The 522,319-nt window shown below is 39.2% G+C and overlaps 5 protein-coding genes across 11 annotated transcripts; 3 read left to right on the top strand and 2 right to left on the bottom strand.

Moving 5' to 3' along the window:
- Positions 1-16,252: 16,252 nt before the first annotated feature.
- Positions 16,253-49,274, bottom strand: hook3 (hook microtubule-tethering protein 3). Of its 4 annotated transcripts, XM_047372848.1 has the most exons (26): positions 48,979-49,274; positions 41,166-41,251; positions 40,958-41,030; positions 40,719-40,769; positions 40,508-40,640; positions 40,335-40,402; positions 40,184-40,249; positions 37,728-37,811; positions 35,850-35,912; positions 30,509-30,672; positions 30,276-30,416; positions 27,885-27,972; positions 27,600-27,713; positions 27,351-27,461; positions 27,174-27,258; positions 26,992-27,061; positions 24,227-24,367; positions 23,855-23,942; positions 23,572-23,606; positions 23,361-23,443; positions 22,903-23,003; positions 22,694-22,798; positions 22,503-22,574; positions 21,207-21,343; positions 21,054-21,062; positions 16,253-19,252 (listed from the first exon to the last, which is right to left on the bottom strand). In XM_047372848.1, exons 1-26 carry the CDS (start codon positions 49,033-49,035, stop codon positions 19,237-19,239), a joined length of 2,241 nt encoding a protein of 746 aa, XP_047228804.1. In that variant the 5' UTR covers positions 49,036-49,274; the 3' UTR covers positions 16,253-19,236. The 4 variants fall into 4 exon arrangements, with proteins under 4 accessions (XP_047228804.1, XP_047228806.1, XP_047228805.1 ...); XM_047372850.1 differs by lacking the exon at positions 35,850-35,912 and having other exon boundaries at positions 48,979-49,269; XM_047372849.1 differs by lacking the exon at positions 21,054-21,062 and having other exon boundaries at positions 48,979-49,268.
- Positions 49,275-52,555: 3,281 nt separating this feature from the next.
- rnf170 (ring finger protein 170) lies at positions 52,556-60,589 on the bottom strand. 3 transcript variants are annotated; one of them, XM_047372554.1, is made up of 7 exons: positions 60,506-60,589; positions 59,060-59,223; positions 58,323-58,398; positions 57,787-57,901; positions 57,539-57,612; positions 57,226-57,357; positions 52,556-53,633 (listed from the first exon to the last, which is right to left on the bottom strand). In XM_047372554.1, exons 2-7 carry the CDS (start codon positions 59,197-59,199, stop codon positions 53,364-53,366), a joined length of 807 nt encoding a protein of 268 aa, XP_047228510.1. In that variant the 5' UTR covers positions 59,200-59,223; positions 60,506-60,589; the 3' UTR covers positions 52,556-53,363. The 3 variants fall into 3 exon arrangements, with proteins under 3 accessions (XP_047228510.1, XP_047228509.1, XP_047228511.1); XM_047372553.1 differs by lacking the exon at positions 60,506-60,589 and adding an exon at positions 60,321-60,499; XM_047372555.1 differs by lacking the exons at positions 59,060-59,223; positions 60,506-60,589 and adding an exon at positions 60,321-60,499.
- A 7,439-nt stretch (positions 60,590-68,028) lies between these two features.
- Positions 68,029-74,697, top strand: gpn3 (GPN-loop GTPase 3). Of its 2 annotated transcripts, XM_047372551.1 has the most exons (9): positions 68,482-68,833; positions 70,388-70,507; positions 70,651-70,759; positions 71,455-71,622; positions 72,378-72,502; positions 72,697-72,812; positions 73,050-73,146; positions 73,230-73,358; positions 74,355-74,697. In XM_047372551.1, exons 2-9 carry the CDS (start codon positions 70,460-70,462, stop codon positions 74,418-74,420), a joined length of 858 nt encoding a protein of 285 aa, XP_047228507.1. In that variant the 5' UTR covers positions 68,482-68,833; positions 70,388-70,459; the 3' UTR covers positions 74,421-74,697. The 2 variants fall into 2 exon arrangements, with proteins under 2 accessions (XP_047228508.1, XP_047228507.1); XM_047372552.1 differs by lacking the exons at positions 68,482-68,833; positions 70,388-70,507 and adding an exon at positions 68,029-68,094.
- A 58-nt stretch (positions 74,698-74,755) lies between these two features.
- On the top strand, positions 74,756-80,695 carry arpc3 (actin related protein 2/3 complex, subunit 3). Its single transcript, XM_047372556.1, has 7 exons — positions 74,756-74,892; positions 75,204-75,303; positions 75,637-75,713; positions 78,636-78,704; positions 78,932-79,058; positions 79,289-79,383; positions 80,476-80,695. Exons 1-7 carry the CDS (start codon positions 74,887-74,889, stop codon positions 80,536-80,538), a joined length of 537 nt encoding a protein of 178 aa, XP_047228512.1. The 5' UTR covers positions 74,756-74,886; the 3' UTR covers positions 80,539-80,695.
- An 83,783-nt stretch (positions 80,696-164,478) lies between these two features.
- Positions 164,479-443,025, top strand: si:dkey-112m2.1 (transmembrane protein 132C). The gene is made up of 10 exons (XM_047371747.1): positions 164,479-164,846; positions 165,325-165,523; positions 277,041-277,965; positions 341,564-341,707; positions 387,338-387,527; positions 407,702-407,845; positions 418,636-418,844; positions 426,700-427,009; positions 438,650-438,841; positions 439,272-443,025. The coding sequence occupies exons 2-10, from the start codon at positions 165,475-165,477 to the stop codon at positions 440,343-440,345; spliced, it is 3,237 nt and encodes a 1,078-aa protein (XP_047227703.1). The 5' UTR covers positions 164,479-164,846; positions 165,325-165,474; the 3' UTR covers positions 440,346-443,025.
- The last annotated feature ends 79,294 nt before the right edge of the window (positions 443,026-522,319 follow it).

The raw sequence follows: 522,319 nt of genomic DNA, 5'->3' as shown, positions 1-522,319 counted from the left end.
AACTTAAAGCTTCTAGCCAATAAACAACTAGATAGCAACTTTATGGCTAATGTATGTCGACATATTTTATATATATATAAACAACAACTTTGAATTTTAAGATAGATGGGAATTATGAAGTATTTGATCCCCTCTGTTTATAACTTTAAGTGAAGTTGATGTATTGTTAGATCAAATTTAAATAACAGTTACAAAAACAATTTTGAAATTTATTAGAACACCTTAAAACTTTAAGAAACAATCTAAACAAAACGTATTTCTTTCCTAGCACCTTATTTTGGTGCCATTCTTTCTAAGATGGAAAACAGTCTGTCCATTCTCTGTGCCCTCTTCTCTTCTGCTTCTCTCTGTAGCCTCATGTCCTCCCTGATCAACTCCATCATCTCCTTATATCTGTCCCTCTTTCTTTTCTGACCCCTTCCTGGTAGCTCACTGTCTTCCTTCTCCATCTGGTTGCCCACCGCTCCGCTTGGCCCTGGAGTGTCCTCAGGGATGGAGGCAATTAGGACAGGAGGTGTTGTGGAAGACCTCTGTCCCAACACCTCATCCATAAGAACAAACCAGGGCCAAGTAGCAGCAGTGGGCTTTTCACTGACTCCCTCTCCTGACCCTGGATACTTGCAATCCTAAAGTTAGAGGGAATAAAAAAAGTTGACTAAACAGAGAAACCAGTAAGACTTAGAAATATTTTTTTTATTTGTGTGTGACATGAGAAGTTCTGAACATACTTTATTTTTCCTTTTCACATTGTTCCACTTTTTTTTGGCCTGCAAGGGAGTGACCTTCCCCTGTTGGTCCATCTTCTCCAGAATCCATCTTCTCCAGAATTGCCCTAAACAAGCAAAAGGATAGAGGGAAAACCAAAGAAGGATGTTAATCACTGGATGGATATTTATGAAAGTTAGAAAGATGGGAGTTATTGAAACTGGACAGAAACTGACTGCAAAGAATGTTGTTATTGTACCTCCAAGCCACGGTGGCTGAGTTTTTAGCTCCAGTAAAAATGTGGTGGTTCTCACCCCTGAGCTCAACAAACTGGCCCGTCTACTCCTTTGTCCCTAAAAGAAATATGAAAATACCAAAAAAAAACCATCTTGCTAAATATCAGAGCAAAAATAAAGCCTTTTTTAATTTTACATTTGTCTTAATTTGAAGAAAATATTAAAATATTTCTATGCAAATGCCTAAAACAAGCTCTTTCAAACTTTTAACTTCTTTACTGAGATTCACTTACATTTGAAAGTGTATTCCTCGTCGGGATTACCTGGAATCAGAAATTATAATGCTAGCTGAATTATAAAGAAACGTTTAAAACATATAGCACTTTTCTTCATCAAAAAGGAATATTGAAAAGCTTATTTATTTTCAATCACACTCTCCAGCGATACAGTTAGATTACATAAAACCGTCCATTTATTCTGGTTAACCTTAATATCACCTGAAACGTCAAATCGATTTTCAGTAACAATTAAAATAATACTAACATAAACTGTTAGAAATCACTTGTGTTTAACGTTCACTGTGATGACTGCCAGCGGGAGCTTAGTGCCGGGAGTCCGGTCAGATCTCTCCAAGTTTAGCTTGCCTCACCGCCTGCAAGGCTGGCAAAGCCAGCCAGTTACTACGCCGGGAACGGAAAACTCCGAACACGTCGGAGCACGTTTGAAATTAAGCGATGTCTAGATAAATCAAGCAGATATTTCACGTCTACATAGTTAAATTCAATTCAGTTTTTTTATATAGTGCCAATTCACAACACATGTTGTCTCAAGGCACTTCACAACAGTCAGGTACATACATTCCTATTAATCCTAACAATTGAACAGTGCAGTCGGAGTTATCTTTTTATTCAAATTGGATAAAAAGTTTTTCTATCTAAGGAAACCCAGCAGATTGCATCCAGTCAGTGACTTGCAGCATTCACTCCTCCTGGATGAGCATGTAGAGACAGTGGACAGTCACTGTCGTTGACTTTGGAGCAATCCCTCATACTGAGCATGCATGTAGCGACAGTGGAGAGGAAAACTCCCTTCTAACAGGAAGAAACCTCCAGCAGAACCAGGCTCAGTATGAGCGGCCATCTGCCACGACCGACTGGGGGTTTGAGAGAACAGAGCACAGACACAAAAAGAACACAGAAGCACTGATCCAGAAGTACTTTCTATGGGAAGGAAAAGTAAATGTTAATGGATGTAGCTCCTTTAGTCGTTTCACCTAGAAAGAAAGAACAGATAAACTCTGAGCCAGTTTTCAAGGTTAGAGTCTGAAAGAGGGCACATAGAGTTAGTTACAGTTAAGCTCAGTCAATTTCCATGTCTAGGAGAGAGAAAGGGTTAAACACTAAAAGACAGGGCTATGTGGATCATCAGTAGAGGGTGAGCATTAAGTTGTTGCCAGCAGAAGCTCGGACGATTCCCCTCCAGAAAGGTGTCACAGGTAGACACAGAGCCAGGCCAGGTGTAGCTTATAGGAAGAGAAAAGAGAGAACAAGTTTAAAAGCTGAAATAACAGCAAATAATGCAAAATTGGAGAGTAGTGTGAGAATGTAGCGAAGAGGGTGAAAGTGGTTGTTATGTCCTCCAGCAGCCTAAGCCTATAGCAGCATAACTACACAGATAGTTTCAGTTCAGATTATTTAGTTAAACAGCGCTTATTTACAACAATGTCGTCTCAAGGCACCCCACAAAGGGTCCCACTGATGGTCATTGTTATACTAAAAACTACAAGGATTGGGATACCTCTCTCTGTCAGACTGATTATAACCATCGGAAAAGAGAAGGAGTCATACAGGTAGCAGAAATGGAGGGTGTGTTTGCACCTCAACCATAACTGAGCCGGTTTAGGCTAAACCTGACTCCCCCTTACTCCAACCAACTGGGAGGGAGGAGGGCTCCCTACTTCTAGAGACTCTAGGAACCACCAGTAAACCTGCAGTCTGAGAACGAAGTGCTCTGTTAGGAACATATGGAACAATCAGATCTCTGATGTATGATGGAGCTAGATCATTAAGGGCTTTATATGTGAGGAGGAGAATTTTAAATTCTATTCTGGATTTAACAGGGAGCCAATGAAGGGAAGCTAAAGTAGGAGAAATATAATCTCTCTTTTTAATTGTCATCAGAACTCTTGCTGCAGCATTTTGAATCAGCTGAAGGCTTTTAACTGCATTTTGTGGACATCCTGATAGTAACGAATTACAATAGTCCAGCCTTGAAGTAACAAATGCATGGACTAGTTTTTCAGCGTCACTCCTGGATAGGATATTTCTAATTTTGGCAATGTTCCGGAGATGAAAGAAGGAAATCCTAGAAACCTGTTTAATATGGATTTAAATGACACGTCCTGGTCAAAAATAACACCAAGGTTTTTTACTTTATTATCAGAGATCAATTTAATGCCATCCAGGTTAAGTGATTGACTAAGCAGTTTCTTTTTGAAAGACTCCGGTCCAAAGACGACAACTTCTGTCTTGTCTGAATTTAGAAGCAAAAAATTTAACGTCATCCAAGTTTTTATATCTTCAAGACATGCTTGTAGTCTATCTAACTGGTTGGGCTCATCAGGATTTATGGATAAGTAAAGCTGTGTATCATCAGCGTAACAGTAAAAATCTATCCCATGCTGCCTAATAATTTGATCTATTGGAAGCATATATATATAGTAAAGAGAATTGGCCCAAGTACTGAACCCTGTGGTACTCCACAATTAACCCTGGAGTTTAAAGATGGTTTAACATTTACATGAACAAACTGGGATCTGTCAGACAGATAAGATTTAAACCAGCCTAGTGCTGTTCCCCTGATCCCTAAAGCATATTCCAGCCTTTCTAAGAGAATATTGTAATCGACTGTATCAAATGCAGCACTGAGATCTAACAGAACCAGAACAGACACAAGTCCATTATTTGAGGCCATAAGAATATCATTAGTGACTTTCAACAGAGCTGTTTCAGTGCTATGATGAGCTCTGAAGCCTGACTGAAACTCTTCAAACAGGTCATTGCTGTGTAAATGCTCACACATTTGATTAGCAACAATTTTCTCAAGAATTTTAGATAAGAATGGAAGATTGGATATAGGTCTGTAATTTTTCAAGTCATCTCGATCAAGCGAAGGTTTCTTAAGTAAAGGTTTAATTACAGCTAACTTAAAAGCCTGTGGTACATATCAATTTACTAAGGATAGATGAATCATATCTAAAATGGCGCTGGTAATCAGAGGGAACACTTCCTTAAATAATTTGGTTGGGATTGGGTCTAACATACAAGTTGAAGGTTTAGTTGAAGCTAATATTTCTGATAACTCAGGAAGCTCCACAGGATCAAAACAGTCCAAACACAAATCAGGTTCTACAGTTACTTCCAACGTTGTCTCACTTGCTGAGGATGAAATGATCATCTTCGGGAGTATGTCAAAGATTTTCTTTTTAATAGAATTAATTTTATTTAAGAAGAATCCCATAAAGTCATGGCTGCTAAGAGCTAAGGGAATGGATGGCTCAACAGAGCTATGACTCTGTGTAAGTTTAGCAACTGTACTAAAGAGAAACCTAGGATTACAGGTCCTTCTAAAAAAATTAGCATATTGTGATAAAGTTCATTATTTTCCATAATGTCATGATGAAAATGTAACATTCATATATTTTAGATTCATTGCACACTAACTGAAATATTTCAGGTCTTTTATTGTCTTAATACGAATGATTTTGGCATACAGCTCATGAAAACCCAAAATTCCTATCTCACAAAATTAGCATATTATTAAAAGGGTCTCTAAACGAGCTATGAACCTAATCATTTGAATCAACGAGTTAACTCTAAACACCTGCAAAAGATTCCTGAGGCCTTTAAAACTCCCAGCCTGGTTTATCACTCAAAACCTCAATCATGGGTAAGACTGCCGACCTGACTGCTGTCCAGAAGGCCACTATTGACACCCTCAAGCAAGAGGGTAAGACACAGAAAGAAATTTCTGAACGAATAGGCTGTTCCCAGAGTGCTGTATCAAGGCACCTCAGTGGGAAGTCTATGGGAAGGAAAAAGTGTGGCAGAAAACGCTGCACAACGAGAAGAGGTGACTGGAACCTGAGGAAGATTGTGGAGAAGGGCCGATTCCAGACCTTGGGGGACCTGCGGAAGCAGTGGACTGAGTATGGAGTAGAAACATCCAGAGCCACCGTGCACAGGCGTGTGCAGGAAATGGGCTACAGGTGCCGCATTCCCCAGGTCAAGCCACTTTTGAACCAGAAACAGCGGCAGAAGTGCCTGACCTGGACTACAGAGAAGCAGCACTGGACTGTTGCTCAGTGGTCCAAAGTACTTTTTTCGGATTAAAGCAAATTCTGCATGTCATTCGGAAATCAAGGTGCCAGAGTCTGGAGGAAGACTGGGGAGAAGGAAATGCCAAAATGCCAGAAGTCCAGTGTCAAGTACCCACAGTCAGTGATGGTCTGGGTTGCCGTGTCAGCTGCTGGTGTTGGTCCACTGTGTTTTATCAAGGGCAGGGTCAATGCAGCTAGCTATCAGGAGATTTTGGAGCACTTCATGCTTCCATCTGCTGAAAAGCTTTATGGAGATGAAGATATCATTTTTCAGCATGACCTGGCACCTGCTCACAGTGCCAAAACCACTGGTAAATGGTTTACTGACCATGGTATCACTGTGCTCAATTGGCCTGCCAACTCTCCTGACCTGAACCCCATAGAGAATCTGTGGGATATTGTGAAGAGAATGTTGAGAGACTCAAGACCCAACACTCTGGATGAGCTAAAGGCCACTATCGAAGCATCCTGGGCCTCCATAAAACCTCAGCAGTGCCACAGGCTGATTGCCTCCATGCCACGCCGCATTGAAGCAGTCATTTCTGCAAAAGGATTCCCGACCAAGTATTGAGTGCATAACTGTACATGATTATTTGAAAGTTGACGTTTTTTGTATTAAAAACACTTTTCTTTTATTAGTCGGATGAAATATGCTAATTTTGTGAGATAGGAATTTTGGGTTTTCATGAGCTGTATTCCACAATCATCCGTATTAAGACAATAAAAGACCTGAAATATTTCAGTTAGTGTGCAATGAATCTAAAATATATGAATGTTAAATTTTCATCATGACATTATGGAAAATAATGAACTTTATCACAATATGCTAATTTTTTCAGAAGGACCTGTATTCTTGTTCTCTTCTATTAATGATGAGAAATAAGCTGTTCTAGCTTGGCGAAGTGTCTTTTTATACAACAATAGGCTATTTTTCCAGATTAAGTAGGAATCCTCTAGGTGTGTAGAGCGCCATTTCCTCTCCAATTTTCTAACATTGTGCTTTAAAGTACGCAGCTCAGAATTAAACCAAGGAGCTAGCCTCCTATTAGTGATTACCTTCTTTTTCAATGGGGCTGCATTGTCTAATGCATCACGCAATGATGAAGAAACACTATGAACAAAATAATCAATTTGTGAAGGGGCAGAAACAGAATTATTGCCTTCCATTGTGCTTTTCAGTGATAATGAGGAAATTAAAAGTGGAACAGATTCTTTAAAGGTTGTTACAGCATCGCCTGATAATGATCTACTATAATGAAGTTTTCTTTCAGGTGCGGAGTACTCGGTTAAATTAAACTCAAAGGTTATTAAGAAATGGTCAGACAGGACAGGGTTATGAGAGAATATTGTTATGTCTTTACACTCAATGCCATATGTCAGCACAAGGTCCAGAGAATGAAGACAAAGGTGGGTAGGTTTGTTAATGTTTTGATCAAAGCCAATTGAGTCTAAGATAACATTAAACGCTATATTTAGGCTATCACTTTCAGTATCTACATGAATGTTAAAATCCCCCACTATAATAACTTTATCTGTATTTAACACTAAATCAGATAAAAGGTTTGAAAACTGATCTAAAAATTGAGAGTAAGGGCCTGGTGGACGGTACAAAACAACAAACAGAAGAGGTTTTAGTGCTTTGCAATTTGGATGAGGAAAACTAAGGATTAAATATTCAAAAGAGTTGTAGCTATTGATTGGTCTGGGACTAATCAATAAATCCGACTGAAAGATGGTTGCTACTCCTCCTCCTCGCCCAGTAATTCGAGGAATGTGAAAATTTATATAATTAGTAGGAGTTGACTCATAGTAACTTATAGTAACATAATCCTCTTGCTGCAGCCAGGTTTCTGTGAGGCAAAATAAATCAATCTGATTGTCACATCAGGTCACTAACTAGCAAAGTCTTTGAAGAGAGAGATCTTATGTTCAGTAAGCCACATTTAATTGTTTTATTTTTCTTTTCGGTCTGAGTTGTGTTTATTTTTATGAGATTTTCCTGATTTCCTCCTTTTAGATTATTTTTTAATCTATTCAATTTTGGCCGTGGGCGAGACACTGTCTTAATAGGGTAATGGGTGGGTAGCAGTACAGAAGCTGCAGAGAGGAGTGTTAAACTACGACCCTGCTTCCTGGTCTGAACCCTGGGTTGTCAGAGTTTTGGAGAACTAATAAATTCGGCCAGATTCCTAGAAAGAAGAGCAGCTCCATCCAAAGTGGGATGGATGCCGTCTCTCCGGATCAGACCAGGTTTTCCCCAAAATGTTCGCCAATTATCAATGTAGCCCACATCGTTTTCTGGACACCACCTAGACAACCAGCGGTTGAATGACAGCATGCGGCTAAACATGTCGTCACTGGTCCGATCGGGGAGGGGACCAGAGAAAATTACGGAGTCCGACATTGTTTTGGCAAACTTACACACCGAAGCAACACTAACTTTGGTGACCTCCGATTGACGTAACCGGGTGTCATTACCGCCAGCATGAATAACAATCTTACTGTATTTACGCTTATCCTTAGCCAGCAGTTTCAGGTAGGATTTGATGTCGCCCGTTCTGGCCCCTGGCAGACATTTGACTATGGTCGCTGGTGTCTCTAGTGCCACGTTTCTGACTATGGAGCTGCCAATTACCAGGGTTGACTTTTCAGCGGGTGTGTCGCTGAGTGGGGAAAATGTGTTAGAAACGCAGACGGGTTGGTGGTGACCTGGGTCTGGGATCTAGGACTATGCTTTCTACGTACCGTCACCCAGCCGGCCTGAGGCCCCGGCTGCGCGGGCTCTGCTGGAGGACTGCTACAGGGAGCTACCCTCGGTGGCTCCGCGCTGGCTAAGGGGCCTCGGCTATCTGCTGGTTTTTCAACAGCGCGGAGCCGGGCCTCCAATTCCGACACCCTTGCCTCCAAAACTACAAAAATGCTACATTTATTACACGCACCATTATCACTAAAGGAGGCAAAGGAGTAACTGAACATCTGACACAGAGCAGGAGAGAGGAGAAGACTCAGAGAGAGAAACAGCAGAACGGGTAGCCATGGTGGAGCTAAAGCTAAGCTAGCGACCCCTTACCACTACTAGAAAAACCGTGTAAAACACGGAGAGTCCCCAAACGTTAAAAGTAGCAACAGAAAGTAAGTGTTTTAACGTGCTTATGTATTAGAACAAGTAAGAGATATCACAGTAGAGAGAAATCAGATCAAACGAGAGAGCTTCACACACCAAACAATTTACCAACAGCAAAAACAGGAAGTGACGTTACCCAGAGCAACAGAACATCCAATCCAAATCCTAATATGTGGGAAACAGATGTCCAGACAGGCAGGACATGGGTGAAAACATGGTGGTGAAAAATAGCATCAGAAATAGTTATATACACCAAAAACATTGTAAAGTTTGTGTCACAGAAAGTGTAATTTTTCACAATTTACTCACAGCTTTTGCCGCTATGGCCCGCCATGGCTTCTCCTGCTTGCCCAATCCGCTTCAACCCGCAATGAATCATGGGAAATGATGGGCCGTGAAGGATACTCACGACCAGGGACGTGCACAGAAAGACACGAGGTGGTGGTAGAGCACCTGCCCTTTTATCCTATGGACAAAAAAGTGCCCTCCTGAAATCTTTTTTTTTTTTTACATTGTATAGTGTGGGGCCAAGGTAAAATTTCTGAATTTAAAGGCCTATAATACCAGTGCCCCACGTTTTGAAATTTTGATTGACAACTACCCCCCTTCCAACCAACACACATACGTGTCCTGTCTCGTGTGTCTCTCAACGGAGACGAGCTGCGTGCAGAGCGGAGGTGGACGTGCGCTGGTCCAGCTTACCTCTTCTCTCCTCCCCTGCGCCATCAGATAGAACCCTGCCCTGCCCTGCTGACAGGCCGGCTAACCATCCAGGAAACAAACAAAACGAATATACTTGCTTCCGATGCTGCTTCAGATGAAAAAGTTAAAACTTCACTTGCCACCATTTTATCTAAACAGAACAGGCCAATGAGTGCCATACCTTTACTATGTCTTCTATGGCCGCCACCAGGTGCCAGGAGAATGTCTACGATTTAACTATGATTTAACTCATAGAATAATTTAGAATAAATAAATAAATTCAAATCTGTCTCATAGATGTATGTAGTACATTTGCTACAATGGTCCATGATGACTTCTGTTTGGTCCATGTTTTTTTTTTTTATTGCAAATATGGCCAAATGAGCTGGTTAACATTATTAAATGTGGAGCATGTAGGCTAAGTAATTTTTTCTACTTCTTTGTGTGTAAAAATGATGATGTGATCAGAGTATTTTAATTTCTAAATAGCAGACATCTTATCAGTTCTCAGGACTTGTAATTTCATTAATTTTTATTCTCTAAGAATAATTTCTGTGATATATCACACTGGCTACATGCAGAAGTATAGATGATTCTTCTTATGATCATATTCTCTGCTGTTGGTTTCATTTTGACTATAAGGATTTTATAACTCATTTTCTGGGTATAGTTGGTTTTGAGTTTTTTTTTCCTGGGTGGTCATTTCCCTTCAACCCACAGGATAGTTTGTTTTGGGGTGCTTAGTAATACATATAAATTATGTTCATGCTGTGCCTGTAATAAATCTCACACTACAAAGGCAACCGACAGCTCCATGTGCCGCACAAGGTGCCCTTTTTTTTCCACTTGAGCACCTGCCCCCCAAAATGTCTGTGCACGCCACTGCTCACGACCCATCCTTCAAATCGGGCAGAAGAAGGACACATTTGTCGGCGGCATTTGAAGGCGTCTCGGAAGGATTCATGAATTGGGACAGCCTTCGTCGCCGCGCTGTGACGTAATTGGCCTACAAATACGGCCTTCGAAGGATGCAGCCCCTTCTTCTGATGACAGAAGAGCTATAAAAACTGTTTCCTTATGCTCCAAATTCAAAATCTTTCTGTAATATGTATATGTGTGTACACATTAGTAGCTGTTGTGCTATATATACAACCCCTGGCGATTGTTTATAACTTCCTGCGTTGTGTTTGTTGATACTATGTTAATGTTCTTGTACATTGCAAAGAAGTTTCTAATAAAGTCCCTTAAAAAAAAAAGCCCCTGAATGACAGTGCAACCGTTATCACTTCCGGGTCAACCTCGGAGTTGGTACATTCCCTTTCTGGTTGATTTTGTCAAATATAAATTTGTTTCAGTACTTGTAAAAGTGTTTCACATCTTGTTAAATTGTTTTCTGAAATGTTAATTTGTCTTTAGGTTTGTAAAAGTGTTTTAGTTTTTGTAATGTTGGTTTGGACCCCCCGGCCACCGTACAAACCTCTTTAAATGCTGAGAAATGGTGTTCTCATCATGTGCACCGGATGTAATATGCCTGTTTTTGATTTAAACCCTTTAAATTGAAAAAAAAGTGAGGGTGTCCTAATATATTCCTCATGAGAAGAACATTCTAGAGAAAATTGTAAAAGTTATTTTCTTTAGTTTTTATTTTTATATACAAAAATTTCTCAGACTTGTTTAAACTGATCATAAATATCATTGTGTCCGAATATGTTAGAACAGCACACAAGCTGTCATAGGGGGGCCTAATTTTTTCACGAGTGCAGATTTTAAGTCTGTTTAGAAAGAAAAAACCCTGTCTATGCTAGGTTTTGAGTTGGGTTGTGAATCCTCTGCCTTCGTGACCTCATTGTCATTCTTGAATTACTGTCTGGTTGTAGCTTGAGCAATATTTAATTTTCAGTCAGCAAAAAAATGTGACTTCTGTTCAGCCGAGGGACTCACAAAGTAGACCTAGATGAATCGTCTTGTGATCAAAACAGCTAAAAAGTTTTTTGCTTTTTTTTTTTTTTTTACTTTTTTGAAATGAGAACAATAGAACATTTGAAAACAGATAGAAAGCGAAAGGTGTGAGTGACATTTTTTGGAACAAACATGTTAGTCCTGAAACCTTTCACTCTGTGAGAAGCCTACAAAGTCCAAAAAGAAGCCAAATACCCTTGTACTCAAATGAAAGCTTTCTATTTTATGAAATCCCAACTTGTGATTTAAAATTCTTACACACAAAATCTATCTGCTCTATTTGTCTCTACTTGCTCAGCTAGGGTCAGTGGAATCTAGAGCTGATCTGCAGTACTTTTAATTTCTAATTGTGTCAATAGAGTAAACATGGACTTTCAGTTTCCTCAGTGTAATTCTGACTTGAAGTCACGCCAAAAATGATCACGTAAAATTGGATAGGTTGCCTTCTAGCTTTCAGTGAAGCAACTCTTTGTGTCAGAAGGTGTTCGTTTATGTTTTTAATGTTCAGGAACATGTCAATCGTAGGTCAGGTTGAGGCCTCTATCAAAACACCAGTTCAGCTGTTTGTGTGAGTGTGGACATCAATCAAAGTGCTGTATGTTATCAGACCTCAGAAACCCCCCACCTAACTGCGGTACCTAAAATGTAAACTGAAAGTGTCGTAAAGCCCATATTGTCCACCAAACACTTAGCTATGAAGAACTAATAAAAGGCACTTTCATTAGGGAGATGACAACTCTGGTACAGTCTGATCTTACTCTCAGTGGAATGTTTCCATGATTACTTCATTACTGAAAAATGTAAGACAAAATAAAGGAAAAGACAGCGCACATCTGGGATCAATGAGTTTAATTTTCTTTTATTTAGGTATTCAAGACAATGTTCTTTCTATAGGAACATGAACAGCAATATTTCTTCTGTAAAAACACAAACTATTTCTCACATTGACAATTGTCTTCCATTTTTAGTTTTTTTTTTTTTTTTTCTTGACGTGACCCAACTGAGAGAATCTGTGAGATTCGGATCATAGCAAAGAGATCTACCAGAGTTCATCACCAAAGACAGGTCATCAAAATACCAATAAAAATATGTGTCCATTTGTAAGTGGGGTGAGAACAGTAGAGAGCCCGCAATACACAGCACCTAAGAGCAGCAATAAGGCAGATAGGCCCTGGTCCAGAGGGCTGGAGCAATCCCAGGTAGCCGGACATAAAGCATCAACCCTGGGTACCCATACGCCCCGTGCAGAAGTAGGTTGCCAGCAACGCACAAGAGCTTCAGCCCCCGGGCCAAAGAGGCACAGAATGAGACTCAGGGCACCAAGCCCCTGACCCAGTAACACCCCCAGCTGTTCAGGCCAAGCTCAGGGCCTGCACCAACCCCTGGCAGCGAGATCACCTGGCACCAAGCAAGGGAGACCCCTCAGAGCCCCCAGCACGTTGGGCAGGCACCAGCTCACTGCAGCAGTCGGAACCAGGAGGGACCAAGGAAGGAGGGGCACATTGTATTTTTCAGCAGTTTTCAACTCGGAACTCTAGATGTGATTTTTTTGTGCAGTCCCTTTCTCATTTCTGAACCATTTCTGAACTTAACAGAGCCAAGCGAGGCCTACAGTGCCTTAGATGTTGTAAGTTCTTTTTTTTATCCCCGGGTTGAGCCGATGATGCACTCTTGGAGTGATTTTAGTTGGCCAGTCACCCCTGGGATGTCTTTAATGTTTGCCAATTTGTAGTTAATGATTCTCACTGTGATTCACTGGAACCCAAAGTCTTAACCACAGGTTTGTAACCCTTTCTTGACAGATAGATGTCAAGGATTTGTGTCTCATCTGACATGAATTTCTTTAGATCGGGCAATACGATATTGCTTAATGAGATCTTTTAGCCTATTATATTGCTGTAGAATGAAAGTGTGGGTCTTTAAAGACAAAAGTAAAGAAATAATGGATATAGTTGGACATTTTAATAATAAATTAAATGTACTTCCAGAAAACAAGAACATTTCTACCTGTGTTTTTGGGACCTAACCAGAATGAAACTATCTCATCCTGAAATGGAACTTGATATTACCACATTGGCAGTGAAAAGATGGGAACTAATGGTTACAGTTCAAAGACAAAAGTTAGGAAGTAAGCAGAGTAGTGTATTTATATTGACTCTGGACCTCTGCTGGGATTTATGTCAGGAAGCACCCAGAGGCTGAGGTTAGAGAGAGAGAGAGAAAAATTAGCTCTCCGGAATGAAGAATAGGATACTGATACAGGATCATTCCGGTGTCTTTGAGGCAGCCTTGAGGGGCATCCAGGCTTAGTTTCCCAGGCTGAGCCAAGTTTTTGACAACAGAGAAGAGAAGCAGATACTGAAAGTCTGAACTAGAAGGTATTTTCCATTGCTTACAGAATACAATATAACAGACAGCAGAGTTATTTGTAAGATTAGAGATGGAATGCTGGACTAGGGAAAAGTAGGGTAAACATAACATTATACAGCAACTTGGAACATGTTCAAGAATAACAAACTAATTTTAAAATAATCTAACTCAATCTTATGGCATTGCTGCTTTATCTTACAAAAGCAAAGTTGTATGTGACAGTTTTTGCTATCTCAGGGGTTTTAATTATATGCACAATCCTTTCACGTGTTAATCAGGCCAGAGGTACCACTAGCAAGTAGTAATGCCAATATTCACCAATGAATTTTGATTAACAATGTATTTTTCTCAAATGCTGGCTTTTATTGACTATTGAAATCAAGAATTGACTTGGGTTATTAAGCTATGAGTCTAACGACATGTTCCCAAATCTGCTCTCAGACTGCAAAATTTTAGCACATAGTTTATACACAATTACAATTATTGCCTATTTTAATTAAGCCCAAAGGGGTTTTGTGAAGTTTGAGCTCAAAATAACATGCACAGATTTAACTGAATTTTTCTGAAAATTGACCTACTCTATCTCAACAATCATTATGTTAATAATTATGTTTTCAAGCCCAGCAGAGGATGTTCTTCCTGCGGCAGCTGAAGAAATTCAACCTGCCAAAGACTATGATGGTGCACTTCTACACAGCCATCATTGAGTCCATCCTCACCTCCTCCATCACCATCTGGTACGCCGCTGCTACAGCCAAGGATAAGGGCAGGCTGCAGCGTGTCATTCGGTCTGCTGAGAAGGTGATTGGCTGCAGTCTACTGTCGCTCCAGGAACTTTACACCTCCAGGACCCTGAAGCGGGCAGGGAAGATTCTGGCTGATCCCTCCCACCCCGGTCACAGACTCTTTGAGACTCTCCCCTCTGGCAGGAGGCTGCGGTCCATCCGGACCAAAACCTCACGCCACAAGAACAGTTTTTTCCCATCTGCCACCAGCCTGGTTAACAAAGCCCGGAAACCACCCTGACACTCTCCCTTTCCCCCACACACCCCCTTTTTTTGCTGACAGGTCACTTGTAACTTGTAACTCTATGAGTTACATTAACGCTCAGCTTGGACTCCTGCTTTACTTGCACACTGATCACCTGCACTGTTGTATTGCTCTTGCATCTTATACTGCTCTATATTTACTCTCACTCACTTAAAACTGTGCACATATATTTATATTATATTGTAGATATGTTTATACTGTTTAATTTGTACTGTATTGCACCGACTACGCCAAAACAAATTCCTTGTATGTCCAAAAACGTACTTGGCAATAAAGCTTTTCTGATTCTGATTCTGATTCGGAGAGATAATTCTGGCCTTCCTTTGCAGCTAGTTGAGTAAAACCTGTGTGGATTTTTTGGAATCTGTTAGCTCTATGCTTAAAGCAGACATGCTGGTTGTGTATGTAGATGCCGTGTAGTGAACAGCTGAGACAGAGTTTTGCGCTTATGTCATTTTGTAGAGCTTGTTTATTTCCTGGTTCAACTGCCTTTAGTTTTAACTATTTTTGGTGTTTGTAGAAATGGTTTAAATCAGCTTTTAGCCAATATTCTACTATTTCTGTGGATACCACATATGCTTATGTTTAACTAATGGAACTTGCAGTAAAGAAAGTAGAAGAAAACAAAAGTTCAATTCTGTCCCCAGTACTGGGGGTTGGGCTTAAGAAGTTGTGTACTGTTTTTTCTTTCCATTAAAAGTACTCCTGACCAGAAGAATCTACATTTAGCCTTGTCTCTATTCTGAAAGGATATTGGACCCATTGTTGTCATTGCCTTTGTGTACTCTTAAGTCTTTCTTTCCACAGAAAGTACTCCCACATCACCTAATCATTGTTTAGCTGTGTCTCGTTCCTGAAAGGAGTCTGATGGAGCTATTGCTGCCATTTACTATGTGTAATCCCTTCCTTTATTTTGACAAGTAGATGACCTTCTGATTCCGTTTAGCTGTCTCTAATCCTGTCCACAGAAAGCACTCTTGTCTTAGTGATTCTATGTTCAGCAGTCTCCCTTTCCTGGAAAGGACCTGGAAGCACACCGTTTGTTACCATTAACATTGTGTAGTCTCTTTTCATCAGTATTCCTGAAATGTATCCTGTTTAGCTGTCTCTTTGCTGAAAAAGGTCAATGTCTGAACTACTGCTGCCAGTTACCTTTTGTACCCTCTTTCCACAGTAAGTAGTCCTGTACCAGTTCCACCAGTCAATCTGCAGATGTTCATACAAAGCTTGGTTCGAGAGGGTCAAACTGAATATAACTGGAGCTGTTTGGGGCTTCACAGTGTCAGAGTTGGTAGCTCTGATGCCTTGCAGCAAGACGTTCCTGGGTAAAAAAATCCATGCCTGGGGTGTTTCTGCATGGACTTTGCATGTTCTCCCTGTGCATGTGTGGGTTCTCTGGCTTCCTCCCACAGTCCAAAAATGTGATTGTTGGGTAAATTGTTCTCTATATTGCTCTTAAGTATGAGTGTGGTGTGTCTCTATGTTGCCATATGGAAAGGAAACCCCTCCGAGGTGTACCACAAGTCTTGCTCAATGACTGTACCAGTTCCACCATGACCCGGAAGGGCAAGCAGGTGTAGACAATGGATAGACTTGTTGGGTTTGCCTTAAGATGACAATTTTTGTAAATTAGCTCTATGCAATTTACTTAAAAGAAAACATTTAACAATCCAAAGTCACTTTGTTCTGAAAAGTCTGAAAAATCAGAAAGACCGTGACAAAGCAGCATCTTGTATACAAGCTTTATTTACAACGTTGTTTCTAGGTTTCACGTGTCGGAAGCACATTTTCATCAGCGGGTCTTTGTTGGACAAATGAGATGAAATCCACCTAACTAGGCATGATTTTTTTTTATTTCCTTAATTGCAAATATTCAAACATCCCTATGACACTACTACAAATGTTATGTACAATTTGTCTTTCTATACAAGCAATATAAAACACTGGCAAATAGGACATTATTTGCTGCTTTGGAATTCATGGAACAATAACCAGACAAGGCCCCTTGTTGCTCTTTTCAACTTTCTAAAACATTCTGACAGTCTCAGTGATATTACTAGCCAAGTTAAAAACTCTAGTGAATACTAGGCATTTATTTTAATCTAGGCATGTAAAAAAATATACACAGACATGACAGTTTTCAGTGGGGTCCTGCATGTTTATGTACAATATTTGTTCTTAAACACTGAAGCGAGATTTAAAGTTAGCTTCAGCAGCACGCCATGTTTTCTTCTTTCTTTATTGCCAAGAAATTTGCATTGAAAGGGACAACAAATTGACTCCACATATAATAAGGTATTAGAGCTATGCAAAGACAAAATTACAGTGGGTGGTTTGATGGGGATGAAAATAGGAAACAAGACAGTGTGTTTTTTTTTTCTCTCTAGGCAGGTATTCACAATAATACAGGTTTGCCCAAATCCCTGAAATAAATTTCAGGTCAACCACAATGTGGATGGGTTCGGTTATATACAAACTACTGAGGATGGACGGTTAGAAGAGGTCTGTGTATCATTACTTGCAGTACAAACAGAAAAATGGTCAATGTCCCAACATTTATAAAAATATGATTTATATAGGAAACAAGTAAATCTGAAAACTTGAACCATTGATGTCCTTAAATGGTATTTCAACATTTGGTTTTGAAAAATAGTTTTATTTCATGACCATTTTGCCCTGCTACCATCAAAGTAATCCCACTTGCATCTTCAATAAGCTTATAAGGTAATTTATACGTCTGCTGCAAATCATGCTGATGCATGTATTAAAATGTGATTGTTTTGTACAAGAAAAAAGCATCATACTCAAATACAAATGCAAATTTATTTGCACAGTGTTTTAAAAAAGGAACTTTTTTCCCCTGTGAACACTGTTGGTACAAGAACCGCAACTTTCACTCCTCCAGTTTATGCTTGGAGACAAATGCTTTCATACTAAAAACTTTCTCCTTTTGTTGCATAAGATACCTAACAGTATTTTGATCTTAATTACATCCATTGTAACAGTATAAATGGTTATATAATAATACAAAAAAACTTTTTAACACTGCTGTACAAGCAAAAAAGAATAAATAAATTAGCCATTAGAATAAAATGCAGGGTACGGATTAAGCTAAGATTACACAACAGAAGAAATGAGTAAAACAGAAAAAGTTGAGGAGAAAAGCTCTCATTAAGCAAACCTTAGAGTTAAGTTATTGTCCATATAAAGCTTTAGCCAAATTGAGTTTTGGTGCCTTAAATATTTAATAAATCTCATGACTTATTGAATTCAAACCTAAGAACTTTTTAATAGTATCATAAACAAAATGCACTCAATTGGAGGATTCAACCATCTTTCAGTTTTAGGATTTCATACTTGGAATAAAATAAACTTTTCAGTTTCTGAATAGATTTTCATTGAACTCTAGAAAATAAAAATAAAATAAAACATTTACTAAAACAAGTGAAAAAAGTGAATAGACTACATATTATTCCATCAAATAATGCCAATATATTTCAATACTGCAACTCTTTTAGCTCTGTGATAATACTGAAAAACTGATGCTTCTACTATTATTGGTTTTAAGGTTTCCTTAAGGGAAGTCGTCATTAATCCAACCTATTTCTCCCTTTTCCACATTATTTCATTAATTAGACTGGCCAGCCTAAAGTGAATGAGATGCCCATTGGCTTACTAAAGCAAATGCACACCTTTAATCTAGTATTGTAATTTTAAATGTCTAATCATAAAACAAAATGTGATCTTAAAGCTTAAAGTTTTTCTAACATAGGGGGAGAACTGGAAAAAGGCATAAGTAGGCTTAATGAGGGCTTTTAACTCAAGTAAAAGCACTAAGTAACAAGACCTTATATAATACACAGAGTTTACCATCCTCACCTCTTAAAAACAAGGCAACAGCATAAAGCCCCATAAGCTTTTGTTTTGTCCAAAACTTGCTGCAATCAACACTTGGATTAAATTAAAATAAAAAGAAGGTTTAAGATCCAATCCAACAAATAAGAGGTCGGACATTTCATGTAACGGTTTAAAGGGGAGTTAACTCATTCCTAAATCAGACCGATTTGCAGGCTATACCCCTTAAACATTACAATATTCATCCCGGTCATGTAAACTGTAACAGATCTGTATGAATATTTCATTGAGGTATCCTGACACAGCCAGCCAATAACAAGATCTTCAGAAATACTACAGGGAGGGCATGGTAGATAAACAGCTTAATTAACAGGAAATACTGTTGTACTCAGATTCCTTCTGGGATGTTTGTAACACACACACACCGCATCGTAACAGACTTATTCCATGTAAAAACACGAGTGGGCGTGTCCATTAGGTATGACAGCAGGGTTAGGAGAAGTTATGAAGGAGAGAAGATGAAGACAGTAATGCCAAAACATCTGCATGAAAGGCTTATAAGGGAATTAATTGAAAGGAGGGTTTTCTTTTCTTTTCTGATCCCAAATCCCACATCAGACTTGCATGGAGGTTACGAGGCATAGCAATGCGGAGGGGTTGTTAGTGCTCATGCTGCTGCAACCGATAGAGGGGCCGGTTATTCTGCTGGCTTGAAATAACACAAGAGGTCATGCAAACAGTATGCAGGCAGGTTCATGCATCATGTGCTTCAGCCTAGCCTGGACCAGGGTCACAGCAGGCCACAGGGGAACAGGCCCAGGCCACACAAGGCTAGGACCAGCTCACTGGCATACCAGTCATGCAGTGATATTGCTGTAGGAGGAGGAGAGAGAGATGTTATGGTCAGACAGGAGAGCTGGTTATCATAAAAAGCAATGTGTCAAGATAAAATAAAATTAAAGGTTAATGGAAGATCTTTCGTGATATACGTGGGTTACAGAGAGAATGAAAAAAGGTTTAAAAAGCAGACTGATGCAAACATTTGTGTGCAACTCCTGCTGAAGGAGCATCTGAACTTCTGATATGGAGGAGTAGGTTAGCTTCTGAGTGCAATTCTGCAGTTTTTGTCTAGTCGCAGGGTTCAATTTCAGAAACAATGGCATGGCTAAATGTTTGTGGATTTTCATCTTGGAGGAAAAGCCTGCAAAATGGTTAATTACAGAGGCACAGACAGTCAAACATTATGGCACAGAAACACTGTCCAACACATCCCAGAATATGCTGGTATACTTAAAACCAGAGCCAATGGTTTTGCTCAAGAATCTTATTTACTGAACAACCTAACTAAAATCATAACAAATATGAGCATTTAACAACCTACAGTGCAGGTCAGAGGTTTACATGCACTTATCATTGGGATGATGAGAGACTGGGAATTGCAGTTATCAGTGTGTGCAATATTGCTACTGCAAAACACTGCTTAGCTGAAATATTTAGTAATATATTATATCCCAAGTGTTGGGCATATAAATCACATATATGGACAGTAGAATAATCTAACTGCTGTGCCACATGTGATGTATATCTGCTGAAATGTTAAACCTCACAGAGTGGTGAGGGCTTGTGTAATGGTGAAGAAAGAAATGGGTCATGAAAATGTGGCTTAATCGTAACTGCAATTTTCAGTGTTAGTATCCAATATACTAGTGTCATATATATATATATATATATATATATATATATATATATATATATATATACACACACAAAACTTGGAAAGGTTCATGAACCCTCATATCAATAATAGGGATTTATGTCAATATTTGAGACTTTATGTATAATTGTGACCCAATATAAAAAGGACAAAAACCAAAATAAATTCAAATATGAGCACTCTAGTTTAAAAAAAAATCACTTTAGCTGTTTGCTTTATAATTATTCCATGCAACAAAAAACATTTTAAAGGATTATTAAAAGCCAAAAATTAAATGATATTCATGTTGATAAAACTTCTGACCAGCACCATAGCTAGTTGAACTGCACTTTCTACAACGACTTCAAAACCAGTTGAAGTTTTTTATCTTTTTTTTGAAAAATTCCCAATTATTGCTTTATTTTTCCCAACTCTAATCTAGTTATTCTAAAAATATCACTTGGTTTCCTTAGTTAGATATTTACAGGAAAAATCAAACACTGACAAAACACATCTTCCTATGAACCAATGCATTCATTTAAGACCAATTAAAAAGGTAGATTAAATAAAAGTTCAAACATAAGACCTTGCTACCAGTTCCTGAAAAGTACGTCATCAGAAATTCAAACATTACGCCAGACAGTCATTCTCCTGTCAAAAGCGAATGTCACAGGTAGAGAAGTGCATAAATACTGCATGAAAAGGTAAAGCTGTTCCTCTTCTCAAAAATGACAGTAACTTGTCAAAAAGATGCAAGTCTTTTGACCAGATTAGCTGAGTGGTAAGGTTTTGTCACACATAACCAGTTTCACACAGAGGTCAGATGCAAGGGGGTTTGGATTAGTCAATATGAAAAAATATGCTGGGGTTCGAATAAGGTAGAAGCCTTGCATCACTGGATGGGAGTCAAGGTTAAAATAAGATTTGGCAGGCAGAAAAAAAAAGGAGCAAGATTTGGGCATCCTTGCCATGAATCTTTACCTCGAGGATCTGATTGAGAGGAAAAACAGAAAATCAAATGCAGAATCCATTAGTAATAAAATAATATGTTGTGCCTCAAAGCTGGCTTGCCAGGTAAAGGCAAGTTCAGAGAATCTTAAATCAGTTATTTTTTTGTGCCCTGGGGCCATCTACCTTGTGGTAGCTGGCTGGACGTGGCCTGGGTAGGAGCGGCGTGTGCTGGTGGCTTGTCTCTGTCGTGCCAGGAAGGACTGGCCAGAGCCGGTGTTGGCTAGTCGGTCTTCAGCCGCCTTCTTCTGGAAAGTCATGCCCTGGTAAATGATATGGAGGAAGAAGGTTAATGGACTTCATCATGCTATAAAGCAGGGACAGCATACTTTGAAGTCATACACATTTTGTCATGTTACAAGCACAATCTTAATGTATTTTATTGGGATTTCATGTTGCAAGAAGAAAGCCACTGTTGAATGAAAGTCATAGGAAATCACATTTAGAGTTTAAAGCAATCCATATACTGTATGGGACACAGCAAACATCTGTAAGAAGACGCTCTGAACAATGAGACAGAAATTTACATTTTAGCCTACATGGAAAATCCAATAAGTGGCAGAAAACTAACACTGCAAACCCCCCTTAAGACATCATGCTCACAGTAAAAATGGCTAGTCTAATGCTGTAGGAATGGATAGGTGAGCCAGTAAGAGTTGAAGGAAAATTCTAGGCAATCCTGCAAGAAAACCTGTTAGAAGCTGCAAACACGTGACACTGTGTCAGACATAAACTCCAAACATACAGTCAGAGCAACCTCAAATGATTTCTATCAAATAACTATTATATGTTATAATGGTCCAGTCAATGCCCATCCCTTAATCCAGTTAGGAACTTTTGAGAAGTTCAAATTGAAGTTCACAGGAGACTCTTCCTCCAAGCGGTCCTAGCTTGAGCTTTTTTTTTTTTTACAAAGAATATGGGCAAACATAAGCATATAGTATCCCAATAAAATGCATTAAAAGGTTGTTGTAGTAACATGACAAAGTATAAAAAGGTTTAAGAGTAAAACTATTTGTGTCAGGCCCTGTCCTACACTCAGTAGGAGTACAAATTAATAAAAGACACAAGGAAAAAGTAATTTAGTTCAATTGCAATAAAGGGGCTTATTTATTAATGTATTACTATAGTAACACCTGAGGTACAGACAGGATAGCTCCCTTAAAAGAGGCTTGTATTCTCCAACCATTGCAAAGGCCTTTACTTCAACTACTCACCTGTTTCTCCGTTTCTACAGAACAGTTTTGCTGCCCTCTACTGTTAATTTATATGCAATGTTGTTTATTTACTTATTAAAAAATGAATCAATAAAATTAAGGACTATGCCATAATAACACAACATATAAAAAACGCCCTTCAGTGTGTATATAGATTTGCTCTTGACAACTGCTTGTGCTGTTTTTGGAGGGAGGAAATTCCTACCATGCTGTACCAGGCTGAAACAATCAGTTTCTCCTCATGATCTCGCTGGCATTTTGTCTTGTCCATTTCTTTCTGTTTAAAGTAAGCAAAAAAAAAAAAAACACAATAATAATAACACACAACAGTAATGAAGCAGACCTCAGTTATTTAATGAATAAGCTCTTTTAATTCTTAACTGAAAGCTTATTTACCTCCAGTGAGTGCAACATTCTCTCCTTCTCCTGCAGCTGGTTTTTCAGGGCCTGAACCTCTGGACCGGAACCCTGGTTCTGCTTCGGGTCCAGCGTCCGAATAACCTGCAAGAAAGGATTCAGACACCGTGTCTGGTTGCTTATAACCACGGACACTTGCGGTGTATAAATGTAGAGGTTTTTTAAAATAAATTTTAAACTTCACTTACACTTTTTGCTTTTTCAAGATATTTCTTGTATCTCTCCTCCATCTGTTTCATCTCTTCATCTTTTTTCTTCAGCGCTTCTTCAAGCTCATCCACTCGTTGGGCTAATATGAAAACAATACCTTTAAGTTTTCTTCTCCTCCCATACATACAGTAAGACCTTTCTACATAAGTACATAGGGATGTCAGAGTCAGCTGCTGTAAAACACATCTACCACCAAAGCCAATGTTGGATTTTCTTGAATGAAAAAGATCCCACTCTGGACTGCAGATCAAAGGTTTCTTTGTTTCTGCCAGTGCAACAGATTTCCAAAGTTTTATGAAATTCAGTTTTGTGGGTTTTGTTTGTGTTCCTGCTGACAAACGGCAGTGATCACATTTCTCCTCCACAGCTCTTGCCTTGGCAGGGAAATGAAAGTGAAAACAAGGTTTCAAACATTCAGCAGTTAGTCTAAACTCACAGCTGGTATTGTATTTTGGCTCCATTTCATCGATGATAGCATTTTTCTTCAGTAACTCATTGTTCAGTTCTTGTAGCTTCTCCCTAAGACAACAACAAAGAGATTCATAAAAAGTGAGATTTTGGCCAAACTAGGTCAGATAGTTTGTGCTAAGTTCATAAAAATGAACCCTGACTTATACATGATTCTGTTTTATTAATATATTACTTACATGTGTTCATCATATTTCTTCTTCAGAACTGATGACTGGAACAGACACAAATGAAAGATGTTTTACAACATAGAAGAACTTTTAAATCTTTAAATCCAACTTATTTGTGTGTTTATCTGGAGTTAGAATTAGCTCCTATGTAAAAGCAGAACTTTTAGATTGGATGTCATTTTACTTGTTTAATGGTTTTCAAATGATAATCTAAATTTGGCATTAAACACCAAGATTAATCAAATCATTTTGGAAATACAAACAAAACTTAAAAGAAAATCTGCTAACATACATCATCTGCTTTTGAACCCTGTTCCTCCACAGTCTTTTGAAGCTCTTCCACTTGACTCTGCTCCTCCATCAGCCGCTGATTGATTAATCTAAATGCAGACAAATGAAAAAACACCTATTTGGCAACATCGTTTTTAACACTGGAATGAGAAAACTAAATACTATGCAGAAGTTGATGAAATATTAACAAGAACCATTTAACACACGTCTTATTCACAGGATCAACAAAAATGATCTTTTTGCAGAAATGAGTGGGAATTGATCCACATTCCAACTCTTAAATTTAAACAAACTAAGACCCTTGGGGGGGGGGGGGGGGGGGGGGGGGGGGGGGAATCAATTTTGGTCAGTTTTATTCATGTTCTGTGCCAACCTGTTCTCTGTCTCCAATTCACTTTTTCTTCTGTTGGAATCTTCCAGGAAACTCTGCAGCAGGGCAATCTTCTCGTTGTCCGATCCCTCCTGTGCCAGCTTCAGCATTTTGTTTTCATGCTGAAGACGAATCAGATGTTCTCTGTAGAAATGCACCGATAAGGACCAATAAGAACTCAATCAGCAGTATCATCATTAATCTCATATTAACTTAGACTCAATTAGGGATACACATAGAAACGAAAACAACCAAGAGAGCAAATCCATGTCTTTGGTCATTTGTTCAAAAATTAATGAACAAATCCTAAAGATACTAAAGGGATGGTCTATAGAAAATTTAAAATGTCACACTGACGACAGTCATGTGGAAGCGGTTAATGAGTGAACAAGACTCAAGCGTTAGCCATTTCCAGTATCAGGGAGGTGTTTAGCAATATAGTTAGAACCAGCACAGAAGGCGTTAAAACCCAGTTAAAAAGAAACCTTATTTTCTACAACATATCAAGGACTGTTTATGTATTATTAATGCAGCATAAGGGTGAGACTTAGAGCAAATAACAGGACGGAAGAACATTTTAAAGCAAAGTTATTCTGTGTTATTTTTAGAACTTTTTATCTCTGACTCTTATGGAGCATAATGGATGGGTGAGGGTCTATATTATCCAGGGAATACACATAGATGCAGTGTGACCTCCTTTTTAGCAGCCATGCTCACTGCAGGGCTGCTAAAAAAGACATTTTAATCTGCTCTCATAACTTCTCATTTTATAGTTCTTGGAGTAAAATTCAGATCGGCCAAAATCAGTACTGGCAGGTCAAAGCTTCTTAAAAAACTAATTTGAAATGGACCCCAAATTTTTGATCAGTGTATCTTTAGTATAAAGCTGTGTTACGATATTTTTAACCCACATTAAAAAAAATCATTTATAATACCTTGAATCCAGACATTCTCAACAAACCAAATAGCTCAATCCAGGTACTTCATGACACATCTTTACGGAAGCATCCTAAGCTTCCAGGATGTGACATTTTAATTCAGAGAGTTCTGCTTTCATTAGGCTTTGTCTAACTGCTACAGAGTTGCCTGAATTGGGGTAAAGCACTTTACTCCCAAAAGCAGCTTTCAAAGATTATAATTTCAGGATTTTCTGCATAATGTCCAATTGTTTTAGGTTCATAAGTGCTCTAAAAACTTAGGAAAATAAACTCAGACATGGCAAGTACCTCCCTGGGAGAGCTGTTGCAACAGGCATACAGGTGTTGCACAAGGCTTTAAAGAGAAATATTTCAATAACACAAAATGAACAGAAGAAAAAGCTTGTTGAGAGGCAGCTAGGAATAACATGACACACATACAGTATACATTACATAGATTCTGTCAAACAAGCTCAACATAATGATTATCTACCCGCTTGTTAATAATTAGGTCTTACTGTAGCTGCCAAACCAGCTCTGACAAGTCAGAACACAGACAGAACAGCACTCCAGAAGTCTAATAATGCCGAACTTCCTCAGACAGAACAACAGCATATGGAATAAATGCTCAATGAAAAGTGTAATGAATAAACTGTACAAATTTAAGACCAAACTAAAGGTAATGACATATTGTTATATTTAACACTTCTAAAAGAACTATAATAAAATTATTAAACCTGAACCTTTTGATTTTACATGTCATTAAAACAAGTCATGTAGAAACCTTGTGAGTGTTACTCAAATATTATTGTGGTCACACAACATGTTTCTGTTTACATTTGTTGTGATGAAGACTGGCGATAAATAAAGCAAAACAAGAGAAAAAGATCTAGAATGTCTCAAATTAGGGACTGTATCCATCAACAAACAAGCAAACACACTCTATGGTGAACAAAGTAGCTAACCATAACAGCGCGACTTCAACAATATGGTCGCGGACGGATGCTTTTCTAATTATTGAAATGTGTTTACCAGTAAACAGTTGTTTTATATTATTGAAGCAACAGGCTGGAGCACAGATGTGAAACATATTAATGTCAAATGAGGACCTGTAGTAATACTCCCCACAAACAGAACAGCCCAATGGCTCTGAGCGACTTTACTCACAGATTTTCAGTAATCTCAGAGAAGTAATCAAGTCTTGTTTAAACAGTGCCAACCTTTTCCTGTAAAGCAATCACAGGTTTGTCGATTTCTACATTTCCAGCTTAGAATAGATTTGCTCGGTTGCTTTCAATTTGGATGGGTGTCAAAGGAACACTTTCAAAATAACACAGACGAAAATGCTTTCATTATCTAGGGGCGCACAGTTATACTCAGGTCCAACAAATATATTTAGCTAAAGTTAATGGAATGCCCTGAAAGTAGTTTTCGACATACAAATAAATTACTCAATTGACTGTGGATGGTGGGCCGAGATAGGCGTGTACAAAAGAACCTGCACGGTCCTGATGGAGGAAAGGGCGAGCACAGCTCTTGTGGATTTAAGTAATGACCTTCAAGAACAAAAACATTCGGAATGTCTGGCGTTAGTGCAGGATGTATATCCAATTATTCAATTAATCCTGGGGTTAACTGATAGAATGCTCAATCACTAAAAAATGTTATATCTGCTGCATAAAAACAAGCTGAACCAGATAACATTTGACTCCTGACAGAAAACATCCCCCAGGAGTCGCAGCTGAAGAAAACCTCTAATCCAATCTTTTACAGATAAGACACAACCAAGTGACCAGAGACCGGCAAGCATAAAACAATCAGACATGGAATTAAAAAGTCAAATTTACTCACCGAATTTCTGGGGTGGTGATCTCAGCAGCCAGGGAATCTGAGCCTTCATTGCCCCCTAGTGGGAACAAACCTGGCCAAACAGACAATAGCAGTTAATTTTGTAATCCAAACCTAGAATAGATTGTGTTGTCTTAAAAACATCTTAGTTTGGATAATCTTTTGTTACTAAGGTGTTTCTTTACTTGACGTTAGCTGTCCCTCTTGAGCCTGGACACAGTGTAGTTCTTCAATAGTTTCCTTCAGCGAATCTCTCTCTGTTCTCATGCGCTGTGAAAGATGTGTGAATAGGGGGTTGGTCAAATAGAAAGTTTACTTTGGAGGGCATTCATTTCCAAATAAATTCAAAACAAATTTCTTACATCTTTTTCTTTTTGTAAAGAGTCCACTTTCTCTTTAAGGCGTTTGTACTCAAACTCCATCTTGTCAGCCTTTTTAGACTCCTCTGAAAGCCTGTTCTGAAGTTCAACAACCTGTGTGGAGATGAAAAGGTCCCAGACGCCCACAAAAACATTATAATCTCTCAAAGTACGTAATTACGCTGATTTGTGAGAGCAAATAACTAAGAGTTTAACTACACTGCCTCAACAAAACCTCTGCTCGTCAGGTACCTGTCGCTTGTAGGTCTCCAGCTGGCCCTTGGTAGCATTGGCCTTTCGAAGCTCTTCCTCCAAACTGACATTAGTCTGCATTAACACTGTGTTCTTCTCTTCCAGAAGCTTGATCTGGAACACCGAGAGCAATTTTAGCCAAATTTGTAAAATCTGTCATGCAGGTAACTTTTAAGACTTGAAAAGGTGTGATAATAGACATTAAGTTGTGTAATTGTAAGTAAACAAATAATCAAGAAGACCCCATTGTAACAGATTTAAACATTTGTCAATGTGTTATTGTACTTGTCTCCTGAGTAGCCCCATGTCCTCCAGCTTTTTCTTGTAGTGTTCCACTGTGCCCTCCAGTTTGGATACTTTGTCAGATGAGTGTCTAAGAAGAAAACCGGAAGTCCTAAATTGTGAATTTACAGCACCTCATATATATACTGCTTGAACTTTTCACATGTTGTCACGTTACAACCACAAACATTAATGTATTTTATTGGGATTTTATGTAATAGACCAGCGCAAGCAGTTCATAATTATGAAGTTGAAAAAAACTTTTTATTTTTACATTTTACAAATACACCTACCCCATACATCACTGAATCAACTCTGGGCCGCATCCTTCCTCTCTGTTAAGTAACAGCCACCCCACAGCAGGATGCTGCTACCAGTGTGAGGATGGTGTGTTCAGGGTAATGTACAGTATTAGTAACACCTGTGAGGCCTTCACAGAACAGCTGTATGTATACCGAGATTAAATGAACAGACAAATGATGTTATATTCCATACTTAAGTGGTTTGAGGGTCGTTTGTTGTGGTATTTAGTGGTTTGAGAGTAAAGGGGGTGAATACAAACAGGTCACATTTTTCATATACAGGTCCTTCTCAAAATATTAGCATATTGTGATAAAGTTCATTATTTTCCATAATGTCATGATGAAAATTTAGCATTCATATATTTTAGATTCATTGCACACTAACTGAAATATTTCAGGTCATTTATTGTCTTAATACGGATGATTTTGGCATACAGCTCATGAAAACCCAAAATTCCCATCTCACAAAATTAGCATATCATTAAAAGGGTCTCTAAACGAGCTATGAACCTAATCATCTGAATCAACGAGTTAACTCTAAACACCTGCAAAAGATTCCTGAGGCCTTTAAAACTCCCAGCCTGGTTCATCACTCAAAACCCCAATCATGGGTAAGACTGCCGACCTGACTGCTGTCCAGAAGGCCACTATTGACACCCTCAAGCAAGAGGGTAAGACACAGAAAGACATTTCTGAACAAATAGGCTATTCCCAGAGTGCTGTATCAAGGCACCTCAGTGGGAAGTCTGTGGGAAGGAAAAAGTGTGGCAGAAAACGCTGCACAACGAGAAGAGGTGACCAAACCCTGAGGAAGATTGTGGAGAAGGGCCAATTCCAGACCTTGGGGGACCTGCGGAAGCAGTGGACTGAGTCTGGAGTAGAAACATCCAGAGCCATCGTGCACAGGCGTGTGCAGGAAATGGGCTACAGGTGCCGCATTCCCCAGGTCAAGCCACTTTTGAACCAGAAACAGCGGCAGAAGCGCCTGACCTGGGCTACAGAGAAGCAGCACTGGACTGTTGTGGTCCAAAGTACTTTTTTCGGATGAAAGCAAATTCTGCATGTCATTCGGAAATCAAGGTGGCAGAGTCTGGAGGAAGACTGGGGAGAAGGAAATGCCAAAATGCCAGAAGTCCAGTGTCAAGTACCCACAGTCAGTGATGGTCTGGGGTGCCGTGTCAGCTGCTGGTGTTGGTCCACTGTGTTTTATCAAGGGCAGGGTCAATGCAGCTAGCTATCAGGAGATTTTGGAGCACTTCATGCTTCCATCTGCTGAAAAGCTTTATGGAGATGAAGATTTCATTTTTCAGCACGACCTGGCACCTGCTCACACTGCCAAAACCACTGGTAAATGGTTTACTGACCATGGTATCACTGTGCTCAATTGGCCTGCCAACTCTCCTGACCTGAACCCTATAGAGAATCTGTGGGATATTGTGAAGAGAACGTTGAGAGACTCAAGACCCAACACTCTGGATGAGCTAAAGGCCGCTATCGAAGCATCCTGGGCCTCCATAAGACCTCAGCAGTGCCACAGGCTGATTGCCTCCATGCCACGCCGCATTGAAGCAGTCATTTCTGCCAAAGGATTCCCGACCAAGTTTTGAGTGCATAACTGTACATGATTATTTGAAGGTTGATGTTTTTTGTATTAAAAACACTTTTCTTTTATTGGTCGGATGAAATATGCTAATTTTGTGAGATAGGAATTTTGGGTTTTCATGAGCTGTATGCCAAAATCATCCGTATTAAGACAATAAAAGACCTGAAATATTTCAGTTAGTGTGCAATGAATCTAAAATATATGAATGTTAAATTTTCATCATTACATTATGGAAAATAATGAACTTTATCACAATATGCTAATATTTTGAGAAGGACCTGTATTTATGAATAAAACAAAAAGAACCTGAAAACAATGATCTACTTAGTGCTGGCCTATTACGTAACATCCTAATAAAATACAAGGTATTTTTGGATGTACGTGACAATCGCACTTTCACTTTTAGTGAAATTCTTTTTATTTGTTTACAAGTTTTGTTTTACTAAAGTAATTTCTGTGTGCTGACAGAAGAGCGCTTCCCAATCCTACCTAAGGACATCCATCTCATCCTTGAGAGACTGGGCTTCATCCGCCAAAGCTGTGAGTTCTTCATTCTGGGACTTCACATCTAGGAGCTCTTTCTCAAGCTCCTCACAACGGATCCGGTAGTCGTCTTTTGCCGCCTCCAGCCTAACAGAAAGTATATATTAAAAAAAAATCTGAAGACAAGATATCAACTTCAGTCAATTCAACTACTATTAATGTGTGTTGCTAGTGCTCACCTGAAAGTTTCTTCTTGTAGCTGTTCCAGCTGTGTCTGCAGCTGGAGATGCCTTCGTCCAGCAGGGCTGTTTATGTCTTCAATGGAGTCAGACTGGTTAAGTCTCTCCATCAGGACCTGGTTTTCTGCCAACAGACAGCTCTTCTCCTCTTGCAAAGCCGCTACCTGAGACGGTGAATGCGTTGACGAAGCAGGCAAACAGGACGTGTGTGATCAGAGGAGGAAAAAGCAGGGAATCCAGAGAGGTGAACAAGACAATGAAGTACAAAAAAAGTTAAAGTTTTGCCTCTTAAGCTATTTAACATGTATATATTACACTTTAGTTTCACAGCATTTCATACATTAGGTTCACAATCACTGCAGCATCAGGATTCTACTGTAGTAAGTACACATCAAACACACATCAATGAGGCAATTCAACAAATTCCAACACAGCGGGAGGGTTGTATGGGTTCATGTTTTCTTCTCAGTTTGATAGCCAAGGAATCAAACTCCACACGAAGCAAAGCAGAAGCTGGCTGTCATCCTTTTCAAACAGCAAAAGGAAACAATTACCGCAACAAAAGCAAGAACTTGCCGTATTTCTTAACAAATTAAAATATCATGGCGTGTTTAAAGGCGAGGTTCAGCCAAATTACCCATCATGCCCTTTTTTAAAGATTTTTCATCACTGAGTTCTTTGAATTTGTCAGGATCAAGTCAATTAATGTTTAGAACATTGGAAATGAAAAGCAATGCTCATCTGAAATAACATAAATTATCAGTGATGTCATTTAAACCATCCAGCATTTTTAACTGAACCTGATATTATTTACTGTGTTTATAATTTTTTCCCCAAAGAAATCCCAGTGTGCCAGTGGTACTTTGGATTTACCCTTATTCACAAAATTTAAACCACCTGCCTAACCTAACTTGATGTTTTCACAATTTAACTATACTTTATAAAATTTACATAATAAATAGTATATTTCCAATGCAAGTAACATTTTTGCCATATACAGGTGCACCTCAGTAACATGGAATAAAATTTAAAAGTTAATATATTTCAGTATATCAATTTAAAAAGTGAAACTCATTCATTATACAGTGTTTTTTATTTTCAGCTTATATTTCTGTTGATTTTGATATGATGGCTCTAAGTCATAATGATGGCTTACAGCTGGTGAAAAGGAATTTATTGACCAATAAAAAAAGAATTGTACCACAGAAATGTTATATTGTGGCCACAGTATAGCATACTTAGTCATGGGGAAGGCTACTATTTGACAGATGGTCACACCCTTCACAAGGTTGGTAAGCCCCAAAGGGTCATTGCTAATAACCTGAGTGTTCACCACACACAGATGTATCCAGGACATAACCAGAGACAACATCAGACAAATTTTAACCAGGCTAAGGAAAAGGCCCAGTTATTTAGTGGTTTAAAGTCCTGTTTTTAGATTATCCCACAATATGATTCTTTTTTTTTAAATCAAAGTCTGGAATGACAGCGGAGAGGCCCTGAATAAAATTTGCTTTATGTTTCCATAGCCAGTGATGATCTAAGGAGCCATGTTATCTTCTGGTCCAACTCTTTTATGAAGTCCAAATTCAGCGCCGATGTCTACCAGGTAACCCAACAAGCTTTATGCAGATACGTCTTGCATTTTCCAGCAGGACTTGCCCACGCTGCCAATACTGACCCTGGTATTATTGAGATGAATTGATCTGTGAATACCGCTGATCTAAACCCCTATAGACAATCTATTTGGTAAAATCAAGAGGAGGAGCACTAGACCCAACAATGCAGACTAGCTCCTCGAGAGGGGCTGGACTCTCTTCTACTCTGGAGTGGCCCACGGGGAGAGGCGGCGGGCTGGAGTGGGTTTGCTTGTTGCCCTCCAGTTCAGCCATCTCGCTTTGGGGTTTACCCCAGTGGATGAGAGGGTCGCATCCCTGCGCCTTCGGGTTGGGGACAGGCCTCTAACTGTCATTTCGGCCTACGGGCCGAACGGTAGTGCGGAGTACCCGGCCTTCTTGGCGTCCCTGTCGGGGGTGCTGTGTTCCAACTACAGGGAGATCACACTTCTCAGCCTCACTGGTAAGGCCTACGCCAGGGTATTGGAGAGGAGAGTCCGGCTGATAGTCGAACCTCAGCTTCAGGAGGAGCAGTGTGGTTTTTGTTCCGGCCGTGGAACACTGGACCAGCTCTGTACCCTGTACAGGGTACTCGAGGGTTCATGGAAGTTTGCCCAACCGGTCCACATGTCTTTTGTGGACCTGGAGAAAGCATTCGACTGTGTCCCTCGAGATGCCCTGTGGGTGGGGGGGCTGCAGGAGTATGGAATCGGGGGCCCTTTATTAGGGGCCATCCGGTCTCTGTACAAGCGGAGCAGGAGTTTGGTCTGCATTGCCGGCACTAAGTCGGACCTGTTCCCGATGCATGTTGGACTCCGGCAGGGCTGCCCTTTGTCACCGGTCCTGTTCATAACTTTTATGGACAGGATTTCTAGGTGCAGCCAAGGGCTGGTTTGGGGACCAGAGGATTTCGTCTCTTCTTTTTGCAGATGACATGGTCCTGCTGGCCCCCTCTAGCCAAGACCTACAGCATGCGCTGGGGCAGTTCGCAGCCGAGTGTGAAGCGGCTGGGATGAGGATCAGCTCCTCCAAGTCAGAGGCCATGGTACTCGACCGGTAAAGGGTGGCTTGTCCTCTTCAGGTTGGAGGGGAGTTCCTGCCTCAAGTGGAGGAGTTCAAGTATCTCGGGGTCTTGTTCACGAGTGAGGGAAGAATGGAGCGGGAGATCAACAGACAGATCGGTGCGGCTGCCGCAGTAATGGGGGCACTGTGCCGGTCCGTTGTGGTGAAGAGAGAGCTGAGCCGAAAAGCGAAGCTCTCAATTTACTGGTCGGTCTACGTTCCTACCCTCACCTATGGCCATGAACTTCGGGTCATGACCGAAAGAACGAGATCACGGATACAAGCGGCTGAAATGAGCTTCCTCCGTAGGGTGGCCGGGCACTCCCTTAGAGATAGGGTGAGGAGCTCGGCCATCCGGGAGGAGCTCGGAGTAGAGCCACTGCTCAATTGGACCAATCTGGTAGCCAGTCTTCATTGATTGCACCAGTAAGAGCAGAGTGTGAAGGTTCAATTAGCAGGGTAAGAGCACAGTTTTGCTCAAAATATTGAAATGCACACAACATTATGGGTGACATACCAGAGTTCAAAAGAGGACAAATTGTTGGTGCACGTCTTGCTGGCGCATCTGTGACCAAGACAGCAAGTCTTTATGATGTATCAAGAGCCACGGTATCCAGTGTAATGTCAGCATACCACCAAGAAGGACGAACCACATCCAACAGGATTAACTGTGGACAAGAGGAAGCTGTCTGAAAGGGATGTTCAGGTGCTAACACGGATTGTATCCAAAAAACATAAAACCACGGCTGCCCAAAACCCAGGAGAATTAAATGTGCACCTCAACTCTCCTGTTTCCACCAAAACTGTCCGTCGGGAGCTCCACAGGGTCAATATACACGGCCGGGGTGCTATAGCCAAACCTTTGGTCACTCATGCCAATGCCAAACGTCGGTTTCAATGGTGCAAGGAGCGCAAATCTTGGGCTGTGGACAATGTGAAACATGTATTGTTCTCTGATGAGTCCACCTTTACTGTTCTCCCCACATCCGGGAGAGTTACGGTGTGGAGAAGCCCCAAAGAAGCGTACCACCCAGACTGTTGCATTCCCAGAGTGAAGCATGGGGGTGGATCAGTGATGGTTTGGGCTGCCATATCATGGCATTCCCATGGCCAAATACTTGTGCTAGATGGGTGCGTCACTGCCAAGGACTACCGAACCATTCTTGAGGACCATGTGCATCCAATGGTTCAAACATTGTATCCTGAAGGTGGTGCCGTGTATCAGGATGACAATGCACCAATACACACAGCAAGACTGGTGAAAGATTGGTTTGATGAACATGAAAGTGAAGTTGAACATCTCCCATGGCCTGCACAGTCACCAGATCTAAATATTATTGAGCCACTTTGGGGTGTTTTGGAGGAGCGAGTCAGGAAACGTTTTCCTCCACCAGTATCACGTAGTGACCTGGCCACTATCCTGCAAGAAGAATGGCTTACAATCCCTCTGACCACTGTGCAGGACTTGTATATGTCATTCCCAAGACGAATTGATGCTGTATTGGCCACAAAAGGAGGCCTTACACCATACTAATAAATTATTGTGGTCTAAAACCAGGTGTTTCAGTTTCCTCGGGAGGTGTACCAGGCACGTCCCACCGGGATAACGCCCAGGGGACGGCCCAGGACACGCTGGAGGGACTATGTCTCTCGGCTGGCCTGGGAACGCCTCGGGCTCCCCCCGGAGGAGCTGGACGTGGTGTCTTGGGAGAGGTACATTTGGGTGTGTCTGCTGCCCCCACGACCCGGTCCCGGTTAAAGCGGAAGACGACGAGTACGAGTTTGTACAGTACATGGACGTAATTTCTAGTACTGTAATATTTTATTAAAATCCATTTTAATTAGTCTTATGTCTGAGAAGTTGAATTTTGGGTTATCTTCAGCTCTAAGCCATAATCAAAATAAACAGAAATAAATGCATCACTGTGTGTTTAATTTAATTTCACTTTTTGAAATAAATTACTAAAATTAAATAAACTTTTTAATGATATTTTAATATATCAAGATGCATCTGTAATTGGTTTATACTTATGATTTCTAGGAGAAGTTGAACTAGTGTGAAAGTACTAAGATTGCAACAAACAAAATATACCAAAAACGATCTGGGTGGCTCAAAAAGTCAGAATTAAGATGGATGTCTGTATTCAAAAATCAGAAAGAGGCTTTTAAAGAAGGTAACTTCTACAAATTGAGAATGAAAAGAATGAAAGAAACGTTTAAGGCAAAAATAAAGGTGTTGCTGTAAATCAAAGAGGAAATAATAACCACTAGACATGCATGATGTGCAGTATGTATTCAACAGTTCTTCAAAGTAGTGACTTTTTTCCATTCTAACCTTTGTCCCTTGCCATCTGCTGTAGCTACTGGAAAGCATGAAACACCGAGGTGAGCAACGCTCAGGATTATTAGTGCAAGGTCCATCTGACACACTCAGACCAAATTGCAGCTGTAGCTGGTGTGCTCCGAAAGCACCACGTGTAGATGTGTGCACAGACATTTATGCACTAACACTTGTGCACAAACGTGTACATGTATGCACATGCTCACACAGTTTGGAGAAGGAAAATCTGGTGCAAGCAGGCTGAAAACAACGCAGGACTACTTGACACTGCACTCATTGTGGATGGAAGGTAGAGACGAGAGAAAATGAAGTTTGGATTTACCCTCTCTTCTAGCTCATTAAAGTCTAACCTCAGTCTATCACGCTCCTCTTGGGCATGGAGGGCCTTTAAAACAAGCCACACAGTGTTGAAACAGACAGGAAAGAAATAGGAAACTACTTAGAGACACAGAGGAACAAATACAACTCTAAATTCATAGCTGCTTTATTTTAATGTTTCGCAGATCAAACATCAACAATTTATGGAGAGCCGTTTCATTCAAAATTAAATAAATACTGCTATTGATAAATTATTAATAAATATTCCATGAAATAAAACAAAATAATTATGTTAAAAGAAAATTTCATTTTATTTTATTTTATTCATTTCAAGATTTATTTAATTTACTTAAAGATTTATTTATTTCATAATGCAGTTTTATTTTGTGACACTTTTATTTTGTAAAGCTTTTGTAAAGCTACGTATTTCAGTGACTTTTACTTTTTAACCCCCTTTTCATTTTAAGCTCTTTTTATTTCATGTTCTTATATTCAAATGAGGGGGCGGAGCTTTATCTGTGGGGCGGCGCTGGGACAGCAGGGCCGAGCTCAATTCGTGGCAGCGGCCGGCAGAAGCATGCCCTTACCTACCAGAAGACAGCATGCTGGAGCTGCTGCCGCCAGTGCCACCGCATGCCCGGAGGGAACCAGGGGGTTCTGCGAGGAATCCCCTGGTTCCCCTGGTGCCAGACCAGCTGTAAAAGCCTTTAACATGCTGCCACAGCGGTTGCCGCAGTTTTTGTGGACGCCAATGCTGATTATCGGCAAACGGGATGTCATTATTGTTATAGCCTGTTACTTTTAAATGATGATGTCATTATTGGTTATTATTGAATAAACAGTGTTAGACCCATAACATAATGTGGCTGTATTTAATTGAGATGGAAAATAAATAGCACTATGTGTGTGTATGACGTGCTGGAAGGATGACGAAGACTTATTGCACAAACAGCTTCCACAAAAACAACGGCAACCACCGTGGCAGGCTTTTAGGGCCGGAGCCAGGGGATTCTGCTCCCTCCAGCATGCCGTCTTCTGGTAGGCAGCGGCAATGCTTCTACTGTCCTCAGCCACGAATTGAGCTCGACCTTGCTGTCCCAGCATCGCCCCACAGATAAAACTCCGCCCCCTCATTTGAATATAAGAACATGAAATAAAAAGAGCTTAAAATGAAAAACGGGGTTAAAAAATAAAAGTCACTGAAATACGTAGAGTAGCTTTACAAAATAAAAGTGTCACAAAATAAAATTGCATTATGAAATAAATTAATAAATCTTGAAGTAAATTAAATAAATCTTGAAATGAATTAAAAAAACAAGATAAAAATTTCATTTAACATTATTATTTTGTTTTATTTCATGGGGATATTTATTTATTTCATGGAATATTTATTAATAATTTATCAATTGCAGTATTTATTTATTTATTTAATTTTGAATGAAACGGCTCTCCATAACAATTGGGCTAAAAATCATCATGAATTTTCTTTATGAGGGACAACTCAATATAGACTGTTACAAAGGCATTAAATAAAAAGTACTAATGCAAAAAAAAGTTGATTTTTACAGCGGATTAACACTGAATAACATTTGTTAAATTAGGAAGTATAATGCAATCAGTGGAGATTAAATAATTTAGAAAGTATATGAAAAGAAATATGATATTAAATTTTCCGCCAGTGTTCAATGTTTCTTAAACTCTACGGTTCCTTTATGGGTTATTTTTCTGTATTATGATTCACCACTGTTAAACTTTTGCATCGTTATTTCAGTGCTACAGAAAGTATTAATGTTTGATAACAGTTTAAACTTCTGGCTGTAGTAACAATTATAAACAAAATGCGTTTATTTTATTATTATTATTATTATTGCAATAAACTGACCTGCAAGTCAAGCTCACGACACCTCTGAGCAATCTCCTCCTTGGTTGCCAAAGCATCATTCAGGTCCTCTATTGTCTTCTTCAGCTGTCAACAGGGAAACAAACAACAAATAAAAATCCCACAGATGTATTTGATTACATGATTACAGGTGGATTTATGGTTTAATTCTTTGCAACTTCACAATTTGAAATTCCTGTTCAACACGCACTGCTTTCAATTAATCTGTCCATAATCGGTGCTGTTCGGAGAAAAGGCAACCTGACCTGTATTACTCCCTTAATTCCTCGGGCAGAACTACAAATTATGAAACATTTACCGAAAAAACAAACAAACAAAAATAAAATAAAATCACAATAATGGAGGAAGCAAAATATGAACAAATGCACAAATTCAGGACTTACCTGAGAATCTAAATGTATTTAACTCTTTTAAAGATTTAAAATGAACTTTACTAGATGTTTTGACTTTTTAAGATCTCCCCTCATTGCAGTTGAAAGCAGATATTTACATACACTGAATAAAAGAGCCAATTTTTCCTTACAGGCATTAAATCAGACAAAGCCTTTTCTGCTTTAGGCCAAATAGGGCAACCAACATTATTTCTTTTTGCCAATTCCCAGAATAAAAAAAAAAAAATTTATTATTAATTTGCCTCAAATTCAGAAGTTTACATACTCTTTAATTACTATGCTTTTAAATAGTTCAGAAAAATAACAAAACATGTCAGATTATAGTTACGCCTGGAGAACAAAGGAGGAAGCTTGCAAGTCTGAGAACACCATCCCAACTGTGAAGTATAGGGTTGGAAGCATCATGTTACAGGGGTTTGTTATTAGAGGTGGGACAGATCCACTTTACAAAATAGATCATATCATGGGAAAAGAACAAATGGGCCTTCCAAATTGACAATATCCTTTAGCATACAGCTGACCTCATTCCCATAGAAAATGATCCCTCATTCTGCCGACATCTAGCAAACAGAATTAATTCTATTAATCCGAACTGACCTAAAACAAAAAAAAAATGGTTGGATTTAATGTCAAACAGTAAGAAGAAATGATTGTGTGTCTTGTTTTTACTGTCAGTAAATATCTGTTTTCAACTACATATTCTAACACATGCATCAACTTATTATTGCACATACATTCTTCTTACACAAACATTATACAGTAAGATCTCCTCAAAATATAAGAATGTATACAGGTACATGTCAAAAAGTTAGAATATTGTGTAAAAATGCAATATTTTTTGCCAGTCATCTCAGAAAGTGAAACTCCTATATTACATAGAATCATTACACACAGAGTGATACATTCCAATCCTTTGCTTCTTGTAATGTTGATGGTTATGGCTTACAGATAAAGGAAATCCTAAAAATAAAATTGCACTTTTACGCAATATTCTAATTTTTCTAAATGTACCTGTATTCAATATACAGCCAAAAGTCTTCGCTCACCCATCCAGATAATTAAAATCAGGTGTTCCAATCACTTCCATGGCCACAGGTGTATAAAATCAACCACTTAGGCATGCAGACTGTTTCTACAAGCATTTGCGAAAGAATCAGTCGCTCTCAGGAGCTCAGTGAATTCCAGCATGGTACTGTGATAGGATGCTATCTGTGCAATGAGTCTAGTAGGTCTAGTAGTCTAGGTAAGCCACGTAAACTGACGGAGCGGGGACAGCGGATGCTGCCGGGCATAGTGTGCAGAGGTGGCAGACTTTCTGCAGAGTCAATTGCTACAGAACTCCAAACTTTATGTGGCTTTCAGATTAGCTCAAGAACAGTGTGTAGAGAGCTTCATGGAATGGGTTAAAGCGTCAGAGGCATTGGTGTAAAGCGTGCCGCCATTGGAGGGGCGATCTCTGGAGTGACAAATCGCACCTCTCCATCTGGCAACCTGATAGAAATGTTTGGCAGTTGCCATGAGAACAGTACTTGTCTGACTGACTGTATTGTCAGACAAGTACTATTCACTGGTCCTTTAGTTAGAAAGGAACTCTGAATGCTTCAGTACACCAGCAGATTTTGGACAATTCCATGCTCCTAACTTTGTGGGAACAGTTTGGAGATGGTCCCTTCCTCTTCCAACTCTGACTGTGCACTAGTGCACAAAGCAAGGTCCATAAAGACATGGATGACAGAGTCTGGTGTGGATGAACTTGACTGGCCTGAACAGTGTCCTGACCTTAACCCAATAGAACACCTTTGGGATGAATTAGAGCAGAGATTGAGAGCCAGGCCTTCTCATCCCACATCAGTCTATGACCTCAGAAGTGCTTCTGGAAGAATGGTCAAACATGAACACGCTCCTAATCCTTGTGGATTAAGAATGTCACCAAAGTGAGACAAGGCAGGTGAGCGAATACTTTTGGCAATATAGTATATGTCAGAGTGGCGGAATAAATTATGAAAGAGAAAACATGGTGAACACAAATGTATAAACTTTACATACCTCTCTGTCTAGATCTACATACGAGTCATTTCCTCCTGGGTTGACTGCAGTTTCTTTACTCATCAGCTGCAGGGAAAAAAACAACCAGCGATTGTTTACAAGAAAATAAAAACACAGAGAGTGTCGGACAGGATTTAAAACAAATAACAACCTCTTGGATGGCCGTCATGACAACATGCTGTACTGATTCCTCCATCACCATTATGGTCTGGATGTATTCTATACAATGCAAAAAACAAAACAGATAAATCAGACCTAAAGGCACAGAAAAAGTTAATCAACTGAAAATATAACAGTCTTAATATCAGTGGGTGTAATAAGCACCTTGTTTCTGTTCGCAGTTAACAGCACAGCCCAGGATGAGTTGTAACATTCTCCCAAGTTCTGCAGCATCAGAGTGTTCTCCTATCAAGTTTACATCTGGTAGGGTGAAATCATTGATGTGTTGACCTAAGACCTGAAAAGAAAACAATAAATATTTATTTTAACTAAATCAAAATCACTTAAACCTGACACTGTCTATCTTAAAACTTGCCTCCTGGTAATAGTCCAGTACGCCTTTCAAGATTTTCTTTAGATTGCTGATCTGTAAAAACAAAAATTTCATCATCAAACAGTAGCATCAGTAGCTTTTACATATAATTAAAACATTTATAAGCCATAGCAGTTCAGTGGAACACAGTGAGAATTTATATTTACATGTTGTATTACTTAATAACAATGCTATTACTATACAATTCCACATGTTTACTGTTGAGAAAGGCCAATGCTTACCTTTAACCTCCAGTTGTCCCCGACCTCTGGCTTGATTCTGCTAATCCAAGCATCATTGAAATATGATACATCTCTATAAAAGTGAGAGAAAAATATATTAGTAATAAAGTGTGTCAAGACAGAAATGCGACGGCAAGAAAATTGTAATTTAAATCTGAGTTTTTTAACACAGATACTGTGAAATAAGCAATGCAATTTAAAAGCTTACATTTTCTGCAGGACTTGGGCCATTACGACACCACTGATCAAATCGTCTACCGTCTTGCACGGTGATTCCACTCCAAATGTTTGGATCTGTGGAAGAATTAGGCAAACACACACATGCTTAGGGTAAGATGATTAACCAATGTTACGGTTTAACACAGTGGAATGTCATCAACTTCTCATTGCTTTGCATGATTTCAACTGAAAATTGAATGAAACACTGATTTTTATTTTAGAATAAGGTTAAAAGAACAATGTTGAATAGAAGAATTGCTATGTATGTAAACATGTTTTTTCTAAGTTTATTGTAGCCTCCTGTTTTTTGTCTCATTTAGACTGGATTTCCAAATAGTGTGCTCTTCATTTTGCAGGGAAACACTTCAAAAGCAGAGATCTTTTAGCCTTTAACAAACCAAGAGCAGGTGAACCATGTTTACAACATTGTGGTTGTTGACCGATCAGACAGTATTCCTGCACATTTGGATGGGAATCTCTTTCATGCATTCTTTATTTTGCAAAAAAAATAAAATAAAATAAAATATATACACACACACTGCTCCAAAAAATAAAGGGAACACTTAAACAACACAATATAACTCCAAGTAAATCAAACATCTGTGAAATCAAACTGTCCACTTAGAAGCAACACTGATTGACAATTAATTTCACATGTTGTTGTTCAAATGGAATAGACAACAGACGGAAATCTTTGGTGATTAGCAAAACACACTCAATAAAGGAGTGGTTCTGCAGGTGGGGACCACAGACCACTTCTCATTACCTATGCTTTCTGGCGGATGTTTTGGTCACTTTTAAATGTTGGTGGTGCTTTCACACTCGTGGTAGCATGAGACGGACTCTACAACCCACACAAGTGGCTCAGGTAGTGCAGCTCATCCAGGATGGCACATCAATGCGAGCTGTGGCAAGAAGGTTTGCTGTGTCTATCAGCGTAGTGTCCAGAGCCTGGAGGCGCTACCAGGAGACGGGCCAGTACACCAGGAGACGTGGAGGAGGCCGTAGGAGGGCAACAACCCAGCAGCAGGACCGCTACCTCCGCCTTTGTGCAAGGAGGAACAGGAGGAGCACTGCCAGAGCCCTGCAAAATGACCTTCAGCAGGCCACAAATGTGCATGTGTCTGCCCAAACGGTTAGAAACCGACTCCATGAGGATGGTATGAGGGCCTGACGTCCACAAATGGGGGTTGTGTTCACAGCCCAACATCGTGCTTGGCGTTTGCCAGAGAACATCAGGATTGGCAAATTCGCCACTGGCACCCTGTGCTCTTCACAGATGAAAGCAGGTTCACACTGAGCACATGTGACAGACGTGACAGAGTCTGGAGACACCGTGGAGAGCGATCTGCTGCCTGCAACATCCTTCAGCATGACCGGTTTGGCAGTGGGTCAGTAATGGTGTGGGGTGGCATTTCTTTGGAGGGCCGCATGACCCTCCATGTGCTCGCCAGAGGTAGACTGACTGCCATTAGGTACCGAGATGAGATCCTCAGACCCCTTGTGAGACCATATGCTGGTGCGGTTGGTCCTGGGTTCCTCCTAATGCAGGACAATGCTAGACCTCTTGTGGCTGGAATGTGTCAGCAGTTCCTGCAAGATGAAGACATTGAAGCTATGGACTGGCCCGCCCGTTCCCCAGATCTGAATCCCATTGAGCACATCTGGGACATCATGTCTCGCTCCATCCAACAACGTCACGTTGCTCCACAGACTGTCCAGGAGTTGGAGGATACTTTAGTCCAGGTCTGGGAGGAGATCCCTCAGGAGACCATCCACCGTCTCATCAGGATGCCCAGGCGTTATAGGGAGGTCATACAGACACGTGGAGGCCACACACAATACTGAGCCTCATTTTGAATTGTTTTAAGGACATTACATCAAAGTTGGATCAGCCTGTAGTGTGTTTTTCCACTTTCATTTTGTGTGTGACTCCAAATCCAGGCCTCCATTGGTTAATAAATTTGATTTCCATTGATGATTTTTGTGTGATTTTGTTGTCAGCACATTCAATTTGTACATAACAAATTATTTAATGAGAATATTTCATTTATTCAGATCTAGGATGTATTTGAGTGTTCCCTTTATTTTTTTGAGCAGTGTATAAATCTGCAGTACAGAGTATTTGGCTCCTAACAGTAGTAGAAAACAGGTGGAAATTATCAGTCATCAGAAAGTTTAATCCAGATGTAGGTTTTAGTGCCACAAAGAACAAGTTAAAACAGATGTTTATTTGCCAGTGGAAACAGACATTTAAGCAAGAACTCAAAGCACAATCTAAGTTTTTACACTCACTGTCCAAGCCCACTTTGCTTGTCCTCACCACTTACTTCCTGTTCCATCACCTCAATAATTTTCGGATCCTATTCTTATTTCCGCACTACCTCACTTGCCATGTCATCACTGCATTTCTCCCATAGTTGCAGTTTTCTCTGGCTAATACGGTCCAGGCAGAAAGTATGCAGCCCAAGCAGATATTACATTCTTCAGTGTAGATGCGAACAGTCTAAAGGAGGAGGGAAATTTGTTGCAGGAATGTTGGAATTCAAACAGTAGGAAAAAGAGGAGTTTGGAACTCAGTTATGTTGCCTCTTTTTTCTGTACTTAGAGGAAATAATACTTTCTAGAATTATTCTAGAACGTTATTTCTAGAATTGTGCCACTCAAGGAGGCAGCAGGTTGGAGTAGCAGTCAGAGGCTTCTTCGGATCTAATGTAAGACAGACCGCCGCAAGGAGATCCTTCCTGCCCACAGCCATCAGCAACTACAACGGCTCTTTGAAGAAACCTGTTTAATATGAGATACAACAGAATTTAATTTCCCTTTGGGATGAATAAAGTATTTTTGAACTGAATAACAAGCAGCTCTCAGAAGAATATGCAACCCGACATCCACCTGCCTATAACACAAGGAAAACTGGCAGTTCAGAAATATCTCCACTTCCTTAAAATACAACAACTCTTCACCTCAGCTTGTCACGTCCTTGGTAGTAACTAACAGTCTAATATTAGCACTTTCTAATTAAATTTATCAATAAAGGACAAAATGGCAAAAAGATATAATATTTTTGCAAAAAGCACTTTAAACTACATTTAGAGGGACCTTATGTACACATTTGCTTCTGGGTATGTAAAAATAAATAAATTACAAACACTAACTAACAATAATTATTACATTACTTAAGCAGCAATTAGGACAGTTGGTATATTTCTTTTTAAAATAAGAGCAAATATATTTTAATACAACAGCAAGATTTTATTTAATTTGTTTTGTCTAAGTAGCATGATAACAAGGTAATTTTAATCAAGACTTTAAGACAATATGAGTCTCATACTGCTCTCTAAATATCCAGACAAACTGACAGTAATAATTTATCTAATACTGTTAAACATTTGGAAAACCAGTCACAAATAGGCAGCTATTAGCCAAGCCCAGGTACTGGTTCCGAGCCAGAACAATAGTCTTGGTTTCCACTCACCATTTAACTTAAGTGACACTTCACCCCGCAGCTGTTTATGGTGTGTAGTTTTTTTAATTTCTTTTCTGTCTCTGCATCATTGTCAGGTGTACATTAAGCTGCCTCTTGGTCATATAAAAGTACACTGAAACTAGACAGTGACGCTGAATGAATTTAATTAATCTGGAAGCTAACCATGATGTAATGTGAGACATTCAAGACTCGGCTTTTGTCACATTCATACTTGTTTCAGATTACAACCAGTTTGCTTTGAGCAGACTGCCCAGAACTGCAGGGTAAAACATCAACTATTTCACAACAAAAATTATCCTCCAAAGCTAACGGTGGCAAAACAAAAAACAGGCGATGCCAAATACAACAGATTTACGGTGGACTGCTGAAAAGCAAACACGTCACTAAAATGTTAAGCCTCCCTTTAGCAATAGCAGTATACAAAGAGCAAAAAAAAACAAAAAACTATGAATGTTTCAATTAAAGGACTTCAAGTGAACACAAAACAAAAGGGTTGACTGAGGTAAAGAGGAAATCCACACCTATAGGTTTGTGGAAACAGCTGGGAAACTGAGATGTTCAAGCTGTGGAGAAAGAAAGCTTCACCCAACAACAGGCTGCAGGTTAAAAACTATGACAGTAATCAGAGGAGTTCCTCTTAATTATAGCAATGAACCACACCATGCCTGAATATCTGTAAAAATGTATATATGTAATCATATAGTTTCATAATAACAATGCAAAACGGACAAAGTGGTTATAATAACAGCGCAAGGCTGTCTGCTGCTAATAGCGCTGTCACAATTATGTAACAGTTTTTGGGACATGGTCATGGGAAAAAGAAAGTACACCCACTTTAAATTCGAGGCTTTGGCAAATTTTGTTAATAGTTAACATTTTTTTAGAGATCCACTAAGACCAGAATTGGGCATTTCTATGTTTGACCAACAGGTTGAAAACTAAAACATGAACACACTTTATGTGAGCGACAACCAAGACCTAGACTTCAGCGGGTGCTGATCAGTTCGCTTGTTCACTATTTGGCACTTTCGTGTAAAAAAAAAGGATCCGTCTGGTAACGGACAAAAATTTGTACACACCTTACGGATGTTTCAATGAACTGGCAAAGGGGCGAATTAAACACCTAACATGACGTCTGAACGCAGTACAGCAACACTGATGTTTCATCTTACTGAGCTTTCAACCTCTGTCATGGAACAGGTTGGGTTTGCAAATGTTAGGGTGAGGGTTGGGATCTGCAAACAGGAACTCATGTTTACAGTAAGTAATGCTACAGCGCTACTCATACAAATAGCTAGCTTAAGATGCTAAAGGAACTTTAAATTAAAAAACCTCATTGTATTTGGTCTTTGTTTTAAAAGAGTAAAACCCTGTTTTACATTTACCACTTTACAGACATGGTGTGCATCTTCGCATAAATTAATAATAACTCTGTAGTTTCAGTAGCGTTCTTTATTTTTTTGAAATTCTGAGTTCTGTCTGCATTTCATTACAATAAATGCTGACATGGTGAAATCTGTGTATGGTTTTGTGCACTTGAGGTTAGATTTAAACAATTTTTAAATGACACTTCTCATCATAAAACTCGTCGCATTACTTCTAACAGGTATGTAAGGGGTGTTTTTTTTTGTATCGCCATGACAAAGAGACAGTTATCAGCTTTATTTTTTTAAAGTGATCTCTAAACTGATTCAAAGCCTGCAGTCTTCTGAGCAAACTCAAACACACCTTTGTTTTCCTTTTTACATAAAAACCCTTTATCCAGCAGACCCATCACAAACTGATACTATTCCAACTTGCATCCAGACAGCATGACGTATAAAACAAGGAATGCAGATACAAGACAGCAAGAATGTATCAAGCTATTTTATCAGTGGCACATGCTTGTTTTTGTCACACACAGTTTATCTACACAGGTACTTTGTGTGACAATATGTTCCTTATGCCGGGTTTCCATTACAACACATCTCTGACAATCTATAATCAGAATCAGAATCAGCTTTATGGCAAAGTTTGTACAAACAAGGAATTTGACTCTGGTACACTTTGCTCTCAGTGAGGATAATAACAAATATCTTTTTATATATATATATATATATATATATATACACAATTGAGTTTACAATAAAAGGTAGTGTTAGATCAGTCCAAGTATGCATGGTGTTGTTCTGGGACTCTGACTGTCAAGTGTTCATCAGAGAAACAGCCTGGAGGAAGAAACTGTCTCTGTGGCAGTGTAATCAATGTTGTCTACATACAGGGGTTGGACAATGAAACTGAAATACCTGGTTTTAGACCACAATAATTTATTAGTATGGTGTAGGGCCTCCTTTTGCGGCCAATACAGCGTCAATTCGTCTTGGGAATGACATATACAAGTCCTGCACAGTGGTCAGAGGGATTTTAAGCCATTCGTCTTGCAGGTTAGTGACCAGGTCACTACGTGATACTGGTGGAGGAAAACGTTTCTTGACTCGCTCCTCCAAAACACCCCAAAGTGGCTCAATAATATTTAGATCTGGTGACTGTGCAGGCCATGGGAGATGTTCAACCTCACTTTCATGATCATCAAACCAATCTTTCACCAGTCTTGCTGTGTGTATTGGTGCATTGTCATCCTGATACACGGCACCGCCTCCAGGATACAATGTTTGAACCATTGGATGCACATGGTCCTCAAGAATGGTTCGGTAGTCCTTGGCAGTGACGCGCCCATCTAGCACAAGTATTGGGCCATGGGAATGCCATGATATGGCAGCCCAAACCATCACTGATCCACCTCCATGCTTCACTCTGGGCATGCAACAGTCTGGGTGGTACGCTTCTTTGGGGCTTCTCCACACCGTAACTCTCCCGGATGTGGGGAAAACAGTAAAGGTGGACACATCAGAGAACAATACATGTTTCACATTGTCCACAGCCCAAGATTTGCGCTCCTTGCACCATTGAAACCGACGTTTGGCATTGGCATGAGTGACCAAAGGTTTGGCTATAGCAGCCCGGCCGTGTATATTGACCCTGTGGAGCTCCCGACGGACAGTTCTGGTGGAAACAGGAGAGTTGAGGTGCACATTTAATTCTGCCCTGATTTGGGCAGCCGTGGTTTTATGTTTTTTGGATACAATCCAGGTTAGCACCCGAACATCTCTTTCAGACAACTTCCTCTTGTCCACAGTTAATCCTGCTGGATGTGGTTCGTCCTTCTTGGTGGTATGCTGACATTACCCTGGATACCATGACTCTTGATACATCACAAAGACTTGCTGTCTTGGTCACAGATGCGCCAGCAAGACGTGCACCAACAATTTGTCCTCTTTTGAACTCTGGTATGTCACCCATAATGTTGTGTGCTTTCAATATTTTGAGCAAAACTGTGCTCTTACCCTGCTAATTGAACCTTCACACTCTGCTCTTACTGATGCAATGTGCAATCAATGAAGACTGGCTACCAGGCTGGTCCAATTTAGCCATGAAACCTCCCACACTAAAATGACAGGTGTTTCAGTTTCATTGTCCAACCCCTGTACATTTCTGAGTTCTAAACAATGTGACATGTAAACTACTTCTATATGTTTTGGAACTACGCTCCTTTTTTTTTTGAGATCATCCATCAAATGTAAAACAACAAACAGCAGTTTCTAATTTACCACACAGGGTGAGCATCACTTCTCAGAAGTATTATATCTCTGACTACAGAGGTGGAGATGGGAGCTTTTTCTCAGCAATGTATACATGAACGAGTGGAAACCACGTGACTGAGGTTTGACGGCTATTCAACACTGTAGTTTAGATTTAGATTTCTCAAATTTGGCTTCATTTTGAGTGGGTACAAATAATTGCTTGGGACGTTTTCAAGTATTTGACAGTTGGAATGAGAGGAAGGACAAGTGAGCTACACTGGACAACGATGACTGGAATTCAGCTTCAAAGCAGACACGTTAAACGATCTGAGGGAGAAAAAGGGCTTCGCCAAAGAAACGTTAAATTACAGCCTTTCTAACGTCTATGCTATCTGCCCCTTTTAGTTTAACATACAGCCGAGATTTAGGACCAGAAAGTTGAGCTAACACTTGATAACAGCGCATTTGATTTGCACTGGAATCGAAATTATGGTCACACGATGGTAGATGGTGGCTAAACACAGCAAACAGCTGGCCTGCATACGTAACCAAAGTGTCATTTTCCTCTAGCCAGCTAACGTTTCCTCTGTTAGCTCCAGGAGCCATCGTTAGCTTTTCTATGCTAGCTAGCATCTCCCCGGCGCCGGAGAGCTGTCTGTCACTAAATAAAACACCCTCATTTCATTACTTACCCATGTCAAGAGACTTTCACAGAGCTCCATTCGATCCAAGGACTCTGATGTACTCATGGTTACTTCACGTAGGCTGGCTGACTCTGCGCGGCGAAGGGAGCCCGAACTTAACAGCGAGCCTCATACACTCCAGAGATCCTGTGCTGCTCTTTGGGTGTCTCACCAATCCGTCGGCCAGTGATCGGGTTCGCTGCTTTGCCCAAGCCGGCGCGGCGCCTATCGGAGGCGGAGAGGGCGGGTAGCATCAGCAGAACTTAACATTTTAACTGCCGCTATTACAGCGTGTTAAAAATGTGTTTCCGACTGACTGTTTAACAAGCAAAAACATTAACAGTAATATGAGTTTTTTTTTTTTTTTCAATAATAGTATTTTCCCTGCTTTTTACTTCTTAACTGTAAAACTGGACATTTATTCTGACACCTGAAATGATGTCCATGCACATACATTGCAAGGCTACACAGTATCTTGCAAAACTATTCATATTCCTTGAACTATTTCATATTTTATTTGGTTTTTATGTAATAAAACAACGTCATGCATAATTGTGACGTGAACGGAAAAAAATACTTCATTTTTCGAAATGCTTTTAAAATAAAAATGAGATAGGTGTACTGTGCATTTGTATTCAGCCCCCCTGAGTGACTACTTTGTAGAACTACATTTTGCTGTATTTAGAAGTCTTAGGGGGTATTTCTCAACCAACTTTGTACTCCTAGAAAATAAAGGTTTCCCCATTCAACTTTAAAAGATACCTCAAACTTAATCTATTAAAACAAATTTTCAAGTCTTACCATATATTTAGGTCCGGACTTTGACTGTACCATTCTATCTCTTGAAAATGGTGGGTTCTATGCTATTCCATTGAAGTTCTGGCTGTAGGTTTAGGGTTGTTGTCTTGCTGGAAAGTGAACTTCCGCCCCAGTCTTTTGCACCTCAAACTGGTTGTTTTCCTGTATTCAGCTCCATTCACCTTGTAATGTCCGTTGCCACCATGTTTCATGGTGGGGGTGGTTTGTTCAGGGTGTGGTGCAGAGTTTTACACCACACACTGGTTTTTGCATTTTGGTCAAAATATGGTCTAGTTTGACCAGAACACCTGTGTCCCCAATATTACTTGCAGTATATTACAAATAGAACTTCTTCAGGTTTTCTGGGAATAAAGAAAAGCTGTCTTTGAATGGGGATTAGATTACACACAGTTGAACTCTATTGGGTGACTTGTGAAGGTAATTGGTTGAAGTGGATATTATCTGTGGTATTAGAGTAAATCGGGCTAAATACAAAGACATGCCAATATTTTAAGATTTTTGTTTTCATTTTCCTTGAAAATCAGAGTCATGCTCCAATTTATGTTTGTGGTTGCTATTTAATCAGATGTGGAAAATTCCAATAGGTATAAATACATTTGTGTTGTTTGTAGTCAGCATCAATCCAATCCATTTTTTTCTACTAAGACATTTAAACTTTTCTCTAAGCATCAACTGCTAGAGGCAAGATTGCTAAAGAGCTGGTGGCTCAGTGCTACTCATACCCACGCCTGTATGAAACTTGCACTGGTTTGTCAAGTTGAGCACTGACACACCAAGATAATCATTGCTTTGACAAGCATTCTGGCTATTATGTAATTGTGTAAAACATGACAGAGGATCACTGGATAAGATTAACCCATCAAATAATTTGAAATGACTTAAGAACTTTGCTGTGGAGGAAAAATCTTAATTTTGAGAAAGCGGCACTATACAGTGTCATGAAATGGTAGTTAAAAAAGTAAAAGTTTAAAGAAGTCTATCAAAATAAATATGGATATATTTTTTTCCACTAAAGATTGTGTATACCTTTGACATAAAAAATCATACATTTTCCTTTAAAATCACGTTTGAAATTCCAGGGCGAGAACAGACACTTCAGAGGTGTTTCCCCACGTGTGTACGTTTGTAGACATCTAACCAGCTCTGATGTCTAGAAAATTAGGCATGATAATACTTTAAGTAGCTTTGGGATCAGTATCTAAAAGGAGAAAGAAGTTGATCAAACACCACTGAGACATAGTGGATGAGTTGCTAGTCAGTACTAAAGGTTTGCCACATTTTGGGATGTCCAACACCTTTATTTGACTAAAATAGATTTAAAGTTAATTGCAAAATTATAAACAGATCTCACCATCTGAAAGGGAACCGACCTTCCTGTGACTTATAGGATTTTTCTTCAGGTTGACACAGATAAAATGAGTCAAACAACCAGGTCAAAATAATAGCATTAGGTAAGTAAAACAAACACTACTATACATTTAATGGCATGTATAAATACAAACATTTTTATTGCCATAGCGTAATATGACACAGACACACACAAAAACAAAACAGAAAAACCTTGCCTTTTATTTGGAAGAACCCGTTTAGATAAAAATCCCATATTAAGATTTTCCAAATTCAGCAGGTCTAGAATTATTTTTACCTTGAACAATCACTCAGAAATAACAAACACTATTGAGTTTTCCAGGGGCATAAGTATGAAATGACACAGCAGTGTTAGCCACTGGCCTCTAGGCATGATGAGGAACCATATTTATTTTGTCACCATGCACAGTCAGGAAGATGGTAAAGAAGGTAAAAATATTTAAAGGTCAACGTTAAAGAACAGCTGCAAAAGGTCACATCTAGGTCTCTATATAAACTATTCAACATCATCTGCATGCACATTAGTTGACTGAGAATGATGCCAAGAAAAAAAGCCTTTTCTGTTCTAACAAATCTAAACACGTGGAGTTACTAAACCCCAGATGAATTTGGTGTGAAACAAAGGGAAAATAACCTTATGTACACCCTTAAATATGGTGAAGGATCTATGATTTTGTGGGCTTCTTTCTGCAAGTCTTGCTAAAGTCTGTCACAGCATGGTATACGTTCTGGTTAATTCCACTTAAAAAGGTAAGATTGTGCTAAGAGAACAAATCTACCACAAGTGAATAGGTTTATAGGAAATCATTGTTGAAATGTACTTAAATTTAAAGTTGAGGATTTTTTTTATATTCAGTTTGAAAGTATCATACTGTAATTAAAAAGTAATTTAAAGAAATTTTACACATCTTTACATGGGAAAGTGGCTAATACTTGTGCATTTTTTAGCTGACATGTCCGGATTAAAATGAATGGACAGTGCAAACAATACCTGCCATGAAATTCAGAAGGAAAATGTAAATAAGGCTAATACTACATTTAATAATGAAATCAATCAACACAATTATAGATTTTCTTTTCTCTCAAAATTAACAACATAAGGCAGTGTTTTTTCTTCCCCTTACCAAACCTACTCAGGGCTAACCTTGGCAGTTCAGTTTTACATCTAAAATGTTGGGAATATTAACTGCATAATTCTGCACAAACACAATATCTTCCACACCACTCTACAGCAGCACACTCTGACATCTCACTTATTCATTTTATCTGCTGAAGAAAATATACCCATACCACTGGAAAAGAATTTACAAATTAAAGAAAAAAGATCTGCATTGTACATGCTAATTTCAACAGTTAAATATTGAATACAAAAGGACACAAGTCGCTGAAGCATTTAAGATCTGATTTGATTTCCTGGCTCAAAGAACCAAATTTCCTTTTAATAAAATGGCTGAGTAAACTTAACAAAAGTGACTTTGCATTCATTTTTAGATTAATTACATTCAACATTGTCCAGGATTATCCATATACTTTTAGAATGGCTTGTTAAAAAACTGGTTATGCAAGAAGGTATTGAGCATTACCTGGATGCATGCTGGAAGCAGGATTTGATCACTGAATTTAAATTGATGCCTAGAAAACTATTCACATAATTTCTTCCAACTGGTTTAACAAGCTCTGCTTTTCAAGTCATCACAAAGTATGCATAGCTACATTTTAAAGTAGTGACAAACGAGCTCAAACAGGTACTTTTTTATAGTTGTTCCACACTTTACCTTGGAAGTGAAAATCCATATGCAAATGTGATTGTTAAATCCATAAATACAAGACTTTTAAGATGTCATTATATTGCACAGTTGTCCATATTATGTTGATATTCACATTGCTAAATGGCACTGTCAAAAATGGGCCAGTCTGGATGCAGTACTTTGATCATACCCTTTCATTTATTCTTCACTCTTGTTCGTCTGAATTAGTTTAACTGGAAATTAATTTTAATCGAAACTTTTATAATGAAAGTCAACATTCACAATGATTTGTTAACCTCTCCAGTTAGAAACTAATGGTCCATTTAATTAAAGTAAAGCCCTCTGAAAAACCCAACCTCATTAGCAAACTCCTCTTAGAACATTTTATTCAGTTTTTTACATGTCCGCTTTAGATATTGAGTTCTCTTTTCCCAAAGCATCCTTTGTCTGTTTGAGGGTCTAGCCGTTCAGCCGCTGCGTGACCACTTCTCTGTACATGATCGAGATGTACACAAACAGGAGGAGGATCACGAAGAAGTCGTCCATGAAACCCAGAAGTCCAAAAAGCGCTTCGGGGAGAATGTCGAGCGGCGAGGCCAGGTAGGTAATGGCACCGATGAGACAGAGAAGAATTCGAATCCGGAACATCCAGAAGAGTCCGCCCACAGAAAACATCTCCCTGAAGGCATGACGGAGCAGGGTGGGGACGTCACGCAGTCTATCCAGAAGCTGACAGGAGTTGCAGACAGAAAAAACAGACAAGACAGAATATTATGAAAAGGTCTCTTTTAAATACAGGGCTGGGCCACATTTACTGGATGAGTAAAAAGCCCGGAAATAAATTCATCTTATCTGTGTAGTCTCAAACTGAACTAATTTAAAAAAAATCCAACTATTAATATGAGAAACATTTGTTCAGAGGGGGAAATTATCCCATGTTGAAAAATATTTTGAATCAAGCACCAGTGGCACTAATATTGTACCTTTTACTAACAGTACAGCCCTTAGTCTTCCCCAATAACATTTCTTAAGACTAGAGCATATACAGGTCCTTCTCAAAATATTAGCATATTGTGATAAAGTTCATTATTTTCCATAATGTCATGATGAAAATTTAACATTCATATATTTTAGATTCATTGCACACTAACTGAACTATTTCAGGTCTTTTATTGTCTTAATACGGATGATTGTGGCATACAGCTCATGAAAACCCAAAATTCCTATCTCACAAAATTAGCATATCATTAAAAGGGTCTCTAAACGAGCTATGAACCTAATCATTTGAATCAACGAGTTAACTCTAAACACCTGCAAAAGATTCCTGAGGCCTTTAAAACTCCCAGCCTGGTTCATCACTCAAAACCCCAATCATGGGTAAGACTGCCGACCTGACTGCTGTCCAGAAGGCCACTATTGACACCCTCAAGCAAGAGGGTAAGACACAGAAAGAAATTTCTGAAGAAATAGGCTGTTCCCAGAGTGCTGTATCAAGGCACCTCAGTGGGAAGTCTGTGGGAAGGAAAAAGTGTGGCAGAAAACGCTGCACAACGAGAAGAGGTGACCGGACCCTGAGGAAGATTGTGGAGAAGGGCCGATTCCAGACCTTGGGGGACCTGCGGAAGCAGTGGACTGAGTCTGGAGTAGAAACATCCAGAGCCACCGTGCACAGACGTGTGCAGGAAATGGGCTACAGGTGCCGCATTCCCCAGGTCAAGCCACTTTTGAACCAGAAACAGCGGCAGAAGTGCCTGACCTGGGCTACAGAGAAGCAGCACTGGACTGTTGCTCAGTGGTCCAAAGTACTTTTTTCGGATGAAAGCAAATTCTGCATGTCATTCGGAAATCAAGGTGCCAGAGTCTGGAGGAAGACTGGGGAGAAGAAAATGTCAAAATGCCAGAAGTCCAGTGTCAAGTACCCACAGTCAGTGATGGTCTGGGGTGCCGTGTCAGCTGCTGGTGTTGGTCCACTGTGTTTTATCAAGGGCAGGGTCAATGCAGCTAGCTATCAGGAGATTTTGGAGCACTTCATGCTTCCATCTGCTGAAAAGCTTTATGGAGATGAAGATTTTATTTTTCAGCACGACCTGGCACCTGCTCACAGTGCCAAAACCACTGGTAAATGGTTTACTGACCATGGTATCACTGTGCTCAATTGGCCTGCCAACTCTCCTGACCTGAACCCCATAAAGAATCTGTGGGATATTGTGAAGAGAACGTTGAGAGACTCAAGACCCAACACTCTGGATGAGCTAAAGGCCGCTATCGAAGCATCCTGGGCCTCCATAAGACCTCAGCAGTGCCACAGGCTGATTGCCTCCATGCCACGCCGCATTGAAGCAGTCATTTCTGCAAAAGGATTCCCGACCAAGTATTGAGTGCATAACTGTACATGATTATTTGAAGGTTGATGTTTTTTGTATTAAAAACACTTTTCTTTTATTGGTCGGATGAAATATGCAAATTTTGTGAGATAGGAATTTTGGGTTTTCATGAGCTGTATGCCACAATCATCCGTATTAAGACAATAAAAGACCTGAAATATTTCAGTTAGTGTGCAATGAATCTAAAATATATGAATGTTAAATTTTCATCATGATATTATGGAAAATAATGAACTTTATCACAATATGCTAATATTTTGAGAAGGACCTGTAGTCAGAGGGATCTTTGACCATCTTTTTACACAATCTCTACATTGTCCAGAGTCCTGGGCCCTCCCTTATGCTGTTTTCCCTTCAGCTCACCCCACAGGTTTTCTGCATGATTTTGGTCTGGGGACTGAGATATCAATGGATAAAAGGTAATTTTGTGTATGGTGAATCTTTTCTGTGTTGATTTGCCCATATGTTTTAGATCATTAACATGCTAAAAGACCCATTGACGACCCTTTTTCCGTTTTTTAGGGGAGGCTGTAGATCTTTTATTTCAAATGTCCTGATATTTTAATGAGTTTAAAATGCCATGCATTCCTAGAAGGCTTCCAAGTCAGTTGGAAGAGTAACAGGCCCACAGCATCACAAGTATTCTACCATACTTAGCAGTGGACATAAGGTGCTTTTCCACATGCAACCAGCAAATGGCTGGTATGTAGATGCTGTCTAATAGTTGTAGAAGCTTGATGACTCCAAGATACCAACCGCTGATGCACCGACTTTAGGGGATTGTTTTTTTAAATCTCCTCTACCAACCTGCTCACTGTGCATGATGACAAAATAACTACAGGTCCTTCTCCAATCTACTGGCCAGTGGTTAAACACAATGTGCCTTTGTGTTATATCATTTTTATAAACAGACAAAAAGAAAGCAATGCATTAGTAAATAAAACTGATTAACTATAAAAAGGAAATGTATAAATAAAAGAAATATTATTTTAGCACATTTAAACCCAAACGTATTTGTACCCTTGACAGAATTAGATTTTAAATTAGTTTCATTCAACCAAGTTATTTGTTTCTGCCAGGAAATGAGACTAGCATCTGTCCAAAGATAATCAAACAATTTAAGAAGAGTATCCGTTTTGGAAAAAACAATAACGTGTCTGTTAAAATTATTTGTCCCCTTCTCAGTAATTAATGGAAAAATCTTTATAGGCTTTTCAGCAAACACCCATCCTATCATTGCTGACCAGCTTTTGTATGTTTGCACTGTCTTTTTTTTGGACAATTTATCTTTGGTGATCCTCTATCAGAATCAAGTCGGGACACTGGCTGGGCCACTCCAAACTCTGAATAATACTTCCAGTCAGATGAAACACGTTGGTAAAATAAAAAGATGACTTTAAACCTGAATCTGCCAGGGATATGAACTCTATTAAGTTACTGAATCAGGTCAGATTTTAAAAGGTGTTATTAGAGGTACCAATAGTAGTGTTAATTATTTCTTAACATGGGGTTGTTATTGTTTATTTTTAACTTTTAATCTAATTAAAGATTGTATTTTTCTTAATTTGTTTATTGTGAGATTATGCTACTCCAATAAAGAATGGATTTAATTCAGGGTTACAAACCTGTGCAAATAAATATGACTGTCACTGTATGCTACTCCAAACTGCAGGGCTAGGTAAGGAACGGTAACTTACTTGCATGATTTTCTTTAAACGAATAATGCAAAGATATTTTAACAAAAGATCAAATAAGAAGTAGATTTCAATACTAATAAAGTCTTTGAAATAAATTAATTCCTGTAATATCAAAACACAAAGACCATAAAAATCTCAAAAGATATCTGCATTTCAATGAAAAGAACAGTTGTTTTGCACAATACAATTTCAACCTAAGTACTTGCAACCAAACATATTTAAGAAAAAAGAAAAACGTACAGATCTTGGCTGCCCAGAAAATCTACGGTTGTAATCATTGATATCTCGTAATATAAGTTGAGGTTCTGCGTCGCCATCCTGCACCCTCTCTGGAGTGGCGTGCTCGTGGAATAATGGGAACAGTAGTGTTACCTAGAAAGAAAGAAAAAATACACGTCAAAGTTTTCTGAGACATAAAGCACTATCCATATCACTAAACCACAGAAATTAAGTTCAAATATAGTTAGTCAGTCAGTCAGTCTGTCTCACCAGCTGTAAGTGTTCGAAATATGACAATAATGACAGGATTACAATACGGCATTGTAACAATCACCATTTGTCTGCATATTGGGCAGTTTATTGCACCCAGCCAGGTGCCGTACCTCCAGTAAGCTATAATGCAGGAGCCTATGCAAAAGTGAAGAAGAAAATACATAAAAACAGCTTTACTGAGGACATTAATATGGTATAAAAAGTAATTTACACAGTAACTATACCACTTCCTGTTTTACTCAGTTTCTTACTGTACAAATTATGCAATTGAAATTACACACAAATTTGTTAAACACTCCATATAATTACCACAGAAAAGGTGTCCACAGTTGGTCTCCACCGGCAGCACAGCTTGTTGTAAACACACAGGACAAGACATGTCTCTGTAAAACTGCTGCCTGGCCTCTGTCTGTGGATTTTCATCCTAAAGAAAAGAAAAAACCTAATCACACATGTAAAATTTCAACAACGATTCGTTCATGTGCACTTTATACAAATCCTCCAAATAAAAGTAATGCTGGAGTTTTTCACCTAAATCAAATTTTAATATGGTTGATCTTTCCTGACTAAATGTGTCTGCCTTCCCCTGCATCTACTTCCAGGCAAAATCATCAAGAATAATGAGGAAAATGACATTTATTTAAAACAAAAGTGAATTTAAAATGTTGGTTTTTTTTAAGATTTTGATTAAAAGTATGTAACATACTTAGCATTATATTTACATCAATATTAAAATTATTTGAAACAAACAAAATGATTTCAAAGTCTTTTTCCTTTTCTAATATTTATTTTGTTAACAGTTTCAAATTTATTCAGCTGGAAAAAAGCAGTGTTTCCCTCCTTACCTGCTCAGTTTGGAGCTGTTGTCGGACAGCTCGAACATGTTCCTGATTCTCAGGATGAATATTCTGCTCCTCCTGTCTGTAAAGGTCAAAAGGAAGTTGCTTGGTAACAGAAGATTTCCAAAAAGGGACTTTGAAAAAAAGGATCACAGGAAGATTAAATAGTTGTTTCAAAAATTGATTAAAAAAGTTAATTCAAAGGAAGGCATCATTATTGGGTCACCATGAGACATTTTCTGTGGGACTACTGGTTAGTACTGCATTAAAGGATGACGTTGAGAGTTTGCCTTCTGTGAATAAATCAGATAGTTGGAAGACCATCTGGTCTGGGTGATTCAGTGACTGTAAGGAGGAGATTACAACTGAGATATTTTCATTGACAGCTAAGTAAGGGATCTTTCTGGGGTTTCTGGATAACTATGAAATTTAAATCAGCAAGAAAAAGAAATACTTTGGTGTATTTTCAGTAGCGGAGTTGGAGGAGCAGAGCTTCAAATAGTGCTCTTGAATATGTCGTTAGCATTTACATTGTCAATAGCAAGCCCTACATGCAAATTATTACTTTCTCGCTCTCTTGGCCTTGAACCTTTAACTGATTGTTGAAGAGTTTGACAGATTTTTTAACTTGTACACAAAATACAACTCCTGCTTTTCAACAAAAAATGTACTTCTGTGACCATTTATTTATTGTTTTCTCAAAACAATTCAAATTTTATCTTTTTTCCCCAGCCTGACTTTACCTGCAGAGCAAAATGAGGATGCCTGCAAGGAGGGCAAAACTGACAACCACAACAAGCAAGACCTGGTTGCTAACACCCTCAATGATGGTGTCCTCAACTTGGATTAGGTAGTCCAAGTGCCCACCTTGACCATCCTCCATTATCCACAATCATAGCCTTCAACTCTAAACACAGGGAGAAAGCATAGGTTAGCGTCCTCACAGTGTTCTTTGGTCCTTTAATTTATATAAGAGGAAAAAATATATTTGTACCAAGCAGAATGATTAAAAAAAACAACTTTGTATCAATAAGCATCTTGACCTATTCACTTTTAATCATACTGGCCCCAACACATGATAACACCCCAATTAACACGACAAAGCACTTATAACTGAGTCCAAATTGATGCTGCGTTTGATGACATCTAGAAATTTAGACGTTTTAAATACGGAATGAGAAAACTTGCAATTATTGTTTAAAGAACAGCTGGTGACTTTTATTGAACACATCGTTTCAGGCTGTTCACTGCCTTCTGCTAGCCTGGTGGCCCCAAGAGACAATGCCTTCACACAGGACAGGTTGATACTTGTATACATACTAAGAAAAACCTTCATAGTTTGGAAGTTTTATTAAATCTAATTATATAGTTTCTGATGCTTGTGTCTGTGCCGCGAATGCATTTCAAGCACACTGTATTTGAACGTGAATAGATCAGCAGAAGATCCCCTTCCTCTCTGCTTTTGAACGCAACCTCGAACTTGGTAAGCTTTACATTTACAATGAAAATTAAATATTGTAAAAATAGATTTTTGTTCTAGATACCATTTTTTTATTAAATAATGTGATTGCTAAGCAAAAAAAAAAATCTATCGTACAGTAAAGTTTGTTAATTGTTGTTTCACTAGCTCGTTATGATGCATTTCTGATGGCCTTGTTTGCGTCTCTGACAGGATATTCTGGTCCTAAAAAAGCACCCAGCTTATATTTTTCCAAAGTAAAATAAGTTGAGTGAGGTTAGCTCGTTTAAGACGAGCGGTGTGAATATAAAGCGATTTAACCTTTCGCTTTCAGAAGCTCAGAGAAGCTTAAACACCAAGAAGGGAGAAAATGGGCGGGTATGCCTTGTTTATTAGGTTGTTAATCTTTTACATATCTAACCAAGCCCGCCTCTACACAGTAGCTGTAAAAGAGTCAAATAATTACAACGTTTAACTTAAGCAGCATAACTTAAAACAATAACATGTAAATTACAAGCTAAATTTACACCGAGTAGGGTACCTACTAATAAAACGTCCACCTTTATCCGGACATCGCTCTTCACCTTAACTTGTCAACCTCATTCAACTTGTCTAGACATTTAAATGTTTCCAGCAGTTGCTTATTTTAGACAGTTAGCAAAGCGAGCATATCAAATATCATTGCATAGAAAGCTGCTGTTTTGCATGATGAAACCAGTTTGACTCTTACTTCCTCCCTCTGCTCATTCACTTCTTCCACTTCAGGACGCATCACCGCCACCTACTGCGATGGAGTGAGAGCTAACGCTTCTTCTTCTTCTTCTTGTATTATTTTTTGGCGGTTTGCAAATAACTTTATGATGTGCATTACCGCCACCGACTGGTATGGAGTGTGGTTCTTCATGGTTATAAATTTACTTATTCACTATTACAACAATCAAATTCAATTTATTAATTTAGTTTTTTTGAAAAATCTAACTATTATTTGAATATGTCGTCTGCTACCTAAACTTCTTTGCAAAGTATCTATCAAATTAAAATTTTCTTTAATACCTACAAATTCTCTCCTCAAAATTCTTCTTTCTTGTTCATATTTCTGACACTTCAATATTACATGTTCTATTGTTTCCTCCTCTCCACAATAATCACATTTTCCTGTACTATGTTTCTTTATCTCAAACAACGTAGAATTAAGTCCTGTATGCCCAATTCTTAATCTTGTTATTAACCTTTCCTCTTTTCTGCTCCTTCTTCCAGTTCTTCTTCTACTATCTTGTTGATTCTATAAAACCATCTTCCTTTCCTTTCTTCATCCCACCTTTTTGCCACTCTTTCTTGATTTTCTGTTTAATTATATTTCTCGCCTCTGACCTTCTAATATTAATTATAAAGCTAATGTGGTTTTGTGTTGCCTTCTTTGCCATCCTGTCTGCCATCTAATTCCCTACAACTCCTACATGTGCCGGTACCCATAAAAACTCTAATATTAATCCCATCCTTTGTATTCTGAATAAGGTATGTTTTATTTCCAACAAAATGTCTGGCATATCATCTGAATAATTATGTTTTAAACTTATTAATGCTGAACTTGAGTCTGAACAAATTATAGTTTTTAATGGTTTTATATCCTCCACCCACTTTTTTTTTTCTTTTTCCCAGCATGGTTTTAAAATATCACTTGTGGGACGATCCGGATTATTGCTTTGTAAGTTTATCCAGTAATTTATTGCTAACTGTTTCCTTCGTAGATCTAATGGCATCTCTCCCATCTCTGCCTGGAGTGCTGCTATTGGAGTGGTTCTGATTCCTCCTGTACAAATTCGTAAAGCTTGATGTTGTTTATTGTCTAATTTTATAAGATGTGTGTTTGCTGCTGATCCATAAATTATACTTCCATAATCAATATTTGATCTAATTAATCCTGTATAAATTATTTTTAATGCTGTTTGATCTGCTCCCCAATCAATACCAACCATACATCTCATAATGTTTATTATTTTTTTGCATTTACAGTGCCTTGCGAAGGTACCCCTTGAACTTTTCAACCTCTTGCCACATTTCAGGCTTCAAACATAAAGATATAAAATTCAAATTTTTTGTGAAGAATCAACAACAAGTGGGACACAATCATGAAGTGGAATTAAATTTATTGGATGTGTCAAACGTTTTTAACAAATAAAAAACTGAAAAGTGGGGCGTGCAATATTATTTGGCCCCTTTACTTTCAGTGCAGCAAACTCACTCCAGAAGTTCAGTGAGGATCTCTGAATGATCCATGTTGTCCCAAATGACTGATGATGATAATTAGAATCCACCTGTGTGTAATCAAGTCTCCATATAAATGCACCTGCTCTTTGATAGTCTCAGGGTTCTGTTCAAAGCGCAGAGAGCATCATGAAGACCAAGGAACACACCAGGCAGGTCCGAGATACTGTTGTGGAAAAGTTTAAAGCTGGATTTGGATACAAAACGATTTCCCAAGCTTTAAACATCCCAAGGAGCACTGTGCAAGCAATCATATTGAAATGGAAGGAGTATCAGACCACTGCAAATCTACCAAGACCCGGCCGTCCCTCTAAACTTTCATCTCGAACAAGGAGAAGACTGATCAGAGATGAAGCCAAGAGGCCCATGATCACTCTGGATGAACTGCAGAGATCTACAGCTGAGGTGGGAGAGTCTGTCCATAGGACAACAATCAGTTGTACACTGCACAAATCTGGCCTTTATGGAAGAGTGGCAAGAAGAAAGCCATTTCTCAAAGATATCTATAAAAAGTCTGGTTTAAAGTTTGCCACAAGCCACCTGGGAGACACACCAAACATGTGGAAGAAAGTGCTCTGGTCAGATGAAACCAAAATCGAACTGTTTGGCCACAATGCAAAATGATATGTTTTGCGTAAAAGCAACACAACTCATCACCCTGAACACACCATCCCCACTGTCAAACATGGTGGTGGCAGCATCATGGTTTGGGCCTGCTTTTCATCAGCAGGGACAGGGAAGATGGTCAAAATTGATGAGAAGATGGATGGGGCCAAATACAGGACCATTCTGGAAGATAACCTGTTGGAGTCTGCAAGAGACCTGAGACTGGGACAGAGATTTATCTTCCAACAAGACAATGGTCCAAAACATAAAGCCAAATCTATAATGGAATGGTTCACAAATAAACGTATCCAAGTGTTGTAATGGCCAAGTCAAAGTCCAGACCTGAATCCAATCGAGAATCTGTGGAAAGAGCAGAAGACTGTTGTTCATGAACGCTCTCCATCCAACCTCACTGAGCTCGAGCTGTTTTACAAGGAAGAATGGGCAAAAATGTCAGTCTCTCGATGTGTAAAACTGATAGAGACAAACCCCAAGCGACTTGCAGCTGTAATTGCAGCAAAGGGTGGCGCTACAAAGTATTAACGCAAGGGGGCCGAATAATATTGCACGGCCCACTTTTCAGTTTTTTATTTGTTAAAAATGTTTGACACATCCAATAAATTTCATTCCACTTCACGATTGTGTCCCACTTGCTGTTGATTCTTCACAAAAATTTAGAATTTTATATCTTTATGTTTGAAGCCTGAAATGTGGCAAGAGGTTGACCAGTTCAAGGGGGCTGAATACTTTTGCAAGGCACCGTATCTATGATTTTTTTTATATGTACTTTCCATATAATTTTTTCATCAGTAATACCCATTTAATTTAATTTAATTAATAATCCTTCAACCCACATCATATCATATGCTTTTTCTACATCAAAAATACGGCTACTACATTTTCTTTGTTTATTTGTGCTCTCCTAATTTCATTTTCTAAACATAATGCTGAATCATTTGTGCTTCTCCCTTTTCGAAAACCATTTTGATACCTAGATATATACCCATTAATATTTAAATAATATATTAATCTATTATTAATCATTCTTTCCATTATTTTACAAATATTTGGCGATTAGCAAGACATACTAAATAAAGGAGTGGTTCTGGGGACCACAGACCACTTCTCATTACCTATGCTTTCTGGCTGATGTTTTGGTCACTTTTGAATGTTGGTGGTGCTTTAACACTCGTGGTAGCATGAGACGGACTGGACTCTACTACCCACACAAGTGGCTCAGGTAGTGCAGCTCATCCAGGATGGCACATCAATGCGAGCTGTGGCAAGAAGGTTTGCTGTGTCTATCAGCGTAGTGTCCAGAGCCTGGAGGCGCTACCAGGAGACAGGCCAATACACCAGGAGACGTGGAGGAGGCCGTAGGAGGGCAACAACCCAGCAGCAGGACCGCTACCTCCACCTTTGTGCAAGAAGGAACAGGAGGAGCACTGCCAGAGCCCTGCAAAATGACCTCCAGCAGGCCACAAATGGGCATGTGTCTGCACAAACGGTTAGAAACCGACTCCATGAGGATGGTATGAGGGCCCGACGTCCACAAATGAGGGTGTTGCTCACAGCCCAACACCGTGCAGGACGCTTGGCATTTGCCAGAGAACACCAGGATTGGGAAATTCGCCACTGGTGCCCTGTGCTCTTCACAGATGAAAGCAGGTTCACACTGAGCACATGTGACAGACGTGACAGAGTCTGGAGACACCGTGGAGAACGATCTGCTGTCAGTAATGGTGTGGGGTGGCATTTCTTTGAAGGGTTGCATGGCCCTCCATGTGCTCGCCAGAGGTAGCCTGACTGCCATTAGGTACCTAGATGAGATCCTCAGACCCCTTGTGAGACCATATGCTGGTGCGGTTGGCCCTGGGTTCCTCCTAATGCAGGACAATGCTAGACCTCATGTGACTGGAATGTGTCAGCAGTTCCAGCAAGATAAAGACATTGAAGCTATGGACCGGACCGCCCGTTCCCCAGACCTGAATCCGATTGAGCACATCTAGGACATCATGTCTCGCTCCATCCACCAACATCACGTTGCACCACAGATTGTCCAGGAGTTGGAGGATACTTTAGTCCAGGTCTGGGAGGAGATCCCTCAGGGGACCATCCGCCGTCTCATCAGGAGCATGCCCAGGCGTTGTAGGGAGGTCATAGAGGCACGTGGAGGCCACACACAATACTGAGCCTCATTTTGAATTGTTTTAAGGACATTACATCAAAGTTGGATCAGCCTGTAGTGTGTTTTTCCACTTTCATTTTGTGTGTGACTCCAAATCCAGGCCTCCATTAGTTAATAAATTTGATTTCCATTGATGATTTTTTGTGATTTTGTTGTCAGCAGATTCAACTTTGTACAGAACAAAGTATTCAATGAGAATATTTCATTTATTCAGATCTAGGATGTGATATTTGAGTGTTCCCTTTTGAGCAGTGTATAATGCTAATATTTTGTCTTTTGCTTTGTCATTGAGATGTTCTATCATTGTATAGTAAATTTGATCTTTTCCAGGTGATGTATTTTTTGTTTTCCTGGTTACAAATTTCATTTCTCCTTTTGTAAATGGCTCATTTAATAAATTTGTATCGACATTATTTCGCATTAAGTCTTTATATTTCATCTTTGTGATTTCCCTACCTTTCTTTCTCTCTTCACTAATATTACTTGAACTATGAATTTTACTAAATGTTTTAGCTAATATTTCAGCTTTTTCTATATCTTCCGTTACAGTTGTATTGTCTATTTTTAATATAGGATATCCATATTTGTTTCTAATACCATTCATTCTTTTAATTGTTTTCCAAATTTGGTCAATTTTTGTTTCTCTCCCTACGGTATTACAAAAGTTTCTCCAATATTCTCTTTTTGCATTCTTAGTGATCTTTCTTACCTTTGCTTGCTTTCTTTCTTTTATACTCGATTAGATTCTGATAAATTGGGTTACTTTTTAACATTTTAAATGTTTTATTTCTTAGTTTTATTACTTCACTACATTCTTTTGTCCACTATGGCACAATTTTTTTTATCTTTCTGTCTTCCTCCTTTTTTAATTGACTCTTCTGCGGCTTGTAAGATTGTCTTACAGATATTTTTATTTAAACTATTTATATCAATTGACTCATCTATTTCTTCCAATTTCTTTTGACTTAAATATTAAAAATGTTCCCAATCAACCTTATTAAAATTCCATCTTTTATATAACCCTGTATTCCTGTTATTTATTAATATTCCTGTTATGATTTTAATGGGGTAATGATCACTGCCTACTGTTGTATCTTTGTCAATGTCCCACTCACAGTTATTGGCTAAACAATTTGATACTATTGTTAAATCAATCACAGACTCTTTACCTGTTTTTACATTAATTCTTGTTCCTCTTCCATCATTTATACATACCAAATTTTTCATTGCCATTATTTCTTCAATAATTTGTCCATTTTTATCATTACATTTTCCCCATAATGTGCTGTTAGCATTAAAATCTCCACACCAGATTACCTTTCCTTCTAAACACCCCATTAACTCATCCATCAACTCAAATGATAATATTTTACATGGATTATAAAAAGTTATTATCTTACATTTTTCTTTTTTATCATAAATTTCAACTACTATGTATTCTAAATTTTTACCTTTTCCTAATATCTGATATTGTATTCCTTCTTTTATAAATATTCCACATCATCCTCCACTTCCCTCTTGTCTATCCCTTCTGATACTATTATACCATTTAAACACAAAATCTAGGTTTGGTTTTAACCACGTCTCCTGTATACATATAATTTCTGGTTTTTCATTTAAATTCCTGTCCATTAGCGATTAAACTTCTTGCATTCCACTGTAATATTATCATGTGTTTCTATCAGCTGGGGTTCCTCCTTGCCTCCCATCTGTTTCCAACTTTCTATTAATGTATTCCCTAGATCCTTCTTTAAACCCTAAGAACTTTTCTGCTCCTCTGACTATTATTTTAATCTTTTCTGTTTTGTGTTTAGCCTGTTCAGTGCAGTTAATGGCATAAGCTACAAATAATATCAATTTTTCATTGTAACATTTTCCTCGGATTCTACTTTTCTTTGGTGATAATCTGGAATCCTAATTTGACCTGCATCCCTTGATCTTTCATTCTGGACATTTTTGACTGCTTCAGCATATCTTATGTTTTTAGTCATTTTAATTTGTTGAATTTCTTTTGCTTTCTTCCTTACCTCACATCCCCCGAATGTAACTCTATGTTGCCCTCCACAATTGCAACATTTTTCCTGGACATTTTCCCTACAATCTTCAATTCGATGGTCTTCTCCACACTTTGGACATCTTTGTTTACCTTTGCAGACAGCTGCAATGTGGCCTCATCTCTGACATTTATAACATCTTAGTGGTGGAGGAATGAAAGGCCTCACAAAAAAACTCAAATATCCTATTTTAACATTTTGTGGCAACACTGTTTCTTCAAAGTCTATTAAAATTGACCGGCTTCCTACTCTTTCTCCGTTTACATTTGTTGTCAACCCCTTGAATTTTTTTTACCTTTGCACCAACAATTCTTTTTTTTAAACTTGTCTATATCTTCCTCCAAAGGAATGCCATAAATTACCCCCCTAATGATTTTATTTTCTCCTGTAATCTTCCTCTCTGTCACTGTTTTCTTGCAAATGTTTTCAACTTGTAAAGCCTTTTTTCTTTGTTCTTCAGTATATTTCCATCTCTCAATACCTTCACCATTTCAACATCTATCTTGTGAAATAGGACTCAGGTTCTCTTTTTCTTCTTCATTTTTTAGTTTTAATATTATTTTGCATTCTTCCCTTCCAATTTTCCTCCTAACTACTCTCTCTTCTTCAGAACATTTTTCTTCCAGCTCTCTTTTACTCCTTTGGCTGTCTAACATCTTTCCTTCTTCTGCTTTACCTCTTCCCCATCCTCTCCCTCTACTTTCTGGTGTCCATTCATCAAAGTCCATATTGTCCTCCTGTGTGTCCATTCTGAACCATTCACATACCAGTTTATACCTTTTACCGCCACTTCCAAAAGTAAATAATCTCTTAGTATCTATCTGCTCGATACTTTTATCAAAATTCAGTCTCGGCAGGGATTAGTTGATCTGTCTTTCAGCGAGGAGTTTACGCTGCAGATGAAACAGAGAGCCCCTGCTGCTGCTTTCTGAGCCATCAATAACTGTCGACGGGCGACCACTGAGCTAACACTTCTTGTCAGATCACATATGTAACGGGGTTTTATTTTAACATCACTATTGATGTGAAGTTTGTCAAAATTGGTGTATTTATTCTTAAAATTCATTTTATTTAATAAAAAATTTATTTTTTTCCTGACTTTTATTGCTATATACATTTTTTATGTTACTCTTGTCAGTTGGTGGTTACCATAGCAACCAGTAACAGTCAGCTCTTCCCCTTTTTCTGTTGCTGTCTGTTGCTCTGGTATGTATAAGGATCAGCTCTGTGTTTTCTTAACAAATATGATTTTTTAACATATATTTTAGAATAATTTAATTATATACATTTTTTCATATTCGATTTTGCCATATTTTGTAAATGTTTTAAACTGTTATTGTAATTCATGTTGTGTATTTCAGCTGTGTTTAATGTTACAACTGCTAACTGTTTTATCAACTGTTCATTTGATTACTCAGTAGTTTGTCTAGAGTTATTTATTGTATTTTATTTAATGTATAGGGGCAGAAGCTGCTGGAGCTGCTAACCACCAACTTGTTTATTTGTCTCTTGTTAGAATAAATACAGAGAACCAGAATGTGTCTGTCGTGAAGTCAGCCTGCTGGATCAGAACGAACAAGAAGGGTTACACATATTCTAGAATGTCCTGTGCCGAAAACAAACAAACAAACAAACAAACAAATAAATTGATAAATAAATGTACAGAGTTCAGGGCACCTAATATAGAGCTGAAACTAAATATGTATTTTTTTTCAATTAAAATTTTAATTGTTCTTCCATTTTCAAAATAATAATAAAAAACGTTTCAAGTCCTTAATAAAAGTAAAACTGACCGATGGAAATATAGTCAGTTTGTGAAAGATTTGCCTACAGCGTGCGAGATAGTGATAATTCACACTCTGATCAGTAGATGGCAGTCGCGGTGCCTGCAGCGTGGTGTTCTTGTACGAAGAGGTAGACGCAGTTAAACAGCGGTACCCTAAGTGTAATAAGCTATCGTTATGAGATGTATGGCTGGTATTGATTGGGGAGCAGATCGAACATCATTAAAAAGAATTTATACAGGATTAATTAGATCAAATATTGATTATGGAAGTATAATTTATGGATCAGCAGCAAACACTCATCTTATAAAATTAGACAATATACAACATCAAGCTTTAAGAATTTGTACAGGAGCAATCAGAACCAGTCCAATAGCAGCACTTCAGGTAGAGATGGGAGAGATGCCATTAGATTTAAGAAGGAAACAGTTAGCAATAAATTACTGGATAAACTTACAAAGCAATAATCCGGATCATCTCACACATGATATTTTAAAACCATGCTGGGAAAAAGAAAAAAAACAAGTTAAGAGTTTTGGTTGGATTATCAATAATATAGCAGAAAAATTTCAAATATATGAAAAAGAAATAAGTTTAATGTTGCCTTTGCCAGTAGTGCCACCGTGGCTGTTACCAGAAGCAGTGGTGGATATGGTGTTGATGGAAAAGAAAAAGGATCCAAAATGTAGATTAGATTCAAGTATAATACAGGAATATATAAACAATTACTATCATTATGTCCAGATTTACACAGACGCATCAAAAACAGATGAAAAAATAGGAGTAGCATTTGTAATACCAGAATTTAAAATAAAAGTAGGAAAAAGAATTACAGATGGATTATCAGTATATTCAGGAGAATTATTAGCAATATTGTTAGCAGTGCAGTGGGTGGAGGATATAAAACCATTAAAAACAATCATTTGTTCAGACTCAAGTTCAGCATTATTAAGTTTAAAACATAATCATTCAGAGGGTAGACCAGACATTTTGTTGGAAATAAAACTTACTTTATTTAGAATACAAAGAATGGGATTAATATTAGTGTTTTTATGGGTACCAGCACATGTAGGAGTTGGAGGGAATGAGAAGGCGGACAGGATAGCAAAGAAGGCAACACAAAACAACATTAGCTTTATAATAAATATTAGTAGGTCAGAGGCAAGAAATATAATTAAACAGAGAATCAGGAAAGAGTGGCAAAAAAGGTGGGATGAAGAAAAGAAAGGAAGATGGTTTTACAGAATCAACAAGATAGTAGGAGAAGTAAGAACTGGAAGAAGGAGTAGAAAAGAGGAAAGATTAATTACAAGATTAAGACTAGGACATACAGGACTTAATTCTACATTGTTCAAGATAAAGAAACATAATACAGGAAAATGTGATTATTGTGGAGAGGAGGAAACAATAGAACATGTAATATTGAAGTGTCAGAAATATGAACAAGAAAGAACAATTTTAAGGAGAGAATTTGTAGGTATTAAAGAAAATTTTATATTGAGAGATACTTTGCAAAGAAGTTTAGGTAGCAAACATATTCAAATTATAATTAGATTTTTCAAAAGCACTAAATTAATAAATAAAATTTGATTGTTGTAATAGTAAATAAGATTTAAAACCATGAAGAACCACACTCCATACCAGTTGGTGGCGGTAATGCACATCTTCAAGTTATTTGCCAACTGCCAAAAAACAACACAGAAGAAGAAGAAGAAGTAATAAGCTATCGTGGCTAAATAGAAAAGGTGGACTTCACTAAGACGGACATATTGTACAGGAGGTAGAATATGCCTCGCTATGCGCAGTTAGTTATGGGCCCAGCTGGAAGCGGCAAGGTAACGTACCTGTATGTGCTGAGAGGCTTTGCTATGTTGTTTGGCTAACGTGTTGTGCTGTGGCATGAGGCTGTCCGGTCCTGTCCTGTTTTCTACACAGAGTAAAACTTGTTGCTGTTTTTTCAATATTTTTTCCTCCCCAGAGTACCTACTGCTCCACTATGGTTCAACATGCAGAGTCCTTAAACCGCTCTGTTCAGGTGGTCAACCTGGACCCGGCTGCTGAGTATTTTAATTACCCTGTAATGGCAGGTAAGTTACACTTAAGCCTATTTTTTTTGTTTTATATTGAGATTTAACGGCGAGAGCTACAGGAGAAAAATGTACACAAGCTTCATTAAAGCACGTGTATTTCAGTATATGAAGTAAAGCTGTCATGATGAATTAGCTCTCTATAAAAATAAAAAAATAAAATAACTATAAACATATATAGTAATTCTACTCAAGATTGTTGATGCTATTCACATTATGTTGTATTTGCGTTTTATTTGTGAATATTAACAAAGGGAAAGCCAATTGTTTTTTGTTGTTTTTTAATTTTTCTTCCTACTCCTTTCACTGATGGATCATATATAATTTTATGTAAATTTTAAGGTTTCGTATTTTTGTATAGCAAGTATGTGTGAAACATCCATTCTGAGTGTTCAGTGAAAATGTAGAACAATGTAGTCTATAAAAGTACAGAATTTTGATGTGAAGTATGTATAAGAAGTCCAAAGATTCAAATAGGCTTTTAAAATAATTACTTTGAAAGCAAAAACTGTTTATTATATACACAATGGTGCTTTGAAAAGTTAAGCAATTCATTGAGTGCATACATCTGCAGGGTTGTCAAAGTATTACCAAATGCAAAATGTGCATTCTTGTAATTATCTGTTAATGGATTTAACACGCCTTTTAAGTCCATTAACAGATATCTGTAAGCCATATTCTGTTTTTTTTCTCAGACATCCGTGAACTCATCCAGGTGGATGATGTGATGGAGGATGACACTCTGAGATTCGGCCCAAACGGAGGCCTGGTCTTCTGTATGGAGTACTTTGCCAACAACTTTGACTGGCTGGAGGAAAGCCTGGGTCATGTAGAAGATGACTACATATTGTTTGATTGCCCAGGTAAAAGTTCTGCTGTGGATTCAAGTTTTAATGAATGCTAAAGCTTTATAAATTCGGGGTTTATTTAAGTAACGCATTTATTTTCGAGGCAAAGTGGTTTTAATATGCTAGGTTTTTGTCATGTAAAATATGAAAAAGCATTTTTAAAATCTTTTTGTGTTGTTGTTGCATATCCTGTACAATTTAACTGAAAAGCAAACCTGTTGAAAAGAAAAATGTAAAAAAAAACAGCTGCTTTTGATTCAGTTTAAGCATTCAGTTTTCTTGGGTCCACACCTGTCATTGATTATAGTTGTAAATGGAAAGATGAGAAACTGGTCAAGGAATTTTCCAAGACACCAACAGTAACAAGGAAGGAGCTACTGAAATTTCTTACTTATACTCTTTGTTTTATAAGAGTAACAACAGTCTCCTCTATTCTCCATATGTCAAAAGTAGGGTTGCTGAAGATGAAGATAATGTGGCCAATCATACATCCAAATCAACAAAGTTGGCTTCACCAAAGGGAAATTAAAGTTGTAGAATTGAGAGTGGAGTTGTTGAGTGGGCACCCCATATTCAGAACCTATTGGTCCTAACCGCAGCCTTCCGGAGTTCGATCCCCATCCTTAGGATCTTTACTGCATGTCTCTCTGCCCATTTCCTGTCTAACTGCTGTGAATAAAGGCCACTAGATACTTTAATGTTGGAATGGTTTACTGATGGAAAAGTGTCAGTTATGCATGACTGATACAGCTGTCCTCCCACTTTAACAGGTCAGATTGAACTTTACACACACCTCCCTGTGATGAGGCAGCTGGTGGAGCAGCTCCAGCAGTGGGAGTTTCGGGTTTGCGGGGTCTTTTTGGTAGACTCACAGTTTATGGTCGAGTCTTTTAAGGTAACTTTCTCTCAGTTGATTTTTTTTTCTTTTTTTTGTGCTGGAGCATAGTTTTTTGATTGTTCTTTTAATGTAGTTTTTTTTAACCCCTGTTCCTTTATTTTCCTGTGAAGAACTAAATGATTAAAGTTGCTATTCAAATAAACTTGTTTTGCCTGTGATGCACATTGAGTTTTCCCTTTTCTTGAACTTAGTTCATCTCTGGAGTTATGGCTGCCTTGAGTGCCATGGTGATATTAGAAATTCCTCAAGTAAACATCATGACAAAAATGGACCTGCTTAGTCCAAAAGCCAAGAAGGAAATTGAAAAGTAAGTTATAAATGAATGGAAACAAACTTTTATATTAGGTTGTTACATTTCCACTGAATACTTGCAACAAAATGCTTGTAAACAAAAGATTGTCTACTTGTCAACTTCATTGAGGATGCTTTTTATCTGTCAGATTTTAACTGTACATTGCCTGTTCTGTTTCTAGATCCAGTTATGGACCTCGGCAATTGTTCTCTTCTTTGCGAGTTAAAATCTTTTTCTTTATGTATTTACAAGGTACTTGGACCCAGATATGTACTCCATGATGGAAGATAACTCTGAGTCTTTCAGAAGCAAAAAGTTCAAGAAGCTTAATAAAGCAATTTGTGGTTTGGTAAGTTGAGTCTTAGTTTTGGTGTTTTAAGGTTTTTGCAGTTTCTATTCAGAAAAAAAAAACCTTTGTGTGTGTGTGTCCAGATAGATGACTACAGCATGGTAAGATTCCTGCCTTTTGACCGCACAGATGAGGAGGGCATTAATATAGTTCTGCAGAACATTGACTTCTCCATACAATATGGAGAGGACCTGGAGGTTAAGGAGCCTAAGGTAAAATAACAGAACCTTGGAACTTCCTGAAACTAAAAATTATTACACAGTTCCTTGCTGTACAATTTTTTCCACATTCGTGTGACCTAATGCAATACATCAACATAAAGTAGTGCATTATTTTGAAGTGACAGATACTTGACCAGAGGTCTCTCAGCTGCTTCTCTGAAAAATGTGGTGCTTGGCCAACTATCAGTTTACATGAACACCCATGTATAAGTAGGTTTTCAGCTATGCCATACCTAAAGAAAAAAAAATCTAATAAAATACATTGAAGTTTTTGGTTGTAATGCAATAAAATGTAATGTAAAAAGTCAATGGTGTATGAACAATTGTGTGAGGCACATTTATTTATTTATATATATATATATATATATATATATATATATATATATATAAACAAAAACAAATATAATTACAATTACCGTGCAAAAGTTTTAGGCAGGTGTGAAAAAATGATGTAAACACAGAATGCTTTCAGATATATAAATGACTGTTTATTTTTATCAATTTACAAAATGTTAAGTGAGCAAACCTAAACATACAGTCAAAGTCTCTTTAGTGTAAAGAAGAACAAGAGTTACTGGAAGTGATGGTATGGCCCCCAGAGAGCCCTGATCTCAACATCATGGAGTGTGTCTGGGATTACATGACGAGACAGAAGGATGTGAGAAAGCCTACATCCACAGAAGGTCTGTGGTTAGTTCTTCAAGATGTTTGGAACAACCTACCAGCCGAGCTCCTTCAAAAACTGTGTACCTAGAAGAATTGATGCTGTTTTTAAGGCAAAGGGTTGTCACACCAAATATTGATTTGATTTAGATTTCTCTTGCATTCACTGCATTTTGTTGATTGATTGAAAATAGATTAATAACATTTCCATTTTTGAAAGCATTCTTTGTTTACAGGATTTTTTCACACCTGCCCAAAACCTTTGCACAGTACTGTGTATATATAATAATAAAATGAATACTTGTATGCTTTCCCCATTGACAGGAGCTTGATGAAGAGCAGCCCAACCTAAATTATGATGACATATTTCAAGACAAAGTCATCAGCTGAGGATTAATAGGACCATGGAGTAGGAAGCTGTTATGTGCACATAGACAGTGGATGAAGTTCAACTTGAATGATGGATATCATTGCATGAATATTTGTAGAAAAGCAGACTGTGGACTTGCATAAACTTATTTTTCTTTTTTTAAATAACTTATACCATTTAAAAAAGAAACTGATTTATGTTCTGTTATTTTAGAGCTGTGTACACGTGCAAGACTTTGCTATTTAATAGATTTATTAATGAAATATATTTTTAAAATAAAACATTGCATAAAATGGACAACTTGCCTGTGTTTTATTTTTTAATGGGAAAATGAGCTTGTGCGCGCCCCCACGTGGCTGCAACGCCACATAACACGTGGCCACTTCCTGTAAAGCTGAAGGGTGGGACAAGCGGAAGAAGCAGAGGATTGGGGGGTGCTTGTACATTTTTCTGCCGAGCAGTTGGGATTTATACGTTTCATTCAACATGCCGGTGAGTACACCCTGTGCGATAAAAGACAAGTTTAAGCTCGTATCTAACAGGAGCTAAACATTAGAATTACCTGACTAGATCAAACTGCCTTCCGGTTAACGTTAGCTCTGGAGACACGTCTAGCACAGTAGGCTAGCTACTATAGCATTCGGTTCTTATTTGCTGGTGTTTGACTTGCGGCAGGTGACATTCAGCTCTTGGTGTACTGTATTTAATCTCAGTTTTGCATTTTATATGTATAAACAATATGTTTAATGCACTCTTTAAAAAAAAAAGTGACAGGAGTTGTCGTTTTTTTTTTTTTTTTCCAGGCTTATCACTCAAGCTTGATGGTACCTGAAACCAGGATGGTGGGGAACATAGCCCTGCTCCCCGTCAAAACACAGTTTAAGGGACCAGCAAGAGGAGACGGTAAGGGTTCCTCCATCCTTATGTTTTATTAAAACGTTTCAGCTTTCTGCACATATGTGCGTTGTTGGATGCATTGAGTTCCTGATTCATTACTGAGCTTCACTTCCTTATATGGTCCGAAGATTGCAAACTTAGATGGTACCTTTCCTCCAACTTCTGCTTTGTGATTTTGAGTTATACATCTCATAATTTCAGAGTTACAGCTGTAAGCAGTATGCACTCATTTTCCAAAGGCTCTCATTCAATAACTCCATACTGATCGGTACCCAAACAATAGAGATGTCTATGATGAAAAATGGTCCACTGAAAACTCGTTTGTTTTTATTATTTCAGGCATAGATTTGGACATCATAGATGAAGCAATCTACTACTTCAAGGCCAATGTTTTCTTTAAGAACTATGAAATCAAGGTAAGAGCTCAATAAATTATTACAAAGGATTTAAAAATGTGTTTTTCCTAATCTTTCTATACTCTCAATGTCATTTTCATTAACACTCTGTTCTTCTAAAACTACACAGTCAGCTTAGGTACTTAAAAAAGGCCAAGATGAAAAGATTTAAACATAGCACTTGTGAAATTGTAACCAAGTAAAGTATATAATAATGACGCATTTAAGTAAATAAGCCAATGTCTCTGTAATCTGTTTCTTGTAGCAGCTTCATATTTCTCCACATGCCCTGGCTTGCTTCATCTCATACCTTTCATCCTCTCAGCAACAGTTCTCTGACACTTGCCCTGAAGTATTAAAGGCATATATCAGGGATACGTTTTTTCAAGCTTTAATTTTTAGTTGTTTGTGCTTGTAGTCCACAATAGTTATATTCATTCCTATGTCTAAAATCAAGAGCTAAAAAAGGGAACATTAAACAGCCAAGAAAGCAGCTAAAAAGATTTCAAAGACCGACGTTAAATACAGAATGCTGACCTAGGTTGTCGGTGCATAACAGAATAACCACCCTGGAAGAAATCAGTGATGGCAATATGCCTCAGCATGTTGGTTCCAAACAGCTATCACTGAAGCAGCTTACTTTTTTATTAGCGCTTCATGCAGGGGTTCTGCACCTCTCACTATTCTACACATACAGATCCTTCTCAAAATATTAGCATATTGTGATAAAGTTAATTATTTTCCATAATGTAATGATGAAAATTCAACATTCATATATTTTAGATTCATTGTACACTAACTGAAATATTTCAGGTCTTTTATTGTCTTAATACGGATGATTTTGGCATACAGCTCATGAAAACCCAAAATTCCTATCTCACAAAATTAGCATATCATTAAAAGGGTCTCTAAACGAGCTATGAACCTAATCATCTGAATCAACTAGTTAACTCTAAACACCTGCAAAAGATTCCTGAGGCCTTTAAAACTCCCAGCCTGGTTCATCACTCAAAACCCCAATCATGGGTAAGACTGCCGACCTGACTGCTGTCCAGAAGGCCACTATTGACACCCTCAAGCAAGAGGGTAAGACACAGAAAGACATTTCTGAACGAATAGGCTGTTCCCAGAGTGCTGTATCAAGGCACCTCAGTGGGAAGTCTGTGGGAAGGAAAAAGTGTGGCAGAAAACGCTGCACAACGAGAAGAGGTGACCGGACCCTGAGGAAGACTGTGGAGAAGGGCCGATTCCTGACCTTGGGGGACCTGCGGAAGCAGTGGACTGAGTCTGGAGTAGAAACATCCAGAGCCACCGTGCACAGGTGTGTGCAGGAAATGGGCTACAGGTGCTGCATTCCCCAGGTCAAGCCACTTTTGAACCAGAAACAGCGGCAGAAGCGCCTGACCTGGGCTACAGAGAAGCAGCACTGGACTGTTGCTCAGTGGTCCAAAGTACTTTTTTCGGATGAAAGCAAATTCTGCATGTCATTCGGAAATCAAGGTGCCAGAGTCTGGAGGAAGACTGGGGAGAAGGAAATGCCAAAATGCCAGAAGTCCAGTGTCAAGTACACACAGTCAGTGATGGTCTGGGGTGCCGTGTCAGCTGCTGGTGTTGGTCCACTGTGTTTTATCAAGGGCAGGGTCAATGCAGCTAGCTATCAGGAGATTTTGGAGCACTTCATGCTTCCATCTGCTGAAAAGCTTTATGGAGATGAAGATTTCATTTTTCAGCACGACCTGGCACCTGCTCACAGTGCTAAAACCACTGGTAAATGGTTTACTGACCATGGTATCACTGTGCTCAATTGGCCTGCCAACTCTCCTGACCTGAACCCCATAGAGAATCTGTGGGATATTGTGAAGAGAACGTTGAGAGACTCAAGACCCAACAATCTGGATGAGCTAAAGGCCGCTATCGAAGCATCCTGGGCCTCCATAAGACCTCAGCAGTGCCACAGGCTGATTGCCTCCATGTCACGCCGCATTGAAGCAGTCATTTCTGCAAAAGGATTCCCGACCAAGTATTGAGTGCATAACTGTACATGATTATTTGAAGGTTCACGTTTTATGTATTAAAAACACTTTTATTTTATTGGTCGGATGAAATATGCTAATTTTGTGAGATAGGAATTTTGGGTTTTCATGAGCTGTATGCCACAATCATCCGTATTAAGACAATAAAAGACCTGAAATATTTCAGTTAGTGTGCAATGAATCTAAAATATATGAATGTTAAATTTTCATCATGGCATTATGGAAAATAATGAACTTCATCACAATATGCTAATATTTTGAGAAGGACCTGTAATCAGTCTGTGTTTTATTTGTGAGGGTTTAACTCTACTATAGTAACATAGCTATCAAAACCCTACTCAGAGGTCATTGTCTGTCATGCAACTCGGTGTGTACGTCTCTCTGAATTTTGTTTTCTCAAAACTTGTTGGGTCCTTCAGTAATTTCAATGGAAAAAAGTTTGGGAGAGCAGTTATTGATTTAATGTAATCTGTGGATGTCAGCAAATGTTTTGTGCTGAAAGCACACAGAGAATGTAAAATTACACATTTTCTTACCTTTATAGGCCGTATGCTCATAGACTCTACCGGTCACTTCAGTGGTCTGACTGTTCTCCACTAGAGCATCCGTCATCTCCTCGATAAACAGTGTTGTGTCCTTTTTTTTTTTTTTTTTTTTTGGCTTTGTTTGTTCCTTTCCTGAAAGCTGTGTGTTTGTATAAAAGACAATGAAAGTCCTTTCAACTGACCAAATACATCACTGGCGAGCAGAGTTTGAATGGACGACACCTGAAATATTATTACCTGCATCTAAGCACTCCCTTGCAATTGCAGTATTGTACGCACCTCAATTGTGATCCAATATTTTGTGAAGCTCTACATAATAGTGAGTTTTTATTAACAATTCAATGATTTAAATCTGTGTTTTTCAGAATGAGGCTGACAGGACACTGATCTATGTTACACTCTACATTTCTGAATGCCTAAAGAAGCTGCAGAAGGTACATTTGTACGGCACAGTATAAACAGCTAATCGCACATGCTTTTTAAAGATATATTAGCAGTTAAAATGCTACTGTTAAAGTAGTTGTACTGTCTCGATCTAAAGCTGATAAAGTCTTTGTATTTTTTTGCATACTTTAATGAGGCAGTAACTGACTGAAATGACCTTTTTAAGAAGGTGACCTTAAAACTGATCTGTTTTGGGATTATGTGTAAATCTTTCCAGTGCAGCTCCAGGAGCCAAGGGGAGAAGGAGATGTACACTCTGGGAATCACAAATTTTCCCATTCCTGGAGAACCTGGCTTTCCTCTTAATGCGATGTATGTCAAGCCCGCAAACAAGCAGGAAGACGGTGAGATGGAGCTTGCTTGTGATGAGCTTTTTAGAAACCAAAAAATGGAAGACCGCAGAGAAAATGTTCAGTGCAAGTCCTGCTGCTGATTAAAGCTAGTCATCATGCATTTTGATTTATTTAATTTTTCCTGTGTAACACAGGTTAAACAATGACACAAAAACACAACTATTAAAAATGTAAATGGTTGTGAACACCAAAAATTAAATGTATTTATTTTTCTGTCTCAGAGGCTATGAGGGCATACCTGCAGCAGCTTCGCCAGGAAACTGGTTTAAGGCTATGTGATCGTGTGTTTGACCCTCAAACAGACAAACCCAGCAAGGTAAGTCTTATACTTTTGGGCTAATTTGAATTTTCTTTCTCATATAAAAAATTAAACATAAGGCTCAGTGTTGTTGCTGCTGTGGCTTTGAAAATAGTTAAGTTCTACGACTAGCCTAAGTTCTGTGAACTTTGAGAAAAATTAAGCTAGTTCTCTATGTTACATAATATTGTTTGCAGAGATGGGCCCAGGTTGGAAAAAATATGCAAAATGAGATGGACCAGTGTGTTGCCATTAGAAATGTTTTTATTTTAATTTTACTTTTGGTTAAAGAAATGTAATATAAACTGAAAGACAAAAACAAATTGGTCCTGTCCCTGTTGTTTCTGCTTGCATTGAGCTTTTAAACTCTGTTCATTAGCTCAATAGGAATAGCAAGTTGGAAATGCTTAAGAGTAACACTTTGTTCTGTGGATATGAAATGTGCTGCTAAGCAAATATGAGTGGCAGAGCTAGCCATCCTCTATCTGTGTATTGGTGCACCCCAGCTCCTCAGGTGATAGAGCTTTCAAGATGGGCTGGAATGTGGTCACTGAAACCAGACATGGTGAAGAGGCTGGTTATTCTGGCTCTAAATTTATGATGTCAGAAGATAATGTGACTAAAGCAGATATTTGTAATGGTACTGTTAGTTCCTGCTGACAAACCAAGATGTTAACCCCTTTGAGTTTAAATATCTACTGCTATTTCCTTTGCGTTGTGAAAGGAAAGAACTTTATAGCCCTGGGAGAACTCAAATGCTGAACTTTAAAGATTTATATTACTGCAATACAGGCTAAAAATTCATATTTTTATGTTAAAGCAACACTGTTTAGTCTTTAAAAGGGAATTGAAAGGTTTTGTTTTGAAAATGTTTTTCAAATCAAAATTGAAAAACCTATTGGAATTGAAGTTGGTACATTAAAAGCTTTGAGCCTGCTTTCTCCATACATTCTCATTCCTTTATGTAATCCAGAATCATTTTAAGAAGCTCTTTGTTTTTCAATTTTAAATGAAAGACGGACCAGACTTGTTGCCCCTCCGTAAAATATTATTATTGAGAATACCAGTGCTTTAACTGGTTGTCCTAACCAATGTTGGTTTATTTTTCAGTGGTGGCTGTGCTTTGTGAAGAGGCAGTTCATGAACAAAAGTCTCTCTGCTCCTGGACAATGAATCTAAGGGGACTCAGAAGCTGGAAAAAAGCGAGTTTGATTTTCTGTTAAAATTTTATACTGTTTGACTTTAAAAAAACAACTATATGTTCACTTGTCTGGATGTTGATCATATTGGGCTGGTGCTTAATTCAATAAAGAAATCTCAAGAGATCAGAGAGATGTGTAATGCTGGCTTTTATTATTCCTTTACATATTCTACCGTGTGTACTTTCTTAAATTGAGTCATGACAAAAATGAGCTGGAAGGAAATCTTAAAATCATACCTCCATTACATGCGGCACTACTAGAGTAAAGCATCTTGTCCAAACTGAGCTGTTTTTTGTTTTCACTGAACAAAAAAATGCAGTAGATTGCTTGTTGCAAAGATGCCCCATCTATTGTCAATGTTACTGTGACTAAAACAAAGTTAATGTAATTACTAAATAACATTAAGTATGGTATGTAACGCGTGTCGATGCCACACGGGTGCTTGAGTTGAGATGGTGTTCTCAGGCTTGCAAGGTTTACCTTTGTTCAAAATGTCATTTTGACCAACTACTTCAGACCACAGGGTATGCCTACAGAAATAAAGTTCTTTGTCCCTGTGTGCATTTGCAAACTCGTCTCTTTTTTGTTTTTCTTCTGATTGACCTTTCAGCCCATCTTGGCACAGGACATGTTTCACCAAGGATGACTCTTACCAGCTTCAGTTAGCATTTTCACAAGTTCTTTTGGTTTTTTTTTTGTGGTTAATATGCTCATGTCGCACCAAAACCCATTCATCTCTGGGACACAGAACTCATCTTCTTCCTGTTTGGTATGATGGCTGGACATTCTCATGGTGTTTATACGTGTATGTAACTGAAATGTACAAATGAACGTGGTACTTTCGGGCATTAAGAAAATTTACCTGAGGAATTGGTTAAATTACTAAAATTATATAATATATTCCTAATACTTTTTTGTTTGCACATCACCAAGATCAGGGGTGTCCAAACTTTTTGCCATATGGGCCAAAATCGCCAAGTTGAGAGCCCTCAAGGGCGACAAATTTTCAAAGATAAAAATTAAAGAATAAATTTCTCAAGACGTTTTTTGTTTTTATCCACCCAATAATATACTAATCATCTAAGCTTTTAATGAAACAAACAAAGCAGCCTAATTTTTGTAAAAAGGAATCTGTAAATCATTGTTGATCCAAAACGTAAAAAGGGTCTTGCATGATTGCTTTAATAAAAGATGGGTATATAATTTCTTTGGTTAATTGTTTTATTAGTAATTGTTTAATTACTAAGAAGTTAAAAACAAAGCATAAATATGGTCAACAAAAGACTTTGTGTTGTACCAAACTTGTTTTTAATTTTAGGATTTTGTCTGCGAAACATCACTGTAAAAAATAAAGTGTCCATCTGCTTTAACAGCCTGTGCTTGCAGGCCAGACTTGCTCCATTCTTGAACTATTGTCAGAGGAAAAAGAAAATCAATCAGAGGGCCACACTTTGGACACCCCTGACCTAGATGAACTTATCCTGGTTATCAAAAGGCATTTTCTGACTCCTTCAGTTATAACATCCCACCCTTTTCCTAAATTAACATGGGATTTTGTTATTGTTTCTGGATGATATAATGCAAAAGAAATACATTTGCATCCAGAGAAACAAAGTATCTCTGCTTTTGCACTACAACTATTTTTATTATAAAGGGCAAAATATCTTCAGGTAAAATTGCCGGTGCCGCCTTCATCCTATACATTTTCTCTCATCAGAGGGATCACGATTCCCACAAATTCGTATCTTCATAAATAGCCAATACATAAACATGTTTAGAAGAAGCGTGTACCTAGTCATCATGTATATCCATGCATAAATACATGAATAATAAAATGACAGGGCTACCAAGGTTTCCAGCAGCATTATTGTGATGCAGCATGGTGTATGCACTGGCAGTCGGCTCTTCTCGCACTGCTCGTAGTCACGCTTGTCCTTACCAGGTTGACTCAAGATGGGAATACACATGTTATGACCTGGCTCAAAGGTCACAACAGAAGGGGAGACGAACCATGTATAAGAGTTTAGAAATATGAATTTATCCAACACAAACTAAGGTTTAAATCAAACTTCAAAATTAACTGGGAATGTCAGTGAAAGTGGTGCATGGCGTGCATGAGTGACGGATGTGAAGCAGTGACGTGCAGTCAGGGTAGGCCTGTCATCATGAGAAGATTCTAGCAATAAGAACATTTATTTGTCCACTTGACTGTTCTATAAACTTGTTTCCTTTATGATTTCAGCATTTTATGGTCTAAATAGCTGAATTTACGCATTGCCAATTCAAATACATGGGAGAAAGTCAAGGTGAGGCAGAGAATAGCTGTGCCTCACCACCGATGGCACTGTCACAATCACTGATTGATGCAGGCAGTTGGCGCATGCCCACTGCTGTCTCTCATGTCGACAATATACAGGTCCTTCTCAAAATATTAGCATATTGTGATAAAGTTCATTATTTTCCATAATGTCATGATGAAAATTTAACATTCATATATTTTAGATTCATTGCACACTAACTGAAATATTTCAGGTCTTTTATTGCCTTAATACGGATGATTTTGGCATACAGCTCATGAAAACCCAAAATTCCTATCTCACAAAATTAGCATATCATTAAAAGGGTCTCTAAACGAGCTATGAACCTAATCATCTGAATCAACGAGTTAACTCTAAACACCTGCAAAAGATTCCTGAGGCCTTTAAAACTCCCAGCCTGGTTCATCACTCAAAACCCCAATCATGGGTAAGACTGCCGACCTGACTGCTGTCCAGAAGGCCACTATTGACACCCTCAAGCAAGAGGGTAAGACACAGAAAGACATTTCTGAACTAATAGGCTGTTCCCAGAGTGCTGTATCAAGGCACCTCAGTGGGAAGTCTGTGGGAAGGAAAAAGTGTGGCAGAAAACGCTGCACAATGAGAAGAGGTGACCGGACCCTGAGGAAGTTTGTGGAGAAGGGTCGATTCCAGACCTTGGGGGACCTGCGGAAGCAGTGGACTGAGTCTGGAGTAGAAACATCCAGAGCCACCGTGCACAGGCGTGTGCAGGAAATGGGCTACAGGTGCCGCATTCCCCAGGTCAAGCCACTTTTGAACCAGAAACAGCGGTAGAAGCGCCTGACCTGGGCTACAGAGAAGCAGCACTGGACTCTTGCTCAGTGGTCCAAAGTACTTTTTTTGGATGAAAGCAAATTCTGCATGTCATTCAGAAATCAAGGTGCCAGAGTCTGGAGGAAGACTGGGGAGAAGGAAATGCCAAAATGCCAGAAGTCCAGTGTCAAGTACCCACAGTCAGTGATGGTCTGGGGTGCCGTGTCAGCTGCTGGTGTTGGTCCACTGTGTTTTATCAAGGGCAGGGTCAATGCAGCTAGCTATCAGGAGATTTTGGAGCACTTCATGCTTCCATCTGCTGAAAAGCTTTATGGAGATGAAGATTTAATTTTTCAGCACGACCTGGCACCTGCTCACAGTGCCAAAACCACTGGTAAATGGTTTACTGACCATGGTATCACTGTGCTCAATTGGCCTGCCAGCTCTCCTGACCTGAACCCCATAGAGAATCTGTGGGATATTGTGAAGAGAACGTTGAGAGACTCAAGACCCAACCCTCTGGATGAGCTAAAGGCCGCTATCGAAGCATCCTGGGCCTCCATAAGACCTCAGCAGTGCCACAGGCTGATTGCCTCCATGCCACGCCGCATTGAAGCAGTCATTTCTGCAAAAGGATTCCCGACCAAGTATTGAGTGCATAACTGTACATGATTATTTGAAGGTTGACGTTTTTTGTATTAAAAACACTTTTCTTTTATTGGTCGGATGAAATATGCTAATATTTTGAGAAGGACCTGTACATGCTGGTTTACAAATGGACAGGGTGAGGCAAAAAGTACTGAGTGCTGAGCCCCATTGGCTCAGACAGATATCAGCACGTCGCTACGTACTCTTCAGCTACACGGAGGGCAGAGGTGTTTTCACCGACAAGTCCTGTAACCTTACATTTATTTAAACGTGGCCCGACAAAATGGATGGTTACTTCTCAACATTGGAAAATAATTTTTCTACACTAGATCTTCCAGTTTTAATTAAAAAGCGAGATTAGCCAAAATGAAAAAAAAAATCTTTTAAATAATAAAATTTGACCTTATATCAAGCATTCTTTTGTCAGTCAGTCAGTCATTTTCTACCGCTTCTTCCATAGTGGGTCATGGGGAAGCCGGTGCCTATGTCCAGCAGTTTATATTTTTCTTGCTATTGTATTGTTGAATTGTATGTAATTGATTAAACAACATAAAAAAAAAAAGCTTTTAAAATAATTAATTGTTTCAATTAATGTCAAAATTCAAATATATTTTGGGTTCATTGTACTTCCGACTCCAGCGGAGTCTGTGCCTCACCAGCCATGAACCCCATTGCACCTCACTGATGTGAAGGTGTTGTAATGTACATATAATCCCAATAATCTGCAAAGCAACAGGCAACAGTACCTATGAAAGAGAGCAAAGACAAGTCAGTTGGCACTCACCTGAGGACCCTTACCAGGTCCAGAGCTGCTTTAACTTCTCAGAAAAGTGTCTAAATTATAATAGGTGATATCAGCATCTTAGTAATATTTAAGCTTTTATTTACTAAAAATACTTGAAAAGACCACCTAGTCATAATGCCCCATTGATCTCAACCATGGATGCCCAAGTCCAGTCTTCAAGAGCTATTGTCCTGCAACTTCTGGATGCTTCACTTCTCCAACACACCTGAATAAAATGGCTGAATTCCCTCATCAGGATGTCATTCAGCTCTGGAGAGGCCTAATGAGAGCCATTAATTTGATTTAGCTGTGATGTAGAGGAGATGCATCTAAATTGCAGGATTATCGCTCTCTAGGACTGGACTTGGCACCTTTCATCATTTTATTTATTTGCAAATTCAGTGTTCCAAAAAGCAAACTCTAGAATGAAGTACAAATGAAGCCTGAATTTGACTTTAAGCTTCAGCTCTGTACATATGGCAAGTTGTAAAAGCAAATAAAGATGACCTTAACATTAAGGTGACTGTGACTTTGAGTTGAAAGTCACTAGTCACACCTAGGACAAATTACTGTCAGACCTATAGAATCATAAAATCACCTTATTAGAACCTGTCTGCCATCGAACATGATGTTGGTAGTGTGATGTTTTGCATCATCTAAACCTTAATTACTTGTTATTGATGGAGCCATGAATTCTGCTTTTACCAGAATATCCTGAAGAACAATGTCTGGGTTTGTGACTTCAGGCTCAAGGACAGTTTAGTAATGCAGCAGGACAAAGATCTGAAGCACACAAGCAAGTCATCCTTTGAATGGCTCAAAAAAATTCACATTTGAAATGGCCTAGTCAAATCCTGACTTAAATCCAAATGAGAAACTGTGGCAGGACCTTAAACAGGTGGTTCTTGGAACCAAGGATGGAAAAAACAGTTAATAACCTAATGGGGCAATTGCTTTTTCACAGATGGCCAGGATAGTTTGTATAGCTGTTTCATCAGTAAGTTAAATAAATTAAAAACAGCATTTTTATTTATTAAGTTTATCTTTGATATTAAAATTTGTTCATTGATCTGAAACATTTAAGCATGATAAAAACAGGCTTGTATTTTTTTACAACACTGCTCTTTTTGACTAATATAGAATACTTTCTGTCACTGAATTAAGAACAAAGCAAACATTTTCACACAATGCATTTCACAGAGTGTTCTGTGCTCCAAGGACTTGTATGAAAATCAAATTAGTTTGCAGGTCATATTTAATGCTGATATATTGAGTTAAATTTTCTGGTACATCTGGGTCCCAGACTTCGGTCATAAATTTAATCTTACTAGACCATGAAGGATAGTTGCTGGTAGAGAAAGTATCATAAAAAAACTGCTTTGCTTTAAATGAGAAAGAAGCTGGTGTTACAAGCACACGGGGGATTTGGGTGAAGTGGTAAAGTCATAACTCATCTAATGAAGGTGAAATAATGGTATGAAAAGAAAATCCCACAGTAATGTCTTGAGGTCCAATAACAGCCACTTCTCACTGATAGATGTCATAATCGCTCCTAAGACCCACAGAACGGCCTTCCTCTGGGTTCTTATTAAGCTCTGAAAATGAAGAAGAAGGTGAAGTGTTTACACAATAGCAGCACTAGTAGCCTGAATTTGTAAGAAGAAAGCTGCAAATAATGGAAAAAGGGCCAAGAAAGGAGGCTGCATGCTTGTGGATTTCTTCACAGTCATCATAATGGTTGGATAGACTACTTTTCACTGCCAAAGAATAGCTATGTTTAGAATCGTCTAACTTAATATTACCTATTAGCCTTACTTTCAGGTACCTGAGTTAAAACAATTTTTAAGTATGTAAAAAATACTCTGGCAAAGGTAACCTACAGCTGCAGAGTAATTTTAAGCAACAGTAACCTAACAATTAAGTTAATTCAATTTTCTGGCACATCAGTGGTGGGAAATCATCCTGTAACCGGTGGATTGCTGGTTTGAACCCCCGCTCTGTCTGTCTCAGTCACTGTGTCTTTGTGCAAGACACTACACCCAGATTGCCTGCTGATGGTGGTCAGAGGGCTTGGGTGGCGCCTGTGTGTGGCAGCCCCTCTTCTGTCAGTCTGCCCCAGGGCAGCTGTGGCCACAATGTAGCTTACCACCGTCAGTGTGTGAATGGGTGGATGACTGATTGTAGTGTAAAGCGCTTTGGGGTCTCTGGGGACTTGATAAAGTGTTATACAAATTCAGGTAACTGACCATTTAAGCTAGTTACTGTAATTGGTTAACTAAGTATTTAAGTAAGCTTAAGGCATTCAGGGATTCCAACTTTCACTCTTTTGACTCAAGCCCTTTCTCTATTTGTCACTCTTTCACTCTGCCCTTTATGAAAATATAAGCATTCCCCTTATTAAATTGTGAATTAACTGTGAATAACCCTATTTTTGGACTGGGCATCCAGGTCTGATTCCTAACCGACCTTTTAGAATCAATAAATCACTTTAACAGAACCAGTCTCACAACATGAAGAATGCTATAAGATCTGGTAGGTTGATCTGACAGTCAACCATGGTGGTCGCAGTGTGATGATCTGGATCTAATTGGCTACTTCAGGACCTGAATCTTGTTGTAATTGATGGAAACTATGAGTTCTGCTTTCTAGCAGAAAATCCCGAAGGAGAATGTCCGCCCGTCACTTCATGACCTTAAGCTAAAGATAAGTTATGCGGCAGGGCATTTATCTGCAGAACAGCAGCGATGCTGCTTCAGATGCAAAAAAACTAAATAAGGTTTTGGAGTGGCCTTGCCTAAATCTGGATTTAAATCTGATTGAGATGCAGTGGCAGGACTTTAAACAAGTAGTTCATTCTTAAAACCACTCAGTTATGGTGGAACTAAATCTATTCTGCCAAGAGTGCACAAAAATCCTCAACAGCAAAGTAAGTAGACTTGTTATCATTAATACTTGATGGTGGTTTTTACCACCAAGGATGGCAAAACCAGTAATGTTTAGGGGGAAATTCTATTTTCACACAAGACCAGGTTAGATAGGATAGCTTCTTTTCCTCAATAAATCTTGAATATCCTGAATAAATCTTAATTGCACTCTACATCAAAGCCTGGTGAGAACTAAACACCGCTTGAGTAGCAACCATCACTGTATTCAATGTCAAAATCTGCACCTTTCATACCTCTCTTGGTTCTCTTATTTGGTTTTTACCTTACATTTTATAGTACCACTCCTTATTCAATTACTGCACCATTCAAGGCCCTATGAAATGCTTTTGTTACAACATTAGTATTCAGAATCAGCAACCTCCTCAAACATCATTCATTACATGAATACATTGTAAATGAGATGCCCTACATTTCTTACATTTATTACATACTCAATAACAAGGTTTCAATTGTGATTCAGGTTACATTTCACACATTATTGTTTATTATTTCATATCTGTCTCGCTTTAGAGTTTACTGTCTCCTATATGTGCTTAAACTCGCCAGCCTGTAAACATTTACTATACTCCACATGATCATAAACATTGCAGCTGTCCATTCAATGGACCTGCAGGAACCTGGGAATACATTTGATTGGTTTTAAAATAGTGAATTGTGCTTTCCCTTGACATTTGGCAGCACTTAAATTAATCTCCCCTTGGCTATGTCCTTACTAATATAAATGACTTTGGTGGATGATTTAAAATTGAACATTCAAACATTTGCTGAATCAAAATTTCCTTATACTCACAATGAGTATACCAAATGGTCTATCATTAAAATACCCACAGAAATGTAATTTGTCCCATTAAAGTTTCTATAATCTAACTTAAATGGCCTGTTTTGGACATTAGAAAAACTGTGAAGCCCCCACAGTAGGACCTGAACAGGTGAAGATTCGGAATCTATATCGCACTGGATGATTGGCGGTTTGTTCACGCTTTGCAACCGCTACCTCATTGTGCAGATGTTTGTCCGAGCTGACATTTTAAATCCAGTCAATACCATGGCTCTCTACACTTATTATTCATACCGGCTTATTAGACTATTCTTATGGAGCCTATGCCAGCAGTCAAGGGGTATGACCTTAGATGGGTCACAAGCGCATCACAGCGAAAACATAGAGACAAGCGTGGATGCAGAAGGTCACAGCTAAAGGTTAATTGGGAGCTGCAAAATAACCTAACATGCATGTTTGGCATGTGACAAGCAATACAGATGCACAGAGAGAACATGCAGAAGCTGTGAGCCAGCAATTCTCATTACTGGAGTCACCAACAAGCTCTGGCTCTTGTCTTAGCTTTTAGTTTTAATAATCCACTCAAAGAAGGATAGACTGCTCAATTTAACTGGATAGTGCAGGTGTTTTGACATGAGGTCCTGCTAAAATGTAATTTTTAACAGGACCTCAAATGTAAATGTTTTGGTGTCTTTTTTTAGCATAACATTGGTTTTCAGTGACCTTAGGCACATGTTTAGCATTTTTGAATGCAATTTTTTTATCACTGTGTTTTAAATGTGTGGCAGATTTATTTGATTTTTAAATCTGGGCTGGTGAAAAATATCAAACTTTACCCTTGATTTCAGTATTTTTTTAGATTGGTTCGCATTGCTATTTCTCTTTAATAAATTAATAAATTAAGCAACAGAATTGCTAACTTCATCCTTCTAAATTTTATTTTAGGCTTGCCTGTGTACATGCATGTACAATTTTATTTTTGCCCTAGAATGTTGACGGCTTTATGACATTTTGCATAATTTATTTTGTGATATTTTAAAGTCACTTATGTCACCTTATGTATCGAAAAATCTTTTCTTTGCTTGTAAGTTTTAGAACCCTTTTTTTGAATGCTTCTTTTGTGTGTTTGGCACTCCACTGTTTATTTTGCATCAAACTCTGAGATGTGCAGAGAAAGAAGCTTTAACAAATTGTCACATCAGATGATGCCGTAAGCAAAATGCAGATTAAAAAGTCCCTTGTCATCACATTTATCTTTTACAAGGCATGGGTAAAGAAAGAAAAACACACAAGCTCTGGCTCCAGGGGAGGCAAATGCTGCACCGTTTAATTTATAACCGAAAGTAATGGGACTTTTGGGAACTGTAGCTTTAGCTTTGAGTAATTCCCCTACCCCTCACATGAGACAGGAGGTATACTTACTGTATATGTATGCTGGGCTCATTTGTGTGAACTAATGATGCTATTAAGTGCTGTATCATTAGCCTATGATGCATCATATTAATATAAAAAAATCCTGCATGCATTTTTGTCTGTGTGAGTGATCAAGCACTGCAGCAAAGCCATCTGGAGAGAGATAGAGAGCGCAGGCCAGTGGCTAATAGAGGGTAATATGTAGCATTGATTAGAGATGTCTGAGGGAAAAACTGCAAAGAAAAATGCAATAGATACAAAGTGAATGAGACCACTCCTATATAGTGGATGATTTACCTTGAGACCTTTGTAACAGGTCTTTGGAAATGCCCACAACGTATGACGTGACTGAGTGTACTTGAGGAAGCCCTGAGGCCAATCATTGAATTAAATGTCATGAAGTTTGATGAAAAAAACTAAAGTAATTGAATTTGATGAAATATTTTCTTTCATGTCTCTTTTTCTGATGATAAATAATTTCAGAGTGAGAAGCCTCTTACAAAAAGGACACTTTCCAAGCATTTCAACATTTTAGTCAGAAACTCTTCCATGCTTTGAATTTGGATATTCATCTGTTTTCGGTCCCAGCCTTTCGTCGTCTCTGCACTATTTTTCACCTTGCTAGTTAAAAAACATCTGAAGAGTTTTTTTTTCCTGACCCTCGCGGAGCGTCTGGCTCTGAACTCCGCAGGTAGCGCTGTGTCTTTGAATGTTGAAAGGGATTTCAGCCAACTACAAGTTGAGCTGTAGGCATATCTGCTTAAGAAAATTGTCCAGATGGACCAGCACATGTTGATTTAAGCGCTTCTCCACACAGATGGCAATATGGTTCCTGAAAATTCTCAAAGCTCAGAGTCCATGCAGTCTTCACAAAGTTGTGTACCTCTCATCATTTCTTCTGAAAGACTCAGCCTCGCAGGGATACTCTTATTAAATCTAAAATATGACTGACCTGCTACAAAACAACTTGTGTTCAAAAAGGTTATCACTTTAAATTATGGTTGGAGGTTTTTTTTTTTTGTGGAGTCTGCATGTTCACTTGTTTTATTAGTTAACTTTTAGACTCTAGTTTTCTCCCAAATGCAAAAAGGTGCATGCTTAACACATATTGCACTTTCACCTAAACAGTGCCTTGCAAAGTATTCAAACACCTTGAACCTTTGCATCATGTAACTTTACAACCATAAACTTCAGTGTATCTTATTTCAATAGAATTTGACAGAGCAACATAAAGTAAGGCAGGTATGAAGTGGAAAGAAAATGATCCAATGAAAATATATATAGGGTAAGCCCCCTTTACTTTTCTATCCCTAGATAAAATCCCATACAACCAATGACCTTCAAACATATCTGGAAATAGAGGCCATCTGCGAGTAATTTAATCTCGGCACAAATACAACTATACTGTGAAGGCCTCAGATGTTTGTTAGAGAACATTAATAAACAAACAGCATCACAAAGACCAAAGAACATAGCAGACAGATTAGTGATAATCAGGGTTAGAACATAAAATCTTATGGAGCATTCTTCAATCCATCTTTAAAAAAAATGGAAAGAGTATGATACTGTCAGGATATGGAGTCATCTGCTGCCTGCTATTAACACTATTCCAACACTAGGTGCTGCCAGCAGGAAATTGCCAGAGACTACAGGTGTGGCTCATCTGGTTCATCAGCTGGGAAGCATAAAGAGGATGGATTGCCAGCATTTCGTTGCCTGAGTGCTTTGCCCTCTGTGGTAATCTTTCTGGCCAGCTCTGAAACCTGATTTTTTGCAAATTTGGTGGAAAGAGATTGTAAAGCTTTTTCTGGACTAGAAAAGAAAACACTAACTTCTTCCTGTTACCCATTCCAGGTGTGACTTCTGGCTGATCGGACCTCGAACCAGATCTTTGTTGTTTTTTGCGGCTCCCTCCTGGACTAGAACTGAACCTGGCAGACTGAGTTCCTCTCCTGACTCTGTGCCTCTCCCTGGTGGATTCCATGTCCCCCCCCCCACTAGTAAGAAACGTAGTCTTTTAGGCCTTATTCTGAGGTTCAGTCTCTAACTGTCTTTCCCTCCCTTGTTTCATTTAGTGACGGGGATTAGGTTCACTGCTCTCATAACTGCCTTGCTGAGTTTCTTCAATAAACTTCAACTAAACCATTCTTGTTTTCTGAGTGTCTCTGCATGTGGGTTAAGTCGGCAATAAGAAACCTGACAGAGCACTCAGGACAGCCTAACGCAGCAGAGGCTCTACAGAAAACCTTAGCTGAACATAGTCAGCAGATCCATACGCACGGTTCCACCCTCCAAACCCTCCTAGATCAGCAGCGGCAGACTAGCCAGCAATTAGAGCATCTTGCATCTCTGTTCCAACGTGCCAGTATCCCTGAGTCCACTGCACCCGTGGGGGGCCCTGCCAAGCGTTTGGCACCTCAACAGCAACTTCTCTCCCGTGACGTCACCTCCCCTAATCCGGAGAAGTTCTCCGGAGAGATGGGAGGTTGCCGTGGATTTCTACTCCAGTGCACACTAGTGTTCAACCGGTCCCCCGATATTTTCCACATGATGAGGGTAAGATCTGGTACATCTTGGGGTTGTTGACTGGGAGGGCACTCCGGTGGGCGGAGGCACGCTTCTCTGACTGTAATAATTTTGGTGTCTCTTACGAGGAATTCATTCTAGAGTTTAAACAAACATTTGATGTAGCCTCTGATCAGTCTTTTACTGCCTGCAGACTGTGGGCGTTAAAACAGCGGAATCGTCCACTGGCTGATTTTTCTATCGATTTCCACACATTGGCCACGTCCTCAAGCTGGAACGCAAGCGCGTTAAAGGCGCCGTATTTTCAATCCCTGGACGAGGCTGTTAAGGACGAGTTAGTGCTTGTAAATGAGCCCGATGGGCTGGATAAATATATTGATTTGGCTGTCCGTATAGATACCCGCTTACGGGAGAGGAGGAGGGATCGTTCCGAGAGAGCGGTGGGGTGCCCTCAACCAGCCTCCTCATCTCCCTTGCCGGTTTCGCAGAACTTGCTGGTTGGCCACCCCGAGCCCATGCAGGTGAGAAGACCCAGGCTCTTGCACTTTATTCTTGAACCGCCACGCCGAGGTCTTGTCCGCTCTAGTTGATTCTGGGTGCGATTTAAACCTGATTGACCAAGATCTGGTTAACAGGAGACAAATGCAGTGCCTTGCGAAAGTACTCGGCCCCCTTGAACTGGTCAACCTCTTGCCACATTTCAGGCTTCAAACATAAAGATATAAAATTCTAATTTTTTGTGAAGAATCAACAACAAGTGGGACACAATCGTGAAGTGGAATGAAATTTATTGGATGTGTCAAACTTTTTAACAAAAAAAACTGAAAAGTAGGGCGTGCAATATTATTCGGCCCCCTTGCGTTAATACTTTGTAGCGCCACCCTTTGCTGTAATTACAGTTGCAAGTCGCTTGGGGTATGTCTCTATTAGTTTTGCACATCGAGAGACTGAAATTTTTGCCCATTCTTCCTTGCAAAACAGTTCGAGCTCAGTGAGGTTGGATGGAGAGCGTTCGTGAACAGCAGTCTTCAGCTCTTTCCACAGATTCTCGATTGGCTTCAGGTCTGGACTTTGACTTGGCCATTCCAACATCTGGATATGTTTATTTGTGAACCATTCCATTGTAGATTTGGCTTTATGTTTTGGATCATTGTCTTGTTGGAAGATACATCTCCGTCCCAGTCTCAGGTCTCTTGCAGACTCCAACAGGTTTTCTTCCAGAATGGTCCTGTATTTGGCCCCATCCATCTTCTCATCAATTTTGACTATCTTCCCTGTCCCTGCTGACAAAAAGCAGGCCCAAACCATGATGCTGCCACCACCATGTTTGACAGTGGGGATGGTGTGTTCAAGGTGATGAGCTGTGTTGCTTTTACGCCAAACATATCGTTTTGCATTGTGGCCAAACAGTTCGATTTTGGTTTCATCTGACCAGAGCACTTTCTTCCACATGTTTGGTGTGTCTCCCAGGTGGCTTGTGGCAAACTTTAAACGAGACTTTTTATAGATATCTTTGAGAAATGGCTTTCTTCTTGCTCCTCTTCCATAAAGGCCAGATTTGTGCAGTGTATGACTGATTGTTGTCCTATGGACAGACTCTCCCACCTCAGCTGTAGATCTCTGCAGTTCATCCAGAGTGATCATGGGCCTCTTGGCTTCATCTCTGATCAGTCTTCTCCTTGTTCGAGATGAAAGTTTAGAGGGACAGCCGGGTCTTGGTAGATTTGCAGTGGTCTGATACTCCTTCCATTTCAATATGATTGCTTGCACAGTGCTCCTTAGAATGTTTAAAGCTTGGGAAATCTATTTTGTATCCAAATCCGGCTTTAAACTTCTCCACAACAGTATCTCAGACCTGCCTGGTGTGTTCCTTGGTCTTCATGATGCTCTCTGCGCTTTGAACAGAACCCTGAGACTATCACAGAGCAGGTGCATTTATATGGAGACTTGATTACACACAAGTGGATTCTATTTATCATCATCAGTCATTTGGGACAACATGGATCATTCAGAGATCCTCACTGAACTTCTGGAGTGAGTTTGCTGCACTAAAAGTAAAGGGGCTGAATAATATTGCATGCCCCACTTTTCAGTTTTTTATTTGTTAAAAAGGTTTGACACATCCAATAAATTTCACTTCATGATTGTGTCCCACTTGTTGTTTCTTCACGAAAAATTAGAATTTTATATCTTTGTTTGAAGCCTGAAATGTGACAAAAGGTTGAAAAGTTCAAGGGGGCCGAATACTTTCGCAAGGCACTGTAGCTACAGAATTGTTGTCCCAGCCTCGCCAGGTTTTGGCGTTGGACAGGGTTTCCTTACATGAAATCACCCATTGTACGCAGCTGTTAGAACTCATCTTGTCTGGTAACCACCACGAGCACGTTTCCTTTTTTGTTTTCCCCATCGCTCAGAGCACTGGTGCTCGGTCTCCCCTGGCTCCAGCGCCATAACCCTCATATAAATTGGGTGGAATTCACACATAGAGGCTTGATCTGAGAGATGCCTCAGCTCTTGTTTACAGTCTGCCGTCTGCCCTAGTACCCCTGTGGACGAGAGTAAGGAGGAGGAGCCCCCAGATTTGACCAGGGTTCCCCCCAAGTACCACGATCTCAAACAGGTTTTTTAGTAAGTCCTGGGCCTTGTCTCTGCCTCCTCATCGGCCTTACGACTGCGCCATTAACCTCCTCCCAGGCGCTCCTTTGCCCTCCAGCCGGCTCTATAGGATCTCAGGGCCGGAGGGACAGGTAATGGAGAAGTATATCGCGGAGTCTTTAGTTGCTGGGTTTATCCGTCCTTCCTCATCTCCCCTGGGGGCAGGCTTCTTTTTTTGTGGGGAAGAAGGAGCATAGTTTGCGTCCTTACATTGATTACAGAGGTTTGAACGCTATTACTGTAAAAAATAAGTACCCACTTCCATTGTTAGCTTCAGCTTTTGAACCCATACACGGCGCCACTATATTCACCAAACTGGACCTCAGAAACGCCTACCACTTAGTCCGAATCTGCCAGGGGGACGAGTGGAAGACGGTGTTCAAGAATCCCCTAGGGCACTTTGAGTATTTGGTCATGGCCTTCAGTTTAAGCAATGCTCCAGCAGTGTTCCAGGCACTCGTCAATGACGTTCTGAGAGATTTTCTTTTTTGAATATTCTTGTGTTTGTATACCTGGATGATATATATTTTTTTTTTTCCAGAAGCCTCCAGGAACACCGCCACCACATTCGGCTGGTTCTACAGCGCCTCCTTGAAAACAGACTGTACGTCAAGGTCGAGAAGTGCAACTTTCATCAGTCGACCGTCAGTTTCCTGAGATTTGTTTTGGAGGAGGGACAGGTCCGCGCTGACCCAGGGAAGGTTCGAGCAGTACTGGACTGGCCAGTACCTGACTCCCGGAAAAGTTGCAGCAGTTCCTGGGGTTCGCCAACTTCTACCGTACAACTGACCCCCGCCGAACAGAACTACCAGGTGGGAGACGGGGAGCTGCTAGCCATCAAACTAGCCCTGGAGGAGTGGAGGCATTGGCTGGAGGGTGCCGAACATCCTGTGCTGGTTTGGACAGACCACAAGAACTTGTCTTACATTCAATCAGCTAAGCGACTTAATGCTCGTCAATCACGTTGGTCACTTTTTTTTTTCCCCACTTAAAATGTCTATTTCTTTTAGGCCTGGTTCCAAGAACCTTAAACCCGACGCTCTGTCCCGCCAGTTCGGTCCTGGGGACTCTGAGAGACAGGCCGAGCCCATTCTGCCGCCAAGCTAAGAACCTGATGCGGCGAGTCCTCCCTGACGATCCAGGGCGGGGCACTGGGCCCCCTGGACGGACCTACATTCCAGCCTCAGTACGGTCCAGATTGATCTGTTGGTTCCATACAGCCAAGTTCTCTGCCCATCTGGGAGTCAGTAGAACCGTCGCTGCAGTTTCCAGGCGTTATTGGTGGCCGTCCATGTATAGAGACATCAGGGAGTATGTCAACGCCTGCGCTACCTGCGCCAGAAGCAAAACCTCCAATCAACCCCCCGCGGGCTTGCCCCAGCCTCTCAACGTCTCCAAGCAACCCTGGTCTCACATAGCTTTGGATTTTGTTACCGGCCTGCCGAACTCTCATGGAATGACTGTAATAAGGACTATAGTTGATCGATTCTCCAAGGCCTGCCACCTGGTCCCACTCAAGAAGCTGCCATCGGCTCTCCAGACAGCAAAGTTGGTGGTCTAACATGTCTTCCGCCTGCACGGCATCCCCAGTTGTCTGTCCGACAGGGGCCCTCAGTTCACTTCCCGGGTCTGGAGACATTTCTGTGACGCTTTGGGGCAAAGGTGGCACTGACTTCGGGCCATCACCCCCAGTCGAATGGCTACGTTGAGCGTTTCACCCAAGAATTGGAGACGGCACTACGGTGCGTAACATCAACTAGCCCCACTGAATGGAGTGCCTTGGGGTGGATCGAGTACGCCCACAACTCGCACGTCTCCTCTGCCACCGGCTACACACCTTTTGAAGCCTCCCTGGGGTACCAACTGCTGCTGTTCCTGTCAGAGGAGGGGGACATCGCAGTTCCTACGGTGCGACACCACATCCGGAGATGTAAGCGGGTTTGGGACGCCACCACCCGAGCACTTCACAGTAGAGCGGCCCAAAACAAGCGCTACGCAGACTGTCGATGTCTGCCCGCTCCCATTTACCACCCTGGTCAGAAGGTTGGGCTCGCCGCACGGGACATCCCACTTAAGTCCCTGTCTAGAAAGCCCTCTCCAAGGTTTATTGGGCCCTCCGTAATTGAATCACTTGTTGGCCCTGCCTCTGTTCGTATAGCGTATGGTTTGAATATTTCTGTAGTCAGATATTTGCATACACTAATCATGGGCTTGTAATGGTAATTTAATGCTGTTAAAGGTTTGTTTCAACCATCTTTTCCAATGTAATGATTATACAACATCAAACTGTTATTTTAGGGTGAACTTTAAGAATGTAAAGGTATTCTACTTTCCTTATTATTCTATCCACTTTGTGAAATGCCTTAGCAGTAAAATAAACCACACAGACTCATGCTGCCACAATTATGACAGTTGTAACAATGTTTGAGGTTTTAATCCTCACTTTGAATCCTTTAAACATATTTAATTTAAGTGTTAATGAATATCTCAGTCTTTGTTGCTTTTGGCCATTACATTTTCAACATTTGTGTGCTTAAGGTGCAGTTTGCAAAAAGACATTTAACATAACTTTTAGCGGGAGTGTATGCATGAATTTAAGCCTGTATGCACAATTTGGTCCATGTGTGGATGAGGGAAAATTAACAATAAAGTTGTATTACTTTTATTTCAGTGGTTAAAGTTGTTTGCAGTATAATCATTTTACCCTGGCAAAAGATCAGTCAAACGTCTGACTGGAGGTGTATAAAATCAAACTTGGCACAAAATATAAATGGTAACAATTCAAAATATTAGTTTAATTTATTGAATCAGTCATTTCTATTACAAATTCAGATGTTTCCCATTCAAGCTAAGCAGGGCTGCAGGGTAGCGCAGCTAGTAGCACTGTTGCCTTGCAGCAAGGTGTATCCTTGGTTCTGCTCCTGGCCAGGGGTCTTTCTGCATGGAGTTTGCATTGTCTCTTTATGCATATGTGGCCTCTCTTCAGGTACCCTGGCTTTCTCCCACAGTCCAAAAAACATGACTTTTAGGTTAATTGGTCTTTCTAAAACTGCCTTTAGGTATGAATGGGTATGTGCATAGTTTGTCCTGTGTGTCATCCACTTGTTTTTTTTTGTATTTTATTTTTATTTTTTTGCCATCCATTTCAACACAACACATGATATTGCTTTGTTTTAGGAAAGTCTGAGGAATAAAAAATTAGGTATTTTAAGATGTCACTTTTAACATGGGACTACAATCTGATTCCAAAAAAGCTCCTCTTTTTCCTCCTTCCTCCTGATTTTATTAAGGTTTTATTTAGTAGCATGTTTTTAGGGTTTCTAACGTTACATTTTGATGTAAATTTCACTTTTAAGTAAAACATTTCAATAAAATGTATGAGAAAATTAAATGTCAGAAATTAGATTAAAAGCTGAATTTCATTATTGTGATTGCTAGCTTTGGCTGCATTTACTGTAACCCACTTCATCAGCAGAGGCAATAAACTTTTTTTGAAATGCTTTGACATCAATAATAAATAGGAAGACACTGAATCAATTGTTTAAATTTACAATATTCATGTTCATGTTTTCTAGTCATTCAACTGATTCAGTTAAAATTGTAGGTAATATTAACAATCCTGCCATTCTGCTATTGAGATTTCCATATTTGTAAATAGAAAAGAATATGAAGGCGAGGCCAAGCAGAAAGGTTCGTGATAATTTGCAGACATCTAAAACACGGTATATGTTGTTGTCGTCCAGTAGGTGGCACTGTGGCCCACATTTTAAACGGGGAGCGACTCTATTCTCACATACATGAATCTGACAATTACATTGTGAAACGCTGAGTTATTTGAATGCTATGACATTTTTCTCATTTATCTGTTTGTGTATCCACAGGAGGTTGCTGAGTGGGCAACTTTTCTGAACAATCCTGCAAGACAAACACACCAGAGAGCAGCCAACTGCAACCAGAAGTGATTCCCTGAAAGTAAATGTGTGAGATAAGAACATCACTTTCTCTGTGCAGCATCCTTTAAGCTCACTGGGGGAGCAACTCCAGCAGATTCACAACTGCAGAATATAGGGTTTCCTACTTCTGAAGACACACATTTGAATGAATGTCTGAAAATTAATACCTTAAAATAATTTACAACAGTTTTGAGTTAAAAGGGTCATAATAATCTAATAGGCAATAACCAGTCTCATTACTCACTGAGGGCTAACAGAAGATCACTGGCTTGTAAGATTTTTTATATACACTGCCTTATAAAATACATTTATACTTCACCATTTTCTTAGTTTGTCACTTTACAATGAAAAACGTCAATGTCTTTCATTGAGACGTTATATGACAGACCAATAAAAAGTAATGCATTTAGTAAAAATGTTAAAACTGTGGCATGCATGTACATTTAGCCCCTTTTTCATTGATACCCCTAAATGAAATTCAGTACAACCAACTGCCCTCAGAGAACAAGCTAAGAGAACCATGGTAACTCTGGAGGAGATGCAGAGATCCACTGCTCAGGCAGGAGAATCTTTTGACTGGACACACATACACGCCACAAATCTGATCTTGATGGAATAGTCATAAGAAGAAAGCCATTGTTGAAAGAAAACCAAGTACTGTCAGTCAAAGGTCGGAAAAAGGTGCTCTGGTCATGTCAGACTTAAACATTTTGAAGTACATTCAAAATGCCATGAGTGGCAGAAAACAAACTCTACACATTACCCTTAAAACACATTCCTCACTGTGATAATGGTGCCAGCATTATGCTGACAGGAATATGTCCAGAGTTGTTGGATGGATGGTGTTAAATAGGAGGAAATTCTGAAAAAAAAGGTTGAGAGGCAAGAGTGAGACAGAGGTTCACCTTCCAGCAGGACATTAAACCCAAGGGTAAATCCAGAGACAAAAATAAATGACTTGGGTTACAGCATTTGTTAAAAGGTCCTAATTAAAGTCCTGACATAAATCCAAATGAGAATATATTGGAAGACATGAAAATTCATGTTCACAGATGCTCTCTTTTAAATTTATCTGAGCCTAAGCTATTTTGAAGATGAATGGGCAAAAGTAGCTGCCTTCAGATGCAAAGTTGGTACATACCACAAAAAACCTGCTGCTGTAAATGTTGTCAAACATAATTCTACAAAATATTAAGTCAAGGGAGCTAATACTCCCTGTAAAAATGAAAACCCTGTATAAATTTCGCCCACTGCACAATTGCTGACTGTTTTGGTCTATCACATAAATTCTCAATAAATACATTGACGTTTGTACTTGTAATGTGACAAAATGTAAACAAGGATTATGACTTTTTTTCAAGGCACCGTTTTATTTGCAGCCAAAAGGCAAGGTTTTAGATAAAGACAGTAAATACACAGTAGAGCATCCCAAAATTAGCAATTAAATAAACACAAACCTGTTATTCCCCTGAGATCAATAATCCACTAATTTGTGCTTGTTTGAAAGTAGACAGCTTCGTGCATCTTCAGCTGTTGCGTGTTGTTTTCACATTGATATGGCCTGCTTTAAATAATGATGTGTTAAATCGCCTGCGGGTAGCTCAAAACCCTGCGTGGCTGATTACATCCTGCTTTGATTTAAATTTGCTCCTCCTTCACGAACACGTTTGGAGACCAACCACTCTGCCCGGAAATTAGTGGGCTGGTTGGAAGGATTAATAAATAGCTTATAAATAAAATGTAATTTTTGTCTCTGTGTAGATCACACATCCACTCTCCATATCTGTTGGATGATTTTGCAGTATTCACCAAAAGGTCTCAAAAAATCAGATTTATTAATTTTAAAGAGACATGAAAACTTTTATTAATTTACTTATTATTCATACATTTTCCCACAAGTAGGACTTATAAATCTGCCTCTTCAGGCCTTTAAAAGAGCTTGACCTTTCAATCTAAAATGAATTATAGACAAAATAACACACAGCACCTCTTAAAATTAAATAAATACACTTTTATGGAAAACAGACCTCTGATGTGTTTTTTATTGCCTGCTGACCTTTAAAACCGGCACTGTAAATACATTCAAAAGCAGGGCAATACACACTGCTTTGCTTATGAAAACCAATTGCCCTATCATTGAACATTTTCACGAGAAATAATCGACATTGGGGACCGGCAATATCTGCTTTTCTGATTGTCCTCTCTGTTGGTGGCAGCTGTGGATGTCTTTAATAATCATCACCACTCCTGTTTATGCACTTACATGGACGCACACAGTGCAAGTAAAAAGAATTGATCACAGGGTTTAAAAACTAGACCGAACTGGATGATGGAAAATCTAACAGGGATAGTTCATGCATGCAAATGTGTTGCAAGAGGTGCTTGATTTAAATCTTGTTTAATATCCTCCTGAAGAAGAGTTGATCTTTAAAATATTAATCAACTTCTGGGGAAAGGTACGATTATGTCACATCACGCTTCGTTTTGTAGAGGAGGAATAAAAGCTCTTGATCTGGGGGTGAACAAGGCATTGATTTTAAATGGGAGACTTTTCCTTGCCTCATCTTCATGCATCAAGTGTTTTAAAGCAGATCTATATTAATCATGAAGATGATTTTGTGCTTGCTGCAGAGTTCAACAGGCATTTGCATGAGTTAGTAATCACTATTCCCGAATGATTAAAGTATATTTCATGTTTTGTGGTTTTATTTTTCTATATGCACTAAAAAGTAAAGCCCGGTTACTAGTAAAAAAAGTTTATGTACCATTGACGTTTTAGAGTGCACATTTGGTAAACTCTGAATTCAGAGTTAACAGAGTGAAAAAATAATTTCTAATATCTCTGTGAAAGAAGGCTTTGATGTATTACCCCACAACCTGACTGTGATAAGCGCAGCTGGTGCAATCGGAACAATGGTTGTTGTAATCGAATTTTGTGTCGTGTAACAATATGCCTGTGTTTAAAGTAATCTCAAGCTGTGAATTACTGACAAAAATTTCGCATTTCTTTAAAACATTCTTTGAAAATAACTCCTAAAAGAGTAAATGTTAAGAATTGTAGTCAGTGTCTTCTAAAGTTGTTGTTGTTTTTAAAATTGTAATGAAACATTAAACGCTAAAATGTCTATTCCATTCTTAAATAAACAATGTTATTTAAGACTTGTAAAGGGCTCCACAGTGTTGCTGTTGGTGGTGCTGTTGGTAGCACTGTTGCTTGCAGCAAGAAGGTCCTGGGTTCAACTCCTGGTTGGGGGTCATTCTGCATGGTGTTTGCATGTCTCTCTTAACTGCCCTTAGTCATGAATGGGTGTGTTCATGGTTTTTTTCTGTGTATCTCCATGTGACTTGGTGTAACACTTGGAATCCTGAACTCTACATACAATAGCCACCCATAGTATTTGTGAAATCTCCAGCTACAAGATAGGAGAGAGCCTCTAAAGAGCCAAGTTTGCCTATATTTCACCACAGTGGTGAGAGGTTGCTTTTGACAAAATATGTATTTAAAAAAAAACATTTTGGCACCTCTTTGGTAGAGGTTGTCATTTCTGCTCCAGTTTTGACCAGCATTATTACTCTGATGTTCGTGAGTGTGAGCTCCATTTCTCCAAGCAGATCTGTCATGAAGGCACTTTATACTAGAGAGCACTGTAGTGGTTGTATGAAATATAGCAGAAGTGAAAATAAACACTTTTCTAAACACCACCAGGCTGTGCTTTACTGGTTAGGGTTTAACTGCATTGCTGTTATGTAGTTGTCAAAACCTTATTTCAAGGACTTGCCATTTATTTGGCTCAGACACTAAGAAAAAAAGCAAGTCACTCCTGCAACTAACTGTTGGAGGTAAACATTCTGAAGGTACAATAAAGAGCATGTTTTTGATTTCATGTAATAAAGCGGTGAAATCTAAATCAGCCTGATGGAGTACTCAACAATGAATACCTCAGTAAAAAATGTTCTTATCTGAAAATCCTTATGCTTCTTCCACAACTAACACCTCAGAGGTCTGTTGATACAGTAAGACCTATATGTTATCTGTATGGTATGAACTCTATCCTTTGCATGTTGTAACTGTTTCATATTTCAAGGGCAAATGGTGGAAATGGTGGATGACAAGAAATCATCGATCTTCATATTTTACTTTTCATTACTCTCACCTATTTTCGGCTTAGAATGATCTTTTCTATATTGCCGGTAAACAGCTATACCTCCATTTGACACATTCCTGTTAGAAAGCTCTTTTGGTTAAGAAAGCAGTTTTCCGATTAAAATAATTCACAGTCTTGCCCTGAGGTTCCAGAAGACATTAATCAATAGTTAACTTTTTTGTTTTATGATGGCCTGCCTTCAGTGGCGAATGCTGGTCTTTCAAGGAGGGGAAGCTCAATTTCAAGATCGCTGATTTGCCCATTTCGCTGTCAATCAAAAAGGGATTCAGCCTCAGAGAGATCATCCAATCATCATGCAGAAGCTGAGCGTCCGGGCCAGCCGAGGCCAGCCCACTGCCCCATAGACCCCCAGAGATGCTGAGCGTCCGATGGGCGGGACAAAGCCCAGCATTTTTGCTTCGCTATTGAACTCACTGTCTGAAGCACTGTGAAGCTGCGGGAATGAGTGAGAGGAAAGCCGCGTCGTTACCAGTGATAAGAAGCTGATTCTGAACAAAAGTTGAGCGCGTTGTAGCGCATATTTAGTCAATGACATGTACACACAACAGCATATATTGGATAATTTATTTTTTGACATTTTAGGGGAAGCTGAACTTCCCTTGCAGTCTTAGAGCAATCACCACTGCCTGCCTCCAAAAGGCTCATATTGTGTCAAACAAGTATAGTTAACATGACCTGTCTGCTTTGAAAAACAGTAGAAAGGTAAATTGTGAATTATTTCAGGTGTTGCTTTCAAGATTTGTAGATTTACGGCATTAAAACATAATGGCGTATGCTCTTTGAAATGCTTTATAAATTGTGAAAAGAGGTGCTTAAAAAAACTACTAGATAAGAAAAGTCCTTTGAACAGTCTTAACTTTAAATTCCCACTTCAGTAGTTCTTAATCCCTTTAAAATTAAATGGGAAGAGAACAGCCAGGGCCTAAAATTCTATGTAGTGAAAGCAGGTATTTGGGACTGGCTCTGCAGTAATGTAATGGAAAGCAGAAATGAAAATGAGATCTACTAGATACAGGTCCTTCTCAAAATATTAGCATATTGTGATAAAGTTCATTATTTTCCATAATGTCATGATGAAAATTTAACATTCATATATTTTAGATTCATTGCACACTAACTGAAATATTTCAGGTCTTTTATTGTCTTAATACGGATGATTTTGGCATACAGCTCATGAAAACCCAAAATTCCTATCTCACAAAATTAGCATATCATTGAAAGGGTCTCTAAACGAGCTATGAACCTAATCATCTGAATCAACGAGTTAACTCTAAACACCTGCAAAAGATTCCTGAGGCATTTAAAACTCCCAGCCTGGTTCATCACTCAAAACCCCAATCATGGGTAAGACTGCCGACCTGACTGCTGTCCAGAAGGCCACTATTGACACCCTCAAGCAAGAGGGTAAGACACAGAAAGAAATTTCTGAATGAATAGGCTGCTCCCAGAGTGCTGTATCAAGGCACCTCAGTGGGAAGTCTGTGGGAAGGAAAAAGTGTGGCAGAAAACGCTGCACAACGAGAAGAGGTGACCGGACCCTGAGGAAGACTGTGGAGAAGGGCCGATTCCAGACCTTGGGGGACCTGCGGAAGCAGTGGACTGAGTCTGGAGTAGAAACATCCAGAGCCACCGTGCACAGGCGTGTGCAGGAAATGGGCTACAGGTGCCGCATTCCCCAGGTCAAGCCACTTTTGAACCAGAAACAGCGGCAGAAGCGCCTGACCTGGGCTACAGAGAAGCAGCACTGGACTGTTGCTCAGTGGTCCAAAGTACTTTTTTCGGATGAAAGCAAATTCTGCATGTCAGTCGGAAATCAAGGTGCCAGAGTCTGGAGGAAGACTGGGGAGAAGGAAATGCCAAAATGCCAGAAGTCCAGTGTCAAGTACCCACAGTCAGTGATGGTCTGGGGTGCCGTGTCAGCTGCTGGTGTTGGTCCACTGTGTTTTATCAAGGGCAGGGTCAATGCAGCTAGCTATCAGGAGATTTTGGAGCACTTCGTGCTTCCATCTGCTGAAAAGCTTTATGGAGATGAAGATTTCATTTTTCAGCACGACCTGGCACCTGCTCACAGAGCCAAAACCACTGGTAAATGGTTTACTGACCATGGTATCACTGTGCTCAATTGGCCTGCCAACTCTCCTGACCTGAACCCCATAGAGAATCTGTGGGATATTGTGAAGAGAACGTTGAGAGACTCAAGACCCAACACTCTGGATGAGCTAAAGGCCGCTATCGAAGCATCCTGGGCCTCCATAAGACCTCAGCAGTGCCACAGGCTGATTGCCTCCATGCCACGCCGCATTGAAGCAGTCATTTCTGCAAAAGGATTCCCGACCAAGTATTGAGTGCATAACTGTACATGATTATTTGAAGGTTGACGTTTTTTGTATTAAAAACACTTTTCTTTTATTGGTCGGATGAAATATGCTAATTTTGTGAGATAGGAATTTTGGGTTTTCATGAGCTGTATGCCAAAATAATCCGTATTAAGACAATAAAAGACCTGAAATATTTCAGTTAGTGTGCAATGAATCTAAAATATATGAATGTTACATTTTCATCATGACATTATGGAAAATAATGAACTTTATCACAATATGCTAATATTTTGAGAAGGACCTGTACATGGGAAAAGACTGTGGCTCCACCAAAAATAGTAATAAAAAATGTCTAAATAGCTCAAAAAAAGAGCTTTCATTTTGAGTCTTTTGAGCAAAAAACCCATTTTTTAAAATGTGTTGACTAATAGGAGTATTTTATTACAAGCGGCTAAATGGTTCAATCACTGCCTAGTTTAACCATAAAGCCCTTCTTCAGAAGGCATTTAGCTTATTAATGTGGACAACTGCAAATTTTGTTCTAGTTTAAAAGTATAGGTTTTGGACTGATGCTTTCTACTTTTTCAGCACCGTCTCAGTCCATATTGATGTTCAACTGACTTCATTGTGGACAGTTGCATTGGTGGTCCAGCTCTTTAGCTTATAGCAGACTGAAACCTTGGAGGATCCTAGGTGGTCCCTGACCATCCAAACCAAAGTACGTTTTTCTGGGAGTCTGGGTCAGATGGTTGAAACTAGGACAAAGTTGTGTTTTCCTACAGGATGACTGCATTGAAATTTCGGACTAGTGCTTTAGCACATTTTATAATATGTACTGTTAGGGGATGCTGTTCAGTTTTATGTTGCAATCAGATCATTATTTAAAAAAAAAAGGAAAGTAGACAAGTTTCCAAAAAAACATTTTATGCTTATTCTTACTATTGGTGAATCTGTCCCTCTTAAACTTGTTTCACTGTAAATGGTGAAGAGGACAAAATAAAGGCGCCTTCTGAACTTTACCTCTGTTGGCCCCTTGGCAAATTGGCCCTTCATCAAATGGGGGCCTCATGTATCAAGCCTAAGACAGGTATTGAAATTGCCACGTTTGCTACAAATCAGACCGATAGATTAGCCCTTCTATTAGACAAGGCCGTCATCACTCTGTTGTGGCTGCAAGTCAAGGAACAAGGCCGTTTAAGAGACTATCTTGTGTTTACTTGCTAATAGATATGACAGGCATGACCTCTCAATGACCGGGAACAGCTGGGCGAACAGCCAAGGCTATTCTTGACCTGCTTAGAGATCTACATGTTCTAAACCTTAACTTTGTTGTTTCTTCCTCCTAATCCTTCTGCTGTCTGCTTTCCTTATTTTACATTTGTGTTCCTGTCCTAGAGCATTCCAATTTAACTCACTTTATCTTGTGCTTTTGTCTTTTATCCTGCAGTCCTTTCTTGCAGCCTTCACAATCTTTCTTTAAGCATTTTTTCCAACTTGTTCCACTCACTAACCACATTAATTCTCTGTAGCCAGTCAATGCAAATAGAAACATTCCTTAATAAAGGACAAGACAAATGGATGGTGTATTGTAAGCTTCGCCACTTCGCTTTTTTTGTCTGTTGGAAAGCCAGATTCAGGTAATACCTTATTCTTTCTATCCTCCACACACATAACAGTACAACATCTCAACTGCCTTAAAGATAAAACCCAACTTGAAATCTCTTGTCAATATGTACAGTATAGGATACCATTTGACTGTGAGTATTGCATGTATTAAATTCAATAAAATGTTTCTCCATGCTCACTGACTAATCCTGACATCTGAATCAATCTACCAATAAGTAAAAAGCTATTAAATACTTAAAGTCTCCAGTGTTTGAAAGAAAGTGTAACATTGTGATCAGTCTCACTTTTGATATAATAATTGATGGCAGAGTTTCTTGGCAGCTGTGTCTGATCAATTTTGTGGCTTTTTTTGGCTTTATTAAATACCTATCCCAAATCTAATTCTTTCCTTAATCATATTTAAACTGCTCTGCTTTTGTTTGATTGGATTTAATTGCAGTGCAATTAACATACTCTGATTTTGCTCAATCAGACAGCGACATTATCTTTAAATACAGATTCTTTATAAGAGATACTTTGTTCTTTTTCAGCATGTTAACACAATATCCACAAGGGATGTTCCTTAGTGGTTATTATAGTAATCTACTATGATAAGTTAACTTCATGAGTTACTTAATCACTTCAGTAAGTTCACCCATTTGCTGTCCAACTGTGGATTTTTTCATTTCCATATATTTCACCCTGTGACCCACAATATAACAGTACCAAAGACTGGTGACCTCCTAAAAGTACTTATATTTATTTTCTATATTTATTTATAAAAAATAAATAAATATAGAGTTACATAATTTCATGGTGTAATTAATTATTTAATAATGCATTTAATAAAATGTACAATTAAATTATTTAATAGGACATTTAATGGTACATTTATTTATTTCATGATGTATTTATTTAATTTTGTCCCTTTTGGCCCTCCAAACCCCTCAAGGGTCACATCACCATGATTCTGAAAATCATCCAATGATCCCCAACTTGGTGTCTTGCGAAACCCCAAAGACCCCCAAATTCTGCAATTGTACTCAGAAAAGTGCACGGACAAAGAATCCAGGCCTGTAGAACAATCTTCTTAAGAAATAAAGATTAAGAAATAAAAAGCAAGGGAAATAAAAAATTAATATGCCAATGTTTTTCTCACTATTTATATTTGTAATGGGTGTATTGACATGAAATTCACACCATAAAATTAATCATAAATTAAGTTATATGTAATAAAGTGGGAGAAATAGGTGCTGAAAACCTGAACTAAGGATGGTGCAAAAAAGCCAGGGATTATTTAGAAAGCGATCCTGCTCTCTATCTTTGCAAATTGATATCAGCTGGTGTAGTCCTAATTGATGGCCTCTAAAAAGCCTCTTATTACCAATGCATTGAACAAGAAGCACCACAGGAATTTTATGCACTTTTACCCCTTTAGAAATATATAATAACAGGAAAATGCTGACTTGTTCAATGTTATTTTACCTCTGTGTGTAAAAACTTCATATAGCATCATAAAATCCATTATTATTTGAGAAAACAACTAGTGCCACCACATATAAAGAAGATATATATGCAAAACGCCTCATGATGATGATTAAATCGAGGCACGTGACGTACGGCGAAGCCGGGGTCTCACCCTGGAGCCAGGCCTGGGGTCGGGACTCGTCGGAGAGCGCCTGGTGGCTGGGTTGCTCCTCACGGGACCCGGCCGGGCCAAGCCCGAACGAGAGACGCGAGGCCATCCCCCAGTGAGCCCACCACCTGCAGGGGGAACCGTGAGGGACCGGTGCAAAGAGGATTGGGCGGCGGACGAAGGTGGAGACCTCGGCGGCCCGATCCCCGGATGCTTAGGCTGGCTCAATGGACGTGGAATGTCGCTTCGCTGGGGGGGAAGGAGCCTGAGCTTGTGCGGGAGGTCGAGAGATATTGACTAGAAATAGTCGGGCTCTCCTCCATGCACAGCGTTGGCTCTGGAGCCCATCTCTTTGAGAGGGGCTGGACTCTCTTCTACTCTGGAGTGGCCCACGGGGAGAGGCGGCAAGCTGGGGTGTGTTTGCTTGTTGCCCCCCAGCTCAGCCGTCTCGTGTTGGGGTTTACCCCAGTGGATGAGAGGGTCGCATCCCTGCGCCTTCGGGTTGGGTACAGGTCTCTGACTGTCGTTTCTGCCTACGGGCCGAGCTGTAGTGCGGAGTACCCGGCCTTCTTGGCGTCCCTGTCAGGGGTGCTGGATGGTGCCCCTCCCGGGGACTCCATTATTCTGCTGGGGGACTTCAACGCCCATGTGGGAAACGACAGTTACACCTGGAGAGGCGTGATCGGGAGGAATGGCCTCCCCGATCTGAATCCGAATGGTGTTTTGTTACTGGACTTCTGTGTTAGTCACAGATTGTCCATAATGCACACCATGTTGAAACATAAGGGTGTCCATCAGTGCTCTTGGCACCAGGACACCCTAGGCAGGAGGTCAATGATTGACTTTGTTGTCGTATCATCAGACCTTCGGCCGCATGTTTTGGACACTTGGGTGAAGAGAGGGGCTGAGCTGTCCACTGATTACCACCTGGTGGTGAGTTGGATCTGCTGGAGGAGGAGAAAGCCAGACAGATATGGCAGGCCCAAGCGCATAGTGAGGGTCTGCTGGGAATGTCTGGTGGAGCCCTTGGCCAGGGATGTATTCAACTCCCACCTCCAGGAGAGCTTTGACCAGATTCCAAAGGATGTTGGAGACATAGAGTCCGAGTGGACCATGTTCTTCGCATCTATTGTCGATGCTGCTGCCTGTAGCTGCGGCTGTAAGGTCTGCGGTGCCTGTCGCGGCGGCAATCCCCAAACCCGGTGGTGGACACTGGCAGTAAGGGACGGACCCTACGCTAGGGTATTGGAGAGGAGAGTCCAGCCGATAGTCGAACCTCGGCTTCAGGAGGAGCTGTGTGGTTTTCGTCCCGGCCGTGGAACACGGGACCAACTCTATACCCTCTACAGGGTACTCGAGGGTTCATGGGAGTTTGCCCAACTGGTCCACATGTTTTTTGTGGACCTGGAGAAAGCATTCGACAGTGTCCCTCGTGATGCCCTGTGGTGGGTGCTCCAGGAGTATGGAGTCAGGGGCCCTTTATTAGGGGCCATCCGATCTCTGTACAAGCGGAGCAGGAGTCTGGTTCACATTGCTGGCACTAAGTCGGACCTGTTCCCGGTGCATGTTGGACTCCGGCAGGGCTGCCCTTTGTCACCGGTCCTGTTCATAACTTTTATGGACAGGGTTTCTAGGCACAGCCAAGGGCCGGAGGGGGTCTGGTTTGGGGACCAGAGGATTTTGTCTCTTCTTTTTGCAGATGACGTGGTCCTGCTGGACCCCTCTAGCCAAGACCTACCGCATGTGCTGGGGCGGTTCGCAGCCAAGTGTGAAGCGGATGGGATGAGGATCAGCTCCTCCAAGTCCAAGGCCATGGTTCTCGACCGGAAAAGGGTGGCTTGTCCTCTTCAGGTTGGAGGGGAGTTCTTGCCTCAAGTGGAGGAGTTTAAGTATCTCGGGGTCTTGTTCACGAGTGAGGGAAGAATGGAGCGGAAGATCGACAGACGGATTGGTGTGGCTGCCGCAGTAATGCGAGCACTGTGCCGGTCCATTGTGGTGAAGAGAGAGCTGAGCCGAAAAGCGAAGCTCTCGATTTAGCGGTTGGTCGATGTTCCTACCCTCACCTATGGCCATGAACTTTGGGTCATGACCGAAAGAACAAGATCCCGGATACAAGCGGCTGAAATGAGCTTCCTCCGTAGGGTGGCCGGGCACTCCCTTAGAGATAGGGTGAGGAGCTCGGCCATCCGGGAGGGGCTCGGAGTAGAGCCGCTGCTCCTCCACATCGAGAGGAGCCAGTTGAGGTGGCTCGGGCATCTATACCAGATGCCTCCTGGACACATTCCTTAGGAGGTGTTCCAGGCACGTCCCACCGGGAGGATGCCCAGGGGACGGCCCAGGACACGCTGGAGGGACTATGTCTCTCGGCTGGCTTGGGAACGCCTTGGGTGTCCCCCCCGGAGGAGCTGGAGGAGGTGTCTGGGGAGAGGGACGTCTGGGTGTCTCTGCTGAGGCTGCTGCCCCCGCGACCCGGTCCCGGATAAGCGGAAGACAACGAGTACAAGTACGACATATGCAAAATAGTGCCCGGAAACACATAACCACCACAACCAGTGGAATAGTGGTGACAGCCTCATACTTTAGGGTATGATGCTAAAAAAATAAAAAGTTAAACAATGAGACTTATTTTACCTTCGCTTGTTTTAAGGGGAAAACATTACATAGGTAGCAAATGGCTCTGGTTGAATTTGCCACTTTGGAAATGTATCTTTTCCTTTTAAGTCAGCCAGTCCTTATCAGTTTAATTCTCCGGGTACTTAGAAATTTAGATTACAAAACAACAACTACAAAAGGAAATGTAGATTACTTATTGAGATAAGTAATCATAAAATTGCTTAAACTACACTTTGTAATTTGATTTAACTGAATATCATTTTCTGAAGATTTTCTTTGCACCCTATTTCTATTGATAGTGGTCTTATTCCTCATTTAAGCAAGTTAACACATTTAAAATATGACATATTATGAACTCTGATTAAACTAAATGTAACTGTCAGCAATCTCCTGCTGATGGGTATTATTCACATTCCCTTACAGTCACTTATGAGTAGAATATAGAAAATTCCTCTAAATCATCAGTTGCCTACATAGGTCATACATTTCCTGTAGCAGATAGCTATTTTTGTACCAGAAAATGTTGACAATTAAAAGACCAAAACTACTAAATTATGTAGTGGAGAAAAAGCACAATGACCAGCACTCCTCAGTTTATGAGTTTCACCACATATTGTGTTTGTCATTAGCAGGGCAAGGAAAATATGCCAGAATTAAAGTATTGCTAGATGTTTTCAATCTTAAAACAATTTATCATGAATAATCAGCTTTGATTCAGTTAAGAATGATCAGGAGGTTACCGTCCAACCAGATGTTGAGACAATATGTGACACATTCAGCTTGTCACAACTCTTTCTGAACCCAGCTTAAGTTTGCCTTTCAGTGCATTCTGTAACTTTGTCCATTTGTTTCAGTTGGCTGGTTTGAGTTTTGACCTAAACCTCATGACTAACAGATGTATCCTTGGTCACAGTCCCCCAACAAGACCATGGAGGGAAACTGGTTGCTGAGGCACCACTAGAGAGATCTGATCTGGTCATCCAGAGGAAGGAGCCAGCAAAGAAACCCAAACAATAGATTGTACTAACTATAGTGAGTGCTGCCACCTCACTACAAAAACTGGTGATTTTATTTTTACAGCCAGTGAGAAACAATAACCCAAACTCCATGCTCTTTGAACTTTCCTTTGCACGAGGCAATTTAAATCTCTCACTGCTACACCTTGCATGATAAAACATACAAAAAATATCTTTGCCAGCCCCAGTTTAATGAGGGTTTCACATATAAGAGCTATACTGTATGACTAGACTATCACTGCTTGTCCTTTGTGCCAGGCAGAACAAAATGGAACACCATAAAATGCTAATCAAATTTAGGGAAAACCAATCCTGAATTTCATGAGCCTTATCACATCCCAATACCCTTGATTTACTATATGTGAGGTGTTATCAGTCCCTTAGGGAAAGAAGAGGAGACTTGGCCTATGCAATGTTGAAGAGGCAAAGAAACTGTAGTCTTATGAGGGAAGAACACCCACACACAAAATGGACACCTGCAGAAAGTAAAACAGGTCAGGACTTCAGTGGTTTGATAACGCAAAGGACTCATGAATTAAAGAGCGGTGCTGGGAATATGACATTCTTTCTTTCCATTCTGTCTATCAGGACTGCACTTGCCTGCCAGCGAAATTACCTGGGGAAAAGCTGGTCCGATAAAGGACTGCCAGAGACAAGATTCACTCCGGTAATTTCTCTCTCCTCGTATGGCCACGCTGGCACTGAAAATTCAAAACACTTCCACTGCCGTTTGGGAAATTTGAGAGACAGGGGAGTTACATTATCGTAATAGATCATTTGTATCTGCCTAAATACCTATTTTTCTATTGTGTTGCAGCAGCTATTCTTCTGCAAATAATTACGCATAGGATGAATCTTGGATTTACAAGGCTCATTGCTCCTAATTAAAAGAGCCGGTGGGAGCTTGTGTTCATCATTCCCAAAAGTTATATATGCTCACCTAAATTAAGGTTTCAGATATTACATCATTTTGTATTCTGGTTCTTTATAAATCCTCAATTGTTCAAATCAGCTTATTCACAGAGATAAAAGGCCGACAGATTTATGTGCTGTTGTTTGGGAGGGTAAATGAGAAGCTTTTCTTTCTTTGACTTCTGCTACAACGATACCAAAGATTAGTACACAAGTTGTGATGACAAACTGTAATTAGTTTAGTCTTTTTCACTAATGATTGTTTTAAGTGACTCCTGTAATGGGCTTGGGCACCTAGTGCAGTGATTTATGTTACTTATTTATTTTTTGTAGGCCCTCAGGCAGACTTTAAGGTATAAACCATATTTCTTAGTTTCCATCCAAGAATATAATTATGCCTGAAACTTTCCAAATTTCCCAAGACCCACTATGGATGAAGCGGTATAGAAAATGACTGACTGACTTTCCAAATTTGTCACATTACAATTAAAATCTTCTGTCAGTTTTATCAGTGTTTTATTTGGTTGGGCATCAAAAGGTACTGTCTAATTATAAGGTGGAAAACAAATATAAAAAGTGTGGCATGCATTTGTATTTTGCCCCAATCCCTATTAAACTAGCCTTCAGAGGTCACTTCATTGGCAAATGGACTCCATGTGTGTAATTTCAATTTAGAAAAAATACAGCTGTTCATTGAATGTTTGAGAGGTTAGAGAACAACATCATAAAGACCAAGGGACACATAAGTAGGGTCAGGGATAAGGTTTTGGAGAAATGTAAAGCACTGTTAGGTAATACAGCAATATCCTAAGCTTTAAACAGTGCTCTTTGAGATGTTTAAAGCTTGTTATATAGCAATATCCCAAGCTGTAAACATCTCAAGAAGCACTGTTTAATCCATATTCGGAAAAAGCAGTCAAGAAACCCAATACATCTCTGGAGGTGCTGCGGAGATCTCCAACTCAAGCGGGAGAATCTGTTCACATGAGCACTATTAGATGCGCTCTTTATATAATTAGAACTTTTGTTTACGTCCTGTTTTCAAGTCCAGTTTAAAGGTTGGCACAAGCCATGTAGGGGACAGAACAAACAATAGGAAGAATTAGACCAAGATTAAACTTTTGGTCCATGTGAAAAACTACTGATGGTGGAAAACAAACACTGCACATCGCCACAAACTTTCCTCCCTGATCAGAGTTGATGGAGAATGAAGAATATTGGGCAAATATTGGTTTAGATTAAAGGCTTTTCATGTGTCAGAAATGCCTAGTCAATATTCATTGTGGATCTGTTGCAGTACTTGAAAGTAAATGTTTATTAAATTCTAGATGTGCAAAGCTGGAAATACCCCAAAAGACTAACACAGTTAATTGAAGTAAAAGGTGATTCAATGAAGTATTGACTCAGGATGAATAGAAATAGGCACAACATGTTATAGCTATTTAATTGTAAAACTGTGAAAATGACATATCGTTTTTCTTTCAGTTCACAAGTATTTTGTCATTTTCGGTATAGATCTGACCCTGAGAACACTCAGAAGAGTACGTTTTACGGATTTTATTGTCACCAAAGTAATCTGGGATGAGGACTAGAAACACCAACTGTACAGGAAGGAAGAAGAATGAAGTGGTGAACCAACGAATGATATGAAGTAACTGATTACTTAGATCTGAGAAATGGCTTACTAAATTGTTGTTGCTTGAACCACCAGGGGTAGAGAGACTCTTAGCACTCTTAACGAAGCACTAGGAATCCAAGGCTTTATCTGTGATACATGAAACGTAGGGTGTATGTGGAGGCTTGCAGGTAGACGGAGATGAACCGCTGAGGGACTGATCGCTGTCCCAATCTCATAAGGTCCGATGAAATGAGGCGAATGTTTTCGGGACATAGACTTAAATGGTATGTCACTGATAACCAAACCTTTTGGCCGGGCTGATATTCCGGGGCAGGTCGGCGTCGTCGATCAGCAAACAGTTTGTTCTGTTCTGCGGTTCGTTGGAGGGTTTGGATGGTGGAGTTCCATATGGTTCTGCAGCGATGGATGTGTTGGTGGACCGAAGGAACCGTGATGTCTGTCTCATCGGCAGAAAACAAAGGTGGCTGGTAACCTAGGGATGCTTCAAAAGGGGAACGTCCTGTAGCAGAGGAAACATGAGAGTTCAGAGCATGTTCAACCCATGGCAGGTATGAGCACCAGTCTGTTGGATTAGTAGAAGTGAGACAGTGTAGAGTGGATTCAAGTTGTTGGTTGAGTCTTTATGTTTGTCCGTTGGATTGGGGGTGGTAGCCGGAAGTTAGTGAAACTCTAGCTCCCAAAGTTAAACAAAACTGCTTCCAGACCTGAGAGATGAATTGCAGACCTAGGTTGGACAGGATGTCACGTGGTATGCCATGTAAACGAAAAACATGTTTGGTGAGAAGTTTGGCGGTTTGCAGAGCTGACGGAAGTTTCCTGAGTGGAATGAGATGGCATGTTTTAGAGAATCGGTCAACAATTGTGAGGATAGTGGTCATACTTGAAGATGAGGGTAAACCAGTAACAAAGTCCAAAGCACTATTCGAGCAGGGATGACCAGGGATACTGAGTGGTTGGAGGAGACCTGATTCATAAGAAGGGGGTTGATTGCTGGTTTTGTTTCTGGCACATGTGGAACAAGCCTGAACAAAGTGTTTAACATCCTTGTGGACTGAAGGCCACCAAAACCTTCTCTGTATGAGAGCTATTGTCCTGCTCACTCCGGGATGAGCAGAGAACTTAGCTGTGTGCAACCAATCAATGAGTCTATGACGAACCTGAAGTGGGACGTATGTACGATTGGGTGGTCCTGTGCCAGGGTCGGGTTCCTGTTGTTGTGCTCTGAGGATTACGTCTTCCATCTCCCACCGTCCAATTGGGTGGTAGAAAGGGAGCTGGCTCCTTTATAGAATCATCAATTGCAAACTGTCTGGAGAGTGCATCAGGTTTAGTGTTCTTAGTTCCAGGTCTGAAAGAAATACAAAGATCAAAACGTGAGAAGAACAAAGACCACCGTGACTGACGTGGGTTCAATCTTTTAGCAGACTGTATGTAAGCCAAGTTCTTATGGTCCGTCCAGACTTGAACTGGATGTTCCGCGCCCTCAAGCCAGTGGCGCCATTCCTCAAGTGCTAACTTAATAGCTAGTAGTTCTCTATCCCCAACGTCATAGTTTCTCTCTGCATTGTTCAATCTGCGTGAAAAGAAAGCACAAGGATGTAGTCTCCCATCCTCAGAGTTCTGCGATAAAACTGCTCCAACCCCAATATCAGAGGCATCAACCTCTAAAATAAACTGTTTCGAAGAGTCAGGGTGAATTAAGATGGGAGCTTTAGAGAACTTCCTCTTTAGTGCCAGGAATGCTTCTTCAGTCTCGGGTGGCCATGAAAATTAAACCTTTGAAGAGGTTAAGGCAGTAAGTGGTGCGGCTGTCTGACTATAATTTCTTATGAAGCATCTGTAAAAGTTTGCAAATCCGAGGAATCTCTGTAATGCTTTGCGGGTGTCTGGTACAGGCCACTCCAGGACTGCCTTAATTTTCTCGGGGTCAGATCGTACCTGTCCACCCTCGAGAATATATCCTAAAAAGGTGACTGAGGTTTGGAGAAACTCACACTTTTCACCCTTAACAAAGAGACAATTTTCCAGAAGACGTTGAAGTACTTGGCGAACATGGCGACTATGCTCCTTAATGTTCTTAGAATAGATTAGAATGTCGTCTAGATATACAAAAACAAAAATGGTCAAAAAATCTCAGAGCACGTCGTTAACAAAGGCCTCAAAGACAGCAGGAGGATTGCATAGACCAAAAGGCATGACCAGGTATTCAAAGTGACCGAGTGGAGTCTTGAAGGCCTTCTTCCACTCATCCCCTTGGCGGATCCTAACAAGATGGTAAGCATTTCTCAGATCTAATTTAGTAAATACAGTGGCACCATGAACCGGTTCAAAAGTGGAGGAAAGTAGTGGAAGATGATACTTGTTTTCGACAGTGATTTGATTAAGACCCCTATAGTCAATAAAGGGTCTCAATGACCCATCCTTCTTCCCTACAAAAAAAAATCCGGCCCCAAGAGGTGAAGAAGATGGTCGGATTATATCTGCAGATAAGGATTCACTAATATAATTCTTGTAATGGAAATTCTTTTATTAAGCGTTCCAAAGTGTATGACCTTTAGGTTACCTCACTCCTCAGAACATCTGTGTTAGAGGAGGAAGCTGTAAAGCCATTATCAGAAGTTTAATGGTTAAAACCCATGTTTTAGGGTGATGCCTCAGGAAGAGCAGGAGGGTCTGGGGCCATAAAACACAGACTCTTTGAAGTTGAGATAACACTGTCATGTTTGGTATAAATACTGTGTGTAAATGTTGATCAGGGCTCTGCTTCACTGACTTACCTCAGTGACAGGGTCTTCAAACGCTTAATGCCTTTGAATAAAACTTATAAAGACAAAGTCTGGATTTTCTCTTGTTGTGAGTCAACTTCTCTCACACTTTGATAAGAAAATTCCACTACATTCTCCATAGATGTTCGGGATGAGAGATATTGTATAGTCTGCTAGATGGTAAGGGGGTGCCAGGGAGGTCGATAGCGCAGTCATAAGGCCTATGGGGTGGTAAGGACAAAGCCTTGTTCTTACTAAAAACTCCCTTGAGGTCATGATATTCTGGGGGTACATGTGATAGATCAATGTCCTCATTCTCCTCACTACTCTGTTCAGAAAAGCCTGGAGAAAACGCGGACTGAAGGCAAGATGAGTGGCAACTAATGGACCAAGATTCAACACAACCTTTCGACCAATCAAGATGAGGATTATGTTTCCGTAACCATGGGTAACCTTAGACCAAAAAGTCCTGTCAACATAGGTTCTGACCCAGTAGCAAAGGGCTGAGTGAGTTTAGCAATGGGTGAAAAGTTAATCCGTGATCTAATACAAGATCTTTCTGTTCTGGTTCTCCTTCTCTCCCTTATTCTGTTATCCACTCTTGCGGCCAAAGAAATTACTCCATTCAATGTGGTAGGTTCATCAACCAGAGCTAACTCGTCTTTTAGATAATCGTCTAAGGCATGAAAAATTGCAGACTTTAAAGCACAATCATCCCAACCGGAAGCTGCTGCCAAAGTATGAAATTATATTGAAAACTAAGTGAGGGGTCTATTGCATTGCTTTAATGCCCGCAGCTGCCGTCCAGTGTCTGAGTTATCTAATTCGGGGGAAAATGTCTGCTTAAATTCCAAAATAAATTCTTCAAAGGTACAACCAAAATTACAAGAAGCTGAAAATTGGGCCTCGGCCCATTGCAAAGCCTTGCCGGTCAATAAACCAATTATGTATGAAATTTTAACATCATCATGGAAGGAACTTGGAGAGCGGTTGAAAACTAGGGCACATTGGAGTAAAAACCCTCTACAATTACCCACCTCTTAAGAAAACTTATCAGGGTTAGGGGAAATTACATGAGAGTTAGGCGGCTGTGAAGTTACCGGAGATGCAGCAGCGCCATCTACCTGTGTGATGGACTGTGTACTGAGGGTCTGTTGTAGCATGGAGGTCATCAGCACTAACTGCTGGTTAGTTTGACGCTGCTGTTCTGTAAGAAAATGTTGAGATGAATCATGAAAATGAAGCTGATTTGCATGTTCTAAAAGAGTTCTTCGGAGTGTTTCTGCAGGGTCTTGTTGGCCAGAGTGTTCTGTCATTTTCAGTATAGATCTGACCCACATACAGAGAACACTCAGAAGAGTAAGTTTTACGGATTTTACTGTCACCAAAGTAATCTGGGATGAGGACTGGAAACACCAACTGTACAGGAAGGAAGAAGAATGAAGTGGTGAACAAACGAATGATATGAAGTAACTGATTACTTAGATCTGAGAAATGGCTTACTAAATTGTTGTAGCTTGAACTACCAGGGGTAGAGAGATTTAAAGTCTTAACTTGCGAAGGAACATCGTTCAGTTGTCTTCTTTGTTGTGATCTTGGTGCCAGCCAAATGAGCTCAGGTGCCGATGTTTGAGATGGAGGAAGGGACAGGGTATGTTGATGCCAAGGTCCTGGAGTTGGAGGAAACGGGAAGCTGCCAGGTTGGTCCGTTTACGAAAGGTACAGACGGTAGTGAGAGAAATCCACAGGAAGATAGATCCTTAACTCAGTAGTTGATAATCCAGATGCTCAGAGAAACTCTGGAACAAAGTTGGTTCTCAGCAAGGTAAACAAAGCCTCAGGTAAAAACCAGTAAGGCAAACACTCTGGCATCGAAGTGGTGGCAGCTTCCCGTTTAAGTACTCCTCCAAGCAATCAGCAGATAGAAGACACCTGTCATCCAGTGCACCTGAGAGCTCCAGCATCAACTGTGAAACACTGAATGGCTATGTAGACAAGTACACCAAAACACATACACACACACACACACACTCTTGTTTTGCTATGTAGTGAGGACCATGTGTTGACTCCCATTGACTTCCATCGATTTTCAGTCATTTTCAACCCTTTCTATGCCCTAACCCTGACAATAACCCTAAACCTAACCATTACCAGTGCATGCCTAACCCTAACCTTAACCTAAAGTCAATTCACACCTTAGTCCTAAACCTAACCGTTAGCAAAATAGGTCGTGAGGACCAGCAAAATGTCCTCACTTTGGTACAAACGGTCCTCAATCTGATGGTAAAATCGGGAAAATGGTTCTCACTGTGATGCCAAGACAGGAACACACACACACACACACACACACACACAGAGACTCAGACTCTGACATATTTATCATTAAGCACTACAGGGGTTGGACAATGAAACTGAAACACCTGGTTTTAGAACACAATAATTTATTAGTATGGTGTAGGGCCTCCTTTTGCGGCCAATACAGCGTCAATTTGTCTTGGGAATGACATATACAAGTCCTGCACAGTGGTCAGAGGGATTTTAAGCCATTCTTCTTGCAGGATAGTGGCCAGGTCACTACGTGATACTGGTGGAGGAAAACGTTTCCTGACTCGCTCCTCCAAAACACCCCAAAGTAGCTCAATAATATTTAGATCTGGTGACTGTGCAGGCCATGGGAGATGTTCAACTTCACTTTCATGTTCATCAAACCAATCTTTCACCAGTCTTGCTGTGTGTATTGGTGCATTGTCATCCTGATACACGGCACCGCCTTCAGGATACAATGTTTGAACCATTGGATGCACAAGGTCCTCAAGAATGGTTCGGTAGTCCTTGGCAGTGACGCGCCCATCTAGCACAAGTATTGGGCCAAGGGAATGCCATGATATGGCAGCCCAAACCATCACTGATCCACCCCCATGCTTCACTCTGGGCATGCAACAGTCTGGGTAGTACGCTTCTTTGGGGCTTCTCCACACCGTAACTCTCCCGGATGTGGGGAAAACAGTAAAGGTGGACTCATCAGAGAACAATACATGTTTCACATTGTCCACAGCCCAAGATTTGCGCTCCTTGCACCATGGAAACCGACGTTTGGCATTGGCATGAGTGACCAAAGGTTTGGCTATAGCAGCCCGGTTTGGCTATTGACCCTGTGGAGCTCCCAACGGACAGGAGAGTTGAGGTGCACATCACAAAGCCCTGCTGTCTTGGTCACAGATGCGCCAGCAAGACGTGCACCAACAATTTGTCCTCTTTTGAACTCTGATATGTCACCTATAATGTTATGTGCATTTCAATATTTTGAGCAAAACTCTGCTCTTACCCTGCTAATTGAACCTTCACACTCTGCTCTTACTGGTGCAATGTGCAATCAATGAAGACTGGGTACCTTGCTGGTCCAATTTAGCCATGAAACCTCCCACACTAAAATTACAGGTGTTTCAGTTTCATTGTCCAACCCCTGTACTTTGTGTTGGTCTATGACATGAAAAAAATCCAATAAATTGCATTCACATTTTTGGTTGTAAGGTGACAAGGTGTGTAAGATGTCACATTGTTTATGTGTCTTTGAGGGCTTGGTAGATATTAACATGACTAGTCTCCATGTTATTCCTAATTGTTTCTGCAAAACCAAATGTAGGTTTTATTGTAATGTAAAACAGAGAGCTAACCTTTAACTGAGGTTGCTGGAGATGCCACGGTGGTGTGTACTTGCAAAATGATAAATGGTACTTGCAGAAGGAGATGCTGCATGCAATTTTTTTTACCATAAGCCCCTGAGTTCAAACTTCACAGTGATCTTCACAAGTGGTGCCTTGAAACAAAAATTTCAGGGTCTGGTTTTATCTGATGCCTCTGGAGCAATATACATGAAGCAGTTATTTCTCAGTTTAAAAAAAAGGGTTATTTTCTCCTTCATGGGGTCCTCTGGTGGGGAAACAAAGTGAAGGGGAGCCTGAGGGGTGGAAAAGGTGGGTAAATAGGTTTTTCTAATGGAGTCCTAATCTGCAGAGGCAATCTGCAGAGAGCTGCCCCCTGGCTGTGTCGGTCGGGATGATGAGAGGTGAGGTGACAGCATTGCAGTTATTATTAGTGGTATCATTGATCAGACAGCCACATCATCAGAGCCACAGAAGGATGATTGATTCGGTGGCTCGGGCCAAGCAGAGACAGGAAGACTGTCCTGAGCCAATCAGGGAGGGGGTCAGAAAATTTATGGGGGGTATACAGTGTTCATGTAAATGTGGTGGGGTCATGGCCATAGTTCGCAAAGGGGATGTCTCTTTAGACAAAGGTAATTTACCTCAGGCAATCAGACTCTTCAGCTGAGCTGGAATACAGAAAACTTTTTCATTGATCAATATCTTTTCCTCTGCTCTCTGATTTGCCATTTTTATTCCTAATAGCCATTTCCCCTGACCTATCTTTGCCCTCTGTTGTTTGGGCCATGAAGAGAACTAAATGTACTTGCTTTGTCTACTTCTGACACCATCCCCAGCTTTCCCTTTCAGTAGTTGGAGGTTATTGTGGAGAACAAGAAAAAGAAAGACAAAATAAATGTTCCAGTTTAGAGTGATTGTCTATAATTGCCTCTCTTCAGTGTGAGTAATTATCAGCCATGTGTTACTAAGGTCTCCAGAAGCAGAAATAGAAAGAAATTACATTAAAAAGTCTGAAGTCTTGATGTTCATCGGGGCTTCTAAGGTCGGCTTTCAGATTAAGGTTATGTTATTTTGCTTCTAATTAGCATAACCTTAACCTGCTGGAGATGCAGGAGGAACATGCAGAGTGAGCGTATAGGTCTAAGCTCCTAAAGAATCAGAATGTCACTACAGATTTGAATAGCAGCCAAATCAAAAGTTTGTATTTCTTAGCAAAATTTGTGAACTTGCCAACAGAAAAGAGCAACTAGTGTCGGCTGTGCTGGAGGCATATTGAAAAGCAAAAATAATTAAATCTCTTAGAAATACACTTAAGATTATTTGTGAGGTACTAATTACCCTAGAAGGCATAATCTTCTTTAGATATTTTATTTCTCATACCTTGGTGCATATTTCACATGGTATTATTCATGTCCTTTTACAGTCTGTTCTTGCCCTCAGGAGGACAGCAGTTCTCTTTCTTTTTAAGTTTTAAACACCAGCCTCCCTGGCTGGGACAAAAGGCACCAGAAACAAAACACACAATGACAAAATGTGATATTGATGACTTACTTTATTCTAGAATGCCAGCATTGCCAAAAAGCGAGTTAACTTGTTTGAAATGAGCATGTCAAAAAGAGATGTTGTGGAGTTTATGTGAAAGAGCTGTCTGTTTGAATTTGCTAATTTCAGTTATTGTCCTTGACATCTTTAAGGGTGATACTAGGAAATGTTGAGGAGTTTAAAGCAGGATTATATGATAAACCAGTTTTTATATACATCATGTGAAAATGAAAAGAGTTTGGCTCAAATGCAAAATCTACCAAGGCTTAGTCGAATACATCAGAAAAGCAGCCAAGGGGCTTATGGTAGCTCTGGGGGAGCTGCAAACCTTTACCACTCTGGAAGGAGAATCTAATGAACAAACAGCTATTAATTGTGGAGTCTACAAATCAACTGTGAACAAAAAGTTTCCCCTTTGTCAAAGTCAAACAGGGGACACAGCCAATAACTGGAAGAAGATGCCCTGGTCAGATGAAAGCAAAACTGAACTTTTTGGCATGCATGTAAAATGCAAATCCCTGCACATTATCCTAGACACCTGATGCCCACTGTGAAACTTTGTTGTGCAGTGGGGTTGTTTTTTTCAGCAGGGACAGGAAGCTCCCCAGAGTTGATGGGAAGATGGATGGAGCTAAACACAGGGTAATCCTGAAAAAATCTATTAAATGCTGCAAAAGAATTGTGGAGGACAGGACAACAAACCTAAACATACTTTCAGAACTACAAGCTGGATCAAAGCATATTTGTATTTAAATGGCCCAGTCAAAGTCTATGCCAAAATCCACTTGAGAATCTGTACAGGACTTGATGGTTGCTGTTCACAGATACTATCCATCCAATCTGACTGAGCTTGAGCTACTTTGCAAAGAAAAATTGAAAACAAAATCAGTCTCTAGATGTAATTTATCTCTGGCACAGAGGTATTTCAAAAGACTCGCAGCTGTAATGCAGCAAAAGGTGGTTGTAAGTATTGGCCCAGAGAGAGAGATATCACATTTTTATTAAAACATGAATGTTTTTGAAAACAATGTATTCTTTACCTCCCACTTTAGATTATGCACTACCTTGTTCTGTTCTATCACATAAATTCCCAATACAATACACCAAAGTTTGAGGTTGTAATGTGACAAAATCTGAAGGTGGTGGTGGTATGAATACTTTTGCAAGAAACACTAAAAGTGTGAGTGGTTATTAACTGAATATCATATTGTCATGATATTAACCTGGTGAAATGATGACAGGATTTTATTGCCTTTCATTTCAGTTATTCTTCCACTTTATGAATGTTTATTCTTTATTTCTTTAGGAATATAGAGCTGTGCTACTACCTTATTTCTATTAAAGTATGCCAAAAAATGTAAGCAAATAAACAAAAATGCATGTTCTGATGGTTTAAAACATATGCCAGGCTAGAATGTGGGCAAAATTTGTAATTAATCCAAATGATCAGTTATATTTAGGTGATGGTGGAGCCATGATGGTAGTTCACTAACCTCTTAGTGTTTCACAATAACAGCCATTGGCACCCTCGATAAAGTAATGTAAAAAGCATTAATTTGAATTAACAATAATTGAAGTAGCAATATCTTATGCCCTCTTCTCTTGAGCTCACCCCACAGCTTTTCAATAGGATTTTAATTTCTGAGATGGCAATGGAAGAAGGTTGATTTTGTACATGGTGAGCAAGTGTCTTGAGTTGATTTGGCCAAATGATTTGAACCATTAACCTGCTTAAAGACACATTGATTCATTTTACTAGCAGGTGCCACAGGATTTTTGTTTACAATATCCTTTTATTGCAAAGAATTGTTTGAAAAGAAAAGTGTGGTAGGGGTTAATACTGTATTAACATTAATGAAATAATATTAATTATTAATAATGTCTTGCATGGCAAGTACTTGGAAGGAATTATGATATGGTTAACTATCAAAATTTAACTTACTGTCACATTTTAAATACTTTCAAGCTTTTTGATAGTTCATTGTAGCCTACTCAGTTTTTATACTATTGGGCTATTTTTTTGAGAAATAAAACGTATCCCTAAAGAGGAGAGCTTGGGCCTGTTTGGCTCAGATAGAGGGTAGGCCCATTCTGGATCCAAGACTGAGTCTATGCCAAATATGTATAATTCACCACTAACCTATGGCACATCAAACTGGGTCCGGTCCATTCGACTGAAGCAGGACCAAACACATCTGGGTTATTTAGAGGCAATCAGAGAGGAATATTGTCTTCTGCCACTATATGCAGAAGATAAGTGAAATCATCACCAATTAAATTTGTAGAAAATTGTTTTCTCTTTCTCTTTTGACCCCACCAATAATTTTAAAAGCATGAATCGATGGAAGCAGCCTGAATGCAGCAATGCTTAAACTCTGGAAAACACTCATGAGTTTTAGACCCTAAATTATGCCAATTTTATGCCTGATATAATATTTTTCTTTGTGAGGTTATGGAGGTCATTGCCTACAACATTCTGTGCACCAGTTTCAAATCTTTTTCCCTTTGAATTGTTAATAAAGTCTCCAGCTTTCAATTCTCTGCCTCTTATTGTGTTAAAACTTCAAACCTGGAGGTTCCCCTTCAGCTATAGTCTAGTAACTTTCACATGCCTTTAAACTATGGGCAAAATGTCCAATAACTAAGCTTGATGATGTTCATGACCTGTGAGAATAAAACTCAGGTGAGAAAAAAGAAAGATGATATGAAATGGCTTTGACACCATAATGTCCTCTTTCATCCCTTTGTACCTCATCAACCTACCTGATCCTATAAAGCTGCCCTGTCACTTAAGCTTTTACGGTGCCTTTTCCAACCCACTTATTCATTTTCTCTTCTTTGGAGAGTTTTTATGTTGCAGTTTTAAGTCATGAGCTAGTAAAAGGTCTTTTTCATATTTTTGTATATTTAGTAAATACCTTAGCTTGAAATGTTTTTCTTTTTTTCTCTATTTCCGGTTAGCACCAAATGCTCATCAAACTTTTTCTGTATGATATTGTTGAAATCTTTTCATATTATGTAATTAAATCATATATGCCCTGCTGGGTGGAGGGCACAGCCGTCTCTGTCATGATTTCTACATAATTGCTGGAGAGAAATTGTTCACTTTATCTTGGTATCATTCTCCAGATGCTGCCCTTCTGTTATAACTTTGCCATTGTGAATGCTTTAAAATATATATATTTTTGCTTTTAGTTTCCTGATTAGGCAATATCCCTGATAAGATATGAGATGGGAAGGCTAAAGCATCAACAAAGCAAACCTGTGGAGACTTCTTCATTCCACAATAGCTGTTTGAAATTTAACCTGAAGGATCTAAACCTTGTTTTGCTTAATGTGGTTTATATCTCAATATAAAAGTGTCGTAGTCATCTAACCCTGTTTGATTTATTCGGTGTCTTCACCTATTGATTGTCATGATATGACATCTTTGACTTCGTTGTGGTCTTGTGTTTTCAACTTTTTATTTAGTTTGGGATTTTGTAGTCATGTTTATTTTTTTTCCCTTTTGCTCCATACTTCTCCAGCTTGTACCTCCTCCAGGCAACGTCGCTGGCTCCTTTGCTGCAGGCCTCCGGATCTTCAGTTTCTTCACCACCGGCTTCCTGAACTTTGTCTCTGACTTTGGTTTTGGAGTCTGTTGCCTCGCCCTGTTTATCTTGGCCTATAGTTTGGCTTAGGTCTGTGTCTCTTTATTGTTAATTAGTCCCTTCGCCCATGTTTAGTCAATGCATTAGTTTTACCTGTTCCTTCAGCCTCCCTGCCTCTTTGTCACACCTGTTCCCTGTTCCTTTGATTATCTGCCCTTTGCATTCCCTTAGTATATTAGTTAGTCTGGTTTGTGTGTTCAGTGCTGGTCCTTCCATTCACTACCCACATCATGTGCTGTATGTACCATGTTCCTGCTAAGCCAACTTTGTAAGTTGTGGATTTTCATCTTTGTTAATTGCCTGCAGTGTTTTGCTACGTTTTTGGAGTAACCTTTGAATAAAGTCAGAACCTTCCTTTAATCATGCTGCTATCAAGCTCTTGTCTGCACTTTGGTCCGACCCAAACCCAGAATGTGACATTGATATTGGAGAAGTGTTGCGTCACTGCACATCATCTAAATTTAAAATGCCACTTTTTGCAATTTATCTGTTAAGGATTTTACAAAATTCTCTATTAATAAGTGGCCCAGAAGACATGAGGCTAACAATGATTTCCAATAGAGCCCACCAGATGTCAAAGAGAAAAGAGTAATTTGAGAAATTTGCTCCCTTTGCACCTGTTTTTTGCAACTAAATTTGCTAACTAAATGACAACCAGTGGGTTCAAAGAACTTAAAAAGTTGGATATTTAACTTTTTACATGAAAACTTGCTGCAAGAGCACCTATTTGTAGCTCGTTGCATGACACTGTCGGGTTCTGGTCTCAGTTTTTGCTGGACCTTAAAGACTGATGTATGGAAAATAGTGAAAAACTTGTTTGCAGGAGAAACTGGATGGGCAGATGACAGAGTCAGGATGCACCAAATCTGGTATGCTCTGGGAAGGTTGGGCAGCAATGTCATTAGCCTGCCCTTTCTTCCTGCTAATGTTTGGTCCCTTAGATAACCAGATGGATTATTTACAGCTTCAAGATTACTTGCACCAAGTGTGCTTGTATTATTTAACAGCTCAATTGGAATGTCTCTGAATCAGGCTGGACACATCATTGGTGCAGAGGGCTGCCATCTTTCTGTGTAGAAGGAAAAGCCTGCGGCACAAACTGTATTCTGAGACTGTGGCGCATGTCTGAGTTTAAACCTAAAGCTGTAGAATCGTAATGCCACCTACAGCCCAAAGTTATTCATACCTTGGCAAATTAGACCTATAGTAACCTTTTAATTTTAACCTTTTGGAGTGGCCCAGCAGAGTCCTGACTTGAATTTGATAGATAATCTGTGGTGAGAGCAAAAGATTAAGGTGATGTTTTGGATAATTTTGGACTTAACTGTATTTGCCAGCAATGCAGTTGATTACCATGGAGATTTTCTATTACAGTTGTCAGGTATATTTTTGCCAGGCATATTTTTAATGTATGCGAAATAATAGAACCAAAATAATAGAGGGCTGCACAGTGGTGCAATTGGTAGCACTGTTGCCTTGCAGCAAGAAGGTCCTGGGTTACTCTCCCGGCCGGGGGTCTTTCTGCATGGAGATTACATGTTCTCCCGGTGCATGCGTAGGTTCTCCCCGGGTACTCCGGCTTCCTCCCACAGTCGAAAAACATGACTGTTAGCTTGATTGGTTTCTCTAAATTGCCCTTTGGTGTGAATGAGTGTGTGCATTGTTGTTTGTCCTGTGCGTGTCTGTGTTGCCCTGCAATGGACTGGCGACCTGTCCAGGGTGTACCCTGCCTCCCGCCCATAGACTGCTAGAGATAGGCACCAGCTTCCCCGTGACCCACTATGGAAGAAGCGGTAGAAAATGACTGACTGACTGAAATAATACATTACTTTTGTGTTTTCTTAAGATCCTACTAAAACATTGAATACTGGAGCCTAATTTAATCAAAATAAGTCAGACAGTGCTGAATTTACTTGTGTTGTCCTGTTTGAATAAAGAGGATGTCATACTGTGCACATTGTTGTGTAATTTATCGCAGGTTCTGGGATGGACTGGTGACCTCTCCCCACTTCTTGCCTGTTGGGTTATGTTCCAGACCCTTATAACCACGAATATGATTAGGTACTATCATAAAGAATGTGAGTTATTCCTTTGTTGAATAAAAGTAACTAAATTCTGTTACTAAGCAAATTTGACCTGTAACATGTACTGATAAAACCTGTTCACATTTTAACAAGACACAACTCCAATGATCAAGTATCCTGCAACACCTGACATTAGGTAACATTTCACAGTGAAATGCATCTGGTTCTAAAACTATGAAGCCAGAAATCGTTATCCAGGGCAAAAATCATGCGTGCCTACTGACATTATCTCAGCATTGTCAAAAATGTTTGTGAATAAATAAATGGCACAATAGTCACTTTAGAGCAATGAGCAGTCTGGCCACTTATTTAAATGGAAATCCTTAAAGTGCAAATTCTGTGAGGTTAAAGGAGAATAAGGCATCCATAAAATTATTTGATTAATCAGATGATAAACTCCCCTAAACATTCAATAATCTTAAGAAAATAAGGTAAACAAATACTGAAATACATATGAATTCATATAAAGTACTGGCTGACTGAATCTCAATATGCTTTGCAAAGCTGCAGTCAAATGTTTTCTTCTGAGCATTTAACCTTGTGTGCAGGCAAATAAAGGCATATTAACAGACATATAAATAACCAAAAACAGACATTGAAAACTGAAGAATTAGCAGTGCAGAGAACTGTGTGCTGAATGAACTGATTCAATCTCGCTCATATGTTTGTGTCAGTCATGCATAGGAAACTTGTTTCATCTTCCTCTCAGAGCCTGTATTCACTATTCAGCAGGATGCTTGTTTTAATGAATGAAACTCTTAATTGCCATGAGCCCTCCAGAGCCAAATGAATCATAAAATGTTCCCTTATGGGAATTCGTCACTGCTGTGCTGACTAAACAATAGGCTGCGTTGGCTTTGACTTTATGACTGTGACATGGTGACTGGCTTCAAGGCAACTTGTTGGCTAATGAGCCAAAAGAGGCCTCGGGACTGTGGACATTTCTATCCATCCCATGTTTCCAGCTGCTGATGATCCAACTGGATTTTCTAGTTGAAATTGAAACTGGGTATCATAAAAACAACCAGTTTTCATTCAAAAGAGCTGTTTTAGTTTTTCTGAGACAAAGCAAATAATAGCTGTTTGGGCTTTTTTATGTAATTCGGTCTGGTGAAAAAACATTTATCATCCTTATTTCTTTATTATTATTTCTAAATGTGATAAAAATCGTCTCAAACAGCAAAGTTTGATGCATCGTGTTACATATCAAGCATTACTTTATCAATGTAAATTACAAAATCTTGCAAAGACATTCAAAAACCTTAAACTTTTTCACATGAAAGCACAAATTATAGCCTAAATTTGAAGAATTTTTTGCAATAGACTGACACAAAGTAGCAGACAACCGTTAAGTGAAAGAAACACGATACATGGTTTTCTAACTTTTTAACAAATAAAAAAAGTGTATTTGTGCTCAATTGCCTTTAAATTGAGTGATGCCCTTAAATAAAATGCAGTGCGACCAGCTGCCTTTAGAAGTCATCTAATTAACAAATAGAGTCCACCCATGTGTAATTTAAGTTCAAACATTTTATGTAGCCCACTGAGGTAGTACCTTTAGAAACTAACTTTCGCTGCTGTTGCAGTCTAAATCTGAAGCTTTGTACATTTAGGGACTGAAGTTTTATGAATAGCATTGTAGTTCTGGCTGTTGGGATTATGACTATTGATTAATTAATATTTATCAATAATTATAATTAAAAATCATAATTTGAGAAAATGAATTTCTTAACCAAAAATCCTCATTTATGAATCGAGACCAGAGATGTCTTCTGGTGTTGTAATTGTGGCTCAACACCTTTGATAATTACAACCGTTAAATACTCAGTAATAATTGATAACTATTACCAGAGATGTCAGAATCAGAATCAGAATCAGAATCAGAAAAGCTTTATTGCCAAGTACGTTTTTGGACATACAAGGAATTTGTTTTGGCGTAGTCGGTGCAATACAATACAAATTAAACAGTATAAACATATCTACAATATAATATAAATATATGTGCACAGTTTTAAGTGAGTGAGAGTAAATATAGAGCAGTAAATATAGAGCATGTCACTGTTTAATCAACCGTTTCTGCCGAAACGTGTGGAACTTTAACCTTATTTTGACTGACAAATCACTCTTGCACAAAATAAACACAAAACGCCTTCTCTTTATCTACGTGAAAATTTATTAACCCAATCAGCCCGATACAATCAACTCTTCGATCCAATAATCTTCACCTACTCAAACATGCAAAGTTCTACACAAAAGGGTAAAATATCTAACTAAACAAAATAAAGCAAAACAGCAGTGGGTGTGTATGGAATCAACCAGCAGTTATGGCAAAAGTGATAATATGACAAGGGAATATGGTGTTGAACGAAGCTTTGGGAGCACAGTCCGCCAGAAAGTGTAGCTCAGTGAGTTGCAGTCATAAAACTTCCCCCACCGCTGAGGATGTTACAGAACACAAAGGGTTATAAAACGTTTGGCGGCAACTCATAAAACATGAAGTTGAAGACAAAGAAAATGGTTGATTTTCACCATAAGGTTATTATAGCAGTCCAGTTTCACAGCACACCTGCTCTCAGGTGTTCGCACAGTAAAAGCACAATCTTGCGAGACTCGGCGGTCTCAGAAAACAACAGTAATCACGTTTCAAAAGAACAATGGCATGGACATACAATTCAGAACACATTAGACTCTAAGTGGCGATTCTACATCGCACTAAAACCTCCTCTATCTTGCCCAAGCTATTCCTAATAAAAAAATAAAAATAAAAGGTGGATTTTACTTGTTGAAGTCTTCCTTCTGGGGCAGCGAGTGAGAGAAAAAAAATGGGGTTGAAGAGTTCCACGTGTCCGCGGATACTCCAAGAAAGTGGTCAATCTCCATCTTTTGGCCTCCTTGGCGAAAAGGAAAAATATGATCTGACCGTCAGCAGTCGACTAGTACAAAACAAGGAGGGAAAGTTGCGTCTCCTTGAAACTCCGTGGTTTTTGGTTACGTGTTAAACTCACGTCTTCGATTGGCAAAGTGAAATCTCTAGCCTTCTCATTCCAGAAACCTCTTTCATGAATTTTTCGTTGGCCAACGAAGGAGAATAAATGAAGAATCCACGTGGGACCTCTTCTTCTCCAGAGATGCGCTTCAGTTACTGGTCCGGTTTCCAGCGTGAAAAGCAAAGCTTTTAAAGGGGCCACCTTCATTTATGCTTTCCGTGACGTCAGACTTGGGATGCCCCATCATGTCAGCCACGGTGGCTGCTGGGATTTGTAGTAGCGGGCTATCCTGGGATACAAAATGGCCGATGATGCCAAACGGCCCGGTAGCGTCCAGCAACGTGCAAATGGTCCAATATTCAGCACAACCTGTGGTCCAACATGGCTCTATGTTTAGCCGTGTTGTCTTCAGGAATAGTATCTCTGTCCCAGTCTGATATACACTAAAAACGTTTTAGAATGCCTTTCTCATTTGATGGTTTTCTTTATGTTTTTGACTATTTACATTATACGTAGATTCTCACTGAAGGCCTCAAAACTGAACGAACACATATGCAATTATGCATCAAACAAGAAATTGAAAAAAAACTTTAAATATGTTTACATTTTAGATTCCTTAAAGTAGCCGCCCTTTGCTGTAATGACTGAAATATTAACAGTTGGCTGTCTCTCATTGCACCTTTGGGAAGTTCTTTCAAGACTCTTTGGAAAACTATTTCAGGTGACCACCTCATGGAGCTCATGGAGAGAATGCCAAGAGAGCAAAGCAGTCATCAAAGCAAAGGCTGGCTATTTTGAAGAATCTAAAATATAAACATGTTTAGAGTTATTTCACACCTTTTGTATGCTCCATAATTCTGTGTGTGTTAATTCATGTTGCCTTTGGTGAGAATCTACAATTTAAATAGTCCTGAAAATTTAGAGACCCTTTAGGTGAGAAAGTTTTCTTCCAAGATTGCCCTGTATGTAGCTCCATCCATCACTTCCTATCCCTTGTTCCTGCCAAAGAAAGATTTCCACAGCACAATGCTGTCACCACGTTTTACAATAGATATGGTGTGTTTAGGGTGATGTTCAATCTGGTATCTTCCACTCTCAGCGTTTTGCATGAAGGACAAAAAATATCTATTTTTGTCCCATTGTACCAAAGGACCTCCTTCCACATGTTTTCTATATGACCTGACATGGTTTGTGGTTGTTTGCTTTCTTTAAACAGGTGGTTTCTTTCTTTCACTCTTCTGTAAAAGCTATTTTTTGTAGTGAATGAGTAATAGATGTTGTGTCAACAAATTTTCCCACCTGAGTTGTGGATCTCTGCAGCTCTTTCAGATTTACTTTAAGGCTTCTGTACAGCTTCTCTGTCAGTTTGTGTTTTAGTAGGTTGGCCCTAGCTGTAGCTGTGCCATATTCTTTCAGCTTTCAGATGATGGATTGAACAGTCCTCAGCGAGATGTCCAGGGGTTGAATATTTTTTTTTTTCCTGGCCTTTCTGGTGTTTTTCTTGGGCTTCATAATGCTGTTTGTTCACAAATGTTGTCTTCTGAACATCTGAGCCGCTATACTAAGTTGAACTCTGTTTACAACTTTGGTGACTTGTGGATGCAAATAGTTGATCTGACATTTTTTTAAGGATGCCAGGGTAACATGGTCAGAATGCGAATACACATCAAACATTTCAGGTTAAAAAAAAAAAGAAAAAAAAAAAGGAAACCATTTATTCTTCTAAATTTTACAATTATGTGCTATTTTGTGTCTTTCTATAACTTAAAATCCAAATAAAATATGCTAATGTTTGGTAAGATACTTAAAATCAACTCTTGCAACTCCAAATCATGTTCTTCCTCTTGCTTTCTCCTTAGAGAAAGTTGACATGTATACTATGGTGTTTATAAAGGTAAACCTCAATGATTGTACACGGCTATTGAATGAAGGATAGTGCACTCCTGGTGGGTGTGATTAGCCCGGGCCTTTATTACCTCCTGTAAAACATTTCAGACTTTAATGCGCAATAGAGCCCTTCCTTTCTTTATGCTGCTCTGGTGCACCCTGTTCTCTTCTCATTACAAATATGCTGCTCCTGCATTTGTACACCTTTGCCATCCTCTGTTGAATAGCCTCTGCTGTCTCCATGGGTTTTCACAGATTTAAGTACTTTCATACGTCACTTTGACACATAAAGAGACTGGAGGGTAAACAAGCTGGCAGGCCATTGCTTCCACGGTTAGACGTTTCATCTGATACAATTTGATGTTGTGATTAGTGTGGTGGACAGCAGGCATCGTATCAGCCTGTCTAGACGCTCTGACACAAACTTGGCAACACTATTTTCCCCAGTACCATCTCCTTTTGAAAGAACTGCTCAAGACAGATTTTGCAAGTCAAAAGGTTGATGCTGCTTCAATGTTGGCGCTGCTGCATAGCAAAACTTTTGATAACATTTCACTCTTCTTATGCTCTACAGCATCTGTGAGTAGACTTAAAATGATTTTTAGAATCCATTAACATGCATCCAAGATGAATGTATTGTAATCAACGTATGACCATGTAATTAAAGTAAGAAAAGCTAGGGCCCCCAATGTGCAGATTGTGATCCAGCTGCATTAACTACCAGGTGGTCAAGGACTCTCTAAAGTAACATTCAAAGCAAATATAACGTGGAGCTATGCCACATTCAGGAGCAACATAGAATAAGTAATCACTTTACCTACATTAATGTTGTATAGAATTCATGCTGTGTTACAGTAACTACAAAAAAAACTAAATGCCTCTAACTAGACATAACCTGCAGGGAACATACATTTCTAAATGGGGGTGTCTTTGAATTTATAAACGCTTTGGACAAAAGAGTCATTGCACAGCTTTATAGATTGATTTGATTCATTTTGAGCAGACATATTAGGGAAATCAAAATAATCTAGTGCTTATTCCTTGTCTTATTCTTTTTAAACTGAATCATATCATTACAATCTTCGGCTGCAAATAATAAGGATGCACATTATTAGTTACCTTTTGAGGGTGTTAGATGATGAGGTTTAAGCCAGTTAGTACTGCTGCAAAAGGTATGATTTTAAATGTGAAATGTTATATATTTGTCAAGCCTTCCAGCAAAATGCTAACAAGTATTTACAATGTACATAATAGATATACCTTTGCTTTCATACTTCATCTGAGCTTTTTAGTTGTTGACATGACAACTAAAATAGCTACACATTCAACTGAATTCATGGTCTTCTAAAGCAATTAAACTTGGACATTTCCCAGTCTTGGAAAACTTTTTTAACTAAATGTAAGGCTTTAACCAGAAACAAAAAACCATTGCTCTGTGTTTGTATAGGCAAAAATCTCCAATTGGGCCACAATTAATAAAAAGAACAAGGTAAAAGAGTTTTGTCATTTCAAATTAGTTTTTCATCCTGAATGAAGACTGCATAGCAAAATTAAAATCTGTCAGAACATAAACATGTTTGCAGGGTCTTGTGGAAGTCCTCTGGTGCAGTGCATCCCTGAATATTTTGTTTGCCAGAGAATCTGAAGCTGGATTGGGCAAGTCTTCTGCCAAGGCTAGAATCTAATTATGCCCACAATGGGTTTTTAGCACTCCCAATATATTATTGTCATAATGGAGCGTTTCTTTAAACTCTGAGTAGAACATAACCACAAATTCAGGGTAGCGTTTTAACAGATTTATTTTGTGAAGAAAAATGAACGGAGGCAACACAGGTATCCAGACAATGACAGTAGGGGACTGGTTCTTCTCTGGAAAGGAAGGCGACAGGGTTATTGATATCCCAGGAGAATTAGAAGGTGTTTCTTTCCGGAGGATTTATTCAGGGACTTACAGCCAGAGTGGTAGTGGTTTTGCCGGGGAGGAAAGTCCTTCTTCTGTGATGGAGGTTGGCAGGATGAGTGTGGTCGGCAGCAGTTTCTTTTCTTTCCCTTAGTTCTCTAGTAACGTCTCAGCTTGAGTATTCCCACGTAAGAGGGTGGACAGGCAGGTATCAACAGGATAAAGGTTGTCCGCAAGAAGCCTTTCCCAAGTCGGGGCCAGAAGCTGAGGGGGCAGGGAGACTCACAGTAGGAGACAAGGAACAAACCTTGAAGCTCACTCAGAACCAGGTCTCAGGACTAGGAGCCTTAAAAACTCAACAGGCAAGGTCAGGGGAGAAATAGACAAGAAAAAAATCCAACTCAGACTCAGGAAAATGTATGCAAAAGCACTGCACACCACGGTCATTTACCACTCAAAATGTAGCAATGGGCTGACGTCTCCCTCCTAGTCTCAGCTTCTTAAGAAGCCCAGTGATTAGACTCTGATCAGCAGGACCTGCCAAGGAACGCTGTAGAGCAGAGGGAAAAAAAAACCCACAATACACACAAACTGCACACCAACACAGAGATCTGTGTTGTCGCGCAGATTCCCCCCCGACCCCCCCTCAACGGGCGCCTCCTGGCAGCAAGACAAGACTGGTTATATCTGGGAGGTGGACACGATAATGGGGTGACAACTGCAAATGGACGGTGGTGGGACTGATAATGGAGTCTATCTTGAAGGGCACCAAAAATCTCGGAGCCAACTTCTTAGAATAGGCCTTTAAGGGAAAATTCTGGAAGGACAACCAAACCTCCTGTCCCGTGGAATAAGTGGGGGCGAGTCTTCTGTTCTTATCGGCATACTTCTTGTTTTGAGTAGCGGTGTGTTGGAGGCAGGTCTTAGTTTGGTTCAAGATTCTCGAAAGGGTGTGACTACGAACGCATGGAAGAATGGGGTTAGGCAAGGCAGCAGGGAGGAGTGAAGGCTAGAAACCAATAGATGCCTCAAATGGCGACAAGCCGGATGCAGCAGATATGTGGCTGTTGTGTGCAAATTCGACCCAGGATAGATGTTGACTCCAAGAGGTAGGATTATTGTTACACAAGCAACGAAGAGTGCTCTCAAGCTCTTGGTTGAGCCTCTCGCATTGCCCATTGGTCTGGGGGTGGTAGCCAGAAGAGGTCTGGGATCTAGCCCCTAAAGATGTACAGAAGTTCCTCCAAACCTGAGAGACAAACTGTGGACCTGACAATTATTGTAACAGTCCTGGTACCACAGCTGCCATATGTATTGCATCTGGAATCTGCCATGGCTTCAAGAAAAAGGATCTTACTGAGCAGCCACAACAACAATCTGCAAGTTGAGGCTCCACAAAGGGCTTGACCTGAGAAACGTGGAATGTGGGGTGAATCCTCATGGAGTTGGGTAATCTCAGTCGTACAGCGACAGGGTTGATGATCTTGGAGATTGGGAAAGGTCCAACAAATCGGGGTGCCAATTTCTGGGATTCTACCCTTAATGGGAGGTCCGTGGCGGAGAGCCAAACTTTCTGCCGCACCTGGTACTTAGGGGCAGGGATCCGTCTCCGTTTGGCTGTTCTTGACTGAACCAGTGACATTCTGATCATCGATCTCCTGGCCTTTCTCCATATTCTTTGGCACCTTAGGGCAGCCGCTTGGGCGGACGGAACATTAGCTTCTCTCTCCTGAACTGAAAACATGGGTGGCTGGAAACCAAACACAACATGAAAAGGGGACAAACCAGTGGCACTTGATTGCATAGAGTTCATGGCGTATTCATTCCAGGGCAAATTTTGTGACCACTTGGTCGGTTCAGACTCACATAAGATACAAAGTTTGGTTTCAGCTTCTTGGTTGGCTCTCTCGGTTTGGCCATCAGACTGAGGATGAAACCCTGAGGAAAGACTAACAGAAATTCCCAACAAAGAACAAAACTCCTTCCAGAACCGTGACACAAATTGGGGTCCTCTATCGGAAACAATGTCATTTGGGATTCCATGGAGCCTGAAAACTTCTCGGGTCAATATCTCACCCATCTCCTTAGCAGATGGAAGCTTCTCCAACAGCACCAGATGAACCATCTTTGAAAATCTGTCAATTATGGTTAGTAGTACAGAGTGACCATTAGAAACCGGTAGACCTGTCACAAAATCCATCGCAATATGTGACCATGGGCGAGGGGGAATTGGCAAAGGGTGCAACAACCCCGCAGGGGGGCGACGAGAAGGCTTGGCTCGACAACATTGAGTGCATTCAGTGACAAAATCTTTGACATCCTTGACCAGCGATGGCCACCAAAACTGAGTTCGAACTGTCTGAATGGTTCTGCTGATTCCTGGATGACAGGCTAAACGAGAGCAATGACAATACTCCAGTACCTTAGGCACAAGGCGTTCAGGGACAAAACAGCGGTCAGGTAGACATGATGGTGGGATAGGCAGATCCCTAATGGCTTCCTGGACCTCCCTTTCCACCTCCACTCGGGCAAAGACAACCTGACGGTTTCAGGAAGGATAAACTCCTCTTCACCCGCAGACTGAGATTCTTCAGGCTCTTGAATCCGGGATAGGGTGTCAGGTTTTCCATTTTTACTCCCTGGCCTGTAAGATAGGGAGAAATTAAAACGACCAAAAAACAAAACCCACCTAGCCTGTCTGTAGTTTTGCCGTTTAGCTGATTTCAGGTACTCCAAGTTCTTATGGTCAGTCCACACCATAAACGGCTCCTTAGTCCCCTCCAGCCAATGTCTCCACTCTGTCAACGCCAACTTGACAGCCAATAACTCTCTGTCTCCTAGGTCGTAATTCCGCTCTGCCTGTGACAGAGTCCTTGAAAAGAAGGCACATGGGTGAACACGATCATCCTCACCTCTTTGGCTTAATACAGCTTCGACCCCAGTGCTTGAGGCATCCACCTCCACAATAAACTGTCTCTCTGGGTCAGGAGACCGTAACACTGTAGCTGACGTGAAGAGTTCCTTTAACCTATTGAAGGCCTTCTCTGCATCCTTATTCCATACAAATTTCACCTTGGAAGAGGTAAGAACGTTTAGGGGAGTAGCAACCAGGCTGTAATTTCTAATAAACCTCCTATAGAAGTTAGCGAAGCCCAGAAATCTTTTGAAGCTGCTTGCGATCAGTTGGAACAGGCCATTCCAATACGGCCTTAACTTTGGAGGGGTCGACAAGCACTTGATCTGGGGAAATGATGAAGCCCAAAAAGGAAGTGGTAGTTATGTGGAACTCACATTTCTCTGCCTTGACGAACAACTGGTTTTGGAGAAGACGCAGGAGAACAACTCTGACATGTTTTCTGTGGGTTTCCAGATCTTGAGAATAAATCAGTATGTCATCAAGATAAACAAATACGAATTGACCCACCATGTCTCTTAGAACGTCATTGACCAATGACTGAAAAACTGCAGGAGCGTTAGTAAGTCCAAATGGCATGACCTTGTATTCATAATGGCCTGTAGGCATGTTGAAAGCCGTTTTCCACTCATCTCCTTCTCTGATTCGGACCAGATGATATGCATTCCTTAGATCCAGCTTAGAACATATCTTGGCTCCCTGGATCTGATCAAAAGCTGTGTTCATGAGTGGTAAGGGATATCTATTTTTAACTGTTATCTCATTAAGGCCTCTATAATCAATGCATGAACCATCCTTCTTCCCAACAAAAAAGAAACCAGCACCTGCAGGAGAGGAAGAGGGTTGAATGTGCCCTGCCTTTAATGCCTAATCAACATAACTCTTCATGGCCCTGTGCTCTGGACCAGACAATGAATAGGTTCTGCCTTTAGGGGGTGATGTGCCAGGAAGCAAATCAATAGCACAATCATAAGGTCTATGGGGTGGCAGAGCTGTGGCCTTGATTTTATTAAAAACCTCCTTTAAATCATGGTATTCTTGCGGTACCTTGGATAAATCCGGATAGGTCTCCTCAACCTCATTCTCCACACTGACCTCTGTAGCAGCAGACAAAAGACAGTCAGCAGAACATGACTCAGACCAACCCAGAACTTCTTTTTTCTTCCAGTCGATGTGAGGGTTGTGTTTCTGCAACCAGGAGGCCCCTAGGACTACAGGACGTTCAGGTGAATTAATGATCATGAAAGTTGCTTTTTCTTGATGATTACCTCCAACTGTTAAGGTAATCTCCTCCGTCCTGAGATGTGAAATGTTCATGCTGTGACCATCCAAAGCCAGCACGTTTCTTGTGTCAGCTGAAGGAATAAGTTTTATGGCATTCTTATTTGCAAATGTTTCGTCCATGAATTCAGTATCTGCTCCTGAATCAATAAACACGGCCCCCTGGAGAGACAAAGAAGAGGTTTGAAAATGGGCAGGAAACAAAAAGGAGGAGGCAGATAGTTGACTTCGGCTCAGTAGAGACCTCCCTTCCTCTGCTGAGCCTGTCCTTTTAGTGGACACCTGAGTGCTAAATGTCCCTTCTCTCCACAATAAAAACAGAGCTTGAATCTTCTCCGACAATCTTTCTCCTCAGGGGTAATCTTGGTTCTGCCCAATTGCATGGGCTCACAATTATCATTTTCCTCAGTGAGAGGTGACCGACTCTTTCTCTCATACCGGTGTGCAGAAACCTGAGTTAATGATGAGCGACCCTTCTCATGGCGCTTCTCCTTCCTTCTCTCTGCCAACCAAATATCAATGCGAGCAGCCAAATCCTCGAGTTGTTTCAGGGAAGAAGGATAGTCACGGGTCACTAGCTCATCCTTGATGTCTTCGTTTAATCCTTCCATGAATGCATCCATTTGTGCTGCCTCATTCCAAAGGCTCTCTGCAGCCAACAAATGAAAGTCAATTATATAGGTCGAGACAGGCTGATCACCCTGTTTGAGGGACAATAATCCTCTTGCGGCCTCACGACTTGGAATGACTGGGTCAAAAACTCAAATGAGTTCCTAGGAAAAAGTTTCATAAAGATTACAAGATGCAGACCTGTTATGCCATTCAGCAGTTCCCCACTGTTTTGCCTTTCCTGACAGCAGAGATATAGCAAACGCCACCTTGGAACGTTCAGTGGGAAAGGATGACGGCTGAAGCTCAAAATGAATTTCACACTAAGTTAGAAAAGCTCGACATCGGTCTGCGTCTCCCCTGAACATCTCAGGCGGAGAGAGGCGTGGCTCCCTTACCTCTGCTGTTGTCCGTGTTACTTGGGCGTGGTTTCTTTGTGACGGTTGCGGCTCGAAGACAAACTTGCCAGAACATAATGTGGAAATTATTTCCTCCATGCCGGAACCCAACCAGGAAAGGGTCTCATCAACGTGGGTACGCCACTGTTGTGCTGGCGATGGGTCCATTTTTGGCCAGATTTGTCTGCTATGAATCAGAAAAAGGCGGACCCAAGATTCAGCCAGACACAGCACTGAAAGTTTAAAAGGTTTATTCAGCCACAGGAAAACGTCACACAGGTAATACTCCTCACAGCTTCCAGGAATCACTGAGGCAGAAAGAGGGATTAGTGACTTGTAGTCTCTCCAGATTTTGCAGGGATCAGAAAAGTCACTAACCTGCTTTTGTCTTGAGTGGAACTTGAAACCCAGAGGGGAAACCTCAGTGGGCGGCAGGCGTTGATCTCCACAGCACAGGTAAGAAGTGACTCCAGGCTGAATAATCCGACGGCTAGGCTGGCTCAATAATCCAAGGACAGTAACAGGGTCAACGATCGGAACAAGAGGCGTCAGGCAAGGGGCAAGCAGAGGCATAAACCAGATGCAGGAAACAAGGTCGACAACCAAAATCCAAATAGTCTGACAGGGAGCAGGCAGAGGCATAAATCCAAAAGGCAAGGCAAGGTAAAGAACAATGATCAGACAGGAAGGAACGCTGGATATCTACTCACACGATGGCTTTCAAAAATCTGGCACCGTCTGCTTGTCAGAGTCAGTATATATCAGGGAAGACACAGGTGCTTGGCATTCCACAGATTACACTACACAGCAGCAGCCACCAGGTGCATCTAATCTGCTGATTGCAGCCAGGGAGACAGGGTAGAGCAGACGTGCCACAATCAATCAATCAATCTATCTATCTATCTATCTATCTATCTATCTATCTATCTATCTATCTATCTATCTATCTATCTATCTATCTATCTATCTATCTATCTATCTATCTATCTATCTATCTATCTATCTATCTATCTATCTATCTATCTATCTATCTATCTATCTATCTATCTATCTATCTATCTATCTATCTATCTATCTGGTTGGTGGGGTCATGTAAACCATAGAGCAGCATTAATGCAGTGTAAAGGAGCTCATTGTACTCATTCACCAACCATCAGATGTTCATCGTTCTATTCCATTATCTAGGAATTGTAAAGACCTTTCTTTTTTTTTTTGGCCTCTTTTGGTTTAACTTAAAAGAGAATATAGTCTTACCATGACCACACTGTATCAACACAAAATGTGTTGCTTATTTACACATAAGCATACAGTATCAGGTAAACATGCAAGAAAAAATTATACAGATATGGTGCAATATAATATAATATAATATAATTGTTACTAATTGTTACTAAGTTTAATGTATGGATCTGGGCTTGCAGCAATCACTTCAGGGTGTCCGATCAGAACACTATATTATTCAGATGATTGTAGAACAAAATAGGCAGAGTCCATAGATGACGTTTGCTCTTTTATATTGAAATCAAGAATTTCCAAAACATGAATGCAAGGGTGTGTGTGTGTGGTTTCTGTAAACGAAGCAGAATAATACAAACTGATTAGAACCAGAGTACATCATGAAAATAAAGATACAGTCAAGCTGTAGTTAAAACTCTATACAGCTAACACGCTGACATATCACTTAAACTGTTTGCTTAAACTTAAAGTCAGACATTCTCATTTACAGCTTTACAGCAAAGCCACTGTCTTACTCTTCATCTGCTACTACAAAGGATACAGAAGCAGCAACACGATAACAGCAAATTTATCGACTAGACACAGGCTAGGAATAAAATCCTTTATGCTAGCGAACCACCACATATGCAAACATTTATGTTAACAGAAGTGGAAACAGAACTGCAGATAATTCAACAAATGCACTTATGGCCAGCAGAAACATAACTAGGTGCATCATAACATTAAACTTACGGTTTATGAACACACACTATCAGTCATTCAACTGCAGTTTTCTCTCTGAGCTGAGCTGCTGACACGCACACCTGTGGTGCATTCAGGGGCGCGTGGGAAATTCCATATACAGCTCTACCCTTTTGTACAGCCGCCCCCAAATTTGGTGTGCACATTTGACCTTGATAGAATATTTCTCTACACCTTAGTAGAATCCTGGGGTAGAGCAGGCAACTTGATGAGAGGTATCACTAGATACCAGTTAGGCGCTCAACTAACTTCTTGGCTTGGACTTCGGAAGGGAGGCTCTGCAAACAGTTGTCAACATAGAAATTACGTTCCACGGGCAAACGAGCACCATCTTCCGGCTCAGAATGCTTCTGGACATGGTATTGGAGTGCAATATGGTGCAACATGGGCTGCATGTCGTCCCGAAGGGGAGCACCTGCCATTTGTAGATATTTGGTTCCTTATCTACCTTCATGTCTCGCCACAGAAAACAGAGGAAAGGTTTGTCTTCGTCTAACAGACGGACCTGATGGAACATTCCCTTTACATCACTGTTGATGGTGACTGAGTGTTCCCGGAACCTGAGAAGGACTCCCAGCAGGCTAGCTCCCAGTGTAGGCCCTGGCAGCAAGTAGTCGTTCAGACTCTGACCTTGGTATGCAAAGGAGCAGTTGAATACTATCCTATCTTTGCCTTTGTGGTGCACCGTGTGATGCGGAATAAACCACGAACACTTACTTGCTGCACTCTCTTTTGATGCCACAGCTGTAACATAGCCAGCCTAAAGTAGCTTGTGGATCTCCTTTGAATAAGCAGCAGCCTTCTGTGGTTCTTTGGCAAGCCGTTTCTCTGTATTGCGAAGCTGAGCCATAACCGCCTCTGGTGTAGCATGGAGGGGGGAAAGATTCTCCTTCCACAGTAAAGGGGTGGCATAGCGGTTTACTCCATCAATTGTTACTCTGATCGTCTTTTCCTCAAATCTGCGGATGGCTTTAGCATCTAGTCGGGATCTGGTAATGAGCCGCTCACTCCGATAAGGTAAGGTATCCATTTTCCATAGTTTCTCCACATGGTTGAAGAGTTCAGCTTCTGGCGAAGCATTAGCGGTAAAAAGACACTGCTGAGGGGTTAGACGATGACGTAGGAGTCTTGATGGACCCTGTAGAGTCCATCCAAGTCAGGTGTGCACAGCTGCAGGCCCGCCTGGAGGGCCCAGACGTACATGCTCCACTGGAGTGAGAAGATGTGGATTATCTGATCCAATAAGGAGAAGGGGCTGTACTTCCTTTATATGTGGCAGGTCCTTAAGGTGACGGTATCTCTCCTGTAAGGCTCTGATTGGGCCAAGTTCCTTCGCAGTAAAGGCTCTGTGGATCTGGAAGGACTTGTCAGGATTTGAAGCTGGAGAGATGGAAAATGATACAGTGGCACCATGGATTACGCAGATGTCTTGACCGACAGTGCGGAGTGCTAGGTCCTCAGGTTTCCCATGAAGTCCTAAGCGATCAGTCGATTCACGTAATAGTATGGTATGCTCTGAACCATCGTCCAATATAGCATAGGTCTCAATTGTTGTGGTCCTGCTCTTAATAATAACACGAGTTAGCTTGAGTAGCACTTGACTGCTATTGGTTGGCCGATCTACATAGAGAGTCTCAAAGATAGAACTTACTAAACAGGTGCTTCCCTCCAGTGCACTTGCGGAATCAGACACTGCAGCATTCTGGTTAGTGTTGACATCATGGAGAACTTCAAGGTGTCGCCGTCCACATGGTTTACACTTAGCCTTTAGATTACACTTAGATGCATGATGTTCACGGGCACATCTCCAGCACCTCTTATTTGCCTTGATCCACTCTGTCTTCTGCTCCTCTGACAAGAGTTTGAAGTTACTGCACTGATTCAGATAATGTTGCATTGTATTACAGAATGGGCAGTACTTCTTTGGTTTTTCTTGTGTGGTCGTGTCTTTCTCTGTCTTTTCTTTCGGTCCACTACCATGAAGAATGGTTGTAGTCTTCTGAAACTTATACTCGGGGCATCTCTCCTTCCATGGAGTTTGCTTCTCCCTGTTGGAGTAGTCACAGAACTGATCTCCAAATACTTGGACACGCATCTCATACTCATGCCATTCAGCCAGATCAAGTAGTGTGGGTACAGGAGTGTTGATGGGATTGACAAATCTCTGGAAATGTACTCTTAAGTCATAAGGTAACTTAGCTAAGAGCTGTGATACATGTGAGCCACACTTCAGCTCTGTCCAACCCTGTTCTCATAACTGGCGTAACATTCCTACTGTGCACGAACTTGTAGTGGGAATGACTTAAAGGCTCTGATGTCACCGCTCCTTATGTCCATCAGTTTGGAGATCCGTTTTAGGGCCAGATGTTGAGGTTGACCATACATCTCCGTAAGCGCTCTCATGGTATCCTCAAATGGGAATGGACTGTTACTGTATGAGTCAGCAATGAGCAGTGCTTCTTCACACTTAAGGTGATCTGTCAATATCTGAAACTTGAAGTGTTCAGGAGCATCAAATGGTAGTACATTGTCTAAAGCTAACTTTAATCTTGCCAACTCATGGGGATCCTCATGCACCAAATCAGGGATTGTTGGTTGAGGTCCACGATAAGGTTCTGGTGGTCGGGTTCTGTCGTGAGGGAATGGTGTTTGGGGGTATTCACCTGGATACAGGCAATCTGGTGGATACTGTTGATGATCATTAGGATATTTGACCTCGCACGGGTACTGATGACATTGATCCTGATATCTACAAGAAGTGCGATAATAATTGTCGGAGTAGCTTGTTGGATCATAGGTAGGGTACCTGACATCTTGTCTGTACGGATCATCATCATAGTAGTCTCCCAACTTTGGCAATCTAGGAAGAGTGGTAGCCGATCTGTCACAGCGAGCATAAACATCCTCAGCCTTTCTTTCCTCAGAATAGTGCTGTGACTGTAACCGTCCCTGTACTTCCGAATCCTAAGGTGGAATAGATCTTTCACCTGGTGCTGTAAGCAAAGGGAAATCTTGAGATTCAGGAGATGATTCAACTGAAGATGATGATGACTGTGCGCCTTGCTGCCTGGTGAAGTCTGCTCCCCTTAGACTGTGGATGAGCTCCTCAATCATGCCATGCTCATTCGGTTGTGGGCATGGTGACTTATCTTTAATCGGCACCTGTAGAGCACTTTCAGGCCGATGTGGGTCCTTATGACCTCTGACTGGCACCAGTTTACTAGTGGGTGGAGGTGTGGTTGATGTCCCATCCTCACAAATTCCAGATCGTGCTGGGGCATGCTTGGGGGCTAGTACAGGAGGGCTAGAAATCAGTTCTGTCAGACGTTGCACATCTAGTCGCAGCAGACCATGTTCCTCTTTCATATTATTAATATATTGGATAATCTCAGGAGGAGTAGAGTGTTTGACCTGCTGCTCATGTGGAAGGTGATTCTTAGCAATATAGTCCACCTCATAGTCCTGGAGGTATGATGGCAGCTGGCTGCGTCGGGGAGGACGATCCGACTCTCTGTATGAATCCCTCCTTTCCATTCTGAACATTTAAAGCTGAAGCAATCCCTGATCCAGCTCGAAGGACCAAAATGTTACTAAATTTAATGTATGGATCTGGGCTCGCAGCAATCGCTTCAGGGTGTCCGATCAGAACACTATGTTATTCAGATGATTGTAGAACAAAATAGGCAGTCCATGGATGACGTTTGCTCTTTTATATTGAAATCAAGAATTTCCAAAACATGAATGCAAGGGGGTGTGTGTGTGTGTGGTTTCTGTAAACGAAGAAGAATAAGACAAACTGATTAGAACCAGAGTACATCATGAAAATAAAGATACAGTCAAGCTGTAGTTAAAACTCTAAACAGCTAACACGCTGACATATCACTTAAACTGGTTGCTTAAACTTAAAGTCAGACATTCTCATTTACAGCTTTACAGCAAAGCCACTGTCTTACTCTTCATCTGCTACTACAAAGGATACAGAAGCAGCAACACGATAATAACGAATTTATCGGCTAGACACAAGCTAGGAATAAAATCCTTTATGCTAGCGAACCACCACATATGCAAAACTTTATGTTAACAGAAGTGCAAACAGAACTGCAGACAATTCAACAAATGCACTCATGGCCAGCAGAAACACAACTAGGTGCATCATAACATTAAACTTACGATTTATGAACGCACACACTATAAGTCATTCATCTGCAGTTTTCTCTCTGAGCTGCGCTGCTGACACGCACACCTGTCATGCATTTAGGGGCGCGTGGGAAATTCCATATACAGCTCTACCCTTTTGTACAATAATATAATATAATATAATATAATATAATATAATATAATATAATATAATATAATGCATGAGAGCATGCAGCTATTGTAATGAGATAATGTCTACAAATCACCACTGCATCAGAGAATTGATGAAACTTTTAGAAGTGCTTTTGCACCTGAATGTTCCTATCTAAATGTGTTGCAGTCATCCTTCTAAATGACTCTGAGCCGTTCTCTTTGGCCTTTATTACTGGAGGTAAATAGTCTGCAAGGCAATCCAACGCTGTCTGTCCTGCTTAGCTAAAAACTGCAGTGGGAGCTGGTGGTTGGCACTGCTGCCAGCTGTGGAATTACAGAGAAGCCGAGGGGACAAATACAATGCTATTCGCTAAGTCACAAAGCAGAAAAAGGATACATCTTGCCTCATGGAAAAGCCTATTTTATTCAGCCTATGCTTTTCCTGTTCATACTTGTTATATAAGCTGTGAAGTTCCTTAATATGCAGAGACAGGAATTCCATCATTGTATCTGGTTGTTGAAACATATAAATCCCACCCAGCTGTTCAACCCTTGCGGTTAAAGTAAGAATATAATAGTGTTTAAATTATCTTGCATTAAATTCAAGTATTCGTCTCCTTCTGTCTAATTATAAAAAAATCTTTTTTATTTTTGGGTTGTTTTTTTTTTATTACTCAAAAGTGGATCCCCTATAAATTTGTGGAGCCTGTGGGAAAACATTGCATCAGTGGTAGTAATTATCACATTTCTCTCTGATCTATTCCCCATTTTCCAGCCCTAAAAATAATACACCACTGTTGAAGCCTTCCCTTTTCATACTGCTTGAGGTCAGAGATAAAATACTTCCTTTAGAGAAAGCGGAGCTCCAGCATATTAGATTTAATGATCTCTTCTTGTTCCACCTGTATCTCATCTACTTTCTTTTTCAGTTGCACAGATCATTGTGACAAAGAGAGTGACCTTTTGATGCTCATTCACTAGCATGAGAAATCTGCACTTTATCTACAATTTAACAAAGACGAATGCTCTCAGTTGCAGCGATTTTACTGTTTTTCTCTTTGTACTTTAGTTTCCTCCCACGGTCGAAAAGACAAGATGCATCCTAGAATCATTGCTCATTCTAAAGTAGCCTAAAATTTCAAACTATTGAACAACAAAATAAAACTCCTGCCAATTTTAGACTGTTTTAATAATCTTATATCTATTACGCTCTGAAATTCTTTAAATTAAACATTACATGCACAGAATCACACATGACAGATTCCCTTATGTCATTATTTATTAGACAAAGAAGAATTGGAAAGGTTTGTTAAAACAACTGAATTGCACTGAACAAGTATTTGCCCCCTGTGTGACAGAAAATCAAATGAATAGAAGAAATCTGTTAGGAGGGGGCATAGCCTTTTAGGGTACCGTACACTTATTTGTTAAAAACATGTAGAACTCTAGAAGTAAGAGGAAACAGGGTGTATGTGTGTGTTGTGTGTGTGTTGTGTGTTGGAGGGGGGGGGGGGGGGGGGTATAGCTGTTATTAGTAAAACAAAACACAGATATGCTACACACCCTGGTTTAAAGTGATACCCAATTCCAATTTATAGCTTCATTGCCGAAGTGCATCAGATATGGCCCATTTATTACCTACATTGATGGCTGATAGAATGTAAAATAAGGTATTTACAGTTTTATGCATAAATAAAAATGATCTAACAATTTTTATCATTATTATCATTACTATAATATTTTAAAGATACTATTACCTACAGGGTCAGTGCACATTAAACCTAATGGCTGCATTGCAGACCATGAACTTTGCAGGTACATATCACCACATCAGTCCATCTAGCCACTTACCGTTAAGTGCTGTGCTGCATATAATGGCATTTGATGACAGTTGAGCCTTGAGCTGAGCTCTCTTCCCGACTGCTTGTTGTTGGTAATGGCCTAGGGAGCGGTGCAGTGGGCAAGTAAAGACCATGGCAGGTTAGACATCAATCTCTCCTCATGGTGGAAAGGTCTCTCTTGGAGATTGATAAATGTTAATTACCTAATCCTGACATCAGCTGGAGAACGCAGCCTGGGCAGCAAAATTAGAACATGGCGACAGCGAAGGGGAAATTACTGGGAGCATTACGTTTTTTTTTTTTTGCACTTGATTTGGTACATAGGTTCACATAACAAGTTCTCGTTTATTTTTAATTACATTTTCCTTTTCTTATTTAGATTACATTGTGGCTGTAACATCCCTGTGCTACACTTCAAGACTAACATTGTTTGTGGAGCTTGTTTAAACTAATCTTCAAGTCCAGGTCCTTTCAAACTGAACCTAAATGTCACCGATGACCTTCTTACAGCTGGGTGTTTGGCAGAACCTTTGCAACTTTTAATTGATAGTATAATATGAAGCATATCTTAACAGTACAAAAGCAAAAACATATACCTGTCTCAAACCAAACACTTAAATTGAAATATGAATATAAGAATACAAGAATTCAGTGAACCATACAATACACCATGTAGACAGTTTAGGGTTATGTCGTGCTGGAAGGTAAACCTCTAGCTCACCATCAAAACACCCTGAATTTATCTTTCATGTCTCTGATGAATAAAAGACTTCCTACAGCATGAATCTGCCACTACCTTGTTTCAGAGTATAGTTTGGTGTGTTCAGGAGTTAGCTATCATTTATGGTTATAGCCCCTAAACAGTAGAATGAACTGCCCTTAAACATCACAGACTCCAACAGTCAAAATTTTTTGTGTCTCATTTAAAGTCACATCGGTACTCAATGGCTTTTAATACAGCATGAGAGATATTGGTAAAGGGGGAGGAGTCTTTTTATTAATCTTTTTGTACTTGCTGTTGTTTCTTTTTTCTACCTCTGTCCAGCACTTTAGTAAGGGGTATAGGAGTAAGGGGGTTAAGTACACCTGCAAGCTGCAACTTTAGGGTTTTATTTTTAAAATAACTTAAAATAACATAACCTTTTGCTTCCCTCTTACAATTATGCGCTAATTTGTATCAGTCAATTGCAAAGAAATTGTCCAAAAATACATTGAATTTTCGGGTGGTAATGTCACAAAATCTGAATAAGTCCAAGTTGTATGATAAACCGTATGAGAAACTATATTTAAACAGCTCACATGTATTCCCTGCCCTCTAAATGTTTGCTAGAATCAAACTCATAGCATTTCATTTATCTGTCTGTTCTTTTTGCTACCACATCTTCAGAATCTGTCAATTTAACACCTTTATATCTTGCTTAAATTACCCCAAGTTTTTGTTTGTTTTTTAGCCCTGCCTACTCTCCTTCGGCCTATAGGTTTCATCAAACCCTTGCTTTTCTCTAACCACTGACTCCTGCATCTGCTGTTTCTATCTTCAACTCCACCATTCTGCCTGCTCTCAAAACAGCTGGAGCACATGTGGTTTTGCACCATGCGCCGAAAGCCCATTTACCTGAAAGGCTTTACAAATTGATGAAGAAATCTGAAGAGGATGGGGGGCAGAAGCATCAATTTAGTGCAGTGGAGTATTCTCCATGCATTTGTCCTCATCAATCAATATAGATCAGCTAACAGCCCTGCTGCAAGTCTGCCTGGTAGAAGCGGTGAGGATGTAATACGGCTAATCAATACTGAAGTGATTTTGCCTCAAAGAGAACAGATGCCGTGCAAGCGAGCCAGTTGATGTATACTCAATGTATACTTACCAGAGAAAAAGAAAGTAACCTTTTCTTCATGTTATCTCTCTGTCTGATGTAACTGGAAGGTGTGTTTACTACTACACTAAACTATGTTCAGACAACAATTCAGGGCCATGCATAAGTCACACCCCTTAAACTTTCCCACTCACATTATAACCGCAAATTTAATTGGATTCTATTAGAATTTTATGTTATTAATCAAAACAAAGAGGCTGATAGTTGTGATGTGAAATAAGAAGGGTAAATGGTTTGAGAAAGAAACTTTCTTGCAGGAAAACTACCCTAGACATACAGTATGTGCTACAATGGAACAGTCAATGTGTTAGATGGCCCCGTCAAAGCCCAGACCTAAATCCAATTGAGGATCTGTGACAAGTTTTGAAAAACCCTTTTTTTAAGCTGTTTAAAAAAAAAGCAAAACTATTACTCTCTAGACATGCAAAACTGGTGGAGACACACCTCAACAGACTTGGAGCTGCGGCTGCAGTGAAACATGGTTCTACAAATTCATTAAGGGGAGCTGAATAGATATTAATGCCACATTTTTCTGATTTTTATTTCTAAAAAACTCAAAAACAATCTTTTTTCATCTACTTCATAATAAATGGCTACTTTGTGTTTGTTTATTTCATGGAATCACAATGAAATTCCAGACTGCCAGGAAATGTGTTTTTTTTTTAAGAAAACTATTTTTAAACGAACATTTGTTAGACTTCATGCTATTTTCTTATGTTAATAATCTGGATTAATCTTTTGTTGAGATTACAGAGAAGGACTGGGAAATTTTGTTACTATGGTTTCATTTAGGATCTAGCGAATTTTCCTGTAAAAGTACTCAGTCACAATACGGAAAATTGGAAATCTATAACGACACATTAATATGAAGATAAGGAAAGAAAGGGCCGCCCCTTAACTGTGAGACTGGAACCTGATGTTGTCTTTAACACCCATTTTATTGAAATTACTTTGTGAACCCAGGACTATGCTGCACCTTCTGAAACTCTACCTATACTGTAGATTTACTTCCCCATTTTAATTTATAGCTACTTCCCAGCCAGCTGGTGCCGACACTTTATCAGTCATTAGCTACTCTCCGTCCACTTCGTATTCCCCCTCCAGTTTCAAACATGCCACTTCTACCCCTCTTAAATCCTTTCCTTAGATACCTCTCTTTTAAGTAATTCTAGATCCATTTGAGAGCTGCCTTTTTTTAAAAGATTGCTGGGAAAAAAGCCCCTTTTCATCTAATTTCTTTTATGCTTTTATGAATATCAATGAAGCCTCTAAAATTTTCAATCTGGTTTCTTTTCTCTTTACAGCTCTAAGATTGGCTTAGTCAAGGTCACCAAGGACCTGCTGCTTTGCGTCAGACGCTGCCTGAAATCCATGATAATTAGCCACGACCCCGGCTTTTGAAATTGTGCACCATAATATCTTAATCGACGTTGCTGGTATTGGATTATCTTGGAGTCGTCAAACAGGTCCATTCTCTGTAAGACTTTGAGAAGCAATCTATTTTTGTTCTTCTCTCATTGGGGAAAATCAAGAGCATCCACATCAGAGATATTTATGGCTACACATATGACATCCAGATATAAATTCCAAAAAAGCTAGCTAACAAGAATCCTCCCCTGTGAATTTCTATTTTTCTGAAATTATTAGGTGGATGTCCAAAACGTTTGAAACTGTTTGATGATGACACATCAGACGTTTTTTTTGATGACTCAAAGCCACCACAGACTATGCAGCATAAAACAATTATTTTCTTACCTACATGTTTTTACCAATTATAAAATTAACATATGATCACAGCTCAGCTCATATGTCTCTTTTGTTGGTTAGGTAACATAAATCGTGCAGGCTGCTTCACCCAGCTGACATGAATATGTAGGTATACATCAGGATTAACATTTTATGTTGCTGAAGGACCCAAAGCAATCAAAACTTTTATTTAATCCATACATAACATGAGGAAAATCAATCATGAATGACATCTAAAGAGCATAACTGTAGTTTAAGCAAAGAAGCAACAAATTAAATATGAGTATTTATTGAAGTGCTTGCTGATCATAGCCTTGAAACCTCATAACAGAGAAGAATTAAGCAACAATCGACAGCATGCTAATGTATTTAGCTTTAAAAGTGTTGATTACACAGAAGAATAACACTAACCGTTCAATAAATCAATGGGGATGCAAATGTTGGCCTGTAGTAAATGTAGTCCTGGCGCCTAAATGTTGGAAAGTTGCTGGTTCAAATAACCGTGGTCTTACTGCATCAAGTTTGCATATTCTCCCCTAAGCAGGAGTGGGATTTCACTGGGTACTTCAATGCTTCCCCAGAGTCCAAACACAGGTATGATAAGTTAAATATTTATTCTAATATATCCTTAAGTATGAGTGTCTGCATGTATTTTTTCTGTTTGTTGGCCCTGTGATGGACTATTGTTTGCCAGCACCGTATAGGTTTGGATAAATTTCAGCATTACAGCTACCCCGAGGAAGATAAGGCAGGTACATTAATGGAATAAATTCAATTTAGTTTAGCATATTATAAATTTATATTGATGTTATAGGAAAATGAATGTAAGTATAATCATATTTTAGAGTCAATAAATCTAAAAGTCTTGAAAATTAAATAAATCACACTTCAGCTTTACATTGTTTTTCAAAGCGGATAATAATTTCAAAACACACTTCTGTGACTTTAGTTTCAACCACTGCACATGTAGGATTTCCTTGAAATGGCTTTTTGGGGCCAAATAACATGTTGTGTAAGATAAAACTAACTATAGATGACATTATAAAGTAGAAAATGAATGCCAGAGGGTTTCATCAAAATACTTTCTTCACAACTACATTATTGTAGCACAGGAATAAGTAACAGGCTTATTTTGTGTAGAAAAGTAAGATTTTCAGCTGCTTCCATTCACTAGTGCTACAGTAGATTTTCAAATTATGAGGAGCATAAATACCTCGGTGTTCACCTGGACAATAGACTAGAGTGGAGATGCAACTGTGAAGCCATCTACAAGAAGGGACAGAGACAGTGTCTTCAGTCAGAGGCTTCTTCAGATTCACTGTAAGACAGACTGCTACAGGAGATCCTTCCTTCCCACAGCCATCAGCATCTACAACAGCATTTTGAAGAGGCGTTCATAATATAAGCTATAACATTTAATTTCCCTTTGGGATTAATAAAGTATTTTTGAATTGTGGTGAACTGAATACCACATTTCCATTTAAACTTATTTTCTTTTAATCAACAATTTAGTTTCTGACTAGAAAATAGACACGAATGTCTCAAAGTATAATAAAAGATTTGAAAAGGAGTAGCTATTTTGAAAAAACAAAACAACATCTGTCTTCATTTTACGTATTATTACAGAATGGCAAGTCAAAAATTATTTATAATGTTTCCAATTATCAAGGGACAAATAGTTTTTGGTTGGGCCACTCCATGTTATTTCTGCTTCCAGTCACAAGAAATATGTAAGTAAAATTATAAGATTACTTTTAACCTAAATCTTCCAGGGCTTAACAGTAAAATACTTTAAAAACACACTTGTTTGGAGAAAAAGGAGTGCTGATGCAAGCTGAAGCAACAAAGTAGCAAAGATGTTCAGAATGGAAAGTATTCTGTTTTGGTTTTTTTAAAATTGCAGTTTCAGTTACAAGCAGCCATTTACCACTGTGGTGTATTACAGGCTGAAATAGCTTTCCATGAAGTGCTTTTAAATCCATGTGTAGGATTTTTTTTTTTTCACAGATCTTTTAGTTTTGCACATAAAAATAATTATTAATATTGTGAAGTAAAGTTAATTTACAAAATGTTTTATTTATGTTTTTCCTAATTTTGCATGACTCAATATTAATCATGATGGACAGTGTCTCTTTTTTGAGATGGAACCAAAAAAAACAAACTAATCACTTCTGACTTCAACAATGTTGATGTACAGCAGCTACTGTTATGTGTAACACAACATTTGCTTTAGTCCTCAAACCTCAATAACTATTTATCTGCGTCTGCTGAATAGAAAAAGTTATTATGCACCAAACAACTGACCAAATATTAGGTGTCAGTGTTTTCTAATCTAGAGGAAAAAAAACCAGATAGGTTTAAGGGCTTATTCATTTCAAGTATGCAATACAAAAGTATTTGCATATCCCATTACAGTTACATTCTATGCTAAAGTTACATCTGAGAAACAAATTATTAATCACAGTTATAAGAAAATATAATACCATAGTATTGGAAATCCAGTGAAAACATATGGAAAACCATTTCAGTGTTCATAACCTTATTGTTATAATTATCTTTAGCTTCTCCAAAAAAGCAAAGCACACAGTTTAAGATGAGAACTGTTCTCTCAAATATCTTTAAATGTTAGAATAGATAAAATACTTGTTTGGAGTTGTTTGATTGTTTCAACTGATTTCTGAGGATACTTTCTGAGGATAGATTGTTGGGTAGTGTCCACCCACCACCATTAGCACCCACCATGCAGGGTCACAGGTGTTTCTCTAGCTGAGCATATTCTTAGAGATAATAGCATGTAGGGTTTGGGAGAAGAAAAAGGCTGAAGAGATAAATTGTTGTTTTTGACAGTGTGTTTACTTAACTGATGATTTTTTCCAACAATTCCCGTTTCTCACAGAATTACACTGACACCGTCGCTGACCTCTTTGGTCCTTTATTTGTGTGGAATAATATCCAAACGGTGCATAACAATGTGAGCGGAGATGTATCTCTCAGCAGTGTGATCTTTTATTCATAAACTATGTCTGTCATTGAGCATCTGCTTCCCAATTCTCAGTCATCAGCATATTAGGATATTAGTTTCTTTCTGCTGTGTCTGCAACAGGAGGGGCATAAAGCAGTTTTTCTTTTAGATCCCTAATCAGGTCAGTTGTTGGTGAAGACTCTACCGTGATGTTCAAAAGTATTCATACTCTGTGAATTTTTTCATATTGTGTAAAGCTACAATGACAAACTTCAATAAGTTTTATTAGGACTTCGCATTATAGATCAAAGTAAAAGAAAAATTATACGTTCTTTTTGAAAACATTCATGCAGAAAAATCTGCAAAGTGTGCCATTCATTTATATTTACTCCCCTTTCCTATATTACCCCTAAATAAAATCCAGCACAACCAATTGCCCTCAAAAGTTATCTAGTGAACAGAAAGCAATTAGTAAACAGCGAGCTGAGAACTATTAGTTGTACACTTGGCAAATCCGGCATTCAATGAACAGCTGCAAGAAGAAAGCCATGATGAAAGAGAACTATAACGAGTCCATGAAACAGCATGTTCAAGAAGGTACATTACTCTGGCCAGAAGGGACTAAAACAGAACTCTTTGGCCTGCATACAAAACGAGTGTAGGAGCAAACTAAAACAGCAAATTACAGTGACCACATGACCCACATGGGAAAAAAATGGAGACAGCAACATGATGTAGGGATGCTTTTCTTCAACATGGACATGGAATCTGGTTAGAGTTTATAGGAAGAAGGAGAAGGCTAAATAAAGGCCAATACTGGAAGACACCTTTTAGGTCTGAGCATGATAGCATGGACGAATCTATTCTGAAACAGATGAATTTTCAGTTCTAATTCAAATGCAGCTAATATATTGTTAAAGGTAAAATTTCCCTCTTTAATATCAACCAGATCAGCCCCTGGGGATGGATGTTATTATTTTGGTTTATCATTAACTGTACTTTTTATGCTGAAATATTGAAATACTTTTCAACTATCTAAATCTCAAACTGCATATTTGTTTTTTTTTTATTCAACAAAAATAGTTAAAAAAACTAGTTTGGGTCACCGCCTGTCATTATGAGTGATGGTGGGTCCTGAAGCCACACTAGTTTAGAACCATTTCTATAGGCAAAAGTATATTTATGTGTTGGAATGGTGCAGCCAAAGTCTAGGCCTAAATCCAAAGTTTATGAGATTTGGATAACATTCCTGAGATTGTAAAAGAAAGTTTGATTGGGCTCCTATAGAATAACAAAAAAGTGGACTTCTATGACTTATATAATGAACCTTTTTTTTCCTTTATATGATGTGTAGAGCAATATTATGATGCAAAAATGTGAACTTATAAATGTTACATTGTTAAACTTGAACAATGTAACTAGGCTTTCAAATTAGCTGCTCAACTTCACATTTCTAGAGAACCTATGATATGATTAATGCTCATTTCAGTCTTGACACTTGGATTTTTTTCCACATCACCTCTTTTATTGCTGTCTAATGCTGTACAGGTCACTGATAGCAGAGATGTTTCTGTTCATCCACTGCTGAGAGCAAGCAGACAGGCTTACCTGAGAGCATCACTTCGTGTGGATCAGAGCAAATAGCAAATTAGAAGTTCAGTAATAGATCCCATCACAGAGGGTGCTAGCTTTTAATATCAACACTATATGCTCCTCTGGCGTTTTGTTCTCTCCAGGGCTGCATGCAGGAATGCTGTCTGATACTCTGCAACTTTGGACTCAAGTTAGTTCAGTTTATTGGTGCATGTGCCAGATGGAGGAGCTTGTAAAGAGTCAGACTCTGAATTTTAAAAGATTAATAACAACCGTTATCACATGATAATAGTTTGACCAGCCAGGGAATGTAAATTGGTGATCTCAATAGATTTTAGTGCAGTAACCCATCAGGATGAACAGGGGGTAATTTTATTTGCATACCACTCCTCAGACAAACACTGGAGTCCAATTAAAGATTCTGTGGGATATTTTTGTGTAATTCCATCCCAGTGGACTTACTACAGAGAAAGCATCTGTCAGGTTTTTGCCTCGTTCTTTTGCTATATGAGAGGTTTTAGATCATTTGTTAAAGTTGTTGCTTCTCTAATCAATAAAGGATTAACAGGAATTAATAAAGAAATTGCTGACTGCAGACTGTGTGAGGAGGGGAATAATCAGAGAAGCTGCCAAGAGCCACATGGTAGTTCTGGAGGAACTGCAGATTAACAGCTCAGGTGGAAGAAACCTTTTACAGGACAACCATTTGTAGTTAACTCCACAAATCTAGCCTTTCTGAAGAGTGGTATGAAGAAAGCAATTGAATAAACCCATAAGCAGTTCAGCTTACAGTTTGCCTCAAGCCATGCAGAGGACACAGCAAACAAATGGAAAATGTTTTAAGATTGGCATTTAAATTAAATGGTATTGGAGAGAGAGAACCGCATCGCACATCACCCTGAACACACTCTTCCCAATACTTTTACAAGGCCTTGTATTCCACAGATACAATGCACTGTATATGTGGGATACAAAACGGGTGACACAAGGTTTAGCATATTACTTGAGGCAGGCATTATCCAAAGTGTGTTTTCGCTAAGCAGCAAATATTATTTGTGGAACAATGAGCAGCAAGATAATTTTCACGTAATAGATTAGAATTAATAGAAATAAAAATGAGGCAAAGTATGAATTCTAAATATTTTAATAAAATGAAAAAGAAAAGTTTTGTTATGAATTGGTTTGAATTACATGGAACCAAAAAGTAAATTTTCCCTAAACAACTTAATGTTGGCAGAAGCAGTAAAAGGACCCTAATTAGAAGCTAAATTTAGAAATTATTTTGTTTTCATCTGGAGATATGCTTTTGATTGCATCCAGTTTAACTTTAGTAATATATGCATATGTATATGTATATGCATAACATATACATTTAATATTATATATATATATATAATAACATAATATATTTAAGCACATAACTTCTTGAGTACATTTTGGCATTATTCTTGCATCAGAATCCAAGTCAAAGCAACATGGCTGAATTATTTGTTAATTTTTTTTTATCAAAGACATCACAAACCAAACTTTATAAAGCCACTGAAGAAATACACCACCATGAAGTAAGAATGCTTCTGAAGCTTTCCTTGCTGCACACTATTATCTAAAACCAACTTTAAGAGAGTATTTCTCTTTATGTTATTGTAATCAAATGGTGCTGGATCAGGACACAGCAATGGAGAATGAAGGAGTAAGTATGTTACCTTTATGCCCAAGGGCCCAAAGTTGATGCTGGGCTGATGGCCTGTAATCGCTGCTCAGCTTCGTTGTAAGAGACTGCAGCTGCAGGGTGGCTCTGCTAGCTGCCTTTCAGCATGTCACTAGTTTATGTGTCTCGTAATGGCTTGTTCACTCTGATCTTGAAGAATGGTCGACTCCTAAAATGGCAGCTTAGCCAATGGGCTATTATTCGGCAGGGGTGCAAAGGACAGAAAAACCTACTAACATGCAGTTTGATGGCTACTGGTTTGAAGTTTCCTGTGTATGACTGTTTAAGACGTTGGGCTTCTTTACAGCATTGCTAAAATAGTCTTATGCCCTGAGGTTTTTCAGGTAACTTAATGTTAAAACCCCAAACGTGTGTGTGTTCTTTTAGGGTTGTTTAGACAGACAGCACCAAGTACTGCATAACTGAAGTGGAAGAAACATAATCCATAGTTAATTTTTATTTTACAAATAAATCGTTCTAAAAGTGTGGTGTGCATTTGTGTTCAACTCCTTTGAGTGAATCCTTTGTATAATGACCTTTTGCAGTATAACAGCATCAAATATTTTATCATTTTCTTTTATTTATCTTATCTCTACCAACTTTGAACATCAAGAGACTGAATATTTTTTAGCATTCTCCTTTACAAAATAGCTGAAGTTCAGTCAGGCTGGATGAAAGACATCTATTTAGAGCAATTTTAGGTCATTCCTCAGATTCTGGGTTGATTTAGGTCTAATCTTTAACTGTGCCACTTCAATTCAATTCAATTAAATTCAAAATACTTTATTAATTCCAAAGGGAAATTAAATGTTGTTGTAGCTCATTATGAAGGTTTCCTCAAAGAGCCGTTGTAGATACTGATGGCTGTGGGCAGGAAGGATCTCCTGTAGCAGATCCGTCTTACAGCAGATCTGAAGAAGCCTCTGACTGAAGACACTCTGTTGTTGTTGTAGGACAGTCTCATGAAGATGATGCTCAGGGTTCTCCATAATGTTCTTCATTTTATGAAGAATCCGTCTTTCCACAATGATCTCCAGAGGTTCCAGAAGAGTCCCAAGAACAGAGCCAGCCTTCTTTATCAGCTTGTTGAGCTTTTTTAAGTCCCTGGCTCTGATGCTGCTTCCCCAACAGATGATGGTAGAAGAGATCACACTCTCCACAACAGACTTATAGAAGATATGCAGCATCTTGCTGCAAACACCAAAGGACCTAAGCTTCCTCAAGAAGTACAGTCTGCTCTGTCCCTTCTTGTAGATGGCTTCACAGTTGTAGCTCCACTCTAGTCTGTTGTCCAGGTGAACACCGAGGTATTTATACTCCTCCACTACCTCCACTTCTTCTCCCATGATGGAAATAGTTTTTGAAATATTCCTGTTTCTCTTAAAATCTACAATCATCTCCTTTGTTTTAGTCACGTTCAAAATGAGATGATTGTTTCCACACCATGCCACAAAGCGGTCCACCACCTTCCTGTACTCAGCTTCTTGTCCATCTCTGATCCACCCCACGACTGCAGAATCATCTGAGTATTTCTGCAGATGACAGGAGTCTGTCTTGTACTGGAAGTCTGAGGTGTACAGAGTGAAAAGGACTGGTGAGAGTACAGTCCCCTGTAGTGCTCCTGTGCTGCTGACTACCTGGTTAGACTCACAACCCTTCAGTCTCACAAACTGTGGTCTGTTTATCAGGTAGTCTTTGATCCAGGAGATTGTTGAGGCCTCCACCTGAGTCTTCTGGATTTTCTGACAAAGCAAATCAGGTTGAATTGTGTTAAATGTTCTGGAGAAATCAAAGAACATGATCCTCACAGTGCTACTGGCTTTGTCCAGATGTCATTGGGTTTGTTGAAGCAGGTGTATGATGGCATCTTCAACTCCAACTCCATAGCGATAAGCAAACTGAAGGGGGTCCTGATGGTTTACTGTTTGCTTACTCAGGTGGGCCAACAGGAGTCTCTCTAGGACCTTCATGATGTGAGATGTCAGGGCAACAGGTCTATAGTCATTGAGGACTGATGGGTGAGTTTTCTTTGGTACCGGAACAAGACAGGAGGTCTTCCACAACACTGGAACCTTCTTCTGGGCCAGGCTAAGGTTGAAGAGGTGCTACAGAATCCCACAGAGCTGCTCTGCACAGGCCTTCAGGACTCTAGGGCTGACATGATCTGGACCTGCAGTCTTATTCCTATTCAGTCTCTCCAGTTGCATCTTCACCTGACTTCTTCATTGTAGCTCTGGCTGTATGTACAGGTCCTTCTCAAAATATTAGCATATTGTGATAAAGTTCATTATTTTCCATAATGTCATGATGAAAATTTAACATTCATATATTTTAGATTTATTGCACACTAACTGAAATATTTCAGGTCTTTTATTGTCTTAATACGGATGATTTTGGCATACAGCTCATGAAAACCCAAAATTCCTATCTCACAAAATTAGCATATCATTAAAAGGGTCTCTAAACGAGCTATGAACCTAATCATCTGAATCAACGAGTTAACTCTAAACACCTGCAAAAGATTCCTGAGGCCTTTAAAACTCCCAGCCTGGTTCATCACTCAAAACCCCAATCATGGGTAAGACTGCCGACCTGACTGCTGTCCAGAAGGCCACTATTGACACCCGCAAGCAAGAGGGTAAGACACAGAAAGAAATTTCTGAACAAATAGGCTGTTCCCAGAGTGCTGTATCAAGGCACCTCAGTGGGAAGTCGGTGGGAAGGAAAAAGTGTGGCAAAAAACGCTGCACAACAAGAAGAGGTGACCGGACCCTGAAGAAGATTGTGGAGAAGGGCCGATTCCAGATCTTGTGGGACCTGCGGAAGCAGTGGACTGAGTCTGGAGTAGAAACATCCAGAGCCACCGTGCACAGGCGTGTGCAGGAAATGGGCTACAGGTGCCGCATTCCCCAGGTCAAGCCACTTTTGAACCAGAAACAGCGGCAGAAGCGCCTGACCTGGGCTACATAGAAGCAGCACTGGACTGTTGCTCAGTGGTCCAAAGTACTTTTTTCGGATGAAAGCAAATTCTGCATGTCATTCGGAAATCAAGGTGCCAGAGTCTGGAGGAAGACTGGGGAGAAGGAAATGCCAAAATGCCAGAAGTCCAGTGTCAAGTACCCACAGTCAGTGATGGTCTGGGGTGCCGTGTCAGCTGCTGGTGTTGGTCCACTGTGTTTTATCAAGGGCAGGGTCAATGCAGGTAGCTATCAGGAGATTTTGGAGCACTTCATGCTTCCATCTGCTGAAAAGCTTTATGGAGATGAAGATTTCATTTTTCAGCACGACCTGGCACCTGCTCACAGTGCCAAAACCACTGGTAAATGGTTTACTGACCATGGTATCACTGTGCTCAATTGGCCTGCCAACTCTCCTGACCTGAACCCCATAGAGAATCTGTGGGATATTGTGAAGAGAACGTTGAGAGACTCAAGACCCAACACTCTGGATGAGCTAAAGGCCGCTATCGAAGCATCCTGGGCCTCCATAAGACCTCAGCAGTGCCACAGGCTGATTGCCTCCATGCCACGCCGCATTGAAGCAGTCATTTCTGCAAAAGGATTCCCGACCAAGTATTGAGTGCATAACTGTACATGATTATTTGAAGGTTGACGTTTTTTGTATTAAAAACACTTTTCTTTTATTGGTCGGATGAAATATGCTAATTTTGTGAGATAGGAATTTTGGGTTTTCATGAGCTGTATGCCACAATCATCCGTATTAAGACAATAAAAGACCTGAAATATTTCGGTTTGTGTGCAATGAATCTAAAATATATGAATGTTAAATTTTCATCATGACATTATGGAAAATAATGAACTTTATCACAATATGCTAATATTTTGAGAAGGACCTGTGTAGGACTGTTGTCCTGTGGTAAGCTGAAACTCTGTCCTGGCCTCAAGTCTTTTTAAGTTAATTTAGTTCCATTATCTCTCTATCAAGGTTGACCATTTCCCTGTCCCTGCCAAAACAATGCATCCCCACAGTATGATGCTGCCACCACCATGTTGGAGGTGGTGTGTTTACCTTGATGTACAGCAGGAGTTTTGCACCACAAATACCAGTTGTATGAAGGCAAAAAGTTAAGTTTTTGGTCTCTGACGAGATCACCTATTCGCACATGTTTACTGGGTTCAAGGCTTATAAAAACTTTATGGCTTCGTGGATTGAATAGTAGTGAACCAGTAACAGATCCCCCACCTGAGTTTTGGATCTCAGCAGCTCCTCCTGAATAACCATGGGCTTCATGACTGCTTCTCCTTTCTTGGCATTTCATTTTACGGCCATGTATTAGATTTGCAGTGACTTACCTGTTCAATTTACATATGGTGGATAAAGCAGTGCTACATGAGATACTGATTTATACCTTAACCCTGCTTTTATCTTCTCTATAATGTTATCCCTGACCTGTTTGCTGTGTTTCCTGGTCTTCATAGTGGTGTTTGTTCCCTGTTTTCTCTAACAAACCTCTGAGGCCCTCAGTATTGTTTAGACTGAGATTAAATTACAGAAAAGGGAACTCTGTTTATCAGTGAAGCAGCTTCTGAATGCAATTTGTTGTGATAGATTTTATCTAGGAAAATCAGATTAAATGAGGCTGAATATGCAAGCCAGATTTCACATTGTAAGATAAATCAAAAGAAGTATGTGGTTGAAATATGACAAAAGCAAAAAGTACGGCACTGCAAGAGACAGTTAAACCAGATTTTATTTAGTTATTTATTTTGTTTCGTACCCTTTTCAGCCCAGACTTGTTCTGATTTCCCAGTAGGTGCGATCATGAAGCTAAGCCTGCACTTAACTCATCTGATAAAAGCAGATATTTACAATATTTATGCAGCATTCTCTTTTCTCATCCTGAGTTATAAAGACGAGGGCAGCTGCTTTACAGGTAGGGTTGATCCATAGGGGGCACTGTTGACTCTTCAGAAGTAGTCGTGGTACAACAGGTTGCACAACTCTGCTGTTTCTGCGCCGACTGCATGCTTGAGATCGACCCAGATGACTGTGGTGAAAAAAATTAAACAATCATGTTTATTCTTCTGTCTCAGATGAAATTCTATCTTTATTAGATGTATATAATTAAAATATCCCTATACCCCAACTGTCTCTTTTTTAATTTAATTCAATCAAGTGTCAGACCCTAGATTGTTAAGCAGTTTTACATTCGCCTTTTTTTTTTTTTTTTTTTGTGGACGCGAAATAGTGTAAAATAATGTTCATTTTCTTGGGTCCCATCAGTCACATCCAATGCTCATTTTCTCTACCCAACCGAAAATGTAATTAATCCCACTTTGAGGTGTGTGGAGTTTCATTCTACTAAATTTCCTTTTTTAATGCAAAGCTTTGGGGAGAAAGGGCAGCAATCTTCACGTGAAATAAGCTGGGGGTTTAATGGCACAGTGCTTTGCTTATGTGACGCCCGCAATCCCCTTTGCCAAACCCAGCCCGGAGCTCCCTCCCCCCAATCCCTCCACATCTCCTTGCACTGTAAGCCCCCCTCCCTGAATTTCTGCACCAGGATCCACAGCCACGGAGTGCGGAGCAAAGCGAAGTGGCGACAGCACACGCAGGAACCACTTCACCGCCCCATCTCACCCGATCCGCGCTTCCGATTCGCAGCGTGGAAAGTTGCAGGACCGTGACTCAGATATCGCAGTTTTTGTAGGTGATGTTTCAACCAAATTCGATGGATTTCTAACAGATCCTAAAATAATAGGAGACGAAAGAGGAAGGAAAATATCTGCGGATATTAGAGGAACTCTTAGCCGAGCGCAAATTGACTCACTGGGATTGTTTTTTTTATGTTGCTGTCGCTGTCGAGCGTGACGATTTTGCAACCGTAAATTAATCTGCAATCAAATGCAAGCATCGAATGGAGCGTGTGCAAGAAGTGAAACGGTAAGAGGTGCAGAAACAACCTGACAGTGCATCACTTTGTCAGACTTGAATTTATTTTGCGTTTTGTTGTTAACAAGTAGAGGCTTATAAGTTTCAATGAAGAAGTACCCAGAGACACCACAAAGTAACACTTCACTTCAAATTTATCCCGAAGGAGTAAGGAAGTTCAGTTATAATTTCTGACATACCTATATATTCACGATTTTTAGACCAAAAAAAAAATAAAAATAAAAGAGATTTTCCAAATTCACTTTTTTCAACACTCTTCAGAATTAGTAGGGGCGCTTCCAGTTTTCGAGAACCATGGGGGAGACAAAAAAAAAAAAACAACTAAAAACTGGAGTTCTATGAAGGACAAAAAGTATTAGAGAATTTTTTTTAACATGTAGGCATCTACGACCTTCTGCTCAGAGAGGACAGCAACTGCGTTAACAATCTTTCTGGGAATGTTGCTGATTGTGCATGTCTTTGATCGCAGGTTGAGTCGCACAGAATGCACAGTGTTTTTCCTAAATGGGATTCCGCTCAGAGGGGATAATTTGTGTGCAAAGTAGCGCTGCTTCCAGCTGAAAAGGAGTTACCGTTCAGCCCCCCCCCCCACACACCCCCCTTCCCTCCTGAATAAACCATGGGGCCGCGGCAGTGCGTGGGACTCACCATGCTCTTCCTGTTCACAGGTAAGCTCCCGTAAATCTCCAGAGCAGAAACCTCCTGCCAAATAAAACAGCTCTTCTGAGCTTTTGCTCAGAAGAGCTGTACAAGATTTATGGAAATGAAAGCTAATGGTCATGCAATAAAAGAAACTGTAAATATATCAACCTTTTTTTCCTGAGTGATTTCAACCAGTGTGTAGCGTTTTAATAAAATGCAAATGGTATCCTTTCAGCCAACGGCACATATATAATTTATGAGACATATAATTAGCTGTAAGCTGTTGTGACAGAATACAAAATGACTTGTAATATTAACATGAATGAAGTGTGACAGTTGTCTCCCGTGAGTGTGTGGGTTTAGGTGCTGTAGTAGAGTACTGGAGTAGGAGGCAGAAAGTGTGTGTGTGTGTGTGTGTGAGAAAGCGTGGGACTGCAGATTTTGGGAATAACAGAATGCAGTCACAAGCGGAGAAAAGAGAGGAACTGCATCCTTTTAAGAAGTTCCGACAGACTTCTAAGAAATCATTGTTTGTGAATATGTGCATTCATTCCCTAATGGCGCATACATTGTCCAATTAAAGTTTGCAAGTTTTCACATTTGGAAAAGTGCAGTCATGTGATTAAAAATGGATAACTAGGGAAAAGAGAAGTTCTATGCTTTCATTTTTCAGTTTTAGGTTAATTTTCTTCGGTGCGGAAGCGAAGGACAGAAATCATCTCTAATCTCAAATGTATTAGGCTTTTGGGAAAAAACTCCACTTGCATGCATATTTTTAGTAAATAAATTTTTTTTAAAATATATTTTCAGTGATTTATGAGGTATTTTCATTATGAGCATGTCATCACAGGTATCTGGGAATGCAGTACTTTTTGGTGAATGTGACTCAGTCTTTTGTATGAAAAAGCCAAAAGCAACAAGGAGGTTATGGATGTCATTTTTATACAGCACAGAAAAGCCTTTTAGCTTTTGTTTTCAGCCTCATCCCAGTGTGCAGTTTCATATGTAAACAAAAGATGTCAAAAACAACTATTATTCCACCTTTCTTCGGGTTTTAAAGTGACATGCTTCTTTTTGTGCTTACAGTGCCTTGCAAAAGTACTCACCCCTTCTAAACTTTATCATGTTTTGTCACATTACAACTGAAAATTGCAATGTATTGTATTGGGGTTTTATGCGATAGACAAGCACAAAGGGTGAAGTGAAAGAAAAACATACTTATACTTACTATATATTTTTTTTACGAACATTGGTATTTTGCACCCCTGAGATAATATTTTGTCAAACCACCTTTTGCTCCAACTGCATCTGTAAGTCTGTTAAGATTTGTCTCTAACATCTTTGTGCATCTAAAGACTGAACTATGGGTCCATTCTTCTTTGGAAAGCTTAAAGTAGTCAGGTTGGAAGGGGTCTGTGCACATTCATTTTCAAGTTTTGCCACTGATTTTCAGTTGGATTTAGGTCAAACTTAGACTCCAGTCTGAAGCTGTCTTCACTGTTTGATAGTTAGGATAAATTAGAATGTATGTACCTCACTTGAAATCTGTATAATGTGATTAAATTGACTTTGTAAAGTGCCTTGAGATGGCATGTGTTGTGAATAGGTGTTATATAAATAAATATGAATTGAATTCTAACAATATGCTTCTATCTAAACTATTCCATTGTAGCTCTGGCTTTATGTTTAGAGTAGGCAACCAGCTAGAAGGTAAATCTCAGCCCTAGTGTAAATCCTTTTGCATAATCTGTAGATGTATTGATTTATTACACACACGCTTTACACATCTTTGGGTAAGCTTTTCACATACTCATGAATACACCATTGCTATGCACATCATTTTTTCCTCCCTAGAAACAGCTTTCCCAAAGCATTATGCTGCCAGCAGGTTAAAGTAAAAAAATAAATAAAAAGATGCTACCATTGCCATATTCTGTGCTTAAGTACAGTAATGGATCTAAAAAGGCAACTTCAGTTGTTTCAGTTAAGGTCAATCTTCATGATTTCACAAAAAGGATTGTTGACAACTGTTGACTAAAAAGAACAGAAACAACCATCTCACTTTTTCCTAAAAACATCCTGGTGTTCCCAAAAGAACAGGATAAATTGTTAAGGGAGCAAATACTTTTTCACTGCAATCTGGCTCACTTGTTGGTTTGTAAAGGGGGCTTTTAATGTAGGTCTAAGATGGTTTGACCAACAAAACATCGGTCAAATGTTCAATACCTAGACTTTGCGCACACAAAGAATATGGTTCCTTTAAATACATACATAGGAACACTCAACACACTAAGCATGCTAAGCTTGCCAGTTGATGGTAGAAATGAAAACAAAGTGTCAGGAAGGGAAAAACACATTGCTTCCTGTCAGTCAACTTCTTGCTTATTCTGAGTCTCAGAGGATATTATATCTTTCCAGCCACCTGATTGCTTTCACCCAGGGGTTTCCAGGTTGTCTCTTACAGACAATCACCCAGTCACCTAATCTATAGGATACCTGCACATTCTCAGAAAAAGTCAGACCAACCAACAGGACAATAGAAAATACTTGATTTTGCTTATCATAGAACAGGATGGGATTCAGACTGCTTTTACCAGATAGAGGGTCATTGAAAAGGTTGCATTTTTTTTTAAATTGTATTTTTTCTGATAAAAGTTTACAGATTTAGTTTAAAAACTCAATTATAAGTTTTCTTTGACTAACTTTTTGTCTGCTTAAGATGATAACTGGGATACTTACATATTCCAGAGGACTAGTTGTGTTACAGCAGTAGATGTGAATGCAATAAATACAATTTATACCAAGCTGTTTTCACAGTGTTCTTGCTGCAAATGAAAGCTTGATTGGTGATTCAGTATAACAAATGATCTGTCAGAAAAGGAAATCAGGTACATTACATCCACTTTGGAAGCAATAACCATAAAAGATGACAGATGTGAAGATCAGAGTATAAAAGCTTTTGACCTTCAGCCAGTTCACACAGAGGTGCGCTGTGACTGAGGTGGTTTCCCACTGGCGCAGACAGGGGAAAGCATCTGCAGTGCCTGACCTGTTGTTGCTGCAGCCGACTCGCTCCAGTAGGATTTTAATGTCATGCGACACGATGAAGATTCCCAGCAGCAGTAAAACTTTCTAACCAGCATGCATAGCTTTGAGACAAATTAATAATCGCTGTGCAGTGCTGAATCAAGAATTAAGTCCTTTGCATTTACTTATTTACACTTAACTCTTAAGTGCTATTGATTAACAAGCACGTTCTAATTTAATATAAAAACACCTTAGACAGTGTCATGCTGCAGGATAAACAATTTAACTCAACTACATCTGCAGTATATATGGCAGAAAGCCAAGTAATGACCTCTCATTTTGCTCATTTTGTATTTGTGTCAAATGTTTTTGTATTTTCTACCAAACAGTTCCTTAGCCATACCAGGGCCAAGTGATTGGTTGTAAGCAGTTCATCCTGGTTCCACCACTGAAGCAAAGGTTCAAGCACTGAAATATATGCACTGAAACAATTCTTTACTGCTCCACAGCACGGAACCGATTTCATCAGCACCAGGGAGCGGAATCATGGAGACAAACATCCAATTACAGTGTTGTTTCCACATATCTAAAATGCTTGATTTAGGTTTGCTTTAGGTGTGTTTAAGTAAAATTTAAAGCAAGAAAATCTGACAATTGTGGTGTGTATTTGTATTCACCCCCTCTCTAAGGCAATATATTGAAGTACCACCTTTTGCTGCATTACACTAGCAATATGTTTTTTGCTGAATGTCTTTACTTGCTTTTTGCCCATTCTTCTTTGTAAAATAGCCAACTCTGTTGGACTGAATTGGAGAGCATATGTGAACATAACTTTTTAAGTGTTGCCACAGCTTCCACAGCTGCTAAATGTATGGACTTTGAGCTTCACCCCAGTCTCAAGTCTTTTACAGGTTTTCTTCCAGGGTTGATCTTGACCAGCTTCCCTGATCCTACTTGCCCACAGCATGATGTTTCCACCACGATGGATCACTGTGTGGTGGTGTTTGTAGGGAGATGTATGGTGTTAGTTTTTCACCATACAAAGGGTTTTGCATGTAGCCGATTTTGTCAGATATGACCAGAGCATCTTCTTCCATATGTTTGCGGTGTCCTCTACATGGCATTGGGTGAACTGCAAACTGACCTTCTTATGGCTTTCTTTTCACAAAGTTTTATTTATTTCTGTTTTGTCTTCTCTAAAAAATACCCCTGATCTGTTCATAATTCTCTTTATTCATAAAATGTCTCTAAGAAACCTCTGAAGCATTTACAAAACAGCTGTATTTATACTGAGATTCAATTAAATTAATTCATTAATTTATACAGTACCAATTCACAACACATGTCGTCTCAAGGCACTTTACAAAGTCAGTTCAGTCAAATTACACATTTCAAGTCATGTACATCAATTCCAGTTGATCCTAATTATTAAACAATGCAGTCAAACTCAGTTTAATATTCAAGTTGGTTAAAAAGTTTTCAATCTAAGGAAACCCAGCAGATTGCATTGAGTCAGTGACTTGTAGTATTCACTCCTCCTAGATGAGCATGTTGCAACAGTGGAAAGTCGCTTGCGTTGACTTTGCAGCAATCCTCATACATGAATGTAGCGACAGTGGAAAGGAAGCCTCTTTATCAATACTTTTTCTTTACACTAGATTAAAAAACACAGAGGTGGACTCTGTTTACTTGTCTGGTGGCCTCTGAAGGTAGCTGGTTTCAGATTTAAGTTTCAGATCTTTATTCGTGTCCCAATGGCCAATTAACTTTACAGCAAGTCACAAAAAATATATACTGCATATTAAAAAAAACAAAAAAACAAATAACAAAGCAACCTTTTATTAGAGGGCATAGAACTGAATTCAACAGCTGCAACCAGTAGAGGTTATGGACCAAAGATTGTCCATTAAAAGCATACAAAATGCAAATAGGCCTAAGAAGTGAACAATAAATAAATTCATAATTAGAGTAAAGATGGCTGAATGCTAATGCATTCCACACATTTCGGACGATTATTTGTAAAACAAAAATGAAAGCCATACATCATTTTGCTTTCACTTCACAATTATAGTTATTATTATATAGATTTGGTTGGTCCATCATATGTATTCCCAGAGAAAGGCATTGGAGTTTGTTTTTGTTAGGTAACAAAATGTCAAAACTGTTTGTTTTTTTATTATCAATGGCTGGTGTTTATAAAGGCTGATTGAAATGAAGTGTAACCTAAGATTGCAGCACTGTTTATGAATACAGAATAGAGGTTAGAATTTCTGATCGGCATTCTAGAAAGTGCCCACGTCTTTGAGCAGGGTAACAAGTCAAATATATGTATTTTGTGTAATCAAACTGGCTGCACTGCAATCCTCTGGAAATTTAGCATAAAACAGAAGGAGGATCGCACTTTTACTGGAGGTGTTACTGAGGTGCTCAGCATGTTGTCTTCTATTGAGGAAGCCAAGGTTAAACTGATAGGTGACATTCACTACTATCAGTGAGAGGGACATCAGTTGTTTTAAGAAAAAACAATGCTTGTCTTGGTTTTATCAAAGCAAGTTTGATTATAATACATCAATGTGATAATGAAAAGCACACTTAAATACAGTTTGCCATATACCCTTGCTGCTAGTTCAAATATTGTGCAGTTCTGAGATAGTTTTAAGGTAGCTTAGAAATTGGGATGGTTTTTCTCTTGTTCAGCCTTGTATGTGTTCAGTATCTTGTTGTTTACAATCTTAAACTGCATTCTTACGATCTCACATGTGCGACCTGAAATTTCCTAGAGAGCAATTTCCTCGGTTCAAAGGTTACAGAGCTTGAACCTCTTCATTACATCTGGGGCCAGTCTGGACCTCACCTCTCACATTTATTTGCCATCCTTTCGCTCTTTGATCTTCTCATGCTGGATCTTACTGATTTTTTGTCCACTGTGATTGCTGCACGCGTCGTGTCTAAACTCTTATGCTCCCTGTCAACCATAATTATTTAATGCCTGTTGTTTCATCAGCTGCTGGTTATTTGGTAAAGCTTCATGTCCCATGGGTATCTCACTTTTTTTTGTCATTAACTGCTTTCCGTTACATGCCCTTTAAGAACTTTGGCATTTCTTATCTGATCTTTAAACTTACAGTTTTAGAATGCCAATCCAGAGGCTTGTTGTAGCCTTTATTGCTCTGTCTTTTATGCTACAGCTATCTGCTGAACAGTGAAAGCAAACTTGCTCACTGGTGATTTTCAGGAGGAGTTAAAATTGCTTCATAAGAGCATGTTTTTTTAAGATACAACACAGAATATGATGCCCTTTCTTTTCTTTTTATTTGGTTGCCTATTAGCTACAGTTACACAGCCCTTACGCTGCACTTTATCTTTCTCCTTATCACTTTCTGCTGCCAGACTCACTCACATTGCACTTTGTCTCTGGGGGCCACCCTAATGTATTTAGCAGTGTTTCAGAATCTCTGAATGTCACTCATCCTTTCTCCTCTTCTTTTCCATCTTCATTATAATCCTCTGGGCTCTAGACTTAAGGTGGGAGCCACATGTACTGTGAATAGCTTTTGTAAAGTAACAGCATTAATATCCAGTTTTCTTCTGTAACTCAATTCTTATTGCTGTAGCTTTTATTTTTATTAATGTTCACTTGGAAATGTAGCATTTTGGTTGCTTGGAACTTTTTCTTATTGTGTTGACTTGAGTTGGATACCTGTGTGGCCTTCCAGATAAAGTTTTAACGAGTTGTAGGCATCCTTTACTTTTGCTGCCCTGCTTCTGATAGGTCACCTCTCCTTTTTTCCTCATATTCCTTTTTGCCTCATTTGCAGTACCATTTTCTCTTGTCCAAATTACATATATTTATGCTCTCTTCCAGTAGATCGTTTGCACATACCTCAAGCTGAGTGGGTTACCAGTATCAGGGTATACCACAGTTTTAAAACGTTATGGTTTCCATCACACTGCTTCTATGGTTTTAAAGTATTTTTTATGAGATGGCAGAGAAAGTGCTGCAGTTTTCTCTGAATAAATGAAGCAGGGGTAAAATACAGCATTGCCCTCCATTACCTGTTGCTGTGTGCAGTAGTTAAGCCGGCTGAAAGAAGACTCCTACACTTTCCCCGGACCGTTTTAGGAACTTTTCTGGTCCCAAACAACATGGACAGGTGTGGAAGCTAATGCAGAACTGGTTATCACTGTTTTAAACTGCAGCTGGCAAGCTACAAGCAGCATCTCTGTTTCTGAGCCTGGCTATGTGAACAGATAGTGAAGACTGACTAGTTAAACTGCTAATATTAGCTTGTTATAGAGTTGTTCTATAAAAAATTTAAAACATCCGCTCTACCTATCAAAACCTAAATGGCAATTTTAATTATAGACTATTATCCTAACTGTAATATTCAGTATGCTATTTAAGCATTTTGCAACATTAGGTATTATATGTGCTTTTTCCCTGTAGATAAGGTAATGATTAAGTGAGAAACTCATACCAACCAATGTCTAACCAGGTAATGATGATTTGTTTGACGGTTTTAGGGTTTGCTTCCAAAGGTTATTTTAAGGGTTTTTGTCAGTTAGTGTTGGCCTTCTGTCTGTATATAGTTTCCATGTGTGTTCCGAGTAATTTCTCTCTTAGAGCCCAGTACTCAATCTCAATTGATTATTGGATTAATTGAGTACCCGGTCCATGAATCTGTGTCTCACTGTAGTAAACCTCTCCTGATGTGTACGTTTCTACACTTTGTCTTTGTCATTACAATCATTTTGAATCCAGAATATGACAAACACAAATTTAAAATGCAGCTTGTCATTTTTCTATATCCAGGGATGTCGCCCATGTCAACTGTTATTTGAACAAGTTTGTGTTTTTTTAATTATCAGAGGTTGCCTTTGCAGTACACAGTTTTAATCAGCAGTATTAAAAAGTACTAGTTGGTTCTGAGGGCAGTGTGCTAAATGTGGGAGGAATTCCACTTAGATTTTGCCTGATCTTTAAATGTGTGTAGGCTTGACCAGAGTGGGCTGGAAGTTGAAAAGTTACAAAGCCGAAGCACATTTGGCCTTATTTTATTAATAGGTCTCTTGCAGTGGCGGATGCTGGTCTTTCAAGGAGGGGAAGCTCAATTTCAAGATCGCTGATTCGCTCATTTCGCTGTCAATGAAAAAGGGATTCTGCCTCAGACAGATCATTCATGCAGAAGCTGAGCATCTGGGCCAGCCGAGGCCAGCCCACTGCCCCATAGACCCCCAGAGACGCTGAGCGTCCGATGGGCGGAACAAAGCCCAGCATTTTTGCTTCGCTATTGAACTCACTGTTTAAAGCACTGTGAAGCTGCGGGAATGAGTGAGAGGAAAGCCGCGTCGTTACCAGTGATAAGAAGCTGATTCTGAACAAAAGCTGAGCGCGTTGTAGCGCATATTTAGTCAATGACATGTACACACAACAGCATATATTTGATCACTTAGTTTTTGACATTTTAGGGGAAGCTGAGCTTCCCTTGCAGTCTTAGAGCAATTGCCACTGGTCTCTTGTTATTTCATTATTTCACACTCTCTATCCCTCCTCCTTCTGTTTCCACAGAAAGCACAGCAGCCAGCGGCATGTGGGCCTTTAAAATATTTGTGTTATGTTTGAATTAAATTTTTGAATTTCCTTAGCTAGTTATTATATTGTTGTGAACAATGGTTATTCAAGCCATTCAAGAAAAAATCACTCTAATACGAAGCACCGGATGGTAAATGACAAAGTGAAATGAGAACTTGGTTCTGTGAGTGCTAAGGTGATGCAGTTATTACTAAATATTATAAATAAATATTTGTTTCATATGTAAACAGTCCAACAAGGAATCTGGGGCAATGTTACATGATCTTTGAGTGGCAGAACACAGCATCATGCAGCATATAATATATTTGAAAAATTGTGCAGTCTGCTGTTTCTTGACAATTTGCACAATAAATTAGAATACATACTGTCGGTATGGTTATGGGTTTGACAAAATAAATAAAATGAGTAATGTCTAATGTTAAAGCTATCAAACAGTGGGCTGAAAAGAAAAAAAAAAAACTCACCTGGATTACTAAATCAGTGATATTTGAAAGAAATTTGATGTTATGCACTCCATGGGGAACATGTTTTGGTTTAAAATGTGCGTATCACAGTTACCCCAGAACAACAAAGAAAATCCTTTAAAACGTATTACCGAAGCTGGTAAGAGAAAGTCATGATCCACAGTGGAACTTGCCCTGACACGGGCTGAAAGGTCAGCCAGTAAGGAAGAATCCATTTCTCAAAAAGAAACGTAAAAACACAATGTTTGGGGTGGCTACAATGCCACAAAGTCCTGATATGTATTCAATAGAAAATGTGTGGGTAGAGATAAATAGGTGTAGATGCGCAAGAAGGCCTACAAACCCGACTCATTTTCACCAGTTCTGTCAGTGAGTATGGCTAATGATGCCAGCAAACTCTTGTACGCTTGAGAAAGACTACAAACATTCTTGACCCAAGCAATGCAGTTTAAAGAGAATGTATGGATTTTAGGGAACTAATAAAAAATGTCAGAAAAATCTCTCTCTGATTATTTTAGCATTTAACAAATACAAATAATCTCCCATTATAGGTGAAGTTTTGGTTTCTCGTTTCTGCTGTAGGTTTAACTGGAGTTTTGTAATTTAAAATATTTATAAGATCTCATCAACCCACATGTATCCACTGTGAGCCAAGATTAGACACATAACATAATTGTTTTATAAGTAATATTTGGTTAATAAATCTGTTGGACCCTATTGACATCTCTTTTGGCAATATCAATGGACTTAGCTGAGCACTCATGCCTGTTGTGTTAATAGTAAAACATCACTGATGTTATTCAGTCCTGGTATGTCCCAAGCACTCCAATTTGTTTCAGTTTTTACTGATATATTTGCTCAGGTTCAATTCACTAGTAATGCTTTTTGCAATGACTGTGTCAACTTTAGCAGTCAAAGCATTGCTGCTGCTTGGATTTGCTTGTTTTCCGAGTAGTTATTGTTTTGAAAACACAAAACAAAAACTTGATATGAAGTAAAAATGATTTTGGATGGGAACGGATCCATTACCAGAACTTCTACAATCTGATTGTGGAGGATTTCTATGCTGAAAAGAAAAAAAAGGAGATAAAACAAATAATTTCACACCATTGTTAGAAGATAAAATGAGCCTTCAGTGAGAATGTACACCTATCAAATGTGTGAAAATTACAACCATTACAACAAAGACTTTAAGGAGTATTACTGGATATTGGTTTTTCCCGGGGGCAGCATCTAGTGGTATAATTGTAGAATGGTGCTGGCAGAGCTTTATTTTTTGGCCATTTATTTAATGGCCAAAAAATGTGACAAAAAACAGATGTAATAAAAACCAATTTGCTGATAAAAAAAAAAAAACCCTGCTCTTCTTTTTTTCATTTTTGTGTACAGGCATTTCAGTTCTGTTTGCAATTTCTGAATGGAAAGAAGCCTAAATGAATGTCTTTTTGGTCTTGTGATTAAACAAAATAATTGTTGAGGGAAATAATAACTTTGAAAAAGCTTGGGGTACTCAAATCTTTGAAAGAAATCAAGTAAAAGATGATCACCCCCCTCAATCAGCTGACTAATTAAGGCAGTCTAAGGTCATAGTTCCATTCAGAAGTTTGTATATTTATTTCTTGGTCTACACTCTTATTCCATGTTTATGTTAAACTGGCTTTACTGAAAACAGTGAAGCTCATGTCCCAGCATCTTTCATTTAATGGGTTGTGCTTTGGGGATTCCTGGGTTGCTCTTGAACAACTGTGCGAGCTTAACATTAAAAAAATGTTATGGTAACCTGCACCACGCTGTACAATGGAAGATGTCAGACCGCATGGCTTGTTGCTGCAGCAAAATCAATTCAGAGAAATCTGACTGGGATGTCAGTCCAACAACACATAACAGCAAGTTGGAGATCTCAATATGTTTATTATTGTAATCAGAATCTGAAAAGAGGGAGAGGGGGAGGAGGGAACAGAGACAGTGATAGAAGTGCTCATGGCTGGGCAAAACAGACATCAGTTGTCGCAATAATCACACTCGATGATCTTTCCAGAAAATATCTGGCACTGCTTGTTATTTTTCTGCGTTTGTCATTGGTCAGGGGAGACGTGGATCGGCAGCCTCACTGAACAGCCACAGATCGCCGATTTAAGCTCACGACCAGAGATTTTCTTTCATGACCAAAATATTTTGGCTAATTGCATATTAGGAACCTGGTTTAAAGGGAACAGTTTGGGTTAGAAGGTTCAATGTTGGACAAAACCGAATGCTCCATAGAACTGATCCCTATCCACATCATCACTTTTTTTTTGGTAGGCTTACATTAAGCTTCTAATATAGCCTCCATAAAGCCCTGACAGCAGATGTATTGAGCATTTGATTATGCTTAAAATCTGGGTTTATGGAAGGAAAACAACCAAGTTAAATAAGCCCTACCGATTCAGCCAAGAGGAGTGGTCAAATATTCCGCCAGAATATACCCATCAGAAGCTTGCTGATAACAATAAAAACTGTGGTTGAGGTATATATTTGAGCCTATAGGAATAATTTTGACCATCTGTTGTTTACAGTTAACCTGCCACAAGTAAAAATTTGTGCACTCACTTTTTGTTATTTAAAACTATTTAAATTGTTTATTAGGATCAGTTTGTTAAGGTTACCAGTAGGTGGCTCTAATTCTCCAACTATGTTGTAGAAAAAATTTTTGCAGAACAACAGCGCATCAATTAAACCTCAAGCAAAATTGAACAAACTCTATGTAAATAAACAAAATCTGGTGATGGAAGGTGTGATGAATAATGGGAAACATACGTTTAAAACAATTCTGGGACTATTAGTGGTGTAGCAGAAGCAAGAGAGAGAAATATGTTTTGGCTTCTTAAAATCAGATAATTATTTTCTTAAAATTTTCATTTGCTTTTTGAAACATTTATCAGATTTTTTACAGATATCTTCTGTAAATGTATATATTATATTATTATTATATTTTTGTTTGCTCGTTTACACTTAGCATTTCTCAAGATAAACACGTACATTTAAATGTAACAAAAATGTAATCCTTACAGAATCTATTTTTCCAGAGAATGGCACTTGCATTTCTGATTTCTGTAGTCTCAACCTTGAAAAACTAGCACAAACTATGTAAAAATATACATAGTATTATTATTTTGCTTAAGAGCATAGAGTTTTGAGCCTTTAGATTCATACAAGAAGGAAATTGAGTCCAGAGGTTTTACAGAATTAAACTACCCTGCATATTTATTCTATGTGTCTTTTTTCCCCTTTTACATGACACACAGAAATATAAACTATGTTTAATTAATGCAGATGTAAAACTGGGTCTGGAAACCAGGGATGAGGTTAAGTTGTCTCCAAACAGCCACCGAGCAATGAGAAAATCAGTTAAAATATATGAACAGAAATGTTGCCCCACACCATATCCCAATCTACCTAACAGACTGCAAATGTTGAGAGAAGATGGAGCTCCCCAGTTGCCATTTTTTATGTAGGTTAGTTACCCTGTTCTACTCTGAGCAAACATGTTTACCGTGTAGTCCAGTTGTTATCAAAAGGCACCAGGGACTATTTTTTTCTTTTAAATGCATATTCACTTAAAGCGCTTTTACAATCCAAAGAGCCATTTTTGCCATGAGTCCACCTAAATAAAACCTGTGTAGAGCTGCATTTTTACATGACCTTGTGAAAAAAGACAACCTTTAATAAGTATTTGTCATAATTTTTAAAGAACCACCATTTAATTTCTATTTTTTAGTTATAAAATAAAGAAAAACATAACAAATTGCAAAAACAGGATGGATACATTTTCTTCTATGAGATGTTGATGTTTGTGGAAAGTTATGTAAAAAAGAACATAGTTTTCATCCTAATTAGAAAAAATATTTTGGTATGTGTTATTCTGTTGTGGAAAAACCTGCATTTATCGCTTTTATATTTAAATATATCAGTTGGTTCTTTATCATTTTTAGCCAAAGATTTTAAGTTTTTATTGTTGAAAGTCCAAAGAGGCACTTTCAGGTTGCAGACCCCCTGACTTAAATACATGTAGGTTAGTGAATTTGAATAGGCTTGTTTTTAGGCTATTTATTTTTCAGTACATTTTAAGCTGTTATGTAAGGGGATTATTTATTTCATAATCTATAGGAATGTGTTTTTGGAACTTTTGGCATGATGCATTCCTAAGGTCAGACACTGATGTTGGATGAGAAAGTCTGATTCACAGTCTCTGCTCTAATTCTTCCCAAAACTGTTCTATTGGGTGATGTCTGGACTCTGTACAGGCCAGTCAAGTTCTTCCACACCAAACTTGATAATCCATGTCTTTATGGACCTTGCTTTGTACTGCATAGTAATATTTGAACAGGAAGATCCCATGCCAGAACTGTTCCCACAAAGTTGGGAATATTTATTTGTCCAAAATGTCTTGGTATGCTGCCACATTGCATGTTCCTTTCACCTGAACTAAATGCCTAGCCCAACTCCTGGAAAGCAGCCATACATCCCTGCTTCACCAAACTTGACACTGTACAGTAAGGTTAGTGCTGGTCTTCTGGCAACTGCTAAGCCCAGACAAATTGTCCATTGGATTGACTGGCAGAGATGAATTCCATGATGCTTTTCACACACTGTTTTTGAGCTTATCTTTTTTTGTAAGTTTTTTATGTGGCACTGGTGGCCTTTATTCATTAGTAGTTGGACAGCGAGAAGGGCAGAAAGAGAAGAGGGAGACATGCAGCAAATGGACGGGGCCTGGAATCGAACTGGTGATAACTGTGTTGAGGACTGTAGACTCTGCATATGGTACGCCTGCTGTACAACCGATGCATGGGGGGCCCTTTTGAGCTCATCTGAAGGCCACATGAAGTTTGGAGGTCTATAGATATTGACTCTGCAGAATGTTTGCGACCTCTTCAGAGCATGTGCCTCAACATCCACAGACCCCCTTCTGTGATTTTACATGACCTGTTTTTTCCCAATTTATTCCACTTTGTTGTAATAGCAGTAGCAGTTAACTGTGGAATATTAATAGCAATTAAATTTCAGAAACAGTCTGCATGTCAAGGTGCTTGATTTCATGCACCTATGGCTATGGAAGTGATCGGAACACCTGAATTCAATGATTGGGATAGGCAAGTGAATACTTTGGCAATATAGTGCAGAAACATGGTTGAAAGGTGAGAGGTGAAAGCCATTCAAATGAATATGTCTGTTGATATTGAAATGTGGTGGAGAATTTGTTAGGGTTGATCAAATAGACTGACTAAGCTGGACTTTTAACTGACTTTTATCTTTTTTTAGGTTGAATTTGGACAAAACTTAAAGGCTTTACACAGTCAACATAGCTTTATGGGTTAAATATAGCAAATAACTGACCAATGTAAAATAGTCATACAAACATTTGCAGACTGTTTATAGATCTTGTTTGTTCTGCGTATTCCTGTTGTGTATCTTTTGTATGTATTTTCCTTGTCTTGCTCTCTGCTTTCCCTGCATCCTAGGTCCTATCTTGGTGGGCACTACAATAGCTTTTTATCTTGTTGTTTTCTCCTTCACTGAATGTTCACCACAGTTACTTTTGGTCATTGCAAGACTATTATTGTCACTTTAAAGTACCCTTTTGCTCTGTCCTGCCTCAGCTCTTTTTGCTTCACCTTTTGTTTTTGTCTCAGCATTATAGGCCTGATTTTGTCCTGTAACAAATTTACTTTATTTACAAGATGTTATGATTGAACCAACCTGTACATTTAATTAGTTTTTGTCATCTTTTACCATGAATAAACTACTTACACATGAGGCCTTTTCACAATATGCTTAACCAATGCAGCTGCAAAATTAACCTTTCATTTTTACCACCTTGTCCTTTCACAACTCTACCACTAAAGCTGGACAGTTCTCTTGACCAAGTGCACATGACTAAAGCTGGTATCAAGGAAGCATCAAGTGGCCTCATGCCCCTGTAGTCTTTTGTTCCCTCTATCACACGACAGTGCATCGGCCTTTAGTTTCAATAGGATAGAAAGAGAGCCCACCTTAAGTTGTATTACTTTCCTACGCCTTTGGTACTACAGGAAACACAGTTCAATCAACAGCCAGGCTGCCAAGGCCTATTTGGACCTGTTAAAACTCTGAAGTACCATAAATACTACACAGTTGTTCCACTGCTTCAAAATGTACAGAGCAAAACAAATATTGCAACTAAGACCCAATATAAGCAGTATTCAGTTTCATGTTATGCTATGCAGACACTTTGTCTGACTAAATGAAGATACACTCTTGACAGCCCAATCCCGTGTAATCTAATGTCAGGTAATAATGGTTTTACCACTTGGAAGCATTCATTGAGCTTTAAATTTTAATCCCCAGGTTCATGGTCAATGCTTAAAATTTAAAAAAGAGTCAATCACATTTCAGCAAAGTTAATTTCTAGATGACGCAGAACACTGTAATATCCTCAACCTCCATCCCAGTACATAGGCACTAAACAAATCGGAAGGCATTACTTCAGAGACACGACAGGACTTAATTTAACACATAATGCACTTCATTTCATCCCAGTTAGACCCATGTAACCCATGCTTTTAAATACAGCAACATACATGGCAGGATAGAAAACAATATGACAGCAGCTATATAACTAGCTGACCTATACTGCAAATGATTTGTGAAAGGGGCTCTGGCAGAAGGGGAAACAGGGAGATCCCAAGAATGTTTGAACATAATTAAAGGTAAATGCCTCTTTTTTAACCTCATCTACAGCTTTAGAACATGTCTCACAATCACCAATTCACACACACCACTTTTTATGATGTATTTGTACCTCTTTTATTCACCATGGTACACTGATAAGCACATCAAGGACAATGTTCGGTACAGTGTATTAAGCAAGGGCACTATTTTATATAGGTCTAATATTCACATTTCTGATCATGCCCATTCCATAAAATGATAGGTGAAAAAAATTCTAAATGCTTCATAGAAAAACATCTCAAAAATGAAAACCATAGAATTTAAAAATATTAAAATTGGCTGCACTGCTTAAGGTGATTTCTTTAGCACAACATGATGGTCTTCAGTTTTTCTCTGGTTATTTCAGATTCATCCCACTGTCAAAAGGCATCATTTAATTAGTTTGAGGTTCTAAATGTACTTTAAAACAATGTTTCTTTGTAGGCAGTTCTGTTTGTCTCATGTTTTTTTTGCCCTATCACATAATGATAACTTGTCCTCTCCTTTTATGATGGTTGTTATGACATGACAGGCTTCAGTTCTTACAAACCTAAACAGGATAAATTGAGTGTGGAAAATGGAAACATGGATAGATGAGTCCTTTGCCTTAAAAGGGTACTACAACTTTAAGCAATGAATAACTACAAAAGCACATTTGGATATAGCTAATTAACAACCTTTGCTTGCTTTATCAAAAGACTTTGATTTGATTTATTTTAAAATAATGTCTAGCTGAAGCTAACAAACTGTGCTCAAAATGTTTTCTTTATAGTATCATTACGGAATGTTAATGTTCTGTACAATATTGCTCCTGACAGGGCACAAAACTCGAAGTTTTAAGTATTATTAGCATTTATTTTGAATTGTTTGTTGAAACATCTTTGAATATTTCTGTCACAAAAGACCTTAAGAGAAACTGCCAGAACATAAATAGAAGCATTTAGTAACGTGGAATTGTCAGAGTTGTGTCTGGATGATTCAGATAAGCACAGAGGTTAGAGGTTTTTGACTTTTAAGTGTCTTTTGGCATTGAATAACTTTAAATCAACTCAATAGATTTGATGCACTCTCTTTTTATTTGCACTATCTTTTATTTTGCATGGTTGTTTGTCCTGTGTTGCATGCAATGGACTGGCGACCTGTCCAGGGTGTACTGCCTCTCGTCCGTAGACCGCTGGAGATATGCACCAGCTCCGCCATGACCATGTATGGAAAAAGCCGGCACAGAAAATGGATGGATGGATTTCTTATAATGAAACTGCTTAGATTGTAATAAACCTTGTTTTTCTTAGCAAACATGGTGTATACAGCATGATTGCTCATGCATCTGCATTTTAGAAACAATAACTTGCTCAAAGGGCTGCACAGAGCGGCAGTTCTTGTCACTGTTTGTTTTCCAGCAAAAAGCCTTGAAACCAAGCTGGAGCCGTTCTGTGTAGAATATGTGTTTTTGGTTCCCTTCCATGCAGCAAAACCATGCATGTTGTGTTAACTAGCAATCCCAAAATGCCCTTAGCTGTGTGTCTGTGTGTGTGCATGGTTGATTGTCCTTGTACTGGTCCTTCTCAAAATATTAGCATATTGTGATAAAGTTCATTATTTTCCATGATGTCATGATGAAAATTTAACATTCATATATTTTAGATTCATTGCACACTAACTGAAATATTTCAGGTCTTTTATTGTCTTATTACGGATTATTTTGGCATACAGCTCATGAAAACCCAAAATTCCTATCTCACAAAATTAGCATATCATTAAAAGGGTCTCTAAACGAGCTATGAACCTAATCATCTGAATCAACGAGTTAACTCTAAACACCTGCAAAAGATTCCTGAGGCCTTTAAAACTCCCAGCCTGGTTCATCACTCAAAACCCCAATCATGGGTAAGACTGCCGACCTGACTGCTGTCTAGAAGGCCACTATTGACACACTCAAGCAAGAGGGTAAGACACAGAAAGAAATTTCTGAACGAATAGGCTGTTCCCAGAGTGCTGTATCAAGGCACCTCAGTGGGAAGTCCGTGGGAAGGAAAAAGTGTGGCAGAAAACGCTGCACAACGAGAAGAGGTGACCGGACCCTGAGGAAGATTGTGGAGAAGGGCCGATTCTAGACCTTGGGGGACCTGCGGAAGCAGTGGACTGAGTCTGGAGTAGAAACATCCAGAGCCACCGTGCACAGACGTGTGCAGGAAATGGGCTACAGGTGCCGCATTCCCCAGACCTGGGCTACAGAGAAGCAGCACTGGACTGTTGCTCAGTGGTCAGAAGTACTTTTTTTGAATGAAAGCAAATTCTGCATGTCATTCGGAAATCAAGGTGCCAGAGTCTGGAGGAAGACTGGGGAGAAGGAAAAGCCAAAATGCCGGAAGTCCAGTGCCAAGTACCCACAGTCAGTGATGGTCTGGGGTGCCGTGTCAGCTGCTGGTGTTGGTCCACTGTGTTTTATCAAGGGCAGGGTCAATGCAGCTAGCTATCAGGAGATTTTGGAGCAGTTCATGCTTCCATCTGCTGAAAAGCTTTATGGAGATGAAGATTTCATTTTTCAGCACGACCTGGCACCTGCTCACAGTGCCAAAACCACTGGTAAATGGTTTACTGACCATGGTATCACTGTGCTCAATTGGCCTGCCAACTCTCCTGACCTGAACCCCATAGAGAATCTGTGGGATATTGTGAAGAGAACGTTGAGAGACTCAAGACCCAACACTCTGGATGAGCTAAAGGCCGCTATCGAAGCATCCTGGGCCTCCATAAGACCTCAGCATTGCCACAGGCTGATTGCCTCCATGCCACGCCGCATTGAAGCAGTCATTTCTGCAAAAGGATTCCCGACCAAGTATTGAGTGCATAACTGTACATGATTATTTGAAGGTTGACGTTTTTTGTATTAAAAACACTTTTCTTTTATTGGTCGGATGAAATATGCTAATTTTGTGAGATAGGAATTTTGGGTTTTCATGAGCTGTATGCCAAAATCATCCGTATTAAGACAATAAAAGACCTGAAATATTTCAGTTAGTGTGCAATGAATCTAAAATATATGAATGTTAAATTTTCATCATGACATTATGGAAAATAATGAACTTTATCACAATATGCTAATATTTTGAGAAGGACCTGTATGTTGTTTGGTGCCTGTTGATGGACTTGTGATCTGTCCAGTGTGAACCTAATAACCTGAACCAATCTGTTGGCCTTTGGAGATAGGCACCAGCATCTCTGTACCCAATGCATCCTGCAATGATTAAGCTAGTCCGGAAAATGGGTGGATGAAAACAACAGATCATTATTACAAAGAAAATGGGTAGAAGGGTGGGGTTTCTTCCATTTTTGGGAAAATATATCTAAAATGCCTATTCATAGCCTTTTACGTTTACGCTGCCTTAAAGAAACTATCCCTAATCCTGCACAAATTTTAATCATGAGTGAGAAGAACAGTTTAGTTTGAGATGTAACCCCGCCCCCAACCGTTTTTCCCCACAAAAAACCCTCCTTCTCTCCTTCCTGGTCTCCTCCCATTCGACATGCACAAGAATAAACATGCGCCTCAAGCTGGTGCTCGGTCCTCCGGAGGAAACAAGGCTTCATTGAGGGACTTCGTTTTCTTTGACATAAAAATGGTTACATCTGTGGTATTTTAGGCAGTGGAGGTATCGCTACCTTCCATCGTGCTTCGGCAGCCATGTTGTTCTGTTTACATACCCTGTCGAGCACTCGCCGGAGGAGCTGCTGCTTAGCAAAGGCTCCGCCCCTCGTTGTGCCATTGGCAGAGAACAGTTGTCCTGTGTTTTTCCCCGTTCACTGCTTATAACTACTAAAAAAAGTCTGGACTCGTTCGATTGTGCAATGAATTAGTCAACTGTTATTATCAAAGTACATCTTTTAGTTCATAATACATCGTGTAAAAATCATTCTTCCTAACCAGACAAAAATAAATTTAGGTATACTTTAAAACAATATTGAGTAAATATATGATATGATTTCTCTCCTAAATGAAATCCCTTTGGCAATGTGTCAAAGACCTTCTAAAAATAGACTGCAGTCTGAAAATCTAACAATGTTCTGTCTCAGCAAAAAGCTTTTATTTGCAATTTGGGGGTGTGTGCAATCCTTCTGTAAGCTCTTAAAAACAGGGACTAGAGCACGTTATAAGCTCTATGTGAAAGGAGCACTGGCATTGCACTGGGGTCTGTGGTTTATTTTGGATTGTTTGCCTCAGATGCTTAGTGAGATTTTTTTAAATTTTGTTGTAGCTAGAGCAGTGGCAGGAATAAATGTCCACAGCAGCCAAGATGTCAAAAGCTTTGGATAATAACTTACCTGGAGCGCAGCCAACCTGGTGTGGCCGTGATTAAGTTTTAGATTTAACATGAGCCCACTGGGACCAGTCCTTCAGAGTCTCTTATGACTGAAACATGTAGGTGTCATACATCCTGGATGAGCTACCACTGCTACCAGGCTTAACCACGCAGCAGCCATGACCCTGAAATGCTTTAACCACATAAATAAACAACCAAAAACTCATCAAAAAGGTTTTGCCTAAAATAGTCAGGTAACTCTCAAGCTCTATTATTTGTAATGGGTAGCACATTGCATTCTTGATGTACTCCAGAAGACCTCCTCATGACACTGAATAAGATCATCAAAATATTGACTGAATATGGATGGTCTTATGGATGGTGGTGTAATCTTAGTTTGAAATACGTTATTGTCAAATTGGCTTTTCTGGCTTTCAGCCAGTCTGACTAATGCCCGGTGTATTTCTTAGTCCTTTTACAATCTTATCGTGACAGCACAAAATAAATAATGTTTACAAATGTTTATCTGTTTATCTAAAGCGAGTTGCACTTAAATCTTTTCAATCGTATCTTGCCATACATGCCGGAGTTTTAAAACTCAAAAGAACAAAGTTGTGAAACAAAATCTGTCACTTACATGTGAATGTGCTTTGGAAAGTAGAATGTAAAAATCTAGTCTTCTACTGTGTCTGTAGGAGGGGTCACTTTATCTTTGACCTCACCATCTTGTTTTATTATTATTTTTTTCCATGATGATGAAATTGTGCATGCTACTGTGGTCTAAGCTAAGAAAGGTGGTGCTGGTGCATTATTTACTGAATGTTGTATACTTTTTACCCTACCATTGAAATGCAAGGAAGATCCGCAATACAATGATAGGGGGGTAAGAATATAATGAGGTCAGGGGAATTTCTAACCCAGTCTCAAGAAATTGAAGCTCCTAAAAGCTCAAGTGAGTTGTCCATCAAGGACAAAAATGGAGTTTTACAAACATTGGGCCAGAAATATTAAAGAGAAATAATTTTTTTTACATAGTTTTTCTATGAAAGAAAGACTCACATTTTCACCTGGAGGTGATACAGGCAAATTCCCTTTGTTTTCAAATTTTTATTTAGCATTTTATGGTTTGCCTTTATTAAGCACGCTGTGGTTTCTATTTCCTAAAAGGCTTCGTGTCAATAGAACTGCAACTATCTTAGCTTTCCCATATGTCACGTTTGCACCTACTTATAAGCACTACTTATGTAAATATTAATAATAGATCAGCTCAACTTTAATAGCAGAACTTTTATGTTTAAAGTAGCATGGAGGGACTGTATCTGTAATTTTATTCATAAGGGCTTAGTCACATAGTGGTAAATGAATTGAATATTGAATCATAAATCAGTATTAAACCTCATAATTTTAAAAGCTAGGGGTCTTTGGGCAACATCGGCATGAAGGGATTTTACTTTGTTAGAATCTTTTCAGGCTCTTGTCAACTGCCTTTCTGAATTCATAAGATGTAACCCACGGAGAACCTGATTATGAAGAAAGTCTCCTTTTGTCCCCACAGGTTTTGCTTTGCTAATAAGATCAAAAACAGAATAAAAGGGAGAATAATCGATATATGACAGCACTGAGATGAAATATCTTCTTTCTTCACTTTGAGAGTTTGGAGAATTGGGAATTCAGTCTGCAGACACACATAATCACACTCAAATGCATGTGAGCAGCATCATTAAAGATTTTCAACACATTGTATCAGCACACTGTAAACACACACAGGCATGCACATACACATACAGACTACATCTACTTGGGCAAACAACTTCACAGCCATCCAACTGAGAAAGGATCGCAATCTGTGGGGGGTCTAGAGGCAATTAACATAACTAACAGAAGACTCGACACACACAGAAAAATCAGAAGGAAATGAGAATGAACCTACGCAATCAGAGCAGAGAGAGAATGTTAACAATACTGTTGGCTCTTTCTGCGTGAAAGATTGACAGCGAGAGATCACATATTTATCTTGCTCCATCAGCTTCGGTCCCTAGAGATTGTGACAGTACAATATGTGCTGCGTTGGTGCATGAGTGTGTCGTTTTGGCTGTTGCCACCCCATGCTGAGTTGTCCCCCTCTGCATCATTTTACAGACAAGTTGTGCAATAAGTTCTGCAATAAGTTCCAGGAAAAAGCCAATAACCTCTTTTTCTTTCCCTCTGAAGATAACTCTGTCATTTTGTGCCAGTTTCTGTGTGTGGATGCTTCAAGTGCCTAGGTGGAGATGATGACAGGGGTGATGGGAGTCTGGTATTGGTGTTATCTGACCAGGTCAGAAAAGGGAAGCTATTACTCTGGTGTTTTCTATTTTTTTGTCTGGCTGAAAAACATAATATATAACTGTGTCAACCATCTAGATGTTCAGCTCTGTCAGAAAAGTTTTTCGTTTCTGTCTCTTTGGGCCCCAACAGTCAAGAGTATTACACCTTCTCACTTTAAGTCTTTTAGTTTTCTTGTCTCATTATTTTACCACTTTTTCCGATAGGGTATAACTTTGGCAAAGAACTTCTGCTTATTATCTGATTTGGCTTCTATTTCATCAAATGTGCAAAGACAGGTAAAAAAAAAAAAAAAACACTGTTAAAAAATCAACCTTACATGACGACACCAAAAAAGGGGAAGGAAGGAAAACCTCCACAGGCCTAGAGGTGAATTTTAATTTAGAACTTTATAGATACCATGGAATTGAAGCCTGAGGGGGAACTATTCAAGACAGTTAGGAGTGTGTTCTCAAACCAGGACTCAATTCCCTTACCAATTTTCAGCAACACTGCCTCAAGAGAGTTAAACATAAGTGAGAGCTCCAGCAATAGCATGTATTAGCAGCAAGACTTTCCATCTTCCAAAACCTCTATCTTTTTATTGTGGATATTAATACCTTTACGCAACAAGCTAGGTAAGGGTCAGACTAGCTCAGTCGTTTTTCATAAATAGATTGGAAAGGTTTCTACGTTTTACAGACTTAAGGTGTCAGTCAGACTTACCTGCATTAATAACCCATTTCAAAATAATGGGTTTTAATGATGCATTTCAACTGCTCTTTTTTCAGGCTGGTCGATTATATAACATTAAACTTAAAAATAATTTAAAATACCAAAACTGATTGCACTGGTCTAAATTCATGTAGCTTTACATTAGACTGCTTTACTCAATATAAAACTGATTTTAATATATGTTTAGACTAGTTGAGTCCATCTGACCGAAACTGTCAAACCTGTGTACCTTGTTCTAGATTTAGAAATTCATGGAACTCGTTAATGTTATAATTATGTCATACTGAAAAAAGAACAGTTCAAAATTAAAGCCCCAAATTGATATGACATTCATGACAGTGACGAGTGTATGTAAAACCTAATAATTTTGCTGTATTTCACTTAGGTTATGAAAAATGTGCACTTATGCATTGAAATAAGAGTCAGCACAAACTCAAGCAGTTTTTCTATACGTTAATGTGGCAACTTTCTGCATTTTAGTGCAACTTCATGACATTTCACTGGGATCTGACTTTGTGTTGAAATAGGCTTGAGGGTCAGACGCTAGTCTTATATAAGGATTTTTTATATGATTTTGGTGGCTGTACATGTTTGCCTTGATCTGTCATACACTGGCACAGAGAATAAGACACAGATATTGATCTTGGGATTCAGTCCAGACCTGAGCTCAAAATTGCAGCCTAAAAAAAAACTGTTATTGGTCCATTTTTTGTTAGCGTTAAATGTGCTGATGGCTAGTTGGTAGGCCCCGTCAGGACTGAAAATTGCAATCTGTGCTGCGGTGGACCAGATGTCATCATAGAATGAGAAAAATAGGTTTCTCTGATAAACTATGTGGGTATGTGAGAGTGTGTATGCGTGCTTATGAAGAGATATATGGTACAGCGACACTGAACATGTATAACTGCCTATTTATTTTGTTTTAGTTTCAGTAATCAAAAAATTTGAATTTGCCAATTTTTTGTGATCTTTCTTCTCCTTCTCTTATCTTCAATGGTAATTTTCCTTTACACAATTCAGTAGTTCTTTACCCCCCAGGATTAATTTTATATCAAAGACAGCAAAACTGTTGAGAAAATTAGAGCAAATTTAAGCTTAAGATTAACTAGCAAGCTCTGCTGGTTTCCCCAAAAGTTTATGGTATGTTAGAGGTACGTTAGGTTATTGAGGATATCTATGAAAAAAATTATTAATTACTTCACTCATTGTTTCTACACCTGTTTCACTAAGACTGGACATCACAACAACATAGCTAAGCTAAGGCTGCAAAGCTTAACCTACTGAACTAAAAGTACCTGTGTAAAGTGAGGGAAACATGCTGATTAGATGTATGAAGCACAGTTTTTGAGGTTAATTAGGCATGCAATTAAACAGTGCCATAACAATATGAACACTTGTCATAATACTATTGGCCCCACTTTTGCTGCCAAAACAGGAATGACCCATTAATACATGGACTCTACTAGACCCCTGAAGGTTTGCTGTGGTATCCAGCACCAATATGTTAACAGCAGGTTTCTATTGATCACAGTTCTGAGTCCAAATGCTGGATTAAATTGAGATCTGGAGAGTTTTGAAGCCAAGTCAGCAACTCTACAACCATTCCTGAACCAATTGAGTCTTTGGCAGCACTTGGATGCATGCTGAGGAGCTACTTCAACTATTTGATTTAGGTATGTTGAAACAGGGACATATCTTAAAGTTGAAGAGCACTGGCCCTCGAAGACTGCAATTTGACACCCCTGCTGTGCATCATACTATCCTGTTATCATGGTTGGAAAATTGTGTAAGTTTTAAGGGAACTGGGCTACAGTGGTTTGATTGTTAATTAACCAAGCGGACCGTTTTTAGTGCACATAAATTATTATTTTCTGTGACAATGCTATTTATTTTACATATGGAGTACCTTAAGGTTCTATCCTTTGTCCTGTCTTGTTTTAATTTTGGACGTTGCCTGGTTGTCTATTTTTATAAAATATCTCTTTGCACTTTGCACCCATTTTATATTTTTATATACAAAAATTTGGATTTCTTTTAGTTTTTTACTGAACTGTCATCAAGGCATGGATAATTAACTTTTCCTCCATCTCAATGACAACAAAGCTAAAGTAATTGTATAAAGGTGATGGGAACATCCAGATTATATTTTAATTTAACTCATATAATCAATCTTTTTTTAAGAACCTCCAGAAGAATAGGTAGTATACAACAGTGTCTAAGTAACAGTGGTGTAAAAGATTATTCTAACATGGCTAAAGTAAAGTTCATCATTATGGGTTATATCATTTGAACTTGGCCACTTTTTAGTCACCATTAAGTGTGACATTTAAATTTGAAGTCTAGCAAACATGTACCAGCAGCAGACTAGCCTATTGTACCATCTCACTTGGAAATGCATGGAAACACTAGAAAACTCACTAACTGTTCAAATAAAATCAAATGAATATATGCTAGATATAAAAAACATTAGGGAAAGTCTGTTGAAGGTTTTAAATGAATGATTTTTTCCAGTATTTCAATTCATGTAAAGATTACAAGTAACATACATGTTATAAATTAATTGAAAGGAGGTATGTTGTGATTTGTAAATTCAGGTCTCCAACTCTGATAGTTATGCAGAGGCCTCTTCTGCCAGTCATGCTTTATATCTGTTATCTGCAGTAAGATCCACATTTCCACGCTGTTTATTGCATCCACAAGTGTGTTTTCATGATCTTATTAATGTTACCCTGCCACCATCTGTGGCCTTTCCTTCTCTTTAGAATTCAATTACCTTGGGTAACCAAATCCACCAACGTGAACCTTTGCCGAAATCAATCCAACAATAGCGAGGGATATGGCCAATCGACTGCCTGCTCAGTCTTGTTGCAATGGGTCAGCTGAAAGATGAAGTAAAGAAGAAACAGCATGTTACTCTGGTTTTGTAACATCCTCCCCATTATGTCCCCAGTGAAGGTGTGCAACACTGTCTCTTTTAAGAGGCTTGGACTCATCTGAATGACATTGTGCCAACATTTATCAACTTACATTTAAAGGTTTTGGCATACTGCTTAATCAGATTAGCCTTTTTATCTAATCATAGTCCCTAATCTATGTTTTAAATGCTTTAATCTATGCTTTACACATGTTTGCACCCCATCCAAGGCAGTACTGGTAATATCATGATTTGTCTTAAATTGTCATCTTGTCCTAGTTTTCGTTTTGAAGGAACTGTCCTACTGTGCTGCTTAGAGCATGCCCATGGCCAGATCTGAACATATTGCTACTGTAATAGAGGATACACCAGTTGTTAAAAGGTCCATATAGAGGGAAGTAGAGATGTATCCAAATCCAAAGGATTTAAACTGAGATGGGAAATCTCCTTTGTTTCGCTGTGGGCATCAATCTCAGAGTGTGAAGCTTGTGTGGGCTCTTGGTAACGGTCTGGGGCATCTTTGGTGCCAGCATTTTCTACCAGGTAATTGGGACTCTCACAGCCAGTGCGTGAGTGTAATCTCCATGAATACAGAGAGGGTACAATATTCATTTGCAAAGAAATGGGACACATGGCAATTCTATTTAAGGAAAGAGGTCTAGTTGAAAGCATTTTTAAGGCTAGAAATACTCTTAACAATACATGCAAATAGTTTAATTTCCTGTATCACATTTTCTTTAGTCTACTCTTGGTTTGGTTATTTTGTGTAATTTCACTTTTATTCCTATAAAATCTGAAGGCTGAAATAGATTATTTAAAAAGTACTATCATTATTAGTGAAGAATTACATTAAATCTCTGTGCAAATCTACATCCTCAATATGTTTGCAGACCAGCATTGCCATCTGAAAAAAGTGTTTTCTTATCAGATGCTAGCATCATTTCAGTGGTTCCCCTGTCGTTATATTGGAGGGACGTCCCGCTCCCTCAATGACCCCCTCCATCCTTCTCCAGACAGTCAAGTTGATAATTATATCAGATTTATGTTTTAACGTTGCTCACAACAGAAGTTATTTTACAGTTGCCTTTACTAAATAAAACAGGTCTGTACATTGTCCTTTTATGAAACAAAACTATCTTGTTAGTTATGTTATTTTCTCAACACTGTCATTTCTGCCTCTACATGGACGTGCCTCCACACTTTTCTGCTCTCTGTATCATTCGCTTCGGAGTTCCACCCCGACGCACAGACACATGTGACGTGTGTGTAGAGATAAACACACTCCTACTATGACGTTGTATTTGTGCCACCAACAAGACTGCTGTAAGCACATATATCTATGTAAACAAACAATGATTTGTGGTGTGTAAATCTCATGGTCGCTCAATATGTATTCTGGCACATGCTCAACTCTGACAAACTTGTGCTCCACCTGCTCTGTGGTCGAGCTGGGCTCTGTTGCTACACTCGCAACTTCACAGTGTTGTAAAGTATATGTAAATTAACTACACCACCAGCAAATCGCAGCATCACCAGCAAATCTTTTTATCCAATCAGAGTATTCCTTGCAAATACTGCATTTGGTTGAATGAAATGATGATGAAATGAAATGAAAAGGAGACGCCGTGGAAGCAGAGCAGGAGCTAAGAGAAGAGAGAGAAGGAGGAAGTTTAAACCATCTCTTCCGTCGATTACGATGGGCAATGTGAGATCGTTAGGAAACAAGTTGGATGAACTCCAAGCCCTACAAAGGACCCAGCCAGAGTACTGGCAATGCAGTATTATGTGTTTTACTGAGACATGGCTGCAGGATCATATCCCCGACTCCAGCGTCTCTCTGCCGGGCTTTTTAACCATACGAGCAGACTTAAAGAGAAGCGGCAAATGTAAAGGAGGTGGACTAGCAGTACTTGTGAACAACAGATGCTGTCATCCAGGACATGTTACTGTGAAGTGTCGTCTCTGCAGTCCAGATATTGAACTCTTGGCAGTAAGTTTTCGTCCATGTTACCCAGAGAGTTCACCAGAGTTATTTTGGCAACAGTATATGTTCCACCTTCCGCTGTTGCCGACACTGCATGTGATGCCATCAGCTCAGTTGTTGCTAAGCTACAGACACAAAACCCAATACATTTGTGGCAATTTCTGGTGATTTTAACCATGCCTCACTCTCTGCTACACTTCCAATGTTTCAACAGTTTGTCAGCTGCTCTACCAGAGAAAACAAAACGTTGGATTTGTTTTATGTAAATGTCAAGGACTCATACATCTCTACAGCAAGACCTCCTCTAAGCAAATCAGATCACAATCTTGTTTTTCTCTGCTCGAAATATAAGCCCCTTGTTCAGACACAACCTGTAATAAAGAGGACTGTGAGAAAATGGTCACAGGAAGCTGAAGAAGCTCTTGTGACCATTTTGAGGCTACAGACTGGGAAGCACTGTGCCAGCCACATGGAGAGGACATCATTGCCATGACTGAGTGTGTAACTGACTATATAAACTTCTGTGTGGATAACATCATCCCCACCAGAACCGTGAGACGCTGTCCCAATAACAAACCCTGGATCACCGGTGACCTGAAGGACCTGCTTAACAAGAAAAAAAGAGCCTTCAGAGAGGGAGACAGAGAATTATTGAGGAATATACAGAAGCAACTTAAAATCAAGATAAGAGACAGCAAGGAGGTGTACAAGAGGAAGCTGGAGAGCAAGCTTCAGCAAAACAATATCGGAGATGTGTGGTCAGGGATGAAGACGATCACAGGCTTCATGCAGAAGGATGATCAGACTGATGGAGGTTTGGACAGAGCCAATGAACTGAACACATTCTTCAATAGGTTCAGTTCAGAAACAAGCTCAGCATCCTCCTCTCCTGCTCACAGCCAAACAGACATCTCACCTTCCTTTGACCCACATGACCCACAGCTGTCCAGTAACACCTCAAATGTTTTATCTTCCACGTCAGCCATGGACCGTTCTGCTTCTACATGTTTACCTTATGACTGGTGAAGCAAGATGGCGCCTGTGTTTGACCACACCACTGCAGTTGCTCTTCTCCTTTGCAAGTTTTTATGTACTGTTACAGCAATATTTGTGCTCATATCAGCACGATTTTCACCTGGATATGTTTCTGCTCTACTGTTCTATGATCGTAGCTCTCTTTTTGGTATAAAGGAGTCTATGGAATCTCTTTTTAGTGATTGGGGAAAGTACAATCACACTTTTCCTCCTTCTCTTGTTGTTTCGCCGGACTCACCTGAGTACTTGTTGCTGTTTCGGTCACCTGTGAGGAAACGCAGGAAACGTGGCTCCAGGTCCGGCGTCCAGGTAAAATGTAGAGATGCTTTACGACTATTTGGTTCCCGGTCCTTACCAACGTGCCAGGTGGCTGCGGTGGATTCCTCTCCTCGATGTGTGTTGTGGTGGCACACCCCCACTGCTGTCATCTGGGATGCCCACAGCTGATGCTCAGGAGCTGGTGGAATGCTGGGGTTGCGACTGGTGGGATGCTCCGGGGACGTACTTTTGTCCATGGCAGCCGTGCAGCGGCTGTTTTCCCAACCCAGCTGGAGACTGCATGACAGCGCCACGTGCCTTCGACCGATCCTGCTGTGTCCTGTTGATGTGAAGATTGTGACGTCATCATTGCCTCACATTGGTCTTCTAAATGTCCGTTCAGTTGCAAATAAATCATTTTTATTGAATGCACTTTTTAGCAGACGAGACCTTGATTTCTTGTTTCTTACTGAGACTTGGCAGAGAGAAGGGGAGGTCATTCATCTAAATGAACTCTGTCCTGATGGATGCTCAGTCTTCGGGTTACCCCGCCCCTCGCGCCGTGGAGGGGGTCTTGCGGTGGTGTTAAGAGACAGTTTCACCTGTAAGATGATGAATATGCAGTTCTTTTCTTGGTTTGAATTCATGATGGTCAAAGTTGGCTCCAAAGACTCTTTCCACTGTGTGCTGGTCTATTGCCCTCCTGGCCATGCAGCTGTCTTTTTAAACGATTTTAGTTACTTTTTATCCTCGATAATTAAGTTGGATAATGTTGTATTAATTGGTGATTTTAATATTCATATTGATAATAGTGCTTCTAGTGAACAATGGAATTTTTAACATTGACTGAAATGTTTAATTTTGTGCAACATGTCTCTGGTCCCACCCACCAAAAATGCCATACACTTGATTTAGTTTTTTCTCTTGGCCTAAATATTGCCAATCAATCTGTGGAGGATGTCCTTATAAGTGATCATTGTTGTGTTTTGTGTGATGTATTCTTTTCTCCAGATCCTAAGCCTACTTTAATTAGGTCACAGAGACGTATTATCTCTGACAATTCAGCTACTAGGTTTTCTTCTATATTTGATCCAAAATTGTTTGTGGAATGTCGTGATGTGGAGAGTTTTCTTCTTGCCTTTAACAGTCATTGTGGGGTCATTTTGGATCAAGTTGCTCCTGTTAGATCTAATTTGGCGACTAGGAAGACCATACGCCCTTGGATCAGTGACACCATTCGGGAGCTAAAACATTTATGCCGTAGAACTGAGCGTTTGTGGAAGTCCACTAAACCTGAGGTCCACAGATTGCACCTTAAGGAACTTATGTCTTCTTTAAATGAAACCATTAAAAACTCTAGATCTGATTATATTCGCCAACTGATAAATTTGAATTATAGGACACCACAGGTTTTGTTTGATACCATTAGCTCTATTGTGTGTCCCACTGTTCCTGTTACCCCCGTTTTTTGTAAAGCAAAATGGACTTATATTACATTTTCATCTCCAACTCAGTCTATGCTTAGCACTGCTGCTGTTGAGCCTGCTTGTCATAACTGGTCCTCTTTTAAGCCTGTATCTCAGGCTGATATCTTAGGACTGGTAGCCAAGATGAAGCCTTCTTCTTGTCCTTCAGATGCTCTTCCTTTAGGACTACAGGTCCTTCTCAAAAAATTAGCATATTGTGATAAAGTTCATTATTTTCTATAATGTAATGATGAAAATGTAACATTCATATATTTTAGATTCATTGCACACTAACTGAAATATTTCAGGTCTTTTATTGTCTTAATACGGATGATTTTGGCATACAGCTCATGAAAACCCAAAATTCCTATCTCACAAAATTAGCATATTTCATCCGACCAATAAAAGAAAAGTGTTTTTAATACAAAAAACATCAACCTTCAAATAATCATGTACAGTTATGCACTCAATACTTGGTCGGGAATCCTTTTGCAGAAATGACTGCTTCAATGCGGCGTGACATGGAGGCAATCAGCCTGTGGCACTGCTGAGGTCTTATGGAGGCCCAGGATGCTTCGATAGCGGCCTTTAGCTCATCCAGAGTGTTGGGTCTTGAGTCTCTCAACGTTCTCTTCACAATATCCCACAGATTCTCTATGGGGTTCCGGTCAGGAGAGTTGGCAGGCCAATTGAGCACAGTGATACCATGGTCAGTAAACCATTTACCAGTGGTTTTGGCACTGTGAGCAGGTGCCAGGTCGTGCTGCAAAATGAAATCTTCATCTCCATAAAGCTTTTCAGCAGATGGAAGCATGAAGTGCTCCAAAATCTCCTGATAGCTAGCTGCATTGACCCTGCCCTTGATAAAACACAGTGGACCAACACCAGCAGCTGACACGGCACCCCAGACCATCACTGACTGTGGGTACTTGACACTGGACTTCTGGACTTCTGGCATTTTGGCATTTCCTTCTCCCCAGTCTTCCTCCAGACTCTGGCACCTTGATTTCCGAATGACATGCAGAATTTGCTTTCATCCGAAAAAAGTACTTTGGACCACTGAGCAACAGTCCAGTGCTGCTTCTCTGTAGCCCAGGTCTGGGGAATGCGGCACCTGTAGCCCATTTCCTGCACACGCCTGTGCACGGTGGCTCTGGATGTTTCTACTCCAGACTCAGTCCACTGCTTCCGCAGGTCCCCCAAAGTCTGGAATTGGCCCTTCTCCACAATCTTCCGCAGGGTCCGGTCACCTCTTATTGTCGTGCAGCGTTTTCTGCCACACTTTTTCCTTCCCACAGACTTCCCACTGAGGTGCCTTGATACAGCACTCTGGGAACAGCCTATTCATTCAGAAATTTCTTTCTGTGTCTTACCCTCTTGCTTGAGGGTGTCAATAGTGGCCTTCTGGACAGCAGTCAGGTCGGCAGTCTTACCCATGATTGAGGTTTTGAGTGATGAACCAGGCTGGGAGTTTTAAAGGCCTCAGGAATCTTTTGCAGGTGTTTAGAGTTAACTCGTTGATTCAGATGATTAGGTTCATAGCTCGTTTAGAGACCCTTTTAATAATATGCTAATTTTGTGAGATAGGAATTTTAGGTTTTCATGAGCTGTATGCCAAAATCATCCGTATTAAGACAATAAAAGACCTGAAATATTTCAGTTAGTGTGCAATGAATCTAAAATATATGAATGTTACATTTTCATCATTACATTATGGAAAATAATGAACTTTATCACAATATGCTAATTTTTTGAGAAGGACCTGTATTTTTAAAAGTATTTGATGTTATTGGCTCCTGGGTTACCAAGTTAATAAATTTGTCATTATCTTCTAGCGTATTTCCCAGCTTTTTTAAGCATGCCTTCGTGGAACCTCTTCTTAAAAAAAACAAATCTGGACCCTGCTGTGTTAGGTAATTTCCGGCCTATTTCAAAACTTTCATTTTTGTCCAAACTTTTGGAGAAGGTGGTGTCCGAACAATTTATTGTGTTCTTAGAAAATTCTGAGATTTTTGACCATTTTCAATCTGGTTTCCGTAAGCACCATTCTACGGAAACTGCCCTGATCAAAGTAACAAGTGACATTATGATGGCTGCGGATGCCAGGAAATGCACTGTTTTGGTCTTGCTGGACCTCTCTTCGGCATTTGACACTGTAGTTCATGAAATCCTGCGTGATGTGGTTGGTCTAGCAAGATCTGTAGTAGCATGGTTCTCGTCTTATTTGTCCGGTAGGAGTTTTAGTGTCTTGGCTAATCAGTTTATTTCTGACTCTGCAGATTTGGTGTGTGGAGTGCCCCAGGGTTCTGTGTTGGGACCTATTCTATTGTTGTTATATGTTCTTCCCCTGGGTAATATTTTTCAAGAGTTTGCTGTTGTCTCCTATCATCTGTATGCAGATGATATCCAGCTATATTGCTCCTTTAAGCCCACTGAGATTCATAAACTGGACTCTTTAAAGAACTGCCTTGTGAAAATTAAACAGTGGCTTGGCGATAACTCTCTGCAGTTAAACTCCGATAAGACTGAGGTGCTGGTGATTGCTCCAGGCGATGTCATTCCTGGAATCAACCAGTATTTGGGTGACTTGAGCTCATCTGCTAAACCAAGCCTAAGAAGTCTGGGCATGATTTTTGGTAGAGAGATGTCACTTGAGCATCATTCAAAGCAGCTCACTAGGAACTGTTTTTTCCAGCTCAGGAATATTTCGAAACTAAGATGATTCGTTTCCAAAGATGATCTTGAGCTGATCATTCATGCTTTTGTGTCTTCTCATTTAGACTATTGTAATAGCCTTTTTTCTTGTCTTAACAAAAAGGAGATGTCTCATCTGCAGCAGGTCCAAGGTGCTGGCTAGGGTGCTGACTTGCACCAATAGAAGGGCTCATATTACCCCAATTTTAAAATCTCTCCATGGGCTTCTAGTGGGTTTTCGTTTTAACTTCAAAATCCTCGCACCAACATAATATTAATTAAAGCTCTCCATGGTCAGGCTCCCCTATACATTAGAGCCCTGTTGTGTCCGTATATCCCTTCTCGAAGGCTAAAGTCATTGGATCAGAATCTTCTTAAGGTCCCTTACACCCGTTTTAAGACTAGGGGAGATTGTTCCTTCTAGGCCGTCTCGCCAAAGCTTTGGAACGATCTCCCGCTCTCGTTACGTTCTCTTGATTCTGTGGACTTTTTTAAGAGCAAAATTAAAACTTATCTCTTTTGCAAATCTTATTAACAGTTCCAGTGCATCGGTTGTAGTTATGCTACTATAGGCTTGTGACTATTATATTTACCACTACCCTCATAGTGATGGTTTTTATAAAATTTTTGTGCTTTTATTGTTTTATCTTAATGTATAATTGTGCACTTCGGTAAAGCACCTTGTGACCTTTAATGCCTGTGAAAGGTGCTATATAAATGAACTTTTACTTTTTTACTTACTTACCTTCAACCATATCAGAAGATGCTGACGCTCCCTTTGCCTCCCCTTCCACCTGTGTGTCTCAAGAGGTCAGGTGAAGATGAGACTGGAGAGAGTGAATCGGAATAAGACTGCAGGTCCAGATGGTGTCATCTCTAGAGTCCTGAAGGGCTGTGCAGGGCAGCTCTGTGGGATTCTGCAGCAAATCTTCAATCTTAGCCTGGCCCAGAAGAAGGTTCCAGTGTTGTGGAAGACCTCCTGTCTTGTTCCGGTACCAAAGAAAACTCACCCATCAGTCCTCAATGACTATAGACCTGTTGCCCTGACATCCCATATCATGAAGGTCCTAGAGAGACTCCTGTTGGCCCAACTAAGTAAGCAAACAATAAACTATCAGGACCCCCTTCAGTTTGCTTATCGCTGTGGAGTTGGAGTTGAAGATGCCATCATACACCTGCTTCAACAAACCCACTGTCATCTGGACAAAGCCAGCAGCACTGTGAGAATCATGGTCTTTGATTTCTCCAGTGCATTTAACACAATTCAACCTTATTTGCTTTGTCAGAAACTCCAAAAGACTCAGGTGGATGTCTCAACAATCTCCTGGATCAAAGACTACCGACAAACAGACCACAGTTTGTGAGACTGAAGGGTTGTGTGTTTAACCAGGTAGTCAGCAGCACAGGAGCACCACAGGGGACTGTACTCTCACCATTCCTTTTAACTCTGTACACCTCAGACTTCCATTACAAGACAGACTCCTGTCATCTGCAGAAATACTCAGATGATTCTGCAGTTGTGGGATGGACAAGAAGATGAGTACAGGAAGGTGGTGGACTGCTTTGTGGCATGGTGTGGAAACAGTCATCTCATTTTGAACGTGACTAAAACAAAGGAGATGATTGTAGATTTTAATAGAAACAGGTATAAGTCAAAAACTATTTCCATCATTGGAGAAGAAGTGGAGGTGGTGGAAGAGTATAAATACCTCGGTGTTCACCTGGACAACAGACTAGAGTGGAGATGCAGCTGTGAAGCCGTCTACAAGAAGGGACAGAGCACACTATACTTCTTGAGGAAGCTTAGGTCCTTAGGTGTTTGCAGCAAGATGCTGCATATCTTCTTTAAGTTTGTTGTGGAGAGTTTGATCTCTTCTGCCATCATCTGCTGGGGAAGCAGCATCAGAGGCAGGGACTTAAAAAAGCTCAACAAGCTGATAAAGAAGACTGGCTCTGTTCTGGGGACTCCTCTGGAACCTCTGGAGATCATTGTGCAAAGACGGATTCTTCATAAAATGAAGAACATTAGGGAGAACCCTGAGCATCCTCTTCATGATACTGTCCTACAACAACAGAGTGTCTTCAGTCAGAGGCTTCTTCAGATCTGCTGTAAGACAGACCGCTACAGGAGATCATTCCTGCTCACAGCCATCAGCATCTACAACGGCTCTTTGAAGAAACCTGCATGATATGAGCTACAACAACATTTAATTTCCCTTTGGGATTAATAAAGTATTTTTGAATTTGAATTGAATTGAATAAAAAACAGCCAATCACAAGCAGCAAATCAAAATACTGCAACAAGCGGCAGAAATTACAAAATAAAATGGTAGGGTTTAAGGAAAACACAAGAGACATAATGAAATAAATGCTCGATCTTTGTAGCTTAATAATGGTTAGTTAAGTATACAAATATGCTCATTTACATTGTGCATTTTAGATAATATTTCTACATTGCTTGAGCTACTAAGTGACATGTGGAAATTATTTTGTCTAGTTTTCAGGATTTTATTTCTTCCAACTTCTGAGAGGTGACACAAACATTTCTTTGCCTTCTACCAAAGGAACACTTCTACTATTTTACTGTAGATCTTTAGAGAAATACCTAAATGAAACCCGTATAGACATTCTAGCATCTGAAGACAATTTTTCTCTCATAATTCCACCATTTCCACCCATTTTTTTATATTTAACAAAAAATGGCCTATCGACATTTATTCACACCCTTCACAATAGTGAATGGAATAGCATTTATTGCATTATGGCAATGAAAAATGGATGTTTCTGATATTTTTGACAATTTATCATTTGCAAAAAGCACAAAGTCTTTAGAGTTTTGAAGGTCTTTTTGCAATCACCTTAATCTTTTGCTTATACCAGAGATTCTCTCTCTTATCCAAGTTCGAACTCTGGTGAGTTGCTCCTAAATTGGTATTTTACTTTCACTCAGGAGAAATTTGTTGGAAAAATGTAAATATTCCCTTCAACCTAAACTTGCCGAAGATATTAATGGGTTGAACTGTAACTTAAGGTGTTGCAACACCTACAGACACAATAATTCAAAGTATGAAATAAAATGAAATAAAATAATGAAATAAAAAACTCAGATAAAGACAAATGCATTAAAAACAAAATACATTAAAACAAAAATAGAAAAATCATGCAAAAGAAAGAAACATTATGATTTATTTTAAAACAAATAGCTAAGACTTTATAAAAATTACTAGATAAAGTAGTTGTTGGCCTTCATGGGTAAGCTGCAGAAAACCATAACCTTTTTATTCCTGATTTAAACTAGTCAGTTTTTGCACATCTCAGGGATATGTTTCTGGATCGGAGGAGCATAAAACTAAATGCTGCTTCCCACTGTTTAGCTCTGGTCTTCCAAATACTGAGCCCACGTGACACATCTACATGGTTCATCAGCTGCGGAATAAATGTACTTAAATCAAAAGTTTTTTTTTCTTTGTTGTTAAATTATGCTACTGTATTCATATATGCATCTGCATTTGCAACTGTGGCACATGTAGTAGTAATACACTGAAAGGCGGAATCCTTATAAATGAAAATTTTAATATATGCTATGTCTTGTAACGTCAAACATGTGAGGTTGTGAGGTGGTTATACAAAGTACAGAGTCTGTTTTGTTTTTATTGTACTATTGGAAGATGGTAAACAGTTGTGTAAAAGCTTGTACATCAAATACTACAACTATTCGTGGTCTTCCCTGCATGAAAATATGTTATCTCCACTCGATTTGCCTGGTATGTGCAGTCATGCAGGACGTGCTGCACATTTTTATCTTTCCAATCTGGGATTGGTTTTCTTCTAAAGCTGGAGTATACCTTAAATCTGTAAAGTTAATTACTGTCAGCTCCTTCCTGATGCTCTACAAGGCAGAGCTTCTTTCATAAGCAGATATGATTAAATTAAGCCACAGTGTACTCATAATATTCAATTTGCATTTAGTGAGGATTCTTCTTTCCTCTTCCCTTGTTAACTCTGTCAAGGCAGGTACCACAATTGCCAGATTCTGATGACCCAACACTTCCTTTGCAGTTTTTCTCTGCCAGAACACTTGTACGCTTCCAAAGTCGTGTCTTCTCTGTAAAGCTGGATAATCGCACTGTGCTGCTTTTAAATTTATTATTCACTTTGCTGTATTAAACACGTTTATGGTTTTGTAATGGGCCTAGTTGGTTAGTCAATTGGGCGGAAAAGCAGATCAAAGGCCTCTGGTAGACAAAGACTATTTTTGGCCCACATCAGCTGAATACTTTCTAAAGAACATTTTTTTTTTTTTTTTTTTGCGTGGGATGTTTTGCTTGACCCGTCTGCTGAGTATGCTTTGATTTTAGGGTTAACCGATTTTGGCTTTACATTTTTTTATAAAAAAGTGTATTTAAATTAATATTTCTTATACATAAATATCTAAATGGAATTTCATTCTAAAATTAGAAATGTATTGCAATATCTTTACTTTTTGACTCAGAATTGCATCACAGTTAAGTTTTAGCATTTTTTTCTTGAAATGTTTAGGCCAGAGTTATCCCGATTCTGCAGCATAACTGCTTTAGGTTTGCAGTAGATATTAGTGATAAAGGTAAAAAGGATCAATCATAAACCTTTTTTTTCTTTCTGTCAATTTATCTTTGCATACTAACATCAACCCCAATAGCACTTTTTGGGAAATATCACTATCTTTCTAACTGTCAGTGGACTGATCTGCTAAATGATAATAAGTTTTACTGCTCAGCAATTAGCAGTGGGAAACCTGATGCATCCTGCAGTGCGTATACAATGCATAACCAAATGGATCAGTTATGCACATGAAAATTCACATCATGAATTTTTCTGTTTGCATCCTGTTTTTTTCTCATATTGACTTCTGCCCATTTTTTAGAAATGCGATATTACCCTGGAAAATAATAGGGGTAGAAATAAAAGGAAGGATTGAGGGGCTTATCTAGCTCTGCAGGTATGGCAGTACAGTCTTCTCAAAGGGAATTGGACCTGTGTTGTGAAGTATAAGCCCCTGCTGTGCGTTAAAGCATTCTGTATATAATCCGTTCGCTCTTTCTCATAGGTGGGAGCTGGGACAAAATGAAGGGCACACAGTCTGTTGGCAGCATTATACTGAGAAGCGGCTACTAAGCAGGAGGCATAAGTGCCTGTCATACAATTTGTTGGTGTGAGGCATTGTCATGGAAAATATCTCCTCCAGACTGCCATAAGTACTGTAATTTTTAGTGTATGTTTTAAAAAACGTACAAAAAAATTACAAAAATAGGGCAAAATGATTCACGTCCCTAAACATTATCACTACAAAATTTAATTTTATTGGGATTTTATGTGATATAAAAACACAACGTAATGTATAGCTCTGAAGTGAAAGGAAAAGGGTTGAAACTATTTTCTTTTCACATAAAATCTAACTAATTTGATGTGAATATATTTTCTGCCCTCCATCACTGCAGCTGCTAATGTTTTAACGTATGTCTCTACCATCTTAACACATCAAGAGGTTGAAAGGCTTTCCTAGTCTTCAAAATAGCTTGCAAAACAGTAGTTTTCAAATTGTGCAGCAGATTTAGATTGTATTTATGTCTGAAGTTTGAGCAAGCCATACTAACACAATGTTTTTGATCTAAGCCAGTGCATTGTAGGTCTGGTTGTATACCCCAGTATCAAGTCTTTTTAACAGGTTTTCTTCCAGGTTTGCCCTGTATTAAGGAGCACTAATCATACCATGAACTATGATTCAGATTCCCTCTTTTTGGTTAAAAAAAGAATGCCTACATCTACTATGTTTCACAGTGGGAATGGTGTGGTCAGAGTGATGTAGACTTGTGGTTTTCTTCCACACATTGTTTAACTTTTAACAGGACTTCTAATGGGTTCCTTTCAACAATAGTTTTTTTTTTCTTATGTTAACTTAGACATGGGTAACCACGCTAACTCCGGACACGCACATAAACATGGATGGTTTATCATTTAATCTGGGCCAAAAGAAGCAAGGAGAGTGGTAAGAAGAGAGGAGGGGGTCTTGCTGTCTTTGTTAAAGATAGATGGTGGAACTCTTGGTATTTAACTATCAAAGAGATGCTTTGCAGTAAGGACTTTGAGTTGTTAGCTGTTGGCATCAACTCCTGTCTCCTGATGTGCTGCACAGATTAACTATGTGGCATCATGGGCTATATGTTCAACATGGGCCTGAAGCTGGGGAAAGTACCACAGCTGCGGAAGGCTGCCTGTGTGGTATCTGTGCCCAAGATCTGTGCTTTTATTACCATCCAGCCTGAACTTCTGAGCAACAAACTGGAGCTGTCAGGAGCGGACCACCATCTGTCCCAGTGGATACCTGACTAGGTAGTCGGGAATCCACTAGCCGTCCGCTGTATGTAATGACATGGGGCCGTGTCTCTGACATGCTGGTCTGCAGCATCGAGACCCGGAACTTTGTTGCCACCATTCCTGTTCACCTTCTACACTTCAGACTTACCCATTAACTCCCCTGGATGCCATCTTCAGAAGTTCTTTAACAACTCTGCCATAGTCGGCCTCATCACAGGTGAGGACGACTCAGAATACAGACAGTGGACACAGGACTTTTTGGACTGGTGGCAGCTAAACCACCTCTTGATCACCTCTAGATCCACCACAATGACACCGGTGAACATCCAGGGAACTGACATTAAGATAGTGGACTCTTATAGTTACCTGGTTGTTCACCTGAACAATAAACTGGAATGGAGTCACAACACTGATGCTCTTTACAGAAGGTGAGGGCAGACTGTACCTGCCAAGCAGACTAAGATCTCTTGGAGTGCAGGGGTCTCGCTCCTGAAGATGTTTTTCAACTCTATTGTGGCATTAGCCATCTTCTATGAGTGTAGTGTGTTGGAGCAGCAGCTTATCTATAGCAGAATGGAAGTGGTTAGATAAGCTCATCAGGAAGCCCAGCTCTGTCCTAGGATGCTACCTCGACACAGTGCAGGAGGTGGAAGACAGAAGACCTCTAGAAACAATTACATCAATGTTAGACAATGCAGCAGTCTGTCACTGAAAGAGCTCTCCAGTTGCAAAACCGGAGAGCTCTTTCAGTGACAGACAGCCGCATCCTAGGTGCAAAAAGAGACTTTATTGCAGATCCTTCCTCCCAGCAGCTGTTAGACTTTATAACCATCACTGCTCCCAACAACCTCAATACGTGTTTCCATCCATGATTTGCATTAATTCTTTATTGTTTTTATCACTTTGAGTACCTGTAAGCTTCCATTTGCCTTTTACTTTTACTCAAACACCCGAATTTCCCCACTGTGGGACAGTAAAGGATATTTCTATTCCATTCTTCTTGTCACTATTTCTCAAAGACCATATTTATGGATTGCACAGCTAATTGTCCTGTCAACAGATTTTCCCACCTGAGCTGTGGATCTCTGCAGCTTCTCCAGAATTTCCATGAGCCTCTTTGCTGCTTCTGATTAATTCTCTCCTTGCATGGCCTGTCAGTACAGAGGGATAGTCATGTTTTAGTAGTTTTGAACAGTGCCCCATGAGGAAATAAATTTATAATCTAACCCCGTTGTAAATATCTACACAGTTTTATCCTGAACTTGTGGTCTTCATTATGCTGTTAGTTCACTAATGTTCTCTAACAAACGTCCTCAGTCTTTGTAGAACAACTGTTGATATTACATCTTTATACAGACGTACTTTACTAAGTAGGTAACCTCTAAAACACTTGTTGCGCTAGCATTTATTTCAGGGTGTTAGAGTAAAAGTGGCTAAATTGAAATAAAACCTGGCTTTCACATTTTTTGTAGTAAAATAAATAAAGATTTAACCATATTGTGGTTATTTGTCATTTATATTGATCTATCAAATAAAATCCAAATAAAAAACATTTAAGTTTGTGATTGTAATTTGACAAAATTTGAAAATGTTGAAAAGGCATGGGTATTTTTGCAAGGCACTGTAACTGACTGCACAAATATTTCTCAAAGACTAATTTTATTTGTGTAGGCTTCACTGAGTTATACCAATATCAGACTAAAAGCATCATCAACAAACAAATTTATCATTAGCGATGGAACCAATGTGGACAGGGCATCCTTCAAATAAGACTATGAAAGTAAATTGAATGTATTATCATCTATTTTCATTATATTCACAAATCAGTTTGTGGTTTGGCTTGGCTAATCACAACTCAGTCCCAAACTTGCGTGGTGCTCTTATGGTTTCATGTGCATTGTGATAAAATAAGAGCGTGGATTTGGACCACTGAATATTCAGTGAGGCTTTGTAGGCTAATTATAATGTGTGTGTTGTCTTGGGGACTTCACATGGTGACTGAATAAAGCAGAGCATAAAATAAATTAATTTCCTGCTTTGATGCAGCTGCGTTTTGTGCACAAGTGTTTGATGGGGTGGGGGTGGGTGTGTGTTGGAGGGGGGGGGGGGGGGGGTGTACATGAAATAAAGAAATCAACTTCTTCTTTTCCTTTGTATGATAATTTAGGCTAGCGACAGTTCGATGCACCGTGTCAGATCCCTACCTCGTCATGCAGATTTGTAGGGTATCTATTCTTGGCTATGATAAAATTAATGAAACATTTTATTGGTGCCGGTCATGTTTGTTGTGTTGTGGCACTGTAATGAAGAAGAATGTTGAGGGATTTAAGGAGGAGGAACATTATAATCCCCCTGGCAGGTTTTCCCTGCGAATGAATGGGAAATGAGTCTATCATGGAGAAAGATCACTCACAAAGAGTAATGATTTATGTGCATTTGTGTGATTTTGTTTTTGCACACATGCCTGCTGTTTATTCACTATGTGCTCCTTGGCCATGCAAGTACACATCATGTATCATGATATATACATACAAATTCACATACAGATATATACAAATGTGCTCAGTGTTATATAGTCATTCAAGAACTCAGGCACTTTGCCCATATTTATGCACACACACTCACATATATTCATTATAGTCATTTACAACACGAGCTACCTAAAGGTTTTACTTGATGAGTAAAAAGGGATGTGTTTGCATACAGTACCTTGCACTACTACTTTTGTTACATTCCTATCTATCTATCTATCTATCTATCTATCTATCTATCTATCTATCTATCTATCTATCTATCTATCTATCTATCTATCTATCTATCTATCTATCTATCTATCTATCTATCTATCTATCTATCTATCTATCTATCTATCTATCTATCTATCTATCTATCTATCTATCTATCTATCTATCTATCTATCTATCTATCTATCTATCTATCTATCTATCTATCTATCTATCTATCTATCTATCTATCTATCAGTTAATAATTAATAAAAGAAAAACCTGAAAATTGGCATATGCTATGAAGCCCCTAAAAAGTACTGGTGAGTTCTGAAAGGCCCCAGAGGCTGCAACACCACTAAGCAAGAGCAGGTATTCAACCCATGTAATATACTGTATGTGCTGACATTTTCAGTTTAAAACAAATTGCAAGAAGGGAAAGTTATATTTAAATCACCCACAAGAGAGAAGATGCCATCTGTGCTCTCCATGCAATTTATTAGGCCCTTAAACTTTGCACTGTATGAGGAAAGAGATCATGACGCTGACCAGATTTGTTTCACACACTGTTATTCATGCATATGCTATCAGTTAATGCTTCTGCTTGCTAATTACTTTAATCCTGGGTCCCAGATATCACCAGCTGGGCAAAATATAAACACCATTTGGTTACTCATTTGCTCATTAGGTATAGATATTAACATCCTAATTTTTAGAGTAAGACAACAAAAACAAAAGCTTGATTTTTAGTGCCTAACCCTGACCCTAACACTAACCCTAACCCTAACCAGTTAATACCTAACCCTAACCCTAACAATAACTCAATTCATACCCTAGTCCTAAACCTAACCCCTGTCCCAAGAACGGAATTTGAAAAAGTGAGGACCAGGAAAATGTCCTCACTTTGTCAAAATGTCCTCACTTTGCGATAAAAATACAAAAAATGGTTCTCACTCAGCAACAAGTACAAGAACACACACAGACACGCACACGCACTCACTCACTCATTCACTCGCTCACTCACTTTAGAGTTGCCAAATAACCTAATCAACATGTTTTTATACTCTGGGAAGAAGCTGGAGCACCCAGTGAGAACCTATGCATGCAAAGGGAGAACATACAGATTCCACTCAGAAAGGCCCAGGCCAGGATCTGAACCCAGGACCCTCTTGCTGTAAAGTAAAAAAATGCTAACAACTGTGCCCTAGATCCATTTCATTCCTAAAAAATTTAAATTAACAATCATTGACTATAAATCAAATAGTTAGTACTAATATACTAGAGCAATTAAATAATTTAATTTCATTTAAATAATCCCTAAAATATTTTGAATTCAACTCAATTTGTACCAAAGTACATTTTAAAAATTTGGCTTGAATTTTAGTTAAATTATATAATAGGTTTTACTTTTATGTACAAAATTTATTCTTAGAATTGTATTACCCAAATAAAATATATACCAATTGCTATACAAATTTTATTGGTTAACTTTTTGTTTAATCTGTATACTCTTCTTCCCCCTGTGTTTTACATTCATTCTAATGCAAAATGAATTGCAATAGCTTTATTATTTTGCTCAGTGTCAAACTTTTATGTAGATGCATTTACTTATGGGCCTGTCACTGGAGATTGATTTCTGCAAGTAAGCAGGAGACTCAGATCTGGGGGTGGAAGAAGGTGTGAAAGGGATTGCAACAAGAAACCTAAACAGAACAGTGTTTTTTGGCATGCCATAATTATATTTCAATCATGCAAATGAGTTTGCTTTTAGAAGTTAAAGGCCTGTTGGAGTGTGTAATTGAAAATGCAAAAGATTGTCTCGCATCAAAATGTCATGGAAAGTGCTGGCTGGCTGCTAATCAGAATGGCTTTCCACGTGCCACGAGAGCTGAATCTCTGCCTCAGTCTCTGCAGAATTGATTCATTTTATCTTAATTAACTGTGCAGATTCTATCCAGGTTTGCAAGAGGACCAATTTCTTTCATTCTTTGCCCTCACTTTTTTTCCAGTGTGTAGATCGTAAATAAAAAAAAATAATAATAATACCTCCTCCCCCTTTGATAAATATTTCTGGGGGCAAATGTGAAGTTCATTGTCAGAAAGAGATTGAAGGATGGTATGCAGCCAGATTATTTAGCATCACAGATTGTATCTTAAACAGATCAACTTCTTGCTGGTGTGAAGGAGAGCTGCACATTTGTTACGCCATGCCTCCATTTGCATCCTAGCTTACCATCTTTACAGCACCTTGCAAAAGTATTTATATCCTTTGAATCTTTTTACTATTTGCCAAGTTAAAGTCACAAACTTCAATCTGTTTTATGGGATGTTATGTGAGAGACCAGCACAGTAGTCAAAAATGTAAAATGGAAGTAGATCATACATGGTTGTCAACATTTTTTCTGAATACAACATACATACTCTGATAGAGTCCAGATTTCTTTGGTAGTTTTTCAAATAATATTAATTTCACTGATGGTTAGTGGTTGAATGAAGCAATTTACTACCAAACAAATGTGATTTCTCTTTTTACAACATAATGACAGAAGCAGAACCAAAGTTAACATAACCTAAAATGTTTGGCCTTACACCATACTTACAAGTTGAGATGCATAGGTTTAAAGGGCTCCTAAAATTAATCATCCTCACCTGTGATCTCTTAGCTTGTAATTAGTGTGTGTGAAAAAGTCAGTGAGTTTCTGGGCTAATGGCAGACCCCTGCATGTTTCATTCAGTGTTCCACTAATGTTGGATTTAGAAAAAAAAGCAAAAATAATTATCAAATTATCTACAGGAGAAGTAGCTAAACTTTATAAAACAGGATAAGATATGAAGATATAAAGAATATGAAAATATAATGTCTCAGACCAACAACCATATTTTGGGATGGCTGAGCTACAAAGCCGAAGGGAGTTTGTTGCAAAATTGATAGCAAGATGAATCCAACATGTTAACAGAAAATACTGGAAAAGAAATTGCACTCATCAGCTTGGAAGCTGCGCATTTGACCCATTCTACATAACCTGTCTTCAAATCCGAAGGTTTCTAGGAGTCCTTTTTATGCACTTTGACCTTTGATTTTTTCTATAGATTTTCAGTTAGATTAAGGTCTGATGATTGGCTGGGCCACTGTAGCAGTTTTACTTTCTTTCTCTGAAACCAATTAAGAGTTTCCTTGGTTATGTGTTTGAGACTACTGCCTTGCTGTAAATCAACACTAATTTAATCTTTACATTCTTATCAACAAAGACCGTTTCTACTCATTCTTCCTTTAGTTATATGAAATCTGCCAGTACCATGTTGTAACACAACCAACACCATGATGTTCTCACATGCAAACCTCACTTTTGGTACAGTGCTTTTAGAGAGACATGCAGAAACATTCTTACTATAAACAGGGTATATGCAATGAAATCCAAAAAGTTCAGCTTTGGCCTTATTTGACCAGACTATATTCTCCCAGTATTTTATTGGCATGTCCAAGCCTTCTGCAACAAACTTTAAACAAGCTTCATCTTGCTTTTTCTTCAGCACTGGAGTGGGTGTGCAAAGAGGCCATTGCAGTTGAGTACATTACTTAATGGTTTAATGGAAACAGCTGTAACAGCTTTTTCCAGGTCTTTCTGAAGTGCTCTGCAAGAGATCCTTGCCTCTTGAGCAATTTTTTGATTATTCTCTTTGATTCCTCAGTCAGGAATTTTACAAGGGGCTCCTGGGTGTGGCTGGTTTATGATGAAATAATGTTCTTTCCTCATTTTAGAAATGCTGTAAATATTGTTGTTAGTATGTTTTGCAACAGTAAGACTTTTTTGAAGGTACTTTTACCAATCCTACCACACTATGCAATATGTCAGTAATGACAAACCTTTTTATGGACCATCAGCTAACATTAAACCAGGTGATTGATTTGTACTTAGCAGTGGGTATGCTTTCTAAATACTGATTAATTCCAGTGGGTTATTTTGGCTTGCTATGCCTTTTTGCACATTATTTTGTGTGTGTGTGTGTGTGTCCAATGCTTAGTACCTGTCTCATTCTAATGTTATACTTATAACTTGATTTGTTGCCAACGTCTGGTGCGGATTGCATGTCAATACTTGTTTTATCTACTGTAAGTAGCTTTACTCAACAAGTACGATTGACAGAAAAGTTTTTGTAGGCTGCTGTCATAGACATTACCTAAAAAATGAGCAAAAATCTGAAATTCTGCCAGGGTATGTAAATCTATGAGCATGACTGTAAACAGTTTGTGGTAGTAATTCAAGGAAATGTTTAAGGGTGTAACTACTTTATCACAGTATTGTAATATATTTATATTTTTATATTTATTGGTTACTCTTATTATTTAGTCCTCTATATGTCTGAAATGTTTCACATTTTACAGTAGCAACAGATTGTAAAATGTTTGCTGTATGTTTGCCTTCATGGCTGCAGCTGAGGATTTCAGCTGATTTAACAGACAGGCAACCAATTAAAATAAGATACTTTTTTTTTTTTTTTAAATATGCAGGAGCAAAGGGATTGTTACTTTACAGATTGGTAACCCCCGAGACGCTGCAGATAATTTCCCTGAATAATGAGCAGCTAAATTAAATCATGTTATCCATCTGATTCCGGTGCCCAGCACTCTCTGAAAGTTTAATTTCACCATTTCTTAATTGATTGCTGCAATTATTGACACAAAGAACATGAATAATTAGGTATATAACAAAAATTATGGTTGTGTTTGCCTTGTCTGTGTGATAGATTAATTGAAGTGACTTGTTGCTAAATTGAATTTTAAATCCTTGCTTTTACTTTAAGCGGCTATAAAGTAGTGCATATTGCAATTATTGGGAAATTGGGAAAAAATATATTTTAAATTTAAAAGAGAACATGCAGTGCCTTTCACAATTATTGACATCACGAAGGTGTAAAAACATCTTACATTGTCTTTCGTGTAAAAGCATAATCTCACGCTGGAAAATAAAACATTTGTTTATTCAGATGGGGATTAAGTCCCTCATGATGAAATGATAGATTTTTTAAATAAAATCACCATCATTATTGTAACTAACAAATCCTATAAAATACAATTAAATAATTAATAGAATTTTTTTAAATAAATCTTTTTAAGTTTATCAGAAAGTCAGGGAATCTGTTTTCATATACAATTACATTACACAAGGGCTAACCTTTCCTTGCCAGTCTTCAAAATGGGAAAGTAAAGATCAGAAGCCTGCTAAATGTGTCATGATGTGGAATTTTGGTTTGGGATTGGATCATGTTTTTTCAGTCAGGTGTTTTTCTGTTTACTTCTGATTATGGTAGCTTTAGGTTCTATGCTTCACGAGCGTTTTCCATTTCTTATAGGTTTGTCTAGGTTCTGCTTTGCTCTGTGTTCTTATGGGTTTGATGATTGTCTGCTTAGATCTGTTCCTCCTGTTTTTAGTTATAAAGTTTATTTCCTGCTCTGTCCTTCGTGTCTCTGTTCTCTTCCCTGTGTTCTGGTTCCCTAGGTTTGTTTACAGTTTGTTCCTCGTCTAGCTCCTCATGTTCCTGTTACTCCTAATTTGGTTCACCTGCCTCTCAGTCTCCTAGTCTGTCCACACCTGTGTCCTGTTCCCCCCAATTATCTGCCCTATTGTTTTTGTTCGCCTCCTTCTGTATTTAAGTCTGTTTATGTTCATTGTTCCCCGCGGTGTCCTTATGTCTTTTTGGGTTTTGTCCTTTGCTTCGGAGCCTGAATATGTTAGGTTCTGTCTTTGATATACCTTGTAATCAGGATTATCTTGTCACCCTGCGCCACACCTGCATGTAAGTGGACTCTTATAAATTAAAGGAGGAGTTTCCAACTCACCCTGCTGCCTCCTCGCTCGTCTGCATTTTTCGGTCCAGCCTAAACAACTTCATGACTAAATGTTACTGGGACTTTAACTGGAGCCGTGTACCTTGGCCATATGAAGCTAATCCGCTCGTCACACTATTGTGTATCTGCTTTGTGTTTTGATTATGTAAAAAGCTTAGATGAATTACGCTCCATTGTTTTCCAATGCATTTTTACACTGTAGCATACTTAATTTGATCTTGAACTAAGCCAGGCCGCTATAGGTTTCTTGGACATGTCAAACAAAACATCAGCAGGAATACTACTCAATAATAGCATTATTTCATCCATGCAATACAGTGAATATGCTCAGTCTGCACTGATGAAGATTAACCATTTAGCATGCAGGATGCTTAAAAGGGAAACATGACTCGCCCTACTTCCTGATTAATTCAGATAATTATCTGGGGACACTCACACAGCACTGAAGTTGCATTCACAGATGGTCAGTTGATCAACAAATAATATGCTTTTTTTTAAAAAGACTGTGACATCACTGCAAAAGTAATGGCCTCTGCCCTGAAGCACCTGAAGGCTTTGAATTCAACAGGTTTGATTCCAATACACATACACTCTGTAAAATAGGGGCTTGATGTTCCACAAAATGCACTCTACTTTTTCAGTACCCCAGTTTACATGAAAAGACAGAAAACAGTGTGACCGTAAATTAAGATTGACCTTTTTAAAACAAAAGAGGGACATGTGCAACCACTTTCATAAACTGAATTTAAGGGAATTGTGTTATGACTAGGATCAAATTTACTTGAATTTGAATCTGTGTATATGGTTGAATTGATTTGATTATATATTTCTGTACAGAAATTGGATCTGTTTGTCCTGTAAAGCACCTTCAGGTTATATTTGTTGTGACTGCTGCAATATAAATTAACTGAATTGAATTAGAATACATGGCATGAAGGACTATATGATATACCAGGAGATTTTAAATAACAATCTGGTTACCCCTGTCAAAAACTCTGAAATGGGTTGTCACTGTCTTTCAGCAGGATAATAATTCAAAACGTATGACCAAATCAACACAGAAATAATCGGTCTTCTTCCACTGCCATGTCAGACCCAAGAACCAAATCCTATTCACCTTATTCCTGAGTGTGCTACTGTAGAAACGATTATGGGTATAACTTCCGGTGAGATACTAGAAGTAGCCGTAAGCTACTATTCATAGTTTATTTGCTTATCTGTCATTGTTCTATCAACGAAGATAAGTTACAGTTCTGTTTTCTGACGGATATTAAACATAGGTTGTGTTCACGAAAATGTCATTGCGGAGCTTGGGACCTGTTGTGCTGTTCGTGGTTGTACTAACAATCAGACCAAAATAAATTTGGGGCTTCAACAACAGTGTGTTCAACAACAGCATGCATCCAAAATAAAAAAGAGACTGTTGTTGCAACAAGCAAAATAACAACGTGGCTTAAAAATCTGAACTTGAAGAGCCACCCAAAAGCGCTCTATGTATGCTTGTTTCATTTTGTGGACAAAAAGCCAATTGAGGACAACCAGTATCCTACTTTATGGCTGGGCTACGACAAACCACCGGAAAAGAGACACCGGATCCTCAGAAGGATTGACCGCAGCGACATGAGAACATCAGGTATTTCATTTTGTATTTTGATTTTCTGTAGAAGAAAACCCAGCTGTTTGTATTTCACCTGATGTTAAAACTAAAACCCAGGCTCGGTGATGTGGGGCTTTAAGGCTTTGACTGGGCTCTATATCTGCTTTAAGGTAGAAAAGATTGTGTCCCACCCCTTTTAAGAAAACACAACCAACCTTTTTACCATGCAGATACTGATACGCCTCAGAGCTTTTCAGATTGTTCTTCGCTTCACCATTTGGAGCAACCGAGTCATTGAAGTAGATAAATATGCTGGTGTAGGTTATCTGTGGCCACTTCTTTAGGTCATCCTCCCACCCCTAAATAGCAGCAGGTAGCAGTATGACAATATTGCCACATTTAAGCTGTGACAACAGGTGTTCCCACATATTTATGTCTGAAACGCTTGAAGTAAGAGGATTAGAACATTGCGTAAGCATGCAAACAAACGCCAGTTTCCTGTTTGCGCCGGAAGTCATGCCCATAATTCAGGCAAGGCCTTATGGGGCTGGGAATAAGGTGGATAGAAGCCTGCGGGGTGAGCTGGTGAGAAGAGAATATAAAGAAGACCTACCAGGTCTTATGAAATGTTATGGGATTAGACCAAGTGCTAACCTGTGGCCAACAAAGGGTTGACAGGAGGGTTCCCAAATGATTATGGTGCTAGTTATTATTTTAATAACTTTAATTTTATTGTTTTTTCTTTACATAAGATTTTGTCCCAACTGAAAAAAATGTACTCCAGTTAAAGCCTGGAGGCTTTTCAACCTCATGATAATTACACAGCAGAACCCTCCTATTTGCACTTGAGGCCATTGTCACAGAGGACGATAGTAACAGTAATTGTACACCTTGGTTAGACCACTGCAGCATCCTGGCCAGTTTATCCCGTTGTATGAAAAGGCTCTGAACTAGAGAGCGATACCGTGACATGTTTAAATATGTCTGATTTTGGCATGTCTGGCTCAGCTTCACAGGACTCATCAAGTATGAGATTTGAGAGCAACATGAACTATAAACAATCCAACTTCAGACACAGACATGAAAACTGAAAAAAATATTGCAGAGATTTAACAACAACAACAGGAATCATTGGAGCAGACAACTAACAGCACCAGGATTTTGCACTGTATTTGTTCTGCACAAAGTAACTTACAAATGTATTAGAAAGCATGCTGAAATGATGAAGCAGTTCTAGTAGCCCACATAGTACTTTATACAGTTGCAAATAAAACCAGAACTGTATCAAAAACAATCCAATTCAGAGCAAAACATTCAGAGAAATAATGCTGTAAGTGTAAAAAAAACATTTTTACTTTGGTTTTTGGTTTGGTGAGTAAGCTTTTATGTGTTGCTTCAGGAAAAGCACATAAATGGACTGCTGGGATGTTGCCAGGCACTGGGAATAAAAGGAAATGTGACTAATATAAACAATATGAAATATTGCTTGAGTTTGCAAAAGATGAGGTCACGCCCAGGCTTGGGTCACATATGTGTCCATTTTGATGTTATTGGAGATAAAAATAGACACATTTATTCAAGAACCTCATGTGAAGTGTGAGGCATTTACCTAACACTGCATCAGTCGAGACCGTGTACCTGATGTGCTCTTTGTTGTTTAAAATAATAAAAATAATAATAATCAAATCAGAGCAAATGTTTTTTTTATATAAAATGTTTGGGACTGAAATAAACTAACAGTGGGTTTGAGAAATTAGAGCGAGGCAGAAGCTTTCTTATGTAAAGAGACACAATGCACTGGATTTATGGCCCCAGCCAAAACTAAAACATATAGTGCCCGCCAGAGTTATTGACATGACAGATGATCAAAAGCCAGAAATTAGAGATGCACAGAAAAATCAGCAGTTGGCCACTTGGTTAGTACTAACCGGTGATTGGCCAGTTGGAAACCCATAAATCCATTCTTTTTCCTAGTCAGTGAGTGTACCATGGACAGGTCATGGTCAAGTCAACATACTTCAGTGTGAACAATGTTACTGAGTAAAGAAGTCTCAAAGTTAGCCATTTCCAGGATCAGGAAGGTAATTAAATTGAATTCAGAGGAAGTACAAAGATGTGAGAAGATAAAAAAAAAAAAAATCTATTTTCTACATGTCATAAAATGTTTGTAGTTCATGCAGTAAAAAAGTGAAAAAGAAAGTTAGACTGAAAATAAATAGCAGGAAGGTTGAATGGAGAGTAGCAAATATGCTCTGTCTTATACTTGTAAACTTACAACTGAATAGTTGGGAGCCAAGGTAAATACTCTGTTGGGAATACATGTTGAAAGTGCAGTTTTATTCAATGCCAGTGGTAACCACACTAATTGCTAATATAAGAAAGTAATACCAGGTTAAAATATTAACTCATTAATCTTCTTAGCAGTTTTAAAAAAATAGTATTGCACTGTTTTCCTTGTCACACAGCACCATGATGTAATTTCTGCTTCAAATATAAATAATCACTGACTGTTCACAGCAGCAAGGCAAAAAAAATATTTATTAATGCTATTCCAAGATACTGTATGGTTATGTCATATACATTGTTTTTATATAACTATTTAAAACTCAAACTATTGTAAAATCAAAATGAGAGCATTAAAAATTTACAAATGACAATTGTACATATTTATTTTCACATACGTTATAAAAGAAAAGTATAATTTCAATAATTTTCTTATTTCTTGGCAGGAGTCATGACTGAATCTGAGTACAAGGAATTCTTCTTGCTTTCCCTTGATGGCTCTTCAAACATGTCTAAATGAAAGATAAATGTGTCTAATTAGCCAGGCAGGCAGCAGGTGCAGTAAAATGGTTGGTTTTCATGGCAGGGAGCATTTCTGCCGACTGGCTGTAAATATTGACTGTTGTTGATTGATTTTAGTGAGTGGAGCACAGTGGGATCAGCAGCTGACCATGACAGCTTCCTCTCAGCATGCTGTGCAAAGTCAGTGTGGTCTTTGTTTTCTTAGTGTTTGCGCACTCTAAAGGTATGTGTTTGTCGTTGTCTGCCACTTTGTGTGGCCGTATGCAGAGTGGGTTTATAATACCGCCTGTGGCGCATTATTTAAAGTAGCGTTCTTTGTAACTGTTGCCTTAGTCCCTTCACAGTGAGCACATCTATCTTGTGCGTACAGTCTAAGTATGTTCATGCTGTATTGCTTTGTGGTACATTTGTTGGTGGTCCCTGCTGAGTTGTTAATATGTGGTGTCATTGCCAAGTCTTTGTGATGTTCTGCTGATGGGGACCTGGGGGAATCCAGCTCCTGTTTCTCCAGGGTTTATCTAGAGGCTGACACAGAAAAAGAATATGAGGCGAGGAAGGTGAAGAAGAGTGACAGATGGAGGGGTGAAACTGAAAAGGTACATATACTGGAGTTAAAGGGAAGAATGGAAGCCAGAAACAAACAAACATAAAAGCTGCACAAAGCTTTTCATATTTACACGAGCTACAGAATTAAACTGTTTTAAGATGAGTAAAAAACACACATGCTTTAAGAAACATAGTGAAATAGATTTAATTAGGTGTCAGCAATAAAACTAGTAGAGTGTAAAGCTATATTTATTAGCTTGAGAGTCAGTAGCTATGAGGGTCTAGCTGCAAATGCCAGGCCAACATCTCCATATTGTCTGCTATGTTTTTGAGCAAACAACTTAGCCATCGGTTCTCCAAAAGGTCTTTTAAATATAGCCCATATAATTTAATAAAGCATTTGAAATGCCGAGAAAATGAATGCATCGATCACCACCTATTTATTAATTTTACAGTAGATGTATGTGTGATGCAGAGTGCATTATCAGTCAACCTGAAGACTTAAATAATGGAAATCCAAACTCCTGCATGTATTTTCATTCACCGTTTTGTTTGACGCTGATTTTCTTTTTTTTTAATCGCGGTTTAACATACACTGAAGCTCTAAACGTTTGTTTCATAATTATGTTTAGATCTTTGAACTAACTATTAAACCACAGACTTTAATAAATAAATAATTTGATATAAATGGTGTTCCTCTCAAAGTGCACACACTCCAGTTATAATGCTAGGATTTTGAGATAAAAAGATGTCGAATGCCGACAGACTCCTACCATAGAAGACTGAATGCTGAAATTGTATCTAAAAGTGCTTTGCCAAAGTGTCTGTACTCTTCTAACAGATTTGTTTTGGATTGTCAGTTGAATTTTGCAGGATATATGTTTCATACCATAAAAACTGCATCAACAAGTAACTACTGCTATTTTTAGATTATCTTCGCCAGGTCTTTATGTAAAATTACAGCATGATTGGACTTTTAAGGCAAGGTTTCAAATCTGCCTCCACGTATCTCCTAGTAGAGCAAACAATCTGACCTTAATTTTTTTCACTGCCGCTCAAACATTATGTCCCTGTTTCAATAGTACAATCATGTCAGTTGTCTTCCCGAACAGTAGGAGCTGCTACTAAGAAAAATAATACCTCTCTACAACTGGTATACCTGCAGAAAAAGAGTCATTACATGAGTCCACCCACAAATTTAACTATAATCCTTCATCTGAATGGAGTAAATTTTACTAACAGAGTTATTTAAACTGCATTTAACCCTTTATTGACTATTGTCACAAAATTGCTTCAAACCTCCATACTGCCTAGCAGGCATATATACCACTAATGCCTGTTGATTCACACATACATTCATACATTTATCACATACCAAGGAATGTATTGGAAGCATTTCGGTGCATATGCCTAATTTTCATATTAAATGCCTACATTTTTATCTATGTGCTATCTTCAGATGATCTCTACTTAATTCAGAATCTGACTAGCAAGAAAACATAAATAATATTTTTTATATAATTGTAAATATAAAAATGTGTGTGGGAAGGCTAATCACGACTGCTGTATTGATACACTTGTGTTGTATGCGCATGTGTCAGTGAATCGGCACAAATCGAGTAATCTCACATCCCTATGTAGCACTGGCCTCCTTGTCCAAAACTGAGGCTTTGCTGGAAAGAGGCCTGGTTCTAAGCAAGGTACTGATGTTAAACATACACTGGAACCATTTAATGGAAAAGTAGTGCATTCATGGGAACTTTAGGTCCACAAAGCCCATTATATACTTCCACGGGATTTGGCTCTGGAAAATTGGCCCACAGAATCAACAGAAAAGCTGGCTGATAGTATTGTTGATGTTTGTGTTATGCAAACCTAAAGAGCCAACACAGAATTGTTGTCCCTTCCTGTGTTTACATTTTGTATTAGTCTTTTTTGTAATGCATGATTCAGAGCTGTGACGATAGCCTTATGTTATATATACTGAGAAAACTCATACACAAGCTGCTGGAAGAACATATAAAAAGTGACATAACATAAACAGCCATGGCAAGTAGTGAAATTCATAAAAGAAGACTGACTGTTGCTCTGAATGTTTTTAGAGAGATTTTGAATGCAAAATCAGCTATGGCCAATATCAACATTTCCTGTAAAAAGATTCTATGATTATTGTTGCATGGTGAGGTTATTCTCGAATTAAAGTATACTTTCTACAGTCTGTATTTGATTGTAGTTGATACCAAATCATAGAAAAAAAGCCAGGCTCTTGATTATTCTCTGGTCATAATTTTGCATTGCTAGTTGAAGAAGTTGTTGTGCATTAAGTTAGAGTGAGTGTCAGTTTAGAAACATGCATTGCCATTTTTATGCGAGTAGGATCTTGAATGACACTACAGCAACATGGCACTGTGTGTTTGGAATTAAAAAAAAAAAAAAAAAACGTAAGCTGCCCAAAAACCCTTTTTTTATATCCAAGCCACTGAACAGTGTGTTCTGTCAGCTCAGCAGCAGTTAGGAACATTACTACTCTGCACGCGCTACTGATCTCAATGGGGGGGCTGGACAAGATGCACATACATAAATCCTATGAAGCAGGTCCATGATATGTTTAGAGCTGTGTTTACACAAACTCATGTGCTGCACTTCTGGTGCATGTACACACATTCACATGTAGGGGCCCTACACCTCTACTCTATTTCTGAGCACAGCGTACCCCTCATCCTGAGAACAGCGTGACCCTTGAAACTATCTCATCTATGACTGAATGAGGAGTATGAAACATCTTGTGTGGCTGAGGGATGAGTTCACAGTGATGCCAAGTTGCGTAAAAAAATCCTGGAGAGATTGCCCAGCTATGAACAGAGTCCTTACAAACATCTCAGGCCAGAATTTTTTAGCTTTTGAGAGACTGCAATATTTGGTAACAGATGGAGAGATTGGCTGATATGCTAATACAACCCATTCTCATTGCCAGGGCATCAAATTCTGCTGTTTATCAAAGCAGGTAGCCATTTTATGCTCCTTTGAACCAAACAAATCTGAGAGCTTTTTGATTGTACCTGAAATTCAAGGAGCTCATCCTTAGGGTTTGAATTATTTCAACTTAGTTTTGGTTTGAATTGATGATACGGTTAAAGCAACATATATGCTAAATTATTACCGGTGTAAAATTTATAGTTGCATTATGCTGCAAAACATGTTGCAGCTGTCATTCCAATATAAAAACGTGTACTTTGACTGTTGTAGGGAACTGTTGGATGCAATATTTAGTAGGCTTTTATAATTCTGCTGCAATGCATAAACAGTTTGCTTATCTTTGGCCTCTTGGATAGGCTTTTATTGTTGTTTATGGCAAACTCCTAATAGATTTTAGTGATCATGAGCCTGACTCCAAAAAAAGATAGATTAGATAAAAAAAATATGGGTTAATTGTAATCAATATCATAATTGTAATGTCATGTTTTGGTCATATTCTGTAACAATGTTGCAGAGCAATATTGTTATTGGATATAGGCTAAATAATTCCTGTGTTTTGTAACTGGTAAATTAAGAGCTGTTTTTGAGATATTTCACAATCCTTAAGTGTGTATACTGGGTATTTGAAATGAAAACTTTGAATGTTGCAACTCCCATGTTTAATAAAAATAAATTTACATAAAAAATAGAAATTAAAATAAACGTTATTTTGCACTGGTCAATAAATATAATACCATCAAATCTAAAGGTATGTTGGTGATCTTTTTTTTTTTTTAACCGTGTCCTGTCTGGCAGAGTAGCGCTCAAAATTGTTGTCTGAGTGCCAAGAAAAAGCCCAACAGATTTACTTTCACAAGTGGAGCATTATAGCTAACGCTTTAAAGCTCTGTTTGATACTTATAAAATAAACTTTATTAGAAACTGCTTTGGGATTATTTCAGTTGTTTTGGACACGGAGACAGAAATGAAAAGGGAAAAAAAAGAAGCACGAAAGAGAGAAAGGGTGGGCAAAAAGGAAAAGGGGAGAGAAGGAGAAAAGAATGGAGGAAAGAAAGAAGGATGAAGAGTATACAAGATAACACTTGCTTCTACACTTGCAGAAACGTTCTTATTACCATCTTTTTTACTGAAAAGTGCACGAGACTTATCAATGCAAGATGTATTTAGTGGTAAATGCGGCTCAATCTAGAACATGGGTGTATCTGTTAACACCTGAATCTAAACACCTGTGGGTATGAGTGTGAGCGCGCTTGTGTATATGAGGTTTCTCCATAAAAATATGCAATAGTGAGTGTGAGGACCCACAGAGCTGTACCCCTTGACCCGGGACAGATACAGAGGAGATCCGAGCCACAGACATCCAAAGGCCCCCCAGAGCACAGGACAGGAACACCAGGGGAACCACCGCTGGGACTACCGCAACCCCCCCAGAGAAGAGCAGTGGAGAGTCCCAGGGGAACCACCCAGCAGCCACAGTGCAGAGGCCCCAGGGAGCCGCAGCAACGAGCCCACAGGCCCCGCCGACAGCCATCAACGCCCGAGCAGACCCAGCCATGGACCCAGAGACCCGAGACCCCAGGACATTTTACTCTGCAAGCAGAGGCCCGACAGAGCCCAGGGGTCCAGGCCCCGGCAAGCAGCCACCGGGAGTGAGCCAACACACACCCAAGCACCCAGCCCCAGATACCAAGAACCACAAGTACACCGGCTGGCAGAGACACCAACCACGGGCTGGTGGTGTGGCGGGGAGGGAATAGGCCCCACATTTGATGGGGGGCCTAAACTGATCTAGGAGAGGGAGCAGCCCAAGACCCAACCTGACACAAAAAACAGGCACACACAGCCACAATCACACATTCCCACCCTCATGCGTACACATAAAAACACTCACACCCACGCACCCAACGTAAAGACAAACAACAATGGACTTCATACTGTCACTCACACTCCCCATACATACTCTATATTCCCAGGTCCAGGTGCCAATACCCCATAGGGACAACCAGCCCCCACACCCAGGATGTGGTCCCCTTCCCTCTGGGGGTGGAGACTGGCAGACCGCCCCAGTACCTGAACATGGTCCGGGCTAGCCCGTGCTCGTTCCTGAACCTGAGCGACCCCGGCCCGGACCCCGACCCCCCGTCCCGACCCCAGTCTCCAACGACCCCCATCCTCATCCGGAGAGGGGGCCATGTACAAAAGAGGGGTTTACATTGTCCAGACTAGTCAGCCAATCCGAGCCGCTATAGAATAAAATAGTCCTAACCCCCCAATGAATTCCAATCCCAACCCCATGAGCCCCCCACCCCCAATGAACCCCGACCTGAATTTCCTCACAGGGCCACCCCCAACCAGGACACATATGTCGGACACATGCCCCCAAACCCAAACAGCATGAATCCATTCCCCACAGCACATGGGCACAACCCCACAGGTGAGCTTCATCCTTGAAAAGCCGACGAAGTAACTCCTACACATATAGCCCCGCTCCAAGCACCGCGCCGCGTCCCGCCAACACCACACAGTGCGCAAGACATGAGCCCGCGCCAAACCCACAGGCGCAACAGGGCAGACACTCTTGAGCACCGAGCTCACAACGGAACCCCCGAGCCCACGCCAAGATGGGACAAACTCACCCGGCAAGAGGTCCCCGGCCAGCGGCAAGCACTCGGGGCCGGTGTCCCCCACCACGTCCCCGCCACCACACAGACACACGACATCACTGCCACTGCAACGATAGCCCAGGAAGAAACATTATCCGGCTCAGCTCTAACATCGCTGCTCAACCGATCCAGATGCCGGTGACCCCACATCCAAGAAGATGATGCTGATCTTTTTTTAAGATTGGCGGATAAAACACATAACCCTTACAATTGTCTTTTGTTTCACAGAGCCAAGCTGCTCAAAAGCAATGCAGTCACACAGACTGACACAAGAATTAAATAAGTCTGTTTTTAAACTTTTGGCAAGTAATTAACATCAGGAGAAAACTCACTATCCTTTATTAGGACACACTGGTTTAACTTCTGTTTTTATGACAGGCTTTTTTTTTGTCTGTTGTTTTAGTCGCATGGAAGGGGTATTTATTCTAGTTTTTTATGTGTTTGTTTTTTTCTTGCAGTTTTATATGGGTGGTAATAACTTAATTTCACCCCGTCACCATTTTTTTTCCATAACTGTCTGCGTACTCACCACGCACTAATCAGTTCATACTTGGGGACATTTTGTGCCTGCTTTAAGGACTGATAAATTACATTATCTATAATCTACTCATACTCTACCCAGTGACATTATGTTATTCTGTTCATACTATCTAGATGCAGGAAGTTGGTTACTGTGGCCAAAACCTGGGATCAGAACTTGATGCAGTAGACATAGGGTGTAATATAAGATATTCAGAATTATATATTTATCAGTTCAGTTTTATGATTATTTATCTTAATATTCAAACTCCCCTCTATTTTTAAAGCCATAAATAGATACGGCACAATTGTCAAGTTGCTAATAAAAGCTTAGTGTAGAGCATAATTAAAAATGTCTGACAGTTAAAGCAACAGAACAAGAAGTCCCTGTATAATACATAAACTGATGACAAACAACAAAATCATAGATAGTGATGCCTTTGTTTTGGTGTCTTAGTTTACGAGGTTGCAAAAAAAGGAAAATAAATAATTATTTAGTTTGTAAATGAAAAGAACAAAACCATCATCTCAGACTGGACTGCATCAGGGCTGCAGGTGAAATAGTAGCAACAGCTGATTTATACAACGTACAGCCTTGTTTTGCATCTGTAGATGATGGTTTGTTTTCACTGTTACGTCCAAAGCCGCATTCTATAGTCTTAGCTGTGCATGAGCATAAGAAAAGAAGACCCATGTGTAAATCTTAGTTTTCTCAAATGTTCAAGTTGTGCCTTTTTATGCATGGCTATACTCGACCACTTATTCTTTTTTTCTTTGTCTTTTTTTGATAACCTTCATTCAAATAAGTTTTCTTTATACAAACTTACCCTCATATTAATGTTGCTCCCACGTATGTGTATAACAATATAATTAAAGTCCAAAATGCAGACATGATCCCTTTATGGATATCAAAAGATAACACACTATTTGTGCATTTTGGGTGTATTAAATGCTGTAAAACAAGTTTTTTAGGTTCACCAAGAACTATTTCAACTCAGCTTAAAGAAAATATTATTGTTTGGTCTTAAAAAGAGAGCTGCTGCAAAGCCACATCATTAACTAATTCAAAACCCCTTCTCTAACATTGGTTGTTTGCCATTTAAATTCCCAGTTTAGCTCATCTTCTGAACAGATTGCATTGTTTGGTTCCTTCTCTCAGATTTATGTTTCCACAATGTCCTGATTTGAAAATCGATGTTTTAATTTCGCCCATCTGTGTCTGTAAATTCAGATTCAAACAACATTTGGTGATTGTGGATGCACTTTATAACTTTGAATGGCTATTTATTTTATTACAGTGATAACAAACTTTCAGAAAATCTGATTGGTCACCAAATTGGTCTCTTCTAGATCTAGATCACAGTACTTCAAGCTGTTAAAATTTCATGACTGTTGTCACTGTGTGACAAAGAGCAACTGTGCTTTTATCTTTGATGACTCTTACTGCTTAAGTGAGAATATAAAATACAACAAGAGCTTAGTAGTGACCAGGGGAGCCATAGGAAGCTGCCAGGAGTCGTGAGGCATGATGCCCGAAGTAATGCTCGTGAACTGCTCTACTGGGTTTTAAAAACACACACACAAACAAAAAAAATAAATAAATACTTTATTGGAGCCTAACTACATATAATCTGGCAGATGTTTTTAATAACAAAATAATGCAAGCTCATTTCTGAAAGTGTGCTTTGGTTTTGATTTGATTTTCACTGAGGATCTCCTGTCTTGCTTGGCCAGCCGCCTGCTCTGGCTCATATTTCATCCCGGGAGCCATGATCCATGTCTGGTGAGAATCTCTATTTTAGCAGGTCCCGTGTCAATACAGTACATTTTTCTAGGGCCATGCACTCCATGTCAGATCGATTTAAACTAACATAAACAACCGAGTTCTTTCTGGTATTTAGGAAAGGTCATTAACTCAGGAGAATCATTCTGGATTCCCAGTTTGGTTGGAGATAATAGGAGGCAGCTTAGATATTGATCTGCTCTCATCAACAGAGTGCTTTTCTCTGAGAGCCTACTCTGTTTTTCTGGACACCCGGATGTGTGATATGAATACAAATGTGTGGAAGCACAAAAACCCTCATCGTCATTTAAATAAAGTAAGAGAGGAAATGCGTAAACAGAGTAATTGAAGTGTCAGGGTGAACAATAGGTCATTATTACTTTGTCCAAGTCTTTTTACTACAGCTATTTTAATCCAAATACACCTCATAAACATGATTTTAATAAGTTAATGATATTAATGAGAATAGCAGAGATCAGTTATCTCTCGGGCTGATAGGAGAAGCATAAGATCCAGCTATAAGAGATGACAAACAGTTTTTGCTCCATTTTGATTTTCAAGGACACCGATTGATGCTGATTTGCCAGCCAGTTAAATAAATGTCACTGTAAATACATGCTGTTATATGTCATGAAAGAGCATCCACAGAGAGGAAGGCTGTGGACCACCAGCGGTGAGTTTAAAAAATGCCCTATGGTATGTGACTTTTGATTCAGATTTTAACATGTAATTTCATTTTTTTATTCTTAAGAATTGAATTCAGGTTCACACAAACAACAATGTATGTGTGTGCTTGAATATATTTGCTTGTTTTTGTTTATTTTAATATTATAAAGAACTCTGATTTATAGTAATAAAAAAATACTTTTTTGAAGCATTGAAAGGTTTTTTTCCAGCCTAGTGTTGTCAATCTAGACACTGGTTTGAGATGATTTTAACTTTATGAGATGGTGCATTATCCTGTTGGAACTACTGTAGAAGCAGAGCAGAAGATAGGTATGCTGTGGTCATAAAGGAACAGACATGGTCAGTAACAATAATTAAGTAGGCTGTTGGCAATTAAATAATGCTCAGTTCGTACTATGTTATTAAAATGGTCCTCTCATTATACCACCACCAACTGCCAGATCTAAGCTTTTATGTTGCTTTCACCAAAATTGCTTTTTTAGGTTGCTTTTGCCAAATTTGACCCTACCATCTGAATGTCACAGCTTTAATGTTTTACCCACTGGACCAGCCAACGTTTTTGTTTTTGACCAACTTTGGCGAGCCTGTGTGAATTCTAGCCTCCTGTTCTTAGCTGACAGGAGTTGCACTCACTGAGGTCTTCTGCTACTGCTTTCTGAGCATACTTTGTAAACCTGAGGGGTGGTTGTTACTAAAAATCCCTGAAGATCAGCAGTTTCTGAAATACGCAGATCAGCCTATCAGGCATATGGGGGGGGGGGGCATATGGGTAGTTGAGATCCTGGTAGAGATCCAGTAATGCTGGTGTCTTTGAGTGAGGTTTGGTTCTGAGATGAGCTCTATTGCAAATGTATGTATGGATCCGACCAAGGTGCTTGGAGAGAGGGCAGGCAAGTGATGACTGAGGACACTGTTGCTTTGGAGAGGTTGTGGTTGATTCTCTGGTGCAATCTGTCGGGAAATGGCTCATGGAAATGGCTTGGCCTGGCATGAAACAACTGTGAGGTATAAGCAGAGAGATACAAAACTAGGACTTGAGCTTGAGGAAGACGGGTTCCAAAACAAATCTAGTTTCAACAAGTTTCTCAAAGAGATACAGGCTGGGTTGAATCTGTTCAGAGGGCTGAGCATCAGGCGAAGACTGGTCTTCCAGCAGCAACATAAATAATCAGAAGCTGAATAGGCAAATTCCTAACAGGTGTGTGAAGCTGCATTCAGTGACCTGCCCTCCAACAGAGATCCTTTATGAGAGAGAGAACACTCACTACACTCACACTCAAATAGACATATACACACACCAGGATCATAATAATTTCTTTTAGAATCACTTTTAAGAGTTAACTTTTGGTTTTCAAAACATATAAATGGTCTGGCAGGTGTACCTCAGTGAACGTTTACATAAACACGGTCATGGAAGGACAATGAGATGTAAAAGACAAATGCTTCTAGTTCATAAAAATTACATGCAGGGTTCCCCAAGGTTCCATCTTGGGGCTCTTTCTATTCAATATCTACATGCTCCTCTTGGCTCAGATCATAACGGACAATAAGATAAGTTACCATAGCTACACAGATGACACACATCTCTACATTACAATATCAGCAGGTGACTATAAACCCATTCTAGCGATTGGTGGATGTATAGAACAAATCATTGTGTGGTTTAGCCATCATTTCCTTCAGTTAAATAAAAAAAACACTGAACAAATTCTTGTTGAACCAAATGAGGAGCAATCAAAAGTTAGCATACAGCTTAATTTATCACAACTAGAAACCACCTATCAGGCACGAAATCTGGTTGTAGTGATGGGCTCAGACCTGAACCTTCAGAGGCACATAAAGACGATTACTAAGTCTGCCTTCTATGACTTGAACAACATTTCAGGGATTAAAGGACTAATGTCCCAGCATGAATTTGAAACACTCATCCATGCATTTGTCTTTAGTGTGAAGACACTGCAACAGTGTCTTCACAACTCTACCTAAAAAGTCAATCAGACAGCTGGAGCTTATTCAGACCCTTGCTGCCCCCATCCTCAACTTAAAAAAAAGAGAGCACATCATTGCATTTACACTGGCTTCCTCTATCTTGGAGAATTTACTTTAAAATAGTTCTGCCAATTTATTAATCACTGAATGGCTCATCACCAAAGATGTGTTGTCATTTTATTAACCTACCAGGCCACTCAGGTCTTCTGGTTCAAGTCTGCTCTGCATCTCCAGAATGGATAAGCAGCATTCATTTCTGATGCTCCACTAATCTGGAACAAACCTTCAGAAAACTGCAAAATGCTGAATCCCTGAGTTCTTTTAAATAAAGCTTAAAATCCCATTTGTTAATACTAACTGAAACAGAAGTTTGTAGTCCAACTTTTCTTTACTTGCTTTTATTATGCCAGAGCAATGTACTGTTTTGTCTTTTGTTTTCCTCATGTAAAACACTTTGATTTGTATTGTTACTGAAATGTGCTATACAAATAAACTAGCCTTGCCTTGACAATAAACTAAAGCAGATTGTTGTGCTTCACAGGAAAGTGGTTTGAGTCATTAGATTTCAAGCAGCATTCCATTCACTGTTTTATTGAATCTAATGCATTGGTGAAGACAGGATTGAAACAGGCAATGATAACCCAAAGAACCGTTAGCGTTTAAAAGGAAAAGCCATACAACAAAGCATATGTAAACTTGTAGCCTGTAGCACAATGAGTAAAGTGTTTTTCTGGCACCTAAAAGGCTTGTGTTTTCAACCTGGCCTCTCCAGGTGATAAGATGCTATTTGTCATGTGAAGTGTCTTGCAAAGTGTTCACCCCTTCACTCCTAAAACACATCAAACTATCTAAGTCTGTATATAAATATTTAACAAGCCTGTGCACTGAACTTCGTCGTGACCTGGCCAGTATGAGGGACCAAAAATGACAAAATGAAAAATAAATATGTAAATAAATAAGTACACATATAAATGTATAAATAAATAAATACACATATAAATGTATAAATGTCTAAATAAATAAATAAATAAATATAAGAAGAAATAAATACACATATATATATATATATAAATGCATAAATGAATAAATATAAAATAAATAAATACACATATATATGTATTTATTTATCTATTTATTCATTTATTTTCTCCTTTTTGTGCATTTATACATTTATGTATTTATTCATTTATTTATAAATTTTTTCATTTATACAGTTATTTATTCATACATTCATTTATTTATACATTTTTTCATTTATACATTTATTTATTTATTCATATATTCATTTATTTATACTTTTATTTATTTATTCCTACATTTATTTATGTATTTCTACATTTCCACATTTATTTATTTATGCTTTTCTGTCTCCGTATGTTAATGAGGTGGGTGGTTCTAACATTTGTCTTCAGCACCATTGGTTAGAATTGCGTGCATGATCCCGATCCTGCTGCTACTGCCTAGACTCCGGTACCGAAGTTCTTTTGGTAGACACAATGGAGGGTTCTCTTACAGCCATTGCCAATGATTTGAGGTCATTGGCAAATTATATTGACCAAAATGACTACCTCCATTTTCGTTTTGTCATGGAGGATTTCAATCAGCTCCAAGCTGAGATGGATGTGGAGGTTGACTCCACTATATTGGACATGGACTTGGTCATTTTGGTCAATATCATTTGCCAATGACCTTAAATCATTGGCAATGGCTGTAAGAGAACCCTCCATCGTGCCTATTAAAAGAACTTCGGTACCGGAGTCTAGGCAGTAGCAGCAGGATCGGGATCATCCACACAATTCTAACTAATGGTGCTGAAGACAAATATTAGAACCACCCACCTCATTAACATACGGAGACAGAAAAGCATAAATAAATAAATGTGGAAATGTAGAAATACATAAATAAATGTAGGAATAAATAAATAAAAGTATAAATAAATGAATGTATGAATAAATAAATAAATGTATAAATGAAAAAATGTATAAATAAATGAATGAATAAATACATAAATGTATAAATGCACAAAAAGGAGAAAATAAATGAATAAATATATAAATAAATACATTTATATGTGTATTTATTCATTTACATATTTATTTTTCATTTGGTCATTTTTGGTCCCTCATAGGCCAGTAGCTCCAGAGACATATTACCAATAACTAAAATGATTTTTGTTATGATTTGGGGTTGTTTGGTTTTTGGTTTTGGGTTTTTTCTTTATATATTCTTCACAGCTCAAGTAGTATGTATCAAGTAGTATGTTTTGCTCCTGTCACGTTGTGTTCGCTGTTAATCAACTTTATTCGGTTCACCTGCACCTAGTTAATCTGTCTTGCTTCACCTGGTTCACACTCCATTTATACACACCTGTTCTGTTTACACATCACGGAAACATTTCTCAAATCATGCTCTTGTCTTGCTTTGTGGTTCATGCCAAGCCTGTCCTGCCTGTCCATTTATTGTTTTGTTCCTGCCTCTTCTGAGAGTGAGTTTTTGTTTTTTTATTAAATCGTTTTTGCACTTACCATCACGCTGTCTGCTTGTCTGCATTCTGGGGTCCTATATCTCGCAAGCCGTAACAGATTTTGGTTTTACTGTGACATTTTAAGAATTTATTTGGACAACTTAAATGGCAAATATATGTTCTTTCTTTCTTTTTTTTTTCTTTTCTATTCTAGGAAGACAATTTGAAGAGTATATGCCACAGCTTGTCAGATTCCCGCTTTAATTGTCATAGTGACCTTTATGAGCAGCTTTCCTGAACACAATTGAGTATATGTAACTGTAAGCGATGTCACAATACTGATGAAATGTTGGTCAGTTTGCTCACAAAAGTTTTTGTTGTGCAAACTTTATTAAATAATTATTTATTGTCACATTTTAGTAGATAATCAAACAAGTCAACTAAAGCAGAATATATCTGCTACTCGTACTCGTCGTCTTCCGCTTATCCGGGACCGGGTCACGGGGCAGCAGACTCAGCAGAGACGCCCAGACGTCCCTCTCTCCAGACACCTCCTCCAGCTCCTCTGGGGGGACCCCAAGGCGTTCCCAGGCCAGCCGAGAGACATAGTCCCTCCAGCGTGTCCTGGGCCGTCCCCTGGGCCTCCTCCCGGTGGGACGTGCCTGGAACACCTCCCTAGGAAGGCGTCCAGGAGGCATCCGGTATAGATGCTCGAGCCACCTCAACTGGCTCCTCTCGATGTGGAGGAGCAGCGGCTCTACTCCGAGCCCACCCCGGATGGCCGAGCTCCTCACCCTATCTCTAAGGGAGTGCCCGGCCACCCTACGGAGGAAGCTCATTTCAGCCGCTTGTATCCGGGATCTCGTTCTTTCGGTCATGACCCAAAGTTCATGGCCATAGGTGAGGGTAGGAACGTAGACCGACCAGTAAATTGAGAGCTTTGCTTTTCGGCTCAGCTCTCTTCACCACAATGGACCAGCACAGCGTCAATCTCCCGCTCCATTCTTCCCTCACTCGTGATCAAGACCCCGAGATACTTAAACTCCTCCACTTGAGGCTGGAACTCCCCTCCAACCTGAAGAGGACAAGCCACCCTTTTCCGGTCGAGTACCATGGCCTCGGAGGAGCTGATCCTCATCCCAGCCGCTTCATACTCGGCTGCGAACCGCCACAGCGCATGCTGTAGGTCTTGGCTAGAGGGGGCCAGCAGGACCACGTCATCCGCAAAAAGAAGAGACGAAATCCACTGGTCCCCAAACCAGACCCCGTCCGGCCCCTGGCTGCATCTAGAAATCTTGTCCATAAAAGTTATGAACAGGACCGGTGACAAAGGGCAGCCCTGCCGGAGTCCAACATGCACTGGGAACAGGTCCGACTTAGGTCTGCTATAGTTGTTAAAACATTTTTAAATACAGGACGGTTCACTAAACTTTTACTTCTGTATTAAAAGTTTAGTGAACTTCTGTAGTTTAAAAGGAGATTTCTAATTTTCTGATTTCTGCATTCCTTGTTATGATAACAAGAGCTTAATACAATATAAGGTTTTACACAAATAGTTTTTTAGTGATAAGTAATACAAAAAGCCATATCACATATTGAAAATATACTCAGGGACAAAGACCTTAATTTTTGGACACATGTCCCATGATCAGATAGAACTTACATTGAAACATTGCATCATCATTGAATTTGGAGGTAAAAGGGAGAGGCTTTCAAGCCTGAGAACACCTTCCCAACTATCCAAACCGAATGATGCTAACATGTACCGCGTTTGGAGTATCATGCTATGTGGGTGTTTTGCTGCTGCAGGGACTGGTGCACTTCAGAAGATAAAAATCTAGAGTTTGTTTTAACCCATAGATTCACCATTTCAGCACAACAGGGATAACTAAACACAATTATTAACTAAAAAGGAAGCAAAACAGTAAATAAAAACAAAAAAACAGATATACTAATGATGGAAACCTAAAATATTTGACTTGTACAAATCAATAACACAATAAAAGAACTGCCTAAACTTAAGGGAGAAGATGTGAAAAATAAATGTTAACTAACTGTGTGTGCTTACAAATAGAACTAATGCTTTTAAAACAGTCAATAAAAAAAGTGAGCCCAACTGCAGGACTAAGTAGAAGGAAGGCAGCTAAATCAAAATAAACCTTCTTTACCAAAGCAAAACAGGAAAATGCTGATTTACTAAACAAAATGTGAAAGTAGTTTGACATGTTCATACCATGCATCTCATTTTGATGAGAACTGACAGGCAGGTAGGTAGCGGTCAGTTGAGTCTGTTTGTTAGACAGTGGTGAACTCTTGTGGAGGCTAGTGAGTTTCCCGGGTGAGTATTGTGGAAGAGGATAGAATCTGACGAGAATGAGATGAGAGGGATGGTAATGAACCTTCCAACATGAAAGGTGTCAGATAAATTTCCAAAATGTAAAAAACTGGAAACAACCTGGTTAGTAATTATAAGAAGGGTTTAATTGCTGTAAAACCTATAAAGAGTTTTCCATAGATTATTAAAAACTATATAACTTTTGACATTTTTCAATAAAATGTAAATAGAAGTAGTTAAATCTTTTTTTTCAAAACTGAAACCCCTTTGACATTGTCATAATATCTTTTGAGCGATTCATGCCTCTAATTTCTAATCATAGATAAAGTTATTGGTAGAATGAAAATAATTTTTAATAAAAATCTGCTTGGGTTATGAATAATCTTGGGCTTAGCTGAGGTCATAAGAGAAGACAATACATTGTCTACTAATGCAGAAATTTGTTGTGCATTAAAAGTCAAGACAAGGTGCACACAACATGTAAAATATAGGTCAAATTAATAATTTAATCATTTAAATAATATAAAATACATAATACATAAAGTGACGTAGTTCAAAGTTCAGTTAACCAAAAAAACATAAATTCTTAATTGCATGAACCGACTGAACAACAACTACATTAATTAATTAATTTAAGTAAAACTAAATAAGGTACTGGCTTGTACTGCAGTCAAGCACCCGAAAACCTCTCCCACAACTAATGCAAAGAATCCGGCACTGGATGGGAGCCTTGCTGTTTTTTAATTGTGCCTTGACAAGTTGATGGTTTGCAGGTGGGAAACTAGCACAAAAATTGCCCCACCGTCAATAAGCAAGGTAAATCAGCAGCACAGCGAGGGAGGGGAGACAATTATTAGCAGTTTTCTAGAAGATTTAAAAATATATATTTTTTCTATTGATTGTTTTCCTTTTTTAACATGTAACTTAAATTTTCAAAGGTTTTACATTTTATGTATTTATTTAATGTAGGCGATAAACTGTTTTAGCATCTGACTGATTAATTTTTTCTTCATCATAAAACACAGAAATGTTCTTTTTTTTATGATGGAGTTACAGCTGTACCTCTTTAACTTCTCTTAACATCTTTAATCTCCTGTCGATGTGATGCAGACCTTGTAAATTACAGCCCATATTTTACTACATTTGTTTATTACATATGAAAAAACATGTCAAATGCATTGCAATTAGTGTAAACAACAGGACCAGTTTGGATTGAACTCTTTAAAATAGTTTGTTTTTAGATGGAACATTTCTTTCCTTGGACCAGATATTATGTGCTATTGCTCACTAGCTTTCATTAAACGCTTCGATGAAAAAAGCAACAAAGTTGGCTAATGCTGGGCAAAACGATAAAACCAATTTAAAAATTCCACTGGTATTGATCTCAAGCGTGTCTTTGAAGAATTAAGTTCTGATAGCTTTCATCAATCAGCATGGGTCTTTGTGCTGAGTTTTGGGTTAAGTTGTTGATTCAAGCACTTAAAAAAAAAGAAAAAACTTAAACTATTTTCATAATTTCTTAAACACTTGAAGCAAGACTTGGATAAGGGAGATATTTCAAAATAATTCAATATTAATCAGTTAAGATAAAAACAAAGTGCGTCTGTTCATTCACACAATTCTAAACGATTTCTGAAATGAATGATATACTTAAGGATCATCATATGTTATTCATTGTCTCTCACTTCAACATTACACTTTTCACGCTTTTCGAAAACACATTTAAGCTCAATTCAACAGACTTCTCTACCACATGATTCCCACTTCTGTTATACTGGAGTGTCCTGCCAGTTTGTTTGAAAGAGGTGCAAGGATCCAAAATTACTTTGTTATAGTGTTGTCATCTCTAAGATGACAAAAAAAAAAAAACTTGAATCCTCTTCAGATTTATTCTACTTGAATATATGGTGGCTAACCTTGGCACCCTGTATCACTGGTATTTCAGAGATTCAGGTACTAAAGACAGTGTTTTACACATTTTATGATGAACAGCATCCTGTTTTATGACCAGTTGTAAAAAAAAAAAAAATCTCTTTGAAAAGTCTTCACTCAGCAAGAACAAAATGCAGTGGTGAGGTGAGGTAATTATTATTATTCCCAAAACTGGCCAGAGATGGTTGAGGCTGACAAATAAAACTAGGTCTTAGCATTGATGGGGAATGATAGACAGCCGTTCTCTTGGCATTCTTATTTCCATTTCCTGCTTATTCCCCTAACTACACAGCTCAGTCAAAGATTCAAAATTCTCTGTGGCACTTTTTGGGAAGGATATGGATACAGAAATGCATGCCTTGAGCATTTCTTGATACAGGGAGAGCCTTTGAGTTCATTTCATTTCAGAGTTTCTGAGGAGCCAGCATATGACAGTCCGTTCTCTCCCTCGGCTCCTGTAGGAGAATACATTGGACTTCCTCCGGGTCATGAGAGACCAGGCTCCTGTCTTCCAGACTGTTTACCACCTTGCTGCTGTCAGAGACACACAGCACTCCCCCTGTGAAACTGGTGAACACAGTTCAGTATATCTCTGCCTAAGGCACTTCTTTGCACACATTCCTGATTTCTTAAATAATGCTTTTGAGCCACACTTTCAAATATCACAGTTGTACTTTCAAGGGCGAAACGTATGATCATCAGTAGCTTGACCAGTGGGGTACATGCTAGCTCAAGATCTAAATATCTGTCAACGAAACTTGCCTACAGCTGCTTGTCAGTTGTCTTCAAGGAGTTCCAAGTGTGTTTACTGCAACAGCCAAAGGCACAGACTGAACCCTGCATTAAGATATGAAAAATTCTACACACTGACAAGGTGTTTTACTTATATACAATGCTGTGAAAAGTATTTGCGCCCTTACAGATATCTGGTTTTGCTTTTTTGTCAGACTTAAATTTTTCAGATAATTTGCCGCTGTTAACACAGTGTTCATGATTCAACAGTAAGAAAGAGATTAGGCTAAAATGACGTACATGGGTGAGTTCTAAAGAAAAACCAACGCTGGGAAACTATTTTCATATGTTTTTTTGGAAGTTGTCTCTCATGTTGCACCTGGGGTAAAACTAACAGTATTTTAGAAAAACAAAAATCATAATGACGGTCAAACATAGTGGTGCTGTCTGAAGGTGCTTTGCTGCCTCAGGAACTGGGCGATGCGACCATGAACTCTACTCTCTACCAGAAATTCCAAACATGTTCATACATCAGTTTTATGAATGGCCCCAAATAAGTTAAATCATGTTTTAGGGTGGCCAAATCAAAGTTTGAACTTAATTGCAATTGAGATGCTTTGGCATGATCTTAAAATTGAAATCTGACAAATATTCAAATGCCTTTGATTATCTACAACATGTAAGTGTTATACAAGACCAAAAGGAATTAAATCTGTGTGTAGGCAAAAAAAAAAAACTTTTTCACTGTACTTTAAATTTGCAGTACAAATATAATTCAATTTAATTCAATTCAATTCAAAAATACTTTATTAATCCCAAAGGGAAATTAAATGTTGTTATAGCTCATATTATGAAGGTTTCTTCAAAGAGCCGTTGTAGATGCTGATGGCTGTGGACAAGAAGGATCTCTCATATTGCTGCATCTTGCAGCAGATCTGAAGAAGCCTCTGACTGAAGACACTCTGTTGTTGTAGGACAGTCTCATGAAGAGGATGCTCAGGGTTCTCCATAATGTTCTTCATTTTATGAAGAATCCTTCATTGCACAATGATCTCCAGAGGTTCCAGAGGAGTCCCTAGAACAGAGCCAGCCTTCTTTATCAATTTGTTGAGCTTTTTTAAGTTCCTGGCTCTGATGCTGCTTCCCCAGCAGATGATGGCAGAAGAGATCACACTTTCCACAACAGACTTATAGAAGATATGCAGCATCTTGCTGCAAACACCAAAGGACCTAAGCTTCCTCAAGAAGTACAGTCTGCTCTGTCCCTTCTTGTAGATGGCTTCACAGTTGCATCTCCACTCTAGTCTGTTGTCCAGGTGAACACCAAGGTATATATACTCCTCCACCACCTCCACCTCTTCTCCCATGATGGAAATAGTTTTTGACTTATTCCTGTTTCTCTTAAAATCTACAATCATCTCATTTGTTTTAGTCACATTCAAGATGAGATGATTGTTTCCACACCATGCCACAAAGCGGTCCACCACCTTCCTGTACTCATCTTCTTGTCCATCTCTGATCCACCCCACAACTGCAGAATCATCCGAGTATTTCTGCAGATGACAGGAGTCTGTCTTGTAATGGTGTACATGCAAACATAGATATCAAAACAATAAAGAGAACAGGCTGTATTATCTATTCTGTTTATAGATACACTGACTAGAGTTTTGTGGCCGATTTCTGATCCTTTAGCTTCTTAAATTAAATAAGATAACAGTCAGTTACTATGTGTATTCTCGAGAGAATTTATATTTTCTACACCTGTTTAGGTTTTTTTTCATTTTTAAGCACCTTGCTGATAATGAAACATGCTTACTTCTAGTCTTTTTCCTGGTTCCTCTTGCCTATGGTGTTTTCACTAATCGAAGGCTAATTTGGATTTTTAATTTTCTGACCGATAAACCAATAGTTAGGACCTGTCAAGTTGAAAATCATCTAGTTGTGATTGCAGACTGTCCCTCGGGTTTTTCCTCTTCACCCTTCTTATAGATAATTAATTTCAAAGTGATTTTTAACTATCTTTTTTGCAACAAACAGCATATGGCACAGTTTTTATGCTTGACAAGAAAGATCAACAATTATATCAAATGTAATGCTCTGTGTATTCACACCAGGAAAGTTCTTTGGTCCGCTTGTTTGGTCCGGACAAAAAGCGGACTTTAATTTTTTCTGTTTGGTGCGGTTTGCTTTCACATTGTACTTTTTGCAAATGAGCTATTACTTGTAAACAAAGCCACACAGGTGACAATCTTTGCTCCACTGATGGGGGCAGGACACAACACAGACCTGGAAAACAACTGTACACATGCTGCATGTACATTATTGTGAAAGTCAAGAACAGCTCATTCAACACAGATTTTGCAAAGTTCTATTTATAAATTTGGAACGGCATCGGAGAATGCAGGTGCCCTGTCCCACGACATGCCAGTAGCGTTGCTAAGCAACACACAGCTTATCAGGTATGATTTCAGTACAAGGTACACCTTTGCTACCAGCTACAGTGGCTTGTTAAGTCCAAAGAGACGTACATTTTCTGTAGTTGGTTCAGATCGGGGCCGGTTCGTTTTCAGAACATTAGCAAACCGCACCAGAGTCCGTTTGGAAGCGGACCGAGACCCACTTTAAGAGGTGGTCTCGGTCCAGTTGTTTGGTCCGGACCAAGGTTTGCTAGGGTGTATTCACACTTGCCACTTTTGGTCCGCTTTAAATAGACCAGAGTTCGTTTCCCGCCTTGGTCCGGACCTTTTGTGCAGGTGTGAATACACTCAAGCGAACCCTGGTCCGGACCAAACAACCGGACCGAGACCCACTTTTTGAGGTGGTCTCGGTCCGCTTCCAAACGGACTCTGGTGCGGTTCGCTTACGGTCTGAATACAAACCGGCCCCAATCTGAACCAACTACAAAAAGCGTACGTCTCTTTGGACCTAAAAAGCCACCGTCGCTGGTAGCAAAGTTGTGTTGTAAGGTAATCATACCTGATAGGCTGTGTGTTGCTTAGCAACGCAACTGGCTTGTTGTGGGTCAGGGCACGTAGAGAACGTCGGCGTTCAACACGCATTCTCCGACGGGGTTCCAAATGGAACGTCTCAAAATCTGTGTTGAATGAGATGCTCTTGACCCTCACAATAATATTGCAGCTTTAATAACGGCACAAATATGCAGAACAGAGTCGCTGCATGCAGCACGTCTACAGATGTTTTCCTAAATGTCCGGGTCTTTGCTCTGTCCTGCCCCCGTCATTTCTGTCCAATGGGAACAATGATCATCACCCGCGTGGCTTTGTTTACAAGTAATAGGTGTATTCACCGGAACGGGTAAAACTCGAGCTGGACTCTTTAATATTGTTGTGCTAGTAAAGCCTTTTTTATGGAGAAAATGTTCACATACATGTATGTGTCCTTGCAAGCATTCCTCATAAAAAGTTACTTAAAGTGTACCCTCAAAAAATCTTTGTTGTTGCTTAGCTTAAGAAGTAGGACACTCCTACCCATTTTTGTGCACAAATTAAAGCCAAGGGTTGAGCTATGTCCTTATGTGTAAACTTCTGCATATGAATTGTTTGTTTCAATTGACCCTTTCAATATATACTCTCCCCAACTTAAGGAATCTTAACATATTGACACCACAAACCCCTTCTGGCCCTGCAATTCATGTTTAAGTCGTCAATCCGCCTAATGCAGATTTTCAGCTGTAAAAGATGACTTTGTACTAGAAACCTGCACTGGGATTGACACGAATCTCGCGGGAGTGCGTGGTTTTAAGATTACTGGAAGCAGGAGAGGGCTGCTTAAAATAGACACCAGGTCCCAAGGTTGTTGGAAGGATGGAGAGCACAACTGAGGTTGGTAATAAAGTCAAGACCAATGACTGAATTAATTGTATAAGTGAATAATAAAATCATTAAATTGAAAATCTTTTCTAATCAAAAACAGATAAATAGCAACTTAAATCTCTTTGTGAATTTAAATATGTCCAGTTCAAAGATGCATTCAAAACAAATCATTTAGAACATAAGCTTTGAAGATGATGTCCGACTATTGGACAACTCAGTCCAAAACCCATGTGAGGAAATATCCTAAATAACTTTTTCCTGTGCTGTTAAAGCTTGCGAGGTTAATTCTGAATGTGAGTCCAGTCTGCCTTTAGAGAGAACATTCAGTACTTGTGTGTATATTTTAGAAGAAACAGCAGTAATTTGACAGCAATGTACTCTTTCTGCACAATAATTTGAAGTGAGATATATTTCCCAGTTTCATTTAACTGTCGTATTTTTACTGATTTGTGTTCTGAGCCATTACTTTGTATTAATGTTCAGCAGCTCTGAATTTAGCCTATTGTTTCTTGAGGGTTTTATCTGTTTATTAGATGTTGTTTTATAGATTTTCTCATTTACATATATATTTTTCACAGCACAGATATGTTGTTTTTGGTTTTTGGCCTCAGATTACATGGCAATTTGTTATTCAAAGGAGAGATGGAATATTTTTTTTGTTATTCTGCTCTTGTTCAGATTGGAGCCCTGCTTTATTGGACCAAAATAACACATAAATTGACCAGTTAATTATTATAAACTTTGTATAATGCTTTTTATCAAACATTTGTGAAAATAAGCATTACTCATATAAAATTTGGTGTTCTTTAATTATTAATCAGTGCTACTCTGTAGTCATGTAGTGATCTTTGTAGCAGGAAAGGTGAAGAATCCTGAAATATACTCGTGTATTAATAAGTGGTTTCTGCAGAGTGGATGAGGATTTTCTGTTATGCTGAGCAGCTTGTGCAACATTATGCTTTTTACAATTAGCTGTCGAGGCTCCAGAGTAGAGCAGTCCCTAACACTGTGCATGTACTTTTTGTTTTGTAACATTGTGCTCTGTTTCTTTCTGTCACTGGCTGTGATGCTGCTCAAATAGATTGCTGCAAAGAGGGATGGACACTTCAAAAAAAAAAGTTATGAAAGACATGAAACACTGTGCTGCAAACACTGAAAAACCTTTGCTTCTTCAAGGAGTGTGTGTTCAGATACTTCTTGTGGTCTTGCCAATCTTTTGTCCAGGTGAATATCAGAATCACAATCAGCTTTATTGCCAAGTTCATACATACAAACAAGGTATTTGACTCCGGTACACTTTGCTCTTTGGTTTTGTTTTTGTATTACAGAATATACATATTTACAATGTACAATATACACATCTATAATAAAATGGTGCATTTGCAATATCTGTATGCTGTTGTTTTGTACTCTATTGAATGTTCAACCGAGAAACAGCCTGGGGGAAGAAACTGTCTCTGTGGCGGCTGGTTTTAGTAAACAGTGCTCTGTAACGGCGGCCTGAAGGTAAAGCTCTGAACAGTTTATGTGCAGGGTGTGTGGGGTCTGTAGAGATTTTAGCAGCTCTTTTCCTGACCCTAGACCTGTATAAGTCCTGGATGGAGGGAAGGTCAGCCCTGATTATTCTCTCTGCATTCCTGATTATTCGTTGCAGTCTGGACCTGTCCTGTTTTGTGGATGAGATGGATGAAGACAGGACATATTGAATGATGGCAGTGTAGATGATGACCAGCAGCTCCTGTGGAAGGTTGAACTTCTTGAGTTGCCTCAGGAAGTACAGTCTCTGCTGGGCCTTCTTTCGAACAGTGTCTATGTGTGAAGACCATCTCATATCATGGTATCTACTCCTCCAGGATACTCCAATCCATATTTTTGGAGTGTAACTGTACTTTTTTTTTAAAATCTGCTGCTCTCAAAATCTTTGCCCAATTCCATTGTACCAGTGTAATTTATTGATCCTTTTGTGCCTTATGGTAAAAGTCTATTCATTTATTAGAATAGGCAACAATGCACCATATGTGCTTAAGAGACTCAACCAAAGCATACATACCCTAATCTACAGGAAAACTGGGAGACTATGGTCTATTTTATCAACTATTGACACAGACCAGACACACAACCCTTAAGACTCTGATCTGTCAGGAAGTCAATAATTCAAGCAGGTGGAGAGGCATCCAATTGTATTTTCCTGGGCTCCTTACATAGCTGTGCAAACAGAATTGTGTTAGACCTACTAGATAAATCAAAGGACATGATTCTCGCACGGTTGCCTACTTTGTTCAGTGCATAGAGAGCTCACTGAATCAGGCACACATTTTCCCCTGTACCCCAGGACAAACTGCAGTGGGTCCTGAGAGGCAAATACTGTATATCCGCTCACCTGATTAACTGAGTGAAATTACATGTAGGCCAGAGAACAGATTCGTTGCAACTGTAGATACTTTCTTTACTGAAATAAAAAACATGTGCCTAGTCTGTACAAATTTTCACAGTTAGTAAATGTTCTTCATTAATGTTCAGTCCCCTTTAACAGTTATAGTATGTAAGGCTGAGTTACATTATTTATTTTAACCTTTGACATTTTTTAACTTAGCCAAGATGTCTTCTGCACAGTATAGTTTGAATCTGAACCCAATATTCAGGAGGTTCAGTAGATTTCACAATAGTCTGTGGTTTGTTTTTGTTATTAATGTATGCAGATGTGTTAAGACCATTGTGACTGAGAAAGAAAACGTGGTAATAGAGGTGTGACAAGGAAGCTGCGGGACCAGCAATGGTTGAGAAATGTGTTTGGCTTGAGATAGAGGAGGAGCATGCCAGCCTCAATTTGACTATGTTACCATCAGTTTGAAAATTTTCACCCCTGACTACACAACCAGTGCATTGTTCTGCTGCTCTTCCGATAATTACATAAGTTTGTTTCTATAAAATCTTGTACATACATGCTGTTAGTCTAAATAAAGGCTTAGTGCTTTAAACATTCCATATAATAACGTATTTGTATGGGAGCTCTATTTGGTGTATGGCTCTACAACAATTTCTACATTTTATAGTGTCCGCTCTTGACCCGATGTAGTTGATTTTTGGATGTGGACTGGATACGTATGGAAGAAAAAAAACTAAGTAAGTAAAACATGTTTGAGTTTTTCAACCTTATTCTATTATTTTAAAACTGTATTTTCTTTATTATAATTGGACAGGATAACAATCTAACACAGAGTAACATAGAGACACACGGGACAAAAGCAATGCATACACATACTTATACCTGCTGCAAGGGCAGTTAACCTAACAGTCATGTTTTTAGACTGGGAGGACTGTGGTGAGAATAGATGCATGTATAGGAAGACTACACAAACTCCATGGAGAAAGACCACAGGCCAAGATTCAAACCCGGGACCTTGATACAAATCAACAGTACCAACAACTGTGTGAGAGATCAAAGTAACAAAACTTTACTTGAAATGAACTGAAGGTGTGAAATACTGAACATGGTAAAATTAAGTGCCATAAAAAAACCAACTTTTAATTAATATCACCTCTGTGAAAATTATAATCTGTGAATTTGGAGGTCATTAAAATTATGACATGGTAAATATTAATGTAATAAATATTAAGGTTATCAAATTTCAACATTGCCTCTTTTCATTCACTACCTTGATTTTAGCGTCTCCACTTTTAGCACTTCATATTCATCATTAAGTGTATTAGATTTAACGTTGCCCGTTTTCATTCACTGCCTTGATTTGAGTGCCCCCGTTTTTACCACTTCAGTTCTATCATTCATCGCTTTCAGTGTAACTTTTGTTACTTCTTGTAGATCGGAATACGGTAGCAGCCCCTCCATTCCATTCCCATTTCCAAGCATTTTCAGTATTAGGCAGTGATATCACTCGTCCTTGTTTGGGAATGGGACAATAAACGATTTGCTGGAAGTTCTCTAGGGTCCAGAACTTGGCATACAGCGCTCTCAAAAATTGCCAATATGAGTCGGATGCTGTAGGATTATTTTCAGGCTATGTGTGGTGACTATTTGTCAAAGAAATAAATCTACCAGGAACTAGGAATATTTTTAAACATACCAAATTATGGCACTGATATCATTATGGGCAACATTTTGCATAGAATTGTATGGCTTTAAAAGTCACTCTGTTGAAGTTCTTCCGATACCTGTGAACACATCCTCCTATATCTTATTGTCAAAGGTCGAGGCTGAATAATGGATGATTTTGAAAAGTATAGCATAATGATCTTTGGCTTCCAACATGGCATTGTGTGACAGTCATTCTGAGCTCTGACTTGGCACAGCTCTGTCACATTTTTTGTATAATCTTTATTCCTCTAAAGAAGTATTTTTTCCTTCTTCTTTTTTTAGTTTGTAATGTTTCAACATCAGCAAAGCCCTAAAAGAAATGTTCCTCTCCCACAGAAGATACTGCTACAGAACTGTGTTAAATGGCCAATTGCACAGTTTGTTTGGCAGGTGTCTCTTTTCACATCTACCCTGCCATAAAAGACATTTGATTATTACCATTTAGTAGGCTGTTTAACGTGAGGAAAGAATTAGCTGCTGTCTGCACTTCATAACTTTTGACAAATCAAAGCAGACGGAACAAACTGTGGAGGGGGTTATCTTAAAGGCTGCAATCCGTAAAGTTATTCTCTATAATACCACACGGGTGTTTGCTTTATAACATTAATATGTAGAATACTGTTTCCTTTCTACAGAAAGAAAATGCACTATCTGCCAAAAAGTACTGAACCGCAAGTTAATAGCTACAGGTCCTTCTCAAAATATTAGCATATTGTGATAAAGTTCATTATTTTCCATGATGTCATGATGAAAATTTAACATTCATATATTTTAGATTCATTGCACACTAACTGAAATATTTCAGGTCTTTTATTGTCTTATTACGGATTATTTTGGCATACAGCTCATGAAAACCCAAAATTCCTATCTCACAAAATTAGCATATCATTAAAAGGGTCTCTAAACGAGCTATGAACCTAATCATCTGAATCAACGAGTTAACTCTAAACACCTGCAAAAGATTCCTGAGGCCTTTAAAACTCCCAGCCTGGTTCATCACTCAAATCCCCAATCATGGGTAAGACTGCCGACCTGACTGCTGTCTAGAAGGCCACTATTGACACACTCAAGCAAGAGGGTAAGACACAGAAAGAAATTTCTGAACGAATAGGCTGTTCCCAGAGTGCTGTATCAAGGCACCTCAGTGGGAAGTCCGTGGGAAGGAAAAAGTGTGGCAGAAAACGCTGCACAACAAGAAGAGGTGACCGGACCCTGAGGAAGATTGTGGAGAAGGGCCGATTCTAGACCTTGGGGGACCTGCGGAAGCAGTGGACTGAGTCTGGAGTAGAAACATCCAGAGCCACCGTGCACAGATGTGTGCAGGAAATGGGCTACAGGTGCCGCATTCCCCAGACCTGGGCTACAGAGAAGCAGCACTGGACTGTTGCTCAGTGGTCCGAAGTACTTTTTTTGAATGAAAGCAAATTCTGCATGTCATTCGGAAATCAAGGTGCCAGAGTCTGGAGGAAGACTGGGGAGAAGGAAAAGCCAAAATGCCGGAAGTCCAGTGCCAAGTACCCACAGTCAGTGATGGTCTGGGGTGCCGTGTCAGCTGCTGGTGTTGGTCCACTGTGTTTTATCAAGGGCAGGGTCAATGCAGCTAGCTATCAGGAGATTTTGGAGCAGTTCATGCTTCCATCTGCTGAAAAGCTTTATGGAGATGAAGATTTCATTTTTCAGCACGACCTGGCACCTGCTCACAGTGCCAAAACCACTGGTAAATGGTTTACTGACCATGGTATCACTGTGCTCAATTGGCCTGCCAACTCTCCTGACCTGAACCCCATAGAGAATCTGTGGGATATTGTGAAGAGAACGTTGAGAGACTCAAGACCCAACACTCTGGATGAGCTAAAGGCCGCTATCGAAGCATCCTGGGCCTCCATAAGACCTCAGCATTGCCACAGGCTGATTGCCTCCATGCCACGCCGCATTGAAGCAGTCATTTCTGCCAAAGGATTCCCGACCAAGTATTAAGTGCATAACTGTACATGATTATTTGAAGGTTGACGTTTTTTGTATTAAAAACACTTTTCTTTAATTGGTCGGATGAAATATGCTAATTTTGTGAGATAGGAATTTTGGGTTTTCATGAGCTGTATGCCAAAATCATCCGTATTAAGACAATAAAAGACCTGAAATATTTCAGTTAGTGTGCAATGAATCTAAAATATATGAATGTTAAATTTTCATCATGACATTATGAAAAATAATGAACTTTATCACAATATGCTAATATTTTGAGAAGGACCTGTATAGCAATATGAACTCAATCTGGAATATTTTTTTGTCAAATTTGTACTGTTAACAGCATCAGTAAGGTATTATTTTGTCTCAATAATGTAAAAATAGCTGGTTTGTTAACTTCATAAAGGATTTATCTGTATGTGTAACACCCACATAAAAAAACTAAATTAATTTGTGAGTCTTGTAAAGCTTTTCTAATTTGTCTGAACGTCATATCAACAAAAACTTAACCTAGTCAGCACATTAACACTGCTGTGTGAAAAGTTCTAAAACATGGTAAAAATCAAAAGATACAGCAGCACAGCAAAAATTTTAAGTTTGCCATTAAACCTCAGCTTTATTTGCAAACTTTATTTGCAAGCAAACACAGATCCACTTTTTCAGGAAGAACAGAGTTTGTTTTGGTCTGCACCAGAGTTCAGATGAGATTTAAAACATGTCCAAACGATTTGGACTATCTGGGGAAACTAATTATGCTCCATTTAAATTGGACCAAGCAGCTCTGGTGTGAAAGAGCCCTAAGTTTGAAGCTATGTTTCTCAACTTAAAAAAAAGGTGGAATACTTCATTCGGCTTTGGAATCAGTCTTTTCATGAAGTGGAGGTTAAGTATGGTGTCTTGTTCCCGAGTGATGGTGGAATAGAGCAGGAAGTGTATAGATTCAAATCTGGATCTATACATCTGCTGTAATGCAGTCTGACTTAAATGACCTGAAAACACACCCAAGCAGTGAATATTTACGAATTTTATTGAAAACAAAATAGCGGTTTTACTTCTGGAAGACTGGCAGGAAGGCTTGTTGCAATGAGCGGGGGAATCCTTTAACAAGTCAATCCTGACTAGTCCGGGGTCGAGACACAGAAAATCCACAAAGCTGACAAATCCAATCAAGGTTAACACAGCTTGGTCATGGGACAGGCAAAGGCTGGTATTGTAGAGACAGGTAACAGAATAATCCAGAGAGGGGCAAGCATATGATGAGAGTCAGTTGTCAAGTCCAGAATCAAAAACCAGAAAATGAAACGGCATAGGTGAGCAGAATCTTACTTATCTGCATGGTGACTGTGGTTGAGCAGTGAAACAGGTAAGCAGACTGATGGACCATAAAGTTGTTCATTTGGATAAAAAAATAATTTAATGACCCATAAAAGTATAATATATTTAATGATTTTTTTCTATTACTTTGTAATTTCTTGAACAGTACTTTCTGCACAAATTACCAAAGAATTAGACACATAGTTAAAGATCTTTGGCAGAAAATGATTTTATGACTAAGATGATGTTCCAGTGATAATAGCTTGTAACTATTCATGCTTTAAATTTTTAGAAGTTATGGTACGTAAAGCACATTTAATAACTCAACCAATGTTCTTATTGTTGGCTTACTGGAGTTTGAAAAAAGGATTTTAATTATCACATGAAGCAGTTTGGTTTATATTGAATTATTTTCTTAGTCTTCAGCTATACTAATGTTATCTTTTGCATTGTTTGACTTTGTTGAGCATCTGTGGTTCTTGATTTCCAAGGCCCTTTGACTTTCCTGCAGAGTAACCTTACTGGAAATGCCAGAACATTACTCATGCTGCTGTTTTTTTTACCAACTCACTGCATTATTCGTACCCACTTAACTGAATATGATTTTGTATTATTGCACAGAAAAAAAGCATCCCGGCTGTATTATGCACAGTATAACTTAAATGGATTCACTTGGATGTGATTACTATGTGCAGGAAGTCATTGTTATTTATGACATGGGGTCTAAGCACACTGCCACATCATCTGTCACTGTCACCAATTTTATTTGACTTACTTCCAAAGTGTAGTTACTTCTGTCAGGGATGAAGCTGATTGAATTCATGAGTTTACTGAGGCAATCTGTGGCCCTAAATAACAACAGCAGAGACCATATAGTTAAAGTTTGAGCCTTGATTACCCCTGTGGACATGCTCTTAAGAATGTTAACTGCTGATCTGCTCTCCTCAGCACATTTCCGATCCCCTCAAGAGCTCTTGTCTCCTAGTTCATCTCATCCAAAAAGCCACGAGCTCCTTTGCGAGTTCCCATATTGCTGTTCTCCTCTTCACTTTTCTGACACTGTACAATGCACAACACTATGCCCAAAGGCAATGGGCAGAGTAGAAGTGTCGTAAAAAACCCATTCACATCCCAAATGGCTCTTCAAGGTGAAAAGTTCTAAAGGTTTTGTTCCCGCTCTGCACAAATGGCAAAGTACTGCTCATTGCTGCAACTCACTACCTCTACCAGGAAAAGGATGACATCTCATAGAATGAGTTTAGGTATAAAATATTCCTAAAGCTGTCAGAAAAAAATTGAGTAGCTGCTGAAATTTCCCCCCAGTCATGCACAACTAATGCCCAGATGGGCATTTTGCTTTTTGTTTTATTTTTCTTATTATTTTCATTTCCTCTGTATTTCTGTAAAACAAATATGTTATTTCCCAGCAAGAAAAGAGGAATGGATTTTAAATGCTTCACTTTTGTAGCAGTTACCTTTCAGACTGAACCGAGGCCACTTGTGGTGCCGCAAACTAGCTATTGAAGAAATGACAGCTTACAGGCAACTTGTTCTCAGGTTTGTTTAGACCACATAATTCGTACTCTGTGCATATCCATCCCCACAGAGAAAAATAAGGCGAAGTTTAAGCACTGTCTTTTTATGTGTCCTTCATGGCAATGTAGACGTTTTATACAACTACCAGCAAGGATGACAAAACAACAGAAACACCAATGCTTAACAAAAACACACTAAAGGGAGACAACTGTCAAGATTGTTTTTTTGAAGGACTCAAATGCAAATTTCTAGTTCCATCAAAGCTTTACACTCCCCAGCTTCCTACATCATAAAAAGGGTGCATTTTTAGAAGTAATCAACTTCTAACTTGATTTTCTCAAACTTTATCAGATTAGATTCTAAAACTAAATATGGAAAAGTGTTGTTTTGTTGGTATTTCAGTATTTATGTTATATGTATTCATTTAGATTTTAAATATACTTATGTAACATTTATCCCTTCATTTATTCACTCAATAAACAGCCCAAGTCAATTAATACCAAATCATGCTGAAATTCTTTTTTATTCTTTTAAATAATAAATATACATATAATTTTGATTATTTAAATTCATATAGGAAGTTTTATTGTACTCGTCTTCCGCTTATCCGGGACCGGGTCGCGAGGGCAGCAGACTCAACAGAGATGCCCAGACGTCCCTCTCTCCAGACACCTCCTCCAGTTCCTCCAGGGGGAGCCCAAGGCGTTCCCAGGCCAGCCGAGAGGCATAGTCCCTCCAGCGTGTCCTGGGCCGTCCCCTGGGCCTCCTCCCGGTGGGACGTGCCTGGAACACCTCCCGAGGAAGGCGTCCAGGAGGCATCCGGTATAGATGCCCGAGCCACCTCAACTGGCTCCTCTCGATGTGGAGGAGCAGCGGCTCTACTCCGAGCCCCTCCCGGATGGCCGAGCTCCTCACCCTATCTCTAAGGGAGTGCCCGGCCACCCTACGGAGGAAACTCATTTCAGCCGCTCGTATCCGGGATCTTGTTCTTTCGGTCATGACCCAAAGTTCATAGCCATAGGTGAGGGTAGGAACGTAGACCGACCAGTAAATTGAGAGCTTTGCTTTTCGGCCCAGCTCTCTCTTCACCACAACGGACCGGCACAGCGCCCCCATTACTGTGGCAGCCGCACCGATCCGTCTGTCGATCTCCCGCTCCATTCTTCCCTCTCTCATCCACTGGGGTAAACCCCAACACGAGATGGCTGAGCTGGGGGGCAACAAGCAAACCCACACCAGCCCGCCGCCTCTCCACGTGGGCCACTCCAGAGTAGAACAGAGTCCAACCCCTCTCAAGGAGATGGGTTCCAGAGCCCACGCTGTGCCAGACTATTTCTAGTCGATATCTCTCGACCTCCCGCACAAGCTCAGGCTCCTTCCCCCCCAGCGAGGTGACATTCCACGTCCCTAGAGCCAGCCTAAGCATCCGGGGATCGGGCCGCTGAGGTCTCCACCTTCGTCCGCCACCCAATCCTCTTTGCACCGGTCCCTCACGGTTCCCCCTGCAGGTGGTGGGCCCACTGGGGGATGGCCTCGCGTCTCTGGTTCGGGCTTGGCCCGGCCGGGTCCCGCGAGGAGCAACCCGGCCACCAGGCGTTCTCCGACAAGTCCCGACCCCAGGCCTGGCTCCAGGGTGGGACCCCGGCTCCGCCGTACCGGGCGACGTCACGTGCCTCGATATTTTATTCTTCATGAGGGATTCTTGAACCACTCTTTGTCTGACCCATCACCTAGAGCCTGTTTGCCATGGGAGACCCTACCAGGGGCATTTAGGCCCCAGACAACATAGCCTCTAGGATCATTTGTGCACTCAAACCCCTCCACCACGTTAAGGTGGTGGTTCAAGGAGGGGAAGTTTTATTGTAACTGTTTTATTTCAGCTTCATTTCTAAGATCATAGCTGACATTTCAAAATAACAGTTCATTAGCCTCAGAGCAACAGACCTAAAAAAAGCAGAAAATAGTTTGCTTGTTCATAGTAAATGTGCAGCGCCTAGCACAAGTATCCATGCCCCTTGCAGTTTACACATTGCATTTCAACTACAAACTTCGGTGTATTTTATTAGAATTGTATGTGACAGACTGAGAAAAATTTGTGCATACATGTGAAGTGGTGTTAAATAATTATGGTTTTCTTAATCTTTCAAATCTGAAAAGTGTGGTATACATTTGTGTTTAGCTTCCCTGAGCCAATAATTTGTAGAACTACCTTCAGGTGAAAACGAAAGTGTTTAGGTTTCAGGGTATTTGGCAATGTTACTTTTCCTCCACACATGACATTTTTCATGTGGTAAAAATTTATGTTTACATATGCTGTATAAAAAGACACAAAAAGACAGAACAATCTAATATTAAATATGACTAAACATTTAATATTTAGGTCAGTTAGGATTACTAAAATTGTTTAATTTTGCCAAATGCAAGGATAAAGAGGGAAAGTTTCAAGCTTTTACTTTCTGGTTGTTCTCTTCAGAAGTTGCCTTAGGATTTCTTCACAATGCTCTTTTAATGAAAATGATATTTTTCATAATCCTAGCATTTAGCAAGCAAAAATAATTCTGGCCATCCTAACTTACCTAAAACAGGAAATATTTGTTTGATTTATTGTAAATATCAGGTTTGTATTGTAGGTCAAAAAATAGAACTTTGGTTTCCTCTGACAACAGCACATTCTTTTACAATTGCCCTGCCCGATACATGGTTTTAAACTTTAAACTTTAAACATGGTTTCTTACTGACTTTCTTCTTACCACTTTTATTTAGGGCCAGATGTGTGGAGTGCACAACTAATAGTTGCTTTCCAGACAGATTATCTTACCTGAGATGTGTATCCTCCTGCATATCTACCATGAACCCTGGCCTGTCAGTTTAGGTGAAGGGACATGTCTTGGTAGTTGTGCCAAACTCTTTCTAGTCTTGAATGATGGATTGAACCATGCTCCATGAAATATTCAAATATTCTAATATTGATTTATAACCTAACTCTGCTTTAATTCTCTCCTAAACATCTTCCCTGACCCATCTGCTGTGTTCCTTGATCTTCATGGTGCTGTTTATTCCTTAATGTTCTCTCACAAAACAGCTATATAGGAAATTATGTTACACACTGTTTACTAATTAGGTCACTTCTTAAGACAGTTGGTGGCACTGGATTTTAATTTAGGGTATGGGATTAAAAGGGGATGAATATATTGCACATAAAAAATGGAAAGCTACTTTGTATTGATCTATGACTTAAAATCCCAGTAAAACTACATTAAAGTTTGCACTTGTAGCATAAAAAAATGTTAAAGAATTATGAATACCACTGCAAGACACTGTATAGGTGCATGTGTTTGTTGGAAAGTTGAGATGAGAGGTTGGTGCTTGGGTGTGGAAGATAAAAAACCTCCTCTAAAATTCCTTATGTTCAAATTTAGTTTGCTGGCAGAAATGACCTAAAAGCTACTTTAGAGCTCAAAGAGCTATAAGATTAACCTGGGGTGAAAACAACTCAAGCTCTGAAAGAACATGAGATCTGTAAGAAATGAAGACCTGCCCCATCCATCTCAGCCAGGTCACAATACTTCATTCTCCCTCATTTCTCTGAAAGGGGGAAATATGATTCCCTTATCGATTGCTGCATAAATGTGTTGCCTAGTGATGAAAGATGAGGTGTGCTTTGCTTTTTCGTGACCCGATTAACCCCCAGCTGGGATCGGGCTCTCTGCCCTGCCTTGGCTCTCCTGCAGTGTCAGGGTTCGTGTGGTGGGCACTTAGAGCGATTAGTGTTGCTTTGTGTTTTTTCTGTCTTGAGATATCATCCAAGACATTTTATTAACTAAAGGATTATTTTCTTGTCAAGTAGCCCTCAGTTAATTTAAGGCAGACTTTTTCTAGATTGTAAACATGTCATTAATAACTGTGTACCATTCTTCCATATTTCCCCACAGGGCTTTTATGTACTTAAACTACTACTGGTTGACTTATCTTGTTTTTCTACAATTATTTTGTTATTGTAGGATCTCTGCTCCTCCCCTTCTGGTTGGTTCTGGCAGCTCATTGTCTGCAGCTGCAACGCATTCTCTTAATGAGCTCATGGGCTTCTTAAGGTAGCTGCTGATACAGACCTTTGCTGGAACATAACCTCAGTTATGTGGACTCCTGTCTGCCTGCCTGCCTGTCAACCTGCCTATCGGCCTACCTGCCTGCCAACATCTAGTAATACTCCCTCCTAAGGACTGCACTGTAAATATTCTCATCACCAGTACTCTCTCTCTCTCCTTGGATTCCTGGGTTTACCTCCTCCTCCTCTGGCTTCTGGACAACTCCAACTCAAAATTCCTTAAACAAAGTCTAAATAAACCTCATTTACCGTCTTATCCTGTGTGCTGAGTTTGTTTCATCCTCTGGTTTTGTTCTACTTCGACTATTTAAGCAAGTATGTTCCAGCCATCTAACATGTCGAAGAACAATTCAGATGATGAACAGACTTTCTTAAAGGAACGCCTACAATCTACTGAAACCATGCTTCAACAGCTACTGCAACAACAAAGGACTACGGATTCTCATCTCACAGAACTTGGTGGTATGGTTCATGCTTTAAGCAAAATCCTAACCAAACTCTCACCGGCCTCTTCCAATCCTCCAGTTCGTTTAGAGAATCCTCAGCCACCCACAATTCTATCTTCTGGGATCCGAGAGCCTGACTTCCGTCCGTCTGAACTGTTTGATGGTAATCCTAATAACTTTGGTGGTTTTTCTCTCCAGTGTGAATTAGCATTTAGTCGTTCCCCCTCCCTTTTCCCTACTGCTGCCTCCAAGATTACTTATATTGTTACCTCGCTAAAGGGATCAGCTCTGCGCTGGGCGCATGCCTATTTGGCATCCAACCCTGTTGAGTCTCTTAGTTATGCCATTTTTTTCAGTCACTTCAAGAGTCTTCAATCAACCACTCCAGCAGGAGGAAGCGGCTAAGAAGATACTCACCCTCAAACAGGAAAGGAGAGCGTTGGCGGAGTTTGCCGTCGACTTCCGGGTGGCAGCGCAGGAGGTGGGTTGGGATGAAGCGGCACTCAAGGGTATTTTTGTTAATTCCCTTGCAGATCAGGTAAAGGACCAGTTGGTTTTGAGAAATGAACCCGAAAGACCGGATGAATTAATCAACCTATCGATCCGCATTGACAACCGTCTAAGAGAGAGACAAACAGAAAGGAACTACAATTCACAGTGGCAGCACTCTCTGGCGCCTCGAACCACTTTCCTCGACTCACCCACTTCCTCTTCAGAGGGATCTGTGGAACCGGAGCCGATGCAGATTGGTCACACTCGACTCTACCCAGAGGAACGACAACGTCGCTTTGAGGGTGGTCTTTGCCTATATTGTGGATGAGGAGGACATTTTATCACAAAATGCCCCAAGAAGGGAAAAGAGAGGGCTCGTCAATAGGTCAGGGGACTTTGCTGAGCATATCCCATTCTTCCCTTGTCTCTCGTCTGTGTTTTCCGGTCACTATTATTGTTGGCCAAGAGAAGTGTCCTGTTGACGCTTTTATTGATTCTGGTGCTGAACAGAATCTTATTTCCTCGGATCTGGTTGATAAACTTCAAATACCCTCTCAGCCTCTCAACCATTCCCTTTCTGTCACTGGCATCAAACCATGTCTCAACTGAGATTTAAAGTGCCTCAGCTTCACATCATCACCTCTGGTAACCATCATGAATGGGGTGAGTTCTTTGTTGTCTCTTCCATCTCCCCACAATTAGTTTTGGGGTTTCCCTGGTTGCAGAAACATAATCCCACTATTAATTGGGTGGAGGGCAGAGTAGAGAGATGGAGTAATCTCTGTCTCCAGAACTGCTTAAGAACTGCTGTCTTGCACTCTATCAAACAACTCAAACCTTCTGAGCCTGTTGATCTGTCCAAAGTTCCACCTGAATACCACAATCTCGCACCTGTGTTTAGCAAACAAGGGGCTCTTTCTTTACCTCTGCATCGCCCCTATGACTGCTCTATTGATCTCCTCCCAGGCGCTCTGCTACCATCCAGCCGACTCTTTAATCTCTCCGGACCTGAGAGAAAGGTCATGAAAGAGTACATTGAGGATTCTTTAGCATCTGGGATCATTCGTCCGTCTACCTCCCCTGTTGGTGCCGGATTCTTCTTCGTGGGTAAGAAGGACGGCACATTAAGACCTTGTATTGATTATAGAGGATTGAATCAAATCACTATTACAAATAAATACCCACTACCACTTATTGATTCCATACATGAACAATTACATTCTGCCAAGATCTTCACTAAACCCGACCTGCGCAATGCTTACCATTTGGTCCGGATCCGAGAGGGTGATGAGTAGAAAACGGCTTTCAAAACCCCCTGGGACATTTTGAGTATTTGGTTATGCCTTTCGGGTTGACTAATGCACCCGTTGTTTTCCAGGCTCTTATTAATGATGTTCTTCGTGACTTTCTCAACCTCTTTGTTTTCGTTTATCTGGATGACATTTTGATTTTTTCCCAGGACATAGAATAACATCGCCAGCATGTCAGAACAGTTCTCCAGAGGCTTTTTGAGAATCAGCTCTTTGTTAAAGCCGAAAAGTGCGAATTCAGTGTCACATCTGTGTCTTTTTTGGGTTTTATTTTTGAGGCAGGCAGGTATAGAACTGATCCCGAGAAAACCAAGGCAGTGGCAGAATGGCCTACTCCAACTGATCGCAGGCAACTTCAAAGGTTCTTGGGATTTGCAAATTTTTATAGGAGGTTTATAAGGAACTACAGTCAGGTCACTGCACCTCTCACTCAACTCACCTCCTCTCTGAAAATGTTCCATTGGACTCCTGAGGCAGAAAGGGCATTTGGTGAGTGAAAAACTCTATTTTCTTCAGCACCCATATTGACCCATCCTGATCCATGTGCACAATTTATTGTAGAGGTTGATGCTTCTGACATTGGAGTAGGGGCTATTCTATCTCAACGGTCTCCTCTGGATGATAAAGTACATCCATGTGCCTATTTTTCTTGTTGCTTGTCTCCAGCAGAGCAAAATTATGATGTGGGCAACCGTGAACTTTTAGCCATCAAGTTGGCGCTTGAGGAATGGCGGCATTGGTTAGAGGGTACTGAAGTCCCTTTTCTCATTTGGACTGATCACAAGAACCTCTCCCACATTCAAAATGCCAAGAGACTTAACCCCAGACAAGCCCGTTGGTCTCTGTTTTTTGCTCGTTTTCATTTTTCTATCTCCTACAGACCCGGTTCCAAGAACATTAAGCCTGACGCTCTCTCTCGCCAGTTCTCTCATTCTGACCAACTCAAGACTGAAGCTTCCATCTTACCGGATTCTTGTATTGTGGGCGCCCTCACCTGGGCCATTGAAAAGGACATCAGGGAGGCACAGAGGTCCGAACCTGACCCAGGTACTGGCCCAGTGGGCAAGCTGTTCATTCCCAACTCTGTCGTCAATAAAGTTCTGGATTGGGTGCACAACAATAAACTGACTTATTATCCTGGGGTGACTCGTATGATCACATTTACCAAAAGGTATTTCTGGTGGCCGACTATGAACCTCAACATTAAAGATGTTGTTGCAGCTTGTCCCACATGTGCTCAAAACAAGAACACTAATCAACTCCCTGCTGGTCTTCTTCAACCTCTGCCCACCCCTAGCCGCCCCTGGTCCCACATTTCCGTTGATTTCATCACTGGTCTCCCGTCATCTGACGGTAACACAGTCATCCTTACTGTTGTTGACAGATTCTCTAAAACAGCCCATTTTGTTCCTTTACCCAAGCTTCCGTCTGCGTTGGAGACTGCCCAACTCTTGGTTCTCCACGTTTTCCGCATCCATGGCATACCTTTGGACATTGTTTCTGACCGAGGCCCGCAGTTCATCTCGCAAGTTTGGAAGGAGTTTTGCAAAGCTCTTGGTGCCTCCGTAAGTCTTTTGTCTGGATACCACCCCCAATCTAATGGACAGACAGAAAGATGCAACCAGGAACTTGAAGTCTCCTTGAGGTGCGTAATAAATGACAACCCCTCTTCTTGGTGCAAACATCTCACATGGATCGAATATGCTCACAACACACATACTTCCTCTGCTACTGGTTTGTCCACCTTTGAGGCTTCACTGGGCTATCTACCTCCGCTGTTTCCCAGTGTTGAATCTGACATCCTGGTCCCCTCTGTTCAGCATTATGTTTCCAGGTGTCGTAGGATCTGGCAACAGACCAGGAGGACCCTCCTACGCACTCTGGAACAAAATAAGAGGTTCGCTAACCGTCACCGTTCTGCTGCACTTGTCTACCGCGTCAATCAGAGAGTCTGGCTTTCCACCAGGAATATTAAATTAAAAGATACTCCTAGAAAGTTGGCCCCCCGTTTCATTGGCCCTTTTCTCATCGAGAGGATTATCAACCCATCTGCGGTGAGACTCAAACTACCATCTTCCATGCACATTCACCCTACTTTCCATGTTTCCCAGATCAAGCCAGTCTCGGAAAACCCCCTGAGTCCTCCCACCAAACCCCCTCCCCCTGCTCGACTCATTGATGACCACCCTGCATATACGGTCAATCGTATCCTGGATGTTCGGCGTAGGGGGCGTGGTTTTCAATATCTTGTGGATTGGGCACAAGATATTGCTCTCATCATGTCCTTTTACAAACGCCATCCTGAAAAACTTTCTGGATTGCCTGGAGGCAATCGTTGAGGGGAGGGTACTGTAGGATCTCTGCTCCTCCCCTTCTGGTTGGTTCTGGCAGCTCATTGTCTGCAGCTGCAACGCATTCTCCTAATGAGCTCATGGGCTTCTTAAGGTAGCTGCTGATACAGACCTTTGCTGGAACATAACCTCAGTTATGTGGACTCCTGTCTGCCTGTCTGCCTGTCGACCTGCCTATCGGCCTACCTGCCTGCCAACATCTAGTAATACTCCCTCCTAAGGACTGCACTGTAAATATTCTCATCACCAGTACCCTCTCTCTCTCCTTGGATTCCTGGGTTTACCTTCTCCTCCTCTGGCTTCTGGACAACTCCAACTCAAGATTCCTTAAACAAAGTCTAAATAAACCTCATTTACCGTCTTATCCTGTGTGCTGAGACTGTTTCATCCTCTGGTTTTGTTCTACTTTGACTATTTAAGCAATTCATGATAGTTATTTTGTAAATGTCAGATGGGGTCCTTTGTGTGATTGTATACAAGACAACAAAAAGTTCTAATTTTGCACTGGAATTATTAGAAAGGTGTTTCTGTTCATAAGCATAGTACCCAGAGAGCAGCAGAACCGACTATATTATTGAGGCTACACCTAGAGTTCATTTACATACAAACCAAAAGTACTCTTAAAAGTACTCTGATAGCCTTAAATAAAATCCGGGGCAAATAATTGTGATTAGTAAATTCCATTCCATTCAGTTCAATTCAATTTATTTATATAGCGCCAATTCACAATGTTGTCTCAAGGCACTTCACAAAGTCAATTCAATTGAATCATACAGATTTAATGTCAGGTACATACATTCCAATTAATCCTAACTATCAAACAGTGCAGTCAGATCCAGTTATTTATTCAAATTGGTTTAGAAATTTTCCTATCTAAGGAAACCCAACAGATTGCATCAAATCAGTGACTTGTAGCATTCACTCCTCCTGGATGAGCATGTAGCAACAGTGGACAGACACTGGCGTTGACTTTGCAGCAATTCCTCATCCTGAGCATACATGGATTGACAGTGGAGAGGAAAAACTCCATTTTAACAGGAAGAAACCTCCAGCAGAACCAGGCTTAGTGTGAGCAACCATCTGCCATGACCGACTGGGGGATTGAGAGAACAGAGCAGAGACAGAAAAAGAACACAGAAGCACTGATCCAAGAGTGTTTTCTATGGGAAGGAAAAGTAAAATGTTAATGTATGTAGCTCCTTGGCTTCATCTAGGAAGGAAAAATGTATATAGTGAAGAGAATTGTCCCAAGTACTCCACAATTAACCCTGGGGTTTGAAGATGGTTTATCATTTACATGAACAAACTGGAATATGTCAAACAAATAAGATTTAAACCAGCCTAGTGCTTTTTCCCTGATCCCTACAGCATATTCCAGCCTTTCTAAGAGAATATTGGGATCGACTGTTTCAAATGCAGCACTGAGATCTAACAGGACAAGTACAGACACAAGTCCATTATCTGAGGCTAGGAGAATATCATTAGTTACTTTCAGCAGAGCTGTTTCAGTGCTATGATGAGCTCTGAAGCCTGACTGAAACTCTTCAAACAAATCATTGCTGTGTAAATGCTCACACATTTGATTAGCAACTATTTTCTCAAAACGTTTAGATAAGAATGGAAGATTGGATAAAGGTCTGTAATTTATCAAGTCATCTCGATCAAGCGAAGGTTTCTTAAGCAAAGGTTTAATTACAGCTACCTTAAAAGCCTGTTGTACATATCCATTTACTAAGGATAAATTAATCGTATCAAAAAGGGGGCTGGTAATCAGAGGGAACACTTCCTTAAATAATTTGGTTTGGATTGGGTCTAAGATACAAGTTGAAGGTTTAGATGAAGCTAATATTTCTGATAACTCAGGAAGCTCCACAGGATCAAAACAGTCCAAACACAGATCAGTTTCTACAGTTACTTCCAATGTTGTCTCGCTTGCTGAGGATAAAGTAATCATCTTCGGGAGTATGCCAATGATTTTGTTTTTAATAGAATCTATTTTATTTAGGAAGAATCCCATAAAGTCATGACTGCTGAGAGGTAAGGGAATGGATGGTTCAACCGAACTATGACTCTGTGTAAGTTTAGCAACTGTACTAAAGAGAAACCTAGGATTATTCTTGATCTCTTCTATTAAAGATGAGAAATAAGCTGTTCTAGCTTGACAAAGTATCTTTTTATACAACAGTAGGCTATTTTTCCAGATTAAGTTGGAATCCTCTAGTTGTGTAGAGCGCCATTTTCTCTCCAATTTTCTAACATTGTGCTTTAAAGTACGCAGCTCTGAATTAAACCAGGGACCCTTCCTCCTATGAATAATTACCATCTTTTTCAAGGGGGCTGCATTGTCTAATGCACCACGAAATGATGAAGTAACACTATGAACAAGAGAATCAATTTGTGAAGGGGAACGAACAAAATTATTGCCCTCTACTGTAAGGACTTTAAATTACACAAATAAAGTCATCATTGGTGAAATTTATTCTTACAGTAAATACAGTTTATTTCTAGAGGCATAAAAGGTTTGTTAGCGAACAATTTTGTTACCAATTTTGAAAGTAGGGTTAGGGTTATAAAGCAATATCCCAAGCTTTGCAAATCGTATGGCTCAACAAAAGACCTACAAAAACATGGGTGTACATCTAACAGAATGTGCCAGGGAAAACAAACACTGTACATAACATAATATTATGTGGATTAGGTTTCAAAAGGCTAAGGGCCTGATCTAAAGGTTTGCATGTATAAAAACATGTGCAAACTTGATAGTGTGATCAAAGCTGATACTTACCAGGTGCACTGAGGATTGCGTCTGTCAAATGAGCAGAATCACAGGCACAAACCATTTAGTGTGTTTACCTTCATAAAAATGCAGAATATATGCTTATTAATAGAATGTGTAAAATACTGGGAGAAGGATATGCAAATGTCATAATTTAGCACACGCAATGTGATTTATTACAAATGAAACAGAACGCTGTTTCTGTGTCTATTGTTAGCACGTTTGAAAGGCAGTTGCAAACTGGCTTAGCGTTACGAACACGTCTGCAGTCATTTTGGAGAGAAGGAGGCATAGATACAATGACAGACGATGGAAAAGGTGCCACAGATTATAGTTGTTTGCTGCATGCTCCACAACATTATAATGTCATGAATGTGGGGGACGACTGCATGGGACAAAATAATGCAGCGGGACTGCAGACACAGGCCATTGTGATTCAAAGCCGTTTCTTATGATCCATGTGAGGCATGCATTTATTTAAATTCTTTACACAAATAAACCAAAACAAAAAACATTGTGATTGAACTTAAATATTTTGGCATGTTGTGAAACAACCAAATGGAACAGTAACAGCCATCAGAGAACATGAAGCTATCAAGGAGTCTGTAAAGGGACATTCAAAGGAAGAAAAAATATTTAAACTGTCTCGCGTGAACCTGAAAATAGTCTGGCGCACGCCTTAAAGTTATTTTGTTTGTTTTTCCTTCAGTGTCCCTCCCCATGTCCTTTCTGTTGTCTATTCTGGGATTCCAGAAACACTGACGTGTTTGCCTGTCTGTCTCATGCGGGTCAGAGGAGAGGTGTGGTGGCTGCAGTTGTTTGGCCCTGCTCTCCACACTGCATGATGGCAAAGTGGAGTAGGAGGAAGGAGGGGCAAGGCAGGGGGTTTTGTGCGCCGTGGACTGGTATAGGGCCAGTGCACTGACATAAATGTCCGTCAAATATCAAAACACTTTTGGGTGGAATTGATGGCAGAGAGGGTAATTTTTGTTTTTAAATATTGATAAATGAATAAACAAATTAGGGTCCATCAGAGAGGGCCTTTTTCTAATACAGAGCAAAAGGGCAGGTGCTTAAACACCACTAGGGGTCTATCTGTGGACGTGCCTGAATGTGTCCAAAGTCTCCATGGTGACATCTATTAGCACACGCAAAATCCTTATTTAAATAGGGCTGACTGCACCACGTTTGCACCTGTTATCGATTGCGCACACAATCTTAGTAGATTACCCGTAACACCCCCACTTCTGGCATGTGCAGTTCTGTTTAACACATGCAATTTAGGACTCCTTTTTTGGATCTTGTTAGATCAAGCCTTTAGAGGTGTTTATTCCCAAATTTATTCAAATAAACATATCTAAATGAACAGGAACAAATAAATCAACAAAGACATCATTAGAGATGATAATGAGCTTAGAGAAAGAAATGCCAAAAATATTTATTTATTAGCACATTTTGAACTCAATGGTACCATTTCCTGTATATGAAATAGGACATTGCAAGATGAAAAATACTACAAAACAATCACAACACCTTGCACAGAGTGAAGTGATGCAATTGTTTTTCATTAGCAACTACCTGTACCACCTTTGGTTGTTTTCTTGCTTGCTTGTTTCTTTTTTGAAAATATGCCAAAATGAGGGGCTAAGTTTTTTGGAAACATGATAAGGGATAAAGGATGTTGTGAGTATTTACAAACCAGGCAATATCTTTCACATCTCATGACTTGTTCTATGAACTGTAGATTTGATATGAGTGTCTACTGGAAAAACACCCAAAACCATAGATATTATAAGCAAACTTCTGTTTTTTGTTGTAATTAAATTGTTCGGTTCAAATACATACATCCTCTTTCATTAAAGGCATTGAAAGATTTTGTTTTGTTGAGCTGGGTCATGCTGTTCACTGGAGTTGGAGACATCTTGTCTCATTTCCCTTTAATGTGCATGCAAGACCTTATCAAAACCCATCTGTGATAAAGCTCTTAAAGTACTTGACTTTGCCAATGGTAATTTCTTCATGTGAGCAGCAGCTGACATTTATATCCAGTCCTCCAAGAGCTTAAAATACCCTTTTCATTCCATTGTTCGGTTACTGAACATGAGAAAGTTACCTCACGCTTTGACCGACAGTAGGTCCGCTGATGATGACTTAGATCCCCTAAGCAGTTTCTCCGCAGACCGAAGCCTGAGACTGAGTAAATGTCTAAAAGTTAGGAAATGCCATGTAAAGATCAAGCTTTAATATTTTACCTTGTGAATGTAAAAAAATGTGATCAAAAACCTTTTAAATGTCAGTAGTGGAAGACAAAACAATTGCTTTCAGCTTTAAAGCATACAATCAGCAGTGCAAAAAGGCTTCAGCTTTTCATGATGCTAAAGTGATTGACATAACAACATCAGCAAACAGAAGAATGTGTGGGTTGTTTGTAATTTGAATGACTTTGATTTCCTTCAAAAAGACCTTGCCTTTTATTTCATTCAGAAATCCAAAATAACTGCCTACAGGCATCCAGCTCCTTTTGTAAGTTGTGGAGGGTGACTTTGAAATTATGGCTCATATTAGATGCTTTGGTTTTAAAGTGGTAATGAAAGACTCTTTTATTACAAATGTAAGAATTCATTAAACACTCTTAAGCAGAGAACATTGTGGAACCACATTAGTAGAGTTGTGCAGCTGCATTACTACAAGAACACCCATTTTTCAAAGCTTTGCAGGGATTTATGTCAAGCATTTGCATGTCCTCCGTGTTCTGTGAGATTTGTCCAGGTGCAGTTTCTTTCCACTGACCAATACTATACTTATTAAATTATGTGATTTTAAATTGACCTTAGGAGTCAGTGTGCAGAGGAGCATTTAAAAATGCTTTTTAGCATAGCTTAAATCTTGCACACAATATTAATCAAACAAAAAAAATTGTTTTTAAAACAAATTGAAGAGCTGACTTCAGAAAAAACAAAAACACTTTACGTGTTCAGTTGAATGACTGAAATCGAAGTATTCTTGAATGCAATTAAATGCATCTTACATAGTGCCATTTCATTTATCTCAAGGGACTTTACAAACAAAAAATGACATGTCAGTCCAATCATACAGACTCATTCAAAGTCAGTGAAACGAAGGGAACTTGGTGCAGAGAAGGTGACGCAACAAACCAGCACTGAACAAAGGAACTAGACTAACTAATATACAGAACGTAACAAAGGGCAAGTAATCAAAATAACTAAGAACAGGTGTGACACGGAGGCAGGGAGGCTGAAGGAACAGGTGAAACTAATACAGAGAGACTCATCCAATGGCACCAAGTCACTGGCTTACAGCATTCACTTTTCCTGGACAAACATGTAGCGACAGTAGTGACTATTGTTGCTTTGTGACTTCCAACAAAAAATGCAACTCAACATTTTTTCATGATTTGTAGTAGTTTAGATTATGTTCTAAAGGGTTTTGCCAAATTAGTTTTTGTTTCTGTGCTTATATTTTTAGGTGTTTTTAATGCATTGCTTCGCACTTAGTTTCCTAGTTTATTCTTGTGTTCCTTATACTTTGACCTATTCTTGTTTAGTATTCCTACTATCTTGCTTAGTTTCAGTCATGTTGCTTTTATTACTGCCACTGCCACTATAATCAGCTTCATGCGGTCCTCCCTGGTTCATACCTGTAATTTCACTGTTTTCACCTGTGTCATGCTCTATATATACTCGTCTGTTCTGTTTACTCCTCGTTGGAGTATGCTGTTAGACATGTCACGCCAAGCCAAGCCTGTCCATGCCCTCGACTTTTGTCATGCAAAGCCTGTCCATATTCATTCTTGTATCTGATACCTTCTGCCTGACAGGAGTTTTCCTTTTTTTGTTATGTCTTAAACCCTTTTATTACTCACCAATATGTCCCGGCCCTCCTTTCTGCATTTGGGTCCTACTCCAAGAGCCACTCCTTGACAATTTTAGGCATTTCTTATCATTCTTGCTGATACTTAGTTTTATGGACTGGTTGAATATTCTGATGGGAGAACTAGGCAGGACTTACAATTGCCAAATGCACTTCTAATAATTGGGAACTCTAAAAGAACTGGTCCATTAACAAATATCATCTTGTTCAGATATAGGGAAATAATTTAGAACATTCTATCAAGGATGTCTCGGCCATATGGAGAAAACACTAAATTTGTTGTTAACATCTAAAAAACTATACATAAGACCAATATTATTCATACCACTGACAGGTTTAGGTTTAAAATCATCTTTTATTTTACCAACATGTTTTTTTCTAACTTTAACATTTTGGAGTGGCCCAGAGTTCCAACCTGAATCTGTGTAGGGACCTAAAGATTAAGCTGAAAGCTAGGAGGCCTTCCAACCTCAGACCTGGAGCTCATCACCTAAGATACACTGTCAAAATACCAATGGAAACATTCCATATTCAATATTTTTTAAACTAAGGCTGCTTTTACATTGTTAGATTATCTTTTGAAACATACTAGTTTCATTTTCTATTAGAAACCATCTTTTGGTTGAATGAAAAATATTTTTTAATTTAAGTCTGCCAGATGTACTCGCTCATTTGCTCATTTTTGAAATTGGTAAACATCTGAGGAAAAAAAAAATCAATTAAGTGCAGCAAAAGCAAGCAAAAGTAATGAATTATTGCCAATGATGATATATACTGTTACTGATTACAGTGCCTTGCGAAAGTATTCGGCCCCCTTGAACTTTTCAACCTTTTGTCACATTTCAGGCTTCAAACATAAAGATATAAAATTCTAATTTTTTGTGAAGAATCAACAACAAGTGCGACACAATCATGAAGTGGAATTAAATTTATTGGATGTGTCAAACATTTTTAACAAATAAAAAATTTAAAAGTGGGGTGTGCAATATTATTCTGCCCCTTTACTCTCAGTGCAGCAAACTCACTCCAGAAGTTCAGTGAGGATCTCTGAATGATCCAATGTTGTCCCAAATGACTGATGATGATGATAAATAGAATCCACTTGTGTGTAATCAAGTCTCCATATAAATGCACCTGCTCTGTGATAGTCTCAGGGTTCTGTTCAAAGTGCAGAGAGCATCATGAAGACCAAGGAACACACCAGGCAGGTCCGAGATACTGTTGTGGAGAAGTCTAAAGCCGGATTTGGATACAAAAAGATTTCCCAAGCTTTAAACATTCTAAGGAGCACTGTGCAAGCAATCATATTGAAATGGAAGGAGTATCAGACCACTGTAAATCTACCAAGACCCGGCCATCCCTCTAAACTTTCATCTCGAACAAGGAGAAGACTGATCAGAGATGCAGCCAAGAAGCCCATGATCACTCTGGATGAACTGCAGAGATCTACAGCTGAGGTGGGAGAGTCTGTCCATAGGACAACAATCAGTCGTACACTGCACAAATCTGGCCTTTATGGAAGAGTGGCAAAAAGAAAGCCATTTCTCAAAGATATCTATAAAAAGTCTTGTTTAAAGTTTGCCACAAGCCACCTGGGAGACACACCAAACATGTGGAAGAAGGTGCTCTGGTCAGATGAAACCAAAATCGAACTGTTTGGCCACATTGCAAAACGATATGTTTGGCGTAAAAGCAACACAGCTCATCACCCTGAACACACCATCCCACTGTCAAACATGGTGGTGGCAGCATCATGGTTTGGGCCTGCTTTTTGTCAGCAGGGACAGGGAAGATGGTCAAAATTGATGGGAAGATGGATGGGGCCAAATACAGGACCATTCTGGAAGACAACCTGTTGGAGTCTGCAAGAGACCTGAGACTGGGATGGAGATTTATCTTCCAACAAGACAATGATCCAAAACATAAAGCCAAATCTACAATGGAATGGTTCACAAATAAACGTATCCAGGTGTTGGAATGGCCAAGTCAAAGTCCAGACCTGAATCCAATCGAGAATCTGTGGAAAGAGCAGAAGACTGCTGTTCACGAACGCTCTCCATCCAACCTCACTGAGCTCGAGGTGTTTTGCAAGGAAGAATGGGCAAGAATTTAAGTCTCTCGATGTGCAAAACTAATAGAGACATACCCCAAGCGACTTGCAGCTGTAATTGCAGCAATGGGTGATGCTACAAAGTATTAACGCAAGGGGGCCAAATAATATTGCATGCCCCACTTTTCAGTTTTTTATTTGTTAAAGAAGTTTGACACATCCAATAAATTTCATTCCACTTTACAATTGTGTCCGACTTGTTGTTGATTCTTCACAAAAAAATTTAATTTCATATCTTTATGTTTGAAGCCTGAAATGTGGCAAGAGGTTGAAAAGTTCAAGGGGGCCGAGTACTTTCACAAGAAATTGTACAGGTCCTTCTCAAAATATTAGCATATTGTGATAAAGTTCATTATTTTCCATAATGTCATGATGAAAATTTAACATTCATATATTTTAGATTCATTGCACACTAACTGAAATATTTCAGGTCTTTTATTGTCTTAATACGGATGATTTTGGCATACAGCTCATGAAAACCCAAAATTCCTATCTCACAAAATTAGCATATTTCATCCGACCAATTAAAGAAAAGTGTTTTTAATACAAAAAACGTCAACTTTCAAATAATCATGTACAGTTATGCACTCAATACTTGGTCGGGAATCCTTTGGCAGAAATGACTGCTTCAATGCGGCGTGGCATGGAGGCAATCAGCCTGTGGCACTGCTGAGGTCTTATGGAGGCCCAAGATGCTTCGATAGCGGCCTTTAGCTCATCCAGAGTGTTGGGTCTTGAGTCTCTCAACGTTCTCTTCACAATATCCCACAGATTCTCTATGGGGTTCAGGTCAGGAGAGTTGGCAGGCCAATTGAGCACAGTGATACCATGGTCAGTAAACCATTTACCAGTGGTTTTGGCACTGTGAGCAGGTGCCAGGTCGTGCTGAAAAATGAAATCTTCATCTCCATAAAGCTTTTCAGCAGATGGAAGCATGAAGTGCTCCAAAATCTCCTGATAGCTAGCTGCATTGACCCTGCCCTTGATAAAACACAGTGGACCAACACCAGCAGCTGACACGGCACCCCAGACCATCACTGACTGTGGGTACTTGACACTGGACTTCTGGCATTTTGGCATTTCCTTCTCCCCAGTCTTCCTCCAGACTCTGGCACCTTGATTTCCAAATGACATGCAGAATTTGCTTTCATCTGAAAAAGTACTTTGGACCACTGAGCAACAGTCCAATGCTGCTTCTCTGTAGCCCAGGTCAGGCGCTTCTGCCGCTGTTTCTGGTTCAAAAGTGGCTTGACCTGGGGAATGAGGCACCTGTAGCCCATTTCCTGCACACGCCTGTGCACGGTGGCTCTGGATGTTTCTACTCCAGACTCAGTCCACTGCTTTCGCAAGTCCCCCAAGGTCTGGAATCGGCCCTTCTCCACAATCTTCCTCAGGGTCCGGTCACCTCTTCTCGTTGTGCAGCATTTTCTGCCACACTTTTTCCTTCTCACAGACTTCCCACTGAGGTGCCTTGATACAGCACTCTGGGAACAGCCTATTCGTTCAGATATTTCTTTCTGTGTCTTACCCTCTTGCTTGAGGGTGTCAATAGTGGCCTTCTGGACAGCAGTCAGGTCGGCAGTCTTACCCATGATTGGGGTTTTGAGTGATGAACCGGGCTGGGAGTTTTAAAGGCCTCAGGAATCTTTTGCAGGTGTTTAGAGTTAACTCGTTGATTCAGATGATTAGGTTCATAGCTCGTTTAGAGACCCTTTTAATGATATGCTAAATGCCAACTCTCCTGACCTGAACCCCATAGAGAATCTGTGGGATATTGTGAAGAGAACGTTGAGAGACTCAAGACCCAACACTCTGGATGAGCTAAAGGCCGCTATCGAAGCATCCTGGGCCTCCATAAGACCTCAGCAGTGCCACAGGCTGATTGCCTCCATGCCACGCCGCATTGAAGCAGTCATTTCTGCAAAAGGATTCCCAACCAAGTATTGAGTGCATAACTGTACATGATTATTTGAAGGTTGACGTTTTTTGTATTAAAAACACTTTTCTTTTATTGGTCGGATGAAATATGCTAATTTTGTGAGATAGGAATTTTGGGTTTTCATGAGCTGTATGCCAAAATCATCCGTATTAAGACAATAAAAGACCTGAAATATTTCAGTTAGTGTGCAATGAATCTAAAATATATGAATGTTAAATTTTCATCATGACATTATGGAAAATAATGAACTTTATCATAATATGCTAATATTTTGAGAAGGACCTGTATTTTAGTTCTAGACTTTTCCATGGAATAAAGCAGAACAACTTTACATAAACTGTGTCTGGATATACCCGTGGAACAGATTTAGATGTTACTTGTCATCCCTGTCAGTCAGTAATCACTTGTGCTTGTTTAGTTCAGACACAGAATAGTCAGGAGAGGGTTGAAGCTGCAGGTTGGAAAGCTATAAATCACTTCACACTTGCTTTGTAAGGTATTTCTTGTTGTAATCTCTCTCGTCCTGAAATCATAAAGCATAATAGTCAACATCTTAACCTCCATACTCCATTATCAATTCCAATTCTTACCACTTTTACCCAAAAAATCTCCTTTTTAAAGCTTATGTAAAATACAAGTCAGATTTAAGCTTAATATGTTTGATCAGGGCAGCAGAGGCTGCAAAATGCACATATGGTGGAGTATAAGGTTAGGGTGAGAGGAGGACGAGAAGTAGAGAAAAGGCAAGATGAGGGGATTATTTTTCTTGGGTGAAATTTCTACTTAGGTCGCCAGGGATAAGAGCAGGTGATTATAAGAAGTGGTTTGATGTGAAGCCACTAGTCTCTTGGAGACCTACATTTTTAATGCCATTTTTAGGGTTTATTTTTAAACTTGCTTTCTTAGTGGCATAGAAATCACTATATAATTTTATTTAAGATAGCTTGAAATCATATACCATGTGTTTTAAAGCTCTGTGACTCAGATAAGAAAATAAAATACATCCTTAATCTGATTCTAACATCTGCCTAATAATTAGAGGATGATGTGATGAGACTCAGCCAACATACTTTAGGGTTGTCAGTACCTAAAACAAAATCCCCAGCAAGACTTTACAGTTGGGATTTACCACAGGGGTTATGTTATCCGTACAAATCATTCCCTTTTTTTCATTTGGAGCAACAGTCCCACGGGCATGATTTGCAAGTACAGTAGATGCAGATTTGAAATCCAAGGGCAACCTCAGGGCTGCAAATCATACCAGTTTTGGCTTTCTGTTTGCGTTGTCCCGTCAATGTCACAACAAGGAACATATTCTAAATCCGAAGTTACAAATTACAGAGTTTTTATACTGTGATGAAATATTTAGTTTTCATGTCATAATAAGGAGAAACTAGGACAGTGTGTCACATCTCCCAGAGGAGAAGATAGACAGCAAAATCCTTTCATTCTGCAGCATGATCCAGCATCAACTAAGCACTTGGCTGCCTCTTGACATCAGTCTCGGTCATATCCGTTTTTATACAATGAATGGCATAGGTCTCCACATCCTTTCCTACATGTGCTGAGTGTGTGGGGTTCAGACATGAAAACCGTTTCTTAGAGAATATTGCAACTAATCTATATTCATTATTTGGTTTTATTGTTGTTGTTTTATTTGACATTTACTGTTGCTGCATATGAATATTGAGAGAGCTCTATAATTGAGTTCGGCTGTTTGTTTTCTCCCTTTTTTAATCAGGTCAGCCAAAACAATTTATGTTGGAGACAGGCATTATTCTGAGCAATTATTAATTATTTGAGGGAAACGTGTATGACTTGCTGATGTTTTTTTTTGCCACTAATGCCTCCGTCTATATCCCTACATGTTCATAAAAACCTAAATAGGTTTTGCTAACCCAGATATAAGCACCTCCAGCTCAAAGTTATGGCTGCATCTAGAAGGAGCTTGGAGTTGAAGTGGCTCGATCCTCAGATCAGAATGCCTTCTGGGCACCTCCCTTTGGAGGCTTTCCAGAACTTGGAGAGACTATTCTGCCTTTTCCACTGTCTCATTTTAGGCGGCGTGGCTCTGCACTTGGTCAAGCTCTACTCCACAGTACCAGTTGTGTTTCCAATGGCCCACTGATGGCTGGACCTATAGCATCTGAAACACCGCCTCCAGCCGTCAGTGTAGAGTGGTATGCTGAAATGACTGTGTGACATTGTCACATTAAAGTAATCTGCGTGAAACGATTAAAAATAAATAATAAATCTACAAAAAATACTTTTTTTTATGTATAAAACAATTTACTGGGATAATTATTTGGGATAATTATCGCAAAGTGGGCAGAGCACTCCCACCAGGCATGCCACTGGGAGGAGGCCCAGGGGACGGACCAGGACACGCTGGAGGGACTATGTCTCTCGGCTGGCCTGGGAACGCCTTGGGAAGGAGCTGGACGAGCTGGAGAAGGTGTCTGGGGAGAGGAACATCTGGGTGTCTCTACTGAGTCTGACACGGTCCCGGATGAAGCGGAAGACGATGAGTATGAGTGGGCGGAGTGGAACGGAGCCAGGCCAAATCAAGCCAGTGGAAAAGGGGCATATATGTCCCCTTTGGCCTGGGAATGACTAGGTCAAAGGGGACATACTGTATAGTCCTCTAGAATGAACTGCAGAATGTTGCTGGGGTCTGGACTTGTAAACCCATGGTCTAATTTCTGATAAACAGAAGGCAATGGATAGAAGTCTTTACTACCCATTTACTCCAACATAAATATAAAACTTTGTTTTTGGGGGACTGTAGTTAGTGTGTTATAGTGCTCTCTTTACCTGTGAAAGTTTTAATAAGTGAAAGTCTCAAATAAAACAGGCTCGACATGTTTTCTGCCTATACAAAATAGTCTGAAAATAGACACAAACCACCTGTATCAGCATAGGATTTAAAAAGTTATAGTTTGGAAATTGCTAAGGTTTTCTGTCATACTGTCTCTAGGAATAAAAGTCCTTTTAAGATTTTGTGTTGCGGCACTAGTGGCCTTTATTTTGTTATTTGAATGTAGGCAGACAGGAAGTGGGGGAAAGATAGGGGAAATACATGCAGCACAGGTTACTGTGGTCAGGTCTTAAACCAGGGGTAGACGTGCCCCTAAAGTCCTTTTGATGAGTGTTTAAAAAAAGTACTGGAGTGTTTTTAGCATAGAGTAGAACTGCACTCAACCCCTTACTTTACCTTTTACCTGGCAGAATCAGGTGTTTCAGTTTTCCTTCATTTACAAAAGAGATAAATGCAGCTTATTTTCATCGCAAAAAACACAGATAGTCATGATGTAAAATTTAAAAGAGCATCCCCATCATTGGTACTCATTCTTGTTTAGGTCATGCTGTTTTAAAACTACAGTTGGCAAGTTATGAGCTGCTTGTTTCTTTGGAAGGCTGTATCATCACAAAATCTTGTGATGCTCTGTAAAGAAGAAAATAGTAATTAAGCCTACTGTTCTGTGCAACAAGCTCTTGAAAGCTACTAATAATTCAATTCAATTCAGTTTTATTTATATAGCGCCAATTCACAACACGTTGTCTCTAGGCACTTCACAACAGTCAGGTATATACATTCCAATTAATCCTAACAATTGAACAGTGCAGTCGGAGTTAGCTTTTTATTCAAATTGGATAAAACATTTTTTTTTATCTAAGGAAACCCAGCAGATTGCATCCAGTCAGTGACTTGCAGCATTCCCTCCTCCCGGATGAGCATGTAGAGACAGTGGACAGGCACTGTCGTTGACTTTGCAGCAATCCCTCATACTGAGCATGCATGTAGCGACAGTGGAGAGGAAAAACTCCCTTTTAACCGGAAGAAACCTCCAGCAGAACCAGACTCAGTGTGAGCGGCCATCTGCCACGACCGACTGGGGGTTTGAGAGAACAGAGCAGAGACACAAAGAGAACAAAGAAGCACTGATCCAGGAGTACTTTCTATGGGAAGGAAAAGTAAATGTTAATGGATGTAGCTCCTTTAGTCGTTTCACCTAGAAAGAAAGAACAGATAAACTCTGAGCCAGTTTTCAAGGTTAGAGTCTGAAAGATAGCACATATAATTAGTTACAGTAAAATCTCAGTCAATTGCCATGTCTAGGAGAGAGAAAGGGTTAAACACTAAAAGACAGGGCTATGTGGATCATCGGTAGAGGGTGAGCATTAAGTTGTTGCCAGCAGCAGCTCGGACGATTCCCCTCTCCAGAAAGGTGTCACAGGTAGACACAGGGCCAGGCCAGGTGTAGCTTCTAGGAAGAGAATAGAGAGAACAAAGTTAAAAGCTGAAATAACAACAAATAATGCAAAATTGGAGAGTAGTGTGAGAATGTAGCGAAGAGGGTGAAAGTGGTCATTATGTCCTCCAGCAGCCTAAGCCTATAGCAGCATAACTACACAAATAGTTTCAGTTCAGATTATTTAGTTAAACGACGCTTATTTACAACAATGTCATCTCAAGGAACCCCACAAAGGGTCCCACTGATGGTCATTGTTATACTAAAAACCACAAGGATTGGGATACCTCTCTCTGTCAGACTGATCACAACCATCGGAAAAGAGAAGGGGTCATACACAAATTTAGCACAGATTTATTCTAAACGTTTGCCTTAGCTTGTGTATTCAAATTCAAAAAATTTGATCATGGTATAACTGTAATTATGAGCATTTTATTTTTGCAGCATTGGGAATAATTCTTGCTTTTCTGTTTTAAATAAAAAACAATAGATCATGTTAAACATTTGTTCTTTAAAATTTCTGTTAATATTCTAAAACTGTGGCTTATCATATTGAGTAAAACTCATATCCGCCCTTGCTTAGCCTGAAATGTCTCATTTGTAGTCAAGCCACTCAGCCAAACAGCGTTTGCATATTTCCTGACTTATTGACTCTTTAATAGTTAAGTAAAAGTCCAGTATTGAGCTATTTATGTAAGGACACAGTTGAAGCTCTTATTTTAAGTACTTGGTGTATCTGTCTGCTGTTGTTTTAGAGGTGATGCTGCTGTGACTTGTTCTGTCCATCTGGCCAGCCAGTCATTGCTTTCCGTCCATGGCCTGTCACAAATCACTACCGCTCCATGTCTCCACACAACATGCAGGGTCCAAGACAGAAAATCAATGGGCCCTAATGGGCTTCTCCATCAGTCTAAATATCTGAAGTTTCATGCCTGATGGTGGTGAGATGGAGGTGGGGAGGAGAATTTACAGGGTAAGGTGATGGAGGCAGGTTCTAAGGTCATGATGTAAGGATGGGTTTTGTTGAATGAATGTGGTTTGAGTGTGTTGTGTATCAAACAAGTTTGCGTTAATTAAAACAGAGAAAATAGGAAACGAGATATACATCACTCAAATGATAATAAAACAACGTAAAACCAGTATTAGTAAAAATATAGATATATAAGTTTTATTTACATAAAATTTTACTAGATTTACATGTAATTGTTTATACCTTTCTTCATCCGTTAGCCCGTCACAGATTTTGTATCAGATTCAAGCCAGGATTCTGGCTGGTCCACTCCATGATTACTTTCAGAAGATTACTTTCAGGGTGTGACAGTGTTACAGGGGTAAAACGCACAACCCATATTCTAAGGCTACAGTCCTCCACGCAGCTGTCACGGCTTTGACTCCCAGCCCAGGCGACCTCTGCTGCATGTCTTCCCACACTCTCTCCACCCCTCTCCTGTCAGCTTACAATCAAAAAATAAGAAAGCCACCAGTGCCTCATATATATATATATATATATATATATATATATATATATATATATATACACATGCATACATACAAATGCAAGTAATCAGAGAAACACCAAATGTCTAAATGTCCTAACCAACTATAAACACAGCAATCAGAGGTTTGTGACAGCTATAAGAGAGGTTAAAAGCTCAAAAGACTTAAACTGAGCAACGCCAGTGAAATATATATTTAGCCTTTTTTGATATGTAATAAAGTTAGGTTTGAGTCACTTTTTCCCTGCGGTAATTTGACAAAGTGCTCCGTAGGAGCATATGAACTGACTTACCGTGGCAAGTTAACTTTTTTCGTAACCCAAACAATATATTGGGATACCCCAAACTAGTGAAGTAGTGAAATAGTGAAATGACCAGCACACACTTTGAATATAAAGCTGGCATGTCTCTATAGAAATAACAAAGTAATTTCAAAAACAGTTAAGCCCAAAAGGATTTAAAAACTATTGTTGTGAGCTTAACCTGCTTGCACTTACATAAGACACACTCCTGGGTTAGAAAAATATTAGATTCCTGAGCTTCTGGCGGGTCAAGGTAAATATTGTCTTCTTCCAGACTCTGTCAAACTTAATGTTGGTAATGACAGGTGTTTAACACTATATTTAAAATCATATTCTTTGTATTACTGCCTTAGCAAACTGTTGTTAGTTTGTTTTAAACAGTAAAATAAAATACATTTAAACATTACATGAGCCTTGAGCAGGTTTAATAGACAGGTTTGTCTGTAAACTCTGAGAACAAATGTGCTTATTGGAGAGAAACACAACAGGCAGGGAACTAAATGAAAGAAATTGCTAATGTTTGCGGAGGAAACAAAATGAAACAAAGGCAAAATGGAATGGGAGCAAAAACAAAATTCAGTTACTGCATCAGAAATAAAAAAGACTGCAGAAAACAGACAAAACTGACAAGCTGGAGGATGGGAAAAGAGAGTGTTTTAAAATGAGTTTAACAAATTTTTGTAAATAAAAGCAGTGACTCGTGAAAGTGATATCATGTGGAAATGTTTCCAACAAGCCATTTAACATTAACAACTGGAACGGACCAAAGATATGACTGCCTCAGGTTGCAGGCAGTGCATGATCTGAAATTTCACAATCCAGCAGTTGTTTACTTTCAATTTTTTTCCAATGTTAGGCTTTAATTTCATGGTTGTAGCTGGCTAAGTGTGTGAAATACATTCATCTTACAATAATTGCTTCATGAGAAGGAAGAAATGTTGGCAACAATTTGGGAAAAATTTAGAATCATTATATATATTTTTTATTTTCCCAGTAATTAGTGCAATCAGTGTAGAATAAACTTGTGCAGGTGGGACTAGTCTATTTATTCTGGGTTCTATGCTTATTTATGTTATGCTTATTTAACTCAAAGGTGGTCCTAATCCCAATAAGCATTGAAGATGCTCTCTTTTTCTGTTTTCATTAACAGAATCAAGTTTCCTAAATTGATCGATTAAGTTTTAATGAATCTATGTTTAGTGTAGAAATGTGTTAACTTTAGGTTTAATCAGCCCACATATTTTTTTTGATTTTGAAAAGTGTTTTCCAAATCCAAACTGTTATAGCTCCTGAGTGTAGTGCCAATGTGATGCTTAGAAGCAGATACACTTCATGGCCTCATTAACAGTCTTAATATTCTCACAGTGCTTGCAAATTGTTCTTATCATATCTATTGCTCCATCACGTTTTCTTGTTTTTTACACTAAGTACCCATCATTTTCCAAATACACCATTTAAAAGAGTTGAGACTTCATAATGCCAACGTGCTCAAGTGTTATCAGCTAGCCCATCGAGCAGTCTTGATTGTGTCAAAATAACCGGGAAACTCAAGAAGTACTTCTCTTTTTACTTCAAAATAGTAGACTCAAACATTAATACGTCAGAATATCAAGCTAAAAGCTATACTGTAATTCCTGGAACTCATAATAATAGCTTACAACAGTCAAAGTCATATGCTGACATCAATATGATTGAGCTTTGCTTGACAGACTTCATTTTGATGAGTAATATGGCATTTTAATAATACAAGATCTTATGGCATGAGATCTCTTTACATACCTAGGTCTTACTCATACAAGTGCAATGATATGACATTTTTCAGGGCTGTTGAAACTTATTGAAAAATGATATTCATTTTCTCTATCTTTCAGTGATGGACAGCAAGGTTATCCTGGATGGCCTGCAGAGGTACGGCCCCACGCCAATGTATCTGCCGGTCAGCTACCAGATCCTCAATTCTGAGTCAGCATTTTTCTTACTAGAGGCAAACCAGGACATAATGAGGAATTCCAGCCTGCAAGCTCGAACAGAATCCTTCTTTATCCATCAGGCTCGGCAGATGCCCTTTGTCAATGCTAGCTACGGGCCGCTTTCTGTCCAGCAGCCTGTTCCTCTAGAGATGCTGCAAATACTGCCAGGGCCATTTAATACACCACCCCTCACTTTATCAACAGTGCCAACATCGGCAACATCTTCACCTCTGTTTACATTCAACTGGAAGGTCCACACATACATCATCAGTGAGCAGATTCATCCCAGCTGGCCAAAGGTTCAGGTGTTGTTCTACATCGCAGGCAGGGACTGGGATGATTACAGCACCATCCACAAGCTACCCTGCGTCAGGATGTTTGCCTTTCATGAGACCCAAGAGGTGCGAGGCACATGCAGGCTAAAAGGTGAGCTGGGGATTTGTGTTGCCGAGCTGGAGCCTCTGGCCAGCTGGTTCAGCCCGCCTACTGTTAGGCCCGGAAGGCAGAGGGTCTCAGAGCAGGCTCAGGGCACTCCTGTGGAGCTCTACTACATAATTCAAACCACAGACAACGGAGACTGCAGCTCAGAGGATTCCAAAAAGGGCAGCCCAGTTCACACAGAACAGCAGAGGCCTTTGGGCTACTTTGCAGGGCATACACCTATGCAGCGCATTGGGAGCGTCAGACTGTTGCAGCCATTGTCTGAGCTGAAGCTGGACAATAACTTTGTGGTGATGGCCCCCTCTAAACCCATAAGACAGAGAGAAACAGTCTCAACTTTTCTGGCCCTGTCCACGCTTTCATCGGTGCAAATTTTCACCCTAAGGTGAGTCAGCCTCCTGAATAATCTAAAACTTTGCTAGGCAAGTTGATGAATTTGCATTCTAATTCAAGCATTCACAGTTTGAAGGCAAAACAACTTTTAGTCACATTTAGTCATACTGGATTGTTGGTTTGATTTAAATTAGAATAGGGGATTAATTTCTAGTTCATAATGTTCCCATATTATGTTTGGTGAGCTTCCTGGTACAGAATTTTCTTTTAAGATCATAAATTTTCAGTATGGTTATGGTCAGATCCATTCCAAAAGCTTGAAGTTAGCTTCCTATATCCATTCCAAAACCAGTTTTGATGTGTTTAGGAATGTTGTCCTGTTTAAACACTCAGTTGTGTCCAACTTTCAACATAGGTTCAAAAGTAGTCCTCTGGCTTCATTATTCCATCGACTTTAGGCAATGTTCAAGTACAGTGGGTGCAGCAAAAAGCCCCACAGCATGTACTACCTCCACCATGTTTGACAACTGGTACCTTGACTGCTTTTCTGACCGCAAAGCTTTTCTCCAAAAGGCATTCGGATTGTCCTTTGCAGCATTTGGTTGGCCCCCTCTCAGTCCATGTTGATGTCAAATTCACCTCACTGTGGAACGTGGTACTGTTGTTTAAGCAGTTTCCTGTTTGTGATAGGCTTGAGCCATGGGGGATTTGGGTTGTTTCTAAATATCCTGACAAACTCTCTTTCATTGCAGGTCATGTTTGGATGCAGATGAGTGAAACTTTGGCAAAGTTGGATGAACCAACCCATCAATAATTTCAAACAATCAACTAAAAATAAAGGTTTTAGAATAGAAAAAATATATTATTATATATTATAAAACATAATATTATTGAATTGGGTCCATGACACAAAATAAACCACTTTAAATGAGTTCTAATGTTGAGTGGTCAAGTATCCAGGCAAAATTATGGCAGATGTTTGATGATTGCTTAAAAAAGCTGCTTTGCAACATTCTAAGGAATATATATCCAAAAAATTAACTGGGGGGTATGTATATATCTGAGCCTGTATATAAAATGTGGAATCTCAAGTGAAGAAAATACACCATAAATTCACTTTTGCATGTTTTTAAAATTTGTACTGAAGTTTTTTTGGTATTATCAAAAAAACAGTTTAAATGCATCATTAAAGCCCAAATTTAACATCACACTCATGTGGATACTGAGTATATACAAGCTTCTTACTGACATGGTATTTTGTGCACCAATGAATAACATCCATAAAACAGTGTTGGAGAGCACATGTTTTGAAAATTTTCAGATTGCAAGAGAAGACATGCCCTTAAATTTGCAATATTTAATAGAACATTTTGATGGATTAATATTATTTGTCTGGACTTTTTTGGATTTCTTTTTTCATTATTAAGCCCATTAGAGAGTTACTGGAGAGGTTAAATTCATACAAACCATGTATTTGTTTCTCTGTAGTCTGTTTTGCTCGGATGCAACTTCAATTACACCTTTGTGTTTCCTATTATATACTCTTGTTCTTGTTATTTACATACATTTAAAGTTTTTGTTTTGTTTTATTTCACTCAAGAGACTTGCAACAAATTATGACTCATTGAGTTTCTCTGCACCAAATGACTATTCAAAGTGACTTTAATTGCTCTGTTTGTTTGATGCAAATTGAGGTATGAGGAACATGCATTTCCGGTAGGCTATTTTCCTTCCTCAAATCTAAATCATGGCAGATGAATCCGTTAGCAGCGTTAAAGTGAAGCTGCGACAGAGGGCCTTGGCAATTTGTCAACCCTGGGTGAACCGGAATCCTGCCAAAAAGCCTCATTGGTTTTGTCTCACTCCAATGATGATAAATTCCCATGAAGTATTAGTGCTCCCACTATGTGTTTGTCACATTTATCAGCATGAGTGCAAATGGGAACTTTAAAGTCTGTATTCCGCCTTCAGTGCCTCTTTGCACCAGTGTTGCACCCCATTCGTTTTTTTGAACTTTTTTTTTTGTTTTTCCGCTGGGATAGCAACGACTTAAAATTCATCAAAAATATCTCATTAGTAACCAAAAGCTGAGACCTCAAAGTGTTGGAAAACACATGCAATTTCACACTGCTTTAATGCTGTCTTGCCAAACTTTGTAAGAGTATATCCTATGCTGGTTGATAATCTCTTGTTAGCTTTGCTGTGTGTTGCTTTTGTCTTAAAGGACAAAAGCAGTGGTGTAGCTAGGTTTCACCTGATCCTGCACTTCTCATTGCATATGTTTTAAAGCTCTGATATTTTCATGATGATGTATATTCATTGTCTGTGTTACTGGAGGTGGGTGACAGAGGAGCGTCTGTGTTGTTTTTGAGTCTATGTTGTTAATTGTTCAACAGTTTTGTTGTTCCTCCTCCTCTAATTGCATGTATTTGCACACTGTCAGCCAGTGTTTTCCTTTGCTGTAGTGTGGCTGTGTTTGTGGACGGCTTAGTTTAAGTAGCTTTGGTGTGCTTCTCTCAGCTGCTCAGACATCATTAACTATTCATGAATTATTTCCTTCCTTCCCCACTATCTAAACTCAATGTCCTATCCATTCTCTACCTCTCATGTCTTACGTGTTTAATTTGTGACAGAAGAATATCAGAACCTCTTTGTATATCCTTTATTCATACCAGCACTGTTGTTAGATGGTATCAATAGAGTTTTTATTCAAAATTGAACTTTTTCTGCATTTTTTAGTATAAATCTACATGTTGGACAAAATTTTATAGTCTACTGTTCCGTCACTTCATACTGCAGGAATTCAACCATGATGCAAGAACTACAAAATTTATGAATTTGAACTCAAGATTCATTTATGAAATGAATTAGTTTGTGGGGTTTGTTTTTTCGAGAGCATCACATGCTGTACATAAAGCAGGCACATACCATACAAACCGAAAAGTGTTCATACCACTTCACAGTTTGTCACTTTACAATCACAAACTGTTATATGTTTTTGTGGGTTTTTTCTGTGATACACTAACATAAGGTAGTGCAAATGTGTAAAGTGGGTAAAAAATAAAACCATTTTGACATTTTGTACCAATTGAAATCCGACAAGTGTGGCATGCTTACATTGTGTACTCTCCCTCCTGAGTGAATATGTTGCAGGACCACCTTTCATGGCAATTACAGCTGCAAGTCTTTTGAGGGTATGTCTCTATGAGCTCTGCACATATAGAGAAGGAAATCTTTTGACCATTCATCTTTGCTTTGGCTTAGTCAGATCGGGCGAAGAGCATCTTTGGACATCCGTCTTAAATTCTTGCCACAGATTTTCAATTGGATTTAGGTCTGGAAGTTGACAGGGCCATGCTGAAACATGAGTATCCTTTGATTTAAACCATTCCATAATAGCTCTGGCTGTATCTATTGCAGCTTCTAGTAGGTATTGTGCCAGAATTGCCCTTAAATTAGCTCCCTCCATCAACCAACCAATCCTAACCCTGTCCAATCTTATCAGCTTCCCTGTTCATGCTGATAAAAAGCATACCCACAGCATAATGGTCCCCCCACTTTCACCATGGGGATGATGGATTTAGGGAGATTTTGGTCACCTCTGAATAGAGTGCCTTCCGAAACATGTTTGCTCGTTCCCCTATATAGATTGTTGCAACATTTAAACAGGACTTCCCATGGCTGTCTTTCAGCATTGGCTGTTTTCGGCTGTTTTCTTGCCACTCTTTCATAAAGGCCAGTGAAGTATAAAACTAATAGTTATTTTGTTAATAGATTCTCCCACATTAACTATGAATCTCTGTAGTTCCTCCAAAGTTACCATGAGCCTCTTGACTGCTTCACTGATTAATTTTGTCCTTCCCTGTACTGCGAGTTAAGATGGAAGGCCATGTCATGGTGGATTTGCAGTTGTGCCATATTCTTTCCAATTCCATAAAAAATGTTTTGAACAAATAAATGTTAAAATATTGGGATATACAGGGGTTGGACAATGAAACTGAAACACCTGTAATTTTAGTGTGGGACGTTTCATGACTAAATTGGACCAGCCTGGTAGCCAGTCTTCATTGATTGCACATTGCACCAGTAAGAGCAGAGTGTAAAGGTTCAATTAGCAGGGTAAGACCACAGTTTTGCTCAAAATATTGAATTGCACACAACATTATGGGTGACATACCAGAGTTCAAAAGAGGACAAATTGTTGGTGCACATCTTGCTGGCGCATCTGTGACCAAGACAGCAAGTCTTTGTGATGTATCAAGAGCCCCGGTATCCAGGGTAATGTCAGCATACCACCAAGAAGGACGAACCACATCCAACAGGATTAACTGTGGACAAGAGGAAGCTGTCTGAAAGGGATGTTCGGGCGCTAACCCGGATTGTATCCAAAAAACATAAAACCACGGCTGCCCAAATCACGGCAGAATTAAATGTGCACCTGAACTCTCCTGTTTCCACCAGAACTGTCCGTCGGGAGCTCCACAGGGTCAATATACACGGCCGGGCTGCTATAACCAAACCTTTGGTCACTCATGCCAATGCCAAACGTCGGTTTCAATGGGGCAAGGAGCACAAATCTTGGGCTGTGGACAATGTGAAACATGTATTGTTCTCTGATGAGTCCACCTTTACTGTTTTCCCCACATCCTGGAGAGTTACGGTGTGGAGAAGCCCCAAAGAAGCGTACCACCCAGACTGTTGCATGCCCAGAGTGAGGCATGGGGGTGGATCAGTGATGGTTTGGGCTGCCATATCATGACATTCCCTTGGCCCTATACTTGTGCTAGATGGGCACGTCACTGCCAAGGACTACTGAACCATTCTTGAGGACCATGTACATCCAATGGTTCAAACATTGTATCCTGAAGGCGGTGCGGTGTATCAGGATGACAATGCACCAATACACACAGCAAGACTGGTGAAAGATTGGTTTGATGAACATGAAAGTGAAGTTGAACATCTCCCATGGCCTGCACAGTCACCAGATCTAAATATTATTGAGCCACTTTGGGGTGTATTGGAGGAGCGAGTCAGGAAACGTTTTCCTCCACCAGTATCACGTAGTGACCTGGCTACTATCCTGCAAGAAGAATGGCTTAAAATCCCTCTGACCACTGTGCAGGACTTGTATATGTCATTCCCAAGATGAATTGACGCTGTATTGGCTGCAAAAGGAGGCCTTACACCATATTAATAAATTATTGTGGTCTAAAACCAGGTGTTTCAGTTTCATTGTCCAACCCCTGTAGTTTTATAACATAACTCAGCTTTAAACCTCTCCACAACTTTATTCCTGACTTGCCTGGTGTGCTTCTCTGTCAGCGTGATTCTGTTTCTCTAAAGAAAACATTAAAATGTATTCTAAGATTAAATTACATAAAAGTGGACTTTATATACTAATTGGGTGGTTTCTGAAGGCAATTGGTTGCACTGGGTTGTGTTCAGGGGCATAAGAGTAAAGGGAGCTGAACGCATATACATGCCACAATTGTTATAGTTCACCATGTAAACCATGTATCATAATCCTTCCAATAAAATGTATTAAGGTTTGTGGTTGTAATGTGTCAAGATGTATGGGTTCAAGGGATGCAAATAATTTTGCAAATCTCTTTCCTTGCTTCTGTATTGTTCATCACTATGTTTACATTTACTGAGAAGAAAATTCACTGGTTAGGATAACTTTCCTTATTGTGATACATTTGGTGAATGTATCAGATGTGCATCATTGCCTATAGTTACTCTGGCAAACCTCCTTGAATTTCGGTCCCCTAGACAGATTGCAAAACAGAGAAATCCTTTAATGTGTTCTGCAAGGTTCAATTTCATGCCACTGACAAGAACAGCAGATCCACAAAATTGAAAAATGCAAGACGATTTTTGGGTAACAGCAATTAATTCAGACTTGGTGCATCAATTCTTAAATATTAGAGAACAAAGTCAAACTAAACAAATGGAGCATGACAGCTGTGGTTTATTTCATAGTTTTCATATTGACGTTTACATATATCCACTGTTACCTTGTCTCTGATTATTCTGTTTATGGAGACACAAGTTGTGGTCAGGTTCTAAAGCAGCATAACATTTAGGGGTTCTGTTGTTCGAAATATATATATATATATATATATATATATATATCTCCCTTAGAGATAGGGTGAGGAGCTCGGCCATCCAGGAGGAGCTCGGAGTAGAGCCACTGCTCCTCCACATCGAGAGGAGCCTGTTGAGGCTTCTGGACGCCTTCCTCGGGAGGTGTTCCAGACACGTCCCACCGGGAGAAGGCCCAGGGGACGGCCCAGGACACGCTGGAGGGACTATGTCTCTCGGCTGACCTGGGAACACCTTAGGCTCCCCCTGGAGGAGCTGGAGGAGGTGTCTGGGAAGAGTGACGTCTGGGTGTACCTACTGAGTCTGCTGCCCCCGCGACCCGGTCCTGGATGAAGCGGAGTACGAGTACGAGTATGAGTACAAGTACGAGTATTGTTCGAAATACTAAACTCACTCAGGTTCTGCCAAGAGATGACTTGGCAATGCAGCGTTATCTCACAGAGCACAAAGGTGGCTCAGGGCTGTGAGGTGCTATGTTGTGAGGCCAAAGGTCTTTGCTGGGGTGAACTTATCACTGCAGTGGTATTTGCTATACAAAAAGTGTAAATTCATGACTGTTGTTAAGTATTGTCATGAATTATGAAGATAAATTACATATATTTTAATTCAATTGTATATTATTTATTTATTTGTATATTGTATATATTAATCATTTGTATTACTCTCTGATTCCATTTACATCTGTCCTGATTCTGTTTTAAACCTGTTTATTCTTGTAGAATATGAAAAATCAGAACGGAAGAACTCAGAGCTATGTTCTGCTGGTGGATGTCATTTATTAGAGTCATATAACTACAGTAGACTATGACTAGACAGTAGAAAATTACTTGAAAACATTGGTTGTTAAAGCATATACATGTGTGTTTCGTGTAAGTATTAGGGATTGGATATCATGGCAGATAGGGTAAACCATTGACATTGCTTTTGGTCACTAATTGGCAGTGTTATACAGAAAAGCTCTGAAGTAATGGATTTCCCTTCAGCCTGCCTGCAATGAAGTGAATAGCATAACCCAGCATAAGGACTAAGCTTTCATAACGAGATATACTGTATAAAACCAATGCTTTCTTATCATAACTTATATATTTTCTTTTCTGCTTTTTTTCTTCTAAACTCTATAATAAATGTTACATTTATGAGGTTCTTGATCTGCAACACAGTAAATGATCAGAGTTATAAATCACTTTCTTTATTTCTCTTTACATAGGCTTTTGATTCTGTCCTGAAACAACTAAATTCGTATTTTTCTAAACTTTAAAACTTAATGAATTATCAAGTGATTTCTTATCACCCCCTTCTTCTTCTTGTTATTATTAAATTTAAATTTAAATTGAAGCCTAAGCCTATGCAGGGGTTGCATATCTGCTGCAGTGGAGCCAGGCCAAAGTGACAGTCTTTTAACATAAAAGTGTTTGCTATGTCTGCTATGAAATTTTAGCACCTAAAACCTATTACTTGCATCCCTTGTTTTCTTTTTTTTTTTTTGCTTTTATTGCACCCAACACTCCAAAAATACATTGACACTCAATCAAATTCCAGTGTCTAAACATTTTTCCCTCAAAGGAGGTGTAACAGTTTGAAGGGAGAAGAAAGTTCATTTCTGGAGTTTAGCAACCTTTTTACATCTGGATGATTAATTAGTCAGAGTTAACTGGCAAACAAATACCCTGAAAACTGCAAGGTACTGAACTGTAAATTACTGGACAAAAAATTATAAAAAAGACTCAAAGTGTAAGGAAAACAAAGCCTAAGAAAATATCCATCACATCTGGCTTCCTTGAAGGGAAATGTATAGAAGAAATGGATAACTCAAGACTACTATACAGTTCTGTACTAATATAAGTGGTTTTATAGTTTGTTTTTATCCTAGAACTACAGCAAAATTAGTAAATATAGGGACTACTTTATTGGGCACTTTTATCGCATGGTTCATAGGATAGTTGGCTGTATTTAATGTGATTTCAACAAATGTGATGTAATTATTTTGAATTTGATTGCTGGCTTTTAGTCCAGGTGGCTTGAAAACCAAGTAGACAGTGATGAATCTTATATCTACATTTGTACTTGCATGTACACGTACTCCAACACACACATACATTCATCTACAGAGCTGCCCTGAACCGGCTAAAAGTCACGCTGTGTTTGTCATGTTAAAGGCTCCCTGTGGAATCAGTAATTCCCTGCCTCATTAGGTAAGGAGAGGGTGGTGTAACAGGTCGCTAAAATATTCTCAAGCTACTCCTTATTCAACATGCAAATGAAAACACTATTTCCTCCTCAACAAATTAACAGGCTTTTCAAAAGATAAATTGCGCGAGCTGTATTGTAATTTTGACTAAACAATCCAACATATTTCCGCTGAACCCCTCAGGGGGCAGAGTTGGTGATGAATGCAAATGCATTTCCGAAAGGTAGAAGTATGAGATTTTTCAAGCCGTGCCAGTCCAAAATAAACTGTTTTCTTATTTGTGGATTTAACAGGTAAGTGAGGCAGAAAGGTTAATTTTAGCTGCAGGAAGACTGGTCATATTTGGATTTCATACAAATATGATAAGCAGTGCTCAGCTCATTCAGATTCTGAACAGGGTTCACATTTACAGGTCCTACACACTGCATGTTTGTTACAGCCATTGTTGGCTAAAATATCAACAGGGGAAAATGTTGGAATAAAGATGTTTCCTACAGTGTATTAGATTTATCTGGCCACTCTCATCTGTGATCCAGTTCTTTGTTAAAGGTCACCTGAGATAGCTATGTCTCTTTTCCATTTTTATTCTGTGGTTAGCTGTACTTTTTCTTATATCTTATCTGCTGCTCTGTCTTGCTGTCTCACCCTTAGTTGGTTTTCGTAACCTTTCTTTCTCTGTATATGCAGTCTTTTTTGTCATACCCTTATCATCAGACGTTTCTCCTGTTTTAGTAGATTTATCTCTAAGAACCGAGAGGGAGCATTGAACCAAGCCCTATTCAGTACAAGATCTGGTCCTGAATGAAACATAATCCATAGGGCTGACTGTTTTTACACTTGTACATTATATTTGTTAACAAATTAATAAACATGCAAATTTGAATGAATTAAAAAGTGCCAATGAAAATTGCAAATAATGTTAATGAGATCATTGAAACATGATTAAACATGTTTTCTAATATAATTATTTATACACGGGCTCCCCTGGGTTCCCTATAGTTTATGCTGCTAAACAACCTATAGGCCAAACAAAGTGACAAACTGCACAATTAAGCTTTGTCAGAAAAAAAAATACTGTCTTTGGAAGCATGGCATAGACTTAGACTTGAAGAGTACAAAGAAAATAAAACGCTAAGGGCGACTACGTGAGGACTTTTTGCATGGAAGAAATACAGAACAGTTATTGCTACATTAATCGTTAATAAAATATTAACTTTTTCTCACATGAGCTTAAATTTGTTGATTGTTTCCCAAAGTTTCAGCAATATTTACAGGAGAGGAAAAACATTCATATGGTTTTTTCAGATATTGCACATGCATTCAAATATTTGTATGATGTGGGTTTTAGTCATTCTCTCCAGCATATTTAATTCTGTTCATTTTAAAAACTGGACCTATGTCCTTTTACAGGTACAAATCTAATAGAATTAGAAAATTTGAAATATCACTACAAATTCAGACCTCAGAAAAGTGATGCACACATTATGGGTACGACTGGAATGAACAATGGAAAGATATAGATGTATATAGAGACAGAATTCCAAACTAATAATAATAAAAACCAGCAACAGATGAATTAACTGGAAATCAACTCAATTCTTAAGGATTTACACTTGAATTTATTTTTATTTGTTCCAAGTCAATTCAAGATTTGCTAGCCTAAAATAAGATTAAGTTCACACAACAGGTAAATGCAGCTCAAATCCAACATTTTTGCCCATATGAAACCCATATCCGACTTTTTCATGGCAGTCTGCACAGCCCAATCCCTATTTTTTCAACTCCAAAAAATCGAAATTGTTCCACTTCCATATGTGGTACGAAATTGGATACGTATCCAGTTTTCATGTTGCATTTCATCTGACGTTCACGTCATTGTCCTGGCTCCAACTATGCATCCAAACAGACTTCTCTACAAAAGTAGCAGTCACTGCTCCACATAAGGTCATTAATAAGAACTGTGCAGCCTTTTTTTCTTACCTTTCTTCATCTTGTTGTGATGTGGTCATAACATTGTCGGTTCCCATTGCTCAGCAACTTAATGACACTTTTTTCAGTTCTAAGCCCCATCTGAAATTGTTTGACACTTTCAATTTAATACAAAAATGTCCAACACTGCTTACTTGCATAAGGATAACTGTTTTGTGATCAGAAATGTGAGGCTAGTCAAAAGAGAAGAGAATTTGTGGAACAATCCTCAGTAATATCCCTGACTTCAAATTTTACATTTCAACAAGACATCAATCTAAAATATACCATCAGGAAGCCCAACATTTGCACCCAATAGAATTTGTTTGTTCAGACTAGAAACTGAATAGATACTGGCTGTCTTAAAGCAACTTGGTTGAGCTTTAATGTTTCCGCCATGTACTTTGGGTAGAAACCTTCAAAGAAAGGCTGACCATGTTATCGCTCCCAAGCATATGTGCTGTCAAAGATGCTTAAAAAAGGAGCTACACAGAGAGTCTAATGTGGGTTCGAACGATTAAGAAAATTCAAAGCATGGTCAAGGTTTTTGTTTTGGTTTCATCTTTTCTGATGATCCTCAAGATTAGATATGTATCCCATTACATCTGCGGTACAATTACCACAATGTTTGAGAAAAAGAATATCATACTCACACTCAAACATGGTGGTGATAATGTGACGATCTGGGGTTGCTTTACAGCTTCAGGATCTGTATGAAACCATAAATGTTTCCCTCTACCAGGAAAAGCTGAGTCACAATGTCCAGTCATCAATTCATGACCTTTAACTCAAGCTCTTTAGGGATATGCAGCAGGACTATAATCCAAAGGACACCAGGCTAAATGGTCTGAAAAATAACCAAGTTAAGTATTTGTAGTGCCCTATTGAAGGGCGGTTTTAAATCTGATTATTCTTAAACAAGCTGTTCTTGCTCAAAGACCCTCCAGTGTGGATTTATTGAAACAGTTCTTCAAAGAATAGTGTGACAAAATACTGTCACAGCAATGTAAAAGACCCATTGCCAGGAATCACAAACACTGATAGCAGCTGTTGCTATCTAGGCTGTTACAAACTGTTAGATTTAAGGGGGTTATAGTTTTTTTTTTTTTTTTTTTTTTGCTTTAATAAATGAAATCGTTATTTTACATCTGTATTTTATTGTTATTTAGATTTTTCATATTACATTTTTTGAGATCTCAAACCTCAACACCTGCAGTCACATATCATGGTGGTAATCTCAAGTTTTAAGAAAGGGGGGGAAAGAGTGTGTTATAAATATTGAGGAATAACACTTCCACCTTCCCTGGGAAAGCTTACTCTAGGGTGTCTGAGAAGGGGGATCAGACTTACTGTAGAATCTCGGATTCAGTAGGAGCAGGGAAACTTTGTTGCTAGCCATGGAACAGGTAAAGAGATCTTTCCGCCTGTGGGGATGCTAAGGAGGTCATGGGAGTTTTTTTGTTCATTCCCATGTTTTGTGCCTCTAGAGAAAAAGCTTATGACCGTATTCCTCATAGCATTTTGTGGGGAGAGCTGTGGGAGTATGGTGTACCATACAGGTCCTTTTCAAAATATTAGCATATTGTGATAAAGTTCATTATTTTCCATAATGTCATGATGAAAATTTAACATTCATATGTTTTAGATTCATTGCACACTAACTGAAATATTTCAGGTCTTTTATTGTTTTAATACGGATGATTTTGGCCTACAGCTCATGAAAACCCAAAATTCCTATCTCACAAAATTAGCATATTTCATCCGACCAATAAAAGAAAAGTGTTTTTAATACAAAAAACGTCAACCTTCAAATAATCATGTACAGTTATGCACTCAATACTTGGTCAGGAATCCTTTTGCAGAAATGACTGCTTCAATGCGGCGTGGCATGGAGGCAATCAGCCTGTGGCACTGCTGAGGTCTTATGGTGGCCCAGGATGCTTTGATAGCGGCCTTTAGCTCATCCAGAGTGTTGGGTCTTGAGTCTCTCAACGTTCTCTTCACAATATCCCACAGATTCTCTATGGGGTTCAGGTCAGGAGAGTTGGCAGGCCAATTGAGCACAGTGATACCATGGTCAGTAAACCATTTACCAGTGGTTTTGGCACTGTGAGAAGGTGCCAGGTCGTGCTGAAAAATGAAATCTTCATCTCCATAAAGCTTTTCAGCTGATGGAAGCATGAAGTGCTCCAAAATCTCCTGATAGCTAGCTGCATTGACCCTGCCCTTGATAAAACACAGTGGACCAACACCAGCAGCTGACACGGCACCCCAGACCATCACTGACTGTGGGTACTTGACACTGGACTTCTGGCATTTTGGCATTTCCTTCTCCCCAGTCTTCCTCCAGACTCTGGCACCTTGATTTCCGAATGACATGCAGCATTTGCTTTCATCCGAAAAAAGTACTTTGGACCACTGAGCAACAGTCCAGTGCTGCTTCTCTGTAGCCCAGGTCAGGCGCTTCTGCCGCTGTTTCTGGTTCAAAAGTGGCTTGACCTGGGGAATACGGCACCTGTAGCCCATTTCCTGCACACGCCTGTGCACGGTGGCTCTGGATGTTTCTACTCCAGACTCAGTCCACTGCTTCCGCAGGTCCCCCAAGGTCTGGAATCGGCCCTTCTCCACAATCTTCCTCAGGGTCCGGTCACTTCTTCTCGTTGTGCAGCGTTTTCTGCCACACGTTTTCCTTCCCACAGACTTTCCACTGAGGTGCCTTGATACAGCACTATGGGAACAGCCTATTCGTTCAGAAATTTCTTTCTGTGTCTTACCCTCTTGCTTGAGGGTGTCAATAGTGGCCCTCCAGTCTATACCTTAAGTAAAGTATTCAAGTGTCTTTGTGTAGTTTAGTTTTGTGAAATATGGTCAAATGGAGCTAGAAATAGATATAAAATTATATCTATCTTTAACTTTATTAAAATTGCAGCAGTCAGCGGAGGCTGAGGCACATAGTGTCCAGGTCACCAACCTTCTGCAGGGTCAATAGCAAAAGACTTCCAAATTTTTTGTGACCATCAGATTAGCTCAAAAGCAGCATGAAGACAGCTTCATGAAATGGGTTTCCATGGTTAAGCATCTTTATCCAAACCTTAAATTAATATGTGCTGTGCAAAGTGTCAAATGCAGTGGACTTTAGTTTCACTAAAAGGAACTCTTAATAGTTTGGCATACCAAGACATTTGGGATAATGTCTTGCTCCCAACTTTATAACAACATGTACCAAATCATTACATCCACATATATTCTCCTGGGAAAATGGTCAACAATTCCCATAAACACACTCAAATCTTCATAAGCCTTCTCTGAATAGCTGACAATGTTGAAGCTGCAAAACATGTGCCAATATCATATTAAAGCCTTTGCATTAGGAGTGGGTTGTCATTAACGTTTACTTGTGTGTAAAGACAACATTGTGGCCCAATTTTATCTTAAGCAACAGTGAGGAAACTCAGATTTCTGGCACATATAATGGAAAGAAGCCTTTTTTTTTTTTTGCTCCCAACATTTCAAAATCACCAATCCTTTCATGGTGATCCTTACCTCAATGAGGCTGATGACATATGTGGTAGACATGATTCCAAATCAGATCTCTTAATAGTCCAGTTTATTAATATACACTGACTCTGTCATAATGTTAACTGTCGACCTGACCCACATGCAGACAACCAGAGACAACAAAGTTCAGATGGTTAGTTTTATTAAACTACGAGCCCTGGAGACGGAGACCGGGACTGGAAACCACTGGCTGCGGGAGACGATCAAAGTTACTGACTGGACCCCAGAAACGTGCCAGAGAAAGATGTGCGGCTTACAGGTGAGAGCAGGGGGTTCCGCCAGGGAGGGGCCACAGAACCTGGAGTGAGTGTGAGTGCAGTCAGTCTTCATTCACCGCGGCTGGCAAGGCGGTGCCAAGCGGAGGGCGCTGGGAGGGCGGACAGGGTTCGCTCAGCTGGGAGGCTGACCGGAGAGTTAGCCAGCTGGTTCGATTCGGGACTCGGTTCCATCCGTGCCTCAGATCAGCTCAAGTTAGGTCCAGGAAAACAGCACATGGAGGTTTCAGGACAGGGAAAGTTAGTACAAAGGTACCCACAAAATCAGTCTTCTTCTTTAAGCAAGAAAAAATTTTCAGAATGGCCAGTAAGCTGTACCGCAACGGCAAAACGCTCAGGCAAAGAAGTGCAGGCACAGTCTCCTCTTATACTGCCCAGCTGAGGAGCCTGATGAGCTGCACCTGTCCCTCTTCAGCTCCTCAGGCAGCCGCACCTGGTGGTGGAACAAGGTTAGCAGCACGTAGATCACACCCCAGATCCTGACAGACCCATGTTTTTTTTTTTATTTATCTTAAAGCTAAATGGAGAAAAAAAAAAAGACCACCTTGATTAGGTTTGATGGATGATTTCAATACCAGAGATTTGTTAAAGAGGCCAAATCTTGATTTGAATCTATATTTGCATAATTTGAAATTAAATGCATTGGTTTAAAAATGAATTCCACTAACTTCAAACAAAATGTATTGGTTTGAAATGGAATTCATTTTCTTTTAAAATGTATTTTTGATTTTATTAAAAATTAAGTCTGGCTACTGGGTCCCTGAGAAAGCCACAGAGTAATCAAACACAGATTTACCGATTTACATTTCACATTAGGTTAAACCTTTACGGCACTTTTAACTTATGGAGTGGAGCACACATGAACTTGGTGGATGTTATTCACCATGTCAAATGACAATCTATCAGAAGTGTCACTGTGACGGGTATGCTACTTTAGCCATTAGCTAAAGACCCCAAATTAGCATATTGTGCCACAGGTCTGAAATTTTGCCATCGATTTGTTTGACATAGTGTGGGGTGCCACAAGTGTCAGTTTTAGGCCTTCTGCTTTTTTCTTTATATATGTTGCCACCTTGGTCAGTTATAACTTAGCATAATGTCAATTGTATTGCTACGGAAATGATCTGCAGATTTATTTACCATTAAGGCCAGGATGCAGTAATCCACTTAATTCTCTCTTTGACTACATCTCTGCAATAAAACTGTGGCTAAGCCAGAACTTTTTGTTTTTTAGCCAACAAAAAATAGTGGATTTTATTTGGCAAAAAAGCTGCCACTGATTTTGAGGTTGTTACTGTTAAATTACGCGATTGTGTCAAAAGCCTAGGGGTCGTATTTGAAAATGATTTAGAATGTGAAAAACAAATTGCCTCTGTAGTTCAGTCTGGACCTCTAAGGTCAAGCCTTTTTTAAACCGTTGTGACCTGGAGAAGGCAGTTATTGCCTTCGACTATTTTAATGCTTTACATGTTGGTGTCCCACAGTCATCCATTAGCTGCCTCTAACTTGTTCAGAACCCAGCAGCTTTTCTTTCACTCACAGTTTAATTGATAATTGATTGACTGGAAATAATTACTTTACAGATATATTCTTACTTTTGGCTAATGAAAATATGTATATTTTTTGCACTCTGTTTTTAATATTATTTTAATATTAAAAAGGCAATGTAGTTTGCTGCCTAAAAGCAATGTTTTGTTCAAATTTCCAAAGATTTTATTGACATCTAAAGAGAACATAAAGTGTATTCTGGGTTTAATACTTTGGTTTTAGTCATAATAATTCATGAATGGATGTAAAAAATCTACCTACAAAAAGTATTTCTCTATGGGCCTTTTGTGTTTTTTCACAGACACAGCCAAAGTTGCAGAGCACGTAGCAATGAAAACAAAAAATTCAATGACTAAGACCTGGAGAGAGAAACAGAAAAAAAGAACTGACAAGCTGACAGAAAGGGATTCTGGGGAGAATCATTAGACCCATGCATCTTTCAGCATGTTGTTTTGAGCAGGGCCTTCACTGGCCTTTAAACTGTGTAGTGTTGGTCTGTGTGGCTTCAGTTGGCTAGTGGGTCAGCCATTGATCTAAAGATATAAGCTGGTAATTTGAAACAAGGCCTTTATCACCCAACACAGTGGGTGGATAAGCCTCAAGCTGCTCAGAGGGGTTCACAACTGTATGTGTGTGTACGTGTGTTTGTGTCGACCGATGCCTGTGATCTGTTTGTATCTGCATACAGATTGACATGATCTTTTCAAGTCCCTTTTTGCTACTCACGGCACTGCCGGGTAGAATGACTGAAAAAAAAAAGAATAAAAAGGGAGAAAGATGAAAGAAGAACACCTACTTTTAAAATTTTAACAAACTAAAAATGTATTATTACAAGAGAGAAAAGGTTATGAATAACATCTAAATGGCAAGTGGCAACATCCTTAACCATGTGCATCCTGAGTTCCTGTCTGCACTTTAGTCATACTCATACACTACATAACAAGCGAGTTCCATTTTAGTTCAAAAGTTGAAAGTTTGTAATTAGAAAATCTAACAAAAAGTAGAGTAGAGTAGAGACACTCTGAGGTCTCCCAACAACCCTGCCGAATGTCTCCCCCTCTCTCTACCCCTCTTTCCTGTCTGCCTACTGTCAAAAAGAAAAATACAAAATAAAGGCCACTAGTGCCAAAAACATATCTTAAAAAAAAAAAGAATCCAAAATGTTAAAAAGCAATGTTAGCATTTGTGTTGGTCATTTGAGGATATACGTTGTCTTTGAGTTCATGTCACTGTGGTGTCCTGTTAACATTTCCTTGCATCAGGAACATTCAGTCCCTGAAAATTTGTCCTTATTAAATATAACAGTTAGTTCATTTAATGTTACAACACAGTCGGTGTAATTACTCCTTTGTCCGATGTCAATTGAAAATTTGAGAACTTGTTTTCCAGTGTTTAGTTTTTAATAGTTTTTTCTCCCCTAGGTTTCTACTGTGTTAAAATAAAGTTACTACTAATAGAGTAATCTGGCTTTAGATGTATGTGTTGCTGTCCTTTTCTCAGATATGACTGCTGGCCATTTTACTGTGAGCTACTACAACAAATCACTTAGTATTGTATGAATGCCACTGCAAACTGTCTGCTTTAACATTCTGAATTATTAATCATTTCTGGCAACAAACTATTTATCCTATTATATGTGTCTACAACTTAAATAATACTATCATATGTCTCCTCATTTTCAGGCCTAAACTAAAAATAAATTATGCCTTCATTTTGTTATTTTGTTTTTCTTCAAGGCAAGGCAATTTTTATTTGTAGAGCACATTTCAGTAACAAGACAGTTTAAAGTGCTTTACATGAACAAAACATAAGAAAAGAAAATGCATAGAAAAATGTGCATTGCAGTGGCATTATAAACACAGGTAAATAAAAGTTGGACTACAAACTAAAATCAATGATATTTCAGCTAACAGTTTAAATAGAACAGTCAAATAGTCAGCATATTAGCAGTTTTCTGGGAGTTTCTTCCAGATAAGTGAAGCATAAGAACTGAATGTTGCTTCTCCATGTTTGGTTCTGGTTCTAGGGATGCAGAGTTAACTTCAAACAGAAGACCTGAGTGGTCTGGAAGGTTGATACAATGATAACAAATCTTTAATTTGTTTTAGTCCTAATCCATTCAGTGATTTATAAACTAACAGAAGTATATTACAGTCTATTTTCTGAGATATAAGAATCCATTGTAAGGACTTTAGAACTAGGGTGTTGTGCTCTATTTTCTAAGTTGAGGGCAGCAGTGTTCTGGATCAGCTGTAGCTGTCTGATTTACTTTTTAGGCAGACCTGCACAGACACTGTTGCAGTAATCAATTTCACTAAAGATAAACACATGGATACGTTTTTTAAAGCCCTGCTGGGACATTAGTCCTTTAATCCTGGAATTGTTCTTCAGATGATAGAAGGTCGGCTAAGTAATTGTCTTTATGTGCCTCTGGAGGTTCAGGTCTGAGTCCATCTCTACACCCAGATTCCGAGCCTGATTAGCGGTTTCTAACTTTAGTAACTGAAGCTATGTCCTGACGCTTGATCACTCTGCATTTGTTCCAGAAATTAATACTGCTAATTACTAATGTTTTTATCCAACTGAAGAAAATTATGGCACATCCTGGTTAGAAAAATGGAGATGTCTGAGAACTCTAAGGATGTCCTTTTTTAAGAATGAATTTCTCACAAACTTACTATCAGGAATGATACAGCCAGCTCAACAAGGCAAGATTTAAGATGATGCCAACGCCAGCCTTAGTATTATTAGCAGCTAACAACAAATCGATGTTTTCTCAACCATGCTTACAAATCATTCACATCTTGTCTGTCGCTCTGTTTCACTTTGTCCAGACTCTTTTTCTATTAAACTTTGCAAATAAGCTGAAGAAATTAATAGCCATCAGCAACAGATAAATAGTATTGTAGTGCATGCGAACACCTTAGATTTAATCCTTTAACACCTATTACTGTTTTTCTTGAGGTCCATTTAAGATGTCATGAAAGAAATAGACGTCTAGTAAAAATAACATCATATTCCACAGCTGGCAACCCGGGTTCTCCAAAATTTGAGAAACATGTGATCTCATCAGTTCTTGTGCTCAAAATATTACATGTCTCGTGATAGCTCCTCATCTGGAAGCACATATATACCTCTAAGAACTAAGTTCAGACTGAACCCTATAAAACATGAAGAAGATGTGCAGAACTGGGTGTTAGAGAACTGATCAAATGTTCAGATTTGATTGCAATAAATGCTTTGTTTGCATGTAATACTATGTTATGTTTGTTTATTTTTGTGCAAGACTTTTTGTGTTTTTCCCCCTAATGTCGGGGTTCGATATTTTGGACTTTGTGTTGGTTTTATGTTTGTTTATTCCTTCAGTTATTTTGGTGTTAGTTTTGTTCTCTCTCCTGCCTCCTACTGTTTGCAGCTCTCTCTCCCCTTGCTCATAGTTCCTTTAGTTGTTGTTGTTTCCTTATTTATCACTTTGTATGGTTTTCTCTTTATTATGATTATGATTATTATTATAGTTCTCTAGCTTTAGTCTCTTCTTCCATTCCCTCCTGATAGGTTAGTTTTAGTTATTGTTTACATTTTGGTTTGTATGTATTCTAGCCCTCACATTCTCTGCTTTCTTTCCAATTATTTCAGTTAGTGCTGGTTTAGGTTTGTTTACTTTTGTGGTCAGGGTTTTCTTTATGGGTTCTTTTGTTAATTCTTAGGTTGCTAGTTTCTTAGATCTTAGGTAGTTGTGTTTCTTCTGTTCCCTCCAGTTTCTTAGTTTCCTTTAGTTCATGGTTATTCCTGATTCTTATGCTTCATTTGGTTATTTATCTTTGTTTATAGCTTTGCTTAGGTATTGTTTATTAGTCACTTCTCCCATGCTGTAGTCTCTGTATTAGATTCACCTGTTCCTTCAGCCTTCTTGCCTCCTTGTCACACCTGTTCCTAGTTCTTTTGATTATCTGCCCTTTGTTACCCTCGGTATATTAGTTGGTCTAGTTTCTTTGTTCTTCGCTGGTTCCTTCCGTTCACTATCTCCGTTCACTACCTTTGATTATGTTCAGTTTTTGCTACACTTACGCTCAGGAAATTCATGTAGGTTTTTGGCTCAGCTCATGTTTATTCCTGTAGTGACTATGCTATGTTTTGCTATGTTTTTGGAAACTTTTTGAATGAAGACTATGTTAATTTGTTAAACTTTATGCTACGTTTTTGGAAAGAAATCTTTGAATAAAGATAAAGCCTTCCTTCATCATGCTGATGCCCAACTCTTTTCTGCACTTTGGTCCACCTCAAACCCAGAGTGTGACACCTGCTGCTTAACCTACTAAACCAATATGGGAGAGCTTTCTGTTTTAATATTACTCATTCACTTTGTCATTATTGATGGAAAGCATGATTTACAATTGTTTTGAGAGAATATTTATCTTAGAACTCTGTTGGTGTTTTTGTGCTTGATATAGATTTTTTCAACACATAATGGGGTGTCATAGGTATCACATTGTTTTGGATTGGAATTCCAGAGACAGCGTACATGGAAATTTCCCATGGCCCCAGTTTCTCCTGCACAAATCTTAAGGCCAACTGTTGTGCTGGTGATGGATGTATTTGTTATGTTGCTTTACCAGTTTTGTAAAGCCCTTTCAAGTCATTGATGACAATTTATGTTGCTACCTCTGTAATACTGTGATTCAAGTCCTGTGGGTACAGTCACTGGAGGATATGTGGTTCTCATCTGACTTTTCTCCATGCATCTTAGCTATGTGGCTCAGAAGATTCTCTTTCATTCTCCTTATCTTGCCTTTTGTGATATACAAATTGGCACAAATACACAAAGCAGGCTGCTGACACAAACAAGTTGCATTTTCTTTATTCTGATGGTATTCTTCTGCTTTAGTAGCTGCTTATAAAACATCACGAAAGGCACGGCAGTGCATTTACAGGCCTCCTCTTCATATAGATTCATTTTGTCTACACCATCCTGGTTGTTCATGCATCTCACTCTAAAAGATCTATGAGAAACGTATACACAGGAGATGCCATCAGAATCCATTTGAAGAAGCCTAAAGCAGAAATTATCATTCAGGGGTCAGAACTGATCAAGCTATAGTTAGCTTGGTCTAGTGTTTTTATATTGTGTAGAGTATAAGGATTTGTGTGTCTTAGGTTGTTGTCTAATCAATGTTTTCTAAGTGATTTGAAGCTCTTTTTTCAGCTCAAACCCTCATGCCTCAATCAGCAACTTCAACAAACTTTACACAGATAATTTCCTGCCCTTTTTGTGCTTATCGATTCACCCACATTTATTAGAATTTAGCGTTTGTTTTTCTCCAAAACAGAGCTTACATTTACAAGACAAGCACTTAAAAATGTTTGGAGAAAGTCATGTCTGGGTTGTGTTTTTAGGTTTAAATTATTCTGTAATCATATTCAGCTGTGAGTGGAAAGACACATTTCAGATCTGAGTGTGATGTACACATCTAATTACACAGATTGGCACCAAACCCCTAAAAAACACGGCAAAAACTTGTAACAAACATATTTTCATGTTTTATCTCATTCTACTAATGCAAGTGTCTTGCTAATTAATGTGTCCAAAACAAATAAGCATAGGTTTGTTGTAGCGATTTCCTTCCTGCTGGTTCGTGTCAAGGGCTTTTAAGAGATGTGGAGTGATGAGCAACAAGAAGCATAAAAGAACTAAAGCACTGGCTGACACTTTGCCCAACTGAGATGTCAGCATGCTGCTTGTGTTCCTTTATTTTGCTATGTGACAGACGCTTTCAAGCATGGCACGTCCTTTCCTGGAAAAACATGCATGTTTTCAATTTTCTTTGCAAGTTAAATAAGTTCCCCAACAGTATGATTATAGGCTGAGTTTGACTTGATTAAATAGTATCTGTCTAGTACTGCACTGAGCAGGCAAAATTGAAGTGAAGGCAATTTGTGCAATTCTGGCATTTTTAGAAAATAAAAATGTGTTCCTTAGGAGGCGACTGTGGCTCAGTAGGAAGAGTAGTCGTCTTGCAATCAGAAGGTTGTGGGTTTGATTCCAGCTTCCTCCTGCCATATGTCGATGTGCCCCTGGGCAAGGCACTTAACCTCAAGTTGCCTACTGATCTGCGTATCGGTGTATGAATGTGTGAGCGTCAGTGAGTGCGATTGGGTGAATGTGGCGCTAGTGTAAAGCGCTTTGAGCGGTCTGTATGACTGGAAAAGCACTATATAAGTTCAGTCCATTTACCATTCCTTTCTAATTTTTGACCTATATATAGCAAGTTTATTACAAATCGTTGTAGTTTTGTATACAAATGTGTGAATTATAGCATAGGAGAGGATCCAAATACTGAAACAAGTAGGTGTGTGTTGAGGTCATCCATTTTGCAGCACAGTTTGACATGCGCAGCTCAACAGACGTCAGACAGGAGGAAACCCACACAGGTTTTATTTCCAAGGAGACCCCTTATGATTCAGTCAACTAAACGGTTCTTCATATTTTCCCCATGTTGAACAGGACACGTTGATCACGGACACGTGATCCTCCGCTCTTTTTTATTCAGACCTGACCTATACTCAACTGGTGGAGAGAAGAAATCAACGTCAAAGTATTTTGTCCTTTTTTATATTAAATTGGATAGAATCACCAGTAATTAATCCAAGGTATCAACTTGTTGCATGCAATACTGATTGAAGTGTTTTATGGTCAGCTGTTTTGATTTGCTGCGCAAATGTGCTGAATTGCAGAGCATGGATGGGTGTTTTGTCCGGCTGATCCTAAATCAGCCAGGAGTCAGAAGTTGGACTTTTAAAGTTTTTCTATACAAAGCAGCTGCGGTCTGGGCCTCGTGGCCTGATCACTCCTTTGCCCCAGTGTTATTACTGGAGTTTTTCCGCTGAGTTCCCACCTCAGAGTTTTATGACCCTTTGTTAGAGATTTGGAGCAATCAGCTGATCGTGGCAATCGAGACAACAGCACACTAGGAGTGCTTCTCTTTCCAAGTTAACCCAAATTGCACATTTTGTCCACGAAACTGCTGGTTTGATCTTCATAGACAGTCAATGCACATATATTTACTTTTATTATTATTGTTAGGTAGTAATTTTTATCCCCTTTGTGTAGAATAGTGCTTGTTAGTTTTGTTAGTAGTGACCAAAACTGGAACAAAATACAGTGCCCTGCAAAACTATGATTTGCTCAACCATTCCACATTTGGTCATTTAGCAACCACAAACGTCTCCCAATCGTGAATTCATTGGGAGTTTATGTGCCTGATCAACACAAAGCAATGAATTATTGTAAAGTGGAATGGAAATGATAAATGGTTTTAAAAATGCTTTTAAAAATATGTAACAAAAAATAAAATCTGAACACTATAGCATGGTGCTTCGGGTTGATGTTTTTTAGAACCGCCTTTCACCTCAAATGCATCTATAAGTCTGTAGGGGTTACTCTACCAGCTTTACACTTATGTAGTCTGAGGTTTTAGTAGCAAACTGACTGGGCCCTTCTAATACACAGATTGTCTTTGATCTAAAACATTCTGTTGTACCTCTTTTTGCATGTAGGACAAAAAGTTTAACTTTTGTCTCACCAGACCAGAGCATCCTGCTCCACATGTTTTGTATGTCCCCAACATGAGTTATAACTCCAAACAGAAGTCTTCTAACAAACACTTTCTTCTGGCTAGTCATCCATAAAAGCCGGATTTTATGTATAAGGCTAATAGTTGTCCTGTTGATAGATTTTCGCTCCTACGCTTTTGATCTCTCTAGCTCCCTCAGAGTTACCATGGACCTCTTGGCTGCTTCTCTGATTAATGCTTATTGTGCATTCCTGTGTCAGTTTAGATTGGAGGGCATGACTTGGTGGGATTGCAGTGGTGCTGTCTTATTTCCATTTTTGGCTGGTGGAATGAACAATGCCACATAAGATGTTAAAAGCGTGGCAAATTGTTTCATAACCTAACATCTTCAATTTTGCCACAATTATATTTCTTTAGTATTTGATTTGCCTGTATTAGCATTTAGAGAGTGAACACAAATGCACCACACATTCTGTTTTGCAAAAAATATTGGAAACCATGGATCCCTTTTTTTCATTTCACAATTATCCACTATTTTGTGTCAAAATCTTGCAGACGTTTTAAACCATGGGAAATTGCAAGGCACTGTCTTCTCAGACACCTGGTAACACTGAGCATAACAAAATCCAGCAAGTTTGAGTCTATTAAAGAGAATGCCAACAACAGAATAACCAATCATATCATGCCTTTACCTTTAACATTTTTGCTCTTGATAAGGTCAGTTCCGGTTTAAATGATCCATTGTCTCCCCTTCGTCTTTCATTGTTTGTCTCTTGGCAAACAGTGTTTGACTGCTGCTAGGAAGAACAGACCCAGTATTGTCACTCCACACTGCTTGGTGCAGACAGACTGTGTTGTGGCTCAAGGGACATACACACACACACATACACATACACAAACAGAGAGAACATCCCAAAGGGAATTCTCCTTATAAAGGGATCAGTGTAAACATCCACCGGCAGTTGACGTGTTGGTGGCCCTGTGAAGTGAGAGCCATGCTGGCATGGTGCTGGTTGATAAGAACTCCTAACATACAGCAGAGAGGAAGATTAGTCATTTGCAACACTGGCAAGCACCTTAGGAAAGCAAATTGAAGATCAGTTGTAAAATATTGTTCAAATTGGTGATTAGGTTCTTATTTGCCTAAATAGCTGGATTTTTAATTTAAATTTCACTTAATGTGAGCAAATTATATCTCCCATCCCTGAGTAGAATAGGTAACTAAAGGATATCAGATAATAAAAGTGTTTGCTAAAAAAATGGAAAACTTTAGATAGCAATCACAGCGTGTATGTGAAAGAGATATGCTTATCAGAGCACAAAACACTTGGAACTTTGCAGATGTTTGTGTTATTGCTTTACTCAGGGTTGTTTTGCACACCAGTAAATTAGGTGGTGATGTCGCACTGCTTGGTCAAATATCTTTTTGAGGAAAAAAAAGTATAATTGTATTCTCCAAATGAATTGCATTCACATATGTTTTGTGTCCCAAGATATCTGAGTGAGATCTTGCACACAATCAACCACTGATAAATCTGGTAGTGCCTTGCAGACAGGTATAGATAATGAAATTTACATCATACAGGCCTCATAGTCAAACATGACTATGAACCATAGATTAGGCAGGAGCAAGCAAGAATGGCCTGCAATGTTCAGTGTCTAATAGATATGGTAAGGTTTCTGGTATCAAGGTAAACAAAGATCTTAAAAAGTTTCTATGGGTTAAATGTTTTTTTGTGAATTAGCAGAGATCACACCAGCTGTGTAGAGAATCTTGTAAGGATTATGATTATTGATTAATTAATATTTACCAAGAATTATAATTTAAAATCATAATTAAAAAAATAATAATTTCTTAACCAAAATCATTACTTACGAACAGAAATCAGAGATGTCCTCTGGTGTTGTGATTATAGGCTCAACGCTCTTTAATAATTACAAATTATTAACCAAAACCACCAACTGTCACTGTTTATTCAACCACTTCACCGAAGGTGGGGGAACTTCGACCTTGTTTTGACAGATAAATCACTCTTGCACGAAATAAAAACAAACACTTCTCTTAATTATATATATGAAGATTTATTGAAGCCAAATAATCCTGATATACCATTATTCTGATTCAAAACCATCACCTAACTAACAAGCACTATTCTACACAAAGGGGATAAAAATGACTACCTAACAATAATAATACAATAAAATATATGCGCATTTAGTGTCTATGAAGATCAAACCAGCAGTTTTTTATGGACAAAATGTGTAATTTGGGTTAAATGGAAAGAGAAATCCTCCTGGTGTGCTGATGTCTCGATTGCAGCGATCAGCTGTTAAAACGGTGGGGCCACGCCCTTTTAGCCACAACCAGCTGATCGCCCCAAATCTTGACAAAGAGTCATAAACTCTAAGGCGGGAACTCAGTGGAAAATATCTAGCAATAAAACTGGAACAAAGAGTGGTCGGGCGAGACCCCAGTTGCTTTGAATGAAAAACTTTTAAAAGTCCAACTTCTAACTCCTGGCTGATTTGGGATCAGCCGGACAAAACATTAACCACGCACAATTCAACAGCGCTTGCGCACCAAATCAAAACACAGCTCAGCATAACATAATTCAATCGGTATTGCATGCAACAAGTTAATACCTGAGATTAACTACTGGTGATCCTACATTACCTTAACTGCCTCATCCTGCCCAGACTTCTAAATGCACCTATCCGGTTTAATATGAAAAGAACTAAATTACTTTGACGTTGATTTCTTCTCTCCACCGGTTGAGGATGGACCAGGTCTGAAGAAACAGGGAGGGGAGGGGGGACCACACATCGGTGATCAAATTAAAGGGAAAAAAATGGTAATTTCTCATCCGTCCAGGAGGGGAAAAGATGAACCGTTAGTTGACTGCATTACACAAGGAGGAAATCTCATCTCCTTGGACGTGGAACCTCTGTGGGTTTCCACCTGTGCCGGGTGTCAGCGTGGTCTTTGACCGGTAAATAAATCTCCTCGTATAAGACAGATTTCCAGCTTTCCAGCTCTTCCGGGAATGGCCTTGTGGAGCAGCGAAATGAGCGAATCAGCGATCTTGAAATTGAGCTTCCCCTCCTTGAAAGACCAGCATCCGCCACTGATCTGAGGTACCTGAGTTGTGCTCCTGCAGGGAACTTTAAATCCAAAACTGATAAATCATGTCTGCAAAATGAATAATGTGAAAAAAGAGAGAAAGAAAGGTGAAAGACAGGGTGGCAGGAAATCTTGAACATCTGTGGAAACAATCAGTTGTGAGATTAGTTTGTTTGATTCTCATCTCTCCTGACAATTACAGCTTGCCATGAAGTCATTTACGTTGCTGGAAAAAGTGGCAGCTTATTTACACAACATAGTGGAGGTACCCATCTCATACTGACAAGGGTACAGCGACAAGAAAGTCATAGTCATAGCAAATATGTGTTTTGTGGAATTGAAATTTAACTCTGAAAGCAGCTGCACAAAAGTATAAGCTTTTGCATCTTTTTCTTTACAGTATTTTATTATAAATTCAAGAAAGGTCAGTTTGAAGGTAGGAGAGAGTGACAGGGGAGTGGCATGCAGCAATTGTGTGCAATTTTAATCAAACCTTGATGTAGTGTGAATTTTATGCTCTATTTCAAATTCATATTTCGAAGGAAGAATAAATAAACCTTCTTCTCCTTGTTATGTGTGTGAGAGAGACACAATCCACATGTCTGCTGTCAGCTTGTGTGTGAAGATTGCATTTTATTTAAATTACATCCTATCTTCCCTTCGGTAATGTGAAGCACGTCCTCTGAAATTAACACCATGAAGAGTGCATGATGAAACTGTTTTGCAAGGATAATGTTGTCTTGCACGGTTGTTTACACAAAAAAAGATGTCATTAAGTTTACTTTAATGCCGTCCGGGATGTGTGACATGTTTGTCCAAACAGTAATTCTTTAATAAATAGTTTATTTAAACTTTACTTCTGGATTTAAAACGTTTTAGGAAATGTAATTTTTCTCTGAAACATAAGAAATGAGGGTTAAGCCAAAGCTGAACACCATGACTTCTTTGAGGTAGTCAATTTTTATTCTGGTAAAACATTACTTTGCTTTCTCTAACTTTTAATTTGATCCATGCTAGAGCCCAGCTGATGTTGGGTTTTAAGATTGCTGTGAAAGCCAAAGTTATAGTCCTAATACTAATACTAAATACTAATGTCCCTGTAGTTTAAGATTGTTACAGGTAAAATAAACCATAGCTGGAAACAAACTCTTATAATGTCTGTGGCAATATTTTGTTCCTGAATTACCAAACTGTTAATTAAGGAACTCGATCTGTTTTCTGTGATGCCAGCCAAAGCTATTGGCACCTGTGGTTGGAATGTGTAAATAGCCTTTATAATATACCCACTATGGAATAAGCGGTAGAAAATGACTGACTATATATATATATATATATATATATATATATATATATATATATATATATATACATTATATATATGTATATATATATATATATACATATATATATATATATATATATATATACATTATATATATGTATATATATATATATACATATATATATATATATATATACATATATATATATATATATATATATATACATATATATATATATATACATTATATATATGTATATATATATATATATATACATATATATATATATATATATATATACATTATATATATGTATATATATATATATATACATATATATATATATATATATACATATATATATATATATATATATATATACATATATATATATATATATATATATATATGGTATATATATATATATATATATATATATATACATATATATATATATATATATATATATGGTCAGTCAGTCAGTCATTTTCTATATATATATATATATATGCAAAAAAACACACATATATATATATGTATATATATATATATATATACATATATATATATATATATATATATAAAACAAATTTGTTTTCTTGTACGATATATATGTATATATATCATATAAGGGGGAAAAAAATCAGTTTTTAACTAAATACCTTTTGGAATACTTATTGGCAATGACTGTGGAACTGGTACAGCTGGTTTTTGTGCAGCATATGTAAAGAAAAATAAAATAAAAAAGGGAGCGGTAGCACAAAAGCCTTTGAATCCAACATTGTGTCTAAACAGCCTGTCAGAATCAACAGACAAGTCATTTAAGAAATGTATTAGCAGACTGAGTCATGTGACATGAGTCACAGTTCAAATCAATCAAAGCATTTACAAATGAAACTGAAAAATTACAATTTTTAATTTATTTTAAAAGGATTAGTAGAATAAGTGAATAATTAGTAAAATAATTATGTTGCCAATTATTTTTAATGGATTTTTTTTATATTTATGTTTGTGTTTTATGTTTTTTTTCAGTGTGTTATTTAGCTGCTGCAATATAATGATTTTTTGAGAGACCTTACAGACTAACAAGAGAAACGTTGTTGTAGCTTTGGCTTTTATTTCAGGAAAGGTTTTACATCAATGGCTTCGTTTTAGTTTCAGCTGCTTTATATACTAACCTGTTAACCAATACCATAGGAATTGACTATCACCTAAAATATTGAACTTTAATGTTCAAAAGTTTTTGATGGGTTGTATTACTTTCTAACATTCTAACTTCAGCTAAAGTTATGCCACGAAGCAGCCAAATAAGTCAAATTGCAGCAAAGAAAATAGACCCGACAGACAAAAGGAGTTAGAAAATGTTCCCAGCAAAGAATATGTTACCAAAAATATGTTTAATTTGCTGGCTAGTTGACTGGCTGGGTAGTCATTTTTGATACATTTGAATATTTTTGAAAAATGTGTTTATTACACTAACTAAATTCACAAAGTGAAACACATTATATAGATTAATTTCACAAAGACTGTGGTTTTACCGCTTTTATTGTGTTATTATTTTCAAAAGGTACTTTTAATCTGACAAACAAACCTCATCAGAATGCATATTCTAATGTGTTGTTTTTGTATTTTAAATAGGTGCTATATAGCCCCATTTGAAAATCATTTTTTGCATCAGTTTTAAACAGACACTCTCAGCAGGTTTAATTTTATGGAAGAGACAAGGAAAAGACCAAACTCGCAATGAACATGTTCCTGAAAAATTGCACTAAGAAGTCATAATTTCTTTGAAATTTCCAGAAATGTAACGTTTACTTTTTTGTTCAGTTTTACAACACTATAGAGACTTTTTTTTTTCTTTCCACCTGAGAATTTAAAGACACATTTAGAAGGTGGGGGGGGGGTTGAAGGAAAGATTTCTTCCCAACGGGGGGGAGAAAGATGGAGAAACATGATTTTTAGAAATTATGTTTATACCAAAGGTATAAAAATGTGTCACTTTGGAAAAACTCTCTAAGAAATGATTTTGTCTGTAAATCTCCACTTGATTTCAATTTAGATCGTGTTACTTCTACTGCTGGAAAAGCTTCACCTAAAAACAAACTGACAAATGTATAACACAGGTGCCATGAGAGTTGTTTAATAATACAAAAATAAAACCTACTAAAACAAAATCTAAGGTCCAAAAATCCAAAAAATGTGAACTGAAGATAATGAGACTAAATAAATCCAAAACAAATCAGGAACATGGAGGAAAGACGATGGTGATAAGATTTACACAGGACATGCAAAAGCAATATCGGGCAGGTCAACCAGCAAAGAACAATGACAACCAGTGAGCTTAAATACTTTGGGAAGAGTGGAGAATGACATTGAATGCAGGTTAGTTAGAACAAACAGACTGAAGGAAGGTGAATAATTAACACAAAGGAAGCTGAAATAGACTTAATGAACTTCAAACTTAATATTAACCTCTTACTGAGAAATAAATCCAATTGAACAAAGAACATAACATGAGAATAAACTAAGAAACTAAACACAAAAGAATGAACTAGTATGGCAACACCTTTCTAGCAATAATGAACACTGAGGAATGAACTGAATACAGGACCTTTCAAACAATAGTAAAGAATTCATAAGTGACCACAACCCAAACAACCAAGCATCATAACAAACACAAGGATAAAAACATAAAACCTCACTGGTGACTTTTCCCTACCTCCTGAATGATGTGAAGTTCGCTGAGAGTTGCTGTTCAAGCAAACAACCTGGTGCAAATTATGAAATTCATACTGTTTTTTGCAATGGTTGACATCTTTTGCAGATCAGGTTGGAATTTATTTAAGTGCAATTCCACCTCTGTAACCCAAAGGTCTGCACTGTAATGTGTGCAGACAATTTATGTTATCCCTGCAGAAGGAGTGAAATAAAATCAGGATGGAAGATTTCTATTTGTCGGGGTATGCAAATTAACGCAAGAGGCAGTTATTTGATAATTGCCAAATATTCCATGTCACCATAATGTCAGGTCATGGACATTACTGGTTTTGTAACAACAACATCTTCCTTGTCACTTTTGCTACTCTTGCAATCACCGTTCCACCGTCTTAGAGAATCAGAATCAGAATCAGAATCAGAATCAGAAAAGCTTTATTGCCAAGTACGTTTTTGGACATACAAGGAATTTGTTTTGGCGTAGTCGGTGCAATACAGTATAAATTAAACAGTACAAACATATCTACAATATAATATAAATATAAGTGCACAGTTTTAAGTGAGTGAGAGTAAATATAGAGCAGTATAAGATGCAAGAGCAATACAACAGTGCAGGTGATCATTGTGCAAGTAAAGCAGTGCAAGTAAGCAGGAGTCCAAGCTGAGCGTTAATGTAACGCATAGAGTTACAGGTTACAGGTGTCCTGTCAGCAAAAAAAGGGGGGGTGTGGGGGAAAGGGAGAGTGTCAGTGTGGTTTCCGGGCTTTGTTAACCAGGCTGGTGGCAGATGGGAAAAAACTGTTCTTGTGGCGTGAGGTTTTGGTCCGGATGGACCGCAGCCTCCTGCCAGAGGGGAGAGTCTCAAAGAGTCTGTGACCGGGGTGGGAGGGATCAGCCAGAATCTTCCCTGCCCGCTTCAGGGTCCTGGAGGTGTACAGTTCCTGGAGCGACAGTAGACTGCAGCCAATCACCTTCTCAGCAGACCGAATGACACGCTGCAGCCTGCCCTTATCCTTGGCTGTAGCAGCGGCGTACCAGATGGTGATGGAGGAGGTGAGGATGGACTCAATGATGGCTGTGTAGAAGTGGACCATCATAGTCTTTGGCAGGTTGAATTTCTTCAGCTGCCGCAGGAAGAACATCCTCTGCTGGGCTTTCTTGATGAGGGAGCTGATGTTTGGCTCCCACTTGAGATCCTGGGAGATGATGGTTCCCAGGAAGCGGAAAGATTCCACAGTGTCAATTGTGGAGTCACAGAGGGTGATGGGGGCAGGTGGGGCTGGGTTCTGCCTGAAGTTCACAACCATCTCCACTGTCTTTAGAGCGTTGAGCTCAAGGCTGTTCTGGCTGCACCAGTCCAACAGATGGTCCACCTCCCATCTGTATGCGGACTTGTCACCATCAGAGATGAGTCCGATCAGGGTGGTGTCGTCCGCAAACTTCAGAAGCTTGACAGACTGGTGACTGGAGGTGCAGCTGTTGGTGTACAGGGAGAAGAGCAGAGGAGAGAGAACACAGCCTTGGGGGGAACCGGTGCTGATGGTCAGGGAGTCAGAGACGTGCTTCCCCAGCCTCACGCGCTGCTTCCTGTCAGACAGGAAGTCAGTGATCCACCTGCAGGTGGAGTCGGGCACACTCAGCTGGGAGAGCTTCTCCTGTAGCAGAACTGGGACGATGGTGTTGAAGGCAGAGCTGAAATCCACAAACAGGATCCTGGCATAGGTTCCTGTGGAGTCCAGGTGCCGGAGGATGAAGTGAAGGGCTAGGTTGACTGCATCATCTACAGACCTGTTGGCTCTGTAGGCAAACTGCAGGGGGTCAAGGAGGGGGTCGGTGATGTCTTTTAGGTGTGAGAGCACAAGGCGCTCAAAGGACTTCATCACCACAGAGGTCAGGGCGACGGGTCTGAAGTCATTAAGCCCTGTGGTCCTTGGCTTCTTGGGAACAGGGACGATGGTGGAGGACTTGAAGCAGGCTGGCACATGACATGTCTCCAGTGAGGTGTTAAAAATGTCTGTGAAGACTGGAGACAGCTGATCAGCGCAGTGCTTCAGGCTGGCTGGTGAGACAGAATCCGGACCAGCAGCTTTCCAGGGGTTCTGTCTCCTGAAGAGTTTGTTGACGTCCCTCTCCGGGATGGAAAGAGCCGTCCTCGGCGTGGGTAGGGGGCTGGTGGGGGGGAACTTCAGGGTGGGGGTTGGAGGTGCCAAGGCCCCTCTTGAGGTTGGGGAGGTGGGGGTGGTGGATTGTGGCTGCAGCTGTTGGGGGGCGTCGTGGGAGATGGTTGCAGGACTGTCCCTTTGTCTTTCAAAGCGGCAGTAGAACTCGTTCAGGTCGTTGGCGAGGCGTCGGTCGTTGATGGAGTGGGGGGCTTTCGGCTTGTAGTTGGTGATTTGCTTGAGCCCTTTCCAGACAGACGCAGAGTCGTTGGCTGAGAACTGGTTTTGGAGCTTCTCAGAGTACAGTCGTTTGGCCTCTTTCACTGCCTTGCCAAACTTGTACTTGGCCTCTCTGTATATGTCTTTGTCCCCACTCCTGAAGGCCTCTTCCTTATCCAGTCTTAACCTTCTGAGTTTAGCTGTAAACCAGGGTTTGTCGTTGTTGTAACTCACCCTGGTGCATGATGGTACACAGCTGTCCTCACAGAAGCTGATGTAGGAAGTCACAGCCTCTGTGTACTCGTCCAGACTGTTGGTAGTAGTCCTGAACACATCCCAGTCTGTACAGCCTAAACACGCCTGGAGATTCTCCACAGCCTCACTGCTCCACTTCCTTGTCGTCCTCACAACAGGTTTGCAGAGCTTAAGTTTCTGCCTGTATGCAGGAATCAGGTGGACCATGATGTGGTCGGATTGGCCCAGGCAGCACGTGGGACGGCGTGATAAGCGTCTCTGATGGTGGTGTAACAGTGATCCAGAATGTTGTCCTCTCTGGTCGGACATTTTATAAACTGTCTGTATTTGGGGAGTTCGTGGGTCAGATTACCTTTGTTAAAGTCACCAGCGACGATTTATAATTTGGTCCGCTCCACACTCAGTATCTGGTCGGCGAGCATGCGTTGTGCGACCTGCACGTTAGCTTGCGGTGGGATGTAAACACCGACCAGGATGAACGAAGCGAACTCACGGGGGGAATGGGATGAGCAACATGGAAATGTTGCAATACTGTCAAATACAAAAAATTGACAGTATTTTTAGGCTCTCACGGCACTCTTAGGCCAGTAAAAGGCCAGCTATCAGTTGCATCACCTACAATGATTTTCCCCAAACTTTGCAAAGCTTGAAGACATACACTGTCTGCTTTTCAATTCCTGATAACCTGACCACACATTGGCAGCTTCAACACCTCTGTGAGGCTGGGAATTAGATGGGAGAAAACAGGCAATTAGTCCCTTCTCAACAGCTCGATCTCCCAGTGTCGTTTATGCCGACCATGTTATTAGTCCTTGCTTTTTTGTTTGCATGTTTATAGCTGGCAACAATGTGTTCATGCAATTTATAATTTAATTAGAGGGTATAAGAAATAGTTAGCCTTTTGTACAGGCTGTGATTAAAACCATTTAGTGTATGCAAAGATTAATTATTTAAGTAATGGTTTTAGATGGAAATAATTTCTATATACATAACAGCTATGATTATTATGTTGTTACTCTACTTGATGTTCAAATGTTTTTTCTCTGATAGTAAATAGTCTGAAAATCACACACTATGCTCATTTTTAAACATACATACATACATCAACACACACACGTTCATACACACACACACGTTCATACACACACATACATACATACATACATACATACAATTATGCCCCACAAGATTTAGGTTTAATGCAAATGACTAGTGAGCAATTATAAGAAACGTTTGATTGCTTTTATGCCAAAACATTTTTGTATAAATTACTAATAAGTCTATGCATGGTTTCAATATGCAATTTTTTAAATGAAATGTTACTAAAAAGTGAAACTCTTGATCGAAACTGATTTTCCATTTACATTGTTAATAATACATACATACACTAATGGTCAAATGTTTTAGAAACACTTTATTATTTTATGGTTTTCTTTATGTTATAATTATTTACATTGTACATAGATTCTCACTAAAGGCATTAAAATTGTGAATGAACACATACGGAATTATGTAGCAAATAAAAAATAGTAAAAGAACTTAAAATAAGTTTTATATTTTAGAATACTTAAACTAACCGTTCTTTGCTGTGATGACTGAAATATTTACTCTTAGGCAGCTCTCAATAAACCTCTTGGAAGTTCTTTTAAGTCTCTTTGGAAAACCATTTCAGGTGAACACCTCATGAAGCTTTTGGAGAGAATACCAAGAGAGCAAAGCAGTAATCAAAGCTAAGGGTGGCTATTTTAAAGAATCTAAAATATAAAAATGTAAAAAGTTATTGCTCACCTTTTGTATGCTACTTAATTCCATGTGTGTCATTAACAGTTTTGATGCCTTTGGTGAGAATCAACAATGAAAACTGTCATGAAAATAAGGAGACCCATTGATTGAGAAAGTGTATCTAAAACGTTTGACAGGTAGTGTACATACATCAGTAAATACAGATAGATATTGTGCAATGAACACAATGAACAAAATTGCCACACAATGAGAATTGTGTGGCAATTTTGGTAAAGTTTTTACCTGGCTATACCGATTAAGGCTAATTGATACTTATTATTAAGAAGTGAGGCCACACCTTCCAACTGATTCAGGAAGTCAACTCTGGTTATGCCCCTGCTTCACGCCTCAGCTTCCATGTACTACACAGAAAATATCAAACTTGCTTTGGCAGTGTGGGTGGTCTATATAAAGTGGAACCTTCCTGCATCATTTTGCATATAATGCATTGCAGCTTTTGCCTCTTGCTGCTTATCAGCATCTCCATCTACCCCTGGGCTTTGCAGTGAGAGAGTTTTCCCTCATTTCCTGACAAGCAGAATGTTCAGGATCTGCTGCTAGCATCTTGATGCCAGACACCACAGCACACCTTCAGGTGGACTCCATGCCTCGACAGGTCAGGGCTGTTCTGGCAACCAAATTACACAGTTTAACATTTTAAATATTTGGCATATGGTCACAATGTTATGCCTGTTCAGCCTATTTGCATACAATCTGCAAATACAATGAGCCTACCAAAGATAATAGAAAAGTTGTTTTGTATGTATTGTTTTGCTTTTATTGTAGCTTATAAATCCTTTATTAGCAAACTGAAGATTTAAGACACATACTGCATCCTTGAGTAAGTCCTGAATAAAGTAAACTCAATAAAGTAGGTGAGTAAATGAATAAGTAATCAGGACGCCCCTCAGACATTTCTTAGTTTTAACATAATTTTGCCAAAATGGCCATTCAGTTTAGTGAAAATGCATTCACAATGACACTTTTCAGAGAATAGCAAAATGTATCTAGTATTGTGCTTCAGATCTTGCAGCAATTTCTATGTAAACCAATTCAGAAGTCAAAGTCAGGTACATTTATCATGGTATATATTTTAAATGTCATGTAACCCATCTAAAATTGATTCATTCTAAAGGAAGGTTTTATATCAAAATGCTGCAGATTGCTGCTTGTTTTGAGTCATGATCAAATTTAGTAAGCAAATTTATCAACCAGACCAATATGAAAACTTCTCCTCTACAACCTAATTCATGTAATTTGTGCCTAAATTGCCTTGTTACTTAAAGTTTTTTTTGTTTTGTTTTTTGTCAAAGCAATGGCCTGAGAAAAGACTGTGAAGCTATTTGAGGTACAAATGGAATTTAGATCCACATAGATACTGTACAAATTATGAAAACTACAGCACCAACAGCATCATCAGAGTTAATCTGTGTAACCCGTTCTACATCAGGTTTACCAACTTGCAATAATCTGCCGCTCCATATCCTGAGATTATACTGCTTGGCTTCTTTTGCATCCCTCCAAATATTGGATCAGTCCTGGATCATCTGTCTAACCCCACAGAGCAAATGCAAAGTCTAATTTTTATCCCCTGGTTCCAACCTTGTGTCAAGTAGGTTTTACTGGAGGCACCGACTGTGTGTGTTTATATCCTGCATTTAACTGGCTAGGCTTCCTTTCAAACGGCAGCCATAGGGATCAGGCTTCTGTCTGATACAACATGACCTCATTCCTTCAACTGTAATCTACAGCACAGTAGCAGTAGTAGTTAGTGGCGGAAATCCAGCATTAACAGCAAATTTGAAATTGGAAGTTTTTACCACTCTGCTTGGCATACATTCCTGCCAAACAAGGAAAATAAGAACGAAAAACCATCGTGACATAGTTTTAAAATGAGTGTTCATCTAAAATCCTGTGCTTGCTCCACATATGCAGTGACTCAATTCGGAAGTGAAATATGTAACATGTCAGTGCAACAGACTAGTAATGTTCTTGAATTTTACATTCGGAATATTACATTGTAATGAGACTCAAGCTGTGATTGTACTGGAGGTAACTCGCTTTATGCCTCATTTGATATATTGCACTGTCACACCCCTTGGTGTCATCATTCCCTTGGATTTGCTTTAAGTACACAGTCAGTACACATACACAATATTCAATCCAATGTATAACCTACTTTTTATTAAGAAAGTGGCATTTTATTTTTTGTATCTGACTTTAATAATAAAGGTCGTGGCTTAAGTATATTATGACCTTGAGAGTAATGAAGTATGGATTTAGATAGCAGGATTTCACAAAATATGTTTTAAAAAGTACAATGAGAGAAATACCAGGCATACCATATGGAGCAGATGGTTACCTACATGTACCAGGGCACGTTTGCTCTACAAAAAGAACACCACAAGACAGTATCCTCATTGCATGATTAACTTTATTAATGCCAGATTCAACCCAGCATTACAGTAGGTAGGCCACATTGATGTTATAGTAACAACCATTTTGAGTAATCTTGTGTTGGTGCGTGGGTGTGTGTATGTGTGTGTATGATGGTGAGTGGGCATATGTGTAAAAATAAGCGTGTTTCTCTTGAGTGGGTGTGTGAGTGCCAGTTTGTTACCCGGAAGTGTACATTTGTAAGTTTGGCGAGAATGGTAGAGGGCCTGCAATCCACAGCACCTAAGAGCAGCAAAGTGCAGGTAGACCTGGCTCTGGAAGACCACAGCATTCCCATGCAGCCAAACGTAAAGCCATATGCCCATCACAGAAGTAAGTCACCAGCAAGGCACAGGAGCAGCACCCCCTAGGCCAAAGAGGCACAGAGCAAGATGCATTTGCACTGAGCCCCACAGACCCAGCCACACCACCACCCTAGCTGCACAGGCCAAGCACTGTTGTTTTTCTTGACATGCTCAGAGACTTATCTGAGTTGATTTAAATGCTTTACCTTATGTTGTCCAGCCTATGCTTGTTGCTCTTGACCTGTCATGAATTTGTTAACATCTTGAGGCAACAATTCACATCTCCCAACGTTTACCTCTTTGAAGTCAGCTCTTCTCCCTCTGACATTTGTATTGTTTTCTTTCTTATTAAGTATGCCAAGGATTTCCCAGAGCTTGGTTCTAGCTCTGCATGTCACTCATATTTCAAATAAGAAATATACGTATATGTAAAAGAGATGTCGTATCTTACTTTAGATGAAGTGGCACCAAAATATCACCTCTAATGCCTCGATCAATCAATAAATTGTCTCTCAGTTAATTGTCAGAGCATGGTGTTGTAAGGTACAGTTGTGATTGTTTCTCTTGTTTGGTGACACTCAATATTGACCAAATTTCAAATAACCCAGATATAACTAAGTAGTACTAAGTAGCAATCCCTTTGATTACATTTGTCCCTATTCGAAAGCACATTTTAACTCTTTTCAACTCCGATATGCTCAAAATACACCCATCTACTATTTTGTCTTGATAATACAGATACTTATCTTGGAAAAGCAAATTTAGGGATAAGGATAATTAAAGTTTGCATTTCACAATCTTTAATAGAAGAGCTAAAAGAACATGACTCAAGGTTTTACTTGAGAGAAACTCTTTTCCAGCAGCACCAAGATAAAAATAAAAAGATGCGAATTAACAGTAAGGAAGAAGCAAAAAACATTTACTACTAGATTTTTTTGTTCTTTTTGTCTAAGTATAGACATTTTCTTTTTTATATAAGTTGAGCAAAGCACAGATGGTGTTTGATCTGAAAGTGGATGTGTCTTTGATTGAATAATGGATTTATTTGTATGTATACACAATACAAGGATAGATGGAAAAAGTAAAAACATATGAGATATATTGTTAAAGAAACAATATTTTAAAATATTAAAACAATTACATGTGAGCTTTGGCTTGAGCAATTTGCCCCATACTTCTTTACAATTTACCCTATGTGGGAAGCATGGACAAATGCTTTGTCAGCAACTCAGTTGAACCAGAACGTTCCACTAAGAGTTTCTACTGCAGCCACATAGGGGGTGATAGTGTGCTCCTTTTAAAAATGTCTTCCATTAGCATAGATAAAGTAAACAACTGAAATAAAAAGAATGAAGTGATTTCTCCCCAGGAAATCAATGCTGTTGTTGTGCTTTCTGGGTGATACATTATACAGATGAAGAAAACGACAGATCTTACATCTTCTTTCTTAAAACAACCATTATTGCTAATTTTTGTTTATGATCTTCCTGTTGGTTTTGATTAACTGTGTATTAACTGTGTATTACTGTTTATTGTATATACTGACAGACAACACAGCCAGTGTGGTGTTGTGCAACTATACAATAAGTGAAAAAGGCAATTATTAATAAAGCTAGTAATTTAGATAAAAATGTATTAAAAATCAATAACAGTTGCTATGTGTTCAAACAACCAGTTAACAATGCAAATCCGAAGGACAAATAAAACATAATTTTAGTAAAATATTTTAAAGTTTTTTTTGCCAAATTAAACACTAATGACCTTTTGGATAATCGATTGTCAATGTTGGTAACTACACATCAAAGAATGATTTCTGAATGGAGTGATGGACTTATAACTTGGCGGCTTAAAGTGGATATACACTTCCAATTTTAATGTCAGATGGCAGGTAGCATGATGTCACATCCAAATTAGCGGTTCAGTTAATACGAAGGACGTTACTTATTTAGCAACTCTTTAAGTTCCAGTTTAAATGCTGTCTTCTTTAGAGAGGTAGGAGGAACACCACTTTGTCCTCTCTTCTTGGGCAGTCTTTGGCTCATAGTCTTTTTCTGCAAAGGTTAAGAAAGGTCAAGGCAACTGGTCTTATTTTTGTCCGTAATATGATTACTGGATACACAAACAGCAGTTTGTACTTAAATTTGGATGTAGTCTTTTACTGGGCCAATGAGAACAAAGACACTCCCCAATGTGACCAGTGCAGGGTAAAACAGGGTGAATAGTGCTGTGAGTTTGTAGATCTCTAACGTCACAGGGATTTGTGAAACTCCTGCTTCCTGAAAGCTGTGCAGGAGGATGGGTTAAACTGTGCAGTCTGGGAATCCGAGTTTTTAACCAGTCTTCTTTCTTCCTTTTACATTTTAGATGTTTTTTCATCACATGGCTATCTCAGAGGTGGTCACAAAAATAGGTCTACTGATAAAATGTACATCACACGGCTTTATAGTCAAGTTGAAGGAAGAGCGCACTGGGGGTTTATGAATTGGCCATAAAGAATTAGAGTTCTTCTAAAATGTTCACATGAAAGAACAATGTCAGGGAGTTAGTTACCCCAGCTTCCTGTCTGTCTGTGGGATGTGACCTGCTCAGTCGAGGCTGTGGTTGGTCTTACTCTTGGGGATGTGGGAGATCAGAGCAGAGGGCAAAGCTGAACCTTAAATGGGAGAAACATCTTTCTGTGAGTTTGGTCTGCAGTAAGTTTACTGTAATGTCTAGAGAATATCATAAGAGTTAAATTATCATTTAGTCATTTTAATATAGAGAGGAAGTCAGCTAGCTTTAACCTGCCACTTGAGCAAAGCAAAAAGGTTTAGCAGAAGTGAGAAAGATTTACTGAAGATTTTGTAGCCAGTTGTCAGAAAGCGGCTCTTGGACCCAAGTGCCGACAGGCAGTCAGAAGCAGCTTGGTAAGTAAAAAGTGTTTTAATCAAAAAAATGAAAAGCAAAAACTTACAGGCTGACATGAGGATTGGCAGAACAACATGGCAAGAAATAGGCATGGACTAAGCTGACAAGCCATGAGCAAAAACAGTTGACAACATGGAAAGGTTTGGCATGGCAGAAACAAACAAACAGGAGATGATGAACCAGCGAGGAGTAAACAGAACAGAAGATTATATAAAGAGCATGGCCCAGCTTTTAACAAGGAGACTGATTGGCAAAAAGCAGGTGGACTGGATGAAGCTGATTATGGGCTGTGGCAAGGAATGGTAACTGAAACATGAATGAGCTGAACAGAGATGCAAGAAAATGATCTTACCAAAGGAAAATATTACAGATGTAGCAAAACATAAAATGCAACATAAACAGAACAAATAAGAAACTAAACCTAAAGAAATAAATTAAAGCACCACCTGGAAAACATAAACAATCATGAATGAATCATGAATCCGTTTAGGACACAATCACGCTTTTGATTTTACATTCATATCTTGATCACTTTTTGTTCAAGTGGAGCACAGATTTAATCTGTTGGGAAAAGCATTTGAGATACTTTACCACAAAAATTATTTTAAATTAGAGAAATGCTCCATTGTGCTGAAACACCTGATGGTGTGTGTTTATTACAATTTATTGACCTTTATTAAATATGCAATATTCTGGGCTCGGCGGTGGCGCAGGGGTTGAAACGCGCAACCCATATTCAGAGGCTTCACTCCTTGACTCAGCCCGACCTTTGCTGCACGCCTTTCTCCTCTCTCCACCCCTTTTCTGTCAGCTTGTTGAAAAAGCATAAAAAAAACATTTAATATTCTATTTCTTACTTTTACAAATTACAGTGGATATAAAAACGGAACACTGTACTCTGCAACGCTTTTCTGCATGTATAATGTGACCGCAACCCTGTACAATCAACTGAAATCCATCAAATATGTCTGAGGAAAAAAATATAAAACATGAGAAAGCTCCAGTTACCCATTTGCAACAAGTATGCACCTTTTAAGCTAATACTTTGTCGAAACAATACTAAAATGCAACATTTAGTCTTCATGGATAGAGTAGGTGTTTATCAGCATCCCACACCAGTAATATTTATCCACTCTACCTTGCTAATGCTTTCCGAGTTTAACACACTGAATGGACATTTTGACATATCTTTTTAGCTGTGGCCAACGTTCCAGTTTAGTTTAATACAATACAATCAGTTTGATTCTTTCTAACATATATGTAAACTATGGCTTAAGCCAAAGGATGCAAGGGTCCAGAAAATCAGAATAGGACAGCTGAACTGTATCTCTGGTTAAAGAGATTTAGCATGTTTTTTAGAGTGCAGGTAGCAGTGTACGCAAGAAGACTGAATGCTGGAACTGAAAAGCTGCTTCAACAAAGTAAACTTAGTTTCCACAGTTATGCAACCTGATTATTGCAGTGGTTTTTTTTGTATTATCCCCTGTGATTTTTTTTTTTTTAAATATATGATAAATATCATGTCAATGGTAAAAAAAAACAAATTAATTTTTCACATCAAAAACGCATGACATTTTAACTAGGGTATGTAGATTTGTCGGATTCATTGTACAGCATAAAAACCATACGAACTAAAAATGTTTGGACAAATTGGCTTTTTGCTGTTTAATTAAAATAAATGCAATATACTTCCAGTAATTGTGATAAGCAATGTTGATTTTCCCCCCATAATTTAGCAGCTCTATATTTGGCCCAAACTTGTAAAGTTAGACCGATTAAGAGTTCCAACAAACTAACAGTTACTTGTAGGCACTTTAGCTAATTAAGAGTGGATCTTTAAATTACATGATGAAAGTTTGCCCACTGAAGTAAGTAAAAATAAATAACACAAATTAGCATAACTAACAGTGTGTAGGATCTCATGATTGCTTTTTAAGAATAAATCAATTAATAAAGCACAGGGCACCAACGGTGGATTGGTTTGTTGAAGCACTGAGAAAAGCTGAATGTTTCTGAGGGAGAAGATAGACAGTCAGAAGGAGATAGGAGATGAGATGTGCTGAAAGTGAGACAAATGAGTGAAACAAACAGAGGCCCAGTATATTGCATGCATTGCGTGCTTTGCCTGGTGAACACTCCTTATCTGATAGTGTTAATCTTGTTTTGCACTTGCAGCTTTATATGTACCAGCACTCCTTACTAGCTCTGATAATGGCTTGAGCAGCATCAAATTCATTAATTGAATTAACTCCCTCTTTATCTCCATATCTGCTTGCGGTCCACTCACCCCTAAAAACACTTCACCAACCAGCTAATTGACTCAGAGCCTGTCCTCGACCGCCCTACTTCACCTTCCTAATTTACTGGTACAGGTCCCAGCAGAGGTTCATGTGTCAATGGCAACTATTTAATTTAATATTCCCAAAGGTAATGGAGATGATTTTGTTTATGAAGGATGGGAGCGAAGTGAGGGTGGGGAAAGACAAGAAAACCTGTTTGTTATTCTCAACAGCTTCTGTGTTTATTTCATAATAGGATTTGGTCGCAGGTGTTTGCAAATTAAGGAACATGGGCCTACAAAACAAGCTCAATACAACTTGGCTTACTCTGCCTCCAGTTAAGCAATTAAAGGAGAAATAAGCCGACTGTTTAAAATTATTTCAGAAAAAAACACTTAATGATAGATTTAAAGTGGTCACATCTATATTTTAGGGGGATTAGATTATGTTTTGTGTTTGGTTATTTATGTATAGTACAGCTTATTTCAGCTTTATTTTCTTTTTTCTGGAAAAGTGTTGCAGGAAGTTTTAATTTACGATCAATAACAATCGTGATGGCCGGTTTGTGAAGTGCACAATCAGTAGTAGCCCCATCGACAGACTCTCCAAGTTGAGCTGTGAATTTCGTCAGCTCCTCCACACTTATGATGGGTCTCTTTGCTGCTTCTCTGAACAGGGGTTTCAGTTTATATCAACTTGTCTTGGTATGTGTACAGTTGTGCCATAATCTTAACACCTTCAGATCATTGCACGGAAAGTGGTATTTCACTGGTTGGAGTTTTGTTTTCTAATCTAAACAAGCTTTAAAATTCACCATCACTTTATCCAGACCCGTAGTGTGTGTTACTTGGTCTTTATGATGCTATGTGTTCAATGTTTTCCAACCAAACCGCTGATACTACACAGAACAGTTGTATTTATAATGACATTAACTTGTACACAGATTTTTTTAGGGGGTACCACCATAAAAGGGGCCTGCATACAAAAACATGCCACATTGTTCTGATTTTTATTTGTAAAAAATCTGAAGCCACATATCCTATTCCTTTCACCTCACATGTATTTGCTGCTTTGTGTTGGTCTAACACATAAAATCCTAATAAATCAGAATCAGAATCAGCTTTATTGCCAAGTTCGTGCATACAAACAAGGAATTTGACTCCGGTACACTTTGCTCTTTTGTTCTGTTTTTGCATTACAGAATATACAAATTTACAATTTACAATGTACAATATACAATGTACAATGCAATATTCTGCATTACAGAGTATACAAATTTACAATTTACAATGTACAATATACACATATCTAATAAAAAAGGTGCATTTGCAACATCTGTATGTTGTTGTTCTGTACTCTATTGAATGTTCATCAGAGAAACAGCCTGGGGGAAGAAACTGTCTCTGTGGCGTCTGGTTTTAGTGAACAGTGCTCTGTAGCGGCGGCCTGAAGGTAAAGCTCTAAACAGTTTATGTGCAGGGTTTGTGGGGTCTGCAGATATTTTTGCAGCTCTTTTCCTGACCCTAGACCTGTATAAGTCCTGGATGGAGGGAAGGTCAGCCCTGATTATTCTCTCTGCAGTCCTGATTATTCGTTGCAGTCTGGACCTGTCCTGTTTTGTGGATGAGCCAAACCACACTGAGATGGATGAAGACAGGACAGACTGAATGATGGCAGTGTAGAAGATGACCAGCAGCTCCTGTGGAAGGTTGAACTTCTTGAGTTGCCTCAGGAAGTACAGTCTCTGCTGGGCCTTCTTTCGAACAGTGTCTATGTGTGAAGACCATCTCAGGTCCTCAGAGATGGTGGTTCCTAAGAACCTGAAGTGGTCCACGGCCGATACAGTGTTGTTGAGGATGGTGAGGGGGGTGTATGGGGGTGGTGTTCTCCGAAGGTCCACCACCATTTCCACAGTCTTGAGTGGGTTGAGTTCAAGGTAGTTCTGACTGCACCAGTGTACCAGCCGCTCCACCTGCTGTCTGTATGCAGACTCATCACCATCCTGGATCAGTCCAATGACAGTGGTGTCGTCTGCAAACTTAAGGAGTTTCACGGACGAGTCCGATGAGGTGCAGTCATTTGTGTACAGAGAGAAGAGGAGTGGGGATAGAACACAATCCTGGGAGGCACCAGTACTTATTGATCTGGATCGGGAGAAGATGCTCCCCAGTCTCACCTGCTGCTGTTGGTCCGTCAGGAAGCTGTTGATCCACTGACAGGTGGAGGCTGGGACGTTGAGCTGTGTGAGCTTCTGGTGGAGGATGTCTGGTATGATGGTGTTGAAAGCCGAGCTGAAGTCTACAAACAGGATCCTGGCGTTCGTCCCTGGGTGGTCGAGGTGTTGCAGGATGAAGTGTAGACCTAAGTTAACAGCATCATCTGCCGACCTGTTTCCTCGGTAAGCAAATTGCAGGGGGTCCAGCAGGGGGACATTAAGGGGTAAAGATGCTTTGGCAATGCATTGCACCCTAAGTACACTGATTTGCCATCAGCTCTGCAATATAGGGCACATATTTTCTATTTAATCTTTGGCCATATTAGTGTTTTGTGGGTGGATTACTTGTATAGATATGAAAAAGTATCTTTAGAAGGACATTTCCTTGAAAGACAGCATGCCTTTAGTCTTATTTATATACCTATTCAATTTAGGGAGTCCTTGTTTTTTTTTTTTTTTTTTTTAGAAAATACATAGAATTGTACTGACGAAAAATTACACTTTTCGTCAGCTCATTTTATCAACCCCAACCACATTTAGAAATCAATAGACATTTTTATCAAGATGCCCTTTTGCTTATTTTGCTTTTTACACAAATTTTATGTTGTTTAGCTGGAAGGTGGAATTGGTGGTTCCTCTGTTGTCTGAGATAAAAAGTCATGATAGAATGCAAGTTGCAGTGCTATTGCAACCGCTGGAAAACAAGTTTTTATTCTAGCCATTTATCCAATAAAATATCTCATAAAACTCAAACCCGTCTTCAAATGTTTGCCCATCGTCTGTCCCTTTTCATCCACCGTAATGAAATACATATCTTATCTGATCCACTCTACTGGTTTGTGTTTTTGCCCACACGCCTCTAACTTGAAGCTTCTCTTCCACCCTTGCTATTACAGCCTTTTCATTTTTAAATTTTATTTTTTCAAAAAAAAGCAGCTCTCTGACAAGCACAAGAACCTAAAGCCCATTTTATAACCACACAAGATTCTTAATTTTCCCTAATTGTCACTGCACAGTCATTATTTAATCTAAGTAATGATGCTTTTAATTCTTTGTTGCAATATTTTAAAATTATTTTATTTTATTTGTTTCATTTTTTTATTCAGATGCTAATTAGATTTTGATAATTGATCATGGATTGTAAATAAACTGCACTGAGGAATGATGCTTTGTTATGGAAAGAACAGCAACAAAAATAATGCTTTCCTCTACTGTGGAAATGGACACAGTTTAGAGGCAATAGAGGCTGTACTGTAGGGACATGATCTGCATCTATCAACATCACTGCATATCTTGGTCAGCAGTTTTAGTAGTTATTCACTGGATGGCAGTAATAGATTATATGCCTGTCACACACCTGCCATTTGAAAAATCCTATAAATTTAAGGCTTTACAGCCATGAATATTGGTGTAAGTATCGGCTGACCTCTCGTAGGGGTTCCATTAACTTAAGTTAACGTAAGTTGTGACTCTAGGTTAAATTACCCAACAGTTATTGGATATACTGTAACCAAATGTTAGTGCAGTTCATATTGTTATTCCCCTCCAGAGGACCAGTAAAAAAGTTCTTATTTAGCAAAGGAATTAGGTTGACATTGACACACCATATTTTATGCTGTTTTTATTCTGTTAACTTCAAGGCTTTATGACAATGTATGAGGATACAAAGACTTCAAATGCAACATAATGTCTAGATGACTAGTTTGATAAATCTCAAGAAATGAGTTGTGCATGCACTGGACAGAAGGCTAACAGAGAACTGAACAATTGCTTTGTGACATTGGCCCTGACAGGTCTGCAGCTGTGGAGCCCCATACCCAATTATCTGTGTAGTTTTTCAGCTTTCTGTCAAAACCAGCATTAAATAAGCAATCTGAACCATACAGTCCATCTGTTAGATCGGATCATACGAACTGACCTTCAGTCCCTATGTACATCAATGAGCCCATGGCTGACAATGACTCTGTTGCCTGTTCACTTTTGTTCCTTCTTTGGATAACTTTAGATTAACCACTGCCTGATCACTGCTGACTGTGAACACCCTGACAAATAAGCAGTTTTTGAGATTATCTGATCAAGTTGTCTAGCAATTACAATTTTGCCCCTTTCGAATGTTCTCAAATTTTGACTTTTACTGAATGAACATTGGAGACAGAATGTTCACTTACCACCTAATATTTTCCCTCTCCCTGCTAACAAATGCCATAGCAAAGACATCAGTATCTGTGGGTTATCAATCACTGCTCAGATCCATCTTCTATTCTTCTGTGTGCATGCATGCATGCATACATTCTGGTGGTTAAGTCATCCTGCTGTTTCATTTTTTGTACCTTAATTGGATAAATAAAGATTCAACATTTCTCCCTTAACTTCCCATCTACATACTGGAACTTCGGTCCTTACAATTCAGTTCAATTCAGTTTTATTTATATAGCGCCAATACACAACACAGGTTGTCTCAAGGCACTTTACAAAATCAATTCAGTCAAATCACACATATTTCAAGTCAGGTACAGACATTCCAATTAATCCTAACTATCAAACAGTGCAGTCAGATTCAGTTTATTATTCAAATTGGTTAAAAAAAAATTTTTACCAAAGGAAACCCAGCAGATTACATCAAGTCAATGACTTGCAGCATTCAGTCCTCCTGGATGAGCATGTCGCAACAGTGGGCAGTTGCTTGCATTAACTTTGCAGCAATCCCTTATACTGAGCATGCATGTAGTGACAGTGGAGAGGAAAACTCCCTTTTAATAGGAAGAAGCCTCCAGCAGAACCAGTCTCAGTGTGAGTGGCCATCTGCCACGACCGACTGGGGGTTTGAGAGAACAGAGCAGAGACACAAAAAGAACACAGAAGCACTGATTCAGGAGTACTTTCTATGGGAAAGAAAAGTAGAACATTAATGGTTGTAGCTCCCTTAGTGGCTTCATCTAGGAGAGAAAGACAGCTAAGCAGATGAACTCTGAGCCAGTTTTCAGTAGGAAAGGGAGCACATACAGTTAGTCACAGTAGAAGCTCAGCCGGTTGTTGTGTTTGGGAGAGACAGGATTAAATACTGAAAGACAGGGTCAAGTGTATCATTTGTATAAGGTCAGCATTACGTTGTTGGCAGCAGCAGCTCAGCTGACAGGAAGGTAACACAGCTAAATACAGAGCCAGGCCAGGTGTAGCTTCTAGACAGAGAAGAAAAAAAACTGAGAGAGAACATAGAGTTAAACGCTGAAATAACAGCAAATAACACAAAATTGGAGAGTAGTATGAGAATGTAGCAGAGAAAGTGAAAGTGGTCATTATATCCTCCAGCAGCCTAAGCCTATAGCAGCATAACTACAGAGATAGTTCAGGATAACATAAGCCACTCTTGATGAAACAATCAGAACAATCAGATCTCTATTGTGTGATGGACCTTGATCATTAAGGGCTTCATACGTGAGAGGGAGAATTTCAAATTCTATTCTGGATTTAACAGGGAGCCAGTGAAGGGATGCTAAAATTGGATAAATATGATCTCTCTTTTTAAATTTCATCAGAACTCTTGCTGAAGCATTTTGGATCAGCTGAAGGCTTTTAACTTGATTTTGTGGACATCCTGATAGTAAAGAATTACAATAGTCCAACCTTGAAGTAACAAATTCATGGACCAGTTTTTTAGCTTCACTCCTGAATAGGATATTTCTAATTTTGCCAAAATTCTGGAGGTTAAAGAAGGAAATCCTAGAAACTGTTTGATATGGGATTTAAATGACATGTCCTGGTCAAAAATAACACCAAGTTTTTTTTACTTTATTACTGGAGGTCAATTTAATGCCATCCAGGTTAAATGATTGACTAAGCAGTTTCTTTTTTAAAGACTCCGGTCCAAAGACGACAACTTCAGTCTTGTCTAAATTTATAGGCAAAAATGATAAAATCATCCAAGTTTTTATGTCTTCAAGAAATGTCTGTAGTCTGTCTATCTGGTTGGACTCACCGGGATTTATGGATAAATAAAGCTGAGTATCATCAGCATAACAGTGAAAATGTATTCCATGCTGCCTAATTTTACCTATTGGATGTATATATATATATATATATAGTAAAGAGAATTGGCACAAGCACTAAACCCTGTGGTACTCCACAAATTAGAATCTGTCAGACAAATAAGATTTAAACCAGCCTAGTGCTGTTCCCCTGATCCCTACAGCATATTCCAGCCTTTCTAAGAGAATGTTGTGATCGACTGTTTGAAATGCAGCTCTGAGATCTAACAGAACATGTACAGACACAAGTCCTTTGGCTGAGGCCAGGAGAATATCCTTGGTGACTTTCACCAGTGCTGTTTCAGTGCTATGATGAGCCCTGAAATGCTTCAAACAGATCAATTACTGTAAATGCTAACACTTCATTAGCAACTATTTTCTCAAGAATTTTAGATAAGAACAGGAGATTGGATATAGGTCTGTAATTTAGTAAGCCATCTTAATCAAGTGAGAGTTTCTTAAGTAAAGGTCTTATTACAGCTACCTTAAAAGCCTGTGGTACATATCCATTTACTAAGGATAGATTAAACATATTTAAAATAGGGCTGGTAATCAAAGGGAACACTTCCTTAAATAATTTGGTTGGGATTGGGTCTAACACAAGTTGAAGGTTTGGGTGAAGCTAATATTTCTGAAAACTCAGGAAGCTCCACAGGATCAAAACAGTACAAACACAAATCAGTTTCTAAAGTTACTTTCATTGCTGTCTCACTTACTGATGATGAAGTAATCATGTTCGGGAGTTTGCCAATGATTTTATTCTTAGTAGAATCTATTTTATTTAAAAAGAAATTCCCATAAAGTCTTTACTGCTGACAGCTAAGGAACGGATGGTTCAACAGTGCCAGGACTCTCTGTAAGTTTAGCATCAATATGTAATAAAGATTGTCAATATAATGATGAACAAACAGTTGTTATGCAAGAGATTACCTTAGAATTACTAAACCTAGTATTGGAACAATGTTGCCAAAGTTGCTCAATATAATAGACTCCTTTGTAAACCCCATGCTAAATATATTGATGAGCAAACAACATTAGGGCAGCTCACAGTGAAGGGAGTGTTGTTTTTTTCTGTACCAGTGTTTTTTCTTGAAGTCAATCAGGTATATAACGGGGGAGTTAAAAATGGACTTTTCTGTCATTTGTGTATACTCTTTTGACAGATGCAGGTTTTCACAGAATTAATGACGCAGCTGATTATGTGCTGATGCATATGAAAGGGAGCCTTTTCTTAAATTGCTTTCCTTTATTGTCACGTCTCATAACCTTAGTGATAGCCCTCCCTTGCCAAACCAGTCTCATTTATGAAATGCCGTTAGTTAATTTAGAGCCATTGCTCGATATGGTATGGCACATGCTGGAATGTCTATGTGATACACTTTATGAGTAATAGGAAGGAAGGTAAGGAGACCACAGAGAGAACCCAATCATGCAGTTCAGAAGTATTCATTAAATATAATTTTTGGCCAATCCTTCTACTATATATTTAACTACTCGATAAAATGGTAATGTATTCTAAAATGCCAAGTACAGTGCCTTGCGAAAGTACTCGGCCCCCTTGAACTGGTCAACCTCTTGCCACATTTCAGGCGTCAAACATAAAGATATAAAATTCAAATTTTTTGTGAAGAATCAACAACAAGTGGGACACAATCGTGAAGTGGAATGAAATTTATTGGATGTGTCAAACTTTTTTAACAAATAAAAAACTGAAAAGTGGGGCGTGCAATATTATTCGGCCCCCTTGCGTTAATACTTTGTAGTGCCACCCTTTGCTGCAATTACAGCTGGGGTATGTCTCTATCAGTTTTGCACATCAAGAGACTGAAATTCTTGCCCATCCTTCCTTGCAAAACAGTTCGAGCTCAGTGAGGTTGGATGGAGAGCGTTCGTGAACAGCAGTCTTCTGCTCTTTCCACAGATTCTCGATTGGATTCAGGTCTGGACTTTGACTTGGCCATTCCAACACCTGGCTACGTTTATTTGTGAACCATTCCATTGTAAATTTTGCTTTATGTTTTGGATCATTGTCTTGTTGGAACATAAATCTCAGTCCCAGTCTCAGGTCTCTTGCAGACTCCAACAGGTTTTCTTTCAGAGTGATCCTGTATTTGGCCCCGTCCATCTTCCCAAGAATTTTGACCATCTTCCCTGTCCCTGCTGACGAAAAGTAGACCCAAACCATGATGCTGCCACCACCATGTTTGACAGTGTGGATGGTGTGTTCAAGGCGATGAGCTGTGTTGCTTTTACGCCGAACATATCGTTTTACGTTGTGGCCAAACAGTTCGATTTTGGATTCACCTGACCAGAGCACCTTCTTTCACATGTTTGGTGTGTCTCCCAGGTGGCTTGTGGCAAACTTTAAACGAGACTTTTTATGGATATCTTTGAGTAATGGCTTTCTTCTTGCCACTTTTCTATAAAGGCCAGATTTGTGCAGTGTACGACTGATTGTTGTCCTATGGACAGGCTCTCCCACCTCAGCTGTAGATCTCTGCAGTTCATCCAGAGTGATCATAGGCCTCTTGGCTGCATCTCTGATCAGTCTTCTCCTTGTTTGAGATGAAAGTTTAGTGGGACGGCCGGGTCTTGGTAGATTTGCATTGGTCTGATACTCCTTCCATTTCAATATGATTGCTTGCACAGTGCTCCTTGAAATGTTTAAAGCTTGGGAAATCTTTTTGTATCCAAAACCGGCTTTAAACTTCTCCACAACAGTATCTCGGACCTGCCTGGTGTGTTCCTTGGTCTTTATGATGCTCTCTGCACTTTGAACAGAACCCTGAGACTATCACAGAGCAGGTGCATTTATACGGAGACTTGATTACACACAGGTGGATTCTATTTATCATCATCAGTCATTTGGGACAACATTGGATCATTCAGAGATCCTCACTGAACTTCTGGAGTGAGTTTGCTGCACTGAGAGTAAAGGGGCAGAATAATATTGCAAGTCCCACTTTTCAATTTTCTATTTGTTAAAAAAGTTTGACACATCCAATAAATTTCATTCCACTTCACAATTGTGTCGCACTTGTTGTTGATTCTTCACAAAAAATTTGAATTTTATATCTTTATGTTTGAAGCCTGAAATGTGGCAAAAGGTTGAAAAGTTTAAGGGGGCCAAATACTTTCGCAAGGCACTGTATAACTACCAAACACTTTTGTGAAAACCACTAACTAAACTAGTGCCCTGTTATGGACTGGCAACCTGTTGGGGGAGAGGGGGCTGCCTCTCGCCCAATGATAGGTGGAGACACGCACCAGCCCCCCTGCAACCCTGCAAGGATAACAGGGTATACAGGTCCTTCTCAAAATATTAGCATATTGTGATAAAGTTCATTATTTTCCATAATGTCATGATGAAAATTTAACATTCATATATTTTAGATTCATTGCACACTAACTGAAATATTTCAGGTCTTTTATTGTCTTAATACGGATGATTTTGGCATACAGCTCATGAAAACCCAAAATTCCTATCTCACAAAATTAGCATATCATTAAAAGGGTCTCTAAATGAGCTATGAACCTAATCATCTGAATCAACGAGTTAACTCTAAACACCTGCAAAAGATTCCTGAGGCCTTTAAAACTCCCAGCCTGGTTCATCACTCAAAACCCCAATCATGGGTAAGACTGCCGACCTGACTGCTGTCCAGAAGGCCACTATTGACACCCCCAAGCAAGAGGGTAAGACACAGAAAGAAATTTCTGAATAAATAGGCTGTTCCCAGAGTGCTGTATCAAGGCACCTCAGTGGGAAGTCTGTGGGAAGGAAAAAGTGTGGCAGAAAACGCTGCACAACGATAAGAGGTGACCGGACACTGAGGAAGATTGTGGAGAAGGGCCGATTCCAGACCTTGGGGGACCTGCGGAAGCAGTGGACTGAGTCTGGAGTAGAAACATCCAGAGCCACCGTGCACAGGCGTGTGCAGGAAATGGGCTACAGGTGCCGCATTCCCCAGACCTGGGCTACAGAGAACCAGCACTGGACTGTTGCTCAGTGGTCCAAAGTACTTTTTTCGAATGAAAGCTAATTCTGCATGTCATTCGGAAATCAAGGTGCCAGAGTCTGGAGGAAGACTGGGGAGAAGGAAAAGCCAAAATGCCAGAAGTCCAGTGTCAAGTACCCACAGTCAGTGATGGTCTGGGGTGCCGTGTCAGCTGCTGGTGTTGGTCCACTGTGTTTTATCAAGGGCAGGGTCAATGCAGCTAGCTATCAGGAGATTTTGGAGCACTTTATGCTTCCATCTGCTGAAAAGCTTTATGGAGATGAAGATTTCATTTTTCAGCACGACCTGGCACCTGCTCACAGTGCCAAAACCACTGGTAAATGGTTTACTGACCATGGTATCACTGTGCTCAATTGGCCTGCCAACTCTCCTGACCTGAACCCCATAGAGAATCTGTGGGATATTGTGAAGAGAACGTTGAGAGACTCAAGACCCAACACTCTGGATGAGCTAAAGGCCGCTATCGAAGCATCCTGGGCCTCCATAAGACCTCAGCAGTGCCACAGGCTGATTGCCTCCATGCCACGCCGCATTGAAGCAGTCATTTCTGCAAAAGGATTCCCGACCAAGTATTGAGTGCATAACTGTACATGATTATTTGAAGGTTGACGCTTTTCTTTTATTGGTCGGATGAAATATGCTAATTTTGTGAGATAGGAATTTTGGGTTTTCATGAGCTGTATGCCAAAATCATCTGTATTAAGACAATAAAAGACCTGAAATATTTCAGTTAGTGTGCAATTAATCTAAAATATATGATTGTTAAATTTTCATCATTACATTATGGAAAATAATGAACTTTATCACAATATGCTAATATTTTGAGAAGGACCTGTATATGATGGATGGATGGATTAATGGATGGATAACTTGATGAATTGCTAAATAGTCTTAATTCTCAATTTATAAATGAATACAAAAGTTTAACAAAAACATTCTATAAGAACTAAGAAGCTTATTATTTACAGCTACCATTTAGAGTACTGCAAATATTTATTCGATAATTGATTATCTTGTATTTCTTGATCAGCATTAACAGGAAATGAAAAGCGCTAGTTCCGCCAAGTGTTGGCTGAAGGAGATAGCAATTCTGTACACGAACTTTGTATGTAAAAATAACGATAAAAATACAATACGATAAACAGTGTTTGCAGAATCTGATCATGCTGGCACTTTAGCATACATAGGAAACCTAATCATGTCTTCTAAATTATCATTGACATTTAAAGCAGAGGTCATTCTATTTTGCAGAAACATTTGTTTTTATCAGAGATGCTTGAAAATGTTACATTTATAACCCTACAGCTAACATTACTATAGTAATGTCACTGCAGACATTACAGTAACATAGCTAACATTTGTTGCTTTCCTACAGTAGAGCAGAACAAAATGACATAGGAGCTGAGCATGTACTTGTTCCTGGTTACATCAAAGCTAGGTTTGCATTACAGTTAGGGTAGCCACTCATCCCTTAAAAATCAAGGAAATTGTCTTGTATTTAATAATTAAACTGTGTTACCCATTTTAGTTCAGTACAAGAATGTATTTGTCCCTTTTACAGAGTTCTGTTGAACTAACCTCTTTAATAAATGCTTAATACATGAATTAAAGAATACATTAATAAAAAATGTCTTCTGAGGGAATCAACTATGATAGGGTTTTAAAATAAACTAGATTTAATTTTAAGGTAAGTAATTACAAGAAGGCAATAAAACAATTGATTAAATAAATCTGTTAAAAAAAACGAAGATAGAAATTTAGGTATCCCTACCTTTTTTGCATAAAAGAAAAATCTGTAAATGTTTGACAACTGAAAATACTTTAGCCAAATCCTGTTTTTACACTACCCTTAATAATTATGCAGTTTTATTATCATAAAATACATTGTGGTGATAATGTAACTGGGTCATCTAAACATTATCTGTAAAAACTAGTGTTGGGCAACATTTTTAATTGCGATTAATCTCATGAAATTCTTATGAATAATTGAGATTAATATCATTATTATGGACACCCATAATACACCCAAGATGGCGCCGCAGATGGTCGCCTCGGCGTGTTGGTGCGCATTGTTTTGTTTTGTTTTTTGCTTTAAAACGGTCTTCTGTGATGGTACCCGGAGCTCTCTCACCAAAGAAGAACTCATGAACATCAGGGCTACTACACCAGAGGAGTTATTTCCAACTTTTCTGCCTACTGCTCTGGAATTTTTGGACATTCTGGTCAAAGGTGCGCTCACCTTTGTTCACGCGGTGAAACGCCGGAAGAGAGGGAAACGGGCTGGGGTGCTGGTACGACTTCGCCAGCGTGGACTACGAACACCGTTACCTGGAATATTTCTCTCTAACATGCGCTCACTTTCCAACAAAATTGAGGAACTACAACTGCTGTTGGGGAAAAACAGGGACTTTTATTCATCGGCAGTTTTGTGCTTCATGGAGACGTGGCTGTGTGGATTAATACCGGACTCTGCGCTGCAGCTGGCAGGATTCCAGCTCTACAGAGCGGACAGAGACACGGAACTCTCCGGCAAAGCGAAAGGTGGAGGAATCTGTTTTTACCTCAACAGTGGTTGGTGCAACGACGTGACAGTGATTCAGCAGCACTGTTCTCCAGACCTGGAATCCTTCATCATAAACTGTAAGCCTTTCTATTCCCCCCGTGAGTTCGCTTCGTTCATCCTGGTCGGTGTTTACATCCCGCCGCAAGCTAACGTGCAGGTCACACAGCGCATGCTCGCCGACCAGATACTGAGTGTGGAGCGGACCAACCCGGACTCCTTAGTAATCATCGTTGGCGACTTTAACAAAGGTAATCTCACCCACGAACTCCCCAAATATAGACAGTTTATAAAATGTCCGACCAGAGAGGACAACATTCTGGATCACTGTTACACCACCATCAGAGACGATTATCATGCCGTCCCACGTGCTGCACTGGGCCAATCCGACCACATCATGGTCCACCTGATTCCTGCATACAGGCAGAAACTAAAGCTCTGCAAACCTGTTGTGAGGACGACAAGGAAGTGGAGCAGTAAGGCTGTGGAGAATCTCCAGGCGTGTTTAGGCTGTACAGACTGGGATGTGTTCAGGACTACTACCAACAGTCTGGACGAGTACACAGAGGCTGTGACTTCCTACATCAGCTTCTGTGAGGACAGCTGTGTACCATCATGCACCAGGGTGAGTTACAACAACGACAAACCCTGGTTCACAGCTAAACTCAGAAGGTTAAGACTGGATAAGGAAAAGGCCTTCAGGAGTGGGGACAAAGACATATACAGAGAGGCAAAGTACAAGTTTGGCAAGGCAGTGAAAGAGGCCAAACGACTGTACTCTGAGAAGCTCCAAAACCAGTTCTCAGCCAACGACTCTGCGTCTGTCTGGAAAGGGCTCAAGCAAATCACCAACTACAAGCCGAAAGCCCCCCACTCCATCAACGACCGACGCCTCGCCAACAACCTGAACGAGTTCTACTGCCGCTTTGAAAGACAAAGGGACAGTCCTGCAACCATCCCCCACGACGCCCCCCAACAGCTGCAGCCACAATCCACCACCCCCATCTCTCCAACCTCAAGAGGGGCCTTGGCACCTCCAACCCCCACCCTGAAGTTCCCCCCCACCAGCCCCCTACCCACGCCGAGGACGGCTCTTTCCATCCAGGAGAGGGACGTAAACAAACTCTTCAGGAGACAGAACCCCCGGAAAGCTGCTGGACCGGATTCTGTCTCACCAGCCAGCCTGAAGCACTGCGCTGATCAGCTGTCTCCAGTCTTCACAGATATTTTTAACACCTCACTGGAGACATGTCATGTGCCAGCCTGCTTCAAGTCCTCCACCATCGTCCCTGTTCCCAAGAAGCCAAGGACCACAGGGCTTAATGACTTCAGACCCGTCGCCCTGACCTCTGTGGTGATGAAGTCCTTTGAGCGCCTTGTGCTCTCACACCTAAAAGACATCACCGACCCCCTCCTGGACCCCCTGCAGTTTGCCTACAGAGCCAACAGGTCTGTAGACGATGCAGTCAACCTAGCCCTTCACTTCATCCTCCGGCACCTGGACTCCACAGGAACCTATGCCAGGATCCTGTTTGTGGATTTCAGCTCTGCCTTCAACACCATCGTCCCAGCTCTGCTCCAGGAGAAACTCTCCCAGCTGAGTGTGCCCGACTCCACCTGTAGGTGGATAACTGACTTCCTGTCTGACAGGAAGCAGCGCATGAGGCTGGGGAAGCATGTCTCTGACTCCCTGACCATCAGCACCGGTTCCCCCCAAGGCTGTGTTCTCTCTCCTCTGCTCTTCTCCCTGTACACCAACAGCTGCACTTCCAGTCACCAGTCTGTCAAGCTTCTGAAGTTTGCGGACGACACCACCCTGATCGGACTCATCTCTGATGGTGACGAGTCCACGTACAGATGGGAGGTGGACCATCTGTTGGACTGGTGCAGCCAGAACAACCTTGAGCTCAACGCTCTAAAGACAGTGGAGATGGTTGTGGACTTCAGGCAGAACCCAGCCCCACCTGCCCCCATCACCCTCTGTGACTCCACAATTGACACTGTGGAATCTTTCCGCTTCCTGGGAACCATCATCTCCCAGGATCTCAAGTGGGAGCCAAACATCAGGAAAGCCCAGCAGAGGATGTTCTTCCTGCGGCAGCTGAAGAAATTCAACCTGCCAAAGACTATGATGGTGCACTTCTACACAGCCATCATTGAGTCCATCCTCACCTCCTCCATCACCATCTGGTACGCCGCTGCTACAGCCAAGGATAAGGGCAGGCTGCAGCGTGTCATTCGGTCTGCTGAGAAGGTGATTGGCTGCAGTCTACTGTCGCTCCAGGAACCTCCAGGACCCTGAAGCGGGCAGGGAAGATTCTGGCTGATCCCTCCCACCCCGGTCACAGACTCTTTGAAACTCTCCCCTCTGGCAGGAGGCTGCGGTCCATCCGGACCAAAACCTCACGCCACAAGAACAGTTTTTTCCCATCTGCCACCAGCCTTGTCCTGAATCTGGTCATGAATTTGTAGTCATTATTGTGCTTTGGATAAGGCGGCAACTTGAAAACAGGAGGCAAGAGACCAATCAGTTATCTCCCCTTCATTACTGTCTTAAGTTTTCTCATCAGTGCCCTTTTTCTCTCGCCAGGAGCAGAAACCAACACAAGACAGAGATTGGATAAGATCAAAGGTGACCGGTTGAACACAGTAGATGTAATGACTCTGCTCTGCTAAGCAGTGCTGCTTGGGCTGTCATGTCATAATCCCCCTAGTTAAAGGTCACCTTTTGTATTCATCTTTTAAAATATTTCACAGAACCAAAATGTAGTGGACCCAACACTCATGATGTACTGAGGCAAAAATTCTCTCAGCTTTTTTTTTTTGTTTTGAGAGTGTTTTTGACCAGGTTTTGTTTTCTAACTTGCCTACAAAACTTGCTTTGAATGTTCATTGGGGTTGAGAACGTTGTGTAGGTAAAATGAAAACCAAAAGCCACTGTTTTATTTTATGATAATTTTATGTGACTGACGAGGATGAGGAAAGCCAAACCACATCAGTATACTGGCAAAAAAGCAGGTCATGGTTTTTTCAACATGTGTATATCCGCCCACAAACTGTGACCATAAATAATGGAAATGATAGCTGGAAAAAAAGGGTTGGGCAGATGGTGTGGAAATTGAAGTCCTTTACAAACCCTAGGTGCAGGAAGACAATTACCTTTCTGCCAGTTCATTGCTCTCAGGTTTAAGGTATGGTGGAGTATAAACAAAGACTTGTTTCTGACTACATTATGATTCCTAATTGGTTTAAGCTTGCTAATCCCGATTCCTATTTTTACACAGCTAATGATTTATAATTTTTTTCTGATGGTATGTTTCATTGCTGCTAATAAAAAATAGGTTTTTAAGCTTAGTCATGCTTTGGTATTCTAACGAAGGCCTCAAACAGTTCTACTGTCATTTAGAATCTGCAGGAGCATTTTCTTTCAGCTTCAGGGATTGAGTTGAGGCTATTGACTATAATGCCTTAGACCCATCAAGAGTGCTTTGAAGTTTGCCATACACAAATGTTCAAGTGTTCAAGCCTTTCATTTAATTTATTCACTTGTTGATGTTACTGCTAGTAGAAATGAGTATCTCATTAAGTTAAGTTTATGTTGAACCTAAAATTCTACACTAGCAAGCAGTGACTGGCTGACAAACTAGACCAGACTTTATTTTTTATTACAAGGAGAAAAAAAATCCCTGGACCATTTGTAATTTCTGTAGTAGTGGAGACATTTGAGACATCACACACCACTGAGGAGTTTGTCCTTTAGAAAGGGAGATGTCCAACACAAATCTTATACATGGCCCTCTATAATTTACCCTACTGACATGGCTGCTTCCACTGGTGATTTATCAGCCAAAGTCAATTTAAAGATAGGCTTGTCTTTGTGGCTATATGACAGAACTGTTTTTTAATGGGTATTGCTCAAAGGTACCCTTTCACAGATAGCAATGTGAAAGAGATCTGGCTCTTCACGAGAGCTTAAAGAACGCAGAACATAAACTGACATCCCTGAAAAGTTACTCGGTTTGTTCTCTTGTTGGCTTAACCCTCCTGTTGTCCTCGGGTCAAAATGACCCGCCACTGTGTTAAAACCCCCCAAAAAAATCCACTAAATGCTATTTTTTTAACTTGAAATTTTATGACTTTTCCTAGATTGGTCCCAACAACAGAAAAAGTGAAATGTTGCTTTTATTCACATTTCCATATAAGCTGTACAAAAAAGGTACAAAGGTGGTCTTCGGGTCAAAATGACCCGTGAGACAAATAGAGTTAAAATCAAGGTCACAGAGTTATTTACAAACCACAGAATGTTACATTGTTTTAGTTGTGTCTCAGATAAATCAGTAGCAGACGTAAACAAGGCAAATTAGGTGGTGTTCTCGCAGGCTTCAGAAGACCATCTGTTTATTTCCAGAGGTTATAAAGGTGCTGCAGATAACAGGACCCCGAATTCTGTCTGTGCTGAAGCCATGAGTGTGCGTTATACTGCTGAAGACGCTGTAGAGCTGATTTTCTCAGATGTCCAACAAGACACCTCTGATTCAGAAGAGGAAGTGGAGGAGGTATCCGAAGAAGAAGATGGGGAGGAATACAACCCAGAGCATGATGAATCATCTTCAGAAGAAGAAGAAAACCCTGAAGCTGAAAGAGAGACTTTCCTTTCAAAAAATGGCAAAATAACATGGTCCTCAGGAGCATATGACCAACACGGCAGGCATGCAGAACAAAACATCATAAAGATGAGCCCAGGACCCACAAGGTATGCCGTTTCTTATGCCCATGATATTGTCTCTACATTCTACCTGTTTATCACACCAGCAATAGAAAAAAATAATCCTGGGGATGACAAATCTGGAGGGTTTTCGCAAATATGGAGACAGCTGGAAAAAGGTGGATGAGATTGACCTGCAGGCCTACTTAGGGCTGCTAATCTTAGCAGGTGTATACAGGTCCCGAGGTGAGGCTGCAGCTATGGGATGCTGAGAGTGGAAGGCCAATTTTCCGAGCCACAATGCCACTCAAAGTCTTTCACACCTACTCAAGACTGCTACGATTTGATGACCGTGAGTCAAGACCAGCAAGATGTGTGACAGACAAACTTGCAGCCATAAGAAAGGTATGGGACAAGTGGGTGGAGCGGCTGCCCTACCTCTACAATCCAGGGCCTGACGTAACAGTGGACGAGCAACGGGTTCCATTTAGAGGTAATCTGTTTTCATATTTGTAATAAAAGTGATTTTCATTATTGATTTCTTTGACTGTTTTCTGTGACACTGATACTAATCACTGATGCTAATGTCTTTTGTCCAAAGGTCGTTGTCCTTTCCGGCAGTATATGCCCAGCAAGCCAGCAATATATGGGATTAAGTCATGGGTGGCTTGTGATGCCAAATCAAGCTATGCTTGGAAAATGCAAGTCTATACTGGGAAGCCGACCAGCGGATGCCCAGAGAAGAACAAGGGGATGCGAGTTGTGCTTGATGTGACAGAGGGACTGAGGGGTCACAATGTGACGTGACAATTTCTTCACCTCTTATGAACTCGGACAGCAGCTCCTGAAGAGGAAGATCACCATGGTTGGTACAGTTCGAAAGAATAAGCCTGAGCTCCCACCTGCACTGCTTGCGTCAAAGGAGAGAGAGGTCTTCTCCTCAAAGTTTGCCTTCACGCCCAACACCACTGTAGTTTCCTACCTCCCAAAGAAAAACAAGAATGTAGTTCTTCTGAGCACACTGCACACAGACGATGACATTAGCGATCGTGAGGACAGGAAGCCAATCATCAACCTAGACTACAACTGCAACAAAGGACGTGTGAACAACCTGGATAAGGTGATTGGAACATATAGCTCCAGAAGAATGACTGCCCGTTGGCCCCTGGTCATCTTTCACAACATCATTGATGTTTCCTCCTACAATGCCTTTGTGATTTGGAGAGAGATCAACTTAACCTGGATGTCTCATAAGCAGAACAAGAGGAGGTTGTTCCTGGAGCAGCTAGGAAAGGCACTTGTAACTTGATACTCCTTCCATTTCAATATGATTGCTTGCACAGTCCTCCTTGGGATGTTTAAAGCTTGGGAAATCTTTTTGTATCCAAATCTGGCTTTAAACCTCTCCACAACAGTATCCCGGACCTGCCTGGTGTGTTCCTTGGTCTTCATAATGCTCTCTGCACTTTGAACAGAACCCTGAGACTATCACAGAGCAGGTGCATTTATATGGAGACTTGATTACACACAGGTGGATTCTATTTATCATCATCAGTCATTTGGGACAACATTGGATCATTCAGAGATCCTCACTGAACTTCTGGAGTGAGTTTGCTGCACTGAAAGTAAAGGGGCCGAATAATATTGCATGCCCCACTTTTAAATGTTTTATTTGTTAAAAACATTTGACACATCCCATAAATTTCATTCCACTTCACGATTGTGTCCCACTTGTTGTTGATTCTTCACAAAAAATTTGAATTTTATATCTTTATGTTTGAAGCCTGAAATCAGAATCAGCTTTATTGCCAAGTTCGTACATGCAAACAAGGAATTTGACTCCGGTACACTTTGCTCTTTTGTTCTGTTTTTGCATTACAGAATATACAAATTTACAATGTACAATATACACATATATAATAAAAAGGTGCATTGGCAACATCTGTATGCTGTTGTTTTGTACTTATTGAATGTTCATCAGAGAAACAGCCTGGGGGAAGAAACTGTCTCTGTGGCGTCTGGTTTTAGTGAACAGTGCTCTGTAGTGGCAGCCTGAAGGTAAAGCTCTAAACAGTTTATGTGCAGGGTGTGTGGGGTCTGCAGAGATTTTAGCAGCTCTTTTCCTGACCCTAGACCTGTATAAGTCCTGGATGGAGGGAAGGTCAGCCCTGATTATTCTCTCTGCAGACCTGATTATTCGTTGCAGTCTGGACCTGTCCTGTTTTGTGGATGAGCCAAACCACACTGAGATGGATGAAGACAGGACAGATTGAATGATAGCAGTGTAGAAGATGACCAGCAGCTCCTGTGGAAGGTTGAACTTCTTGAGTTGCCTCAGGAAGTACAGTCTCTGCTGGGACTTCTTTTGAATAGTGTCTATGTGTGAAGACCATCTCAGGTCCTCAGAGATGGTGGTTCCTAAGAACTTGAAGTGGTCCACGGCCGATACAGTGTTGTTGAGGATGGTGAGGGGGGTGTATGGGGGTGGTGTTCTCCGAAGGTTCACCACCATTTCCACAGTCTTGAGCGGGTTGAGTTCAAGGTAGTTCTGACCGCACCAGTGTACCAGCCGATCCACCTGCTGTCTGTATACAGACTCATAACCGTCCTGGATCAGTCCAATGACAGTGGTGTCGTCTGCAAACTTAAGGAGTTTCACGGACGAGTCCGATGAGGTGCAGTCATTTGTGTACAGGGAGAGGAGGAGTGGGGATAGAACACACCCCTGGGGGGCACCAGTACTTATTGATCTGGATCGGGAGAAGATGCTCCCCAGTCTCACCTGCTGCTGTCGGCTGCTGTGGCAAAAGGTTGAAAAGTACAAGGGGGCCGAATACTTTCGCAAGGCACTGTATATCTGCAATGGCTGTGCACTTGTATACTGCCCTACATGTGCTATTTAGTTGAATGGGTTATGTTATTTTTCATATTTTTGTATTGTACATTGTCTTAAATTGTTCACTGGAGAAAAAAAATGAAACTGAGTCATTGGGATGAATAAAATGTACGCAAAGCTCCTTTTTGCACATTTGTTTTTCTTTTCTTAAGCTATAGATATTCAAGTGAAAAGGGAAAACTCAAGTATTCACACATTTTGAGCTTAGTGACAATATGCAAGATGAAATTTGGTGTTTAAAATTCAATTAAGCTGTTTATATTGGGGGTTTAGTGAAGACGGGTCATTTTGACCCGGAGGACACAGGGTGTATACAGAAAATGAGAACAATAGGAGGGTTAAATTCACATTTTAGAACATTTTCATAGGCTAGCAAAGGTCCATGATTAACAAAGTAGAGCAACTTTAGCTGATGTACCAATACCTTTAAGAGCTGTGTATATGTTTAAAAGTGAGGGGTGGAGTGGTAGTACAAAGGCAATAGTAAAATACTACAGAGAACTTGTTTCTGATGAAACTTGTCTTTTTTTTCACCAGTGTATAATTTGTGTTTCAGAGTCAAGATGAAGGATGGGGTGGTGTTCCTAGGAGCTAGAGCCAGTAACCCAGTTATGTGGACGGTCAGTCAGGACGTCAGAAGTGAGGGCCACAGGGTTGTTACGCTACACTGTCATAGGAAGGAGAACAGTTTCAATCAAAGGTATGTATGCCTCTCTTCCTCTGCTCATTAAATGTGCAAATTATTATAAACTAACTCTCTGGCTGTACAAACAGCAACAAGACATGTTATTTCGCATATATTTGTCATTAAGTGAGTGATTGCTAAAAAGCAAAGCAGGACATGACTCAGCATTTGAGAAATATTTTCTTTGGCACTGCAAAGCATTCAGGTTCTCAGCCAGGTTTTCAGCCACTGAAATGTATTGTTCAACAAATTGTCAGCTTTGCTTCAGCTTAATGGATGCAGGTAATATTTTCAGTTTTCTCTATGTCAACAAATATTCTGAAATCCACAGAACCTGACAGCCTCTGTTCAATTAGTTTTACACCAGTGCATTAGAGTTAAATATTTCTAAACATAGCCTAACCTGGAGGCCTTCAAGCAAAATGTAGATCTGTTTTTTTTATTGTAATCTGTAGCAATGGTCTAGTGTTTTGAAGTTTTTCACAAAACCATTTTTTACTGAAGTATATCTAATCTCTGTTTTTCATTTATTGGATGGTGCAGGTAAAACTAGTGTTTACTGATTATGAAAACGGTGCCTTAGCTGCAACCCTATAGACACCCACAAGTTCTGCAGCTATATTCTGTTGGCAGCACCTGATGTCATGTCATCTTTGTAAACAAGGCATCTCTAAATGCCCAACATAATCTTAGGTCTTTAGGTCTTTATGTCTTAATTAATGATTTTAATGGTGGTTGTACAATTTTAGAAAATGAAACCCCAAGTAATGGACTTGTATTCTGCTCATCCTGACCACTTGTAAATTTGACCTAAAAATCCACTAAAGGACCACAGGGTTTCCCACAAAAGCAGCAACATTTCAAATAAACACACTGTCGGAAATGTTATATATCCCTAAAAGGTGCTAAAAAGTTAAGAAGAAAATGTTTTTGTCCCTGAGGTAGTATGTCAGTTGCATCCAAGGACCTAAGGTTGCTACCGTGGTAATCTTATCTCAAAAACAATAAAAACAAAAAACATCTTTTAAAGGTTTTGGGATTTAAATGGTAAAAAATGCAGCAGTATTTTCAAACACTTGTCTTTAAGTACAATACACAAGTGATGAATAGGTTATACTATAGAAGGCCACTTATTTAAGGGATGAAACATGATGTAAATAATTTATAAGAAGTGTGAAAACCCTTAAATGCATAAAACTGCTGGGATTCTGTCAGGTAAATATGTAAAAGTTCACTGACACTTAGATCTTTCAGTGTTATTTGAGCAATTTAAATCAGCCTATGCACATAGCTGTGAGTATTTTTGCAAGTGATTACTGCTTACAAGTTTCCAACCATGAAAACAAAAGCATTCCTATGTGTGCAAGGCATTTGACATTCAGCAAGGCCATCTTAATAACTTAAGTTAAAGAAAGTAGCAGCACACAGGAAGTGACACACCCCAACTGGGTTGTTATTTCCTCCTGCGTGTCAAGGTGATGAAAGTGATGAATGACAAGTCATCTATCATTAACATGTATCTCTCTTGCTGTCCCTCTGAGGAGACAAAACATGGGATTATACAGGACTGCTCAAATCAAGGTCGTATGTGTAGACTAGTATTTTGCTTTGCAATTTTTAGCTTAGCAAAGAACTGACCTATAGCAAGGGCAAAAGCTGTAGTTAGGTACTGGGTGGACAGGTTTTAAAAAATACATGTTATTGTATCTGGTAGTATTTAGGTCTTCTATATTATGTATCCAAATCATTCGTATCACACTACTATTATTTAAAATAAATAGATCAAATCGAAAGATCTATTTGACATATAGGTTTTGCATGATGAGCCTCTGCCATAAAGATTGTAATGTAGTGGTATGTTTTATTGTATTTTGATGTAATCATATTTGCATATATATTTTTGACACAATGTGTGTGTCCATGCTCATCTAAACATTAAACTGCTCAGCTGAACAAAAAACACAGAACATTAAACTGACTCGAACTTTAACATGCACAGAGGTTATTTTCTTTCCTATTAGAAAATTTTGATGTGCAGATGAAATGGTCCAAAAATGAAATTAGACGCATTGGGATCCATTTGGCCACATGTCCAAAAATTTCCAAAAAGGTAAAGTTTTGATTTTCAAAAGCAAAGCTTACCAAGAAGCAACTAACACATTTTCTAAATTGTCAATTTTGAAATTATTTGGGTTTTAGGAACATTTATTTCATTAGCTGCAGGAGATAAAATGGTGAATATTTAGTTAATAACTATGTGGCACATTTAAAGCTAGAACTTATTTTTGATTAAGATGTTTACAATAACTAAATATCATAATGACAATTATTTCCTTGTTTTTTGTCAGTCTTAGTTTGAGTACATTTTATGTTGATTTATCTTCTGTTTGGTCTGATCAAGGTTACTATGTGGTTTTCATGGTTTCTGTGCTCACTCTGTAATGTTTGTTCGCTCAGCCATTTCAGTTTGTTCCCTCAGTGCCTCAGTTTCCTGCACCCTAGACTTCAGTTTCCAAACAGTCAATCAATACAGCTGCTACCAATCCAGTAATCACTCTTCCCAGTATATGTACCTCACACATGACACCCTTGCCAGTTTGCATTTCACTTTCAGTGTTTTTGAGTTGAATTGCAAACTGCTTTTTTGTGGGGTTTTTTTTGTTGAAGTTATGGATTTCAATTAAGATTCTTTACTAAAGATTTCATTTGCATCGAGCTACCTGCCTCTTTCCATTAGGGTCTTTCACCAACAAAACATCACAAAAGTAAAATAGTCATACCCGATTAGGTGTTTTTCATTTAACTACTATGTAATAACAAGAGAGTATTGAACAAAGCCACATTTATTCTTCTGGACAATCTTTTTTACAGCTGTGTAATGGCAGAGGTGTTTTGTTCATTTCCAGTCTCTGTAGTGATGCTGTGCATATTAAACTGCGGCCTCTCTCAAATTTCAGCAGATAAAACACCAGGTCCTACAAAATAACCACCTTCACCTGATGTGTTCATTAATTATGTCGCTGTAATAAATTATCACATAGATTAATTTGTAAAACAAGTGATGCAGAGTGATCTGTTAAAGACTGAAAGACAGCCCTTCAATCTTCCACGATCATTGAATACCTCTGATCCATCAGCTAAAAGTAAATGTTGTATGCCTTAATTTGACTGGACGATCAGTAACATAAGGTGACAGAGGTTGCAACAAGGAACCTATTCATATTTGCTTCAAAGATTATTTTTATGACAGCATGTGTTTTTGCTGCAGAACATGCACCAGTAGCATCGGTAATAGTTTTGCTCAATTAGGTGTCCATCTGAGCAATGATGTCAGTAACTTTTTAAAATGTTCTTTAGTTTCTTAGTTTTTGAAAACTTTTATCCTACTTTATGTTGTCAGAAACGTTCTCTTTAACACTAAAACCACCAAGATTGGATCAAGTATTACCTAACCCAGCACACCACCCAGCTCCTGGTGCAGTCTCTGGTCATCTCTTTTCATGTGTCATTCCATTATAGTGGAATGACCTACGTAGTACTACCAGAACAGGGCCGTCTGTGTCTATCTTAAACAAGCTCTTAAAGACCCAGCTCTTCAAAGAGCAACTCCTACTCTAGGTCTAACCCTATACTTCCCTACCCTCTCTTGACATCTCTATTTGCTCTTCCCTCTATGCCTCCGCTTTATTTCTACACGGTCACCCATGTCACTTCTGACAGAACCTTACTAGTGGTCTTCCATCTTAGCAGCTTATTGTTATTTTGATATTAACTGCTTTCTTATGTCCTCATCTGTAAGTTGCTTTAGGTAAAAGCATCTGCCAAATGCACAAACATAAACATAAGATTCCAATCAACCTAGAACTGCCAGAGGGAGTAATTTTGACTCATTTTCAATAGTGCCTTAACAATAACAAACATTTCATTTCTGAACACTTTTAACAGAATGTTCAGCATTTTCCCGTTTGCAGCATATACTGAATATTCAGACAGCGCAAATTATTTTTTGAACAGGACCTGATCATCCCATTTCTGAAGCACTCTCAGGCACTGACTAGATGCACCAATTAAAAATGTTAGCCAGGACAGCCTTACTTCTCAATACAACTGTCCCAGCTTCAAGTCCTGGCCTGGTGACATTTATAGCATGTCTTCCCACTCTCTCAATCCCATTTCCTGTCTGCCTACTTTCAGAAAAAAGCAAAGAATAAAGGCCACTAGGGCTGCAAAACAAAATATATTTAAACAATCCTTGCCTATTTTTTTCTTGTTCTTTTTTTATTTTCAGATATCAAATCTGAAAGTTCAAGTTGCTTTCAATTGCAATTTAACATCAACAAGAAGAAACATATACAAAATGTTCTAGCTGTTTTGTATCCACCTAATATAGGCTCATAAAGTCTAGCCCAGGCTAAAAAGGTTTCTCATCTTCAGCTTCTCAGTAAAACCCCCATCACTGGAAACTGAATCACAAATTTATCAAATATTTATGAGTTTATTAATGTTTGCAGTCAAATATGCTGATACACATATTTGACAGCAAATTTTGATATAGTTTTCTCAGGGGAGCTCTTTTTTGTAAGATATTGGAGATCAGCCAGGATGCAGAGATGAATAGATACAGAAAAATATAAAACCATAAAAAGAGAAAATATTTTTTCTTGGGATCCCGGGCTGTGTAAAAGGTTTGTATTTCAACAAAACAACATGAAGCAAACTGCCAAGCAAACATTAGCCTGAGGGAATACAAGCGAACTTCACTGGTTTCTGACACCGAGTCCAATAGAACACTGGTGAAGAGACCTTAAAATTTCTGATTCTTTGTTCTGCCTGGCTGAAAAATTTAGCAAACCAGAATAGCATAAACATTTTTAAATCAAAAGTGTGCATCTCTTACATAGTAAATTAACTGAACTTATATAACATTTTCCAGTCATACCAACCACTCAAAGAGCTTTACACTACAGCCACACTGACCCAATTGCACACATCCATACACTGATATGCAGATTGGTAGGCAACTTGAGGTTAAGTGCCTTGCCCAGGTGCACATCAACATGTAAGTGGGAATACTACAGATTTCTTACAAGGATGGCTATTGTATTTAAAATAATGTCAATGTGTAAATCTGGACTGTGTGTGCAAGTAATTCTTGACAGATTCTACAGAACATCAAATACTACGGGATCACACCACTCAGCATGTATCAAGATTTAACTTCAGTGTGCTACAGTGAAGTTACAATGCCACAGTGTGGGTTCTCACCGGGTACTCCGGCTTCCTCCCACAGTCCAAAGACATGCCTATTAGGTTAATTGGTCTCTCAAAATTGCCCTTAGGTGTATGAATGAGTGTGTGCATGGTTGTATGTGTGTTGCCCTGTGATGGACTGGCAACCTGTCCAGGGTGTACCCCGCCTCTCGCCCATAGACTGCTGGAGATAGGCATCAGCTCCCCCGCGACCCACTATGGAATAAGCGGTAGAAAATGACTGACTGACTGACTGACTGTGCTACAGTCTTCAGTGCAAGAAAGCACACAGAACAGTGGCAAAAAAGAAAGATAATTGAAATTAACATTTACACTAAACAGTGCAATATAATAGCACTCAAAGTCTCATATTAAAATTTTAGCAATGGCAGAAATGGCACACACCTCCAGAGAGGAGGGGGACTTTCAGGATAGACTATTATTATTTAAAAAGCTGGATGTTAGTCCAGAGCTACTAATGTAGCGTATGTTGGTCGCACATTAGGACCATCACCATCATTGTTGGTTTCATGATTGTTTGCGTTTTTCTTTAGACTCTATAATCGTGTTTTCATTTTCGTTTTAAGAGGGTTTTCCTCTCTTCACACATATTACATTAGTTAAAGGTAGTCCCTGCTTTTTTTAGGTATTAGTCCTTTTTTCTTACTAGATTTTTGTGTTTTATTATATCAGTTTTATCCTTGGTTGCTATTAAGTTGCTGGTTTTTTGAAGACTGTGCTCTCCTTGTTTTCATGTCTCTTGCTGTTGGTGTGGACATTAAAACTCCACCACACTGTGACATGGAGTTTCTGATTCTGTCATACAATCAATGATGATATATTAATTTATAAAAAGACATTTCTCCTGTTAATTTGTCAACAGATAATTATAAGGAGTTGATTAGTCTGCAGAGAGATTTTTCTACATTGCTCACTCACGGATTTTAACTCTAGATTTTAAAATGTGTCTATTTTAAACATACCAACTTTACAACACATTTGCTTTTTTTTTTTTTTTTGTTGTTGTTTTTTTTTACCAAGCCCTTCTGTCTGCACACATAATTTCAAGACATAACCACATTGAAAAAAAAAACAATCGGTGAGATTTTTTAAACCAATCTTTTACAAAAAATCAATAGTTCTTTTAAGATTTGGGATTTTCTTCTGAACTTTCAAAAAGCAATCATTTGACCCAGGGGACTGTTGGATGCAACAATAAAAATAAAAGTTCCCTTTTATTGGAGGTTGAAGCAAGAGAGGTAACATGATTTCATGAAGTTGTCATGGTGATTAGCAAAAATGTGGAATCTGGTAAATCAGCCATGGTTGCACAACAGTAAATACAAAGTATATAGAAATCAGTGATCACATCTTAGCTACAGAATACAGAGTAAAGTAAACAAAATATACCATATGTAAACACTGTTTTACCCAACTTCTCTGGCTTTTCAAATAAATCTTGAGACTGAAGACGACCACTTCTCATACATTTCTGAGGATTCATGGTTGTGAAGAAAATGGAGGAAGGCGATTAGCTTCAGATGAAGGGACTAACTAAATAAACAGCAGATATTCAGCCAATGCCAATATAAATATAACATGCAAAGGTTTTAAGATTTCATTATAGCTTCAGCTCCCTATGGTAGACTGCATCTAATTTGTATTGGAAAGATGCATACATGTGCTCAACATGGCCTAAGCTAATCAGTAGCTGCAAATCTCCTACTGGATAGATTTTAAGGCTTGAGTTTTTTTTCTAAAATTAAAATTTTTTGTTTTCTTTCTGTATTAAAAGTTTAAGGTGATGATAGGTTATTTTTAATCAACATATTGGCTCAAATTAAATGAATGCCTCTCAGCCATTTCTATAGACTGAAGCCAGCCCAAAGCAAAATAAAACTAAGCAACCGCTTGTGACCTTAACACCAGCACAGGGCAGTAAAGAGTAAGGGTTTTACTGTTAGGCTTCACTTTCTAGAAATATTCCTTATAACCCCCAAGGCATTTTGTTCTTTACAGAATGGAGAATGGTCAATAAGGGGATTGTATTGACATAAAAACCAATGTGTAGCCACCTTGAACTCTATATGCTGTACAAAAATTCTTTTAATATTTTTATGAACTAAAATTGTATTTTAGGTCTTTAAGCATAAGTACTTCCTCCTGAGTTTGAGCATTAATATTACATAATTATTAATATTAAATGTTTTAAGACAGTCAAACAACACTCTGAGGTATGCTCATTTCTTACATGCTCCTTCTTTTGTTCTAGCTTTTAAGCTTTTTCGGTGTGTGTCCTATCAGCATGAACAGTGTATGTATGAGGAATAAAAATAGAATAACTACTGTTTTCCCTCTCACAATCACATTTATGCACAGACATGGCCTATGTCACCATAAACTGAAATTCCTCACAAAACATACAGCAAAAATACAGTTAGGCCAAAGACCATTTCATTCCTTAATATCCTGTTTATTTAGATTAACTGGGATTTTTATTCAACCAATAGGTTTTCTGTTAGGAAATGAGAACATGAATTTCTTAAATTATTGTAAAAACAATAATTTATTTGCCCTTACAGCCAATAAAACCTTCTTATAACTGCTGACCAGCTTTTTGCATGTTTTCACTGATATGTTGATGAGTTATGTTTGGAACTGAGCTCCATGTGTTTAAGGTTGGAAGCCCTCATTGCCACCACACTAATCTGTAGCTCCCTCTACAAATTGTCTACAATACTGAAGTCGGGTATTATAATATAACTGCTTAATATTGCTTCTAGTCAGCAGAAACATGTTGGTAAAGGAAAAAGATATTTTTTACACAGGGATATGAAAGATTCTTGGTTTAAGTATAGGGCTGAATGTACATACAAACAATACATATTGACATATTGTATGTATGTTTTCTCCACTTGATTCGTAAATGCCTTAAAAATTGTGAGGTTTTTTTTTTGTTCTCTAATTTGTTCTTACATTCTGTGAAGACTACAATCAGTTTCTTTCTTTCTAATTCCCCAGGTAACAAGCATTCCTCTCTTAACATCCTTCCCTTGATCTCCCCTTGTTTTATTGCATCATTCCTAATATATGAACATGGGAGATAGTAGACACAAGTAAGGTAAAAGTAAATCTGACAAAATGAGACATCTGTGAGTCAGCAGTCGTTTAGACCGACGGTTAAATATTATGTAGGATACAGCCACTTCATCTTAACAAAAGATAAGTATTAAATGTATTTTGACAGCACATATATTTACTTTTCAGTTTAAAATGTGCCATGACCCCTTTAAATTAGCAGATGCTAAACTTTCTGTAAAGAACACACTGTTTTCTTTCCTGCAGCCTATTCTCTTTTTATTCAGATTGAGACGGTCTTGAAATTAATGACCATAACCAGTTAACCAGTTTCTGGGTCACAGGCAGGAGGATGGAGAACAGGAGTCTGAGAGCCACAAATTAAGCAAACAAGTGGAGCCTTATTTCCTATAATTGTTGTCTGTAATTGCCACAGTAAAATTCAAATTTCTGATCTCAAGTGAGAGCGGAAAAAGAGAAAATATCTGGATGTCCTGCTTGGCATTTTTAAGCCAGGTTATCCCGAAATGCAACATGCAGAATGAATTTGAGGCAGTTTTACCTAAAGCAAGTGGTTACGTTAGGGAACTGTGTAAAACAATAAAAGATAGCCTTTATTATAGATTCAAAAGTCTGATAATATTGCACCAAAGCAGCCAACAGAATCAGTCTATGTACTGCGAGAACTTCAAGGTGTGCACATTTTCAGATAATCCACTGAGTAATGGCTCTTTGGCTTCTTTGATCCTTTACTGTTTCATCCTCATGTGTCAATGATATTGGGAGAGACACTCATTTTACAGTAATATTGGTTATGAAATTAAAGGAACAGGTCAGCTTTAAGGGTTCAGTATGCTTCTTTAACTGCTTTGTGTTGGTGCTTCACAAGCCTTTTTTACTTCATTCTTCCAATATGTTTCTTTTTTTATCTTTCTCACTTCTTTTTTTCTTTTTATGTATCATGCTACATTTAAAAAAAATCACCATCTGGATTATGTATAGCTCGATCTTTAATAGGAATGCATTGATACCTTTTCATAGAATTGCACAATTTCCTCCATATCAACTGACTAGCTTGAAGCATTCTCTCTGAAGGAGGTTCAGACTGAAGGGGAGTTATGTTCAAAACACAGGTATTTATAGGGGAAAATTAAGTGACTTTAAATATGAGATTTTCCCACACAACTATCTTGGGTTTGCAGAGAATGATTGGAAAAATAGAAAATATCCAGGGAGTGGCAGTTGTTTGGATGAAAATCTCCTATTGATGTCAGAGGAGAACGGACCGACTGGTTTGAGATGATAGAAAGCCAATGTATGTGGAATACCATCTTTAAACACGCAGCAAATATTGCAGCAAAAAACCACACGAGGTCCGACTTCAGTCAGATGAAAACATGAAACCGAGGTTACAATACACACAAGCTGACCCAAATTAGACCAATTAGACAATTAAACAGCCTGGAAAAAATGAATCAATGACTGAAGTTCAGCTTTGACATTGAGATGATAAGAATAAAATTTGGTTTAAAATAACATGAAAACATGGATCAATCCTGACTTGTGTCAACTGATCGATGAGGGTGGTGTTAGAGGTGTAGGGAATAATTTTCTGGCATAATTTGTACCAACTGAGCATCGTTTAAACACAACAGCTTACCCAGGTATTGTGGCTGACTGTGTCCATCCCTAATGACCATTTTCTGATGTCTACCTCAAATAATCTCAAACTGGTTTCTTGAACATGAGTGTGAGTTCACTGTACTCCAAATTCTCAATCCAACCTTTGGGATCTGGTGGCATATAAAAGTGTATCCAATAAATTTTCTGAGTGTATATTATAATGAACTTTTTCTAAACGTAATTAAATGTTTTAATTGACAAATGCATAACGTTTATGCAAAGTGTCAATATTTACAATGTTGACCTTTCTAGTACCAATAATTCTCCAGGTCACCCTGACAGAACTGATATAAATTATGACAGACTCATTTTTGCTTGGAGTTGGTCAGTTTTTTTTTCATCCACTCACATTTTGAGAATTGACCATGGGTTCTCAATGGGTTTAGGCTATCTGGAATTTTCTGGCCTTTGACTCATAACTCAATGTTTCAATGTCTGTGCAACTTAGATATCATATTTGCCTTGTGGTATGGTGCTCCATGATAGTGTCACCAAATTCCTCTTGAATTGTTGGGGAACCTTCCTCTTGGAATATGTGCCGATGCCATTCTTTTTTTTCATGTCAATGTGAGAGGCACCCCACACTTAAAATGATGCTTCACTGTCGGCATGACACTGGGCTTATTTTGGCGTTCACCTTTTCTTCTTTGGACCAGTACTTTTTCCATCTGTCCCACATATTCTGAAGGGGAATTCATCAGAGAAAATAACTGTACCCCTGTCCTCTGTAGTCCAATCCTGGTAGTTCCTGCAGAATGTCAGTGTCCTTTCTTCGAGAGAAGTGGCTTCTTTGCTCCACTTCTTGCCACCAGGTCTGTGTTGAAAGTTCTCTGCCTCACAGTCCATGCAAACGATGCAAACTCTGCACTGGTGGCAACCCAATCCTTAAATTAAATTCTGTTCTTAAGATAGTCTTGACTCTTGCTGGACTTTCTTAGGTACCCTGAATCTTTCTTGACAGCAGTCAAACTTCTGTTGTTACAGTTCTTGATGTTTCAATACCATTTATACATATTACTGGATTGGACATCACATATTAGCCACTATAGTTATGGACGTGCGCACGAAGGTGCCATTGCTATACACTGAGTCATGTCAACAAAACCATGCTATTCTCATGTGGAATGAGCCTGCATCTGTCACAAAAACTGCCATAGCGCCCTTTTTTCTAATCCGATTTTTAAAAAATATGACTCAAATTAAAATTGAGAAAACGTCCGATGTTATGATAACTACAAATATATACATTCCCCAAACAGGTATATCTACTGTGCTACAAAGATCACCATGCTGTCAATTGATTTTTAACAGCTCAAGCTGCATAGTTTTGATTGCTGTATCACAGTTTGTTGGTTTCTGGCATTGATGCTAAAATTTGTAAACTGAAATTGGATATTAAAAGAGGGTTCTTGTGACTTTTGTCACCTTGGTGGCAGACTGGCCATCGGGAGTACCTGAACATTCCCCACTGGCCTGCCTTGTTTATCTATTGCTGAGGGGCAGGACCAAAGGCTTAGTTCTGGCTGCATTTGATTTTTTTAAATAATCAATCCATCCTATTCATGCAGCTGACTCGGACATCTGCCTCTCTGAAGCTCACAGACTTAAGACAGACACCCCCTCGACCCCTCCTTTTTTTCTGAGGCTGTCTGTCACAGCAGTGCAGAGACACACATGGAGACAGCCAAAAAGGAAAGGAGCAGAGAGGTAGGTGATAAAAAAAATTAGAAAACACTGGCTACTGATGCAGCAAAGTGCTGTAAATTAATGTTTGTTCATACGAGAGCAGGTAAGACATAAATACTAATAGCAAAGAGTGAATATGTTTGCATAGCCTATCAAGCACAACTATCTTAATGAGGTGGTTAGTTCCACTTTCAGAAACCCAACGGGCCCAAAACTACATCTATAAAACAATGGCACATGTGTGTCATGCGGTAATCACGTGATATCTAATCCAGTTATATCAATGATTCAATACATATTGAACTTTACCAGGTCAAAACATTTAGTGGATACACCTGACATGAGAAACATAAGTTTTTCATACTACATTAAGAATGTTGTTTTATCCTATTTAAGAGACAGGGCTCTAGTATTCCACAACTAAATTAAGGCATTCCTACTTACTGTTTACCTGCCTTATGATATTGTAGGTTTAGACAGTGAAACTTTTTGTTTTAGATAAAAGGTTCTTTAAGTTTCACAAAAACATTCACTTCGATCCTAATACAAATACTTCTGCTGCCAATAAAAAAAAAATTACAGAAGTTACCATTTTTGGGTATGATTAAGATGTAAAAGTGCCTTCACGGTGCAAGTGCGAACATGGTAGTAAAAATGAATAATGGCATGCTGAGATGTTTTTCTCACTGCAAAGATTTGTCCCGCCTGTGTGCATGCACCTAAGCAAGTGCACTGTCTGACACAAAAATCTGAACAAACAAACAAGTGAACAAAGAGAACCCTCCAGCAAATTTTCACCTTCAAAGTCTCAGGGATCGAGAAACATGCCACCGTAGTCAGTCTGCTGCTCCTGGAGATGACTCCTGCTGTGAGCATGTGGGAGTAAGGTTTACTCTAAAAGACTGACAAGGAAGCGTTATTTTACTATCACCCTGATGCAATCCTCTTAACCAAAGTACTCCAAGTTGCTATCTACAACTATAGGTGTTAATGCGTGTCTTAGAGTTTACACTTTATTATAAATATGCTTATTTGAGCATTACTACAAATTTTACGGCTTGGACTGAAAATAAGCATTTATTGCCTGGACGTTACATAAAAATGTACTCAGAGTTCTGTCTTGTTTCTGAATTTGCTCAGTTTGCAAGCCATGGTTTGAAAATAGGTTAAAGATTTAGATTGTTTTCTGACAGTTAATTAAATCGTGTTTTAGGCATCTGTGAAATCGAGGGTTGTCACTCTGTGTTTGCCCCAGCCATCTGCTGCGGGAGTGACATGAGCCGCCGAGGGTCTTTTTCCATGAAACAAAGGAAGCAAGTGAGAGGGGGTGGAAAACTTGTTTTAGAATGAAATGATTATACTCTGCTCCAAAGGAAATGGAAAATCAGAATTCTCATATGTATATATATAACTCAGAAAGTTTCTTGTTAGAAAAGATTGTTTTAGCTAAGAATTATCTCTCCATGCAAGATTTGCTTCCATGTCTGTGGAACATGTGTGATTTTTCAGTGTTATGAGAAATTACCTGCCGACTTAAATTGCAGACCTTATCCTCAGTATTATTGAATTTCAACTGAAAGAAATCATTACTGCAGGAATCCTATAATGTTACAATACTGCCCAATTGATGACAAAGTGGGTGATTACCAAAACCTGTTTTTCATTTTTACCCAGACTAATGCATAACCTTTTTAAAATCAAAACATATAGTTGGATCTGTTCAACATGTCGTTTCAGTACAGAGATTTGTAGTATTTATAGAATGTCTCCTAATTAAAGCCTTCTTAGAGATAGACCAAGTGAAGCAAAAATATTACTCAGTTACAGATCCAAAAGACATCAGTGAAAACTGTTTTCTAAAAATCTGTATGCAACATAATCTAGGCACTTTGTGTTAGTCTTTCTTGATGGTTTTAAATTTGGTGACTATAACTATTGTTGCTACTGCAGTTTGTGTGTTCTGTTTGTTCCTTGATTTCAGTGTTGTCTCATGTACTCACTCTGTGTTCACTTAATCTCCCTCAGTTACCTTATAGTCATGCTTTACTATTCAGCAGGAGTGCATTCTGTTGATTAGACCCATCCAGTCGTCCTAATTTTAATGAACAATCACCTTAAATGTTATCCTCCAATTCTCTTCTCTGTGCTTGGGTCAGATACCCAAACTATGGCAGGGTTTAGGAAACATTCATTAGTAGGGCTGTAGCGGTACACATATTAATACCAAACATTCCTTACACAGACATCACTCTCTAGTACAAGCAGTCAGATGAAGAATATGTCAGTTATTATTATAACTATCATTCAGAAGAGAGTCCACTTTTGCTTCTAGTGCTGACAGAAAATGAGCAGATTAAGCTAATGTATAAAGCACTCCACACCAAACTAATACAGGAATAGTTAGTTAAAATAACACACAGAAGATTTAGAACTCATTTTCTTGTTTTTAATGAGCAGCATGCTAAATGGTTTCAGCAATCTGATACAACTGAACTCAAGAGGGAGTGTAGGATGTATTGCTGAATAATAACACAGTGTTTTTTTTCCTATAACTTTGATGGCAGACATTATTTTCATCTACTAAATTACACATTGCTGCATTTCATAAATTCCCACCAGAAACCACCAGACAGAAAATATCAATAGATTGTACACAAGTATGTTTAATGTTCAGAGTTACTAGACGGTGTTTTCTAACCTTTTTGTTTCGTATTTTCACATAAGGAATAGGTAATTTAGCTCTGCACTTAATTTTATTCTACTAAAAGTAATGAAATATTTATTAAAATAAACATTGCTTATTTTCTTGTAATTATGTAATTATCTATCAAGAATGATACCTCTCAGTTTTGGGCTTCGTAATACCTCTGACGAATGGATTGAAGGGCACAGTAGAATTAAAACTAGCTGAAATGTTTTTAAAGGTTTTTATTTTATTTTGAGCGGAATTTAAAAATGTATACTCATCTTTCTGCTTATTTTTCAAAAATAGAAACAGGATTTGTCAAGTCAAGTTTATTTATATAGCGCTTTTCAGCAACAAGGCACTCAAGGCGCTCAATTTGGCATTTGTTTCTTTTTTTGTCTGGCAATCTGTGACCTCAAATCCAAGACACATATTAAACCATGACATAGGTGTACTGTTAGACCTGTACTGAATAGCTATTCAAAATTTCCATCTCACAAAAGAATGGTCAAAGCTTAACTATTCATCTCTAAAAATATAAGAACATTTCATTGAAATGTTCAACAAGAGAAACCTATGAAGTTCTATATTAAAATTTTAAAGATCGCCTTTGCTTTTAAATCACTTTTTCTGGCTATTATTTAACACTCCATATTTTATTGTAGGTCAGATTCTACATTAATGCCGTAGCCAGTGTTCAAAGTAAAATCTTCCCAACTGAATAAATAAGTCTGTGCCTGCTGGGGACGAGCCCCTGGTCGTCCGCCTGAACTCTGCGCCTGCTGGGGACGACTTCCTGGTCGCCCGCCTGAACTCTGTTCTTGTTTCTGCCTGCGCATTTTGGCCCGGCAGTGAAGCCCTGGCCCTCCTCCCGCCGCAAGAAACGCCGGCGTGGAGCACCTTCCTGTGGCTGGCGAGGAGGTGGTTTCCCAGCCAGCCTACAAGAGGGCTGCGGCAAGTAAGCCCGCATCTTCGCCTGCCACAGCAGGCTCGCTGCACCTCCGCCCATGCCATCTGCGCTCGCTCCAGCCCGGTGTTCCGAGGCAACATCTGTCGAGCTGGAGCAGCGCTTGAGGTTCTATGCACGCCAAATAAAGATCCTCAGAACGACTGGTCTCCTGTATTCCTCTCCTGAGCTGATTGAGAGGATAAGGCAGATAGAGATGGATTATGAAACGGCAGTAAGGTTGTTTTACTGCCGTCCTCCTTCACCCACACCAAGCCACATGAGTGCTGCTGCAGAGCAGCCCACGTCAGGTCTGCAGAGCGCTGCTGCAGAGCAGCCCACGTCAGGTCTGCAGAGCCCTGCTGCAGAGCAGCCCACGTCATGTCTCCAGAGCGCTGCTGCAGAGCAGCCCACGTCAGGTCTCCAGAGCGCTGCTGCAGAGCAGCCCACGTCAGGTCTCCAGAGCGCTGCTGCAGAGCAGCCCACGTCAGGTCTCCAGAGCGCTGCTGCAGAGCAGCCCACGTCAGGTCTCCAGAGCGCTGCTGCAGAGCAGCCCACGTCAGGTCTGCAGAGCGCTGCTGCAGAGCAGCCCACGTCAGGTCTCCAGAGCGCTGCTGCAGAGCAGCCCACGTCAGGTCTGCAGAGCGCTGCTGCAGAGCAGCCCACGTCAGGTCTCCAGAGCGCTGCTGCAGAGCAGCCCACGTCAGGTCTGCAGAGCCCTGCTGCAGAGCAGCCCACGTCAGGTCTGCAGAGCCCTGCTGCAGAGCAGCCCACGTCAGGTCTGCAGAGCGCTGCTGCAGAGCAGCCCACGTCAGGTCTCCAGAGCGCTGCTGCAGAGCAGCCCACGTCAGGTCTGCAGAGCGCTGCTGCAGAGCAGCCCACGTCAGGTCTGCAGAGCCCTGCTGCAGAGCAGCCCACGTCAGGTCTGCAGAGCGCTGCTGTAGAACAGCCTGACTCCAGGCCAGACACACCACAGCCTGACATGACGCTTGACCCTAAGTCAGCCTCTGCTCACGTCACTGAGGGTCAGGCCGACGCCTCAGCTCCTGCTCACGTCACTGAGGGTCCTGCCGACGCCTCAGCTCCTGCTCACGCCACTGAGGGTCTAGCTGACGCCTCAGCCTCTGCTCACGCCACTGAGGGTCTAGCTGACGCCTCAGCCTCTGCTCACGCCACTGAGGGTCTAGCTGACGCCTCAGCCTCTGCTCACGCCACTGAGGGTCTCGGCGACGGCTCTGCTTCAGCCTCTGAGGGTTTGCCAGGCTCTGCTTCTGCCTCTGAGGGTTCGCCAGGCTCCACGCCTCTGTGGTGCAGGTCCGGTCGCCCGCCGGAACTTTGTGCCTGCGGGGGACGACCCCCAATTAAGTTTATTCGGTTCACCTGTCCAAGTTAATCTGTCTCCTTGCTCTACCTGTACCATGCTCCATTTATACACACCTGTTCAGTTAGTTGTCACGGAAACATTTTTCTCATGCTCATGTCTTGTTCTCATGCTCATTTCTTGTTCTCAAACCAAGTCTTGTCTTTTTGCTCATGCCATGCCTGTCTTGCCTGCCTATTTATTTTGTTCCTGCCTCTTGCTGTGAGTGAGTTTTTTGTTATTAAACCTTTTTTCACTTACCATCACACTGCCTGCTCATCTGCCAGATAGATAGATAGATAGATAGATAGATAGATAGATAGATAGATAGATAGATAGATAGATAGATAGATAGATAGATAGATAGATAGATAGATAGATAGATAGATAGATAGATAGATAGATAGATAGATAGATAGATCATCGTGGCCAATGACGAGAAGTCCTTATTTCTCAATTCGACAGGACAACAGTCACAACCATAGATAGAACAGTACTGGATGTTGAGCTTAAACTTCTCACTTTTATATCCAGGGCTTATTATAATAGCTTACACATTATTCCTAATAAGGTCAAAAACTAACAGCAATTAGATATACAAGAAACATTTTGGTGTTCTAATATAGCAAGAGTGGGAGAGTTACCCTCGGTGATGACTGTAATAAGTGTACCAGAGTCAGCTTTATTAGCAAACCTAAATACCTTCACATTTGATAAAATTCTCAGTGTACTCCATAGAAAGCATAGGATAGATAGGCTGTATGATCTTAGTCTCAAACCCTAACGACCCTGAAACAGTGCGTGCATTTTAAGCCAGTTGTTCTAGTGATATGGTAATTATTGCCAGAGGCTTTTTATGGGTTGCAATAATCTTCTCTCATCACATCTCTCCACCTCTATGACAGCTTTTGCTTTTTTTCACCCTTACTATGAAATGATAGATAATTATCATCTGACTTTCTTTGTGTGAATACTGTCAAAGGTAAATAGGGTTAATTTGTATTTTTTTAATAAAGAGAAAAGGGAACATCTTGTAGTGAATATAGTGAGCATATTCAATAGAGGATAATAAAGATGTTTATCAAAATTACATGCATCAATGTAGTTTTGGTATATGTACATTCTCTATGCCAGAAAAGGTTTGAAGACAGAGTGCTTTTCTCATTTCATGGTAAGCCCATGATAATGGACATGTCCATAAGGCAGCTTCCATTCAGATTCCATGAAATCGTTAGGAGTTGGAGTCATTGACTGAACAATGATGAGTGGAAATTGAATGAGAGGGGAGTTAAATAATCCTTTACAGTTCATTGGGAGAGGTCAGAGGGCCTTGTGCCGTTCCTTCTGATTGCACCAAGCATGACTCACTTTCTGAATAAATGCATACAATCAATGGCCAGACCTAGCAGGAGCTTGTAGCACGGCATTTACAACTTAAGCTAAATCAAAAGTCCTGTCCATCCAATCTGACTCCAATGAAGCAACTCACATCTACCAGACCTGTGGATGTTAATCACCTTCCTGCTGTGGCTATCTTTGCTTGTACATGTATATTATGCACTTATGTGTATTTCAAATTACCATTGCCCCAACATCTTTCTTTGGAGAGTCTAATAGAAATTATTTGTTTGGTTTTCTATTGTGTTCACCTAACGGTGGTTTTAAAATGGGCCCATAACTGCAGCAGGCAATGCAGAAAGATTAAAAGGTTTGGGAAAGAGATTAAAAATTATATAGTCAGTGTCAGTCAGAAATGAGATGCAAATTTGCAGGTGCAAGTATTTGAGCATAGTTCCCTGCATGTCCTTGAATATAATCTTTTTAGTCTCTGTAGTTTAGATGACGGATAAGGGGAATGAAGCAATTGCCTTTCCAGGTGGTCTAATTGTATGAAAACTACTGTTTTTATACAAAGACCACCTTATCCCAGGTAGAGGTAGCATACAATTTTGAATGAAAAATATTTAAATACATCTTTTTATTTCCAAGAAATTATCCTAACATCTTATTTGGGACTTATTTCAGGTCTATCTCTCTCTCACTGCTTATAGGAAAGCAGTCACAGCTAGACGTCTAGTTGATTGATAAATGTGTCTATAATATTGATCATGCATAATTTAATTAACATGAGTGGTACACGAGTCCTACTTCTTCCTTGGGCTTCTTATACTTTTAACACAAATGGCACATGAAGGGGAAAACCCCTAAGTTTGACTATCAAGCCTTTGAAGCATAATCATTAATGGAAACCTGCTTTCTCTCAAAGACCCCCTGCCTTTGCTACAATAAATCTTTAAAATGTGTACAGTTTTTTTTTTCCAGCATGTAAACTGTGGGTCTGTGTTCATGAAAAAAGATACTATTAAATACGGTCATGATTAAAAAAAGAAAGTCCAACTTTATTTTCAATTCTGTTTTTGTACCTGGAGACAATCAAAATGCTATTTTGTTCTTCCTAAATTGATTGACTCCTAAACTCAAGTAAACAAAAAAGTAATGCCACACTCATTATTAAACAAAGATTAAGCCAAAATGAAAAAGATGTGTGTGAAATAACTCAGTGCACCCTATATGATTTAAAATGTAAAGAAGCAGCAAGATGCTGCTGGTAGATGCTGATTAACTGATTATTCCCAGAGTGAGCACCCCTGTTAAAGCATCTGGCTTAATTTTGGTGTAATTTAAAATGACATTAACTGAGCTCTGACACCAAGCTTTGAATTGAACCAAGTGTTTTTTCTGGCCTGGTTGGTAAATCAGGAAATATTAGATTTGTCTTTAATTGTAATGAAACTGCACAAAGAGAACATGGTAAAAGTGAGGATGGATTCAATCAGTGAGCTGTAAACTTGTTTTAAATGTTTTTACTGACCTGAACGACATTAAGCTTCCTCAGCAGGTGAATACACCGTTGAACCTTTTTGTTACTGTAGCTCACATGCTGTGAAAATGAGAGGCATGTGTTCAACTCAGTGCCATTGATAAGTTTAACCAAAAATTTTAACTTGCCAGTTATACATGAAATATTTTACTTTAGGTTGTGCCTTGACACCCTAACTTTACTATGAAACTTAGTAGAACTTCTAAACTTGTTGAGCTTCTGTTGTCCTCAGTCATGCAGCCTCCGTCAGCATGAGTTGCTCTTTCAAGCATTCAGCCTCTCCCTCAGTATTGTGTTTTACATCCACCTGGGGAATAAATTGAATGCTTATTTTTGTATAATGGCATTACTTGTGACACTAGATCATTTAGTATTTACTGCCAGAAACGCATTGATATTTGATCCAAACAGCAGAGGGATGAGATGTCATTGAACAGAGAACTGCTGAATCAAAAATAAACCAGCATTTAAAAACAGATTGCGAAAAAAAACATTTATTTTTAACAAACAGATATTCAAGGATTCAATGATTTGTATTGTCATGTCAGCTCTCTTTTACGTGTTAAGGTACGAAATTCGGACTCAGGTCCCGGTTAAGACGCCTAATATTTAAGTAAAAAGAAAGCTAAGTATAACATAGAAAGCTAAATCTAACAATAAATAGCAATCAGTAAAAATATGTGAAGCGAAGAGCAAAGAAAAAAGAAATATGCAAAGTACTAAATACACATGTAAAGCATGAGGTAGTCCTTCACATTGGACCTATAAGAACTTATAGGTCTTATAGGGCAGGCCTAAATAAAATGATGGGTAGTTCGAAAAAATCCCAGGTGGGACAAAACACTGCTGAGGAGAATCTCATCTTTGGAAATGAGCTCAACCATTATTTAGTCATTTTGACACTGCTGATGCTAAAGAAAAGGCTTTTTCTGTTTGTGCAGAGGTGCCCAAAGACCAATCTATTCAACTGTCTGGGGAAGATGTCGATGGTTGTTTTTCCCAGATTAAACCATGCAAAGCACCTGGCTCTGACGGTTTTGCTGGATGCGTTTTGAGGGTGTGTTCTGCTCAGCTCAAGGGGATCTTGATGGCTCTGTTTCAAATTTTGTTAAACACCTGCATTTTTCTAAACTTATGGAAAATCTCCATCATTAAGCCTCTGCCTAAAAAGCCTGGTTCTAGGGCTCTGAATGAATTCCGAACAGTTACACTCACATCAGTACTAGCAAAATGTATGGAGAGAGTTGTGAGTAAGCATCTTGTTGCAGCTGTAAAGGACCAACTTGACCCCCTACAATTTTCCTACAGGCCTTGTAGTGGGGTAGAGGACACTACTTTGACTCTCATAAACACTGTGGTGGGTCATTTACAGCAGAAGAGCGCGTTTGCTTGGATATTATTTATTGAGCTGACCTCTGCCTTCAATGTGATGAGGACTGACATCTTGCTGGGACAGCTTTCCATTTTGGGGGTAAATGGGGGGTTGATCCACTGGTTCAGAGACTCTTTGACGGAGGGTCCACATGAACGGAGCAGTGTCTGATGAAATCATTGTCAATACGAATGCACCACAGGGATGTGTGTTATCACCTGTGTTATTTTCTCTGTATATAATTGTCCTGAGCAAAAATCTGTTCTTTACCAGACAGCAGTGAGCAGAATGGCCAAGTCCATTATCAGAACATATGGACCTACCTTATCCAATGAGTTTAGACTGATGCCCTCTGGATGTCATCACAGAATACCTTTTGCAACAAAGAAGGTGTACAAGGGTTTGTTTGTGCCAAATTCAGTCGGCCTTTTGAACAAGAGCTATAGAGTGTGAGAACAGAATGTGTAGCACATGAAAGTAGTTGTTTTTAACATTAATTTATTGTTGTTTGTTTTAGGGTGATGAAATGTGTTTGTAACTTGTGAAGGTGAACCAAAGATAAATTTCCACTGATGTGGACAATGAAACTAATCAATCAGTCAACCAAAGCAACAAACAAATAAAACAAGTTATTAGTCTAAAACTAATCAACTATTATTACCAACTATAGTTACCTACTTTCCCTCTAAAGTAAATTCGTATAAAGTTAAGCAATTGATTGTCTGTCTGTTGCTTCCACAATGCTGCTTTCACCTGGGTGCTAAAGCCTATCCTATCAACAGAGCACTGCAGGGGAATTGACCACACTCAACATAATTCCAGTTAAATATAAATGTGTTGTATAATTATTTATTTGTTTTCATAGTTTTGCTGTTTCATATAATTTACATGTTTGCATTGATTTTCTGAATGAAACAAAAGTAATATTTACAAGAAATATAAGTGGGCTTAGGAACATTTTAGGGAGGCTAAAGCCCACCTAAAATAAACCATACAATGTCAATAATTAGCTGTGAGCCATAATCATCAAAATTGATAAAAATAAACTCTTGAAATATAGGTTTAGTGAATCTATGTAATAGGAGTTTCACTTTTTGAATTGCATGACCTAAAATGAATGAACTTTTTAATGAAATTCTAATTGACAGAGATGTCCATGACATACATTCAGCTTGCTTTATACCCCATCCTTCACTTCCGAGACACAGTCTGCCTTTTTCTCCACCAAACTATTTATTTATCACAGCTCCAAGGATGACTTAGATATTTACTCTGGATTCTGTGATATCCCTGAACTCTTCACTATTACATAACTGGCACATGTATCTTATTCCAAAATCTCCTTGATAGAGCCTCCAGGGACAATAAGTACAGGGCCTAGACTGGCTAAATTACCTGGATGAGATGAGATGTGCTGGTAGCACCCCCACCCACCCCCCACCCCCCCACCACCACAATAGGATTGTATTGTAGGCTATACTTTAGTTACTAGCTACCACAGCTCATCCAGCCAGCAAAGATAGGGTTGCCTACAGTCAAGCTGGTAATTGGCCATGGAGCCTGGTGGTGTTTGATAAGGCAGGTCTATTGGCCTTGGGACCCCGGGCTCAGAACCCTCTGATCCTCTTCATCTTCTAATAAATCATATGCTGAATCCCATGCCCCTGTTTAATGCATTTGAGCTCTCTTTGAGGTACTACAGGAAGTATTCTGTGGATTTCCAGAACGGAGCCCCACACTAATAACTTAAACTTGCTTTACAGGGAGATGTTAATAGAACTCGCCCTGAAGTTGTAAACTGAAACCTACCTCAAACTGTTTTTTCCTCCTGATTTCAGGCACAAAATTCCAAAGCGGAGATTTGCACATCTAACATAGATCACAGTAATTTCTGGTGGAATGAATGGAGTTTCAGCTGATTAAGGTATTAAAAACTTATAAAATATGCAAACCAAAGTGAGTGATTTAAATGCACCTGTTTGCAAGGTTTGTTTTCAAGGCCTCAGGAGGTCAGGGTGAGGTTGGTATTTTTATTAACCCTGGCTTAATAACCCAAGTCAGTGAATTTGATTGGGGGTTGATTTAGATGTTTTATGTGTTTGTTCTTTTGTTGGCTTAATGTCATGGTCAGGCGTGCAGGTCTGACATCTCATTTATTGTCACATTTATTGAAGGGACAAAAGATAAACAGGAGATTTGTGGCCAGAAATTATGCAGGCTCAGTTACTAGGCAAATTGGACTGTTCAATGTAACCAAAATTCATTGCACTCCTATGCTATATAAAAATTGGTGCCATTTCTAATTAACTCACATTAGAACTTGTACTATGGTTTGCAAAAGTAACAATTAAAAATGAAAAGTTTATGAATAACAGATGTTCATAATCTTAAATCTGTCTCAATGTGGAATCTCTAAACCTTTTTACTTAGCTAGTTTATACATTGATAACAAGCTCTGCTCTGAAAACATTTCACTCAAATTATGAGACCAGTAAGCCTTGGTGCACATATCTGCTTTCTGTGGAAAGTACATGTATGCATTTTGAGTATAGAAATATATTGCTGCTATGAAAAATTAGAAGTTAGCTTGATGATGGTAACTGTACATCACTACTAAAGACAGCTAGTGTTAATGGTCAGTCAGAGTGGAGCAAGTGCTATCTGCACCATGATTGTGCAATGGGATGGAGTTGATGAACTGGGCTCACACCCCTTGAACTCTGTACTCTGCAAATAGCTAATTAAAGTAGGGTTAAGGTTTTTATTATTTTCAGTGCACCAGTACTTTTTTGTATTGTTCCAACGTAGAAAAGATACATATTAAAAGGATGTGACTGGCCACAATGTACAGGTCCTTCTCAAAATATTAGCATATTGTGATAAAGTTCATTATTTTCCATAATGTCATGATGAAAATTTAACATTCATATATTTTAGATTCATTGCACACTAACTGAAATATTTCAGGTCTTTTATTGTCTTAATACGGATGATTTTGGCATATAGCTCATGAAAACCCAAAATTCCTATCTCACTAAATTAGCATATCATTAAAACGAGCTATGAACCTAATCATCTGAATCAACGAGTTAACTCTAAACACCTGCAAAAGATTCCTGAGGCCTTTAAAGGTCCCAGCCTGGTTCATCACTCAAAACCCCAATCATGGGTAAGACTGCCGACCTGACTGCTGTCCAGAAGGCCACTATTGACACCCTCAAGCAAGAGGGTAAGACACAGAAAGAAATTTCTGAACGAATAGGCTGTTCCCAGAGTGCTGTATCAAGGCACCTCAGTGGGAAGTCTGTGGGAAGGAAAAGGTGTGGCAGAAAACGCTGCACAACGAGAAGAGGTGACCGGACCCTGAGGAAGATTGTAGAGAAGGGCCGATTCCAGACCTTGGGGGACCTGAGGAAGCAGTGGACTGAGTGTGGAGTAGAAACATCCAGAGCCACCGTGCACAGGCGTGTGCAGGAAATGGGCTACAGGTGCCGCATTCCCCAGGTCAAGCCACTTTTGAACCAGAAACAGCGGCAGAAGCGCCTGACCTGGGCTACAGAGAAGCAGCACTGGACTGTTGCTCAGTGGTCCAAAGTACTTTTTTCGGATGAAAGCAAATTCTGCATGTCATTCGGAAATCAAGGTGCCAGAGTCTGGAGGAAGACTGGGGAGAAGGAAATGCCAAAATGCCAGAAGTCCAGTGTCAAGTACCCACAGTCAGTGATGGTCTGGGGTGCCGTGTCAGCTGCTGGTGTTGGTCCACTGTGTTTTATCAAGGGCAGGGTCAATGCAGCTAGCTATCAGGAGATTTTGGAGCACTTCATGCTTCCATCTGCTGAAAAGCTTTATGGAGATGAAGATTTCATTTTTCAGCACGACCTGGCACCTGCTCACAGTGCCAAAACCACTGGTAAATGGTTTACTGACCATGGTATCACTGTGCTCAATTGGCCTGCCAACTCTCCTGACCTGAACCCCATAGAGAATCTGTGGGATATTGTGAAGAGAACGTTGAGAGACTCAAGACCCAACACTCTGGATGAGCTAAAGGCCGCTATCGAAGCATCCTGGGCCTCCATAAGACCTCAGCAGTGCCACAGGCTGATTGCCTCCATGCCACGCCGCATTGAAGCAGTCATTTCTGCAAAAGGATTCCCGACCAAGTATTGAGTGCATAACTGTACATGATTATTTGAAGGTTGACATTTTTTGTATTAAAAACACTTTTCTTTTATTGGTCGGATGAAATATGCTAATTTTGTGAGATAGGAATTTTGGGTTTTCATGAGCTGTATGCCAAAATCATCCGTATTAAGACAATAAAAGACCTGAAATATTTCAGTTAATGTGCAATGAATCTAAAATATATGAATGTTAAATTTTCATCATGACATTATGGAAAATAATGGACTTTATCACAATATGCTAATATTTTGAGAAGGACCTGTAAAGGTTTGATTGTGGGCAGTCACATCCTGAATATTTGCCTGGTTTTGCCCAACTTGACTTAAAAATCCTTTTGCAAGCAACAATCTTCTGTTGAGTGCAGCATGAATTTTAAATAAATCTAAGTTGTTACTCTTTTTACAAAAGAACATTATTTCTATTTTTAAAGCTATGCAAGATAGTTTTGTGTTTTGAATAATTTCCTTAAGTAACATTTTTTGTTAACGTGGCAATCTATAAATTTTAGCAACATTTCTTATGCTTTATTGTCATTTGACTAGTAGTTAATTTATCTCTTTTCAATTTGACAGTGATACAATCTTTGCAGTAGATTTCCATCTACTGATAGAAAGAGGTAAGTTATATTTTCTGAGAGGATTCTTAACAGAATTTAAATAAGTATATCATTCGCATAAAAATAAGCCGTCTGCTTAGAACCAGACAGTCCAATACCACAGTGTGTTCATCACGGTTAGGTTCAAATGCTTGTTTTGTTTTGATGCCAAATGCATTTACTAAAGTTTTCTGGGGGTGTAGAGGTGTGGAGACAATTGTTGTCAAGAGGGCAAACTTGATTTAATGGTAGATTTCCTTTGTTCTCACGTTGTTATGGCACATTGGGAGATTGAGCGACTGAAAACAAGAAAAAAAAAACAGAGAATATCTGAAGGCAGGAAGGGGGAGCAAAAGAAGTAAGATGAAATGACAGAAGTACAAAAGAAAACTCGGCAAGCATGAAGACTAACTGAGATTATTTACAACACACAAAGCCTAAAATCGCTCACATCATGAGATTTACCAGTACCAAGCAGCAACTGAGAAGCAAATGATGAAAAGGACAGCTTAATCTAATTCCTGTCATCGTTGTGTGTATATGTAAGTAATAAGAAAAAGATGAAGAGTCATTTCTGTTGGAGAGTTTAGACTCCAAGGGGAAGATTAGCCAGTCTCACCGAGTTGATCCCTATTGTCCAGGGTAAGAGGATGAACACCGTAGCCCTCTGCTAGCCCTCCTTTTCCTAACTCGCCTAGGGCTCGCAGAAATCAATGAGGATATTGTGGTTTTGTACATTGTCTGATTATGTTGCATCAAAGACACTGTCTTGCTCACATTTTGTAATCTGGTCCTTGAAAGCAGATTAAAAGCTGATGATAGCACTAGGCATCATTAGGGCAGACAGTGTGTGGTCTCTCTATGTCTTTACAGTCAAGGAATTCCCGATTCTCTGGCTACTCAGAAAGACTTTTTAGATTATTTTTACTTCCATGAAATATTTAATATCAGATCTGACATGAAAGATGACACTTGTGGCCAAATGGGGAAACTTTAAAGCTGTATTCATCAGTGTGATTCTAAGTTAAAAAATATTTTTATCTGACAGAAGTTAGCATTTCTGACTACAGACACTGTAAAGTAAAATGTAGTTTATACTTCCGTTTTATTAGAGTTCCCAGAGCAACTATAGGGTGGATTTTCACACTCTAAATTTTAATATATATAGCTAAATTTGCACTTGGCTTCAATATTTCAGATAATAGATATTATTATGAGTATGTGAGTGGCAAAAGTCTGTTTATTAATCCTTTAACAGCCTTTACATATCTTGTACACTGACAGCATATGAATATTTACCAGATATGTTCACAAGTATTGTTTTCCATGTCAGGTCCCAAGTGAAGTCTAAAGTCTATCACCATAAGCCCAAGTCAAGTCTCTAATAACTACTTAACATTCTTACATTGGTTGCATACCATCTAGTCTGTCTAAAACAGAATTGCTGTAGAATATGAATTTAAATCATTATCCTTGGGCCTTATTTAACACAAAACATCTTATGTTTTTATCTTTTTAGTCATTTTAAAGATGTGTGAGGTATAATTGTTCATCCACTGGAAATGTAAATATATATTTATGTTAAAAATTATTGAAAGGTAAGTTAACACCAGTTAATCTCAGATATCTGGAGAAAAATGAACAGAAAATGCCTTTACATTTTAGGAAAGTGTCTTTAACTTTTTTTTACTGTTATTTTGTTCTGAAAATTTGTTCTGAAATGATCATAAGTTATATGACATACATTTTAGATTGCAGTCACAGAACCTCAGCCAGAGTCCAGTCTCGTGTGTTTAAATCTCTGTTCTATGACTGGAGTCACAGTGTGACTTAAGTGCTTGTTTCCGTTGCTGACCTGAGTCCTCATCACTTTTAATTGCTTATCAATTGCCAATTTAAAAGTAAGAACCTCAGCAAAGCCAATACTGAAAAATACCAAGCACAATCACTAAAGTAGTTATGCCCATAAGCAACTGCTACAAGGCAGTCAAACAACTGATTTAAGTTTTAAATTGATACATACCTAACCTCGTGTAGCAACTAGCTATGCTGCTGGGGTTGTGTGTACACAAGAACGAATGCAACAGAGTAAGTTGTGGTATTATTTAAATTCAGTCCTTATCCAAAACATTTTTTGGACTGCTAAATATGACAAGCATATGTTTTTCACTGTAGCTTAGGTAACATTCCTGTTGAGATCTTCGATTCACCGCAGTCACTACAGGTTTAACAATATCTTCCTTCAGCAGCATAGGTTTATTATTGATCATGGATAACCAAGCATTAGAGTGAGCATTTTCAAAGTAGAGCTTTGATGTAATCTTTTCATATATTAGCAATTTAATATCTTTATGTAGCTACTGAGTGCCAAGGAGTGTAACAGATTCAGTAAGTAGGATTTCAAAATTGATTTACGCAGGTAAACAACAGCTTCTATATTTTCTTAACGAATTTTTGGTGTCTGCTAGAAGGGTCCCTCGTTTAAATGTTTGATGAACATATTCTGTTTGTCAGTCTCTCTTCAAGGGCCCCTTCCTAAGAGGCATAGTTGGCTTTAACTGAGAAATTGCTGTCAAAACTGAGTGGGCCTGCTAAAACATTAGGAAATAATTCAATTCAATTAAAAAATACCTTTTTATCCCAATGGGAAATTAAATGTTGTTGTAACTCATATCATACAGGTTTCTTCTGAGAGTTGCTGTCATGATGTAGGGTTGTTTGGTGTTTGGTTTCGGGTTTCTTATGTTTTTCATAGTTGAGATTTTGACTCATGCTTTTGTTTTGTCATCTTGTTCACATTTTGTCAAGTTTGGTTTTCGGATCTGGTTATGCTTTTGCTTCATGTTTTTCTAGTTTGTGTTCAAGAGTCTCTGTTTTGCTCCAGTCACGTTTTGTTCTGTGAATTAAGTTTATTCGGTTCACCTGTACCATGCTCCATTTATACACACCTGTTCTGTTTAGTCTTCGCGGAAACATTTTTCACTTTCATGCTCATGTCAAGTTTTGATGCTCATGTCTTATTTTTGGATCATGCCATGCCTGTCTCGCCTGCCCGTCCATTGTTTTGTTCCTGCCTCCTGCTGTGAGTGAGTTTTTGTTTTTTGTCATTAAAATCTTTTACACTTACTGTCATGCTGCCTTCTGGTCTGCATTCTGGGGTCCTGTATCTGGCAAACCATAACAGTTGCTGTAGATGCTGATGGCTACAGGCAGGAAGGATCTCGTGTAGCAGTCTGCATTACAGCAGATCTGAAATAACCTGATGAAGAGGATGCTCAGGCTTGTCCATTATATTCCTTATTTTATGAAAACTCCTTGGGAACTACACAAAGATACTTTGCATGTTAAATATATCTGACTGCTCCAGTATGCTATTTTAATATTTCTGTCTTTGTCATTTCCTATTTAGTTCTTATAATGAGTTGTAAATTCCAAGCACTTGTAAATACAACTTTATTAAGTGGGTAACTGGAATTGAAGGGGAAAATTGTAAGGTGGTTCTGATCTTCACAAAAAATAAAAATAAATAAATTAGATTGATAAAATCTGAATTTTACTTTTACAGCTTAGAAAAACATATTGCCCTGTGGAAGCATTAGGAATTTGGTTTGAACCTCTGGATGGGTATTTTTGACCATAGTGGTAAAACTCCAGAGAGGAGATATGTTTTACACTTCAACCATTTCCCTCAATTCATCCTATTAGAAATTAAAAAGACACTAAGTTGAAATAATATTAAAGAGCCCATGGTGTTCAAATTTTACATAATTTCGGTTCACTTGCACTTTAGGTGTTTCTAGAACCTATATAGACAAAATGTGTCTGTAAAAACCATGTGGAAGTAGTACAAAATGAGAATATCTCCATATTACTGTTTACTATGGATGATTTATACCAGTTCATGGAAATTCACAAAGTATATAGGGGATTTGGCAAACCCAGATTTTAGATGTCCTCCACATTACATTGTAATATATTTAAGTTGCCAGAGAGAGTTGTCATTTATTTTTAATTAAGAAATATACTTACTTTGACATAAATACCTCAAATGCAATTCTGGTTGCATATAATGATTCTTTTATGAAAATCCCACCTTAATGAGACTTGAAAATGAGAGTGAAAATAAGATGGTATTATACATATCAGTAATTATTACTTTTTCTTTAGTGGGTTTAACTTTATTTTAACACATTCCTGTGAGATGACACAGGTGATATAAAAAAAACAAATTTTATTGTGCTTTTTTTTTAAACAACAGCCTTCACAATAAATATTTAACAGTTTATAAGATACTTTAAATAAAGAATGTATCATCTCTTACTCCTAAAAACTACAATAATTTTAGCATTCCAAAAACTTGTCATTTCCATTATTCCATTTTTCTTGTGTTGTGTTTTAGGCTCTGATTGTTTTTTTTTTGTTTGTTTGTTTTTTGTTTTTTTTTGCAGCAGTGTCAACACTACTATTTGATTGGTTGATGCCTGGAGCCACATCTGTTTGATGCAGGAAGCCCAAACCTTCTAATTTCACACACTGAGAGAAATATAAAAAAAATGTAGCAAGGAGAGGAGAAAAGCAAATAGACCAGCAGGCAATTGAGATGGGTTGAGAAGGGGTGTAGAGTGGAATGGTGAAAAGGAGAGGAGGGGGAAGGTAAACGCAGGTCAGGGAAAGAATGGATAACAGGAGGGTCTGCAACAGAAAAAAAGGTGAAATAGTTATTTTAGAAAATATTGAAAAAAGAGAAAGAGACAAACATAATTTGGAGGAGAACAGCAATATCCCTCCATTTTTTTCAACTTCTGCCACCGTTTCCTTTTGCACTTGGCAAGCTCACTCAGAAACAACTAATCTGAACTGGCAGAGACAGTGTTGGAGTTGAAGGTTTGATAGATCCATAGGGAAATCTCCGTCATATATAATTGGCTATTCTATGTATCACCTGCCTCTTGACATGTTTTCATTTTGTAGTCTCTTTCATTATTCTGTGCCTCCTATTTCAATGCATACGACTCCAACAAACATATCCATTTTAGATGAAACTTTGTAGATAGCCACTTGTTACTGAGAAACTAAGAGGTTGGGATTAGGGAGCAAGAAGTACCGTATGTTTATTAATAACGGCCGCAGCGATGTAGTGAGCTGTCCTCAGGGAGTAATTAACTGTGATTACTTACGCATTATTCTGTGCTATTTCTTGCTCTGTATAGTTGTGTAGCCCATTTGTTTACCTTATACTTTTTAACAAACACTTCTCTGTTCATCATTCCCTTTCCGACCCAAACAGAGCTGCCTCCGAACCTCGTAGCTGAATAAGAAGAATTTAAAAGTTATTTAACGCCTTTTTTCTGACTGTCTGCATCATACATCTGCGGTTCACCTGTAGGGTACATGAAGTGTCACAAATCGACTCCTTCTACTTCTAATAAGTTCTCATTAGCATCATCATTGCGAAGAGACTTATAATACTTGAAATACTGAAACTCATTAAAGAAAGCATGAACTCCCTAGTGACTCATGCACACACACAGACACATTATGATTTCTGCTACACTAGATCATAATTTATAAATCATAGTGCTTTAATGGCCATAAACTACAGTTGGCTAAATGACCTCATTACTCTTGGCCCTGCTGAACTGTTTGAGTAAGACTGACCTTTATAACTGTCCTATTGTAAGAGGAAGATAGAGCTGCTGTTCAAGCCACATTTTATTCATTGGCACATTAGCAGATTTCCCTTGAGGACTTTATACCAATTAGATTGTAACTGTGTGTCTGTTTGGAAAGCCATTTAAACTGGATTACAGTGACTAGGGGTCAATTCTTAGCCCTGATTTTCATTCTGTACACAGCCACTGCCATTTAATCCCAACCTAATTCCATTTCATACCAGTAAAGAAATCATTTCAAACCCACGTTCCTAGACTGTTTTGTATTTGTTTGTTTATCTTAGCAATTAAGTACTTTAGTAATTAAGTATTTTAATGAATCATTAAGATAAATAATCCTAAAAATATTCTAATTTTACATCTAATGAAATGTATCGTCTAATATTGTTTTAATATTTCTATTAATATTTTTTTATATATTATGACCCCCTAAATCACACCAAAATAAATCTGAGAGACCTCCTGTAGAGATTGTTTATTGCACGCATTTTCCTTAACTAGACTATAAGCAGATTATAGAAAATTACTTAAAATTATTATTCATCATAGGAGTAGTACAAATAGTACAAATTATATAACAGCGGCAATTTGTTTACTTTACCTGTAGTAGAGTGAAGTCATATTGCAGCTGGTTTATGGAAAAGAGAAGAAATCAATAGGGGCTTGAAAGGATAATAGCTTGTCAGGCAGGGCCCCATGTTTTAGCTTATTTTGGAGTTAAACACTTTATTGGCGGATATTAAATGTTACATTTGTTGCTGATTTTCTCAGTTTAACAATGCTTGTGTTGCTACTCAAAGTTACTTTGGTATAGGCTATCGGCTTTGTCTGACCACTTCATCTGGCCACTTTATCATGTGCTACTGAGCAGTCCACTCCAAGGCCAACAACAGTGGTGTAAATTCCCAAATTATTGGGAACTTATCAGCTGGACAGGTTTAATTGATACATCCAGTAGCCAACACCAGCGTTATTTGGCCTAGCAAGACAGACATTGTTCAGCTATAAAAACAGCGACAAACCAAACAATTCTCATTTGTGAGACTGTAGACATATTTGCTATTATAGTGGTAAATCCTATTAATACATCTAAAAAAATATATCAATATATCATACTACAATATAGTTTGTCACCCATTTTAGAAAGTGAAACTCATATATTATAAATATTCATTACACAATGAATGAAATATTTCATGCCTTTATTTCTTGTAATTTTGATGAATTATGCTTAGGAATAATGAAAACCCCAAATTTTGTGTCTCCAAAAATTTTAATATCGTCAAAAAGTTAAATATTGGAAACTCATTGTGTCATACTCGAATTAGCTAATTAACTTAAAATACCTGCAAAGGTTTCCTTAGCCTCTAAATGGTCCCTCAGTGTGGGTCAGTAGGCTACACAATCATGGGGATTACTGCTGACTTGAAAGATGTCCAAAAGACAGTGATTGATACCCTCCACAAGGAAGGTAAGCCTCAAACGGTCAACAAGCTGGCTGTCCACAGAGTGGTGTATACAAGCATATTCATTGAAAACTGAGTGGATGGAAAACGTGTGGTAGTAAAAGGTAACCCAGCAACATGGCTAACCACAACCTTGAGAGGATTTTCATGCAAAATCTATTCAATAATGTCGGTGAGCTTCGAGGAGTGGACTGAGGCTGAAGTCATCACATCAAGAGCCACTATACAAAGAGCAATCCTGCATATGGGCTACAAGCATCTTACCTGGTCTAAGCAGGAAAAGAAGGGGACTGTCGCTCAGTGGTCCAAAGTCCTCTTCTCAGATTAAGGTACATTTTTCATTTCATTTGGAAATCAGTGTCCCAGAGTCTGGAGAAAGAGTGGAGAGGCACAGAATCCACATTTCAAGTCCAGTGTGAAGTTTCCATCACTAGTGATGATTTGGGGTGCCATGTCATCTGCTGTTGTTGGTCCACTATGTTTTCTAAAGTCCACAGTCAACACAGCCATCTGCCAGGAAACCTCCTTCTGCCAACAAGCTTAGTGGAGATGCTGATTTAAATTTCCAGCAGGACTTGGCACCTGGCCACACTGCCAATGATCATTGTGCTTGATTGGACAGCAAACTGGCCTGACCCAAACCCCATAGAAAAACTATTACGTATTGTCAAGAGGATTATGAGAGACACCCGACCCAACATTGCAGATGACCTAATGCCGCTATCAAAGCACTGATGTAGTAATTCTTGCAGAATAAGTCCCAACCAAGTATTGAGTGCATAGAAATGAACGTACTTTTCAGAAGTCTGAATTTTATGTTTAACATATCCTTTTTATTGACCTTATGTAACGTTCAAATTTTCCGAGACACTGATTTATAAGTTTTCATTAACAGTATTTTACCCCATATGTATTAAATCTATATCATGACTTTCTGAAAAGATGGGAAAAAAAAAATATAGAACTTGGTCATGATATTCTAATTGATTTAGATGAAGCTAGCATTGCAAGTTTGAGCTGTTTTTTTATTGTTCATCAACTGAAATTGGAGGGGGAAGGCTCCGTTTGACTAGCTGTTGCTCTTCCATCATTTGAGTTTTTTTTTTGGTTTTTTTAACCACCTCACGGATGTCATCTTTATACCACAGCTAAGAGAACTATTATTAAAAACACTAAACCTCACTTTACAAAATGCACACCAAGAGTCTCTGAAATTCCTCAAATCATGGTCTTCAATATTCTTTCAATGATTTATAAATGCTTCTGGCATAAAAGCTTTTAAACATAAGTCAAAGACAATTGTTGACCCTACTCATACCAGGAAGCAAATAATATGTTTTGAATGGGTTCTTCAGGCGTAAAGACTAATACAGGTCCTTCTCAAAATATTAGCATATTGTGATAAAGTTCATTATTTTTCATAATGTCATGATGAAAATTTAACATTCATATATTTTAGATTCATTGCACACTAACTGAAATATTTCAGGTCTTTTATTGTCTTAATACGGATTATTTTGGCATACAGCTCATGAAAACCCAAAATTCCTATCTCACAAAATTAGCATATTTCATCCGACCAATAAAAGAAAAGTGTTTTTAATACAAAAAACGTCAACCTTCAAATAATCATGTACAGTTATGCACTCAATACTTGGTCGGGAATCCTTTTGCAGAAATGACTGCTTCAATGCGGCGTGGCATGGAGGCAATCAGCCTGTGGCACTCCTGAGGTCTTATGGAGGCCCAGGATGCTTCGATAGTGGCCTTTAGCTCATCCAGAGTGTTGGGTCTTGAGTCTCTCAACGTTCTCTTCACAATATCCCACAGATTCTCTATGGGGTTCAGGTCAGGAGAGTTGGCAGGCCAATTGAGCACAGTGATACCATGGTCAATAAACCATTTACCAGTGGTTTTGGCACTGTGAGCAGGTGCCAGGTCGTGCTGAAAAATGAAATCTTCATCCCCATAAAGCTTTTCAGCAGATGGAAGCATGAAGTGCTCCAAAATCTCCTGGACTGCTAGCTGCATTGACCCTGCCCTTGATAAAACACAGTGGACCAACACCAGCAGCTGACACGGCACCCCAGACCATCACTGACTGTGGGTACTTGACACTGGACTTCTGGCATTTTGGCATTTCCTTCTCCCCAGTCTTCCTCCAGACTCTGGCACCTTGATTTCCGAATGACATGCAGAATTTGCTTTCATCCGAAAAAAGTACTTTGGACCACTGAGCAACAGTCCAGTGCTGCTTCTCTGTAGCCCAGGTCAGGCGCTTCTGCTGCTGTTTCTGGTTCAAAAGTGGCTTGACCTGGGGAATGCGGCACCTGTAGCCCATTTCCTGCACATGCTTGTGCACAGTGGCTCTGGATGTTTCTACTCCAGACTCAGTCCACTGCTTCCGCAGGTCCCCCAAGGTCTGGAATCGGCCCTTCTCCACAATCTTCCTCAGGGTCCGGTCACCTCTTCTCGTTGTGCAGCGTTTTCTGCCACACTTTTTCCTTTCCACAGACTTCCCACTGAGGTGCCTTGATACAGCACTCTGGGAACAGCGTATTCATTCAGAAATTTCTTTCTGTGTCTTACCCTCTTGCTTGAGGGTGTCAATAGTGGCCTTCTGGACAGCAGTCAGGTCGGCAGTCTTACCCATGATTGGGGTTTTGAGTGATGAACCAGGCTGGGAGTTTTAAAGGCCTCAGGAATCTTTTGCAGGTGTTTAGAGTTAACTCGTTGATTCAGATGATTAGGTTCATAGCTCGTTTAGAGACCCTTTCAATGATATGCTAATTTTGTGAGATAGGAATTTTGGGTTTTCATGAGCTGTATGCCAAAATCATCCGTATTAAGACAATAAAAGACCTAAAATATTTCAGTTAGTGTGCAATGAATCTAAAATATATGAATGTTAAATTTTCATCATGACATTATGGAAAATAATGAACTTTATCACAATATGCTAATATTTTGAGAAGGACCTGTAGTTTTCAGAGACTTGTCCATGTAACTCATTTTAAGCACAGATGAGATAATATTTTGTCATGATCTGGTAAAAGGAGTGGAAAGAAAATATGGTTAAAAAAAAACACCTAAGTTCAAGGAAATATTTTGAAGGTCTTCAGCAAACCTGAAGAACAACAAATCAAAGCCACTTTTAAACACTGTAAAAAATGCATGCAAGGGCTGTGCAAACATGGAACGGTACAAATAAGTTGTGAGTTTGTTTAATTAATTATTTTCAACCTTACAACTTCCTTAGCTTAAACTTGCCAGGCAGTCAGCCAACACTACAGGATGTCACACCAACCCTCTGGTCATTGCCAAAGAACAGAACACAAATACATGATTGCATTTAGTACCTTATTCCTTTTAAAATATATAATTTATATATTTAGTTTGTGAAAGTAAGCTTTTACTGAGTACTGCATTATTTGATGTCTATGAAATGTTTGGAACAAATCCATGTTTTTTTTTTTTTTATCTTTAGAGAAAAGTAGCTTCTGACGTTCACATGCAACACAAATGCATATCCAATAGAAAAAGGCTTTCAATTTTCTTTTCATTCACTGCCTACAAAGTCTTTCTAATGAGCTTTTCAGACAGTTCTCACAAACAGCTTGAGGGGTGGTTACTAAATAAAGATAGTGACAGAATGTGAAACTCTGCATTCTATATTCTTCCACTTGTATTTCAGTTTGAAAAAGGACATGTGGCTAATTCAGGCAACATCAACACAGGAGGTACCTCTTTATGCCTGAACAGATGGACAACAGGAGTTGCTCATCCGGCCTGTCATCACACTTCCTTTTTGTTTGAATGACTGCTGGTCTCATGCGTCAGTATTCAATTATGGCCAAGACAGCTGTGTCTACATAGTGTCTGCACTTTTTCTCCATCTGCATATATTTTACTTTCTCCAGCCAGCAGGTCGATTTAATTCCTTGGAATGCTTCTCCACACAGGTCTCCCGGTCTAGTTTTGGTCAAATATGCAGTTTAAACACACAGGACACTGTGCATGATGGGTCACAAATACAAGCATCCTCTCCAAAGCACATCAAACAAAACCTCATGTGAAAAAGATCTGCTAAAGATGTCATGCTTCACAAAAGGTTTCATCGTTTGCTTTTTATTCTCCTAAAAACCGGAAGATCACATTTATTTAATATGGTGCCTTGCAAAAGTGAACCTTGAATCTTTTCTTATTGTGTCGCATTACAACTACATTTTTTGTGTATTTTATTAAGATTTGATTTGACCAACACAAAGTGACGTGAAAGGGTACATTGTTTTAACAATGTTTTACAAAAAAAATCCAAGTTTCTCATACATTTGTATTCAGTGTTATTTTCTGCCACACCTAGCATTTGGTATGTTTGCCACAAAAAAAAAAAAAAAATCTAATTTTGGGCTGAATCCTATTTCACTTTTTGCCTTTCTGTCTGCACTTAAACAATGTTTCTTAGGGGTAGGGTGTCCCACTTTTCTGTGTGGAGTAAAGTAAGACATACGGGAAGTGGCCATATAGTCCTTTAAGAGAGACTTTTTAGGGCTCCACTTGTAAACAAGGTGATATGAGCTGCACTTACAAATCCTCTGACAAATGTTTATATGTTAACATTTAACATCGTTTAATAACCACTGGAATGTCTAATTTAGTGTTCTCATATATCATTCATGGTATTACGGTTGATTGTTGTTAATCAATGTTAACAAGAACAAAGACAAAATATTCATTAATTGAAATATTTTACTATTTATTATATTAGAATGTGTAGTTTAATGCATACAAATGTTTTTGGTTTTTTTTCTGAACAAGCAAATAAGTTGTGTTTCAGGACCAGCACTCCTACTGACATCCTCTGTTTTGTAACAACTAAATACAAGATAGTATATTTTGTGTTTTTATGTTGGCAATACATTATTGAACCTTGAAATAACTTCTAAACACAACACACATTAGCATATAAAGTTACATATGTTCACATACCATAAATAACAGAAGTAATTCTGCTACTTGTACCATTTCTCAGTAAATAATTTAACGGATACCAGAGTAAAGTACCAACAGATAGCAATTAAATGTTTTTCAACAGCAATTTTCTTCTTGCTATTCATCCATAAAAACCCGATTGTTATGTACATGACTAATTATTCTTCCACCTGAGATGTGAATCTCTGCAGCTATTCCAGATTTGCCAGTGGCATCTTTGCTGCTTCTCTAATTAATGTTCTCTTTGCTCAGCCAGTTAGTTCAGGTGAACGACTATGTCTTGGTAGGTTTGCAGTTGTGCCATACTCGTACCATTTGCAGAAGAAGGATTGAAAGGTTCTCTGTAAACTGTTCAAAAGTTTGTAAATTGTTTTATAACCTGACCGTTCTTTAAACATTTTCACAACCATATCCCTAATTTGTCTGGGTTATTTGCTCTCATGAAGCTGATTGTTTACAAATGTTTTCCAACAAACCTCTGATGCCTTCAACAGTATTTGTACAATTTAAAAGTTGGACTCTAATTAATATTTAGATGACATCTGAAGGCAACTGGTTGGACTGGATTTTATTTAAGGATATCAAAGTAAAGGGAATGAATACAAATGCACATCACACTTTTCAGATTTTATTCATAGAACGTTTTGCAAACTATTTATCATTTTCCTTCCATTTCAAATTAATGTTTCCTTTGCATTGGTATGTCACATGTAATTCCAGTTGAAGTTCTTTTTGTGTGACAAAACATTTTGTGAAAACATTTGCAAAGTACTGTATACAAGCCAGTACCTACACAAAAAATACTCCATTTACATCTCTTTGTGGGATCACTGTCATTTCACTGTTTTCAAATAGATTCATGTCTTTGATGTGACGTTATCAGTACTAACCAAAAAAACTGCTGTGTATGAACAGAGCCATCCCTCTCGGATTTCTAGGAGAGAGATTTCTTATCGCTGCCTTTGTGACATCCAGATATCCACAGAGGTGTTAACAGTGAAAAGGGCAAAAACATCAATTCATGGTTAACCTGGTTTATGTGCTTCTTAGCTCCACGTTTTATTTTTATTTTTTATTTTTCGTGCTGCTGCTTTTCGCTTAGAGACCCTTTGTTGTGACAAGGGTGTTTGAAATCTAAAAGGATTGAGTAGATTCTTCTACCCTGTTCTGTTTGTGTTTGTTTCTATTCAACAAATGACAAATAGAGATAGCTCGAAAGCCTCCTCAAATTGACAACTGATTTCCCAACTAATTTCACTCCCAAAACCCTGCTGTTAAACCAGGGTATTATCACTATTTGCCCTTTTTGAGAAGTCAGCCATTTATGAAATCTTTACAGACACTTTCTGTCAGCTTCTGTAACCCTGTTCCCACTCATTTTTAATGTCTTTCTCTTTGTTCACTTTTTTTCTGTTCTTTAAATCTACATAATAAAGAAGAGAAAGTGATAGTGTATATGATTGTCTTTTATTTGCACAGAGAATAGGGCAAAGCCAGCAGTTATGTTTCTAATAAGACACAAAGAAGCAGTCTGACCTCATTCATCTATCCAGCCTCATGCAGGACAGACAGAGAAGGAAAGAGAGTGCACTGCCCTCTATTGAGTGTCACAAATCACTGCAGGTCAGCAAAGAAAGATAAACAGGTTGAAAACAAATGAAATCCAACATGGAAAAAGGCAAATTCAGGAAGGAGATAACCTGTATTGTACTGTAGATTACAGCACTAAGGCTCTTATTGTTTGCAGCTTCATTGTAAAGCTTGAATGCCTGTTGCAGAAAATAGATTTTTCTTTAATTACACACTAAAAGCGCAAACTACATAATCACTACAGTCACAATCTCTGTGCTCAGCATGAGATCAAGCTGTATAAAATCGTGGAGCTTTGTATTGCTCCAAAATTATGTCTCAGAAATACAATTATTATATAAGAACTGGTAAACTTGATGGATAGAATTCAGTTGATGACTATTGATGAGACCATTTTGGTAATAGAGGCAGTTACTTCATAATATATTTAAATGTTCACTTCTATTGCAGTGTTCACAGCACTGTTTCCAATGCTTTACATTAAATCCACCTATGGTTGAGTGAATATCCACATGGAGACCTGCTGCAATGTGTGCAGGGGTGTGCAAGCATGCACACAATAACATAAGCAACTCTTACTATGGTATCCACTTCTCATTTTAGGGTGTTAGCCCTACGTCAGCCTAAAACATGTGTAATCTGCCAGGTGCTTTATTAAGCACAGAGTTCCATTACTGCTGCATTAATGTCAGAATTTATGTTTTTAGTTATTTATTTGAGCCTTTTTCCAGGGTGAAATAATTAACCATAGATGACTACAGAATTTTTAAAAGGAACAATTTGATACATACATTTGATTTTGTTCTCAATTTTCTCTTATCCACACGGAGTCAAAATTATACAGTATACACACATATTCTGAAACACACTCATACACCCTGACTAATGGTTGCTTAAAATGCTCCTAATAAGTTCAAAAGACACCAGTATGGGAGTATTGCATCACCATGGACTGAGAGTGAGAGCTGACCAACATTTAAAATGTATTTTCATCCAATATAAAATGTCATAAAATATTTAAACAATGCTTCAAAGTAATGGACCAGTGAAAATGGCTTAGGGATACTAGATTAAGTATACAATGGCTAAGATGATAAAACAATGGGGCTCTGTTGGCAAAGAAGCACAAGCAAAATGCCTTTGGAAAAAAAAAAACGTTTGTTGAGACAAATACTGATCTGAGGAAAATGCCAAGTAAAATTTTTGGAATAGTCAAGAAGAGGCTTTCAAAGCTATGAACACTGTAACATCTGTCAAGCAAAGTGGTGGTAGTACCATGCTGTGGAGCTGTTTTACCACCAATGGTACTGATGGGTATAAAACTGAAGACAAACTACCTCCAAATACTTAAACCTTGCCTCAGATCAACAGTTCGGCAAATTAAACTCGGACAGATCTAGGTTTTTCAACAGGATAATAATTCCAAATGTAATTCCATTACATTTATCTTATAATCTATAAAGCACATTAGACATTAGATTCTTTGATGTTTGTTCCAAAGCTTCCCAAGCTCAAACCTGTTGAAATGTGCAGTCAGTGTTTTAAAGTCTTGTTCTTTTACCAGAAAACCAACCAAATAACTTTTGAACTATTTGTGCAGGTGCATGTATTTATTATGTGAGCTTTTATTTATAGTTTTGACCCTGTCTGAATTAGATGTATTCCACAATAAATGAAATGTCCACCATTTCTTGTCAAATTCATTGAAGATGTTTGTAATATAATTGTTCCATCCTGAAAGAAGGACAGTTAACTAAACATCTCAAACCCCCTAACAAAATGAAATTCATGCACAAATATGTAAACTTCTCTCTGGAAATGTATTTGTCCTCGATCGAAACCTCAACAGTCAAAACACCGGTTTCCTTTTAGTGGTGATACACTCCAACATCTTGTAGTTTTCACGGTCTGCTGAAGCCAAACATGACACTGGGATCCTGTAGTGGGTTGTACTGTAACACTCCCTCGGGTGCTTAGAGCAGAGACGATATACTACATTTGGAATGAACTCAACAGAGACTTTGTTTAAGAGAGATGTATAAATATACATTATATATATATATATATATTTATATATATATATATTGATATTTCTATATATATATATATATATTGATATATATATACAGGGGTTAGACAATGAAACTGAAACACCTGTCATTTTAGTGTGGGAGGTTTCATGGCTAAATTGGACCAGCCTGGTAGCCAGTCTTCATTGATTGCACATTGCACCAGTAAGATCAGAGTGTGAAGGTTCAATTATCAGGGTAAGAGCACAGTTTTGCTCAAAATATTGAAATGCACACAACATTATGGGTGACATACCAAAGTTCAAAAGAGGACAAATTGTTGGTGCACATCTTGCTGGCGCATCTGTGACCAAGACAGCAAGTCTTTGTGATGTATCAAGAGCCACGGTATCCAGGGTAATGTCAGCATACCACCAAGAAGGACGAACCACATCCAACAGGACTAACTGTGGACGCAAGAGGAAGCTGTCTGAAAGGGATGTTCGGGTGCTAACACGGATTGTATCCAAAAAACATAAAACCACGGCTGCCCAAATCACGGCAGAATTAAATGTTCACCTCAACTCTCCTGTTTCCACCAGAACTGTCTGTCGGGAGCTCCAAAGGGTCAATATACACGGCCGGGCTGCTATAGCCAAACCTTTGGTCACTCATGCCAATGCCAAACGTCGGTTTCAATGGGGCAAGGAGCGCAAATCTTGGGCTGTGGACAATGTGAAACATGTATTGTTCTCTGATGAGTCCACCTTTACTGTTTTCCCCACATCCGGGAGAGTTACGGTGAGGAGAAGCCCCAAAGAAGCGTACCACCCAGACTGTTGCATGCCCAGAGTGAAGCATGGGGGTGGATCAGTGATGGTTTGGGCTGTCATATCATGGCATTCTCTTGGCCAAATACTTGTGCTAGATGAGCACGTCACTGCCAAGGACTACCAAACCATTCTTGAGGATCATGTGCATCCAATGGTTCAAACATTGTATCCTGAAGGCGGTGCCGTGTATCAGGATGACAATGCACCAATACACAGCAAGACTGGTGAAAGATTGGTTTGATGAACATGAAAGTGAAGTTGAACATCTCCCATGGCCTGCACAGTCACCAGATCTAAATATTATTGAGCCACTTTGGGGTGTTTTGGAGGAGCGAGTCAGGAAACGTTTTCCTCCACCAGTATCACGTAGTGACCTGGCCAGTATCCTGCAAGAAGAATGGCTTAAAATCCCTCTGACCACTGTGCAGGACTTGTATATGTCATTCCCAAGACGAATTGACGCTGTATTGGCCGCAAAAGGATGCCCTACACCATACTAATAAATTATTGTGGTCTAAAACCAGAAGTTTCAGTTTCATTGTCCAACCCCTGCATATATATATATACATATTAATATTCCCCTTAGATCACCCAATGCAATGCTCTTTGTGGCTTTTTACAGACAACCAGCATCACAAACATTTATAGTTGAAACTGAAAAGCTTTTCTGACTGACCCAGAATTGCTGTTTGTGCCCTCCTCATCCACACTGATTTTCATTTTCAGTAAGTGTTCTCCTCTTCCCTCTTTATTAACAGTCCATCCTTGAAAATAAAAAAATATAAAAATTGCGCTTTGAAGTGAGGCTCTCATCGAAATGTGAACATACGGTAGAGCTGGAAGGATACATATGTACAGACTTACCCAAAATATGTTTAATGAAGAGCTGGGACCGCATCTCTGCCCAAACAACCCCCTCCTCTCGCTGTGTTTGAACTCTCCCCAGGTTTGCTTTAGTTGGCCCCCAAATGATCAACACACAGTTCAGGATCATAATATAAACATCATATAAGTAAAGAAAATTTGTTTCTGGTTGTCTGTTTATTTTTCAAAATTATCCAATAGATTTCAGTTGGGTTTTTTGTTTCCTGCCTTTGTGTATGTATAAGTGCCACTTCTAGATCCCCGAGTATGAATAATAAGTTTCAAGGCAGTGGGTACTGTCTGCATGCCACTGCTGGAAAAGGTTTTCTGTTGAGATTTGACATTGACACCTAAGGGAAAGGCACTGGCTCAATCAAACCAAGCATTCAGCAACTCAAATTTGTTTGGAGGATGTTGTTTTGCATTCATTGTTTTTTTTTCTGCATTGTTTGCATCTACATCAGCAGAGAGAAAATTGTTTGTTTGGCCCTCAAGAAAAGATGTTCCATATTGGGCTGGAAAAAAAAATTTTTTTTCACAGCATGATGGTTTTGGTTTGATCTGAGAATGAAGATCAATGATGACGTGATTAGATTAGATTAGATTGTAGATCGTATTGTATCATTTTTCACACATTGTAAGAGAACTTCTCATTACTTCTCATAAAGTATACATACAGGTCCTTCTCAAAATATTAGCATATTGTGATAAAGTTCATTATTTTCCATAATGTCAAGATGAAAATTTAACATTCATATATTTTAGATTCATTGCACACTAACTGAAATATTTCATGTCTTTTATTGTCTTAATACGGATTATTTTGGCATACAGCTCATGAAAACCCAAAATTCCTATCTCACAAAATTAGCATATCAATAAAAGGGTCTCTAAATGAGCTATGAACCTAATCATCTGAATCAAGGAGTTAACTCTAAACACCTACAAAAGATTCCTGAGGCCTTTAAAACTGCCAGCCTGGTTCATCACTCAAAACCCCAATCATGGGTAAGACTGCCGACCTGACTGCTGTCCAGAAGGCCACTATTGACACCCTCAAGCAAGAGGGTAAGACACAGAAAGAAATTTCTGAACGAATACGCTGTTCCCAGAGTGCTGTATCAAGGCACCTCAGTGGGAAGTCTGTGGGAAGGAAAAAGTGTGGCAGAAAACGCTGCACAACGAGAAGAGGTGACCGGACCCTGAGGAAGATTGTGGAGAAGGGCCGATTCCAGACCTTGGGGGACCTGCGGAAGCAGTGGACTGAGTCTGGAGTAGAAACATCCAGAGCCACCGTGCACAGGGGTGTGCAGGAATTGGGCTACAGGTGCCACATTCCTCAGACCTGGGCTACAGAGAAGCAGCACTGGACTGTTGCTCAGTGGTCCAAAGTACTTTTTTCGGATGAAAGCAAATTCTGCATGTCATTCGGAAATCAAGGTGCCAGAGTCTGGATGAAGACTGGGGAGAAGGAAATGCCAAAATGCCAGAAGTCCAGTGTCAAGTACCCACAGTCAGTGATGGTCTGGGTGCCGTGTCAGCTGCTGGTGTTGGTCCACTGTGTTTTATCAAGGGCAGGGTCAATGCAGCTAGCTATCAAGAGATTTTGGAGCACTTCATGCTTCCATCTGCTGAAAAGCTTTATGGAGATGAAGATTTCAATTTTCAGCACGAACTGGCACCTGCTCACAGTGCCAAAACCACTGGTAAATGGTTTACTGACCATGGTATCACTGTGCTCAATTGGCCTGCCAACTCTCCTGACCTGAACCCCATAGAGAATCTGTGGGATATTGTGAAGAGAACATTGAGAGACTCAAGACCCAACACTCTGGATGAGCTAAAGGCCGCTATCGAAGCATCCTGGGCCTCCATAAGACCTCAGCAGTGCCACAGGCTGATTGCCTCTATGCCACGCCGCATTGAAGCAGTCATTTCTGCCAAAGGATTCCCGACCAAGTGTTGAGTGCATAACTGTACATGATTATTTGAAGGTTGACGTTTTTTGTATTAAAAACACTTTTCTTTTATTGGTTAGATGAAATATGCTAATTTTGTGAGATAGGAATTTTGGGTTTTCATGAGCTGTATGCCAAAATCATCCGTATTAAGACAATAAAAGACCTGAAATATTTCAGTTAGTGTGCAATGAATCTAAAATATATGAATGTTAAATTTTCATCATGACATTATGGAAAATAATGAACTTTATCACAATATGCTAATATTTTGAGAAGGACCTGTATTTCATAGTCCTAAAAACTTAAGGTAACATTTCTTAACATCAATGTTACCTCCTTTAATCCACTATTTACATGTCTTCAACTTCATTTCCTTCCCTGTTCTCTATTTAATTTATTCTTACAATTTTAAAGCATTCCTCCTCACCTTATTTTTTTGGCACCTGTTTTGTATCTACCTTTGCTTTATTTCTTTTTTTTGTTTGTTTGTTTGAATCCCCTCTCCAACTCATGTTTGCTCCCTATCTCTTTCACAGAGTTGAAGCAGTGGGCTACCAACATGTTCTGCAGGTGGATCTGGAGGTGAACGGCTTGATGTTGACTCAGGGGAGCAGGGAGGTGACATGGCAGGTGGAATATCCACTCACCCGCACCCTGACCAGTGAGGTGCGGACCCTCATCCGTCTAGCAACGCAGGACCTTGGCGGGATTGTGCCACTGGCCATGGTAAGAAAGAAGTAGCTTTGCTGTTTACGTTTGACACCCCTGTTCACACTTTATGCTCCTTTGAGCCCAATTTTAAGCGATTTTAAACACTAGTGTTATCTGACTTTTACAATGGCTTACCTGAGCAGTTGCAGTGGCTCAGACATTTTAGGCACCTAGAAATCATTAATATTATTAAGTTTTTAAATGTATAGACTTTTCAAACCTTTGTTTAGCAATAAAAAAAATAAAAATGATCTATGTATCAAGTAGAGCATTTGATACCCAACATGATGACAAATGTTAGACTTTTATGTAGATGACTACTATGCAACCATTTGAAAACAATGATGTCATAGGCCCACATTTAACTTAACTCTCTTAACTCTGAATATGTAACAACATAAAACACTAAAACTAATCTTAAGCAGATATGCCAAGCCTCCTGTGTTTTTTTTTAGTGATTGTGTTACATCACCCCATACAGGTCTGGCAAAGTTGCTATAACATTTTGGCTCAGTTTATTGCAGAAATGGTGTTGTGCATATAGGGAACTTTTTACAAAGGACAAAAAGAGAGATTATTTTGGACATATTCACTCATGGACACATTAGACACAAATCTTTAAAGTTAATGTGTGCTTAACTACAACCCTAATTCCAATGAAGCTGCAATGTTATATAAAACGCAAATAAAAACACAATACAGCAATTTGCAAATCCTGTTCAACCTATGTGCAATTAAAACAGTACAATGACAAGATATTTAATTTTCAAACTGATAGGCTTTACTGTTTTATTTTTTGCAAATATTCACTTATTTTAAATATGATGCTTGCAACATGTTTCATATGAAGCATGGTTCAAACCTTTGTCTGTTGCCCAGGGGACCACAACCTCCTAAGTTCAGTGTTGGTTGCAAAACAGGGAAACAGCAAAATTTTGTTTAGCTGAGTTATGTTTTAAAATTTGTTGAACAAATAATCAATAATAAATTTTTACCTGTCAAATCTAAAGACAGTTTTTTATTTGATTTTCTTTTCACAACACTTTGAAAATACTTTTTACTTGTGACAAGGGACTCGGTAATGAGCCATTGTTGTCCTATCTTATTTTATCAGAAAACTTTCTCTGTGTGGGAAGGATTGTTTAAACTAGAACTGAACTTAAAAAAGACACACAAACTGTGATTGCAGACTAGCTCTCTGATTGCCATTCAGTCCCGCTAGACAAATACAATGAATGCTATTTTTAACACAACCCTTGGCACTTTAATGGTATGTAGCTTGAGAATGCAGTATAGTGCTTGCTGATTGAGAAGTAAATGAAATTAGGATTTTTATCTTGTAAATGTTGATGAATTGGCAAGTGGCCTCAGGAGAGTAATTGTGTTCTGATAATGGCTAAGTATACTTGATAAACTGTTGTAATTGTTTTTTTTATGCGCAAATGAAAGGAAGATCTCAGTATGTTAAAACAGGATAAGAGTAATTATATATATTTAACAATCCTTTAATTTCAGTGGCAACAGTCACTGAAAATCAAATGTCTTCGAAGACTCTATGAACCTTTGTCATGACAATTTGGTGAGGCTGCATTTTGCTGCTGATTTATAGCTCTGGTCAATTAATTAAACCTGGGAGTTTGGCATTATTTCCCAACTTTTAATTTTGTCCATTTGAATTTAGTTAAGACATGCATAAATCACCTTTTTTTCTTCTTTTCAAATCTAGCTAAACTACAAAAATGTGTTGAAAAAGCCTGCAACATTTTCTGCGATAACAAATAATTTGTAGTTTTGTTGATATAAAACATTAACAATAAAACAAAATTGTGTTTTGAAGTTGATAATGTCTGATTGGAAAAAGATTAGGTTGCTAAAAGTCTACAAATAACGGCAGTAGAAAATAAAGCTAAAGAAATGTGAAAAAACAACACACAGCAGAGTAAAATTTATTTCACAATTTATTTAATTTTCCTCAACTGACCAAAGAGTTTTTAAACTAATGCAAACACCTTTTATCTGCAATAATACTCCACCCAGTGGTTTGGAACACACCCTTTCTTAATTGTTTCATAGACATCTTAGGTAAATAAACCTGTAATGCTACATTTTCACTTCCCTATCATAATAGAGGAGGGACAACCATAGACATTCCCACCACATGGAAACATAAAGTACAAGGTCTCCACGTTTTCCAATGATGTACCTTGCACTTTTTCCCCACTTTTCTTCCTCAAAATGTCAATGAGTGACATTCATTGGTGATTTTAATTTTTTACTTATTTATTTATTTTTCTTGTCCTGAGAATATTGATGAAGTAGTATTTTCAATATTATTAAATACTGGAGATCAAATGGCACTTGAGAAGTGTGCTGGATCTATCACATCGGTTGATGCAACACCAGGAAATCTGCAACACCAAGGAAATCTGTGTGAATACTTAGTCAGCAATGCCTCTTCTTAACTTGCATTTGTTCTTGTTGGTTACTGACTATTGTATTGGCCAATGGATGGAGGGAGTCTCCATTATTGCCATTACTGCTTTGGTTTTTAACTGGGATGTTTACAATAGGATCAAGATATTGGTTTTGCAGCATACCCATAGTATCCTATTTGAGAGTATACATGTTGCATGTGTGCTTGCAGCTGTAAGTAATCCATTCTGTTTCCAATGGGTTAAACAAACAGTGCTGCTTCCTATTAGAGATTTGTTCTGTTTGTCACACTTCGGGGTTTAAGATAATCGAGCAGTTTTTTTTTAATATCAGACAAAGCTAACTTTAGTAAATAAAAGCTTTGGTTTTCAAATGACCATTTAATGTATAAGCAGAAATAGCAAAATCCAAACTAACATGTTCATAAGTTAAGAAGCAGTTCCCCCAGTCAGTTAAAAGACTTAATTTTAGTGGATGTTTATAGTGGCATTTTGTTATAATGATTTTCAAGGCAAAGCATATCCATGCAGGGATTGATTTTGAGATACATGACACCAAATGTCAAATGTCTTTCTCAGCAGCTTTTTCTCTGCATGTATCAGAGCAAAAAAGGCTTTTGAGTTGTAAAATATAGCTATCTCAATGTAAAGATCTGTTTTGTAAGTCAACATTAAAAATAACGTTAGAAAACACATTTTTATTTTAGAGGCCAGATTTCTGTCTTTACTTTTTGTGTTAAAATAAATGGCATCAATACTTTAGTGGTTCATTGTTCATCAATATACCTCTAAAGGGCAAAAGTGCTTTCACAGTTTCTACTGCTTTTCAAGGCCAAACCAATCACTACAAGAAAGCTAAGTCAAACTCACATAAACAGTTTTATTAGTTCAGATTTAACATCAATATTTAACTTTGTAGCTGAATGGTTAAACACACATCTTTCATTCCTGGTACTCAGCAGTGCATACATATGGTAGACACCTGGATTTATTATAACTTTAATCTTACTGTGATCTCGCGTGGCCTTGACTCCCATGGAGGAGACTACACATCCACACCATGTAGTTGTCTGCCAAATGTAAAATCCAGTGTATAACACTTCAGAGAAGAAGGCAATCTTCAGTTTGTCATGTTTCTAATCTCTGTTTATTCTGATTAGTCACTCTGAAAAATGAAAGTTTATTATTCACTACTCAGATCTGGATGTTTAACAAAGACAGATATGAAGCCTATGAATTTCTTGTAGGTGTTATAGATGGTGTTTTTTTTATAATTACTTTTCATTTTGTGGCACTAGTGGGCTTTTTATTTTCAAAGTAAACAGAGAGGAAGTGGGGTGGAGAGATGGAAAAAACATACAGAAAAGGTCTCAGGGTTGGGACTCGAACCTGGAACGGCTACATTGAGGACCAAGTCCCCGGCACATGGGTGGCATGCCTCACTACCATGCTACACGTCACGCAAAACGTGTCATTTTTACTCTGGTTTTATTTTTGTAGACTCTATTCCTACCCATGGCAAACAGGCTCTAGGTGACGGGTCAGACAAAGAGCGGTTCAAGAACCCCTCATGACGACTACAAAATCGAGGCACGTGACGTCGCCCGGTACGGCGGAGCCGGGGTCCCACCCTGGAGCCAGGCCTGGGGTCGGGACTCGTCGGAGAGCGCCTGGTGGCTGGGTTGCTCCTCGCGGGACCCGGCCGGGCTAAGCCCAAATGAGAGATGCGAGACCATCCCCCAGTGGGCCCACCACCTGCAGGGGGAACCGTGACGGACCGGTGCAAAGAGGATTGGGCGGTGGATGAAGGTGGAGACCTCGGCGGCCCGATCCCCGGATGCTTAGGCTGGCTCTAGGGACGTGTAATGTCACCTCGCTGGGGGGGAAGGAGCCTGAGCTTGTGCGGGAGGTCGAGGTATATCGTCTAGAAATAGTTGGGCTCGCCTCCACGCACAGCGTGGGCTCTGGAACCCATCTCCTCGAGAGGGGCTGGACTCTCTTCTACTCTGGAGTGGCCTGCGGGGAGAGGCGGCGGGCTGGGGTGGGTTTGCTTGTCGCCCCCCAGCTCAGCCGTCTCATGTTGGGGTTTACCCCAGTGGATGAGAGGTGGATGCTGGGGGACTTCAACGCCCACGTGGGAAACGACAGTGACACCTGGAGAAGCGTGATCGGGAGGAATGGCCTCCCCGATCTGAATCCGAGCGGTGTTTTGTTATTGGACTTCTGTGCTAGTCACGGATTGTCCATAATGAACACCATGTTCAAACGTAAGGGTGTCCATCAGTGCACTTGGCACCAGGATACCCTAGGCAGGAGGTCGATGATCGACTTTGTTGTCATATCATCAGACCTTCGGCCGCATGTTTTGGACACTCGGGTGAAGAGAGGGGCTGAGCTGTCCACTGATCACCACCTGGTAGTGAGTTGGATCTGCTGGGGGAGGAGAAAGCCGGACAGACTTGGCAGGCCCAAGCGCATAGTGAGGGTCTGCTGGGAACGTCTGGCGGACCCCTTGGCCAGGGATGTATTCAACTCTCACCTCCGGGAGAGCTTTGACCAGATTCCGAGGGATGTTGGAGACATAGAGTCCGAGTGGACCATGTTCTTCGCATCTATTGTCGATGCTGCTGCCCGTAGCTGCGGCCGTAAGGTCTGCGGTGCCTGTCGTGGCGGCAATCCCCGAACCCGGTGGTGGACACCGGCAGTAAGGGACGCTGTCAAGCTGAAGAAGGAGTCCTATCGGCTGTGGTTGGCTTGTGGGACTCCTGAGGCGGTTGACGGGTACCGTGGGGCCAAGCCTGCCGCGGCCCGGGCGGTGGCAGAGGCAAAAACTCGGACCTGGGAGGAGTTCGATGAGGCCATGGAGAAGGACTACCGATTGGCCTCGAAGCGATTCTGGCAAACTGTCCGGCGCCTCAGGAGGGGGAAGCAGTGCTTCGCCAACACTGTTTATAGTGGAGGTGGGAGCTGCTCACCTCGACTGGGGACATTATCGGCCGGTGGAAGGAGTACTTCGAGGATCTCCTCAATCCTGCCATCACGCATTCCCTGGTGGAAACAGAGGCTGGGGACTCGGGGTTGGACTCTTTCATCACCCGGGCTGAAGTCACCGAGGTGGTTAAAAAGCTCTGCAGTGGCAGGGCTTCGGGGTTGGATGAGATCCGCCCTGAGTACCTCAAGTCTTTGGATGTTGTGGGGCTGTCATGGTTGACACGCCTCTTCAACATTGCGTGGCGGACGCGGACAGTGCCTTTGGATTGGCAGACTGGGGTGGTGGTCCCCTTACATAAGAAGGGTGACCGGAGGGTGTGTTCCAACTACAGGGGGATCACACTCCTCAGCCTCCCTGGTAAGGCCTACGCCAGGGTATTGGAGAGGAGAGTCCGGCCGATAATCGAACCCCGGCTTCAGGAGGAGCAGTGTGGTTTTCGTCCTGGCCGTGGAACACTGGACCAGCTCCATACCCTCTACAGGGTACTCGAGGGTTTATGGGAGTTTGCCCAACCGGTCTACATGTGTTTTGTAGACCTGGAGAAAGCATTCGACTGTGTCCCTCGTGATGCCCTGTGGGGGGTGCTCCAGGAGTATGGAATCGGGGGCCCTTTATTAAGGGCCATCCCTGTACGAGCGGAGCAGGAGTTTGGTCCGCATTGCCGGCACTAAGTCGGACCTGTTCCCGGTGCATGTTGGACTCCGGCAGGGCTGCCCTTTGTCACCGGTCCTGTTCACAACTTTTATGGACAGGATTTCTAGGCGCAGCCAAGGGCCGGAGGGGGTCTGGTTTGGGGACCAGAGGATCTCGTCTCTTCTTTTTGCAGATGACGTGGTCCTGCTGGCCCCCTCTAGCCAAGACCTACAGCATGCACTGGGGCGGTTAGCAGCCGAGTGTGAAGCGGCTGGGATGAAGATCAGCTCCTCCAAGTCCGAGGCCATGGTTCTCGATCAGAAAAGGGTGGCTTGTCCTCTTCAGGTTGGAGGGGAGTTCCTGCCTCAAGTGGAGGAGTTTAAGTATCTCGGGGTCTTGTTCACGAGTGAGGGGAGAATGGAGCGGGAGATCAACAGACGGATCGGTGCCGCTGCCACACTAATGGGGGCGTTATGCCGGTCCGTTGTGGTGAAGAGAGAGCTGAGCCGAAAAGCGAAGTTCTCGATTTACCGGTTGGTCTACGTTCCTACCCTCACCTATGGCCATGAACTTTGGGTTATGACCGAAAGTACGAGATCCCGGATACAAGCGGCGGAAATGAGCTTCCTCCATAGGGTGGCCGGGCACTCCCTTAGAGATAGGGTGAGGAGCTCGGCCATCCGGGAGGGGCTCGGAGTAGAGCCGCTACTCCTCCACATCGAGAGGAGCCAGTTGAGGTGGCTCGGGCATCTTTACCGGATGCCTCCTGGACGCCTTCCTCGGGAGGTGTTCCAGGCACATCCCACCGGAAGGAGGCCCAGGGACGGCCCAGGAGACGCTGGAGGGACTATGTCTCTCGGCTGGCCTGGGAACGCCTTGGGCTCCCCCCGGAGGAGCTGGAGGAGGTTTCTGGGGAGAGGGACGTCTGGGCGTCTCTGCTGAGTCTGCTGCCTCCGCAACCCGGTCCCGGATAAAGCGGAAGACGACGAGTACGAGTATGAGTACGACTCTATTCTAGTGTCCCTGCTAGTTTTACTTTTGCCATCTCACATCTTTGTTATGTTTGCTTTTGTTAATTATCAACAAATGATAATATGATGAATACTACTGGACCTTGAGGTACCAATGCTCTTTTTTATTTCTCCTGGTTTTTATTTATTGTTTTATTTATTATTTTATTTATTATCAGATAAATAGCCAGGTTTTCACAGTTTTCTCCTCATTTTTTAACATGTTAATATTGTTTTTGTTTTTTCAAGTACGATAAAAGCATTCTTTTAAAAATGCTTTTTATTTACCACCTCTTGCCTCTTTTAAGTGTACTTCCCAAGACCACTTATTGTGGCACTTTTTTATTTGTGTAATCAGTTTTTTTATTTCAGAAAAAAACAATCTGTACTATAATCTAGTCAATATTGACAGCAATGGGCTGGATCTTTTAGGACTGCAGAAAACAGGAAAAAATGAAAAACTAATAAATCAGGTTTCTTAATAATTTCTTGCAAAATCAGGAAGAATTCTATTACAATTAAATAATTACTGTATTTCTTTCTGCATCTTTTGTACTGTATTTTTTTTCTTTCCTTTGTTAAGTAATACTATATTAATATATTATTTTGACAAAACAATTTAGTAGTAGTAATGTTTAAAATGAAGATCTAACTAAAAACTAATCTTTTATTTCAACAGATTGGTTGATTTAAAAAAAAAAAAAATCCTGTTTTGATTTTTTGGCTGTTTGTATTAAATCCACAATCTGAGATTTTCAGTGAGCTTCCTCAATCCATCTATCCATCCATCCATCTGTTGGGACCTACAGCCATGGATTTCAACATTAAAACTCCGAAGGGGAAAAGGGGGGTAGCAGAGGACTTCCCATGATGTCACTGCCCGTATAAGACCCCCACCCTTCCCACAATATCGCTCTCTTCCACGCGGCCTTCCAGGGGGACCGGATAGGGCAGAAAAGCGCGCTGATGTCTTTTGCTGGCAAAAAGACATACATTCAACTGGATCCAAAGCCATACGATCATCAATCATATGCAAAGTTAAGTAGAATGAAATACTGTCTGTGTATCCGGTATTTTCATTCATGAACGGGGATAATTATGGTACAAGCATTGCTGACTGTCTCTCCGAGGCCCCGCAGACGCAAACGGTGTTCGAGAAAAGCCCCAGCCTGAAGGAAGACGGCAGAAACCGCAGCGGATAGGACGAGCCGCCAGCTCTCCGGAGCTAACTCTTGTTCACAGAGTGAACGCAGAGGTTAGCTACCGAACTAACTGCTTGTTGACTGTGGATACCTCCTTCAAACTTCGCCCTTGGACAACATTCCCTCAACATGGTCAGAGGTTAGGTTTGGGCAGATTAACAGTTAGGATGAAATAATCTGAACGTTTTCATTCTATGAAGTTTTGTTTTGTGGAACCCGGCTATCTTAGTGCTAGTAGGCTAGCTACGGCACGTGACGGTTCTGTGTCCTTTGTATGTTTTAAAGTTATGATAAACTTTATTTAAAGAGTGATTTTAACCAGAACATTGCTCATAACGCGCCGTCCGCGCTTGTCTTTGAGTTGACTTATTTTTGTTAATAAATTCTTGTATTTTAAGAAATTGTGTGAATTCATTCCATATATATGCAGAGTTTATGCTGTTCAATAATGTCAGAGCTCGTCTCACACCTTTCTATTTTGTCCTAATACCATCGCCTTACTGGGCTGGTATTCACAGGACAACTCTTAACAGACCTTAATATTATTTGATAAAATATTAAAATATTAATATTAAATGATATTCTCTGATCCATAATTACAACACATCCAGGTTGCAAGGCTGTCAGAGGGCAGCACAGAGACACGCAGGTTAAACAATCATGCATGCACGCACGCACTAACTCCTGAGGATAACTTGGAGAGACAAAATAACCTAACTGTCATGTTTTTGGACTGTTGAAGAAAGTAGGAATACTGAGCAAACCAACAAATGCATGGGGAGAAGGTGCAAACTCAGTGCAGAAAGAACCTATCCCTTACTGTATTAAATGCCTTTTAAATGACAATATTATTATGAGGTCTGTGAACTCACCTTGTAAATGTCTGCTCAGTATCATCACAACAAATGATGTATATTGTTTTCTTAAAGTAAAAAGTGTTTACTCTTGACATTTAAGAGAGACTGAAAGAAAACTGCAATACTGAAATGCATAAATCCTAACCTAAATCTAACACAGCAGATGGGGTGAGAATCCATGAGAGCGTTTCATTAACAATCTTAAAAGACAGTGGAAGACCTGCCAGCAGAGACTGTGCCACTTTTTACCGCATCCTCCCATGAATTTTTGATCCCTCTCTTGCCGCGCTGTGCCTCTCTGTTCTCTCATTAGAGGAGACAGCCAATGTGGCCCCCATAGCTCTTTACAGTACATCCCAAATGCAATCATTATCATTTTATTCACAGCTTCGGAAACTAATTCTATTTAAAACCCTATATCGTTAGCCTTGTGCTCACTGTCCCAAAATATTATAATGAAGGACATTAACACAAAGCTCTGCATTAACTTTTTTGTGATCATATTTAAGCACATTCCTCTAGTTTTCTTTTTTGTAGGCTAAGTTCTGCTTTTCTTTTATTATTGCATACAGGCACTTGGCAGGTTTACCATGGCAACTAAGACTTAGAATAAATAAACAGCTATGTTCTTGTTGTTTGGAGAAGAAATAAAAGAGAACATTATATGTTTTATTTACACAGGTAGCTTTAAGTGTGTTTTATTATTTATTTTTTACAGTATTTACCACAAACATTAACATGTGGGCATTTTAGTCCACGTAAAGCAGGAGTTAGGTATCAGTAAGAGTAAAGCACTTATCAGATATTAATGTTATTGTAATGATTGTGGTTTGATGGAAAGGAACCAAATGGCAACAAGGCAGAGGCAGATGCATGATGGTGATAGTTTAGTGACGAAACTGAGGAACCTCCAGAACACGAGAAATACACACAGGAACCAGAGGGTTGCAACAGTAGAATCCAGCAGCGAGAGAAAGAATCCAAGAAGCTTAAATACATGAAAACCAGGTAATTACAATCCGAAGAATGATGACAGCTAAGTGGGGAGCAATGGTAAGAACCTGAGATTAGACTAATGACAACAGAAACATGGAACAACTAGAAGAACAATAAACAAACCTAAATATAGAAATACAGTAATAACTCAAAATACAAAATAAAGAACTCTGAAAAAGTAGTTCACAGTTAAATGTCCATGGAACCATGACGGTTGGTTACATTTGAATGCACCCAGGCATTTTACACTAAGTTGAGGTAAACGGTTGCAGCTGTGGTCTTGACTGATTTTGAGAAAAAAATCCAGAGTCCAGCATGTCCGAGACTGCCACAAGACCAAGACTTAAAATAAGGTGGTCTCAAGATGCTCCAGTTGGAGTTTTGCATTCTTTAGGGTGCATAACAGAGAGTGTAAAAATGCTAAGAAAGGGCAGCACTCTGTGGATGAACATAGCACACATCCATAGGACACACAATTTTTGCTTTCCACTCTCAGGGCTCATGTCAGTCAGGTTTTTTAGCCGAGCCTGTTCATTCTGTCATTCGTTTCTAGGTTTTTTCACTCAGCCCTCCCTCTGTTCTGATGGTCTAGTTTGCGAGTTTTTCATTTGGTCAGCTCGGGGCCAGAGGCCAGCACAGCAGAGCGTTCTAGTTTATAAACAAACAACCTAAAGAAACAGGAAAGAGGTCCACAGAAACAGACTGGCTTTACCAGGAACAGCTGATTTATCACTTCTGACTTTGCCTTTTTTTGCCTTCTAATGTTTGAGTGAGAAAGTATGAGGCTGGAATACAACAGAGGCTTAATATTTAATTGCTTTAAATGTATTTAGAGCTCAGATTACACAATAACAAATTCCAACCGATTTGCCAGGAAAACAAGTTATAAATCAATAACTAATTAATGAGGAGAGTATAAATCACTGTAGGCCTTCATTTTAATCAATAGTGGTATTTCCTCCAAGTGATTATGGCTAAATTTCCCCAAACTGCCCCCAGCTGTTGATTTGCTGACACTGCGACTACATCTGCCATGCCATTTGAGGTCAATCAATCTAGACACAAGCACCGATTATTTGAGTTTTGTCTGTATAGAAAAAATCTATTAACATATCCACCTGTAAAAAAAAAACAATGAACAATGTTTTTATTATGTTATATGTTCCTCTTGAATTTGAATTTTAAGTAAAGTCTCAAACTGCTTATGCCGGTGTTAAGGACTAAGAATAGCTCCCCAATCCAAAGCAAAAAAGTATTGAAAAACCCAATGTTTACCTGAGTTAATAAGTAATTCACAGTCGGAGAAATTAAACAATTAAAACAAATATGTTCATAAATTAAGTAATATATAACAAAGCAAAGTTGAAGGACACAGGGACAAAGTATTAAAAATATAAAGAAAATACATGCACAAAAGGGATATAAAGCTCTCCATGAACTATCTACGACTAGATGTTACTCCCAAGATTTCAGACAGATGAATAAAAAGAATTATTCAAAAAGATATCTGAGTGCCAAGGACCAGTCAATAGGTTTTTCAACAATAAGAATCAATGCTATCCATCCCAATTTCCTCTATTTCTGCTCTCTGGATATGTGACTGGATATTACTTCAAAAACTCAACACCAACTTTGAAGTTTAGAGGTGGGAACATCATAGTGTAGGACAGTTTTTCAGCATAGGGTATTTGCGGACTTTATATAACCCAAGGAAGGATTGTCGTAGTTGGGAGGGATAAATATAGAAATATACCTGGACATTCAATTTAAGAATCTCAAGATAAAGCAAATGTGGATATTTCAGCAAGACAATAGTTCCAAACACAGTTAAGAAATTTCTCAGTTAATTCAATAGAAACAAAATAAATCTGCTAGAAGGGTCCAGTCAATTACTTAATTTGAATTTAATTGTAAATCTGAAGAAAGAACTTAAGATCATAGTGCACAGAATAGGTCCCCAGAACTTTGGTATTCGAATACTTTTTGTGTAAAAGAATGGACCATAATCATACCTGCACAATGCATATAAACAGCTTCTCCATACAGGAGATGTCTTGAAGTTGACATTATAAAATTAGTGTTTCTAGTAAATACGGAATATATTTTAGTAAGCACATTAAATTCTTATGTTCTTTGCCGTTAAGTTTTACTACACATTATTTATGGACTATTTGTAAAACTGTCTTTGTGTGAATTACTTGGGTTGTCCCCAACATCTGGTGTAACCTTTGTGTCAATTATTAAAAATATATTTTTCAGGAATGCATTGACATCTTCAATGCCTTTTTTCTGCGCTGGAAATTCTGCGCTAACATGGGACCAGTGCAGGATCTGTGAGCCAATTCTCAATCTCAGCTGGATAGTGAATAGTTGTGGCCTTGGTATTTCTGTGGTTCAGAAGCTTATTTTCATCCACTGAATAATAAATTGCTGGCCTGGGTTAAACTGAGTTCATGAGCCAGATTTAGGTAAAGCAGTTCCCTCCTCCTCTTATCCAATGCAATAAACATATGGGATTAATCAGAATTTAGCACATAAATCTAATATGTGTTTTTTGTACATTTAAACAATGTGCAGTGTATTGTAATGTATATCTTAGCAGTGTATGTTTTATTTTATGCAGGATAATTTAACCTTAAGCCATCATTAGAGTGGCATGACATGTGTTGTGTCCTTGTCCCGTGTTCTGAGTTGTTCCCTTATTGTTTCATAATCCTGGGGCAAGACAGTGTTGCATAAGAGAGGCTTTTTCTGATGTGTGAGGAGAAGTCTGCCCTCTTTACCTATTTACTTTCACAAAGAAGAAAGCACATGCCATCCTTTTTTTTTCTGCCAATAAAAGTTCAGTTTAACATATTTCCTTCATCAAGTTTTCTATTTATAACAACAAGCAGTCGCAGTACAGATAACATACCCAGGGTTCTCAGTCATTTTCACCTGTTTTAATTATAAATGCAAAGACATCCCAATTTGATTTTTTGACATTTTTACAGTGTCAAAGTAAGATTTATGGAAACATTTAAATCAGAAACTGACTGCGGAAGAAAAGGAAGGACACAAGAAGTATAGAAAGTAAGAAAAAATAATTGAAAGAAACCGAGGACACAATAACGGATAGATGAATTGAAGAAAAGACTTGGGATGGAGGAAGGAAGGAGTGAAAGAAATACTAAAGGAAGGAAGAAATGATTAAAGAGAGGAAGGGAGAAAGAAAGAAGGATGAATAGAAGGGAGGTAGAAAAAAGAAAGCAAGGAATCACTGATGAAAGAAGAGAAGGATTCAAGGAAGGAAGTGAGATGGATGAGAGGAAGGACAGAAGACAGGAAGTACACAAGGAAGAGATCAAAGGATGGACACAAGTAAGGGTGAATGACAGCAAGAACAGAGGGAGGAAGGGAACTAGGGAATGAAGGACACAATGAGAACTGAGGAAGGGAAGGAAGGACACAAGAGAGGCAGCAAAGAAGGAAGGAAAGAAATAATGAAGGAAACTAGGAAGGAAGAGAGGACAATAAGGAGGTAAGAAGGAATTGTCCTGTCCCATACTTAAGAGCCTGGAAAATTCCTAATGTTTACTTTCCCAGACTGCATAGAAACTCTGCATTCACATACAGTATAATAGTTCCTTTTCATTTCAAAAGATTTGTTTTGTTGCAGTGAAGTGCATTAAAATTCTTTATATGCTTTGAATAACAAAGTATTTTTGTGATTTATTTATGTTTCATACTTTTAGAATTTGTAGGCTTTCTAACTCTAAAATATGACAGCATTTGCCCTTCAACTGGCATAAAATGGGGAATGTCAACAAGCAAGGTTTAGTTGCAATATTTGTTTTTTATTAACAGTGAATGTGTTGCAGTTTTCCACACCTGTCTTTGCATTACAGTGTGATCAGTTATCTGTAATATCTCTTGTTTTGCATTTCCTAGAAGGATAAATTGTGATTTGGGATGTCATATACTTACAATGCACTCTCACTATCTTAAGTGGATTTGTAAATGTATGAGTGTTCACCACTACACTTTGAAAGTAGGTGACAAATCCAAAAGCACTCTCAGACATTCATGGGCAGCAAGTCAGCTGAACTAATGGAAATATTGCTCTGTGGCAAATAACAAGAGCAGATTTTGTCCTTCAGCCTACTCACATTCACATACAGTAACGATCCTCTGAGAAGCACGTCTGTAGGTTGTTTGCTCCCAAACACATGATTCATTCTCCACCATATCAGCCCCCACATGCTCCACCCTTGTACCCAGCTGCACAGAAGCATAATGGCCTTTTATTGATTCTCCTGTCTTTCAGTCTTTTTTTCCGTCTTTTTTTTTTTGCCCTGTGCTTTGCAGTGCAATGAAAGTTGGTTAAGAACAGATGCCGCATGTGGGGGGGGATCATGCTTGTTTTTTAACCTGGTCATCAAGGGCGCCAACACATGTCTGTGTCAAAATTAGTTTGTTTCCATGTGCATACTGATAAGTGGGTGGGTGTACGCGGAAGATGTGTTTGTATTAGTAAATAACGAAGCCATCTAAAGACACGAATGTTTATCAGTGGTTGTGTTCAAATTGAATTCATGAATAAGAGATGCTTTTCACATATCTGCAACACCAGGAGATAATTGGAAAGCCAGAGTGAAGAAATAGGTGATTTTTCTGGAGAAAAAAACACACCTGTTGTGTTCTTTATTTGTCATTCAAGCCTAAACTTCAAGAAAAATTAAGTCAAAAGAATGTTTAATGTCATCACTTGGATGAAGTTTCTTTTTGAAGTAACATAAAGGTCTATGGTGGCATGGCACCTAAACCATATGTAGCTGGGGCTCATTAAGACACTTGACTGTTGCTTCAGCTCTGATGGCTCATTAGGTAAAAGCAGAAACTTTTCTTCAAACATTTAGCCCAAGAACACAGAGCCTGTTGAGGATGATTATTTACAGTGCTTTGAAAAGGTTTCGCCCCTTTCCAGACTTCTTCTGTTATTACTTGTTGTCAATCTTACATGTTTCAGATCATAAAACAGATTGTTAACACCAGACAAAGATAACCAAAGTAAATTCAAAATATTTTTTTTAATGTTGATTTTATTTTTAAGGGAAAAACCTATCCAAACCAACCTGGTCCTTTAAAAAAATTTTTATGTCATCTAAACCTACAAGTGGTTATACCACTCTTGAAAGGTTCAACTTCCTTCCTTCCTACAAAGCTTTTGTAACAACTGGCAATAAGGCATTTACATAGCTTTTGAAGACTTTTATTCCCACCCTTTTTCTGAACTCCTGAAACCATGTCTCACTTTTTATGTTCCTGTGCTGCTGAAGCTCCTTTGGTCCTTTGTAACACAGATTGTTGCTGTAATATTCTGATGTAACTTCCAGAGCTCTAAATGATTGCACAAAACACATAACAGCAATCTTATATTTTAAACTGAAGAGAAAACCGTTGGCTCATTAGAGGGCAGACTGGCATCTTAGTATGGCAAATGTATTCATGTAAATTAAATATCTGTTTCTATATTTATTTATGACATTTCTGTATATTTTGTAACTGTGCGCCAATTTTGACCACAAGTTTAAACCGTAAAATCAGTCAAAATAGAAACTATGGACACAGAGCTTAGGAATCTGGATCAGTGGACAAATTCTTACCAAGTTTTCATTGCAATAATTTTATCTTGCAAGACCCACATAAATAATTTTATTAGAAAAAATTAAATATAGGAAGGAGATGTTTTTTGATTGAGGTATAACAGCTGCACATCTTGGAACAGATGGTGTTTTCCTGATAAAAGTCCAAACCCATCCACACATGGTATCAGAAATTCTGAAGATTTTATACATTTGAAATATACGAAGCACTAGTTCTAATACTGAAACTTATTGGTGCTTCCTAGATGGAATAAACGCCCTAACAAACATTTGTGAGAGGAAATAATGTTTTGTATATTTGAGTGTTCCTTAAAGAGATATTCTTTAGTTGTCATTCTGTTCTTCATCTTTGTATATTAATTCTGGTTAATTCAGTAAACAAAAGGAACGAGGTATGAGCAGTCAAGCTACATACTTGTCATTTTACTTCACAAAACAAAAGAAAAAAATGGAATTCCTTTTATTGTAAAATGAAAAGTCTTTTTTTCAGTTGAGCTTTAAATCAAATTTTTTTTTACCATAGAAACAGTTTGAGGGCATCGAAAAGCAACACTTGGAATGAACAAAGCAAATTCTCAAGACAAGTGCTCCTCTGCCTTTTAAAGAGTTAGGCCTCTTGATAGTCTTTTTTTGAGCTAATGATGTGCATGATACACTGTTATAGCAAATCTTCTGACAGCCATAGCACTGGGAGCTCAAGGATTACCAGCCATTGTCTTAATTGATCTCATTATCTTCTTCCTGCTCTTCTGTAAGGCCTTTCACTCTCAAGTGTATCTTGTGATTTGTCTTAAATGACTGCAATTTAGTTGAACATATCATTGTCCTTCTATTTTTTATATATTTTTTTCTCCTTTACTTCAGATGTTGCTGCAGAAGAGCTTTAAAGCACTCAAATGATTCTACTTCACTTCAGACTATCTCTGAAAGGAAATAATTTTTCCTTCAGAGTTTAGTTTTAGGAGTGGTTCCACAATATATCATGCATCATTTTATTGCATTATGTATGTTTCATAATGCAAGTTTCAGTGCCATTTTGGGTTAAGAGGGAGGACAAAAAAATATTTGAAAAAAGAAAAGAACAGTGGAAGATCAGGGCTTATTTAGGGACATCTGGTACAATAATAGAAGGCACCTGTATGACCTCCCATCCTTCATCCAGTGAGCTTCGTCTTCCCTTCAGACGGAGATTCTTAGTCCAGAACAGGAAAATATAACGTCATAAACAGCTTTGTTCTTCCGGCTGTTGTTTATAATTTAAAAAAGATATTTATTTTGTGGGCCTGCTACATGTTAGTTTTTATGTATGTGTGCGTGTGTGTGTGTGTGTGTGGGGGGGGTGCGCACGTGTAAAACATGTGTCATTCTTATCTCACTGTTAAGCAAATGTACCTTTGGGTATTAATGAAGTAACCTGAACCTGAACCACTGCTGGTGATCTTTTTCGGCTGAGAGAGACACGTCTAAGAGATCTGTGAACCTTATAGCAGAAGCCCAAGCTGGTTTTGAGAAAATCAGCATGTCTGACCCAAAATGCAGATACTCCCTACACTGTCCTATGATGTGGCTGTTCCCTGGCACCTAACCTGCAGACCTTCCTCAATTCCTCCAAACTTTGCCTCATACTCTAGACAAGTAAACCAAAATTATGTGTGGAAACCACCAGGTTACATTTCTGGAGAGAAATACAATTTAATAAATATGCATGGGATTCTATATGTCACAGCACATAGACGCAAAGTGGTTCAGAATGATTAAGTTCCAAAAATAGTAAATCCTGTCCAACAAACATTGCCAGAGGATAGTAATAAATGGATTAAACTGATATTTTTTGTTTATTCATTCTTTACCCCTCACATCACTCACATCATGCCAATGTATTAAACATTTCACTTTATTTCTGTGGTCTGCATGTTTTTCAAGAGGCCCAGCATTTACTGAACACAGAAATTTAATTCTGTAAAAACAGCAGTTTGCCAAACAGTTTTTTGTTTTTGGCTGTGGCTGTGAGAGAAGGTCTGTCAGCAAGCTGTCCACAACATGTCATTGCCATTTTTCACACTTCCTTTTCTCAATCGATTGGTGGAAGAAAAAAAAAGAAATCTTTACCTGGTGCAGAAGACCTTTACGTTAGGAGTAAAAACACCCTTTTTGCTTTATACCATCTCTGTGAAAGTAAATATTACCATTGGCAACTACCTGCCATTTTCTGGGCTACTTGGGCATGTTTCAAAGGGGCACTTCATGTGAAGGGTCTCAGAGAGTGACTATTGTCTATAATTGCAGAAGATGGGACCTTCAAATACGTGACATTTAAGGGTTGTCTTTGAGTTTAAAGACACAGCCCTTCAGCTAAAACTTGCAGCTTTTTTCCACTGTTTCTAGGTTGTGCTTTTATATACTGGACAAAAACTTCTCATTCAGACATTCAAAAACATGCACATTTTGTGCTGCAAATAGAGAATATGGGAAGAATATTGTGCCATCAGAAACTGAATTTGAATTGCTCAGACTGAATCTGTATGTGCGCATTTGAAATTAAATGCATTGCTTTGAAAATGAATATAACTAAATTCAAACTGAATTTAATTAATTAATCAAACAAACAATAATAGCTACATGTAGCATAAGTGTTACCGTTTGACCATCCTTTGTTTACATGACGCTTCTTATAGATGCTTGATGATTGACCTCCTCCAAGCTCATGAATGCTGCACTGCTCCAGCTCAAAATGCCATAAAGGAAGTTTAACCTGATGTGAAATGTAAATTGATGAATCTGTTTTTGATTAATCCTCAGGACCCAGATGTGTGACACAAAAAATTTAATTTTGGAACTGAAATTGAATTTTAGAACCGAAAGTGAAAGTAGTCAAACTGAATTTTTAAAACAACAAAATACATTTTCAAAGCAAACGAGTTTAGTTAACCATTAAGTTCAATTTCTATTTAGTGAAATTTATTTTCAAAGCAATGCACTGCATTTCAAATTATGCAAATACAGATTCTGTCTGAGCAATTCAAATTCAGTTTCTGGTGGCACAAATTTCTTCCCATAAGAAAACAAAAGGGTTACAGGTGTTAACATTTTAAATATTATATGACAGGAATGGAAGGAAACATCTGTAAAAATGTTTAGTTGTTCGTAGTATCAGAACAAGTAGTTATAACAAAAATTCTCCATGTCAACGTCCTTCTTAATTGGATTTAACCATTGGTCTGTACAAGATTCTCACAATATGATAGCATTAAGAAAAAAAGCAAATAAAATCTTGTTTCATAGTATCAAAGTATTTAATGTATCTAAAACTGTAAAACTAAAATGTATAACATTATCTGATTACATTTTTTTATTACAGAAGAAAACTAGCAATAACTTTTACTTTGGCTAATAAACATTGATTGCTGCAGTGATTATATTGTGACATATGTATAACTTTTGTTTTGGTTTTATTCACAGACTAAAGTGAAAGTCCAAAATGAACACCCTATAATTTAGTAGTGGTCTTAAGTGCGCATTGAGCAGAAATCTTTTTGAAATCCTTCTGTTGATGCAGTAACACTGGGTGTCTATCAAACTGACATTTACTGGTTAATTACTCATGTTAGCTGTTAGGATTAACCCTAACCTTGTAGTTGGTTGCTTAACAGACAATCAGCTTGTGGATTGCCTCTATAGTTTTCAGACTTACCTTTAATAAAAGTGATGGCTAGTGCTTCTCTACTTTCCATGTTTAGACTGCCCTTGTTTTTCATTAATTAAGCTATTTCCAAACAGCCATATTAGTTTTGATTGACACATGTAAGTTAGGGTAATATGCCTGGAATCTCATAAAAAGGAATTTTAACCATAGGAACAGAATGAGCATAACTTTTGTATACCTTAATACCAGTAAATCTATTGCCTTATTAGTTTAGCACATGCAGAAAGAAATACAATTGCTTTTTGTCAGCTTTGTAAAGATTGTGTATTTGTATTTTTCAACACTTTTCAAGTCCACTGTAATTATTAATACACTAAAACGTAGCTGAGTCAATGTACCATTTTGTTTGTTTCTTTATTTAACTATAAACCCTGTTTTTGTAAGATTGTGTTTAAAAATACAATTTAAAAAATGTATTACACTTCTTTTGGATTTTGCATTTTCTGTAAGTGTTGATGTGCATGCGGGTAAGCAGGTGATCAGTTTCAGTGATTTCTTGTGTTGCACAATTTTTACATAACTGGGTCCAGTTGAAGAGAAAAAGTATATTTAACATTAGCTGACATAAAAGTATCTTAAAAAGGAAAAATATTGAGAATTTATTTGCAGCTTTGAACTTTTCTTTTTTTATTCTGTAGTCTGAATCCCACTCTCTACAGATGAAGCCTGATTTATTTAGCTTAAACCACCTCATGGAAACCCTTTGTGCTTCTCTCCAGGACACTGAGATCCTGAACACCGCTGTCCTCACTGGGCGCACCGTTGCTGTTCCTGTTAAGGTGGTCACTGTAGGAACAGATGGTGCTGTGTCAGATGTTACGGAATCAGTGGAGTGCAAGTCAACAGATGAAGAAGTCATCAAGGTTAGTGGGTTGTGAAGCTCCTGGTTTCACCTTGTCTGTTTTTAGGGATTTCATTTATAGCCAAGGATATTTTTCAAAAGCAATCATGAGGACTTTGTTATAGGAAACCTGTCTGAAAATGTCTTTTTTTTTTCAATGTCTTCTGTAACCAACTAAAATGTTACAAATTATACAATTTGACAGGTGTATTATGCTATTTTAACTCATAGACACTGATTGTGAAAGACCCAACAATCAGTAAACCATTATGTCAAAATGTTGTGCCACTGGCTTTTTAAAAATGACAAATGTTGTCAAGTGGAGGATTCAATTCAATTCAGTTTTATTTATATAGCGCCAATTCACAACACATGTTGTCTCAAGGCACTTCACAACAAGAAAGGACAAGAAAGAAATGTCAGCCCTTAAAACTATTTACAGCAGATGAAATTTCTTTGGGAAACGCGGGGAAAAAAAAACCCTGCAAAGACCTGACCTAGGACCTGAGAGATGCATAATTCTTTATTTAATTATCTACTGGATCCCAAGTTTTCAGTGAAATAACTCTGGCAGAAGGAAAACAGTATTGCATAAACACAGATTTATACCTACAGACTATAATGTTTTCTTGACATTTTTCTGCAGCTTAAGCTGCAGAAAAAGGAAGAAATTGCAACAGTCTCTTAGCAATAAAGTAAATGAAGACACAATGCTCTTTAAATGCTGTTTTACTTTTGAATAAGCTGTCTCAGCAACCACGGAACAGCTGACAGTAACTTTTGTCTGGAATGATGCAGCTACCTCATTTTGTTCAGTTTTAAGATCTTTTAGAATAGAATAATATTTTCAGTACAGTTCGCTCGACAAGAATTTGTGATTATCTTAAATCCACATGCACTGATATGAAACCCCCATACAAAATCAGTAATGCTCAACCACAGTGCTGTCCAAAGAAACCAAAGATGCAGTATAACTGCATGAGAGTTTGTTTCTGGGTGTTGATTGAGAAGTGTGGCTGATATTGAACTGGTATGAGAGCACTTTACCCTCGTAGACCACTAGCTGTGGTTGGTTATCACTGATTAAAAGGCTTGGATAAAGCTCAAAAAGTCTGATCTCATTTTACACAACAGCTAATTATGACCATCTTGTAAATGTGTATTCTGCATATTTGTGTGTTTTAGACTCTGCTTAGTCGGATATTGATTGGCCAATAAAGCTCTGAAACAGTCAAATTGTAGACTTAAATATAGTACTGTGCAAACGTTTTAGGCAGGTGTGAAAAAATGCTTTAAACAAAGAATGCTTTCAGAAATATAAATGATAATTGTTTATTTTTATCAATGCAAAATGCTAAGTGAGCGAACCCAAACATACAGCCATTAAGAACTATCTTCAGTGTAAAGAAGAACAAAACTTACTGGAAATGAAGGGATGGCCCCCACAGAGCCATCATCGAACATCACTGAGCTGGAATTACATGAAGAGACAGAAGGATGTAAGAGAGTCTTCATCCACAGAAGATCTGTGGTTAGTTCTCCAAGATGTTTGGAACAACCTACCAGCCGAGTTCCTTCAAAAACTGTGTGCAAGTGTACCTAGAAGAATTGATGCTGTTTTGAAGGCAAAAGGGTGGTCACACCAAATTTTAATTGGATTTAGATTTCTCTTTTGTTCATTCACTGCATTTTATTGATTGATGAAAATAAATGATTCACACTTCCATCTTTGAAAGCATTCTTTGTGTACAGCATTTTTTCACACCTTTTACACACACACACATATATATATAAATGCAGAATAGATGATCAAAGAGAGGAGAAGCGACAGTGCACATTTCTCAGAGGGTTTCATTATCCACTGAAATGGTAACATACATTGACCTTGTGAGCCAAAGACTGGGTGCTCCAACAGTTCAAACATGTGCTTTTGGCAGCAATAAGCAGCACCGCACGTTTTAAAACTACCATCAAAGAAATCTCAAAATTAAACACTTTGATCTTACTGTATCTTGACAATAAGGTCACTGTTTTATTTAGATTTTGAGTAAAAGTTCTTTCTCAATTAGAATGGATCCTCTTTAGTTCACTATTTAGATGTGTCTACAGTAAAATTAATGCCGTGCATTAATGGATTTCTCACTGTTTTGTTCAGCTACTGAGAAGTCTGTGTATCAATTATCATTAAAATAATGTACCTTCCAAAAGTGGTTCACCGACAGCATAAAAAGTCGACAATCAACTAGAAATTTATCTGAGCTACTTTTGTAAATTTATTTAGTTTGTTATTTCTGAATAAAAAAATTCTCCCGGTTCACCCATTTATGCTTTAAAATATATTTATCCTATTTTTAGTACTTTATTTGGTTCTTTTTTCAAAACAAAGTCTTTAAAGATGCCAACTTATAAACATACAACATTTAGTATTTTTTATTTTTATTTTTAAATTAGCATGTTTTAAAAATGCTAAACAGTAAAAGAAGAAAAATAAGCAAGTATTATTTAGGGGGCAAATGTAACCAAATAGCAGATGATGAAAAAGTTAAAAAAGGAGGTTTTGGTGACTTGTTTAAAGTGTGAGTTAAAAGAGTCCTTGTTGAAAGCAACTCGAAGGTTTTTTAGTGACACTAGATACTAGGCCAATGTGATCAAGAGTGACTTTATGAATAAATAATGAATCTCTGAGTATTATAGGGCTAAGAACACTTACTTCAGTTTTAAATGAATTCAGCGGAAAAATTGTGGCTCAACAACCAAGTGTTTATGTTCACCAGACAGGCCTGTATTCTTTTATAATATAATATAATATAATAGTAAGTGTGTATTCATACCTGCCACTTTTGGTCCGCTTTAAATGGACCAGAGATTGTTTCCCCACTTGGTCCGGACCTTTTGTGCAGGTGTGAATACACTCAAGCGAACTCAAACAACCAGACTGAGACCCTCTTTTTGAGGTGGTCTCAGTCAGCTTCCAAACGGACGGGGTGTGCTTCGCTTATAGTGTGAATAGGAACCGGCCCCCATCCGACCCAACTACAGAAAACATACGTCTCTTTGGACTTAACAAGCCACTGTAGCCGCTAGCAAAGGTGTACATAGTACAGAAATCATACCTCATCAGCTGTATGTTGCCTAGCAACACTTCTACCGGCATGTTGGGGGTCACGGGATCCAGAGCACGAGGTCTCCTTCGGCTTGCAACACGCATTCACCGACACCATTGCAAAATTATGAATAGAACGTCGCATAATCTGTGTTAAGTTAGCTGCTCTTGACCCTGATATTGGAGCTGTAATAATGACATAAATATGTAGAACAGAGGGGCTGCATGCAACACTTCCATAGTTGTTTTCCTAAATTTCTGGGTCTGTGCTCTGTCATTTCTGTCCAATGGGAGCAATGATCATCACCCACATGGCTTTGTTTACAACAAATAGTTATCTTGGAAAAAGTACAATGTGAAAGCAAACCACACCAAACAAAAAAAAATAAAGTCCGCTTTTGGTTCAGACCAAAGGACTTTCTTGGTGTAAATACACCCTTACAAATTGGAATCAGTAATACAGATATGCCTTAAGCTAATTGTGTGCTATCCTTGATACTTTTATTCTTGATTGAGTTCAAAGTTGTTTTAGGACCACTTTTTCAAGGATTTTAGACATAACAGAAAGAAGAGCGAATGATCTTTTATTACCTCAAACTTCAGGATTAATAGTAGTTTTTTAAACAAAATTTAGAAATCTTTATAAATCAAAAGAGAAAAGATGATCTGATCAAAAACAAAAGTGTGTCTTTAACAGGTTGAATTTGCATAGAGTCCAAGAAGTTGAAAATTTAAAAACTCAAATTTTTTAAATGAAAAACAGCTGTCATACTTTTCTAAAGCTAGATCATCAGCCATTGAAGCTGTGTCAGCTGTAGAGAACAAAAGAATAATATTGTCCCTAGGCTGATTAAAGTTTTACTTGTAAAAAGTGTTCATAAACCATGCCAGCAGAACACATGAAATACAATGTTCAACGGTGCTTTGGCTTTTAATCAATCTGGCCACAATGCTCAAAGAAACCTGGTGTTTTTCTTTTTCTTGACCTTTAATTAGGTATAGTGAGATGTCTTGTCTACGTACTAAGTACTAAATAAACTTTTCTAAGCTTAGTAACAAACTTCTGACCTGGAGCTATGCCCTCTTCATTCTCATTTTGTTATTTGAGGCTACTTAACTGAGCAGTCTTTTTCAGGTTGAGCACTTTCTTTCTGAACTAAGCTGGTAGAGTATTTGGGGTGAATTGTAATTTTTTCTCACTGGGTTCCGAGAGACAATTTTAATATAGTTTTGCCCTAAACAAATACCCCTGTGCTTTAAAACCTGACTATCAAAACCTTAATTTAGCTTTTGACAGTTATCTTAAAGTCATTTAATTCATCCATTCATGCCAATGTAAGAATTGATGAGGTACAGGACTGGCTACACACTAAACAATTTCCATTGTGAAGTGACATCGATTTGTGTGGGTGTGTGTGTGTGTGTGTGTGTGTGTGTGTGTGTGTTTCCACTGATAAAGGAGGTTACACAGATAAATCAAGTTTCACTTTTTTATGTAGTGCAGAAGATACCCTTTATAGGAATTAAAAATTCAGATAGATTTGGAGTACAGAGACAAAGCTAAACAAAACTGGTGATTCAGTGTTAGCAATGGTTTCAAAGCATTTAGGTAATAAAGAAGGAAATAAAGAATGTTCACTTAAAAAATAAACTAATGAGATAAAAGGCTCAGAAGGACTCATTGAAGTCGTTTCATAATATCTATTATAATCAACATGCAACATTTATGGCATTTTTGTCCACAGAGATCCACTGTTTTCAGTCAAAAGGATTATATTTTTATTGAATTAACCTTATATCATGCAAGCGATTAATAGTTAGCACAAAATGTTTTCACATACTTTTATGCAATGACTCAAAATAATAATTTCTGTTTGTGTGGCATCCATTTGACATATACTGTATTTCTTCAAAGAATGATGAAATAATGGACTCAGACTACTGTGTGCCACATAACCGATGTTCCGATGGTTCTAATTAACTATAAATCAAGCTGCTCATTTTGTTTTGTACATATTCTATGATATATTAAATATTATGCATATGTAGTACTTCGCAAAACTTATAAAGCACTGCTATTTGTTTCATCCTTTCCTTCAAAGCAAAGTTCTTTCAAAATTTCTCTTTGGACTTGGGCTGTTTTTTTGTACTGATGTTCCATCCAATATGGCAACATATTAAAAGGTCCACTAAAAAAAGGAAAGATAAGTAAAATAGAAGAAAAGCATCTGGAAGTCATGTCTTCAGAAACAGAAAAATAAATCTTGCAAATTTCCAGCTAAAAGCTCTTTAAGAATCCCCTTGCTGGTGCTACAATCAGTTTTTTCTCTGTCTAACTGTTATCTTTGATATTTTTCTCCCATTCAACTAATAAAACTAAAACTGGTATCTTTGTGACAGGTTGCCAGTTAAAAGATCCAGTTTATGTATGCACACACACAGCTACGTCAAGTTTTACTAGCCTTTTTTTATACCTGAGTGGTTAATAGATCAGCGTAAATTTGGTAGAAACTAAAAGATATACAAAAATATCTGTAGGGTGACGATGATGATTTTTGTCTATAAATTCAATGTAATTATGATGAAGATTTGTTACATTTTGTTAAACATATAAAACGCTCTACTACAAAGGTGAAACATAAAGCAAGTGGAATTAATTTTTTTGAATCACACATGTATGTTTTTTATATATTTTTATCCAAACAGTTATTCACTCTCCCACCTCAGCACAAAATCTCTAAAGTTGGGAAAATATACATTAAACTATTTCAGAACTGGAACTTACTTTTTATGAAGCCATTTTTTGGTGTATGCTTAGACCAGCTGTGATGCTAAAAATATGTTCAGTTTTCTAGCAGACAACTGATAGAAACTCCCTGGTACTTGAACCTGTTCATAACAGATCATACCTTGACAAAAATCCCACCATTTGAAGGATATTAGCCCCAAAGCATTGAACTGCTAACACCATATTTCACTTTGGTCGTGTTGTTCTTTTGTAGATGTTTTGTGTTGTTTTTGTGCCAAACCTACCTTATGGTTTGATCAAAACCATTACAAATTTCTCCACAGATTTCTGGAAGATTGTAGCCAGACCTGGATGTTACTTTGTAAGAAAATAGTTATGTTTTGCAACCTTGCTTATTGCACGTACATGGAGAATAGAGGAGAATATAACTAGTACTAAAAAGAAGTTCCTGCAGAAGTTCTGTCTGAGCCACTTGTCAGCCTCCCTGACAATTTTCAGTCTTGTCTTTTCATCTGTTTAATTTTTGTAATGCGACTGTTGTCTAATGTTTTCTCCTATTATTGGTAACTGCCTTCATTGTGGACTGATACAGTTCCTGCTAGGACAGCTAAACTATACTCCACATTATTTATATTCCTTATTATTGATAACAGGTGTGAACCTGAGAAGTTTGAATGCTGCAGCTGAATCCAAAGGATCTTTAATATTGCATTGGTTTTAGAGTGTGCATATTTATATAAGCTTTTTACTGTTTACATTTTTCCTCAAATTTTATTTGTTTTTTTTTTCAATTGAAGTGTACAGTGTACATTGTTGCATTTTCAGGGGACCATTTTGTAAATGGTTTTATAAAAGTAAATTTTTTTTACATCACAAAAGCCTGGCATGTTAACAGTGATGATCCACTTTTGAGAGCCATCTCAGGCCAAAGACCAATGGTAAGTTGAGAAGATGCTGTCAACTTATTTTAATGAGCATTTGGTTTCCAGGGCTGAGGCTCTTGTTGTAGAGGGTTTGGAATGAAGCGGTGCCTCAGTTCCTCTGCTGTATAGACGCTAATGAGAATGGAGGTAGAGAAGTCTGGCTGCAAATAACCACACACATTGGACCGACCAAAAACTATTGTGTGCACTGTCTCAAAGCCCACAATAAAGCAAAATGCAGGACTTGGTGCTCTTAGGACACTGAAAATCTTGTGCGTACTTTCATTTCCTTTTGCTGCCTCTGTCAGGCTGCCTGTTTGGCAATTAAATTAAATATACTCAATTTATATTAGTAAAGTAACTAAGTAAAGTTTTTATGGTAATTTAAAATGTATTTCTAATTGTTTCGTCCCTATATGCAGCAAGCAAACAAACACTAAATAGAAATTTGCCAGGTAATTGAAGTCAATCCCATTTAAATGAAATTATAAATGGGTGAGGGAGTGGTGGCCTTAAGCAGAGTGCTTGAGTCCTTGGAAGGATGGAAATTTGCTGGTAGGAATCCCACAGACTGCTACTCTGGGTCCTTGTGCAAGACACTTAGCGCTAGAATGCTCCCCAGGCGGTGAACAGTGGCCCACTGCTCCCTAAGGGATGGGTTAAATGCGGAGGACACATTTTATTGGAATGTACAGTTGCAATGACAAATAAAGATGATAATTATTAAAGACTCAATTCTTCTACACATTACAGTAACTGTACAGTATCTAATCTAATAAGATCACTGCCACTGGAAGCATTCTTTTAGGTCTGGTCTGAGACCTCGAAATTATGCAGTTTTTGAAACTCCTTTAGCCTTCTTTCTTTCAAGAATCATTCTTGTTAAATTTTAAATATCCCCACAACTTTCACACATTACTCTCAATCAAAAGTGCTAATTACCGGAAGACTGTGAACATGCGGGAGATTTGGGTAATACTGAATTTGACTGACTGTTAAAGCCAATGAGTGGGAGAGAATGAGGAAGAAGTCATAAAAGTGAAGAGGAGGAGAAGCTGACAGACACAAAGCTGTCAGTTTTGTTCCTCAGAGAGATGGGATGATCTCGCACCATTTTAGAGTTAAAGCTGCCATGTCATATGCAAAGGCATGGAGACAGATGACAGTTTTCCATTGACTGGTTTGTTAGAAAGAGGCAATTGTCACTACTAAAGACTTGTTCTGAAATTAACAGTTGTGCCAATCAAGTTTATGATGGTTTTAGGGATCAAAATGAATAGAAAATATGACAAAAATATGTCAAATAGCCCTTAAAGAAAAAATCTATTGTTATTGAAAAAGTTATGTAGATGTCAACACAATGAAAATACTTCAGATGTCCTGAATATACCATTCTTTATGTTGGAACTTCATCTGAGAAACTTTGATAGCTGATTGGACTTGTGCTTCATCCAGCTGGTCATTATTTAGTTCTGAGCATTTTGTTCTTTAGTTGGATAAAACAGGTTGGTGTCTTTGCAGAGCTCCATCTGTCCAGTTGGACCAAAGTCCCACTACTTGCCCATGTTACAATGATTCTTACATACACACATATGTCAAATCTAAACATGCACTCAGATCCATTCTTAACTTCAGGAAAAAAATATTGCTCAGTTACTTTACAAACAGACATATTCAATAGATTAGAATATGAGATCCAATGAGACTTGATGGTCAGATTAAAAGCACTTGTTGAAAATAACAACCTTTAAGCAGGTGTAAAACATACTTTTCATTAAGCCCACATTTCTGCATAAAATGTTTTTTCATTGGTCTGATGTAATATTCTAAACTTCTAAGAAATGAAATGTGTTTTCATTAGCTGTAAGTGAACAATCTTCACAATTAACAGAAATTAAGGAGTGAAAACATCAGTCTGTGTAATCAATGGGCTTCATTTTGTGAATTGAGATATTGAAATAAAATGAACATTCAATAATATTTGAATTAATTATGACTGTAAATACTTACAATGATTCACATCAGATGTTAGCATCAGATGTTTTTAGGTAACAACCCAAGTAATCCACATATACAAAAAATCTAAACAAATATATCCATAAAATATGTTACACAGTGTGGAATTAGTGGAATACGTGGAATAATACTGGAATAATAACTCAAATTAGGGAATAAGTATTGAACATTCCTACCTAAATGTATGTATACCAAATAGAAAACCTTTTTTTGACAACTCTAAGACATGTCCTATGTGGAGAAACATTTCTCATGCATTGATCAGCTGTGACTTTGATCAATACTTTCACAAAAACTGCCTTCAGATCTTACATGTTTCTCCCTGTTTTTTATTGGAGTGTCCTAAGGTTGTGCAGCAAAGTTAAAACCAGCTTCAACACATTTTCCTTCTGTAGTGAAGTCTGAATAAAGGTCATTGCACTTCTGTGTTTTTTCCACTCCTGGATTATGCCTTACACGGTGATCTCTAGAATAATCAGTTTAGCGATCCATCTGTAACCAATGACATCGGTATGGTTTGCAACATTAGCGGTGCAAAGGTCTTGATAGGAGTTTTTTGCTTGGACCCATCATGAGATGCTTCCTGGGTGATGCCTGGATATAGGCTATCAATTAGGACTCATAAGCTAATATGCATGCACTGAAAGGGGAAAGGGTTGTTCTGTTAAAACTGACAGATTTTAGCTATTTTCTTCTCCTTTTCTAAATGTCTTCATAGCCCACTGGAGTCGCTGACTCAGTGTGTCCATAATGTCAATAAGTGGATGGGTTGGAATTTCCTCCACCTTAATACAGATGAGACAGAAGCCATTGTTTTTGGTCCCAAAAATGCATGGATAGAGATCAATGCCAAACTAGACTCAATGAAACTGAAGACCACAGAGCATAAAGACACCTCAGAATAGTTCTGGACTCAGACCTAATGTTACATGACCGCATAACGTGTTGCTAAATAAGCTTACTATCATCTTATAAACATTGCCAGAAGAAAGGGCTCCCTGTAAAAACAGAAAAAAAACTTGCACATACTTTTATTTTCATTAGGTTAGATTATTAGATTATTTTTGTCTTTACTGGTCTCTGTAAAAAGGAATCTATCAGAGGGCTACAGCCCATCCAAATTGCTGCTGTCAGAGTGAAACACCAGGAAAATTGATCATATTGCACCAGTTCTTAAACCGCTGCACATGCTCCTTTTTTTTCAAAGAGTAGATGTTGCTATTAGTGTATACAGCACTAAATTGTGTGGGGCCAAAAAATATTCCTGAGTTGCTTGTCAAGTACAAATAATGTAAATCCCTGATGTCATTACAGTAACTTAGTCAGTGTTCCCAAAAAACAAGAGAAGGCAGCAATTAGTTCTATGTTCCTCAGCACTGGAACAAAGTCCAAAATCTGAGTTGTACAGATACTTTTGGCTCCTTTTTTATCAGGTTTGAAAACTAGTAGTTTGTAGTAGTTTGTTTACTCAAGCTTTGAAGGAATCTTACTAATTAACTGATTGTCTGACCACTGATGAGCGACTGAAGAGTAGGTTTGAATTTAAAATAAAATTAGAATTTAAATTTAAATTTGCCTTTTAAATTTCCATGTTAACATTGATTTCATTATTGCAATACTTTTAGGTGTTTGACATTATAAGCCACCTTTTTAGGCAAAATTTAAGTTTTTTTGTTATTTTTTGTCTTTCCTTTGATGCCCTGCAAAGAACTTTGGATTGTCTTGCATATGCATGGATAGCTTTGCTTTGCCTTGTGTCATTCTGATCTGTTATATATAATTTATTAACTGATTTGTTTTGGTTTCCTTGATTTTTTTTTATGTGTTCTACTTGAGTTATGACAGAAATCTGGTGTAAATTTCATTCTAATAGCCCGATTAGAAATAGGATAACTGATATTTACCATGTTAAACAACTAATAAATAGAATGCAAAAACATATTGTTCATGTTAGATTTTATTTTTATTATAGTGTCAGTCTGAAACAGATTTGCTTTTAGTGTTGTTTTCTCTGTTTTCAGGTATCCGAACGCTGTGATTATGTGTATGTCAATGGAAAAGAGACAAGAGGGAAGAAAAGGGTGACGCTCAACTTCACCTACAGTTTTTTGAGTGCCCAGCTGGAGATGAGTGTATGGATCCCCCACCTACCATTGCTCATAGATGTGGCTGACCCTGAACTCAGTCAGATTAAGGGCTGGAGAGTCCCTGTTAGTGCTGGCAGCAGGAGGTAGGACATGGTTTTCTGTTGCATTATCACTGAACCCTCTTTTTGAAATGAAAGCACTACAGGACAAAGAAAGATAAGCTCATACATAATGCCCACACAGCACATTTTACCTTCTTTCACAAACCGTTTTTGCTCTTTAAAAGTCTAGCCATTTATTCTAACATATTTAAGGTATAACATATTGTGGCATTGTATCTACCATATAATCATGTATTAAAATATGAGAAAACAATAAAATAGCAGCAACCCAAGTGTTGTTTTTGTTCAGAAGAAATATCTGAGAAGTTCAATGCTTGCATGGGCGAGTTTCATGTCTTGGTTAATACAACAAAACAAGTCATCAGCTTACTGATAGAGCAGACCTTTAAGGCATAAAATGCAGATGTGTTCAGATGTATAATGAGTGCCAAGAAATTCACTAGAGTGGTGTCCCAAAAAGTACTTATCAAGAAAAAAGAATACTGATTTGGAGCAATGCAGAGCTTCGGCACACCCAGAAAGTAATGAAATGAACAGCAGTCTGTAAACAACAATATAAGTTGTGTAAAACCGTCCTGCTGAAAACATTTATTGCATTTTATCCTGATAAATAATGATTCCATTCATGATTAATATCATGAATGGAATATTATGTCGCACTAACCTCCTTTCTATTTACACTTACAGAAAATGTAAATAAAATTTTTAGTCACACTGAAACATATTTGAGAAAAACTCTCATGTGGTGATGAAAAATTATTTTATCTCCAGAACGATGAAAAAATCATTACAGACCTTCCAGACTGCATTAATAGTTGTATTTAGGTTTTACAAATTTACAGATGATAATAATTACTTTATTTTTATGTTTTTCAAACACTTTGCCAGGTTATGAAATTTGTTTGATTGAACCATTATTATTAATTGCAAACAAAGGCAAAATCAGAAGCTCTGTGTGGAAAAAAAAAATATTGGGTGTATTCAGACCAGGAAATCCTTTGGTCTACTTGTTTTGTCTGGACCAAAAGCAGACTTTTTTTGTTTTTTTTTTGTTTAGTGCTGTTCATTTTCACATTGTACTTTTTTCAAGTGAATTTTTACTTGTAAACAAGACCATGGGTGTGACGATAGTTTCTCTCATAGGATAGAAATGACTAGGGACAGAGCACAGACCCTGAAATGGAGGAAAACTATCATGGAAGTCCTGCGTGCTGCATTTCTGTTCTGCATGTTTTTGCTGGTATTACAGCTGCAAAACCATTGTCTCTTGCCTTTCAGTAACTTTGTTTTTTCACTTTAATGATCGCTCAAACCCCCTCTCCTTCATTTTCTCACTAAACATGCTGAACACGACAGCCTTCTTGAGTGTCTTTTCTAGCAGTCAGGTTAAGCATCTTCCCAAATATCAAGGAGGCACAGTGTTTCCTCGTTGCTCCAGGTCTTTCCACAGCTCATTGTTTGTAGTATTATTGTTAGCAACACTGAAGGACTAAGTCTGTAAGGACCATATAATATTTTGTCTGTACATGTAAATCTCTAGAATTGAAAAAACTTTCCCATGCCAGTGTTTATCCTCCATTAAGCATGTTTGTATTGCACAATTTCTCATGAGCCAATAAGCAACAATGCTGATGTTCATTTTCAGCAGTGAGGTCACATAAGCCAATATTTCAGTCTAGTTGTTGTTTATATTGATTGGGTTTTGAGCAACCTTAGCATACATTAAAACCAAGGTGCAGTCCTAAATGTCACAAAACCTTTAGCACAGCATTTTAAAAAAAGATGCTTCACATGAATGAACATATTTAAAGATATTGTTCAATGCCTTTTCTGACATTCATGCAATCTGATTGGTCTGACAGTTACATTAAGGACCCAATATGTAGGTCATGTGCATTACTTCATAAAGAAGGTATAGTATTTGTAATCTGCAGAATTTCTATATAGCAGTGAAATTAAAGACTAACATTGTGTGTGTGCCCGATCCAGCTAAGAGAAAGCTCACCCATTTCCACACAAGTTAAAAGGGCCCTTCATTAGAGTCTGATACCTTGGCTGACCTGTCACTCACTGCTAAAAACAGGCCTTGACCTCCATGTTTCTGCTGCCAGCCACTAATGCCACCTCTGTGTGGATTGCTGTCCCATCAACTCATGTGGAGGAAGAAAAGGGGGAGGGTGGTACGGTAAAGACAGGTTAGGAAGTAAGCCAAGCCACTGGGCCACAACATGTTAACCTGTCAGCACGTTTTCTGCCTGACAAGCCATGCCTCATTAAACCTAATGGAAACTGTCACGGTCATTCCCCCTGGCCACCTGACCAGCATGGAAGCAAGTAAAGCTTGGAGCAGTGAGAATTCAAGGTGCAGGATAGAGAATTGCGGAGAAAAGTTAAGTGAATCCTGGGATAAAGCCGAGAGCCAGGCGTGCAAAGTGAGAAATAAATTATGCTAGAAATGTGCAAAACCACAAAAGAAATTTACATCACAGATAAAGTGGGATGGAAGAAAGCTAGAAGACAAATAAGGGACATCTACAGGTCCTTCTCAAAAAATTAGCATATTGTGATAAAGTTCATTATTTTCTATAATGTCATGATGAAAATTTAACATTCATATATTTTAGATTCATTGCACACTAACTGAAATATTTCAGGTCTTTTATTGTCTTAATACGGATGATTTTGGCATACAGCTCATGAAAACCCAAAATTCCTATCTCACAAAATTAGCATATTATTAAAAGGGTCTCTAAACGAGCTATGAACCTAATCATCTGAATCAACGAGTTAACTCTAAACTCTTGCAAAAGATTCCTGAGGCCTTTAAAACTCCCAGCCTGGTTCATCACTCAAAACCCCAATCATGGGTAAGACTGCCGACCTGACTGTTGTCCAGAAGGCCACTATTGACACCCTCAAGCAAGAGGGTAAGACACAGAAAGAAATTTCTGAACGAATAGGCTGTTCCCAGAGTGCTGTATCAAGGCACCTCAGTGGGAAGTCTGTGGGAAGGAAAAAGTGTGGCAGAAAACGCTGCACAACGAGAAGAGGTGACCGGACCCTGAGGAAGATTGTGAGAAGGGCCGATTCCAGACCTTGGGGGACCTGCGGAAGCAGTGGACTGAGTCTGGAGTAGAAACATCCAAAGCCACCGTGCACAGGCGTGTGCAGGAAATGGGCTACAGGTGCCGCATTCCCCAGACCTGGGCTACAGAGAAGCAGCACTGGACTGTTGCTCAGTGGTCCAAAGTACTTTTTTCGGATGAAAGCAAATTCTGCATGTCATTCGGAAATCAATGTGCCAGAGTCTGGAGGAAGACTGGGGAGAAGGAAATGCCAAAATGCCAGTAGTCCAGTGTCAAGTACCCACAGTCAGTGATGGTCTGGGGTGCCGTGTCAGCTGCTGGTGTTGGTCCACTGTGTTTTATCAAGGGCAGGGTCAATGCAGCTAGCTATCAGGAGATTTTGGAGCACTTCATGCTTCCATCTGCTGAAAAGCTTTATGGAGATGAAGATTTCATTTTTCAGCACGACCTGGCACCTGCTCACAGTGCCAAAACCACTGGTAAATGGTTTACTGACCATGGTATCACTGTGCTCAATTGGCCTGCCAACTCTCCTGACCTGAACCCCATAGAGAATCTGTGGGATATTGTGAAGAGAACGTTGAGAGACTCAAGACCCAACACTCTGGATGAGCTAAAGGCCGCTATCGAAGCATCCTGGGCCTCCATAAGACCTCAGCAGTGCCACAGGCTGATTGCCTCCATGCCACGCCGCATTGACGCAGTCATTTCTGCCAAAGGATTCCCGACCAAGTATTGAGTGCATAACTGTACATGATTATTTGAAGGTTGACGTTGTTTGTATTAAAAACACTCTTCTTTTATTGGTCGGATGAAATATGCTAATTTTGTGAGATAGGAATTTTGGGTTTTCATGAGCTGTATGCCAAAATCATCCGTATTAAGACAATAAAAGACCTGAAATATTTCAGTTAGTGTGCAATGAATCTAAAATATATGAATGTTAAATTTTCATCATTACATTATAGAAAATAATGAACTTTATCACAATATGCTAATTTTTTGAGAAGGACCTGTACATTCCTGTGAAAGGTTTTTGATCCCTTGGTATCAGACAAAGATAACATAATATAGTACATTTCATTTTTAAAAAACCTGGCCCTATGTGAAAAGTAATAGCCCCTTAAAAAGTGATTGTTCAACCTACTTTGTCATATAACATCCTAATCAGTTTTAAGTCCATACTTTGACTAAGCCCTTCCAATACATTAATTTTCCATATTTTTAGCCATTCAGAGGTGGTCTTACTGGTGATGGATAAGTTTGCTTAAGTTTATGGTCACAAAAGGATGACCAGACATACTTTTAAAGGATTTGTTAGTAGAAAACATAATTCATGGTTCCATAAATCACGGCAAATCTTCCAGGTCTTGAAACAGTAAACCAGCCTAGCACCACTAGGTTCAACTGAGGGTCTTTTGTCTCGCCATTTCTTAGAACTTTAAGTTTTGGGGACATTCAGGGCCTTTGTGTTCTTTTTCTTCTGCAGTGGTCTTTGTCTTGGAACTCTTACATAGATGCCGTTGTGCAATCTCTTTGTTATTGTTTAATTATGAACACTTCTAATGTTGTTCTGGGTTATTTTGCGACTTCCTGAATCAATCACAATTCTACTCCTGGTGTCATTTTTGTAGCGTGGACCCTTTTAGAGGACTTTTAGCCTACTTTATGTTTTCACGCAGCTGATATCTAAATTGTTTTCTTGGTTCTACAGGTCCAGTAGTAATCCAGCATGGTTAATCAAAGTTTAGAGAAGGATTAAGTTGATGCTTTCACGAGTGTGGCAAATAATTAGGGCCAGGTTGGTTTAGATAGTTTGTTTCCATTAATAAAGAAAAATGGCATTTGAAAACAGCAATTTGTATTTACTCTGAGTATTTTTGTCTAAAATTAAAATTTGTTTGTTAATCTAAAACATGTAAGAGTATTGACAAAGCAAAAACAGCCGATATGTGTAATGAGTCAAACAGTTTTTACATACCATTGTGGCTGTCTGATGTTTTTAACATCAGTAGTGAAAGACAATACAATATCCTTATCTGAATCAAATGGGAATTTGCAGGCCAAACAAATCCTTCGTCGTTGTCTTCCGCTTTATCCAGGACCGGGTCGCGGGGGCAGCAGACTCAGCAGAGACACCTAGACGTCCTTCTCCCCAGACACCTCCTCCAGCTCCTCCGGGGCGAGCCCAAGGCGTTCCCAGGCCAGCCGAGAGACATAGTCCCTTCAGCGTTTCCTGGGCCGTCCAATGGGCCTACTCCCTGTGGGACATGCCTGGAACACCTTCCGAGGAAGGCGTTCAGCAGGCATCCAGTATAGATGCACGTGCCACCTCAACAGGCTCCTCTCGATGTGGAGGAGCAGCGGCTCTATTCCGAGCCCCTCCCGGATGGCCGAGCTCCTCACCCTATCTCTAAGGGAGTGCCCGGCCACCCTACGGAGGAAGCTCATTTCAGCCGCTTGTATCTGGGATCTTGTTCTTTCGGTCATGACCCAAAGTTCATAGCCATAGGTGAGGGTAGGAACGTAGACCGATTGGTAAATCGAGAGCTTTGCTTTTCGGCTCAGCTCTCTCTTCACCAGAACGGACCGGCATAGCGCCCCCATTATTGCGGCAGCCACACCGATCCTTGTGTCGATCTCCCGCTCCATTCTGCCCTCACTCGTGAACAAGACCCCGAGATACTTAAACTCCTCCACTTGAGGCAGGAACTCTCCTCCAACCTGAAGAGGACAAGCCACCCTTGTCCAGGCAAGAACCCTGGCCTCAGACTTGGAGGAGCTGATCCTCATCCCAGCCGCTTCACACTCGGCTGCGAACCGCCCCAGCGCATGCTGTAGGTCTTGGCTAGAGGGGGCCAGCAGGACCACATCATCTGCAAAAAGAAGAGACTAAATCCTCTGGCCCCCAAAGCAGAACCCCTCCGGCCCTTGGTTGCGCCTAGAAATTCTGTCCATAAAAGTTATTAACAGGACCGGTGACAAAGGGCAGCCCTGCCGGAGTCCAACATGCACCGGGAACAGGTCCGACTTAGTGCTGGCAATGCGGACCAAACTCCTGCTTTGCTTGTACAGAGACCGATTCCATACTCCTGGAGCACCCCCCACAGGGCATCACGAGGGACACAGTTGAATGCTTTCTGCAGGTCCACAAAACACATGTGGACTGGTTGGGCAAACTCCCATGAACCCTCGAGTGCCCTGTAGAGGATATTTAGCTGGTCCAGTGTTCCACAGCTGGGACAAAAACCACACTGCTCCTCCTGAAACCGAGGTTCGACTATCGGCCGGACTCTCCTCTCCAGTACCCTGGCGTAGGCCTTACCAGGGAGGCTGAGGAGTGTGATCCCCCTGTAGTTGGAACATACCTTCTAGTCACCCTTCTTATGAAGGGGGACCACCACCCCAGTCTGCCAGTTGGCGATCAGTGGACAGCTCAGCCCCTCTCTTCACCCGAGTGTCCAAAACATGTGGCCGAAGGTCTGATGATACAACAACAAAGTAAATCATTGACCTCCTGCCTAGGGTGTCCTGGTGCCAAGTGCGCTGATGGACACCCTTATGTTTGATGTTAATGGTGTTCATTATGGACAATCCGTAACTACCACAGAAGTCCAATAACAAAACACCGCTTGGATTCAGATCGGGGAGGCCAGTCCTCCCGATCACACCTCTCCAGGTGTCACTGTCGTTTCCCACATGGGCATTGAAGTCCCCCAGCAGAATAATGGAGTCCCTGGGAGGGGCACTATCCAGCACCCCCGACAGGGAAGCCAAGAATGCCGGGTACTCCGCACTACCGCTCGGCCCGTAGGGCGAAATGACAGTCAGAGACCTGTCCCCAACCTGTGACCCTCTCATCCACCGGGGTAAACCCCAACACGAGATGGCTGGGCTGGGGGACAACAAGCAAACTCACACCAGCCCGCCGCCTCTCCCTGTGGGCCACTCCAGAGTAGAAGAGAGTCCAGCCCCTCTCGAGGAGATGGGTTCCAGAGCTGTGCATGGAGGCGAGCCCGACTATTACTAGTCGATATCTCTCGACCTCCCGCACAAGCTCAGGCTCCTTCCCCCCCAGCGAGGTGACATTCCATGTCCCTAGAACATCCAGGGATCGGGCCGCCAAGGTCTCCACCTTCGTCCGCCAACCAAACAAATCCCTTTGCCCTCAAATTCATTGCAGCATTAATATATTCCCATCCTAGCTAATTTCCTACCTGGAACAATTTAATGATTATCTCTTAATGTGATAAGAGATCATTTAACCTACATAGGGGATAAGAATTACCTGAAATCTGGTTCAAAACTCAAAGTGTGCAGTTTGAAAACCTTTTCAGTAGAGGAATTGTAATTTGTTTAAACACATATTTTCTGAGATGGCTGTAGCTGTAAAGCATATGCCAAGGGCCAAATAAATGGCAGACATACTGAGAAATATCAGTTGCCCTTTTAAAGAAAATGAGAAAGCAAGCTAGGCAGCAGTTTTTCTCTGCAAGTTGAATTTAATAGATTTGTTGAAAACTCTGGCAGAGTGGCTTTTGGAAAGGCAGGCAAGCATGCAGAAAAACATGACTTGCAAGCATCCGGTACTGCACCATAAAACCTTTTGACACAATTAGCTTTAATGGAAAAAAAGACATATTTAGCTTCTCTTAACTGTGTAATTATTTGCTGCTATGCTTTATAGCTCAGAATCTGTTTGAAATATACTGTATTCATGGTCTCTAATCTTCATCCGTTTTATTCATTCACTAATCAATCAAATCCACTTCTTCTATTTCGCCATATAGGTACGAGAGAGTCACCGATGACAACGAGGGTGCCTATGGACAAGAAGAGAGGACAGAAAATGCTTGTGTAGCCCAGTACCAGAGCACCTCTCTGCATGTCCTCACACAGTTTGTAACAGATGCAGGGGAATTAAGAGGAGATATGGAGGAGGGCGGACCGGGTCAGCAGAACTTCTTCCTGGGTACAGACTGGCATGTAGATGTCACGCAGCTTGTCAAAGAATCTTTAAGGGTGCAGGACCCGAAGATTGCTGAGCTGCTGGAGAGTCAAGTGCTAATCGGCCTGAGCTCTGGAACCACCAAACTGCAGGTACTATGAGAAGTAGTTTCACAGGCAGGTAATTATTAAAGATGGTCCAACTTGTAACAAAATACATTACATTAGGGAAACATTAACAAGATGGGATTTTGGCAATATATTTGGGAGATTTAGGAATCCCCATTTTTATGATTTCACAAACAGAATAAGATGTTTGCAATAATCTTCAACAAACTTCCTGTCCCCTCTGGAGGACCTGCATAACAGAGTGGAAAAACAGACAGTGATTTTGGAGCAATGCCATAGAGTTTCTTTTGATGTAAAATAGAGTTTCTGATCTCTCGCAATCTGAGATAAAGAAATGAGATGAAAAATGTTAGCATTTATGGTTCATGATCACAAAGTGGAATTAATAAATGCGCTGTGTAAACCGTCTCCCCACTCTGTTCGCATCTGCCTCCCTGTGCTGAGTTAAATTAATCTGTGCTCCAAACTTCACTATCATGATAATCAAATAAATGCCTCTTTGATAGAATTCTTCATTTTCGATTAAATGTACTTTTTTTATAACACTGTTTCTTTACTCATTTTCTGAAACACAAATTGAGATGGTATAAGCATGTGCAGAGATGGGATAGGTGATATAGAATAGAATAGAATAGAATAGAATAGAATAGAATAGAATAGAATAGAATAGAATAGAATAGAATAGAATAAACAAACAAATTCCTTGTATGTCCAAAAACGTACTTGGCAATAAAGCTTTTCTGATTCTGATTCTGATTCTGAATAGAATAGAAAATGAATGTCCTTTATTGGGAAATTCACGTGTATCAGCGGCAATGTGAAAGGCAATGTAAGCATGTACATACACAAAGATAAAACAATAAGAAAAACCTGAATAAAATATGAATAACATGCTGTACAGTAAGTGATAATTTACAACATAAGAAAAAAAAATACTGTACAGTTATTAAAAAAAACATACTCAGATTAAAAGAAATGTGCAACTGAGTAGGCTGAATTTACAAAATGTTCAAAACGTGCATGTATACTTGTGCATAAAAAGCAACAATAGACTATTTATAGATCCTTCTCAAAATATTAGCATATTGTGATAAAGTTCATTATTTTCCATAATGTCATGATGAAAATTTTACATTCATATATTTTAGATTCATTGCACAACAACTGAAATATTTCAGGTCTTTTATTGTCTTAATACGGATGATTTTGGCATACAGCTCATGAAAACCCAAAATTCCTATCTCACAAAATTAGCATATTATTAAAAGGGTCTCTAAACGAGCTATGAACCTAATCATCTGAATCAACGAGTTAACTCTAAACACCTGCAAAAGATTCCTGAGGCCTTTAAAACTCCCAGCTTGGTTCATCACTCAAACCCCCAATCATGGGTAAGACTGCCGACCTGACTGCTGTCCAGAAGGCCACTATTGACAACCTCAAGCAAGAGAGTAAGACACAGAAAGAAATTTCTGAACGAATAGGCTTTTCCCAGAGTGCTGTATCAAGGCACCTCAGTGGGAAGTCTGTGGGAAGGAAAACGTGTGGCAGAAAACGCTGCACAACGAGAAGAGGTGACCGGACCCTGAGGAAGATTGTGGAGAAGGGCCGATTCCAGACCTTGGGGGACCTGCGGAAGCAGTGGACTGAGTCTGGAGTAGAAACATCCAGAGCCACCGTGCACAGGCGTGTGCAGGAAATGGGCTACAGGTGCCTCATTCCCCAGGTCAAGCCACTTTTGAACCAGAAACAGCGGCAGAAGCGCCTGACCTGGGCTACAGAGAAGCAGCACTGGACTGTTGCTCAGTGGTCCAAAGTACTTTTTTCAGATGAAAGCAAATTTTGCATGTCATTCGGAAATCAAGGTGCCAGAGTCTGGAGGAAGACTGGGGAGAAGGAAATGCCAAAATGCCAGAAGTCCAGTGTCAAGTACCCACAGTCAGTGATGGTCTTGGGTGCCGTGTCAACTGCTGGTGTTGGTCCAATGTGTTTTATCAAGGGCAGGGTCAATGCAGCTAGCTATCAGGAGATTTTGGAGCACTTCATGCTTCCATCTACTGAAAAGCTTTATGGACATGAAGATGTCATTTTTCACCACAACATGGCACCTGCTCACAGTGCCAAAACCACTGGTAAATGGTTTACTGACCATGGTATCACTGTGCTCAATTGGCCTGCCAACTCTCCTGACCTGAACCCCATAGAGAATCTGTGGGATATTGTGAAGAGAACGTTGAGAGACTCAAGACCCAACACACTGGATGAGCTAAAGGCCGCTATCGAAGCATCCTGAGCCTCCATAAGACCTCAGCAGTGCCACAGGCTGATTGCCTCCATACCACGCCGCATTGAAGCAGTCATTTCTGCCAAAGGATTCCCGACCAAGTATTGAGTGCATAACTGTACATAATTATTTGAAGGTTGACGTTTTTTGTATTAAAAACACTTTTCTTTTATTGGTCGGATGAAATATGCTAATTGTGTGAGATAGGAATTTTGGGTTTTCATGAGCTGTATGCCAAAAATCATCCGTATTAAGACAATAAAAGACCTGAAATATTTCAGTTAGTGTGCAATGAATCTAAAATATATGAATGTTAAATTTTCATCATTACATTATGGAAAATAATGAACTTTATCACAATATGCTAATATTTTGAGAAGGAACTGTACATAACGTGAAAGAAAACTGTGCAAGTAACAGCAGAGATGTAGGCACTTAATAAGTTTGTTGGAAGCGGTGATGGTTATTACGTCTATCAGCTGCTGAAATAAGGAAACTGCACTAACGCTCCTTTGTGTACCTAGGGTACAGTAGTTTGTCAGTGATTTTATTTTTGCAAGAGTCCTTCTGTCTCCAATCACTGGCATTGGGTCGTGGGGGCACCCTAGGACAGAGCTGGCCTTTCTGATGAGCTTATCTTATCTCTGAGCTGCAGATAAGATACAACATAGTGAAAAAAAGTCTTCAGGAGCGCTTCAAAAGACCTCAGTCTCCTTAGCAGGTAGAATCTGCTTTTACCGTACCTGTAGAGGGCACCAGTGTTGTGACTCCAGTCCAGTTTATTGTTCCAGTGAACACCAAGCTACTTGTAACAGTCCACCAGTGTCAGTGTGGTTATTCTGCGCCTGCCGAAATCCACCATCCATATAGACAAAAGATGCTGAATAAGAAGCTGGTGTAGAGAAGGAATAGAGGAAGATCACAGAGACTACTGGAACCATTGAAGTGGGTATACTGAGGGTTGGTTTGATAGAGGATGCTAGGGTTGGGTGAAGTGGAAGTAGAAAATTAGGTTTGTTTGCATTAGTTTTGCCTTTTACATTTCTTCTCACGCTTGCTCCTGTTTAGCTAATTAAATCACACAAAAAGCATCGGTCCCTACCATAAAGTGGTACAAATAGTCTGGTTCTTAGTCATATCTTTTGGGTGTACATTGGTGACTATCCTGCCAAGATTTCAGTTTTTGTTTGTTTTTAAAATTCTCAGTATAGCAGCAACTTAGTGTTTTCCAGTTTATTTTTGGAAATCTGTCAGTTTCCTCACCTCTTGCCTCAGCCTGTAAACTTGTGTTTGCAGTACCTACTCACCTTAATCCCCTACACTGGGACACAAAACCACTTTACCAAGTTTGAACGTCTTGTAACTAGTACACAAATCTCATACTCAAATAGTTGTCTTGCATGATTAAGGACCAGTTTATGTTTTGGAAAACCAATGTACTACAAAATCTAACATATTGATGAGAACAAAAATAAGTAATTCTTCACTCATTTTGAAAATCTGCAACATGCAAGAATTTGACCTTTTAACCTACCTTATGTTGTCGGAGATGCATTATGAAAGGAACTGGAAAGACAAACATAATCAAATCAGTTATCACTAAAGAGAGAAAGGGGATTTAAAAAAAATGAGTTAATAGAATTAAACCGACTTTAAAATTCTTAAACCATTATTTCATTAAAAAAAAATGATAGCATCAAGCCAGAGTTTAGCAAGTAAATAACAAATTTGGTGCCAAAAAGGAACAAGACTGAAAAACAGCCAGATTGATCCCAGTGAGCCATAAACACTTAAGCCTATCAAGCTTACACCTGCACCATGTCTCATTCTCTCAATCTTTCACCATGTAGCTCAATGACACATGCACACACACACTCTCTCTCACACACACACCAAAGATGCACAAACAATCCCAGTCCTATTTATTTAATAATACAATCAGGGCCTTGCTCAGGAGACTACAGACGTCACTCTCACACCATAAATCAACGCCAACGTGACATTTACAAGACAACCCAACAAAGAGAAATACATTGTTGAAACACAGGGCATAAAATTCAACCTCTGCTGCTGTGGATTTCTTAATTTTAAGCACATCATGTTACTTTTTTATATTTTCTAGGGTACATTATTGCACGCACCTTAACAGTTCCAGGGTATGAAACACATTAGGAGTTTTATTTTGATTCAGTAAAGAATTTACAATTCCAAATGCATTTTGACATTTAAACTGAAGCCTAGAATTTTAGCAGACCCCTGATGTGTAAAATCCTATCCTGTGCACTGAATCAATAATGTGATCATTAATTTACTTTTCCGCAAGTTTTATTGTGTAGCAAGAAGGGGGAATAAATCCATTTAAGCACTCTCTGACAGGTTATGGATGGGACACTTGCATGCAAAACACATTGTGCTGCTAACCTTTGCAAGTGTCAGTGTGTGAGTCACACACACGTGGTTTGGGTAATAATGGGTTCCTTGTTATATTGTTGGTTGCTTATGCCTACATCTTGGTGTAAAAAGGATTTTCAGAGGTTTCAGGTAGTGGGGCCTTCCTTAATCTAGAGAGAAATGTTATCGGACAAGAATTTGACAGATACAAAGGGTGAGCCTGGAAAGGGTCTTTAACTGACCTCTCGGGACAGAATGAATAAATCTGTAAACTTGAAAACTGGTTTGAGAGGAAGGGTCATTACACAACTGGAAGCTTTATGCGAGAATTTCACAATTCTGGATTTTTTTGTAATGGGATGGAGGCGAGACATAGCTCTGGTAAAAGGACGAAAAGACATATAGTAATGGCTTGTATATGAATTCATAATTGTGGGTTCTAATACCATTCATAACATTGGGGTTACAGATTATTATTTTGCAAAAGAACCTACTAAAAGTTAAAGATAACTAAAGCAGACCATGTAATTTACTTATTGTGCCCTTATTTTAATTTTTTTGTCTCATCATATAAATTTCCCACAAAGACGTTTTAAATTAGTATTCTGTTCTGAGACCACGCATTTTGTTTTTGACAATTCAAGGGTATTTATCCATTCTCTTTGGTTGTGTGAGATGCAAAAAGGGAAAAATACCAAGGGAGGAAAATGGGGTATTGGGTCTGGACAAATGAGGCAGTGATCGGTGCTGACAGTTCATTATGGCGGGTAAATGCAGCTCTGTGGGGAAGGCTGCAGAAAATACTGGAGCCCCTAATTGGAGCGGATGGAAGAGATTCACATCTCAAAACAATATCACAGCTATTTACATCCTTACACCTCATGCTACTTTGAACCTTGGGGTATGCCTTCTGAAGGTGTGGATTAGAATGCAGTTTTTTGTGGATTTAGGGGATTTTTTGCATCCTTTCACAAGTATCTGCCTCTTTTTAATCTGAATCCAATATAGTTGGGTTTTATCATATATGGCAATTCTTGAGGTAACAGTTTAGAACAGATATGCTACCAGTTTTGTCTGTAAAATGTATGTAATTGACTTATATTGAAAAAATATGTGAAACAGTCCGGGGTACAGTACAAATACTTAGAAATAACATTTTGTAAGTTAAAGGTGTAAATATTTTCATGTGATTTTACCAGAATACAACCATGATTTTTTTGTTTTCTCTCACCTTTTTAAAGCACACAGATATCTAGAAGATTATTGTCGACCTATGCAAACCTGTAATGATAGCATTTAAGGGCTCACATACAGCTATAAAGCAGAAATTCTTTTCCACATTTCATCATGCCCTAACCCTAAACTTCAATGTATTTTAGTGGGATTTTGTGGCAAACCAACACACAATGGCACATAACTGTGATGTAAAACAAAAAAGCATAGATGGTTTTCAATTTTAAAAAAAATAAACATCAGAAAACAATGTTAAGTGTAATTTTATTTTAATCTGATAGCCCCAAATTACATCTAGTACACAGGTTAGGGAAAAATTTGTGGAAGAGTTAGGATATAAAACGACATCCCAAGCTAAGGACACTCGACAGTAAAAGAGCACTCTTAAGTCTGCCATCTGAAAATTTAAAGTGTTTCACAACTACAAACCTACCAACACATGGTTGCACACCTAAACTGATTTGAAGAGCAGAGCATTAACCTGAGAAGCATTCAAGAGACCCATGGTAACACTGGAGGAGCTGCAAAGAATGTTAGCTTGATCTAAATGCAAAATGGTGTTAGGTGCAAAAAACAAACATGTCATATTACTTTGAATGCACCATTCCAACAATAAAAAACATGATTGTGGCAGCAACTCTAAACATACAGCCAGTGCTACAATGGAATGGTTCAGATGAAATGTGTTTTAGAATGGTCCTTTGAAAGGCCAGTGTTAAATCTAATTGAGAATTTTCGACATTGAAAATTTCAGTTGCAAAAAATCTGTCCTTAGAGGTACAGGGGTTGGACAATGAAAATGAAACACCTGTCATTTTAGTGTGGGAGGTTTTATGGCTAAATTGGACCAGCCAGGTAGCCAGTCTTCATTGATTGCACATTGCACCAGTAAGAGCAGAGTGTGAAGGTTCAATTAGCAGGGTAAGAGCACAGTTTTGCTCAAAATATTGAAATGCACACAACATTATGGGTGACATACCAGAGTTCAAAAGAGGACAAATTGTTGGTGCACGTCTTGCTGGCGCATCTGTGACCAAGACAGCAAGTCTTTGTGATGTATCAAGAGCCACGGTATCCAGGGTAATGTCAGCATACCACCAAGAAGGACGAACCACATCCAACAGGATTAACTGTGGACAAGAGGAAGCTGTCTGAAAGGGATTTTCGGGTGCTAACACGGATTGTATCCAAAAAACATAAAACCACGGCTGCCCAAATCACGGCAGAATTAAATGTGCACCTCAACTCTCCTGTTTCCACCAGAACTGTCCGTCGGGAGCTCCACAGGGTCAATATATACGGCCGGGATGCTATAGCCAAACCTTTGGTCACTCATGCCAATGCCAAACGTCAGTTTCAATGGTGCAAGGAGCGCAAATCTTGGGCTGTGGTCAATGTGAAACATGTATTGTTCTCTGATGAGTCCACCTTTACTGTTTTCCCCACATCCTGGAGAGTTACGGTGTGGAGAAGCCCCAAAGAAGCGTACCACCCAGACTGTTGCATGCCCAGAGTGAAGCATGGGGGTGGATCAGTGATGGTTTGGGCTGCCATATCACGGCATTCCCTTGGCCCAATACTTGTGCTAGATGGGCAGTACCACTGCCAAGGACTACCGAACCATTCTTGAGGACCATGTGCATCCAATGGTTCAAATATTGTATCCTGACGGTGGTGCCGTGTATCAGGATGACAATGCACCAATACACACAGCAAGACTGGTGAAAGATTGGTTTGATGAACATGAAAGTGAAGTTGAACATCTCCCATGGTCTGCACAGTCATCAGATCTAAATATTATTGAGCTACTTTGGGGTGTTTTGGAGGAGCGAGTCAGGAAATGTTTTCCTCCACCAGTATCACGTAGTGACCTGGCCACTATCCTGCAAGAAGAATGGCTTAGAATCCCTCTGACCACTGTGCAGGACGTGTATATGTCATTCCCAAGACGAATTGACGCTGTATTGGCCGCAAAAGGAGGCCCTGCACCATACTAATAAATTATTGTGGTCTAAAACCAGGTGTTTCAGTTTCATTGTCCAACCCCTGTACTAAGCTTGTAAAGACATAGGCAAGACCTGCAGCTGAAGGAAAATGTGGCTGTAAAAAGTAGTGACAATGGGAAGCTGAATACAAATGCACGCCACACTTTCCACATTTTAATTAGTAAAAAGAAAATCAAAACCCTGTTTCAAGTTTCATAAATATGCACCACTTTGAGTTTGACAATCTAATAAAATCTGACTAAAATACATTGAGGTTTATGGTTGTCACATGACAAAATTAACTTTGAAACATGACTTTATTGAAAAAGGGACAATGCACAATTCAAACATAAATGTCACCATTTGATGTGTTGTACTAGATTATAGTTTGTTTTTTTTTCACCTTTGCAGTTCCTAAACAGGTCAAGATGAGAAAAGAAAGCTTTAGGAGCAGTTAAGAATCAAGATAAAAATAGTCAATACTATATACAAAACATCCATAATTTAGCTGGATGTGTTATCTTAGACAACTGTAAAACCCACAAAAACATACATAATTTTTAAAACATCCCGATCAATGATAGAAACTCAAAATGATCTTTAGCAAACCCTTTAAGTTAGATTTAAAGGTTCTAAAGCTACAGCTCCTCACATCTTCTGGCAGCAAGTTCCATTGATTTGTTGCTTTTACAGAGAAAGCTGTAATCCAAAAATAGTACAGCGGAATGGAATGGCAAGGCATACATTTGAGAACAATTTAAAGTTATCAGTGTTCCATGGGTTTGAAGAGCAGAGATCAGAAAAAAAAGCCCGGGCTAATAAAACAAACAGTGGCACTTATTAAAAACTATATATGTATATATATATATACATATATGTTTTGGCCCCCCACGCCAAAACAGGGCCAAAAGTTTGAAGCCGAAAAAAAAAATCTGCAAGTTCGAAGAAAAAACTTGAATCTGAAAAGTAGTTTCGAACTTTTTTTTTCCAGTTTCAGATCTGTTTTTTTTTCAGTTGCAAAAAACTTTTTTCCAGTTTTAAAATTTTTTTGGGGGGGTTCAAAATAAATTCAGGTTCAAATGTTTTTCTTTTGAACAAACCTTTATGGCCCCAATTTAGCTCCATATATCTTTATCTATAATTCAGTTTTGTTCATGTTGCATCGGCTTTTTATTCAGAGTTTTTAACATTTGTTTCTGTATTGACTGTAGCACCAACTTGCTCCCTGCTAGTGACAGAGTAAGACATATGAGACAAAATCATACCAAGCATTAATACAGGTCCTTCTCAAAATATTAGCATATTGTGATAAAGTTCATTATTTTCCATAATGTCATGATGAAAATTTAACATTCATATATTTTAGATTCATTGCACACTAATTGAAATATTTCAGGTCTTTTATTGTCTTAATACGGATGATTTTGCCATACAGCTCCTGAAAACCCAAAATTCCTATCTCACAAAATTAGCATATTTCATCCGACCAATAAAAGAAAAGTGTTTTTAATACAAAAAATGTCAACCTTCAAATAATCATGTACAGTTATGCACTCAATACTTGGTCGGGAATCCTTTTGCAGAAATTACTGCTTCAATGCGGCGTGGCATGGAGGCAATCAGCCTGTGGCACTGCTGAGGTCTTATGGAGGCCCAGGATGCTTCGATAGCGGCCTTTAGCTCATCCAGAGTGTTGGGTCTTGAGTCTCTCAACGTTCTCTTCACAATATCCCACAGATTCTCTATGGGGTTCATGTCAGGAGAGTTGGCAGGCCAATTGAGCACAGTGATACCATGGTCAGTAAACCATTTACCAGTGGTTTTGGCACTGTGAGCAGGTGCCAGGTCATGCTGAAAAATGAAATCTTCATCTCTATAAAGCTTTTCAGTAGATGGAAGCATGAAGTGCTCCAAAATCTCCTGATAGCTAGCTGCATTGACCCTGCCCTTGATAAAACACAGTGGACCAACACCAGCAGCTGACACGGCACCCCAGACCATCACTGACTGTGGGTACTTGACACTGGACTTCTGGCATTTTGGCATTTTCTTCTCCCCAGTCTTCCTCCAGACTATGGCACCTTGATTTCCAAATGACATGCAGAATTTGCTTTCATCTGAAAAAGTACTTTGGACCACTGAGCAACAGTCCAGTGCTGCTTCTCTGTAGCCCAGGTCAGGCGCTTCTGCCGCTGTTTCTGGTTCAAAAGTGGCTTGACCTGGGGAATGAGGCACCTTTAGCCCATTTCCTGCACACGCCTGTGCACGGTGGCTCTGGATGTTTCTACTCCAGACTCAGTCCACTGCTTCCGCAGGTCCCCCAAGGTCTGGAATCGGACCTTCTCTACAATCTTCCTCAGGGTCCGGTCACCTCTTCTCGTTGTGCAGCGTTTTCTGCCACACTTTTTCCTTCCCACAGACTTCCCACTGAGGTGCCTTGATACAGCACTCTGGGAACAGCCTATTCGTTCAGAAATTTCTTTCTGTGTCTTACCCTCTTGCTTGAGGGTGTCAATAGTGGCCTTCTGGACAGCAGTCAGGTCGGCAGTCTTACCCATGATTGGGGTTTTGAGTGATGAACCAGGCTGGGAGTTTTAAAGACCTCAGGATTATTTTGCAGGTGTTTAGAATTAACTCGTTGATTCAGATGATTAGGTTCATAGCTTGTTTAGAGACCCTTTTAATGATATGTTAATTTTGTGAGATAGGAATTTTGGGTTTTTATGAGCTGTATGCCAAAATCATCCATATTAAGACAATAAAAGACCTGAAATATTTCAGTTAGTGTGCAATGAATCTAAAATATATGAATGTTAAATTTTCATCATGACATTATGGAAAATAATGAACTTTATCACAATATGCTAATATTTTGAGAAGGACCTGTATGTAGGACCTAATATGTCTAAAATGTTTTAAATTATTATTTATTGTTTTGATTATATTTTTACAGGTATTTTAAAATTCAGATTTGGATCCACATATCTATTATCAGGTGCATCATTAATCCTTTCACCTCTGATATCTTATTTACATTCAAGCTCAGAAATGACAGATCAAGCTAGCATGTGATCCTCTCTAACACATTTGTTTAGTTTAGCAGCTGCAACCTCACCTGGATCAGCCAGTCATCTTCATACATTTGTAAATCTGCATCAAGACAGTTCTCCTGAGGATCATTATTGTAAAGACTAAACAACAGAGGGCATAATATTTATGCTTGTGAAAGATGGCTGTGCCCTTTGCATAACCGGACCTACTTTAATACATTGTAGCTGGTTGGAAAAATATATAAAGATATTCAAGCCGGTGTGCTGGGCGAAACATTACATTTAGACAATTTTGATATTAAAACACTATGGTTGACTGTATCCAATGCTTTACGTAGAGCTAAAAAATAGTGCATCAAATACTCCTTAATGTGAAAACTTCAAAGGGTAAGAACACTTTTTGCAGGCACTATTTGCAATTTTAGAAAATGTATTTTTTTGTTGTCTTAAAGACATGATACTGTGGGTGTAACAGGCAATCGCAATTTTGTTTCCTATTTGTCTGCAGTTTAATGACAATGACTGTTTAAAAGAAGAAAAACACAAAGGGATCTTTGACAAAACTACTCTTAGTGTGACTTGCAAGATTAGATACTTGGTAATCAATGTTTGACTAAAAACAATGATGTGATAATGTTCTATATTTGGGAAGTTGTTGGCTCAGAAAACTACCAGAAAAAAGAAGCAATTTGTTTAAAAAAAAATTTGTTGCATGTTATAGGTTTTGTCCCCTCTGACATCATCAGTCCTGGCTGAGAGGAGCATCAGGGTGCTGGATGATAAAGTGAGTGTGACAGAGCTTGGGGTGCAGTTGGTTTCTGGACTCTCTCTGTCCTTGCAACTGAGCCTTGGAAGCAACAGAGCCATTGTTGCTACTACAACAACGCAGGAAGTCATAGAATCACATGCACAGGTAAAATACCATCTGAATAAGATGTTATTTTAACTTTTCATGATGTGCCATGGGAGTTTAGAGTGTTAAGTTTGTTGTATTACCTGTTATAAATATTGTTTTTGTGAACTACTTTTATAACAAATTCATGGTTGAACCAGAGTTATTGTTGGCCAATGTTATTGCTATTTTCCTTTAGAATAGTTCTCATATGTTAACATTTTCTTCTTGTATGTTAAAATGTAGTAAACAGCCACTATCCATGGGAGCTTTGCAAGTCTATTCTAGCCTTTTCATTGTAATTAAGACACACAATTGTTTCCCTTGTGCCTCTGGTTTATTTTTGTCCTCATTTGATGGGAATATGAAGATGTAAATTTGTTTGCCTTGTTAATTTTCACGTTACTGCCGCCACACCAATTTAAATTTGGTATGTTTTGCGTTTTCACAGGAATCCCTCATCAGTGCCTGGCTTCAGTTCAGTGATGGATCTTTGACTCCTCTGGACAACTACAACTCTGCCCATTTTACCCTGGCAGCCACATCTCTGAATGAACAGGTGGTGGTTGTGCAGCAGAGTGCAAAATGGAAGTGGCCAATCATTGTTGCCAAGGGTGAAGGCCAGGGTTTGCTTGTGCGTGTTGAAATGAGTCCATCAGAAGTATGCCAGAAGTCCAAACGACGTTCTGCTCTAGCTACAGGAATGGTGAATGTACAGGTAAGGTTTGGTCACTCAGAGGAGCCGAACAGGCAACGTGAAGACAGAAGAACTCGACCAGATCCCCCTTATTATGGTGGATCTATCTCTGACATAGACACTGGATTAATTAACCGTGCAGCCACGACTATTAGAGGCCAAGTTCCAGTGAGGCCCAATGGGGGTCGCTTATCATCAGACAGTGGAAACAGGAACCTTAATGACTTCTCTGAATACCCAGAGTTGCCTCGGAGTCGCAGTACCGATGAGGACTTGTTGCCATCGCGGCGTGGCCTGACAGACTTGGAGATTGGTATGTATGCACTGCTGGGAGTCTTCTGCCTGGCCATCCTGGTTTTTCTCATCAACTGCATCTCTTATACATATAAGTACCGAAGTAAACATCTGTCTCTAGAGGCCCCAGAGACAATGCCCCATGCCCATGACTGGGTTTGGCTTGGCCAAGAGGAAGGGCTTTGTCTGCAGCAACAGCAACATGAAGAACTGACCGGCACCTTAGAGGAAGGCAGTCAGCTTTTAAATGGAAGTATCCAGCGTAGTAGTATTGAGGGTGGCGGATGTAGCTCAAGCGGAAGAGATCTGAGGAATGAGTCTCTTAACTCACCGACCACCAAGAGGAAGAGAGTGAAGTTCTCCACTTTCTCCAATGTGAAGTCCAGTAATGGATGTCCAGTGCTTAACCCATTGCCAGGGGTGCAGACCAGTGATATAAAATGGGTTTGTCCAGACATTGAGCTTGGGGACTCAAAGGATCTTAGGAACTACATGGAAAAGCTCAGTGAGAATGCAATTAAGAACACAGCATAAGAGGTTCTGGGTTTTTCATTGAACTAAAGAGAAACTCACCTGAATGCCTTTGTGATGAAAAGGGAGAGAATGGAAAAATATAAATGAAAGGGTGAGCAAACAATCTGATGGCTGTAGTTTAATTGACGACCTCACTTTGAAAATGACCGTCACTTTTGATTCTATGACAGTTCTCAGACATGGTCAAGCAACAATTTGCAAGACTTGAATTTCCACACAACAGCATAGTTGAAAGGTTTAAAAGTGAAAATGGTATTGTTGCCTAAATGTATGTTCTTTGTCCTCTACTGAGCTCTGAATTTGTGTTTGATTTGCTTTTTGTTCTTCTTAAAATTATATTTTACTGCCCTACATGTTGTGATTTTATTTGAGACTAAGTTTTTTCTCTAAACTAGTTGTAGGTCCTTTGCCACGAGCCAGCAATTACAGAGCATATGAGACAAAGATCTGAAACTGTTTTGTACTGTATATAAATGCACAGTTTGATTTAAAGTTACTATATGTATGGTTACATTTTGTAAAGTGCTGTTTGGTTTGGTTTGGTTTGGTTTTGGTTTTGGTTTTGTTTGGTCTCCAAAAGTCAGATCCATGCATGATGTTATTTAATGAGGAACCATGTGTGTCCTATCTGAAAATGTGTAGATAACTATTATCCATGAACTTGGATACAATTTAGTAGTGTAAAATTAAATTCCCTTATCATGGTTAAGTTCTGGGTTTGAATATTTATATTAATTTAATTATTTGTGGTCCCACATCTTCTATTTGTGTTTTTATTGATGATCATCCCCCACTGCATATACAAAAGTTGCTTTACTGCTGAGTTTAAGTGTCATCATATAACAATTATTTTACAATTTCTGCAGCAGAAAAATTGTGATTACTGCCGAAAGCATCAAAAGACAATCACGTACAGTGCACCCCACATTTATGGACACCCATGGATAAGATAAGTAAAAAGCTTTAAGCCTGAGCTTTGGAGAAGTGTTTTTTTTTAACCATTTTTGAACGTGGTGGCAGGATAAACTTGGGTCCATGCCTCATTTGTCTCAATTCCACCTGTTTTGAAAAAGATTTTACTCTGAATGAGGAAATGGGCAATTTTAAAGTAGATAATGTTCTTGAGCCCATATGCTGATCTATAAAGAAACACATCTGACTAACGCTGGGGACACACTACACCATTGCCCAATTTTACCCCCGATTCCCTGTAGGGGAAAGTCTGCTTCAGTCTGCACTAGTTGTGCCCAGTCGATTTTTTTTTTTTTTTTGTAACTGTATAACATTATGAACATTAATGCAGTGGATATAGTACAAATTTTCAACAAACTAATTAAAATTACCTAGTGAGACTAAAACACAGTAAATAATGAATGGCCTTATTGAAATAAACCAAGCAAATCACACATTGCACATTAAGGTTATTGGACTTAATTCAAGAACTGATATTTTTGAATGAAATATTTTGCACATAGAGTAAACTTATCTATCATACATTCTTAATGTTTATTTTCCTGATCTAGCCTAACCAATATATTGTTTTGTCTATTAAGATCTAAAGAACATTTTTAGATTAAAGCCAACATTGACTGTCAGTCCAAAGCCCACAAACAAACTCACAACCTCAAATTCCAGTTGTAAATTCTCAACATGAGTATAACAAAACATACCTATAAGTAGTCTGAGGTTTATCATCTATTACCACTCTTGCAAGAGTTTCCACAAGAGTTTAATGCGTTCAGTTGGCTTTAGTGGGTCTGAAAAATCCCATGGTCTGTGAGCGTTCAACAACCATATAAGTTATTTTAAACAAATGCCTCTTTATTTTTTTATTTAATAAATCTATATTTATTTAAGCTGATCAGACTGTCTAGGGATTTTTAATTAGTAATCCATGACTTCCTGTTTCCCTGGGGAATAAATATGATGTAACACAGAGAACAACTTATCTGAGCAGCTTTTCAAAACAGGTAAGACAAGAGACCATGCCATTCATAAAAATCTGGGGATACTCTGTATGATTTTCAATAGTCATCACAGATTTTGAAAAGACTTGCTGTTTAAATTAAAAAAACCTTTTTTTTTCCTTTGACTGGCTGAAAGACTGGGGATCAGACACTTAACAAATATCTTTTGAACTGTAAGAAGTTCTCGCTGACATGCATTAACTGGATTTTGATTGTGTTTTTCAAAATTTTGATCAGTTTTTCAATTTATTTTATTTTTATCTTTAAGTGTTTTCAAAGTTTTTCTTGTTTGTTTTATCTTTTGATTTGAGTGTTTTTAATTTTTATGTTCAGCCATTGCAAGAACTGTTTTGCAACTACTTGTGACATTGGTGATTATGTTAAAACATTTTTTTATTATGTCCCTGCGCTCCCCACTGAATAAATGTATTCGTTTTAAACGTTTATCTAAATTTCCCCTTTTTTGTAGTGTAAGGCTATGTTTTTATAAGAGAGGGCAAAATTTACACATCTTTATAAAGAGTGTGCAGCAAGTAATGTGAAACACACTGATCACTCATCACCCATCTAAATTGGATTTCCAAAAACAACCATTGCAGTAAAAAATAATTATTATTTTTCTCATACAGCTGTATTAGTCAGGTTTATCGTCTTTTACTGTCTCTGTTTGAAAATTGGCTGCTTGACTAATTAAAGCTCAAGGTGATTCTTGATCTTTTGTGTGATTCATTAATCAGATAGCTTACCAAGACGTTTGAGTTCTTTATGTAGATGTTTGATTAGTATTAGTTGTCACCATCATTGACTTTTGCTGCAGCTGACAGTTATAACAGGAGAGATTATTTTTCAACACCATTCAGCACTCATAAATTAAAACATACAAACATGCCTCAATGAATGCTAATGTTTGATTTTCTGAGTATTTACAATTTGCTAAAGGCCAATGTGCTAAGACCCATTTGGTTCCTGCACTCACAAAGCAGGAGCCTGCACATTGGAAGTAAAGCAATTAGGATGAAGATTTTACCTATAATTGCGATGCCATGATTCTTAGGAAAACAACGAAATCCTACTTTTTGGTTGGAAGACACTGTCCTGATGCACAGTGGAAGGAGGACATCTGTATTTGGAAGACACAAATGAGGATGGATTGGCTGCTCCTCTGGATTGAAAGGAACCATTTGAAATGGTTTGGGGATTTGGTAAGGTGTTTTGGACATGTGCTGAGAAGAGGGCTGCTGGTCAGACCTAGGACTTACTGGGGAGGGTATATCTTAGGGGTTCCTGGGATGAACAGGAGAAGGTGGGCAAGGTGAAGGAGGACTGAACATCTTTCATGCAACCGTTTGTGGGAAGAAACACTAAGTAAGTAAGGTGACAAAAAACAATCTCAACAAAATTAAAGGTAAAAGCAACAGTGGAACAGAATATTTTAGGAACTGAATTGTATGAAGTGTATTAATGATTTTATTGCAACTCTAAACAAGCAATGCTTGGAGGCATGTCTATCAAGCTAGTTTTATTTTTCTGTGCTTTTAGATGTTCATATTTCCTTCATCGCAAGACATCAAACATACTGTAAATATGTATTCGTCTGCCTACAAATTTCATGTTTTGGCTGTTTTGACACAATTAAATATTTAAGATCAAACACATTTTAATATCAGACACCTGAATACCACAATACCTACATAAATACAATACACCATTTTTAAATCATGATTGTATTTACTGAGGAAAAAAGCTATCCCACAATAACCAAGAAACACATTGTACTATCTGATAACAGATCCTGAGGCCTCAGATAGGGCTTGAAGTAAACCAAATCTAAACCAAAGTCATGGCTGAGAGTCACAAAAAAAGCAAGGTATGGATACTTGACTGTGCTTATAGTTATACAGGAAACTGTGTGTGGGCTGTTTAAACCAGTGCCGTATGCTGGTCTTTCAAGGAGGGGAAGCTCAATTTCAAGATTGCTGATTCGCTCATTTTGCTGTCAATCAAAAAGGGATTCAGCCTCAGACAGATCATCCAATCATCATGCAGAAGCTGAGCGTCTGGGCCAGCTGACGCCAGCCCACTGCCCCATAGACCCCCAGAGATGCTGAGCGTCCGATGGGCGGGACAAAGCCCAGCATTTTTGCTTCGCTATTGAACTCACTGTTTAAAGCACTGTGAAGCTGCAGGAATGAGCGAGAGGAAAGCCGCGTCGTTACCAGTGATAAGAAGCTGATTCTGAACAAAAGTTGAGCGCGTTGTAGCGCATATTTAGTCAATGACATGTACACACAACCGTATAGTTGATCACTTATTTTTTTACATTTTAGTGGAAGCTGAGCTTCCCCTGCAGTCTTAGAGCAATCGCCACTGGTTTAAACGCATACAAAGAGAGGTTGTGTTCACAGTTCTTTGTGAATTCTACTACATCCAGCTCAAGATTCCTCCAGATCGGTGGACAGACGTGTCATTTTTGATATGGGCCTGCTTGAAATTTCACAGTGTTCTCCCTGGAGCATTTTCACAGTATGAAGATGACCAAACCCCAATAAACAATAACATCTGAAGCCCTTCTGGCCTTAGTTGCCTCAATGAAGGTCAGTGTAGATGGTTCAACACTATAAAAAGATGGCATCCATGGGATAGTTTCAAAGACAAAACCCATCATTGAGCTAAAAGAAAACAAAGACCCGTCGAAAAAAAAACATGCAAATAAACATCTTGGTGATCTCTAATACTTCTGAAAATATATTCTGTCGAGGGATGAGACAACAATATAACATTTTTGAAAGCATGAATACATAATCACTTGGGCGATGCAGCAGAGCTATAATTTGAAACCCACCAGCAAGTTTCCCTTAAATGGCTTTAAATATATAAATGAAAAAGGAAGATTTTGGAGAAAACCCTGTGGATGAATTAAAAAAGTTCTGCAAAGAAAAATGGGAAATTATTCCTGCACACAATTTATAAGAATAAGACTTTTTATTAGCTTGAGCCATAAAAAACACACTTTCTAACTCTTTGTCACTGAGGAGCTTCAAACTGCTACTGCTGCCTTTTTATTACTCAGTTCTTGCCAACTTAGACATCTGCCTGTGTCCTCCATGCTCAAGTGCTATGTATCTTTCCTGCTGACACAAAGATCTCTGAGTCTGCACTCCAGCTCACTAAGTAACCAGCAACTCCTGTCAGGTATAATAGAACACAACCCTTACACCATTATGAACCTTCTCCTCTGACATTTGCCATGTCGATGTGTCACTACTTTTGTCATTTCATAAACTTTCTTACTGTTGCTATGACAACAGTCCTCAACACAGATTTCTTCCCTTCCAATTTCACTCTTTTGACATGTTGTATGACGAACGTCACCAATTACTCTGCTGAAATCAGCAGTGCACAGCTGAATGTTGTTGTTTTTTCAGTACAACCCATACAGCATTGCAAAGTTCTCGTTACAAGATCAGATTTTATATGTCAAATATATGTCATACCTTACATGTTGATAGTTACGACATCTCTGCATTTTTGGTATAAAAATATTGAACTTTCAAAGCAGCATGAATTCTCAGTGTACTTCCAGCCCTTTGACTTTGAATAAAGCAGCATAACCGAATAACTAAAGCAACATAATTGAACAAATAAAACATGGCCTATTCAAATTAAACTGAATGATATTTCACTCAAAATATGAAGAGTCTGACATATTAGTGGTACAAGAATAAAATTCAGATGATTAATGAATTTTTAAGGAATCAAGGTATGCCGAAAAAAAACCTCAACCACTATAGGAATGAGGGAAAATGATACGAATTGGTGGCTTTTTTTCTTTGACCAAAACACCCCTTCAATTATTTTGTCAAGAACATACAGTGCCTTAAAATGCTTAATACCACTTGAAATTCTTCCCATTTTGACATATTACAACCAAAAACTTTCATGTAATTTATTGGGATTTTTTTGATAGAGCAACACGAAATAGTGTATGAATGAAAAGTGGAATGAAAAAGGTTGTTTTCATACTTTTTTGCAAATTAAAAAAATCCGTATTTGTACTTAGCCTCCCTGAGTCAATATGTTATAAAAACCTCCTCAAATTACAACTGCAAGTCTTTTGGGTTTATAGCTACCAACGTTTTATATTTGGGGACTGAAATCTTTGCAACATAAACCAGCTCAGTCAGGCTGAATGCTTGTTGCAACAGAATAAATTTAAATTGATTTGGTCTCTAGTAATTAAATAAATTACTTTGTGACATAGGGGGTATGTGCTTTGCTGCATCTGCATTGGGGATCGCTACTGGCTGGTGTCGGCGGGTTAGGGGCTTGGTCACCAGATTGTTTGGGACCTGGTTCGGCTCCCAGTGGGGTGACTGTCAGTGTGCTGGATGGGTGGTGTCCCTGGCCTAGTAGGCGGGCCAAAAGGCCATGGTGGCTGGGGCTTGGTTGGCTGAAGTTGTGGGGGCATAGGTCAGTCAGAATAGGGTCTGGGGTTCGGAGTGGGGTAAAGGGATTTGGGTTCTGCCAAGCCTCCGCTATGCTTGGCCCCATCCTGGACCTCAGTTTTAATGCACTAGAGACACTAATAGAGTGTGGGAAACTCTGCTGTCAAACAAGCAGTGGAGACTCACACATTCCAGCCATAATCCCATTTTTAATGCATATTAGGCATACACATATGCATTTATCGCCACATTTCACATTACCAAAGACACACATGCAAACACTGTGAGGGTGCTAGACTCAGGGGGCATGTCGTGGTTATCTTGCTCCCATCACTGGTTCAATGGGATTAGAGTTGTGGTGATGGTCTAGGGGCCTCTGATGGTGTCATGGCGGGCCAGTGGGGTCTACCTCCATTGGTGTGGTGGTGTTTATGTGGGCGCTCAAGCCAAATTCCGAAATTGTGGGCTCCTGTGTGGAGGCATATGGATGTGTTGGTCCGGCCACAGGCTGCAGGGGCTACGCTGGGCTGTGGTGGGTATCGCTCCGTTTTGAAATCTTAGAGGCTAGCTCATTAGGCGGGATGGTAATGTGCCCTCTCAACCTTGGTACTTCGGAATTCTGCCTTAGTGGGCTAGTGCCTGTCCAGCATGTTGGGGCTGCTGCCTGGGGCTGCTGCAGCCTCCCAGGGCCAGGTCCACCTGTCCTTTGTTGCTCTTGTTAGCAGTGTATTGCAGACCATCTTCCACTCTCACCACTCTTACAACTGTGCACCTCTAGGTGACAAACTCGCTTGCATACTGTACACCCACTCAGCACAAACACACTTATTTCTACAGATACGCTCACCCATCCATCCACACACAGACAAACACACACATACACACACGTCCACACGAAAACAAATCCAGAAGGTTGAAGGTCATACACAGATTACTATTACATCAATGTGGCTTGCCTATTTGGATGCTGGATTGAAACTTGTTTTAATAAAGTTAATCATGCAATTAGGATACCATCTTGATAAATAATTTTTGCAGAGCAAACCTTCCCTGGCCCACATAGGCAACCAGCTTCTGTATATGGTATGTCTGAAATGCTGCAACAGGACAGGTGAATAAAATTTGTTGGTTTTTTTTTACACATAAATCAACACCTTTGAGGAATGTCTTTAAATTATCTAATTTTGCATACCATTTTTTGAAAACTTTATACACTGACCATCTAAACTAAAAAAAATTCCAACTCTGCACCTAGTTTCTGTGTTTCTGCATTGGAGCCTGCTGCTGACAGTGTGTCAGACCTGTGGGTTTGCAGGTGCAACAAATGGATAGGAATAAAGTTGAAGCTTAATGCAATTAGTCACTATCTGACAATCGCTGAGGAAAACTATAGTCAAAATAACAGCTAGACACTGTCCTTAAAGGGGACATATCATGCAAAATACACTTTTTTAGTCTTTAGATACATTTTGATGTGTATTTGGAGTCTGTAAGAGAGCAAAAAAGAATTTGGTCTCTTCAGGTGCTCAGGAGATCTCTTTATATTCAGTTTGGGTCATTTTTTCAGTCCGTTCGGTTTTCTCTATTATCTCTTACATTTTTTCCAACTGTTACATCACAGTATTTCCTGCGGAACAGCTAAACAAGGTCATGGACCTCCGGCTGATCAATTTTGCATATTTATTTCTCGCTGTAAGTTTGTAGACCAAGTTGAAGTATGCATACGAATACAAATGTTAGGGTGAAAATGTGAGGTTATTACATAATCAATCTGCTAACTGATGCATGATGTCATGATCTATACATTATTAAAAATTTTATATTAAACTCAAACTGATAACTGTGAGTGGAAACTAACTCAAAACTGGACTGTAAACAGCTCAGAATGTTACATGCTGAACTATGAATGTGAATTTATTTTACATTTAAGTTTTAACTTAACTTAGAACTAGCTCTCATCTTTTTTCTGTCAAAGGTTCTGCATTAGCCTGCTAAAAATGTATTGATTTGATTAAGGTGTGTGTCTTTCAGGGAGACAGGTAAACATGCAGGACACTGGCCCTCTGCAATAATTAAGCAAATAGTATATGTAAAAAATTGTTTACTGCAGATTCTAAATTGGCCCTCTCAATTGTCAGTCCGTTTTGTATTTTATATCAATGCTAAAATAGGTTTTATTAACTAACTACAAAATAAATATTAGGAACTCTAAAACCTTTTAGTTGCTTTGTTCCTACTGTATAAGCGGGGACACCGGCCTGTCAAAATTTTATATTGCCCTGCTGCTAACTTGTCAATTAGCAGCAGGGCAATATAGTCTTGAGTAAAGAAACTGAGCACAATGATCCTGGATTGGGCATGTACCTTTGTTTCAACCTGATTTATAGGTTAGGATCATGCTATGAAATCAGGTTGGAATGTAGTATTGTTTTTCCTTGTTTATAATTTGCTGACAATAACAAAACAATATCCCTTTGACTTTGGATGTATCTGCAGCTACAAGCAGAGAGCAAGTTGAATCAAACTTAACAAAAATGCTAAATGACTGTAGCTCTGAACAGGAAACCACCAACTCATTAGGGGGAAATGTATTGTGGCATTTTAGGTGTGTGCAGCTGCTCCTTGGAAATCCCTATGGTAATGGCCTTATTGAGCTCAAACAGGAGAGGAGGTTGCAACACTTCCTTGTGCTGAACTCAGAGAAACACTTGTGCACTGTGATATCAGTTTTGTGCCAAAATTTCTCTGTCAGTCATTGTGTACCTAACTTTATTGTTTTCCAGTATTCGGGAATTAAATTAGTATTCGGGGTTCCTAAAACGTTCATAGTGGTTTTCCTGCTAATGTTTCCTGCAATTTTAAAAATTGCCACTGTTTATGTTCAAGCATTTTTAAGAGGCACGGATTGCTGCTGGAATTGTTATAGTACACATGTAAAATACTGATATTCCATTCAGACAAAAATTAAAGTATATTCATATCCATCCTTGAACTGGACCATTAAGGTTGCTTTTATTTTTTTATTAGATGTCTAACAATTTATAAACCTCAATCAATTAAGATAATGACCTAGATGTTGTGAGGAGTGAAAATTATTAGATCTTTTTTATTACCATCTCACATTTATAGTTTTCTTGTTTCTATTTTATTGTATTCTTGATGTGAAAGGAACATTTTAAATACAGCAATCAGTTTTGGACAGATAAAGAATAAATTGATTAGTGGAGTGAAGATGTCCAGTTTTTTGTGTTTTGTGTTTCTTGATGGATACAACACAGTAGTTAACAAAAATCATTGGGTGATAAATGAAACAGGCATAGTTTTTACTTGCCATTTATTCCTTGGCAGGCTAAGATCTCCCTTTTACATGAAAGAAAAAATATTATCTCCAGTCCTGTGGCACGCTGTTGCTTTTGGACTCAAAGAGGACATTGTCTTTTGCTTGTAGAGTTGGTGAGGACGTTCCATTTACAAGCATAGATAACCATAGATAACATTCATGCCTCATTCAGTTTCCCTGTTACTGACTCCTTTACTTTTGTGAAGAACTTAATTATGTCCAAACTGAGTAGACAAACATCCCTCAACCTGAAAGTCTGTGTACACATATTTAGAATAACCAAGCAGCTTAGTGAGAAGGCAACAACTGTTGGCGCATTCATAACAAAATGGAAGAAGTTCAAGATGAGGGTCAGTCTCCCTTGGTCTGGGGCTCCATGCAAGATCTCACCTCGTGGGGCATCAATGATCATGAGGAAGGTGAGAGATCAGCCCAGAACTACATGGGAGGACCTAGTCAATGACCTGAAGAGAGCTGGAACCACAGTCTCAAAGAAGAGCATTAGTAAAATACTTTGCTGCCATGGATTAAAATCCTGCAGTGCACGCAAGGTCCCCTTGCTCAAGCCAGCACATGTCCAGGCCCGTCTGAAGTTTGTCAGTGACCATCTGGATGATCCAGAAGAGGAATGGGAGAAGGTCATGTGGTCTGATGAGACAAAAATAGAGTTTTTTGGTCTAAACTCCACTGCAGGAAGAAGAAGGATGAGCACAACCCTAAGAACAGGATCCTGTGACGGAGCAGTTCTGTCCCTTCCACTGATAGAACGCACACACCTGTTCACGCACACACACACCGCAATGCACATGCGTACACACCCATTCAACTACATGTCCCTCTCAGTATATGACAGCTACAGCCAGATCACTTTAAACATTCATCTTTCCTTCTTGTAGTCCGTGGCGCGACCAAGGGTGCACACTCGGTGGCGCACAAAGAAATCCGTACTCATACATTCACATTTAAACATAACAACATAAGTCTGCACTCCCTCGTGTAGCGTTGTCCAGCTGCCTGTGGCGGCTTGAGTAAAAGTGGGCGTAACACTTTCATTCTGTTTATAAAGGAAGTCAGTACTTTTCCGCCAGAAAACGTAATGGTAGATTATTTTTTAACTAAAGTCAAGCAAGAGCTTCAGAATGAGAGCAAGAAGTTAATATTGATTGTTTTTTGGTGTCATTAATGTTTTGGTTTTTTGTAAAGTAAAATAAATGATTAATTGTTGGCTGATCTAATTGTGGGGCAGGGCTTAGGGTTTATAAGAAGAGCCTCTGGCCCTGCTGGAATCAGTCTGGCCTGGTTACAGAGGAGGTAATGTTGATGGGCAGCACTAAGAGAAAGATAAGGAGTTGTAAATACTATGTATATATCCAATTTTCCTTTTCATTTTTCCTGCTACTCTGCACTTCATTTTTGGGAGGTGTGTAAATAAAAAGCTTATCCTTCAGATGGTGACATGCCCTCCGTGATTTTTTCCACTTTTTGGAGTCAAGTTTATGGTGTCCAGACCCACCATAAGGACAGCTAGAAGGAACTCACAACAGATGCATAGAGGTGGAAACATCATTCTTTGGGGATGCTTTCCTGTAAAGGGGACAGGACGACTGCACCGTATTGAGGGGAGGATGGATCAGGCCATGTATCGGGAGATCTAAGCCAACAACCTCCTTCCCTCTGTAAGGGCAATGAAGATGGGTCATGGCTGGGTCTTTCAGCATGAGAACAACCTAAAGGACACAGCCAGGGCAACTTAGGAGTGGCTCCGTAAGAAGTATCTCACGGTCTGGGAGTGGCCTAGCCAGTCTCCAGAGCTGAACCCAATCAAAAATCTTTGGAGGGAGCTGAAAGTTGAAGGATGTGGAGAACATCTATATGGAGGAGTGGTCCAAAATCCCACACACATACAATATATCTGGATTTATATATATATATATATATATATATAATATACTTATAAGTATATTATATAAGTATTACATAAGTAATATATATATAAATAAATATATATATAAAGTATCAAACCTGTATGTAACCTTTGGACCACCCTATGTTGTTCCAGTTTTTTTAATCTTTTGTTTGACAATGTTGGTTCAATGTGTATATTTTGGCTTCAATCATTTTCATAAAAATAAAAAAAAAGTTGTAACAATATTTTTTTTTGAGTCAGTCTTGGTACGGTTATGTAAATAAATCAATATTATTATTGGAATATGTCTTACTAGTACAACTATAAGAGGGCTTAGAGACATTTTAAGGGTGGTTTCAGGTAGCCTAAAATAAACTTAATGATGTCCATGAGTAAACTCATTAAAGTCATCATTGATTGGAACCAAATTGTGGATCTCGGGTACATCAACGGATGATGTGGCTTGTGTTGTAGCAACAGAAGGAACACTCTGTGAGCTGTTGCTAAATTATAGGTTTCCTGATCATTAATGGGTCAACTGGTTGATGTAAGTGCTAATTTGTGCTGCTCCTGTTAGACTGCTTTGGTCTTTTTTTTAAATAGGTTGGGTGCACGTAGTGAGCGAATCTCATCATGAATGATTAAAAAAAATCACCAACAAGGCTCGACCACCGACAGTATTGACTTGAAGGTCTCAGACCACGTTAAATGAATTGCGCTAACAAGGCCAATCAGGACAGACATGCAGGCATAGTTCCTCACAAGAAGTATTTAAACATTTAATCACTTCCAGCTGAGTACTAAGATGTAAAGTTAGGTGGCTTATACTTTAATAATCATTATCTACAGGTAACTGGTTTCTTTTAAACAATAAATATTTTATGTCCTAACAAGATTGCATCTTTTCAAACCCTAAACTTTCATAAACAGTTTGAATTACTATGGCACTTTAACCAAAACTCATGTCTTTTCATGTTAGATATAAGGTGGCTTTTCATCTCTTGAGAACATTTTGTCAGTTCTTTTTATTGTTACGTTCATTTCAATTCAATTCAATTCAGTTTTATTTATATAGCGCCAATTCACAACACATGTTGTCTCAAGGCACTTCACAACAGTCAGGTTCATGCATTCCAATTAGTCCTAACCACTGAACAATGCAGTCAGATTCAGTTATTTATTCAAATTGGATAAAACGTTTTTCTGTCTAAGGAAACCCAGCAGATTGCATCCAGTCAGTGACTTGCAGCAATCCCTCATACTGAGCATGCATGTAGCGACAGTGGAGAGGAAAAACTCCCTTTTAACAGGAAGAAACTTCCAGCAGAACCAGGCTCAGTGTGAGCGGCCATCTGCCACGACCAACTGGGGGTTAGAGAGAACAGAGCAGAGACACAAAGAGAACAAAGAAGCACTGATCCAGGAGTCCTTTCTATGGGAAGGAAAAGTTAAAATGTTAATGGATGTAGCTCCTTTAGTCGTTTCATCTAGAAAGAAAGAACAGTTCAACTCTGAGCCAGTTTTCAAGGTTAGAGTCTGAAAGAGTGCACATAGAGTTAGTTGCAGTTAAGCTCAGTCAATCGCCATGTCTAGGAAAGAGAAAGTGTTAAACACTAAAAGACAGGGCTATATGGATCATTGGTAGAGGGTGAGCATTAAGTTGTTGCCAGCAAAAGCTCGGACGATGCCCCTCTCCAGAAAGGTGTCACAGGTAGACACAGAGCCAGGTCAGGTGTTGCTTCTAGGAAGAAAAAATAGGGAGAACAAAGTTAAAAGCTGAAATAACAGCAAATAATGCAAAATTGGTGAGTAGTGTGAGAATGTAGTGAAGAGGGTGAAAGTGGTCATTATGTCCTCCAACAGCCTAAGCCTATAGCAGCATAACTACACAGATAGTTTCAGTTCATATTGTTTAGTTAAACGGTGCTTATTTACAACAATGTCGTCACAAGGCACCCCACAAAGGGTCCCTCTGATGGTCATTGTTATACTAAAAACCACAATGATTGGGATACCTCCCTCTGTCAGACTGTTTATAACCATTGGAAAAGAGAAGGGGTCATACAGGTAGCAGAAATGGAGGGTGTGTTTGCACCTCAACCATTTCCCTCCAAGATTAGTCTCAGCTGTCCTCTAACCTCCGATGATAATAAAAGACTGAAAGAGAAAGTTTGATTAACTATTATCAAACCCTCTAACAGACCATCATAGATTATATCCACATTAGGAAAATCATTCAGAAGAGACTTCAATCACAGTCAAGTGTCACATTAAAATGTCCACTGATACACCATTTAACCGAGCAAAGGATTCGTTTTAAAATAAAGGCAGTAAAACTATCTAATTGGAACATTTTATTGGGCCAGGTTATTATAGGGGAACTCATTATCCCAGTTATGTCAAACAGAATGACACCATAATATGACATAATATACAGTAAAACTAGAACACAGGTTTTGAACATTACCTTGCCGAAAGGGATAGAAATGTTTGCATCTGTGAAATACACTGAGAGTTATTTTTTGAATTATTGCCCCTCATTTCATGAGAGTGATTCAATATGGTCTTGGAGATAAACTGGTCAGTGGAAACACCTGGACTTAGGACTTTCTTTTACTTCTTTTACAGCACAGGTTCAAAATGCATAAATACAAGCATATAAAAGAACAAAAAGAAGTAATAACCAATATAGATAAAAAACGGTCAAGATATTTTTAATAAGAATCATGTATTACATTTTTCCAGAATTGAATGGTGCAGAGAAATCTGATCTATTTATCTTAAGGTGAAGATTTTCCGATGCTGTTAGATAGGAATGCAGCTGGAAATCATAAAGGGGGGTTGAATAAAGACTTTTCTACATATTCCCGGGGTCCTCATGTTTCCGAATTATCCCTTTGCAATAGAAAATAAGCCCAATATACAATATTTAATGGGATAAATTATAATGGTCTCCCCATGTTGGCATGTAGCTTACATAAATATGAAATATGGTGAAAGTAGGTGTTAAAATTAACACATCACAAAGAAATAGTATATTGTTAATTTAGAGATAAAAATGTGTTAGGTTAAAATAGGTTAAATATAATGTCTTGGGAGATGATTGGACGAGGAGAAGAGCGGACCCGTCTCTGATTGGAGCGTTATGGAGGAATAACTAGGCAGAGCACAGGCGGTGAAGGTGAGTCTTCCATGTTGAATTTTTGTTAAAACTCCATTTTATAAAAGCCAAAGAAGCAGTTATGATTAACATCCTCCTACAAGTGTTTGATTATTAGTTTCTTTGCTTTTTCTAATATTTAAAAACAAAAATACATTTTCAACTTTTTCATTATATTTGCACATTTTAGAATCTCACACTAATTATACTTTGTCATATGATGCTGGTTTTGGATTGGACCAAGGTGCAGACCAAAGCGAGGGAGCCTCATGGTGAGTAAAAGAGTTGTTTATTAATAATAATAACCAACAAGAGGCATACTTAACATGTCTACCTGAATTAATAGTACAAAACAATATAATATTTGGATTGTTCAGGCACCTAGTGGCCAAAAAATACAACAAACAATTAATCTGATCCAAAATAAATACATATTTATTGCTACTTGGGCTTTTTGACAAATCTATTATTTATTTTCTAGAGTAAATATTCTAGAGTAATAATACTTTACCTGGTACACTACTAAAATTCTGTCTTTAAATGAGCTCATGGCTCTTTCAGGTGGAAAACACAATGCTGATTGCACCAGGTGAGAGGCAGGGTGCACCCTGCTCAGGTCGCCAGTCCATTGCAGTGCAACACAGAGACAAAAAAAATATACCTACACACACTCATACCTCAGGGGCAATTTAGATTAACCAATTAATCTATCAGTAATGTTTCTAGACTGTGTCAGGAAGCCTGAATGCCCAGAGAGAACCCACAGATGCATATGAACATTCTCCAACAGGAAAGCTCCATGTAGAAAGGCCCAAGGCAGGGATTCAAACCTATGATCTTCTTGTGGCAAGATACTTGCCTAAAGGGAAACTAAAAACAAAAGTCATCCATCCAAAGACAGAATGTCATCCATTCCTGATGCAGAGTGGAAGGGCTTCAGGGGTGGCTTGTATAACTGCTAACAAGGTCCACAATGGTAATTGACTCCCCTTCCCTCAGCTGAGCCTGCTGTGCCATTTGGAGGACAGAGAGACTGGGTTGGTTGCCCTGCGATGGACTGGTGACCTGTCCAGGGTGTACCCTGCCTCTCGCCCATATACTGCTGGAGATAGGCCCCACGACCGATTGTGGAATAAGCAGTAGAAAATTACTGACTGACTGGGTTGGTTTTTCAGATCTTCCTTGAGGCCAACTTAAACTCTTCCATAGCCCCCCCTAATTCCTCCCATGGTTGAGTTTTTGCTTTTGCAACCATATAAGCATCTTCTGGGCATCCTATAACTAAGCAAAATAATGTAAACATTTCTTTATCTGCTTACAGGGGCATTCAATAAATTTGAATATTATTCAAAAGTTAATTTATCTTTGTAACTCAACTCACCAAGTGAACCACATACATTTATACATTTACACATTTGATGGTTTTCTGTGTGAAAACACAAACATTTAAGAGTAGAATTTCACTTCATACCAATATGAAAACACTTTTTTTATAATGGAACTGTTGACTTAATGAAAAATATGTTTAATTTCTGCTTGAAGGTTGTTTTTTTTTTATTTGTTTTATTCTACAGTCATAATTAAATATGACTGCACTTTAAACAAGCTTGAATAAGGGGGTTTATCTTATTAAGCTGTTCCTATTTTATGATGAGGAGTAGAAAAGTAATTAGATCACCCCTTACAAGTCTAGCAGCTGGGCACCGACATGTTTAATCTTGCTCATCCCCTTACATTCTCATGTTATGAGTGCAATTGATGTGATCCTCTCCAGGTGCATGAGTGAAAAATTACCATGAAGAACACATTCACTGCCCCTGAGGATGGATTTTATTACGTTTGGCACGATAAAAAAGGCACTTTGCTGCATAATCAATCCAGACAACTGGTTGAAGGCGATAGGTTACTGTCGTTTCAGACCAATTTAACATTTGCCTCAAGAGTGCATTCCCTCCTGTCTTTTTGCTCGGAATGCCTACTTTTTCTGTGACCCCAGTGTTTTTCTGGCAACACAAATCATTAAGAAAAGGTCATGATGGAAAGGCACTCTATATTTAACGTGTAAAAATTGATTAGATGATAGGTGTCAGAACCTGGGAGGCGCCTGTGCTGACAAGTCAATTGTCACTTCATCTCTGGCCAGTGATTTATCAAATTGCAGCCTAGATGTAGGGGGCTTACAGCCGACATTAGCCGACATTAGCCGACATAGGAAGGAAGAACTGGTTTTTAAATGGATCCTATACCTCAGCCTCCAATCAATAAAGTCTACTCTTCTCACCCTTATTCTACATGCAAATGTTTTTCCCCCTTTTCCCGCCTTCCTCTCAGCTGTCTAATTCTTGAGCTCAAAACCAATCTCAATGGTGTATGAGACATGCCTGTGTTTGTGTGTCCCGATTTGTGTATGGGCTGCTTGTGTTTTCCTGTGATTGTGTTTTGGTTAGGTGCGATATAATGTAGGACAGGCTTTGGCAGCTCCATTATCTGGGTGGTGTCAGCCTGTCCGCCTTTGCCTGCTTCCTTTCTTTAGGCCCACTTTCCCAATCAAACATTTATTTGCCAACCTGACATTCTATGTCAAGCCTCTTCTCGCTGTCTGTCAGTGAGTTGGGGCTTACTGTACTGATAGCTCAGCAGCTTACAGGTCTGTCATTGCTGATTTGTGACCTCTTTTCTAGTTGTTTTTACAAAACTTTTTCAACACAAAGTCAGAATTTAAAATTAGTCTCATCCAGTGTGAGATTGGATTTAAAATTAGATTTTGAACATTTGGAACTTCATTTAAGGTTTCAACTTAAGTTTATACTCTTATTTAAAGTTATAGCCAAAATTTTGTTTAAAATAAAATAAAAAACTAGCGCAACATACAGATTGGCCTCCATAAATAAAATTTTTTGTGGATAAAGCCATTTGGTCATTTCATTGTAAATAATATTTTAATTTGATAAGATATATCCTAATAAAAAAAGTTAATGTTTACATCATCCGTTCTGTTGACACCACATTTTTATATTCATAGTAAATTTTATTTGCAACTGAGACCAAGGATTTCTGAAAGACACTCCACAGGATATATGTTGTTGTCCTTAAACTACTTTGTAACTGATTTGGTATGGACTGTATGCTTAGTGTCATTGTCCATTTTGAAGACTTATTTGTGTCTAAACTTTCTTGCTGATGTCTAGAGATGTTGCTTCAATATGTACTCATAATGTTCTGCTCACACGTGTTTTATAAAGGGCATCTGGCCATCCTACAGCAAAACACTCATCCAACATGATGTTCCCACCCCTTCACTTCCAAGCTGGGTTGCTGTTCTCAGGCTTGCAAGCTTCCCCCACTTTTTTATACATATTACATTTGCTAATGTGTGCTTTTACTGCTGTAACGGCTGCTGAGACCCTAAATTATTTGTACGAACAGTAGATGAGCAAATTTGCAAACTGAAATCTGGCTTTTTATGTTGTTTTTGTAATGGCTGCTTTCCGACTGAATGGCCTTTCAGCCTAAATCTGTAAAGGACTCGTTTCATTGTAGATAATAACACCTTCTTACCAGTTTCAGTCGGCATCTTCACAAAGTGCTTTTGTTCTGGAGTTGATATGCGCATTTCATACAAAAACATGTTCATCTCTGGGACAAAAAACTGGGTTTTGTTTCTGAAGAAAATGGCAAAACATTCCCATGGTGTTTATACATACATGCAAATGTTTCAACAGATGAATGTGGCACCATCAGTCATCAGGAAATTGTATCGAAGGAAGAAACTGCGGAGATCCACAGTTCACTTCCTGATATCCTGTTTTATTTGATTTCCTATGTCACACAAGGAAACAGTGTGTTTCCTTGTGTGAAAAGCCACCAACACGTATCTATCTCCATTTCCTCAAGCCATATTTTCCAGTTCATTAGCCATATTTTCACCCTGTCTTTGTATTTAAACTCTCTGTTTTTTGTGCTCGCCACAGGATCCTATTGTTCATCATGCCCAGCCTGTTGGTTTACCTTATCCATGTCCGCTGCCTCCATGACTCTGTTTCCCTGGCTGTTCCATACCAGTTACTCTGCCTGTGTTTCATGTCCAACGTCTTTCCTGTAAGTTACGAGTGTGATTATTAAAACATCTTTCTACTCACCATGCGGCTCTGACACTCCTGTCTGCAAGTTTGTCCTGCAAAACGTCAACTTTATATGACACAAACATGCACAGATACAGACACTCCCACACAGTCTATGGTAAAGGGGGACTTCCTTTATTTATACAATCTTCTCTGTTCTTATGTTATTTTCTATAAATTGAGCCTGCATTGCCTTTTATTTTATTGTTGCAGTGAGAAAATTGCACTGTTAGAGCATACATATTATAGGTACTGATTGTATTGGTCTCAAAATTTGTATTTTGAAAAAATAGTAATTTGGAAATTAGTTTATTTTGCTTTAATTTATTTTGGAGGGATGTTATTTATTTTGACAATACAGACAGAATTTGCACATTATTGTATATTTTGTCTGTCTCATTGTATAAGTTCTAAAATTAATGAATAATGTATAAACAAGACATTACAAACTCATATTCAAACTGTTTCTCTGTACTTGAGTAGTATTTTCAACAAATCTTAGTAGAGTAACTTTTTACTTGTACTAGAATAGAGTTATTTTGAAGTAACACTATTACTTGAGTATAAGTTTGTGTTAGTCTACCTACCTCTGTTAATTGGAACAAAAAGAGAAAGTTGATATAGTAGGTAAATAAGTAAACATTTAGCACACACCACTTGATTAAATTATGCACAAGTCAAAAATGTAAGCCTTTTCGTTTTTGCATGAGTCACGTCATTTTATTAACAGTGTGGCCTTACAAATTGCCCTTGTGGGTACATTACAAATGCTATGCATGATTAGATTTCATAGACCATAGGTAAAACTCCTCTCCTTTAGTTCTTGGCTTTAAACTATGATGTAAAGCAAATTAGTGTATAGTGTTCATAATGTTAACTGGCCCACAGCATAGACTATATAGATTACATATATATATTAACAGTCCATGGTTCACAGTTGTAATCATTTGCATATCAATTGATTGAATCATGCAAGTAAACTAACATTAACATAGTGCTGTTTTGAAATATGTTGCTCATAGCTAAATTATGTTGAAATTGTATCTTTCAACCATCATACAACCCAGTATAGTTTTGTGTGTGGTCTTCCCTGACAAAAGAAAGTTAGGCTTTTCCATTGGTTCCATCCATTAAATGATTTGTGTACGCACCTCTACCACTTCAGTTGTTTATCAGAACCCTTTTTAACTATACTAATAGGTATGTTGAGCAGCTTTCTTTCATAAAAACACTGTTGTTTTCAGAATTTATGTTGTAACCACTCTAAAGTCACCCATACTGCTTTGTGCTTATGAAATAAAAGAAATTATGTTGACAAACTCATCATTATGTTGATCCTCATTGTTTACTGCCACAAAAAGGCATTTTTTTTCCTGTACCCGTAATAAATAGAATTTGTCTAGAGCTGCAGAAACCTATATGTCACTCAAAAAAAACTATCAAAGTTTATAAATATGTGCAGGTACAGCTTTCTCCTGGATGAAGCCACTAAAGAATCTCAAAGTTGCCCCACTGGGAGTGGTAGGTCTTTACATCTGGGCCCAGGGATGATACAGCTGGCCATGCGGGGTGCTGTACCTCTGCCAGCCACCAGGACCAGGGACAGATCAACCTCTTGCAACCTGAGCCTTACAGGACTCTCACCCTCTCCTTGGCTCATCTGGACTGCTGCCACCACCACGCCTTACTTGTCCTTGCCTTACTTGCTACCTGTCTCTTAACTAGTGTCAGCCAGTGGATGCATAGGTGGATGAGCCGCGCTAATGCAGTGTCAATGGAGATCTGGACAAGCCCCATCTGCTTGCAGTTCTCATATCGGGCAGCAAAGATGTCCTTGTAATCATCTAGGAGACTCCTCAGCTGAGCACGTTGTTCCTGGTTGAGGCTGCCTCAAATACATTGCCAGAGAACGCTGACAGCTACAGCCGCCTATGGCCCCCATACCAGCTGCATTGGCTGAAGCATCTGCCCCAGTCCGCTGCACATGCTATGGACTTCCTCCTTTTCTATTGGAGGTCTACCTTTATGGGTACTGTCCGAGTGTCTAGGGTAAGGACTGACTGGGTGAGTTCCACTATCCTTCCCCAAGTATGTATGTATAAATAGCCTGTGGGCTGCACTCGTGGTCTTGGTATGGAAGAAGAGCGGAGGCTCACAGTATATGTGTGTCTGTGTATGTGTGTATGTGTATATTCTGTGCATATTCCTTTGCTGATAACCCATGAACTTCTTTTGTTTCACCTTTATGTATCAAATGACTGCTCAGTCCTGTCATGATCCTGCAGTATTTGGTGCTTGAGTTTTGAATTTCTTTAATGTATCTGTTACTTCATTTCTCTGTGTACATAACTGTTGGGTGATTTTCTTTTTATTTTATTCTTTTAGGTTTATCCTCCTAGTTTATTTTAGTGTTTTGTGTACAGTTTGTATTATTTCTGTTGGAATTCTTCACTCTGTCTTTCTCTTGCTCATTTTTTCTCCTACCTCAACTCTCTCTCCCTTCATTAGTCTCAGCTGTTACCCCTTTTTTTCGATTACTGGCACCTACTTGTCATGCCTTTTTCTTACCTCTCCTCTGTACTTAAGCTATCTGGTTTTCTTTGTTCCTCGATGGATTCTTCTTACTTTGCTCCTGTCTCTGTTCTCTGTCAATCTTCTCATGATCTGTCACCCTGCCCAGTTCATGTGTTTTTTACAGCTTATGTTTATTTTACTGTGCTTCTCAAAAACATTGTATGTGTATGAAATGCACCATTACAAATTAATTTTTTATCCTGCTGTTTTCATTATGATTGTAAATTTGCTGTAAAGAAAATATTCTTTTGGCTATTTGCTTATTAGTTACACATGTGCTTTAAATTATTTAAATTATGTAATTACAGTATATATCTGCTTTTAATATGTGCAATTCAGGGTGCCAGTTGACTTGCACTGTGATTTAGCATATGATTAAGTCAGTAATTGAGGGCAAAGTGTAAACAGATAACTGATTCAATTAACCTTCTTGCTGTACGCAGTTGCTATTACAGACTGGCATTTAGCTTCCCAGCCTATAGATATCCTAGTTATGCAAATAGTAGAACAGAATGAGACTTCAGCAACAGATGGGAAACACACTTTCTGTGGTGCCTGTCGGCTCAATTAAAAGTGATAAATGTGGAAATAATTCAGGGTGCCATTTTATCAGCCACAAGGGAGCAAAAAAAAAAAAAAAACAGCACAGAAATGTAATTTACCCGTGTTTCACATATGAGCACACTGAAGTGACACTGAAGAGTGAAACAAGTAGTGTAGATTTCAAAATGAATCAGAAGATGCTTGCTTTTGGTAGCCCGATTAAAAAAAAAATGCAAATCTGTGTTGTATAAGGTTGCCATTCCCAAAAACTAAGTTCAGCTCACACAAATTAAAACTCAATTAATTCATGGTCACAGTTCATCACCTAAAAATTCAGTGCTAAATTCACAGTCTCAACATGGCTTGGTTCATGATCATTTTTCAGAGATAAAGTCTTCTGAAACTTATTAAATCTAGGGAGCTGGCATCATTAGATAATTAGCATATAAACTATGTTATCAAGTAATGTCTGCTATTTTGTCTATGACAGGCTATTCACATTTGTTTTGGTTTTCTTCCACTCTTTCTTCTTCTTTTTTCCATGTGCCCACATATGGTGTAGTTTCATATGACAAGATGACATTCAAAATGAAATATCTTTGAGATTGTTATTAATGGCGTTGGATCAACAAGCTTGCTGCTCTACTTGATATGTTTTCTTAGCTAAGTTAACAAAGGTTAATGTCTGTGTTGTTCAATGTTCACAAATACATAGTTAGAAGTGGCAGAAGAAGACAGCAGGACACAGACTGCTTTATACATACAGCTAGCGAAGATGTTGGCCTCCTGGTGTATATTTGGAGTTATTTTATACATAGAGTAGCATATATTTCTCCCAAAAAAATCCTTAATTTACAGATGTGGTTCACTCTAAGATAGAACACTATTTAATCTTGCTACAATTAGCCTAGCTTAGTTTGTGTTCCACAGGTGAAAAAAACAGGGTGGTCACATTTAAAGTTCTCAAGAATATTAATTTTACTCATTAAGATGCTCAAGGTAAAGGGATAAAAAAGACAAGCTGTTTTTAACAATTTTTACAAATAAAAATCCAGAACTGTGGAATGTTTTGTATGCACCCTTTTACACCGATATTCATAAACAACATCCAATGCCAACAATTGCTTTCAGAATTCCACTCATTTGTAAGCAAAAGAACTGAGTGTAATTCATATCTCTATAAATATATACATAAATAATAAATATAAATTCATAAATAGGTCAGGGATAAACATGTAACATCATCTGAAAATGGAAAGAGTATGGCAAAACTGTTAATCAGTGAACCCATGTCTGTCCACCTAAACTGAAAGGCCGTACCAGGAGAAGTAGGAAAGAAACGCATGATAACTTCGCAGTCACTGCAAATATCAAAAGCTCAGATGGTTTTGTTCACAGGATAACTATTAGTTGTGCACTCCACAAATGTAGCTTTTGTGACAGAGTGGCAAGATAATAACACGTGTTAAAAGAAAGCCATAAAAAGTAACATTTACCACAAGGCCTGTAGTGGACACTGCAAACATGTACAAGAAGCTACCCTGGTCACAAAAAAGACCAAAACCAAACATATTGCCCTACATACAATAAACTGAACACTTCATCAGTCAAACGTGGTAGTAGTAACATCATGCTGTAACCTGCAGTAAACCTGCTAGAGGACTTCAGACTAGGGACGAGTATTGACTAACAGACGCTTTTGAAAATCATGTAGCATTTCCTATCCTCTGTACAATGATGCGATACTTTCTGCATAAAAATACATTGAAGTTTGTGGTTGTAAGGTTACAGTAAGTGATAAAGGTTCAACAGGCATGATTACTTTTGCACTATACTATAGTAAGGTTGTATTTCAAATGATACTGCCTGAAATATTCTGAACCAGCAGAGAAGAATCAATAAATAATTGATGCTTTTAAGGGATATTGATGTTTCATCTTATTAAAAAATGTCTCTTGAACTTACTTTAACAGCTGTGCAATTTTAATCAAGGATATCCAGGGACATTGTCTAGATATAGAAAATAATCTCTTCTATTTCTCTTCACAGTTGTAGGACTTTTCTGATTCATTTCCTGCTACGTCCCTCCTGGTGCCAAAGTAAATCTGCTTTCAACCATCTGTCTCCTAGTGCAACACATGCCTTTTCTATTTTCCAGATAAAAAGAGGGAAAAAGACCATGTTTGGAGGCAACATACATAATACAGGAGTATTTCCCTTTTTTCACCCTTCTTTATCTACCCAGATACCAGAGCTCCAAAGGTTGTATACTGTCACCTCTAAGCTTTTTGTCCAAGAAAAAAGTTTTTACTTCACAAGTTCCTCTCTTCTGTTTCTATTTAGTTTGGGTTTTTTGTCACATTATTCTAATCTCAGCATCATCTGCTCCCATATGTAATAGGTAAACCTACCTGGTTAAAAGCCTTAAGCTTATTTTGAAGATCAGTGGTTATCAAACGTCTTCAAAATAACCACTACATATGTTGGGTTTTGTCAGATAAAAAGGTGACCATTTTAAAAGCCTGCAGTGCCTTCTATTGGGAGCAATATGGAGTTGCCTGAAAGTGTTAAATAAAAGGACTGTATGAAGGAGAAACAGAGGGAACATGTTGTACATAGGAAGTAGTGTGAAACAAGGACACCAGTCAAGCACTGGAAGTAATGGCAGGGGGGTGGAAGAAAAACCAGCAGAGAGCCAAAGGGGTGGCATCTGCAACAAGGCAGGCCATATCCAAGTTAAGGGAAGGGGGAACCTTGGTAAAGCAAAACGCAGGATTGAATTAGCATATCACCATTGTCGTATTTTTTGCTTATGGGCACTGTTCAAACCCTGATTGGATGAAGGTCAAGTTGGCATTGCTAGATAACACAGGTTGATTGGATAGGATAAATGTATTTCACCTGCCTTTTTTTTTCTAGTTTTTTTAATTTTTTTATTCCATTACTCTGGACAATTTAGACAATTTAGTTTGTTTTCCTGGTATCAACTTCATTACGATGATCTGTTTTAACAGTTAATTGGCTATATTAATCAGCACTTCACTTATAGTGTTATAAGCGGGACGCTGTTAACAACTCCTAATTTAACACAGAACAACATACTAAGATCTCCTCCAATTGATACTGCTCACATCAATCATTTCAGCTGAATGTAAGGATTATGATTATTGATTAATTAATATTCATCAAGAATTATAATTTAAAATCATAATTTGAAAAAAATGTATTTCCTAACCAAAATCATTACTTACGAATAGAAATCAGAGATGTTCTCTGGTGTGATTATGGGCTCAAAGCTCTTTAATAATTACAAATTATTAACCAAAACCACCAACTGTCACTGTTTATTCAACCACTTCACCGAAGATGGAGGAACTTCGACCTTGTTTTGACAAATAAATCACTCTTGCACAAAATAAAAACAAACGCTTCTCTTAATTATATACATGAAAATTTATTGAAGCCAAATAATCCTGATATACCATTATTCTGGTCCAAAACCTAACTAACAAGCACCATTCTACACAAAGGGAATAACAACCTAACAATGATAATAAAAGAAAAATATATATGCGTATTTAGTGTTTATGAAGATCAAACCAGTAGTTTTTTTATGGACAAAATGTGTAATTTGGGTTAAATGGAAAGAGAAGTCCTCCTGTTGTGCTGATGTCTCGATTGCAGCGATCAGCTGATAAAACGGTGGGGCCACGCCCCTTTAGCCACAACCAGCTGAACGCCCCAAATCTTAGCAAAGAGTAATAAACTCTGAGGCGGGAACTCAGTGGAAAATCTCCAGCAATAAAACTGGAACAAAAGTGGTCGGACGAGGCCCAGACCGCAATCGGTATTGCATGCAAAAGTTAATACCTGAGATTAGCTACTGGTGATCCTACATTACCTTAACTGCCTCATCCTGCCCAGACCTCTAAATGCACCTATCCGGTTTAATATGAAAAGAACAAAATTACTTTGATGTTGATTTCTGCTCTACACCGGTTTAGAATGGACCAGGTCTGAAGAAAAGGGAGGGGAGGGGGATCACACGTCCGTGATCAAATTAAAGAAAAAAAAACGGTAATTTCTCATCCGTCCAGGAGGGGAAAAGATGAACCGTTAGTCGACTGCATTACACATCTCCTTGGACATAGAACTTCTGTGGGTTTCCACCTGCGCCGGGTGTCGGCTTGGTCTTCAATCGGCAAATAAATCTCCTGATCTTCTCGTATCAGACAGATTTCTAGCTTTCAAGCTCTTCCGGGAATGGCCTTGTGGAGCAAAGGTTCCCCTGCGAGCTTTTGTCTCTCCAGATACGCTGTGAGACAGGCGGGAAATGGCAACGAAACTCTGCATCTCAGCCGGTTTATGCTCCCAGTGACGTCAGAGCTGCGACGTCTGTTGAGCTGCGGGTGTCAACATGTGCGACCAAAATGGATGGCCCTAACATGAATAATCCACTAGACTACCACTACACACACCTAAATTACAAATATACCTATAATTTCCACACCTATATGTAAGTAATTGGTGAAATTAGAGTACTAAATATTGATCCATCAAGTAACACAACAGCTCCATTAAAGTAATGTAGACATCGTGTTGGCCACAATGCTTTTTAAACATCTGTGTATTTGCCATTATCATATTCTAATATACCTTAACACATTGATTTACTTAATTTCTTAAAATAAGAAATAATCCAATTATTGTATTTTTATTTCTGTCCTGCCTTGCAATTGTTAAAAGTAAGGAGAAAGAAGGAAAATGGGAAAAAATGGAGGAACAACAGGGCCTATTTAACAAACCAATCAATGTTTGTGCAGACGATATGACTAAGTTTTCGAACCTCCAACCTACAGTCTGCAGATGTGCCCCTTTTAGAAAGGAGGCCAGTGTGGGGCTGAAAGTGGTAGCAATAGAGTGTATGGCTGAGAGGAAGGTGCTCTGAAAAAACACAGCTTAGGGCTGGTAGCAGTGATAGGAGTGAAAAAGGTTGATGGCAAAGGAGCCTCTGACGACCCCACCCTGGGGTTGGCAGCGGACGCCTGGGGATGCAGAAAGTGAGGACGCCTTAGTGTTCAACATTATGTGGAAAACTGGACTGGTGGGGTTTTACTTCATCACTCCTACAAACAAATTCATCTTGTTGTTCTATATCTCTATCGCAATGTGTCAGACCCACAAGATGGATTTAGCGCCTGTTTTATTCAATGGCAGCATTTGTATTTAATGGCAGAGAGCATTTATTGCGCACCAGTTGCCATTCAGTCCCACTCCCCGACCCCCTTCTCACCAGGGATTAGAACTGTAAGTAGACACACAGTGTAAGAAGACACTGACAGGGGTCTCTGGGGTCTTTTCTTGCATTGACAGTTGTTTTTTCATTTTGTTTTTAGTTTATTTCAGGGTTGCACAGTGGTGCAGATCTTGAATCATGGCCAAGGCCTTTTGTATGTTCTCCATGCACATGCATGGATTCTCCCTGGCTACATTGGCTTCTTTCCAAAGCCCAAAAACACAAAAGCTAGGTTAATCTGTAGGTGTGAGTGTATGCATTATACATGACTTTGTCTATGTTTAACTATGAATGTGCATTGCTATATAAACGCTAACTGTATGGGATATTTCGCTCTTATTATGCAACTAAACATCTAGATGTTCTGGTTTATCAAATGTTAGATAATGTTTTTGTAACTTATGTGCAAGAAGTGAGACATTTTTTAGGACTTTTGTTTTACCCTTAAAATGTGGCCAGCATCTCATGCAGAATGACAATATTATTGCAAAACAGCTTTGCAGAAATTTTTGATTAAATATGGATCTCGAGCTGAACCTCTGACTTTTCCAATTGGAATAAAAAATGTAATTGATATGCAAATGTATCACATCGTCAGGCACCATGAGGTATTCTCCTCTAAAATAGCTGGTGGTTTTACACGGACCAGTTAATTTGAAACCTATTTAAAGTACCACAGTAGCATTGTAAAACAGAGTACATTTTCAAGTATATGTGAATGATAAAAGATGGTGACACAAATTGTTCATTCGTTCGTCGTCTTCCGCTTATCCAGGACCGGGTCGCGGGGGCAGCAGACTCAGCAGAGACGCCCATACGTCCCTCTCTCCAGACACCTCCTCCAGTTCCTCCAGGGGGAGCCCAAGGCGTTCCCAGGCCAGCCGAGAGACATAGTCCCTCCAGCGTGTCCTGGGCCGTCCCCTGGGCCTCCTCCCGGTGGGACGTGCCTGGAACACCTCCCGAGGAAGGCGTCCAGGAGGCATCCGGTATAGATGCCCGAGCCACCTCAACTGGCTCCTCTCGATGTGGAGGAGCAGCGGCTCTACTCCGAGCCCCTCCCGGATGGCCGAGCTCCTCACCCTATCTCTAAGGGAGTGCCCGGCCACCCTACGGAGGAAGCTCATTTCAGCCGCTTGTATCCGTGATCTCGTTCTTTCGGTCATGACCCAAAGTTCATGGCCATAGGTGAGGGTAGGAACGTAGACCGACCAGTAAATTGAGAGCTTTGCTTTTCGGCTCAGCTCTCTCTTCACCACAATGGACCGGCACAGCGCCCCCATTACTGTGGCAGCTGCACCGATCCGTCTGTCGATCTCCCGCTCCATTCTTCCCTCACTCGTGAACAAGACCCCGAGATACTTAAACTCCTCCACTTGAGGCAGGAACTCCCCTCCAACCTGAAGAGGACAAGCCACCCTTTTCCGGTCGAGTACCATGGCCTCGGACTTGGAGGAGCTGATCCTCATCCCAGCCGCTTCACACTCGGCTGCGAACCGCCACAGCGCATGCTGTAGGTCTTGGCTAGAGGGGGCCAGCAGGACCACGTCATCCGCAAAAAGAAGAGACGAAATCCACTGGTCCCCAAACCAGACCCCCTCCGGCCCTTGGCTGCGTCTAGAAATCCTGTCCATAAAAGTTATGAACAGGACCGGCGACAAAGGGCAGCCCTGCCGGAGTCCAACATGCACTGGGAACAGGTCCGACTTAGTGCCGGCAATGCGGACCAAACTCCTGCTCCGCTCGTACAGGGACCGGATGGCCCCTAATAAAGGGCCCCCGATTCCATACTCCTGGAGCACCCCCCACAGGGCATCACGAGGGACACAGTCGAATGCCTTCTCCAGGTCCACAAAACACATGTGAACCGGTTGGGCAAACTCCCATGAACCCTCGAGCACCCTGTAGAGGGTATAGAGCTGGTCCAGTGTTCCACGGCTGGGACGAAAACCACACTGTTCCTCCTGAAGCCGAGGTTCGACTATCGGTCGGACTCTCCTCTCCAATACCCTGGCGTAGGCCTTACCAGGGAGGCTGAGGAGTGTGATCCCCCTGTAGTTGGAACACACCCTCCGGTCCCCCTTCTTATAAAGGGGGACCACCACCCCAGTCTGCCAGTCCAGAGGCACTGTCCCCGACCGCCACGCAATGTTGAAGAGGCGTGTCAACCATGACAGCCCTACAACATCCAGAGACTTGAGGTACTCAGGGCGGATCTCATCCACCCCCGAAGCCTTGCCACCGCGGAGCTTTTTAACCACCTCGGTGACTTCAGCCTGGGTGATGAAAGAGTCCAACCCCGAGTCCCTAGCCTCTGTTTCCACCACGGAATGCGTGATGGCAGGATTGAGGAGATCCTCGAAGTACTCCTTCCACCGCCCGATAATGTCCTCAGTCGAGGTCAGCAGTCTCCCGCCCCCACTATAAACAGTGTTGGCAAAGCACTGCTTCCCCCTCCTGAGGCGTCGGACGGTTTGCCAGAATCGCTTCGAGGCCAACCGGTAGTCCTTCTCCATGGCCTCACCGAACTCTTCCCAGGCCCGAGTTTTTGCCTCTGCCACAGCCCGGGCCGCAGCACGCTTGGCCTCACGGTACCCGTCAGCCGCCTCAGGAGTCCCACAAGCCAACCACAGCCGATAGGACTCCTTCTTCAGCTTAACAGCATCCCTTACTGCCGGTGTCCACCACCGGGTTCTGGGATTGCCGCCACAACAGGCACCGCAGACCTTACAGCCACAGCTATGGGCAGCAGCATCGACAATAGATGCAGAGAACATGGTCCACTCGGACTCTATGTCTCCAACATCCCCCGGGATCTGGTCGAAGCTCTCCCGGAGGTGGGAGTTGAATACATCCCTGGCCGAGGGCTCCGCCAGGCGTTCCCAGCAGACCCTCACTATGCGCTTGGGCCTGCCGAGTCTGCCGAGTCATATACATTTTCAAGTATATGTGAATGATAAAAGATGGTGACACAAATTGTTTAAATGTTTAATGATGAGGAAGTTTTGAACTTACAAGAATACACAAATCTAATTATTTCCTGTGGAAGAAGTGTTATTTTCTACTTGTAGAGGCAAACCTTAAGTAGCATATTAACTCTGCTAAATAGTAATTTTACATGTAAACCAGCAGGTATCCCAATAGGCAAGGAAATCCATTGTTTCTATCCATATCTAAACATGGTGTGATGACTTGTTGCTTCTTTTAAGATGATTACAGTCATATTCAATAAATTAGAATATTATTCTATAGTTCATATTTTTCAGTAACTCAATTCACTAAGTGAAACACCTTATATAGATGAATTCTGATTTAATGAACATCACTGCATATTTGAGGTCAGAATTGTTTTTATTTTTAACACCAAAATTAATCCAAAGAAGGAATTTATTTTTATCTGGGCTGATTTAACTCGTATGTAGTTGCATTTTCTTGCCTTTAGTCATCACTCTATGATTTTAAGTAGTTCACACAGCCCTGCCTTCTCAGACATCATGAGCTTTGCACAAATTTGCAATGCCTTAAGGCAACAAGCAACAGATTACAAACTGAGGCAGCTCAAGGCAGCGACAGGAGCTAAAATAAAAATCATGTGTTAAGGCTGAATATTAAAACCTAAACGAGAACAATATTAAACATAAAACCAATTCAGCATGGTTTGTTCAAATAAAAAACATGTACTGGGATTTTTATTCTCAAGCCTACAAACTACTTCTAAATCTTTTATTCATTTCATCTTAAAACTATATTTGATAAATATATGAGAACTATTTTAATGAAATACCTTTTTTTAAGCCCTTCCCTCCCACTCTATCATACATATTTGATTTCTGCCACCAAAATTGTTCTGTGATTTACCAAAAAAGTGCTTTAGCAATCAATAAATCTTCATGCTGCAGTTGATTCACTGCCAATTTTTTTATTTTAACTTAAGAAACATAAGAAAAAAACTAGGCTGTGTGCTGACATGCTGCTGCTACAACTGATAAGAAACATGTTCTACTAAGTAACACATTTTCTTTGAAAAAGAGATAAGAAAAGGTTCAGAAAACCTCATATAAACTCTGTTCTGGGAAAGACATGAGAAAAAAAACATCTGCAAAAGGAGAATTACTTCTTGAGGAAACAAACAAACTTAAAATGAAAAAAATCACTGTCTTGCTGGATTTACTGTCACAAAAAAGTTACATTTAAGTGACATGGTAACATTAAAATTAAATCAGAAACATATTGCTGCCCCTCCTTGAACTGCCACCATAACGTGGTGGAGGGGTTTGAGTGCTCAAATGATCCTAGAGGCTATGTTGTCTGGGGCCTAAATGCCCCTGGTAGGGTCTCCCATGGCAAACAGGCTCTAGGTGATGGGTCAGACAAAGAGCGGTTCAAGAATCCCTCATGAAGACAAAAATATCGAGGCACGTGATCGGCGGAGCCGGGGTCCCACCCTGGAGCCAGGCCTGGGGTCGGGACTCGCTGGAGAGCGCCTGGTAGCCTTGCGGGACCCGGCTGGGCAAAGCGTGAATGAGAGACGCGAGGCCATCCCCCTGTGGGCCCACCATCTGCAGGGGGAACCGTGAGGGACCGGTGCAAAGAGGATTGGGTGGCGGACGAAGGTGGAGACCTCAGCAGCCCGATCCCCGGATGCTTAGGCTGGCTCTAGGGACGTGGAATGTCACCTCGCTGGGGGGGAAGGAGCCTGAGCTTGTGTGGGAGGTCGAGAGATATCGACTAGAAATAGTCGGGCTCGCCTCCATGCACAGCGTGGGCTCTGGAACCCATCTCCTTGAGAGGGGTTGGACTCTCTTCTACTCTGGAGTGGCCCACAGGGAGAGGCGGCGGGCTAGTGTGGGTTTGCTTATTGCCCCCCAGCTCAGCCCTCTCGTGTTGGGGTTTACCACAGTGGATGAGAGGGTCGTATCCCTGCGCCTTCGGGTTGGGGAGAGGTCTCTGACTGTCGTCTCGACCTACGGGCCGAGCGGTAGTGCGGAGTACCCGGCCTTCTTGGTGTCCCTGTCGGGGGTGCTGGATAGTGCCCCTCCCAGGGACTCCATTATTCTGCTGGGGGACTTCAACGCCCATGTGGGAAATGACAGTGACACCTGGAGAGGCGTGATCGGGAGGAATGGCCTCCCCGATCTGAATCCGAGTGGTGTTTTGTTATTGGACTTCTGTGCTAGTCATGGATTGACCATAATGAACACCATGTTCAAACATAAGGGTGTCCATCAGTGCACTTGGCACCAGGACACCCTAGGCAGGAGGTCGATGATCGACTTTGTTGTCGTATCATCGACCATCGGCCGCATGTTTTGGACACTCGGGTGAAGAGAGGGGCTGAGCTGTCCACTGATCACCACCTGGTGGTGAGTTGGATCCCCTGGAGGAGAAGAAAGCCGGACAGACTTGGCAGGCCCAAGCTCATAGTGAGGGTCTGCTGGGAACGCCTGGCGGAGCCCTCGGCCAGGGATGTATTCAACTCCCACCTCCGAGAGAGCTTTGACCAGATCCCGGGGGATGTTGGAGTCATAGAGTCCGAGTGGACCATGTTCTCCGCATCTATTGTCGATGCTGAGGCCTGTAGCTGCGGCCGTAAGGTCTGTGGTGCCTGTCGCTGTGGCAATCCCAGAACCCGGTGGTGGACACCGGCAGTAAGGGATGCTGTCAAGCTGAAGAAGGAGTCCTATCGGCTGTGGTTGGCTTGTGGGACTCCTGAGGCTGACGGGTACCGTGAGGCCAAGCGTGCTGCAGCCCGGGTTGTGGCAGAGTCAAAAACCCGGGCCTGGGAGGAGTTCGGTGAGGCCATGGAGAAGGACTACTGGTTGGCCTCGAAGCGATTCTGGCAAACCATCCGGCGCCTCAGGAGGGAGAAGCAGGCAGTGCTTCGCCAACACTGTTTATAGTGGGGGTGGGAGGCTGTTGACCTCAACTGAGGACATTATCGGGTGGTGGAAGGAGTACTTCGAGGATCTCCTCAATCCTGCCATCATGCATTCCGTGGTGGAAACAGAGCCTGGGGACTCGGGGCTGGACTCTTTCATCACCCAGGCTGAAGTCACCGAGGTGGTTAAAAAGCTTCGCGGTGGCAAGACTTCGGGGGTGGATGAGATCCGCCCTGAGTACCTCAAGTCTCAGGATGTTGTAGGGCTGTCATGGTTGACACGCCTCTTCAACATTGCGTGGCGGACGGGGACAGTGCCTCTGGACTGGCAAACTGGGGTGGTGGTCCCCCTTCGCAAGAAGGGGGACCGGAGGGTGTGTTCCAACTACAGGGGGATCACACTCCTCAGCCTCCCTGGTAAGGCCTATGCCAGGGTATTGGAGAGGAGAGTCCGGCCGATAGTCGAACCTCGGCTTCAGGAGGAGCAGTGTGGTTTTCGTCCCGGCCGTGGAACACTGGACCAGCTCTATACCCTCTACAGGGTGCTCGAGGGTTCATGGGAGTTTGCCCAACCGGTACACATGTGTTTGTGGACCTGGAGAAGGCATTCGACTGTGTCCCTCGTGATGCCTTGTGGGGGGTGTTCCAGGAGTATGGAACCGGGGGCCCTTTATTAGGGGCCATCCGGTCCCTGTATGAGCGGAGCAGGAGTTTGGTTCGCATTGCACTAAGTCGGACCTGTTCCCGGTGCATGTTGGACACCGGCAGGGCTGCCCTTTGTCACCGGTCCTGTTCATAACTTTTATGGACAGGATTTCTAGACGCAGCCAAGGGCCAGAGGGGTATGAGTATGAGTACATATTGCTGCTAGTGCTGTTGGGCAGTGCGGTACATTCAAAATCAATCAGTCATTGCACAATGATTTGGTTTAATTAGATATCCAATCTTGAAATCATTTTACATGTTTTGGAAAATGGTTTTTCCCTCAAGACAAGTGCTGCCTACCTGACCTTTGCTCTGGTGAGGAGGAACAATGCTCCAAACTAAATACCTGCAAACTTATCTTGCTTGAGTGAGAGTGAGAGACATGTCAATCATGGAGATTCTTCACATACCCACACACTGCTGAAGAAGGAAAAATATCTAAGAAGCTGTGTGGGTAGGCTGCAGGTTTTCTTGGGATTTATATAAGTGTTGGGAGCGTAATGAAATCTGCCTGAAAAGAAGGATGAATAGTGAAGTACCACTACAAAAAAAGTTTTGGACAGTTTTTTAACTACTTTGTTAGGATCCTATTTTTTCAACTTTATGTTTGCTTTATTAAAAAATAAATAAGCATTGCACCTAACTCAGTTCATACATCTATAAAGGATTCTGATATTAATTTTATGATGATTCCCCAAGTTGCTGTGAAAATTATCAAGAGCTGTGTTTGTTTTTTCTTAAGCTGGACACACACACACACACACCCACACACAATTTTTGCTCAACTCTGCCCCATTTACAATCACTTCAAAAACAATCAAAAAACTCCACAAAAAACAAAAGAGAGACTGTTCTTATATACTTATTTAGAGTGAAAATACAGAAAATATTAGAGGGTCTTATTGAAATAAATTAAACATTTCACACACTGAGCATATAGGTAATGGTGATTATTTTAAAGAACTGACATTTCTGAAAGATTCTTTTATTGTTAATCCTTTATTTATCATAAATTGTAAATGTTAATTGCACTTATTTGCGCAACCAAGCCCAAAAATTATATTGTTGTCTGTTCAGATAGAAATAATTAATACTAATACTACTAATAATAAACTTTTTAGAATAAATCCAACACTGATAGTTGCTCCAAACCCAGTTAACAACCTCTTAGAAAAAAAGAAATGTTCCAAACTATCAACATGAATATTAACAAAAATACAGTCAACGTTATCCAGATCATATTTGCTTGTGGGTTAGCCTAAAAGCATTTTAAATTACATCTATTTTATTTTATGGGGGAGTGGCACAGAAATATTGCCTGTCCAAATTCTGAGGCTATCTTCCATTACTGCCACCTATAGGTGTGCTTGTTTCTTCAAACCGCCGCCCATTTTATTGAACGTTTTGTGCATTCATTCATCTTCAATTGGTTTGATAAATCCCTCAGCAGGTTCAGTTGTTAGATGTGTGATCCCCTGTTTTTCAGTGATAATACAAACATTTGCTGAAACTAATTTGTTAGTTTGAAAGTCTTTTCAAAATCTGTGAAAACGATGAAAGTTGTCTGTCCCCGGCTTTAGTCCCCTCATTGTGATAGCTATGGTCTGTAGGGAGCTTCCAAAACATCAGAGGGACTTCATCGTCAAAAGGGATCAATGAGGAGAAGGACACAAAAGGATTTACAAGTCAACAGATATATCATGGAAAAATGAAGATGGTTATTTTAATCCATCATTCTAAAATACAAATCTTACACTATCCTTCTTGCCAATTATTGTTACCTAAATTACCCCAGACTGGCTTCTTAATTTACAATATAAGCTATACCTGCTCTTTGAAAGGACTAGATCTACAAGACTTTCAAAGAGCCATAAATCCCATCTTGAATGCTCGGTAACTTTTTCTTTTGAAGTTTTAATGTAGGCAATGTCAAGTTAATCAGTTAAATATCACTCCTGCTAGCAGAGTATAGTTATTATCAGGAGTGCATTGGGGTGGATATTGCAATCCATATGCTGCATCAAGTTTTTACCTACCTTGAGGAGCCGGGATGCTGGGTGAGAGTCCTCTTTGACTTTTCAAGTGCTTTTAATATGATCCAGCCCCTCATCCTGAGAGACAAGTTGGACATGTTGGGAGTAGATTGCTTCCTGTTCTCCTGGATAACAGCCTTAGTATTTCAGACTGGAGAGCTATGTCTTTGGGACGGTCAGGAGCCTCACATCGGACAGCTTTAGCACAGTTTCTGTTTACTCTATACACGGCAGATTTTTAATACAGCACTAAGTACTGTCACATATGAAAATACTCTGGTGAAAAAGCTATTGTGGCTTGTATCAGGAGAGCTAGGAGCAGGAATACTGGGACCATTAGTATTGTTTCAGGAACTGGTGCAACAAATGCTGTCTTCACCAAAAGATATCCAAAACCAAAAAGATGGTCTTTGATTCTGGGCTGAAAATGGCACAGCATCAGCCAGTCTCAGCCCAGGAAGATTGATGTGGTGCACATCTATAAATATGTGGGGGTGGATGTGTGTGTAGAGTTGTTTACCATGTTCTATCACATTGCATAAGCTGCAGTGTGTTGGAGAGGCATTCTCAAAGCCAAGAACTCCAACTGGCTTGCCAAGCTGATGTTGGGACGCAGCCATGGTTTACAATATTAAAGGCCAGTAAGAACTTTTCTGTAACTTTCAAAATAAATTGCATTAACCTACTTCCAGCACAGCCAGGAACAGGAACAAGAAGGGCATAACAGCGGACTTCCCGTGAGGTCACTGTTTGAAAAAAAAAAACCCGCATTCCAACAAACAAACCTCTTTCCATGCGGATTCCAGACCGGAACCAGACAGCAGCTGCACCAGAAGCACTAATGTCACCTTGCTGGCAAGCAGGCATAACTCTTCAAACTGGATCCAAGAGTGTCACGTGATCACTTGCAACAAAGTTAAGTAATGATTTGCTGTTCAAGTATCTGACATTCATTCATATAAAGGGTGTAATAAAAACAAGTGTGACTTGACTTTTTTTCTGAGGCCTCCAGAAGCAGCCCTAATCGAAGCGGATTTCCCCCACGGCCTGGAAAAGAGGGCTGGGACTGCATCGCACACCTTCCTGCGTGCACTTCCAGGTAGCGAGCGCTACCCCGACCCAATGCGACCACTCAAGAAGCTGAACTTGCCTTTGTCGTACGGTTCCAGTTAAAAGCCCTTCCCTACAGCTGTGGAGGTTGGCTGCAAGCTAACCCTTTGTTTAAGCTGGTGCCTATCTCCAGCAGTCTACGGGCGGGAGGCGGGGTTCACCCTGGACAGGTCGCCAGTCCATCGCAGGGCAACACACAAACAACCATGCACACACTCATTCACACACCTAAGGGCAATTTGGAGACCAATTAACCTAACAGGCATGTTTTTGGACTGTGGGAGGAAGCCGGAGTATCTGGTGAGAACCCACGCATGCACGGGGAGAACATGCAAACTCCATGCAGAAAGACCCCCAGCCGGGAGTAGAACCCAAGAGCTTCTTGGTGCAAGGTAACAGTGCTACCAACTGGGCCACCGTGCAGCCCCAAAATTCAAAGTATTAATATTAAATAATATATTCATAATCATAACACTGGTTAAAAAGGCCAGTGATGGGCAGGATGCTGGTCCATCTAAGATATGTGGTAGGGGGAGGTATACTAAACAAACTGAATGTCATTTTGAACAACAGCAGACACCCTCTCCATGGTCTCCTGGAACATCAGAAGAGTTGTCATTTAAGAGATATTTAGTTTTAGGATTAAGTTTTAAATCTAACCTAATTTGAACTATTTCCCATAATAAAAAGAAACAACAATGCCAGGGGAATTGTAGACAATTTCTTAAAATATACAGTCATATTAAATAAATTAGAATCGTTCCAATGAGGCTCATTCATCAGAATAAAAGCACCTTTAGAAAATGGAATCCTAGGCAGGTATTAAATATACGTTTAATTAAGCACACATTTCAGCATTAAAAAATGTTTTTTATTGGTCTGATGTAATATTCTAATCTTAAATACCATGTTTTGATTAGCTGTAAGCAGAGAATCATCATTATTAACAGATAAAAAAGGCTTGAAAATATCGCTGTGATTAATTGATCTACATAATGTGTTTTACTTAGTGAATTGAGTTACTAGAGTAAATGAACCTTTCAATAATATTTAAATTTATTTAATGTGACTATATTCACAATCTATGGGCACACATTTCTATTTTGACATTTTCAAGGCACAAAGTGAGAAAATCTGTTAATGTGACATAAAAGCCAAATCATTCTTTGGGTTCTTAATTCACTAAATTTTCAACTTGTCTTATTTTTCGCAGAGTCAAAGTAAATTACATAGAGGAACATTGCAAAGATTTGAAGGAAAGCTGCAATTAAAAAATAGTGGTACTTCCATTGTGTCAAACTTGCTTATTCTCCATCTGGATCAGTTAAATGGCAAGAATTTCTTTTTTATAATTTTAAAGGAAATGATCAGCTAAAGAAAGCCTAATCACTTGCTTCACAATACCTTTTATACCAGTGTGACAGAGTTTGTGAACCATTTAATTCATTTCTGTATATACAGGGGTTGGACAATGAAACTGAAACACCTGGTTTTAGACCACAATAATTTATTAGTATGGTGTAGGGCCTCCTTTTGCGGCCAATACAGCGTCAATTCGTCTTGGGAATGACATATACAAGTCCTGCACAGTGGTCAGAGTGATTTTAAGCCATTCTTCTTGCAGGATAGTGGCCAGGTCACTACGTGATACTGGTGGAGGAAAACGTTTCCTGACTCGCTCCTCCAAAACACCCCAAAGTGGCTCAATAATATTTAGATCTGGTGACTGTGCAGGCCATGGAAGATGTTCAACTTCACTTTCATGTTCATCAAACCAATCTTTCACCAGTCTTGCTGTGTGTATTGGTGCATTGTCATCCTGATACACGGCACCGCCTCCAGGATACAATGTTTGAACCATTGGATGCACATGGTCCTCAAGAATGGTTCGGTAGTCCTTGGCAGTGACGCGCCCATCTAGCACAAGTATTGGGCCAAGGGAATGCCATGATATGGCAGCCCAAACCATCACTGATCCACCCCCATGCTTCACTCTGGGCATGCAACAGTCTGGGTGGTACGCTTCTTTGGGGCTTCTCCACACCGTAACTCTCCCGGATGTGGGGACAACAGTAAAGATGGACTCATCAGAGAACAATACATGTTTCACATTGTCCACAGCCCAAGATCTACGCTCCTTGCACCATTGAAACCGACGTTTGGCATTGGCATGAGTGACCAAAGGTTTGGCTATAGCAGCCCGGCCGTGTATATTGACCCTGTGGAGCTCCCGACGGACAGTTCTGGTGGAAACAGGAGAGTTGAGGTGCACATTTAATTCTGCCGTGATTTGGGCAGCCGTGGTTTTATGTTCTTTGGATACAATCCGGGTTAGCACCCAAACATCCCTTTCAGACAGCTTCTTCTTGCGTCCACAGTTAATCCTGTTGGATGTGGTTCGTCCTTCTTGGTGGTATGCTGATATTACTCTGGATACTGTGGCTCTTGATACATCACAAAGACTTGCTGTCTTGGTCACAGATGCGCCAGCAAGACGTGCACCAACAATTTGTCCTCTTTTGAACTCTGGTATGTCACCCATAATGTTGTGTGCATTTCAATATTTTGAGCAAAACTGTGCTTTTACCCTGCTAATTGAACCTTCACACTCTGCTCTTACTGGTGCAATGTGCAATCAATGAAGACTGGCTACCAGGCTGGTCCAATTTAGCCATGAAACCTCCCACACTAAAATGACAGGTGTTTCTGTTTCATTGTCCAACCCCTGTATATGAACTAGTCTGGGTTCATCTTACAGGCGCAATCAATTGTTCAAGACCATAGACATTTTTAATCTAAATATTTTAATTGCTACCCATTGATGTATAAGACACATATGCACAAGACACATATGCACCATGGCTATGCATTCAGTCAGGACTGCTGCAGAAGCAGATGCACATAAAGCTGTTTCTTTTTAAAGAAGATAGTATAATCTCGCTGTAGGCAGCAATAAAAGGTACCCTCCTCTTTTCCATTTGTCATTAGTCTTTTAAATAAGCTCCATCATCATATTATTTCTACCTGAGCCGCATCCTCTTTTCTGTGATTCATACTTAACTGTGTACTGTGTGGTCAAATGGAACTGTATTTGTGCTTTTATGTGTTTGCTCTGTTACTGTGTTTACTCAAGATCTTACTTAAGATCCAAAAGTAGAGAAGCCAGAAATTAGATTCAGGTGTTTTCTTTCAATAATATTATGATGAGATGTGAATGTGTGTAATGTTTTAATCAGTTAGCAAGCATCAATAAAAATCTCAGCTTCATGTTTGTAGAAGTAAACCTTGCAACAAACAAGTCAGATTTTGGAAAATATAAATTGTTATTGGTGCTCCTTTGGCTGCCAGAAAATAGTCAAGAAGATAAACATCTGCTTAATACCCTGCTTAGAGATTGTAAATCTGCAAAACAATTTCAGGAGCAAGAAATGTATTAGTTATTAATGCAGAAGTCTGCAGTTTGTGGCTGCAGGGCCACATGTGGCTCTTAGGCTCCTCCCAGTGGCTCTTAATACCTAGTCAAAAATGCAATACAAAAGATCAATGTTGTTATATAGAAAGATAACAAGAAAAGCTAAATGTATTAATTCTTCTAATTTATCACAAGTGACACTAAAGGCACAATCACTGTAATTTTTTATATGAACGCTATGGGTCACAGCCTAGGACAGCACACCATAGAGGGCCGCATAAGCATTTGGAGAGGGGAGAACTCATTTGTCCCTTGCACCTTCAACAAAGGTTATATTCTTTTTGAAGTAATTATCTGGTTAGGAGCTTGTGATTCTAATACGTTAAAGAGGTAATTAAATGTTTTAAGGGATGTTCTAATGTTAGTTATACAGGGTGCAGGAAAAGAGGCTCATGCAGTCCGCCATTTGTATTATTTTAGTTTTGTAAGCTGGCTGCAAATAGTAAGGTTTATTTATTTATTATTTCATATAATTACTTACTACTTTTTTTTTTTTGAAATATCTGAAAATGATCCAACTCGCCTCATTCCACAAAAATATGTTTTACATTATCTCTTGTTTGTTAATTTTTAATGTTGTTTTTGACAAGAATAAAAACTGCAGACCTGTGGGTCACACATTGACCAGAAACACAGCATGGATCTTGGGGTTAATACAAGTCAAAATCCAAAGGGACCCCTTTGGGCAAATTTCATGTCACCCCCACCTCCCGAAAAAAACAAATATGCAATATGTATATTTAAAAAAAATATTTAAGCTTATGAACTTTTAGGCCCAAAAGCAAAGTTGACTAATAGTGTCAATCACCTTATCAAATTTTCTGGATTATCTGACTGTTGGTTGCAAACAGCCCTTTAAAAATGCTGCTAAAACTTTGTGCTATGTAATGAAATGGTTTTGATTTAAATCAATCTGAACCATGAAACAGATGATTTAAAGTAAAAAAAACAAAAAACAACTGAATAATAGGAAGACTCATTTTAAACTGGAACATGTGGAAATAGTTCTTTGAATAATACTTGAATGAAATCAGCAAAAGAAAGGTGCTCTTCATGATTGAACATCAGCAGATCCAATCTTAGAGCTTATAATACATCCATTGAAAACAACTACTGGAACTAAAATGGTTCAGAATTAATTTTTCTGATGTGCATCTTAGGAAATCATGCCAGTCATTTATCATAATAACACAATTTCTGAAAAATCAATGCACAAAACCGCTTCAATATATGTGATAATGACCAGGCTGCATAAACAAAGAGAACTAAATCAATTTCTTTTGTTCACTTTTTAATAAAATTTTCCGTAACTGTTTTGTATGTATTCTTTTTCCAGAGACTTCAGAATGAACTGATTATGCCACCTGTCCTGTAGTTATCATTAAACTGAGCTTCGGTTCTCTTCCCATTATATGCTGCTGCCTAGAAACATCCAAATTAGACCAGTGAGAAAACCCACATTACTGGCTATCTGTCTTCACACACCTCTAAAGCCTTTAGTTGTTGTCCTGTGATCCAAGCTGAGTTTAAAAAAGCAACAAGAGACAAGTAATGAAACTAAAACAATGATAAAATGGAAGATAAAGTGGCAAATTCATTCTCTGCAGCCAAATAAACCTGAAACAATGACAAACAAAAGAAATTATTCAGGAGCAATTAAGCATCTCCACAAGCCTTAGGCAAGCATTACAAACAACTTAGCAAAGCAGTGGGCATTAGAGATGTAGACTCATGAATAAATGATCTGCAGATCTCCAATTTGACATCAAAAAGATGGAGACAGAGCCCCATATCAAAGGCACTCCATCTTTGCTAGTGTCATTGCAGAGGTAATATCTTTTTATTCCTCACTCTTCTGCCGTTCATCCCCCAACCACCCCCACCTTAACCTCTTTTCCTTCTCTTTTATTTTATTCTTCATGCAACACAGTGTAACTACATCCCTCAACTGAATCAACGTTTGATACTGCAGCACCCAACCCACAGACCTCCTCCTGCGGGTGTCAAGACATCAGACAGCAGCGAAAGTCAACCACCTGCTGTGTTTGCCCCCGCACGTCGTTGCTTGATCAGCGAAAACCAATCCTGCCTGATTTCAGACATGAGCTAATGCTGACAAACATAGTCCCATGTCTGAAAGTGACACACCTTCTCTGTGATCTGAAAGCTGTCATGGACAGAGCTCTCTTCAAAACCGTTGACAAGTGCACTGATGCAGATTCCACCAGATGGAAACCTTAGCTAAACATGTGGGATTTTAAATAAACTCGTTTTTCTCTGTGATTGTTTGTTTGACAACAAGATGATAGGTTGAACTTGATGTATGTCAGCTAATTAAAAGTTAAATTAAATTTCCTCATGCTTATCTGTGCTGTAAATCATCTTAAGATATTATTTCATGTTAAAAAATATTTGCATATAAAATGTATCTTTTGCAGTGGAAGTGTTATTATAGCCAAACGTTTATCTCATGCTACATATGAAATTTTACCTTATTTACGCACTACCCTAATTGCTTGATTTGTGTTCAATTTTATAGGAGGAGATATAAAAAATAAAGTCAAATGATATCGCATTTTTTATGAAAACTGTTTCAGTCTAACTGAGCTACATTTAAGGCCATTTAAAATCAGATGTCTTTGATTTCCTCACCTGGTTAACACCACACACCTGACACCATCTGAACCAGATACATTTATCTTGGTCTCATCACTCCACAGAACATGGTTCCAGTAATGAAATGAATGTCCTTAATCTTCTTGTCTTCAGCAAACTGTTTGTTGGCGTTTTTGTGCATCATCTTTTTAGAAGGGGTTTCCTTCTGGGATGACATTCATGCAGACCAAATTGATGCAGTGTGTGGTGCATGGTGTGAGCACCAACAGGCTTACCCCCTACCCTTTCAACCTCTGCAGTAATGCTGGCAGCTCTCAAATGTCTGTTTTCAAAAGACTACCTCTGAATAAGATGCTGGGCACATGCACTCAACTTCTTTGGTCCTGTTCTTAGTTGAACCTGTCCTGTTAAACCACTGCATGGTCTTGGCCACCATACTGCAGTTTCAGGGTATCGACAATCTTTTTATAGTCTAGGCCACCTTTATGTAGAGAAACAATTATGTTTTCACATCGTCATAAAGTTCTTTGCCATTAGGTGCCATGTTGAACTTCCAGTGACCAGTATGTCAGAGTGTGAGAGAGATAACACCAAATTTAACACATCTGCTCCACATTCACACCTGAGACCTTGTAACACTTACAAGTTACATGATATGAGTTACATGGTGAGGGAAAAATGGCTAATTGGAGAAAAGTGCGTTGATGTCTTTTTGGTGGCAAACAGACATAAACTCTTCAAACTGGATCCAAGAGTGTCATAAGATCACGCGATCATATGCACAAGTTAATTATGAGTGGAGCACTGTTTGTGTACCCGGTGATTTCATTCATAAAGAGGGGAAATTAAGGTATAAGCATTGCTTACTTTCTCTCCGAGGCCTGCCAAAACTGTGGCAGAGAAATTCCCAGTAGAGAAGCTGTTTCTACAAGCCGAGTCTGAATGAAGGACAACGGCCTGCACCGCCGTGTTTACGGTGATGCACAGCTGGTTGACGGACAGAACGGGCCGCCCAGCTACAGCTCCGGAGCTAACCCTTTTGTTCACAGAGCGAACGCACCTTCAACCCCCGAGGCTAACCGCTTGTTGACTGTGGATGTTTCTTCAAGCTTCGCCCCTTGGACAACGCTTCCTCACCATGGTTCATGAGGTTAGATGTTTTGGGCAGAGACAGATTTAGAATGAAATGATCTAAAGGTTTTTCATTTTATGAAGTTTTGTTTGTGTTGAACTCAGCTATCTTGGTGCTAGCAGGCTATCTGCAGCACATGTGTTCACGTTGTGTTCTTTGTGTTTTTAAAGTTAAGACAAACTTTATTTAAAGGGTGATTTTAAACAGAACATTGATCATAACGCGCCATCCGCGCTTATGCATTTTAACTCATTTATTAACCCTGGCATTTTAAAGGTATGTGTTTGTTTCTGGTGCTAAGCTAGCAGCTTCTTTGTTAGCTTAACTGCTAACCAGTAAGAACACGTGCTTGCTACTAAAGAGTATTTAACAGAAAGGTTGTTGGTTTTCAAGCTAGTGAATAATAGTCCCTGAACATCATTTACTAGATTTGATAACTAAGTAACCACCATTAAGCCCCATTTCTCCAGAAAGATTTGGCTCTTTTCCAAAATATTCCCTTAATAATATTTCTTCAAATATTATTTCAATAAATAAAAGCAGCTAATTAGAAACTGTTGAGAAATGGTCATCCAGAAGGTTGGTTTTATTCAGCAGATCATTATTTTATTAAAATATTTTATCTGATCTTGCATTGTGAATGGTTGTCTACAGGTATGCTGATTATTGCCTAAGTTGGTTCCAAGACTAACTTAACTTCATTTCCAGATTCTTCAAGATAATCCTTGGTTCTCAAACATAAACATTACATGGTAATGTTGCATCTCTCTTTTGGTCATGATTTCCAATCATCTTTAATCAACTTGTTTATATTGTACATAGCCCATTAGTCTTCCCTATTCTTTAATTCTGCTTGGTAGTTTAGTTGGATTGTTTTAGCATAGTAAAGAGTTTGTTGATTGAAATATGTTTGACTTTGAGTTGACTTATTTTTGTTAATACATTCTTGTATTTTAAGAAATTGTGTGAATTCATTCCATATGTTTGCAGAGTTTATGCTATTCAATAATATCAGAGCTCGTCTCACATCTTTCTATTTTGTCCTAATACCATCGCCTTACTGGGCTGGTATTCACAGGATAACCCTTAACAGACCGAAATATTATTTGATAAAATATTAATAAATATTAAATAATCTCAGATTAATAATGACAACATGAGAGATGTATTCACTTTTGTGATATTCTGTAGATGCGTAGATAAGGATAAAATAATAAGTACAGAAACACACAAAACCTATGACACTAAAATAAGCAAAAAATAGGGGAATGAAAAGTTTAAGTCACATTGCTAAAAGTCAGAGAATACAAATTGGATTTTAAAGTAGATTTAAAACAGGGAGATAAGTAGGAGTATACTCTAGCATACACGTCATTCAGACATGTTTATGCCAAAGCTATAACTTTAAAATCTCTTCTGTTGCACATAGGAAGCCAGAGAAAATCAATGAGACACGTTCACGTCTATGCACTCTGGCTGAAAGGTGCGCAGCAGCATTCTGGTCTAACTGGATGCCTGAAGGGGGGACTTGGCTAAGCCCAACTTAAAGAACATTACAGTAGTGCTGTAATAAATGCATGAATCACCCTTTTGAAAACATAATTTAGCTTTTTTCTCTGCTTTAGTTGTAAGAAACACCTCTGAACAGCACTGATTTGCTTAGATTTAATATCATTCTTATCACTCTCAGTCACTCCCAGGTTTGTGCTTTTTATGAAAAGCATTAGAAGACTAAGGTAATATGTAGAAGCATCAGATCTTCCACATTTAACCGGTTTTATATTTTAAAGACAAATTTAAAGACATTTAAGCTTTTATGTCATCAATATAGTGGAATGATGGTGGTGCTATATTTTTTAACCGGATATACAGTAAATCTGACAGTGTTCTGCATAATAGTGAGGCAACATCTGCATAGCAGTGAAACAACATCCCATATTTTGAACTATTTGGACCCCCAAAACGAGTAGGTACGGAGAAGGGCATAATTTCAACAGAGAAACATCTGTTTTCCAAATTAGAATGAAACAGTTTTAAACTACTCAATTAAACAGGTGTAGCTAATAAAGTAGCTGGTCTGTGTATTTATTGTCTGACTTATGCAAAAGTTAGACAATGGCTTAATAAATAGTTTATCTTGGCCTAAAAAGAAGTACTTATACCATGTCATACTGAAAATATGACCTTCAATGCCACAGGTGTTCACTTAGGAACTGCTATGCAACCTCAATCGAGCAAACTAAATCATAGCTGCTGCTGTAAACAGTCTCTTGCTAAATTAGTACTGTCTTTAATAGTCACTCTTTTTTTCTTGACCTGGTTAAGACAAGTTTAGTGCCTTGGCACAGTTATTATAAGGGCACAATTATTATAAGGGCACTTATAAGGAAAAATAAAGATAGATGTAATAACACCACACATCAATGTCATGCACATGTAGGAATTTTGTTTTAGAAAATTATTTAATAGAGTGGCAGAATGCCCTGTTTCATAGCAAGCAATTTCAAATGGAACAGAAGAATTAAGAAACAGTTTATCAGTCTGTTGTTTATTCTCTTTTGTACAGCTATCTAAACCTTCAAACTGCAACAGTGCCATCCTAAAAAAGGATGAATGTCAACAAAATATCTGTAATATTTGCTATATCCTACTTAGCAACCAACTTAAGCATCACTAACTGTGAGCAAACGTCAGCATATTGTGAATGTACTGTATGTGTTGCAGACTCGCTTACTTTGGGATTTGGGACAGTGCAGAAACTGAAACTAGAAAATATTGATGATTTGTTAGGAGTAAAAGCTCTTTATTCAATCAGTGTGGGGTACAAACAAATGTTTTCTGTCTAAAACTGTCAGTATTAACATAGATGAGGTAATAAAGTGCAAGTTTCTATTTTCCCAAACCAGCATTTACTGCAAAGTAAAATAGAAGACCTGACTGTATTTTCCTCTAAGTGGGCATAATTGTCCTCATTCAGTAACTTTACTGGGTTTATAAATATTTAAGCACAGTACCTGCACTCTTTACTAGTCTTATAGTATGGGAGGAAACTTGTGCCATCAGAAACTGAATTTGAATTTTTCAGACTCAATCTATATTTGTGTAATTTGAAATTAAATGCATTGATTTGAAAATGAATTTCACTTAATTGAAACTGAATTTATTGGTTTGAAACTGAATTCATTTGCTCTGAAAATGTATTTTGTTGAACTGAAAATTCAGTTTCACTACTTTTACTTTCAGTTCTAAAATTCAATTTCAGTTCTAAAATTCAGTTTTTTGTGTTACACATCCGGATCCTTAAAGCCACAGATTAATCAAACACAGATTCACCGATTCACGGATGTCATTCACTATTGCTGCGTCCAATTTGAGGGGCAGCATTCTTTGAAGGACACATTTGTTGGCTGATTACGTCATTGTGAGGCAATGAAGTCTACAACTTCGCAGGCTCCTCCAAATAGGGCCGATAAATGCGTCCTTCTTTTCCCCAGATATGAAGAATGGGTCCGGTGTATCCTTCGTGGGCCACCCTATCCCATGATTCATTGCGGGTCAATGTAGATTGTGCTAACGGAAGTAGCAAAGCCTGGAGGAGAGGGAAAAGCTGTGAACAAAGTTGGATATATTGCGCTTTCTGTGAAACAAAATGAACTTGTTTATAGACTAGAATGTAGCTGTGTAAACCTGAAATATCTGCTTGGTTTATCAAGATTTCGCTTAATTCCCCACGTGCTCCGACGTGTTCGGAGACGTCCGCTTCTGCTGCCCTGACTCCGGGCTCACAGCCGGCTCGCCTCGCCAGCGCACAGCTGACCGGGTGGTTGAGGTGCGATGAACCCCGAGAGAACAGCTGACTCCCGGCACGTTGTTTTCAAACTCCTGCTGGGTTTCCCCAATGGATGGAAGTCAATCACAGATATAATTCATTCAGATGATATCTAATGTTGATGTTTGGTTTTATTTTTATGCTCTACAAATAAACTGATTTAAACGTTGTTCCTAAAGTTAATATGTTAGTGTTTAGATTGTTAAATTTTTACAAATAGATTTTTTTGATTTTTTTTATCTATGAACACAAAACTTTAACAATTTAAATGGTTGAATAATGAACAAGATTATAAAACAAGAAAGTAAGCCATTAGGGCTCCATTTGTTCGGCTTCACAGCTCTGTGCTTCACGCTATCACTGTTGCTAGGCAACAGAAGTTATGCTGAGGTAAAGACAGGGGAAAAGCGGACCGACATAACACTGGCCGCACCATGCTGATCTGGCATGTTTAGCTAATAGCTACAGGTAGCATAAGTGTTGCTGTTTGACATTTGTTTACATGACTTCTTATAGATGTTCATTTGACTTGGTGATGGACATCCGCCAAATTCATGTATGCTGCACTGCTCCAGCTCGACATGCCGTAAAGGAAGTTTAACCTGATGTGAAACGTAAATCGATGAATCTGTGTTTGATTAATCTTAGGCTATCCTCAAGGACCCGGATGTGTGACACAAAAAACTGAATTTTAGAACTGAAAGTGAAAGTAGGCAAACTGAATTTTCAAAACAACAAAATACATTTTCAATGCAAATTAATTCAGTTTCAAACCATTAAATTCAGTTTCAAACCATTAAATTCAGTTTCAAACCAATAAATTCAGTTTCAAACCAATAAATTCAGTTTCAAACCATTACATTCAGTTTCAAATCAATGCATTTAATTTCAAATTACACAAATACAGATTCAGTCTGAGAAATTCAAATTCAGTTTCTGATGGCACAAGTTTCTTCCCATAGTATGGCTTTACTCCGGCCAATTGATTTAGGTTTTCTTCTTTCTATAGATTTTTCTTAGGTACTAAACAAAGGAAACAGGTACAGTGGGAGAACGAGTATTTGATACTGCCGATTTTGCAGGTTTTCCCAATTGCAAAGCATGCAGAAGACTTAAATTTTTTTTTTATCATAGGTACTCTTCAACTGTGAGTGACAGAATCTAAAATAAAAATCCAGAAAATCACTTTGTGTAATTGTTAAGTAATTAATTGTCATTTTATTGCATGACATAATGAGATCATTTTTGACACTGATCTGACCCACATACAAAAAAAACTCAAGTAGAGATAATCTCACGGTGAAAAGAAGTTTATTATTTCCTAAAATCCTACAAGGAAGTGACAGGAGTCTGGTCTCTCCAACTGTGCGGGGAAAAGAGCAGGTAAGAAACAAAGACGGCAATATATATATATCATAAATAATGATTATTGCTCTTACTAGAGGGTGAATGGGATCCGCCAGGGGAGACAGAGTGAAGGAAACTGAAGCAGAGTTCACAGCACTCGTGCTCTCCGTGGGAAGTGAGCGGAGGGTGAAGCTGGAGTTAAGTTGGAGGGTGGAGCTGGAGTTACGTTGGAGGGTGGACAGGTCTGCAGGAGGAGTACGCTTGTCGTAGAGTAGCATAGGTCCAGTGAAAGATTGAAGATTGCTCGGTCCTGGAGGGTACGCAGAATCCAGACAGGTAATCCAAAAGCTCCAAGCGCTAGAGGAACGATTCGAGGGTCGTCACACACACAGGTTACAGATACCTAAGGCAAAACACGTGTCAGAAAAGACCGAAAACAGAACTGATCAAAAACCAGAAAGCTGGCTTGAGCTGGTTACCACATAGGCTCAACACTCAGGCAGGCAGCCACGGCTTAAGTAGCGTACACAGCAATCAGAAGATGGAAAACACCTGTCCACGTTCCTCCTGTAGCTTTGACAGCCTTTGCTGGACAAATAAGGTTAGCAGAAAGCAAAAAACAGACAGGCTCCCAGATCCCGACACATAAGTATTTGATCACCTATCATCCAGTAAGAATCCCAGCTCTCAAAAGCCTTTTAGTTCTTTAAGAAACCCTCTTGTTCTCCACTCATTACCTGTATTAACTGTCCCTGCTTGAACTTGTTTTCTGTATAAAAGACACCTATCCACACACTCAATCAAACAAACAAAAAAACACCAATCTCTCCACAATGACAAAGACCAGAGAGCTGTGTAAGGACATTAGGAATAAAATAGTAGACCTACCCAAGGCTGGGATGGGCTACAGGAAAACCGCCAAGCAGCTTGGTGAGAAGACAACTGTTGGCGCAATTATGAGAAAATTGAAGAAGTTCAAGATGACAGTCAATCTTCCTTGGTCCGGGGCTCCATGCAAGATCTCATCTCATGGGGCATCAATGATCATGAGGAAGGTGAGGGATCAACCCAGAACTACACGGCAGGACCTAGTCAATGACCTGAAGAGAGCTGGAACCACAGTCTCAAAGAGGACCATTAGTAACACACTACGCAGCCATAGAATAAAATCCTGCAGAACACGCAAGGTCCCCCTGCTCAAGTCAGCACATGTCCAGGCCCGTCTTAAGTTTGCCAGTGACCATCTGGATGATCCAGAGGAGGAATAGGAGAAGTGTATGTGTTCTGATAAGACAAAAATAGAGCTTTTGGTCTAAACTCCACTTGATGTGTTTGGATGAAGAAGAAGGATGAGTACAACCCCAAGAACACCATCCCTACCATGAAGAATGGAGGGGGAAACATTATTTGGGGATGCTTTTCTGCAAAGGGGACAGGACGACTGCACCGTATTGAGGGGAGGATGGATGGGGCCATGTATTGGGAGATCTAGCCAAAAACCTCTTTCCCTCAGTAAGGGCATTGAACATGGGTCGTGGCTGGGTCTTCCAGCATGACAACAATCTGAAGCACACAGCCAGGGCAACTAAGGACTGGCTCCGTAAGAAGCATCTCAAGGTCCTGGATTAGCCTAGCCAGTCTCCAGTGCTGAACCCAATCGAAAATCTTTGGAGGGAGCTGAAAGTCCGTATTGCCCAGCGACAGCCATGAAACCTGAAGGGTCTGGAAAAGATCTGAATGGAGGAGTGGTCCAAAATCCCTGCTGCAGAGTGTGCAAACCTGGTAAAAAACTACAGGAAACATCTGATATCTGTAACTGCAAACAAAGGTTTTCGTGCCAAATATTAAGTTTTGTTTTTCTGATGATTTTAATAATAATAGGTAAAATAGGTAATAATTATTATTGTCTCATCATAGAATTTAATTACTGCCTACATTTATTTATTTAATGTATTTGTTTGTGCATTTAATTGTATGCTTTGTTATTTATTGAGTGTTTATTTATGTTGGGATTATGATTATTGATTAATTAATATTTATCAAGAATTATAATTAAAAATCATCATTTGAGAAAATTAATTTCTTAACCAAAAATCCTCATTTATGAATCGAAACCAGAGATGTCCTCTGGTGTTGTAATTGTGGCTCAAAGCCCTTGATAATTACAATTATTAAATTCTCAGCAATAGTTGATAACTATTATTAGATGTCACTGTTTAATCAACCGTTTCTGCCAAAACGTGGGGAACTTTAACCTTATTTTGACTGACAAATCACTCTTGCACAAAATAAACACAAACGCCTTCTCTTTATCTATGTGAATATTTATTAAATCAACAGCCCTGATACAACTCGCTTTTCCGATTCAATAATCTTCACCTAATCAAACATGCAAAGTTCTACACAAAAGGGTAAAATATCTAACTAAACAAAATAAAGAACAGCATTGAGTGTGTATGAAATCAAACCAGCAGTTATGGCAGTTATGGCAAAATACAAAAGGACTATGGTTGAAGGAAGCTTGGGGAGTCCACTCCCCAAAGTGTAGCTCAGTGGGAAACAGGCAGTCATAAAACTTCCCCCAAGCAAAGTTGTAAACCCAGAGGGCAAAATATAATAAAACTTTTGGCAGCAAGCTAGTAAAGCACAAAGTTGAAGACAAAGAAAATGGTTGATTTTCACCATAAGATTATTATAGCAGTTCAGTTTCACAGCGCACCTGCCCTCAGGTGTTTGCACAGTAAAAACTCAACTTGCGAGACTCGGCGGCGTCAGAAATCAACAGCAATCAAGTTTCAATAAAACAATGGCATGCACATACGATTCAGAACACATTAACTATAAGTGGCGATTCTAAATCGCACTAACATCCTACTCTATCCTGCCCAGGCTCTTCCTAATAAAGAAATAAAAGGAATTAACGGACTTTACTTGTTGAAGTCTTCCTTGGGGCAGAGAAAGGAGGGGGGAAGAGTTTCCACGTGTCCGTGGATAACTCAGAGTAGAACGGTCCGTCTTACTTCTGGCTTCCTTGGCAGAAAAGTAGTATCATGGACCGTCAACAGTCGACTGGAACACAAACAAGGGTGGCGATTCCTTCTCCTTGAAACCTCCGTGGTTTTTTTTTGGTTACGTGTTAAATCCACATCATCAATCGGTAAAGTTGAAAACTTACAAGCCTTCTTATTCCTGTAAGCTTAATTCGCTTCGTTTTCTCGTTGGCCAACGGGGAGAATGATTGAAAGTCCACGTGGGATTTTCTTCTCCAGAATAATGCGCTTCAGATGCCGGTAACAGCGTCTCGGTTCCAAGCTGAAAAGCAATGGTGGGCCGTCTCATACTCTGTTATATAGTTGACTGTGGCATCAGAGCTGTGATGCCCCCGTCCTATCAGCCACGGTGCCCGCTGGGATTTGTAGTAGCGGACTGTCCTGGGATACAAAATGGCTGATGTTGCCATAAGGCCTGGTGGCGTCCAGCAACGTGCAAATGGTCCAACATTCAGCAAACAAAATGGTCCAACATTTATTTCTGTATTTATTATTAATTATGGCAGGATTGGTCCTCCATACAGTTTGGTATATTGCATCCAAGATTTTACGTCTAAGTTTATCATAGAAATGTGTGTTTGTTGCAAACCGATAACAACACTGATTCTCCCAATAAGGCAATATTTGTGGAGACATTTGGCTGTATGCTGTATTACTGAGTTTCACCATCATGACATCTTTTTAATAAGCTTATAGTTTTAAAAATGGTTGAAAATGGTGGAAGGAGGTGCTCATCCAGGGCAGCATTCTGAGACTGCCAATGCCAATAAAGATTATCAGGATGACTTGGCAACAAAGCTATTGAAGAAGCCTTTACCACTTTTAAATCATTTATTCAGCAGCATTTTGGATACTCTAGAAAAAGACATGTGATACTGTGTAAGCCTAAAACCTAAAACCTAGCATATACTTTGGAGCTTTCTGTCTGGGCTTCATGAAAGGGCTATTTTAAATGTTTTTAATGAGTCTAGTTAGCATTCTGTATATATTACATCTGATCATCTTTTACCCAAGATCTGGAATATTGATTATTGAGAGGGGTATAAATAATTTTTTATACATACTATTTATATTAAAATAAAATACAATGATTGTATTATATTTTATATAGAAAATGTATTTAATGTGTCAGATTTTAATCCATTTTAAACCTTTCTCCAGTTGTCCCTTCTATCTGAGAGGCAGCTATTTTAGAGACAAAGGAAAAAGCAGTCAGCAAAAACAAAAAAAATAGCTTGACAAATATCCAAAAGAATCAGTAAAAATGCCAGATGAGGAAGAAGGAAGGACAGTGAGAGAAAATAGTTAGTCAGTCTTTGTCTAATGGCAACATGCAAGATAAATGCCACATGTGCACAAAGTGTGAAGCCAGGGGGGTAGAAGACAAAAGAGTCACAGGAGGGAATAAAACAGTTGTCAGAGATTAAGTGGATTAAGAGGTGTTTGCTGTGTACAGAAATGTACATTTACGAAACAAATTAGTTGTCTCTAGTTTTATGTGTGCCACCCACCAAGCTGAAAGATACAGGGGTTGGACAATTAAACTGAAACACCTGTCATTTTAGTGTGGGAAGTTTCATGGCTAAATTGGACCAGCCAGGTAGCCAGTCTTCATTGATTGCACATTGCACCAGTAAGAGCAGAGTGTGAAGGTTCAATTAGCAGGGTAAGAGCACAGTTTTGCTCAAAATATTGAAATGCACACAATATTATGGGCGACATACCAGAGTTCAAAAGAGGACAAAAGGTTATTCAGTTTCACTACTTTTACTTTCAGTTCTAAAATTCAATTTCAGTTCTAAAATTCAGTTTTTTGTGTTACACATCCGGATCCTTAAAGCCACAGATTAATCAAACACAGATTCACCGATTCACGGATGTCATTCACTATTGCTGCGTCCAATTTGAGGGGCAGCATTCTTTGAAGGACACATTTGTTGGCTGATTACGTCATTGTGAGGCAATGAAGTCTACAACTTCGCAGGCTCCTCCAAATAGGGCCGATAAATGCGTCCTTCTTTTCCCCAGATATGAAGAATGGGTCCGGTGTATCCTTCGTGGGCCACCCTATCCCATGATTCATTGCGGGTCAATGTAGATTGTGCTAACGGAAGTAGCAAAGCCTGGAGGAGAGGGAAAAGCTGTGAACAAAGTTGGATATATTGCGCTTTCTGTGAAACAAAATGAACTTGTTTATAGACTAGAATGTAGCTGTGTAAACCTGAAATATCTGCTTGGTTTATCAAGATTTCGCTTAATTCCCCACGTGCTCCGACGTGTTCGGAGACGTCCGCTTCTGCTGCCCTGACTCCGGGCTCACAGCCGGCTCGCCTCGCCAGCGCACAGCTGACCGGGTGGTTGAGGTGCGATGAACCCCGAGAGAACAGCTGACTCCCGGCACGTTGTTTTCAAACTCCTGCTGGGTTTCCCCAATGGATGGAAGTTAATCACAGATATAATTCATTCAGATGATATCTAATGTTGATGTTTGGTTTTATTTTTATGCTCTACAAATAAACTGATTTAAACGTTGTTCCTAAAGTTAATATGTTAGTGTTTAGATTGTTAAATTTTTACAAATAGATTTTTTTGATTTTTTTTATCTATGAACACAAAACTTTAACAATTTAAATGGTTGAATAATGAACAAGATTATAAAACAAGAAAGTAAGCCATTAGGGCTCCATTTGTTCGGCTTCACAGCTCTGTGCTTCACGCTATCACTGTTGCTAGGCAACAGAAGTTATGCTGAGGTAAAGACAGGGGAAAAGCGGACCGACATAACACTGGCCGCACCATGCTGATCTGGCATGTTTAGCTAATAGCTACAGGTAGCATAAGTGTTGCTGTTTGACATTTGTTTACATGACTTCTTATAGATGTTCATTTGACTTGGTGATGGACATCCGCCAAATTCATGTATGCTGCACTGCTCCAGCTCGACATGCCGTAAAGGAAGTTTAACCTGATGTGAAACGTAAATCGATGAATCTGTGTTTGATTAATCTTAGGCTATCCTCAAGGACCCGGATGTGTGACACAAAAAACTGAATTTTAGAACTGAAAGTGAAAGTAGGCAAACTGAATTTTCAAAACAACAAAATACATTTTCAATGCAAATTAATTCAGTTTCAAACCATTAAATTCAGTTTCAAACCATTAAATTCAGTTTCAAACCAATAAATTCAGTTTCAAACCAATAAATTCAGTTTCAAACCATTACATTCAGTTTCAAATCAATGCATTTAATTTCAAATTACACAAATACAGATTCAGTCTGAGAAATTCAAATTCAGTTTCTGATGGCACAAGTTTCTTCCCATAGTATGGCTTTACTCCGGCCAATTGATTTAGGTTTTCTTCTTTCTATAGATTTTTCTTAGGTACTAAACAAAGGAAACAGGTACAGTGGGAGAACGAGTATTTGATACTGCCGATTTTGCAGGTTTTCCCAATTGCAAAGCATGCAGAAGACTTACATTTTTTTTTTATCATAGGTACTCTTCAACTGTGAGTGACAGAATCTAAAATAAAAATCCAGAAAATCACTTTGTGTAATTGTTAAGTAATTAATTGTCATTTTATTGCATGACATAATGAGATCATTTTTGACACTGATCTGACCCACATACAAAAAAAACTCAAGTAGAGATAATCTCACGGTGAAAAGAAGTTTATTATTTCCTAAAATCCTACAAGGAAGTGACAGGAGTCTGGTCTCTCCAACTGTGCGGGGAAAAGAGCAGGTAAGAAACAAAGACGGCAATATATATATATCATAAATAATGATTATTGCTCTTACTAGAGGGTGAATGAGATCCGCCAAGGGAGACAGAGTGAAGGAAACTGAAGCAGAGTTCACAGCACTCGTGCTCTCCGTGGGAAGTGAGCGGAGGGTGAAGCTGGAGTTAAGTTGGAGGGTGGAGCTGGAGTTTCGTTGGAGGGTGGACAGGTCTGCAGGAGGAGTACGCTTGTCGTAGAGTAGCATAGGTCCAGTGAAAGATTGAAGATTGCTCGGTCCTGGAGGGTACGCAGAATCCAGACAGGTAATCCAAAAGCTCCAAGCGCTAGAGGAACGATTCGAGGGTCGTCACACACACAGGTTACAGATACCTAAGGCAAAACACGTGTCAGAAAAGACCGAAAACAGAACTGATCAAAAACCAGAAAGCTGGCTTGAGCTGGTTACCACATAGGCTCAACACTCAGGCAGGCAGCCACGGCTTAAGTAGCGTACACAGCAATCAGAAGATGGAAAACACCTGTCCACGTTCCTCCTGTAGCTTTGACAGCCTTTGCTGGACAAATAAGGTTAGCAGAAAGCAAAAAACAGACAGGCTCCCAGATCCCGACACATAAGTATTTGATCACCTATCATCCAGTAAGAATCCCAGCTCTCAAAAGCCTTTTAGTTCTTTAAGAAACCCTCTTGTTCTCCACTCATTACCTGTATTAACTGTCCCTGCTTGAACTTGTTTTCTGTATAAAAGACACCTATCCACACACTCAATCAAACAAACAAAAAAACACCAATCTCTCCACAATGACAAAGACCAGAGAGCTGTGTAAGGACATTAGGAATAAAATAGTAGACCTACCCAAGGCTGGGATGGGCTACAGGAAAACCGCCAAGCAGCTTGGTGAGAAGACAACTGTTGGCGCAATTATGAGAAAATTGAAGAAGTTCAAGATGACAGTCAATCTTCCTTGGTCCGGGGCTCCATGCAAGATCTCATCTCATGGGGCATCAATGATCATGAGGAAGGTGAGGGATCAACCCAGAACTACACGGCAGGACCTAGTCAATGACCTGAAGAGAGCTGGAACCACAGTCTCAAAGAGGACCATTAGTAACACACTACGCAGCCATAGAATAAAATCCTGCAGAACACGCAAGGTCCCCCTGCTCAAGTCAGCACATGTCCAGGCCCGTCTTAAGTTTGCCAGTGACCATCTGGATGATCCAGAGGAGGAATAGGAGAAGTGTATGTGTTCTGATAAGACAAAAATAGAGCTTTTGGTCTAAACTCCACTTGATGTGTTTGGATGAAGAAGAAGGATGAGTACAACCCCAAGAACACCATCCCTACCATGAAGAATGGAGGGGGAAACATTATTTGGGGATGCTTTTCTGCAAAGGGGACAGGACGACTGCACCGTATTGAGGGGAGGATGGATGGGGCCATGTATTGGGAGATCTAGCCAAAAACCTCTTTCCCTCAGTAAGGGCATTGAACATGGGTCGTGGCTGGGTCTTCCAGCATGACAACAATCTGAAGCACACAGCCAGGGCAACTAAGGACTGGCTCCGTAAGAAGCATCTCAAGGTCCTGGATTAGCCTAGCCAGTCTCCAGTGCTGAACCCAATCGAAAATCTTTGGAGGGAGCTGAAAGTCCGTATTGCCCAGCGACAGCCATGAAACCTGAAGGGTCTGGAAAAGATCTGAATGGAGGAGTGGTCCAAAATCCCTGCTGCAGAGTGTGCAAACCTGGTAAAAAACTACAGGAAACATCTGATATCTGTAACTGCAAACAAAGGTTTTCGTGCCAAATATTAAGTTTTGTTTTTCTGATGATTTTAATAATAATAGGTAAAATAGGTAATAATTATTATTGTCTCATCATAGAATTTAATTACTGCCTACATTTATTTATTTAATGTATTTGTTTGTGCATTTAATTGTATGCTTTGTTATTTATTGAGTGTTTATTTATGTTGGGATTATGATTATTGATTAATTAATATTTATCAAGAATTATAATTAAAAATCATCATTTGAGAAAATTAATTTCTTAACCAAAAATCCTCATTTATGAATCGAAACCAGAGATGTCCTCTGGTGTTGTAATTGTGGCTCAAAGCCCTTGATAATTACAATTATTAAATTCTCAGCAATAGTTGATAACTATTATTAGATGTCACTGTTTAATCAACCGTTTCTGCCAAAACGTGGGGAACTTTAACCTTATTTTGACTGACAAATCACTCTTGCACAAAATAAACACAAACGCCTTCTCTTTATCTATGTGAATATTTATTAAATCAACAGCCCTGATACAACTCGCTTTTCCGATTCAATAATCTTCACCTAATCAAACATGCAAAGTTCTACACAAAAGGGTAAAATATCTAACTAAACAAAATAAAGAACAGCATTGAGTGTGTATGAAATCAAACCAGCAGTTATGGCAGTTATGGCAAAATACAAAAGGACTATGGTTGAAGGAAGCTTGGGGAGTCCACTCCCCAAAGTGTAGCTCAGTGGGAAACAGGCAGTCATAAAACTTCCCCCAAGCAAAGTTGTAAACCCAGAGGGCAAAATATAATAAAACTTTTGGCAGCAAGCTAGTAAAGCACAAAGTTGAAGACAAAGAAAATGGTTGATTTTCACCATAAGATTATTATAGCAGTTCAGTTTCACAGCGCACCTGCCCTCAGGTGTTTGCACAGTAAAAACTCAACTTGCGAGACTCGGCGGCGTCAGAAATCAACAGCAATCAAGTTTCAATAAAACAATGGCATGCACATACGATTCAGAACACATTAACTATAAGTGGCGATTCTAAATCGCACTAACATCCTACTCTATCCTGCCCAGGCTCTTCCTAATAAAGAAATAAAAGGAATTAACGGACTTTACTTGTTGAAGTCTTCCTTGGGGCAGAGAAAGGAGGGGGGAAGAGTTTCCACGTGTCCGTGGATAACTCAGAGTAGAACGGTCCGTCTTACTTCTGGCTTCCTTGGCAGAAAAGTAGTATCATGGACCGTCAACAGTCGACTGGAACACAAACAAGGGTGGCGATTCCTTCTCCTTGAAACCTCCGTGGTTTTTTTTTGGTTACGTGTTAAATCCACATCATCAATCGGTAAAGTTGAAAACTTACAAGCCTTCTTATTCCTGTAAGCTTAATTCGCTTCGTTTTCTCGTTGGCCAACGGGGAGAATGATTGAAAGTCCACGTGGGATTTTCTTCTCCAGAATAATGCGCTTCAGATGCCGGTAACAGCGTCTCGGTTCCAAGCTGAAAAGCAATGGTGGGCCGTCTCATACTCTGTTATATAGTTGACTGTGGCATCAGAGCTGTGATGCCCCCGTCCTATCAGCCACGGTGCCCGCTGGGATTTGTAGTAGCGGACTGTCCTGGGATACAAAATGGCTGATGTTGCCATAAGGCCTGGTGGCGTCCAGCAACGTGCAAATGGTCCAACATTCAGCAAACAAAATGGTCCAACATTTATTTCTGTATTTATTATTAATTATGGCAGGATTGGTCCTCCATACAGTTTGGTATATTGCATCCAAGATTTTACGTCTAAGTTTATCATAGAAATGTGTGTTTGTTGCAAACCGATAACAACACTGATTCTCCCAATAAGGCAATATTTGTGGAGACATTTGGCTGTATGCTGTATTACTGAGTTTCACCATCATGACATCTTTTTAATAAGCTTATAGTTTTAAAAATGGTTGAAAATGGTGGAAGGAGGTGCTCATCCAGGGCAGCATTCTGAGACTGCCAATGCCAATAAAGATTATCAGGATGACTTGGCAACAAAGCTATTGAAGAAGCCTTTACCACTTTTAAATCATTTATTCAGCAGCATTTTGGATACTCTAGAAAAAGACATGTGATACTGTGTAAGCCTAAAACCTAAAACCTAGCATATACTTTGGAGCTTTCTGTCTGGGCTTCATGAAAGGGCTATTTTAAATGTTTTTAATGAGTCTAGTTAGCATTCTGTATATATTACATCTGATCATCTTTTACCCAAGATCTGGAATATTGATTATTGAGAGGGGTATAAATAATTTTTTATACATACTATTTATATTAAAATAAAATACAATGATTGTATTATATTTTATATAGAAAATGTATTTAATGTGTCAGATTTTAATCCATTTTAAACCTTTCTCCAGTTGTCCCTTCTATCTGAGAGGCAGCTATTTTAGAGACAAAGGAAAAAGCAGTCAGCAAAAACAAAAAAAATAGCTTGACAAATATCCAAAAGAATCAGTAAAAATGCCAGATGAGGAAGAAGGAAGGACAGTGAGAGAAAATAGTTAGTCAGTCTTTGTCTAATGGCAACATGCAAGATAAATGCCACATGTGCACAAAGTGTGAAGCCAGGGGGGTAGAAGACAAAAGAGTCACAGGAGGGAATAAAACAGTTGTCAGAGATTAAGTGGATTAAGAGGTGTTTGCTGTGTACAGAAATGTACATTTACGAAACAAATTAGTTGTCTCTAGTTTTATGTGTGCCACCCACCAAGCTGAAAGATACAGGGGTTGGACAATTAAACTGAAACACCTGTCATTTTAGTGTGGGAAGTTTCATGGCTAAATTGGACCAGCCAGGTAGCCAGTCTTCATTGATTGCACATTGCACCAGTAAGAGCAGAGTGTGAAGGTTCAATTAGCAGGGTAAGAGCACAGTTTTGCTCAAAATATTGAAATGCACACAATATTATGGGCGACATACCAGAGTTCAAAAGAGGACAAATTGTTGGTGCACGTCTTGCTGGCGCCTCTGTGACCAAGACAGCAAGATTTTGTGATGTATCAAGAGCCACGGTATCCAGGGTAATGTCAGCATACCACCAAGAAGGACGAACCACATCCAACAGGATTAACTGTGGATGCAAGAGGAAGCTGTCTGAAAGGGATGTTCGGGTGCTAACCCGGATTGTTGTCAGGATCTGTGCCTTGTCTGTTTGTTTGGTGCTTTTACTGTGCTTAGCCCCTAGATGGCGTGGAACCTGGAGGAGAGGTGACAGGTGTTCTCTATTCCCTTGATTACCTGCTGATGAGTATATAAGGAAGAGGCTGCCAGCAACTCACTGCCAGATTGTTGCCCTTAGTGGTACAGCTCAAGCCACATTTCCTTTGTCTTGTCTTTGCCTTGACCTTTTGGTAATCAGTGTCTGTTACTTTGCAGGATTACATGAATCTGACTTTGCCTTCTGCATGGAACTCCGTCTGGATTACCCACTTCTGGAAGGAAGCGATCCAGCTCCATGAACTAAGACTCAAGCCTCTTGTTACTTCGTTGGATCACACCGGTTGGCAGCCTCCTGATTTCGTCGCTCCTTGGATGTCCGTTCATGAACCCTGTCCACCCTCCTCCTTCCACTGCACCTACGTCTGTAACTCCTGGACCAACTAATCATCCTGGCACACCATTATCCACCATCACTGGTCTCACGGGTAAACAACCTCTTGGTCTCCCCTCTCCCCCCTCTTGCGGATTGCTCCATCAATCCAGTAAGGCAGAATTATTATTTATTAGTTTTGACTCAGAAATTATCCCTTCTTACCATCCTGTTTATTTTCACAGTTGGTATCCCGGTTCCAGTTCCCTGCTCACTTCACTGCTCTGTAAATAAACACTTTACCGTAAAACTCTGTCTCCTGGATTGCTTTCTGCATGTGGGTCAAATCCATTAAAAACAATAACAATTGTATCCAAAAAACATAAAACCACGGCTGCCCAAATCACGGCAGAATTAAATGTGCACCTCAACTCTCCTGTTTCCACCAGAACTGTCCGTCGGGAGCTCCACAGGGTCAATATACACGGCCAGGCTGCTATAGCCAAACCTTTGGTCACTCATGCCAATGCCAAACGTCGGTTTCAATGGTGCAAGGAGCGTAGATCTTGGGCTGTGGACAATGTGAAACATGTATTGTTCTCTGATGAGTCCATGTTTACTGTTGTCCCCACATCCGGGAGAGTTACGGTATGGAGAAGACCCAAAGAAGCGTACCACCCAGACTGTTGCATGCCCAGTGTGAAGCATGGGGGTGCATCAGTGATGGTTTGGGCTGCCATATCATGGCATTCCCTTGGCCCAATACTTGTGCTAGATGGGCGCGTCACTGCCAAGGACTACCAAACCATTCTTGAGGACGATGTGCATCCAATGGTTCAAACATTGTATCCTGAAGGCAGTGCTGTGCATCAGGATGACAATGCACCAATACACACAGCAAAACTGGTGAAAGATTGGTTTGATGAACATGAAAGTGAAGTTGAAAATCTCCCATTGCCTGCACAGTCACCAGATCTAAATATTATTGAGCCACTTTGGGGTGTTTTGGAGGAGCGAGTCAGTAAGCGTTTTCCTCCACCAGTATCATGTAGTGACCTGGCCACTATCCTGCAAGAAGAATGGCTTAAAATCCCTCTGACCACTGTGCAGGACTTGTAAATGTCATTCCCAAGATGAATTGACGCTGTGTTGGCCGCAAAAGGAGGCCCTACTAATAAATTATTGTGGTCTAAAACCAGGTGTTTCAGTTTCATTGTCCAACCCCTGTATATTTCAAATATATGTGTGGTTTGTGACAGCTTCAATAGAATTTTGATATCAAATATGTTTTCCTAATTCTGCCAAACAACCGCAGTTACACCAAAAATAATATTTAATGTGAAAGTCGCAAATACACCCACATACACACGCTCACACACACTGCTGTTTTTCAGATGTCAAGTGAACTGCAAAATCAACTATGAACCAAAAGGCCTAAGGATGAACACAACTCTTTCATTACAAACATCTTTTAATATTGTCATGGTACATCTGACTTGCTGCGCTCATAATTTCCTTTCTCTCGAGGGCTGAAATACCATTATATCTTGTCCAGACTTTGCAGCTTACAATTTACAAAAGAAAATAAACAGCAAGCTTTGAAAATGTATTCCAAATGAAAAAGCTTTAAAATCCTTTCTTGGATTTGTCAAGCTGTTCTTAGTTTTCTGCAACATGTTGGCAATAACAGAAAAGAAATTTGGAATGCAGAAGCAATGTGCTACTGGTAAAAGAAACAAAACTCTGTGAGGACTGAAAGGTGTCTGACACCTGTCAGGTGACAGGATTTTTGTATCTTAATCCTGGAAACTACAGCCTTAACGTAATTTAATAAAACTTGCATATGAAATATTACTTTTTTGTCTCTCATGAGCATAAGTTTCTTTAAACTTTTTTCTATCATGACACAATGTTTTAAAAAAATTAAGTTCACATTTATCTTTAAGCTTTTATAACTAAAGCTAGTCCTGTTTGAGAAAAATAAGTTCCTGTTTATTTAATTTATTAAATATATGCAGCAAACACAACTACCACGTAACAAAAATGACCACTCAAAAATGTTTCAAAAAGTTGAGGCAGCATAATCTCTTGATTAGTTTTTATTTTTACGTGTTGTACAAAAACAAAGTTTTGACCTTGATTAAATTAGTGTACTTTTTAAAGTTCAGTTTTTATTGTTCGGTGCTGCTTGTGTGCTTGCTTGACACCTTGACCTCCCTTCTCCTCTACCTCAGGGCCTCCTCTTGCCCTCAGTTCACCAGTCAAGGATGGTGGAAATTCCTAAGTGTGCCTTGACTATGTTGCATAATGAGAATTGATCTTTTTTTTAGAGTTAATTTATTATTTTAATCTTAATTCTACATGTGAATCGACATCTCTTAAAACATGCCACCATTGTAAGATTTGTACTGTGAACTGCAAAAAAGTAACAATAAGCTTTTAAGCACAGTTTAGACCATTTAAATAGATAACTTATTTATTATTATAAACCCTGACGTTTTCTTTTATAAAGGCAGCAGCACATCAAGTTTCTGTATTTCTGTTTTTTTTCTTGCGCACCTAAAAGTGACACAAGTGTTCAGAAGACAGTGATTAGAAGAAAATTACAATCTATACATTTAATTAAATATGGGCAGGCATTTCCCTAAATGCAAATTTAAAACCTTATTCAAATGTGGGCAACTGCCACAGTCACATGTCCTTGATAGATTAGGAGCACATCTTTATTTGTCTGTACTTTCAGAATTAGGACACACAATCTCAGGTATAGCTTCAGAAAAAGCGTACTCTAGAATCCGGCTTTAAGGCTCAAAATCCCACTGATTACACATTTTAAGTTTCATAATGCTTACATAGACAAGCTTCCCCATCATATAATCACATTGAAAAATCTAAGAATCTGGTTTGGAAAGTGCGAGAGGAAGTACAAAATGAAAATCCTGCTCTCACGAAGAATAAGTTATAGTTAGGATTATTTAAAGATGCAGCTATTTTTCAGAGCAGCATTGATGTGTCATCCTTATTCAATTCAATTCAATTCAGTTTTATTTATATAGCGCCAATTCACAACACCTGTTGTCTCAAGGCACTTCACAAGAGTAAGGTACATACATTCCAATTAATCCTAACAATTGAACAGTGCAGTCGGAGTTACCTTTTTATTCAAATTGGATAAAACGTTTTTCTATCTAAGGAAACCCAGCAGATGGCATCCAGTCAGTGACTTGTAGCATTCCCTCCTCCCGGATGAGCATGTAGAGACAGTGGACAGTCACTGGCGTTGACTTTGCAGCAATCCCTCATACTGAGCATGCATGTAGCGACAGCGGAGAGGAAAAACTCCCTTTTAACAGGAAGAAACCTCCAGCAGAACCAGGCTCAGTGTGTGCGGCCATCTGCCACGATCGACTGGGGGTTTGAGAGAACAGAGCCTCCTCCTTGGTATGAAAGTACCGGGCAGTGTTCGGCAGATGTTTCCCAGGCAGTGTCATATTTTGAACTCTGCCGGGTTGACAGCTGCTGACCGCAATTCCAAAAAGACATGTTCTAGTTCAGAGCAACGACACTGACCCAAACATAAGCCAAGGGATAAGGGGTAGCTAAAAATCAGAAAGTAATCGCTAGACTTTACGGTGAAGCCAGTGACATGCTGGAAGAAATTCAGATGCTGTTTTCTGCAAGCTTAGCAATAATTCGGTGGCTCAAGTTTGTTTCCAACGAATAACTTTTACTTTACCTAAATCGCCTTTGATTAAAAGACTTCTGTCAAGGATGATTATGAATCCACCTTGTACTATTTGAGGATTTCTTTGCTTTAGTTTTATAGTCTAGACAAGTAATTCTCAGGGACGAGCAGCAAAAACAAAACATGAAGTCGGTTAAGAAAAATAATATTTTCCCTTTGCTGACTTTTTTACATGAAACGAGTCTGGTGTTAAAGAAGTGTTAGACGACAGAATTTAGACACTTTCAGATTGTGCTAGCAATTACTGACAGTTGGCATTTTTCTTCAAACTGTGTTTGGACAGTTTTTATGACATTTTATCAACTGCTCATGTTAGATTCAGTTCAATTCAGTTTATTTATATAGCGCCAATTCACAACACATGTCGTCTCAAGGCACTTCACAAAAGTCAGGTACATACATTCCAATTAATCGTAACCATTGAACAGTGCAGTCAGATTCAGTTATTTATTCAAATTGGATGAAAAGTTTTTCTATCTAAGGAAACCCAGAAGATTGCATCCAGTCAGAGATTTGTAGCAGTCACTCCTCCTGGATTAGCATGTATCGACAGTGGACAGTCACTGGCGTTGACTTTGCAGCAATCCCTCATACGGAGCATGCATGTAGCGACAGTGGAGAGGAAAAACTCCCTTTTAACAGGAAGAAACCTCCAGCAGAACCAGGCTCAGTGTGAGCGGCCATCTGCCACGATCGACTGGGGGTTTGAGAGAACAGAGCAGAGACACAAAAGAACACAGAAGCACTGATCCAGGAGTACTTTCTATGATAAGGAAAAGTAAATGTTAATGGATGTAGCTCCTTTAGTCGTTTCACCTTGAAAGAAAAAACAGATAAACTCTGAGCCAGTTTTCAAGGTTAGAGTCTGAAAGAGAGCACATAGAGTTTGTTACAGTTAAGCTCAGTCAATCGCCATGTCTAGGAGAGAGAAAGGGTTAAACACTAAAAGACAGGGCCATGTGGATCATCGGTAGAGGGTGAGCATTAAGTTGTTGCCAGCAGAAGCTCGGACGATTCCCCTCTCCAGAAAGGTGTCACAGGTAGACACAGAGCCAGGTCAGGTGTAGCTTCTAGGAAGATAATAGAGAGAACAAAGTTAAAAGCTGAAATAACAGCAAATAATGCAAAATTGGAGAGTAGTGTGAGAATGTAGCGAAGAGGGTGAAAGTGGTCGTTATGTCCTCCAGCAGCCTAAGCCTATAGCAGCATAACTACACAAATAGTTTCAGTTCAGATTATTTAGTTAAACGGCGCTTATTTACAACAATGTCGTCTCAAGGCACCCCACAAAGGGTCCCACTGATGGTCATTGTTATACTAAAAACCACAATGATTGGGATACCTCTCTCTGTCAGACTGATTATAACCATTGGAAAAGAGAAGGGGTCATACAGGTAGCAGAAATGGAGGGTGTGTTTGCACCTCAACCATAACTGAGCCGGTTTAGGATAAACCTGACTCCTCCTTACTCCAACCAACAGGGAGGGAGGAGGGCTCCCTCCCTGATAAACTAAGCCACTCTAACTATAAGCTTTATCAAAAAGGAAAGTTTTAAGCCTAGCCTTAAAAGTAGACAGGGTGTCTGCCTCACGGACTAAAGCTGGGAGCTGGTTCCACAGGAGAGGAGCCTGATAACTAAAGGATCTGCCTCCCATTCTACTTCTAGAGACTCTAGGAACCACCAGTAAACCTGCAGTCTGAGAACGAAGTGCCCTGTTAGGAACATATGGAACCATCAGATCTCTGATGTATGATGGAGCTAGATCATTAAGGACTTTATATGTGAGGAGGAGAATTTTAAATTCTATTCTAAATTTAACAGGGAGCCAATGAAGGGAAGCTAAAATAGGAGAAATATGAACTCTCTTTTTAATTTTCATCACAACTCTTCCTGCAGCATTGTGAATCAGCTGAAGGCTTTTAACTGCATTTTGTGGACATCCTGATAGTAAAGAATTACAATAGTCCAGCCTTGAAGTAACAAATGCATGGACTAGTTTTTCAGCGTCACTCCTGGATAGGATATTTCTAATTTTGGCAATGTTCCGGAGGTGAAAGAAGGAAATCCTAGAAACCTGTTTAATATAGGATTTAAATGACATGTCCTAGTAAAAAATAACACCAAGGTTTTTTACTTTATTAACGGAAGTCAATTTAATGCCATCCAGGTTAAGTGATTGACTAAGCAGTTTCTTTTTTAAAGATTCCAGTCCAAAGACGACAACTTCTGTCTTGTCTGAATTTAGAAGCAAAAAATTTAAAGTCATCCAAGTTTTTATATCTTCAAGACATGCTTGTAGTCTATCTAACTGGTTGGGCTCATCAGGATTTATGGATAAGTAAAGCTGAGTATCATCAGCATAACAGTGAAAATCTATCCCATGCTGCCTGATAATTTGACCTATTGGAAGCATATATATAGTAAAGAGAATTGGCCCAAGTACTGAACCCTGTGGTACTCCACAATTAACCCTGGAGTTTAAAGATGATTTATCATTTACATGAACAAACTGGAATCTGTCAGACAGATACGATTTAAACCAGCCTAGCGCTGTTCCCCTGATCCCTACAGCATATTCCAGCCTTTTTAAGAGAATATTATGGTCGACTGTATCAAATGCAGCACTGAGATCTAACAGGACAAGCACAGACACAAGTCCATTATCTGAGGCCATAAGATAATGGATCAGTATCATTAGTGACTTTCAGCAGAGCTGTTTCAGTGCTATAATGAGCTCTGAAGCCTGACTGAAACTATTCTAACAGGTCATTGCTGTGTAAATGCTCACTCATTTGATTAGCAACTATTTTCTCAAGAATTTTAGATAAGAATGGAAGATTGGATATAGGTCTGTAATCTTTCAAGTCATCTCGATCAAGCGAAGGTTTCTTAAGTAAAGGTTTAATTAAAGCTAACTTAAAAGCCTGTGGTACATATCCATTTACTAAGGATAGATTAATCATATCTAAAATGGGGCTGGTAATCAGAGGGAACACTTCCTTAAATAATTTGGTTGGGATTGGGTCTAACATACAAGTTGAAGGTTTAGATGAAGCTAATATTTCTGATAACTCAGGAAGCTTCACAGGATCAAAGCAGTCTAAACACAAATCAGGTTCTGCATTTATTTCTAATGTTGTCTCACTTGCTGAGGATGAAGTAATCATCTTCGGGAGTATGTCAAAGATTTTATTTTTAATAGAATCAATTTTATTTAAGAAGAATCCCATAAAGTCATGGCTGCTAAAGCTAAGGGAATGGATGGCTCAACAGAACTGTGACTCTGTGTAAGTTTAGCAACTGTACTAAAGAATAACCTAGGATTATTCTTGTTCTCTTCTATTAATGATGAGAAATAAGCTGTTCTAGCTTGGCGAAGTGTCTTTTTATACAACAGTAGGCTATTTTTCCAGATTAAGTAGGAATCCTCTAGGTGTGTAGAGCACCATTTTCTCTCCAATTTTCTAATATTGTGCTTTAAAGTATGCAGCTCTGAATTAAACCAAGGAGCTAGCCTCCTATGAATGCATCACTCAATGATAAAGAAATACTATGAACAAAATAATCAATTTGTGAAGGGGCAGAAACAGAATTATTGCCCTCCATTGTGCTTTTCAGTGATAATGAGGAAATTAAAAGTGGAACAGATTCTTTAAAGGTTGTTACAGCATCGCCTGATAATGATCTACTATAATGACATTTTCTTCCAGGTGTGGAGTACTCGGTTAAATTATACTCAAAGGTTATTAAGAAATGGTCAGACAGGACAGGGTTATGAGAGAATATTGTTATGTCTTTACACTGAATGCCATATGTCAGCACAAGGTCCAGAGAATGAAGACAAAGGTGGGTAGGTTTGTTAATGTTTTGAGCAAAGCCATTTGAGTCTAAGATAGCATTAAACGCTATATTTAGGCTATCACTTTCAGCGTCAACATGAATGTTAAAATCCCCCACTATAATAACTTTATCTGTATTTAACACTAAATCAGATAAAAGGTCTGAAAACTGATCTAATAATTGAGAGTAAGGGCCTGGTGGACGGTACAAAACAACAAACAGAAGTGGTTTTAGTGCTTTGCAATTTGGATGAGGAAAACTAAGGATTAAATATTCAAAAGAGTTGTAGCTATTGATTGGTATGGGACTAATCAATAAATCCGACTGAAAGATGGTTGCTACTCCTCCTCCTCGCCCAGTATTTCGAGGAATGTGAAAATTTAAATAATTAGTAGGAGTTGACTCATTTATAGTAACATAATCCTCTTGCTGCAGCCAGGTTTCTGTAAGGCAAAATAAATCAATCTGATTGTCAGAAATCAGGTCACTAACTAGCATTGTCTTTGAAGAGAGAGATCTAATGTTCAGTAAGCCACATTTAATTGTTTTATTTTTATTTTTAGTCTGAGTTGTGTTTATTTTTATGAGATTTTCCTGATTTCCTCCTTTTAGATTATTTTTTAACCTATTCAATTTTCGCCGTGGGCGAGACACTGTCTTAATAGGGTAATTCACATACACATACATGTACATACTGTTCCTGTCTTCGTAATAGCTCTGACCCACATACAGAGAACACTCTGGAGAAAATGGAAAGAGTGAAATGATATTTATGGTGCCACAAAATAATCAGGAACGAAAATGGACAAAACTCCAACTGTAAGGGGAGAGGGGAAGAGAACTGGTGAAAACAGGGAACAAACGTAACTGAGCGAATGACAAGAATTTCAGGTAGAGAAGTGAACGGCTTACTAAGTGGGTGCGGTCAGGTTACCAGGGGTAGAGGGATTCGGGATTCAAGTTGTCGTAGCAGAGTTGGTTCTGTTGGTTTCTTAGGTGCTTCTTGGGTGAGCTTGGAGATGATTGAGTTAGTTCGTTTGTGCTGATACTTGCGTTGGAGGGTGGACAGGGTATGCTTAGGCTTAGGTCCTGGAGATGGAGGAAGCAGGAAGCTGCCAGCTTGGTCGGTAATCCAGACGGGAACAATAGTTAAGAAACCAAGTTCTCAGAACGTAGATAATCTTGGTCATCCAGAAAACCCCTGGACACAAAGTCAGTTGTATAGTGACATAAATCCAAAGTTCAGATTCTTAGTCTGCGAAGGGACATAAACAAAGTTATTCCAGAATGAAACACAAAGCATAGACTTAGCATTGGCTGAGCTTGTTACCACAGTAGGCAAACACTCTGGCGTCGAAGTGCTGGCAGCCTCTTGCTAAAGTACTCCTCCAAGCAATCAGCAGAATAAGTCGCATCTGTTCCCCAGCACATCTGAGAACTCCAGCAACAGGTTTGTCGACACGGCGGCGGAAGTGTGGTGCGGAGGCGGTTTTCGGGAAAAATTTGAACAGAAGCTGTTTTGTTGAATTAAACAACTGAACGGGAATCTGTCAAGTTAAAAGATAAGGACGATTATTAATGGTTAAGAAGCATAAATTGAGAAATGTAAGAGAAAATGTAGATGAAAGAGAAGTAAAGCCACATCAGTCGTCTGGAAGTCGGCATCAAGGGATCACACAAGATAACATCGGGAAATCCCGTGGATTAATTAAAGAACTTTTGATGAGGAAAACGACGGGTAGGCACGGCTGTGCTGTGAATGGGCCAGAGTGGGACATTAGTACAGGTAATATGAGCAACGGGAGTAGTGAAAATTCTGATAGTGAACGGATGAGTCCAAAAAGAGTAAACTCTTCAGCGGAGGCAAGTACAGGAAAGAAGGGAAGGGGTTTAATAAACTGGGCTGAATCTCAAGAAGAAATGGAGGGGGACATAAAGGAGTTTGAAGTAATTGTCAGATTTAGTTTTGTAAAAGGACTGCAGTCAATTAATCCAGTTAAACTATCTACTATTCTGAAGAATCAAGTTGGAGGAATTGTGACTGCAAAAGTTCTAAGAGATGGAAATTTGATGATTATTTGTAACACAGAAGAACAAAGAGACAGAGCATGTAGGATGAAAGAAATAGGAAGGTGTAAAGTGACAAGTGTGAACTACATAAAAGAAGGAGGAAAATGGCAAAAAGGAGTGATTTGGGGAATACTGGCTGATGTCTCAGTTGAAGAAATAAAATCAAATATCAGAGGAGGGAGAATTAAGGAGGTAAGAAGACTTCAGACTTTTAAAAATGGAGAAAAAAGGAATAGTGAAAATATTTTGTTGGAATGTGATGAGGAAAAACTTCCAGAATAGGTATATTTGGGATACATGACCTATAATGTAAGAGAGTATGTCCCAAGACCGTTGAGGTGCTTTAACTGCCAAAGATTTGGCCACACAGCTCAGACATGTAAGGGAAAAAGAAGGTGTGCACGATGTGGAGAATATCATGAGTATGAACAGTGCAATAAAAGCAGACAACCTAAATGCTGCAGTTGTGGTGGGAACCACAGTGTGTCATATGGGGGCTGTGAGGTAATGAAGAGGGAGGTGCAGGTTCAACAGACTAGAATACGAAACAAAATCTCATACGCGGAGGCAGTCAAAGTTGTAAAAGAAAGACATTTAGATGGAAAATAGGATGGAGGTAAAGGTAAACCAAACAAATGAAAATTAACTATATATGGAGTTAAAAAGATTAGTGACATTTATTGCAGGAGTTATAAATGCAACAATGGAAATAAAATTGAAAACAGAGAGAATTCAGATAATAGTGAAAGCAGCAGCAAATCATCTTGGTATTCATGGACCAACCTGGGAGGAAGTGAGGGATGACCTCAGTGCTCAGGCTGATCAGGAGGCAGCATGGATAGGATAGCTAATATATGGTCTTGATTCTACACTGGAATGCAAGAAGTCTAATATCTAATGGTCAGGAATTAAAGCACTTTATTAATAAGTTAGTTGATGCCCCAGATGTGATATGTATACAAAAGACCTGGTTAAAACCCCAATTGGATTTTAGAATTATAAATTATATGATTATAAGATGTGATCGGGAGAAAGGTAATGGTGGTGGCTGTGCCACTTTTATTAAGGAGGACTTGCCCTATAGAGTGATTAAGATAGGAAAGGAAGATGAATTTGTTGCAGTGGAGATTTGGATTAATGCAGAACCATTTATAATAATAAATTATTATAATCCATGTGAAAGATTAGATCTAAACAAACTGAAGGGAATTCAGGGACAGAAAAGAAATAAAATGATTTGGTGTGGGGACTTTAATGCTCATAGCAATTTATGGAATGGACAAAGAACAGATATAAATGGGGACATAATAGAACAACTTTTGGAAGACAATCACTTGGTGTGTATGAATGACGGGAGAGGGACAAGAATAGATGTTCACACAGGAAACTACTCGGCAATAGATTTAACTTTAGTATCAAGAGATTTAGCTGGAAAATGTGAGTGGGAGAAACAACAATTGGTAGTGATCATTTTCCAATTTTGTGTAGGATCCATACTAATAAAGAGATAAAAGTGGAGGAAAGGCAGGGAAAAAGGGTATTTGACAAAGCTAAATGGGATATTTTTAAATATTTATGTGAAAGACAACATGAGGAAGTTAATTTAAATTTAGATGTAGAGGATGTTGAGGGAAAAGTTAGGGAAATTATACTAAGGGCAGCAAATTGACAATCCCTATGAGTAAGGGTAAGATAAAAAAAAAAGAGAGCGGTACCATGGTGGACACAAGAGTGTGGTGAAGCTGTAAAAGAAAGGAATCGAGCTTTTAGAATATTAAGGAAAACACATAATTTTGAAAATTTTATTAAGTATAAAAGAGCTCAGGCACAAGTTAGAAAAGTTATTAAAAAAGCAAAGAGGGATAAATGGAGGAATTTGTGTGAAACAATAGGAAGAACAACACCTATAAATAATGTATGGAGAATGATTAAGAAAATGAGAGGTAACAGACAGGAGAGAACATATTCAATTTTAAAATATGAACAAGAGACCGCTATAACAAATGAGAAGAAAGTAGAGATAACGGCAAACACATTTTCAAAGATTCATAGTTTGGATAATTTAACAGAACAAGGGAAAAATAGGAGGGAATAGAAAAGGGAAGAGAACGCTATAATCTTAGATAATCAAACAAACATAGGTAATATTAGGGATACTCCATTTACCATACAAGAAATGAAGAGAGCAATATCAAAATCAGGATTAACAGCACCAGGTAAAGATCGGATATGCTATATTATGTTAAAGCACTTAGAAAACAAAATCGAAGATAAACGTTTAGGCTTGTTTAATAAAATATGGGAAGAAGGAAAGCTACCTATTAATTGGAAGGAGGCAATTATTATTCCTATTATCAAACCAAGAAAGGACCCAACAAATCCTTCACGTTATAGGCTCATTGCACTAACATCATGTTTAGGTAAGATTATGGAGAGAATGATAACTGAAAGGATTACATATTATGTAGAAAGTAGAGGATTACTGTCAGCACATCAAAGTGGGTTTAGAAAAGGAAGATGTACAATGGAACCTAGTGTATGTTTGGAATCAGATATTATAAAAGCCCAAATTAATAAAGAAGTGGTGGTAGTGGTATTTTTTGATATTGAAAAAGTGTATGATATGGTATGGAAGGATGGATTACTCCTAAAACTACATAAAATGGGAATAACAGGAAGAGCATACAATTGGATTAAAACATTTTTATTAGATAGAGTTATTCAGGTACAGATGGGCATAGCAAGATCAGATAAATGTAGAGTAGAAAATGGAACTCCACAGGGCAGTATTATAGTCCTATATTATTATATTATTATAGTCTATATTATAAGTCCTTTATTGTTTTTGATTATGGTTAATGATTTGTTTTCCGGAGTTGATCAGGATATTATGCAATCATTATTCACTGATGATGGGGCTTTATGGAGAAGGGGGAAAAATGTAACATTACTGTATGAAAAAATACAAAATGCTATTCAATCTGTTGAGAATTATGCTTATACTTGGGGCGGTAAAATTCTCAGTAGAGAAAACTAAAACAGTTGTATTTAGTAGAAAGAAGGTTGAACAAATTGATTTAAAAATGTATGGAGAAACAATTTTAAAAGTAAGTAACTTTAGATTTCTTGGAATATTATTTGACTTAAAACTTCTATGGGGTGAACATATAAGATATGTTGAGGGAAAATGTAAGAAAATTGTGAATATAATGAGCTGCTTAACAGGATCAGATTGGGGGGCAGATAAAACTGTTCTAAAAACGATATATATTGCTCTGATAAGATCAATATTAGATTATGGATCTGTAGTATATAAACAGGCTGCAAAAACAATGATTCATAAATTAGAGATAATTCAGAATCAAGCGCTGAGATTATGTTATGCGGCTATGAGAACTTCTCCAAATTTGGCTGTATAGGTGGAAATGGGAGAGCTCCCTTTGCATCTAAGATATAAACAAGTTATGATGAATTATTGGGCAAATTTGCAAGGACATAAGGCAGAAAGACATCCAACAGTTAAAACTTTACAGCCGTGCTGGGAAAGTGGAAAGGCAAAAATAGACTGTTTTGCTTGGGCAGCAAACAAATGTGGTAAGGAAATGGGATTACAAGGGAAGAGATACAGCACAGCTGTGACCTATTAAGTTATATCTTATTGGTTGTTTCCTAGCATTAATGTTGATCTAGATATCCATAAAGAAATGCAGATTTATAAGGATAAGAGGAATTGGATAGATGTAGTACATCATAGAATTGAGAACACATACAGATCATTTCTGGTAATATATACAGATGGTTCTAAGGATTCAGATTCAGGTAAAACAGGATTTGCATATTTTATTCCTGAGTTAAACATATCATTGAAACAAAGAATATCAGATCATTTAGCTGTCTTTACAGTTGAAATGATTGCCATTCTGATGGCGTTACAATGGGTAGAACAAAACAGAATAGAAAGAGTTCTTATCTGCTCAGATTCACTGTCCTCCTTGATGTTAAATATGGGTTTCTCATTAGAAACCCATAAATTTTCTCATCCAAAAATTTATAAAATGTATTTAGACTTATACAATTTCATTTACTGGAGTGTACCGGAGTAAAATTCCTTGTTTGTATGTACGAACTTGGCAATAAATCTGATTGTGATTCTGATTCTGATTTAATAGTTAAGTTCATGTGGATTCCTGCTCATAAAGAAATAGAAGGTAATAAAGTTGCAGATCGTTTAGCCTAACAGTATTTAAGTCAAGATAGAGTTATGGAAATTGCATATAGTAATCTGAAATAAAATCTGTTATTAAGAACAAAGTAAAATCAGAATGGCAGCGGCTTTGGGAGGAGGGAACCAAAGGGCGACATCTATTTCAAATACAAATATCGGTAGGTAAAATGGTAGTAAATGGAGAATATCGGGAAGAACAGGCTGTCATAACAAGATTACGATTAGGACATACACGATTAAATAAAACATTGCACATGGTGGGTAAACATCCAACAGGCAGATGTGATTGTGGAATGGATTTGGAAACAGTAGAGCATGTTGTAATTCAGTGTGAAAAATATAGGGTAAAATATAGAGTAGAGAAATATTAAAGCAAGAATTAAGGAAGTATGGTATGGAAGCATTAAAAGTGAATACAGTAGCTAAACATGAAATGATAAATAGAGTATTTATAAGATTTTTAAGACAAGCTGGATTATTTGGAAGAATATAAAATAGCTCAGTTAGATACTCTGGCCCACACTCCAGCACAGTAGATGGCAATAATGCATCTAAACATTTGATACCACCCGCCAAAAAATCTCAAAAAGAAGAACTGCAGCACCATCTGAAACACTGAGGCAATGTTGCAAGCACAATAGAAACACACACACACAACCCAGATCCCGACAGTTCCTTTATTTACTTATACATTTTTTGTTTATATATTTACACTATACTATATGATGTGAGTTATTGAAATCGAAGTCAAATTCCTTGTTTGTACAAACAATCTCCTGATTCTGATTATTAACTAAGTTCCAGTCCATCTTTGTAGTCAGTCTTTTTTTTTCACCCAATCCCATTTAGTCATCCATTTTTTAATACTTGTTCATAGTTAACTTTTAAATGCACATGCTGCATAATGCTTTCTTGCTCAAGAAAATCTGTATTTGCCCAAATTGAATTAACTATTGTGTGTTCACGACTTCATTTTGTTGCATTTCTTCTTTTGTGGCATGTCTTTTGACAAAGCTGTTTTTTCACAAACTGTCTCATTAACAAAAATAACTTTTTTTCTTTAGTTCTCGTCTTTGTAAGAATGGTGACACTATCTGACAATGCACACTGAGTGCTGGCACTCTGGTGACAAGCAATGACAAGCAATGAGTGTCGCAGGGAAGCACAAGGTACTTTGTCTTAATGAGCTGCCATACTGTTTGAGCTCTCTTCCACCTGTTATACAAGTTATCTCTCTTAATTCTTCCTGGGACTGGGTTATGCATCCTGCGTCTTCTTTTATGTTTCTGTTTATACTATCTTAAACAAAGATAAAAAGCAAACATAATGGGGCTTTTTATATTCACTTAGTAAATCAAACATAAGAATTGTTTAGATTATCTTTATTGCACTAAACAGTTTTGTGTAAATTCAATGAAGAAAAATAAATTGGTGCCCAGCCCAGTTAAGAAAACCTATTCTTAGTAAGTAGTTCAAAGGTATTTTAGAATGATTACAGTTAAACTAACATTTTTATTATGTGAGGTTCTGTAAAGTAGTTCTTAGTAGTCTCTACCTTCCCCAGATTATTTTAATGTGAAGTCAATTTGCAAATGAAACCTAAGTACAGAAAACATGAGTCTTTTTGGACTTAATGAGCCACCCTAGCGAATGTTGTGAATAGTGAATGCAATGAAATCATACCTGATCCGCCGTCTTTTGCTGAGCAACGCTGCTGTCAGCATGCTGTTAGTCAAGGTACGCAGAGCCCTCCATCTCCTTTGACTTGCAGCATGCATTTGCCAATACCGTTCGAGAATTAGAAATAGAACGTCGCAAAACCTGCGTTGAATGAGCTGCCCTTGATACAATGATTTTGCAGCGTTAATAACTGCACAAATGTGCAGAACAGAAGCACAGCGACCATGCAGCAAGATATGCTTGATTTCCAGGTTATGCTCTGGCCCTTCCTAGTTATTTCTGTCCAGTGGGAGCAGCAAATCAATTACAAGCTATAGTTGACTCGCAAAAAGTACAATCTGAAAGCAATCTGCACCAAACGAAAAAAATAAAGTCTGCTTTTGTTCCGAACCAAAAAAGTGGACCAAAAGACTTTCCTGGTGTGAATACACCCTAATAGAGCTATTTGTTTTTTTGGGGACCAGCAGTGGCCAGACCTCTTTGTAGAGTTCTGCATGGAAGCCATCAGGTCCTGGAGCTTTGCCAATAGGCACAATTCTAACTGGTTCATGGAGTTCATGGAGTCACTAAAGATAATTCTAGAACCCTTTCCATTTATTTTAATTTAATCTAATTTAATTTAGGGAAATAAACTTCATTTAAAAATTCATCTATATCATATTCAAAAAAATTATAAAAATTTCTTTAGGGTCACTAGTTGGTATACCGTTACTGTCAGTTCGTGTTGCAATTGTAACCTCTTTATTCTTTTTCAACTGATTTGCAAGAGGTTTGCTACATTTATTACTATGATCAAAGTTCTCCAATCATAATCTCTATATTCAGTGGCGTGCACAGACATTTTGGGGGGCAGGTGCTCAAGTGGAAAAAAAGGGCACCTTGTGCGGCACATGAAGCTATCAGTTGCCTTTGTAGTGTGAGATTTATTACAGGCACAGCATGAACATAATTTATATGTATTACTAAGCACCCCCAAAACAAACTGTCCTGTGGGTTGAAGGGAAATGACCACCCAGGAAAAAAAAAAAACTCAAAACAAGAATGCATTTGATAAAATTCTTACGATTAATAAGGCAACAAAATTATCATAGACTGATTTAAAGTTAGATTACTAATTCACAACCTGAACTTCTTGAGTAAAATTTGAAACTTACGTTATCCTTCATTTTTTTCCTTTTTACACACTGAGCACAACGTGTTTGTCTTGACTATGTTGGGATTATGATTATTGATTGAATAATCTTGATCAATAATTATAATTACAAATCATAATCTGACAAAATCAATTTCTTAACCAAAAATCCTCATTTACGAATCGAGACCAGAGAGGTTTCTGGTGTTGTAATTGTGGCTCAATGCCTCTGACAATTACAACCGTTAAATACTCCGTAATAATTAATAACTATTAGACATACAAACCAAGACCCTCCAGGGCACCGTGGTTACTGTAAACTTACACTCCACCCTTATTAACAATACCCTGCATGCACTGCAAACCCTCACAGAAGTGGTCAGGAATGATTTGATGTACACACAGGTTGTAAGAGATTTGATGCAGGACCTGATTAGGGAAGTTGGTTCATCGGTAGACAGCCTAACTGAAGGACGGATACCCACTTACCTAGTCCCGCTGGATTTGGTGGAGAAAATCCTAAAGTCCACCACAACAGACACCTTGCAACCTCCACAAACACACCTAGCTTATAGCTTAGGCAGTGCAATCCCAATTTTCGTAAATCCGGATAACCTAGAGATAGGATTTATGCTCAATCTTCCTATCATTGAAAGAGCACACGTATACAGGCTTAAAACAGTGTTAAATGTCGGGTTTTGGAAGGAAAACACACACGTACAACTGAAAACCCCATCACTTTTGGCTTACCACGAGGCTGACCCAAAACTTTATTTGAATCCCAATTTAGACCTGTGCACCTAAACCAAGGACCTCCATTGGGTGTGCCCGAGTAACCCGTTTATTAGAGATGTCACCGATTACATGTGTGGGTTAAGGGAGGGAGCTCCCGAACAAAACTGTCAGGCAAAGATAACTCTGAAGGATATAGGGTTAGAAACCAAGGTCGAACGTGCGGGTAACCGATGGCTTGTAAGCACCCCAGTAACAGAAGCCTTGCTATCCTACGATCAGCACGACACCGTTACCAGAATAAAATTACCCAACCAAACAATGTTCGTCGCCGTACCCCAAGGTGCACTCCTACATCTCGGGGACATAATCCTTCATCACCTTAATCTCGACCGATACGATACAGAAATTGAAATTATGGATGCTTTCAAGGGATATAATTTCAGCATTGACGCTAGTATTGAAAAACAACTGATAGTGGAAGGTACCAAACAGATTAAGTTCAGCCTCACCCCTGCGGAACTAAGCGTCACACCTTTCCCTCTGTTTCCCCGGCGAACAGAATGGACAGAAACCCACACTGTGACCGTTACGGTAGTTCTCCTTGTGATCGGGTGGGTCGTGACGGCAGGAATGGCACTCACCGCATACAGACAGGTTAAGCGTTTACAGGTCAGGATTGATTCCCTCACATTCATTCCCCCACGGTTCATAGCACCGCCTTTGCCAACGACACAGCCAGGGTCCAGTGCCTAATAGAAGTTGGATGAATAAGCTATGAACCATGATTTTGTTTTGTTCTTTTTATTTTTATATATACATATATATGTACGATATCTGTTATTGTTTCATTTTGTCTCAGGATTACCAAAGCTGATGACCAAAGAATGTAATGATGATATGAATGTATTGTCCTGTATTTTTCTCATTGAACAATGTAGAAAGGTATGAGTTTAGTCAGAGTTTAGTCCTGCCCAGGCTAACCTCTATCCTGCCCAGTCGTAGGTTTTGAGTAACACAGAGACAGTTTTGTTTTGTTCTGCTTCGCCACGGATCACTGATTGTTCAGCAAAGGACAGAATGGTCCCAGTAGCTTCAAAGACTGCGATTCATCTCACCCTTTGAACCTAGGGGGGAATGTTGGACCACTTGTTTGCTGAGTATTGGATTATCTGCACGTTGTTGGACGTCACTGTGCCCCTCCAATGGCATCGGCCATTTTGTACCCAGGACAGCCCGCTCCTACATATCCCATCGAGCATTGCGACTGATATGACTGGGCGTCCCCAGTCTGACGTCACAGGGTGCTATATAGGAGGCGCTCATGTTTGAAAACTCGCCTTCTGCTAGAAACCGGTCTAGCGACTGAAGCGCATCACTTTAAGAGAAGAACTCTGTGCAGAGTTCATTCATTCTCTCTCGTTGGACAACGAACCATTCATAACTGAGGTTTTTGGACTAAGAAGGCCAGAGATTTCACTTTGCCGATCGAAGACGTGAGTTAACACGTAACTGAAGACACGGAGTTTCGGAGAGACGAACCGCTACCGTGTTTCATTTTCAAGTCGACTTTATGGTCAGATCATATTTTTCCTTTTTGTCAAGAAGACCAAAGGACAAAGACTGACCTCTCCCCTGAAGTTAATTGTGGACGCACATTAACTTAACCCTACTTTTCCTCGCTCGAATTCCCTCACTCAGGAAGAAGACGACACCAAGTAAAACCAACCTTTTTATTTTATCTTTTATTGCTTTATTAGAAGGCCTGGGCAGGGTCAGAGGTTGTAGAAGCGATCAGAATCGCTGGTTAGGATCTCATGTGTTCTGAATAATATGTGCATGTAACCTTGCTTGTTGAAACTTTGATGTGTTATGTTGATATCGGGATCCGCCGCGTTCCCAGAGCTGTTTGTGTTTACTATCTGAGAGTCAACACGGGTGCGTTGCAAGACTGGACTGTTAAAACGACCTCATGGTAAAATTCTCCATTTTACCTTTGTCTTCAATCTCACTGTGCTAGCTTGCCGCCAAAAGTTATCAATCCTTTGTGCTCAGGAGTTAGGGGGAAGTTTTATGATCAGAAGATCATAAAGGACAATCGGAGCTGCGCTCCAACCCCCACCACTCGCCACCACTCATATCCCCCTCTCCCTTCGTCTGTAGTGCCATAAACTGCTGGTTGACTCAATACATACCCACTACCGTTTGTTGATTTTGCTTATTTAGATGTGTTACCCCTGTGTTTGTAGAATTTTGCATGTTGAGTAGGTGAAAATTAATAAATATTCACATAGATAAAGAGAGAGCGTTTGGTGTTTCATTGTGTGCAAAAGTGATGTGTCAGTCAAAATAAGGTTCAAGTTCCACCCGTTTCGGCAGAAACGGTCGATTAAACAGTGACATCTCCGGCAATAGTTATTAATTATTACGGAGTATTTAACGGTTGTAATTGTCAGAGGTGTTGGGCCACAATTACAACACCAGAAACCTCTCTGGTCTCGATTCGTAAATTAGGATTTTTGGTTAAGAAATTGATTTTGTCAGATTATGATTTGTAATTATAATTATTGATCAAGATTATTCAATCAATAATCATAATCCCAACAACTATATCATTCTGTACTTTTATCACAAAATGTCTTCTGCACCAAATAACCGTATGTTGTAGCAAAGCAGGTTACACTGCCAAATTTACCAGGTAGGTCACACTAAATGAGTTATCTTCAGAAATGTGAGGAACCAATGATCATTTTACAGTGTAAATCAACTATACCCAGAAAATGAGTCATAAAATCCTTATAGTCAAAATGAAACCAACAGCAGAGAATATGATCATAAGAAGAATCATCTATACTTCTGCATGTAGCCAGTGTGATATATCACAGAAATGATTCTTAGAGAATAAAAATGAATGAGTTTACAAGTCCTGAGAAC

Source organism: Girardinichthys multiradiatus, chromosome 8, assembly GCF_021462225.1.
Source record: "Girardinichthys multiradiatus isolate DD_20200921_A chromosome 8, DD_fGirMul_XY1, whole genome shotgun sequence".
Lineage (NCBI taxonomy): Eukaryota > Metazoa > Chordata > Actinopteri > Cyprinodontiformes > Goodeidae > Girardinichthys > Girardinichthys multiradiatus.
The sequence above is the reverse complement of the archived record's forward strand: the minus strand, read 5'-3'. Positions and strand labels throughout refer to the sequence as shown.

Excerpts from the sequence above, each read along its gene's own strand:
- hook3 (XM_047372848.1), bottom strand. The coding sequence starts at position 49,035 with ATGAGTACATCAGAGTCCTTGGATCGAATGGAGCTCTGTGAAAGTCTC. Across the intron at positions 27,973-30,275 it reads GATGAGATGGATGTCCTTAG|ACACTCATCTGACAAAGTAT; the intron begins GTAGGATTGGGA and ends TTTTCTTCTTAG. Across the intron at positions 27,259-27,350 it reads CTTTACAAAAAGAAAAAGAT|CGCATGAGAACAGAGAGAGA; the intron begins GTAAGAAATTTG and ends CATCTTTCACAG.
- rnf170 (XM_047372554.1), bottom strand. The coding sequence starts at position 59,199 with ATGGAGGATGGTCAAGGTGGGCACTTGGACTACCTAATCCAAGTTGAG. Across the intron at positions 58,399-59,059 it reads ATCCTCATTTTGCTCTGCAG|ACAGGAGGAGCAGAATATTC; the intron begins GTAAAGTCAGGC and ends TGACCTTTACAG. Across the intron at positions 57,613-57,786 it reads CTGTGGACACCTTTTCTGTG|GCTCCTGCATTATAGCTTAC; the intron begins GTAATTATATGG and ends ACTTTTGCATAG.
- gpn3 (XM_047372551.1), top strand. The coding sequence starts at position 70,460 with ATGCCTCGCTATGCGCAGTTAGTTATGGGCCCAGCTGGAAGCGGCAAG. Across the intron at positions 72,503-72,696 it reads TTATGGTCGAGTCTTTTAAG|TTCATCTCTGGAGTTATGGC; the intron begins GTAACTTTCTCT and ends TCTTGAACTTAG. Across the intron at positions 73,147-73,229 it reads ATAAAGCAATTTGTGGTTTG|ATAGATGACTACAGCATGGT; the intron begins GTAAGTTGAGTC and ends GTGTGTGTCCAG.
- arpc3 (XM_047372556.1), top strand. Across the intron at positions 78,705-78,931 it reads GCCTAAAGAAGCTGCAGAAG|TGCAGCTCCAGGAGCCAAGG; the intron begins GTACATTTGTAC and ends AAATCTTTCCAG. Across the intron at positions 79,384-80,475 it reads AAACAGACAAACCCAGCAAG|TGGTGGCTGTGCTTTGTGAA; the intron begins GTAAGTCTTATA and ends TTTATTTTTCAG.
- si:dkey-112m2.1 (XM_047371747.1), top strand. The coding sequence starts at position 165,475 with ATGGGGCCGCGGCAGTGCGTGGGACTCACCATGCTCTTCCTGTTCACA. Across the intron at positions 407,846-418,635 it reads CAGATGAAGAAGTCATCAAG|GTATCCGAACGCTGTGATTA; the intron begins GTTAGTGGGTTG and ends CTCTGTTTTCAG. Across the intron at positions 427,010-438,649 it reads CTGGAACCACCAAACTGCAG|GTTTTGTCCCCTCTGACATC; the intron begins GTACTATGAGAA and ends TGCATGTTATAG.